The following is a 576,716-nucleotide window of genomic DNA, read 5'->3' as shown; positions in this document are numbered from 1 at the left end:
TTTGGTTGAAAACGGTCAAAAATTGGCTGTAAAAACAGTGAAAATATGGGTAAAAACGGGGGGTTTGTTATGAAAATAGGTAGCCAGACTACGCGTCACTGCAGCTGGCGGGCAGCGCGTCGGCGCCGCGTGCGTAATACGCACTTCGCCAATGCGCGCGTAAACGGCGCAGAGCCACGCGACTTGCGAGCCAGAGACCAGTCATGCCAGTGAACATGATAATACGTAAACTTGGAAAGAAGGAAAAATAAAGGACAAAAAGGTACGTGGACAGGTCACGGGATTATGATTATGATTCTACCTGTTCAGTAATTCTTCCTGTTATAGTGAACGGTCCCATTTACTCATCTAGCGGGGACCCGCGCAAAGCGCGGGTATCCCGCTAGTAAAAGTAATTAAAATACATATTACAAGAAATAAACATGAGAAAAACATATAATATTCAGAATTATATTGCACACTCACCCCATCACACCACACTCACACACACACCCCCTTGACACCTAAGCACACCTCTTACTCCCAAACACAGTGAGGTAAAGCTTAGAAAATTGAAATTTATAGCGAGTATCTTTATTGACTAAAGTATATTACAATCGTGTAAACCCAGAATTATAATTTTGTTTGAGGGCATTCATTTCATTTCATTTCATTTCATTTCATATTTATTGAAAAAACCTTACTCCCACATTCTCCTCAGCAAATGTTATAATATAGCTGTAACTTCTAACAAATTAAAGGGGACTCCTTAGTTTAATCTTTTTTTCCTCCTTAACTTAATTTTGGACAAAAGTTCCTTCTCTGCAAGACTAATCTCCATAGTTAGGGGCCGTGCAAAAATTATGAGCCGTGGTGGGAAGGAAAAATTGGGGGGGGGGGTGGCAAGAAATTTTTGGCGAGCCGAAAAGGGGGGGGGGGTCAATCCGCAATTATTGGCAAGCCGAGAGGGAGGGCAAGCGATTTTGGCACATATTCATGGGGCGCCTTAAATAAAATGCTCTAAAAAGGCTTTAGGAAAACAGTACGGAAACGCTTAAATAATGTAAATTTTCCTGCTCGCTACACTCGCGACATAATTATCTAGACCATTTGAGGTTTTCAAATTAGGATCCCAAGAAATTGGCATGTGCAATCAAGCAATTTTTGGCAGGCGGGGGGTAATTTTGGCACGTCATTTGGTAATTGTATCCGGGCAGGGGGGGGGGGGGCTCATAATTTTTGCACAGCCCTTAGCCCAGGTTTTAACTTCTTTTGTGCATACGGAACTAGAGTGTTCATATACCCCCGTAAACATTATCAAAGTAGAGACTTTTAAGTTATTTTTATTCGTTACCGTGTTTGTTCATGGTTTCAGAGTGACTGCCAACGAACCTTATTATCTTACTGGGGAGCTTCAGACTCTTGACAACCAAGTCGACAATCAGGTCGCGGTCGACAACCAGGTCGACAACGTTAACCAGGTCGACAACCGCCGGGACAACCCTCGCATCAAACGGTGGGTGGGACATCATAAGAGAACACGCCACGTCGGACGCAAGCCTTCATTTGGCTACTAAGGCAAACCCGAGCTGAACTGAAATAACTTTTGGCGTTTTGTTTTTAATTTTTTCATTATTTTAAGGGAATTATGAGCTTTTGGCATTAACAGGAAACATTCTTTTACATGCAGGTAAGACATATTAGGCTATACACCATTTAAAATCCACACTACCCCTGTGGAAGATTTTGGAAACGTATTCCACAGGGGGAGCATGAATTTCAAATGGAATTTTATGAACACTTTAGGCAGGTCCAGTTGAATTTCATACACTCTCTGATAAAGGTTCAACCTGAATCTTCCATTGAAGGAGGACGAGTTTCAATGGAGCTGCTTACATGTTCATTCCATTTGACATTCATACTCCCCCTATGACAGATATTTCCAAACTCTTCCACAGGGGTAGTGTGGATTTTAAATGGATTAACACACACAGATGTAAATGTTGAACACAGGTTCTGTTGAACTAACTGTAAGCACAAAAATAACAGTAGACCCTATAGGCCTAACTGTGAACAGAGTCTTGATGTACTTCAATAGATCACAGGAGATACCGTTGAGAGAGCTACCTCTGATCACACAGTTCATCAGTTCATGTTGAATATCTCTGATCTGGGATTTGGGATTTAAAAAAAATCTGATTACAGTTACTTTTAGAGTATAGCTCAAGTCTGATAATTTTCCCTCGTAAATGGTATCAATCGCTTAAGACCATGCTTAATACCAACAATAGTGAACTCAATATGCATATAAAAGACATTGATGTGAGTGATCACAAAGCTATGGCGAATGCAATCAACACAAAATTTGTCGCTGTTTCCAGTCATGTTCAGCCGCTTGACCCATCTACTCTCCCTGCTTTCCTCCCTGTTAAAGACTATGTGCCCATCTTACATCCCTGGGAGGTCTATCATGAGATGGAGAAAGTTAAGGCATCCAAATCTTGTGGCCCTGACTGCATCCCACCTAAGATCATAAGGGAGTTTGCATATGAGTTGAGCGGTCCCATGACTGAAATACTGAACTCTTCTTTTGCTGAAGGCATTGTCCCCATCAGTGGAGGTCTGCTATTGTTATTCCAGTTCCAAAACAATATCCCCCCAGTATTGAAAAACTTAGGCCCATATCATTAACTGATATATTTGCTAAAATTGCCGAGGGATTCATCTCAAAATGGATTCTTGAGGATATTTCTGTCAATATTGATATTAACCAGTTTGGTAACATCAGTGGCATCTCCACATCTCATTATTTGATTAATCTTATTCATACTATGTTCCTTGGTTCTGATTCACCTCAAAATATAGGCACTGTGGTCCTCACTGACTTCTCCAAGGCCTTTGACCATGTTAATCATAATATTGCGATCGACAAGTTATTGGCCTTGGGTGTCAGGGGGGCTATAGTGCCTTGGGTCATCAATTTTCTCAGTGACCGACGTCAATGCGTCAGATATAATAAAACTTTGTCCGATTATGCTCAGCTTCATGCAGGTGTTCCTCAGGGCACCAAAATTGGTCCTATCACCTTCCAGGCAGTCATCAATGATGCGGCTCAAGGCTGTTGCTCTCATTACTGGAAATATGTTGATGATCTTACCTTTGCGGAGAACCGCAACTGTAATGAGGGCAGCAGTCTTCAGGCTGATCTTGATGACTTCCTGGATTGGTCCTTGAAAAACCAACTTAAATTAAATCCTGATAAATGTCAAGCTATCCACATCTGTTACATGAGAAATCCACCGCCACGTTCTGACCTTAATATTGGTAACACTTCTCTGAAGTATGTTCATCATGCCAAAGTTCTTGGTATTTACATCCAGGCGGATCTCAAATGGGATACTCAAGTTAATCATATTTGCAAAAATGCCAACAAAAGATTGTTTATTCTTAGTAAGTTAAAACGTTTTGGTTTCAACACCACTGAATTGATCACTATTTATTCCTGTTATGTTCGCCCTCTCCTGGAATATGCCGATGTCATCTGGCATTCTTCTCTTACTGTCAAGCAATCCTTGATGATTGAACGTATCCAGAAGAGGGCCTGCAAGATTATATTAGGTTATAACAAGTACATTTCTTACAAACATGCTCTCAGTACTTGCAACTTGGAACCCCTTTCCACTAGGAGGGAAAGCCATTGCCTTACATTTGCTCAGTCGCTTCCTTCTTGTGAACGCACTAGCGGGCTTCTCCCTCGTAGAAGGAAGGAGGTCCATGGTAGGAGTCTTAGGAATGATGATGAATTTACCAGGCTGACAATGCGCACTGAAAGATTCGCCAACAGCCCGGTGCCCCACTATATCCAGCTTCTCAATAAGTAGGTTTTCTCGCCTCTGGTTTAGTCCTCTTCCTCCTCAGACTCCTACCAAAGTTGTTTGGTTGCTTGGTTGCTCACATTTTGGTATCTCATCTTGGTCTGTTTTGAATTATATTGTATTTATGTATATTTTTATTTATTTATGTATTTTTGTATTACGGTACACAATTCAGCCTTTGGCTGCCATGTATTTGTTTAATAAAACCTAAACCTAAAACCTCTGATCACAGTTAGGGCCTACTGTTGAACTACATCTGATCACAGTTACTATTGAACTACCTCTGATCACAGTTACTGTTGAACTACCTCTGATCACAGTTACTGTTGAACTACCTCTGATCACATATACTGTTGCGCTTCCTTTGATCATAGTTACTATTGAACTACCTCTGATCAGATCACAGTTAGGGCCTACTGTTGAACTACCTCTGATCACAGTTACTGTTGAAATACCACAGTTATAATATTCTTGAACTAGGCCTACCTGTGACCACAGTAACTGTTGAAATACATGTGATGACAGTTACTGTTGATCTACCTCTGATGACAGTTAATGTTGAACAACCTCTGATCACAGTTACTGTTGAACAATTTTCGTTAAAGTTCCCCCCCCCCCCTTAACCTCGCCCCACTTTCCCCTTGAAAATAGTACGCCACTGCTCTGATCACAGTTACTTGTAAACTACCTCTGATCATAGTTATTACTGAACTACCTCTAATCACATAATGTTGAACTACGCACCTCTGATCACAGTTACTGTGTAACTACCTCTGAATATATGCACAGTTACTGTCTAACTACATTTGATCACATTATACACATACAGGGGTGTAGTACTCAGCAAACACAAAACGTTTTCGACATCATTCACAAAAGATTATACAAATTGTCAGAGAACGTTTAAGGGATCTAAAATGAGCGTTTATTGCGTTTCGACAGTATTTTTGTGGGACATGAGAGCACCTCAGACCTATCGAATTGCATTCTGAATACGAAGCATGTCTTTCTGATATCAAATAATTTTCATTTTTGAAAAGCACAATATAATACAAATTTTATGACCAATTATAAAAATTTGATATTTTTCAAATTTTTGATATATAACAGTCCTCAAAGTAAATTATATAAATCTAATGACATATTCTTAAAGTGTATGTAGCAGGAGGAAAAAGCCGACGGTCAATTGAAAATTTTGACCTTTCATATTGAAGATATGGATTTTTTTCCCAAAAGACCTAATTTTTTTTTTGGTGTTTTGGGGAAAAATCCATATCTTCAATACGAAAGGTCAAAATGTTCAATTGATCATCGGCTTTTCATCCCACCTACATACACTTTAAATATCAATCATCAGATTTATAAAGTTTACTTCAAGTACTGTTAAATATCAAAATATCAATTTTTAATGATTTGCCATAAAATGTGTATTAAATTGCGAATTTCAAAAATCAAAATTATTTGATATCAGAATGACATTCTTCGTATTCAGAATGCAATTCGATATGTCTGATGTGCTCTAATGTCCCACAATAAATACTGTCCAAACGTTCATACCCCAGCCCTTAAATGTTGGGTTATATAAAGGGTATATAAAACGTTTTCATAACATCCTCCTTCTGCCAGTTCCCGACCCAGCTTAGTGAAATCAAGTTCAAGATCTTTTAACGGTTAGCAGTTGTACAAGTGAGTATACCTTTATGCCTCATGTATTTTATCAAACATTTTTGTTTCCTTTTTTTCTTTCAGATTACCACTTAGCCCTACTCTTACTTTTTTCACGTTCACACGGTTACAACGACAAACTATTGATTTTTACGAACAGCAGCCATTTAACAACATGGCAACTTCCGTCCCGAGCTCGGCGGTGCATACAACATCGCAACTTTCATCCGAGCTCGGCGGTGCATACAACATCGCAACTTCGGTCCCGAGCTCGGCGGTGCGCACACCATCGCAACTTCCGTCCGAGCTCGGCGGTGCATAATGGGAGAAAATCAGCCATTGACGTCTGCCTGCAGTATGGCTCATTGGCGAGAAGCGGAGTTGGAAAATCGCAGACTGATATGGCAAGCGCTTTCACCGTAAAACAATAGGCTTTCTCTCAAAGAAAGTTGAACGAAGTAGGAGTAAGTAACTCTTGGGCTTACTGGACTCGCTGACGACACAACTGATTGTACGAGATGCTGGTTCCGGCCGCTTTTAGGAAGGGTATACATCAAACGTTATGTAGCGACCATCTAGAAAAAAAAGTGGCTCTCCTTTGTTGTTCCAGCGCATGTTTAAAAGAATCGCATCGCACCAGCACCAACTAAACCATCAAAAAGCTCAATGTTATAATGTATGTCAAGCTATTTTATCCAGGTGTATAGGCCCATCTACTTTGATTACCTTTAAAATGTGACCATAACATTATCAGTGCCAGTGGGGACGATCAAGACGACCGCGAAGTGATTGAAGTATCGGACAGGGTAATGAAAATTGAATCGAGCTCAGATTTGAATGTATACCATGACTATGGCAAAAGATGCCAAAATGCTACCGACGAAGCGAGTCAGATGTGTGGAACTCAGGCGGCAAGTATAAAAAGAAAGATAAAATCTCGAAAGGTCTTGTGGAAAGTAGTAAGGGTGATCAAAACATTGCATAAATCTTTAGGATGGATATAATTATATGGATTAGACCAGTTTTCATAATTAATTGCCCTTGCCAAAATCGCTTGTCCCCTAATTTTCGACCTCGACGACCTGTCAAAAATGCTTCCCAACCCCCACCTTGCTTTTGGAAATCTTTGCATTATCTAGTTTCAGAACCAAGAGGGTTTTGGGTGAGAGCATGCATCAAAATGGGTTGGATCTTATCCGCTTTAAAACACGACCTACTCTAAGTATTGAGCTAATTCTTGGTTTTAATTAGGTATAATCTTGGTGGGTGTTTTTTTTTCAGGTATTTCTTGGTTTACAAGATACAAGATTATTCATTTAGTAATTTATTTGGGGGTTACTGAGATATTTCATGGTGGTTGATTGAGGCATCAGAATCATTTCATTCCCACTTTTGTATAATTATTTGGGATTATAATTATGCTACGCGGAACCAGGACATCTCGGCGGCGTCATGATCATCAGATCGTACTATCTTTCTTTCTCTATGCGGACCTAAGCCATTTCACCTGTCTATTATTGTCTGTATTAAAGTTTACGATTCCATCGACTCAGTGTCATCTTGTTGTCTCGCTTGGTGACCAGCTAATCTGAGATATTCGATCCATCTCATTACCTGCCTCTCACCTGGTGATATGTGATCTTATGGTCCAGTCTGTAAGTTCACGATTCCATCGACTCAGTATCATCTTGTTGTCTCGCTAGGTGACCAGCCAATCTAAGGTAACCGATCCATCTCATTACCTGCCTCTCACCTGGTGATATGTGATCTTATGGTCCAGTCTGTAAGTTTACGATTCCATCGACTCAGTATCATCTTGTTGTCTTGCTAGGTGACCAGCCAATCTGAGATATTCGATCCACCTCATTACCTGCCTCTCACCTGGTGATGTGTGCTCTTATGGTCTAGTCTGTAAGTTTACGATTCCATCGACTCAGTATCATCTTGTTGTCTCGCTAGGTGACCAGCCAATCTGAGGTAACCGATCCATCTCATTACCTGCCTCTCACCTGGTGATATGTGATCTTATGGTCCAGTCTGTAAGTTTACGATTCCATCGACTCAGTGTCATCTTGTTGTCTCGCTAGGTGACCAGCCAATCTGAGATATTCGATCCATCTCATTACCTGCCTCTCACCTGGTGATATTTGATCTTATGGTCCAGTCTGTAAGTTTACGATTCCATCGACTCAGTATCATCTTGTTGTCTCGCTAGGTGACCAGCCAATCTGAGATATTCGATCCATCTCATTACCTGCCTCTCACCTGGTGATATTTGATCTTATGGTCCAGTCTGTAAGTTTACGATTCCATCGACTCAATATCATCTTGTTGTCTCGCTAGGTGACCAGCCAATCTGAGATAATCAATCCATCTCATTACCTGCCTCTCACCTGGTGATAGGTGATCTTATGGTCCAGTCTGTAAGTTTACGATTCCATCGACTCAGTATCATCTTGTTGTCTTGCTAGGTGACCAGCCAATCTGAGGTAATCAATCCATCTCATTACCCGCCTCTCACCTGGTGATGTGTGTTCTTATGGTCCAGTCTGTAGGCCTAAGCTTACGATTCTATCGAGTCAGTATCATCTTGTTGTCTCGCTAGGTGACCAGCCAATCTGAGGTAATCAATCCATCTCATTACCCGCCTCTCACCTGGTGATAGGTGCTCTTATGGTCCAGTCTGTAGGCCTAAGCTTACGATTCTATCGAGTCAGTATCATCTTGTTGTCTCGCTAGGTGACCTGCCAATCTGAGGTAATCAATCCATCTCATTACCATGCCTCTCACCTGGTGATATGTGATCTTATGGTCCAGTCTGTAAGTTTACGATTCCATCGACTCAGTATCATCTTGTTGTCTCGCTAGGTGACCAGCCAATCTGAGGTAATCAATCCATCTCATTACCTGCCTCTCACCTGGTGATAGGTGCTCTTATGGTCCAGTCTGTAAGCTTACGATTCCTTCGACTCAGTATCATCTTGTTGTCTCGCTAGGTGACCTGCCAATCTGAGGTAATCAATCCATCTCATTACCCGCCTCTCACCTGGTGATAGGTGCTCTTATGGTCCAGTCTGTAAGCTTACGATTCCATCGACTCAGTATCATCTTGTTGTCTCGCTAGGTGACCTGCCAATCTGAGGTAATCAATCCATCTCATTACCCGCCTCTCACCTGGTGATAGGTGCTCTTATGGTCCAGTCTGTAGGCCTAAGCTTACGATTCTATCGAGTCAGTATCATCTTGTTGTCTCGCTAGGTGACCAGCCAATCTGAGGTAATCAATCCATCTCATTACCCGCCTCTCACCTGGTGATAGGTGCTCTTATGGTCCAGTCTGTAAGCTTACGATTCCATCGACTCAGTATCATCTTGTTGTCTCGCTAGGTGACCTGCCAATCTGAGGTAATCAATCCATCTCATTACCATGCCTCTCACCTGGTGATATGTGATCTTATGGTCCAGTCTGTAAGTTTACGATTCTATCGAGTCAGTATCATCTTGTTGTCTCGCTAGGTGACCAGCCAATCTGAGGTAATCAATCCATCTCATTACCCGCCTCTCACCTGGTGATAGGTGCTCTTATGGTCCAGTCTGTAGGCCTAAGCTTACGATTCTATCGAGTCAGTATCATCTTGTTGTCTCGCTAGGTGACCAGCCAATCTGAGGTAATCAATCCATCTCATTACCATGCCTCTCACCTGGTGATATGTGCTCTTATGGTCCAGTCTGTAAGTTTATGATTCCATCGACTCAATATCATCTTGTTGTCTCGCTAGGTGACCAGCCAATCTGAGGTAATCAATCCATCTCATTACCTGCCTCTCACCTGGTGATATGTGCTCTTATGGTCCAGTCTGTAAGTTTATGATTCCATCGACTCAATATCATCTTGTTGTCTCGCTAGGTGACCAGCCAATCTGAGATAATCAATCCATCTCATTACCTGTCTCTCACCTGTGTGATCTTATGGTCCAGTCTGTAAGTTCATGAGTCTATTGACTCAGTATCATCTTGTTGTCTCGCTAGGTGACCAGCCAATCTGAGGTAATCAATCCATCTCATTACCTGCCTCTCACCTGGTGATGTGTGATCTTATGGTCCAGTCTGTAAGTTCATGAGTCTATTGACTCAGTATCATCTTGTTGTCTCGCTAGGTGACCAGTCAATCTAAGGTAATCAATCCATCTCATTACCTGTCTCTCACCTGGTGATATGTGATCTTATGGTCCAATCTGTAAGTTCATGTGTCCATTGACTCAATATCATCTTGTTGTCTCTCTAGGTGACCATCCCATCTAAGGTAATCAATCCATCTCATTACCTGCCTCTCACCTGGTGATATGTGATCTTATGTTCCAGTCCAGGCCATTTCACCTGTCTATTTTTTGGGATAGTTGGGGTATATCTTGGAGTTTTTCAGGTATTATACAAGATTATTTATTTAATGATTTATTAGTTGGTTTACTGGGGTATTTCTTGGTGGTTGATTGAGGCATGCATCAGAATCGTGTTCTTCCCTCTTTTGAATGGTGGATTTGGGATTATGCGGACCCAGGACATCGTATTATCTTTCTATCTCTATGCGGACCCGGGTGCGGATCCAGGCCATCCCGGTGTCCCTGATGGTGCGTTCTTTCTATCTCTATTCTCTATATCTTTCTTTCTTTCTTCGGGATAGTTGCACTGTGGCCTGTTTGTTGTTTTGTTATATTGGTTGTGCCTTTGTTGGCGTGTTATTGTGTTTCTGTTGGTTTCTTCAAATATTTTGACTTTTGTTCGTTTACTTGTTTAGATACAATTATGATATCTTTAAAGTTGCAGCAGTTCAGGGTAACGAGGCCACCTGTGTTTCACCACCCTGTTCTGCTGTTTCTTTATTGATTTATATTTGCATCTTTGTTCATTGTTTTGTTTCATGTTGATACAATTATAATATCTTTAAAGTTGCAGCAGTTCAGGGTAACGAGGCCACCTGTGTTTCACCACCCTGTTCTGCTGTTTCTTTATTGATTTATATTTGCATCTTTGTTCATTGTTTTGTTTTATGTTGATACAATTATAATATCTTTAAAGTTGCAGCAGTTCAGGGTAACGAGGCCACCTGTGTTTCACCACCCTGTTCTGCTGTTTCTTTATTGATTTATATTTGCATCTTTGTTCATTGTTTTGTTTCATGTTGATACAATTATAATATCTTTAAAGTTGCAGCAGTTCAGGGTAACGAGGCCACTTGAGTTTCACCCTGTTCTGCTGTTTCTTTACTGATTTATATTTGCATCTTTGTTCGTTGTTTTGTTTTATGTTGATATAATTATAATATCTTTAAAGTTGCAGCAGTTCAGGGTAACGAGGCCACTTGTGTTTCACCCTGTTCTGCTGTTTCTTTACTGTTTTCTTTTTCTGCATTCTTTATGTTTATTGTATCTGTTAATGTGAGCTCGAAATTGTGTGTTGTGCAACTACCTCTCGAAAAGTCATTTCTCTCTATCGTTTTCTCTCATTTCTCTCTGATCGTACTATCTTTCTATCTCTATGCGGACCCAGTCCATCTCGGCGTCCCTGTTTCTCACCTGGTGATGTGTGATCTTATGGTCCAGTCTGTAAGTTTACGATTCCATCGACTCAGTATCATCTTGTTGTCCATCGACTAAGTATCATCTTGTTGTCTCTCTAGGTGACCAGCCAATCTAAGGTAATCAATCCATCTCATTACCTGCCTCTCACCTGGTGATGTGTGATCTTATGGTCCAGTCTGTAAGTTCATGAGTCCATTGACTCAGTATCATCTTGTTGTCTCTCTAGGTGACCAGCCAATTTGAGGTAATCAATCCATCTCATTACCCGCCTCTCACCTGGTGATGTGTGTTCTTATGGTCCAGTCTGTAGGCCTAGGCTTACGATTCCATCGACTCAGTATTATCTTGTTGTCTCGCTAGGTGACCAGCCAATCTAAGGTAATCAATCCATCTCATTACCTGCCTCTCACCTGGTGATATGTGATCTTATGGTCCAATCTGTAAGTTCATGTGTCCATTGACTCAGTATCATCTTGTTGTCTCTCTAGGTGACCAGCCAATCTGAGGTTATCAATCCATCTCATTACCTGCCTCTCACCTGGCGATAGGTGCTCTTATGGTCCAGTCTGTAGGCCTAAGCTTACGATTCTATCGACTAAGTATCATCTTGTTGTCTCGCTATGTGACCAGCCAATCTGAGGTTATCAATCCATCTCATTACCTGCCTCTCACCTGGTGATATGTGATCTTATGGTCCAGTCTGTAAGTTTACGATTCCATCGACTCAGTATCATCTTGTTGTCTCGCTAGGTGACCAGCCAATCTAAGGTAATCAATCCATCTCATTACCTGCCTCTCACCTGGTGATATGTGATCTTATGGTCCAGTCTGTAAGTTAACGATTCCATCGACTCAGTATCATCTTGTTGTCTCGCTAGGTGACCAGCCAATCTGAGGTAATCAATCCATCTCATTACCTGCCTCTCACCTGGTGATAGGTGCTCTTATGGTCCAGTCTGTAAGTTAACGATTCCATCGACTCAGTATCATCTTGTTGTCTTGCTAGGTGACCAGCCAATTTGAGGTAATCAATCCATCTCATTACCCGCCTCTCACCTGGTGATGTGTGTTCTTATGGTCCAGTCTGTAAGTTTACGATTCCATCGCCTCAGTATCATCTTGTTGTCTCGCTAGGTGACCAGCCAATCTGAGGTTATCAATCCATCTCATTACCTGCCTCTCACCTGGTGATATGTGATCTTATGGTCCAGTCTGTAAGTTTACGATTCCATCGACTCAGTATCATCTTGTTGTCTCGCTAGGTGACCAGCCAATCTGAGATAATCAATCCATCTCATTACCTGCCTCTCACCTGGTGATATGTGATCTTATGGTCCAGTCTGTAGGCCTAAGCTTACGATTCCATCGACTCAGTATCATCTTGTTGTCTCGCTAGGTGACCAGCCAATCTGAGATATTCGATCCATCTCATTACCTGCCTCTCACCTGGTGATATTTGATCTTATGGTCCAGTCTGTAAGTTTACGATTCCATCGACTCAGTATCATCTTGTTGTCTCGCTAGGTGACCAGCCAATCTGAGATATTCGATCCATCTCATTACCTGCCTCTCACCTGGTGATGTGTGCTCTTATGGTCCAGTCTGTAAGTTTACGATTCCATCGACTCAATATCATCTTGTTGTCTCGCTAGGTGACCAGCCAATCCGAAGTAATCAGTCATATTTTTATACATCAATATTGTGACAGTGTTAATGCCCATTGCAAGTTGTATTCATCTAAGGGTTTATTGTCAGGGTACACTTACATTTAAGGCGGTAGATCCCACTCATTTTTACGTGCTGCTCTCACCCAAAGCTCCTCACGTTTTTTTTCACATTTAAAATTTTCATTTAATATGCGCGTCCTCAAGATCCCAAAACACCTCAACTTAAATAAAATACACAGTAATTGCAGGAACCCTAAATTGTTCACTTTCTTGCACCTTAGGCCACCGTGCACCACAACATCATATGCTATTCCGAGATGCATTAGGCCTACCGAACGGTCCTTGTTTAAACAAAATCGGGCAATTATATCATTTTCTGTCAAAATTCAAACGTATTTTTTTTGCTTTCAAGCAAACAGATGGGTTAGTTTTACTCATCCTATTAAGTTAGTCTTGGTCGTACCATGAGTTTCACCACAAAAATCGCTGAGTCTTAAAGCTTCTAAATCTTGAGCTAAATGGCATCGGGCTATGGTCACTGTACAACTGGTATGGCAAAGGCATTGGGTTATGGTCACCGTAAAATGCTAGCTAAGGCATTATCGAGCTATGGACACAGAAACGTTTATGTTACCATCTTTTCATGTTATTTATGGACAGACTACAGATACAATAATGACAGATTGTATTGAAAAAATGTCTTATGCGTGTCAAACTTAGGGGGTGTTCATAATGCAAAATCCTTTGGTGGGGTGGAAAATATGGGGATTACAAACTTTTGGGATTTAAGAAGGGGATAAAAAAATTCAGTCGTTAATAGGGGGATCAAACAAATTTATGTTACGTATTAAATTGTGTAGGCCTACTCCTTCATATCAACAGAATTGAAAATTCAATCAGTATCGGGGGGGTTAAAATGAATAATTTAGAATTAAAGTAAATTTAGATTAGATTATTTTATAGCGTTATTTTTTTGACTTATAACCTAGACATGAGGGGGCATCACAAAAATTTAAAGCATAAAAAAGGGGATCAACATTTTTAGACCATAAAACTTTTCCAACCACCCCCCCCCCCAAAGTATTTTATGAACACTCCCTTAACGCGGATTAGACATGATAGCTCATAATTCCCTTATTGTTATATTATTGTTGATGTTGTTCCTTAATAAATATTTTTAAAAAGTAGGATGTCTCTTGAAGAATTTTTCTGAATCAGTATGACTCATAAGTTAGGATGATTATTATACATTTATCTTTCCTTTGTATGTCATAACAAGCTGTGAATGCCTAAAGGATGGTGATCATACTACAACATCGAGTCGTGAATATTCAAAGGCCTCATGATTATTGTAGCTCTTGGCCAGAGCCCTCGGTGTACCCTTTAAGAAGATCCAGTGATCCACGAGTAAAATAAGCAAGTGAAGAAAATGTATAGTAAAACATGATATCACTACCAGTACTAAGCATGCTAAGGCAAAACTACATTTAGTCACCAACACATCTGTGCTCAGAAGTAACAGACCACTGCACTATCCCCGTGCCGAAGGCAAGGCACGCGAGCGAAGCGAGCCAGTGGCTCACCAACATCACAACGGGGCCACACTGCAGGAAAGACCACTGATGACCCCACCCCACTAACCATGAAAGTCCACTAACCGACGCGCAGCGGAGGCCAGTGTGGTCAGAGGGATATGGCATGGTTTTTCAGTTTTTCTTCTATTGGGTGGAAAATAGGTCGGCTTTGGAGCAAAGCTAGATTATTGTAGAGCCTCATGGATATTCAAATATTGTGAATATTTAATGCATTTATGAATATTCAAAAGCCCGATTAATTATTCAATGCACTCATGAATATTCAATATAGCCCCATGTTTAAGTGTACTCGTGAATATTCAATAGCCTAATGATAATAATCCAAGTGCACTCTCGAATATTCAATAGCCTCATGAGTATCTAATGGCCTCATGAATATTCAAATGGATACGTACATTTTCACATGGATCTCGTGAACATTCAGTAGACAATGAATATTCAATTGGACTCATGAATATCCAATAACCTCATAAATATTCAAGTTGACTTATGTATAGCAAATGCATCCGGCTATGATCACCATAAAATGGTATATAGCAAAGACATGTTACCAGTAAGCCTACATCTTTTTCTGTTATTTATGCACAGACTACAGATAAAATAATAATGTTATCGATAATCTAAAACATCTGAACAATATTTATTTTCATTTTAGACTTTTTTATAGTCTATTTTTTCTTAATTTCAGCTTAATTTAGCAGTTGTCATGGTTGTGTGTCACCGTAAATTCCTATTACTATTAGATACGTTGTAATAAAACACGATTTTAAATATTTGTATATTAATTTTCTCTGAGGGTTTGAAGCAAATTTGATATTCTATTTTCCTTGGTATGGGTTTCAGTTGTGGCTAGTAGTCAGGTAATGATGATGGTGATGATGATGATATGATGATGATGATGACGACGACGACGATGATGATGATAATGATGACGATGATGATGATAATGATGATGATGATGATGATGACGATGACGATGATGATGATGATGATGATGATAATTAATACACAATTAATACACAAATGACAAAGAGGAACAAACATGCCTAGCATGTAATTCTATTTTTAACATGGAAACATTTTTTGACCTCTTATCTTCTCGCAAACTAAGATCATGCATATCCCAGTGGGCACACGGGTCAGTTTCTGACGTTGTATCGACGTTGTATCAACGTCCGATTTCGACGTTGAAATAAGGTTGAAATCACGTTGTATTTGCAAATGGGCATCAACCTTGATACAACGTTGTATCGACGTTGTATCAACGTCGAAATTCAACCTGATTTCAACCTGATTTCAACCCGATTTCAACCCGATTTCAACCTGATTATATCCCGATTTTAACCCGATTTTGTAAATTATCATTCAAATATAGGGCCTAATTACTAAATAATAGTAATAAATTGATACTTACCCGTGTAGAGTTTCACAATCGGCCGGCTAGTATACAAATATTTACTGCTCATGAGGGATCTGGTGGAATCTATTGGTCCCCGAGGTGAACTGGAGACCGTGAGCCTACTATTTTCCCGAGACCGCCAGGTCGAGGGAAAATAGTAGGCTCACGGTCTCCAGTTCACCGAGGGGACCAATAGATTCCACCAGATCCCGAATTTAGAGCAGTAAATATTTGTTTTATATCCTTCATTAATATATTCTTTGTTCATTAAACACAAGGCATAGGCCTAGGCATAAATGTAGGCTAGGCCTAGGCCTAGTCAAGGCTACGCTGGCCTTGCTTTGTTTTGATTGAATGCACAAAGCACGCACACAGTTCAGTGACTAAAGCGTAGGGCCTACCGTGAAAACGTTGTAAGCTGTTGTTACCTCTACAATACCGCCGTGAAACGAGTAACCATGTTCTTTGTTATTTCACCATCAATATAAGATATTGATCCTGATGTACCTCAGATTTATGCCATTAAACCGCCGTATTTTAGCTGCACTTCTGTGCTGCTTGTGTGCTTCGCAAGACAAAACGAATTGCTACACATTAATACCCCGGAACCGGTACTGATATCCCGTGTATGTGGCGTGTTGCACTGACCACTAGGAACTGCGACACGGTTATGAGGTCATACGCGCTCCGGGACGCGCTCAGAGGAGATAGTAAAACTATTTCCCCGGGAGATAGTACTTTGAATAGTACCCCGTTCCCTCCTCAATCGGCTTTTTAACAAGTTTGCAAAATAGCAAAACTATTTTTGGTCACATGATACTCGTTTAACCAATTAATGAACGAGAATATATTAATGAGGGATATAATGTATTATATCATGATTATAGGCCTGGTATCGCCCTGGGGAATTGCCACGGGTATATCGCCCGCATCGTAGTCGGTGCAGAATGCGCAGTTGGCACTCATACGCGGGAGCCAGCGGCGGAGGCAACCCGGTGTGGAGTTGGTAGGTCGTGCGCAGCGGTCATGCGTTGTTGTCGGTGCAGAGGGCCCCGTGCAGTAGGCACCCATACGCGGCAGGCAACTGGGTGTGGAGTGCCGTGTGCAGCGGTCACATTTTTGACCAAAAATCACATTTTTGACCAAAAATCACATTTTTGACGAAAATTCACAAACCAAAAATCTCATTTTGACCAAAAATCTTCATTTTTGACCAAAAATCTCATTTTTGACCAAAAATCTCATTTTTGACCAAAAATCTCATTTTTGACCAAAAATCTCATTTTTGACCAAAAATCTCATTTTTGACCACAAATCTCATTTTTGACCAAAAATCTCATTTTTGACCAAAAATCTCATTTTTGACCAAAAATCTCATTTTGACCAAAAATCTCATTTTGACCAAAAATCTCATTTTGACCAAAAATCTCATTTTGACCAAAAATCTCATTTTTGACCAAAATCTCATTTTTGACCAAAAATCTCATTTTTGACCAAAAATCTCATTTTTGACCAAAAATCTCATTTTTGACCAAAAATTTTTGACCAAAAATCTCATTTTGACCAAAAATCTCATTTCTGACCAAAAATCTCATTTTTGACCAAAAATCTTACTTTGATCAAAAATCTTATTTTTGACCAAAAATTTACTTTTTTGACCAAAAATCTACTTTTTGACCAAAAATCTCATTTTGACCAAAATTCACATTTTGTCCAAAAATCAAATTTTAGACCAATTTGTTTTTTCAAGATGGCCACCACTGAGTAAACCTGCAACCTGGTGCTAATTTCTCACCTTTTCATATCAGTTTACCGTAATAAGCCTCAATTTGATGATTGGACGTACTTTTAACCTTAACCAAATTTATCAGCTCACATAGGCTCTAATTAAAGCACTGATCATGATGAATTGAGGGTGCAAAATACACGATACCCAGTTAAATTGCACTACATGCAAGCATTAGATATTGATTAAAGTATTTGAACAAAAATACAGCAATTTAATTATTTTCAGAAATAAATCTGTAATGACTTCCACATAGATGTAGGCCACCTTTTAAATCTTTCAGACCGTTTCCGGCGCACCAAATCTGTATTCGCTTTAACAAACACATCTTAAAAACCAAACATTACATTTAATAACTTTTATTTTGTAGCCAAGATGTAAGGGTATAATCATCCCAGCAAACACAAAAACGTTTTAGATAAGTTATATTTTGGCTTTTGGCTTAGGTAAAAACGTATTTATAACATTAAAATGTCGGGTTATATAAAGGTCATGAAAACGTTTTAAAACGTTTTGTATAAAAACACACTACAACAATATTTTAACAATGTTTTCAAAATGCTATTGTAAACTATCAATGCAAACATTTTTGCCAAATATTTTGTCAACACTTAAATAACTAATTAATGTTAAAATAGTTGCATCCAGCAAACACAGAAATGTTCTTAAAATGTTTTTTTTAAACGTTTTAATAACATTTAAATGTCGGGTTATATAAATGTCATGAAAACGGTTTTAAAACGTTATTGCAAATATTTTAGGCAAACATTTTTCGCAAAATATTTTTTCAACCCCAAAATAACATTCTGTTCAGAATGTTTTGTTTTCAAAAATGTTTTCAAAAATGTTTTTGGAATATTATATTGAAACGTTTTTATACCCTTTATATAACCCGACATTTAAACGTTTCTGTAATACATTTTGTGTTTGCTGGGCAGAAAATTATCAAAAAAATTTTTTTTAATGTTATGAAAACGTTTTATACCCTTAATATAACCTTTATATAACCCGACATTTAAACGTTTTCTGACAACCTTTTATAACCTTTTGCGAATGATCTCGAAAACATTTTGTGTTTGCTGGGATGTTTAATTTCAATTGCCTGACACGTAAGATAGAGAGGTGACGATGGAGGTAGAACTTTTGAATGAACCTCGTATTTAATGTTAATAAGGGGTTTCCCTGGCTTGCGCATTTGGAATATCCATTCAATATTAACTTGAAGAAAACGCGTAAAAATCTTCTGTTCACGTTACAACTTTACTTAAAACTTCTGATACCATGCAAGGTATCTTTAAAATATGGTTTCTAAGTCTTGACTTTTGATACGCTAGCTAAACTGGAAATTGTTGACAGATTATACAACTAAATACTTTTATTTTTCTCATGGAAGAACTTCACACTAACTTTCTTAGACTGATGATCAGATCATACAGAGAATGTGATCAATAGTTTTGGAACTGTTCTGCGCTTGCACTCCACCCTTCAACACATGTTCAAAGGATCCTTGTCGTGCTCAGTTTTAGCTGAAGGAGATAAGCATCGAAAACGTCAACCCTATCAGTAGGCTTATTTCGCATTGATGATGTCATCACTACCAATATCAAGAAAATCTAGACCAGAATCTGTATTGCTTGCTTAGTTGTTCACCTTCTTTCTTTGTATGTTAAGACACAAATCAAGGCAATAACAGCTGTTATCATTAAGCTGATGGGTTGGCGCCTAGATTTGAAGCTGGTCCGTTTCACAATTCCTGGAATTTGAGGCGGGAGTACATTCCATCTGCGGGATATAGATGGAATGAAGGACCCTTTGACCCTTCATGACTAACAAGGTTAGAACTTAAACTGATGAGTAGTACGTGGCACTAACTGCTCTACGATGGACCCAAAGGCAGAATTTGCAGGAAGAAGGAGGGTTGATCTAGGAGTTGCTCCATGCCATTCTTTTAAACTAATGGCTCTCTCAAGTGACCAGTTCATCCGAAATCTTTGGCTGCATCTAACCTTTCTGATGTTAAGTCAATTTTCTTGATGCTTTATACATTGTACATTGTCATGGACTATAGTCTGTCTATTGCATGGCCAATCTTCACTGATCTTATTTTGATTCCTTTATCATGTGGCGCAACGACACGTCAGCTGTAACGACAAAAATAACAATTTAGGGATTATCATTTAAAATAAAAACACAACTATTTCCATAATTTACACAGATATTTGGCATAGATATGCAGTAGGATTAAATATGCGTAATGTATATAAAAAAAATCAAAAAACTTGACGGAGTTACAAACCTAGACTCCCCTACCGGTAACGTAAATGGCCAATTCCATGCCAAAAGTGCCTTTTGTAACGTCCGTAACAAAATTTTGGAACATTATTGCTCAAAACAGGAGAATTTATTTCAAATTTGCTAATGATGCCTCCATAGATTGATGTCAGACCTACTTCAAGATAGTAAAGGAAAAAATCTGAGGAAGCACCTTGACAGTTTTTTTTTTTCATTATGAAAAACGTTACGGACGTTACATTTGAGATAAAATGTAACGTCCGTAACACTAAATTAACAGTGTAGGACGATACAGGAGTATTAATTTCAAACTTGCTTTTCATGTTTACATAGAATGGAGTCAGGGCTTGCTCAATATAGTTAACAGAAAAAAATAAAACACAGAACTGAATGGAGATTTAAGGATATGTACCATCTGTCAAAATGGCAGGCACTTTCGCGTAACGTCCGTAACGCTCGTTTCTAATTTCTGTAGCTAATTAACTAAGAAAGCCAAAACAAAATTGCTTCTTTATATTGAACATTAGAGTGTGTACTAGTAGCATACAAAGAAATAAAGTGTTATCCTAACAGCAAACATGTGTGCTATTCACTTAAAAGTTGCAAGTTGCATGTATCTGTAACGTCCGTAACGGTGGAATTGGCCAAATGTCTAAATATAAAATCATTTAATACACGATCTAGCACATCATGCACATGCACATGACATGAACATGACTAGGACGTAGTCTAGGGCCTAGGGTTCACCTATCTATGCTCCCAGCAGTACCAAGCAAGACCTTTACTGTACGATATGACTAGGGCTAGGGGCCTAGCATGCCTAGTTTGTTATATTTACATTTACATTGACCCGGGACATTGACCCAGCAAATATTCCAAACTGACCGAGTCTTCTACAAAGTAGGCCTACAAGTCAAGGCACTGTCATGACTGTATCGTGTCTGTCTAATGGTGCTTTCATCATATATACAGCATGCAGCAGGCATGTTGCTCGAAAAACACTAGCAACGAATTTGCTCACGGATACCCTCGCATTGCGTTAGAGAATATGCTCGAACAACATGAACAACAGGCATGTATCTTAACTGCTTAGTAAGCTTAACTATTTTAACATATCCTGATGATACAAAATGGAAAAACAAGTTGAAATATACATGCTGCAATATGTCCAAAATTCAAGTAGACTTTTAAAGAAAATTTAAATGTTTACTAACCTGTTTTATTTGCAAATTTAGGCCTCAAGTTCATGTAGGTCACTCGTACGTGTGTAACTCACAGAATTAGAGAAGGAGAACCGGGACTCCCTATACCGCCACGTACTATCGCGCCGTCAGCTATGGGGAGAAAATTGGGGGTATTCGGGTCCTTGCCGACGGTGCACGGAGACGAACGAAAACAATTCTGCGTCTCATCTGTAGCGTGTTGCAGGTCGCATCAAGTGCGTCTCTCAAATGCGCCCATCATCTATGTCGCGCTTGCATGACAACGAATGCCTCGAGCGCATTCCGAGGGAAACCGAATACCCCAATTTTTGCCCAATGCCTGTATCAAGATGGCGGTCGAGTCCTGGTTCTCTGGTTTTAATTCTGTGGTGTAACTCCATTTACTTTCACTGCTTTACATTGGGCAATATCCCATAGTGTTGGGCGAAAGCGATACGTACTTGCAAACACCTGCGCACGCACGTGCGTACCCGAAATAACTTTTGAACGCAGGTGCGTATCCATAAACACTTGCACATGTGCGTGCGTACCCATAAACACTTGCGCACACGCTTGCGTACTTGCAAACACTTGCGAACGTGCATGCGTACGCATAAACACTTGCGAACGGGTGCGTACTTGCAAACACTTGTGCACGCGCGTGCGTACTTGCAAACACTTGCAAACGTGTGTGCATACATAGACATACCACCTAGACCTGTAACTGCCCATCCCTAACCGTGGCAGTAGGTGAAGCCACGTATCCAAGGTGATTTTGGTCGGGTGGTCGGACGCGGAGAAATAAGCGTTCATGTCTGGAACGAAAAACGCGATCGTTTGCGTGATTGCTGCGCCGTTATCGCCCGCGTTAATGCAACGTGTTCTGTAGACGCGAACATGTCTGCTTGTTTGCGTCCGGGTTGCGTCCTTGTCAAAATCGTTGCTAAGCAGTGTTGACTTCACTACGCAAACCAAAGTTATAGGTCTAGGTTCTTGTTTGTCTGGGTGTGCATACCGGTAATGTTCGCAAGCGTACGCATGAAAACTTCCAAACGTGAGTGCGTACTTTTGCGAACCCGCGTGCGTACTCACCAACACTTGCGAACGCGTGTGTGTAGGGCCTACCGGCAATGTGCGCGAGCGTACGCACCCACCTACAATAGCTTGCCAAACGTGCGTGTATAGGCCTACCTATAACACTTGCCGTCCCATGAAAAAATTTGAGAGAGTGCGTTCCCCCTCCCCTGCTTTCGCCGACTTTGATCGATAACATAGCTGCCTATGATGCGGCCGGCTCCAGCCAGGGGCTAGGGGCCCGACTACATGACCGCTGCGTACGGCCCACTCACTCCACACCCGGTTGCCTCCCGCGTATGGATGCCGACCTCTGCACCTCTGACGCCGGCGGCGATACCCGCATTACCCCGGGGCGGTATCACGTGTTAGTAAAATGGTTAAAAGATTATGCCACATAACAATAGGCCTATTAGGGACCGTTCAAAACACTTGTTCGGGGTCTGATGCAAAAAAATAATTATCAGTTCTCAAATAGTTCAGGGTCCCCTTTTTGACATAAAAATTATGGGTCAATCCCATCAAAAATCATGTAAACTCAATTTTCACAGGAAAATTGTTAGTTTATTTTTTTCAAGGCCACCCCCCTAGAAGGGTCAAAACTTTTAAGCACCCCCCCTTTTTTTTTTTGCATCCCCCATTAAGTGTTTGTCGCACCAGCTTCCACCAAGTTGTAGGAATTCCCATATCAACATCAGCCCGCCAATTGAGCGGCGACGGGGCCGTATAGCATACCCCGTACCACCCGGTGTTTTCGCGTAAGTCATTACATGCTTGTTGGAGGTAGTGAACGCCGCGGCGGGCCACTTTTGAAGAAGAGAAACGGAAGTAGGGCCTACGGTATAAATCGGGAGATCATGCGGCATGGATATAATTACTTTAATCATGTTAATATACTAAGCATATTTCGTCCTAATAATGTCTTATGTATTAAAAAGGCCATTCAGTTGTGCGTTGAAACATTGGTTGAAATCAGGTTGAAATTTCAACGTTGTATCAACGTTGAAGTTCAACCTGATTTCAACCTTCTTAATTTTTTTGCATTGAAAGTTGGTTGAAATCAGGTTGAAATTTCAACGTTGTATCGACGTTGAAATTTCAACCTGATTTCAACCAATCTCTAGGTTGAAATCAGGTTGAAATCTGGTTAGGTTAGATTTCGACGTTGTATCAACGTTGATACAACGTCGAAATCCTAACCTGTGCCCACTGGGATATCTTATCTCTTCAATAAACATTGTAAAAGTCGATTTGGCCTTGACACGTGGGGCTTGCCGAAAATGTCACATGCTGTTCGAATTATAAAGACACAGTTTGTTGACCTTATAATGTCTGTGCACTCATAAATTGACCTCTGAGCGTATTGGGTATAAATGCGTCATCTTCTATAACAGCAGGTTAACTTTCTTGTTGAATGGAGGCATCGAGGTCACTGAACTGTGTATTTGGAGATGATGTATTTGTTTGCTCATAGCACACGTGTTAAGCAAAAACATATACATGAGAAGTTCCATGCTGTGAGTGATACCATAGAAACGTGCTCTTTGTTTAAACATTACAAGTAACATGAGTGGCAAACATTAATGTTTCATATTGCTTGCAACTCCTCCCCCCCCCCCAAAGCAATGTTGGAGCCAATGCAATACTAAAGGAGTTATCTATATAAACAAAAAAATTGGTCGGTTGCTAGGCCGTTGAGGTCAATAACCTTACGGCTCAGGTCATGACCAAAAACGCGTCAAATGCACGCGCGCGATTAGTGGCGAGTCACGCACCCTGACACGTACTGCGTCTGGGTTTATAGGTCGCGCGCCGCAGATAGGTCGCGCGCCGCAGAGGGTTGTCTGATGGTCTGAGGAGGGGGTGGTGTCCACTCAGAATTGAACACTTGATCCAAATAAAGGCCTAGGCCTAATTGAAGCCATTTCGGGGACCATTTTTGTTTTGTCATTGCTTTAAAGTGTACAGGTGTCCAAAACAGAAGCCAAAACGGACACTTCAAGGGGGGGGGGGGCTGAGCATTTGAAAAAATAATCAAAATAAAGGCTCAATTGAAGCACCATTTTGACACTAATGTTGTTATCATCGTTTAAAACGTAAGTGTACAGCTGTCCGAAGCAGAAGCAAAAACGGTCACTTCTTAATACCCAGGGGGAATGTGGCCCCCTGAGTAGGCCCTATTTGAAAAAAAAAATCAAAATAAAGACCGAATTGAAGCTATTTCGCGACCACTTTGACACTATAATATTTGTTATCAGGGGTGTCTGATGGAGGGTGCGCCGGGGGGGGGGGCACTCGAATATGAAAGTAACGTACCTGTCCCTACCAGAGTATGACACTAGGGGTCTATCGAAGGCGATTATGGTCAAAAAGGGGGTCATTCAGTGGGGGCCTCCAAGAAAATGTCTGAGAACGCTAAAATTCAGTGCCATTAACCGTAAAATATAACTTTCTGGGCAACGTTTTGTGAAAAATTGCCTTTTTGAAACTGAAATTGCTACAAAAATGTTAAATTTGTTCACAATGCGCGCGAAGCGCCTAAAATATTTGCAGATTTGGTGTAAATTTCTATTAAAAAAAGGGGGTCATTGGGTGTAAGCTGGTCAAAAAAGGGTTCATTGGGTGACAGATTTGCAAAATAAATCTGAGGGATTGAGTGAGTATAACAACATTATCACAGATCTGGAGATTCACTTAAATAAAAGTTTAGCTTCTTACATGACCGGAGCTAACATGATTATCAACATCTGAAGCTATCTGATTATTAGGCCTACTGGATGAATAATCTACACCAAGGCAGTATGATTATCATCACCGTTTACTCCCGTTTACTTACCGCTCCCGTTTACTCAACTAGCGGGGACCCGCGCGAAGCGCGGGTCTCCCGCTAGTAGTAGATAAATAAAGGACCAAATCAAAGGACGACGAATAAAGGACCAAATCAAAGGTCGACGAGACTGGCCCCTCCGTCCGTAAATGTGAAATGTTGAGAATTCCAGACCAAAAGATCAACTTTGACCGATATTTGACCCCAAAATATATGGTTTTATAAACGTAGACTTTTGGACCCCCTCCCCTGCTAAACGGAAAAAATCGATTATATTACGTCATCGAACTTTTGGTTTGTTCCCTAAATAATATAGCTTATTTCGAGAAATTATGATTTCTTTCATTTTTGGTTGCTTACTTTTTTGTTTAGAGATTTTTAGATCAAAGACTAACCATATCAGAACCAGAGTATTAATGATTATTGATGCTTAACGCGGCTGTGTACTCTAGCCATTGTTTCTTTCTCAAAATTGAGTTTTTATGATATGTTTGTACCTTGTTATGTTTTTTATAAATACAAGGAATGAAAATCCAGATTTGTAAACTCCAACTGCAATATTTTAAGGATTTTATTTCACTATTCCACTCGTGTTTGAAATTGAAAAGGAAAGAAAATCTTTGTTGTACCAGCAAGGTACACGCGCGCAACAACTCATCGCGTTGCGTATCGCGCAATTTGTTAACGCACAAATACGCGACGCTTATCTGCATGCGCGGCGCATCTTATGGAAACACCACGGAAGCACTGATTTCACAAAACCTAGTGGTCAAATGGCTCCGTTTTAGCTGATAAAATGTGGGTTTTTCAAGTTCTTTCCCCGATTTAAATATCAAACTTCTCAAGGGGCTGTGGATTTACCCGATGTTCACGTAATATAAGTTACAAAAACGAAAACTGTCGCATTCTCCTGTGAGATTCGATGAAAGTGCAAAATGTGACCACTTTAAACTTCAACGGCCATTATTTCAATGTTCATTTTCTCGGTAAAATGACGTTTTAGGTACACGATAACTCAATAAATACAGCATCTATAGGTAAGCAAATATGATCATCGTAAAAAGCATGATCGACTCAAGAAACGGTTTTCTCATTTTTTATATTTTGGTCTATTTCCGATTTTGGGCATCATTTTGTGCAAATAGGCGTTTTTGAATTTTAAAAAGTTCATTTTGATGCCTTATATGGTCAATATCTCAAAAAATAAGGCCAATATCAAAAAATAAAAAAAAACCGTTTTTGGAATGGAGCCTCGAGATTGAGCTAAAAACAAAATAAAATATTTTGGAAAGAGTGTTTTTTGTTATGATGTACCTAACAAATATTGCCAAAAACTCACTTTTTGTGATTTTCTTTAAAATTGTTGTTTTTACCCCAAATCTGTATTTATATTAAGATTTATTGATGTCTTGCCTTCATAAAAATGTATACGTAAAATCGATAATATATTTCTGCTAGATATTGTATGTAACATATTATCGATTTTTCGTCATCAAACATTCGTTAGAACTTAAACATTACTGGAAATAGAATGGCAATAGATTAAATAACGTACATATTGTACATACAATATTGTACGTACAATACTCGGAGTCTGAAGCGCTTAACAATGTCACTGATTTTACCAAATAAATCAATATGATATCACGATTAGGCCTACACTGGTCGAAACCCAGCTACTTCAAAAGTGTGAAGTGTTTTGATTCATGCATGGAAGAAAGAGATGAGAAGGAACCACAACGACTTCGATCGGCCAAGTTTTAATCCGCTTATCTATTGACGCATGAAAAGAAAAGCTATCGATGGTACTTACTTTCATGTATGATCCATTTACCGCGATCGATGCTTGGCAAAATCATTACTGGAAAAAATTTATAACAAACCCATCCACGAACAAACAAACGCTACCCAGAAGTAAGATTATGGAATTTCACTGATGCTCTGAACATGTATAGTAGCTTTGTTTTGGGATCTACAGTCAAACTGTTTTCTTGATCGTGTTGTGTAGAAAATGTCCTATAAAACATCGAAAAGGTAATCAAAATCGGCCGTGTTTTTGCTGAGTTTCATCTTTAGCAAATAAGGTAAGATTTTGGTGACTTGTTCGATGAAAAATAGATGTAAAATGTTCTTAAATAATGCACAATGTTCCGGTTGAGTCCGGTACATAAAACCTGTTTAATTTAATAGTTTATATGTGTATAATCGTAACTAGCTAACTCGTTTCAGTGCCAAAGACTGCCAACTCTGAGAAAAAAGTCATCAAAGTTCGGAAAAATTGGGCAAAATGGAAGAAAAAGATGTAGGCCATCAATGACCGATGATCACGTCACCAAAGAAAATCCTATAGGGTGCTTGCACGGAAGGTCATTAGTTCAAATCATCCTTCACACACGCTCCAGAAGACATGCAAATACATGGAATACAATACCAATCACCTATTTAACGCGGGGTATTGATCAAAGTAAATCCTCATGAATAACAATGTCAACTAAATGTCGGTAAAGGGAGTGGACAAAGTGAATGCGTTCGTTGTGGTTCCTTCTTATCTCTTTCTTCCATGATTCATGCAATCTCGATTGAGATGACTAGCGTACTCGTCCCAGTTACATAACAGATGCGGTTAAATAATGGGCGGGGTTACCAACCATATTTGGAGTTATTACGTTGTCATTAACTGGGTTGGTTCAGGTCACTGCTTATGGTAATTCGAGTGCGCTGCTGGGGGTAGAGGACGAATCTCTAAGGACCAACGCCTGACGGCGTTGAGTATAGTTCTAAATATTGCGTTGGTCCTGTATGGACTAGTTTGATGTGGATATCTTTAACTGCATTTTATAAGTAAAGATTTTGAAATCCAAAGTAAAAAAAAGTGATATTTTCAACTGTTTGAGAAATGTATTATACAAAGGAACCCGTGTTAGATCCAGCTGCTGAATCTATAATACAATGTACATTTATCGACTTTCTTTATCTGCGTCAATAATAGAACATCGATTTCAATCGAATTGAATACATGTCTCCATTTTGAGTTTGTACTACACCTCTGAGCGACCAAGCGATCGATTTCTAGCTAATCAGATACGGTAGGCCTCCTTTTCTTGCGTTCGGTGAAATACTAATCGCCCGTCGCTCACCAACGGAGTATTATTAAGTTTATATTTATAACACTGGCTGTTTACACTGTGCGGCCCCAATCGGGAGAAGCACTCCCTGTAGGAACTAGATTGGACTGGGGACCAGCTCTATAGGTTTGGGCCCAAAATTTTTTTTATTAATTTTTAAAAACTAGATAAAAATATCTAGGAGCCGTTTTTTCATTTCGACCAACTTCGAGAAATTTGCACCAAAAATGGTCAAAATTTAAAAAATAAAAAAACGGCTCCTAAAAAAACCCGTTATTTTTGGGATTTGGGGCCAAAAATGGCATTTTGGCCCAAATTTGACCTCACAGATGAATTTATCAAGTCTTTGCCATTCTAAATAGGCCTATGTATACTTTTATATACTTTACACCAAATTTAGCAGTTACGAGGCCCGAAAGTTTCCATAATTCCAGGATTCAGACGTAGACCAACCTTAACATAATCTGTGAGGGAAGATTTGCTTCTTGCATCTTCACACCATGCATATTCGTAAACAGCTTTGTTGATCTTCTTGAATGACTTTGCCCATTAGTGACGAGTTGTAAGTGAAGTGTTGATTCATACCGTGTTACATTTATCAAGAGCAGTTTTGATACAACTTAACCATTTAAACCGAGTTTGGTTGATATTACGATGATTTAGAGTAAATAAAGTGTTGAAATGCAGTTTTGGGACCGGGCCATCGGTGCATATCCATTGAACTTAGACGAGTAAAATAAGTTATTTTACAAGATTCTTGGATGAAAGCAACTGATTGCCATCCTAAGTATATTCTATTATGATTTTACACTACTGCTTTTATAACTGAATTGTATTTTGTAACTTTCTATTGAAAAACGTATTATTATTGTGGATCTTTGTACTCATGTATTCATATCTTTATAATTTTCAATATTTTGCATTTGCGTGCAATACCTTAATTTAAATTTAAATTAAAAGAATCCTTCCCTTGATGAAACTTGATAATAACATTGCATTGAATGTGTGTATACAGCTCAACTTACCGTACTTTGCCTACATTCGACCTTGCATGATTTTTGAGTTGACACATTCATGAAAATAACTATAGATAGGGTCCTACTTGACAAGACCATTAGTAGCCCAGTTCTGAACCTTTCATTGATCATTCATAACAATAGGTATCTGATGGATCAGTGAAGATAAGAAGGGATTATAATATATCCGTAACCTTGATATTATAGTACATCTCGAGGAAAAAGTGCAATGGACATGTTTTCATTTTATGTTTCAAATATCCCGCGCATGAAAATTGAGTATTTAACCCAAAAATGAAAATGGAACAATTTATTGGAAATCTGTTTTAACAGATTTTTTTGACATCTTTTTCTGCACTGTATTATACCTAAATTAAGAAATTTGATAAATATTCAAAGAAAATATAGGATATCCAAAAATTGTGATTTTATACACATTTTGGGGCAAAAAAGGAAAAATAAGCAAAAATATCAAAATCGGTCTAACAGTTTCATTCATCAAGTCATAACAAACGGCCTACATGCTTAATTTCTAATAAAATATTGAAATTGTGAAAAATATAGGTATTTATCGATTTTCATGTTTTTCTTGCAAATATGCTAATAATATGCAAATTATGAAATTGCAAAATAAAGTTTCTACATAGCATACATCTTTCAAGTATGATGTTCAAAATGACAGACATCAAAAAGAGATTCGATGAAATGTAAAGGTGTAGTAACAATTTTGGCATGGACTGTCTGGTTAGGCAAAGTAGGGCCTACGGTAAGTTGAGCTGTACAAATTATGCTCTGAAATCTACAAAAAGTCAAATAAATCGTTTTGTGCCATAGTTCTCTCGCATTCAGTGTGACATAAAAGAAACACCATAATTAGCTTTTGTTTTTAACATTGAATTAGCCCATAACATTCAATTAGACCATAGCGTCGGGTCAGGATGTTGATCCAAATCTAAGAGTTCAGACCATTCAGTGTCTGATGACCTATATTCCACAAACTGCGGACAAACCATATTGTACAGATAAAAAGCTAACAGCTTAAGACTGTGTATTATCCTAAATAGATATTAATGGGTGTCTATGAAATATATTACAATAACCTCTCTCTGCACAGGTTAGAGCAGACACTGCGCTACAAATTTTTACGCGTACACTGTCCAAGATTAGTCAGCAGTTGCTAAGATAACGCCTTGGAATTTCAAAAATAAAAATTCAGAATTTGGTAATTCTCATGCAAAGGATTAATCACTTACTTTGATCCAACAAGCATAGCCATGTTATAGGTATCGCAACTTGAGTAATAAAGCTCACGACGCATTGCGAAATGACGCGTTGCGAAACTATACCACAACACATTGAGCTATTACCAGCTAAATCAGAACAAGTATTGCATGTATTGCGGCAACGCGTTACGAAATGCCTTGTGATGTACGCCCTCTTGCAAAAGGCACCATTCAGTTAATTGGACACCCGAGATTGGGTACAAACCGTATATTAATACGGTAAGTCGCCATGTGCCATCAGTTGATCTATGAATTAAGCTTCACAGTGCTCATCCAGGACATGTGTTGTTGAAACTGTCTCCAACTTGAATGTGCAACTGAAACCGGAAAACCAATTCCCCTATCCCACCTAGAAAGGACAAGAGCTCGAGCGGTCACTTCAAATCATCTAATTGCAACCATGTGGTCTAATCGTTCAGGAATTCTAAGACACCGCTTATTTTATTTTCTCCTCATCAACAATAGGATTTTTATTCTGTTTATTCGTTACTAACAATAGGGCAGCTATCTTGATTTATAGGAGGAAGTCGGAAAGGCAACTCTATTTTGTAACTGGCGATTAGTGGTGTGATAGCAGATACACGTGATTCGATACAGGACGTTCTATTGGTTGATTTCCCGTCTGTACTAAAATCATTATCTTTGGCTCAGGTCGTCCCAGTGTGTCGGGGTACACATGACTTAAGTTCTGATGTTTGTTGAAGAGACGAACTGGCTAGAAAATGTACTTTAACTGGTTAAAGGAGGGGTCTTGACACAGCAGTCGGTGAAATAGCCTGATGAGATGCGGGAAGGTGATGTGAAGAGTCACTATCCATCCGCTACACACTGTCAATAACACACGCTCTTGTCTACATTTGTATCTCGTTTTCCTACCTCAAATGGATAGAGGTATTGGTCACAGTGTTTCTAATCTCAGTCGAGTTTAGGTCTTTTAAAGTTATACCAAAACTACAGAAAAACTAGTATCGCAGAGGTACCGACAACCTTGTGTCGGCTTTCCGAAACAGCCGAGAGATCACTGGCATTATAGACCTTTTCCGTAATTGCCCACCTTTCGCCGTAGATGGGGTAAACATGGAATTTGTCCTCGCAATTACGGGGGCAATTACGGAAAATGTCTATACACGATTAATTTCATTGATAAATGTTGATCACCCTAGAGGCAGAAGTGGAAAATTGTACGTGTAGTTGTGTACAGTGCACTATGGTAGATTTTGTATCTACTCTTGTATCTAGGGTCTTTGATATTGATCAATCAACGTGTATGGGTCGCATTACCATGATTACAATACGTCGGGTAATTATTAAGGTGACGCGGAGTATATTACTGTATTTGACAATTACATGTTTGACTCATTATGTACTTAATATTTTAAAACAAGTACTCTTCCGACAGATTCAATGTAAAATATGTATACCGCCGGGTCCTATTTTTGGCGGGGTTCAAGTCGTCCAAAACTTGTGCAGCCCATAAATCTACCGTGTATTGAAAGTTATCAAACGACGTATGAAAAAGAGTAACTCGAGGTCTGAATCACAACTTAATTCAAAAATCACTAGATCCGCTGAAACGCCGATACATTGAAATTGACTTAAAGGAAGGAAGGTTTAAAGGAAGGTTTTATTACAAACTCTAATGGTGACCCGCAGGTCATATTGCTAGAATTGTACATTAAACACACCTAAACAGACACAATGCAATTTACAGGCAGCAGCTTAATCAGCGCCAATATTGCAACATTGAAACAAACAACTATACAAACATCCAACCAAACCCAAACCCATCCCCCAGTAGGCAATGAGGACAAAGTGCCTTGCCCAAGGACACAACACGTTGGCACGAGCGGGGCTCGAACTCGCAACCTATGGATTATGAGTCGGGCGCCTTATCCACTCGGCCAGACGTGCTCCCAACTTAGATCCCGTATTAGCCTCATGTTATTTGCACATTCCTGCTGAGTGAGAGATACACGTACTATTTGTTAATCTTGAAACTATTTTTTATAGATAACCAAAAAAAATCTGGGCAATGCCACCTTAAATGTTTTTGTGGTTTTCTGGAAAAGGGTGGGTAAATTTGAGATTTCCTGCATAGACCTATATGGTGTCAGGTCAATGTACCTCAAAATAGACTTTTCTGAACCTCGATAATGGACTGCAACAAAACACAGTATCTACCCAAACCGTGACAATGATCAAAAAGCGGTAAAAACGTGAGAAGCAGCATAATAGGTAGCGTAAAACTGACAAGTGTTCCCGCTGACATAAAATAATTGTTTTGCCCTCAATTTGGCTCATAATCACATAAAATTTGCACGCGAAATTTGTTCTTCAATGAGCATTCAGGCAGATACACACCGCAAGTCAGTTTTGAGAAGCTGTGAGACTAAACTTTCATGGATTCATCAGGTTTAAGGAACACATTTTGGGGGACATTTTTGCAAACTGGTGGGGCTATAACGAGGGCGAGCTTCAGATTTCCCTCCATTTTGCACACGTTCCCTACAGGTTTTGTCGTAACATGTGACGATTTTTACTAAGCCATATTTTGTAACACGAACTACGAGAAGAGGGGGGTTGTTGCGGCCCTCACCCTTAATTTTCAATTATAAACGTCATATACCATTCTATTTTGTACTAATGTATAGCTATGGGTCTTCTCTATCCAGTGATACCAAAATTAGTACAAACATTCCCCACATAATGGCGCTATGACGTCATAATGTGAGGGCTCCCATGCAATTTTGGGAAATTCTGGCTATGTACAAAAGTGTAGGCAAAATTGATTTTCGGCTAAAAATTCTACAAAAATGCGATTTGCACCGAATTTTCTCCTAAACATAAAAGGGAATGATTATTTTCACCTAAGTAACAAGTAGCTCTTGAAATAATTTCACAAGAGCGAAATGAAAATCACTGGGGCCTCACCAACCACCCCAGTGGGCACAGGTTAGGATTTCGACGTTGTATCAACGTTGATACAACGTCGAAATCTAACCTAACCAGATTTCAACCTGATTTCAACCTAGAGATTGGTTGAAATCAGGTTGAAATTTCAACGTCGATACAACGTTGAAATTTCAACCTGATTTCAACCAACTTTCAATGCAAAAAATTAAGAAGGTTGAAATCAGGTTGAACTTCAACGTTGATACAACGTTGAAATTTCAACCTGATTTCAACCAATGTTTCAACGCACAACTTAATGGCCTTTTTAATACATAAGATATTATTAGGACGAAATATGCTTAGTATATTAACATGATTAAAGTAATTATATCCATGCCGCATGATCTCCCGATTTATACCGTAGGCCCTACTTCCGTTTCTCTTCTTCAAAAGTGGCCCGCCGCGGCGTTCACTACCTCCAACAAGCATGTAATGACTTACGCGAAAACACCGGGTGGTACGGGGTATATGCTATACGGCCCCGTCGCCGCTCAATTGGCGGGCTGATGTTGATATGGGAATTCCTACAACTTGGTGGAAGCTGGTGCGACAAACACTTAATGGGGGATGCAAAAAAAAAGGGGGGTGCTTAAAAGTTTTAACCCTTCTAGGGGGGTGGCCTTGAAAAAATAAACTAACAATTTTCCTGTGAAAATTGAGTTTACATGATTTTCGATGGGATTGACCCATAATTTTATGTCAAAAGGGGACCCTGAACTATTTGAGAACTGATAATTTTTTTTGCATCAGATTTTGAACAAGTGTTTTGAACGTTCCCTAATAGGCCTATTGTTATTTCGCATATTCTTTTAACCATTTTACTAACACGTGATATCGCCCCGGGGTAATGTCCCGGGTATCGCCGCCGGCGTCAGAGGTGCAGAGGTCGGCATCCATACGCGGGAGGCAACCGGGTGTGGAGTGAGTGGGCCGTACGCAGCGGTCATGTAGTCGGGCCCCTAGCCCTGGCTGGAGCCGGCCGCATCATAGGCAGCTATGTTATCGATCAAAGTCGGCGAAAGCAGGGAGGGGGAACGCACTCTCTCAAATTTTTTCATGGGACGGCAAGTGTTATAGGTAGGCCTATACACGCACGTTTGGCAAGCTATTGTAGGTGGGTGCGTACGCTCGCGCACATTGCCGGTAGGCCCTACACACGCGTTCGCAAGTGTTGGTGAGTACGCACGCGGGCGCGCAAATGATAGCTAGTACGCACTCACGTTTGGAAGTTTTCATGCGTACGCTTGCGGCAACATTACCGGTATGCACACCCAGACAAACAAGAACCTAGACCTATAACTTTGGTTTGCGTAGTGAAGTCAACACTGCTTAGCAACGATTTTGACAAGGACGCAACCCGGACGCAAACAAGCAGACATGTTCGCGTCTACAGAACACGTTGCATTAACGCGGGCGATAACGGCGCAGCAATCACGCAAACGATCGCGTTTTTCGTTCCAGACATGAACGCTTATTTCTCCGCGTCCGACCACCCGACCAAAATCACCTTGGATACGTGGCTTCACCTACTGCCACGGTTAGGGATGGGCAGTTACAGGTCTAGGTGGTATGTCTATGTATGCACACACGTTTGCAAGTGTTTGCAAGTACGCACGCGCGTGCACAAGTGTTTGCAAGTACGCACCCGTTCGCAAGTGTTTATGCGTACGCATGCACGTTCGCAAGTGTTTGCAAGTACGCAAGCGTGTGCGCAAGTGTTTATGGGTACGCACGCACATGTGCAAGTGTTTATGGATACGCACCTGCGTTCAAAAGTTATTTCGGGTACGCACGTGCGTGCGCAGGTGTTTGCAAGTACGTATCGCTTTCGCCCAACACTATGGGATATTGCCCAATGTAAAGCAGTGAAAGTAAATGGAGTTACACACGTACGTACGAGTGACCTACATGAACTTGAGGCCTAAATTTGCAAATAAAACAGGTTAGTAAACATTTAAATTTTCTTTAAAAGTCTACTTGAATTTTGGACATATTGCAGCATGTATATTTCAACTTGTTTTTCCATTTTGTATCATCAGGATATGTTAAAATAGTTAAGCTTACTAAGCAGTCAAGATACATGCCTGTTGTTCATGTTGTTCGAGCATATTCTCTAACGCAATGCGAGGGTATCCGTGAGCAAATTCGTTGCTAGTGTTTTTCGAGCAACATGCCTGCTGCATGCTGTATATATGATGAAAGCACCATTAGACAGACACGATACAGTCATGACAGTGCCTTGACTTGTAGGCCTACTTTGTAGAAGACTCGGTCAGTTTGGAATATTTGCTGGGTCAATGTCCCGGGTCAATGTAAATGTAAATATAACAAACTAGGCATGCTAGGCCCCTAGCCCTAGTCATATCGTACAGTAAAAGGTCTTGCTTGGTACTGCTGGGAGCATAGATAGGTGAACCCTAGGCCCTAGACTACGTCCTAGTCATGTTCATGTCATGTGCATGTGCATGATGTGCTAGATCGTGTATTAAATGATTTTATATTTAGACATTTGGCCAATTCCACCGTTACGGACGTTACAGATACATGCAACTTGCAACTTTTAAGTGAATAGCACACATGTTTGCTGTTAGGATAACACTTTATTTCTTTGTATGCTACTAGTACACACTCTAATGTTCAATATAAAGAAGCAATTTTGTTTTGGCTTTCTTAGTTAATTAGCTACAGAAATTAGAAACGAGCGTTACGGACGTTACGCGAAAGTGCCTGCCATTTTGACAGATGGTACATATCCTTTAATCTCCATTCAGTTCTGTGTTTTATTTTTTTCTGTTAACTATATTGAGCAAGCCCTGACTCCATTCTATGTAAACATGAAAAGCAAGTTTGAAATTAATACTCCTGTATCGTCCTACACTGTTAATTTAGTGTTACGGACGTTACATTTTATCTCAAATGTAACGTCCGTAACGTTTTTCATAATGAAAAAAAACTGTCAAGGTGCTTCCTCAGATTTTTTCCTTTACTATCTTGAAGTAGGTCTGACATCAATCTATGGAGGCATCATTAGCAAATTTGAAATAAATTCTCCTGTTTTGAGCAATAATGTTCCAAAATTTTGTTACGGACGTTACAAAAGGCACTTTTGGCATGGAATTGGCCATTTACGTTACCGGTAGGGGAGTCTAGGTTTGTAACTCCGTCAAGTTTTTTGATTTTTTTTATATACATTACGCATATTTAATCCTACTGCATATCTATGCCAAATATCTGTGTAAATTATGGAAATAGTTGTGTTTTTATTTTAAATGATAATCCCTAAATTGTTATTTTTGTCGTTACAGCTGACGTGTCGTTGCGCCACATGATAAAGGAATCAAAATAAGATCAGTGAAGATTGGCCATGCAATAGACAGACTATAGTCCATGACAATGTACAATGTATAAAGCATCAAGAAAATTGACTTAACATCAGAAAGGTTAGATGCAGCCAAAGATTTCGGATGAACTGGTCACTTGAGAGAGCCATTAGTTTAAAAGAATGGCATGGAGCAACTCCTAGATCAACCCTCCTTCTTCCTGCAAATTCTGCCTTTGGGTCCATCGTAGAGCAGTTAGTGCCACGTACTACTCATCAGTTTAAGTTCTAACCTTGTTAGTCATGAAGGGTCAAAGGGTCCTTCATTCCATCTATATCCCGCAGATGGAATGTACTCCCGCCTCAAATTCCAGGAATTGTGAAACGGACCAGCTTCAAATCTAGGCGCCAACCCATCAGCTTAATGATAACAGCTGTTATTGCCTTGATTTGTGTCTTAACATACAAAGAAAGAAGGTGAACAACTAAGCAAGCAATACAGATTCTGGTCTAGATTTTCTTGATATTGGTAGTGATGACATCATCAATGCGAAATAAGCCTACTGATAGGGTTGACGTTTTCGATGCTTATCTCCTTCAGCTAAAACTGAGCACGACAAGGATCCTTTGAACATGTGTTGAAGGGTGGAGTGCAAGCGCAGAACAGTTCCAAAACTATTGATCACATTCTCTGTATGATCTGATCATCAGTCTAAGAAAGTTAGTGTGAAGTTCTTCCATGAGAAAAATAAAAGTATTTAGTTGTATAATCTGTCAACAATTTCCAGTTTAGCTAGCGTATCAAAAGTCAAGACTTAGAAACCATATTTTAAAGATACCTTGCATGGTATCAGAAGTTTTAAGTAAAGTTGTAACGTGAACAGAAGATTTTTACGCGTTTTCTTCAAGTTAATATTGAATGGATATTCCAAATGCGCAAGCCAGGGAAACCCCTTATTAACATTAAATACGAGGTTCATTCAAAAGTTCTACCTCCATCGTCACCTCTCTATCTTACGTGTCAGGCAATTGAAATTAAACATCCCAGCAAACACAAAATGTTTTCGAGATCATTCGCAAAAGGTTATAAAAGGTTGTCAGAAAACGTTTAAATGTCGGGTTATATAAAGGTTATATTAAGGGTATAAAACGTTTTCATAACATTAAAAAAATTTTTTGATAATTTTCTGCCCAGCAAACACAAAATGTATTACAGAAACGTTTAAATGTCGGGTTATATAAAGGGTATAAAAACGTTTCAATATAATATTCCAAAAACATTTTTGAAAACATTTTTGAAAACAAAACATTCTGAACAGAATGTTATTTTGGGGTTGAAAAAATATTTTGCGAAAAATGTTTGCCTAAAATATTTGCAATAACGTTTTAAAACCGTTTTCATGACATTTATATAACCCGACATTTAAATGTTATTAAAACGTTTAAAAAAAACATTTTAAGAACATTTCTGTGTTTGCTGGATGCAACTATTTTAACATTAATTAGTTATTTAAGTGTTGACAAAATATTTGGCAAAAATGTTTGCATTGATAGTTTACAATAGCATTTTGAAAACATTGTTAAAATATTGTTGTAGTGTGTTTTTATACAAAACGTTTTAAAACGTTTTCATGACCTTTATATAACCCGACATTTTAATGTTATAAATACGTTTTACCTAAGCCAAAAGCCAAAATATAACTTATCTAAAACGTTTTTGTGTTTGCTGGGATGATTATACCCTTACATCTTGGCTACAAAATAAAAGTTATTAAATGTAATGTTTGGTTTTTAAGATGTGTTTGTTAAAGCGAATACAGATTTGGTGCGCCGGAAACGGTCTGAAAGATTTAAAAGGTGGCCTACATCTATGTGGAAGTCATTACAGATTTATTTCTGAAAATAATTAAATTGCTGTATTTTTGTTCAAATACTTTAATCAATATCTAATGCTTGCATGTAGTGCAATTTTTCTGGGTATCGTGTATTTTGCACCCTCAATTCATCATGATCAGTGCTTTAATTAGAGCCTATGTGAGCTGATAAATTTGGTTAAGGTTAAAAGTACGTCCAATCATCAAATTGAGGCTTATTACGGTAAACTGATATGAAAAGGTGAGAAATTAGCACCAGGTTGCAGGTTTACTCAGTGGTGGCCATCTTGAAAAAACAAATTGGTCTAAAATTTGATTTTTGGACAAAATGTAAATTTTTGGTCAAAATGAGATTTTTGGTCAAAAAGTAGATTTTTGGTCAAAAAAGTAAATTTTTGGTCAAAAATAAGATTTTTGATCAAAGTAAGATTTTTGGTCAAAAATGAGATTTTTGGTCAGAAATGAGATTTTTGGTCAAAATGAGATTTTTGGTCAAAAATGAGATTTTTGGTCAAAAATGAGATTTTTGGTCAAAAATGAGATTTTTGGTCAAAAATGAGATTTTTGGTCAAAAATGAGATTTTTGGTCAAAAATGAGATTTTTGGTCAAAAATGAGATTTTTGGTCAAAAATGAGATTTTTAGTCAAAAATGAGATTTTTGGTCAAAAATGGTCAAATGAGATTTTGGTCAAAAATGAGATTTTTGGTCAAAATGAGATTTTTGGTCAAAAATGAGATTTTTGGTCAAAATGAGATTTTTGGTCAAAATTAGATTTTTGGTCAAAAATGAGATTTTTGGTCAAAAATGAAGATTTTTGGTCAAAATGAGATTTTTGGTCAAAATTGTGAATTTTCGTCAAAAATGTGATTTTTGGTCAAAATGTGATTTTTGGTCAAAAATGTGACCGCTGCACACGGCACTCCACACCCAGTTGCCTGCCGCGTATGGGTGCCTACTGCACGGGGCCCTCTGCACCGACAACAACGCATGACCGCTGCGCACGACCTACCAACTCCACACCGGGTTGCCTCCCGCCGCTGGCTCCCGCGTATGAGTGCCAACTGCGCATTCTGCACCGACTACGATGCGGGCGATATACCCGTGGCAATTCCCCAGGGCGATACCAGGCCTATAATCATGATATAATACACTAGCCGGCCGATTGTGAAACTCTACACGGGTAAGTATCAATTTATTACTATTATTTAGTAATTAGGCCCTATATTTGAATGATAATTTACAAAATCGGGTTAAAATCGGGATATAATCAGGTTGAAATCGGGTTGAAATCGGGTTGAAATCAGGTTGAAATCAGGTTGAATTTCGACGTTGATACAACGTCGATACAACGTTGTATCAAGGTTGATGCCCATTTGCAAATACAACGTGATTTCAACCTTATTTCAACGTCGAAATCGGACGTTGATACAACGTCGATACAACGTCAGAAACTGACCCGTGTGCCCACTGGGACCCCACCCCTCTATGGTCAATCTTTGATGGCCGGTCCTACCACGGGTAAGGTGCTGGGGTAAAAATTGTATCACCAAAATGAGCGCAAAGGATGTATCTACGATTAGCTTAGGTCGTTTGGGCGTAAACGCGTGCGTTTTTTATGACGGATAAAAAATCTTGGTATACTTCTAGGGTTAATGCAGGCTAATAATAATTGATGGGAAAATTGGTTGAACTCATGCGTGGAAAGGAAATTTGACCAGTGTATTCTCGGATGCGATATATCAGAGGATTTTGTAACAGGTGTAAACTTCTCAAAGATTCTGTTTCTAGATTTTTTGACTGATTTGGCTATTTGCCATTTGCGCACAAGTTGCAGAGCATCCTGTTGTTACACGTTCGACGTTGATCTTAAGGTTTCCTTCAACATCATTTGCAAATCTTGCTATAAAGATAAACCTTGCTATATCGTAATGAATTCGGCAGACGGCCGAATCCGGATTCGGCTTTTGGTAAATTCATTTTACGCATAAATTGCTTTCTGTAGATACCTATTTACGAGATCTTTTATCCGATCCGATGTCGATCTTCAATGTTTCATACACACCATGAAGGTCCGTGAAATGCCCATATTGTTACCAAAGAATCTGCTACACTAGTTCCCCATAGTTCAATAAAACCACAAAAAAAAAAAAAAAAAAAGCTATGTGATTGATAAATTTTAAATGAGAGCAAAACGTGTCCGTATAAACCATGTAAATATGGAAGCGAGGACAAGACCTGTGTAGTGGTATAAAAGTCTCAAATTTTTTTTTGAGAAAATGGGGGATGGGCTATGGATCATGAAATGTCCCTTGAACTGTTGTACCTAGATATATGGTAAATGGCAAAAGGAGACGTCGGAATGTTGGTCACTTCAATGAAAGTTATTTGGACTGCTGCATCAAGAGAATATTTAAATCTTATTGATGTGGATAGAGTAGTAGCATTTCAACATCTATCGTATAGCATACGAAGCTTTTGCCACCAAAACGTATCAATATGTTGAGTAGTCCTATCAGGGAATTTATTAATCTCTGTTTTCTGCTACAATTTCAAAGTCTATTGGGCCGAAAGTAACTCCACTAATACCTTTCAAAGAATACGGTTTGTTGTAAGGATTCTTGATGGTAAATGTATGGAGGATATATGTGAAGAAAATGAATATCTCCATCTTGGCCAGATTCTCTCCTAAACATACACGGTGGCCTGCAACGAGAGATGTACAGGAAAAGAAGAATATTATACATGTAATTAAAAAGGATGTTATTTCAATGAATCAGAATAAATTATTGTAAATCATTGTCACTTTCTTACAGATGCGTATTTTTCATTTAAATAAATGTGAAAAAGGTTTTTTTTTCCGTGTTTTCCAATGGATTATGTAATTGGTGGTCTGCACTCTGAACTTTTCATTTTCTGTAGTTGTGTAGTGATAACCGAACGGGATTTGTTAGCATTTGGTTATTTTAATTGAAAATCAACAGAGGGCGTCCTATTTTGTCTAAGATGTTGGTTGTCCAGGCTAGTTAAATTTTAGTCCTCAGACTAGAATTTTAGTCCCCCAGGCTAGTTAAATTTCAATCCCTCAGGCTATTTAAAATTTCGATCCCTCAAGCTAGTTAAAAAATTTTAAATTTTGGTTCCTCAGGCTAGTTGATTTTGTGACTGCAAGGCTAGTTAAAATTTGGTCTCAAACTAGTTAATTTTGTGTCCACCAGGGTAGTTAAATTTAAGTCGCTCATACAAAAACAACATGTGGCAAACATAACTGCATGGTACCACCAACGTATTAACATTGATCAAACTTTAACTATAGTCCCGAGGGACCAAATGTTAACTAGCTTGAGAGGACAAACAACCTATTTTGATGGACACAAACTTAACTTGCCTGAGGAGACAAATTTAGCTAACCTGATATACCAAAATTTAACTAACCTGACAGACCAAAATTTAACTAGCCAAATGCTAACTAGCCAAATATTTATCCCCGAAGCGAAACTATTATTTTCGTAATATTGCTACTTTATTGAGTATGTAATTATATATGTTACACATTGAACTCACCTGCACTGAATGGAATAAATTCTTCACGATGGCGCAACTTTCCATCTTCATCTAAAAATCTTTCTGGTCTGAACTGATCAGGTTCGGTCCAAATATCTGGATCGTTGTGAACCGCCCAAAGATTAGACACAATAATTGAACCTTTAGGCACATCATAGTAACCTATTATTGTGTCTTTGGCTGCTACATGAGGCAGTCCCAATGGCGCAACGGTTCGTATACGTTGTATCTCCAGTAGCACAGCTTCAGTATATGGTAGGATTAATCTATCAGCCCATTCAGGCATACGCGAACGCCCAACAACCGAGTCAAATTCTTGTTGAACTTTAGCCTGAATCTCTGGGTACGTCATCATGTATAGCAAGGCCCAACGTATTGCTGTTGCTGATGTCTCTGTTCCTGCTAGGAAAAGTCCAACTGCTGTTGCCGTGAGAGATGTTTCGTGAATGAAATCCGCACGATCGTTGGCATTGGGTGGGGTGCAACCACTGTCGTCTGCTAGGGTGTTCTGGGCGTTCTTTTCCATTTCATTCAAAAACACATCCATCAGATCATTTATATTGCTCTTATGAAATTTACGCCTATGTTCAGCGAATAAGCAATTGACAAAAGTTTTGAAAGACAGAAGAATTGTCCCTATTTCTTTATAAAGTCCGTGGAAGATATACCGAAAAATCCGTACAAACAAAACAAAACCTCCCGAGCCCATTTTTTTGGCAAGATCGTTTGTTAAGTGCAGAAGATGCTTGAAGTCAGGATCAGAATGCTCATATCGTTGTCCAAATATGACGGAGCAAATGACATTGGCTACACAGTTGCCGATCAGAATAAACGGGTGAAAGGGCTTCTCATTGTACTGGCGCATTGCATGGATCAGAGTTTTTGTTTCTTCAGTTATGTTTCCTTCAAATTTGCTTCTTCCGACACCAAAGTTTTGAAATGCGTTCATTGTGAGGGTTCGTTGATATTTCCATGATTTTCCGTTAGCAAAGACTACACCTGTGTAATGTAATAAATTATAAAAAAATATATATTATTTTTTAATGTATGAAATCACGAATACACTTAAAAGTATTTCGTAAGATTCAGCGCAAATTCAACACTAAAACATGCTAAAATTATTTCTATAAAACTTTATTCTATTGCATTATGTGCTGAAGGATTACTGATATGTTATTCCCCAGCCATGTTGAAGTCCGCCTTTTCTAAAAGATGGCCCACAATTTACGCACAATTTAGTTTAGTTCTGCCGAATTCTGGCCATGATTTGCCAACTTATCAGGGTTATCAACTCTCACGATATCGGAATCAGTCTCAAGCATTCACGATTTAGGTCATTTTTTCACGCCAAGGTATTCTCACGCATTGCAGAGAAAAAAGAAAAAAAAGGTGCGTTTGTTGGGGGATCACAAATTGAATCACGGACTAATAGTAGGCCTAGTTGTACAAATACATGTAGGCTTATATGTGATGCGATCAAGCAAAATCAGTCGGAACTCGCAAATATTGATTTTGAGATATAGCCAAACAAAGGTAATATTTCCTTTTCTTTCCTATTGTTTTGGAAACTCTGTAATATCTTTGGAACTGGTTGTTCGCATTCAATGGAGTTTTCTGCAAAATGCAGCTTTGTAAATGATTTTTACTATTTTGTAAGAAACTGAAAATTTAATATTTCCGAGTTCCGATTGATTTTGCTTGATCGCATCACATATTGAGTTTTCACCTTGATCAATATCCAGTTCCTCGAGTACTTTGCTTGTAGGCCGATCATTCATATCAGGATTTCGATATGCTTCTTTGATAACCTTACATCCATTTAATATCACTATCACTTTCGTCCCAGCAGTAAAACTTATCACATCATCGCCATATTGCTTCGCCATCATGCCAAACAGTGCCTCTGGTGCACAGCCTGTGCGGTGGAGACTGTACGCAAGGCTAGGAAGACTGCCGATGAGAGGGAGACTCCTGGGTCCTGGTGGAAAATTATGCTTCTGTTGTTTCAAGATATAAAATGACAGTGCGAGCAGGAGGACGATGACAAAGATTGTTTTTATGTCGATGAATGGAATGACGATATCACCAAATCCTGCCATATTTGGGAGTCCAGGAGACACTCAATGCCAAAATAGTTACAAGAAAATGTTTGAACTTTGCTAAAAGTCTACTACATGTACCGTGTACCGAAATACAAATTTTCATTAATTAATGCTTCAAAGTCGCCTACACACATAAAGTGGCCCACAAAAGAAATACAGTAGAAAGCACCACCATAGGGTGTAACCTTGAGAGCGCACTAAATTCCCGATTAATCTTTTACAACGCAAACCTATAACACATTTCGGTGGTTTGCGAGCAGTGGCTTAGCCAGCACTTTTTCAGAGGGTGGGCAAATGGGGGCAAGGCAACTTTCAAGGGGCGGAACTTTGACAAAAATGAGCTAGTACAAAAAGGCCTAATATCGTAAATATCAGAGCGGCCAGCTTCACACAGAGGGGCAAGAGGGGACAAGACTTCTCACAGGGGACAGCTCCCCCACCTATTTGATACGTAATTGTTAGCGAGTGAAGAAATATACACACTTTATGTGACTATTATGAATAATTAGGTTTTTTGTTTCAATACAATCGCCTCGATTTCTACATGAAAGTACTTGCAATAGCAGTCCAGTGAGTTCAATTACCTTTGTCCTGAAACCGATGCAGTTAAATTTAAATAGCGATACTAAGATAGATGTGCCACACACGAATGAACAAATACAATAGGATAAGGCCTGCTTAGTGAAATGTTATTTGAATTGTCCAAAAAAGCTAAATATCGTGATTAAGATCAGTATTCGTTTGTGTATTGCGCTAGTGTTTGGGATCCGTTTACAAATGAACACATACATGAGATTGGTAAAATCCAGAGAACAGCGACCCGCATGGTCTGCAATGATGATTATCAGCAAACCACTATAGCGCTTCCAGTCTGACTCACAGAATTAAAACCAGAGAACCAGGACTCGACCGCCATCTTGATACAGGCATGGAGCAAAAATTGGGGGTATTCGGTTTCCCTCGGAATGCGCTCTAGGCATTCGTAGTCATGCAAACGCGACATGGATGATGGGCGCATTTGAGAGACGCACTTGATGCGACCTGCACGCAAGTACCAAGACGCTTCAGATGAAACGCAGAATTGTTTTCGTTCGTCTCCGCGCACCGTCGGCAAGGACCCGAATACCCCCAATTTTCTCCCCATAGCTGACGGCGCGATTGTACATGCCGGTATAGGGAGTCCCGGTTCTCCTTCTCTAATTCTGTGGTCTGACTAGATCTCTTGATTGGGACATGTTAGATCGCAAGGGTCAATGTACTTCATAAAGTCATAGGGGGGCACCTGGCCCTCCCTGTGTCGGACTACCTGCGTCCTGCTAACCGCTTCACAAGACCCTGAACATCAAACACCTAGTACCGTACCACTCAAGAACTGTTTCAAGAACTCATTTATTCCACGCGCCTTTGTCGACTGGAACTCATTACCATCTGACCTCCACTCAATCGAAGATAACAACGTATTCAAGAAAAGCACACATTACTGATTTCTTCAGAAAGCTAGACACAACTAATAACATCAGAGACTAAATTAAATAGCAGCATTGCGCACTCGCACCCTATTCGTGTGATTCCTTGTGCAATGATATGATGAGGAATGTATCCAAAGAAGAAGAAGAAAATTATGGCAGTGCCTATGGGCTTTCTCCCCTCCCGGCCTGCCAAAAAAATCCTTGCTCTCTACAATTAGGGTCCGCCTATTTTATTATCATGGCATTTTTGAAACTTTGACACCGCTTTATTTACAGCCATTATCACAACAGGTACTTTTTACCAGTACAAAACGATAAGTAATGGAACCAGTTTCTATTATCCTTACTATGGCGATTTACATGTACTTTTTGTACAGACGCAAAATTCTCCATACACAAATAAACAAACACAATGGAGGGGTTAGTCTGCTATGCAAATTACTTAGTGTCACCTGGTTATGTTGGCATCGCTGTGCACTGATTCATTCCCTTGCCCTTGAACTTGAATGTATAGAACAAAGATTAAAGCCATATTATAACATTTTCATACAAAATAGATTAGCATTTCTTTGCCATAAAATGTTAATTTTTACTGTCAGATATATCCCCTTTTATTTTTGAGCCGAACAACTACGGCAGAGCAAAGAAAATTGGAATTTACTACCAGCGCATATGTCGCCAATACGTACCACTCCTTCGGTCATGTTATGGTACGGCCCTTTGTTGTGTAAATCACCGTCGCGCACGCCGTGTACGTACTGTGTGTTTTGAACATCGTGTATGCGTTCGACTAATAATTCCATCGTAATAATAAAACGCTGATTCAGGCGTTTTATTCAAAATCTCGGATTTTGACAAAACTACAGCACCTAGAGTCTTTTAATTTTTTCAGGGTATATTGGTTTAATAAAGTACAATAATCGTGTAAAAAAATTAATTTTAAAAAATCAGTGAGGCGTCCTCCTCAGCAAATGTTATAATATGGCTTTAATAAACACCAAGAAGGTAAATAAGGATAGGAGCGCCGCCATGCTCGCCGAACCAATATGTCGTCTGCTCATGATTGCTTTTTGCCGGATCGTTATAAATCTACCCCTGGGTTGCCCGCTATGAACATGGTTTCAAAAACAGCAACTAATGTTACCAAATTAGCAAAAAGATCTACTCTTTTGTCCACGAAACTTGAACAGATTATGTATTTAAACTCATTAAATTTCCCAATGTATCCTCATTTAAGTAAGTATTGCTAAATTAAAGGGATACAAGTACATCCTCTGCATCTAGTAGACTAGTATAATATAGGTTCCGTCATTGTTGTCAAGGATCATTTAAATCAGGATGTGACACTTTGCATGTGTCCATTCATATGTTAATAGCATATTGTTATTAAAATAATGGTCTGGCCTGGCTAGAGGGCGCATCCACAGACTGAGCTTGACTCAAAATCTATATTGGGTTAAATGCGCAATTAAATAGCTGTCAAATGATTGGCTTTCCATAGTATACCATTTTTGTAATAAAATAAATGTAACTGTTCTTCTTCTTCTTCATCTTCTTCGTTATACTGCTTAACTTCCCAACGAAGAGATAACACAAGTAGGGATGTGGTGTGCGCAATTAGTTTAGTCCTTCAGATGACTGTCCTGCTCACGCAGGTTGTCTATGATGGCATCTTTAAATTGATCTGGGTTGGATATTGATGAGATGGTATCAGGCAGATTGTTCCAATCCCTTATATGGAACAAATCATATTTATCATGTCAGGTTTAAGGATGCCAAAACAATTTCAATTCAATTCAATTCAATTCAAGAAACATTTATTTCACAACTTCAATAAAACATGATATAATGACAAATGCCATAATTAGCGAAACAATATCATACAAAATTATTTAAGCAAGTAGTCTATCCGATCACAAGCCCACTGCTGACAGTCAAATGCGATCACGGTAGAACAAACAACCATGTGATTGGGCAAGAGACAGAACAAAAGTGAGCCTGAGATAAGATATAACGAGTGGCATCAATGAAAAACCTGAAAAGGAGTTGTGGGGCAACACGCGCGGAGCACACTCGTGGGGTGAGTGTTGCCGGCAAACAGTACAAAAAAAAAACCATTCAAGCGTCTGCGGTTGAGCAGACAAACAGAAAAAGACAAAACATTAGAATAATATAAGATGTGAACAAAAGTCAAAGAGAATTACTGGTAAACCGGTTGAGAAAGTAAATTGCTCTTAAAATGATGTTTAAAGGAGCTTGTGGATGTGGCATTTTGGATGGAAATGGGAATGGAGTTCCAGATGTTAACTCCATGCACTTTAATTGAGTTAGCAGCAAGATTAGAGCGGACACGAGGCGGATAGAAATTATTCACACGCCTTGTATTATGACTATGAATTGTAGCACTATATTGAAAATAATTGTCAAAAAGTGCAGGAATTTCAATGTCGCATTATATAAAGGTCGTGAAAACATTTTAAAAACGTGATTGTAAATACTTGGACAAACATTTTTTTTCAAAATATTTTTTCAACTCCAAAATAACAGTCTGTTTAAAATGATTTGTACCAAGTTTTCATAAATGTTTTTGGAATGTTATAAAAACGTAAAACATTTTAATAACATTTAAATGTCGCGTTATATAAAGGTCGTGAAAACATTTTAAAAACGTGATTGTAAATACTTGGACAAACATTTTTTTCAAAATATTTTTGCAACTCCAAAATAACATTCTGTTTAGAATGATTTGTACCAAGTTTTCAAAAATGTTTTAGGAATGTTACAAAAACGTTTTTACATTGTTGAGCAACGATAATGCTGTAGGATGTAAAACATATAGCCCTTAAGTTAGGCCAAATAAACAAAATTAACATGTTTCACGTCTTCTTTGTTTCCTTTGTTGAGGTTTCTTCAATTAAATTTGTATTTTGTGAAAGTCAGTTATTTTAACAAAACAAATATTCTTCATATAGCCTTGCTAATAAACTAGAAACACTTTAGGAATGTTTTGAGATAAATAAGGGGGTCCTATATGTCAGTATAACAAATAAAAAGATTTCTCCTCTTTTGTGCAGACATAGTGTATGCTAGAATAACTATAATTATGGGTATTCACGATTCTGCTCTAAAAAATAAAATGCCCTTTCCTCCACCTTGTTTTGAATAAGTCGGATGTAAAACAGGTTGTTTATTATTGAACTTGGCCTTCACTATATAATACATTAAAACATATTAGAAACACTTTGACCAAGTTTCAGGGCAAATTTATGCAAAATAAAAGTACCCCGAACATTTATGCATGGATTTTTAGCAAAATATTGACAAAAATTATATGTTAATGAGCTTCTCCAGTCATTTTAGCTTATTGACTTGATTGATTATTGATAAAGACAATACGATACAAAGAAAATATAAATTGATGTATTTTGAAAACCGTAGGCCTATGTCCGATTCATTCCAAAGAAAAGGTATATTGATCAGTGTACTTTGGTCAACTCAATTAATCTGTTTAGAGCACTTTTATAATGCCTGCATAACCACCTTAAACAGCTCAAGACACAAAATGTTAGGCAGTAGTCCAGTTTAAATATTATTTTTTTCATGTATTAATTTGTAAGTATTTAGTGGTGGAGGGTTTTATGTAATGTTATTCTTCTATTTTGTACAGAGCGCAGTAAACATACGAACACATTGTTCACCCAATTGTAATTAGGTAATGTAAAACAAAGCTTTAACATAGAACTTATTATGTGTTACAATCAACAATATCATTCGGAATCCGGCAATCGTACTTTCGTTTAATATAAGAACATCAAGAATGTAGCAATGGAAACAGGCCTTCCTGTTGAAGTCAAATGTTTATTGCTTCGGAATGACAATGGGCTGAGATTGAACGTACCAGCCCAGAGGATGATTTAAGGAAGGCCCATCATGCACTGTAAAAGTGGTATCACTAGAGTTTCAACTGCCACTATATTTTTCAAATCCCATTGAACTCTGTGCAAAAGATGTTGTTTAAGAATTGTCCGTGTGTCATTATTACTTGGTCGATTTCAGATGTAAAGTGATGTATGCATGAAGGATAAATCACACCTTCTGTAGATAAATCGACCAACTTTTTGAAGGTGTTTTTATTGTAAATATATCTGTCCAAATTCAAATTGAACCATGCACGTGTACGTGTGTATGCAGTGGGCGGGCAGTGGTGTCATGTTCACTCCCACAGCTATGCTAACCGCAAGACTTGCTGGGAAGTGCTTAATTCATCCTCTGGTACCAGCCGTGGGACGTGCAATACATCCTCCCCGTTTTGGGCCCGTGCTCCATAGCCAAAATTATCAAAAAGTATCATTATCACCTTCAAAACATGCGGAATCTTCAATTACATGCTTATGAAGCTTGCATATTTTCAAAAGAAAACACAGTTAACATGAATGACACATAGCCATGATTACCATTATCAACTCTATTGTACACCATTCTGTATTTCTTAATAAGGCAAACAAATTCGTGTACATTCTAATCTTGATATAACTGTATGACTACAATCATCTCACTTATATTTGCATCCAATTTTGTAAGTATATTTTGTTATTACTATCAATAAACCATCAAGAATTTAACAATAATTGTGTATATCTCTGTCTTTGAGTCACATTTGTATAACTTGGACCTCGGGGACAGGGCCCGGGGACAGGGGGGCACTCAACTTTGGAAGTGACGGGTATGTGCCTACCGGAGTCGCGAAGTAGGGGCCTATCGGGTACAAAGCGTTATTTTTAAAACTAACGGGGTCATTGGGTACAAACAAAATAAAAAGGGGGTCATCGAGTATAAGATTGAAAGAAAGGGTCATCGGGTAGAAAATTGTGAAAAAATGTAGCAAAATTTTGAAACTTTCGGCATAATTTGGAAAAAATGAAGCAAAATTGGACAGTTTCGGCATTTTTAAGTTGCATTTTGATGATGCTATTATAGAAAAAAGGGGGTTATGGGTAGCCGCAACCAAAGAAAGGGGTTCATTGGGTAGCCGGAACTTAAAAAAAAAAGGGGGGGCCATCGGTATGGATTGTAAAGTCCATTTTATCACGTTAAAATTGGGACAATTCTCCCGCGAATTTATGGCTTTGGAATAAACTGAATTCTAAAAAATAATAGAATCCAAATTATATGAGTTTGGTCTTGTTGCGATGCATTGCACTATTACACATGTTCTTATACCAACAAACAGCAAAATAGATACAAATTAATGAGACTGATTGAGACTCTTTTTATGGTTTTTACAACTAAACTAAAAATTTGATACGATTGATTCTAAATATATTACAAAAAGTAAGGTCTCTCGTCCCAACGCCCAGTCGGGCTTTCTTGTTAGAACGAGGCATTCCCTCATACATTATGTTTAGTCGTGCATTGTGTTTAAGTAAGGAACACTGCGAGTTCTCAACTATGAGGTCTACTGACCTACACGCAAGTGTGTCCATTAATTACGGAACACTGCGAATTCTCAACTATGTCCACGCCGACTGCGGCGAGGTCAAAACCTACACGCAAGTGTGTCTATGTCCTGTTAAGAAGCATGCTGTTTTCAAAGCCCCATATCGAATTCAGAACTACGTCTACGCCGACTGCGCCAACATAAAACCAAGACCTATAAGCCCTCTATCGAATTCAGAACTACGTCTGCGCCGACTGCGCCACCATAAAACCAAGTATTGCGTGCATATCCTATTTGGACATGGACGCACTTGGTTAATATTATGGTGCGGAACCTTGGACGTACTCAAATAATGAGTTTTCAATTGCGTCTACGCCGAATAATACCTTATGGCTAAATCGCCCTCTCTGTGTACAAGTGTGTTCGGTTATTTGCCCAATTACCAGAATCCAAGACATTAAGACGTGACTGTAGGGGGATTATTTGTCCAACTACTAGATAGATGGCGCTTCGTTGAAGACACTGCGTCTACGCCGACCAACACCGTCGGGCTGTTTTCAATCAACACGCCCTCTCTGTCTGAAATTATTTGTCCAAATACCAGAATCCAAAAAGCCATGTCGTGACTGTAGGGGGATTATTTGTCCAACTACTAGATAGATGGCGCTTCGATGAAGACATTTGTCCAAGAACCAAAATGTAAAAGAAATTATGATGTGACTATAGGGGGATTATTTGTCAAAATACAAGAAAATATCAAATTGAGGGGGCTATTCCCTTCGAAGCAGCTCGGGGCTGTGCCCATGGTGTGGTGGGTATTGTGTAGTTATGCCAATATTTTAGTAGTGTTATGACCCCGGGCTACTTTTATTTTTCCGTGTTACCTTTAAAATGTACGCCTATCATTAAATTGCGGAATTGTAGGCCTATACTCGTGCTTTACACCGCTGATTCAGTTTATATTATCGCAACTCGCCATCTGGGGCGGTGAATTGCTTTCCCCATGCCAACAAATCTTTGCCCTCCCCACTTTGACATGCCAACCCCTCTATCGACATACCAAAACATTATCCCCCTACACCTAGGCCTACATGGCAGCCGGTATTCAGTTTTAGGCAGGCCGAGAAGGGGCAAGCCGCAAGTTTTGGCACGTAGGCCTATATTATTGCAAAAGCCAAGTATTAATATACCCCGGGGTATAGGCCCTAATACACACCACTCCACGCCATACATAAATTCTCCCAGTCACATTTCCCCAATCTGAAATTTTTAAAAAGTAAAATTTTAATTTTATTTCTTTTAAAGTTTGGCAGAGGCGGGGTTCGAACTCACGGCCCACCGCTTTGGCTATCACGTATACCATATGACCATGATGACCAGCGCCTTAGACCGCTCGACCACGAAGGACTTGATAGTGTCATCGTGAAAATTTAAACATATAATATTAATAAATCGCAACTTCATTACTACATCATATTTTGGAATTTTATCTGCTTAAAACATTAATGTGTATTATAATAAAGCTACCATTATTTATATTGTTGAATTCTCAAGCGCATAGAGACAATTAATACGAGGGTCCTATGAATAGGCCTACATACAAAATCGATTTTGATATCGGCCACGTGCTCTGCTGTGCATGTGGTTTCCCGTAGTGGCGGAAGTTGTATTACGAAGTGCATCCGAACTCCATTCTGAAGCAAATGCTTTTGACAAGGCATTGGATTGTTCCAGTTTGCATCCTAAATCCACATTAGACCCCTAATTTTATTTACGAAATCAAAAGATTAGATTATCATAACAACAAAACGGTAATATTTTGTCGGGTCTAATGTGAAAATTACATTTAAAAAATACAGTTTTTACAGAATTAATTTTCACTTAATTCCAAAAAAAAAAATGGCGTATATAAGATTGAAATAAATTCTCTACCTTTTATACTAGATCAATTGCGACGCAAGTTGTTATCAAAAATTTATTGTGATAGATGTACAGTTAATATTCATATATTCCATTACCTATCTGATGGTACAGTTTTTACACAGAAAATATTTATTTGAAAAACCTGCCACTCGGCTTTTTCTGGAAAGGTCACAGGGTCACCGTGACCTGTGCAATAATTACAATTAAAATTTTTCTTATTCTAACAGCAAGCGTTTCTAAAATGCAGTATGGCGAAATGTGGTGTAGCCCTAATAGGTCTACTATTTAATATGTTCACTTTTTCTACTCACTTTATTAGGGCCTACCATTTAAAATGTCTAAAATTGCGGAATTGTTAAAATGTCTTAAATTGCGGAATTGAGCAAATTTCTCATACGTCCAGTGCCGTAGGCCCCTACATAAGGGGGCAATGGGGGAAGCTACCCCACCCCCTGTGGGAAGTCCGCCCCTAGGCTAAATCCTCCAGTCTCGAATATACGCACGGCCGTTGCACTGTGCTGTATACGAGCCGCCGCCATGTTTGTCCGCCATTTTGCGAGTGAGAGGCCAGGGACTCAGGCTAAGTCCGCCCCCCCCCTTGGATGCGGTCGCCCTGAAGAATTTTACTAGGGCCTTTTTTGTACTTTTGAGCCTATTTTGTTTCGTCACAAATTCCCCCTTGAATGAGGGTTTCCCCTTTCACTCCTTTGCCCCCCCCCCTTAAAAATTCCTAGCTACGCCCATGATCCCCCATGACGCCACTTCACGGGGGAGGAAGAGGCACAACATACATTTCTTGATTTTAGCAGGATTTTACCAAGAGAAGGTGCTAGGCATACATGCTCATGTTTGAATCTGGCAACACGAGAACTTTGAACTTCTGCGGTAGTCTTGTAGCCGTCCGGCCCTGTTCAGTTTTATACACGCATTTGAATATGAATTGTTTTGCGCACTTACTTAATGTTTATGGAGCACATTTTCTTCATTAGTTTGTCAAGTTGATGTCAAATGTTCTATTCTATCTTATTCCCGCTAGTCATTATAATAGGTCATCATGCAGTTATTGCTAACTACATGTATGCACACAACACAGGGGCATTCACATGGTTACGGTTCGCTATCTCTAAGGTTCGCTATCTCTAAGGTTCGCTATCTCTAAGGTTCGTTATCACTAATTACGAAAAAGGTTCGCTATACCTAAGGTTCGATATCACTAATTTTGAAAAAGGTTCGGTATTTCTAAGGTTCGATATCACCGTGAATTTTAAATAAGGTTCGCTATCTCTAATTTTAAATAAGGTCCGCTATCTCTAAGGTTTATTAATTTATTGAAGGTTCGCTATCTCTAAGGTTCGCTATCACTAATTTAAAATAAGGTCCGCTATCTCTAATTTTAACAATCCCGGTATCCCTAAGGTTCGCTATCTCTAATTTTAAATAAGGTCCGCTATCTCTAAGGTTCGCTATCTCTAAGGTTCGCTACCTCTAAGGTTCGCTATCACTAATTTCAAATAAGGTTCGCTATCTCTAATTTTAAATAAGGTTCGCTATCTCTAATTTTAAATAAGGTTCGCTATCTCTAATTTCAAATAAGGTTCGCTATAGCGGTCCTTATTTAAAATTAGAGATAGCGGACCTTATTTGAAATTAGAGATAGCGGACCTTATTTAAAATTAGAGATAGTGGACCTTATCTAAGATTAGTGATAACGAACCTTAGGTATAGCGAACCTTAATCGAGATTAGTGATAACGAACCTTAGAGATAGCGAACCTTAATTAATTAGGGATAGCGAACCTGAAACAAAATTAGTGATAACGAACCTTAGGTATAGCGGACCTTTATTGGAATTAGTGATAACGAACCTTAGAGATAGCGAACCTTCAATAAATTAGTGATAGCGGACCTTATTCAAAATTAGTGATAGCGAACCTTATTTTAAATTAGTGATAGCGAACCTTATTTATAATTAGTGATATCGAACCTTAGAACTAGCGAACCTTATTCTAAATTAGTGATATCGAACCTTAGAAATAGCGGACCTTTTTTTAGGTATAGCGAACCCTTTTCTCTATTAGAGATAGCGGGATTCTGATCTCCATAGACTTTGCACGTTAGTGATAGCGAACCTTAGAGATAGCGGACCTTAGAGATAGCGGACCTTAGAGATAGCGGGATGTCATAGGTAATTGACCCGTACTAGTAGCGCTGTGCTGTGGGTATAGGAGATATACTAGTTAGCGTCATATATCAAAGAGTCATATATCAAAGAGTATAAAAGCTCTGATTTTAGTACTTGCTCTATGTTTCAATTACTTATTCTTTTCATAATATCTGAATTTTTAATCCGGTACAAGCTTTAATAACGGGAGAGCATGCATTTGTATGAGAAAGGAAATCTACCATCTTATCCAAACTCACGTGTTAATCCAATGCACATTTTGCTTCACCGACCTGACTTGGTCGCGTTTGGAAGAGGAGTGCCACCTAACCGTAATAGGTACGAATTTAGTACTTTCTGTCAATCAAGTATGGTTTATTGTTTACATGTCAATCTTTAAATTATTAGCATAGTCCTTATAATAACGGTGGAGCGCCTTGATATGATAGCAAACCAGTGAAAATCCCCAAAACTCAGTCAGTGGAGCTCCACCCGTACATGTCAATAGCGTCATTATCGATTGGATTAGTCGACCGTAGCGGACAATTCGATCGCTCATTGGATTAATATTATCACATGGTAAGAAATGTGCATTGGACAATCGATTACTATAATGGTTTAGTACTGCATATTTCGGTTTAATCTTCACTAAGCGGGTTTATGGCTGAAAAGGTCACGGTGAATTTGCCGTGGACAAAACTGCACTATGTAAGACATCAATTGAAACATGTGTTGTGATATCGCAAGTTCATAGCCAATAAGGTTCACGCTCTTTTTTACAGATGGCCTCAAATTCTATATTTAGTTTTGGTCGATTGCCTGGATTAGGGATATATTTCTGTAGATACCTATTTACGAGATCTTTTATCCAATCCGATGTCGATCTTCCATGTCTCATACACACCATAAAGGTCCGTGAAATCCCCATATTGTTAACAGTATCATTCTTTTTTACCAAAGAATCTGCTACATTAGTTCCCCATAGTTCAATAAAACCACAATCGCTTTAAAAAAAAAGCAGCTATGTGATTGATAAATTTTTAATGAGAGCAAAACGTGTCCGCATAAACCATGTAAATATGGACGCGGTGACTAGACCTGTGTAGTGGTATAAAAGTCTCAATTTTTTTTTGAGAAAAGTGGGGCATGAGGCCATGGATCACGAAATGTCCCTTTAACTGTTTACCTAGATATATGGTAAATGGCAAAAGGAGGCGTCGAAATGTTGGTCACTCCACTGAAAGTTATTTGGACTGCTGCATCAAGAGAATATTTAAATCTTATTGATGTGGATCGAGTAGTAGCATTTCAACATCTATCATATAGCATACGAAGCTTTTGCCACCAAAACGTATCAATATGTTGAGTAGTCCTATCAGGGAATTTATTAATCTCTGTTTTCTGCTACAATTTCAACGTCTATTGGGCCGAAAGTAACTCCACTAATACCTTTCAAAGAATACGGTTTGTTGTAAGGATTCTTGATGGTAAATGTATGGAGGATATATGTGAAGAAAATGAATATCTCCATCTTCGCCAGATTCTCTCCTAAGCATACACGGTGGCCTGCAACGAGAGATGTATAGGAAAAGAATATTACACACATGTAACTACTCCCCATTCCAGAAAAATGCAGCACTAATTTATTTTGGATTAAAAGAATATTATCCTGTTTTACCAAATGAAACACAGCTAAATACTTAATATTTTTGCAGTATGAGGGAAAATGGTCCAAAAACATGCAATTTTGCTTGTTTTCTTACAATTGTAGTCACAACACTGTAAGACTTGGCACAAGTCTAAGCATTCAAAATCTTGAGTATATAGGGTAAGAGTTAGCTCATAATTTGAATAGTATATATTAATTTTGCTAATTGGTTATGAAAAAGATTGGAAAATGTGTTTTCCAAAAATTAGAATGCATAACTTGAAATTAGTCTTTGTTCAAGTCTTTGGGCTTGATTGTCATAGAATACGAAAAAGGTCGAAAAACGCCCTAAAATGCATGTTTTTGGCCCTTATATCCAAAAATTGACCAAATTATATTTAAATAAATAAATAAATGTAGATATTTATATAGCGCTTTATGCCGTAAACAGCATGTAAAATGTACAATTTACTTTCATTGCCAGTTAGGAGTAACTAATTCTTTATTTTTCTGGAATGGGGAGTAAGAGGATGTTACTTCATCGAATCAGAATAAATTATTGAAAATCATTGCCACTATCCTATGGATGTGTATTGTCCATGTGAAAAAATTAATAATCTGCACCCTAAACTTGTCATTTTCTGTATCACTGTATCACTATTATTTTCGTAATATTCTGCTTAATGAATTATTGAAGCTTATTGAGTATGTAATTACTTAGGGGTGGTGCAATAATTATGTGTACCCCGGGGGTGAATAATAGGGGGCAAAGATTTTTGGCAGGCCAGAAAGGGGGGGGCAAGCATTTTTGGCAGGTCAAAGGGGGGTCAAGCGATTTTGGCAGGTCGAAAGGGGGGGGGCAGGCAATTTTTGGCACAGATATTTTGGGTACCGTTTCTATATTACGCCCTAAAAAGGCGTAGGAAAACGTTAGGAACACGTTCAAATATGCAAAATTTCCTGCTCGCTGCGCTCGCATTATATGATAAGACAATTTAAGGTTTTAAATCCAGGTTCCCAAAAATCTTGCATGTCTAAGGGGGGGGGCACGTCAAAAGGGGGGGGCAAAGGTTTTTTGGCACGGCCAAAGGGGGGGGGGGCAAGCGATTTTTGGCAGACCATTTTGAGAATTCACCCCCTAGGGGTACACATAATTATTGCACCACCCCTTATGTTACACATTGAACTCACCTGCACTGAATGGAATAAATTCTTCACGATGACGCAACTTTCCGTCTTCATCTAAAAATCTTTCTGGTCTGAACTGATCAGGTTCGGTCCAAATATCTGGATCGTTGTGAACCGCCCAAAGATTAGACACAATAATTGAACCTTTGGGCACATCATAGTCACCTATTTTTGTGTCTTTGGCTGCTACGTGAGGCGCACCCAATGGCAAAACGGTTCGTATACGTTGTATCTCCAGTAGTACAGCTTCAGTATATGGTAGGATTAATCTATCAGCCCATTTAGGCATACGCGAACGCCCAACAACTGAGTCCAATTCTTGTTGAACTTTAGCCTGAATCTCTGGGAGCGTCATCATGTATAGCAAGGCCCAACGTAATACTGTTGCTGCTGTATCTGTTCCTGCTAGGAACAGTTCAACTGCTGTTGCCGTCAGAGATTTTTCGTGAATGAAATTCGCCCGATCGTTGGCATCGGGTGTTGAAGAACCACCACCGTCTGCTAGGGTGTTCTCGGCGTTCTTTTCAATTTCATTCAAAAACACGTCCATAAGATCATTTATATTGTTCTTATGAAATTTACGCCTATGTTCAGCGAGTATGTCATCGACAAAAGTTTTAAAAGACAGAAAATTTGTCAGTATTTCTTTATAGCGTCCATGAAAAATATACCGAAGAATACGTACAAACAAAAGAGAAGCTCCAGCTCCAAGTTTGTTTGCATTTTCGTTTGTTAAGTGCAGAAGATGCTCGAAATCTGGATCCGAATGTTCATAACGTTGTCCAAAAATGACGGAGCAAATGACATTGGCTACACAGTTGTGGATCAGATTAAATGGGTGAAAGGGCTTCTCATTGTACTGGTGCATTGCATGGATCAGAATTTTTGCTTCTTCAGTTATATTTCCTTCACACTTACTTCTTCCTACACCGAAATTTCGAAATGCGTTCATTGTGAAGGCTCGTTGATATTTCCATGATTTTCCGGAAGCGAAGATTATACCTGTGTAATGTTATAAAATAAAAGATATAGACTTTTTTTTTAATCCATGAAATCACAAATACATTTTACCATATTTGTAAGATTACCGTGATATAAATTCGTCACTAAAATCTATTATATCTTCTTTTGTATTATGTGTTGAAGGATTACTGATGATACACGGCCCGAGTTGTGTGATCCCCGGGCATGTTAAAGTCCGTCTTATGGGGGAGCGTAATGCCCATTGCAGCAAGTATATAAGCTTATTATATAAGCTCTTATTATTGGGAATCTTGTTCAAGTCTGCCGAATTCTGGTCATGATTGGCCAACTTATCAGGGTTGTGCAGCTTTCACGAGTTCGGCGTGAGTCTCACGCATTCACGATTTTGGGCACTTTTTACACCAAAATAGTCTCACGCTTTGTAGTGACATCTCACACATTGATAAAAATATAGTTCGAGAAAATATTGTCCATCCCCCTACTTTTTAGATTCTCGAGCGCACTGGCTATTAAAAAGAAATTAGGGGTCACATTTAATAATCCCTGTTTGACTGTATCTCACGTCAGGCAGTTAATTATCATGATTATGTGTTGTTTTTCAAATTATGAGTGACTTGCGACTTTTCGTTCTTGGATTTTTATGTCTCGAAGTTTGACGATTTCGAATTATTGGGTATTTAAGCAAATGTATACAAGTTAGTTTATAGCTAAATACTTCACTAGTTTAAGTTGATTAAAATTTGGTTAAATTATTTAATGAAAGTTACTGAACATGTTCATCAGGACTGTTATTGAATCAGATTATTCTTATTTCTAGTCCAGTCCAGTAAAACAGTACTCATGTAATGCAAGTTCGGTAAGCAAATGGAACAACAACACCGGGCGGAAGCAGAAAAGGCAGGGGCAAATGTGCGGACACGAGCGAGTTGAAAGGTATCACAATTTATTCAAATCGGCCATTACAGACCATAGTGTGCAGGAGAACGATGATACTATAAACCGGGACTGTAAACTGTGAAGAGACTAAGGCAGTAGGAAAAGAGACAGAAAGATACAAACGATGAATAAAGTAGGCGATAGAAATCAGGAAGTATGAACAGAGACGAGGGGTAATTCAATCTCAGATTTGACGATCTTCATGAAAAAGAACTGACAAGAACAATCAGCATCAGTGGTAAACAGAAGATCTTGTCACAACAGTAATAATGTAGAAAAGGGAGTATGCAAGACTTCGAAACGTCCACAGTGAGTACTGTTTTACTGGACTAGAAATAAGAATAATGTGATGTTATATGAAACAACCCATTCTTGCCAAAAGCTGGGTTGTCTCCTTTAGATCGTAAACAAAATAAATAAAAGGATTTATCGATCGTCCCCTATACCTTGAAAACAACCACAAAATGAGCACAGCGGCAAAATTACACAATAATATTAGGCAGAGTACATGTACAATCAAACGACGCAAAGTAATGGAACGGGATAACAAAATCATTCATTTAAAAGGAAGGCTTTCAAAAGACTATCAAAATTTGAAGAATTTAAATGCATTTTTTTCATTAGCACTTTTTGCAAAAAAAGAGAGGATTTTTCCTGGGGGTCCAATTGAACCACTGACTAATAGTAATTGTACAAATACCACCCTGAATTATCACCTTGGTCAAGATCCAGTTCCTCGAGTACTGCGCTAGTAGGCCGATCATTCATATCAGGATTTTGATATGCTACTTTGATAACCTTACATCCATTTAAGATCACTATCACCTTCTTCCCAACACTAAAACGTATCACATCATCGCCATATTGCTTCGCCATAATGCCAAACAGTGTCTCTGGTTCACATCCTGTGCGGTAGAGACTGAACGCAAGGCTTGGAAGACTGCCGATGAAAGGGAGACTCCTGGGTCCTGGTGGCAAATTCTGCTTCTGCTGTTTCAAGATATAAAATGACAGTGCGAGCAGTAGAACGATGACAAAGATTGTTTGTGTGTTGATGAATGGAATGACGATATCTGCAAACCCTGCCATCTTTGGGAGTCCAGGAGACACTCAATGCCAAAATAATTTGAAAAAAATGTTCAAACTTTGCTAAAAGTCTACTACATGTACCGAGTACCAAAATACAAATTTTCATTACTTAATGTTTCAAAGCCGCTTACACACAAAAAGTGGCCCACAAAAGAGATACAGTAGAAAGCACCAACATAGGGTGTAACTTGAGAGCGCACTAAATTCCCGATTTATCTTTTACAACGCAAACCAAATTTCGGCGGTTTGCAAGTGAAGAATGAATGTATTATAAATTATAACAAATATTGGTATCATGGCATTCTGCCTATGGGTTTTCTCCCTTCACGGCCTGCCAGAAAATTCTTGCCCCCTGCCTATTTTATTATCATGGCATTTTTGAAACTTTGACAGTTGACACTGTAGTGTGGTTCCCACCTATTGTTCCCATGCTCCCAGATGTTTTCCTAACCTATTTCTTCGTAATCCTTAAAGTCCCAAGTGCATCAAATTTCAAACTTAAATTAAATCTACGTTGTACTGTACTTGAGTTATTACCAAAAAGGTAAAAGGTCAAGCCTTGACCTCTAAAGTGTCAAAATTTTAAACTTCCTCCGATCTTGATGAAAATGGTGTCAAAATCTTCATTTTTATAAATGATCTTAAACAATGCTAGTTAGCAATATGTAGGATGTTTCATAACCTAGATTTCGCATCAAAATAGGTCAATGACCATAGAAACCTATTGAACTTGACATGTTTTGATGTGTACTTAAGTAATGAAACATCCTCACGTGTTGCTAACTAGCATTATTTAAGATCATTTATCAAAACGAAAAAATGAATATTCTATAGAATTCCCGGGATGGAATTACCATCCAGGTCTTTATCCCTGCTCTTTGACATCTATGATTCAATGCAGAGGTACCGCGTGAACTTACTAGTGTAGCGCCATATAATCAATAATTGTTTAAACCTATTGTAGTTAATCCGATTATTGCGTCACTTCTACAGCGAATACATAGGAACACATGAAAAAAAGCGCAGTGATTTATAGTGCGCTACACACAGGCACAACGCCTAGACGTTGATCCACAAGCCTCAGCACACTTTACAGGTTGTCGCTAACCACTACGGCCCACATCATTCCACAAACCATTAAACAACAATTTAGGGATTTTGCTGCTTCAAGAGCGCACACCCTAGGCATTCCACAAATAACCATCGCAACCAGGATCAGCTCCCCGAGTTTCGTACGGGTTACAACGAGACAAATTAGCAGTAAGTTCCTTGTCGAGGGGAATTTCAAGCTAACTCAATTTTTCCACGAGAGCGTACTAGGCACCGCCAGGTCCGAACCCGCAACCTCTCGCACCATAGTCGAACGCCTTATCGATTGAGCTATCTTGACTGCTATGACTATAGCGGATTCAGCCATTATCACAACAGGTACTTTTACCAGTACAAAACGATAAGTAATGGAACCAGTTTCTATTATCCCTGCTCTGGTGATTTCACAGACTCAAAATTCTCCATACACAAATGAACAAGCACAATGGAGGGGTAAGTCTGCTATGCAAATTTTTTTAATGTCACCTGCCCTTCAACTTGAATATATCGAACAAAGGTTAACAAATACAAACAAGGTAGCTCAAGGTAAATAGGGACATAGCGCCCTGCTCGCTGAACCGATGAATCGTCTACTCATGATTGCTTGTGACCGGTTCATTATAAATCAAACCCTGGATTGCCCGCTATGAAACAAAACACGGTTTCAAAAGCAGCAACTACTATTTCAAAATTAGCCAAGAGATCGCATAGAACAAATTATGTATTTAAACTCATTAAATTTCCCAATGTTCTTTGTAGCCCTGATATCCAAATTTCGCGGTTTGTGTTTTTTTGCAGCCCTGACATTGCTTGAGGAGCAATATATCTGGATATCCATATTGAGCGGCGGTTGTTGGCAGTCTTTGTGGTTTTAATTTGTTGGATATCCATATTTCCCGGTTTGTGATGCTTTGTAGCGATCTACATGGCAAGACCAGAGGATGTTTAAAGACAACCCAATGGGGTTTCTGACCTTGTATGTCTGGCTTTTGTACACATGTGGTACAGTTGACCATACCTTGCATTGGGATTGTGTGCAAATATCTGGTGTTTTCATCCTATTATTTAACATTCAAAACATCGAGACTTAGGAATAAAATTAATGCAGTGGGACAATATGAATGTTTCCTGTAAGAAAATCAAATATCAGTCATAAGTCTCAACTATTAACTTGTTGGCTGCAGTTTTAAAATTACCATTTTGTGTGTGTGGCAATGGGGACTTTGCCTTTAAAATTAGGTTATATTGATCAAATTTCCCAATCATAGTGCATTGTAGGAATGCCTTTAAGCCTCCTCTGTGGCAAGACAATGCACTGACATGGAACAGCGTCCTGGACTACATTCACAGCCCAATAAATGGCACCCAGCACAAGAAATCTGTGAGTAATTGGAATAGTGTAGAACAAGACCTGTTTCTTGAAGAAAGTGCGTGAAAAGCAGAAATCAGCCCGTTTCACACTATTCCACTTACTCTTTGGAAATTGTCATATGTGTAAGGATCTTATACGCATTCTCATAGATTTCATGTGCTGGCTGCCAATTATTGGGCTGTGAATGTTGTCCAGGAAGCTGTTCAATGTCAGTGCATTTTGCTGTTGTGTCAGTTGCACAACTGCTTGGTTACATGTGTTTAGAGTATTGAAGTAATCCTGTGTGTAATTTTGGTTAATTTTGATACACAGGATTTTTAGATATGACCTTGTGAAAAATTATAAGTTTCTTTTTTGGCTTAGTGTATTTTCTAAACACGGAAGAAAACAGAACTGAACAGGGGCCGCCTTTACGAGCGTTTCGTGGTGGACGGTCACAATTGTGTTATCCTTGATTTAATACAATAAATTGGTTACACGCTTGTTTGATGTGATCATTTATTAAATTTTCTAACAAAACATTATTATACAATGTTCAATTTTAGACCTGGACCAACAGCTATCACACTAATATACACATAATATTATTTAGCTATTTTAACATAGATTTTCGTTCCTATATCAAATTATTCATCTTTTTCTGCTTTTTTGTAGTAATTTTTATTCTATAAACTGTACATTTGTGTGGAAATTGGAGGCGCTATTTACATAATTATATAATTTCTTCGCCATTTTATAGTTTTTTTCCCTGATGTTCTAATACCATTATACAATTGTCTACCCCTTGAAAAGATGTTAACAAGATTTAAAATAAATAGCGTCATCATTATTCAACTTTACTTATAGAAATGACTCAGCTTTACATGTCATCAAACAACCATGGTCAATAAAAACATGGTTGTGCCCAGGTTTGAACCGGAGCGAAAAAAATCAGAAATGGGTTAGACCGCTGCACCACGGTCCGCTGCAATAAATCAGCGGGGAAATGGAGTATTTAGTAATATGAATGTACGCTGTGTTCCGGAAAGAGTAAAAGACTTGATTTTCTGGCGAATGGGGCTCAGAATTTGTATGTAGCGTATGACTTAAAATGCTAGGGTATATTTTAAAGTGAATCTGAAAATGTAGTGCGAAGGTGATTAGCAGCTAGGCCTGTAGCCATCTAGAAAAAAAAATCTGGATATCAGTATTATTTTTCAATCATTTTAGATGTGAAATACCGCGTGAAATGAACCAAGAATATCTGTTTACCATCAAACAATGATTGACTGTAGGATTGGTGGCACTTTTTTGAATTTATAAGTTGTTAAAATATTACACTTGGGACAGTAAATAAGATTTAGCATGGTTTTAGATATATTTTGTACCCAGCGAAAAATATCGATAGAGTTATGTTACGTGTAAATATAGTATTGCGGAGCATCAGTTAAGTTTTCTTTATCAGTCGATTTTTAAACTTGCTGGTCACGGCTACCGCTTGACTAGACGAGTCAATATACGTTAAGTAATGGGTGCTCTTAGACAAAACTGAAACACCAACGTTTTTGCTTTGCCGACTCTAACACCCTCCTGAATATTATCCAAAAAGACGAAAGAAGGGCGACATAGGGGGAAAATGGCACTTTGCATATTTCCAAAATGGCCACTATCTAATAACGTATTCCTCTCATATTAGGATTCAGAAAAAGAAAGTATAGTTTGATCTCCGATGTAAAGTTCTCGAGTTGTAGGCATCAAGGTCAAATGTCAAAATTTGGTATTCGTAATAGAGGTTATCCGTGTTCTATAAGCTGCATTTCCTATCAGCGACTGCTTTACCTTGTTTAGGATTTTCAAAAGAAGTACCTGCATGTGCAACCATGACAGGTTTCAAAATAGCCCGCCAAAGTCATGCAGGTAACTCCGAGGTCGTGCATTGAATTGGTTTGAATGAGGAATACTACGTGAACCATTGACTTTTGTTAGAAGTCTCGCATGAATAAAGTGGATAACCTCTATTGCCTGCAGGGGTAAAAAAAATATATAACATGCTCCGATTTTGATCAAAGTGGTCTCAAATTGTTTCGCTCTTCGAAAGGTTCGCTACACTAACGATACGATACCATATTATAACATGTAAAAATAGATTAGTCTTTATTTTCCATAAAATGTCAGCTTTTACTGTCAGATATGTCCCCTTTTAATTTTGAGCCAAACAAGTGAGGTAAAGCATAGAAAATTGGAATTTAATTTTGCATGTTACTCCCGTGGTTGTAATATACGGTACGATCCTCGGGGTGGGGGGTGTATCCCGCACGCCGTGTACGTAACTGTGCATACGTGTTCGACTAATATTTCCATCGTAATAATAAAACGCCGGTTCCATCGTTTTATTCAAAATCTCGGATTTTGATAAAACTACAGCACCTAGAGTCTTGATTTTTGCAGAGTATCTTTATTGACTAAAGTACATTACCATCGTGTAAAAACCAGAATCTAACTTTTTGTTTTGAGGGCGTTCTCCTCAGCAAATGTTATAATATGACTTTAAGTGGTGACCTCAATACAAGGTTCGAGTAAGTGTTAGTGTAAATTAATTATTTATCATGAACCGATCGATAGCTTAATTAGCTATTGATCGGTTGCATGATGATCGGTGATTTGAACTGTACATCGAGAGAATATTTAAATCTTATTGATGTGGATAGAGTAGTAGCATTTTAAGCTATTTTAGCATCTATCATATAACGTACGAAGCTTTTGCTACCAAAACGTATCAAGATGTTAAGTAGGCCTACCAGGGAATTAATTAATCTCTGTTTTCTGCAACAATTTCAAAGTCTATTGGGCTGAAAGTAATTCCACTAACACCTTTCAAAGAATACGGTTTGTTGTATGGATTCTTGATGGTAAATGTATGGAGGATATATGTGAAGAAAATGAACATCTCCATCTTCGCCAGATTCTCTCCTAAACATACCCGATGGCCTGCAACGAGAGATGTAGAGAAAAGAAGAATATTATACATGTAACTAAAAGGATAATACTTCATTGAATCAGAATAATTTATTGGCACTATCCTACGGATGCGTATTGTTCATGTTGTTGCAGTATTTTTCATACAAAACGTTTTAACATGTCATGTATTTAAGAATTGCAGATTCATACGTAGTGGTAATAAAATGAAAGTAAATAAATTAAACTTCAACACTACTTGTTTATTTTCTCTTACCGAGAGCGCTTTCGAGGAACTTCCTCGGCATCAGCCGATGTTGTTGACTCTGATGTATTTCTTGGAAACGGCTAGAGACCAACCTGATCAGGTGACATCACACAAACATGGGGGTAAAGGAAAATAAAAAGGGAAAGGAGCCTCTGTCCCACCAAAATTGACCCCAACCTTATGTAAAATACCAAATTTTTGCACATTGTCCTCGTAAAGCCTTTTTTGGAACCTCGAAGACTTAACATAGAGTTGCTCTAAAAATATACGCTATGTTAACATTCTCATCTTTTGAAGTGCAGAATAAAGCTATTTTATGTATGGTATGATTGAGGAAATCTTGAGCCTAAAAACCTTGCTCCTGAGGAAGAATTCACAATTTGCACTCCTGGATCAGTGTGCGTTTTCTTTCTATAATATAAGTTTCACTGAACCGTCAGGTTTTCTGGGGATAAGACTTTTAGAGTATCAAGGAAGGGAAAAGAGCCCCCTGCTCTTGCTGTGAATTTGACACTGTTGGTGGGATCAATGGTGTTTAAATAATCAGTTAGATTGTCATGATTGTCTACTTGTCCTTTGCGTACTAATCGTCAACATATCTCTTCCAAGGACGGGGGCGACAACTTTCCGGAGCTGTGGAAATAGCTTTCTGCTCAAGCCACTCCATGAAGATTTTGCATCCGATGGTTCTGATGGGACTACCCCCCGGGGGGATCACTCACATAAACGGTCTGTACCCATGCGTGACCAAAAAAAGCAAGTAAAAGGGGTGTTTTTTTAGGCAAGGCAAGAATAAGGGTAGTTTTCTGAAACAGGACAACTTGTTTAGGGTACCTTTTCAAATTTTTGGTAAATTATGAGTCCAAAAAGGGTACATTTGTTGCATTTTCATCAGCCAAAAACTCATTAGGGGGTAAATTCTACACTAAATTACCTTATTAAGGGGCTAAATTTGCTGGTAGGGTAAAACTCGTTTAGGGGGTGTTTGAAAAGAATTTGGTCACGCATGCGTACACTGTCATATTTGAGTGCCCCCCGCGATAGATTTGACCTGAGTAACTAAAATATGCAACCGTGTAGCAAGGCAAAATTTGGTAAGTTCTATTATGTCGTCAATGGTGAGGAGAGTTCTGTTTTTAGATCTTTATCCTCATTTAGTCTTTCTCCCAGTCTGAGCACATGAAGCGTGATATCAATAGGGGAACTAGAAACGTCACTAAAAATGTGAGTAGTCAACATCATTTTTCAGTGGAATTGTTCAAAACGAACCATGTTAACAGTTAAATCTAACATTCCAAATGAACTTGTTCAAAGGCGGCATGTTATGTTTCGTGAAAAAGTTCTTTCACGTGTGCTTTTCAATGGAACATTTAATTGGTGGTCTGCACACTGAACTTTTCATTTAATGCAGTTGTAAAGCGAACACTATTTTATGTTTAGTCTACGTTTATTCATAGCCTGCAGCAACAATTCTCATTTTCGTAATATTGCTACATAATGAATAATTGAGTACGTAATTATTTATGTTACACATTGAACTCACCTGCACTGAATGGAATAAATTCTTCACGGTGGCGCAACTTTCCGTCTTCATCTAAAAATCTTTCTGGTCTAAACTGATCAGGTTCGGTCCAAATATCTGGATCGTTGTGAACCGCCCAAAGATTAGACACAATAAGTGAACCTTTAGGCACATCATATCCACCTATTTTATTGTCTTTGGCTGCTACATGAGGCACTCCCAACGGTACAACGGTTCGTATACGTTGTATCTCCAGTAGTACAGCTTCAGTATATGGTAGGATTAATCTATCAGCCCATTTAGGCATACGTGAACGCCCAACAACCGAGTCCAATTCTTGTTGAACTTTAGCCTGAATCTCTGGGAGCGTCATCATGTATAGCAAGGCCCAACGTATTGTTGTTGCTGATGTCTCTGTTCCTGCTAGGTAAAGTCCAATTGCTGTTGACGTGAGAGAATTTTCGTGAATGAAATTCACCCGATCATTGGTATCGGGTGGTGTGCAACCACTGTCGTCTGTTGGGGTGTTCTGAGCGTTCTTTTCAATTTCATTCAAAAACACGTCCATAAGATCATTTATATTGCTCTTATGAAATTTACGCCTATGTTCAGCGAGTATGCCATTGACAAAAGCTTTAAAAGACAGAAAATTTGTCCGTAATGCTTTATAAAGTCTGTGGAAGATATACCGAAAAACATGTACAAACAAAACAAAACCTCCAGATCCAAGTTTTTGGCATGATCGTTTGTTAAGACCAGAAGATTCTTGAAGTCAGGATCAGAATGTTGATATCGTTGTCCAAAAATGACGGAGAGAATGACATTGGCTACACAGTTGCCGATCAGAATAAACGGGTGAAAGGGTTTCTCATTGTACTGGCGCATTGCATGGATCAGAGTGTTTGCTTCTTCAGTTATGTTTCCTTCAAACTTACTTCTTCCGACACCAAAGTTTCGAAATGCGCTCATAGTGAGGGCTCGTTGATATTTCCATGATTTTCCGGAAGCGAAGACCACACCTGTTTAATGTAATAAATTAAAAATATCAACTTTTTTTAATCCATGAAATCACAAATATACTTCAACATATTTCGTATGATTACCGCGTCAAAATCGTCACTATAATATATTTCTATAAAACTTTACTCTTTTGCATTATGTGCTGAAGGATTACTGATGTATGATTCCCCGGGTATGTTGAAGTCTGTCTTGTTATGGGGAGCGCAATTTCTCATCTTTTGTAAAAGGTGGCCCACATTGTGCACACAATTGGGTATCTTGTTTAGTTCTGCCGAATTCTGGTCATGATTTGCCAATTTATTAGGGTTGTCAACTCTCACGTGATCGGTGTGAGTCTCACGCATTCACGATTTTGGGCACTTTTTCACGCCAAGGTAGTCTCACGCATTACAGTGAAATCTCACACATTGATTAAATACATATATAGTTCGAGAAAAATTGACCCCCTAATTTTTAGATTCTGGAGCGCCCTGGCTATTAAAAAAATCAGGGGTCAACAATTAACCATCCGCAAACATTTCTGTCCGAGACGACGCCCCCGTATGAATGAGTCTCACGTCAAGCAGGTAATTAATTATCTTGATTATGTGTTGTAATTCAAATCATCAGTGACTTCCGACTTTTCGTTCTTGGTTTATTTACATGTAGTTCTCGAAGTTCCACGATTTCGAATGTTTGGGCAATTAAACATGTTATAGTTTATAGCAAACAATTAAAATATCTAAATACTTTACTAGATTAAGTTGATTTAATCATAACTGCTTAAACAAGATTTACTCACTTTAATTAATTGTAAAAGTTATATTTAATATGTCAAGGGTAAAGGCTTACGCATCATACACTGGAACATAGAAACGTTCACATTAATGATGCTTAATCGCATTTCTTAATATCAATATACAGGGGAAAGAAGAATTACTCATCACACACTAGCACAATATTAAACATGAATTGGGAACAATGACATGCATAGGCAGATATACCAGAGTAAAAACTCCGGACATACCTGCCTGTGCAGGGCCTTGAACCCCAAACCTCTCGCTAGCGGGGCGAGCGCTCTAACCACTGATCTGAGTAGTCAGTAGTCTGAGCAGTCAGGGTAAACAGTACAAACAACACATTACACACCAGTGTACGAGATCAGTTAATGATGCTTACCCGCCAGCCTAATAATCATACAAACAAGGGAAGAGGCTTACGCGTGTCATAAATATCCCAAATTAATAATGTTAAGGGCGAGTATAGATGAGTTGACCTCAATGTTTATCACAAAGGCAAGGGACTGGTATATCGACATACTTGACTGAACGCAACCATTGCATTGTTCAATAGCTTTATTGTGATGTTGCGGGAGTTTTAAAAACACAAGCCCTGAACAAAATATGATGCGCGCGCATACTGCCAGGCAACAAACAATGGAAACGGTGATGGTGCGTGCGCATACTGCCAGGCATTGACGTCAGAAGTCAACGCATCTATACGATTTGCAATAAAGAAATGTATCCCTTGAACGGTTGCCATTTTGGGTTAAATTTGGTTAGGAAAATATTTTATATAAAAGTATATTAAACCGTAAACAAAATAAATAAAAAGGATTTATCGATCGTACCCAATACCTTGAAAAGACACCAAACGAGCACAGCGGCAAAATTACACAATAATATTAAGCAAAGTACAAAGTACAAAGTAATAGAACGTGATAACAAAATCATACATTTAAAAGGATGTTTTCAAAAGACTATCGAAATTTAAATGCACTTTTTCATTACCAAAAAAATAATAAAGCGATGTATTTGTTGGGGGGTCCAAAAATGAACCGCGTACTAATAGTAGGTATAGTTGTACAAATACATGTAGGCTTATATTGAGTTTTCACCTTGATCAAGATCCAGTTCCTCGAGTACTTTGCTTGTAGGCCGATCATTCATATGAGGATTTTGATATGCTTCTTTGATAACCTTACATCCATTTAATATCACTATCACTTTCGTCCCAGCACTGAAACTTATCACATCATTGCCATATTGCTTCGCCATTATGCCAAACAGTTCCTCTGGTTCACATCCTGTGCGGTAGAGACTGAACGCAAGGCTAGGAAGACTGCCGATGAGAGGGAGACTCCTGGGTCCTGGTGGCAAATTCTGCTTCTGTTGTTTCAAGATATAAAATGACAGTGCGAGCAGTAGGACGATGACAAAGATTGTTTGTGTGTTGATGAATGGAATGACGATATCTGCAAACCCTGCCATCTTTGGGAGTACACCGACGAGCCTGACACTCAATGGAAAAATAATTAGAAGAAAATGTTTGCAATTTGTTAAATTGAAGTCAACTTCTCTGCTACTACCGAGTACCGATATACAAATTCTAATAATTAACTAATGCTACAAGGTCACTTTACACACAAAGCGGCAGAGAGATACAGTAGAAAGCACTGACCGTGACCCATACAGGATAACTTAAGCGCGCTAAATTCACGATTAATCTTTTACAACACAAATCTATGACGAATTTTGGCGGTTTGCAAGTGAAGAAATAATCGCACTATCCACTGATAGCGTAACTGTAATGAATTATTTATTAGGTTTATATTATTTTAAAATAATATAAAAGTATAGCAGTCCGATGAGTTCAATGAACTATGTCATGAAACCGATAGAGTTACGGCAATCACAACAGTATGTCTGATACATTAGAAAAAATAATTATCTGGAGCAATGACGTTCTGGTTATTTGTGCTCATTTGTCGTCAGCTTTCATTGTATTATTGGGACGTCATTGTTCTAGACAATTTCGGCGCGGGAATTTTGAATATCGCGTGTTGAGAGCCGGCTGTTTTTATTATGGTCAATATGAGTTTGTTTTAAATAAAACATGTGATTCGTGCTTGATAATTATTTTTCTAACATATAAGTCATAATGTTGTGATTGCCGTGCACTTCCTTTAAATAGCGTTGGTACCAAAACAGACATTCCACACACAAACGTGAGTAAATATAATAGAACAAGGCTTGCTTAGTGAAATGTTATTTGACGTATCCAAAAAGCTGAATATCGTTAAGATCCGTATTCCTTTGTGTATGGACTGGCACATTAAGATGAACAAATTAGTCATTATTGGTATGATTATGACATCATACGGCTTTCTACCCACTCGGCCTCCAAACAAATCCGTGTCCCTGCAAATTTGGGCCCGCATATTTTATTATCATGCCATATGTTTGAAACGTTGGCACTGCTCTATTTATACATAGGAACACACGACTGCCATTATCATACAGCCATGATCACAGAATGTACTTTTACCAGTACGAAACGATAAGTAATGGAATTAGTTTCTATTATCCTTGCTCTGGTGATTTCACAGAAAATTCTCAATACACAATATTATTATAGGTCTATTCATGTGAAACCTTGGACTTTTGTGACCCAGGCTGCTTCCGTGCAGTCCATGAAATACACCGATTATATAGTCAATGTCCCTGGGTCAATGTACAGTGTATCAAGTTTAGCACAAGTTGAATTGAGCCAAAACAATTATTTTTGCAGCACATGGATCGACGTAATGATAATACAATTTAATATAATTTTTTTTTTTTTGGGGAGGGGGAGCAATAAGAAGATACATTTATACAGAGTGTGTACGTTTTTGCTTACTGAAACATTCCTGAGATAGGGGACCGTTCACAAACACTTGTAAGGGGGGGGGCCTGATGCAAAAAGGGGGGGGGGCCCCGAAAATTTTGACCCTCCTAAGGGGGGCCCTGAAAAAAATGACAACAAATTTTCCTGGAAAAATTGAGTTTATATGCTTTTCTATGGGGTTGACCCATAATTTTCATGTCAAAAAGGGGGCCCTGACATTTTTGAGGTCTGTAAAGGGGGGCCCCGAAAAATTTTCGCGATGAAATTGTTTTGCATCAGGCCCCCCCCCCCTTACAAGTGTTTGTGAACGGTCCCTAGTCACCTTCAATGCACTGCAGGGTTTACGTTATTAGCTTTTATTGTCCTATTGTGTCTGATCAGAACGCTGACATATTGGATACTGTTGCCAATCAATGCTCATGAAGTCGTGCGATCGACACAATAGGTATACAATACGCTGGCGAAGTTACGTCATAAATCGGATTAACTATAATAGCAATAGGTGAAAACCATTTTGATTGTACCGCGCTGCACTACAAGCAGGTTGTACTCATCACCTGTGCATGTCTGCAATCATAGATTGAATACAATGCCGCTCCTTTCAAAGATACTAATCTTACAGGTGCGAGTGAACAGCATGACACGGTTCAAGCAGAGGTACCGCGTGGATGGAAGCTGCATGGACGTAGTAGTGCAGCGCGATATAATCAAAAATTGTTTTCACCTATTGCTTTGGTATAGTTAATCCGATTATTACGTAACTTCGCCAGCGTATTAGGCGACTTCAGCGTTGGGCTGTGTGAGAACAATAGTGCCACTTCACGTGGTGCACTTACACGTAACTTATTGACAGTCACCGGCCCGGGTCACCGGCCAGGAAAGCGTTAATAGGCTGTCGGATCAGTGACCAATTTAAGGGTGGTCCTAACCCTGAAATTTTGAAACTTTTGGGGTCTCATAACTTCTAAATCCATCTGTGAGGTCAAACTTGGGCAAAAATGCTTAAGTTTTGGAGAAAACCAAAAAAACGGGTTATTGGCCCAAATTTTTGTGGTCACAGTAACAAAATATTTCTTGAACTAAACTGAGCTCAAAAAGTACTTAGAATTTTTCACAAAGTCATATCTTAAAATTCTGTCAATTAAAAAGTAACACACATGTTACACACATGTTTCCTTCAATACTCTACTCTTAACAAATGTCAGTGACCAAGCAGTTATCCAACTGACACAACACTAGCAAAATGCACTGACATTGAACAGCTTCCTGGACCCCATTATCAGCCCAATAATTGGCACTCAGCAAAAGAAATCTGTGAGAATGAGTACAAGATCCTTGCACATGTGCTAATTCCCAAAGAGTAAGTGGAACAGTGTGTAACAAGGGTGTATCTTGGGTGTAATTTTGGTTCATTTTGATTGACAGGATTTTATGACCTGACCTTGTGATTCACAAGTTGTGAAAAATTATAAGTTTCTTTTTGAGGTCAGTTTACATAAAAATATCAAGGACCCATTTATTTATTTATTTTTTTTGAATTTTTACCAACTTCTTGGTGTAATAATTAAAAAAAGAAATCATTTGCACCACCTACATGTTTCGTTATCATGGTGACACACCAAAGGGAGTTACTGCCCATTGAGTTCAACTGATGTTGACCTATTTTCCCGCGTTACTTAGGTATTTTGGCAGTGTCTTATGTGCAGAATCTGTTACTGCATTCTTGATTTCTTCTCACAGTTCCAATATGCTGGTGAAGTATCGGATTAACTACCATAGCAATAGGTGAAAACAATTTTTTAATATACCCCGCTGCACTGGTACGTTCACGCGGTACCTCTGCATTGAACCATATCATGCTGATCACTCGCACCTGTAAGATTAGTATCTTTGAAAAGACCGGTATTGTATTCAATCTATGTTGATGAATGCAACCTGCTTGTAGTGCAGCGCGATGTATTCAAAAATTGATTTCACCTATTGTTACAGTTATCCCATTATTACATCACTTCGCCAGCGTATAATTTTTGGAATTGGTTTCTCACTTCTACTCTATAGCTATCACTGATCTTTCTTTCTTTTTTCCGTAAATTTTGTTCCATGTACTTGGAGATGGTGGTAGGAAAGAAAACATATACTATGAGAATATTTAGAGAAAAAAATAACACAAACAACAATGAACATTTAATGGTATACAATTAAACAGTTATTCCTAAAGGTATGAAAAATAATTACAGACAGGGCAGGAAACGAAATGTATTAACATAAAATATAATTATAAAGAGTTATAGACGAATCCAAATACACGCATTCCTACACCTGACTAGCAGCCTTTAGTTGGGTAGCCGTCGGCTACAATGCACTCAAAATGTGAAATGATTCGGCCTTGGCGGAAATTTTAAACTGCATTCCATCACCCGTTTTACACCTTCCGCGAAAACACAGGTAGACAAAAGAATAACACAATACAGTTCCCTTCTTCGACAAAACACACAGCATGGTCTATTCGTTGTTGAAGTGACATAATAATCGGATTAACTATACGCGGTATCTATGCATTGATCCGGGGCATTGATGTACTTGCGAACAAAAGGACTATTGGTATATGAATAGATGCGACGGGATTATCTCCATTATATATATTATTAGCTATTATTCTATTAACACTCCTCGTCGTTGCATCTTCTCTAGGTGTTTGGCGGCTTTTATTTGCACAATTGGACGCTCAAAACACCAGGTTGGTGCTAGCGGCTACCCAAAGATGGCCGACCAAATCCTGACCATGACTTGGCTACTTGGATTCGTCTATAGGATTACGTGACAATGTTTGCCCAGCCTTCCAAAAATTTATCGAAAATTTGTGTTTTTAACTTGCAAGAAGCCACACACTTTAGCGTATTATAATAATATTTCAATTCTTGTTTGAAAGAAAATGATCAAATCGGGTTTCCTTTCGTTCATTTTTTATTTGTATAATGTGAAATTTTCCTAAAACAATAATTAAATTCATGAAATAATTACCATCTTTACCAAACATAATATCTCGTGGGGTCAATGTAACATGTAGATTATGGGAGGTATTTTCTGTTACATATTTTTTTTACTTTGATCCAAAAACAAAACGGAAAAGGACATTGATAAAAAGGTGGAATAACGTCTCCTTCTCTTCGTTACAAAATTATATAAAGATTGTTTTGACGTTTATTCATTTTAAACAATATTGCAATTGTTCCAAGAATTCTGTGTATTCTGTACTGAAACCATCTTATTTTTACATCATTTGTAAATTTGAAATTGAGACTGGAAATATCTTTCCATTCTGTTTTTGGTAAAATTGCACATTAACTCACTTTGCCATTTACACGTATCTGTAGAAGCTTTTAATCCGATATGCTGATTATCTATTTGTTTTCATGAATTGGAAGACATTCTTTGATGTATTACTGAGCTCAATCATTTCCTAATTACTGGAGCGTGAGGTCAGCATAGTATTTTATTAACAGAAGGTATTCTCCAAATTCATTTCCTAATGTATGTGAAAATACAATACCGGTATGACATGATGAACATAGTCATTGATGCATCAGTTTTAAAATAGACTAGGCGGTTACCATATTTGGCGGTTCTCGGCAGGGCGCGATTACCAGGCTGATGGTGACATGCCCACATGACAGTTTTTACTAATTTGACCTCAGGTGACCCCTGGCGACCCCAAAATGACCTTCCAAAAATTTGGCTCTAAATGTTGACTGTACCCACCAAGTTTCATGCCCATACGTCAGTTGTTAGTAATTTGACCTCAGATGACCCCTGGGTGACCTTGGATGACCCCAAAATGACCTAAACTTATAACTCTAAATGTTGACTGTACCCACCAAGTTTCATGCCCATATATGAGTTTTTACTAATTTGACCTCAGATGACCCGTGGTGACCTTGGATGACCCCAAAATGACCTTCAAAAATGTTGCTTTAAATGTTGACTGTACCTATCAAGTTTCATGCCCATACGACACTTTTTAGTCATTTGACCTCAGATGACCCGTGGGAGGGGACCCCGGGGTCAGATGACTTAACGAACATAAACATCTTCTTGCCAGGACAGAACTACACCCACCCACCGAGTTTGAGCCCCGTACGACCTAGTTTCATGCCCATATGACAGTTTTTAGTCATTTGACCTCAGATGACCCCTGGGAGGGGGCCCCGGGGTCGGATGACTTAACGAACATAAACATCTTCTTGCCAGGAATGACACCTGGTCAAATGACCCCTGGGAGGGGGGCCCGTGGTCGGATGACTTAACGAACATAAACATCTTCTTGCCAGGACAGAACTACACCCACCCGCCGAGTTTGAGCCCATAGGACCTAGTTTCATGCCCATATGACAGTTTTTAGTCATTTGACCTCAGATGACCCCTGGGAGGGGGCCCAGGGTCGGATGACTTAACGAACATAAACATCTTCTTGCCAGGAATGACCCTGGTCAAATGACCCCTGGGAGGGGGCCCGTGGTCGGATGACTTAACGAACATAAACATCTTCTTGCCAGGACAGAACTACACCCACCCACCGAGTTTGAGCCCCATAGGACCTAGTTTCATGCCCATATGACAGTTTTTAGTCATTTGACCTCAGATGACCCCTGGGAGGGGCCCCGGGGTCGGATGACTTAACGAACATAAACATCTTCTTGCCAGGAATGACCCCTGGTCAAATGACCCCTGGGAGGGGTGCCGTGGTCGGATGACTTAACGAACATAAACATCTTCTTGCCAGGACAGAACTACACCCACCCACCGAGTTTGAGCCCCATAGGACCTAGTTTCATGCCCATATGACAGTTTTTAGTCATTTGACCTCAAATGACCCTGGGAGGGGGCCCCGGGTCGGATGACTTAACGAACATAAACTTTTTCTTGCCAGGACAGAACTACACCCACCCACCGAGTTTGAGCCCCGTACGACCTACGACGGCCTCACATTAGCAGTCACAGACAAAACCTAAATCTACAGAATATATCCATTACTCGTCAATTTTCTTGATGTCCTTTAACATGTTTCCATAGTTAGCCATAGTTAGCCATGGGGATCTATTCTGTAGAACTGACCGGTGACTAAGTCCGCTTTATTGGGATGTCTATCGACCATCGACGAGTAATGTCCTGGGTAGCTCGCATCTTTGCAGCCACTGAAGCTAGAACGCCATCTCTTCTGGACCAGGATGTAATCTATTTGGTTCCTTACATACTGCAGTTACTGTCCATTTTCCTATACACAATACACAGTACTCTCACCATTGACGTATGACCCTCTACAAATAGTATATGTTAGAGGAATAGGGCATTACCTAGTTAACGTCACTGTGTGAACACTAACCGGCCAATATTTTTTGTACGCTCTGAAATTCTCGAAAATATAGTTTTGTAACATGTCCTAAATTTGAGCTAATTTAGATGTTTGGAAATATTCGTACTTTAGTGTTTTAGTAAGGAAGGGCACGGCATGGCCTGCAAAATACCCTGTCTAAATCGAATGCAACTTTTAGTGACTATCACTCATTTTGTGACGGATATTTTTTGTACTTGCTGTCAATCAAGAATAATGTATACATTACATGTAGGCTAAAAACTGAGTAGGTGGGGCATCTGTAAATGGTCATACTTCCCTGATATGTAAATGACAGATAACAGCAAAAACAGCTCCTAAATCTGTCCATAACTTTGATCAGTGGAGAGAGTCAGGGGATTTCAAGTGGGTGATTATTGATTGGCAAGTGACATATATGGGCATAAGTGCAGCCCACCATTCAATGTAAAGGATGGACTAGACTTTATCGATTGATTTTGCTGGAGTAATTTCCTGTTAACCAGGTTTAAGTACTGCAAAGGTCGAATCATGTTTGCTGTGCAGCATAACTGTACTATGATGTAATGATCTGTGTTGATGACCATGTGTAGAGCCTCCTTGAATGTTGCTTGAAGGAGGTATTTAGGGTGATTAGATGGTTTTCCTGGCAGAAATCAATTGGCAATTCTCCTCTTTCGTTCTGCTCTCCTAAGCCACAATTTTCCATCAAATTACTTTTGGTACTTTTCCCTCCAACTTTCGCATTGAAATCTCCTGTGACGATGTCTCTCTTGTTGATGTCATCTATCGCCTTCTGGAGATCATCATAGACAGTCTTGATTTCTTCTTTTGTTGATGTTGAAGTAGGTGCATTATAGGCTTGAACCACAGAAATATTCATTGTCTGCCTTGTCATGCTTGTAGGCGAATGATGATCTCTCATTAACCGGATTTTACCCAAGAACACATCTGGCAACATCTGAATTCGCTATGAAAGCAACACCATGTTCTATTCTGACGTCCTTTCAAGAGTAGTAAACTACATGGTTGCTGCATGGGTGTGGTGAAGTGGCCATTTTTTACATGTCTTCTTTAGCAGGGGGTGTCATTAATATCTGGAATAGCCCATTATGTGCTGAAGGATTACTGATGTGTGATTCCCCGGATATGTCATGTAATAAAGTCCGTCTTATGGGAGCGCAATTTCCTCACTTTTTCTAAAAGGTGGCCCACAATGTGCCCACGATTGGGTATATTGTTTAGTTCTGCCGATTTCTGGTCATGATATGCCAACTAATCAGGGTTATCAACTCTCACGAGATCGGCGTGAGTCTCATGCATTCACGAATTTTGGACAATTTTTTAACGCGAAGTCTTACGCATAATTGCAGTGAAATCTCACGCATTGTAGTGAAATCTCACGCATTGTAGTGGAATCTCACGCGTTGATAAAATAAGCCTATAGTTCGAGAAAACAATTGATCCCCTACTTCTTAGATTCTCGAGCGCCCTGGCTATAAAAAAAATTCTGGGATCAACAATTAACAAACATTTCTGTCCGGGACGACGCCCTACAGTGGTCAAGGGCAAAGGCAAAGTGTCCAAAAGTCCAAATTGGTGAATGTGAAATTTTTAACTTATTTAACTTGCTTCAGGAAGAAAACATCATAAAGAATATTTTTCTACCATCATTTTTTTTGTGATTTTTGATAGTGTCATATTTACCCCCGTGAACATGAAAAAGCACAAATTCTGCTCTTACCCATAAATAACCAAATTAGAATATAAATTTCAACTTATACTTTGAGATTTAATTTAGGAGTTAGGGTCAGTCAATTTGGTCCAAAACTCTCAAAAATGAGGGTTTTTTTTGATAACATTAGCATTTTAGTTAGGATTTCCACCGATTTCCTCCAAAATTTTAATATGAACATTTTGACCAAAGTCTAATCTTTCCACTGATACTAAAGGAATTTGCGACTATTTGCGACTCTACTTGACAGGCCATCTTTTATGTGTCCTATATGTTTCTTTTTTTGGGGGGTACTCGAGAACTTTAGCTTCGAATTTGTACACGATACGATATTGTTTAAAGGCGAGTATACGAATAAAGAAAAATCCTTGAACGGTAGCCATTTTGGGTTAAATTTGGTTAAGAAAATATTTTAGGTAAAAGTATATGAAACAACCTATATCTAACCAAAGCTGGGTTGTCCCCTTTAAACCGTACACAAAATAAATAAAAAGACTTTCGATTGTTCCTTATACCTTGAAAAAACACCAAATGATCACAGCGGCAAAATTACACATTAATATTAAGCAAAGTTCATGTACAATGAAACAACGCAAAGGTAAATATTTTGAAAATGTGCTTGATTTATTGTTGTTAATGAGTTATGAACGTTTTACAAAAGTGTTGTTGTTGTTGTTGTTGTTGTTGTTGTTTTTGTTCCAGCCCTCTTTACAACATAACTCAAGACGGAATCTGAGATATTTGAATTCTTCTACACGCTCCCTATGAAATGATTAATGCAATTTTTGCCAAAGCTCACTATCATTCGCAAGATGCTGTGAACTACAAAGTGTAAAATAGTTGCTAACCTTGTACAACTCATATAACATGTCACTAAAGCAGGTAATGTGTGTTGGCCTTCTTCTATTGTATTTGTTCATCAGTGTATGAAACACAAATAAATTATTCATACAGTTACGTAATCAGTCGATATTGCGGACACTCTTCACTGGTAAACCACCAAAATTCGTGATACTTTTGCGTTGGAAAAGAAACCACGTGAATAGAGTGCCCTCTCAAGCTTATGACAATTTGTATTTCGGTACTTGGTAGTAGATATCAATATTTTCTTCTAATTATTTTGGCATTGAGTGTCTCCTGGACTCCCCAACGATGGCAGGGTATGCAGATATCGTCATTCCATTCATCAACACACAAACAATCTTTGTCATCGTCCTACTGCTCGCACTGTCATTTTATATCTTGAAACAGCAGAAGCAGAATTTGCCACCAGGACCCAGGAGTCTCCCCCTCATCGGCAGTCTTCCTAGCCTTGCGTTCAGTCTCTACCGCACAGGATGTGAACCAGAGACACTGTTTGGCATTATGGCGAAGCAATATGGCGATGATGTGATAAGTTTTAGTGTTGGGAAGAAAGTGATAGTGATATTAAATGGATGTAAGGTTATCAAAGAAGCATATCAAAATCCTCATATGAATGATCGGCCTACTAGCCCAGTACTCGAGGAACTGGATCTTGATCAAGGTGAAAACTCAATATATGCATACATGTATTTGAACAAGTAGACCTACTATTAGTCCGTGGTTGAATTTTGCCCAAACATTCGAAATCGTCTCGAGACCTAAAAATCCAAGAACGCCAAAAGTCGGAAGTTTTCTCATGATTTCAACTATAACACATCATTTCTAATCAAGATAATTACCTGCTTGACGTGAGACACTGCCGAATGGTGGTGTCGATCCAGACAGAAATGTTTGTGAAACTGGATTTTTTTTAATAGCCAGGGTGCTCGAAAATCTAAAAAGTAGGGGGGGTCAATTTTTCTCGAACTATATTTAATCAATGCGTGAGATTTCACTGCAATGCATGAGACTACCTTCAGTACCTTGGCGTGAAAAAATGTCCAAAATCGTGAATACGTGAGACTGACGCCGATCTCGTAAGAGTTAATAACCCTGATAAGTTGGCAAATCATGGCCAGAATTCGAATCGGCACTGAGAACAAGATATCCAATTGTGGGCACCTTGTGGGTCACCTTTCAAAAAGGTGAGAAATTGTGCTCCCCGTTAGACGGAAACATGCCCGGGGAATCATTAGTTCTCATCCTTCAGCACATTAGGCAAAGGAGGAAGTTTTATACAAATAGATTTTAGTGACGAAATTGACGCGGTAATCTTACGAAATCTGGTAAAGTAATTCGTGATTTCATGGATTAAAAAACAATAAAAAACAAAACAACAGTTTAAGTTTTTGATTTATTACATTACACAGGTGTAGTCTTCGCTTCCGGAAAATCATGGAAATATCAACGAGCCCTCACTATGAGCGCATTTCGAAACTTTGGTGTTGGAAGAAGTAAGTTTGAAGGAAACATAACTGAAGAAGCAAAAACTCTGATCCATGCAATGCGCCAGTACAATGAGAAGCCATTTCACCCGTTTATTCTGATCGGCAACTGTGTAGCCAATGTCATTTGCTCCGTCATTTTTGGACAACGATATGAGCATTCTGATCCTGACTTCAAGCATCTTCTGCACATAACAAGCGAAAATGCAAACAAAATTGGATCTGGAGCTTTTGTTTTGTTTGTACGTATTCTTCGGTATATTTTCCACGGACTCTATAAAGCAATACTGACAAATTTTCTGTCTTTTAAAACTTTTGTCAATGGCATAGTCGCTGAACATAGGCATAAATTTCATAAGAACAATATAAATGATCTTATGGACGTGTTTTTGAATGAAATTGAAAAGAGCACCGAGAACACCCTAGCAGACGACAGTGGTTGCACACCACCCGATACCAACAATCGGGCGGATTTCATTCACGAAAAATCTCTCATGGCAACAGCAGTTGGACTTTTCCTAGCAGGAACAGAAACATCAGCAACAGTATTACGTTGGGCCTTGCTATACATGATGACGTACCCAGAGATTCAGGCTAAAGTTCAACAAGAATTGGACTTGGTTGTTGGGCGTTCACGTATGCCTAAGTGGGCTGACAGATTAATCCTACCATATACTGAAGCTGTACTTCTGGCGATACAACGTATACGAAGAGTTGTGCCATTGGGAGTACCTCATGTAGCAGCCAAAGACACAAAAATAGGTGACTATGATGTGCCTAAAGGTTCAATTATTGTGTCTAATCTTTGGGCGGTTCACAACGATCCAAATATTTGGACCGAACCTGATCAGTTCAGACCAGAAAGGTTTTTAGATGAAGACGGAAAGTTGCGTCATCGTGAAGAATTTATTCCATTCAGTGCAGGTGAGTTCAATGTGTAACATAAATAATAACATACTCAAAAATTCATTATGTAGCAATATTACGAAAATAGTGATAAACTTTGCTGCAAACTATGAATAAACGTAGACTTATTAGTGAAATGAAAAAGTTTATATTATGAAAATAATAGTGATAAAATGTACAGCAATCTATGAATAAACGTGGCCTAATATATAATAGTGTCTGCTTATTAGTACACAACTACAGAAAAAGTTTAGTGTGCAGACCACCAATTAAATGTTCCATTGAAAAGCCGAAAAATTAACCTTTTCACATTTACTTAAATGGATAACACACATCCGTAAGATAGTGGCAATAAATTACAATAATTTATTCTGCTTGATGAAGTAACATCTTTTTTAGTTGCATGTATAATATTCTTCTTTTCCAATACATCTCTCGTTGCAGGCCATCGGGTATGCTTGGGAGAGAATCTGGCAAAGATGGAGATATTCATTTTCTTCACATATATCTTCCATACATTTACCATCAAGAATCCATACAACAAACCGTATTCTTTGAAAGGTGTAAGCGGAGTTACTTTCAGCCCAACAGACTTTGAAATTGTTGCAGAAATCAGAGATTAATTCCTTAGCTTCTTATGCTATAGATAAGTTGACTTCTGACGTCAATGTCTGGCAGTATGCGCACACATCATCACAATTTCCATTGTTTTTTGCCTGCCAGTATGCACGCGCATCATATTTTGTTCAGGGCTCATGTTTTTAAAACTCCCACCACATCACAATAAGGCTATTGAACAGTGTAGTAGCTGCATTCTGTTCACTCAAGCATATCGATATACCAGTCCTTTGCCTTTGTTGATAAACATTACGGTCAACTCATCTATATGATAGATGCTACTATCCACATCAATAATATTCAAATAGTCTCTTGATGTAGAAGTCCAAATAACTTCCAAATAACTTGACGAGTCATTTTGTTATTCACCATATATCTAGGTACAACCATAGATTATCTAAATAAATGATCTATGATACAACAGGTAATTTACCAAGAAGAGTATGTTATGTTGCCTTGAAACATTAGGACTTTAAAAAGCATTTTGTGTTATAAGTTAACAGATTTTGTTTTAACAAGTATTCACTGCACTAATACTGTAGTAATCGCATCTATTTTTAAACTTGGAATTAGGACATACGTATTCTTTCTGACGAAGTTCAGGCAAGACACATAAAAAACACCACAAACATTGTTATCACTTTCATACTGTCACATTTTTATTTGCCATACATGGAAGATTAATAGTATCTGTACATGAAATGAATGCTCAACTAAATACTGGAGAAAATAAAAAAGATTTGATGAATTATAAATTCAGAGAAGTCAAAGAAACTTAAAATGTGTTCATTGTACAAATAAAAAATGTCATATTTGAGGCACAACAAAAATTCACAAATAAATAGTGGCAAAAATTTAATAATAAATGTAATTTGTGTAAATTGAAATTAATGAGCCTATGTAAAATAAAGTGGTTCAATATTTGTGTATTTATATCTGCAAGTTCAAAATAGATCTATAAAGTTAACACTTAAGCCTACAGATTTACTGCAGCTATATGATCTGTAATTGCATTGACAAAATCCCAGGTTGATAAACAAAATGAAGATGGATTGGGCAATTCCATTTGAAATCCATACTACCCCTGTGGAAGATTTTGGAAACATGTTCCACAGAGGGAGTATCAATTTTAAATGGAATAAGTACATTAGGCAGATCCATTTGAATTTCATACACCCTCTTGAGAAAGATTCAACCTGAATCTTCCACTGAGGGAGGCCGAATTTCAAAAGGAGCTGCTAATGTGTTTATTCCACTTGAAAATCATACTCCCCTTGTGGAAGATATTTCCAAAATCTTCCACAGGGGTAGTATGGATTTCAGTTGGAATTGCCCATTGTTCCAATGACAAAACAAGCACCAAACAGATCCAAGGACATCAACTGGAATCTGCCATGCTGGGATTGTTACTCATTGGGACTAAAAATTGAGTACCTCTAGCATTTTTTTGGCAAAGGAGTGAACTAATTGATCAATTTTATATGTAAGGGTGTTACAAATGACGGTGCATGTATCGCTTGGTGCATGATATCAGTATGACATAATTACATGCACGTCGCAAACAAGAATGCACCAAAAGAATCAAGTTGAGTACATGGCAAACTCTGGAGGTACACTTTTTCACCACCATGAGTGAAATACATACAGGCCATTGTTATCAAATAGAACTTTTTTTTTTTACCATACAAGATATACCTGAAAAATATATAGTCATTGGGCGGGAAAAACCTCATATGTTCTTTTAGCCCTTGAACATGAATAAAGCCTTGTAGGTGTAGACTTTATATTGAAGAGGTTACTTCATTCATGTTCAAGGGCCAAAATTACATGCAGGAAACACCTCATATTTACTTTTGGCCCTTGAAAATGGATAAAGCCTTGTAGGTGTAGACTTTATATTGAATGGTTTGCTTCATCCATGTTCAAGGGCCAAAAGTACATATGAGGTTTTTCCCGCCCAGTGACGATATGAAAAATATCCTTAGATCTGTATTATTGTGCATAGGTGTGTACCAGTAGACAAAGACACACACTCACATTTCACATTTAAACCATGGGCCACTTTGAATGGGGGAATGTCCTCAGTTTCTGGACGTCCTCTACACCAACAAAATGGCGGAAAACGTCCTCGCTATGTCGATCGAGTACGGATTCAGACGACCACGGTTGCATAGTCCTAAATGGCATCCACACGTTTAGAGGCGATTACATGTGGGTGTGTGTACCGGGTGTGTGTGTTAACCAAAGAGATGCACACTATTGTCTCATTTCGTGAACAAAGGCCCACACAGTATTGTTACCTTGCGATTGCTTTATAATTGTTCACCCAACTGAAACTATAATACCAGCTCATTGCTCATTGCACAGGTAAAACAGAAACATGTGTAGTGTGGATTTAACCAGAGAAGATCTGATGTAACATAGTTGAGCTGTTTTCAATGAGTGTTATCTTGGTTTAATAGCTTTTAATGAGGTTTAAGTCCTGCAAAGGTCGTGGTGAATTCTACTGTAGACATGACTACATCATGTACAGCTTCAGTACATGGTAGGATTAATCTATCAGCCCATTTAGGCATACGCGAACGCCCAATAACAGAGTCTAATTCTTGTTGAACTTTAGCCTGAATCTCTGGGTGAATCATCATGTATAGCAAGGCCCACTGTTGCTGATGTCTCTGTTCCTGCTAGGTAAAGTCCAATTGCTGTTGACGTGAGAGAATTTTCGTGAATAAAATTCACACGGTCATTGGCATCGGGCGTTGTGGAACCACAGTCGTATGTTGGGGTGTTCTTGGTGTTCTTTTCCATCTCATTCAAAAACACGTCCATGGAATCATTTATATTGCTCTTATGAAATTTACGCCTATGTTCAGCGAGTATGCCATTGACAAAAGTTTTAAAAGATAAAAAAATTTTCTTTTTGCATTGGGCTATTCCAGAAATTAGAGGCACCCCCCCCCCCTAAAGAAGACACGGGATTCCCAAAATTTTTCACCATTTTTTGCTCTGGGAATTTCCACAAAACAAAGGGTCAATATTTTCACAACCCTAAAGAAGACATGGGAATTCCCATGAAAAAGACACCTTTTTATTTTAGGCTTGGGAATTCCCAAAAATTTGGCAAGATCACAGCGGCAAAATTACACATTAATATTAAGCGAAGTTCATGTACAATGAAACAACGCAAAGGTAAATATTTTGAAAATGTGCTTGATTTATTGTTGTTAATGAGTTATGTACGTTTTACAAAAGTGTTGTTGTTGTTGTTGTTCCAGCCCTCTTTACAACATAACTCAAGACAGGACCTACAAAGTATATCTGTGATATTTGAATTCTTCTACACGCTCCCTATGAAATGATTAATGCAATTTTTGCCAAAGCTCGATCATTCCCAAGATGTGAACTACCAAGTTTTAAATAGTTGCTAACCTTGTACAACTCATATAACATGTCACTAAAGCAGGTAATGTGTGTTGGCCTTCTTCTATTGTATTTGTTCATCAGTGTATGAGACTGAAACTCCGCGGTATTAGGGCGTAGTTCATTGAACTCATCGGACTTGCTATTGCAAGTCCTTTCATAATATGCACCGAGGGGTTGGGGCGATTGCATTCATTGAAAAAAAACCACAAATAAATTATTCATACAGTTACGTAATCAGTCGATATTGCGGACACTCTTCACTCGGAAACCACCAAAATTCGTGATACTTTTGCGTTGGAAAAGAACCCACGTGAATAGAGTGCCCTCTCAAGCTTATGACAATTTGTATTTCGGTACTTGGTAGTAGATATCAAATGCAAATATTTTCTTCTAATTATTTTGGCATTGAGTGTCTCCTGGACTCCCCAAAGATGGCAGGGTTTGCAGATATCGTCATTCCATTCATCAACACACAAACAATCTTTGTCATCGTCATCCTGCTCGCACTGTCATTTTGTATCTTGAAACAACAGAAGCAGAATTTGCCACCAGGACCCAGGAGTCTCCCTCTCATCGGCAGTCTTCCAAGCCTTGCGTTCAGTCTCTACCGCACAGGCTGTGAACCAGAGACACTGTTTGGCATTACGGCGAAGCAATATGGCGATAATGTGATAAGTTTTAGTGTTGGGAAAAAGGTGATAGTGATCTTAAATGGATGTAAGGTTATCAAAGAAGCATATCAAAATCCTGATATGAATGATCGGCCTACAAGCGCAGTACTCGAGGAACTGGATCTTGATCAAGGTGAAAACTCAATATATGCATACCCCGGGATGCATACATGTATTTGAACAAGTAGACCTACTATTAGTCCGTGGTTGAATTTTGGATCGCCTCCCCAACAAAAACATCTTTTTTTTTGTTGCAAAAAGTGGTAATGAAAAAAAAAAAAAATGCCGATAGCTTTTGAAAACCTTCCTTTTAAATGTATGATTTTGTAATTCTATTACCTTTGCGTTGTTTCGTTGTACATATGTTTTGCTTTATTATTATCTAATGTTGTCGCTGTGATCGTTTGGTGTTTTCAGTTCAAAGGATAACTGGTTTTTTTATGGAGAACCTTTTGTCAACAGTAGAATGTTTGTTTATTGAATTAGTTCAAGTGTTCTGATGCTTTTGTGTTGAAGGACAAATTAATCAGGGTTGCCAAACCTGTGGTTTGGTAGCCCAAATGGGTGATTTGAAGATTATCCCTGAGACTTTCGACAATTTCCTGTCCCATAGGAACTGCAGATGGTTAAGAGAAAAATGTGTGACTTTTCAGCAATGCAGGTGCAAGTCTGGTAAGGCTAAGCATTTGGATGTCTTGGAGGCCTACATTTATTTAACTAAGGGACTGTGCTGTGCAAAATATTTAGGCCCATGTTGAACGTAAGTGTCCTACAAAATTATAAATTTATTTTGATTGTTCTGAGACTGCACTTCAAATTGCGCTGCATCAGGTGAAATTGCACCACAACTTTCAAAATGGGGTGCACCCCAAGGTAAAAAAATAACTCAAACATTGAAATTGCAGCCGGACTTCTCAATTGTAATTCTAAATGACAATATCCTCTCACCTCATTAATCACATGAAATAGAACATTATAAAAAATTATATAAAATATTAGTACCGCAAAAGACAGTGACCGCGAAAGACGGTGACGGCGACGGTGACTGATAGTTTGTTTAATTGCCCAAACATTTGAAATCGTCTCGAGACCTAAAAATCCAAGAACGAAAAGTCGGAAGTTTTCTCATGATTTCAACTATAACACATCATTTCTAATCAAGATAATTACCTGCTTGACGTATATTTGTATATTTGTGAGTTTATGGATTTAAAAAAAGCAGTTTACATTTTTATTTTATTACATTACACAGGTGTAGTCTTCGCTTCCGGAAAATCATGGAAATATCAACGAGCCCTCACAATGAGCGCATTTCGAAACTTTGGTGTCGGAAGAAGCAAATTTGAAGGAAACATAACTGAAGAAGCAAAAACTCTGATCAATGCAATGCGCCAGTATAATGAGAAGCCCTTTCACCCGTTTATTCTGATCGGCAACTGTGTAGCCAATGTCATTTGCTCCGTCATTTTTGGACAACGATATGAACATTGTGATCCTGAGTTCAAGCATCTTCTGCACTTAACAAACGATCTTGCCAAAAAAATGGGATCTGGAGGTTTTGTTTTGTTTGTACGGATTTTTCGGTATATCTTCCACGGACTTTATAAAGAAATAGGGACAAATTTTCTGTCTTTTAAAATTTTTGTCAATGGCATAGTCGCTGAACATAGGCGTAAATTTCATAAGAGCAATATAAATGATTTCATGGACGTGTTTTTGAATGAAATTGAAAAGAACACCGAGAACACCCTAGCAGACGACAGTGGTTGCACACCACCCGATACCAACGATCGGGCGGATTTCATTCACGAAAAATCTCTCACGGCAACAGCAGTTGGGCTTTTCCTAGCAGGAACAGAGACATCAGCAACAGTATTACGTTGGGCCTTGCTATACATGATGACGTACCCAGAGATTCAGGCTAAAGTTCAACAAGAATTGGACTTGGTTGCTGGGCGTTCACGAATGCCTAAATGGGCTGATAGATTAACCCTACTATATACTGAAGCTGTACTACTGGAAATACAACGTATACGAACAGTTGTGCCATTGGGTGTGCCTCATGTAGCAGCCAAAGACACAAAAATAGGTGACTATGATGTGCCTTAAGGTTCCCTTATTGTGTCTAATCTTTGGGCGGTTCACAACGATCCAAATATTTGGACCGAACCTGATCAGTTCAGACCAGAAAGGTTTTTAGATGAAGACGGAAAGTTGCGTCATCGTGAAGAATTTATTCCATTCAGTGCAGGTGAGTTCAATGTGTAACATAAGTAATAACATTCTCAATAATTCATTATGTAGCAATATTACGAAAATAGTAGTGACAATATTTGCTGCAGGCTATGAATAAACATATAATAGTGTTTGCTTATTAGTACACAACTACAGAAAATTAAAAGTTTAGGTTGCAGACCACCAATTAAATGTTACCTTGAAAAGCAGAAAAATTTATCTTTTCACATATATTTAAATGGGCAATACGCATCCGTAAGATAGTGGCAATAAATTACAATAATTTGTTGTGCTTGAAGAAGTAACATCCTTTTTAGTTGCATATTTAATATTCTTCTTTTCCTATGCATCTCTCGTTGTAGGCCATCGGGTATGTTTAGGAGAGAATCTGGCAAAGATGGAGATGTTCATTTTCTTCACATATATCTTCCATAGATTTACCATCAAGAATCCTTACAACAAACCGTATTCTGTGAAAGGTGTAAGTGGGGTTACTTTCAGCCCAACCGACTTTGAAATTGTTGCAGAAATCAGAGATTAGTTCCTTGGGCTTCGTATGCTATAGATGAGTTGACTCCTGACGTCAATGCCTGGCAGTATGCGCACGCATCATCACAATTTCCATTGTTTTTGCCTGCCAGTATGCACGCGCATCATATTTTGTTCAGGGCTCGTGTTTTTAAAACTCCCACATCACAATAAGGCTATTGAACAGTGTAGTAGCTGCATTGGGTTCACTCAAGCATATCGATATACCAGTCCTTTGCCTTTGTTGATAAAAATTGCAGTCAACTCATCTATATAATATGATAGATGCTAAAATGCTACTATCCACATCAATAATATTTAAATATTCTCTTGATGCAGCAGTCCAAATAACTCGAAGAGTCATTTTGTTATTCACCATATATCTAGGTACAACCATAGATAATCTAAATAAATGATCTGATACAACAGGTAATTTACCAAGAAGAGTATGTTATGTTGCCTTGAAACATTAAGACTTTAAAAAGCATTTTGTGTTAAGGGGTGGGGTATGAACATTTGGACAGTATTTATTGTGGGACATTAGAGCACATCAGACATATCGAATTGCATTCTGAATACGAAGAATGTCCTTCTGATATCAAGTAATTTTGATTTTTTGAAATTCGCAATGTAATACACATTTTATGGCAAATCATTAAAAATTGATATTTAACAGTACTCGAAGAAAACTTTATAAATCTGATGATTTATACTTAGAGTGTATGTAGGTGGGATGAAAAGCCGACGATCAATTGAAAATTTTGACCTTTTGTATTGAAGATATGGATTTTTTCCCAAAACACCAAAAAAATTAGGTCTTTGGGGGAAAAAAATCCATATCTTCAATATGAAAGATCAAAATTTTCAATTGATCGTCGGCTTTTTCTACCAGCTACATACACTTTAAGAACATATCATTAGATTTATAAAATTTACTTCGAGGACTGTTATATATCAAAATTTGATATCAGAAAGACATTCTTCATATTCAGAATGCAATTCGATATCATGTCTGATGTGCTCTCATGTCCCACAAAAAATACTGTCGAAACGCTTAAAACGCTCATTCCAGATCCCTTAACAGATTTTGTTTTAACAAGTATTCACTGCACTAATACTGTAGTAATCGCATCTATTTTTAAACTTGGAATTAGGACATACGTATTCTTTCTGACGAAGTTCAGGCAAGACACACTAAAACAACAACACACAAACATTATTATCACTTTCATACTGTCACATTTTTATTTGCCATACATGGAAGATTAATAGTATCTGTACATGAAATGAGTGCTCAACTAAATACTGGAGAAAATAAAAAAGATTTGATGAATTATAAATTCAGAGAAGTCAAAGAAACTTAAAATGTGTTCATTGTACAAATAAAAAATGTCATATTTGAGGCACAACAAAAAATTCATAAATAAATAGTGGCATAAATTGTAACTGTAATTTGTGTAAATTGAAATTAATGAGCCTATGTAAAATAAAGTGGTTCAATATTTGTGTATTTATATCTGCAAGTTCAAATTAGATCTATAAAGTTAACACTTAAGCATACACATTTACTGCAGCTGTATGATCTATGGTTGCATTGACAAAACCCAAGGTTGATAAGCAAAATGAAGATGGCTTGGGCAATTCCAATTGAAACCCCTGTGGAAGATTATGGAAGCATGTTCCACAGAGGGAGTATGAATTTTAAATGGAATAAGTACATTAGGCAGATCCATTTGAATTTCATACACCCTCTTGAGAAAGATTCAACCTGAATCTTCCACAGAGGGAGGCTGAATTTCAAAAGGAGCTGCTAATGTGTTTATTCCACTTGAAAATCATACTCCCCCTGTGGAAGATATTTCCAAAATCTTCCACAGGGGTAGTATGGATTTCAGTTGGAAATGCCCATTGTTCCAATGACAAAACAAGCCCCAAACAGATCCAAGGACATCAAAGAAATACTGGAATCCGCCATGTTGGGATTGTTACTCATAGGGACTAAAAATTGAGTACCTCTAGTATTTTTTGGCAAAGGAGTGAACTAATTTATCAATATTTATATATAAGGGTGTTACAAATGTCGCTGCATGTATCGCTTGGTGCATGATATCAGTATGACATAATTACATGCACATCGCAATCAAGAATGCACCAAAAGAATCAAGTTGAGTACATGGTACACTTTTTCACCACTGTGAGTGAAATGAATACAGGCCATTGTTATCAAATAGAACAGTTTTTTTTTACCATACAAGATATACCTGAAAAATATATGAAAAAATATCCTTAGATCTGTATTGTTGTGCGTAGGTGTTTGCCAGTAGACAAAGACACACACTCACACTTCACATTTAAACCATGGACCACTTTGAATGGGGAATGTCCTCAGTTTCTGGAGGTCTGTAAACGACCGCAAATGCATGTCTAATGCATTTGCGAAATACGTCCTCTAACCAACAAAATGGCGGAAAACGTCCTCGCTATGTCGATCGAGTACGAATTCAGAGGACCACGGTTGCATAGTCCTAAATGGCATCCACACGTTTAGAGGTGATTACATGTGGGTGTGTGTGTTAACCAAAGAAATTGGACTTGAAAGACTCCATCATATTTGTGAGTCACTCGATTAGGGCAAAATAGTGCAACTCTGGATTATTTCATCATCTTGCAACATCATTTTATGTAGTGCCGACAGCTCTTGCTAAGCGCCACATGAGCAAACATTTGTAATATTCAAGCTTGAAAATGCTAATTAGATTTCAGGCTTTTGCAGATAAAACAGGAGGTACACCATTTTGGTCTCTATGCATGACAAACCAGTATGGCCGATCATATATTGTATTGTATTCAGAGTCCAGACTCCTTCCACCTCTTTGATAATAACTAATATCAGACCTTTTCTCTTGTTATATGTTAGTGAAGTAGGCTAACATGTAAATTAAAAATATTTCTTTAACAAAGAATATAATATAATGCCCTTGATATTTTACGGGTCTGCCTCACCATACTGCTTCCAAATGAAATACAAATTATGGAATGCACATCAATATTTGAGGAATACCTAAATTGAAATAACATTCAAACTTATTCCATAAAGTAATTTTTTAGTACTTCCATGGTCCGGTAAGCACTGGTGACTGGCAAACACATAGAAGTGGAGAGGTCTCCTTCCCATCTACGTGCTGATGACCAACTGCCTTCAAGACTGTTGATCAGCCCATCAGCGTGATTGTTTATCACTTCTGTGTTTATGATCATGTACGCTTGGTGCACGACACATACCATGGAAGTAATAATAAATTTACATAAGTGTTTTATAGTTCACTGACCCTGCTTCTGGAAATTGTTATTAAATACACAATCATACCTATTTTGTGGAAACATTGCCTGCATAATGTACACAAAAGTTATAAAAATCAAAATTTCCACAAAATTGAAAGTTAACACAATAATCAAGTTATTTTTCCTACTGTACATGTGACAATTCATTGAAGATCAATTTTGACAAAAAAATCAAATTGTGACCCAACATGACTAAATGAGATAATGCTCTAAAACCAAGCTGATTTGTGTCCTATCCTGTCCAGTGGAATTGGGCTATTCCAGTTGAAATCCATACACCTCTATGGAGGACATGATCTCAATCTCCCACACAGGGGGTGAAGATTTTATATGGAATCACCATTCAGGTAACCCCATTTGAAATTCACACTCCCTGTGTGGAAGATTAAGGTTGTGTCTTCCATAGGGGTTGTGTGGATTTCAATTAGAATTGCCCAAGCCTGCCAAGGACATCTGGAAAAATATCCTGGCTTATATCCCAGGGGCTACGCCACTGATCCTCTCATAATCAAGATTATACCTTCATGAAAAAGCCAATTCAAATTGTGTTTTAAGGTATTATTATATCATTTTCTACTGCTAAGCAAACAAAATATTTTCGTAATATTTGCAAATGGCCGCACAAAGGTTGCCAGAAAGCGTTTAAATGTTGGGTTATATAAAGATCATTTTCAGAACATTTCCAAACATTTGCAACTTATGTTAATTAAATGCCTGCAAAACACCTTCTCTCAAATTATTTTGCAAAGATAAAATATTTTGCCGACACATTTTGTCAAAAAAACAAACCAAACATTTTGGTAAAATTATAATGAATGTATAAAACATTAATAATTTGTATATATGGTCTTAATGTAACCAAACATTTAAATGTTATTAACATCAGGGGTAGTGCTAAGTTGCTTTTTGGGGTCCCGGACCCACCAAAATAGAGTTCGGACCCCCTGTTTTTAAATTTTCTGCAAGTTCAGGGTCCCTGCAGACCCCAGTTTTTCAATCTAGCGCTATTGCAGACATACTATTTATGCTGCATTTGTGCAACGGGGACTCACCAAACTCTACTCCGGACCCCTTACTTTTTAATTTTCTGCAAGTTCGGGGGTCCCTGCGGACACTGGAGTGTTTAGTTCTAGCGCTACCCCTGATTAACATGTTGTTTTTGTTTTAATTGTGAAAAATGATTTCAAAACTTACTACAAACATTCTTAAAAATGCATTTGTGATGGCTGGGTAGTTAACAATAATAGAACCACATCATGAATAACAGATATATGCATTTGAGGCAATGATATTGTGTTATTTTGAATGTCTGACTGGGATCTTTGTACACAATTTGTTTCATCATCTATGCATAATACTGTTCCAATAAACAATCCCAATAAACTATCATTTATCAGGTCTCACTTGTTCATGTTGAGTCACAAAGGCTTAAACCTACAATTACAAAAATAGTTCCACAATGACAACAAACCCAGTTATACTTAGTTTAACTGGATAGTCATTTTGGGAGAGAGATTGCAAGCTTGCTGTATTTTTATATTTGCTCATTATCAAACGTTTGGACTTTTCAAAAATATAGAGTGCTTAATTGACCTTTTGCATCGACCCGCCATCTTGCTACCAAACCAGGTTCTCCCTGCAAATGCGTGCGCAAAAGTGCATTTTGTAATTAAAGGCGTAAACACAGAAAACATGCACTTGGTGTGTATAACCTCATTTTGAGATGACCAAGCCTGCTGATTTCTTACAATAATATGATTTTGGAAACCACCATAATTAGTAAGCCTCTACTACAAAGATTTTAGTTTGAATCTTATAAATGACATGGATGTCATAAAATTAAAGATTTGTACCTTCTCCAGAATATGATTTTGGAAACCACCATAATTAGTAAGCCTCTACTACAAAGATTTTAGTTTGAATCTTGTAAATGACATGGATGTCATAAAATGAAAGATTTGTACCTTATCCAGAAAAATGTTGCACACATTTAAGTCCAGTTCAAAATTTGATTTTCACGTTCATACAAGATATTATAACAAACTGTCACAAAGTTTCTAAATCAAAAAGTAGAATCTGGCTTTTCAACCTCAGTTAAAAAAAAAGTTTTTATTTTGCATCAAATCAAACTCTCTCCCAAACACAACAATTGTCAATGGTACTTTTTGAGGTATTTCAATTCAAATAAGCTATTGCTCCTATATGTAATTCTCAGACACAGGTGTACATAGCTGGATTTGTGTCAAGGTGTGTGTGTACTTCGCAGAAGCTCCGACATTATAGACCAGTTTCTTGGTAGAAACCATGTGTAACGTAATATTTTTGAGTCATGCATAGTTTACAGAATGCTTGTGAGATACACTCGCTGTTTTCAAATGTACAAGCTGTGTCTGAAAATTAGATATAGGAGCAGTAGCATAGGCCTTGAAGAAAACAGTACACTTTTAAAAGATTCCCTGATCGTTATATCAGTTAACATCAAGTATCATACACTTTTTTTTATCTTCCTTATTAATTTCTTAGACCTGATTTTTTCCTAAGTCTTGAAAATCTTCTGGTCATCAAGTACAATCATCAAGTCAACAAATTTTCTTTCCTACATAAATGCTTGTACTTGTGTGTACGAAAATGTTTATATTGGGCTTACATTTTACGTATCCAAAATCCCCTGAGACAATAAAAAACAAGAATCATGTTAGGCGTAATTAATACAGCCTCTTATTTCTAACCAACTATGTAAATGAACTCGTAATAACTCGACAAAGAATTGTACAATAACATTGTCATGATGAGAGCCCAAAACAGAATTTTCTTCAAGGCCCTACGAGGTACATAGAAACATGGACAGAGGTATTATTCGCAACATTACATAGTTACATTTTTAACATTCAGTGCCTCTGTTCAGTGACCCCTTGAACTTTTAAATGCCGATCGATGTGAGATTTTGTGGTGAGGTAGATGATGTTAAAATTAGCATTTAATAAACATCATTTAGTCTGCCTTCATTGTACATGTGCAGACAGACAATCATTGGTTGCTACGATAGCATTTTAGTAAGGAAGCCTAATTATATCACTTTTTTGTCCTGCTGCTAAAATTCTAAGGAATACAAAATCAAGAAAATACTGATAGTCTTTTCGTCAGTGAGGTATGTCAACGTAAGTTTGGGGTTGCTACTGAACCATATATTTACACATAAAACTACATGACCATTCTGACGATTCTTGTCCCTGCAGATATGGCCATGTTGCCCTGACTGCCCTTTTACAAATACCCGTCTAGAATTCATCACCCGTTTGTTTGTTTTATCAAATCATTTGTCTGAAGGTCACTGAGCAGTGTCAACGAATCCCAAATACTACAAAGTGTAATGCTTATAGCCTTCAGACATGTAACAGTGTGTATCAAGAAAAAATATATACAAAAATCTCTGATTGGTCAATTACACAATATCTTCATTTTAATCACCAATCAGAATGGAGCTTTGCAAATAATTCACCCCAATTTTTTGTGTGGTGAAATTATTCTAAAAATGTTGCTGATTGGTCAAATTGATAATGAAAACTTCTTTGTGACCAATGGGCAGGTAGTTCTCATGGGGTTAACATAATACTCATCATTGTGGCAGTAACCAGAAGCAGGCTACACTCACAAACAAACGGGCAATATTTTGGTATGATAAAACTTGAAGAAAAAAAATCCACACAAGGTTATTGATCATGTTACGGTTTTATTTTTTTTTCTTGAGACACACTGTAGACTGGAAGGCAAACATCAAAATGCTGTTCAGAATTCTTCAAACAAACTTGATTTAAATGTGATTGTCCTTTGTACAAAAAATGAAATTATCCAGTCCTCACAGACATACTTCAGACATCTCCCCAATCACAACCATTTTTTTGGTATTGGTTGATTGATTTGTCACTAGTGCATAAACTGGTTGAAGAGACACAATAACAACCTCTAACACTTCTTTCAGTTGATTCACTTTAAGTCAAACAAGTTTGTTCGGTGAAGAATTATGAACAGGTCTTACAAGAATATATATAACGACACTTCACCGCCTGTATGGATGAAACTGTTGTGCTTGCTGTACGGCTCCTCCAGCTCGTTGCTGATAATTGGCACCGGGGGCGCCGGGAGCGCCAGGGGCACCAGGGGGTGCTCCTCCCATACCGCCAGGGGGCTGACCATAGTTGCCCTGTTGTGGTGTTTGCTGTTGCTGCATGCCTTGCTGTTGCTGTTGCATGGGAGGTCTGGGTTGCTGCTGCTGCTGTTGCATCGGAGCTGGTTGTTGTTGCTGCTGTTGTTGTTGTTGTTGTTGACCGTTGTAATTTCCAGCCATGGCTTGACCATATGCACCTACATTGTGAGTAACAGAATTATGATACAAAAATTGTGACAATAGAGTTGGGTTTTATTTTTCATTGCCTAACCTACAATACCTGTCTTATATCACAACTTACTAAACACATGAAAAAAGTCAGTTCCCCTTTGTATCTGCAAAACTATTAATTGAATTAAAAAGAGGACTGGAGCATACCAATACCGACAGAGAATTTGAACCCAAAAGTGCTGATGATGCTCCGTGATGACATCCCACCAACGTAACTGGGCAAGATCGGTGTGCTCATTCAGATCTGGGGCGTCGTACGCCAAATACCTTGATCCTCCAACAACTCATTATTACACACATGATGAGGATATTACTAAACTTTATACATGCAAATACAGTGTCAGGTAGTGAAATTCACACTGCCTGATCATCCTCTATCAAAAGACATACGGTTTTACAACTTTTGAAATGACCCATTCCATCATTCAATATGCGCTCACTCATGCATGGAAGTACTATTTCGGTCAAAATTCTCAGACAGTGTTGGTATGATATGTTTGATGATGTGTGCACCCATTTTAATCAAATAACTAATAAATAGACAGGGGAACTTTTTGTAAAGTGTTTATAAACTAAATTTTTATAATATATGGACCGGCAACACAATAGGGTCCCCCCCCCCCGCCCTGATCTTAACTAAGACAAGCGGTTGCCACCACCTCCCAAAAACAAATTCCAAAAAATTATGTACTAACCTTGTTGGCCAGGTTGATTGTAGCCGGCTGCATTGTTATAATTGACCCGCTGTGGACCGTAACCTGAGGCTTCCTGAGCATAATTCCCCATATTTCCTGTCAACACAAGACAAGAAATGCTTCTTGAATGTCACAGTTATAAAACTGGAAGCCAATTAAACAAGAGCTGATTGCAAAGCTTTGCTAAGTATTGTAAATGGCCAAATCCATTGTAATTTTAATGATTATCCATTAGACAAAGGTTTATACTTGATAATTAGGCTTCATGTGACAGGGAACCAGCATACTTTTCAATGAATGCACCTGTTAAGTTTACAGTAAGGATCTTATCATATTGACCCCTTGCACGGATCCATCACCTTGCTCCTAAAACGATATGCTAGGTTCTAGATTTTTGTAGCTGTTCTTAGAACCAAAATGAGATTATTATAACCTGTGTATACAATGAGGGTCTGCTTGAAAAGCAGTGCTTGTCACTGAAGCAGTATAACCCTCACTAAAGAAAGAATAAATAAATAAATAAAATAAATACCAAATCAATCAGCCATACATACCTTGCTGTTGTGGCTGTTGAGGATTCCATAGTTTTGTTGTCCTCCATACGCTTGGCCATCACCACCTCCCTGATTTCCATACATGTTAGGCTGCTGTTGTTGCTGCGGCTGCCAGTTACCATAGTTCTGCTGAGGTTGTCCTGAAAAATACAATGTGAATGGAAGTTTTAACACTCTCCATGCAGGTGTCGACAGCAGACAACAAGTTTCAATTTTTTTTTTCAAAAATATTTCAAAATTGTAAATTTTCATGACCATATGTGACCCTTCGCCACAACTGAGCCCGGATGTCGCTAAACTTGATTTTGCGCTACAGTGAAAATTGACTTGAAAGGTCATTCCGATGAAAAATGAGATTTTTAAAGATTTGAAATGATTAATATGTTTTCTTACACTAGTCCAACTTTCATTGCAAAATATAAAGTAGAAACAAGTAAAAAACCTCATTTTCTGAAGCTTGTCGTTCTAAAAATATTCCTAAAATTGAGTAAAAGTGTTTTAGAGCGTCGAAATAATCGTGAAATTTGTCCACTGCTACGAAAAATTCTCTCGTTCGAGTGCCGCCATGTTTGGTATTGCCGGAAAGCTGGGGATTTCCAGATTCATTTTCTAGCGGATATTTTCATGTAATCATTGTTATTAGCCAATGAGAGGCCGTTTTACATGACCCTATTTTAGTATAAACATCTGGTTCATATGTTGCCAAGATTGTGCGAATGGACTGTTTGATTGGTCGAATTACGTCAGCTGACCCGATGATTCTGCGCAGTACGGATGTTAATAATTAGTGTTTATCTTTATATTTTAGCACAGAAGTTACATACTAAAAATGTTTAAATTATGGTAACTTGCTGTTAACATTACAAAAGCATTAGCCTAGCGCTCTTTTCAGAGCGGGCAGTTCAATAAGTGCTGTCAAGGGTCATCATGCTAATGACACAGTTATTTATGGTGAAAATTAAGTGTTCCAATTGATACTATAATCCTGTCTTTCATGTATTTGATGATTGTAGAATTCACAGAAAAATAAAACACTTAAAAATCGCAATGCAAAAATGGTACAAACTCGAAATGGCATCTAAATTCATAAGTTTAGTTATTTGTTCTGTTGCTATGGTGATGGTGTAAGATGTTAATTAGTATTAATTAGTGTTTATCTTTACATTTTTTTTAATTGTTTTAAGTGTTTCTTATTTGCTTTTATTGTATAAATTGTCTAAAAGCTTTCGTTAACACAGCTGATATCAACATTATTGGACATGGTTATGTGTGTGAATTTTCATCCGCTTATTTTTAACGATATCCGATACTGATTAATGAGTATCTAATTAATAACTCATTAAATATGCAAAAATAAGATGAAGTGTGGTTTCTTTCTCTTTTAATAATTAGGATAGGATATAATAAGTGTCTGTGCAAAGTTTGGTGGTAATAGCATGTATGGAAGGTAATGGTTGCTATGGTCAAAAGTTGTAAATCATTTAAAATTGGCAAATTTTGAAACCCCGACTTTAAACTGTGTTTTCTCGGTTTCGCATTTTGAAACCGTGACACCTTTGAACGACCATAACTTTACTTCTAGATATGCTATGAAGCTGGTTTAAGTGTTTTTTTAAAGCTTTATGGTATGGCCTTTACAAGTATTCCAAAACCTCAAAATGGTCTAGGGGCGACATCCGGGCTCAGTTGTGGTGTGGGGTCACATATTTGGAATCAGAATGAAAAATGTATTCAAATGAGTACAATTAAACAAGCCCAGATTTTTTTTCAGTAGTTCTTAAGATAGCTCTTGATATTTTGAGAAAATGCCTCAAAGCTTGGACTTTTTATACTGACGCAGAGCATTTATTAACAATCACCAAAACATAGAATTCGCAACCTATGACATCCCAGTATCAATACAAACTTGAAGTTTATTGTTCAATTTTTACAATCTTATGTTTAAAGCATGGATGGATCTTGTGTTGTACATATCAAGGATGAAAACATGATTAACTAAGCCATGTTGATGGTCCAGAATACCGTGGAAACTGTCCTATGGATGTGTTCTACTCATTCTGGGACACCCTGCACATAATCAAATACATACTACATTGCCTTCTTTCCTTGACATAAACCTGGTTATCGTAGGCAGCCTAGCATGCGCAAGGTTGCAGGTGCAAATCCTACATTGGCGAATTGGGCTATTCCATTTAAAATCCACACTACCCCTGTAGACAATTTTGGAAAAACCTGCCACAGGTGGAATATAAATTTCAAATGGAATGAGCACATTACAAAGCCCCATTTGATTTTCATACATCCTCTGAGAAAGATTCAACCTCAATCTTCCCCTGAGGGAGAGTGTGTTTCAAATGTAGCTGCTAATGTGTTAATTCCATTTGAAATTCATACTCCCTCTGTGCAAGATGTTTCCAAAATCTTCCACAGGGGTAGTGTGGATTTTAAATGGAATAGCCCCATTCTACTGAGTTGGGTAAACCTACCATAATTGTTAGGCTGTTGTTGCTGCTGCTGTTGCTGCTGTTGACCCCCTGCATAATTTCCTCCATAATTCTGTGGTGTTTGACCGTATGTGTTACCACCTTGCCCTTGATTCTGATTGTTGTAATTACCATACTGACCACCAGGTCCTGGTGTCTGTTGTTGCTGTTGACCACCAAACCCTCCTGGTTGCCCGCCTTGTTGACCAAAATTACCTGCAGTGAATAAGATCACACGATTTGTAATATGAAAGAAGGATCGAAACAAATTGATTTCAAAAGACACCAGTTGTTGCAGGGACTGCCTTAGCTCTCCACTGCTCTCCTTAATGATATAGGAGAGTGATTTGTAGCTCTCCTTAGTTGATCATTATCTCCTGACATTCTTTTGTAAATGCTCCAAAACAGCTCTCATTGAAAGCTGCAGAAGACTTGTTTAATGCTCTCCTGAAAATTACAAAAAAAGTCCCTGTTGTTGCTTGACAGAATTAGCATTTTTGTCTGTATTCGGCATCAAAACTAACAACTTGCACCAATACTTCACTTTAACTTTAAATGCATGTTTTCAACAAAACATTTACAGTAAATTGGAAAGAAAATTACTAAAGCTACATCTGCTTGCTAACGTTAACACAATTACATGCAATTTGTAAGCATTTTGTGAAGTAATCTTAAAAGAAATAGCTCATGTACATACCATTTGTAGGGTGAAAATTGATTTCCTATTAAGACTGAATGACCGATATGAAACTATTTTGTATTCTCCAGAATAGATTTCAAATTTCCCAAGAGAAGTCAATAGAGGACAGGTTTTTGAAACCTCTCTACTGAAAGAATAAGTTTGCAAGTACACATCACACTGATCGATAATACTGAAGATTATAGAAGTTTTCCCCGGTTGGTGGTAGAGTACTTACTACAAAAGACGTTCCAAGAAACAGACCAATTTTGTCTAACTGTAGCTAAACTTTTCAGAATTTGCAGATAATTAATTTTGGCAGTTTGCACTCAATATGGCCGGAAAATATGACTTTTGGTATAGCAATGGGTCTGACTTTTTGTGAAAAATTTATACATGGATGGGTCCACTTTCAAAATTTTTATACGACACATACCTACCCACACCAAACTTATTCACAAACACATTAAATTTTAAGTACTACTACTAAACAAATTACACTACACCTATGTGATGCAATCAAGCAAATCAGGCCTTTTGTCAAACAAAATCTGTTTGAACTGTAATATACTTATCCATGTGATCCAATAAGCCAGTAGGGTCACTCCATATCAAATCAAGGAGGCGCCCCACCTGACCCCCCTCAGATTTGCTTTATATTTTAGTCATATGTTGTACCTGTAAAAATATTAAAACCTGCAAATTTGAGGTCTGTAGCTCTTACGGATTTTCTGTGGCAGCCATTTAAAGTTGGAGTAGGGGGTCTAAATTTGGACCCAAAAGTTGCCCTTTAAATAAATTTCATCTTTGGGCGTTTGTGCCTTCTTTATAAAAAGAAAGAGAGGTCTGAAACTTTGCATACACACTAACTGCATGCCCAATTTGTCAAAAAATAAAAATAAAAAAAATTCTATAATTATGCGTTGTGTCACGGGCTCATTAAATATGCAAGAAAAAATGTAATGTTTTGTAAACTGGCAAGTTTAGCCCCTAAATTCACATTTTTGTCAGATTAATTATTTTTGTTGTCACCGATGCTATATATAGGATAAATACAATGCATACCCAAAAAATTGGGGTCACAACTCATTTACATTTCGAACAGCGCCCTCACGAAGATGGAATTTATTGCACATTCAACATTTTCAGGGGGCCCAAAGTCGATGTGGTCCACCTTCAAAGTTTATAAACATCACTTTTATATAACTACAAGTCTTAAATTACAACTTTGCTAAGTCCCAGTAATTGTATAGGTTGACTTCATATAAAATGACAAGCCCAAAGTTAACCATTTTCTTATGATTGCATGTAGTGCAAAAAGGGTGCAAATGTGCCGATTCGAAGGTTGAAAGTCAAATTGACCCCAATATTGAAAATAAAATGGAAATAAAAGTAAATAGGGCCAATAACTATGCATCTAGTCATTTATTTTCAATATTGTGGCCATTTTGACTTTTAAACCTTCCGAATTCGCACATTTGCAGTACATGCAATCATAAGAAAACGGTCAACTTTAGGCTTGTCGTTTTATATGAAGTCAATCTATAAAATTAATGGGATTGAGCAAAGTTGCAATTTAAGACTAGTAGTCATATAAAAGTGATGTTTTATAAATTTTGAAGGTTGACCACATCGACTTTGGGCCCCATGAAAATGTTGAATTTGCAATAAATTTCATCTTCGTGAGGGCGCTGTTCGCAATGTAAATGAGTTGTGACCTAAATGTTTTGGGTATGCATTGTATTTATCCTATATATATCATCGGTGACAACAAAAAATAATTAATCTGACAAAAAATGTGAATTTAGGGGGGCTAAACTTGCCAGTTTACAAAACATCTTCGTGAGGGCGCTGCTCTCCAACTTTAAATGGCTACCATAAAAAATCTGTATATATTGAAAACGAAATGGAAATACAAGTAAATAGGGCCAATAACTACTCATCTAATCATTTATTTTTAATATTGTGGCCAATTTGACTTTCAAGCCTTCCGAATTCGCACATTTGCACTACATGCAATCATAAGAAAATGGTCAACTTTGGGCTTGTCATTTTATATGAAGTCAACCTATACAATTACTGGGACTTAGCAAAGTTGTAATTTAAGACTAGCAGTTATATAAAAGTGATGTTTTATAAATTTTGAAGGTGGACCACATCGACTTTGGGCCCCCTGAAAATGTTGAATTTGCAATAAATTTCACCTTCGTGAGGGCGCTGTTCGAAATGTAAATGAGTTGTGACCCCAATTTTTTGGGTATGCATTGTATTTATCCTATATATAGCATCGGTGAAAACAAAAATAATTAATCTGACAAAAATGTGAATTTAGGGGGCTAAACTTGCCAGTTTACAAAACATTACATTTTTTCTTGCATATTTAATGACCCCGTGACACAACGCAAAATTACAGAATTTTTTATTTTTTATTTTTGACAATTTGGGCATGCAGTTAGTGTGTATGCAAAGTTTCAGACCTCTCTTTCTTTTTATAAAGAAGGCACAGACTCCCAAAGATGAAATTTATTTAAGGGGTAACTTTTGGGTCCAAATTTAGACCTCCCTACTCCAACTTTAAATGCCTGCCACAGAAAATCCGTAAGAGCTACAGACCTCAAATTTGCAGGTTTTTAATATTTTTACAGGTACAACATATGACTAAAATATAAAGCAAATCTGAGGGGGTCAGGTGGGGCGCCTCCTTGATTTGATATGGAGTGACCCAGTAACATCATCAATATTGGATATACAGCTCCAGAGAGATGAATATATTAATTTTGCAGAACAACTCAATTTCGATACGCACCTTTAGGGTTTCTCATGCGGATATCGAATTGTACCCAAATTCCTTCCCACAGTACAATATGCATACTGCATAACAAAGGAGATGGATTGACCTCTGAACTGTATCTATTGTTATGCAATATGCCTATTACCTTGTGGGAAGGAATTTCGGTACAAATCGACATCCAGTAGAGAAACCATAAAGGTGTGTATTAAAAACTGTTTTCACCATATCTCAAAATATAATTGAGTGACAAATGACCCGTATTTGCTTCATCACGTGACTATAATAAGCAAACGGGAACAGTCCATTTATAGTCAAAGGGTCAGTAGTCCAAACATGGTTACAGTTAGGGTTTAGGGCATTTTAGGTTAGGATTAGGTTTAGTGTTAGGATTAGGCTATGGTAATGATTGAGTTATGATTAGAGTTAGGGTTAGGTTTAGGGTCATGTTTAGATCAGTGCTGAGGTTATGTGTTAGGGTGAAGTTTATGGTTATGTGTAAGGATTCAGGTTTATAATACTTTAATTTAGTTTTTGGACTGATGACCCTTCAGACAATCAACCTGTAAATAAGCTAACAGCTAAATCAGTAAATATATCTGAAAATATGGTTTATATTGGGCCATTCCATTTGAAATCCATACACCCCCTATGGAAGACATGACCTTAATCTTCAACACAGGGAGTGTGAATTTCAAATGGGGTTATCGGAATGGGTGACTCCATTTGAAATCTACATCCCCTGTGTGGGAGATTAAGGTTGTGTCTTCCATAGGGGTACAGTATATGGATTTCAATTAAGCCCATTTAAAATCTGAAACAGTATACAGATGGGTTGAATCGGCCGCAGTAGGTATCCTGGAGTATCCTGTTTGGTATATAGATATAACAAGATGATATAAAGAGGTAGGAATTCATCATGGGGTGCCATGAATTAATCAAACTGACATAGAGAATGCAACTGCTCTTGCATCTCTTTGAAAGTCTGTCTTGAAACTTCTTGAAGGCTAAGAAAAGACTCCATCGAAAATAAACAAACAAATAAAAGACAAACAAACAACAACTTAAGAAGAGCTACAGGAAAAACAAGTTACGATTTCTACCCCAAAGAGCTCCAGCATTTCACTACATTTGGCTACAAGATGAAACTGATCAGGCAGACTAGCAGCAGCATATCTATACACACACACTTACCCATGGGGGGCTGTTGAGGCTGATTCCAACCACCTGAAACCCACAACACGGCATACAAAATTATGTAAGTCTTACTGTTAATTACCACAATATACAATCTTATTATTAGTATTTTAAGGTTCCAAATTATGTGACCATTTACCACAAATGAGGCTGGAAAATGTGCTTCATTATTTTTGTTAGATCTTGCTTTTAAAGATATATGATAAAATTGTTCTGAATTTAAACTCTATGATGCTATACTGTGCATGTCCTTTAATTTTCCATTACATAGAAAGAGAAAGCCTGGGGAACAGACCTTATTGCTCTTATGTAGTATGCTTAGGGAGATTGTGGTGGTATGATGTACCTGACCAAGTTGCATCACTGGCCTGGGAGTCCACAGTCCAAGGAACCATGCGATGTGGTTGAAGGTTCGTGGCCAACTGATGATAATAATTTTAAGTAGCTAGGAATGGCTTCAAGCCTAACCGCTGGAGCCCTGACAGAATCAGCTACTGAGACTGGTTGCTATTGTTTGGAATAAAAACTGTTAAAACTGCTGGTTCTGTCATGGGGCAAGCGGTCATAAAGTGTCATCCCTTAAAAAGGTGATCAATAGTTTTATTGAGATATGCAATGGACTTCATTTAAAAATAGCTGTATACTTTCCAGCCTTTTTGTGTTCAACAGTCACATAGACATTTTAGGTGTAATTAATTTAGTTCACACATTAGTCTGGTCAGAGTATACTAGTACTGTGCATGGGGGGATATATAAGGCACAAGACAAACCAGGGTTGAGAGCCAGAAAGCCTCAACTCACAATCACCTGCTCCCACAAAATGAGCATAAAGTTGCCAGGACACTATAGAAGATACAGTATCAATCCTGACAAAATTCAATAGAAAACAAAAGACATCATGGAGGAAATATTAATTTTTGAAGGCCAAAGCAAGGAGCCAACTTTAAGCTCATTTTGTGAGAGCTGGTCATAGTGAGTTACGGCTTTCCAGTTCTGAACCCTCGAAATGTAGGACTGACCTCCAAAATTATTCTGTTGGTTAAAACCTCCTGGCTGTGCTCCTCCATAGCTAGCTGCCTGGTTTTGGTTCCATCCTCCTGGACCTTGACCTTGATTCCAGCCTGCAGGAGGACCACCTGCGCCCATTGGTGGTCCACCTTGACCCATAGGTGGCCCACCTTGGTTCATGGGTCCGGCGTTGAATATTCTGCCACCTGGCGGTCCACCCTGAGCATCTCGAGGCTGCGCTCTTTTGATCTCAACCTGTTTTAAAAGTCACAAAAAATGTTTTATACACACACAAATGACTTACAAATCTCACAAGAAGCTGAGAAGGTTGACCTTATTATTTGCACTATGGTACTACACAAATCTGCACTGTTACACACGGACCATGAGATCACATTTTGAAAGCATGTATATCATACCATACATCACAATGATACTCTTGTGAAAGATCAACCTCCTAGCTATCTGTATAGTGTATACCATGTCATATATCACTGTCTACATGTAGAAACACTCATAGTTACATGTAGAAACACTCATAGTTTCTTTTTCTCTTTCAATTTTATTCGAGACATTCAAATTTCATAACCTTTATAATGATGTAAATTCTATTTTGCAAGATTTAAAATGGAAATTTTTTTTGACAATAAAAGTATACCAACGTTGTGAAAATCAATTGTTTTGGGAGTATAACCTCTTAACAATAATTAAACTACTTGGAGCAGAAACATCTATAACTATTTTACACTGATATCTGAATGTTAAATATGCAAGTTAATTCATAAACAACTTAATACTCTACAAGTGACAAAAATTTGATCAGTCGAGTATTACCATTACTTGTGCTGAGGAATATATTTATACAAAAGTACAACTTTCCGGCTCTGAAGATGGCACTCGCTAGAGTTCTGAAAGCTCAACCCTCTGACAGGGACTTCTCTAGGGAAAGATTAAATCTTACTCAAAAGTACAACTTACTAACGTGAAAAAACAAAGGCAATAATCCAAACACTGTGTACGGTGAGTAAATGAGGCTTACTTTACAAAGCTAATGTACAACTTATAACGTACTTACACTAAAGTACTGGTACATTACTACTTTGGATTTGGCTTATTACTCAAGTACAACATTGTCATTGAGGTTATAGATATACTACCGTGCTCCAAGTATTTTAACATGACCAAAAAGTTTGAAAACCGACTCCAAGTGTGAAGATATATCTCCCTACTCTTCATGAAGAGATTTTACGATGGTGACATTTTGACATCTCATACCTTATTGACCACCTGTACATGTGCAGTAAAACCTCAGAAGAGGCACTTTATACACAAGCACTTGTAGCCGCCCCTTTTACAGTCAGTCTTCTCTGAAGTACAAAGTACCGACGCGGACGCACACATTGTGCCGACTTTGAAGGCATGCATACCTGCAGCAGAGACGCAGCACTACGCACTGTTAATGCACTGTATACGCGCACGTTGTCACTTTGTACAAACTGTAAGAGACCTGTAGCAAGTGAGGAAATATTTCGCACCATATTGATGTCAAAGTATCACAATCATCTGAGATTTCTTTCACCCATAACTTTTACACACACAAGCTGTTATTCCGCATCTATCGCTCACTCTCTCATATTGAACATACATATTTTAGTAAGCTTAGTTAATGTAGCAGAGATGATCCAGAAGTCACTTCCGTAGTCAACTTTTCAGCACATATCCTACACAAAGAAAAAACAGGTAAGTTGAAGAGCGACTCCCTAACTTCCATCAAGAAAGCACTGACGGTAGTACGAGAAACACACTTACGGCAGCTGATGACATCGTGCTCTGAACCAGATGAAAGAAATTGTCTCGCAGAGGACGCTGGTATTTTTGTAAGACCAAATTATAAGTCAACCAAATAAAAAACGAATTTTGTGACTTACAACTACAGATTTTTGACCACATATTCCAGAATACAAAATACCAGAAGAAAACTGCCAGGAATAAAGTCCAACAAATCAAAAGAAATAACTGCAAATGATTTCAATTATTTTGAAGTATACATGTACTAAATTGAATAAAACTTCAAAGTCAACAACTGATTTGAATTAAAAGAAAAAAACACTTTGTCACAACAAAATGAGGAAAGATTGACAAAACTACACTAGTACTACAAACAGCAGGGAGAATGTTAGCTTTAGTTATTAATTCAACGTAATCTACAATCTGCACAAAGGGGAAACACAACCACATATTTCATAATACATGGTGAATAGTTGCAGAGGTAAACGGTACTGAACAGCTAACAGTAACAACCTCACTCTTACATACTTGATGAAGGATGTTTAGTGTTTTAGAAATTGTCTTGGGGAGTGGCATAGCTTTGAGAAAATTGACAAAGAAACCTTCAACTGTACTGCACAACTATTTTGGGAGTTAAATCATGCCGTCATGCTTTCTGATGTTCTGTTTGGTGGAGGACTTGCTATCTTTTAAACTGTGCACAGTACATTGGGATTGGGAATAACCACTTTATAGCAAAACATCCTTCATTTTATTTCACTCCTTTCACTTTCATCTTCACTATCGTCTTACATTCCGTACTTAATTACCCAACATTGAAAACTTCCATGGCAATTGCAACAGTTCATATGAGGTACTTTTTTGTCAAATCAAATACAACTATTGAATTGAAAATATTCATGTTCAGATGTTATGTAAAAGATGGTCAAAAAGAAGACAAACGATCACCATAACATACATAAAAGTAATGTCACTGCCGGGGTCACTGCCTACTAACTTTACAAAGATCCACTTTATGCGAAATTAGAAAGGATATTGTTTGCTGATGACATGACATCGTATCTTACAATTTATCAATTGGGATAGGCTAGGGCTGCTAGGAATACGCAATTTTGGAGGTCAAAAAATGCACCCCGATTTTCCAAAAGCAAAAATATGCGATTTCACGCCAAAAATGCAAAATCTAATCTTACGATTTGTACATTTTTTTTTTGCAGAGGCAAATAAAATAATATGACAATCCAAAGGTACCCGATTGAATATGACCACCATGGAAGTTTGCAGTGTTGAAGACCAGAGATTTACTCAAAACAAAATACTGAATACTACTGATGTAACTGCAATCACTCGATTTAAATAACAAAATCACCCATAGCCATGAATGACCAGGGCGGGGTTTCGCTAAACTTTATGACACATTGCGAGTTGCAAAATCCATTACAAGTTATGAAAAATGGGAAGCTCTATTTAAATAAAGAGAGATTATGATTGGTACACTACAAGATTCCTATTACGGCCGCCTGCACAGGTACACCGTCGCCAAGGTACCTGACTGGTGCACACAAAGTACCTACATAGTACCAATGCTGCTACTGCACAGGACTCCAGCAGTGGTACTGCACTGGTACACCCCTGGTACTACACAGTACCAGCCAAGTACCTTAGGGACTGTGTACCTATGCAGGCAGACCCAATAGGAATTTTGTAGTGTATGTATTTTAAGCAATAGGGATTGTAACAGAACTGGTTATACAGTTTTGATGGGTTAATTTTGAGTGAGTGATATCTGTATTGTATCTGTCAAGAACTCTGTCAAGAACTCCAGATACACACACCAGTTATCACAGTGTTTGCAACTAATTCATTTGGTGTTCATATATTTCATTTTCTGCAAAACTCTGGACACAAACAAAAAACAAAAATCTTAAAGACTGCACCCTTTTTTCCAAAATCGTGACATATCGCCTCTCGCAAAGCTGGTTGACCGTCTGTTCGTTGTCAAAGGTGACAAAGCCAAAGCCTACAGCGTGTTGAATTCAATGGTGATGAGGTAGCATATGGTTAGATACAAGTAGTAGTAGATAGGTAGGTATACACTCAAAAGTATAGTACAGTTTTAGCTGTTGCAATATCACTATCCCACACACACCCCTATTAACTCCATGGGCACTACCGGCCTAATTATCAGCCTCTAAGACCTATTTTGATTGGTTTCAAAGAGGGCTATATCATGTATTGAGCCAATCAGAAATATGGTAAGAAAAGTTGGAAGGACTGCAGGGTAATAAGATTAAAATTACCAAAAGATCTAAAAGCCCTATTTTAATTGGTTACTCAAATGATCATATCATGTAATTAACCAATCGGGGGAACTGTAAGAATGGCGGTAGTGCCCATGGGGTTGACTCTAGTCCTAGGTCTAAATCCCTCTTAATTAGCCATTGCATCAGTATAAAAATATACAATGAAATTTATTTATAGAATGAAAAATAATTTGCTATAAATGATCCCAGCAGAAATGCAATGTCATAGAGAATTATTAGACTATCATAAATATTTAATGTTGCATATCTAGATTTTCATAACCATATTTTTTTCATTGCAAATCAAAAGATATTTTCCATACCCACGCATATTGCACATGATGCCATTTAAGATATCACTCCAACATAGGTCTAAGGCTATGCCTACCAACCCAGCTTTCACCTGAACTTAAAAATCCACATTCAAATGTCATGAAAGCCCACCCGCCTAATTATTAGTAATCACAGATGACAGTGCCACATAAACCCATCTTAAGTTTAAGGAAGTTACATCCCAGTTTTGCCACACAAATATTAAACTTGCAACCTGTAACCTGTTCTGGGGATGTCACATTGCAACAGCCAATTGACTTATCACTTGTACTTAGCTACATGTAGCTACACTGCTTTACAATACTTGAACCTACGGATGAAGAAACAGAACTAAATGGTGAAACAACGGTGGCACAGACGCAATTATCAGTGATTAACTGATAATATGACAGGCCACAATACACAATATGTAATTTAGTCTTCAAACAAAAAAGGAAAGCTTTACCTAAGCCTTGTCTAAGCTTTTGTCTAAGCCTGGTCTACACACTTAACCCATTAATTTAAAGTTAATAACAGAGCCCTCATAATCGAACATGTTTAATTTCATTTCATCTGGAAAACTGAATTTGATTTCAAGCTCACTTTTGGCACTTAAAAATGGTACCACCTACAAACAATACAAGCAAAATATTCTTAGCAAGCAAAACTCTATATTCTTTTTATTTTCTGTTTCATGATGCGCCTAACTAAGTACATCAAACTTCAAAACATTTTGCATCTAGATATTTTCCCTTGACTTAATTGAAACAGGTTTTACGTCAATAAGACTTCATTATAATTGTACTATCATATTGTTTTTAAACAGAACCACTTTTCAGGGATTAATAAGTAAATCCAATTGATATGACTTTCACTTAGCGATGTATTTTTGTAAACATTTGGATATTATATGAGATATCAGCTCTTCAACGTCTAGGCTCTACAATCTGGGGGGAAATTGATCTTATCATACTATGTACGAAAATACAATATGATACCAAATTGACTAAGTACACTGTTTGCCACAATTTCTTACCAATTTCGAAATAGCATAGAATCATCTGAGCCTAGCATGTTTTTAAATGGAACGGCATTTATTAAAATCCAAATGCACAGGGAAGTGACAAGAATACCCAAAATTTCCCAAAAGTACCCCAAATTTGTCAACAAATTATGATACAGTGTAGCACAGTACTTACCTAGAAATATCTTGTAAAAACATCAAACACAATAATAAACATTGGTATATTTATCTAGTGTAATTCTACTTTAATTCACATTTTAATAATATACGTCATATTGCCTTTTAATATAACACCTGTTTATTCATAAATTCCAATATTATATAAGATTGTTAAGCATGATACTTCAAGTTACATTAAATTTCCCGTTATAGAATAGGCTGAGGTATAAATACAAATGAAAATGTTCTGGAAAAAATCGCCAACTCAGCTGAAAAAAGGTGGGTTCATCAATTGGGAAAAGAAACAGTCCCATTTTAATAATACAAACTAGTTTACACTTGAATGTAACAGAATATAGTACATTATGATGTGATGAAAACTACAGTCAACAGCAAATGCACACGGTGCTGCAAATGCTGTTAACTGCGCATTTTAGTTTGGGTAGTTTAATTCCGGACTTTTAAAACCCATTCCTGCTATATATAATTTACGCATTCTACAAAATATGTTTTCTTTATTGTTCTGTTCATCTTACCTCTGCAATTGCCCGTAACTTTATCCATCATCAGCACAACTTCAAGAACCTGGAAAGAATTCAGTGGATTTGGTGAAGTTACAAAAATGTATACATATTACTTTTTTGTACCTAATATATTGGAATTTACTGGGCATTGTTTGAGGCATTGCTTGGAATACACTTCCTAGATTTTAACCAAAGGGTGGCTTCAAAACCCAACTGGCAATCGACCACGGTGCCCAGGCATAATTTCCTGAAACTGCTTAAACATTTCCTGAAAATGTATATTTCCCTATACTTTTGTACAGGGAAGAAAGATCCAAGCAAAATTTCCTCAAATCAGGAAATTTCCCGAAGATTTACATTTCTTTTTCCATCAAACATTTGCCTCAAATAAACGTCCCCTTTTGGAAAATGTAATGCCCCCAGGGTATTTAATAGTGGAAATACAGTATTCTTAAACACTTCACACCACATTTCTACCTTAAAGTAATGTGACCACCATAGATGAAATATACAGAACATTCACCAACAGGTCAAATCCCTATGCTTGATGAGGGCCCATCATTTGATATGCTGTTTGTGCCTATCAGGGAGCTGTATTAATTGTGTTAATTACAGCTCTACAGTGTCTGCTCTTTCAAGGGTCATAAGCATGCGTGATGGTGATCTTGGTAGCCCGGAGGTGCCATTTTGGCCTACATATACACAAATGATGTCAAGACTGCTGTGAAAAAATGTGCCGTAACAGGTGTAAAATGGGGTTAGCACTTGGAACAATTGGCTCTCATTATCCGATGGTGCTTGACTTTGCCTGTTGGCAATTCTAGAACCAAACTAGCAAGAAACAATTATGCAACTTACACTAGGAGAGAAGTAGAATATTTTACATCAAGTTGTTACTTACATTTCCGTATTTACCAAATTCTGTCTGGATATCTTCTTCACTTGTTTGCCCGACACCACCAATGAAAATCTTTTGTGAGAGTGGGGCATCGCCGCTGCCCATGATTCCGCCGCCCCCTGATCGACTCATTTCCCTGGATACATTACGAGGTAGACATTGTTTGGGGTCAATCTGAGGTCACACAAGAGTGGAAAGCCAATGGCAAAACACAAAAGAGAAAATTAATTGTTATATTAGATGTTTCAGTTTTGTATGAATAATTAATGAATATGAATACCACCAACATGTATTTCTGTCAAAAAAATCTATACACAACTCGTAATCTTTTGCTATCTTAGTAGCATTAAGCAGGGACTGCCTTTTGAGGAGAGTGAGAGCAATCGCTCTCTACTGCTCTCCTTAAATCTGATATGGAAGAGTGATTTTCAGCTCTCCTTAGTTGACCATTCTCTCCTTACATTCTATTGTAAATGATCTAAACAGCTCTGGCTCTAGAAGAGCTTTTTAATGCTCTCCTGCAAATTCCAAAAGACAGTCCCTGCATTAAGGCAAACAAAATCAGTTGTTGCCCTTTCTGCTATTCTTTGGTTCACCTCAAGTTTGTTAGTGACATGCATGTTTTTCACGGTTGTGCTGCAAGCGTGCTGACAAACTGCTTTTGTACACATGCATGAACCACACTGTTAACCTTACTTTTTGATACTGCGATCAGCAAATTACGAGCAAAGTCACCACCGAACTTGAGAATTCCCAAGTGGGAAAATATTAGCAATCAAATACCAAGGAATGACTTTTTGTTTGTTTGTTTGTATAACAGTGTGACAATTTTACATTATCCTTGCAAATAAATTGTAATAAATCAGGACCTGACTTTTGAAAGCATTAAAAAATTGAAAGAAACAAAGTTTAACATACCCTTTTTCCTTTTAGGAAGTGTGGACTGTCTTCAAGAACTTTCCTGACATCATCTTGATCTTTGTAGCGAATGAAACCAAAGCCTCTGGGTCTGTTTGTGTTTTGGTCTTTCATCAGGACACAGTCTGTCAGCTCACCATACTTGCTGAAGTACTCTTTGAAGTCCTCTGCATTTAAAAAGTACAAAAAAAATTATTAAAATTATTAAATATCAGGACTTGCCAACTACCATACGGTAGGCCTACTCTATTTGCTGAAGGAATCTTTAATGTTCTCTGCATTTTTAACAAGTATAAACAATTGTTTAATAATTAAAATAATCAAATATCAGTACCATACTGTTAACCCTTCAATTAGGGATGACCATCAAAATTTCATGTTGACCCTATTGCTACAAAATATTGTTTTCTGGGTAGAACTCATCAACAGAAGTATTTTGGTGGTTAAATGGTCAAAATCGGTCAAAAACTTTTCGAATTATGAATTATCAAAGTTTCCCATTCTCTGACCGGTCATTGGAACGAAATAAAATGCAAGGTCCAAAAATAGCAATTGGGAGCAAAATTGGCATAAGCATATATTTACCTTTATATATTTCTTTATTTTAACATATTTGCAAACATGAAACAAGCATATTGTGAAAGTATCAAAGGGTTTCTTATGAAATGGCACTTGTCTAGTCACTGGCATAACTTATTTTTTTCAAACCGAGGCATTGAAATCATGCATTTAGAGGACATTCGCCAAAAATCATCCAAGATAGCCGATATGGCACAAAATCAAAATTGCACTAAGAAGGTGAACTTTTTTTTTCACAACCAAGAATTTCAATGTTATTGGGTTTAATATGACCAATTAGTAGGTGTATGTAAACAAAATCTTAAGTTTTGAAGGTCATTGACTCATTCACAACAATTAGTGTTGGCCGATACCGATCTGTGAATCGGAGATCGGTGCCGATATGGACTGCATTGGCCTTGAATCTGAATCGGCAGATGAGCTATCAGCTGTCGATCTAGCTTACCGATCTCTGAACTTGACAGTAATAAAAGTACACAACAATTCTTTAAGCTTACCATTACTTTCTTATGTAACATTACTACTATTTAATGCCAATATATTTCCAAAAAACGTTGTTACCACCGCAAGAATCATGTCGTTTCATACTGTATTTTATAATATTATCCACTCAGTGACAACACTCCCGACTGTACAGGGCGTCCCTGGGAAAAATTTGTAAACACTTTAACACTCGACACGTGCGCCCTTCAATGTCGGGTTTCCCAAGGTGAATTTGAGGGCATGTTATTTTTAGAATCGCGCACATTCGCGCTATTCCTCCTCACACGGACGATTTCATCTCTTTATCTCCGAACACATGAATTCTTTCTGTAAACAACTCTGCACAACCAATCAGGATGGGAATTCTGCGGTATTCCCCAATACGTCATATGCATAAATTATTATAATATCGATGGAGCTGATTTAGCTGCAGGGTCATCGAATCAATTCGCGCAGTGATTCGCCTAACTTGGTAAACACGCAAATCAAAGTTGATTCGCGGAGAAGAAAGAAGAATAAAACAATCAAGAGAAATGGATTAATGATTAAACTTCCGACAATCGGAGGCACTGAGTGAGTAACGCTGGGACTTGGGGTGTAAAATGGTATTTTATTTGGGTTGATATTGACATGAAAAACCTCTAAAACGGTCATCATATTACATAGTTACAGGTTTGGGGAATTAAGCTTTGACCGTTAACATTACTGGGGCCCGACTTGAATGAACTTGTACTGGTTGTAGAATAACATTTAAGGAATCTGAATCGGGATCGGATCGGCCCGATCTGCTAATTTTCAGATCGGAGATCGGCAGATCCGATCTTGGGTTGGATCGGCCAACACTAACAACAATAGAGATTATCCACTTTACTCATCATGCTCATGTGTGACTTCTAACAAAAGGCGCTGGTTCCTGTAGTATTCCTCATTCAAACCAAAGATACTCAATACATTATGAGTATCTTTGTTCAAACCAATTCAATGCTTGACCTCGGAGTTACCTGCATGACTATCGCGGGCTATTTTGAAACAGTTATGGTTGCACATTCAGGTGAAAGTCCTAAACAAGGTATAGCCAGCAGCAAGTTGTAGATGGTATGGGCCTAAATATAACAAAACGTTTAGGATTGAAATCAGGTGAAAAATACATCAAATGAGCACGAAACTTCACATTTATGTTCAGAAAGGTGTCTTCTTAGCATGATTCGAAAGGAGTATGGAAATTCCAAAGGGAAGCTGGTGATTTAATTTGTAACTCAAGATCTACTTGTTCAATATTTTAACCTTTTTTACAGAGGGTATGACAGAGGTATTACTGGCAACTCTGCCAAATTTCAGCTCAGTAGGCCACGTTTTTCACCTGAAATTATTGACATGAATATTTTGTGCCATTCTTGAGCAGTGCTGAACTCAGCCACTGGCAATTAAGCGCACTGTGGCGATGGACCAATTTTGACTCGCACTTACAGAAAAAACGAAATAAGTTATGTTGCTGTAATTTGCAAGATAGTTACAAAATATAATTGGCAGTAACTTCCCAATTTTTACAGAAAAATATTGAAAATTAAAAGAATGAGATCAATTTAGAAATGTCTGTGCAAGCAGTGCACAGTTGAGCTCCCTGCATGTCTATGGGAGTGTTCTAATCAAGTTGATGGTTCATTGGTCATCCCTACTTCAATGCATGTTTTGATAAAAGTTGATACCAGTACATTGATCTCTAGCCCTTCCATTGAACATCCAAATAAAATACATCGAAAACATTTCAACAAATATATATACTCTAGCATGATACAGACAGAATACAACAGCATTGGCTTGCGGGTAACACTTTGAAATCCAAGTGTAACAGCTGTAGCCCAATTTTTGCAAATGGCTTGATTTCAAAGAAACAACACTTACCATCTGTAGTATCCTGCTTGATACCACCCACAAACATTTTTCTGAAAAAAGGGAAAAATAGTGCAGAGTTGATTAATTTGATTCTATGAATTGGGAGGTCAGTGAAATATGGACTTATAATATTCCATTCAATCCCCGCACATTGTTAATGGACTAGTTCATGTATATGTCGCCAAATGAAAATAATAAAAACATTTACATAACATTATATCATTCATTATAATATTATTTTAATTTGTTTTATAATATTAACATTCTTTTTCTTCCATGCAAGGTATTGCCAGTTGTGATCGGCTGTGTTTACTTCTGAACTTCCAATTCCATTGCGGCATTGCTTTACACCGTGTCATGCCTCAGCAAATTTACTCGAGAACCCTAGCTTTGAATTTGCAAACGATAGTTACGCATTCGATGCTAGAGTGCGTTGCTATCGTTTTTTGGTCAGACAGCGGTGCAATTTGTTGCACCGGAGGTTATTCATTCTGTAAAAATTGAAATTTGGATGAATGTAGTTTTGGTGCGTCAACTGTATCTTTTGAGCAAGATTTGCCTATTTTGGACAGTCTAAAATTTTTCTGAAGTATAATTTTAGCAACATTTTTGATGCGATCGCCCGTCGTGATCATTGGTGATCGGGTGTTTACTTCCGATTCCATTGCTTTACACGGTGTCATGCTTCAGCAAATCCGACTAGATTTTGAATGCAATGGTCTCTAGCCTAGAATGTGAAGCTATCTGTGAGCAAATTCTTGGCTAGAGTTCTCGAGCAAGAATAATGAAGAATCGATTGAGCATGCCATTGCCAAAACCTGAAACTTGCTTGCATCCCTGATAATTTGCATTCAATTTCCTAAAGCACCAAGACACTTGAGCAAGCCACTGCTATGCAGCTGCTGCTGTATGCTGATATCACATGAATCTATATGAAGGTCCATATCTTTGATCTGCAACATGGTGGCCATGCATAATATGCAAGGCAGTCGAATTCAACAGCTTTCCATTTTTGGTACCATTGTTTGTAAAAATTAAGTTGCTCACAAACACGATCAACAGCATTTATACAAATTTCGTAGCAAAATTCTAACACCTATCTTACCCTTCTTCACTATTCATTTTGAAAGATGTGTCTGGTTCACTTAAAACAATGTTCATTTACTGTAATTTCGGGGTTGCAACTCGGCAGAATTATAACATGGCTTCGCAGTGCAGTTGTTTTCCGATCCAAGCTGTGTGATTTAGTTTTTAGTTTTTTACTATTTTCTCAAGTAATACTTATTAATTCAGATATAGTTTAGTATTTTATTTCAAATCAAATATTATTTTTATTTTTAATATATACTTCAAATCCTAGTTCAATGTAATTAAATAAATTGTAATATTTCCACCAGGCTATGATATGTAAAATCACCAACCACGTTCATCCCTATAAAAATAATGTATCATTCCATATTATCATAATCTTATACGCAGTCAGTAAGCACTCCTGATTTTTTGTACTGCTGTACTTTAGTTAGCGAAAAGGCTATAATCAATTAGGGATGGATACGTTTGGGCAATATACAATGAGATAATAATGGCATCGAATATCCATATTACAAAGGGGGTCAACTTTTGAAGCGGCACGCAGTACCGTAATGTGCCTGTCAATAGGCCCCCTTTTCTGAAATCGAATACTGCATGGTGAATAGGTGATGATCCTTTTTTAAGGGTTTTCCGTCGTCACCCGATTCGACTCGACTATTGCGCCTCTTTTCAACGCGTGCGTACTCCGCGTGCTCGGCGTTGTGTTGCAGACATCGAGAACGATGCGTGTTGTGCGTGTCAATGCTATTTTTGCGCACCGGCGATAACCAGGGCCACAAAATAAAGAAATGAATAAGGGAATAAAATGGTCTAGATGTATGTTGCGAGCGCAGCGAGCAGGAAATTTGCATATTAGTAAGCGTTTCCGTACTGTTTTCCTAAGCCTTTTAGAGCGTTTTATTAAAAAGGCACCCAATGAATGTGTGCCAACAATCGCTTGCCCCCCTCTCGGCTTGCCAAAAATTGCTTCTGTTTGTTAGCTTCCCAAGTGGACTGACTTTGGATTGCGGTTTAGCCCTACATGCTTAACACGGCTCACGGTCTATGGATGAGATTGTCGGATTTCTGGCCTACTAAAATTGGCCATGATGTAATGCATCTTGGATCTGGCTTGTGATTGGTCGCCCAGATCTCGTTAATTGTTCAGTATTGAAGTGCTAATATAATTAGCATTCAATAATAATTATTACTTTTACTGTCACTAATATAATTATATAAACATTTTCATAACAATTTTATACTAGTATTTTGATGTAGGCCTAATAAATATCAGTATAATTTCGAGTTCAACTGAATGCTTTCATCATGATTAAAGGAAGTCTCCGGCAATCACAACATTATGCCTTATATGAAAGAAAAATAATTATCAAGCATGAATCACATAGTTTAAATGAAAACAAACTCATATAGTGACCATAAAAATGAATAAAAAGTTAAAAACATCCGACTCTCAACACGCGATATTCAAAATTCCCGGGCACCGAAATTGTCGAGTGCAATGACGTCCCAATAATACAATGAAGGCTGACGACAATTGAGCACAAACAATTATTACGTCATTGCACTTAAACTATTTCAGTGCGGGAATTTTGAATATCGACGGTGTTAGAGCCGACTGTTTTTATTAGTTTTTATGGTCAATATGAGTTTATTTTAAATAAAACCTTATGATTCGTGCTTGATAATTATTTTTTTAACATTATAAGGTATAATGTTATGATTGCCGGAGACCCCCTTTAATATTAGGGAAAAAATCAAAAGATCGATGACGTCCTATAAACGTAACTAGTTTCGTTTCTCAGTCGACCCCCTCCCTCCCTGCCAGAAACGTAATAATGAAATGTTGAAAATTTTGACATAATAATTATAATGACACATTCTTCAGACCGATGTTTTTGTACAAACGTAATCGAGTATTTTTACCCCCTCCCCCCTATTAAACGAAACTAGTTTCGTTTATAGGACGTCATCGATCTTTTGGTTTGTTCCCTAATATGTTTTATTTATCAAAAATCGACTATGGCATAGTCTACCATGCTCTCACCCAATGACCCCATATTTTTTACATTTTGCTGTCACCGAATGCCCCTTAGTGCGGAAGTGCCAGCCCTACACCTATAGTATCCATCTTGAAGTGCCCCCCCCGAGTATGAGGCTAAGTATGTCGAAGTCCAATTGCAAAACTCGCAAATCGATTAGCCCATGCCTACAACCTGTTCATGTAAACAATAGCAGGTAGCGTCCTTAGAGTCGACTACAGCAGTAGCTTTATACAGTGGGCTGTAATCTGTTTCAAGTTTCATGTTTTGATTCATGCATGTGAAACTAGCTTAGTGTAGCAAATGAGCGTAATGAATGTGTAGTCTTATCAATCGCGTGTACACGTATGTATTATTTATAACCCATGTCAGATTATTCATTTAGAATATATACAGCAGTTCCGCATGATTTCACTGTCTGGGACATGCAATGCAGTAGGCCTACAAGTGCTGATTTGATTTGAAGTGTCAAGGACAACGTTGATCAGTAGTTGTTTGACAGAAGCTTAAACTGATAAACTTTAAAGTTATCTAATCGAGCGAAAGCAAGCAATCCGGGAGACTGAAGCAAGATAAAAAGGTATGTTGTGTTTTTAATTAAATTTTAAATGTATAAAAATACTAAATTGACTATCCGCATTTACCTGGCTCCTGGCTGTCATGCCAATGGCGAATTTCAATTATAATAAATTTTAGTCTCGGGATTTCAGTAGACTTTCAATGAAGTTTTGTTTGTCTCTGCTCATATATTTTAAAATCATCAAAGCAAAGGCTGCATCATTTAACTTGAAGCAATGTAATAAACCTCTCTTTACTACCTCTCTGCCATTTTTGATTCAATGAGAATGAATGAAGTACAATTAATTAATTATAATTTCTTTATATTTATTTTTATCCATGATTTAATATATTGTTTTTGAATTTTCTATTGAACACTCAATCTATTTGTTTATAATTTATTTAGGGGTAGCCATTTTCTTCTGACGGAAGGTCCATAAGCTAGGGATAGTACAGGTCCCTTGATAGGTGCCCATTTCCCCCTTGCAAATTTTAGTTTATTTTCATGACCCCACACCCTTCAAGCTTCAATACACAGACACAAATACCCATATCAGTTTGTATATTGATTGATCAATGTTGTCATTATTCAATCTATGGGTAGCATGTATTATATATATAACACTTTCTTTTATAATAAGGATAATTGAATTGAAGTACATCAAGTATATGTCTAATATTGTCAAGTGAACAAGTGGACCATTAGACAGTGTGTTAGCTAGCCACCCATCTGCCCATCATTTTAGACAGGGAGATTGTTCCTGGGTCAAGTAAAATTAATGCCTTTGACAGATATGCTACATTTAATAGGCTAATGAAAATGAAATGAAATGATTAGTTTCCCATCACATTTTTCATTGAAATATGAGGTCATGATTTCATTATTCATTATTTTGGGAAATTTCATTATTGTCAAATTTTTCATTTGTATTTCACAGGTATTATATGCTTAGATCATCATTACAGACATTTTGCAACATATTGTTTTTATTAAAATGAAAAGAAATGTGCATTTTTGTAATCACTAGTAGACATATGATGAGGTAATACTTAAATTTCCATTACTAACCACATGCTCTACCCCTGCAACTAAGAAAAACTGCTGATTATGATCAGCAGGGGATGTCAGACATTTTGAGAGTTTCAATTTTGATTATTTCCATCTCAATTTTCAGATAATTGACTTTTTTATGAAAATATAATGAAAGTTTTGGTCAAATTGAAAAGGTGATGCGTGTGGTGACGGGAAACTAATAATTTCATTACATAGGGCTTATAACTGTGATGTTGACTTTTTAGTAGACCAGATTTGCACAACAAGGCCATAGCAACACATTTCATTTTGAACTCTTTGAGCCCCAATGAGCTGTAGAAGTCTGGTAAATGTTTTAAAGGTCAAATTAAGACAGGCAATTTTATTCAAATGATGAGCAAACCTCAATCCTAGCTAAGACCCTGCTGTTAGACCGTTTCTTTTTATAGTCTTATTTGTAACAGCTTCAAGATAATGTACTATGGTTTTCAAGTTGTCAAATTTAATTCATGTCTTAATGTTTTTTCACTCTTTTTAGATGATTCTACTTGGCATTCAAGTCCCGCCTGCGCCTAGATAGGACATCAAACATGCAAAGAACCAGTTCACCAATCCCACGCTCTCTTCAGCAAGCATACTCTTCTGAGCAATATTCCACTGCATCCCATGGTTCCTATGAGGATTCAGTAGGACTGGGATCAGGAGGTGGGCCCGGAGGTGGTGGAGTCGCAGACACAAGTTTTGAGTTGATGTCTGCGTCACAACTTAGAGACCAGCTCAGGGTAAGTCTAAAATTGTTGTGTCAGTTCATGTATTTTGCGAACAGAATGTGGTGAAATTCTGGCTTAAATGTAAAACCCTACTCATGATTATTTCTGAAGGAATGTTAATATTGTAGATATTTGAACAAACCAGGACTTCCTGAAAAAGTGTGAATGAATAACTTTAAATCCAAACTAGAGGAAGAATTTCACACATTTTGTTTTGTTTAGCTGAATTCTGTTGAACAGCACACCCACCCTCAAATTAACTGCCAAATTATACAAGTAGGATTTGGGATATGCAAGTGTGGGGATGTATAATATATGCATGGGGAGGTGCCTTGAAACTTGTGTCCCCCCCCCCCCCAGTTGCTCCCTAGTCGTACCGTTATTTAACAACAAAAAATACCATTCTTAGTTTTATGGTGGAAAATCACAATTTTAGGTACATACATTTTCTGAATTCCTCACCTCCTCCTTTTTTTTTACTACATATGTTCCCCAATTTCCCCTAGAAAAAATGCATGGCACCGGATGTGTTGTGTTTTTGTACAAATGTAGGGGGTGTACTATGTCATGCATTTCACCTTTTGTTGGTCACAACATTATGGATTTACCACTGTTTGCATCTTCATCTAGATGCAAGTTATTGACATGGAAAAACACATGATTATAGGAAAAATCCTCTGAATCTGTTTTTTGATCTTTGCTCTCTTACCAAAGATAATACAAATAATGAATGTGATGAATACAGTGTCATTTAAATTAATCAATATATCCTGATTCACAACTTCAGGCTGCCTATCAAATTCTCTCTAAAATCTGCAATTGTGCTTTAATAATTCTCACATTAACATCTAGTCACTGCAAACAAAACCACCTTTATTGATTCGCTCAAATTATTGATTCTTTAGTAATACCAGGAACTCTAATGAGTCTCTTGTGAAATGGGTGTTGATTGTATGCTTGAGTAAATTGGCTCATTATCAACTTATTATTAGATGAGGCAAATCAAATTGCCTGTGACATGAGCCTATTCAAGAAACATGAGATGAGCAGTGCTGAGATGAGCAGTGCTGAGACAAACTTTAGCTCAGTTCCTGTAGCCAGTGCCTACTAAATGTGTAGGCTACAGCAACAAGTATATTGAAAAAGCCAAGGTTTTCAGCCTTCTTTCGACAATGTTGGTCAGCAATAAAGACCCGAGAAGAAAGCTTCAGCACAGCCAACTATGATTTCTGCCCACTTGTTTTTGGTATGCACCAATTCCATTAAAATTGTCTGTATTATATTTCTTGATTGATTTCAAAAACATCATTTAATTTTACCACATTGTGTGTTACTCCAAGTGTGAATTTCACAAAAAGTTGCTACCTTGTCAGCTGATGTGTTGGGAACATTTTTCTTATTATTTTGCAATAATGAAAGACAAAAAATGTGGCATATTGCATTTGGGATCACAGCTGAGAGTGGCTGCTTTACGATTTTTATTTTAGATTTATATTTGAAAGGTAAAGTCATAGAAAACATTTTTTTTAAAGTGCAGTAAATGTTCACCCAAAACCAAGAATTTCGTCCATGATATTTTACATCCCAATTTGAAGATTTTCATTTGGAGCAACCTCGGACTAGCTGGACATACAATCTACTTTTGCTGTTACCATGAAATACAACAAGAAAAGGAAGTCTAACAGGTTTATTTTATTCATATTTGTAAATTGTAACTCGCTTGAATTATAACTAATTGATATGTGTCTAAAGCAACAGGTATAGAGATATTTTGTCCCTATTTTGTACAAACTTGTTTAAGGGGGTACTACACCCCTGTAGTAAATTTGTGACTAATTTTGCATTTTTCTCAAAAATAATAACACACGGTAAAAAAAAGTTATGTATATTATTGGGGCAAGGAATCCAATTATTACACTGAAATTTCAGTGACTCAAGACAAGCGGCTCAGTATATATGATAGGAAATGAGGTACATCCATGCGGTACCTTATTTCTTATCATAAATAACGAACCGCTTGTCTTGGGTCACTGAAATTCCAGTGTAGTAATTGATTCCTTGCCCCTATAATATACATAACTTTTGTTACCACTGTGTTATTAGTTTTGAGAAAATGCAAAAATAGACACAAATTTATCGAGGGTGTAGTACCCCTTAACTGCTCTATGATTTGATCAATATAAAAGCATAAATAATTTTATGAAAATAACTCCTGAATGCTTATATATTCATGAGATACCCAGCTAACACAAAACTTTTTACAGAAAAAATTGGATATATAAATGCCAAACATTCTAACATAATGTTATACAGTGTGTGAGTAAATTAAATGCCAATAAACTAAACTTTATGAAGGCTAACATGATATAGCCAAGGCCAAAGATAGAAATCAAGTATTGAATTTTACCAGGTTACGATCAATATGTACGCTTTAACTTCTGCAAACCAATACAATTGCCTTGCATTAACATCATTGTGATCTGTGATCAATACTCATCTGATGAGTGATCAATAAGAAATAACTTTAAAAATCATTCAGATGAAAGCAAAATATTTTGCATTGGTTGAATATAGTACTATAAAAATATTTACTCATGAATTCAAAATCAGAGGCTACGGAAATCTGAGATGAAAATACCAAATTAATTGAGGAATTTAAAGAATTGGTCTGGTTTTCAAAGCTTGTGTCATGTTCTAAGGGTATTAATTATGCGGAAGCACCCTGTTTAACATAGCTTTGGATATTTAATTATTTTATTGATTTACACCAGGGCAATTAATTAAGTAAGGTGGAAAATAATTAAAATAATTAAATATCCAAAGCTACTGCTAAATAGGATGCCTCCACCTATTAACCACAGGTTGTAATTTAACCAAACAAAAAAACCCAAAAAAAACCCACACCAACAATCTTATTTCATCTTCATATTGTTTATAAAAATGACATTATTTTGGATGCAGATTTATGTTGATTATCTCCGAGAAGATGTAATACATGTAGCATCTTTCAAAAATATATGATTAAAATGTTAAAATATCTGATTTAATATCTTAGTAATTAAACCAAATGTTCTGTAAAAGATGGCATTTTGGATTGCAGAGCTGAAGCAAACAAAGTGTAATGTACAAAATGAAATTGGAGGTTTCTAAACATTAGAAAATAACAATCTAATAAAAAGTTTAGAAATGTTGTATTTTATTATAATTTTAAATTATTTTCCAATTTTGTTTGTCCTACATCATTTTTGCTTCAGTGTATTCCTTACTTGCCTCCATTTTGTCAACTTCTGATTATAAATTAATTGCAAGCAAATATAATGAAAATAACAAATTGATTGTAAAGAGATCTTTTATTGGATACCACAATAAAATGCTACCCAAATGAGAAATAAACCATTAACATCAGCATTTAATACAACAAATTCATGTGATGAATATCAAGGTGCCACCAATCATGCATACAAGGAGGGCAAAGATCATTGTACTATTGCTAGTTACCATGGCTGCAGTGAGTAAACGGTATCTGTTGACATGACAACCAGTCTTGAGTTACATTACTTTATTAAATCAAGTTCTATACTCTCCTGTGATGCTTTGTGGTCTTCATACTAATACTACATTTTGTAGTTTACTTTATAAGTACTCTCCAAGTGGTAGAAGCTTTATTTGAATAAATCCTGTGGTTAAACAGCATAATTGGTGTTTTGTTTACTCTATTCAAATGAGCTTTTGGTAAATCTCTGTGTGTGTTTATGAGCGTGCCTGGTGTACAATGGAAGTTGATAACATTTCGTTAGTTTGAATACCTTTCCGTTATGAATGATTGTCATGTTGTGCCTATAGTAAGTGAAATGTTTTTGCATTCTCTTCTCGCTAAAAATAGATAGTTTGTAGGCTGCATGGGTTCAAAGCTGGGAGACATATTTAGACATACTAACATGTTTGAATGATTGTGTTTCATATGACTCTGATACATTCATGATGAAATTACATACGGTACTATTTATACTAACACTGTCCCCAAAGATCACTGTATTCATTATTTTGATTACCAACTGTGTTTATGCCCTAATAACATTTTATTAAAGCTACTTCCATGGTTAAAGCTATCTAGGTCTACATAATTTGATGAATAACCCACATAACTTTGGCAATGTTGGCAGGGAAATTTAGTCTTGCCTTTACACATACTTAAAGATTGAGATGCATTTGTAGTTAAAGCTTGTACCGGGTACCTCAAATATATAATGTGGAGATGATGCCACACAAGTTCAGTTGTTAACTTAGACATTGGTTATATTTAGGATGAATAAAAAAATCTAAATATATAGTTATATACTGGGGTCACTTGAATATAAGTAGCATACTAGTATTATTAATCAACCCTCAAAAGACAGCTAAAGACTAAAATGGTGTAACATTTATTTCCCCAAAATGGTGCACTGTTTGAATCATACATGTAGATGGCAGAAAAGAGAATCTAAGTTGAAATTAGGGACCTGTTATTGGCAAAAATGTTGATGACCCTAAAAGCCTCAAAACTAACTCTTTACTTCATTTTGTGTAACACTTTTTTGTCATATTCGAGTGATGTATGCATATATAGCAAAAATTATGGCAAATTACATTTCCAGTAGGATAAAATAGAACTAACTCTACTAAATACTTTTCTTTAACAATGGGCAAAAGAAATATCAGTTATTGTTTCATTTGCTTTGTATATTATGAAGTTTAATGTGTTTTTCTTGAAATCCAATGCCTAATTTGGCTTGATTGTATTTATAGCACAAAATGTATGTAGCAGTTAATTCTAAACATTGGCATTTTATGATGATATTAATATTTTTGGGAGTTAAATGGATCATGAAAATGTATAAAACATTTTAACAAGCATTGAATTTTCATACTTACTTGGACCTAAACCTAATTAAATTTTCCTGTCATGTTATGTTTTGTTATCAAGCATTAATTAATGAAGTCATTTATCACAAACATTGGTTTTGAGATACTCTATTTTGGTAATTGTTGATGAGATGCTCAATTTCATTTGTATTTAAAAGGAATTTTCTGCCTGTTTGATAGGCAAAAAAATGGAATTGCTTACCAAATGATCATTTGTCAGAGCATTTCATTTTTTCTTAATTCTTGTATTTTGTAATTTTATTTTGTAATTTTATTTTGGTCAAAATGAGAAACAGTAAAGAGGATTGTCATCTTCCGTGGTGTATCTAAGGAGGTAGCTGCCTCCCTATATGCAGGATCTTGCTCCCCCTTTCTCAGATTCTGAACACCATGGTTTCTTAGATTTTTAAGCATTTTTTGCCCATTTTTGACCAAGCTTGGCCCTCTTGAAAACAGATTTGCCCCATCCTGGTTATGCCACTGGTCTGCTTTGCAGCAAACAGGCTTTACAGCAAACAATATCATAAACCTACCATCCGGCGATTTCATTACTTACATTTACAATGTGTGTGTTTCTAGCTAGAACAGGATAAAAAGAAATTTAGGTTTTGAATAGTGCATGAAGCTAGCAGTGTTTATTCTCATATATATATAATGATGAACCATCCAGGAATATCTGCCATATGATAACATTAATATTTCCTATTTCTTGCACACAGAAAGAGCAGTATAAAAGAAGATCGAGTCAAGCTGAAGTTGAAGCTCTGAAAAGTGCTGCTGGTAGTCTACTTAGGGTCGACACATCATCTAAATATCATCCCTTAGCCAATGTATATCACACTCCATCCAATGGGCATGATTCAGACAGTGGCATCAGGTATGTGGTAGTTAATTGGGGTGGCTTGAATTGGGTATAGATGTGTGGCTTGGATTCCTAAAACATACCCCAAAAATATACCAAATTTAACGAAAAAAGGGACCCAAAACCGTATTCTTATTGGCAACAATTCAATATTTAAAAGGTTACAAAAATAGCAAAATACATTTTCAGAACATCCATTGCTGTCAATAACTATAGATTTGGATTAATTCATCTCCGAAATTTAATGATCAAGAAGGGTAAATTAATTAACAAATCTAGTTGGTAGGCAATGATTGCTTGATGCTTTCACATGACAAGCGACATGGAGGGTTGAGATTTTGAAAACAGGAGTAAACACATAGCATGTGTGATAATTGCTTTTCTTCAAGAGTGATATAGTATAAATTCAGAGTTAATATTTTTCTGACATAAATTTGCCTGCACTTTACTCAGACCATATTCTTACTTACAGTCACTGCTATACTTTATAATTTTTTTTGTTCTACACAGCCACACAGCTTCAGGGTCTCGAGCTAAATCCCCATTCAGTCATCTTGCAGGAAGCAGCAGCAGCCTTCGCAGCAGTACCAGCAGACATCTACCCATCAGGACACCACCAGTAATCCCTCAAATAGAAGAGCCATGGAGTCTGTCACCAGCGTCAAGAGATAACAAAGACATGCAAGATGCAATGTATGAGAGTGAACAAAGAAGGCTGGTATTGGTTGAAAAGTTGAGAGAAGCACATGAGACATTACAGGTACATATGGCTGTTTAAATAATGTGGTATGATCTGATCCAATCAGACCGAAGTCAGCAATAATGAAATTGAGATATAGGCATAAATATAGAGCAAGAATAATCAAAAACCATAAGAAAGTGGACATGTAAAGTTTACAACTTAGCTTAGCCTTAGGTAGACTTCAGAGCAAGTTAGTAATGGATCCAAATTTCTAACTTTGGTCAGAGCATGGAAATAGTAGACAATAACTTTGTCAGAAAGTCTGGGAGATCTGTCTGGAGGTGGTTAGTCTGTGTTAGGTTTCAAGAGACATCAATGGCATACAAGATGTAATATACATTGTATGAGTGCAGAGAAGGGGCTAGCATTAGTTGACATATTGCTGCAGAAACAGCAGTAAATGATATGTGGCTGTTGCAAAGAGCTACATAGGCCTAACTGAACAGGGAGTCATGAGGTCCATCAGTCACAAGAAAATATATATTAGTGATATCTCACAAAGTTTTTATGGATTTCCCCATGGTTATTTTTACAAACTTTTCACATATGTTGTCTTTCCTATGTTTTACCAGGGCCAAACTGAACGTTTATGTGATAGTGAATCTAAGCTGAATGATAGTCAGTATGCAATGGACAATATGTCAACATCAGTCCAGTCTCTTCAAAGGAAATTATTATCACTTCAGAGAGAACGGGAAGATGCCTTGGCAGATAAGATGGAAACTATTCGACACAGACAGGGCTTGGAGTCCAAGTAAGCTATAGTTTGGTTGAACAATTCACCTTTTTGGTAATACTATAAGCCTTTGTGTTTGAACTCCTGATGCTGTCACAATGATGTGCACATTGTTACTTCATGGTGGTAAAATGTGCAGTATTGTTTAATAGCTGGCATCAAGCTTAACAGGTATTGGCCATTTGGAGATCACAGGGATGTAAATCTGCCGGTAATTACTAGAATTTCAGAATTTTGGCAAAAAAAAAATCTGGAAAAAATGGAATTGGATGATGATAAATTATTTGTCATAAAAAGAGCCAAAACAACTTTTTAGGAGGGGTGATATCCTGCAGCCTATTCCCCGGACAAACCCCCCTAAATATTCATCACTGCACACAAGCCCTTGATCACCTGTCCCTTTCCAAGGACCAGATGGATTTTCAGGAAATGGATATGTTTCCATTTTCTTCTTAGACAACCTTTTTTGCCTAACAGAACTTTAATGTGTATTTTTTTCAGGGTTGAAGGCTTAGATCGTGAGTTGAAGAATCTGCGTCTATCATACAATGCCTTACAGTCAGAGCAAGCCAAACGAGATGTGATTGTGGACCAGACATCAAGAGCACTGTCAATGGTTGAGGAAGAAAATCACAAATTTCAACAGGTGAGTTATGTTTTATGATTTCGTCTGTCTTTCTGTCTGTTTGTTTGCTTGTTTTTGTTTGCTTGTTTGTTTGAACCTGAAAAGCATTACTTGCCATTTGCTGATAAAAAACACACATTTAAACCACAAAGTCTCGAAGATCTGTAGCATGTGGATCAAAAATATATTTCAGATATCTTTTACAATTAGTTGTATTTTCAATCACACTCATACACAATTTTATCAGTATTGTTAATAACTTTAAAATGTCCAGAAAATGACAAAGAATAGTCAAATGTTTCAAGCATAATTGAAGAGGAAGACAATTCCAATTATTTTAAGAGCAGCAGCTCATCAGAATTATATTACACATTCCTAGGGATGATAAGGGGATGGGAAGCTTCCCTAATGTGGGAACTCTTGCCCACCCCACCCACTCCCTGTTATATGCTGGTTGCCTTGGTATTTAAGATTTTAGGCCATTTTTGTACTTTTTAGCCTATTTTTGACCATTTTCATAAAACTTTTTGCTTGAAAGTTGCCTCGCCCCCCTCTGTTGCAAAATTGATTGATACGTGAATGTGTTTTCTTCTTTTTTGTCTCTTGTCTTTTTTATTTATTTTCTTCTTGAATTCCAACTTTCAGACCAAAGAGAGTATGCTGAAGGAGGCCATAGCTTTGCGAGAGTCACTACATATGTCAAAAACAAAATGTGATAAGCTTGAAGCAAATGTGCTGGACTTGGCTCAAGTCAGAGAGGTAAGAGACAAGAACGGAATCAACTTCATTGTGGGCTATTCAAGTTGAAATCCATATACCCCCTATGGAAGGCATGACCTTAATCTCCCAAACAGGGAGTGTATATATTTCAAATGGAGTCACCCATTCAGGTAACCCATTTGAAATTCACACCCCATTTGTGGAAGATTCATGTCTTCCATAGGGGGTGTATGGATTTCAAATGGAAAAGCCCAATGAGGTTTGTTATCAGGAGGTTATTTGAATGCAGAATTTGCTCTGGAACCAGGCAAAATGAATGTTTTTGAATAGGAATGCCATAGCAACACATATTAGAACTCACTGTAGCCTAATAGGCTGATCAAGATCGACCAAGATTGGTTAATAGAGTTTGGAAATAAATATAATACGGGAACTTACTTTTGACAACTTTGCTATGTTGCATTCTAAGAACAACCCAATGGGGATGGGTAATTTCATTGAAGTGAAGGGCTGACATAAATTTCTAGCTACATCACTGTACTATTTGGATTGCTTGTTTTTCTTTCTATACATACTTACCTCAAATGCGCACGGGCTTGATGTGCTCCAGAAAATTTTTTGACGAAATGCAAACCAGTAAAAAGATATGGGTAGCCTTGTTTGTATATGGCTGAGATGGAAGGGACGTACTGCAGTGAGAATAGACCACATCGCCAGTAGTTCATCACATGTGAAAGTCACATTTTAATAATGCCGCGTTTGCCCGAATTTCTTCGCGGTCGAGCAATAGGTTTGCTGGATGAAAATGTACCGGTGAAAGAAATTGCTCATTGTATGGGACTTGCGCCTAATGCAATTCGAAAATTGAGAACAAAATTAAGTTTTATTTCCATTACAAACACATGGACAGGCCTAACATACTGTATTGTTTGACAATTGACTCCTATGGACTCAGGTGCAACTTTCAAAACTCCCTCTTTTTTTACATAATGAACCATTGCGACCAAACGCAATGATGTGCGAAACTACAAATTGGCCCAGATTTGTAAAACAAATAAGGTTATATACTCATAACTTTTTACAATTTTACATTTCGTTAAATAATTTTCGATTTATTTCAAAAAGGGGGAACTTATAAGTTGTGTACCCTATATATATGATTCTAGAACCAAAAATGGGGGTTGTGCTGATAACAGACCTGGAATAATCCCCTACTCTTTTTGAAGAGTCAGTGTTATACATTTTGTGTGCTGCATGAGATCAATGGCCTAATGTGAGTTCTGAACTGTAGACAGATCTAGACCACCGACCGCCCATCCCTAACCACGGCGATAAGTGAAGCCACATATCCATGGTAATTTTAACTGGAAAGACACGCTCGTTTGCATCTTTGCCAAAATTATTGCTATGCAGTGTCAACTTCCCTACGTGCACCGAAGTCTGTGGTCCAGATACCTGCTAGTCTGAGGTCCAGATACCTGCTAGTCTGAGATCTAAACCATGTGACACTACACGCTTATTTCAAACAACCGTTGTGAACATAGCTAGCTATGCCTTCATATAGATTATGTAATTGATTTTGTATTTTGTTTTGTATTTTTCAGGATCGGGAGATTTTAGTGGCTCGGAATTCAGAACTGACATCAGAACTTAGGGATATCAAGGAAGCACATTCTGGATTAGAAAACCAGAATGACCTGCTCAAAGGCGATTTCCAAAGCTAGAGAGGTATGGTGGTTATAATGTCTTTATATTAAAGGGCATGCCAACTGTTGTAGGAGCTAGTTGTACTACAAGATTTGTTTATACTTGCTAGCATCTTGTTCATTCTGTGAAAAAAGCTGGGTCTCCCAGGGGTCACACAATGCCTTTTTGTATGTTCAGTGCAAGAGGCATCAGTATTTTTGTAAATTAGTGGATCAGTACTTATGCACTACATGGTACCACTACCAGCTTAAAAGAATATACATTTAATTTTTAACACTCAAAACATGAGACCAATTTATCAATTTTGATAGAATTTGTAAGTTGTGATAAAAATTCATCACCCTGCTACTGAATACAACTCAAAACTGTTTTCTTCATTATTATTATAGTAAAATAGAGCACCCTCAAATAACATGTGCAGATTATATCATCATGCGTTAGTATAGGGCTGCCTTCAAACATAAGCAATTCATTTTTGATATTGTTCACCTGTCTTCTTGATATCAAACTTTTGAAACTTTTGGTGTGAAAATCTCTGATGCTTGATTTTTGTTTTAGGATGTCAAAGTTGAAATCTCTTTTGCAGGTAAAATTACTGTGTATTCCTTGAGTTGTATTAAATCTAATTTACCCTTTTGGTATCAACTCATTTTGATTTTTATCATCAGGAGAGAGAAGTTTTCCAGAATCGAGCCATCCAGCTAGAAGAGAGGTGTGCCGACCTCAATGCTAAGTGTGTGAGCTCAGCAGCTACTAAAGAAAAACTTTTGCAAGAAAAACTTGATCTACAACAACTTCTTAACCAATCTAACCATGAAAGAGAACAAACTAATAAGGTATTAACTATTTACATGTCAAGATACAACAGTTTAATTGACGATTCTTTCCCGTTACTAAGCTACAATATACTGAATACTCATAATAATAATTTCCAGACCAAATGTGTTATTTCGGGATTCAATCATGTTTCACCGTTGTTCATCACCGATTAACAACGCATCCTCTGCGTGGTTTACTTCGCACGGGCAGCTTTAGCGTGCGAAGTAAACCACTAACTGGACGCGAAGATAGTCTAATTCACATGTTTTTTTTATTCGGAATGTCCGTTTGTCATCACCACTCAACCTTACAAGAAGATCAGTGATTTCTCTGTTGATATCAGCAATAAAACTACAGAATAAAGTGGTAATGTTTAGCTGCTACCTCCAACATAAGAGAGTGTTTACGTGTTCCAGGCATGACGAATTGTACACGTTCTAGCGTAACACATACACGTAACCTTGCGTTCACATATACGCTACTGGACTGTGGTTCATCACAGATTAACAACACTTGGCTTCTGTACACAGGTATAGGAAGAGTTGTTGAAAGAAGCTTAAAAAACAAGCAAAACTATTGTTGTTTTGTTAGAATGAATGAAGTATTATGACGGTTTGGATAACTTTGAACCTCTATACTGGTTCTAGAACACCTAATCTCCTTCCCATCAATTACTTGCTTAAATTTGCAGCTTTATTTACCCTGGTATATTCCTCTTTATTTTACCAAGGCAAGACAAGTACTTGAGAACCAAATTACAGATATGCAGCTTGAAGTGACACAAGCAAGATTAGCTGTAGAAACTAAAGAAGAGGAGATGGAGAAAATGATGGAGGAACTCAATGCTGTGAAAAAGGTAACATATATGCTATAATAGATTCCATAATACATTGGAGCATTGGGAAAAGGTTAAAGGGCATTGGACCTGGACTATTGTCCAAAATAGGTAACAAAATTAAGTATTATTGATGAGTGTGGAGTCTGTAAGCACCGTCAATTGATAATAATACCTGTACAAAAATAAAGTTTACTCCAAACAGTTGTGGAACGTATAATAGATAATGTACACTTCTTTGTTATCTGAGCGAGGCATTTCTCTGAGTGTAAGATTAAAGGGACTCATGGACATATAATATTTGATATATTCTGTGCACTACTGATCTTCACCCAAGAATGACTAGCTAAATGATGATATTGGCATTCGCAGTAGGCTTGTGATCGGATGCATTGCTGTGCATACGTTTGGTTTTGGTTTTATGTTTCTGACAATGTATTTCTGAAGGTATAAAATTAATCTTTCTTGAATTTTGAAATGTTTTAAAATATCATAGATATACACACCTTTTTCTTAGGTCAACATTATTTTTGTCATTTGAATGCTTAATTGTTTGTTTGCATTTATTTTTAAGCATCAAGCCGGTTACTTTCAGCATAAAAGTAACTTGTCTCCTATTTCTATAGGTTGGAGAGGTCCTTTCTACCGAACTATCAACAGCCAAGCAAAACTTAGAGAAACTCCAAGAAGAAATGCGACACGTGTCCGCAGATAAACGGACATCTCAGCAGCAGCAGGCCTATTGGCAGGAGGAAGCAAATAGATTAACTGGGGAGAAAGAATCACTTAGTAAGGCATTGGAGCAACAGAAAGAAGAATTTAGCAAAGAGAGAGACCAACTGAGTGAACAGCATCAGAATATTAGAGAGAATTTGAAAGAAATGAGAACAGAGAAAGCTAAAGCACAAAGCAAATGTCAGGAAATAGAAACTGTAAGTTACAACTTTGGTGGAAGATTAATTTATTTATTTAGTTCAGTCTTCATGGATTCAGTGATGAACTTGAAATGGGCTCATTCAATATCTTGTTTTGAATCTAGGCAAGGTGGACTTACATATACTTACTGTCCTGGAAGTAAATCTATGAATTGGATATACAAGTGAACATTAACCCCCTGGACACTACTGGTCATCTAACAGCATTTCTGATTGGTTGATAACTTGAAATGCTCATTTCAATTGCCAATTATAACTAGGCTTTAAACTATTTATGGTCAAACTTGCATTTGCAGATGATCTTATTAATACCCTCCTTGATTGGTTCAAAATTGGACGCAATATTCATTTTGGCCAATCGGCAGGTAGTTCTCATGTGGTTAACAGCTGAAGGTGATAAAGACAAGATACCCGTATTTAAAGTTTAGAGGAAATATTGGAGGCTTTGGTTTGCCTTTATTGTCAGATAGACTTGAATAAATAGAACTTGATTAATGTAAAGATTCATGTAGACAGAGGCATTTTTTTCTACATCAGATCTTTATTTGACACAAACCATTTCAGTTAATTCATTATATAAGGTGTAACCATGTTGTCCTATCATTTGTATGATAAGCTCATTTGTATGATAAGTTGCTGCAGCTTGATAAAATCAATAGGGCTATACCAAAGGGCTACACCAAATGCTACACCAATGTAGTATTTGCTATGAAATTCAAAATATGTTAAGATTAAGTTACTCTGTTAAAGATTTTCTAAAAACATCAGAAAGAGTTCCAAAACTCAAAATCACTCTGTGCCTTCTTATGTATAGATGCTCCATCGTGCTAATGAGGAGATTGAATCCTGCAGCATCCAGCATCATGAAGAGACAGAGCAATGGCAGTCATCATGTGATCAGCTCACAGCATCTATAGGGAGGAAGGATGAGGAGATAATGATGCTAGCAGAGCAGCTACAACAGGCTCAAGACCAGGTAGGTTGATCCACTATACTTGTTTATCTGCTTGTTTGGTTGGTATGAAATATAAAAAGTGTTACCCAGGCTTGTTAATCAAACCTCTCACAACAGTTGTGTTAGGCATAACTGAAGGTGGCAAATTTTTTACCCTAAATGGTGTAACTGTAAACATTTAAGAACTTATTGTGTCACCCAAAATGGCAAAGCTCCAAAAATGGACATAAAGTGTTGATGACGGCCAAAATGGCCCTTGTGTTGCAAAATCGTTGTAGCCACTACATGCTCAAATTCAACATTTTAACAACAAGTCGTATGCATAGTACTTTTATATTTGAGTAACCAGCTTACAAGTTTACCCCCTCCCCCTCCCCCCCCAAAAAAAAAAAACCCACCAAAACAATTAGAATAGAAAGTTTGTCCTGTGAAAACACAAACCTGCCAAGAAATCATCACCTGGAAGAAAATACCCTGTAGGAGAGGTTGTCATCTTCATCATAAGTCATTTCCCACTGAGAAAACATTAGGGTTTCAATTTCAGCATTTTTGGGAAATAGGGCATGTTAATTTGCTATTGTTTGTAATTAATGTTGACCCATGGATTTTGAGAAACAACTTTGAGCAGTTTGCTATTGATGGATGTGGAAAATAATTGAAAGGTACTCTACCATGAATTAAAGCTGATTTATAAGGGCAATACAATGCCAAGTCGACTGGTCCCCAGCACATTTCAATTAAAGCCATTTGGTGGTGTTTTTCCTTCAACCATTCTTATTCACAGATGGTACAGTTCAAAGCAGAACTTCAAGCAGCACAGCAGAAACATGAACAACTACTAGAACACCAAGATGAGATGGATCATCTGAGGGAGGAAAATAAGAGGTTGGCTCAAGAGCACGGAGAAGACCAACAAGTAATACATCTCCTAGAAATGCAGAAGAATATCCTGGCTAAAAATCAGGTATGTTTGTAGGAAATTTATCCCTTTCCTGTATGGATTTAGGACTGCTAACATTTAACTATTATAAAATGATACATTAATATTTGTACCCTACAGAGGCTATGACAGGTACAGGTACACTACGGGATTCTCATGAGAGTAGCAGCGCTGCTACTCTCGAGTACCTACGTCGGCCACCAGACCCTTGTGGCCCAGCAAGCCGGCTGCAACTCGCGAATACCTCGTGGCGTAGGTACTTTGAAGGTACTCCGAGTACCGACACTGGTACTCGCCTGTCAGGTACTCCGCAGCTGAGTACCGATGTGGGTACTCTAGCAAAAAAAATGAGGCAAGCGGGTTGCCATTTCTTATTTGTTTCTGTTGCCATATTGTTTTATATTGATTAATATGTTCTTGATTTATGTTTCTTATTATTTTATTCTTTGGGCATTTTTAAGAGGATAAGTTAAGTAGGCCTATTAGTAAATGAGTAAATAAATAAATAAGTAAGTAAATAACTAACTAAAGGAGTAAATAAATAAATAAGGAAATAGGTAAACAAGTAAATAAGTTATTAAATAAATAATTACCCAAAGAAGTAAATAAATAAATACATAAATAAGGAGACAGGTAAAATAACTAATTATATGAGTTAAATGAGTAAATAATTAGGTAAATACTAACTAAATAAGTAAGTAAATAAACAAGAAAATAACCAAGTAGGTCTAAATAAATAAGCAATTAAATAAATAAATAAATATCTAAATGAGTAAGTAAAGAAATAAGTGAATATAATAAATAAGTATATATTAAAACAATTAAATAAATAAATAAAGAACTAAGTAAATTTATAAGTACATAAGAAAGTAACCAACTAAATAAATAAATAGGTAATAAATAAATCAGTAAAATAACTAAAGCGTGTAATGAGTTAATGAATAAAAAACCATATGAACATAAAATACATGATGCAATCTTTTCTAAACATTTCTGAAAAATAATAAATTTACTAAATAATTAAATAAGATAAAAATTACAAATGAAAACAACCAAGCTGAGCAACCATCAGCCAAGCAAACAGCTAACTAACCAACCAAGTAAACAATCAAACAAACATCAAACCGTGTTATTTTCCTAACAGAACAAAACGGAAAACAAAAAGAAAAACAACGAATTATAACACTGTCGCCGGCGTGCGGAAAAACTGCATTGTGCAACAAGCAATTGCATCCAGATCATAACAAATTAATAATTCCACTTCAGCGCGTGCGTGTGGAAGCCTTGTTGAGCGCGTAGTTGAACGCGCAGTCGGCCGCGTGGTTGTACCACGGCGCGCTATGCCAAGTCAATGAACTTTACGATCAAAGGACTTTAGCGACGGAGTACCTCGCGGGTGAGTACCTTCACTGCTACTTCACTGCTGACACATGGGTACACCATGGATGCGGTTACTATGCAGGTACTTCCGCTGAAGGGCCATCGAAGTACCCCGACTATGGTGTGCCTATAAGTCACCTACTCGGTACATCGCAGTTGACTCTTAGGTGACGCATGGTGGAGTATCGATGTAAGTACATTGCTACGGGGGTATCTACAGTGTGTTGGCCGGCGCTGGTACTTTGGTGTAGTACCAACGCGTCGGCCACAAAGGGCATGGGTACTTGGTAGTAGCAGCGGTAGTAGCCGCGAAGTAGCATTGCAGCAGAGGTACTCCGTCGCCAGGAATCTTGTAGTGTAGTCATTGTTTGCTTCGTAGAATGCTGGTATTCACTTTGTGGGGACTAAAAATTGTGCATTCCATGCTCATGTTTGCTCAACACAGGAATGCCAGATTTCCTTCAATAGTAGGATTTCATGCTTTTTGTTACTCCAAATTTCTGCACTTTTATTTATTTTCAGCATATTTTGAGGCTTTATATCCCAAATTTGGGTACTTTTCAGGCTTTCCTACAAAGTTACTTCAGGTCACTCACTGGCATCCCTGTCAACAATATATGAATTCTCCACAATTTCTCAAGTTTATACATTGGGATATTCCACCTGGGAAATCCATACACCCTCTATGAAAGACATGACCTCAATCTTCCACACAGGGAGTGTGAATATCAAATGGGGTTACCTGAATGGATGATTCCATTTGAAATCTACACTCCCTGTGTGGGTTTTCGTTGTGGATGATCTTACTTAAAATATGAGTTTCAACATATATTTTTTTTACTGTTGTTATTATTCAACTATTTTGTTTTTAAATATGACATGGATATTTCACTGAGCAATTTGAATTTGTTTGTTTTCTAGACTTCCACCCAGCACAGGCAGACAATAGATCAGCTGCAAGCTCAAGTAGATCATCTCAAAGCAGAATTAGGATTATCTGAGTGAGTAGATTAATAATTGAAATCAGTGATTTGCTCATCTGGATGATCATATAAATCATCAAAATTCAGGTCTTGGCACCGTTGTTAGTGTCATAGATGTGCTAACATAGCCTGCTAGTTGTTAAGCCAAAAGCTGTGTATTAACCCTAACACCCGAAAATACCACAAAATACCACGATGAAAAATTCTGCGCATGCATGAATCCCAGGGTCTGCGATGACGCAATCACCCTAAGTGTTATATGCTCACGGAATTGCTGGCCGGGCAGCAATAACCCGTGTAGCTACCGGTCCGTGATCGTGTGGTTGGCATGCGGGGGGTCAAAGGTTCGAATCCAGGGGGTGCCAAGTCAAAAATTCTTCTTCTTGTTGAATTTTTCGTATCTTCTTTGACTTCCGATATCAAAAGGCGGGGTTCAGTGTTAGGGTTAAAGATAATAGAAGACATTTTACACAAATCTGTAGATTTCTCACTTAAGTTGAGAAATTAGCCACATGTATTTGAATGGGGCTTCAACTTTGTCAATGCTGCTGTTTTCTTTGTTTTTTACCAAATTTTTCATGTCAAAAATACCTAATGACAATTTAGAATGACTTATCCTTCACTTTTAGGCAATTTATAAACAATTTTTTATACACTTACGCTAGGATCACTGAATGGGCCTTTAACAGAATATAGACTGAACAAATCCTTTATATTTTAGGCCTGTAAAATTGCAAATATTTTACACTTACGCTGGGATCACTGAATGGGCCTTTAACAGGTATAGACTGAACAAATCGTTTATACTTTTGGCCTGTAAAATTGCAAAATAATATATATTTGCAGGACTGATTCCTTAGTTTTATTGCATTGTAGGAATGGTGTTATCCCTCCAATACAATAGTCTATTCCAGTTAAGAAAGGGGGAGTCTTCTTGGAGAGGGTTGGGGGAGAGCTGCCCCTTGAATCGCTTCTCTTTGCTCACTCACACGGTAGGCTTGTGTGAATCATGCATGATTTGTCGGACACCATCAGACCAAGACTAGAGTCACATGACTATCATGTGACACAATGAAGTGTGGTATAGTATGCTGTAGGCTTAGATTATTAATACACAGATTGGAATTTTGCATGCCTGTGCCTTCTAATGCTGGTTTCATACTACCCTGCCGCTTGCCGCTGAGCGGCGTGGTGCACGCGCATTGCAGACAAACGGACACAATAAAGGCTCGTCATTGGTTGAAAAGCCCTGCCGCTTGCACGCAGCGGCAAGCGGCAGGAAAGTATGCTGGAGGCTTTAGCGTACTCGAATTCAGCTGACGCCGGTAGGCCTACAGCATACAGACCTGGCGACATCGCTTATCTTACGCGAGAAGTTTCTTTTGTGTACACTCGCGCTATTTGCACTATTTTTGAGTTTGCTCACGCGGTACCTGACTTAGCGTCGATCCCCTGAGGCAACATGCCATGTTTCCACGTATGGCTGTAAGGCTAAAAAACATTTTGTAGCTCAAGTTCAAGTGACATTTTGAAAAAGAAAATATTTATAAAGTTAAAATGTGAATTTAATTTTGGTTTCAAGTATTGCACTCTCTTGTGACATTTCAGAGATAAGATTACAGAAGTGAAGGAAGAGTTAGCAAGGGAACGCTCTGTCACTATGTCACCAAGCCGATCTACCCGCAGTACCCCAGCACCATGTGAGAACTGTCAGCTAGTTCGTGATCAGAATGAAAAATTGAAAGAGATGAATAAAATATTTACTGACAAGATTAAGAAGGTAAGATTAACATACTGGCTATTAAGATTCAAACTCATGACTGAATGATAGCAGTCTTACGCTTCTGCCACAGCTTTAACTTTCAAAGTTAGGAAAGTGGCTTCCTTTTCGGAAAGTGAAAAATAAAACATATCCTGTAGACATCACAATTCTTTCAATATGAATGTGAATAATACAGATTGAGCAGTCCTGATTGGGTGATTGAATGAAGTGACTCAGTGAAATATTGCCATTTGATTGGCTGCTTGAGCAAAATTATGTTGTGTATCCCAGCTCATTTTAAGAGATAATCCAGACCTGTGTATGTCCAAGATCACAATAGCCGACTGATGATGATGATGTATGTTGATAACTGAAAGTACATGTATGTTAGAGAGAATTTAAGTAATACATTTGATTCAAATTATGATCAATAACAGCAAAAAAACAACAACATAACACTCATCTGTATTTACTAACAAGTTGTCAAACCCATAGACAGGAGACCCCCAAATGCCAATCAAATAAAATGGTCCACTTTTTCCGTAAAAACATTGAAATTGGCTCTTTTTGGAAGGACAAAATCACAAAAGTTTCACTTTTGAGCCTGCCACACCCCCCAAAAATAAATCCTAGCAACAGGCCTGCAAATTTTACAGATAGATATAACATACCTACACTTATTCTTCTGTATTTTACTTATTTGTGCATTGCATTCCTTCTATTTCAGCTGGATACTGACACACTCAACAACCAAACTAAAGCAAAGACAATATCTGATCTTGAAAGTAAATGCCAAGATCTGCACACTCAGATCCAATCTCTAAATAATATTAATTCTTTGATGACGGATAAAGCAGCAAGGCTTGAGAGCGAGAAGGCTGAGGTGATGCAGAATATACCAGCTCCAGGAGAGGTCATCAGCAGGGTGGAATATGACCAGTAAGTGATACAAGTGTGTAATATGTAGTATAGTAATATCAAATGGAAGATGATTTTGATCTTTCAGCAGAAAATATTTATCTTTAATGTTCAGTGTGCCACACACATTCAGAATATTATGAATTTCCATGTGAGGATAGTGTAAATTGGTGCATGTGTTAATACTGAAACAGTGTAATGGCTGTTCAATTTGAAATCCATACACCCCCTATGGAAGACTTGACCGTAATCTCCCACACAGGGAGTGTGAATTTCAAAAGGGGTTACCTGAAGGGGTGACTTTATTTGAAATCCACACTCCCTGTGTGGGAGATTAAGGTCATGTCTTCCATAGGGGGTGTATGGATTTCAATTGGAATAGCCCAGTGAGCAGTTATACCAAGAATCAAATCAGACTAATTGTTAATTTGGGTTTGCACTATTGACCAGCGCATTGTGTGTGCGTACGCCTGTCAAACACATACTTTAATTACCGCATACACTTGGCAATAGCGAGATAAATAAAAATGCACTTTTTGCGCATGCGTTTGCAGGGAGAAGCTCGTTTTTGGTAGCAAGTTGGCGGATCTGTGCAAAGGGCGAATAGAGACTGAGTGCTTTTCTTTAAGAAGGCAAAGTGGGTGTAAAACCCTGAGAGTAAATAACTTTGATTGAACATTTGATGAAAGTGTGCATGCATCATACAAGATGTGTGACCACTGTTTTATCCTTATTGTTCAACTTTACAAATCAACTTGATCTTTTAAGACTAAACTACCATAAAAACTCAATAGTTAGCATATGTGCTTACTATCGAGAACTTTTAAAACATGCAAACATGAAGAGCCTCATCCACAAAAGTGTAAAGGGTTTTGAGTGAATCATCGATACACATAGTTATATACGAACAAGTAAACCTACAGATGTGTGTCTCAACGCCATTAGCTCAGTTGGTAAAGCGCAGGACTTTGGTATAATTTCATGTTTTCAAAAGGAAAAGCGCTTGATAGTAACTATCAAGTTTTTACGGTAGTATTAATATTTTAATTTATTGCTTTCAAAAATTTGTACAACACTTTTTGACAACATTTTTCAAAAATTCCTTTTTGCTTAAAACAGAGTTGAAAGAGAAAAGGACAGACTGCGTGGAGACTACACACATCTCAAAGATGACTATACACGCCTAAATGAAGACTATAACAACCTCAAATCTACATTTACTGATTTGGAAGGATATCATAAGCAACTATTGACAGAGAAAGCCAATAGATCTCCACAACCAACCAGAGCTGAAAGAGGTATAATAGCTCATTTCTTTGTTCTAGGTCTATGTAAATATGGCCAGGTGGATGTCAGTTCATAAGAGCAATGTCGGGGATTATAGATCACAATTTTCAATCGATGGGGAGAGATGAGGTCCCACCAGGTCCGACCGAGTCTCCTACACAGGTTACGCTCCCTGTGGAGGGGCGGAACCAAACTGGCTGATGTGGAGACTAAGCCAGTTTGCTTCGGTCTGATACTCGTCTAGCCTCGCTTTGACCATGCGCAGATCTGGCTGGTCAGGAAGATATTTAATATCCCGAATTTATAATATGCCTACCAGTTCCACCGTATAACCGATTTGCTAGAGAATATTTGTTACCATGTTTAATAAATTTGTATTAATCGTATAATAAAATGTGGCCAAATGTATATTTGTGTATATAGTGTGTGGATCCACTCTTCTACGGACTTGGCTACTAAGCATGTCGGGAAGGATATGGCGGTATGCTGACCTGGGTCAATATGTTCTGGGCAGATGAGGTCCCACCAATTGCCTACGACCTTGTGTGCGATCATGTGTGACAGGCAATTCCTGATAATAATAGAGGTTCCCTGATATGGCTCATATGATTGTAAACATTTACGAACAATATCAATTGAACCTAACCATATTGGAATGTGTATGTATATGTATGGAGAGGATGAGTGTATGGTTGTGGGTGTGTGTTCGCCGAGGCATTCAAAGCGAGGACAAGATATAATTTTTTACATTCAAAGTGAGGACATTTTGACAAAGTGACTATGTTCATTGAATAACACTCTTCCTATAGGGGATATAGGGGGGTATAGGCTAATTCTTCACTTTGTATGCACGTTTATCGTCAAAGTGAGAAGACCTCACTTTGAATGTGTTGTACCTAAAATGTCCTTGCTTTGAATGCCGGGACAGAGCATTACACACATGTGTTTAACAAGTCCTCACTTTGAATGCCCGCGCACGTAGGGGGGGGGGGGTTACACCCATGTGTGCTTTTGTAAATGCCAGAAAATGAGAAATCCATGTGTATGCGTAGTGGGGAAGCACAGGAACTGAGGACGTCCACAGTTACTGGACGGTGTTTCTAGATAAAAATAGCATTTAAAAGTGTTAAATAAGTAATGACCGCATTTGAGGGTGTAGGGTCATTCCACACCTGTATATTGAACACATAACTATGTCATGGTAAGATGACAGAAGTGTGTGTGTCAGCAGATGAAAAGTGAAAACTCAAGTTGTGTAGGGGTGGCTGTGTTGGGGTGCATATGTAAGCACCTCCAAATGAGGACATTTATATGATATTTTAGATGCAATTATGCACAGCCACAGAACCGAGGACGTCTTAGGTTCAATGTTACATGCATCAGGCTGCAAACAGTGAAAAATGCTATTTATAGCTAACATCTATTGGGAGGTATAGGACATATCTCGGTTAGATAGTATGATTTTATGTGTATGTCCTCGGTAAGGTGATTGATTAATGGTTGTGTGTCCACACTTGGATAAAAAGTAAAATTTGATGTCCTCGTTTGACAGTGCAAACGGGTAGAGGTGTATGTGTGCGTAATTTATCTGTCACAAAAAGTGGACCAATTTGACAACATATTCATATCTAACAATATTTTATATCTCTTATATTATTCTTACAGAACAACTAGAAATAAACATCCGCAAATCCCAACAAGAAAACGATGCACTCCAACGCCAGATAGAACTGGTTCGAAGCCAAAGTTTGATTGCCGAAAATGCCAGGATGAGGGCAGAAGACAAAATCCGTAAGACATTACGCTTTCAACCCACACCTGATACCATGTACACTTTGTAGTGAACAGTTTGCTTATCACGTATCACTTGGTTTAATCAGTACTGGACACATGTGGGGCAATTGACAGTTTATAAGGTGATAGGTTTTGGGAGCACAGGGCCAGTTAGCAGTCCCCATGTAGTGATTACTTCAGATTTTATGTTAGGCCTACACCTTTTTATATAATTATCCGTAACTGGTCCAATTTAGATAATAATCACACTTCCTAATTTTGAAAATTCATTAATACCACCAAGTTGAAAGTTGAAATAATTAAGGAAGAAATTCAGACACCAATGGATGCATGTAAGAGTAGTCAAAATGTTAACTTGTTGTTTGTCTTATATTCCCAAATTTGGTTGTTTCTTTGTTTTTAACTAAAAAAACAGCCCCAGTACACCAGTGCAGACAAAGGCGTAGGCTACTAGTACATATACATATACGTACTTGTACGTACTGGCGTCATGATTTTCCCACAATTCATTGCACCATTATAAAGAAATACATAAGATTTTAGAATCATTGTCCGAGACAGTTTATCTTAACAGGTGCAAGGCTTACATTTTCAGACAATGAAGCTGGAGCGCTAAAGAAAAAATTGAATGTGTCGAAATTCTAAAATCAAATTTGAAATATTTATATATAGATTAGTACTATAGCACTGAGGTAATTACCTATCATTCATTGATTCATTCAGCATGTTCAGTGTTTTTCCTACCCATGTGTTCAGTACTGGTTTAAAGTCACAGGTTGCTTGCATCTATTGCACCATTCATAAGGCTAAAGAAAGTTGATTAATTGGTTCCTGCTTCATAAATAGGGAGTAGGGATGAGGGGGCCATTTCATTATTCATTATTTGACAAACTTTCATTATTACACATATCACTGGTATAGAGCGATATCTAAACCTGGATTACTGCACAAAACATATTCATATGCACCTTGTAACCATTTGATTAATACATTTAAAAGTTTTGTCCAAAATTATAACAATTTGGTTATAACAAATCTATAACAAAATTACAAGCTCTTATCATAATTAAAGCACAAGAAACATGGCGAGGGGTGTGTAAATTTTCATTATTAACCATTTACCATTTCCGCAATGGTAATCCATTGTTCAAGTTTGTTTCGGCTTATAATATGCGAAAAATTAAGATGCATAACATTGCGTATTGATATAGAATGGCGTGCACGCATATGGGCACAGCACTTACGCTAGTTGTCCGTTATGTAAAACGCTTATGTGAATTTACACAAGCATGAGTTGGGACTTTATTGACGCGCACAGTAACAAAAAACAAATAATTTCTGCCTAAACTGAACAAACTTTAAGGAAATATGTTAAAATCATCACAAGGACAGGCTTGACATTTGAGTTGTTAATAATTGATATATTCCTTGAAGAATTTGAGAATAATGGATTTGTTAATAAAATAATGACAGTTTTGGCAAAAAAGAAAAGTTAGTGTGGGTAGGAACCAAGGAATCAACTTTCATTGGACTAAACTAGCTGCATCTGCTTGACCAATATCAATTCATTGCTGATAGAGGACATACCTGTATCAGATCGAGCTATTGAAACCTCACCAAATACCTTGTGTGAAATGATTGCAAATTTATTGCATTTATAATTCTATATGCTTACGGTAACCCTGATGCACTTTTTGACAAGTACTTTATACGCCGTATAACTTCTATGGCATATAAACTACCATAGCAATAGATGAATACAAATTTTACTATACCGCCCTGCACTACAACGTTCACGTGATACCGATGCATTGAACCATAGATGTCAAAGAGAGGCTGATCACTCGCACCTGTAGGATAAGTATCTTTGAAAAGAGTGGTATTGTATTCAATTTATGTTTGCTGACATCCACAGGTGATTAGTGCAATCTGCTTGTAGTGCAGGGTGGTCTGTTCAAAAATTGTATTCATCTATTGCTATGGTAGTTAATCCAATTATGACGTCACTTCTATGGCATATTCTTAGAACTTTATCCCAGGGCAGTAGCAAGTGGGGCAGCTGGGGATGCCATGACCACCCCACTTTTTGAGAAATTTTTTATATCTCCATTTCAATTTGGGCATATATTTGAAATTTGGCCAGCCCACATGTGCGATGGCCGCCCCACATTTTTCAACCTTTATCCTATGCTCAAAGGTAGATTTTGGTTTATTATACTGTATGTAGAATATTATTTGAAAAAAATGAGAATTACATATATAATTATTTCAATATAATCTAGGAAACATTTTTGAAGAAGCAATTACGTCATCTCAACAAATTATTCACTGAAATTTAAAGTTGACAATCTTAGTAATCTATTGAAACCATTATAACAGTATTATGTATAATTAAGCTAAATGTGATCATTACTTCACAGTAAGAATTAGTTAAATTGTGTTTGCTGTGTTCTGTAATTTCTTTGAAGACTTTTGGTGGTAGTAGTGCTTTTGTGTGCTAAACTCGTGGAATTTAAACAAGGAATAAGGAGTTTTTTCTGCTATTTCTGGTGATGGTTCAGGTTATTCAATAAAGTATTTTCCGTCATATTAGAGAGATTGTGATTTCCAAACCTAGCATCGAACGTACATGGAATCTATCCAAAATCCTGTCACAGGAGAGTGATTTTGAATAGTTTCCATGTACGTTTGATGCTAGGTTTGGAAATCACAATCTCTCTATTGAATGTGCTATACCTTAGTTAATGGTTCATGTTTGGTTTGCACACCTGTTAGCATCCCATTGACTTGTGTTGTGATCATTTTGATTGTGGTTCCAAACATAGATAGCATGAACCAGTTGACCTGGCAACAATCAATTTTGATGTCATACTACGACGGGGAATAAAATAATTATTTTATGTGGTTTACTTTCAAAGAAACGACTCTCTTGGTAAATCAGGCCCTCGATAGTACTGTTCTATTCAGAAAAATGATAGTATTAATAAAAGGAGAAATGAATCATAACATTTGTGCACTGACATTTGCTGTAATAGGTTCCAGGTATGATTTTTAATAAACAGTATTATAAATATTTTGTCTCAGTTTTATTGTAAAAAGTAGAAAATCTCGAACTATGCTTTCCTGAAATATTGGCATGACAAAAATTAAATTATTATTTCTTTTCCGTCCTATATTTATTGTATTAGAAGAATATTATTGTTGTATAAGATGTGTTATTGAAGTGCTGGCTTTAGTAAATGATTTTTATATATTTTAAAGAAAGATATATTATGTAACTCTAGTTTTTAGCATACTCTTTTAAAAAAAACTCAGTAGGAGAACTTTGTCATTTATTGTATTGAACAAATTCGAAATATGCATAATGTTGTGAAAATATCAGTATTTTGTTTGTAGATTAATTTTGTGACATACAATTTCTTTTGTATTTTGTGATGATGTTCATTCAATCAAATTATAATAAACATTCATGAATAAAACTGTAATTTATGTTGTCAGTTATCATTATTCATGTGTCACCATATTGCATAATTCAAGTCCAAAAAAAAGTCCAATATACTCCATATATCATCACATTTCTGTTTCAGAGTAGATCATTTCATTATAAATAATTTTTTTAAAAACCAGGTGTTTCATTATTACAGTATTATTTATTCTAAAGCCAGCACTTTCATAAGAATATTATAAAACATTTCACATAGTATAATTAGATAACATATTTCAAAGTTGTTTCATAATGTTGGGCAATGAAATTTAAACAGTAAGTATTTTCAACAAGCTTTATATAATGAGGTAAAGGCTTATAAAAACAACTTTAATGTTTTTATTCATTCAATGGAAAGAATAATTTCATTTGGTGGAATATGAGCTGTTCCATTCACCTCGGCAAAGCCAAGTTGAATGGAACGGTTAATATTTCACCTCATAAAATATTCTTACCGGTGAACATTCAATATTTGTATAATACAAGGAAATTAATGAGGTCACACAGTAGCTGAAACAGATGAAAAAAAATGGCAACTTTATGACAATTGCAACCAAAATGGGCTATTCCAGTTGCAATCCATACACCCTCTATGGAAGACATTACCTTAATCTCTCAAACAGGGAGTGTGAATTGCAATTTGGGTTATCTCAGTGGGTGACTCCGTTTGAAATCTACAACCCCCCTCCCGTGTGTGAGAGATTAAGGGTATGACTTCCATAGGGGTGAGTGGATTTCAACTGGAATAGCCCAAAAGTGGTAATGAGTAATTAAGCCTCATGGAATAATCTGTTTTGCACATGTATATGATGCACTTTAATTTCATTCAACTTTAGTCCAGTACACATTAAAAAAAAATTGTGTACATCCATATCAAAACGAAGCACTTGTCGGCTGCTGCATGTGTCTCATTACACATAATAGGTAGGAGGTGGGGATCACTTCAAATCATCCCCAGGTCACATGGTTTAGGAATATGTTCTCTGTATTCCTAAATCAAGTGACTTCGGTATGATTTGAGGTGACCTCCACTTGAGATGAGTCTGGTATTTATTCTTAGCTATTATGTAAAATGAGAGACATGTAACAGCCGACAAGTGCATCGTTTTGATATGGATGTACACAATTAAGCTTATCTTAAAATACACCTGTTTAAGGAGAACTTTTACGAACTGAATATTGATCATATGCGACCGTTAAAACATTGAACCAATCAATTTCTGGCAATTTGAATGTGTATTCAGCCATACAGTGGACACTACATGCAATATGCTGCATCAAGTAGCTTCAAGTAAAAGCAACATATGGTACATTGGTGTGAACAATAATACACACACTCATCAAATGCTGTTGTCACACTCATCAAATGCTGTTGCCACACTCATCAAAATTATGCTGTCGCTAGCACATGATTGGTTGTGGTATTTTATCATGCATGAACTGAACTCAATTTCAAAGATTTCCGATCAGCTGCTGAAAAGATCTATTGATTGCAATATTTGGAAGTATACATTGCTCTTCATGAGAAAAGTGCAAACATGGCACAGAGTATGGGTGCTCATTTGTGACTTGCCTTCCCCCATATAATTTTCTCTGTATATTGTTATCACAATCCTTTAATGTTGTATGATTTTTTTGTGATTCTGATGTTTTATTATTTTACTTTTTAGATGTAATGGAAAAGGAGCTACAAGAGCTGCAGATGCAAGTTTCAAATGAAAGGTAAGTGACCCTTGACCTTCCTGCAACACTGACAAATTAAGTACTTGCCATTGCTTGTCAATACTGAAAATGATGGAAAAATAAATTTCAGTATTGTAAAACATTTCCTGTAAGTTTCTAAGACTATTTCACATGAGGAACAAAGAAATTGTGTATTTATTTTTAAATGGGAGTTTGCCCAGGTGTTTTTATTTAACTAGTCGGTTCCTGATGGACTCAAGCTTGGGACCAGGCTCAAGCAACATGCTCAAGCCAAGCTCAAAAGCATTATATAAGCATGCTGGTCTGTATGAAGAGAAAAGAAAGATATGGAATTGAAGAAAATGGGCAAAGACAAGAAAGCCCACTCCCAGCAAATCAAGTATACAATTTTGCTGTTAGCCATGGCCTTGGGGCGAGAAACAAGATCCCCGATGCAAAGGCTGTTACTTTTAGTATTTGGCTTGTATATGAATATTTCGGGGTTTTTTTCTTAATGAAACTTAATATTGGGACTAATTTGAGCTATATTCCTCGTCCTAAGATAAAGAAATATAATTTTTCCTAACAGAGAGAAGAATAGAAGATCCTCTTTTAGTCTCGATGCCGAAGCAAGTCTGACAATCCAGCTGGATGAACGCAACCAAACCATACAGAAGTTACAGACAGAAATTGCATCCAAGAATATCGCCATGGAGAATCTACGGCAAGGAGTTGACAATAGGGTGCTTGAGAAAATCCGTGAACTGGAAGATGTGCTCAAAGAACGGGATGATTTGGATGAAGCAAGGAGGAGGCTAGATCAGCAGAAGCTAGCTCTGGAGATCAAATTAGAGGAACAAAGGTATTGATTTTTATAGCATTTGCCTTTCACCATTGTTATTTTGTCTCAAAAATCATTGTTTTATGTATTTTTTCAAACCAATTTAACCTTTGATGATATAGGATCCACAAGTTCCCTCTAACGCTTTTTGAAATAAATGGAAAATATATTTTACAAAATGTAAAATGTTACGTGTAGCCTTAGTTGTTTTACACATGTGGGCCAATTTATAGCATCACATATCATTGTGTTTGGTCACAATGGTTCATTATGTAACAAAAGAGGCCATTTTAAAAGTTGCATTATGAGTCCATAGGAGTCAAATCTCAAACAATACAGTAGGCCAGGCCTATTCATGCATTTGTTAAGGAAAGTTGACTTCTATGGACTCAGGTGCAACTTAAAAACAGCCTCTTTTTTACATAATGAACCATTGTGACCAAATGCAATGATTTGTGATGCTATAAATTGGTCCATTTGTGTAAAACAACTAAGGCTTGTTTCAAAAAGAAGAGACTTCATCTCCCCTTGAGACATTTGACGTGTATCTATCATATTTAATAAATGTTGTACATGTATGGTATACCCTGACTGTCACAATTAGCTTTTTGTTTCAGTCCTGTTTATCAGAGATATGATAGTCTAGTGGTTCTTGTAGCAGTCTTGGGTATATGCCTAGCATGTAAGGGGTCATGGTTTTAATTCCTATGTTGATTCATTCTCTGATTTGTTCATCTTGAGTTTGTACCAGCATTTGTTAATTTCCTTTTTCTTTAGTCATAATTGTAGCATATTGGCTGGGTTAAACTGTTCTTTTTCTTGCTACATGTATGATCATTCATTTTCCTCTTTATCATTAACTTGATCGCCAATGTGTTTATTAATTCTGGTGCAATAGCTCAGCTTATTAACAGCGTTCGAAATTTTGGTTGTCCGGTTGCCCGGGACAACTAAAAAAGTCGCCGGACAACCAAAAATACTGACTCGGTTGTCCCCGGACAACCATAAATCTGTAGCCAAAACTCACCTTTGTACGTGTATGAGTACACATGTGGTTGTGGGGAACTTTGTTCCCAGTACGGACAACCAAAAACTTAGACGGACAACCAGAAATTTTAACCTGGTTGTCCGTGGGACAACCATTTATTTTTCCTTAATTCGAACACTGCTTATTAATTAGCTTACTAAAGCAAATGACATCTCATTTCACACAATTTTTTCTAGGCTAATTATTGAACAACTTAGAGATGAAAGACCAAGACTGATGCAAGAAAAGGATGCAGAGATTGACAGGCTTGACCGACAGAAAACTAAACTAGAAAATGACATGAGAAATTTGAAGGTAGGTAGACAAAGAGTGGAGTTAAATAAACATTGAATTATATCTTAGATGACACTCATTCTGCTCAGTTGTCAATTCATCACACAGTGTTCTTTAATAGAAATCAGGGCAAAATATGCACACACCCTTGGAAGTTTTATAATGACTTGTATATATGTATGTACACTACTCAAAATATTTAAAGGATCAGAATCGGACAATCCTGAATTTCATATTTTATTGCCTGTTCCCATGGTACCTACCAAAGTGTTTTTCAGTGTAATTGGACTTCTGTGTTCGTGCAAGTGTTCTGTTACCTGAACAGTACTGAATGAAATGACACACGTCTCATTACAAGGTTACTGCTGTGCGAAAAGCTAAAAGTCAGATCCTTGAGTACGTAGTGTATGTAGAGTGAATGAATGTTCTCAGTCATCCAGTAGTTCAGAAAATTTAAGTTAAATATAATACTAGAATACTAGACTATATGTACTAGAATTTACTTGATTTTTTTGCAACTTTCCTGACAACAGGTTGCAAAAGTCAAGTGTGTCCCAGCACTAGATTTTCAACCATCCACAAAATTAATGGGTGTCTATAGATTAGTTAGTGGTTTGGGTTGGGTGCTTTCAGTTGCAGTGTTGTGTGTGCTAGTATAGGCACGTAAATGTTTTCCTTCCAGGGATGAAATGATTTTATCTTCTTACTACCATCACTCCCTACCTAATATTACCACTTTTTGCATTCCGAGGTCAAGGAGAAGAAAGGCTTTTTGGCACAGAATATGTTTTACAAATCACAGAGATGTGGTGTCAGTATCTGAAATCATAATACATTTTTAAGATGTTTGATGGATGTCCAGTTGTTTATATGTTATGAGTTTTTTGCCAACCTATCTTATATATTTGTATACTTTATTTTGGCTTTCTCATGGATGTACAAATTAAATTTTGTGTTTTTGTATGCTAGGCACAATTAAGTGAAAAAGACAGTGAGCTTCTTCGACTGCAGATGAAGCAAGAAACCGACATAGACACACTCCAGGAGGAAGCATTCAAACAAATCAGAGATCTCCAAGCCTTAACGCTTAAAAAAGAAGCCGAAATTGCAAGTCTTCAAGAGAAAATACATGAGAAGGAAGAAGAATGCAGAGAATTTGCAAATACAAAGAGCAGACTTGATCTTGAATTTGAGCAAATCCAAGGGGAGTCTGCACGAAAGGTGGAACAGCTTACAAACATTGTGCAAAGACAAGAGGGTGAGATATCAGGTCTTCGTGAAGAGATCGGTTGTAAGAATGACCTGTTGAGGACTATGAAGCAGAATCAGGACAGTGATGTCAATAATCTGAAAGACATGCTGTCTGAGACTACCAGAGAGTTCAACAGGTACAAAGATTCCAAAGATAGAGAGATTGGTGATATGAGGAGCCAGTTGTCTATGAAAGATGAAGACTTTGAGAGGACAGTTGATAGGAAAGAGGACCAGATTAAGATGCTTAAACAAGAACTAGATGATGTCATGGTGGAGAGACCAAAGTTTAAAGTAAGTGTGTGGTGTTGATGTTGTTTACTTTGCTCAATTTAGTTCAGTTTATGTTTATTATTCTCTCGTTGGGTTGTTCCATCTATTGCACTTACCCATTTCTCACGTCTGTCAAAGGGGACACCCTCACAAAATCCCTATTGGTTTGTACAGGGTCTTTCAGTTGCAGTCAATTTTCTCACCACAGAAAATACCAATTTGCCTTTTCTATTGTAATTACTGGAAATAGATTTCCCTGAAAAAAAGTTAGACTTTTGGAATTGTTTCATAAAGAGGTGTTTATTTTATGGCATATTTTGTGATTTTCCCCATTGAGTGCAACAGTAAGCATCCTCTTACAATGATGGCCCATTGTCAGAGGGTGCGAGATGGAACAGCCAAATCCCGGCAAAAACAACCAATCCAATGAAGTGATCTATCACAAATGACATCATGCCAACCAACCGAATACTGATAACATTGGAATGGTGACATCGGGGGTGACATTGGGATGGTTATTTTTATTTGATCATTTCAATCTTTATTGCAATCATTAAAAAACATACAAACTTTAAGCACAATGATTGAAAAGAAAACACATAAACCATGCGCTTCAAGGTACAACTGATAAATAGATTTTACATCAGTTAAATGAGTAATATGGAAAATTTCTGGGGCTGCTGATCTTGCCAGCCCAGACCAACTTTTCATGAACTTATGTACAGTTGCATCAAGAGCAAGAAGATTTGTCTTTGTGATGTCATGAACCGCGAGGATAAACCGGCACGAGGGAAGAAGATAGTTTTTGTACACATTGAACTTGTGTTCCCCTCTGACAAGTAACTTATCAATTCTATCAAGCCGGATAACAAGGTGGTATCTTACATGACCAAAGACTTCTTCCTGCTTTCCTGAAAAGCAAACATGCGAACCCAAAAATTTATGAGGGTCATCTTCAATTGAGTTAACGTCATTACCAGATTATACTTTGTTGAACTTCTGAGTGACAAGACTCATAACATTGTGCATTAATACTGAATGGTGTGTACACAGTTGGGTGCCTCACCTATACTTATTAAGATGAAACTTGCTATAATGCCAACAAAATATCATTCTGATATATTTTTGATTATAATACTTTAATTACAGCAATCTTTACAGAGTGTAGAGGATGAACTAGCCTCAGTAAGAGATGAATTACGGAGAGTGAATGGCATGATAAGTGTCAAAGAGGCACAGATACAGGAACAAGACAGGCAGCTACAGATGGCTGAAATGAAGGTAAAAAAAAAGTATTGATTTATATTTATTGGTGGAGTTTAAACATACACACAACTAAAACTGTTCACTTATGTGAGTTTTCGACACAACGACTCTGTGCCTTTTTCAAACTACAGGCTAGCCTACAAATGAGTGACCCAGACATTAATAGGATTATGCTCACTGATCTAATTGTCATTTGCAAAACATACTGGTTTTGCAGGTACTCCTGAAAATGAATCCACCCATCAGCAAAGTTACCTGCTGTTGGAGTGTGGGTCAGTATTAAAGTCAAGTGCATCCTAAATAAATCTTTGTAATCCCTATTTCTAGCATGATGAAGCTGTCCGTGACAGGAATGAACAAAGACGCAAAATGCAGACAGAGCTGGATGACAGGTAAATCATCTTCATTTATGATTTAATTTTTTTTCTTGGTATTGTATGAAGGGGAAAATACATGTAATCTTTGCTCTCCATTCTGTTCTGAAGAGAGTCCCAGATACTCCTGTTGTTTACGTACACATAATCAGTGGAATGAACAAACCCACCACCCTGAGATTCGCAGGCATTTTGACCGCCAGAAGTTTATCTGTCTCATGCATATATGAAGAGTGCAGAATTAGCATACAGCTAGTTTGTTTGATTCTTTCTTTCTTTTTTTCTTTCATCCTTCCATCTTTACTTTAATACTAACTTTCTAACTTACTCACCTATTTTATATATGAGTCTAATCTTTCTATCTATGTATAATTTCTTTCTTTATTTGATTTATTCTCGTCTATATTTCAGGGAAGATACCATCACTGATTTACAAAGACAGTTGGATGTTACGAAGAGTGAGATTTCAATATATCAAGATCAGGTTAGCAAATATACAGAATAAGTTATACTTTACATGAATGTTTTTTGTTTGTTTGTGTGTTATGTATGTATGTGTTCTGCATGTGTGAGGGATTTTGTAAATACTGCCAATTGAGAAATCTCTATCTAACTGACAACACACAGGAATTGTGGACATCCATTGTTCATGGATGGTGTTCCTAGATCTGAAACCGCATAAGAATGCATTATAGCTATTGACTGCAGTTGATGGGGTAGGGTCAGTCCGCACTTGGACAGTAAACCACTTCCATGGTTAGGTAAATTCAGGTCGGAAATGTCTGTCTGCAGTTGAATAGTAACAACTCAATAAGGTGGGTTGATGTCAATGCATGGTTACCAGTGTTTAGACATGTATAGGTCATATGGGTGGGGCGGGTGTTTATTGCATCGTTGGGCAGGAAAAACCTCCTATGTGTCATAGGCCCCTGAACAGGTTTGAAGCAAAACCTTGGCATATAGGGGGGAAGTTTTTCCTGCCCAAGAACGATTTATTTTTCCCACATATAGGGGAGCATTTTGTGTGTTTTTTACCAATTATAAGCCGAACAAGTAAACTTTAAATATGCTAATCAGCAACCTCTAGAGTTGAGATAGAAGTCCCCAGTCAGGTGACAGAATCCCTGTTTGCCGGTGAATACGTGTAGGTGTGGGTGCATGCATGTATGTGTGGGGTCAATTAACATGTTAATGAACTGAACTATGAATCCTTGGTTCTTGTTATCTCTAACTTAACCATGTTTTCTGTTTGCTTCTTTCTATCCTTCTGACAGGATGATAACAAGACCAAAAGGTAAGTTCATTACCAAAGAAAGGAAATTCAAGCACTAATAAAAATCAAATATTAAGAAATTAAGTCATTCATCAATGTTATTGAAAACTATCCTCAATTACATAATCAGTAAAAGCATTACATCTGATCTTAATCTCACCCTCTCATTTAAACATTGCAATTGAAATCCATACACCCCCTATGCAAGACATGATCTTAATCTTCCACACAGGGGGTGTAGATATCAAATGGAGTCACCCATTCAGGTTACCCCATTTGAAATTCTTACTCCCTGTGTGGGATATTAAGGTTATGTCTTCCATAGGGGTGTATGGATTTTAAATGGAATAGCTTTAAAGCAGGTGGGAAGTGACTGTGACCATTAATTTGTCAAATTGATTGTGTGATTTTCCCAAATGAAAATAATATAATGATGAACACCTTGTAAAATGCATCCTCTAATAACACACAAAGACAGCTTTTGCTGAGTATGTTTGATTGATTGATTGATTGATTGATAATGTTGGTTGATTGATTCTTTGACAGGTTTGAAGAAAGAATTCAAAGCCAAGAGGAGGAGATCAACACACTGAGTAAACAAATAAGGGAAGTGAAGAGTAATAACAGAAACTTGACAGAGGATAACCAGATACAAAAGAAGGAGATAGAGAAGCTGAAGATATCAGGTAATAATGCACTAGTTCAAAGGTGAAATAGGGATGAAGAGCCTTACCTAAGTGTACAAAATGTTGACACCATGAGGACTAGACCCACATCCTACCTCACAATTATGAGTTAAGGTCTTTGACTGCTGTGCCACCATGCCCTGCATCCTCTCTATTACATTTTGTGAAATTAAACTTCAACCCAATGAAAATTTATTTCAATTAAGAGAGCCTGGAAGAAACATCTGAAATTGTAATCTAACTTGGCACATTTCATGAGTGTCAGCTGTTCAACCATGGTACATCAGCACTTCTTGCACTAATCTGTGGTTTAAGAAAGTATTAAATTGTGCATTTCTTATCAGCTATATGCGGAAGAGTTGTGAACTTTGAGTAGCCTGGGGTATGCTTTTAAGGGGAGTGGTAGATCATTCTGCTTAAAATTCAAGCCAGGATTATGTTTGCTGCATGCGTGCTGTCTATTCACTCTGATGATTTGCCTGGGGTGTTTGGTGATGTCACTTCAGTTGGTGATAGCAATACAGTTGATTATTTGTTAAATCAACATCATGTTAACTGTTTGCATGGTTTATTTAGTTACTTAGTCTTTAGCTCAATAGACAAGGTTCTTAGTATCTGATCCAGAAATTGCACTTACTTGTAGACGTTTCAGCAAAACCTGTTGCCTTTTTCAACACTTGATGGGTGTTAGTCTTTCATTATAGGAGCATGCTCAAATCCAAGCAATCGTAAGAATTTCTGTATGCTATGTAGTACATTCACCAGCTATCCATTGTGTTATCTTTTTGCAGGTGGGGAAAAATGCAACAAATGTGTGCGTGTGAAAGCTGAGAAGGAGGAACTAACCCAGGAAAAATATAGTCTGGAAGAAGAAGTAGATGATTTACAACAAGAGGTAACCAGATTGGAATCTCTCCTGGATGTCTACCAGCAGGATAGTAAAAGGTAAGTATAGTTCAAATGAAATGATGTTGAATAAAATTATTTACAAAGATAGAAAACAAGAAACTAAGAAACAAATTAAATGATGGTGTTGAATTGGGCTATTGCTGTTAAAATCCATACACCCCCTATGGAAGACTTTATATGACCTTAATCTCCCCCATGGGGAATGCGGATTTCAGAGTTATCCATTCAGGTAACCCCATTTGAACTCTCTCTCCCTGTGTAGCAGATTAAAGCCATGTCTTCTGTAGTGATGTGTGGATTTCAACTGGAATATCCCATTTGTCGTGCACTCTAAGATTCCAAAATTGTTTGCAGATTTTGAAATTTATAAATTTAAAACTGAATTTCTAAAACTGAAAAACATTTAGGGATTTTGAGATTTGATTCAAAATATTTGTATACACCTGCACCAATTGATTAATTGCATGGCTATTATAATAAACAAGGGGATGAGGTCTAAGCCTAAAGAGACCTGAGAGCACACATACAGAGGGTCCAATGGTAACAGTGCCTGTGGATGAATATTTTGATGTAAAGTTTGCTCACGTTTCCTGCATATATTTTATCTACCCAGCTGAACCCATCCATACTTTTAACAGCCCTGATCAATTCATTCAGTAAACATAAAAACAAATGCTTGTGCATACAAGAATACCTTTGTAATTAATTAATATATTCTCTTAATTTAACAAATTATTATGTTGCCAAAGCTTGGTCTGAGACAATAGACAGAGTAAGTATAATTAATTAGCTAAACACATCCAAATTAAAAAGTCACCACTAGTTCCATCCCTATTTAATCAGAGTCTGATAAGTTTATGGCAAAAAATTTATATAATAATTTTCTATACACTTTCCTTCGAAGGTTGATACCAAATTTGATATCACAGGTTTAATCATTGTGAGCATAGGAACCGTTGTTTGGAAATTCGTGCAATTTAAAAAATGACAAATTACGAATTGACCACGCAAAAGCCAATGCATGGTATCATCTTATTATGTGGCCCGATGTAACCTGTACAGGAACCATTATACACTTGCCTGCCCACAATTAAAAGAGCGGGGTATTTGATTTGAATTTTGACATGCATGGGTAAACCTTTAATGACAATGAAATTAGACCTCTCAGATGCGTGTAGATGTTGAGAAGAGGTGATACAACTCATATGTCATTTTTAAAATTGCACAAATTTCCAAACTACGGTTCCTATGCTCACATTGATTAAACTTTTGATATCAAATTTGGTATCAACCTTCGAAGGAAAGTGTATAGAAGATTATTATATAAATTATTTTGCCATTAACTCATCAGACATTGACTAAATGGGGATGGAACCAGTGGCGACTTTTTGATTTGGCTGTGTTTATTATGCATATTGGTGTATAAACTTCAGCAATTTGTAGAAATCATATAGCACTTTTTGTACCATTTATTTTGCTGTTATATTTTGTATTTTAGAGCATGTAATAGATCGGCCAGTACTTTAATGTTGAATTTAATGTTATACAGAATGTTAACAATTGTACTAAATGTGCTTTTGTGACACTGTCTGCACTGCTGCTTGAAATATTATTATCATTTTGAACATTGATTTGTGTTGTGGCAATCAAATGTAGATTCCAAATATTACATTGTTATATATCTTATGAGTAGGAAAAGCACAGGTGGATTTGGATTTGACATGATAAATAGATGTTATCACAATTCACATAGAATATTAAATGCACAAAGTGTTGCCCTTTTCTACAAATAATCTGCATATAGGTTTTATGTTATAAGTAAATTTGACAGTGTCTTTTGTTTTAAATGTGTAACAATTGTTCTCAACATTAAGAAATTTTCTATTCTAATGACTATATGATTTGAGTGGTTTTAAACCTTATCCTTCCTTATCTTTTTCAGTGACTTCAAAACCAATGATGCCAAAGACAGTATAACCAAGAGGACTCCAGTGAAAGAAGAAATAGTAACTCCAGCCAGGAGAAATCCAGTTGAAAGTTCCAAACCTCCAACCATGATACCATCCATCACCTCATCGCCAGCTTCGCATCATTCATCACGAAGTGCAAGCCCTGCCACGCATTCATCATCAACAGTCAACCCCATGAAACTTGCTGCAGCAATGAAAAGACTTTCTTTAAAACCCAGCAGCGCACAACAAAAAAGAACTGCATCACCATCGCCTAGAACAGACGTCCGAAGCACACCAACTAAAGATACATTAAGTGTATCAGATCGTAAACAAAATGGCCGAGGTCTCTCAGAGACTATGCCTACTGCAAGTGCTAATAGTTCTAGGAGGTCTTCTATCGCATCGTTGGATCGAGCAGCCCGACAACGTGGACTCTCACCAGAACCTGCCACTCCAGATCGTCGGCAGTCCGTGAAAGACATGCCAAAGAAAGCTTACCAGGAAGAAAGTAGGACTTCATTGAATACTTTAGAAGCAAGACTGAAGTCATTGCAGTCTTCTAGCAAAGCAAGGAAAGCAGCACTGGAACAGAAAGACACTGGTCCAGCAGGGGATGCAGCTAGGAAACATACAAGATTTGTACTGCCTTCAAGCAAGAAGTTTGACAAAGCCAGCAAACCAAGAGGGTGAGTTGATCATTTGTAAAATAAATCCACACCTTACATATCAGTTCAGAAAAAAGCAACATGACATTGGCAATGCGATTGTATATCAATTTACCCTGTGCTAGGGGGTGTGCCCACCATTCAATTTCATACTAAGACACTTCTACTGTCACTTCATTGTTATATTATTTCAGTTTCCAACTACTACCTTATACACTAGCCAAGTTCACTGTACAAGTGCCTAGTTGGTCTTGGTCAAATTCACTAACATTCATCAGTTGTGACATTTGCAGTGTGTGAAGGGTAGTTATTTTGAATGGTGGTTGGTATAATTGGAAAAAGCTTTAGAAAAACATCTTGAGTTACATAAATAGCACATACTAATTGTTTTTTGCAAAACAAAATTAAGTAACACTCAGAGATACTTCAGAAGTATGTTTTGCAAAGTGCAACTAGATTGGAAATTTTAAAATACTATGCAGAAATATAAACTGAAAAAACTTAACCTTAGAAACTATTTGGCTGATTGCTGATTCTATTTATCTTTTTATCAATAGCCACACAAGACAATGCCTTTTGTTTCCAATAAATATTGTAAACAAATTTGATGCATAGCACAGATAGCTATTTACAGTATAGCAGGAAAATATCATATTATTTATTCACACATTTTCAAGAAAAGATATTTGACCCAAAGGCTCTCACGTGTTCACCACCAGATTCTTATTGCAGTCTCCTGCACAGGTACCGTCACCAAGATACTTGGCTGGCACTGTGTAGTACCAGGGGATTATTAGCTTTGAGTCCTCTAAGATCTGGAGAAAGGCGCTTTATAAATCCAAAATGTATTTATTTTTATTTTTTAGTTTAGTACCAGTGCAGTACCACTGCTAGTGCATCCTATGCTGTAGCTGCATTGGTACTGTGTAGGTTATCTGTGTGCACCAGTCAGGTACCTTGGCGACAGTGTGACCACAATAGAAATCTTGTAGTGTAGCTGTTTGACGCTGCAGATAAAAAAAAACTGTTCAGAACTATTGAAGTTACAAAGATTAATACCACTAAAATATCTCGTAAAAACACAGTAAATGTCAGTATTTAATTTTTCAAATCATCTTTCATTTTCCATCCTTCTTACAGAGATGACAATAACCAAGTATAGAGATGATATGGTGCATCGCTGTCGTGACCAAGAACCTGAAACCCCAGGGCTACAGAACTAAGTGGCTGAAATGTGCTCCAAATATGCTGATTATTTTGTTCATGTTTTGGGTGTTAACCGGGGTGTGTGTATGTGTGTATATACATCCCATTGATTGATAGTTCAGGTCAAGTATATTCTTATGGGGCACAGATTTCCTTACAGTGCAGACAATGCTGTACTATAAAAAGCCTAAGTTTACAAGGTTGAATCACCAAATACACTTAAGGATTTTTGAATGGTTCAAGGAAATATATTCATATATGTCTTCCACTACACATTATTTCTATGAGTTTAGAGAAGAAGCTTTTGGTTCATTTAATTTAAAGCAAAGTGTTGCTTAGCTTTGTATCTGTAAGTAGTTGCAATTATATTTAAAGAATGTTTTACATGAATCATCAGTTGTACAGATTCTTGGTGCTTTTGTAAAATAAAATTTCATCATCACAATGTATTTATTGATAAGGCACCCACCAAGTTGATAGCTTGTATATAAAACTATGCAATGCAGCTAATTATTAAAATGATTGAGTGATCACAAATAGGCTCCATAAGAATTTCATGTTCTGCTTGAATGTATATTTCATTCACTTTTAAAATCACACAGCCAATCAGAAAAGCTGTTAGAAAAATATATAGAGTGCATAAATATTGTATATTTGACCAGTTAAAATTGCCAATATCTCAAATTTAAGAAAATCTAAAAAAATGGATTTTAAATATCAGTTTTTGCATCTATACTTTTCATTTATTCCACTGCCAGAAATTTTTTTATGAAATTTCAACCTTAGGAGAAAGTTATAGTACTTTTTTCTAAATTTGGTCTATCATACCTTTTTGACCATTTACTGCAGCAGGTCTGTCACAGTTATTAGTGAAAAAATGCATTCTTATAATTTGACCACAAATTTAAGTTCTTAATTTTATATTTTTTTATTATTAGTTTTTGTACACAAATGTTTCAACTGTGTGGTATAACAATAGACAATATATCCCATATTCCTAAAATACGGCAACTAGCCTACATTTTTAAAGTTCCCAAATTTGTGTACTGATCCATAAAAGAAACTTTACATTTATCAATAAAAGCATTAATTTTGTTAATTGATTACAGCTTCTTGTAATTATATTTTTGGCGAGAGGCTAACATACAATCATGATAATGCATAAAAGTCTACCATGGCAGCTTACAGTATTTTAATTGTAGTATTTCTTTTAAGCCTTGACATCCACCTTGATATCCCAAACATGGTTAAACATGTATTTTATTATGTATAGAAACATTCCATTTTGAATACATTTATATATTTATTAGTGTGTGTGATATGATAGTTATAAATAAATCTATGCAAATCATTGTACAAAAACCAGCAACAGTATCTGTGTATTATTGTTTGAACAGAACTATTTTTTTAAAATCTGACACCGGATTAAAAATAATAGTTTGTGTCTGACATCATTTGTCAATCAAACTCAAAAAGATATTATCTATTTATGATTTGCCGCGATGATTGAAATATCTGAAGTACCATGTCAACAATGCCTAGTTTCTTCCCTTGTGAAAGTACCAACATTTTTTGCCATTTTCTGTGATTCCTTTTCGCCTATGAAGGCACAAAATGAATCCAGCTTCCTTTTACACACTAATAACCAATCATGGGCTGTGGGGAGTTGATTGTCAGATGCAAACTAATTGGCTCCAATTATATAGTGGTCATAGAAATGAATATGTTGGCTTGAATCACTGGGACAAAAATGACCAAAGTGGATCTGAAAAATAAACCAGGCCAGGACATATGCAGATTTACTACGTTCATCTCATAGTGGGCCCAAACAAAGCCAAATGAGCTTTAGAAAATGTTCAGCCATATGTTTTAGGTTAAATTTGAGGGTGCTGAACTCGAATCCACTACATGTAAAAAATTGTAAATTAAAGTTGTCAAATTCTCATTTCAACGAGATTTGATTAATTTTAAAATTTCACCTGTATCGGGTAGCTGCCCTTTTAAATGAAAATTTGACCACTTGACTCAAAAAAACATTTTACATGCAGTGGATTTGAAATCAAATTTGAATGTTATTCTTTACCCAAAATGCTGAATTCCCTGGGCCTCAAGGAAGAACAGATGATTAATTGTGTTTTCAACTGATTGAGTGTCCCAGGTTAAAGAAGAAATAAAACAAACAAACAAACAAACAAAAATTACTAATAACTGTTATGAAAGATTTCTGTCCATTTTAAGCCGAAAAACCTGAGGCAAAGTGAAAGAACCCCCTGGCTAATTTGGCTATTGAACATCAAGTTTTATGGTTGGGGGATTTAATGTCTGAATATGACAATATGTTGGAAATTTGCTCTGTTGACCAACAAATTGGGCCGATTCTATTTAGTTGCAAGTTGGGATATGTGTAAACAATACAAAATAGCAAAAAATCAGGTTTGAAAAAAAAAACCAATTTCATATTATAAAGAGTTCCTTACATGAAACATAGGACACCATATTAGCTTGTGCCTAAATGCTTTGAAGAATATAACAGATTTGTTTGGGCTGCTGTTATTAGCGAACAATGTATGTGAAAATCTCCTTAGGCCGGTGCTTGAAACCGGATGAGTTATTTACGTAAAACAAGTCAATAAAATAAAACACAAATATCACTACTTCTTCATTCTTTTGATATCATTATTTTAATCTGTTTTGTGGTGACTTATTACTGGATATAAATATCAATCGCAGTTTAATAGCTCACTTGTGGTAATGTAACAAGTACATGAAAAGAATTCTACATAATAGCATTATTTTAGCATAGGACCTTTAGTTTACTTTCATGATTGATAACAGGTATCATGATGTAAACAAATATATGGTCAATAAATTAAAATAGTATGAAGATAAAACAAGTCTGGTACTATCACACGATATATAGATTAAACTTCAAATTTCAACATAGTCAAGGAATACAAAATAATGCAAGTTTGTCCTATATGCAGGCAGCATTGTATTATCATAATATGCAATGAATACAGTATAGAGGCCCTGCATGCTTTTATCGATTGGCTCCAATGAAAGGATTTGAACCGATGTCCTTCACCATAATCATGGCACAGTGCAGTCCATTCAATCAAATGTTGTCATCAACCAATTTGATCGTAGTGCATTTGTTATGTGTGTGATGAGACGAACTGTCGCAGTAGATTGCAATCATGCTTTTCTTGAATGCACTTGAGAAGTCCGCCATATTTACGGGATGATACGTCATATGCACAACTTCTAAAATTTGCTTCCCATAACATGCCTCAAAGTGAAATGATATCACAAGATTTTTTGAGGGGCCCCACATCCCAGATACCTCAGTAACAGAATGAAAGCATTCAGTCATTCTTTTTCTGGACATTATTAGCCTGGACACTGATATCTTATGCCCACATCATGCCAAGTAATTGTAAGGAGTGTACTGTTTTTTGATGTTTTTCACATCTACATCCGTTACTTGATCAGAAACGCAATTGCCGATATATCGATCGCAAGTTGTTAGCAGGCACCAGTATCCACTTTCTAGTGAGCTGCTAGTTATGGATTTACAGTGCCCTTGTAGCTTTGTATCGTTGTACAATCGCTACTGACGTTTGATATCTAGCAATTATTCTGTCACTTGCTCACATGTCTGGTATGATATGGGCATTAGAAGATAATACTGTGTACAATTCATATCCAGGCATGAAAACTGGTTGGTCTTGAAAAAAACCAACACTGAAAACCATTTTTTTACCATTTTCTGTGAATTTGATTCAAAAATAGGCTGAAAACACTGAAAACAATAATAAAAAACACTTAAAATTTTCATGCCTGCATATCATCATGATCATTGTGATCACACATTGCTGGATAGAATCCAAGTATAAACCGTTCACTGCTAAAAATCAGTAATGTCGCCCTCTGTTGACAGAAAACAATTCAAAAGCTTGATCGCTACTCGCGCTCAGCGAGTTGCCTGAAGTGCTTCACATGTTAGAATTTATAGTGAACTGTTATTCCGCACTCTGTTGTATTCATAACAATATGTTCATTTACTATCAAAGATTTTGTTTTTAACGGTCCAACATTTGAAGAGGTATTCAGGAATGGGGCTATTTCAGTTTCAATCCATATATCCCCTATGGAAGACACAACCTTAATCTTTCACATAGGCAGTGTGAATTTCAAACAGGGTTACCTACATGGCTGCCTCCATTTGAAATCTACACCCCTGTGTGGCAAATTAAGGTCATATATTCCATTGAGGGTGTATAGATTTCAACTGGAATAAGCCCACTGAACTTTAAATGACGCTGCTAAAAAATGACCTGAATCTGGCAGTCCGGGATTGCAACAAACTTATCCATCAATGATCGCATACCATGCAGCCAAATTGCAGGGAAGTGTATAAAATGTGTATTTTTCATGAAAGGTATAATATTCAATTTGTTTAAAATAACTAAATATTCAACAATACATGGATGTACATATTAGTATATAGAAACTCAAAACAATATTTCTTGACTACCTGATTGCAATGATTGTTATAAATGGCAAATATATTTAAAATGCAAATAATTCTTCTATGACAGCAATGTTTGCTTGACTGCTTTAATACTGAAATGGATATCTTCATGCAGTATAAATACCTGCTCATATCAATACCCTCCTAAATACCGAATTTGATTTTGTCAAATGAGGCGATGTTCGGTTGACAGGACAAAAAACTGGCCATTGAAAATCAAGATTATGTGATTCGATCCGATCCAATTTAATCTAGTTAAAAGGACGTCCACACTTTATTGACCTGTTTTCATAACAATTACTTTTCACATGGGTTATTCTATTTGAAATACCCCCTGTGGAAATTTTCACAGCCATATCAATTCCAGTTGCACCTTATGCTCATGTTTTATGATATTCGACTGACTGAAGACACTGTGAGATCACAAAATGATGGTGTGTGAGTGTCTCATTTGACTGACTGGAGACACTGTGAGATCACAAAATGATGGTGTGAGTGTCTCATTTGACTGAGCAGAGACACTGTGAGATCACAAAATGATGGTGTGAATGTCTCATTTGACTGACTGTAGACACTGTGAGATCACAAAATTATGGTGTGACAGTGTCTCATTCGACTGACTGTAGACACTGTGAGATCACAAAATGATGGTGTGACAGTGTCTCATTTGACTGACTGGAGACACTATGAGATCACAAAATGATGGTGTGAGTGTCTTATTTGACTGACTGGAGACACTGTGAGATCACAAAATGATGGCGTGACAGTGTCTTATTCGACTGACTGGAGACACCATGAGATCACAAAACGATGGTGTGACAGTGTCTCATTTGACTGACACTATGAGATCACAAAATGATGGTGTGACAGTGTCTCATTTGACGGACTGGAGACACTGTGAGATCACAAAATGATGGTGTTACAGTGTCTCATTTGACTGACTGGAGACACTGTGAGATCACAAAATGATGGTGTGACAGTGTCTCATTTGACTGACTGGAGACACTGTGAGATCACAAAATGATGGTGTGACAGTGTCTCATTTGACTGAACGGATCCAATTCCATCACAAATGTAAAAATTTTAAATACCAAAACTAATATCAATTAAACAGAATTCAATTCATACCCGTGATTCATAAGTCATTGTAGTTGAGAATACAAAACAGACAAACTTGACATCCAAAAACATAATAAAATAATAATATAAACAAATTGATAATATATTGTGTGATCTGTTATGAAAAGTTAACATAAAACACACTCAGGTCATTGTATTACATAATATATTGTGCATGGAATAAAAATGTATTTAAATAAAAAAGACATGACTATACAGAATACGTTTTTGTTACTGATTGGTTTGAAATAATTTTAAATAAAATAAAACATATTAGTGCACTGTGAATAAATAATACACTGAAAAAAAATCACTCTTATCTTTCATTAGTAAGCAGGACACGCCCTGACAAGTGTGTTGCCCATGTTATAAATCACGGTGCTATTTGGTCATTTTCTTATTTTGAGGGAAAGAGCAGAACTACCCTTTAACACTTTGAAGTCAAAAAGACATAATTTCTTAAGATTATGCCTAGATAGTGTTGTGCGGTGTGTGTGTGTGGGGGGGTATGGGCCTAATTACATTGGGAACACCAATCATAGACCATTATCACATTAACCTTCCCACATAATAGTGAACACACAGCAACGATGGATGCCCTTTTTTCCCAAATGCCACCAGCGTGCACATAAAATTGTCAGAATGCATTTGTGATCATGCCCGTATTGTGGGTAGGGCTCTTGGTTGGATTGTAAAAAGTCAAAGTTTGGCTGCAAATGTTTATATTGCACAAGTCCTTGTTTAAATAGGAATTTCTGGTGTGTATATCCATATCCTTGGTTGCTGTAAATACAAGTAGGGCTGTATGTGTCGGGTGGTGTGTTTGTGTCACGTGAGCGGTGTGTATGTGCTGTGGTTTATTAAATATTTATGTAGAGTATGCAACAACAGAAGCGGTTCATACCGGTGCACTATGCTTGCTGTTGGGGAAGTGCAGATGAAACTGTTGTATTGTATTGCATGGCACCTCAGTGCATTGTATGTATTGTTTCATGGGCTATTTTGGTATCTGGAAACAAAGGTATTCAAAAATGGTCTTCACCCTAAATTTAATTATGAATTGCACAAAATAAAAAACTCTTTTTTCAGAAACTGGCCTTGATAACAAAAGTAGGGTTGAGTACCAAACCGGGGCAGCAGACCAAAACTATTGACCATGTTGGCATGCCATAGGTATGCCGGGACAGCAGACCAAAACTATTGACCATGTTGGCATGCCATAGGTATGCCGGGACAGCAGACCAAAACTATTGACCATGTTGGCATGTCATAGGTATGCCGGGACAGCAGACCAAAACTATTGACCATTTTGGCATGCCATAGGTATGTCCTGTAACTTAGACCAAAACTATTGACCATGTTGGCATGCCATAGATGCCCTGTAACCAACGAAAATGAGAAGAATGACAGACTTGTTCCAGTGCAAATACAACATTGCTCTATTTCAGCTTAAATAAAATTCTAAATTGTCAAAAACGGTTAAGAAAGTTTACAAGCACATTCACAACAACAGAACAAATAGCAAATTCAAAATGTTGCTTTGGGGCACATGTTAATATTTCTGTGTTTGTGTAAACACAAAAAAGAACACTTCGCTACCAAAAAAGCTGGAATGAACAAAATATTATAAAATAATATTTTTCCATACCGGTAATGTTGTTATATTAATTATGATACAATGAACAGAGGCAAGGTATTATAAAACCAGGCTGTTCCATTTGCAATCTATACCCATCTGTTTTTAAGAGTCATAATAAGCAATTCCAGTTGAAATCCATACACCCCTATGGAAGACATGATCTTAATCTCCCACACAGGGGGTGTAGATTTCAAATGGAGTCACCCATTCAGGTAACTCCATTTGAAATTCACACTCTTTGTGTGGAAGATTAAGGGCATGTCTTCTACAGAGGGTGTATGGATTTCAACTGGAATTGCCTAACGAATTACCCTAAAATAAAGACTTACTCACTTGTGTTTTGCAGGAGTGACATATTTTCATAATTATGGTTCTTTAATTCACATAAGCAGTTCTTTAATAACTAATTTTAGCTTCCTTCCGTTAATATTGATTCTAACATGTTAGTTCAAAATGGAATGTTTTTCAATGGTATAATTGATTCTGGTATATCGTCACTGGGCGGGAAAAACATTTTTGCCCTTGAACATGGATGAAGCAAACAATTCAATATAAAGTCTACACCTACAAGGCTTTATCCATTTTCAAAGGCCAAAAGTAAATTTGAGGTGTTTCCTGCATGTACTTTTGGCCCTTGAACATGGATGAAGCAACCTCTTCAATATAAAGTCTACACCTAAAAGACTTTATCCATGTTCAAGGGCCAAAAGTACATATGAGGTTTTTCCCACCCAGTGACGATATATGCCTCTTATTAAACACATGGCTTACAGATTGCAAATGTTACATCCATATCCAATGACATTAACTGACATAATTGAGTGGGTTTCATCTACTGTACACAAGTAAAAAATATCACAAAGGTTGTTTTCTCTTACGCTCACACTCATCTTAGTTATCTAAGATTGAATATAATAATTAACAGGACAATTGCAAGTGGTCTTAATGTATTAGTAGCACAACATCAGCCATTATTTGTAATTTTTTGTCTCAATTCATGAGAAGTCAGCCGCCTTCTTATGTACAAAAATCATAATTTAACAGACTTCTCGTTTTTTTTCTTCTTCTTTTTGCACAAGTTTAATATGATACACAAAGTTTTCACTGTACATTTTACAAAATAATGTTTACAATAATTGATAATATTATTTATAATAATAATCAGTATGCTCTGGTTTTTTTCATCATAATTACTATACATTTGTTTTAATCTTCTTAATTAGGACAAGCACCTCCAAAAATGTACAATATTATAATAACAATAATTACAATACATCAGCACTGCTGTGTGTGTTTTTGGTGAGGTTTATCAGTCACTATACTGGACAGCCATTTGGTGTTTCCATACTTGTATTCTAAAATTTATGTATCCTACTCAAAATGGTTTATAGCACTTTCATCATGACAATATTTTTGGCAACTTCACCATAGGTTCGGCCAACAAGTGTATTTATTGGCTTAATTCAACTCAGAGAGGCAGGTTGTATGCATATAGGTGTTGGGGATGGAGGATGACATCGGCATCGGGGGTATGTAGGGGTGTGTGGGGACATGCCTGTGTTGTAGACCATTTAGATATTGTCCCGTTTAGGTATCACCCATTGTGTTTACAGATTAAACAGATCATGCACATATGATTTGCAGTTTGTTTCATTTAAATGAAAATACAGGTACGAGAATGGTGGTTGGTCAGGCTACAAAATAGCCTGAATTCAGGCAAAAGCCTGAAAAGTCCATGCCTGAAAATACCTAGACAAAGCGACACTGTTTGGGTGTCAATGTCAATGTGTTTCATGTGTTGGCTGTTGGCACCCATACATTCGGTGGAGGCTTGTGTCTGTATTACATGTGAATATTTATGTTGCGTATTAGGGTGTACTAATGTGTGGAGGCATGTCTGTAAGTGTTTGTATGTCAATGTGTGTTGTGTGGTGATATACACACATGTGAATGTATGGAATGTGTGTGCATGGGAGTATGGGGTGTGCATGTGCATCTGTGTTTTTTTTTGTTTTTTTGTGTGTGTGTTTGAGTGTGCATATATGTTGGGGTGTGTGGTATGTATTGTGTGTGCATACATGTGCATGTTTCCCTTGTGTTGGAATAGACAGTCATATTGCTGATTCTACAATGTAAGCCAAGAATGAATGCAACATACACGCATCGGGAAGGAGTAAACAAATTTCAGAAAACAAATATGTGATGCACACTATCACCAAATGGAGGCTGTACACTGAGGCAGGGTCTATTGCTACATTCATAACATTTTGGCAATTTATGATAGCTGTCTAGCGGAAGTCACACAACTGGTAGGTATTGCTCCTAATCTACAGCATGGATGGGTGGTAGTCTCTTCCAAAGGCCTACACTGCTGGGCTGGTTTCATTCTGAAATGATTCAAGTGTTTACAAATAATGAGTTACATCCTTGCACAAAGTAAAGGTCACTTTTGGTCTTATTGGCCTCTCCTTCTTATGTTTTAGCATACATTCACTTTATATAAGTATTACCAAATGTCCTCCATGATATGATATACTTAGGCGGGTAGTTCAAGATGCAATAAGCATACCCATAGTCACACCATGTATAAGGTTACCCATGGGATAGGTATCTAAAGGATTTCATCACCAAGATTGTTTGATAAGTAGCCTGAAAAGTTGCACATAGTCAAATGCTTGTTTGCTATAGTCCGTCTCGTCTCAAGTTGAGAGTAACGTCATGTTGGATTTCGTAGTTGCCCATTCAATTCGCGCGCTAACCTAATCCCGGGGCATATACACACATGTAGGAGGGCAATTTGATGCAACTGTGTAAATACCCCGATTCGAGTCTTCCACTATAATATCCAACATGGGGTTACTCTCAACTTGAGATAAGACACAGTATAGTTTGTTTTCATCCTCACAGCCTCAATGAATAAATGCGATCAAATACCAACACTCACAATTAATGCACTAAAAATAAATCACATCCTGCTCGCCTGCTTGCACATTCTGATTGTTCTTCTTGGATCCAGAATTGATCCTAGACAGTTTGCTTGAGCTCCGCGACGACGATTTGCTATTAGACGACAGCTTCTTTGGCAGCATTTGTTGCACTGGCGATGTGGTGTTGTTGCTGGACGTGGACGAGATAACGGGTGCCGACGACGACGAGCTTAGACTGGAGAGTTTCATGGGGAGCTTTTGGCGTACCAGCCCGCTGGAAGCCTGCATCTCATTGGTTGCACTTAATAGATGGGCGGGAACAACTTTCCCTTCTTGTCGCCTGTTACTCAGGCTACTATTGCGCTCTGAATCAGAGTCATGGCTGATCCTAGGTGGGGGATCAGAACCTGTTCTCTTCATAATTGACCTTGGTGATTCTAACGATGTGCCCCCATTACCAGCATGGGTTGGACTGTCCTGTGTTAGGCCAAAATCACCAAAGGCTATCCGCCGTAAATTCTGCTCGCTTGCAGCTCGGGTAGAAAGTTCACCTTGCGGCACTTTGATATTGTTCCCATTGGACGGCTCCTCTTGATTGTTTTTGTCATTCTGCTTTACACTTCCTTCTTTTTGCTTCTTTTCCGGCTGAAATCACAGATATAAGAAATAAGAATGGTATTAAAATCACAAAAAATGCTAAATCGCTATTTATATAATATCAACTGAATTAACAAATAAACATTGAAAAGTAATTGTCGGTTTTTAACAGTCTGTGTTATATTTATTATAATTTGCTCAATACAATCTAGCAAAACCTCACATGACTGACAAAAATGTGCAACCCAAGTGCCAAAAAATTCTATTTTGAGAAGACTTCCCGACCCGTAAAACCAATAAAGAAGTGCCTCATCTGTGTTACAACTTCACCATACGAGAAGGGAAATTTTGACCAGACCTAGGCCAGTTGAAATGCAAACAGGCCAATTGTGAAACATGGCATCTGCTCCAAGCTGGCAGACTGCATAACAAATTGATTGAAAAAGTTCAGCCCTAATGTGCAGAACTGATTTTGTAACTCCACTGTGCATTGCTACCTGTATTATGGGATAAGGGCAAATAATCATTTCCATATTTGCAAGGATATTAATGGCAAAATGGTGAGCTCTGTGCTTCCCCAAAACACACAAATTATTAATGTATGTGGTAAATATCAAACCCTGTGAAAAGGGAACTTTTAAAGGAAAACAAAAACAAGTATACCACATGTTTTTCCTCAAATGACAAGGAATAATAAGTTTGTGCAATATACTTCAACCAGGCAATATAAAATAAAACATTGAATTTGCATGAAGGCTGCAAAAAAGCACAACGTTATCTTATATCTTTTTTTTTACCCAAACAAGTGTAACAATGGAAAGAAACCAAAACATAAAATAAGTTGAGAAACAAATTGAAATTCCCCTTTAATAATTTGCTTGCAAATAAAATTGATAAAGTTATAAAATATACTTCCAAGTAATGGAAACAAAACTGACCAAAACAAAACAAACAAAAGCATGCACACAGACTTACACAAGTATGGTCTGGTACGCAAAAACAAACAAATATAAACACAACACTAACATTATCAAGCTGTTTATCATAATCGTAATGCTAACTCACTTTTGTTCAAATACAGAAACTTTTACAAATCAACTTATATACATACATCCCTATAAGGCAATGCAGACTTTTAAAACTTGTGATCTTGCCCAGGACTCATGCATTATCAACACACATCAAACTTTTTCAGGTAACCTACAGACTGAATAGATATTGAAGTGAAAGCATGGATGTGTGAGAAATAGCCAAAAGCTTGGGTTATTCCAGTTGAAATCCATATACCCCCTATGGAAGACATGACCTTAATCTCCCACACAGGGAGTGTGATTTTGAAATGGGGTTACCTGAATGAGTGACTCCCATTTGAAATCTACACGCCTTGTGTGGGAGAGTAAGGGCATGTCTTCCATAGGAGGGTGTATAGACTTCAATTGGAATAGCCAGTTGAATCATTTTTTGGTTGTAAAATACTTTTCTGTCCAGTCCCGGTGTCGTCAGATTTCATTCTTTTTTTTTAATCCCAATACTTAGACAATAAACACCAACATTGGGCTTTTGCTGGCTTACCAAATTGAGCACAACATCACATTCATAGCAACACCAACATTACCAATAACCAACAACAAAGTCACAGCCTTCATTGCATCATGCGCTAGAATGTGTGGAACTATACTTACAATTATATTTAGTTTGAAATTTCCTTTTGTGCAAAATAGTGTTGCATTGAAGTAAACAAATACACAAATCTTTGGGTAAAATCTGATTTAAAATTCTGCACTGCCTTTATTAGCCAAGGTTATCAATCCAAGCAAAGTTGCCTGGATTGATAACCTTTCTAGAATTTCAATTTTTTCATGCACTTACAATTTGCATGCAAAATTTTGGAAATATACCCTCTTCTCTGCTCACGTTATATAATAATGTCACCTATATCCTAAATATTTTGGTTTAAGTTTGTCTGAAATCCAGAAGAAACACTTCTGCTCAATTTAAAAAACAACTGTGCCACTCAATCTACTTTAACATTTTTAAAGCTGTGCAATGTGCCTATTTTCTGTGATTTTTTTGCCTATTTTCAGAGAATTTTCACCTGTTAATGGGTCCTAGTAATGATGAAATGCACATTTTTGTGCAATTGGTCCGAAGTTTTCCATATTGTAACTTACCGATGATTTTTTGGCTGGAGGAGGGGTGGTTACAATAACAGGTGCAGGACTTGTAGGCGTGGATCTGTTGGAGTTTGTCCTATGAGGCTTTTTGCTACCACTTAGTGTTTCTATTTTACGGTTGGCTTCTAATAGCTCTGTTTTCATACTGAAATGTAAAACAATAACATCAAATAAAAATGGTTAATGATGATTCACAATACTATATTTTAATTAACTTGTGTGGTGGGTAATGGTGATTCTAATGGACAAGGACACAAAACACTTCAAAGATCAATAACTGATACAAGAGGATACCTTGAATATACGAACAACCCGAGTTTTCTTTCCAGTAACTTGTGTGGCATATTAAAGGTGATTACTCTGATTGTATCATGGTACGTTTATACCCCAAACCGAGGCCCATCACCCAAACATTCTTATTCCAAGTTTTGAGTGAAATAGCTCCAACAGTTTACATTTATTTTTAGAGTTATGATCAAATTTATAAGCCGTCACCTCATGCCAAAATCTGCATTTAATTTGGTGAAGTGGAGGGGATGAGGCTGTCAATAGGGTCCTACCTTTAAAGAATGAGACAATATCTTTAATGGCAAATCTAGGATGATGTTCTTGTATTCTTGGAACCTTTTGGCAAGAGTTTAATGCTGAACTTGGATGTAATTATTATTTCCAACAACAGTAAATACTGAGGGCAAGAATAATGCAACAGACCTATAGTGGGAATTCCAATTGAATGAACGCAGCTTTCAATAGCGTGACGAATTTTTGCGTACACTGCGCGATGTACGCCAGCGTGTGCGACTGTGCGTGAGTAACGCGAAGTGAATCAACCATGCCAACGCACTTTTCGTGATTGGATAGCATTGTATCCAAGGTCGATGCGTTAGCGTTGTAGTTTGAAATACGCAATATACGATCGCGGTTGGATCGAGTGCAGCTGTTAAAAGCTGCGTTCATTCAATTGGAATTCTTACTATAAGGTGATTTTCCTTTGAATGATTAGAAGAAACTAGATTGAATGATTTCTGACACTGGTTCAGACGAGGGGGCAAGGCACAAATGATTTAATTAAGAAAGTCGCCTTCAACTTACCTTTCGTAGGCAGTGTCCTTCATAGTGGTAATAGACTGAAGACAAACAGATAAAAATGTTGTTATAAAGTTTGCTGAGGCCTTGTGGATATAGCATAGTCACCTCTAATGTACAAAGAATCGCAGCAGCATACAACTGGATTTTGTGTTAACCATGTTTTAATGATGATGATTGATTGTTTTAACTAGAAAGAGTAGCATTCAAACACTGAGTTCCTATTTCAATATTGCTGTAATTTTATTTATTTATGGAATCATACAGGAGTATATCATATTTCTGCAACATGTGTAACTTCTCGAATTCACTGATCAATTAATTGATGGGTGTACTGATGGATAGATGGGATTAATGGATTGAAGATGAATTGGTTGATTGATGGATGAACTGATGTAATGTGAATTCCAAGCAGTCAGTCAGGTTAGCTCAATCAGTAAAGTGTTAAGACTCTATTGCATTGTGTAGCAGTGCAAGTTTTAGCCCTGGTGCAGTCTCTAGTTTATTCTTGTGGCATAATTGAGCTAGTTAAATTGAAACTACCTTGGGCAAGAAACTGCTCAATTGTCTAGGTTACCAGTACGAAAATGTGGGGAGCTGATCCTGGCTGCAATGGTTTATTGTGGTTTGAAGAGGGTGTGCGCTTCTAAGCGGCAAGTCCCCGATTGTTGCTTAATATGTCTTGAGCTGCAGTGGTCAGCTAATTCCTGTAAAGTGTGCTGAGGCTTGTGGGTTTATACCTGTGTGCATAGCGCACTACAAATCACTGCAGGGGTTTTTTAATTGAAGAACTGATAAATTAAGTAATGGATAGATGGGATTATTTGACCGATGGATATATTTATACCTACCAATAGTGCATTGAGGTGCTGTAGCAAAAGATTGGCACAAGCAATTTGTTCTCTAGTATACAATTGAGCATGCTGTTGCTCATAGTTATTAGTATCCTCCTGAATGGGTAGCTGGTTGAGAGGGGTCGGTGAATCGGCAGCAAACCGCACAGTTGAATCCTGACTGGATACTGATTCTTGTGTGTCAAAATCCTGTAAAAACATGAAACAAAATATGATGAGTAATTACCTAAAACATATTGGTAGCATCTATGGTAATTCATTAAGAAATAAATATCTGCTGCATCTAGTTTACATAATAGAGTTAAAGAAAACACAACCTATAATAGAGTGGAACAATGGCAAAGCCACTGAAGAGGAAATGGCGAGGAATGGTGTGAAAACTCATGTTGATCACAAAAACATCTGTTACAACTCAACTGTAACCAGACTCTTGTGATCTCCACATTTCATAATACCCATATCTTAACAGTAGTCATCACATATCAATATTTCATGCTTTTAACTCTACCAGTTCTTGAATACTTTGATTGGGATTTTGAAGACAGGTCTTGGCTGGTTATAACATTGAGCCGATAGTCGATTCCTATTCTTTATAATGGGCTACTGCAGTTGAAATCCATACACTGGTATGGAATACATCACCTTAATCACGCAAAGAGTGCAGATTTTAAATGGAGTCTTCAATTCAGGTAACCCCATTCGAAATTCACACTCCCTGTGTGTGAGATTAAGAACACATCTTCCATAGGGGTGTAAGTATTTCAACTGGAACAGCCCATTTACGTTGCCCACTGTCTACACTCACCTTCTTGCTACTAGTCTCGCTTATAGTAGGACTAGTTACAGGAATAATTTTCATATTCATCCTAGGGCTATCTGGACTTGCAAGATTAGGATTTGATCCCTGAGGACTGCCGGGGCCACCGTCCACATTATCTAGCCTAGGCAGGTTTGGAGAGCTTCCATGTAGCTTGTTCTCCATGGCAAATCTCCTTTTGACACCAGCTCCTGAAAGGTAACAATACATGGGTTTTTATATAGACAAAGATATTATTTTCAGCAGTCTGCAATGATTTTTATTTATACGACTTGCATTTGTGGTATTGATTATTTCTTAAAAGCTTCACCATTTAGAGAATCTCCATGTATCCGTTTCACATTTAATCAATTCCCCGAATTTTTACAAGAAATGTTTACATTTTATCATAATTCTTTCTATATGCATGTTGAGCTGAAACACATGTAAGAAAGCAAAAAATGGAGATATTCTTGACAGGAGTTCTAAAAAGATGTGTACATTTTGTGGAATTTCCCCAACTTCCTCTTTACTGGATGGCATACAGGCCAGTTTGATTGCCAAACCCTTGATCACTTTGGCTACACATATGGCCAAGGGTCCATTTCACTAAACTGAATGAATCTTTGTAAGTCTCGAAATCGTTCGTAACTTAGGACGAGTCGTAAGTTCTATTTCACTAAACTTACTGGTGAATGGTACCCTTCATAAGTAATAGGGATTTACTACAGGGACCCTACATAAAGTTACGTCTAGTATTCGTAACTTTACGATCGGTTACTTGAGCTACGAAGGGTTAAAAGTTTAGTGAAATGAACCCCTGGACATTTGTACCAAGAATGATTTGACACTCTCAATGCCAGACATAAATGCACATAAGTGATTGGGAATTACTTGGTGAGATCATCAATATGTTGTATTTTACCTGCAGCGTGATCAAATCCACTGAATGTTTCGGCACGTTTAGGCAAGGCATGTGACTGATAACTACTGCTAGCCCTCTCCCCTGCACTGCTGGCACTTCTACTTAAACCACCTGCACCTGCTGAATACACTACTGACGTCAAACGAGCCGCTGAAAAATGAAATACAAACAAAAACAAATCAGGACTAGATGGTGCATAACTAAAACCATTATACTGTTGCATAGGCCAGGCACTTGTTAGAAGTTTGGTTGGCATTGATATGATGCGCAATCTAGTCCGTATTTACTCTCAAATGTTGTTTACAAACATACAGCTTGTTTTTACTGGTACATGATTTGTTCTCACCAGCATTTGGTAGTTATGACATCTCATCCTAGCCTATTTGTTGGCTGGTTATTCTTTTTCATATTTAAAAGATTAGTAAACAACATTGCATATTTTAAAAACAACATTTTGCATATTGGCTATCCAAAAATAAAATGTTATTTTCTGGAGATACACAAATACCCAAAAAGCATGTAACTTTCAATTACTAAGTCTGCAGTGTCTAGCTATAAACATTTTCTGAGAACCCTGTTCTCTCTTAGCTAAGTATACTTGGCTTAGAGAATACAGCATGACTACAGTATTTTGTAAACACTTTAGATAAAACCTTCCAAGTAATGTTTTGTGAGTTTCATTCCCATATTCTGATGTAGTGGTTTGTTACATATGCATTTGGCCTCAGAATACAGACAACATTCTATATACTTCTGTCAATTACCTTCTTGAATTGCAGCTAATAAAACATCCCTTGCTTCTTGCATCTTGGTATCTCTCTCTTTGAATACAGTAGATTTCAGCTGAAAAGGAAGTAGGACATTTGTGTCAAAAACCATTCTGGTTTCTACATTTTATTACCCATAAGCTTTGCATCAGGCTTGCTACAGACATTAATATAAATTACAAATTATTCAGAGTTGCAGGTATGCAATGGTGGTCAACAAATGTGTAGAAGACAGGCCAAGTCTCTGTCCCTTCTACTCAGTTGATGACCCAATGGTTCAACCTTCTTGTAGTAGTGATTTATCGCTTCTGCATTCACTCTCGTATACTCTTGACACAACGCACATACTCTGAATTAGGAAATTGTGTTTACAAGAATTCTGTCCTCAAATCTACACATACTGCACACTAACATTTTAACCACATGCACAATTGTTGTTGTAACAGTGGTCAAAGTACACAAAATGATAGGTACTAGTTTTTTTTTCTCTTACCACACAAATTAAAGATAACTTGGTCGCATGAGTATGGCACTTTCATTTTTGTTCCTTGTCTAGCATTCTTACACTGACTTATGCTAAGCAGGTGCCAAGTTGGATATCAATGCATGAGATTTTCAAGATATAACTGTGTTTCGTCATTGAGAATCATTTGAACAGAGTCATTATTTGTATCAACTTACTGTTCCCAGCAGATCCTCTTTGGTGACAGTTTCCTTCAACTCAGCCATCAATTTATTCTTCTCTTCCATGATTGTATTCAATTGTTTGTCCTTTTCTTGCATTTTCTCTGTGGAATGATGACAAAATGTTAATAACAAAACCATCATTACCAAGGCACTTATCACCCAAAGGCTATCACTACATGATATGATGCTTCATGGCACTGATCACCCAGAGGCTATCTCTGCTGATGATATTGTGCTGGGACGAGCCAAACAATGCCACTCTTAATTCCCTTACTGCTTGTGAGAAAGCTTTCCACAAGTAATATTTAAACTAAGGGTAACTTAGCTTTTCTTGCTGCAACAACACCATATGTGACACGATCTGGTCCATGAAGGCCAAAAATTTTGAAAATTGAGTTACTATAATATTACCTTATACAAACATTTGGCTATCATATACAGAAAACACCAAAGGTCTAGCATACTTGGGCCACATTAATGAAGTTTGTCGCCTTTGGCCTCTATGGACCAGATCATATTATATATAAAATACATTATGCCGATATATCTAGCATCTATATCATCATAGGCTTGATTGGTGCATTCAAATTTCATTCACAAAAAGTCCTGAACTCAATTCCTCAAGCACTTGAACTGTCCCTCAAAATGGACACACACACACAAAAAGGAAATATTCAATTTACCTAAGAGTTTCTTGACCTTAGCTGCCCTGGCTTCTGCTGCCTTCTTCTCTTCAAATATTTCATCTTCAACAACTCCTTCATCTGAAAGCATTAAAAAAAAGATTAAATAATTAAACAGTTAATCTAAAGTAAACCTTGCAAATAATTTCCCTACCATATGCACTAAACGTATATTTCTTCGTCTACACATAAAACTTATCGCCTTCCCCCTCCCCCTCCCAGCATTTTACCCCTATCATCATCAAGACATGCATAATCTATTGATATGTTCTACAATTCTCAGGTTGACTACTTCCAGGCAAAAAAGTGTTTAAACAAATTTTTTTAAATCTTGTTTTCAGAATTGTTTTACACTACAGAGATATTTGATACTTGAACTGATAACTATTACAAAACAAAGCCACTACATTCACCATAACACACAACAGACTATTCCAGTTTAAATCCATACACCCCCATGGAAGACATGACCTTAATCTTCCACACAGGGAGTGTAGATTTCAAATGCAGCTAACCCCATTTGACATTCACACCCCATGTGTGGGAGATTAAGGTCATCTCTTCCCTGGAATATAGCCCATTCAACACATCACATGATGACTGTATGCTTTCATTTCCCACATCTACATTACTCTACGTCTATTTTCCAATAGATCAAATTATTACACGATTTGACTTACCGTCATCAGGACATTCTTGTACAGCTGTCTCTATTAATTGTTTCCATCTTTTCCTATGTGATGTTGATGTACACATCACCTCATACATCTCTGGCCCTGCTTTGTTGGGACTGATCAGGTAGATGCTACGCTTGTCTATGGCTACATCTCGTACCATCAGTTTGTGTAAGTGGACTACGGGAGGCTGAAAGTGGGATACAAAAGATATTTCATCGTTTGATTAACTATGCCAAGTAAGAGACTAATTGGGGAAAAAAAGATTCTTCAATGATACCAAATAATAAAAATTGTGTAAGTTAGGTTCTATGTTCACTACAAATGGGCTGAACGATAATGTTTTATGAGATACCGAATATTTTAGAGAAACCATTCTTTGTCATCAGCGGTGTAATGCTATTGGTAGACTGACTGATGATTCATCTGATTTGATCTGATTTTTTGATGTTGACAATCTGTCTCTTCATTCGCGAACAAGAGTTTGACCAAATATACCATTTCGGTAAATCCCTGAAGCCTTAGTAATTTAACCCTACATATGTGATATTGATAAGCACATCGCTACAGCACAGTTCAACATGCATGTTGACTATCTTTGCGTCATTGTGTGCACAGTTACAGTTAATTCCAGAAAGGTAAATTGTGCTTGCTGATTTGAAGAAATAGAGGTCCAACACAGTTAGGCTAGGCCATGGACTAAATTGGACTGCCTTTGTGAAACTGTTTGAGACCTACCTTGTTATCTTGTGAGGCGAATGTAAATTTCTGGTTGTTCTCTTGCAAGAAGATTAACACATCTGTTAGAAGCACTGCATGGATTTCTGTGAGTTTGCCTCGGGCAGATTTCCATAGTAATTCACCTTCATGTCTCAGCTTACGATTGCTTGACAACAAATCAGATTTCTACAGGGGAAAACACAGCATTGATAATGAGAAACAATAACAACAAACAACAACAACAACAACAACAACAACACAACAACAACAACAACAACAACAACAACACAATAACAATGATTAAACTTTTTTGTGATTGCAATAAAGCGATTCATAATATTTTGGATATGAGCTTATGACTGTACCATGATGTGCAAATGGGGGCATTTGTAACATTAATTACAGGGTGTTATGATATATTCCAGCAAAGTGAGTCATAAGTCATGAAAATCAGGTTAAATTTGTCCAATTATTTGATCAATTTTAAAAGCACACTCTTTAAAAATAATTCCATCCAAAATGCCTTGTTAGTGTCAATATAGACAAAAAACAAAGGAAACATATTTCTCCCTATTTTACTTTAAAACTTTCTCAATTACATTGTGGATTATGCCAACATTCTCAATCAGTCATACCTACCCTGAATTTTTTGCCACTCTTTAGTGTTCCTGACGACCTGGCCTCGACTTTGTTGTAGATCTCTAGTAATCTCTGCCACTTCTCGTATTCTTCAACTTGGTAATCTACTTCTTTACATATACTCTGTAGGGAAAAAAATAATGGAGTCCGAGTTACAACAATTTACTCTTAACTGTTCTCCACTTAAGGATAAACTGTAGGAATAAACTTTGCATGGTTTTATATACCCTTATAGGACCATTATCCCAATTTAAATAAAATATAAAGGTGTATTGAGTTTCACGGAATATGAACTTCAAAATTCTTTATAAATACTTATACTAAACGGATTTTGTGATATTTTAAATCATTCCTACAACTTAAGAATGTTTAATATGTATCAGATACCAAATTTTAACAATTCAGTTTCCTTACCTTGATAAGTAGTAGACCCTTTTCTAGTAATGGTGTGTCACTTTTATGGGCGGATGTTGCTAAAGAAATAAACAGCATACAAAATATTATCATTTATTGGACAAATTATAATCTGTAAGATGTTAAAATATATAAATCTGGGGTGCTTAAAACAAATGTTGATAAAAGAAACAGGAGCTGTATATTTTTTCAGCTGCATGCAATTCTTCTACTTGAAGATAACTTGAAGTATGGAGTATGATGTTAATGGGTTGACGTGCAGCCATATCATTATCTATGCATCTTAACAGCAATAGATCTGATTAGTGTCAGTCACTGTACTCATGACAAATGTGCCACAGGGTTAATTTCATAGTAATTTGGATGCATCACAGTTTCTTGAAAATTTAAGATGATTTCTGGTGACGTTTTTAAACTATTTTGCCTTTAAAACTATTACTGTACACAGAAATTGACAATAAAAAGAACTTTGACTTGGATTGCATTCAATCAATCTTTGGGTTTGGAATCAAAAATGTTCCTCAATTCTACTCACATTTTGTTGGTTTCATGATGGCTTCAATCAGCAGCTGATACTTGGTTAGTCTGTGACTCACACTCAAGATGCATTCTGGGATTGACCATCTCCGACACAAGGCATTGGAACTGCACTTTTTGATGAAGGCCTGGAATTTTCTGTCGTTTTTATACAAGTCTTTATATACAGATACGGCTTCTTTTTGTCGGCTACATAGCAGCCCATATGCCATAAGCATGTTGTCTCCGTTAGTACCGGAAAACTGAAATAAAAGAAAGTAAACCAGCAGGTTGAAAGAATGCTCATAATTGTTTGCCTTTATTGGTATGTTTTTAAACATAGCTTGATTTCTGATATCTATCTTGATGCCAACATTACTAAACTGGCATTAAGTCACAATGGAGAATGAAGTAAGACATTAGTTACTGAAGTTTTACTCCTCTCCCAATAAGTTTAGACTGGGAGAACTTACTCCAGATTGATTCGCCATGTGCACAGCAAACTGTAAGTGCATGATTGCTTGCAAAATTTTGGTAGGTACCCTATTTTGGTCCCTATGAGAGACAATCAAATATGGTGGATATCCCATAGTACAATGATTGGTTATATATGGGGAACAAGTTCTCTAAATCTTTCTTTGGGTCTACCCAGGTGTTTGATAATTAAGCCAAATTGTTATCTAAATATGTGATGTGATCTAATATGTGATGTGATCAAATCAATCGGAATGATGTCCACCATTTTCAATTTTCACTTTTTTTTTTATAGTACAAAACTACATTTTAAAAATGCTAACAAAATTGTATCTACTGGTTTTGAAGGATACCAACAAAAGAAAACAAAAGCCTTGTGCTTGTTGTGGCTGTATGTTAAACCAATTTTAACAACATCCAACTCATTCTCTAGATTCACATTGTATCATCTGTAACATCCAAGGTCTTACCTGATTAACTAGTAAATCGCCAAATTTCTCTACAATAACAGCCGCTGCTTGCCTCTCTTTGAGAGCTTCATAGAAAGAGACTGCTATCTCAACTAAATGGTCCAACATTGGGAATACTTTGCTGATTACTGATTGGTCCATGTGTAATTCATGTTGCATTCCATATGCAAATATCTGAGGATGGAAGATGAAGTCATCATCATACAATCAGTCGCATTATGAAATAGAATAAAATACATTGGATTTTTTTTTTCATATTTGGTTTAGGATTCAATATGAACAGTTACATCACAACTGAATTAGCAGCATTGAATTGAAATATTTTTTTATGACACTTAACATATGGTGTTGTCTGTATATCTACCTCCAGTCACTGGCACTCAGCGTATTCTACGTTAGCTTAGCGTTACTTGGTGAGTGACTGTGTGTACATACTTTTATACACGCGATCAACATGCTGCATATGTACACGCAAGAAACCACGCTTCTCCAATGCAGAACATGCTGAACTTCAAAGCTAATGCTGGTGACTTGAGGTAGATATACAGACATGTATATCTTGTATATCAAATACATGTCATGACAAAAGTACTCTACGTGGTGGCGGGGAAAAATAAACTTAATTTTCAGGAAAAATTACAAACACCTATTTACAAGACTTGATTGCACGTTACATAGAATTCCTTCTGTCATACAGCACGCACCCTATAAATCACTGCACCATCATCCAGGACACTGCTCATGATGGCTGTACCCTTACTACCCTTCACTATGATAAACCGTCACACCCAGCTTGTTAGCATCTCTTACCTTTTGCATGATCTTCAAGGTCCTCACGTGATGCTTTTCTGTCATTATGAATTCTGTAATTGAACATAATAAACATAACTTAGTATATTAAATTTCAAAACATTTCCATATAGATCAGAGAGCATTTATTATATGCACACTATGTGTGTTACTACAACTCAGCTACTTTGTCCAAACATGACTTTGAGACCCACACCTGTATAGAAGCTAAGATAGTTCAATGGAGATGGCAGTAACAATATGAGTTCAAACTGTCAAGCTCTGTTAAAAACATTAAATATTACAACAACAACCAAAAATATCCACAACTTACCAAATATAACATCTTGCCTCTTGATATCTTTGTGGCTCATTTTCTTAAGCATCTGAAATATAAAATGTAGATAAATCAGTTGTGAAATGACACATACTTTGGAACTGAATAGTTTGAAAGAAATCAGAAATCAGGATGAACCAACAAGGAATCACTGCACTTATAATAAGCATTTAGTCACATCACACAAGGCCATATGTGACGCGGTATATCGAAAGGAGACACTTTTGGGCATGATCGTAAATGGAGAAACAGCAAAAAGCATGGCGTGATTTTTTCACAATTGGCTCACATATAAGCTCATAAACTATTTTGTCATTCTTGTTAGAGTTACCTTCTTCTCCACAGTGACACTCCATGACTCAGGTTCAGGCCCTCTTGTGACTATATCTTCATCATCCACCATGAACATGTCAGATGAGATATCTTCTAAGGACTCCATGGAGGCCGATAAGTTGTTGTTGGTTAATCTAAAAAAAAATGGAAAAGGCATGGTTTAAAGTCTTGGAAAATTACTAAAATGCAATTGAAAGAGGAAATCTTTTACCATCATATAATCTTTTATGTCCACTTGGTCCACATTTATAGAATGGAAGCAGAAGCATTGCAAGAGATCAATTAGCAGCTGACTACTTCTAGGCTGTGTTTTGTCAAGCTGTTGGAAGTATAAGCCTATTCCAGTTGACTTCCTACACCTCTATAGAAGACACGACCTTATGGAAGACATGACCTCCCATACAAGGGGTGTAAATCTTAAATAGAGCCACCCATTCAGGTAACTCCATTTGAAATTCACACCCCCTATGTGGCAGATTTAGGTCGTGTCTTTCATATGGGGTGTATGGACTTCAACTGGAATACTCCATTTGTAAAGCTTCAGCCCCAGTTGGATTAAACACTTCATAAAGATGCTAAAGCACCTTTGTATCATATTTCTAGTTCAAATTTGTGCAAAGCCGATTTATGAAGCAGTAAAATATATTTTCATATCTAATTTGATATCATAGCATTTGTCAGTAGCATGTTGTACTGATATATCATAAATAAAAAGAGCAAGTATTTCAGGGTTTTCTGTAACACTACAAGTAGGTTCTAAATAATACAAGGCTTGATTTGTGATTTCATGGGAACTACACCAAAAGTCTCCTAAACCAATTTGGAACATTAAAAGCAAAATTTGTATATCTCCTATATTTCATACTATAATTTTACTCTCCCAAGAAGCAATGAAGGGTAAGATGATGGATGATAGTTCTAATGCTTAATCAAAAACACTTCTACAGAAAGTTATGCAAGCTTCAAATTAAACTAATACCGGTAATCATCTTCAACTTTTAATGTGAAAATTCCGATTATTCTCTTTCTGAAAAAATGCATCATTTACAAAGGGGCTATTCAAGATGCATTCTGCAACCCATTCCCATGGAAGACATGTGAAAATATGACATATGCAGTTGGAATTGAGAGCAGGCCTGGAGTTCTGGCTGGTATTTTTTTAAATATATTCCAACTGGATGGTATCATTTGGGAGACACAGACATTTTGTGAAATTCTAAATGCTTCAAGTGGTGAAAAAGCAGCAAAAGAAGCAATAAATTAAAAAAAGACTGGAAATTACTAGAAATATGGCAGGTAAATCTTTCAAATATATAAATTCCAGCTATGTCTTCCATAGGGGTTTTGCTGACAATTTGGTCTGTGCCTTCCATGGGAGAGGGGGTGGAATTTATCTGGAATACCCAAGTGCCTCAGTATGATTGCATGTGATACTATTTTATGGCAGGATAAACATGATTCTTCCTCTTGTAATGTTAACAAAGTCAAAATCTTGTTATCTTAAACTGGGCCATCTAACAAGTACAACTCTTTGGTGAAATAAGCAATGAACATGTGACAAAATTGGAAGTGTCCTGGTATCAAACAGGTGATTTACATTACCCTGCATGTGTAACATAATCCTTAATGGCCACTCCATATGTATATAAAATGAGGACTTCCAATCAATTATATCCTTTAGTTTCAACAGGAGGAATGCCTCATTTTCATAGTGTAATATAAATAGCAACAGAACTAATAATAAGTCAGGATTTGATGGTTTTCTGAGCTCCACCTATTTGTCATGGACCATTTTGAATTTTTACATCAAAACTGATTTGTTTTAACAATATTGATTAATTTGATATTTTATCACATAATTATTGCTTTCATAGCTCAATTGTGTTTGGTGTGTGTCTGTGAGGCTCACACACATCACCATTTTTGTACAGATATAACAGAATATTGCAATTGCATAAAAAACACACACACAAAAACAGTTTGATTAGAAAAGTTTAAAAAACTCAAAATACTAATGATTCCAATATGTACAAAAGAGAATAAAAAACCCTGGTGAATAAGCATTCCTCCCATTCATAAGAATGGCTATACCAACATATATATATGTAAGCTATGGTGATTACATGGTATGGGTACCAACACCCCTAGGTGCAGACTTAGATAAGCTATGATGTGATCGCTATCTTGACAAGGGCTCTATAATGTGACTACCTTTAACTTGAACCAGGAAAGTGGATATAGTAGCAAAGTAGGGAGCTAGAATTGGGTGTGTTCTTTATGTAAGAGTGGCTCTTTATGAAGCCAAGCTCATACTTTGCTTAGAGCTTTTGGCCTACAGGCTTTTGCAAAGATCTTTCGCACTGCTTCCGACCAATAGCATAAAAATAACTAGTTTATGCCTGTGTTACGTGATATTATGCAGATTGATCGGTGAATGAGGTGTTGATGTGATTCAATTAGCCAATCCGAACCAGATTTCATCTTCTGCACCAAATAGGGCACTGCAAAGATCTTTGCAAATGGGTGTAGTACAGCTTGTGCTATCAATGTGTCAAGGCAGCCGTTTCGTATGTGTATCTTTGCTGTGTCTTGATATACATACATCTGATTCTGAGGCATACATGTATGGGAGCGCTCGAGTCTATTTGATGCAATACACAACAAAATTTGCTGAGACATCACGAGCTGTACTTGAAAAAAAGAACCAAATATTCCTGCAGTATTTACTGCATATATATGTGTGTTCTTATGTAAAGAAAATATCATATGAGATGGGGTTACAGACAAATGGTTTTGAGAAGAATATAGAAAGAGTTGTTAACTTACGGTGATAAAAACCTGAGTGTTTGGGATTAAGAAGAAATTGTTTGGTGAGGAGTGAGGATAAGGATTATGAGGAAAGTAGAGGGGTTAGAGATAGAGACATGTTTATATTATATGCAATTCTGGTGTTAAAATTCAAGTTAGTCTGAGAAAGGTTATATTATATGTGACTCTGGTGTTAAAATTCAAGTTAGTCTGAACAAGATTATAATATACAACTTCGGTGTATTCATGTTAGTCTGAGCAACATTATAATATTATATGCAATGTTATTAAAATTCAAGTTAGTCTGAGAAAGGTTGACTCTGGTGTTACAATTCAAGTTAGTCTGAGAAAAGTGATATTATATGCAACTTTGTTGTTACAATTCAAGTTAGTCTGAGAAATGTTACTTTATATGCACTCTGTTGTTAAAATTCAAGTTAGTCTGAAGAAGCTTACATTATATGCAATTCTGGTGCAGAATTCAATGAACAACGTTATAAATAATGCAACTCTGGTGTTGAAAGTTAATCTGAGGAAAATGTTGCATGTTTTAAGCTATATATCACAATCTTTTAAAGGCTGACATTACTACTTCAAGGCTGACATTCATTACTTACATTGATTTGGGTGATTCTACATTGTCATCAGCTGCTTCCTCAGTTTCCTCTATTGTTCTGTTGGAAGTAAACAAAAATTAAAAATCAAACCTATAATTAATACCATGTTTGGTCTAAAGCTCGAATGGGTAGAAAAAGAGTTTCACACATATGATACCATGATGAAGAGTATGGTAGTAAATATGAAAATGACCCCATTTGACTGAAATATGGGTGGTCCTTCACACAACTTTATTTGAGTTTGCTTCGTCTGATCAAAAATTATTAGAATATACTTTACATTAGAAAAATTTCAATTAATGATATATTTAGATCACTTGCAAATTAACGATCATTAACCAAGCCATTAGTATAACAATGTAATCTAAACTAGCTGATGACATGTGTTATTATTATCTAATTCAATGTCTATTAATAAATAAAACTATGGACATGAATCAATGAGTTAAATGGGTGGGAAATTATGTGACTGCATTATTCCTATGTTGATTATCAGGAAGTCTGCCTTGAAATTTGTAGTTTTATAGAAAATTGTAAAAATTTGTGCAAATTTACCATTTGGTATTTTTAATCTATTGGAACCCCTTAATCTGTCAACCAACTGAATCTTGTACCTTTTACCAAAATGCTGATTGATGGCATACACAATAATCTACAATATTTTGTTTCTTTCCCATTTATAATTTTTGAACACCAAGTCTTTATTACTTCAATACAGAATGGGCTGTTCCATTAGAAATATGTGATAAACCTGTGGAAGATTTAAGAAAAGTCTTCCACAAAGGGAGTATGTTTTTCAAATTGAATTGGCTCGGGTTAATTATTTTGAAACTTAAACTCCCCTTTAAGACTTTACCTGTATCTTCCACAACTGGAGCGAGTATTTCAAATGGTTACCCAATTGTCTATTCTATTTGACACCCATACTTCTTCTATGGAAGTCTTCAGCTAAATCTTCCACAAAGGGTGTGGATTTTGAATGGAATAGCCCTCTCTATAGAGAGCAAACTTAAAATGTAACTAAATAAATGTACTTCTGAAATCTTCCAAAATTACAAGTCAATCATTTTAAATGGAACGAAAAATCAAACAATTGACTATGCAATTAATTGCATTGTTAATCTTTTTCCAGAGTTTAGCTCTGGACGATGTTTACACAAAATACAAAAAGACAATAATTGATCATTACATAGGTCTAGGTCAATAACGAATGTACCAGTTTCACCATCTCTAAGATGGACTGTTGCTATATACCAACTAATTCCTACAAGATACACTGACTCATGCATTTGTAAAGGCAAAAGTAAAACATACAACTTTAATCTATATGTACCAATATAATTAAATGGCTGAATATCAAACCATGACAGAAATAGTGGATATTTCAATTGCCCTCCCAAATTTAGACCAAATTTGAAAAAATATTGGTCACTTCATTATATATGAACATCTCTCCTTTTATGTTTCTGACTATTAGACATAACATGTTGGAATAACTTGAATAAAATGAATTCAGCACATCTTAAAGAAGCCTATCCTTTATCAGTTGGTTTTTCTCTAAGAAATGCTATGGATCTCGGTCACGTCTGCAATCATTAGAGCTTCAACTCAAACACACTATAATATTTACAGTAAATTCTTGGCCAAACTGGAACATGCGCGTTGCGTCCATGTAGCATACTAAGCGTGTACGCAATATAAGACGCGTGTATGCTTTCTTCTGTACCGCGCTATATAATATTCGCGTGTGTTTATCGCGGAGCCACTAGCGTTTACACAAATTACAGTGTTCCAGTTTGGCCAAGAAATTACTGTAAATATTATAATTCATGTGTGGTACTCTCAATGAGGTAGAAGCAAAGAGAACCGACTCTGCCATGTTTGTGTGTCGCTTATGGAGGGCAAATAGTGAACCCCCGGATAATTTTGTTATGTGTCTGTTCAATTTCAATTCAAAGTGCGATATTTTTTATGTTCTGTGCATAACATGTTGTGCCAAAAATATGCGCTAAGTGCACAAACCTTTGCAATGCTCAATCCTTTGATTTTGGGCAATTGCCGAAAAACGCCGGAGGTACATAATTTGTCCTCCATGAGCGACAAACAAAAATAGCAGATTTACCATAGTGCTACACACGGGCCAATTTTGAATCAGTATTCTTTGGGTTAAACCTCTTTAGGCACACTACATCTCTTAATTGGCTTTACTGAAGGGTACCACTGGGCTATTCCATTTATAATCCACACTACCCCTGTTGAAGATTTGGGAACAATCTTCCATGGGGGGAGTATGAATTTCAAATTAAATTAGCACATTTACCATCTCTATTTGAAACTCACTCTTCCTCTGTGGAAGAATCAGGTTAAATCTTTCTCAGAGGGTGTATGCAATTCAAATATCTACCTGTATTCATTCCATTTGAAATCCATACTCCCCCTGTGGAAGATATTTCCATTATCTTTTGCAGGGGTAGTGTGGATTTTAAATAGAATAGCCCAATCACATGACACTATGATAACTTGCCATCAATGATCTTTCAATGTTTGTAATGTTTGCAAAGAGATGAAACCTTGACAACCAACATGACTATATGACTGAAGGCCCACACATCACAAAGGGTCTGTACATTATACCAATGTTTTTGGTGGTTTACTGAAATCGGTTCATACATAATACACACATGGGATTAGTTAACATGACATAATCATGGCACCAAATGTGACCTGCTCCCACAAAATGAGCAGAAAGTCGCAAGTTGGTCGTTTCGAGACCCCTGGCTGGTGAATCGATGTTCTTTGTTTGACGTGCACCTGTGCATGCCCGTAGTATGTCCTTTGTGAATGGGGCAAAACATGCACAATCAGTAGCGTAGATTTCTTTTTGACATTGGAGGGATGGGATTTGAAAATATTTCTTGAAGTATAGTGAATCCAGCACCTTTTGGTGACTGATTAAGGTAATTGTACATATGGGCGCGAAGCGTGTATAATTTTGCCGTTTTGAAGCTAAACTGATGAAATAAGGTGCAAAAGTGGAATAAATTCATGTGAAGTATGCAAAACTTGGGGCTAAAATGGTTAATTTGGTCAGAAACCCACATACTGGCATCAACATTGAGGAGATGATTGTATGGACCCCAAATATTGGGGGATTTATCCCCCCTCCCCCAGATCTACGCCTATGTGCACAATAGGGCATTCACAAAGGACATATTACTGGCTCAAACAAAGAACATAACTCAGCAGCCAGGATGTCTCGAAACTACCAATTTGTGACTTCACGCTCATTTTGTGGGAGCTGATAACAAATATGATAATAAATATCAAGCATGCAAGATATCATCTACAAATATACAATCTAACAGCTAACTCAGGAAATTATGGAGTAATAATTTGGGTTAACATATTACAACTATTATACTCTTTGCAATTATATATCTATTAACTCGATACATCCACTGGTTCCACTTGAGTGAGAGGGGTGTTCGGGCATCAACACACAGTGTCTATGGGGTACACTTGAATGAGAGGGGTGTTGAAGCATCAACACACACAATGTTTAATGGGTGAACACTAACATCCCTCTCACTCATGAAGTGGAACTGGCAGGTGTATCGAGTATATAGATGATACTATCAAAATGTTAATATTATGGAAACTATCAAAACCTACAGCCTATTCTAGAGTCTAATTCTTGAAGATTTACTCTGCATTGATATGTTTTCAAATGCCAAAACAAGTCCCAAATCCATTGTTGTAGGCATGTAAGGGTGTTTTTGGAATCTAGATTTTGATTGTATGAACCTACAAATTCCATCATCCCTATAAGGGACCGGTCACTAGGAACCTGCATCAGCTTACCTGAATCCCCATGCCAAATTCTTGAATGCCATCTCATGATGAATTAAGAATTATTATTGCATCGTTAGGCAGGAAAAACCTACTATGTGTCATTGGCCCCTGAACATGTTTACAGAGCCTTTTCGTTGTGCACTCCAAATGGAATGTGTGTCTGGTTTATGCAGTTAAAACGACACATACCCACCACAAATGTTGTATAGTTGACCACATCTTTATATCAGTCAATTAGTTGACCACAAACATTTATATTTTTTGTCACCACCATGGTTACAAGCAGTATTCACTTGACATTTTCCAGATTTTAACCTACCCCTTTAAAGCAAAATCTCATATGTAACCTCTTGGCAATTTTGTTTTAAACATGTTCAAGGGCTACAAGTATATAGGTTTTTCCTGCCCATTGGCTAAAGCACTTGTAATACATTGCAAGTCTTCATGAACTATGACCTGGGAATGTCTCATCATTAGTAAAGGTTGACTCATACTCCATATTTGACATCAAATAGTTGATGTAACATGTATTCATTATTCAATTTATTTCAAGTCATTTTTATCTTCTAGCATGTTTGTCAACAAAAACTTTTTGTGAACAAACATTTGCTATATAGAAGATAAAATGAGTTGAAACAGATTAATAATGCATACTCATTGAAAGTATTAAAAATTCAATAAAATTTAAAAAAGGTCTGAAACAGGCCTAACTCTCCCTCAATTACATTTTTAACAACTACAAGCATGCAGAACTTATTAATAATAAATAAATAAATAACAGTAGGGTGTGATAAGGGGTAATAAATCATTTTTTAATGAGGAATAAAACTAAACTAGGGAAAACGAAACTAGCAAATGATGTTGAAATCTCCCTAAACAGAGGCTACAATGGGCCATTACCGTTGAAAACCATACACCTCCTACGGAAGACATGACCTTAACCGTCCACACAGGGAGTGTGAATTTCAAATTGGTTTACCTAAATGGGCAACTCCATTTGAAATCTATACTCCCTGTGTGAGATATTAAGGTCATGTCTTCCATACAGGGGGTGTATGGATGCAAACTGTAATAGCCCATATCTAACATGACAACTAGTGAATTGTGACGTATAAAAACGGCATTCCATGGACTCAGATGAAACCCTTGTGATCGATGCATAAAAAAAATAAAAATCTGAAGCACACACTCACTTTGAAATACAAGAAAATAATCAAAATAGATGGAAATCAAATCAAAACAGAAACTGAATATATATCAGACGTTAACATCCAGTGAGATGTTACCATAGAGACGGTGAGTGGAAAAGAAACTACTTACTTAACCCCAAGTTTTACCGCCACTCTATGCCAGTGCCATCGTCCAGTGTCATAGCTAGGTTTGCCAATTAAATCAAGTAGAGCGGGACAAATTTCAATTCAAATTTCTTGATATCATAAATTATTCTATTTACAGACATTTTTTTATTTAAAAATAACATCAATGTTGACAAAATATCCATTTGCACAAATTTCTAACATCATGCCAACAGTGCGAGGTTTTGATTTTTGGTTTGATTAAAAAACACATGCATGCAACAATTTGACGAGTCAACACAAACTTGACAAAGTTCAAAAGAGGTCAAAAGTGAAGGCTTTCTAAACATTTTTTTTAAATTGGCAGTACCTTACATGCAACAATTTTCATTAAACTTAATGTTCGTTTGGGCTGGGCATTTAGAATAAACGGACGCTGCATATGTGCGATGACAAGGACTAACAAAGATGAAAATGTCCTAGTGACAAACTACACACAGAACTGACATTAATTCACATGCTGTATATAGATTCAAATGCCTATTTAGCAGTCAAATCAAATCAAATTCACAATCACATTTCCACAAGGCTCGAAAAAATAACTTAGAAATTGAAATTTTGTGAAGACAAAGTAATTAATTTAACAGAATCCAGGTGAGGTATATGATGCTTTTAAGTTAGGATAGATGTTAAGGAAAGAATAGGTCTTAAAGAATATAATGCAAAATAATCTGGGGCTACATTTATATAAATTAAACCAAGACAAATGCATGCTGTAGAAACTTAACCCCATGAGAACTACCTGCCGATTGGCCAAAATGAATATTGTGTCCAATTTTGAACCAATCAGCAAGTTTGACCATAAATAATTGGCAATTGAAATGAGCATTTCAAATTATCAACCAATCAGAAATGCTGTTAGATGACTAGTGTCCAGGGGGTTAAAATCATTCTTCCTCTATAATAAGGACATTAAACAATAGTGCTACCCCCTCAAAAGCTATATTAAAAAATGTTTTTCCGCATTAATTTATTTGACAAAACAAATTTGGGTAAATGAAATTCCTGACCCCAAACCTTCATACATAATACATCAATAATATATGAAACACATAGGTAACAAACATAGGTAACAATACATTTAAACAAGCATATATCGCGTATATCGTATCTTATCATGTCTTGACTTTAAAGTGACAGAATTGATTACCGGGTTCATTACATGTGCATTGAAAATATCAAATTGGGTTCAAATCAAGGCTTATTTTCCAAAACATTTAACAGTAACTTCAGGCAGTCATATCCAATATACCAAGTACTAACAGATGTAGATATCTCTATGAAATAGTTTCCAACTTTCCCACTTTTTTTTTTTTTTACCAGTTTGAAGTTTTTTCAGGATGCTTGATATCAAGCATAGAGAAAATTGCATTGCCTGAACATGCCATTTAACAGCCAAATTTATAAAATATCACTGGTGTCATCTTTTAAGTCGATATGAAACATGAGCAAAATACAGAAGAAATTTGGAAACAAAACCAGAGCAGTAGAAATTTAGTTTATAGCTATATGTAGGTAGAAATTACAAAAAAATAGACTTGCACACAGACTTGAGTAATGCAAGAATAGTTTCATTAAATAGGTAAAATGGATTTATGATTGATCAAGATAAACCATGACAAACCACAATACAGAACAAGCACAAAAATGTGTATCACAGAAAACCCGCAAGGTGGGTATTTTTCTTCCTTTTTTTTGTATTCCATGATATGAAAATCTTCTATATATAGGAGCTTTGAAATAAGAATTTTGTGCTAGCTTGCATGGAAGCTGGTTATTACCATGTCAACTGGATTGTGCTTTTTGAGTCCTGAACCACGATCAAAATGATCACCACACAAGCATGAGCCATGATTCAAAATGGCGGGTGATCCAGTTACCACAAAGTTATGTAACCACTAGCTGGCAAATAGTCCACTTTCACCATGGATGCATTCTGACAAATAAGTTGCAGGCAATTGGGATAATTTGAATAATGTGTAGCCCTTTCCATACCCTCTTTGGTGTGGGTTGGGAGAACAGGGCATGAAAAACTGAAATTTCAATCCAAGACACACATGTCTTCTTGTATATATGGGAATGTATCATATCATATTAGTTAGAACAATTGGGATGCAAGCACTAACACTGAATTGCCATAAAAATTTAGATCTAGAAGCATTGACACAAACACTGACATGTCAGGGTATTAGAACTAGAAACACTTACAAATTTAAAGTCTTGAGTGACCTGAATGATTGGGATTGGTTGAAGTGAATGTGTATTTTTCACAAAAAACAAGGTACAGAGACAAAACAAATGAGATATATCATACACCAAATGTATTTATTTAAATGGCTACTTCTAAGGTCTTTATATTCTTATATGCAATGTTAGTACAGCGACATTCTATACTATTACTGTGATGTACAATCAAGTGACGTCATCTTTCTGTCCCGTATCCACTAAACATCATAGGTCAAATATATTGTGTCTATCTTGTAAACCATTCAAAAGATATATAAGTGTCAATACTCTTTTTGACTATGTTTGTACCAGTTTAGAGCACAAATGCCGGTTGTGTGTTAAAATTTCATTGTAGACCGTAAACTTTAAGCTACTGGCATTTCTGACTTGATTGCTGTAATCATACCATACTATTACAGTATGACATATTCTAATCACTAAATCATAATTATAAGCAAAAATTTGTGATTTTAGTGAACATGGAAGCATGTTTTAAAGATGGTCACTTATAATATCATCCATTCATTTATATAATAGGCCTTAGGTTTAGTGCAAAATGGCAGCGGGGCAAATGATATTGTGCAATTTCAATAAATTTGACTTAATGAACAAATAGGCTGGGGACTTTTAAGTAACACACATGCATAGCACATGTTTCTACATATTATTATCTCAAAATGTATATTTAATTATATTACCACAAATGATTATGATTTGAAGAATGAACAGGTTTCTATTTGTAATACAATTAAGTAATAATCTACCTAAGCATTGGTAATGTAAGCTATCATATGAAGTGTTCCATAAAAATGGTGCCCAGAAATATACTGATTTACTTTAACAAGTCTGCAGGCTTAGGCATCATATCTGAGGCATGCGAAATTCAACACACACTTTTTTATGAAATAAGCTCAACCTTGAAAAAAGATTGCATTTACATGTTTCCCATATGCAGGTACTGCAGATAAGTGCAGTTATTACCTTAGACCTAAAACTTTGCTCACTTCATTAGTGACACAGATACACAACATGATACCTAACAGTTTGTTGATGAAATCAGCATATCAATTGGGACCCAATTTTGTGGACTCCCTGTATTATGTTAATACAATTACACTTTGCTACGCATAAGTTTAGGTAGCTGTTGCTTGGATCCATCATCCATCAAAACATTTCAGTTGTCACAAGACTTGTACAAGACTATATGACAAACAACATGAACCTACCTTGTGTTAGACTGGCCTAACCGCAAGTCCTGTAAGCTTCCCTGGAATGACATGGTCTGTAAGAAAATCAACATATTTTGTGTCAAATATTGGGGAAACAAATGTCTCCCATTGATTTATGTTTGCATGATGTAAATCATCTTCAAATACACTATTAGAGTTTACTGCATGATAATTGAAATACAGTTTTCACCAAAATATTTTGCTACTTCAATATAGAAAAATGTTTCAAGATGAGCAATCTTCATATCTGTAAATTTTTTAATAAATCCTTTTAATTGTGATCCTTCAATGAACTTTTCTGGCTAGCACTGACTTACACTATACCAAGGCAACTCATAGGGGCTATTGCAGTTGAAATCCATACACCCTATGGAAGACATGACCTTAATCTCCCACACAGGGAGTGTAGATTTCAAATGGAGTCACCCATTCAGGTAACCTTATTTCCCTGTGTGATCATGTCTTCCACAGGGGCATATGGATCTTAACTGAAATAGCCTTAAAAACACACTCATTTTTAATAACAAAATAAACTCACGGGGATGAGTATAAAAACATACTGATACATAAAAATGAATACTTAGTATCATGGTTTTATGATCATATCAAATAGTGATATTGATATATTGTTTATGAATTCATTTCATGTTTTTGGTAGTATGGATGTTGCAACATGGATGTACAAAATCATGACTGATATTGATATAATTAAATGTTGTTGTTTATTCTGTCAATCACAAACCTCACAATGGTTAAACCTCATATCACTTGAAGTGATCAGGTATATGAACGTGATCAGGTATATGAACAACTCCACTTGTGAATGTTCCATAGTTGTATTTATGAATTGATTTAGGTTTAGGTGTATAGAATATGGTAGCACAGATGTATAATAAATGTGTTTATGTAATGACACTTGTTCAAAGAAGTACCAAGTTGGAAACAATATCTCACACAGATGCGATAAACATAATTATCTTCCTGTGTTCAATTTTTTTAATTGCACCTGTATATAGTTATACTCATCAATCCCCAATACCGTAAAATCTTGATAGTTAGCACATGTGCTTTCTATCAAGCACTTTTGAAAACATGAAATTGTACCAAAGTCTGGCACTTTACCAACTGAGCTAATGGGGTTGAGACACACATTTGCAGGTTTACTTGTTCATATATAACTATGTGTATCAATGATTTGCTCAAAACCCTTTACACTTTTGTGGATGGGGCTCTTCATGTTTGCATGTTTTAAATGCACTTGACAGTAAGCACATATGCTAACTATCGAGTTTTTACGGGAAACCTCTAAAGAAACTGTTACTATCATTCGGTTTCAAAATTACTACAACTACCTGCTTTCTAAATTGGTCAGTATAACCCTGACCTGGACATACTTCTGTCATTTAGGGGAGGTTAGAGATTTTCAAGATATCCGTATTTGTGTCAAGGCCAATTATTTTTATTCTAGTAATAGACCCTGGATGTTTGATCTTGTATCTAGTTATTATATACATGAAGAGACCAAGTATGATCAGTTATTACAACAAACGACTTGTCAACATAACCACTTTTGCTTATATTACTAAATCCACATAGCAATTGACACTATATATCTAAAGAACACCTTCAGCATGCATCCTATCACTTACTCTACTTACCTTAAACCTAACACTAATTCTAAATCCTAACCCTAAATCCTAGACCTAAAACACAATGTGCAGAGGGTATTCTAGGATTGTTCCCAAGAATTCTTCCAGATCCAGGTCCACTTGTAAACCTGATATATTCATTGTCAGTTTGCACACTTTGATTTGAACCTGCAGTCCATTACAGAAAGCTTTATTCCATTGCATCAAACATAAAGTTACAGGTAATCTTCACTCAATGTCATCCTGTAATAAGTAACTACTACTTATGGCATGTATCGATTGTAAACCATTATTGTGGCAGTGGACATAATGATGCATTTGGTGACTTACAACATATTACAATACTTTGAAAAATCTATCCCAGATACAACAACATAGATGAAGGCACTCCATATATGATGCATTACAATTCATACTGTTCATCAAGCATTGGTTTCTCAAATCATTGTATTTACCTGAAACCCATCTAAACTTGGTTGCATTTGGGAATTACATTGGGTTTGTGCACTAGAGATTGCACACAGGACCTCTAGACTTGCATTGTCTAGAGTGTGTCTACATGAATAATGTGTGGAGCAGGTGTAGGTAAAACAGCACTGTGACTACCTTACAAAAACAAAGCCTACAAATTGATTTAAGCAAAACCCAATGGAGCCTGCAATATCTACTGAAAATGATCCTGATATAAGATAAGTCTAGATGTACACTGCTTGATGTGCACACCTATTCCTAGCTTCACAACTTAAATAAGAATGCATGCAATAATTACAGCACATAAATACAACAAGTGACATGGGGCAACCTTTTGATAATCGCTTAATCATTTTCTACTCTCCTTATCCTACAACTAACCCTAAGTCCATCCTTAAACCTAAAGCTGTGGTGTGAAGACTATTCTGCAATTGCACACAACTAAATGTCCCTAGACCTAACAACCTAAACAAGAATATTCAAAGCATTTTTATAAACACTCTGTCACCTACTTAGAATTGAAAGCAACATGCAAACAACAGAGTTTTCTGGTACATATTGCACGTGTACATCTGTGGGACCAAAAAAATTGCAATATATTTATGAAAATAGGATACTTTTCAAATATTTGTGATTATGTGACAACCAAAAATCCGATGTACGCAGGCAATATGTACCAATTACTCCCCACTACATTTACATCACATTACGTTGCACCAAAACTTGTATCAAATTTTCCTTGACAATCTTGTGAAGTTACTCCATTTTTTTGCTTGGATTTACAATAATATTATGGCTTATGATTGCTTTATGGGTGACATGCTATAGAATTTGAAAATGAATATTAATTGTGGCAAGGCTCTTATTTAAATTTGGAAAGTTAACAGACTCACAGAATAGGAGTATGTGTTGGGATGGTGCTATTTTAAGCTTGTCAATTGAAAATATAAAGCATGTCACCCTAAATGCTCTCGTATCCACAGACTACTACAGACCACGTATCAACAGTCAAAGTCCCGTGCATTGTATGCTGTGAATTCTTGCATATTCATGAGGGCGATTGTTCCATTGTGCCGTGTCTAACAATCACGCCAGCATTGTGTGCCTTCGCGTATACATGATAGAGCGTTGTATGCCTTCGCGATTACGCGGCAGACCATAAAATATGCGGTAGGCGCGTAGCAGTTTCGGTGAGAAGACTATTACGCACAACTTAATGTCCCTAGGCCTAACCTACACCTGAATATTTAAAGCATTTTTATAAACACTTGTGTCACCTACTTAGAATTGAAAGCAACATGCAAACAACAGAGTTTTCTGGTACATATTGCACGTGTACATCTGTGGGACCAAAAAAATTGCAACATATTTATGAAAATAGGATACTTTTCAAATATTTGTGATTATGTGAAAACCAAAAATCCGATGTACGCAGGCAATATGTACCAATTACTCCCCACTACATTTACATCACATTACGTTGCACCAAAACTTGTATCAAATTTTCCTTGACAATCTTGTGAAGTTACTCCATTTTTTTGCTTGGATTTACAATAATATTATGGCTTATGATTGCTTTATGGGTGACATGCTATAGAATTTGAAAATGAATATTAATTGTGGCAAGGCTCTTATTTAAATTTGGAAAGTTAACAGACTCAAAAAATAGTAGTATGTGTTGGGATGGTGCTATTTTAAGCTTGTCAATTGAAAATATAAAGCATGTCACCCTAAATGCTCTCGTATCCACAGACTACTACAGACCACGTATCAACAGTCAAAGTCCCCGTGCATTGTATGCTGTGAATTCTTGCATATTCATGAGGGCCGATTGTTCCATTGTGCCGTGTCTAACAATCACGCCAGCATTGTGTGCCTTCGCGTACACATGATAGAGCGTTGCATGCCTTCGCGATTACGCGACAGACCATAAAATATGCGGTAGGCGCGTAGCAGTTTCGCCTGTCGCATTTCATGGAACAGTCCGCCCTCATTATCGGGTGCTGCTGAGACTTTGTCTGCTTGTACGCGGTCTGTTATCTTTTTCGTCCATGCTTGTATCCATACTCTTATTGTGTCAAATATGGCCTATACATGACTGTGACTAGACTGTGACTATACAAAGCTGACAGTTGATAAGCATGAAAAACCGCCATACACATGTTATTTACCTGTGAAGTTTTCTCTGCAACCTGCTGTTCAATCTTGTGTAACAAAAAAATGTTGAAAATAATCAAATATTTGTTGTGTCCACACTCTATCTTATACAAATCATTTGAGTCAAAGGTGACGAAATGAGTATTTCCTAAATTTACAGTATCATTAAAACTAACTGGCTAAACAAAATATATCAATCTTTCCATTTCAATGTTATCACTATAGTCTGTAAATCTACCTCGAGTCACCGGTGCTAGCTTTGAAATTCAGCATGTGCTGAGTTGGCTTATCGTAGTTTCTTTCATGAACATATGTGGTATGTTGATCGTGTGTAAAAGTATGTACACGCACCAAGTAACGCTAAGCTAACGCAGAAAACGCTGAACTTCAAAGCCAGTACCGGTAGATATACAGACGATAATCTGATTTTAACCAACAATATGTACCAATTACTCCCCACTACATTTACATCACATTACGTTGCACCAAAACTTGTATCAAATTTTCCTTGACAATCTTGTGAAGTTACTCCATTTTTTTGCTTGGATTTACAATAATATTATGGCTTATGATTGCTTTATGGGTGACATGCTATAGAATTTGAAAATGAATATTAATTGTGGCAAGGCTCTTATTTAAATTTGGAAAGTTAACAGACTCACAGAATAGGAGTATGTGTTGGGATGGTGCTATTTTAAGCTTGTCAATTGAAAATATAAAGCATGTCACCCTAAATGCTCTCGTATCCACAGACTACTACAGACCACGTATCAACAGTCAAAGTCCCCGTGCATTGTATGCTGTGAATTCTTGCATATTCATGAGGGCCGATTGTTCCATTGTGCCGTGTCTAACAATCACGCCAGCATTGTGTGCCTTCGCGTATACATGATAGAGCGTTGCATGCCTTCGCGATTACGCGACAGACCATAAAATATGCGGTAGGCGCGTAGCAGTTTCGCCTGTCGCATTTCATGGAACAGTCCGCCCTCATTATCGGGTGCTGCTGAGACTTTGTCTGCTTGTACGCGGTCTGTTATCTTTTTCGTCCATGCTTGTATCCATACTCTTATTGTGTCAAATATGGCCTATACATGACTGTGACTAGACTGTGACTATACAAAGCTGACAGTTGATAAGCATGAAAAACCGCCATACACATGTTATTTACCTGTGAAGTTTTCTCTGCAACCTGCTGTTCAATCTTGTGTAACAAAAAAATGTTGAAAATAATCAAATATTTGTTGTGTCCACACTCTATCTTATACAAATCATTTGAGTCAAAGGTGACGAAATGAGTATTTCCTAAATTTACAGTATCATTAAAACTAACTGGCTAAACAAAATATATCAATCTTTCCATTTCAATGTTATCACTATAGTCTGTAAATCTACCTCGAGTCACCGGTGCTAGCTTTGAAATTCAGCATGTGCTGAGTTGGCTTATCGTAGTTTCTTTCATGTACATATGTGGTATGTTGATCGTGTGTAAAAGTATGTACACGCACCAAGTAACGCTAAGCTAACGCAGAAAACGCTGAACTTCAAAGCCAGTACCGGTAGATATACAGACGATAATCTGATTTTAACCAACAAGTTAAATGTTATGGCCAATATTCTCACCCAGACTGTTACACCAAAATGGGCTATTCCTTTGAAATCTGCCATACTCCTCTCACTCTGGAAGATTTAAGAAAAATCTTCCACAGAGGGAGTATGTTTTTCAAATGGAAAAGGCTATGGTTTTTTTTTTAATCCATGCTCCTCCTGTATATGGCTATATCTGTCACAACTGGAATGATTATTTCAAATGGAAGTTACCCAATTGTCAATTCTATTTGAAACCCTTACTCCATCTGTGGAAAACTTAAGCAAAATCTTCCATGGGAGAGTATGGATTTCAAATGGAATAGCCCAAATGTTGATATAATTGAAAACCAAATTAAAAAGACTAGTTTGCGTATGACATCTTGTCAACCAGACCAAAAATGCCGTACTGCGCAGGTCGGCAGCCAATCATGTCGCGCCTTTGCCCTGACGTCAAACAAACTAGTCTTTATAATTCGGTCTTCAATTATAGAGTAATGTTTATTCCATGATGTTGTTTCAGGTTGTGTGAAGCAATATCAGCCATTTGACACCTCTCTACCAGCATAGCGCATAGTATGTTAACACTGAATGGTCCCATCACCTGTAATCTAATAGTCATTCTTCCTTGTTATGATCACACATGTTTGAAACCCTCCTTCCACCTGTAATAGTTTTTGATCATTTGTATTTCATTACCTGTGTTAAAGGTCTGTGGAATCCATGAGTTGAGGACGGTCTTGTTTTCTCTTTAAACGATTGCGAATACCCAACTGTAGTGGTACAATAAAAACAGGTACAATGTTATGTAAGAGTTTACTTGCAGTAGACATAGCTAGGCCTGATGATGCTTTTTACCCATATATCACTTTCAGATGACAGCACGTAACCGATTTGCAGTTGCTGACATGCTATGTTTTGTTCAACTTGTAATCACCAAAAATTGCTGGGTTTTTGTTACTGCGTGCATCAATAAAGTACCAACTCATGCGAGTGTTAGTCAAGCAATATGCAGTGCTTATCCCAACTGCTTGTATGCAATTCTATATCAATCCACAATGTTGTGAGTCTCAAAAATTATTAACTGAAGTATAGCGCCATCATCTCAGGCTGTTAAATTTTAGGGTTATTCCGGTCCTTGCTGACAGCACAATGAACAAAACTAATTCTGGTTCAAATATTCTGATAAATATGAGACTGTGTCACTCCTACAATGCAAACAGTGCGTCACACCATGCAGTGTTTCATATTGCTCCTATGGTCTATGAGTGTCCTGCACAAGCAGTCATTAGTCTGAATGTGAATAAAGATGGCATCGAGTCCTAATTCTCTGTGTCTATTCCTGTGGTACGTGTACAGGCCAGAATGCCACATTAAGATTAGTTACATAACTGTACTTAGGTAGCTTAGCATGTGCGTGTTTGAAGCTGTGCATACTCAATGCATACTCTTACTGCACTTTTATATCCAAGACACAGGCATGACATATCAGTTGCAATATACCCAATTACTTTACTGTGAGTTTTAAATAGGGGGATTTTTTTTGTGCACTTACTTGTTGATTTTGTGCCAACTTTATCTCTGAATGCCAAACTTGCTGACTTAGTAGCCTGAAAGTTAAACATAGAAAGATGTTACACATAGTTCAGTGAGTTTGTTAATAGTTGAAATCGACTCTGTTACGTAACTATGTTTTAGGCTTCAATTTCCTGTGTACAGGAACTGTCACATACACTATGAATAGGCATACTCTACTGTTATGTAATAACTTAAAATATGTGGGCTAGAAGTTGGTATTTTGGGGCCAATACAATAGAAGTCACCAGTGTGACATCATTTTTAGCCATCTTGTGGGTAAATCAATATATTACCTTTAAATATAAAATCATGTACAGACGAGTACACAGATTTGCACCCATGACAATAAAGGGAAATACAACTGTATTGATTTACCAACAAGATGGATAAAGGCCTATGGCTTCTATAGAAATAAAAGATCACAGTATCAGTTACGGATGCATAAAGTACCCTTGGTCCCAAAAACATAAAATAATGCACCCTGTTTCAAAATGCCCATTATATTCATGTTTCTCCAGCCAGACACAATATTCATTCACACGGACGGTTCATTGATTGGACCCGTAATCACAGGGTCACAGGTTCGAGTCACATCATGGCCTATGTGTTGTGTCCTTGAGCAAAGCACTTAATGCTGTTTGCTTCACTTCACCCAGTGCAAATGGGTATTGGCTTACGCTGGGAAGGTAAATAGACTCGCTGTGCGGGATGAGTACCGGACCTCCACAGCAACACTACACATAGAATCTGGCAAGTCGCATTTAAAAAGAGATAAAAAATATTACAGCATGAACCATTACATACACAACAACTAAACATTACCACAGAAATTTTCAAACCATATTTGCTTACCTGTTTGGGATGTTTTGTAAGCTTGGTGCATGGTATATTATCCTTGCAGGAATTACTATTATGTACATTAACCAGGCATACTGGAAGATAAACAAAAACACACAATAATGCAATGTTAACTTTAAGACACAAGACACTGCTATCCACTTAGAATCCTAATGTAGGAATGACCATAGCAGAGTAATTTCCAAGATGTGATTGATTCAACAGGTTTCACATCAATGTGAAGACAAAGAATTGGGCTGTTCCACTTAAACTCCACACTCCCCCTGTGGAAAATTCTGCAAATATCTTCTACAGGGGGGATTATGAATTTCAATTTGAATGAACACATTAGCAGCTCCATTTGAAACACATCCGCCCTCAGTTGAAGATACAGGTTGGAACTTTCTCCCAGGGTGTATGAGATTCAAATGGAGCTGCCTATTGTGCTCATTCCATTTGAAATTAATACTCCCCTGTGGAAGATATATCCAAAATCTTCCACAGGGGGAGTATGGATTTCAATTGGAATAGCCCAATGCTTGCATAACATGAAGATTCATGCAAGATTACTTAGAAGCCCACTTGCTAAGAAACGTTGCTCACAAATTCCAGGATATGAGTTTGTATTTCATATGTGACTATATTGAACTATTGCGAACTGTAGCAAACCTTGCACCATTTCCAGAGGGCAAAGTTACTGTTCCCTTCCCAATTTTAATGCATTTAAATTGATTGCACACTCTGGTACACACTCCTATTTGGCCTTTGAACATCTTTAAAACAAAATTGCTAATAGGTTACATAGGAGGTTTTGCTATAAACATGTTCAGAGGCCAAAGCCAGTTAGGAAGTTTTTCCTGCCCATGGACGATGTAAGCACTGTGTTTTCTATAAGATTTACACTTCTGGATTATGATGTCTGCATGTAATGTCTCCTAATAAAACCGTACATATCAAACATGTGTAAAGAAGTAAGAATACATGTTCAACACCATACAGGAATATGCCTTTTTTTGCATTTTTTCTTGGCTCTGCACTAACATAATCATTTTTTATTTTTCCATCTTGTCATCACATCAGATTAGTCTAAATTTTGTTTATCTGCATCTGGTAGCCATTCATGCTATTTTGGTCACAATATGAAATAGGTATTTGCAATGTATTGCTATCAGAATACTCTGAACACAGAAAACTATCGTTCATGATCAAGATGACAGTACTTATTCAAGTACAAGAGGCAGATGTGTAATAGTATGCTGTTTATGTACAGGTAAATAGTCAGAGCCATCAAAAAACTGTCATATGTGTGCTTAACACCCAGTATCCTATTTGTGTCCATTCTGGTAGCTTGTACTGTGCATCATGAGACAGATACTGACTAAACTCAAAATATTTCAGCCACTTGCACAGATAGACCTGTTCAGCATTCCACATATATTAATTCAATAAATTACCAATAACATTGTTTGAAAACAATATAATTCAATAACAATATCTTAACTAGAAAAGCCTTTCATAAAATGTGCTGTATCTAAACTAGGAAAGCCTTTCAGAAAATGTGTTGTATCTAATTTTAAACTAGAAAAGCCTTTCAGAAAATATGCTGTATCTAAACTAGGAAAGCCTTTCAGAAAATGTGCATACTTTAAGTACCCTGCCCTTAATTAAACAAGGTCCCTGATTGGCTGCTCAAGCAATCCAAGCGGCAACAGTATCAAGCCCCTACCAGTTTGCAAATGCAATGAATCCTGCCCCCAATTTAAACACATTATAAATAGAGTTAACCATTGCCACTATTTGCAACTACAGATGAAACAACATATTGACATGTTACATGACAGCAATGGGGCTTCTCAGTGTATATGACTTTCAGATATACACATGACATTATAAGCCTATAGTACAAATCTCAAAAGCACTGACCGGTGTAACATCAAAGCGAGTGTCAATGTCACCTGCTTAATGAGCCAATTAGCACCAGATCTACACCTTCAGTTTATTAATTAGTCTTTCACTTGAAACATGTCTTTCATTAGTGTATAATTGACTTTATAATGACAGCACACATACCATACATATGGCCATTTCATTGGGGAATCATTCATTGAAAGTAAATTGAATTTGTTGCATCTTTTACAAGTGCATATGAAAAAAAGTACCCTAAAAACATTTTTGGTCCGTATTTCCAAAAATTGACCTAATATTAAAATTTAACTTTCATTGCCAATCAGAACTAACTAAAGGATTAGGATTATGCTGTGTTTCATTTGGTAAAACACAAAAATATTTTTCAAATCCAAATAAATTAGTGTTGCATTTTTCTGTAATAGGTAATACATCACCTGCGTTACTCAATCTTTCCACAGAAAGTTGAAGGGAAGTGAGTAAGGTGTGAACACATATGTCTGTCACATGTAGGAGGGGTAGGGAGTGGCACAAGGGAGGAGAAATGTGACAAGGCTGATATCACTAATTACTAAATGTCTTGCTTCATATTTCGTATTAATTTCTTTTTTTTAAGTTTGCTTCCAAGAAGTTCAGTAGTTAAATACCAGTTTTAAAATGTGGTTTAAAATGTGTTGATCATGAACAAGAAATTTGAATTTCCGGTCAGAATAGGGTCGATTTTGAAAATGGTTTCACCAGTTCCATGTTAAAACCACCTGAATCAATGTATTTACACTGTTGAAAAGTTCCTTTGGCGAGCGATACAATTTTCATATTTTTATTAAAGACGGCCATGTTGTAAAATCAAATTTCTTTATTTATATGATTTCTAGAAAAAAACAGAATCTTTTTAGCTTCTTCTAAAAATAACTTGCCAAAGTTTTTGAAGCCTTTCTTATTTTGCAGAAAGATGTCCATGTTGTAAAATCAAATTACTTCTATTTATATATTTAATTATGATTTCTAGAGAAAAGCAGATTTTTTAGCTTCTTTTGAGAGGGAAAATGAAAATGAAGCCTTTCTTATTTCGCAGTTTGAACAGCATATTTACGTGACATAATCAAATATAGTGAACTTACACAGCGCAGGTCTTGAAATGGAGGCACATACAAATGACATAATGGGCTATTCCAGTTGTAATCCACACACCCCCTATGTTAGACACATTCTTCATCTCCCACACAAGGGGTGTAAATTTCAAATGGAATAACCCATTCAGGTAACCCCATTTGAAATTCACACTCCCTCTTTGGAAGATTAAGGATACATCTTCCATAGCAGGTGTAGGGATTTCAACTGGAATAGCTCAATGTTGACAGACTCACCTTGACATTGGAGGGCATCTTTGTTAGCCATAGACTTATCACAATAGTCACATTTTGTGGAGTTGGAGAATGATACAGGTACATATTGATGCTTGCCTTTCTCCTTGTCTTTATCCTTTTCTCTCTGAAAACAAGAAACCATTGAATATTGTGTGAGCAGATGACATAATGTGAAGAAGTGGGTATCAAGAAAGAAGCCCTGTATCTTACCAAGCACATTCCTAAAGCCTCACAGCCCCATCGGTGGAAAACTTACACCAAGCCCGGAGGTAGGTGGACACTCCTTTCTTTAAGGTAAGTATGTACCACACAGATTCTTCAAAGTGGGTCTTGGGAACATATTTCTTCAATAACAAAAAACAGTCTTTGGAGCTGAAATTTTAGTCAAATTTAGAGCAAATAGAACCTAAAATGTTCAATTGTTTTGGAGTATCATATGAGCAACAGACAAGCCTGTTTTGGAGTATCATATGAGCAACAGACAATTCTGATAAAGGGGATTACTAGGCAATAGACAAGGCTTGTCTAGTGCCTTTATCAGGCAATAGACAAGCCTGATTAAGGGGGTTACCATAACTTTAACACCCAACAATGGCAATGCCCCCAGAACACCACCTTATCGATATAAAATGTCCTCTTTATTGCATACCCTGAAATAACTTTATAACCTATGAAATTGCTGCAGTTGCTAGATTTTTGAATGACTACCCATCAAGCCATTTGCTTCATAGTTGACTGCTGACGAGAGCCTACTTCTTTTCCCAGACAGTTCCTCCATAGCAATCTTTCACAAAGTTGAGAAAATCAGTGTATAGTCTGCATATCTATCTTGAGTCACCGGCACTAGCCTTGAAGTTCAGCATGTGCTGCGTTGGCTTAGTGTGGTTTCTTGCATGTACATACATGTTGATCACGCGCATAAATGTATGTGCACCAAGTAACGCCAAGCTAATGCAGAGCACGCTGAACTTCAAAGCTAGTGCCAGTGACTTGAGGTAGATATATAAGCTATAGTTGCAAAGTAGCCCAAAAGTTTCATTCCTAACCTCTGCTCACTGACATTCACTTACCTTTTCTTTACTTTTTCTAGTACTGCCTCCTTTGAATAAACTGAGCCGTCTGAATACTTTTTTGGTGTTCATGGGTTCTCCAGCTGCAGTGGAAGCACCAACTAGGAAAATAATTCACACAATGCAAAAACAAATTTAGAATTTTAGCAAGATTTTGTAATTAATATCGACCAGATCAAATTCATATATTGAGTACAATGTAGTATCAAATTTATGATTTTGTTGATGGTAATCAATAACTTTCATTATCATTTTGTGACCGTCACTCTTTCCACCTACCCCCCACAAAACAAATGATAAATAAAACGCTGATGATGAGCTGGAAATGAAAGTCAAAATACAAAACTGATACCAAAGAAAATGGGTCAAGATATGTATTATCAACATTAGGCTCAACAATTGATTGTGACATAATCTGGTCCATGGAGGCCAAGGGCGGCAAATTTGAAATTGAGGTATAAAGACAAAAATATGGAGTAAAAAAAACAATAAAATACATAAGAAAATAGATATCACAAACCTTCAAACTTAAGAACCAAGTATGCTACACCTTTAGTGTTTTTAGTATATGATAGCCTAATGTGTGTATGAGGTAATAAGTATCGTAATTCAATTTTTTTTTAAATGCCTCCTTTGGCCTCCATGGACCAGATCATGTCACAATTTATGTTATGTATACAGTCATTGACCTACAAGAAGGAAATACTATATAAAGTAACAGAAACTATCTTTTACTTTTAGTCTCATGATTGCCTGTTTATGAAATGAATACACACATAAACATATCAGGTTAGGGCTTCTGTGCAAATCAAATTTTGGCTGAATCATTATTTCAGAAGACAATCGTCATGATCATGATGATGGCGAACTTGAAAGAATCCATTCACATACAGGCCTTCATACCATTACAATATAATTATGGCTAAATTACATCTAAATAGTCATTAAGGTTGAGCTCAGGTCAACAGCCATAAATTTGTTGTTGTTGTTTTTAAAAAACATTATACAAAAACAATCTTATTCTAGGAATCAATCATTTTTTTCTACATCAAAAACATGGGGAGCGACTTTCAAATAGTAGGACTGATTTAATCCTTAGCATCATCTAAAGAAGACCCATAACTGTATCATGTTGTTATATGTAGTACTACACAAAGCTAATCTGTACAAAGACAATGACCATCTTTAACAGTGAACTCAAACACACACCACTTTTTGGAATGTGTTATTTTACATTATATAATGCATATACCCCACAGTAGTACCTAAGTCATTAGTAGGGCCTATCTGTTAATGCATTGATTATATGGCATGACAAATTACAGCCAACTAAATGACTGCGATCTCCTACAATATAACATGTGACTAAAAACAAATTAATTTTATCCTCAATTCCTGTCTAAGACACATCCCTAACAGGATGGGAGCATTGGACATAAACCAGTTCCCCTCCCCTGCCCTGAGTACTTATTTGCAAATATAAATTTCATAAGACAAATATATGGCTAACATTTCAATCTTAAATTTCAATTTGAGATCACTAAATAGCCACAAATATTTCAGAAATGCCATTATTTCACACAGCATGGAGAAGTAAAAAAAAAATTGTAAATATATATAATGCAATTTGAAAACTGTCAACCGATATGACTTGTTACAACACAGTTGATCCTATCGTCACATTTCCCTCCCTCCCTTCCAATAACGGAAGTGATTACTGTAAGCAAGTTCTTGTAATTTGAATGTTTAAGACAGTGTTAAAAGTAAAATGCCCTCTATGTGACCGTAGTCAGTATCTGAAATTGTTTCTAGGAATATGGTTTGTAGGGAGAGTGTTGCAGGTTGTTAGGATAATATTAACGTATCCAAAACAATACAGGGTGGGTTTTTCAAAACGCCTTGTCTCTGGTTTTGAACTAACTTGCTTTCTGTTAACTATGACTAGCATTATATTATTACTTTATCAGACAGAAAAACTTTCAATACATTGACCAAGTCAGGTGTTACTTTCCAATATATAAATAATTCTAGGAATTGAACCTGACGATTGATTTAAGAACTTTTCTTATTAATAAGAAGGAAAGAGAGAAATGTAAATAGCCTATTTTAATAGGTTCTTTTCATAGAAAGATTCAAGCCAGGTATATGTAGGTAAGTACACAAGTATTACGTGCTGGTTATACTTTCTTTAAAACGATCTAGTTGATTTTCAAGATTTCTAGTGCAATAAGATCTCACTTCATTTTTGCAAGTCAAATTTGACTAAATTCTTGACATGTTTTTTGGTCAAATTTGACTCAGAAAATCGAATGAGATCTTATTTCCCTAGAAATCTTGTCAAATCAGCTATGGATTATTTTTAGATTTTAATAACAAGCCTATAAAGACAGGGTATTACAGTAGGTTAGTCTGAAGCCTAGGATATATATCAACAAGGTTTTAGTTAACTGTAAGAGTATGATGATGATACAACAGGTGCAGCACAAATAGGAAGCGTAGGATTATTTGAAGTGAATACAAGTGTCACAAAGAAATGGACCAATTTGACATCAGCCACTTCTTGCAATTTTCAAACTTATCTCCGCAAAAAATGGCAGACTATCATTCTACCACATCTAGTGTGAATCATTATGAATGTGAGCTCATCAAACAGAACTAGGACAAGGTTGACAAATTCTAATTTTAAATTTTGACATTTACAGAAAGGATGGTTTATAAGCGGCATCAATCTGATCAAACGTTCATAAAAATGTGGCCAAGGCTTCAAAATGATCATAGTCAAGACAATTATTAAGTGACAAGAATTGAATGTGAAATTGGCCTGTAACTATTTTTTTATCTTCTTTTTCCCTTGTCGTATGGAGCTAATGGAGTGCTACTTGCTACTTGAGTCTTTTTGTATTTTGTGTATGCACAATATTCAAGAGACCTGTACTTGCTAATATTCATCACATTTTAAATATAGTGGACTTTTCTAAAACCATTGATATAAATGAACTATAAATTTGGCTGTACAGCATGCCAAATGTTCATTGGTTGCTCCTATATGCACTTATCGACATCGACTGCTCAGTGCCAGAAGTGGGTAAGTGCAATAGCTGCTATGTGTAGCTACCATGTGTAGGTGAGTACAATATACTGTGTGTAAATTGCCAAATGTTCACAGGGCAACTATTGCACTTACCTACTTCTGGCACTGAGCAGTCGTTATACTTAAACCTGTTACACCTGTGATGTAACTGACTGGAGGAAGGGAAAGACCGTATTTATAAATGGTGAACACACAAGTCCAATAACTTCACCGATAAATATAACTTACTTGATGGTCCTTCTACTGCAGACTGTACAGCTTGCTGCTCAGCGCTATCTTCAGCAAAATTACGAGGATCGCTCAGGAACTCGGTCAGCGAGAGTCTGGCTTGCCTCTTCTGATTGACTGGTAATGTATCGACCCGTCGTATTAACTCCTCCACATCTTGAGGTGAGCGCGGTGTTGAAGGTTGGCTGTCGTTGTCCGAGCTGTAGGATAAAAGTAACGATAATCACACAGTGAGATTAGAAGATTTGTTTAAACTAAATATCATTCACGGTATGCTGTAATCAGGCAAAAATGACTCATATTCATATGTTGTGCAAATCCATTTTCATATTTCCGTATCAACTGCTTGCCCTAGTAAAATAATACCACATTTTGATGGAAACATAGTGAACTGATGATTATAGAGATATGATTTTTATTTAGCTGAAAACAATAAAATGAACATTGCGTGCTAAAGGTGACAAATCATAACATTTATTTTCCTAGATAAGTCAAATTTGGTTGATCATATCATAATGTTCAATAACCTTGCAATAAATGTATTATAGAAGTGACTAAGAATTTATTGCTTTGATTCAATATATCCGAAATGCTGACTTGAAAGTGCAGCGCAACATGTCTTTCTTATACTGTGTCCCTATACAGTCTCTTTAAGGCAACTAACTCTTTCAAATCAAGATCGGAAAACCAGGTAGTGAGTGGTATTTATTCAGTAAGCTAAGGGTCAAAATGGCGGACTATAGAAATGTTATGAATCACGATACCCTTTTAAGCGAAAATACAACTTATTTAGTCAATGTCAGCATGGGGTCATCAGGTAAAATATTTTGCCAACATATTGAACTAACACCTCTGCTATTTAGCATTTCACAATATAACAGTAATGGAAAGAAAAGTACAAATGTTCGTTATCTTTCGGCACTTTAGATTTAGACAAATTGACACATAAGCATCAATCTCTTACACAAGACATACCCCACACTTGATTGTGACTTTTAAGTTAAGTATTGGAACTCTGCACTGCATGTGATGGCAGTGATGCTGAAGAGGGACTGATGTATATGTGAGCAATCGGGAAATTATTTCATTCTTTGGGTTTCATCTAAATGAATTGATTTGAAAAGGTCTATTTACTGAAGTATCAAACTCATTTCACTAGCTTATATTACAATGTATGCTTCATTACCACAGAGTTACAAAGTGTTCTCTAGGCATTGTTTGACCTTTATTAATTATCAGGATCAAAGTATACTAAATATAAGCCTAACCCCAAAGTAACAACACTTAAATGAAGTCAATTTATTCCACATGATTCCTAGCCGGCCGACCACCTGCCACACTTGGCACCTTAAGGCTGTAAGACGGGATATCAACCTGGGAACTCAATAACAGATTCAATGAAAACCTTCAATCCCTCTAAAACAGTGTTTCAACTAGCGAAAGGACATCATGGTGACTGGGTATATACTACATCCATCATGCACTACAGTCTCCACATTTCATCTCATGTCATTTGACTTCTGGCCATAACAGCTGAAGCATACGGAGTGCTAACTTGGTGTGGAGTACTAACTTGGGAATGTGAAATTGGTACACCAATGTGCCTTTCAAACACGCAAACACCCAACATGCACAACAAGATGGACCGTCCTGTTTCACACAGTTCAACTCAAAAAGATGAAGCTTGATAAGTTGCCTTTAACAAGAATAAAAGTCCGCTTTTGGCAAGAAGCATGAAAAAGTCTGAAAATGACTAGAATAGCCCAGAATAGACTGAAATTGCATAAATCTGGACAACAAAAAACCCAAATTCAGGCAAAAGCCTGAAAACTTACATCCCTGCTTTAAAAATCTTTTGGGCTACATTGTACAATAAAGTATTCCACAAGCAAATTGCGCTTTATTTCTGTGCATGACGCACCATTCTTACAAGAATCAGAGGGTGTCAGACAGTACATGTATTGATAAACCAAATGTACAATTCATCATACAACTGGGCCTTAATTGCAATTAACAAGGAATCTTGGGACACCGTTGTTTTTATTCCTAGATTTTCCTAGCTCAAATCCACACTAAGTTCTCCTAAGTCTGGCACAAAAACCTAGATAGAGGAACGTGATACAGGGTGTGTCACAAAGTCTTCATCGTACGCCTTTATTGTGGCTTTTAGTACACTGCATGAGTCTGTGTTTTGGGATGATTGTATAATTAAATATCCTAATAATCAAGCTTAAAACTAATTGATTGGCAATGATTTTAAGTAGGTGGGGTCAAACTCACACAACCTTGGATCAAATGCAAAGAAGTCAAGTTCAATAAGATTAAAATTGTGTCAAATTTATGAACAGCATTATTTTCAGGACTCAACTCAAACTTCAAAGAGCACATTGACACAATGTACAGATACTGAGTAAACAAAAAGTAAATACTCCCCATTTTGATTAAAATTATGAAATGAAATTTATATGCAATAAGAATAATATATGAGATGCGGAATTTGTGTATTATTCTTTTTTGTACCATAGGTTGCATATAGCCTATAGGGTGAGAAATACATATTCTGAACCCATCAGCGAGTCAGTCAGAAACATGCAAATACAAGACACTCTTGCAAAAAATGGACTATTCCAGTTGAACTCCATGTACCCTCTATGGAAGACACAACCTTAATCTTTTACACACAGAGTATGAATTTCAAATGGGGTACCTGAATGGATGACTCCATTTGAAATCTACACCCCCTGTGTGGGAGATTAAGGTCATGTCTTCCATGGGGTGTATGGATTTCAAGTGGAATAGCCCAATTTGATGAAATCTAATCACTGGGGGAAACTTGATGATAAAAATGATTTCTTTGATCATTCAGATGCCAAGATAATTAACCTCACACATTTCACCATCATGTGAAGGAAGCTCTACAGAGACAGACCCTGTAAAACCTAGCATTTGTGAGGTGTGGCATGCAAAATATAATTTTCTTGGTAAGAATTCAAAATGAAACCCACTGCTACATGATGAATCACCTAATACTTTGGATGAAAAGGCAATATTTTCATCAGATAAATGTGAAATATCAGGAACAGCAGTTTACTCCAACATCAAACCTCTGACGTATCTCTTTAAGCTTATGAACCTTATTCAAGCATATGTTGCGTAAAATTGTCTGAAACTGTCATGGGACATGAAATCCAGCAAAACGCAGGAAAACTATCATCCGTAAGTATTAATGCTTTAAGCAAGTTCAAAACAAGTACATTCATGTCAAATTGACGTCACACTTGCTTCGAAAAAATCGGGGCGAACTTAACAACTTTACAATGAGTAATAGGAATTCTCACATCACACACCCCTAATAAACAACACAAACAGTTTTATTTTTTTGACGTAACCTCCCGTGACTGAGATCACAATCTTGTCAAAAGGGCAAGCTTAATGCTCTGCGTGCTAGCCATAAGCTTCAACATAAAAAGTCCCAAGTTTTGAGATATTTTCTCAAAATATAAAGAGCTATCTAAAGAACCACTGAACCAATACAAGGCTTGTTTGTACTCATTTTAATGCATTTTTCATGTTGATTCCAATTATGGTAATGAAAATATACAATTCTGAATTTTTTTTAAAAACTTGTCGTCTGCAGTCGACACCCGCATGGAGAGAGTTAATGGATCACACCTTCATTTGAATTGCAGTTGAGTTTGTTTAGGACTAGGCAAACTATAAGATAGTCAATGATCAAATCCTCCTCAACATAACTAACATCAGATAAGCTTCCTTTCTTTACCCTCTCTCAGTCAATGTCATGTGCACTTCGGAAGATCCAAAACAAAAATTACATTTTTAAAATTTAAAAATGTTGTATTTTCACAAACATGTTTGGAATCTAAATGAAAAATGCCTTCAAATGAGTATAAACATGCCTATTATTGGTTCAGGGCTACTGAGATACATGTTTGCCTGGAAATAACCTTTTATATTTCAAAAATCACTGCAACGTGTGGGCTACATTCATTCATCCGGCCCTACAGCAGTATTTATCCTTGAATGTAGCAATATACGTGACATGAACAAGATGCGTATATAGCAGTCAGGCAAAAATCAATTTATTTCATATCTACTTCCAAATCCATTTTGAAAAGCTATCTATGTTGTGTTGATATTGTATCACATAATCAATCCAAAACGTGAGGCCAAAGTAGTCTTTAATATATATGATGTGTAAACAGAAATCAAAAACATATGATTCTATTGGAGAAGAAATTGCAGCTACTTTGATCACCTTCTTTGTGACCTACTTACTAAGACATGTTGAAAAACCATATATTAAAGCCACAATGTATGATTTTGGTCCAATTTTAAAACCACGTATACTTTGATCAGCTCGAAATCGGTGGGCCTTATAACTTCCGTGTATGAGACAAATTTACTATGTCCACTCTGTCTGTTATGATGTATTAAAAAAAAAAAAAAAAAGCAGTGATTTATAGTGCGCTACGCTTTGAGCACAACGCCTAGACGTTGATCCACCAAGCCTCAGCACACTTTACAGGTTGTCGCTGACCACTCGGCCCACATCATTCCACAAACCATTAAACAACAAATCAGGGACTCTGCTGCTTCAAGAGCGCACACCCTAGACATTCCACAAATAACCATCGCAACCAGGATCAGCTCCCCGAGTTTCGTTCGGGTTACAACAAGACAAATTAGCAGTGAGTTCCTAGTCCAGGGGAATTTCAAGCTAACTCAATTTTCTTTCCACATGAGCGTACTAGGCAGTTAGGCACCAAAGACTTCAAACCGAAGTCTTGATATCCTTGTGCGTAAACACAATGAATGCAACACTTTGTATGATTTGTAAGATGCATGTGACAGAAGGATCAACCCTCATGAATATGCAAGAATTCTCATTCCATACAAATTTTGCTATGTGTTCAAACCCCTGATTAAAATTGTATTAAAGGGGACCATGAGCTACATATGAAGAGCTTTGTTGCAAACCCCCTTACATCCTCTTGAGCAACTTTGAGAAAACTTCAAAAAATGATCAAAAAAATTACTGATATATGGGGGTTTGCAACAAAAGCAGTTTTTGGCGGGATGCTGGGGTAGGATGAGCATCCTGCCAAAAACTGCTTTTGTTGAAAACTTCCTTATATCAATGATTTTTTTGATAATTTTTTGATGTGTTCTCAAAATTGCTCAAGTGGATGTAAGGGGTTTTGAAATAAAGCTCTTCATATATCTAGTTTTACTAAATGCAGAATGGTTTAAAACAACTTGCTAACTAGGTAATGTTTTTAATGATATTTGAAATACAATGACACACTTTCAAAGCGACTAAAAAAGATTGACCTAACAATAAGCAACATCTGCCTTTCGTCTTTTGATTAATACTATGACTACATGGAGATATTAGTGTGTGTTCTAGTTAACTTGTTATGTTCTATTTTGTGCAGACTTAACCATAAGCTTCTGTTCAATCAAACGGCTTTGACAGGTCAAAGCCTGGATAAATAGATCGCATAAATATGGGACTGTAAATAGTATGAAAAACATGACGGTTGTTAGTGTTGGAATAAATATGCTTAGAGTTTGCATGTATGTTTATTTGTTGGTTGTTGTTGTTTATGTAGAACTATGTCAAGTTGTCATGTCAAATAGTACTGACATACAGGGTGTCCCTGAAAGAACTGTATCGCCTGGAACTTTTTTATTTTTATTATAAGGCATAAACCAAACATAACTAAATATGGTTGAGGAATATATCAGCTGTCACATTATTTTTTAATTTTGACAATTGAGCGCTCCGTTTTTAAAATAAAATTACGATACTACCTCATTTTCAATCCGTTCCACGGAGTCAAATATATATCAATGACAATAGATGCCTCACGCCCTGATGATGCGCAGTGATTAGCACTCCGAATACAGATCATCAATGTATTTGAATCCGTGGAAAGGTATGAAAAAGAGCGATTTTCGTAAAATTCTTATACTTTAAGAACGGTGTGGTCAATTGGCAAAATTCAAAAAGTATATGATAGCTGCTTTGTTCCTCATCCACTCCAGTAATTTAATTGTTTAGTTGTGGCATTAAAATACCCAAACAATTAAGTTTCCAATGATACAGTTCTTTCAGGGACACCCTGTAAGCCTGTCCTAATCAACTTATTAATTTTAACTACAAAGGGTCTTGTCAACCTGTCGAATGAGTTGACATTATCAAGCAGGCCGGATTCTTCCTTCCATTTGACAGCCAGATTTGACCATTCAACCAAAGAATGCTTCCCAACATAACCTTTGATCTATCTGGTGATTTCGTATAATCTGAATGCACAGAAAACATCAATGATGCTCTTCTTTTCCATTGACAGGCAGATTTGATCTGACCTCATGGTCATGATTCCTCCATTTCCAGAGATTTGGCATTCAACCAAATTCAAAGAGCCTGAGTCTCACTGCCATTTTTCAAAGAGCCTGACACTTCTTTTCTTTCAAAATGGGTCCACAACAGTCTACATAATGTCCATGTTGGGTTACAGGCAGTTGCAGCCCTATTATCAGCTTGTTTTGATCAACTGCTGCCCAAAGTGTTTTAGATTGTCAAAATCTGCCATGTTAGGCAACAGTTGCCTTGATTTACCAGCTAGTCTTTATCAAACAGCAGTAACAGTCATAAAAAATAGGAAAACTGATGTCCTTGACTTTTTTCATCATCCACTGCTATGCTATGGTTATATTGGGCTATTCCATTTAAAATCCACACTACTCCTGTGGACGATTTTGCAAATATCTTTCACAGTGGGAGTGTGAATTTCAAATGGAATGAACACATTAGGCAGCTCCATTTGAATTTTATATACCCTCTACAAAAGATTCAAATTGAATCTTCTACAGAGGGAGAATGAGTTTCAAATGCAGCTGCCTGATGTGTTCAATCCATTTGAAATTCATACTCCCCCTGTGGAAGATATTTACAAATTCTTCCACAGGGGGAGTGTGGATTTTAAATGGAATAGCCTATTTAGATATGCAATTGTCCAGGTGGATGTTATTGGAGGAAGGAAGATGTGGGGATAACTTCCTAATTAAGCCGCACATTCTCCACATGGAAACACTCTAATGACAACATTATTGACAGGCTTACTTTGACTCAAAAGGAATTCATCCTTAATAAGGTAGTACCCTCAAATAGATATTGATACCAATATCTGACACAGCATTGAGTTCACTTATTGCAAACATAAATATCAATGATGCAGTAAACCAACCAATTGAAATGGCAGCCATACTGGTGGACAGTCTAAGATGACAGAGAGACAGGTCTCTAGTTCGATTCCACAATCATTCGTACCGATCACCTGATTTATTGTATTATCATGAATATTACATTACATCATTACATTACATTACATACAAGGCATTTATAGGGCGCCATTTCATAAAGACCACGGCGCCAAGATGGAACACAAAATATTTGAAAGGCAAAATAAAACAGCAAAACTGAAACAAAGCCACCAGATTATTGTGGGAACAGGAAGGTTTTGAGACCTTTTTTGAAACTTGGCAGAGAAACAGCAGTACGGAGTTCAGATGGAAGTGAGTTCCAGAGTGCAGGTGCGGTGAGAGAAAAACTCTTGTCGAAAGCTGATTGCAGGCCTTTAGGGTTGAATTTTGGTACAGAGAGGCGTGTAGTGTCTGTTGCAGAACGCAAGCCGAGACGAGTTTGGTTGTACAATGAAATTGATTCAATGAGATAATTTGGTCCATATCCATGCAGACATTTGAACACATAGAGCATGATCTTATATAAAATTCTCTGCTTCACAGGGAGCCAATGAAGTTCTTGCAAATACTGGCTGGCATGGTCATACTTAGAAGCAGAGAAAATTAATTTTGCACTCCAGTTCTGCAAGCGTTGTAATTTCATGATGTAAGTTGCATTAGTTCCTGCTAATAGTACATTCCCATAGTCTAGGCGTGACAGCACAAGAGATCGAACAACATGGGTGCATGTTTCATTATCAAGAAAACGACGGATCCGAGTAATATTGCGTAAGTGATATGTGATGTTCTTTGACAGTGAAGTTATCTGCGGCAACATACTCATAACATCATCAAAGATAACGCCCAGGTTTCTGACACTAGTGGAGGGGTGGACGATGTCATCTCCAATGTGAAGGCATATATCAGGCATCTGGCGTTTGAAGTGAGGTGATGATATAACCAAGAATTCCGTTTTGTCGTTGTTTAATTTCAAGAAATTAAATGTCATCCATGTTCTGATTTCTTTGATACAAGATGTTATTGATGACAAAGCGGTTTCAATTGATGATGGGTTAGATGGCTCAAAACTACAGAAAATCTGTATATCGTCCGCGTACATGTGGTATGAAAGCGAGTGGTTTTTGATGATCCTGCCTATTGGAATTGTATACACTGTGAAACCTCGGGGCCCAAAATTGAGCCCTGAGGTAGTCCATATTGCCCCATGGAGGCCTCTTGGTGGACAGAATTGTATTTAAATGAGAATGAGTAATGTTGTATTGCATAAGGTCTACACTAAAATGACAGGTTCTAGTTATGAAAGCAGTTTGTGTCACAGCTTTGGTGCTATCTCATTGCTCACACACACCAAGGTACTATCTATCTTCTTGGTGTTGCTAGTGAAGGTCTGTTGACAATACATGAAGGACATTATGACTGAGGTTGTGGTTAATTACTAACTTAGCACTAAGATAAAATCAGACCAGAACCACAAACAAATGCATCAGGAAAAGATCTTAGTACTCCTAAATCTATAATCATGATAATGTTTGGTGAACTGCATACACTGGGGAAAAATCAAAAGAAACTTGTCTTTCATGGAAATAATTCAATTGCTATGCATAAAGTTTCATGTGATGTTTAGTGCTAGGACTAATCTGTGTTTGATCCAAGACCACAATTTACCACAATTGCATCAGCATCCACAGTTCAGAATCGGCTTAATATTGCATAAAAACATTGAAGACGAATCAACAGCCAACAGCATTGATTCTCTTCAACTTGTAATTAAAATCACAGCACTCGAAAGTCCCATCGGAGAAAGCGATTATGATGCCATTATAACTCACATTTTGGTGAGATAACTTCCTACTTTGATTAAACTGTGCTAAAAAGCAGTACAAGTAAATCTCCACTTCCTAATCAGTGAAAGGAGCTCACAACATAAAATTTGATCCTCACCTCAACCCAGTTTAATTTTTTTGTTCTATTGAAATTATTTTTTCTTTAAAGTAAAGTAATAAACTTTGGGTGCCTTATTTGAAGTTGAATACTATACCCTAGTGACAACAAGACCTACTAGTTTGTAGGCGTCCCCGTACTTGTATATTTTTTCATTAAACTGTGCCCTAGTGCTGGTATTAACTCTCTTGTTCCTAATCGAGACAGAAGGGTGCATGACCTAATTTCCCATAGCATCAACCCAGTTTGTAAAGCCTGAGCTTGGAGCCTCACAGCCTGCAATCATATTCATGTAACACTATATGTGGAGATGGGAATTGCTATACCAAAGCCAGACAGAAAGAAATCATATAAAACACAATGGTGAAAGTAGGGATCCAAAGACTAGAAGTAATAGACACTTCCAGGGATGCATCTGATGCTGTTGAACGAGTGAATAAAAAACTTGCAAAAGAACAATATTGGGCTTTCTCAAACTTTAAAATGAATCTTACAAACAAAAATATAACAGATCATCAATTTTGGTTAGATAAAATATATGAACACATTACTTAAGTGTTGCTAGAAATCTAGCAAAAATTGCATCACCATATTCAACTGTATGTCTCTCATCATATACAGGGTGTCCCTGAAAGAACTGTATCATGGGAAACTTAATTGTTTAGGTATTTTAACACCACAACTAAATTAACTGGCGTGGTTGAGGAAAGAATCAGCTATCATATACTTTTTGAATTTTGACAATTGAATAAAACGTTTCTGAAATGTAAGAACTTTATGAAACTTCCTTTCCCCGCATTCAAATATCAATCGATGATCTCCGTTTGGAGTGTTAATCACTGCGCATCATCAGCGCATGAGGCGTCTATAATTGTCATTGATAGATATTTGACTGTGGAACGGTTTGAAAATAAGGTAGTTTGGTAAACTGCTTTTATTTGAAAAACAGAGCAATCAAGTGTCAAAATTTAAACAAATGTGTGATAGCTGATATATTCCTCAACCAAATCGGTTATTTGGTTATGTTTGGTTTATGCCTTAAAATACCGAAAAAATTATGTTCCAGACGTTACAGTTTTTTCAGGGACACCCTGTAGTATTTAGCCATCAATCAATGCAATCCATTAATTTGATTTGAGACAAGATTCAATGAAGATTCTGAGGCAGCCAGATATGCAAATATACACACATGCTTGCTCTAATAAGCGAGGTGACTATTCCGTGCCTCATATTAAGTAACTTCTTGCCGTAACACATGTAATCATCTATCAATATCCGCAAGAAACTGTTCTGTTACTTCTCAGAAGAGTGTGCCATAATTAATTGACCCCAATGCTATCACCCCCAATAATGTCAAGGAATTTATTTAACAAGTACAATCACAGTAGATTTTCTATGACAGCCATGACGGAGAGACAAGTGTTCCCTAGCCAATCCTACACCTCTCCTCCCCAGCAAAAAGACGTCAGTTCGAGACTGAACTAAATGTGTCCTATTTTTCATTTTCAAACATGGTGAGAATCCTCTTGGGCAAAATAAATTGTCAAATTTTCACTTCATAGCATTGTATAACCCATTTAACAGATTAAATATTCTGAGCCCCCTGTCATCAAAATCTGACTTGTGTTTCCCGAGATATAATAACAGTCCTGTCGATGAGAGCAGTGGTATTCACAAGATGAACAGTCATATTTCAAAATAAATGTTATCGAAATTCAACTCATAGCTGCTAAATCACATTATATATGAATAGTGCTATTTCTAGACAAAAACCACAGCAAAAAAACCCTAAAGAGAACGCAAGTTTGACATTAAATAGACACTTCCGATTATGCCTCCTAATTTCTTTACAATCAACCGATTCTATGCCATAAGGAGAAATTAGATTGTATCTTGTATATACACTAGGATCTACAACATGCTCACCCATTAGGGCACAGTTCTTTAACCCCAATACATTTGTACATTCATTGAATAACCTTTGAAAATTTGGGGATAAAAACTCATACTCTGTAACTTAAGGTCAAATTTTGCACTATGGTTGTTTAATTGAGGTTATTGAACTATGCCACTGGGATGAAGCCATTGTGGTCCACAGTGATATTTCTAGCCTGACAGAGTGCCCTAGATATTGAGGACAGAGTCAACACAGCACCCTTCATTCTATAGGCTGACCAGGATGAGGATACACAGAGTAATGGATATGGATTGGTCTGTGGTTGAGTGGTTTACTTACACAAGTTGGGGATGGACATGTGTGGTCAATATGCAATCTTTCTTTCATTACATATTGGACATTTTAGCAAACATTATGACAGACTACTTGGCAGATTGGGACTGTCAAAAAAGTCTTGTGTAATAATGACCATCAAAACAATAATCCTTAACCCCCTGAGCACTACCTGCTGATCTAACATTGCCTCTGACTGGTCAATTACATGATATCTTCATTTTAATCACCAATCAGAATGGAGCTTTGCAAAATTTCACCCAAATTATTTTGTGTGGTGAAATTATTCTAACAATGTTGCTGATTGGTCCAATTGATAATGAAAACTTCGTTTTGACCAATCGGCAGGTAGTTCTCATGGGGTTAACATGCTTTTGGACGTATGTTGTGATAGAAACACATTTGAAAGTTTGAGAGAGAATAAAACCAAACAAACATTTTGGGACTACGGCCATTTTATGGGAACCAAATGCAACACTAGGTCAGAACATGCCAGAATATCCCAATATTTCCTGTGTACAGCAAGTAATGTCTACAAGGACATACATGCTATCCATGGCATATACATTTATAGCCAACAAATAGAAATGACCACAGAATAAAAGCTATTGAACAGACATGGAGGAAACCCAATGAAGCTGGCCCTAATTCCAGAATCCACAGACATCACATTCACTACATACTCATAATAAGAAAACTGAATTTGCAATCTTTCTTTCATTACATATTGGACATTTTAGCAAACATTATGACAGACCATTGATTGGGAATATTAAAAAGTCTAGTCGGGTGTAATACGGACGCTCAAAATAATGATCCCGAACATGCTTTCGGACACGTGTTGTGATAAAACTAGAGCTGGACAGCTGCTTAACAGATTGGGACTGTCAAAATTGTGTAATACTGACCCTCAATAGCATGATCTCTAACATGCTTTTGGACATATGTTGTGATAAAAAAAACCAAAGCTGGCCCAACTTCCAAAATCCACAGATTTCACATTTACTACATACTCATAATAACAAAACTGATCCGACAAAATAATTTCAAAGTTGACTGGTATTCTCCAGGGTGCCCTTGTCCCAATGCCTCAGGAGGTACTCACGAGTCTAGTCTCATGATGACCCTCAAAATAATGATGGCCAACATGCTTTATGAAACGTGTTGCGATAAAAAACAAAGCTAGACAGCTGGTTAGCAGATTGGGACTGTCAAAATGTCTTGTGTAACACTGACCCTCAATATCGTGATCCCAAACATGCTTTCCGACAAAAGGTTGTGATAAAAAAAAAAGCTGGCCCTACTTCCAAAATCCACAGATTTCACATTTACTACATACTCATAATAACAAAACTGATCCGACAAAATAATTTCAAAGTTGACTGGTATTCTCCAGGGTGCCCTTGTCCCAAAGCCTCAGGAGGTACTCACGAGTCTAGTCTCATGTATGACCCTCAAAATAATGATGCCCAACATGCTTTCGGACAATCCACAGACATCACATTCACTACATACTCATAATAAGAAAACTGAATTTGCAATCTTTCTTTCATTACATATTGGACATTTTAGCAAACATGTTGCGATAAAAAACAAAGCTAGACAGCTGGTTAGCAGATTGGGACTGTCAAAATGTCTTGTGTAACACTGACCCTCAATATCGTGATCCCTAACATGCTTTCCGACAAAAGGTCGTGATAAAAAAAAAAAAGCTGGCCCTACTTCCAAAATCCACAGATTTCACATTTACTACATACTCATAATAACAAAACTGATCCGACAAAATAATTTCAAAGTTGACTGGTATTCTCCAGGGTGCCCTTGTCCCAAAGCCTCGGGGGGTACTCACAAGTGTAGCAACAGAATTAATATTTCACCGATAAGCAAAGTAGATAGGAAAAGAGACAATTTCCACTGCAGGAAATTCAATTACAAAGTATGCCATACTCTCTGCTTTTTATTTTCATTTGGTGATCATACTACTGACCCCTTCCTTTATCACTATGGACCACAATCGCCTCATCCCAATGCCATAGTTCAATAACCTCAATTAAACAATCATAGAGCAAAATTTGACCTCAAGTTGCGGAGTATGAGTTTGTGTACCCAAACTTTTAAAGGTCATTCAATGAATATGCAACTGTATTAAGGTTAAAGAAATGTGCCTGGATAGATGAGCATGTTGTGGTACACCCGGGTTCAAAAGTGAACCAATTGAAAACTTGTTCTATACTATGTTAGAACTTCAGGAGTAGGCAGGACGTTCTGGAAAGAGCAAAAGTGATTCCTTGTAGTAAGACAGAACAAAATTGTATGACTTTAAAGATCAAAAACTACAATTGGTCATTTTTGATATAAAAAATATTCTTGTAATTTTTTCAGGATTACATTTTGCACATGATGGCATATAACTGGCAATTGTCATTTCTTATATAAATTAAAATCTACCAAAAATAATATAATTTGGGTGCACTTGAGGGTCAAAATTTCCCAAATTTGAACAACATTTGGTGTTCTCTCTCCGGCTTTGTTCGAAAACCCGCGTCAGTATTAAATTATCTTGTCAAACGAGTCTTGAAAACATGGAAAAACAGTGGCATGAACGAAGAGAATTAGGCTATATATAATAAACATAATTTTTCACCAGGTTCACCGTCGCAAATAATAAAGGAGATAATAATAAAGGAGACTAGTAGAAAAAGTAATCCTGCCTGAGAATTGAAACCCAGGACCTCAGGTTTACAAGACCTGTGCCTTAACCACTTGGCCACAGGAGCTTTGTGTTTAGCCTGGTTGGATACGAACCTATAAGCGGTCACTTAAACTTATCTCCTCCCCGCAAAAATGTTGAAAAGCTCCTCCACAATAGAGCCCACAGCAGATATATCCAAACGATTCAGACAAATTTTATAGTTATAAACGGACTTCCACTGCAAGAGGTTGTACTGCACTAATCCCTTCTAAGCTTTGATCACACAGACAAAATGGCCCATTCAACACACCTGATCTTCATCTTGTGATAAGCAAGCAAACTTTGCAAGTATGTGTACGATTTGAAGCCAGATAACTCGTAAAAGAAACCATGCAAGACACTATCTCGATCTGCAAGACACTGACTCGATCTGTGCTTCAAAAGAAGAAAACCCAGCAAAACAATGTTGTTCCAAGAATACAGCAAGCCTATCAGCCACACATATATCTTAATTAGCTCCTTATATTGCCTGTAAAATCTAGTATGAAGATTTCAAGACCACCTCGTCATAAAACAAGAAAAATTCTCATAAAATTAACAAGGAAGGGGTACTATGTTGCTTTTATACAAGCTGAATCTGACAACTTGACACTGTGCAGGAGACCATAATACGAAGAAAGATTCTTTCAAATGAATACAGCAAGCCTATCAGCCACACAGACAGATAATGACATCTTAATTAGTTCCTTATATTGCCTGTAAAATCTAGTATGAAGAATTCAAGACCACCTCGTCGTAAAACAAGAACATTTCTCATAAAATTAAAGCTTTTAACAAGAAAGAGGTACCATGTTGCTATTATATATGCTGAATCTGACAACGTGACACTGTGCTATTATATATGCTGAATCTGACAACGTGGCACTCTGCAGGAGACCACAATACGAAGAAAGATTCTTTCAAAGATCTACTAAAACGTTATATATGCATAGAAAATCTAGCTATATTCACAGATAGCCCAGATAGTAATTGAACTTGTTTGAAGTTTTTAAAAAAAGGTTTTATTGTAAGAATATTTTCCAAAATGTTAGTCTTTCCTTCATCACCTGGTATACCTTCATCATAGCAAGACTCACTCATCTTATTCTTGAATGTTAAACCCTGAATAACTAACCAGAAGGGTCCTCTGCAGGAATATCTTATTTCTAATCACATATAATATCTTTATAATCTCAAAACTCTATAAACACAAATTTGTTGACTGGTAAAATTACCAAACAACTTACTCTTCATGTTTCTGTTCTTAAAATCAATGCTCAATTTGTTGGCATAAATTTGGCAAGTTTGTCATTATGAATGCCAGCTGAATGGAAGACATAATCTTAATCTTCCACACAGGGGGTGTAGATTTCAAACATAGTCACCAATTCAGATAACCCCATTTGAAATTCATACACTGAGTGGAAGACTAAAGCCATGTCTTCCACAGGGGGTGTATGGATTTCAACTGGAATAGCTCATTTTTACGCTACCAAATTATAATTATGACATACAGCCATACTTTTATTTTTTATTTTTATTTCAGACATATTTAAAGAGGGTAGCCAAGATCAGTGATCCAGCACTGCTTTACACAAGGGCCCTCTGTGAACACTGCTAAAAACTCTTGTGAGATTTGATTTGAGAGAAGGGGGTCTTTATATGTTCTATTATCTAAAACTCAATATAATTCCTTAAATACAAGCGTTTCATTTGAGTCAAAATACCACACAACTTACTCATCATCATGTTCCAGTATAGAACCCTGGGTGTGGATTGGAAGAAGGGGTCTTCTAGAGAAAGGTCTGCAATGCATAAAGAAGGTCATGCAATATGGATGTGTCACAGAAAATATCTATCACATAAATAGAAGATATCAAAAGCCAAACAAAAGTAAACCAAACACACCAACAGAATAAATAAATATAAGATTTAAAAATAAATAAATAAATAAATAAATAAATAAATAAATAAATAAATAAATAAATAAATAAATAAATAAATAAATAAATAAATAAATAAATAAATAAATAAATAAATAAATAAATAAATAAATAAATAAATAAATAAATAAAAATAAAATAGATATGAATAAAAGAAAAAAATAAATAAGTAAATTAGTAATAGATAAATAAATAAATAAATAGCATTCAGATAAATAAATAATCAATACATATAAATAGAAGCAATAAATAAAATAAATAAATAAATAAATAAATAAATAAATAAATAAATAAATAGCAACCTGATAAATAAAAAATAATAAATGCAAATAGAAACAAATAAATAAATAAATAAATAAATAAATAAATAAATAAATAAATAAATAAATAAACAAACATCAAGAGTTAAACATGAAAATTAACTTGAAATAAAATGTGAAAATATACAATGTTAAAACCAGAATGCTATGCAAAATTGTGCAGAAATATTTGTGTGCCAATTGATTTTACAAATTTGAAATCAAGAAGCTGGCACCAGTCTAATTCTCTTGCTCTTTCAATTCAATAATTTATTATGTCCATTTGCCCCAAGCTCCCTTGTTCCAAACTTAAAACTATGAAGCAAACACCGCATCATTTTTTGGTTTATTTTTGCTTTATTTTCCTTTTGCAATTTTTGAAATCAAGTTTGTTGATTGGTTTTTTGTTTGATATGGTTCCAATGCTTTTGTTTTTGAGCAATAAATTTAGTGTCTCTAATGTCACTCTGAGTGAAACTTGCACTCCTACACATTTGAATCTTGTCTGTTCACCTTATTAAACAAAACAGCAAGAAACATTTTGCTCTTGATATCATGTGCTGGACTAAAACATTAATTCTGGTATGCTCAGCTCAAGCATATGTCACTTCCAGAAAATGTCATGAATCAAAATGATGTAGTACCAATTTCTCTCATACTTCCATAATTATACAAACCAAACAAACTAACAAATAAAAAGCTTTTTTCAAGCCTGAGTTTGTAGATCACAGCATTTCTGGTTTAAATCTGATCTGGTTATAACCAGATCTTACTTCAGAGACTCAATCAGATAGACACATCACACAAAATTGCTACAAGCAACGATAAGCTATAGCAGAAAATCCCACTGCTTACAAGTGAAATAACATTGCACTATGCAGCTAAACACACACACTGCAAGCAAAAGCATATAGATAGACACACAAATGGCAAGCTGGTAGGAAGACCATCACATAGACATGAAGAGCCTGACTACGGATCCGATCAATTACTTACAAATAGGTATTTGTTTTAGTTTTAAAGGTATGCTATACATATCCATTTTCACAATATAATGCACTGAGCCTACAATGTTTTGGAACTTGATATGCAAGAGTACATACTGTTTACAATAAAGTAGGAAAGAAAAAGCATTATCCAAAGTTGGATGTATTAACAATAAGGACACAAGGGATCCACAAAGTCTTAAAAAATTAGACTGTTTTTGAATTGGCATGATTCAGCCATAGATGATAGCGTATATAACCTTGATACTGTTAATCATGTAAAATTAAATCGTAAAATAAAAACGAACCTGAGGTCAAGATTTTTATATTTTGATTAAAAACAAATAGTGACTTTGGTTTCTTTTTTATTTCATATTTTTATTTAACCTGATTATCGATCCCATCTACAGTGCCAATCGTGCCAATTAATAGAATGGTCTCTAGGTGATGAAGTCGGAAGGGAATCAAACACATTTGAAATCAAATCACAAGTATATAATCAAAAGGTCAACTTAAAAGTCGAAACTTCAAGGCATGAAATAACTATTTCTGATGCACTAGTGAGCTTTATTTTGTATACAATTTTGAAAGAAACTTAAGGGAAGTGAGGGTGCAAATCCATAACATCAAATTGGGTAAATAAATCTCACAACTATGCAATCTGGTCAAAATGAACCACGATGACAATAGGATCATTTTCTGCAGGCTTTCTCCATCAGGCTATATATACAACGACACAAAGTAATACAATTCATGCAATAGTGAAAAACATTAAAGCCATGCACAGCAACTACACAAGAAATGTGCAATCTAAAGAGATAACAGCAGCAAATCTACAAATGATAGGAAAAGCATGAGAGGCACTACAAAAAACACCAAACTAGATATTATTGTTTTCAAACTCTATATTAATAGTTTCTTATTAATTGTAGGAATACTGGGGATTAGGCATCAGCTCCATAACTGATTAGTAGAACTAACTCTGTTTAAAAACACATTTAGTCAGAATTAGTCTGTGTTCATTTTAGATCACAAATCTACCTGATTCTGCGTGTGCTGTGGAAGAGGAAGTCTAACCTGGATGGGTTTGAGAAAAAACACAACAAAAACACAAACCATGCACAATTAACACAACATACAACCACTGTGATGCTTGCATTATCATACTAACAACAAACAGGCTGGCTATTTAGCGAGGATATTATATCTAATAGGCTTTACATTTTATACAGGACTTTAGCAAACAGGTATGGGAATGTTTTTCCTTTCATACAATTCTGGAGGCAATTTAAACTTTGCAATGCATCTTTGCACATTATAACCTTAGCAGGTAACAGAGAATCGCAACATCTTCATAAAGGCACCAGTTAATTCAAAGGCCTGGGTTTGGGTCCCACCGCTGCCACCATGTTCAAATGTGAGTAGCACAGCTGGTATTGGCATTAAAAACTTCATTAGTTGAATGACTACATGTTACACTGATGCTCAAAGTTCTAAATGTTATACTTATGCTCAAAGCTCTAAATGTTATACTTATGCTCCAAACTAGAAATCTCAGTTCAATCTTTAAGCATAACCTAGTACCGTATATAAAGGCAAGCATGAGGCAACTTGATGGCAGGTGGTAAACACAAAGGCACTATGAAACATTAGATAATTTGGTATAACTAATCCAGTACTTGTCATAAGCTTAGCTATGAGGCACCACATGGGTACCAACTGTGGCATGACATGAAGGAGTCTGTCTGTGCTGAAATTGCAATTATAACAGCTTAGTTTCTGCATAGCATGAAATGTTCGTGTGCATGAAAACTTTGTGAATTTCGCAAGAGAAGATGATTTGAGAAATTTGAATATACCATTTTGAATACCTGATGTTTTTTAGATTCAAAGATTAATTCCAATACTGTTAATTAAATCACCACCATTCATTATTTCACCTATTCCATCAGAGTAACTTATAATATTTTAAGTTGGTTCAAAATTGTTTCAATATATCCCTATTTATTCGTTATCATTTATTTTACAAATTTATAGGAACACCCAAGTTAAGAACTGTCCAAACTAATCAAATCTTAACATCCATCAAGAATAATGACTTGACTACTATACTATATCCACATTGGTTAATGATTGGTTAGATGTCAAAATACTTTTGCATTCCAAGTTCCTCATTTATATTTGTCATTATTTGTGATACCCAATCTCCCATATAACACTTAACATGAACATTTGACATATCCAACACTTGCTACCCTGTTGCAAGATGTAAATTTCCTTTCCTATTTACAGGCACGAGTGGTAATTATACTTTGGCACTTACAATTAGTACCGTCTACTTGAATCAAGTGCATTGGACTTATTCATCTTTTTGGATCAATTAGAGCAGGAGAGAATGTACTTATGTCCTAGACATCACATTTCCTAAAGTGATTTTAAACTTATCCATTACCCAGAGTTACATCTCATGCACACATATAAATTAATGCGATGAAAATGCCATAATGTTGACAGTTTCCTAACAAATTGTTAAGAAGCTTGATCCTATCCTTAGCCACCATCATCTCCACATCAGGGTTTTCCCATTGTCACAACACTGTTCTCAGTCACTACTTCAAAACCCAAATGGCAGCACCCTGTCAGAACTAGCAGTCTAGCTGCATTCTATTGTTCCAAACAATGGAAACTGGGAATAACCGCTACTTCATCCAGGATGCCGGCAGTCAGGTTTTGAAGTTATCCCTTATGTGCGTATTAATAATGTAATCCTGCACCTTGCTAGGTCCTGCAAATGGCACATGCAGGCACCTTTTGTGGAATAGGTCCTGCAAATGGCATATGCAGGGAACTTTTGTAGAATAGGTCCTGCAAATGGCACAAGCAGGGACCTTTCATAGAATAGGTTCTGCAAATGGCATATGCAGGGACCCTTCATGGAATAGGTCCTGTAAATGGCCTATGCACTGACCTTGTGGAAAGTATCTATTTCATGGCAAAGTTCTCTGATGATCTATATGTACCGTACACTCAAACAAATCCACACTAATTCAAATTCTAATCCATACTGTATAAAGGGTATTCAACAGTATTGTGCCTATACTAGTATTAATGCCTATACTAGTATTAATGTTATGGTCATGAGCGTAGCAGCAATGCAGCTTTCTAAATTGTTTATTTGTAGCTAGACTATATTATAAGAATATATGGGAGCGAGTAAAATTCTGACAATGTTATTGAAATCATCTAAATAAGTTTTCTATACAACGGACGACAAGTATTAAACACAACAAAAACAGCAAATTTCAACCATACTATTCCTGGCTTATCAGAATCACCTAAAATCAATGTGATTTTCATGTATCCTCTGTAACCATAGCAAATGCAGTTTTGACAAACTCTCCGCTTAGTTCATTGACCTTTGATAAAACTGTGATTTGTCGCTGACCTTACACTGGGCATTTCCAGTTGCAATCCATACACCCCCTATGAAAGACATGACCTTAATCTTCCACACAGGGAGTGTGAATTTCAAATGGGGTTACCTGAATGGGTGACACCATTTGAAATATACACCCCCTGTGTAGGAGATTAAGGTCATGTCTTCCATAGGGGGTGTAGCGATTGCAACTGGAATAGCCAAAAGACAATGTTTTGTTACATGTGATTATGTTCCTGATACCTACCTTCGAGGCTCAAACATAGACGCACTGCGCTGTTGTCCTGCAGCAGAAAAAACAAAACAGAATACAAATTAGAGGTTATTACCGAACTAAAATGAAATGACATTAGACATATTTATAGAAAGAACAGGTTTTCTGCAAGAGGCAAACATTTTGTTACCAAGCATATATATAAATCCTAACTAACACTTGTGCGAATTCACATAAACTTATCAGTCACATATTATGCAAAACACACTTAGGGTAGGTGCTGGGGCCAACTGTATGCACACCATTCTATAGCAATCCACAAGTTATGAGACTTAAAGGTTCAACAAAATATAGTAACTATTATTGAAGACCAAATTTAAAAAGACTAGTTTGCATATGACGTCCTGTCAACAAGACCAAAAATGCTGTACTGCGCAGGTCAGCAACCAATCACATCACGCCTTTGCTCTGATTTCAGATGCAAACTAGTCTTTTTAATTCAGTCTTCAAATATAATTGAGCATACATTATGATTGCCTATGACACATAATTCCAAACCACTACAGACTTTGAAATATGCATTTTAAAAATGGAAGTTTCAAAATTGTAACATCACATTAATAAACATCTTAACAAGACTTGAGAAGAAGGTAATCGTTAACCATCCAACCTAATAAAGCTGATGAATTTTACACTCATTCACAACTTAATATCATCCTTAATTCTGCATTTTCATATATCAAACAAAATGACTCCAATACAATGTAGGTCAGCGCAAATCACTTTTCAAAGAATTTTACCTGTCTTGTTTGCAAATAGCCCCATCCTGGAATTCCTCTTAAAGAAACCAGTAAAAGAGCTCCTACATTCAGCAATAAATCCCATGGCCTTGAAATGCAGCTCTCGCTTTAACACTGCCTATTCACAAGCAGCATATTGGTAACACTAAACTTCAAATCCACCATGGTGTTGATCCACTCAACAACAACAACGAAAAACAAAGTTCCACCCTGTATTCCTTCTTGGTAATCCAACATGAATTATGTTCCACCCATAAGTTGCATGTAAGCAAAATGAAATCTTAAATCATGCACCGCCTCATTTAAAACCCACTTGACATTGCCCACCTCAAGTTTCAAAATGTTACAAAAAGGGCAAACAACTATTAATATCCCACTCTATCTCGCTCTTTCATCGTCGGGGAAGTAGCCCATTTCTGGTTTTATACCCTCGCACAAAATGGATTACAGCCACTGAGCGTATCCCCTACTACAACATCACAAGTCGTTCACATTAGTACGACTGTAGCAACAACAACGATAACATCCCTTTAAAACCACAAAGATGTACATGCTACCAAGGACATTTGGTCATGTTTAATTCAACATGAGCACTTTATAGAGGGTAATAACCGTCACATTTCATTGACATAAACATTTGACATTTTCAGACATGGCGCTACAGATGTACAATATTTTTACGCATGAAACTGGGTTTTTGAAGCAGCTGCTGTATTCTTCCTCCCATGTGATACAAAAGTGCCAACATCCAAATTTATTAACCGGACATTTCCTTCTACCATCTGCTTACTGTTAGCTGTCAATTCCGGAAGATCTACATAATCATATTCCTTCTTTAGTTCTGCAAGTTCAGGCTGCAATGTTTGTACTACCTATGCTGTACCTCTAGAATATCTTGTACCTATGCTGTACCACTAGATTCAAAATGTGGTTATATTCTCTTTATACATCTGTTTAAACCATCCATACTGTACTACTACAGTACCCACAAAACCACAATGAGTATTATAAGTGGTACAGCTATACTATTTATCTACATGTGTATTCAGTATGTCCCCAATGTTGATTTACATGAGGTACTACAGAGCCACTATGATCATAGATATGCAAGAACTCTTGCGCACCCAAAGAGTACAGACAACATTTCACATGGGGTGGTTTATGCAACGTATAGGCCTCCAACTTGAACTACAGGAGAAATCTGAATGTATAATATTTACTAATTTGTTAGGAGAGACAAATTTCCTCTCTACTTTAAGGGAACAAGCACTTATTAGAGTTTGACATTTTACTATTAGTGCTGTCAAGTATAAGACCTTGATGGATGGGCTAATGTTCAGTCACATAACTCAACTTATTAACACTCCGCAAGTTATGAGTGTACTTAGCACATGAGTTAAAAATGTTGACATTCTTATCAACTTAATTGAAATTCCATTCTCCGCAAAATGTAACGTGTCACTCAAAACTGGCAAAATGAAATTGAATCAAAATTACCTTATATTGTAAAATCTGTCTATTTTAGTGTAAAAGGAAGTAAGAAAGATAAAGCGGAATATATGAGAAGACAGAGCACAAATGAGTTGTGAGAGACGAGAGAATAACGGTGAGAGAAAGAGGGTGAGAGGGTACAACTAGATAGGAAGAAGGCAATGGAACTATTTTAATGAGGTATGTTCATGGTTTAACATGAGTTCATACACAGGACAACTACAGAGCTATTTTTACCACCAAAATGTTAACTGCACACTGAGCAACCCACTTATTAACTACAATATGAATCTGCAAAAAGCCATGTAGCACAGTTATTAAACAAAACTAGATCTAATTCACTAACTCCGCAAAATGACTTCACTTTGGGAAGTCAATTACTTTTGTTTATTCAATGATTGCTTTTTAGATATTGTCAATCCCGTTGTCAATCTCTGTGACCTAAATTTCAAGAGACGGTTTGCTGCATTTCTGCACATGATCATCCCATCTCCAAAGACCCTTGTGAATCACTACCATCAACACACCAGACCAATTGGCTGTTCCACTTGAAATCCACACATCCCCTACTGAACACAATATCTTAATCTTCCACACAGGGAGTGTGAATTTCAAATGGGGTACCTGAATGGGTGACTCCATTTGAAATCTACACTCCCTGTGTGTGAGATTAAGGTTATGTCTTCAATAGGGGGGTGTATGGATTTTAACTGGGATAGCCCAATTCCATAACAGATATACATATTTTCTTGGTCATACTACGGTAGAACAAACTGCCTGGGGCTTGATATTAGTAATAATTCCTTGTAAAATTGAAGAGATATCCGCAAACCAGTAGATATGTTGATCCTGTTAATGGTGGGATATTCTTAGCATTTACTTAACACTGAGACACAGTTATAAACATGAACTCACTGTTGCTAACCTATTTTTTGAAATTCAAAGGTGTTCTTCCTGCAATTTCTGATAAAAATATATAGGCCTATAGCGAAGCAATAAAATAAACCAGTATTTCTAGATTTTTTAATTTCTGATTGTTAACATGCACAATATTACTATCAGTCAAGAGTTAATATTTTGCCTCCAAAACTGACCATGATTTATTTTAAAACAGAAATATAATATGCTGAAAATCAACTTCCTTCACTGAATCAGATCTGTTTTCCCATTTTTCCCCATTTAATATTTCTTTGTTTTTGTAAGAGTATTTTTCCAGAATCCAAAAATATGCATCGTCTAGTGTTACCAATAAATACAAATAGATTTGTTTATACTTGCTATTTAATATGCTTTATGAAAATCGTGAATATTATTAAAACTATGAAACTGTAATCTTTAAAAAAAAACCCAGATATATGGCCTACACTAGCTTCAGAGAAGTGTGGCACTCTTTTGCTCCGATTGACACAAGCACCCTGTTAATGAGGGACATACAAAGAGCTTTGTGTTCCCTTCATGAGTGCTGCTTGTTGTTATGATCGTCAGGCAATTGAATCAGCCAATCAGAACCCCACTTCCGTGTTTACACAGTGTACGGTCTCAAAATGTAAACAAGTGCTGTTTTTCTCTGCCAGCTAGTGTAATACATCCCACAATCATTCAGCATTCATGGATGCAGATCTACCAGTACCCTACTCCACATAATATCAAATAACCATCATATTGCCAGGATCTGCTCCCTGAGTTTTCATGTACATACTCAAGAACTCAGCACAGAACTTCAAACTAGCTCATGAGACCAACTTGAAAAGCTTAAACATGGCCATAGACACCTAGCATTCAAAACTTCCAAGTCTATCACCTTATTGACTGAGATGATTTGACTGCTTCCATGATTCAACCTTTACAAAACCAAAAGTTGTGGGGTAAAAAAGTGCAAGTTTTCCTATTTTGGGTTCCTATTTTTCCAACCACTAATCAAAGAAAAGTATGACACAAAATCATCTCACTCATCACATGCTTACTATATTGCATCCTCTTTTATTTTTACCCCGTCATGACACTTCTCTTGAGGCGGCCCACTTTCCGTTGTCCATTTGATAATGAACCGCCTGACTACTTCCTAACCTAAAGAACACTTCCACCATGCCGGTGTGTAATTCACCAGACCACAAAAAAAGTGTGACAGGTTACACGGCTGATTCACTGGAAAACTTCCAAACAAACGCTGACTGACCGACCATCAGCCATCAGTGAATCATAACATTAGTGTGATCGCCATGACAATTACAGTGAAGATGATTCAATTTGCTTTATACCCCAAAACAGATAATGTTCAATTAATCTCAGCTGCTTAGTGTTAGCCATCACAGTGATAGACACAAATTTCTATATGACACCTAGCAAAACATGTGATATTCATGCTTTGCTAGGGGCCATATAGGTTGTGTTTATAGTAGGCATTATATGATATAACTTTCTATTATATTCTTTATAATAACAGATAACACACCCGAATGTAAATAAACTTTTTTCGTGAGCGCAATATACCGTATTCATTCCATTAACCACCCATGCCCCTATAAGCGTCCACCCAGTGTCTTTACAACAAGCAAAATGTGATATTTATTAGTTTGTTAACTGCCCATGCATATCTGAATCATGACATGGTCCGCATCATATGACACACTGATGTGATGATGGATGAATATTTTGGCACTTATTTACATATTGTTGGCCTAAACAAAGCAAAATAATAAGTACCCACCCAAAATGACTTTGTTAAGCACACAGGGCGGTTAATGGGACGAATACGTTACCTACGTTTTCATGATTTAATAGAAATATAATAATCCTGAATTAGGTCAATTGGGAGTTGTATGAAAACTGTCAAATTGCATTAAATATCATCATATTTGAGCCAGCTCATACACCATAAATAACTTCTTTCATAATTTTTCCTAATGAAAACAAGACAATGTACATGTACTAAAATGATTTATGCAGACACCCTACACAAACAAACAATGTCCATGCGGATCTGCACATCATGCAAGCAAACTGCGTAAAGGAAAATGTCTTATTATTCACAATGACCACCTTACAAATCGTGCATCGTCATTAACTTCTAAATACATACCGACGACATCATCATATTTGAGCCAGCTCAGACACCATAAATAACTTCTTTCATAATTTTTCATAATGAAAACAAGACTCTGCATTGTGCACGAACAAACAATGTCCATACACCTATCTGCACATCATGTAAGCAAGCAGCATCCATTGATATATTCCTCGCTTCCAAAATCAAACCGTTTCGATTATTCACAATGCCCTCCTAACAACTCATGAACCGTCATTAACTTCTAAATACATACCGACAACTTAAGAATTTAATAGAAATTTAATAATCTTGCATTAGGTCCAATTAGGAGTTGCATCAAACTTGTCAATCTATATCAAACGTCATCATATGAGCCACGTCATACACCATAAGTAGACCTTTCTTAACCACTATTTTGTGCTTACGTACAACTTATGATGATTGAATCATTGTCAAGTTGCTGTTGCACAGAAGTTGTCACATATATTAACCTTCAGATATTATTCCTTTAACACAGACATTAATGCAGAGTAACAGTGCACATATGCAGTGCAATAGGTGAATTTCTGATGAAATATATCCAAAACAAGATTTCTTAAACAGGACTGTCGAAAAGATTTTCCTCAACATCAGGCATGAGAATACATTTCAATGAAAAAAAAGACAAATTCTAAACAATCAAGGAAAAAGTGTGTGAAATGTGGCAAAAAAATGCTCAAAACAGGCTAAAAAGAAATTTGGGCACCCCAAAAAGAAATTCCTTTTAAAAAGGAAAATTCTCATGCCTGCAACATGCACATCGCAATGAACACAAACCAACTCTATCCATTCTTGCTTCTTTCTTTAGATAATACCAAGATAAATATATTAGTATCTTGTGATCAACAAGAAAGAATAAGTAAGAAACCTTATAATAAGAAAATTAAGTCTTAATAAGAAATAAGAAAAATTTGCCCATTCTGTCAAAACTGCCTTCATGAAATCCCTTCATTATTCTTGGCTCTTTTCTTAAGTCCAACCTACCACAAGAAACCCTAGGCATGGAAACGTGCCAGCTTTTACTGACCATTTGTCATTCAATATTAGAACAGTCAGCATTACAAAAGTGTAACTTGGCTTTCCTGATCATTATGCAAGGCTATGATACATACTGCTAATATAGCCTTCGACACAACCTTGCAAATGATATTTTGACCGATATTTTCATTCAAAACATGCTATAAAGCTGTAAATCATTCAAAATGAGTAGATTTACATGTTTCTTATTAGTACTCATATTCTTTGAATCAAATAAACAACAAAGATGTCACAAACCGGCACTTCTAAGTATTAGTATCAAGCAAAAGGACAAGCAGTACTTTAGTCATTTTGGGACGGATCCAACATTAACAGATTTCAAGAACCTGAATAAGAATGCTTACATAGTGTATTATGTGCATTTACATAATAGAAAGCCTCATATTAGGCTATTCCATTTAAAATCCATACTACCCCTGTAGAAGATTTTGGAAATACCTTCCACTGGAGGAGTATAAATATCAAATGGAATGAACACATTAGGTAGCTCTATTTGAAACGCATTCTCCCTCTGTAGAAGATTCAGTTTGAATCTTTCGCAGAGGGTGTATTATTCAAATGGAGCTGCCTAATATGTTCATTCCTTTTGAAATTCACACTCCCCCTGTGAAAGATATTTTCACAATCTTCTACAGGGGTGGTGTGGATTTTAACTGAATAGTCTAAATGCTTAAATAGTGTATAATGTCCATTTACATAATAGAAAGTCTCATATATTGACTGTACACTGGCTTTGTTCTGAGCAAGAATACAAATATTTCTTTCAGAAATGGAACCAGTTTGCTGGTAATCTTCGTAATCTCAAATCGGATCATTATAGTGGTATGCACTCAGTGGTCTAAATTGTCACAAAATGTGATGTGATCAAGCAGAAGTCGGAAATATTGATCTTGAGATATAGCCTAACAAATGAAATATTTCCTTTTGTTTGCTATTGTTTTGTAAACTCTGTAACTGTTCATATCTTTTGAACTTTTCCATTTTCAATGGGGTTTGCTGCAAAATGTAGCTTTGCCAATGATTGTTACAATCCAATAAAAACCCGAAAATTGAATATGACCCGACTTCAGACTGATTTTGCTTGATCACACCACAAATAAGTAAAATAATAGTTTTACTAGATCACAAGTGTAAAGTTTCTAATATGAATAATTGCAGACTACCATTCCACAAAAACAAGAGGTATTTTTTTTGCAAAATATCCAGAAAAGTACACCAAAGAGCTTATTATTTAACCCCAGGACTACTACAGCATTTCTGATTGGTTGATAACTTGAAATGCTCATTTCAATTGCCAATTATGACTAGGCTTTAAACTACTTATGGTCAAACTTGCATTTGCAGATAATCTTATTAAAACCCTCCTTGATTGGTTCAAAATTGGACACAATATTCGTTTTGGCCAATCGACAGGTAGTTCTCATAGGGTTCAAGTATGGTACTTACTGATCTCTTTTAGGCTCTCAGTTTTCTTTCTCCTCCTTGGTACAGCAGATATCTGATCGGCAGTGGCTAAGGGAGCACCAGAATTATCTGGCGGAAGGATTGCTATGATATCAGTGTCATCAGCAGTCGGACTTGTCTGCTTCTCACCATCAGTCTATTGGAGAAAAAACATGGTTATGATGTGAAAGAGAGCAAATGAAATATATCACCATAATTTGTTAATTACTAGACACCAATGGGGACAAAAAAAGTTTGTTATATAAAAGAAACTCCTCTAAGGTGAGGCCATTTAAAAAAAATTAATATCCCACAATCCAAACACAAATGGGCACACAAATGTACCACAAATGTGTAATAATAAAAGCAAAATATTGGTACAAAGTTTGAGAACATTTATATTTATTTCTCATTCATAAAATTTGAATTAAATTTTCTTTCATGTAAGAATTTTGATTTTATATGTTTGCATCATATTAAAATTGGATGTATCAACCTAGTCTTTGTAACCCTTTACTTCACACTGCGGTGATCTCATCGCATACAGAGCTTTAAGTTTAATACCATGTTAAACAACATTACTCGAAAGGTTGACATGTAAATTTTAACAAAATTAAAACATTCCAGCATCTTCTTCATAAAAAAATATTGTCTATAGTCTTGTCTTGTCTCCCTGGCGACGCAACCGCGTAAATTCACTGATTCGATTCTGCAAAGGCAAAATCCAATATGGCATTACTTGAGACAAGAAACACTGTAGGAAAATTAATTGAGCAATCTTTCGAGTAACATTGTTTAATAGCATGGTATTAAACTTATAGCTCTGTATGCATAATGATCGTGTTGCGTGAAATAGATCAGTATGTGACGATTTTCTCTATTATCTGATTCATAATTTCATGTTTTGAAATGTGATATAATATGCCTAATAATTCACATTTGTCTTTAGAACTAGCAATAATTGACTTTAAAGGAGTATTTCGTGATCCTATCATCCTCTTTTTATGACATTTTTCAGTAAATATCCAGGAAAAAAGCTTATTACCAAAATTTCAGTAGAATCCGATTTTGCATTTGCCAGTTATGCATGATTATGTGAGTACACTGCTCCATAGGCCACTGTTGAAATTTTACACCAGAGCGTAATTCAAATTTGACAATATTTTTGGTAAACAAAATAATCTGCAAGAAATTTTTTGTACATAAACATGTAGCCAGAGGTTTCCAGTGGAATAAAAATCTCAACTTTTTTTAAGAAGTGGGGGTTTGAGGTTGTGGATCACAAAATGCTCTTTTAAATACTGTATAATAAATAAGCACAACACCTATGCAGTAATATACAAAGTACTTATGGCAGCTGATCATGTGTTAACTACATCGGGAAGTTACTGAAGCATTTCATATCATATACACTGATGACTCAATGTATACAAGATCAATTACTACTTACCTACATACTAACACACTCCTAATAACAAATACATCTTAATCCGCAATAAATAATATCCTTCGTATTATATCCATAGAAACTGATCAACAAACGAGTCCCAAGATTACCACAAACGTAATATTCCAAGACGTATTAATCCCAGAGTAATCCAAGCATTATCATATGAAGGTTAAAACTTCAAAGTACTCCATAAAACTAGTTCCATTCACTTGTGTGTTCAATCTTTGTGCGAATGGGCCAAGGAAACGATAGATAATTTTGAGCTGCCTGTGACGTGCCACTGTTAGTGTTGCAAACTTAATGGTGAATCATCAGGTTACTGGTCTGTCAGCTGTGAATGACAGTTCTGACCACGGATTGGGTTACAAGGAAGGGGGTTCGCAACTTTGTGAGTGAGACTTTCAAGAACAGACATAATTAATGAACTCTGTATCTTCTTCCTATGAGCTGACAGTAGGGTTGCCAAACCCGTGACTTGGAAGCTCAACTGGGAAACTTTTGCAGATTTTCCCAGCAACTTATGAACATTCCATGTGATAAAGAAAAAAAAAGAGCAATTTTCAACATTGGCTCCCGCCACTTCTGGTAGTTTTGTCCCCCATAGAAACCAATGGTCACAAGAAAAATTAGGTGATTCTGAATATTTCACCCACGATTAAGGCTGAACATTTTTGGCAATCCTTAGAGAGTTCACAAGTTTACCTACCTGGCTTCCAAGGCCCACTAATTTGTTAGGCCAAATGTGGGTGTAGCGCATGATGATTCTTACAACGTCATAGAAATGATAACAATTTTTAAGTACTGCAGCTCAACTAAATGTGTTCTTGTCAGTTTCAGTTTATTTCATGTTTCATATACGCACATCTTTACTCCACAAATTCAAAAGGTGCAGTGAAGGTGTACGCAAATTGATGATACGCAATCAGCGTTTCAATCACAACAGCTTTGGGGAATTCCCCAAATTTGTCAACATGATACTATTTTTCACCCCGATGTGGCAGTGACATCAGTGGGCATATCATAGGGTTAGGTTTGAAATCGCCAGTGGTCGCTCAAAGCGCTGGCGTACACACATGCGCTTAAAGATGCCGCATGGATGTGTGTGCAAAACAGCTGCCTCAACACGTTGATGTCACTGCTACATCATGACGGAAGAATGGCATAGCCATACAACAACCAAATTAAACTCGTATACAAGTCCACGTAAATTTTTTTCCCAAAAAGATCTAATTGGGAAAAAAAATGATATCTTCAACAGGAAAGGTCAAAATTTTCATATGATGGATGGCTTTTCCTCCCAGCTCATACATTTTAAGTTCATATAATTTGATTTATAAAGTTCACTTCGAGGACTGTTAAATATCAAACATTTCATTTTTTAATAATAATATTTGTCATAAAATTTGTATTATATTGCAAATTTCAATAAAATCAAAATTTGATATTAGACAGATATTCTGTGTATTCAGAACGCATTTTAGTTTGTCCGTTGTGCTCTCAGGCCCCACAAAAATATTGTGAAAATGTTGCTATCCGAGCCCTTAACCCCATGAGAACTACCTGCCAATTGGCCAAAAATAGGTTTTTATTTTTAATTGGAACAATCAACAACATTATTGGGTGAATTATTTGCAAAGCTCCATTCTGATTGGTGATTAAAGTAAAGATATCATGTAATTGACCAATCAGAGGCAATGTTAGATCGACAGGTAGTGCTCAGGGGGTTAAAAGAATCCCAAATTTCCACTGCAGTTTTGTTATCTTACCTGACTACTCTCCATCAGGTCCTCACCGTCTGCCAGCGTGACTTGGCTTGGGCTTAGAGTAGGACTCGTAACGGGACTACCCATGTCATCTGTACAAGTAACAAAAATACATATAAATGATCTATGGCTGAAAATGTACATTGTGGTTACTTCTTGAAAATGTCAAAGATCCTGTGTTCATTTCATCTGATTTGTAACCCATGCAACCAATCATCATATGATCCCATATCAGCTGGCCAGACTAAATGTCAATTGTGTAACAGAGTAACATAGACAACATCTACAATATTTTATCAGAGCATCTTGCACCTTTATCAATAATTCCATTACTACTATATTTGTCCAAATGAATATTGTTTCTATTTTAGCTTAATGTAGCTTAGAATAGTATGCATTGCATCTTGTTTCTGAATTCTAAAACAGATTTTATTGCATTTTTAAGGGTAGTATTTGAAATCTTAAATATCACAAAAACAAATGGTTATATAATACAAACAAAGCCCAAAACAATGGGCTATTCCATTTCAAATCTGTACCGCCCCTGGGGAAGATTTTAAACTAAAGTCTTCCATAGGGGGAGTTAGAGTTTCGAACAGAACATACAATTGGGTTGCTTCCATTTGAAATACTCACTTCAGTTGTGAAAGATATAGATAAAGCTATAATATATATGGAGTATCAGTTCCAAAATTATTAAACCTGACCAATTATATTTGAAAAACATACTCCCCCTATGCCTATGGAACATTTTCCAAAATCTTCCACAGGGGTAGTGTGGATTTCAATTGGAATAGCCCAATGGTAGCAGTGCCGAAAGAGCAGAAATAATTAAAAAAGTGAAAGAGCCACTTGTGCACAATGGAAAACTAGCTGGATATCATGGCGTCTTTTATTTTGTTGTTTGTTTTGTTTCACTCTTGTTGTTGTTTTCAGAGTGACCTTTTGCCCAAGACAGATCTAATAAATAGTTGAAACTTGCCTGCTATACAGATTTCTTTTAGCAACAAGATTAATATACTAACAAATTAAAATTCAGGAAAATAACAAATATTGCACGAAATTACAAGCTACTGGCGACTACCAATATTATTCTGCCATTGCTAATCAGGTTCAATTAATTTCATAAAGCAATCAAGGTACTTGGGAGGGCACTTGTTAATTAAATCTTGTTCCTTTATAATTAATTTTTAATCTAGTAGGATTTCTGTATGCAGGACAGTTCCAGGAAATTATACATTGACACAAAGTCCTAACACCTTGATGTAGCTATACAACCCCCATGGCACAGTTCTGCAACCAATATATGACTTGACAGCAAAGTCATTGGGTATGATGCACAGTACATAAACTACATTAGGTGTTTGAATGATGATAATTAAGTATCAAGATTATGAATTATGTAAATAAAAAAGGGATAGGTCAAGGAAACATTTTCTTATGGCTAACGACTAGAAATTTGTCACAATCCTACAAAACTTGTCACTGCAAGAAAAATCATGTTCAGGCTTATGTTTTGTGCGTATTTTGGTTAAGAAACAAGTCTTTCCACAGTTATTTACAGGTGATAGACACTGTTTCAGGCACAACATGTGATATGCCATATGCTTGCTGCCTTGTGTTCTTATACATGTTATCAATACTATGATCGTGACACAATCCAATTAGTCGGCTTAAGGGATCTAAAATGAGCGTTTATTATGCGTTTCGACAGTATTTTTGTGGGACATGAGAGCACCTCAGACCTATCGAATTGCATTCTGAATCTGAAGCATGTCTTTCTGATATCAAATAATTTTCATTTTTTGAAAATCACAATATAATACAAATTTTATGACAAATTATAAAAATTTGATATTTTTCAAATTTTGATATATAACAGTCCTCGAAGTAAATTATATAAATCTAATGATATATTCTTAAAGTGTATGTAGCAGGGAGGAAAAGCCGACGGTCAATTGAAAATTTTGACCTTTCATATTGAAGATATGGATTTTTTCCCAAAAAGACCTAATTTTTTTGGTGTTTTGGGAAAAAAATCCATATCTTCAATCTGAAAGGTCAAAATTTTCAATTGATCGTCGGCTTTTCATCCCACCTACATACACTTTAAGTATAAATCATCAGATTTATAAAGTTTACTTCAAGTACTGTTAAATATCAAAAATATCAATTTTAATGATTTGCCATAAAATGTGTATTAAATTGCGAATTTCAAAAAATCAAAATTATTTGATATCAGAATGACATTCTTCGTATTCAGAATGCAATTCGATATGTCTGATGTGCTCTAATGTCCCAAAATAAATACTGTCCAAACGTCATACCCCACCCTTAATGAAATGAGGAGAATAAAACAATAAACAACATATTACAATTAATTGTTCAAACCTATGAGCTCAACACAAAATTAAGATGTACCTCAAATTTTCGGTCACAACTTTGACCTTCATCAGGAGACTGACCACCCAATTGTACATCAAGTTTTGGGTCAAGTGTCCAAAAGGTTACTGATCCAAGACTTGGGATGATGAAGGTCATTGTTGCGACCAACAATTTGAGGTCAAGTCTTAATTTTGATTTGATATCATAGGTTTAAGCAATTAATTACAAAGTCTACCAACACAGATGAACTTTCATGCTAATATTAAAAGACACATTTACATATCAAAAGTTCAAAACTCTTCGACTAAGTTTGCAAGGGGATTAATGATTTCAATGTTGGTAACCTTGGCTACTATAGCAAATTAGTAGTCATGATATTAACAACTCAATTTTCACAATTTACAACTTCGGTCTGAACGGATCAGATCATGTCACAATGGGAAATTCCAAGCGCATTATTCTGCAACGCAAAGTTTGCATATAAACTTCGCTTTGCGGAATGATGCGCTTGGAATGGAATTGTCCACATATTGTTTTGAATGGAAGTGAAGTTCAATAGCATGTGCCATGTTCACTCTTAGTTATGCCTCTCCTTAGCCAATATTACAAAGGTACCTCATTTATGTAAAAAATACAAAAAGTTGTAAGGCAGCTTTAGGTATCTAGGCACTTCATATCTTGTCCATCCATATGATTAGAAAGTGGACATATTCTGTGTAGTGTTAATTACAAAGTTCACTTAAATGGTTTTTCTACGAAACACCCACACACAATCTCAATGAACCCCAGGTGCATAACCTTTCTGTTTGGGTATGGGGAGGATGCAAGTGTGGCTAAATTTAACAATATTCCCAACTGTAGTATTGTTGATTTCATAGGTTTAATTACACTTTACCTCAGGCGTGGAGAATGGCAAGGTTCATATTTACTGATTATGTCCATTTTCATTGAAAAACAACAATAACAACAGCAGCTGCAGCATTAGCAACACTTGTCTTTCATGTTGCGAATTGAAAGTGCTCTCTGTCTCCCCGACCCTCCCTCCTTTCTCCTCTCTCTATCACACTCAAATCTCACTTTCTGTCTCGCTCATTTGCTTGCTCTGTCTCTTGCTTTCTCTCACTCTCTTTCTCTCAAGCCCCTTTCCCTCCTCTCTTTCTCCTCTCCTCCCCTTCCCTCTCCTCCTCCCTCTCCCCTCCTCTCTATCTCTCTAAAAATTGTTCATTTCATATTGCATAAAACATGAGAGTATACCTGCTGCTACTAAAAACTTAACTAGGCCTATCATGTTGTAACTGTTGACCTGGGGTTTCATAGGACAGATGAATATCCTCCCCCATTCTCACCACTGTGTCCTTCTTTCTCTCAAGCCCTTGAATTCTTCATTTCCCCTCTCCCTCCCTCTCCTCACCCTCTTTCTCCCCTCCTCTCTCTCTCTCTCTCTCTCTCTCTTTCTCACGAAAAAGTGCACATTTGATAATTTGATATTGCATAAAGCATGAGAATATACAGGCTGCTACCAAAAACTAGGACTATTATGTTGAAACTGTTGACCTGGGGTTTCATAGGAGAGGTCCATAGGCTCCCTCATTCTCACCACTGTGCCCTCACCCTCTGGTCGATATCTACTAACATCATTTCCATGTCCTAGGGTTTCATGGGACAGGCCCATAGACTCCCCTATTCTTACTACCGTGTTCTCGCCCTCTGGTCCCTATCCTTGTACATCAATTCCCCATCCATGGCATTTCATAGGACAGGCCCATAGGCTCCCCATTCTCATCACTCTGTCCTTACCCTCTGGTCCCTATCCTCTTACATCATTCATTTCCCCATCCATACCTTTTTCTTTGGATTCTCTAGAAGGTTCCATGCGTAGTGGGGATATCCTAGTGTCCATCATGTGGCGTGGTGATAACCGTCCATCCATACCACGAGGGGACAGTCTTCCATCCATATGAGGGGATAATCTACATGTAGCAGGGTGAGGGGATAATCTGGAGCCGTAACTCCGGGGTTCCAATTCCTCCCCACTATCTGTGTCCAGATGAACCATGCTTTTACTGTAAAAAACAGAAAAGGAAAACAGGTTTAAATGGATTAGAAGCAAGTTTTCTTTGGAATAGATTAAATGATAAGTGGTTCTACTATATTTGGCAACACTCACATTTAAATGCCTATAAGGAATGGCTCCTGTTTACTTTTCCTCACAGTTCACTTTTATGCATGATACATAACGAATCATGAGTCAAACCAACTTTGCTCTTAAACCACTATGGAATATTAATGCAGGTAAAAGAACTTTTCATTGTTTATACTACTGATGGTAAATGCAATTTCAATTCCATGAGCATTGCAGTTGCTTTGATAAAACCTGTGCAATATGTATTTTTCATCAAAATTTTACTTGCTATTCCATTTGTTCACAATTTCATATACCATTTATAATATTTATATTTTATGATTTATTACTACATATATTTATGCTTCTTGTTCACAATCCATCTTTGTAAATGCAGGGCCTCCTTGGAAATCAGTGTTTTGACATTGAAGGAGCTACCCTAAGTAAAGAAAAGTTCAAATAAATAAATAAATATATAGATATAGTGTCATTGTACAGGCAGTCATTGCAGGTTATTGACTTACTACATGATTAGAGAGATAATGTCAACATTGCGTTTCCGGCTCTTAGCATTTGCTTGTTAACCATCTCGGATTTTAAGTTACATAAATATATCAGTACTATGATTACTGTCTGCTGGAGTGTTTATCTTGTTGAAAGTACCATGTTCGTTACATTAACAAAGTCATTTTGGGTGGGCCCTTATTTTTTACATTGTTTAAGCCGACAATACGTAAAAAAGGCCCAAAATATTCATCTATCATCATCAGTGTGTCATATGTTTCAGACCATGATTCAGATTTGCATGGGCAGTTAATAAACTAATATCAGTTTGCATGCCACTGTTTTTCCAGTTTTGCTCATTGTAAAAGTCACTGAGTGGGCGCTTATAGGGGCATGGTAGGTTAAAGGAACAAATACGGTAGATCTGAAATAATAATCCCTAATTGCCAAAACTGAGTAAATCATTGTTCTAAGAATTATTATGATCTAACTGACAGGATACCAATAAACTTAATAACCAACCTTAAAGTAGAAAATCCTAAATTCTCCCCCTGCGATTCATTAGACTTTGTTTTCAGACCAAGATCCTCAGGATCCGGACCCCAGCTGTGTCTTCTTGGGAATGGTAACTCGTCTTCTGGTTCCAGCAGATCTGGCTCCAAGATATCAGGATCTGGCATGAGATCAGCCTCTTCGGGAGAACTGTCGCTACCATCCAGTCCGTCTTCTGTATCTGGTGAGAGTAGACTGCTTTCTTCGATGTCATCTAATGCAAAGTCGTCCACCTGGATCTTGATTGCCGATCCTGGACTCTTGGGTAGATCAGCATCGGTTTGTGATTGTTTTCTCCTGGCGTTAAGGTCCCGTAAACCTGGAAAAAGTAGAAATCAAAATAAAAACTGTCAAATTCATTTCACACTTCAAAGGGATATAATTATATTTTGCTGCATTGGGCTATTCCATTTAAAATCCACACTACCCCTGTGGAAGATTTTGGAAATATCTTTCACAGGGAGAGTATGAATTTTAAATGGAATGAATACAGTTACAGCTCCATTTGAAACTCACCTTCCCTCTGTGGAAGATTCAGGTTGAATCTTTCTCAGAAGGTGTATGAAGTTCTAATGGAGCTGCCTAATGTGTTCATTCCATTTGAAATTCATACTCCCCCTGTTAAAGATATTTCCAAAATCTTTCACAGGGGTAGTGTGGATTTTAAATGGAATAGCCCATTTATATAAAATTGTAAATCAATTATTTTGTGGTAAACATAAGGCCTTCATCAAATTGTGCTAATAATGACCCTCAAACAAATTAGCCTTGTAGAATATGTGATTTGAAAGCCTCAATATTTATGTAATATTTCATCTTTGGGATGGTTAAATAACACCAGTTACATCTATAATGTAAAATATGAACACCTTGTGAAAACTATGCCGATATCAATTCATGATGACACACAAGCAAGGTCCCTAACTGCAAAATGAACTTAAGTATGCCATTACAAAAATTATTACAATATTTGGAAGCAAAAAAACATTCATGCTATAACTTTTTCATACAAAATTCAATCAAATCTCTCAGGTGATATCAATTACTTAATAAAAAATAATAACAACTAATCAAACAATCAGGATAAATTTCCCATATCACAAGGGATATATCATGGATAGTGCAATAGTACAAAAGTACATCCTTTGACTAGAAATCCATGTGAACCTGGATCAGCCCCCAAAAAATTGAAAATAAATTAATAAGATAAATAAAATGAATCAGTCAAAGGGCTGTCAAAGCCAGATAGTTTGAGAAGGGAGCCTACATTCTTAGAAACAGGCAAATTTTACATGATTTCCACTTATATTTGTGATCATATCCTGTTGCACAGAAATCAATTTTATGTTTTGCTCTCTTTTTTAATTAACAAAATTTTAAAAGAAAATCTTATTAAATTTCAATTTTAGATAATTTCCACTTAGATTTGTGATTATTTCTTGTTCCATAAAAATCAATGCTTAAAAAAGAGAAATGATAGGTCTTGCTCTTTTTTTATATTAACTAATTTTCAGAAGAAAAACTTTAGTGATTTGCCTTGTGATTCAAGCCATTTATTTTTGATAACAAGGCTGTAACCAGAGGCACTATACCTTCACTTATTTTAGATTACTGGCCTGGATGAAATCCAATAATTGAATTCTGCCCTAACTTGATTTGCTCTTCATTTTATATATTAAAAAAAAGTTTAAATAGATACAAAATGACAATCATATTTATACCAAAATGTATTACACAGAATTGTTTACTGCTGCAATGCAAACCTACCAAAATGTATTGCACAGAATTGTTTACTGCTGCAATGCAAACTTGCAAATTAACCAAATCCAAAGGAAAAGGTATTTAGAGCAGCAAACTAATTTGCAGGCTATCATTATCTATAAGTACCACAAATTTATCGGTTAATCCTTCCATACGGTATTTTACAGTTTGATAAATGAAGCAGCAGGGAAATAAATAGATAATTTGTTAGTGAATAGCGATGGAGTTCATTAACTGTTAAGTTGTCTTGCTGACTGCCTGTTAATTCCTACAGGAAGTCGACAATTGAGAGCTAATTTCAGTCTGTTGATTTACCGTATGGAACGCATCCTAATTCAATTCGGACATTGTACCCAGTGTATACCTAACAGCTAAGAATATTTGCTGTGTAACTATTCTGGGAAATCAAAGCAAAACATTGGGGGCTTTTTCAGAAACTGTTACTAATAGATGTTTATTAAGTAATACCGGTTTACAGTGAGGACGGGGCAATGTCCTAACCCTACCTTGTGGCTGATGCGCTCAATTTTGACGCGCCATCTCTTCCAGGCGTGTAATATATCCGCTTGTAAACCTGGTGATGCGATTGTTCATGAGTGATTTTTTATTTGCCTAAACAGCAGTGTGGTTGCAGTTTGTTATCTATTCAAGGAAAATTTTACCTGGTTTAACCAACTTTTTAACATATCAAACAAAGCCTCTCACAAAGCAAAAGAACAATCAATAATGATAATTGGGCTATTCCATTTAAAATCCACACTACCCCTGTGGAAGATTTTGGAAATATCTGCCACAAGGGCAGTATGAATTTCAAATGGAATGAATCTATTAGGCAGCTCCATCAGAATTTCACACACCTGAGAAAGATTCAACCTGAATCTTCCACAGAGAGAGAGGGTGAGTTTCAAATGGAGCTGCCTAATGTGTTCATTCCATTTGAAATTCATACTCCCCTTTCGAAAGATATTTCCAAAATCTTCCACAGGGGTAGTGTGGATTTTAAATGGAATGGCCCATTATTGCCAGGATGGTAAATAATTAATTATTTTGGACTTGATTGATATTTTGGACTTGATTGATCATAAAGACGAGTCACTGGAATGGTACTGTGTCAATTGCAAAGGTTAATGTTATACAGGGCAATCAGGGAAGAGTTCATTGCATATATTCCCCCCCCCCAGCTCTTATTTAGTTATGAAATTTCTTCTCAAATCTTCAAATCTCTCGGCAAAATATTTATCTAAGCACATGATCAAAATCAGATGAACCTTCAAAACACACAACATCTATCTCATCATTATAATATTTAGGCTCGGTGGACAAGAGAAAATGTCAAAGAAATGTGATTTGTTTGTTACATTGTGAATACAACATTTTATGTTACAAATTACATAAAAAATACCTCACTCTAAATACCTAATTTGAGTCACATAAAGCCTGCAAGCTGACATTTCCTACGTTCAACTATTCGCCACAGCAAAGCGTGACAATGAATCAATTTGGCCCAAAAATGCCAATGCACATAGCAATAACAACCATGCTGATATTCCTGTCTAAAGCAGAGAATGACCCTACAGGTTTGCGTTGCATCTCACAATGCAGACGCCCTCGGGAGTGAGGATCCTGTCGTTAATATCGTGTTTACAATTAAGCGACAGCTATCAAACGTCAAGTTTAGCAGCTCACGCTAACCTGGTCAATCTTTGATTTATTCCATTTATATTGCCTATGTCAATGCATGTGTGCAAGTGGCGTCACTGTGCTATGTTATATGTAGAAGAAGAAGCATTTTTAGTGTCAAAAATCACATTTTTGGCCGTAAAACGAAAGTAGTAGAATTATAACTGCCTACCTGTCTCTCTTTCTCTAAAGGCTACAAAAAGTAATTATTACTGATTTATAACTTCATAATTCCAATTATAATGACATTTCTTGGTGACAACTATGTAAGTTGGTTAAGTTACGATTCAACCACATTTGTGACACCGTAATGTCTGCAATCAAAGGCTCATACCATACATTGAGATCAAACGGTTTTTAGATTTCCTGTGTTTCGAAGTACCTCAATAGAACAAGAAGAACAAAAGTAAATACTTCTTAACGTTTTCTCCCATTTTTATTTGTGCCCTTAAAGAGTGTTTTGACATATTTTCTTCATACTACTTTATATAACAAATGAGGCACTCTTAATAAGCTATTCATATTAATTTAAGCAGGCGTATGAGTAGTTACTGCAATGAATCAAGTATGGCTTACGTCAAGTAGTATTCACAAGATCTAACCGTTTAATAGCCTTAGAGAATTCTCATCCGTTTATGTTGGCATAATATGCACTAATGTACCAGTCCTTTACCTTTAGCTCAATTTGCTTTGAAAGTGAACATACATAATTAAAGGAGAGAACTGCACAAGTTGGTTGTTGAGATGATAAAATTCAGTACCGATAAAAAAAATAGATCCTTTGTAATAGATTTACTTTCTGTATAGACATTGGGCTATTCCATTTAAAATCCACACAACCCCTGTGGAAGAATTTGGAAATGCCAACCACAGGGGGAATATGAATCTCAAATGGAATGAGCACATTAGAAAGCTCCATTTGATTTTCATACACCCACTGAGAAAGATTCAACTTGAATCTTCCCCTGAGGGAGAGCGAGTTTCAAATGGAGCTGCTAATGTGTTAATTCCATTTGAAATTCATACTCCCTCTGTGCAAGATGTTTCCCAAATCTTCCACAGGGGGAGTGTGGTTTTGAAATCGAATAGCCCATTTTGTGATAGTCTGTAACTGCTTTGAGATGATCAATGAGTATAAATAGGCCAAATGGATCAAGATAGCTTATGGAGGTTTTTTTTCCTTTTCACAAAGCTGCTCAAGTGACTGTTGCCTGATCATAACACAGTCTGCAAGTGCAATCATAGGTACCCTAGCAGATGAAAACACTATTTCCGGCTTGTTCATTAGAAGTGTTATGTAGATATCCATTATAAATCATGAAAGTGTGATAAAGACTTGGTTACATTTAAGTACAGGGGTACGGTGGCGCAGTGGTCTAAAACTTCAACTCATAATCGTGCAAGTACCTCAAGGTTGTGGGGTTGAGTCCTTGCAGCGTCAACATGTTGTGCACTTAGGCACTGCTCTTCACCCTTATTGCACCCAGGTGTACTGGCTTTATTCAATGGCAGGAAGGCAACAGACTCACTGTGGAGCAGGTGCAGAGATCTTCCGTAGGAACATCATATGGAGACTGGCCCAATTGCTTCCAAAGAGAGGTGAACATTACAGCCTGTGAACACAGGTTTGTCCAATTTACCTTTTACATGGCGTCTAATTGGATTGATCTTGGGATCCACCGTCAAAGCTGCATTGATTCTACTAATGGCATCGATGGTCAATCCTAAGATCAAACCAATTTGGGTACTGAGCCTTCTGTCCCTAGTCTAAGGAATCAGAACTAGTTCAATTTTCACAAATCAGGTCCCAACCAGAAAGTGCCTATCAAATCAGCTTGGAACATTTATCACCAAGCATCATGATACAAAAGCAATGGAGTTTGCAATTTGAGACTGACTGAGTTTCCATGCTTCTCTTTTTTGCCAACATGTATCTGCACTGATGCTTGCCCTTACCCCACCCATCCCAAACCCTAAATATAGGCTGCAATATGACTATTCAATTGTGTAAGATTATCTAAATTTATACATTTTAGTGCAGTCAATCAGACAGAAATTCAATATGTTCAATATTTATGGGAAAACTGAAGGAAAAAAATCAACTTAATTTTACACCACCACAAAATTGAATATTGGACAAATTGATAAAAACTGCGATATTCATTCCAAAAGAAATAGGGGAAAAAACCTATACTATCAATTATTTATCAAATTGTCATGCACACAGGTGTTTTTTTATTTAGAAATCATCACTTTTTTTATTCAGTTTCAACTAATCTCTGGGGTTGCCTAGAGTATTTGCAAGATGCAAACAAAGTTAGACAAAAAGTGTGCTTCTAAGTAATACTGGGTCTAGATTTTGCTGATCAATAGTAAAGCACCGCATTGTTACTAGTACTGGCATAAGGTTTCATCCACATGGTATCTGACAATCGAAATGCACACAATTATCATCTCTACTACTTATTCTATATGATATATAATATTACACATGGAGTGGCAACTCACAATATAAAATACACCTACTTCTGGCTTAAGTATTGGGTTATAGAGCTTCAAGGCGTTCTCTCAAGGTAGCCCAAACCTTGCAAGAAGCCCAATTGGGCTGCTAAATTGTGACTTTAGCAACACTGCCTGTCACTATCTGTGTGATCCCTCCAGAGGAAATTCTTCAAGCCATTTCTAGGCTGTGAAATCTAGTCTAGCACCTCTACAAGCTTTTGTAATAAAGTCAGCCAGATTTTGTAATAAGTCCGTCAGATTTAGAAATTTCTTTCCAAAACTGACGTACAAGCATTTTCAGAACCTGCAAATCAATACCAACCATAGTTTCCATCAAATAGGCGTTCTCAAAGCAAGTTCTAAACACCCCAGCGAAAATTAAATTTTTATAACTTTTCTTGACAAACTCAGTTGATATATTCATTAAGTTTGAAGACTTTTATTGACAATGTCAGCCAGCAAGGGGTTTAATCTGTGATTCTAGTGTTTCACATTTGCCAACACCCTTGTCTAGTGCAGGTAAATTACATTTGAGTTGGTGAGATGAGAGGTGAAGTCATTTACTTTAGTAATGTGGAAACCGTTTGGCAAAAACTAGAACTCGTACAATAGTGTTTAATTGATAGCCTTTGGGACGAAAATTTAAAGAAGAGTTCTGGATCTGACACAAAAGCTTGAAAAATGGTTTCCAGCATAAAATAAAAAAATAAATGTAGATATTTATATAGCGCTTTATGCCGTAAACAGCCTCAAAGCGCTTTACATTTATTCCGCCGTTATTAGAATATGTCGGAACCACGTTTGCTGCCTACAAATGGCGCAGGGTTCATCAGTACAACGACTGTGACTACCCCTAACAGCTTCCCATTGCACCTGGGTGGGGTGAGGCAAGCGTGACAAAGCGCCTTGCCCAAGGGCGCAACACGGTGGCGGGACGGGGACTCGAACCCACGCACGTCAAGCAAGCTCTCAGATTATGAGTCCAAGGCCGTAACCACTGAGCCACCGTGCCCTCACGTATATTAAGATACTGTTAGGCTGCTCACAAACATTACGCTTTTCTGATTCTTTCAGATATCACACAAAAAAAAAAAAAAATTGTACATTTTTGTACAACATTGTCCAATTTACTGGCAACAAAATATACTGAAAATTCAATCACACTTAGAACTTCATGTCCCAAGAATTTGTCCACTTCCTTTGTTTACATCTCAAAATCACATTTTCCCATGTACGACTTGCTTGGCTTTATCACAACAAACATATAAATTTTATATAATACAATTGACATAGAAATAGAAGTTACATGACCAATTTGTGTGGGTGTTCTAAATATATCCCGGTTTAACCTGCATCACATAGATAGATGGTTTAATTAGATACTTTTACACAGCTGCTTCCAAAACCAGTCCATCATGCTTGAAATCCTATCCTAAATATCGCCAAAAGAAGTGCTAGCAAAGGTGCCACCAACACAAAATCATCCAAGCACACTTTATCAAACTCTACTCGTGCCTCAAGAGACAATAGTCTTTATTGTGCCCTTTCCTTGTATTATCTCCTCATCAAGTTAAGTGCTGACACGGTGTTACAACAGCCTGACGTCAGAAACGAGTCTCTAAGCTAACCTTACGTACACCTCCAAGACCGTCTACAACAAATGCTCAGGATACAGTAGAGGTTAAGACCATTTTCTGCTAGATCAGGGACAAAATAAACCAGATTGTTTCGATCAATATTGGTTTGTGGTTCAAAGGTTTCTTATTGTTTTTTGGGTGTTTTTTAATAATGCAACTTGAAACACTATTTTCACATGTGAAATGCTCACAGTTTTTTTAAATGTGTTATTTTTCTGAAAATAATGCGACCCTGGTATTGCTCTTTACAGAATGGAGAAAAAATACCCCCCTTTTAACGTCCAGTAAATGCTCAAAACTATCTGCTCATCCAACTGTATGCAAGGCACTGACCTGCACAAATCGAAATCTTTAGTAATAAAATGTTGGCAACACTTCTAGCTGTCGGGCACTAAATAAGCAGAAGAGTTCACCTTTCCAAGTCTTATTTTGCCTCTATTTTGGGAGCTTTTTAGCCAATTGAACAGGTTACCATGGGCTATCTGTCACTTTTACATGTGACATCTAATTGGAGCAGCGAACACAAGGGCCTTAAAAATTCCCAAAAGTCAGCACTAGCTAGCACAGGTTTTTAGCTTATATTTTCTCATATTTTCCACCCTCAAACCACTGCTGGTAGTTTAAGTGTTTCGTGAGGTTTATGTAAACCATTGCCTTGAGATTGCAACACGAGAGATAAATGGGGAAGAGAAGTGTTGGAATGAAATAAAAATTTCTTCCTGGAATGAAGACAAGTGGCGATATTATTGTTGAGACAGACAATGAAGCTGTGGCTTGTTTTCTGCTCTAGATCTCTAAGCGATGAGCAGCGGTTACAAATTTCAGCTGTTATTTTTCACTTATTTCTATTTGACTACTAGACAAGACAAAATTACCAAGTTGGTTTTTCGATTGGTGTTTTTCAACTAAATATACATTCTATTTATAGACAAGACGTCTTTCATTAAATGCAGCGAAGGAGAAAAGTGCATCACGATTGTATTCGATGCAATGTTTTCACAGGTTTTAGAAGTTTGCCACTTCCATTTCCTGAAGTCCGGACTTGAATTCTTAATCATATAAAATCTTGAGTACAACATAGATATTGAAAATGATGTGGTTTTGATGAAACTTTTTTTCTAGTTTAAACAAGCAGTAAAAAAATAGATGGTTGGTTGAAAATAAAATCCATCTATTTGTAGACTTCTACAGAAGTACATTCAATGCACTCCATAGCTCCTCCAATTGAATTTAGACTTTTTTTATAATAAAATTTACATACTTGAAGAGTACGATTTTTTTTTACAAATTTCTACTAGAAGGATGTAAAAAAAGATTTCATGTCTGGAAATCACACCCAGAATCCAAAATATACAAATCTGTGCACTGCACCTTTATCCATTGGCTTAGGTCAATACCAGAGTAAACAATATGGTGTATCACTCCATCTACAAGCATAGCAGACACCATCCACAAAAACACTATTTGGAGTTTGAGCAACTGCATTACTGATACAGGCGGCTGTACAAACATGTATTATTATAAGACCAATCTATTGTAATTTTTTGTGGAGGGTGTATGCCTTTCGCCTCGTTTCTAAGAGGCATATATGCTTGTAGATGGAATTCTACGGTATTAGAAGATACATAAAACTTTGAAACATAAAATCTGCTGATTCATGTTGTTTCATGAGGGCACGGTGGCTCAGTGGTTACGGCCTTGGACTCATAATCTGAGAGCTTGCTTGACGTGCGTGGGATCGATTCCCCGTCCCACCAACATGTTGCGCCCTTGGGCAAGGCGCTTTGCCTCGCTTGCCTCACCCCACCCAGGTGCAATGGGAAGCTGTTAAGGGTAGTCACAGTCGTTGTACTGATGAATCCTGTGCCACTTGTAGGCTGCAAACGTGGTTCAGACATATTTTAATAATGGCGGAATAAATGTAAAGCGCTTTGAGGCTGTTTACGCTATATAAATATCTACATTCATTCATTCATTCATTCATTCATTCATTCATTTTGATTGATTGATTGATTGATTGATTGATTGATTGATTGATTGATTGATTGATTGATTGATTGATTGATTGATTGATTCATTCATTCATTCATTCATTCATTCATTCCACTTTTCAGTCAATTTTGGATTTTTTTAACATTTACAACAAAACTGTCACCGAGGTGTACAAATAATTAATTTGATGAATGATGCAAGTAATCTCATTGCCAGGAAACAAGCAAATGTCAAAAAGAAATGAACACAAAATATACCATTATCAAGCTGTCACGAATCAACATTGAGTATCCTTTAAGCATAGCACTGGAAATAGCCCCACACCGTCATAGAGCAGTTTACTCAAGTTCACACTATTCATCCTCTGATGATTTTGTTCAAAGCATTTATTTATTTCTGAAATCTAAAATCGACATGAACGACGGAGGCAAGGCGATGTGAACAGCCTGAGCATTGGATTCAAACAAACTATTAATAGGCATAGTTATATTGTGCCTTTTGGTGCATTTCTATAATTAGGAAATGAAATTGTCCAGCTCAATATGAGAAGCGACTGTGGTGAGTAAAATCTTTTATTGAAAACATGACAAGTTGTCTACCAAAGAGCTTCAAAGATTCCCCTGATTCAATGATACACATGTGGGACTTCTTTCCGTGACTTCTCTCTAGTCAGAAGGGTCGCTAGTCCGAAGGTTCTCTAGTATGAAAGTTCCCTAGTCTGAAAGGTCGCAAGTCCGAAAACCAAATTAAGTTTGGTAATCCGAAGGTTCTCTAGTCCGAATATAGAATAAGGGTTAGGGTTAATGTCAGGGTTAGGGTTTAGGGTTAGTGTTAGGGTTAGAGTTCTGGTTAGGTATAGGATTAGCGAGCCTTATTCTATATTCGGACTAGAAAACCTTATCCTGGCGAACCTTTCGGACTAGCAAATGGTAAATTACGTGTTCGGACTAGCGAACCTTCGGATTAAGGAGCTTTCGGACTAGGGAGCCTTAGGACTAGAGAGTTGTCACCCTTCTTTCGTCAAGTTTTTAGGCTTTGTAATTGATTATAACCAAAATAGCATCATTTTGAAAACATGGGCTATTCCATTCACCTACGGAAGACATGAGCTTAATATCCCACACAGGGGGTGTAGATTTCAAATGGAGTTATTTATTTAGGTAATCCCATATGAAATTCACACTCCCTCTGTGGAAGATCTTCCATTGGGGTTGTATGATAGCCCAATGTCACTAGACATAGTTTCTTTCCCCAATAAAAAATTATTAAAAATACTTCCACATCATCTTTAATTATTGCCCTACTTCCAATGTGTTTCTATCCTCTCAAATGCACATCCATCAACCTACTAAAGTTGAATCCATAAAACAACACACACATAGCCCGTCCTTTAAACACACTGATGACACCCATCAACTTCATCCACAGAGCCATACAAGATACCGATACACAGTCATCTATTTATATGTCAGTTTGCCGAGTAACTTAATAAGGTAATCAACATTGATTACCTATAATGATTGAATAATTAATGAGATCTGACTGTCCTGGGCTATTATAGCTGAGGAGAGATTATTATACAATAAACGGTGGCTTCATGAATCTCCTCTGCAAGAAAAACTACACTGTTTGTCCTCTGAATATTTCATGTCAAATAATACGCATTCTTAAGATGAGCTGAGCAAAAGGCTAATTACATCTGTGGTTTTATCTTACATCCTTTTTATTTTCATGTGGTAACTTGTGGTGATGCTAAGAGAGGCATCATTTTTGTTTTCAAATCTTACAGATTTTTCTCTTCACAATGTTTTTTTTTTTTTTTTTTTTTTTTTTCTCACGCACAAAATTTTAATTTAGGTAGGGAAATCGCTAAACAATACAAAATTTTAAAAAGTATAAAAAATGCAACTCGTAACACCAATACCCCTTTAACATAGGCCTACCCATGTTGACACACAAACCGACAAAGAAACAAACACAACACGTTATTTTTATTTTGCAGAAGCACGGATAACACAAATTAAGGTTAACATGCGATGTTTGTTTTGTTCATTTTGCAGCCTGAATTGCATTGACTTCGTGTTGTCCAATACACGCATGTGAGCTCATAACGTCAATCGCGTCGGCGCTAGGGCGGCGGTATCTGTGCGTGAAACAATGATTTAAGTTTACGCGTACGCATTACACATGTGACAATGATTCACAATGTTGGCAGCATTATGATAAATGTGTAATTATATAAGTCTCATTTTAGATGAGCTATGTTATTTGTGCACTTAAAAGTGTTTCAAGTCTTGAGATGCATATCAAAATATAGCAAAAAAAATTACAAAAATTGCTGGGTTTCAGGCAAGAACCAGGAAACCTTTAACAGCCAGACATTTCTATGAAACATCACTCATGTATGACCTTCAAAATCAAGAGATATTTTTTGCAGAAAGCTTAAAAAGTTCACCCTTATATAATTCCTTAGAAATTTGTTCATGCTTTTTTCATACACACCAGCATCTCTATACTGCATTTGTGTAATCTCTTGCTGCCAATTTATCCGACTCAAAACTTGACTGCATCTGAGTTCACTACTGCTCGGCTCTGTAATCCACTTTTAGAAACGTTCTGACATTTTTCATACTTGTAGACCATTCACAGATGTTTGTGTTCAGCTGTGCACTTGTCCAATAGTCATCTAACCCTAACTTCTTTCTTATTTCCTCCCCTCCCACTCAATTACCTTTTTTAGCATCCTTGGTCTCACACATGCCAACAATACTAGCACCAAGAGGACTCCGGAAAAGACAATAGGGGGATCACCAGGGAGAGATCTTTTATACCCCAGTGTTGGTAAATAAAGTCAACTCTCAATGAATAGTCAACAGAGGGCGACATATTAAGTCTTCACTCATGCTCTAGGCAAGGATCAGAAATGAACAAATTATTAATTTGAAGGACCTGGATTATGTCTGGAGCATATTATGTTTCTATAACATAAATGTGTATATCCCTAACAACAAACCTGACAAGCTGTCAAACTTGAAAACAAGATGTGTTACCATCATGCTCCAGTTCATTGAGCCTCAAACACTGACAATTTGAGTTCTTGAGCTCAAATTTGGGGAAAAAATGAACTTCTTAGCTCCAAAGCTAGTACTTTTAGTTCATAAACCCCCACAAAAATGTTGATATTTCAGTTCATCAAGCCCCTACTTTGCCCAAAAATCAGTTCTTAGTTCCCCCCGGCACTCCGCACCGCACACCCCTACCAAAATTTAAGTTGAGTGCCCCCATCCAAAAAAGGTGCACTATAATGAAAGACAAAGATAAAGACAATTTATCGCGTCTGACGTCACCTGTCAATCAAACTCGAAAGCACGGTTTGTTTACAAGTGTCGTGATGATGACTTGCTGAACGCGGATTTATAACCGGCCGGGCGCCTTATTGTTAATTTTGCACCTTTCGACATGCAAACCATCTCAAAAGTTAGTTCTTTATAGTAGGAAACTTTCTTTGGTGAAGGCACCATGTCCACAATGCCTAGAAAAGCTGTTTTTTTGCCTTGTAAAAGTACAGAATTTTTCGCCATTTGCTGCTATTCCTTTTCTCCGATTAGCACCAGATAGATCGTCTTCCTTTTCTGCCAGCTGATTAACCTGTGTAAACCAATCAAGGATCGTAATTGACAGTGACATCAGGCGCGATAAATTGTTTTTATCTCTGTCTTTAATTATAATGCAAAACTTCCTTTTTTTGCACTACAAATTTCTCGCACTGCACTATTGTTCACCTAGTACCAAAACTTACAAGTTGTGTGCACTAAATTTGCAATCACCATGAGACTGAGACTTAACACCGTAGCTTAGAAAATGATAGAAGACAATCTTGAAGGTGTGAAAGCTTAGAAAATATTTAGAGAATAACTGGGGACCGTGACATTCACAGACAGATATCCAGACAGATTTATATTAGTATGTAGACAATGTATTTGTTAGACTTTACCTTTTTTTTTTCTTTTTTTATCTTCAGCTAGTACTGGACAGGATGCACTGAATCGAGATAATGATTCTCTTCTACTTGCCTGTAGAGAAAGAAAAAAAGGAAGAGAAAAAAATGGGAAAACTTGTTAATAGTACATTCATTTACTCCATATATTCACATCTATATATTAACAGTCTGAACAGGCATGAGATGGAGGTTCAATCAAACAAGAGGAAACGCACCAAAAAAAGGAGGAAAATTAATGAATCTTATAAACTTTTACACAGGGAAGAAAAACTCAAAAGGAATTCCTCTAATCAGAGTAAGAATCTCATCCCTGCTGAAGTGTTCCTAATTTTAGGCTTGGTATGTATTAGGCCTATATTATTACCCTCATGACCCATTATTCAAAATCGCACACTGTGATTTGTTAAAACACATCACGTGAGAGCCCTTTATTCTGCAATAATGGGTCCAACGCCGTAACACATATTGTGCATAGATCAACCATAAAATTATGCTTGGATGTAATTTACGTCCACTTTCGTGACCATTTTTATCAATTTAACTCTTGTGCATGAATTTGGCCAATAAGGCGCAACAACGCAAATTACTGCACATGATCAATGCTGCAGGATACATGTATTCTTGCGTGTAGTTGTCATTCACAGTACGTAGGTATATAGCCAGACATAACCAAGCTCAGATACGGGAATAAGAAAATCAGATTGCTAGATTATTTTAACTGTGTAAGAATTTCTATTATTAATACTATTATATTCATTAGTAAAATAAATTTCATTTGTACAAAACCAAATAATTTACTCACTATTGATGGTTTCTATTATATTCAAATCATTATATTGTAAAAATCATATATAACTGCATTGCTTTAACATTGTTATATTTCCAATAAGTTTCAATTGTCAGCTTTCCAATGAATTGAGTTATATTTAATAGATTTCCATGAAAAAAAAATAATAGTGTTGAACTGGGAAAAAGGGCAACCTTTTATATATTGAGTCATATTTCTAGGTACCTCCAATACCGTACACAAATCAAACCTGGCACACAACACTGAGCAAATGTCTGGTTTTCACCACTTATTTGTACAAACACATGAAAAAGTTTGTTCAAGTTCTGTCAGCCACCTCTGAGCCAACTCTGCCTACAAAATACATGTGAAATGAGTTTCAAACTGAATATCCCAGCATGCACCATTCTTTGATATTATCATATGGTTGATAGGCTTAGGAACCGGGGTGTGGGGGGGGGGGGCTTGCAGGGGCTCCGCATACGGCCCCACTCCAATCCATCACTCCTTATGAAACTAATTGATCAGAAACCCTCAAGGAAACTAGGCTGTGTTACAGACCATGAACCTATATTGGCGCTCTGCTGCGAAGCCACTCTTGCCCCTTGGTATGGATTGCAAGGGTCTTTAGAAACATTACCACGAAACTGACATCAATGTTCATACTTTGCATCAGCGGTATAATCATGATAATTCAATAGGTATGGAAAAAAGTAACTTTTGGAAGCTAACCCTAACCCTGCCCATGGTTTTTTTGCTATCGGAAGGGAAAGAAGAAACGAAAAAGGAGAGAAGATGAACAAAGAAATCATTTGGTACCCCCAGGATTCGAACCTTAGACCCCTCGCATGCCGCGCAGGAGATCACCAGCCTCTAGCCACTGGGGTTACACTGGTCCTGCCAGCGATTCCCTGGGTATATATGACTTTGGCTGATTGCGTCATCGCATCACTTGGAATGAACGCACGAGCAGTAGTTTTAAAAGTGAGCTTTAGTGAGCTCTGGTTGGGTTAAGGTTAAGGAAGAAAAAGCACTTTTACCCATTGAAAAACATGTCAAATTTCTGTAAAAATATATGCCCATGCAACACTCCTTATCAGGCTAAGGATAAATGCACTTGTCCACAAGGAACTTATGGATCACCTTACAAACCCAATTTTTGGATGTTTGCCATGAAACTTCAGAATTAATGTTTGCAATTATTACAAAGCATCTTGGGATGTGAAATAAAAGCCTACAAATTATGTTTTCAACTCCACAATGAATAACCATACAGAGGCTAATAACAATACAAGAACCAGGTTAAACAAGTGTATACAGTATAAATAAGTGAGGAAAGGGACAGGTCTCTAGATGCTTGGCATAAGGTGATTGCACTAAAAAAGAACATTATTTTCCCATAGTTTTGTCAGAAACATGAAATGAAATCAGCTAACTCTTTACTATAGTTATATTGCAATGCTAATAACAGGTAAATCTGTATTGCTTACTCAGACTGTTGCACCCTCTCTTGAATTGAATTGTGTGTCAAGCGGGGACACTCACATGAATTGTGTGTCAAGTGGGGACACTCACACATTGTGTGTTTTCAATCGATAATCTGGGGACAAAATGGTCGATTCCAAAAACATTTTTTGATGGAATAATTCGGGGACATGACCCTACCCCTGAGCATATATCACTGGTTTTTTATTGCATTTTAAAAGATTTTAGCCATAGGGGATGCAGGGGGTACAGTTTCTCCAACCGGGTGATCCCCAGTTGGCAGATATGTCCCCGGTTGTGTAATTAAAAGCACACAACTGTCCCCGGAAGTGAGCATTTTCAGGCGCACAAGTATTTATAACAAAACAAGAGGTAGAACTGGCTCAGTTCCTCGGACTATGAGGCCGGCTGAAAGCTGGCGCGAGCGCCGCCTAACGAGGCCGAGAACCGGCCGAGAGGCGCTTGCAGCCCAGCGAGGCCGCTGCGCCACTTCAGAGGACTACTTCCAGCGGGTACTGGTCACGGCACTGGGTCCAGGGCTAAACAAGAGGATGCGTATACCTGCAATTCTGCTTCTTAAGATCCATATACATACATACACACACCCATACCTAATCACCTCCAAACGTGGACACTGTTTAGGACTATGTACACATGGTCATCTAAATCCGTACTCAATCAACATACCGAGGACACTTTCCGCCTTTTTGTTTTTGTATATTTTTGTTTATTTTTGTATGTATGTAATTTAACCTAGCAATTGCGGACGTTATATCTCATATAACAATAGAGAACGTATTTCGCAAATAGACAATTAGACATGCAATGCATTTGCGATTGTTTGCAGACCTCCAGGAACTGAGGACCATTTGCAGAGTGGTCCACGGTTTAAATGTGATGTGCAAGTGTGTCCACGTTTGTTGGCAAACACCTACAACCATAGATCTGTAAGATTTTTAACAGGCAACCGAGGACATTATACCTAAAACAGGTGACCTATATGGCCATGTGTTTTTAACTTGCCACCCAAAAAGGTTGTAGGGTTGTATTTGTCGAGATCCTTCTACCAATAAATTAACACATGTAGCGTGTTTCTATTGGGACCATTTACCGGTAAAAAGACGGTAAAGGGATTAATTCTGCTCAATATAAACTGACCTTCCCCGCTATTTACCGGTAAACAGAGGCGAGTTTTTACCGGTAACGTTTTCCTTCTTGAGGAAGGAAAATAGCGGGGACGCTTGCCGGTGAACGTCAATAGGAGCTCACTCCGTTCCGATTGAATGCGCATACAGGGAAGAAAACAGAAGTTGAGTCGCGAAATTGACCTCTGCATCATCAATGAGGTAGCTTCTTTATGTATTTATAAACCATTCCGTTCGCAAAAATTCTTAGGCCTAATCACATACAAATATTTGACTCACTTGCTATAAATAAAGTAAATGGAAGAAATATTCATAATGCATTATCCTTGCATTATACATATTATGCTAAATATTTAACATGAGTTATGATTTATGACCCTAGTAAAAGCCATGAAATAAAACAACAACAACAGCGGATGAATCCAGCTGTGCATGCGAAATAAATAGAAATCAACTCGGATCCACGGCGGTGTGTGCTTCAGAAGATTAGAAAGATTTCATGAATTTAATATTATGTTGTTGATGTTAAATTACTATTCACTAAAAAGAATATTAACTGAAATTAAACTGTGAAAGATTAAATTCGAAGACCTATTTTTTTTGCGCGCAACAATATTGAGTACTCACGTCGATATCACTGAGAGGGATTTCCCAATGGCGTCATTGATGTACGAGAACGAATGAAAACGCTAATAAAAAAACATTCTTCAGTCTTCTTTTCTCGTGTTTGCTACCTCATTTTTAGCCAAACAATTAAGAAAATACTACAATATTAAAATCCACAATGCTTTGCGATTGACCCAGGGATTGACCCCAGTGCACGACCTTTCGCCGGCAAACTTTTAAGGTGTGTCAATTGACGCTATTCATCGAGTGTTTACCGGTAAACAACGTGCAATGGAAACTGGCCGTTATCTGCCTTTCGCCGCTATTTGACGGCGAACAGTTTTACTGGTAAAATGCAGGGGACTCAATAGAAACACGCTAATGGTCATATGCTAAATTCTATGTAGCGCCCTTCGAAATAGGTCTTGTAACCATTTGTTTGTCCACATTTTATGAGTTTAAAATTCATAATCAGTCCACAGTTGCCGGAGACAACAGGCGTACCACTCTAACACACATCCTATATACAGGGTGTCCCAAAGGTCTCGATACCATTTTAAACGTTCATAACTCATAACTCCAGCACGCGATAACAAAAGTGAAGGTATCGTTGAAAAGAGAAAACTCTGGCAATTTTTTTGACACCAAATTTGACATGTAAACCCACTAACATAATAAATAATCTACGGTGAAACAGCTGGGCATATTACACAAAAAACCATACAATAAGTTTACAGCTCATCTCCGGATCCCAACTATCCATTACCTCCTCTCAACTTCAAGACCAATGTCTCTCCATTCAATTCAATTGCAAATATCAAACAGTTCTCGTATTATAGAATTAGACTATCAAGATGATATACAACACCAGGAATTGTGTACTAATGCTTTGATTTTATTCAGAAATCAAGCCAGTAAAAGCTATTTTCTAAAGTTGTGTAATATTCCATTCTTCAATTCTCTGCTCTCTCACAACCTGCACAAAATTCCTGCACCAGGAATGTAAGGACATAACTCTTAATATTTCGCAGTGGATGATGAAAGACGGAGAGGTGAACATTTAAAGTATCGTTCTTCATATTGTAATTGCAAACACAAGGAAACAACCAGTTGTTTTCCATTACAAGTGTTCAAAAGTCAAGGCATATTCTAAGCATTAATAATAACACATTTGATCTTCAGTCGATGCTCATCATCAGTGTGATCAGGGCCAGGGTTGAAACTTCTATTTGAATATATAACCATTGTTAGATTGGAAATTCTATGAAGAAATGTTTTCAATATATCATCATCAGCCATATCATAACAGAACAAGATAAGCTTTTTCTTCCAAATTTTACTAGAATAGAAGGCGAGGAGCGAAGTCTAAAAATCGATTTTATAATTCTCAACGCAAAACGCATATTTTTGATTACCACTATTGACATGTTGCATTTTAGTTGCATTGTTCATTGGTCATATATGTCTTATTAAAAAAGGAAAATTTATCATGTTTGGCATCCAAATAATTGCCCGAATTTACTCTTTTTCAAATATGTATTTTGATTTTCCCTCGGTTAATCCTAGCGAAAGATATGACGGTTCAAAAAGGTATCGAGACTTTTGGGACACCCTGTACAAGCACCATTACTTGTGGAGGGTGCACAGACAGTGCAGGTGTATCTGTCATTGGGCTGGTTTCTAGCATGATCGTGTCGTAATTGCAGATGAACATTACCTGTGTGTATGCATTTTGTCGTTGTATTTCTGTTTACTCAATAATTGTCGTGGCGTGTGTATAACCAGAGTTTATTACAACACGACCATGTGCTGACCGTGCGGACGCTCTCATCATTTATTTATCATAACCGTGTCATAATCATGTAATTACGACACGATGACGAAAATATACTGGACTGGGTCTTAATCTCCAGCCACTCTCTTCTCGATCTATAGTGTGTTTAATCTCAAGTTGAGAGTTACACCATGTTGGATTTCCCAGTGGCATTTTCGTATCATGTGCGCTAACAGGGCAATTTGTCTATACCATGGCAACGCAACTGCATAAATGCACCAATTCAAACGTGCCGCTGCAAAATCCAACATAATGTTAGTCTCAACTTGAGATGAGATGCACTATAGCATTACAAATCTCACCTAAATACAATATTATTTTGATATGACTAAAACTGCCTGAAAACCTAATATATCTTCAGTTGCAGGCTTCTATTCACCACCTTCATCCACCCTAAAGGTAACAGTGCACACCAGCTTTACACAATTGTCCGATACTGCTATAAAGCTGTTGCATACACAAGTGAATTTCCTTAGCATAACAAGCATTCTGAATGGAGACTAAATCCTCTTTTTTCCTTGAAGTTGATATCCATAGAAGAAATTTAGTAGAAGTCAGATGGAAAAATCATAAATCATGGTATTCTGACTTCAATAAGCAAGATTCCAGATGAAACTATATACAATCTGGCCAACACTACATACTACCCCTCTGATCATTCGAGTTGGGCCCATCAACTCTCATTCAATTCCTGGGCCATGGACTGCCATGGACGCCTGTGAAGGAATATGCCCATTTATATTCCACCACAAAGAGGAAACCTGGACAACAGCGGACACACAGTTTCTGCAGTATGTTCAGTGCCTGTTGTGTGGAATGAAGCAGCTGGTTGTTTCAGTGACCCAAGATCGCAGAAGTTGGAGGAAACTTGTGGTTGCTTGCTCTGCAGTCGACTGCTGATGATCATGATTGTAGAAGGAGGAGAGTCCATTTCTAAACTCTGATGATCCTAAACAATTCAACAAACCTAGGCTCTGTATCAATTAACTTTACTGAACACTCACCACTTGTATCAGAGATATCACAGACCATTCACCAATAATCCATATAATGGGCAAGCATACTTTCATGTGGACTGACTGACTGACCATAAGAGAAATGTGAAGTTAACCTGGTTGCCACTTCTGTCTCATCATAGCGGAGCAATCAAGCGCAAATCAAGCCCAATAATTACCTGAACCATAAGTTTCTATGCAAAAGATGTGCATAATCAGAGTATTGTTTTGCCTTTTCAATTGGGCATTTTAGACCCCTATGGCAACCCTTAAGTTTACAGAAAGGAAATAACTACAGCAGTGCTGTGGTCACTCTGAAAATAAACAGGTGTAACTACAGAGGGGGACAGGCTCCCATTACCACCACTGGTTGCGATATAAAACCACCGTAAGAGCCACGGGCTACACACTTGATACCGCTTACGAACACTCAGGAAGATACTGAGCCTCAATCTGCAAATCTCTCATCTCAGAATGCTCTACGTCTGATTAGCTTTGAAATACTAGAGATCATTGCTACCTGTATGATCCTCAGTCTATTAATTAATTCTTTGTATACAGTTATTACCATATATCTCGGTGTAAAAACTCATTGAATGTAAAACTGCTTACCTAGAATTCCAAGACTAACCTTAACCAACATTAGGCATGCTAGTATTCGGTTCTCTTTTCCATGAAGACTTTTAATACACACTCATTAACATGTGCATTGTGTAAGCCCAGTGCAATTTTGGTAAGAAAGTGGACCATTGGCAAGGCATTAGAACAGCATAGAAAGGGTAGCAAGTGCATCTTTCAGGGAGGTTTACCCATGAGCAAGATTGACAAAATCATCTACAAATGACATCTACTTGACAATGACAATGTTACTTCCTGTGTCGATTCTAAGAAAATCTTGATTACTCGGTCATTCATTACTAAACAGGCCTTTTACCAGGACAGATTAATGCCTTTTGTTTAATGTAATTACAGTCAGTTACATACCCATTGTCTATCTTGTCAAAAGTTCATTATTTTTAAAGAATTGATTGGTGTAAGTGTGTTATCAGCGAGAAATTAAATTCATTAATTCAATGTGTCAGAATGTACTTTGTTATGTCATTCTATATGAAAATCTACATATGTGCACATATATTTGGAAGTTACATTTAAGCCTATTGAACTTTGTTGCAACTGCTCCAGTTTTTGTATTTCATACTAATCCTTTACAACATATTGACATATCGGAAAGTGTTTCTTTCAGTATGACTTGACTATATAAACACAATTTGTAGTTACAATATGTACATGTACTTACCATGATTATTAACTCTGTCATTATAGGGGTCCTTGTGGTTTATTCCCTATTTTGATACATGCCTATAGTCATAGAATGAAATTAAATATATGCTTGACTTCTTTCCTATCCAACCGATAAACCACTAAAGTAGAACTAATGTCACGCTGAGAATGGGAAACCCTTAGGAAAATCACTGGTAGCAAACAGAATAAAAATGTGCCCATTTTCATATCACTTTAATATCTTGGCTATCAACGCTAATTTTTGTGCAACAAACCCCAGCAACAAACAAGAGGCTGAGACCTCAGGGCTCAGAGGGCCAATCATTGTCGCTATGTCTTCCAGTTACTGAATTCACCCCTTCATTCCATGTATGTATATCACATATATTGGGCCTTTAAAAGGCGGCTTAAAGTAATGAGCCTTTTAGTTACTTTGTAAGCTTAACTGCTATGTACTTACTACATGTTGGCACACTCTTGGGGTCTCACAGCTGACAAGGAATTGGTTGAGTCCTGAGGCCCACATGAATGCTACATTAGACCATGTTCAACCCATGCATGAAGAGTTCAGTCTACCTTCTATCAAATCATTACAGGTATCAAAATTGCAGCATAAATCTAATGCTACCGGAAATAATACCTTGCACTTTCTATAATGATGTTCAGAACAGCGTGTCATCAGCAAACATTCAATGTATAAAGTGGCCATGCATCTGACCCTATCCACCCACAAACACAGCACCCTTCACAATTCAACTGATTTAGCATTGGCCTACATACATGTGCAAACATACAGTCCTTTTCAACGCTTCTCCGGTATTTTGCACAAAAACAAGACTTGTTGAATACATTGGACATCCATTTATACTATAATAATGGATACAACATTAGATCGATACCCCAGACTCACACTCACGTATGCAGCACAAATTGAATAAACAATATGTTGCGATTCATTACTTGCATCTTAGGCCTACTTTGGGCTTACAAGATGTCATAGTTATTTTGTGGAAGAAATAAGTTTGCTCTAGATATGTAAGCAGCAGGACCACTGACAAAACAATCCTAAGACATCTGCATCAGCTTCAACTATGAATACACAGTGCCAGATTGAACATACCGTAAAAACTCCATAGTTAGCATATGTGCTTACTATCAAGCACTTTTAAAACATGCAAACATGAAGAGCTCCATCAACAAATGTGGAATTAGGTTTTGAGCAAATCATCAATACACATAGTTATATATGAACAAGTACACATGCAAATGTGTGTCTCAACCTCATTTGCAGCTGGTAAAGCACTGTTTTCAAAAGTGCTCGATATATGCTAACTATCGAGTTTTGTTTTACGGTATATATCTAACACAAACTTTGCCAGTTACAAAAACTACTAAGAAAGGAAATTAACAAATACTATAATAATTTATTCATTACAATGAAGCATTTGCTTTTACATTGTATTTCATATAATCAAGATATTTCTTGATCTTACATGTTCATATATCTCCTGGGAAGAAAAAAGATCAATCTATAAAATAAGAAACCTAAATCTGAATTAACAGTTCATTTCGGAAATACTTTCCAGGCATACAAAATGAAATCTTTGAATCACATTGGTTTCAAATCAGCATTATAATGTGATTTAAAACCTAAAACACTTATAATGTATAAACTTACATTGCCTGACCTAGTTGAACTTAATTACATACTCTAATTACGGTAATAATAAAGCAAACATTTGAACATATGTACCTACCCTGGAGAGGAATTCCCTTTCAACAATGCGCAATCCACAAAGCAAGCTATTGTTTCATTGTTACAATCTGCCCAGGCACCTTAATCAAGTATAAGCTTTGATGTGTAAAACACCTATATAATAACCGTGTTATTATTATTAGCAATATCCTCAATCTATGAAATACTAGCTGGTAACCATAGCATAGCTGTACCACAGGCTTTACTTAGGCAAATAAGGCTAATAACATGACATCCTGGTGGAAACTCACTCAAACAACTTCTTTTTTTTTTTTTTTTTTTTGTTTGTATTTTTCACAAACTTAACATAATACAAAATTGATTTGGAAAAGTTAGAATCATATTAAAATTTGGGAGTGAAAAACTGATCAAAAATACTTCTTTGCTTTGGCACAATTAAAATACTATGTTCAAAGTAAGGGTTCCTTTGTGTGTGCTCATCTACTGTATTTAACCTAATTAACACTAATTGCCTAATTAGAATTTAACACGCTTAAGTCATTTCACTGGCCATCTTATACACTCTGTTATGCATTTTCCCATTCAAAACCAAATTGTGTAAATCAGGAATAGGCACTGGAACTGAAGAGTACAAGTCACAGCCAATGCAATTAAAGCCATAATATATTTAATTTCAGTCACATTTTAATCTTGTTTAATAATCTTTGCCAAAAATAATGAAATATTTTTAGTAACAAATGTCAGGAAGATTTTCTGGTCAAGACAAAAAATGAGGTTAAATCAAAGAAAACCTACTTACTATACCTTGGCCCTTAAGGGATTGGATAGCAACTTTGCACAATATTTTTTGTGGGACATGAGAGCACATCAGACATATCGAATAGCATTCTGAATACAATGAATGTCCTCAAGATATACATTTTTCCCCAAATGACATAAAATTCTTAGGTCTTTTAATTCATTTTCAATGTTATTAAACATTTTTTTTCCTATGAGGTAACTTTTTTTGCATATCTATATATATACAAACATACACCCCCACGCACAGACAGAAATTAGAGCTCATTTCATAGTCAGAGACAAAATTCTACTTGAGGCACTTACAATGCTAATTAGGTCACAGCAAGTCACATATTTTAGTTCATTTGCTTAAATTTATTTAATTTTTAAAATAAGCATGCAGTAGCACCCAGGTAAGCTTTCCAGGATTAGCTAAAATGTATTTGAAAAAATACAGTTTCTCTAAATTAATAATATAGTGCAGTAAAAAACCAATTAAAACATTGTTTTTATACTGAATACAACATGCAGACAATTTCAACCATAAATCTGTAACATACTTTCCCTGTTGAATATTCAATATTCAAATAAGTTCAATTAGACCATTCTGAAGTGTACTTAATACTACTCTAAAACTGACAGCTAAATCTAATTTTAGAAGAGAATACATATTTTGTATTCATATTTTCATATCTTGAATTGATCTATGATTGATCAAACAGAGCAGTAGGTAGGCCTATATTGGGTAAAATGAGCTGGAAATAGCCTAGTTATTGTCTCAAGCAGCATGAATATCAGGATTACAAGGAGAGAACAAGGTATTGTCAAGTGGTCACTTCTGCACATGTAATTACTTTGCAGTTTCCAGATTATGAACTACTTTCTTCAATTCATGATTTTGAGTTTTTCGTACAACTGAGGTATTGCAATGTTTCAATATATTGAAAAATATCAACATTTTTTCCAACATTGATTTGTCAATGTTTTTTGGTATATCAAATTTCAAAAGGGGAGTAAAGTTTGACACCTTCTTATGTGTTTTTGATAGCAAATAAATAAACTCTTAACTTCTCAAAAGGGGAGGAGGACCAATTTTTGTCACACCATTTTGAGAATTCACCCCTAAAGTTCACATAATTATTGCAGTCCATTTACTAATGTCTTCCGTCTTTGAATTGGTGAGCTTTAAAATGTGCTGCAATTTTTAACATTGCACACCGACATCGCCTGGTTAATAATTACATTATACAGCAGAGACACTGAAATGAATACCCAGGATTGATACACGTGAATGCGCTATGCACGATTTGATATTAGACGATAAATCTTTGGATACCGGGGTAGAAAATGATGAATATCTCCCGCAATTGATTTAGTCTAAAGAAGCCAGATTTGGTTCCTTGCACTTGAATATACGTGTTCAATGGATATGATAGTCGTTAGCTAGTGTAGTAGGCTAGCTGCACTCACTCGTGCAAGCAGTCTAAAAGCATATGACCACTGACCTCATAATGGCGTATACATGCTCACTCACACACAGAGAGGTCAATTACTAGGCTATTGTCAGTAGCCTTAGTCGGAGTCCCTCGGTTCATTATGCGTCTCAAAGGTCAGAACAAAATGGCCATGCGTGGCTGTGGATTCAATCTACCATGGCGATTTCTGCCATGAAGATATCGGGGTGATGACACTGTGCATTGTTGCAGGATAAATATAAATCACTTGAAAATTGCCACCCACACATTCAGTAATTCTGATGAAAATAAATTGAACCAATTTTATTGAACTTAAAATCACTTATCGCTCATTGCATCAAACATGATATCAGATTATGTGACTGAAAACTGAATTCATGAATTTCAACCAAATATACTCCAAGCAAACACTAGGCCTGCTGACTTACAATACACAATATAATGTCTTAATCTGGTGTTTCCCAGATCTACCTCACATTTACTCCGCAACTTGAACAGAATGTATTTATTAGCATACAATGCTTTACTTTAGTGTTCAAACACTACAACTACCATTTGATCGCCATGGTAACTTGCCAGGCAACACCCCCAGATTTGTCTCTGACCCCTGTCCTGGTTTTCTTTCTCTAGATTTCTCACTATGGACCACAATAGCCTCATCCCAATGGCATAGTTCAATAACCTTAATTAAACAATCACAGTGCAAAATATGACCTCAAGTTACAGAGTATGAGTTTTTGTACTCAAATTTTCAAAGGTCATTCAATGAATGTACAAATGTATCGAGGTTAAAGAACTGTGCCGTGATAGATGAGCATGTTGTGGATCCTAGTTTTCTATTGAGACCAGGTTCCTCTAACATCCCCAAGAAGAATGTATGGAAGGAGAAAAAAAAAGTGCAGAGAGGTGAGGTGAAGGAATGTCTTGTATATAGTGTGACTTGAAATTTCATCTTTTGTTGTTGTGGCATGGGGCTCTCATAGCAGGCATTTGTAAACCATAGCTATTTCATGATGTGTGTGCAAAAAGGAGCTATCTGATGAAAGCATTGATAGCTGCTTGAAGTAAACTGACAACACTGATGGAGGAAGGAGAATGGTAGAGATTTATTGATCGCTCTATGCTGTGACCCAGCCTCAGGGCAATGACCTTTAACCCTAACCCAAAAAAATCTTACAAGGAAAAGCACTGCGCAAGCATGCATCCCACGTGCCTTGATGCAATCACCCTAAATCATATAAGCCTATATGGACGGAATCACTGACCGGGCCAGCAAAACCCCAGTAGCTACTGGTTGGTGATCTTGTGCATGGCAACAACGAGGGGGCCCAGGATCAAATCCTGGGGTCCAGGTTCAAATCCTGGGGGTAACAAGTGACTTCTTTGTTCATCTTCTGTCCTTTTTTGTTCCTTCTTTGCCTTCCAATAGCAAACACCATGAACATTGGGCAGTGTTAGGGCTAATAGTGTGCTGCCAGACCCACAACACCACATACTCTAAAGAAAGACACAGTAGCCCAAATCATTCCATAAACCATTCCAGATATGTGCAGTTTGAGATCAGTACAAGCCCTAATCAACCTACATAAACCATCACAGCCAGGATCAGCCCCAGAGTTATGTAAAATTGTATGGGTAGATCAGGGCAGTTAGGAATAACATAAATTCTTTGTCCAGAAGAACTCAACATTCCATGCGAACATAAAACGGACACTGCTGGGGCTCGAACTCGCCACATACCAGAGTCATGCGCATTAAAGATTAAACAAATCGTCGGCTGTATTCCATAGTGGCGTATAGTGATTTTTGGTCATTTTTTGAAAATTGGCACATATGTTTTTAATGATGTTCTCTTTCATTTTTCTAAGTCTCATCAGTCATAATTAGCTAATTAATTAGTAATTAATTAATTAAATGTATGATAGTTACAAAGTGACATTTTTGTATTCCATAGTGGCGTATCGACCATACGCCACTTTTTATACACATTTTATAATTATGAAATATCGGCAAAAATGAAAAACATCAGTATGTCATAGTGGCGACGCAGATCGGACCTATACGCCACTATGGAATACTGAACGACGAAAAGTAACGCCATAGGGATTACATGGCGACCGAGGTGGCGTGACGTGTTAACGTAAGGTTAGGGTATTGCGTTTTGTTCGCTTTTCCATAGTGACGTATAGTTTTATTGTCAGTTTGCCAGCAATAGTATGTATTTATTTCTTTTGAAAAATATATAACAATAAAATCTATTTAGTTTACTACAGAAATTTCACATCATTTACAAAATATAATGAATGTCTGATTTACACAACTCGATTTTAAATTGGCATTTCTTCAAACCCGATTTTCTCGAAAAGTTGTTTATTCGTGTTGCCCCACTATACGCCACTATGGAATACGGACGACGAAATTACATTGCTATTTTGAAGTAGGTAGATGTCATAGCCTATGCCTGTCAATAGATCCTTTTCAGGATAAATCTCACATCCAATGGCCTCCCATTCAGGATGTTTAGTAATTTTTGATCCATTGCTACACCAACAACCTTTCAATTATGTTCTGATTGGTTAATTGAATCACGTCAGCATCACATCAGCACCTGATTCGCAGCTTGTGTAACATCACATGACCTAGTTCTTTTTACACGATAATCAAAAAGAGCAGACGGACACCGCTGCTGAATACTATATAACTGAAGACCGAATTAAAAAGACTTTGCTTCTGACGTCAGGGCAAAGGCGCAGCACGATTGGTTGTTGACCTGCGCAGTAGAGCATTTTTGGTCTGGATGACAGGGCGTCATTATGCAAACTAGTCTTTTTAATTCTGTCTTCAATTGTAGTTACACAAGGCAGCTATTGAATGTCTTCTCAGACATGTCTTTTTACATTCTAGCGATGGCATGTCTCTATCAGTATTAATGTGGCCTGTGTACTGCTCTATATAAACTGCTCTATATAAACTGCTTCATTCTGATCATTGAAAATCAATCCTGTTTATAGGCTAGGTAATAACAATATTGGGCTATTCTAGTTGAAATCCATACACCCCCTATGGAAGACATGACTTTAATCTCCCACACAGAGGGGTATAGATTTCAAACGGAGTCGCCCAGTCAGATAACCCCATTTGAAATTCACACTCCATGTGTGGAAGATTAAGGTCATGTCTTACATCCAGGGTGTGTGGATTTCAACAGGAATAGCCCATTGGAAGCATGTCAAAGATGCTGGGTTGATTCTTTTGCATCAAATTACAAATAAGTTTCTGAATTTGTGATGGCATTTCAATTTGTTGTGAATTAATTGTTTTTAAAGCCAATCTAACCCTAACCATGCCAATGGTTTTTTGCTATTGGAAGGGAAAGAAGAAAGGAAAATCGAGAAGATGAACAAAGAAGTCACTTTGTACACCCGAGATTCGAACCTCGGACCCCTCGCATACCACACAGAAGATCACCAGCCTCTAGTCATGGCGGTTACGCTGGCCCGGCCAGTGATTCCCTGATATGACTTAGGCTGATTGCGTCATCGCATCACAAGGAATTCATGCACAAACAGTGGTTTTAATAGTGAGCTTTAGTTAGGGTTAATTAATGCAGTCTTATTTCTAAATCCACACCATTTTTATCTTACTGACATCTCATACCAGATTAGTGAACAATATCCTGTGACCTCAAATGACTTTTCCATAGTGCCTATTGCACCTGAATGCCTACAAATGCTGCACTTTTAGAGCATCAACAATTTCCTTACCACCTTAAAAAGTGATCAAGTATGATGCGCTATTTGTTTCAACAATTTCCTTTCCACCTTACAAAGTGATATAAAGTATGATGCGCTATTTGTTTCAACAATTTCCTTACCACCTTACAAAGTGATATAAAGTATGATGCGCTATTTGTTTCAACAATTTCCTTTCCACCTTACAAAGTGATATAAAGTATGATGCGCTATTTGTTTCAACAATTTCCTTACCACCTTACAAAGTGATATAAAGTATGATGCGCTATTTGTTTCAACAATTTCCTTTCCACCTTACAAAGTGATATAAAGTATGATGCGCTATTTGTTTCAACAATTTCCTTACCACCTTACAAAGTGATATAAAGTATGATGCGCTATTTGTTTCAACAATTTCCTTACCACCTTACAAAGTGATATAAAGTATGATGCGCTATTTGTTTCAACAATTTCCTTTCCACCTTACAAAGTGATATAAAGTATGATGCGCTATTTGTTTCAACAATTTCCTTACCACCTTACAAAGTGATATAAAGTATGATGCGCTATTTGTTTCAACAATTTCCTTACCACCTTACAAAGTGATATAAAGTATGATGCGCTATTTGTTTCAACAATTTCCTTACCACCTTACAAAGTGATATAAAGTATGATGCGCTATTTGTTTCAACAATTTCCTTACCACCTTACAAAGTGATATAAAGTATGATGCGCTATTTGTTTCAACAATTTCCTTACCACCTTACAAAGTGATATAAAGTATGATGCGCTATTTGTTTCAACAATTTCCTTACCACCTTACAAAGTGATATAAAGTATGATGCGCTATTTGTTTCAACAATTTCCTTTCCACCTTACAAAGTGATATAAAGTATGATGCGCTATTTGTTTCAACAATTTCCTTACCACCTTACAAAGTGATATAAAGTATGATGCGCTATTTGTTTCAACAATTTCCTTACCACCTTACAAAGTGATATAAAGTATGATGCGCTATTTGTTTCAACAATTTCCTTTCCACCTTACAAAGTGATATAAAGTATGATGCGCTATTTGTTTCAACAATTTCCTTACCACCTTACAAAGTGATATAAAGTATGATGCGCTATTTGTTTCAACAATTTCCTTTCCACCTTACAAAGTGATATAAAGTATGATGCGCTATTTGTTTCAACAATTTCCTTACCACCTTACAAAGTGATATAAAGTATGATGCGCTATTTGTTTCAACAATTTCCTTACCACCTTACAAAGTGATATAAAGTATGATGCGCTATTTGTTTCAACAATTTCCTTTCCACCTTACAAAGTGATATAAAGTATGATGCGCTATTTGTTTCAACAATTTCCTTACCACCTTACAAAGTGATATAAAGTATGATGCGCTATTTGTTTCAACAATTTCCTTACCACCTTACAAAGTGATATAAAGTATGATGCGCTATTTGTTTCAACAATTTCCTTACCACCTTACAAAGTGATATAAAGTATGATGCGCTATTTGTTTCAACAATTTCCTTACCACCTTACAAAGTGATATAAAGTATGATGCGCTATTTGTTTCAACAATTTCCTTACCACCTTACAAAGTGATATAAAGTATGATGCGCTATTTGTTTCAACAATTTCCTTTCCACCTTACAAAGTGATATAAAGTATGATGCGCTATTTGTTTCAACAATTTCCTTACCACCTTACAAAGTGATATAAAGTATGATGCGCTATTTGTTTCAACAATTTCCTTTCCACCTTACAAAGTGATATAAAGTATGATGCGCTATTTGTTTCAACAATTTCCTTACCACCTTACAAAGTGATATAAAGTATGATGCGCTATTTGTTTCAACAATTTCCTTACCACCTTACAAAGTGATATAAAGTATGATGCGCTATTTGTTTCAACAATTTCCTTACCACCTTACAAAGTGATATAAAGTATGATGCGCTATTTGTTTCAACAATTTCCTTACCACCTTACAAAGTGATATAAAGTATGATGCGCTATTTGTTTCAACAATTTCCTTACCACCTTACAAAGTGATATAAAGTATGATGCGCTATTTGTTTCAACAATTTCCTTACCACCTTACAAAGTGATATAAAGTATGATGCGCTATTTGTTTCAACAATTTCCTTACCACCTTACAAAGTGATATAAAGTATGATGCGCTATTTGTTTCAACAATTTCCTTTCCACCTTACAAAGTGATATAAAGTATGATGCGCTATTTGTTTCAACAATTTCCTTACCACCTTACAAAGTGATATAAAGTATGATGCGCTATTTGTTTCAACAATTTCCTTACCACCTTACAAAGTGATATAAAGTATGATGCGCTATTTGTTTCAACAATTTCCTTACCACCTTACAAAGTGATATAAAGTATGATGCGCTATTTGTTTCAACAATTTCCTTACCACCTTACAAAGTGATATAAAGTATGATGCGCTATTTGTTTCAACAATTTCCTTTCCACCTTACAAAGTGATATAAAGTATGATGCGCTATTTGTTTCAACAATTTCCTTTCCACCTTACAAAGTGATATAAAGTATGATGCGCTATTTGTTTCAACAATTTCCTTACCACCTTACAAAGTGATATAAAGTATGATGCGCTATTTGTTTCAACAATTTCCTTTCCACCTTACAAAGTGATATAAAGTATGATGCGCTATTTGTTTCAACAATTTCCTTACCACCTTACAAAGTGATATAAAGTATGATGCGCTATTTGTTTCAACAATTTCCTTTCCACCTTACAAAGTGATATAAAGTATGATGCGCTATTTGTTTCAACAATTTCCTTACCACCTTACAAAGTGATATAAAGTATGATGCGCTATTTGTTTCAACAATTTCCTTTCCACCTTACAAAGTGATATAAAGTATGATGCGCTATTTGTTTCAACAATTTCCTTTCCACCTTACAAAGTGATATAAAGTATGATGCGCTATTTGTTTCAACAATTTCCTTTCCACCTTACAAAGTGATATAAAGTATGATGCGCTATTCGTTACAACAATTTCCTTACCACCTTACAAAGTGATATAAAGTATGATGCGCTATTTGTTTCAACAATTTCCTTACCACCTTACAAAGTGATATAAAGTATGATGCGCTATTTGTTTCAACAATTTCCTTACCACCTTACAAAGTGATATAAAGTATGATGCGCTATTTGTTTCAACAATTTCCTTACCACCTTACAAAGTGATATAAAGTATGATGCGCTATTTGTTTCAACAATTTCCTTACCACCTTACAAAGTGATATAAAGTATGATGCGCTATTTGTTTCAACAATTTCCTTACCACCTTACAAAGTGATATAAAGTATGATGCGCTATTTGTTTCAACAATTTCCTTTCCACCTTACAAAGTGATATAAAGTATGATGCGCTATTTGTTTCAACAATTTCCTTTCCACCTTACAAAGTGATATAAAGTATGATGCGCTATTTGTTTCAACAATTTCCTTACCACCTTACAAAGTGATATAAAGTATGATGCGCTATTTGTTTCAACAATTTCCTTTCCACCTTACAAAGTGATATAAAGTATGATACGCTATTTGTTTCAACAATTTCCTTACCACCTTACAAAGTGATATAAAGTATGATGCGCTATTTGTTTCAACAATTTCCTTTCCACCTTACAAAGTGATATAAAGTATGATGCGCTATTTGTTTCAACAATTTCCTTTCCACCTTACAAAGTGATATAAAGTATGATGCGCTATTTGTTTCAACAATTTCCTTTCCACCTTACAAAGTGATATAAAGTATGATGCGCTATTTGTTTCAACAATTTCCTTACCACCTTACAAAGTGATATAAAGTATGATGCGCTATTTGTTTCAACAATTTCCTTTCCACCTTACAAAGTGATATAAAGTATGATGCGCTATTTGTTTCAACAATTTCCTTTCCACCTTACAAAGTGATATAAAGTATGATGCGCTATTTGTTTCAACAATTTCCTTTCCACCTTACAAAGTGATATAAAGTATGATGCGCTATTTGTTTCAACAATTTCCTTTCCACCTTACAAAGTGATATAAAGTATGATACAAACAATTTCCTTACAACCTTACAAAGTGATATAAAGTATGATGCGCTTATTTGTTTCAACAATTTCCTTACCACCTTACAAAGTGATATAAAGTATGATGCGCTATTTGTTTCAACAATTTCCTTACCACCTTACAAAGTGATATAAAGTATGATGCGCTATTTGTTTCAACAATTTCCTTTCCACCTTACAAAGTGATATAAAGTATGATGCGCTATTTGTTTCAACAATTTCCTTTCCACCTTACAAAGTGATATAAAGTATGATGCGCTATTTGTTTCAACAATTTCCTTACCACCTTACAAAGTGATATAAAGTATGATGCGCTATTTGTTTCAACAATTTCCTTACCACCTTACAAAGTGATATAAAGTATGATGCGCTATTTGTTTCAACAATTTCCTTACCACCTTACAAAGTGATATAAAGTATGATGCGCTATTTGTTTCAACAATTTCCTTTCCACCTTACAAAGTGATATAAAGTATGATGCGCTATTTGTTTCAACAATTTCCTTACCACCTTACAAAGTGATATAAAGTATGATGCGCTATTTGTTTCAACAATTTCCTTTCCACCTTACAAAGTGATATGTACAAAGTGATATAAAGTATGATGCGCTATTTGTTTCAACAATTTCCTTTCCACCTTACAAAGTGATATAAAGTATGATGCGCTATTTGTTTCAACAATTTCCTTTCCACCTTACAAAGTGATATAAAGTATGATGCGCTATTTGTTTCAACAATTTCCTTTCCACCTTACAAAGTGATATAAAGTATGATGCGCTATTTGTTTCAACAATTTCCTTTCCACCTTACAAAGTGATATAAAGTATGATGCGCTATTTGTTTCAACAATTTCCTTTCCACCTTACAAAGTGATATAAAGTATGATGCGCTATTTGTTTCAACAATTTCCTTTCCACCTTACAAAGTGATATAAAGTATGATGCGCTATTTGTTTCAACAATTTCCTTACCACCTTACAAAGTGATATAAAGTATGATGCGCTATTTGTTTCAACAATTTCCTTTCCACCTTACAAAGTGATAGAGTATGATGCGCTATTTGTTTTAACAATTTCCTTACCACCTTATAAAGTGATCAAGCAAGATGTGCTATTATTTGCTGCAAAATCAATTTTGAGGAACAGTAGTCAAAGAAAGCTTTGAACTTCTTTTGTATTTCATTGCCATTTGCAACATTAAAATGTCCATATCTCTTGAAACTTCAAAGGATTTTAAGTACATTGCAGCCTGTCAAACAGACAATGTTTGCAAAAAAAATTAAAGTTGATAATAACTAGAAAACAAATCAAAATTACAGTCAAATCCTAACAGTACCAAAAAAACACCTCATTTTAAGACAGTTGAATTTGATGTAAATAATGATAAAAGACCAGACCAGCAATTATCAAAAGAGTAATTATATTTGCATCAATAATGACAATAGACAAGACCAGCAATTTTTAAAAGAGTAAATAATTATATTAGCATCAAAATAATTCCTTGCACAATGACAGGGCACATTTTACCATGAACATACAAAAATGGAAATGAATTTGAATAATAATGTATGGAGTTGTCAACACCGTCTGTTTTGTTATAATGTGAAAATGTGCATCTTCCTCTTTGATAGGCAGTTGTAGGCATCATAATGAAATATATTCAGGTTATTATTGAGTTTGCTGACAAGTAACACACTGTTGCTATCAGTCAGTAGGCCTACACCGCACAGGTATCATTTAAACCAATAATTTGCGGTTTCCCTATGTTAACGATCCATATAAGTAGCAGTATTAACTCAGGTAGGGTCAATAACAAATTACAATATTTCAGCATTAAACCATGACTTTTATGTCAGCATCACCTCATTTGCTTTTGCAGTGGATTTATCACAACTGAGACTAATATAGCTGAATAGGTACATGTATTAGTCTCAGATCACAGTACAAAATTGCATCAGGGTTTTCCATTCTCCAAATTTCCTTAAATTTAAAAAAATCATTATATTGGTAATGTATTATGGTAGGGCTAAGTTATGTTGATACCTGGTGCAGGTACCAAAAAGCAAAGTGATACCATGCTTTTAAGCATACTTTTTTGACCTAATTTTCCTGTTGGAAAAAAGAGTAACAAAAAAGTCCTATAGTTCTAAAAGTTAGAGTCAAAAGAGTCGTAAGTGTTCTGTCCTGTTAGCTAGGTAGCTAGAAACCTTTGTTCTACAATACTTTGTGCAGATAAAAAAAGCTTTTTATCGTTAACAGATAAACTAGGGATGTAGGCCTACTACATGTAGTAGCAATAGTTACCAGTAGCAACACTTTCTATCTTTTTTAATTTGCCCTAAAAAGTAACCAGCACTATAGGGTTCAATATTTCTTTGTTGGCTGTTGGGCTTCTGGACATGCATCTGAAAATAACTAATTTTAAAACTAAACTATCAATCAAACGATTGTGTAACCTCCACGCTTATTTTATTCCCTTAAATAAAGCAACATATGTTTCATCTCAAATCCTATGTTCAAATGCAAAAAAAAAGGTATGTATGCATTTACTTTAAAAGGATTGCCTTACAAGAAGACCAAGCTATTGCCCTGTCACAGACACCCAGGCAGACAGACACACAGACACCCCGACAGACAATGCAGATAATAGAGATTAAGTGATATGCTTGGCAATCAAACCAGGCAGACTATGAACAGACCAACTCATCATCACACATAAAAATGACCGCCGTGTATCGTCACTTCTCGGACATTCAACTACCACCTGATTCCCACATGGTCACAACAAACAGCTTCATTACCAGCATTGAAACTGATAACATACGAGAGCAAATTCAATGACATACGCGGCTTCATTGCTCATCATGCTCACAATTGGCCATTCCAGTCAAAATCCATACACCCCCTATGGAAGACATTTATCCTTAATCTCCCACACAGGGAGTGTGAATTTCAAATGGGGTTACATGGATGGGTGACTCCATTTGAAATCTACACCCCCTGTGTGGGAGATTAAGATCCTGTCTTCCATACGGGTGTGTGGATTTCAACTGCAATAGCCCGATGGTGAGTTTGACAAACTTCATCTCCAGTTGACATACAATGAAAAAAAGGACGATGTTTTCGATAACAACTTATACTAGCGCTAATATCATTTGGATCATCAAACCTGGAAAATGGACTGTTATTTACCTGAATTTTGATCAATGATGAACCATTCTTACAAAGGTCATTGCCAATCTGATAATATTGCATTATTGTATGACTGTGATATCATTGCTTACATTTTCAATATGAACTCAAGATGCAAATGAAAGTAACCAGATACTATTTGAAAGTTGAATGTTAAGATTACTAATAAAATTTCATGACGATGCAAGATAGTTAATCTTTCTGTGCTGCTTTTCTCAGCTTTACCACCATATTTCACAAACAAGGCGGTTCTCGAACCACGAGTCTCGCCTGCTTTCGCAACCGCCTGCTTTTGTGATTACTTTTGGTAGAGGTAAATGAATTTGGCAGTTATCGGCTAGGCACGATTATCTGGCTGATGGTGACTGTGCCCACCAAGTTTCATGCCCATGCAACAGTGTTTACTAATTTGACCCCTGGTGACCCTGAAATGACCTTCCAAAACTTTGGCTCTAAATGTTGACTGTATCCACTAAGTTTCATACCCACACGACAGTTTTTACTAATTTGACCTCAGATGACCCCTGGTGACCTCGAAATGACCTTCCAAAAATTTGGCTTTAAATGTTGATTGTACCCACCAAGTTTCATGCCCATCCAACAGTTTTTACTAATTTGACCTCAGATGACCCCTGGTGACCTTGAATTGACCTTCCAAAAATTTGGCTTTAAATGTTGACTGTACCCACCAAGTTTCATGCACATCCGATAGTTTTTACTAATTTGACCTCAGATGACCCCTGGTGACCCCGAAATGACCTTCCAAAAATTTGGCTTTAAATGTTGACTGTACCCACCAAGTTTCATGCCCATCCAACAGTTTTTACTAATTTGACCTCAGATGACCCCTGGTGACCTTGAAATGACCTTCCAAAAATTTGGCTTTAAATGTTGACTGTACCCACCAAGTTTCATGCCCATCCAACAGTTTTTACTAATTTGACCTCAGATGACCCCTCGTGACCTTGAAATGACCTAAAAATTTGGCTTGAAATGTTGACTGTACCTACCAAGTTTCATGCCCATACGACAGTTTTTACTAATTTGACCTCAGATGACCTCTAGAGGACCTCAGTGACCTTGACCCACTAACCAATACAAACCGGTTTTGTCTCGGGTCAAGATGCACCCACCCACCAAGTTTGAGAAACGTGCGACTCATAGTCTCCGAGAAAATAGGCGAAAACCAAAACTTTAATCAAATTTGTCACACACACACACACACACGCACGCACGCACCCCCACACACACATACATACGGAAAAGTGATTATATAGTCTCCTGCCTTATCAGGCGAGACGCGAGACAAAAACTAAGGCTAAAATTTGATATTTTGATAAACAAGAAATATGAAAGAAAATGGCAAATATAGCACTGACAAGACAACAAACGATGGAATTTTAGGAACATTTATTTATACTGAGCAATCTGTATGGATTATGGACAAACATCTGACGATAAACTTAAATAACCATGAATTGTACAAATTGTTCATGTTTAGTTGCAACCCGGGAGTCTCAAATATGATTGCATTTTTGGGTCAGGTATGCAACTATGTTAAGAGTAAAGATTTGAAAAACTAGAGAGATTTTCATGATTCTAGATGTCCTTTACCAGTTTGTTTCACTTTACTTTCATCATCAATACACAGTGAAATATTTTCATTTGAACAACAAAAGGGATTTAAAGGACATTTCTGAAAGAAAATAATGTACAATACATTATGGCAAAACTAGGGTAAAGGAATACCGGGGAGGGGTAAAAAATACACAAAACATAGGAATATTGGGACGTGTGAAGCCCTTGGATTGAGTTCCCTTCACTGAGACTGCACAACCCTTGAGCCACAGATATCTTCACATACATGTATAGTTTGTAAACATCCCAACAGTATCATGATATTTAGAGCAAATTATATCTTTCACACACTTATATTACCATTTCACAAACAAATCTACCTAAATCTGAAAGGCAAGTGTAAATCTCAAGAGCCCTCACACTACCAGCACTACATGTACCAGATATAAATAGCCCCAAATTGCCACAAAATAAAGAATTGACAATCAAATCAAGACCTCTGTGACCCACTAACCCATTTCTACAAAAGCCAGCACAGAAGATGTGTAAAATAAGGAGATAATCAAGAAGAAGTTAAGTGCTAGCCAATGACAATTTCCTCATTGAAATCTCCTGTCTTCAATCTCTGTAAAACTTGTCATGGTAACACAATGCATTTAACTCCAACACCAAATGCTATCACAACAGAATCACATGCATGCATATGCCAGTCAGCCAGTACAAGCAACTAGTAGTTGTGTTGTCTTTAAATACTACTTTATAAAATCTTTTTCCCTTGAGCGAGATTCTCAAATTGGATAGTTAATTCCATTGGAGCAGTCTTTTGTTACAATCTGATAAAATGGATAGGTGTTCTCTCTCCTTTTACATGAAAACAGTTTCAAAAGTATGTGGAAAGTGGTTATTCCCTTCTACCGTGACTGCAACCCTTCAGCAAGAGTTATCTATGAGCATCCCAATGCCATCTGCAAGTACATATTTACAGCAAATAATATTTTTTATATATTATTTTTTTATTACCATTTTTTTAAACAAATCTAGACCTAAATCTTGAAAGGCAAGTGTAATTCTCAAGAGCCCTCACACTACTAGCACTACCAGATATAAATAACCCCAGATTGCAACAGAATAAAGAACTGACAATCAAATCAAGACCTCTGTGACCCACTAACCCATTTCTACAAAAGCCAGCACAAAAGATGTGTAAAAGAACAGAGATAATCAAGAAGAAGTTAAGTGCTAGCCAATGACAATTTCCTCATTGAAATCTCCTGTCTTCAATCTTTGTAAAACTTACCATGGTAACCCAATGCATTTAACTCCAACGCCAAATGCTATCACAACAGAATCACATGCGTGCATATGCCAGTCAGCCAGTCCACGCAACTAGTAGTTGTGTTTTCCGTATATGCTTCTTTATAAATCTTTTTCCCTTGAGTGAGATTCTCAACCTGGATAGTTAGTTCCATTGGAGGAGTCTATTGTTACAATCAGATAAAATGGATATGTGTTCTCTCTCCTTTTACCTGATAACAGTTTCAAAAGTATGTGGAAAGTGGTTATTCCCTTCTACCGTGACTGCAACCCTTCAGCAAGAGTTATCTATGAGCATCCCAATGGCATCTGCATGTACATGTATACAGCAAATAATATCTTTTACATATTATTTTCTTATTACCATTTCACAAACAAATCTACCTAAATCTGAAAGGCAAGTGTAAATCTCAAGAGCCCTCACACTACCAGCACTACATGTACCAGATATAAATAGCCCCAAATTGCCACAAAATAAAGAATTGACAATCAAATCAAGACCTCTGTGACCCACTAACCCATTTCTACAAAAGCCAGCACAGAAGATGTGTAAAATAAGGAGATAATCAAGAAGAAGTTAAGTGCTAGCCAATGACAATTTCCTCATTGAAAAATCACCAGTCTTCAATCGCCGTAAAACACCAGTCAGCCAGTGCAAGAAACTTCATGTGAGATTCTCATACTGGATAGTTAATTCCATTGGAGCAGTCTTTTGTTACAAGCAGATAAAATGAATAAGTTCTTCTTTTACTTGATAATGGTCTGAAGTATGTAGAAAGTGGTTATTAATACTGCCTGTTTTTGATGATATACTTCAATTGCTCTTGTCTGCCTGCATAATTATATCTTCTTACAAAGCCCATAATCAGGTGACATTGGGCAAAATGCACTCCGTCATCTATTCCAACTTCAACTCAAGTGTACATGTGTGACGTCATTAAGCAAAATGAGCAGTCTATTCTTGATATTCAGTTTAAAGTTTAAGAATATACTATAGTGTGTCTCGTCTAAGGTTGAGAGTAACATTAATGTTAATTTCGCAGTGGCAGATTCGAATCGTGCACGCTGACTTAATCCCACCGGGCGTATACACACGCGAAGGGCGATTTGTCCGTGCACTGGCAATGCAAGCAGGTAAATGCACCAATTCAAATCTGCCACTGTGAAATCCAACGAAGCATTACTCTCAACTTACGAAGAGACACATTATACTAATAAATTATCTATCATGTTAAAATGTAAGAAGGCACAGCCTAAATACTTTAACCCTAGCACGGTATTTTATCTGGCAACTCTGAACCAAGGTTTTCCATTTTTCTGTAATTCACCAAATGCAACCTCTGCCAAACTCTGAATCAAGTTGACCTCCTCAAAAGAATCTTTTATTTAAAAATCACTCAGTTTGTTTAAATGCCCAAATTTACATATAATGTAAGATGGTTAACTAAGGACAAGCAGACACTCAACTCAACTTGACTGTCTCACTATCACGAGGGGAAAAAACCCTCTAGATTGCATGAATTTGAATGACCACTACATGATACACATCGCCATTACTGCATCAAATTAATTGCAGTTGGGTTGCTTCATACAAATGCCTTGACAGAATGAACCACCTTCAAATGACAACATACTGAAAAAAGAAAAAAGACAGCCAACCTTACACAAACCACAGTTAAAATGCATCTCATCTATTTTCATTAAAACCTTTTACTCTGAATGCCAATTCTCGTTCTCCATCAAATGGATTCAAACAAAAAGGAGTCAGATGAATTCTATGACATCATGGCAGTACAATCAGCCTCAGTGAGGGATGGTTAAACTCTTTCAATATTGTTTTCTTGTGTTACGTCATTCCTGCCCTTTGAATCTACCTGATGAATAAAGAATTGCATCTATATCGATGGTGAATTCAGTCTTAAGGCATCGTGAAAGAGTTATTGTTGCTAATGCTTACGTATTTAACATGTTTAATTCATACCTGTAGTGTTAAGTTTGACCGGTAACATATTGATTTGGTCAAACTTGAAGAGAATCAAAAATGCAGTTTTTAATCTGTGAAGCTATTTTTAGACAGAAGCATCAAGAGAATTTTAAATGTCATATTATTTAAACCGCAAGTCACACAGAGATTCATTGCGGTTAGCTCTTTAGGTGCAATTCTGCAATCTTGTCAATAAAAAAGTTCATTGTGGGATAAGTTTGCTTCAGTTCAATTTTGTTCAACTGAAATAATATATTTGCGATATAAATTTCTAAGTGACTGCCTCACTATTAGGAAGAAAAGACCGTTTCACTGCAGACATACAAATGAACACTGCATGATACACATCGCCATTACTGCAATAAGTTATCTGCAGTTGGTTTACTTCTTACAAAACCCTTGACAGAATGAACAACCTTCAAATGATAGCATACTGAAATAAGAAGGAAAGAAAGGCAAGCTAACATAAACCACCGTCAAACTGCTTCTCATCTATTTTTATCAAAACCTTTTACCCTGAATGCCACTTCTTGTTCTCCATCAAATGGATTCAAACAAAAAGGAGTCAGATGAATTCTATGACATCATGGCAGTACAATCAGCCTCTAGTACCAGTGAGGGATGGTTCAACTCTTTCAATATTGTTTTCTTGTGTTACGTCATTCCTGCCCTTTGAATCTACCTGATGAATAAAGAATTGCATCTATATCGATGGTGAATTCAGTCTTAAGGCATCGTCAAAGGGTTATTGTTGCTAATGTTTCTACGTATTTAACAAGTTTAATTCATACCTGTAGTGTTAAGTTTGACCGGTAACATATTGATTTGGTCAAGCTTCAAATTGAAGGGAATAAAAAATGCAGTTTTTAATCTTTGAAGCTATTTTCAGACAGAAGCATCAAGAGAATTTTAAATGTCATATTGTTTAAACCCCAAGTCACACAGAGATTCATTGCGATTAGCTTTTTAGGTAGACTTTTACAATCTTGTCAATAAAAAAATTTCATGGTGTGGTAAGTTTCTTTCAGTTAAATCTTGTTCAACTCAAATGATATATTTGCGATAAAAATATTTCTAATTGACTGCCTCACTATCATGAGGAAGAAAAAAAAGCACTTTCACTGTTTACAGACATACAAATGAACACTGCATGATACACATCGCCATTACTGCAATAAGTAAACTGCAGTTGGTTTACTTCTTACAAAAACCTTGACACCTTCAAATGATAGCATACTGAAAAAAGAAGGAAAGACAGCCAACCTTACACAAACCACAGTTAAAATGCATCTCATCTATTTTCATCAAAACCTTTTACTCTGAATGCCAATTCTCGTTCTCCATCAAATGGATTCAAACAAAAAGGAGTCAGATGAATTCTATGACATCATGGCAGTACAATCAGCCTCTAGCATCAGTGAGGGATGGTTCAACTCTTTCAATATTGTTTTCTTGTGTTACGTCATTCCTGCCCTTTGAATCTACCTGATGAATAAAGAATTGCATCTATATCGATGGTGAATTCAGTCTTAAGGCATCGTCAAAGGGTTATTGTTGCTAATGTTTCTACGTATTTAGCATGTTTAATTCATACCTTTAGTATTAACTTTGACGGTAACATATTGATTTGGTCAAACTTGAAGGCAATCAAAAATGCAGTTTTTTAATCTTTGAAGCTATTTTTAGACAGAAGCATCAAGAGAATTTTAAATGTCATATTATTTAAACCGCAAGTCACACAGAGATTCATTGCGATTAGCTCTTTAGGTGCAATTTTACAGTCTTGTCAATAAAAAAGTTCATTGTGGGATAAGTTTGCTTCAGTTCAATTTTGTTCAACTGAAATGAAATATATGCGATATATATTTCTAACTAACTGCCTCACTATTAGGAAGAAAAACACTTTCACTGCAGACATACAAATGAACACTGCATGATACATGTCGCCATTATTGCATCAAGTTAACTGCAGTTGGTTTACTTCTTACAAAAACCTTGACAGAGTTAACCACCTTCAAATGATAACATACTGAAATAAGAAGGAAAGAAAGGCAACCTAATATAAACCACAGTCAAAATGCTTCACATCTATTTAGATCAAAACCTTTTACTCTGAATGCCACTTTTCATTCTCCATCAAATGGATTCAAACAAAAAGGAGTCAGATGAATTCTATGACATCATGGCAGTACAATCAGCCTCTAGCACCAGTGAGGGATGGTTCAACTCTTTCAATATTGTTTTCTTGTGTTACGTCATTCCTGCCCTTTGAATCTACCTGATGAATAAAGAATTGCATCTATATCGATGGTGAATTCAGTCTTAAGGCATCGTCAAAGGGTTATTGTTGCTAATGTTTCTACGTATTTAGCATGTTTAATTCATACCTGTAGTGTTAACTTTGACGGTAACATATTGATTTGGTCAAACTTGAAGGGAATCAAAAATGCAGTTTTTAATCTTTGAAGCTATTTTCAGACAGAAGTATCTAGAGAATTTTAAATGTCATACTATTTAAACCGCAAGTCACACAGAGATTCATTGCAATTAGCTCTTTAGGTACAATTTTACTATCTTGTCAATAAAAAATTTCATTGTGTGGCTAGTTTGCTTCAGCCAAATCTTGTTCAACTCAAATGATATATTTGCGATATAAACCTTTTGAATTGACTGCCTCACTATCATGAGGAAGAAAAAAAAGCACTTTCACTGTCTACAGACATACAAATGAACACTGCATGAAACACATCGCCATTACTGCAATAAGTAAACTGCAGTTGGTTTACTTCTTACAAAAACCTTGACCTTCAAATGATAAAAAACTGAAATAAGAAGGAAAGAAAGGCAAGCTAACACAAACCACAGTCAAAATGCTTCTCATCTATTTTTATCAAAACCTTTTACTCTGAATGCCAATTCTCGTTCTCCATCAAATGGATTCAAACAAAAAGGAGTCAGATGAATTCTATGACATCATGGCAGTACAATCAGCCTCTAGCATCAGTGAGGGATGGTTCAACTCTTTCAATATTGTTTTCTTGTGTTACGTCATTCCTGCCCTTTGAATCTACCTGATGAATAAAGAATTGCATCTATATCGATGGTGAATTCAGTCTTAAGGCATCCTCAAAGGGTTATTGTTGCTAATGTTTTCACTTAACTAACATGTTTAATTCATAGCATTCAGTTTGACCAGTAACATATTGATACAGCAGGGGAAAGCTGGAAGGGAAACAAAAATACAATTTCTTAATCTTTGAAGCTATTTTCAGACAGAAGCATCCAGAGAATTTTAAATGTCATATAACTATTCTTTTGTTTACTTGTAACTAAATTTCTTTATAGTAAATGATCTGATTTTAGATTTACACTCGTTCAAACTAAGGCAAGTTTTTAAACTAATAAGAAAAATCATACTAAAATATTCATGTTCAATGTGTTCCAATCACAAATTAAGATGATATGAAACAAAATTTCCTCCACTAACTTATCTTAGATCACAAATAGACTGTTTCGGATTGTCTTACACACTATGGACCATAATGGCCTCATCCCAATGCCATAGTTCAATAACCTCAATTAAACACTCATAGTGCAGAATTTGACCTCAAGTTGCAGAGTATGAGTTTTTGTACCTAAATTTGCTAAGGTCATTCAATGAACGTGCAAATGTATTGGGGTTAAAGAACTGTGCCCTGATAGATGAGCATGTTGTGGATCCTAGTGACACCTGATCAAAATTACATACAGGTTGATACAAACGTATTCACGATTGAATTACGCTCCTCTCCTGAAAATCAATGGATTATTGACGGTTTTTATCACTGCTCAAGTTGACCACCTACTTCTGGTCTAATTTAATGAGATTCACAATTAATTCACCTTGCCTGATTGCACTGGATTGTCTTACACCTGATCAATAAGTGTGGTGCGATCACCTTGCTAAGAAATGTGATTGAATAAAATCAGTTCTTGATTTTAGGATATGGTGTCCACTTCAGATGCTTTTATATTGGATTGTTTTCAGCACAATGAAGTCACAGTCAAGTCCAATTTTGATAGGAATAAAGAAATGCAAACCAAGCTTGCTGGAGTATTCTGATAGAGAAATGATAACATAACACTTGATTATTTCATTAAGTCATCCAATCTAGTTAAAAAGACTGATTGCTCCACATGATCCACTTGTTTGTTTGTTTGTTTGTTTTTCAAGAACCCCCACCCCAAACCATCTGGAATATCTTTTTTTTTTAAATAATACCAGTTAAACTAGACAATAATACAAACTTGTGGATCAAACTAGATCCTTACCAGCAAAGAACTCACCAGCACCAATATACATAACATAGGTCTACTTCTGTTTTGTCTATCTTGTATCTTCAAATGAGTTAAGTCATTTCCGAATAACAGAATTCTGTAAATCCATCAGCTATGTTTCTTGATTTGAACTTCAATATATCCCCAGAGTACTCGGTTGGATCAGTCCCTGGTTGGATAGAGCACAGGTAAATGTTGCCAAATGTCCTTGGTGATAATTCCATTATAATTCCTCATAGAATAAGTTTCCATAAACATGGGCGGAATCACTAGGCAATTAGTGTTCCATTTTCAGCAGGCTTACATAAAGCAACTCATCATACGCCTACCGGAACAAGCTGCTTCTTTAAGCTGTCTGTTTCAAATACATGTAGAGTTAAATATATGAATTCCAAAGATTCTATTACTGCATTCAATTCCAGTTTAATAGAGTCTATGTTCATTCAATCATTAGTAGAAATATTCCAAATTATGTAAAACACAGATAATTTATCCAAAGAACCTGTTCAAATGTATGCATTCATGTTCGCTTCCAATGTATGAAAGATTCCACAATGGCAGATTAAACTTAATTGCTTAAAGTGTTGTGTATTCCAATATTTTGCATAAACATATGGCATCCTCCTCAAAGTTGTTTTTGTAGTTCCAATCATAAGTTTTATCTCTGATAATTTGTTCCATCAATTCGCAAGTTGTTCCATCAATTCGCATACTGTCCGCCGGTCATACACATTCAAATGGTCAGCTATGCGTTATTTCAAATACCCCACACGAGGGTGGCATTTATAATCATAGTCATCCGATCATATGTCTTCTGGTTTAACACCAAGGTGTAATAAACAGACAGTTTGATCTCTAACTATTTGGTCATCTCACGCAACTTTGACATCCAGACCTAAGTTAGAAATATTTCCAATGGTTCAATCAAATACAAGAAACAAATCATATGCCACCAATTGGAATGGTCAATCACACTGTTATGTCCACTGGTTCTAATAGCTTGATGATCCATAGTAATATCCATCCAAATCTTCCAGTCGCACTTTCATCATCTGCTGATCACATACTAATACCTTTTCTTCACGCCGTTGTCTGAACTATCCAAAGAATCCACGTTGACCACACCTGCTATCTGATGTTGCATTGGTCTGGTTTTTGTGACACGCACGCAAATGAATTCCAACTTTGTCTGCTTTAACATGCTAAATCATATCTGCTGAATTTTTTCCATTTCTTTCATTACTTGCCCTCAAGCTGATGGACACATACCATCTTCTTTTAAGTTTATAGTCTTCTACAATGACTGCATCGCATTGTTTAGCCTTTTGGTATGATATTAGTATTTCTTGCAAGACGGATTGTGTCAGGTGCAGTATGTGCCGGCAATGACATTGCAGAAACTTTAAATAACTATCACATGCAAGAAAAATATTGATGTGATGCTTCATACATATGTATAAATTCGTTTATTTTGTTCCTTTCATAACACTTTCAAGACATATTATAAAACTGTTCTACCCACGTGTTATGCAGAAAGATCACTTGTGTATTATGCGCTGTCTCTAAATAGAATTACTATTGAAGATGTGTTTCCCTTCTCAGCCCCCACCCCCATACCAACGCATTAATGGTGAAGAAATGTACCTATCATGTGTTATTAACAACTATAATTACTGTAACTTAATCTAACACCCGATCCAACGTTTAATCCATACTGGTGCATATTATACAGCATACTGTACAGAGACAAATTGTTTTTGCATGTGTGTAAAACTGAAGAGTTTTAATTAATACACACCTGAACAATGTAACAACGACTAACAAATATTACCAAGTAATACCTTGTTTTCCCCCTTGGCATTTACAAGGATGCTAATGAAAGTTTACAAAGAAGTTCACTTTTTCATTTAAGCAATACTTTATTTCCATCTGCAACAATACCATCTACCAATACAGTATCAAATTCATATCTAAATAACAAGCTGCAAGAATTTTATCGAAAAAAAACCCCACACAGATACACACAAAAAAGGCCTACACCCTGTCAAAGATCTTTTGCCAGGAGTCTAGAAGGAAGCTAATGCAAAGTTTAGCAAGAAGCACATGGGTGGTGACAAGTAGTCGGGCTGTTGTTATAAGGTTGCATTGACTGTGCAGCCCATGGTTGTTTGTAGTACACATGCTAGGCCATGTTCAAAGTTTACTCAGGGAGAGATACCATCACATCGACGACATCTAGCCTCGGGCGCATCATGGAATTATCCGACAGTCTTTTTTCATCCCTACAGGATCGGCTGATTTCCTTTATCCTTTCGCTGTTATTGCTCATGCTTATCATATGGTGTGAATTCCATGAATTGAAAGAAGAAAAAGCTTGAAAAAGATGAGATGAGAAAGATGAGGAAACGAAGCATAATGCTTTGTGAGCTACACTGCATACTGTGAATCAACACGTCTGCAGTGTGCGTTGCCCTGCAAAGCAGAGTACACAGTTACTTTCTGTTATTTTTCATTTGGTTATCTGGAGGGGCCACATATTGCCTTTGTTCATGCAACATTAAGGCAAGAGTACCCATGGGGTATCTATGCTTAAACCAAAGAGTACCCTTAGTATTCCTTATGTTGTCACATAAACATGGGGGTGCCATGTTGTTGACATAATGGGGGTCCTATAAAGTAATGAAGTAAACAGTAGGTGACTACACAATTTTAGTTCAGTTCTATCAGATGGTGACAATTGCCTGCACAAACCATAACATTTCTTTTTGTGACCTAAAGATGGAGAGGGTCGATTGGTTCTCCTTAGAACTCTGGATGAAGTCAGTCACAGGGAGGACCAGTCTTTGTTTACCGCTATGACATTGTGTTTTCAAAGTCTTAACTGTCTTGTTGTTAGTTGCTTTGAAGTATTTGAAAATTGAATATAACTGAATAGCCTTGGTAGTAATCTAGCTCATGTGAGTAGACCATTTTAAATCACTGCTAAGTTCAACTCCCAGGTAGGGATGGTGTTTCGCCTCTTCCAAAATGGAGTGACCCATCTTGTCTTTCTTGGTAATTGCATTCTTCAATACAAGTGCTCAATGAGAAGCACTTAGATGCACTTAGATTTTTCAACTTGTATAATGTGATACAATTCTGGGAAATCCTGCGCCAATCACACATCATACAGCCGTAACTGGAACACGGGGTAAGACCCATACTTAGTCCCCATCAGCTATATATCCACTATCTGGCCTCATCTAATCAATAGCATATAAAATCTCCATCGCAGACTCAAAACAGGAAAGTAGTCCACATAGTGTTTTATACATCAGCAAAAAATGGTACAATTGTAATATTGAATGCATAGATACACATCCAAATGTTTCATTTCCTATCAAATACTCTCCCATATTACTATTCTTAACCCCTTGGGCACCACCGGCCAAATTTTCGGCCTCTACCAACTTATTTGTTTGCTACAAAGAGGACTATATCATGTATTAAGCCAATCAGAGATATGGTAAGAATAGTCAGTCGGGCTGATGCGGATTAAGCTTGAAATTGATAACAGATCGAAAAGCTCTAAATAACAGATCTAAATTTTGATTGGTTAGTCTGATAATAATATCACGTAATTAACCATTCATGGGCACTGTAAGAAAGGCAGTGCCCACTGCCCAATATCCACATATCCAACACCAGAGGTGAATTCATTAATCAATTATGAATGGATATTTTTGAATTGAGCATTAGAAGTTGGGAGTTTTTAAGCTTACCTCTTCTGAAAGTAGAGCCTTATTGCGGTCCTTGAGTCTTTGCACACTTTCACTTATCGCCTGAAGCTGCTGCATACTTTGCTCTGAAATTTGAACACAATAGTCACAAAATTACTATTAAAACTAAGATCAAAATCCAGCTCCACACACTTTAATCTGAAACCCGAACACAAAAATCACAAAATTAGCCTAAAAAGTGAAATATTTTCAATAAATTCTCTGAAATTTGACACAGAGTGAAATCTAATAAGTGTGGCGAAATACTAGATTCTCTCTGACTTAACCGCTCAATTTGAAGAATCATTGAAAAAATTAACACCTGTATTATTTCTAATGTTTTAAGTCAAAACAAGCCACTTATAAAAAAAAGTACCGACTGACATTCTAATTTTCCTTTCAGTCTGGTTGTTATTTTTGACTTTGGTAACATCATTGATTCCTCAGGTGAATAGATGGTTCCTTATCACGTCTTCACTTGCCAATAAACCGACGCAACTCCGCTTCACAACATTGGCTTCTAGTTACGTCAATTGTCGCTTATATAATATTGCTTTCCTTATGATAACCCAATTATAAAAATATGCTGCCGAGACATCAATCATCACAAAGCATTTTCAGAGGAATGTGATCGATTAGGAATATTCATATTCATCATAAAGTTGTAAATGCCTTCACTAGGATATTTTCTTTTGATCATAGTTGAACAGTCCTTTTTTTTACTTTCTGATTGAGGTGTAAACTATATTTTAATATTTTAATTAACCAAACAAAACTACTCCGATAAGAACCATCCGACTTCAAAGCTATTTTGGGCATTCCTCATAACACTTTTCAGGAAAAAAAAACGACCCTCGCATTATGAAAATGGGAACAAGTACTGCTTACAGCAAAACATCATCGACATTGTTTTCTTAAGATAGCAACATTATGTTATTGTCTGACAAATTTGTGCTTCAGACATGCAATCATATAACACCCAGTGGGAAGGAAAGTTGACGACAATATATCAATAGATAAGGATGCCTTTCTTAGTAGAATTGTTTCAAGAAAATCGAAAGTATGACATTGTATTGATGCCGCAACCTATGATAGGCTCATCTGATGAGTTAACTTTGACAAGCTTTCGACAAAAGCTTACCTCAGGCTAGCGCTGGCACCTTTCGTTTGGCCTATATACTGTTTCCTTTGCATGCAAAGAATCAAGTGCGCTTTGTTTTGTACAATAAAAGGACAAGTGTATAGACAGTAGTATCGATGCAACACCTCCTTATTGTGTTAGAGACTTTTGAGCACATTGCCATTTTTGATGTTTCCCAAATGACTGTTATTAATCTTTCAACACCTTATCTTTTTTTACTATATTTAACTCTCTCCACGCGGGTGTCGACTGCAGACGACAAGTTTCAAATTTTATTTGAATTTTTCAAAAATTTCTGAATTGTAAATTTTCATTACCATAATTGAAATCAGCATGAAAAATGCATTAAAATGAGTACAAACAAGCCTAGTATTGGTTCAGTGGTTCTTAAGATAGCTCTTGATATTTTGAGAAAATTTCTCAAATTTGGTCTTTTTATGTTGAAGCTTATGACTAGCACGCAGAGCATTAAGGAGAGGACATTTCGGTAGTACCAACTACCAAATGTCATGGTTGGTATGGGGGTTGCCATTACTAGCCTTTGTATCAGGGTATGGGATAAGACTTTCTTATCACTCAACCCAAGGGTTAAACAAAATTGTAATATTGATTGTTGGGTGTGCCTTCTTTGTTTCTTTCTATTTCTTGCTATTTTTCCATTCATGTCTTTCAATGATTTGAACAGAAAGGGAATTTACTTTTTCATGTTATAATTTAAAGTAGTGCCATATGTCTTTCCTGAACAGTCCTTCCTATGACCCATAAATTGCTTACACATGATATCCATACTGCACAGTTTGTCAAATTTAACGTAAAAATCTTACACATTCATTTAGTTTCTAAAATGAGCAAATTCCTCCTTGTGCTCATCTTTTAATAATCAACTTGCTTCTTTTCTTCAAAAAAAACCAAACCATGGCATCCAGTAATTATCAAAATTTACATAGAATTGATAAAGCTCACTTAATTTCATCCTAATTCATGTTTTTGTAACTCTAAAACACAATAATTTTCATATAAAAACCTACTTATACGATCCCTCTACTCCAAACCATAATTACTTGCTTCGTATCTAGCACAAGACGCTCCGGCATTCTCGTTTAGCGTTTATTTACCCGCGTTTAAATCTTCTGGGGATGCCTCAGGCTAAGTTGCACATTTGCTGTAGAAGTAAATCCAATTACTAAGCTTACTTGCAAGAAGCTAGCATATAATCTGTGACAGCGCCTGTTCAAACTACTTTGGACAATCTGATTTCAGACACCTAATGATTGCTGATTGGATTTTTGTACATGAGCACCATAAATAGGACAGCTGTTTGACATATTTTCTTGCAAAATAGGGGAAATAAACACATTAACTGATATCATACAATACACTTAAGTATAACACAGTTCCATCTAAAACATATCATATACAATAACATGATCAACATGAAACAACGATCCTTTAAAGTGAAAAAAAAAACCCTTCTGCAGGCCCAACTGGCCGAGATTTTGAATAATTGGTATTTGTTTGTTTTTGATTTTGTTGTATGCATGTAAAATCTGCAGTTTTTTGATTGAAAAACTGCAAGTGTACCAGTGAAAAGAAATTGTGAATTTTTACAGATTTTTAGGGTCCTTTCAGAAAGAAAACCGACCAATAGACGGATCCTACTTGAAAGGCCCGTCCACACGTAGAACAGGGATTTCCCCTTGCCTTAGATGATAGTTTCAAATTCTCTTCTTTTTTTTTTTTTCATGCTTAGTATTGGTTTACAGCCCTAGATGTGTAATTGGCAAGATTTTGTTTCTAGATGTGTGCATTCATGCAAAATCTTCACAAACATTTACAACATTTGCCGATGTATCTTTCGTTTAAACTTGAGTCGCTATCTCTCTACCAATGAGCAAAACTGATTTTTGGCGAACGAAATGAGTTGCTTAAGCAATAATAAACCAACCAACTCGTTTGTAAAATTCCAACCACACAGTCTCATTGCTAACTGATTCAGAGACAACTTCCATACTTTCAATATTTCATAATTTTGCAATTCTGTACAGAGTAGCATTAATTTCCCATTAAAATGCACACACCTCAATCAGGTAATGAAAATACTCACGTCTAGCAGTGCCCGGGAGCGTAACAGACAATGTTCAGTTGTATAACGAAATAATGCACATAATTGCTAATTTACCCCCAATTTAAGTGTAGAAACAGCAACATTAAATTTGATAAAATTGATAGTGTTTCACGTTTCCAAAGAATCATATTTCATGCACTGAAACACTAGATTAATGGACTTGCCCTCTTTTTCAATATTTTCTACCTGAGCTCTACTTCTTGTTGAATTGAGTACACTCCCAAGTGTAAAAACTCCTTAAATCTGTAAAATTCGCCGTTTTTATCAGTATGATTACAAAACGAGTGTAAAACAAAAAATTTAGTGAAGTATTTTCTTTACGTTTGACATTTTCTTTGTTGTATCTGGTAATACAGTATAAAATTGTGGTTAACCACCAATATCATAAATTTTGCATATTGACTACTCAGTGCCAAAAGTGGGTAAGTGCAATAGCTGCCTTGTGAACATTTGGCAATTGACAGCATATATATTGTTCTCATCTACACATAGCAGCTACACATGGCAGCCATTATGTGCTCTTTGTGTCTGCTTGGCCCAGTGGCAGCCGCAGGAAAGATATCAATCTGGTCTGATATTTTGAATGTTAGCCTGTGATTCTAAACCAACTTATAGCATGTTTAATAGAAAATGAAATGCAACTACATGAGATTATTTTTCAGGTGGGTTATATCAATCTGTTTCTGCATGTTGGGGTTAGGGGTACTGTACAAGTGCAAATTTTTGTGCTACATATATTTTCGCATTTGTCACTTTTTTTTTTTAAGTTTAAGGACCAATAATGCAAAATAATATTTTTTTAAAAATATTTTGACACATATCTCTAAAATCTCAAGACCTGTTGAGTTTAAGAGTCATCTAAACCTGAATTCCATAAAACCTCAATAATAAGACCATGTATTTTTCATTTTCAATTTCAATAATTGAAATGAAATCCACAACTTAGATAACTTCAGAATCATTCTTTTCAACTATCTGTATGTGATATCAGAGTTGTGTAGACTGTGAATGTACTATAAGCTTGTGTGGCTCAGAGTTAGATTTGATGGGTTACCAAGATATACCATTCATGGATAATTCAATACGCAGACACATAATAACAATCAGGTTTATTGCACTCATGCCATATCTAAAATATTAACAACTTTTTACTTCATATATGAAAAAGTGTCAAAGTGTCTGACAAATTTAATACTTTCTTCTTTTTATTGATGTGCGATCATGTAATAGATTGACTGATTAGGCTATATTCTTGCAATTTTCTGATTAACGTATAATCTTTATGTTCAGTTTTATTGGTTTTGCTGTTTTGTTACTTTCTTTGTACTTTTTTGTTTGCAAACCACTTGCATGTAGCTCCAAGTTTCTCAATTCCTTTGAGCAAGTCAGCAATAGATGTTGTAGACCATAATTATGATAGTGTGTCTATTAAAAACACTTTGAATGAACACTCATTTCCAAACTGGATGCACAGGCCATGATGTGGGGAAACCAGTAGCGTAGCCAGTGGGGTGGCAGGGGGCAAACTGCCCCCTCGGACACCTAAAATGGGGACGAAGAAGCAGAAAAATAGGGATGAGAAGAAGGAGAGAAAAGAGAGAAAGAAGGGGAAGGAGAGGGAGAAAGAGAAGAGAAAGCGGAGACACAGGGGGAGGAGAGGGAGAAAGAGAAGGAAATGGGAGGATACTGATGTTTACCACCCGGACTGACAATGCTGGTTGAAGTATGATTTACATCCTAGCATACAAAATGGAGTTCAAATTCTTCATATATCAGAACAGAAAGAGTAATGGTGCACCAGTCTAATGCACCTATACATTTGAGCATTACAAATTAGTTGCAATAATATATAAAATTGCAGATAGCAGTAATAAAATGAGAATAATTTAAAATTAAGATTTCAACATTACTTGTTTCCTTCATTTACCGGGAGCGCGTGTGAGGAACTTCCTCATCGATGTTGTTAGCTCTGAGGTTTTTCTTGGAAACGGCCTTGGAAATCAACCTAATCAGATGACGTCATACTGCCTGACGTCACCAAAGTCGGAGAGTGGAGAAAGAAACAAAAGACTTTCCCAGGAGGGTCCTAGTAGCTATCCAGATCTAGAAACAAGGACCTTCAATGAACCGAGACACAGGATTGGAACTATTGATCCTGTGTGTGACAACCTGATCAAACCCAGCGGGACTAGCGGCAGGAATTTTCAAACTTCGGTGACGTCATCTAGTGCGACGTCATCTGACCAGGTTGGTCTCTAGCTGTTTCCATGAAAAACATCAGAGCTAACAACATCAGCTGACAACAAGGAAGTTCTTCGAAAGCGCTCCCGGTAAGTAGAGTTGAGTTCTTACAATAAATATGCAAGTGATAGGACCACTACATATTTCATGCACCTGCCATCAATGCTATGATATATATATAAAGTATCTTCTATAAAATACCTCACAATAACTTTCAAACATAAATAAATAAAAGAAAGCACTGTTCAGGGCAGTTCAAATTGCGAAAAATTAACCCAGAAAAAAATTATGTGTTAAACAGTACACCTGCAATGAGATACCTACCAAGTACTTTGAGTTTGGGGCTGCGACTAGCCACATTCTCCTCATCATCCTCATCATCATCGTCATCATCATCATCAAGATTTTTGCTATCTCTATTACTCCCTGGTTTACTACCTGTTAAATGAAATAAAAAACACATCAGTAAAAAAGTGCCTATTGGGTTATTCCATTTAAAATCCACACTACCCCTGTGGAAGATTTAGCTGAAGTCTTACACAGAGGGAGTATGAGTTTTGATTAGAATAGATAATTGGGTAACTTACATTTGAAATACTCACTCCAGTTGTGGAAGATGCAAGTAAAGCCATAATACAGAGGGAGTATGGGTTTCAAAATAAAACCTGACCAATTACATTTAAAAAACATACTCCCGCTGTGGTAGATATTTCCAAGATCTTCCACAGGGGTAGTGTGGATTTTAAATGGAATAGCCCAATGAAGAAGTTGAAAAGGTTGTCGAAACAAATCCCCAGATTTAAAATGAAATTGGATTTTAATTGCTATCATATAGTATATTCAAAAGCTAGCTTTTTCTTTTTTTCATTTTCTTTTTGTGATATGTGTACATCCATATCAAAACGATGCACTTGTCGGCTGCTACATTTGTCTCATTTCAAATCATCCCCAAATCACATGGTTATAAGGAATGTTCTCTGTAATCCTAAACCATGTGACCTTGGATGATTTAAAGTGACCTCCACTTGAGATGAGTCTGGTATTCATTCCTAACTATCATGTGAAATGAGACACATGTAGCAGCCGACAAGTGCATCGTTTTGATATGGATGTACACATATGATATCATATCACAAAAACAAAATTTTAAAACAGAAAAAAGAAAGAAAGGGCTAACTTTTGTACCTTAGGGCAAGGATGCTAGAATGGTTAATTCATATCTAATAATAGAGGCATTAAGAAAAGATTATATGCGATAACTTGTCAACTTGAGTGTGTTTCAATTTATATTAATAGTATTTCCAAGTGTTTTTTTTTTTCAAGTGCATCATATTTCTTACTTAATAAGCAGGGCATATAAAAACATCCATTTATCACACCAAACATTTACTATCACAAGCATAATTGTCTTGTTAAGTTTGTTAACACAGTTTGACATGCGATACAGCTCGATTATGTTTTCATTTCCCGAATTGTTGTCAAAAATAATTTCACTTGAAGCACAATTTCCAAATCTGATGGATCTGTGTTTCTCAATTGCTTTTACATCCCGATGTAGGGCCCCAAAGTGGGTTATCCGATTTCATCTTCACTATATTGGTAGCACGCAATAAGTGGCCTCTCCAGTTTTCGCCAATTATACTATTAAACCTCCCTCATCACAGAGTGGAAACCCTTCTCTCATCACCAATGACAGTGCCTCCCTCATCAATACTAATGCCGTGTGAATAGTAGCAATATGATCTCTATTTATTTCTTTGGAGCAAGTCTGCACGACATATCAAAACACAAAACCTTTGCGCACCCGAGTTGAAGCTTAAACATATTTAGGATTGGAAGTTTCCTATTGCCCTAGTTCTGAAATTGGGGGCATTTCCTTTACTGAATTGCTATTCCACTGTGAAGCAATGGCTCCCTTAACACAGGCCAAGCTTTTCCACAGAACCCCTTCAAGGTGTAGGGTTCCATTCAATCCGTTTTTGTTTTAAAACGGTTCAGGGTGTGATTCAAAGGTTGTGAAATATCCAGAAAATAGTAAAAAATCCAGAAAAACAGTGTGAAATTGGGCAAAAATACCCTAAAACAGGCTGAAAATCAATAAAATTGCGGACATTTTGGCCACAAAATTCCAGAAAATCTTGACAAATCCAGACAAATCATACCCCTGAGTCGATTAATAAGTGCAAAAAAAACATGTTTAAAAAACTTTTCAGGGTGTTAACAATTTTCAAAGAAAAAATATCTCATTCAAATTTTTTTTTTTTTTTAGTACAGTAAAAAAAAATTTCCAGTCTTTTAAAATTTTAATACTGTAGGCCTATTGATATAATACACAATGTATGCTGTTACATTTGTTCAAAAGATAACTACATCTGTAATACACATTTAGCATGAGCATTTTTTCTTTTATGATTCTTGATTCCTTTGATTCCTGTGAAGGAGAAACAAGAATAACATATTTTGTAATTGCAGGTTCCTCCAAATCATAATCAAAACTGTTCAGTAAGGTTGCTTTGCATTACTTATACTCTAGCTGGCTGGGAAATAAAGCAATTGCACTCAATCAATGCTGCTCTTTTGATCATGTAAGATGCGTTTATTCTGATTCACCTCCAGCAACAATTATTGGCATGAATGACTTGTGATTTCCCTGGCAAGAAAACTTACTACTGTGTCAGGCTTATTAGTTGTGGACCACATTTTTACTTTATACGCTGGACAAAAACTGCTTAATTTTGAAACGGTATTTAATTTCACAAGTGAAGAGTCGAGATTCACTAATTCAAACACCTGCAAATTCAAAAGTAGCTCTAGTCTAGAGCCATGATAAAATCCCAATCAGTCAAGTACCCATGGACTAAAGAGATACAGACAAACAGTCAAAATCTAAGTATCACCCGATAATAAGGGCCGATCATTCCATGAAATACGACAAGCAAAATTGCTACGCACGTAACACATATTTTTACGGTCTTTTGCATAAACGACAAGACACACAAAGCTCAGGCACGCAACGCTGTGAACGAACGCTCAGCCCTCATGAATATGCGAGAATTCACAGCATACAATGCACAGGACTTGACTGTTGGAAAATAGTCTGTATTAGTCTATGCAAGTACCAATAGCCAGTAGTGACCAGCCTTCACGCTGACATGCTCAATTTGGACATCACAATTGGAGGGAATTGGACTAGTTCTAATCCAAAAGTTCTGCAGTTGGAAAAGTTCGCAAATGAAAATTAAATTTAGTCTTCACTGACATTGACTTTTATCAAGCTGCTTTAACGTTTGACTTCACCATGTTCACTTAACTGTTTTGCTTTAATTGTCTTTCCTTACCTGATGGGCTACTATAGTTAGGACTCCCACCAGAGTCATCTAAAGGCGTCCTTGATGTGGATATCGGCGATTCATTTTCCATATTATCCTCCCCCATAAAGCTTACTAATTCACGTAACATTTGGATATCATCCTCTGAAAAAACACAAAAGCGAACATAAGAATGTTAGAGAATATAATTTCTGTATCAGTTAACATATGAAGCATACTATTACAGATTCATCCAACTTTTGTCTAAATACGATCCTGTAGGGAAACTTAGACAAACAAAAAAGAATATTAAAGATTACATGGGTTTTTATTTTACACATCAAAGCACATCTAAGCATTATGCCATTAAAAGCATGGCATTGATGACATGCAGTAACTGCTGTCAGGTAAGTGCCTAGATAGTAGTCGATAAGGAGCATCTATAATTATGAAAAATCCATCATCAGAAACCGCACATTAAACATGGAAACTTTGCTAACAGGGTTGCATGTGCTGGCGACGATAATTTGCAGCTACTCTGCACTGCTCGGTAGTGAAAATAATGTATTTAAAGAAATCAAACCTGCATATCACTACCCAGATGCTCTTGTAAATTATATGCAAAACATAACAAATGTATCATTAAATTTTCACAGGTGTTCAGTTTGAAACCCGTCAACCAAATATTCACCAGCATATTTAAATTTCACCAGAAATAATAGCTTCTGGAATAGTCAATGGTTCAAATTAAATACCGTAGAAATCCATCTACAAGCATATAAGCCTCTAAATGAGTGGGGTGATGAAAGGCTGACACCCTCCACAAAAACATTACAATAAATTGGTCTTACAATACATGTTTGTCAAACTCCAAATAATGTTTTTGTGCAGAGTGTCTACCTTTCATCTCTTTCATCAAAAAATACTAATTTAGAGGCGTATATGCTCTTAGATGGAATTCTACGGCATCTAACAAAACAAATCATCACTCAACTTCCACAGACTAAACTTAATTCAAGCATTAACATCTCAACTAGAAGCAACTTGATGTGGAGACAAATAAAATAAGGGAAATCAAGGATAATGGAAAATGTTGATGATAAACAAATAAGCAGCACACCCACAAAAGTGCAAAGAAAACCCTGGCAAACTAAATATGGGACACATCTGATATGAGGACAAGTAAACAGATGAATTTCCACTGAATATACTATTCTCCCTGTGGGACACACAAGAAAATGACAAAATAACAAAAGCATACAACTAAAAGTACACGCTGTGTCTCTATTCTGTGGGCTGGACATCCATCCGGGCTTTTGCGCCATGTATTCACTCTTTCTCCCCGGACCTGGAGTGCTGCTTTAGTGAAATGTTACATTGCAGTACACACTTTCTGTTCATTCTTTTGGGTTTGAGGGATTTTCTTACGCAGAGAATATTAAAATGAACAATAAGTTGGAACTTTTTTAATGAAAAGATGAGGCTGCTGTTTAAAATTCTGTTAACTTTCCCATTCGCTGCAACAGCAATCTTTCACTCCAGTTGTCAGAGGGAGGTTAAGGAATAACCACAGAAGGAAGAGCCAAATTAAGATAACACTTTGACCAACAGAATAGAAGCCAACTGTTACATCACAAGCAATTTTTTTTCTCCTCAATCGAAATTCAATCACATATACCGCTCTTATGCAAAGACTATTGTATAAATGCCCTGGTGGCAAGATCACAATCTCTTACTTCCTTCTGAAGTGCATCCCAGAGAGAGTTTGCACAAACAAGAAATCTGTCATCTACAGCAGTCCATTCTGTACTGACCACTAGTAGGTCATTCAGTCCATCCATCTAGCTAGTTGAAATAGTTTTGTGTATCTCAATGGTCAATCCACTAGAAATGCCTTACTTAATCAATTCCACAGCCAATGTAGTCCAACCAGTGAGAACCCCTGTTTCCCTCTCAATCCAATTCAATCATAAACCCTGATCCAAACCATATACTTGATTACACAATATTTTGCTAGCATGACATTTTTGAGATTGGGAAAGAACATATATTATTTGAAGCATGGCATTTTCCAAATTATAGTTTCTTTTCATTACCTTTTGCAAAATAAGTATGTGCTGATGACAAATACTTTCACAAATCATGTCAAATTTACAAAACTATTCAAACTAGTAAAGCATAATCACTTAAGGGTGGGTGGTCAAGTGTTTTCATATTGTGTTTTGTACTTTAAGGCCTGTACAAAATAATCTGATTCTCAAACTTTGAGTTATTTTACATTAGCCGTTTTGATATTGGAAGCAAAAACAATTGTTTCACTACAGCCCAACGGGTGAGTAGTAACAAACCACTCACCATGGGGGATGATAATATCATTTTTTTCGTTCATAAACCTAAGCGGAACATATTTCATGCCTACAATTTCACTGGGATTATGAGAAAAATATAAGCTATATTCTGATGTCAAAATCTGAAGTGTGAGAGATGAGGCTGACTATCTGGTCCTGCCCCTTTAACAGCTCGAAAGATCAAAAATAATTCCTTTTCCATTACTGTCTAGTTCTCAGTGTAGTACTGATTCCATCCAAAAATTTGCACTGGTGGACAAATTCAGTGGGTCCACACCAGCTGGACTAGGGCCAATGTCCCATCGAGAATGAGGTTCAAATTGATAACGATGACATAAGATCAGATGGTAGTAAATTGGATGAGACAAGAAGGAAGTCAAGGGGATAGGAAAAGAATGAGATGATGCTGGACAAATAAAGTCAAGATTTATGAGAGCAAAAATATTACATGACAAAATTACCTTGTTGATTGTTAATAAAATATGGATAAAATATGACTGTGCATGAAGCTAGGAAACAATTATTCCTGGAGATTTTGTGTTTACATTTTGCATTTAATACGAAGTAAGTTTCATCAAAAGTACAATGTGAACTTTGTTTTTATCATTTCCCACTGCGACAGGGAGCTTGCACAGTTCATTTTATGTAAATAAACCTGATCCAGCTGTCTACTGAAGATAGCAGAACTGTTTAGTATTGGCTGCAAATTATGCAACAGTTTACAGATGAGTGTGTATATAATTATAGGTAAGATGGACAAGCTATTGCTATAGTCAAGAATTGAAGAAAAAAATAAAGAGCATTGATTCAGCTATTTACTGAAGATAGCCGTACTGTTGAGTATTGGCTGCAAATTATGCAACAGTTTACAGATGAGTGTGTATATAATCATAGGTAAGATAGACAAGTTATCGCTATAGTAAAGAACTGAAGAAAAAATAAAGAGCACTGGTTCAGCTATCTACTGAAGATAACCGTACTGTTGAGTATTGGCTGCAAATTATGCAACAGTTTACAGATGAGTGTATATATAATCATAGGTAAGATGGACAAGTTATTGCTACCGTAAAGAACTGAAGACAAAAATAAAGAGTGCTCAAGGTATCAAAACAGAAACCCTATGATGCACAACTGATTGCACTGATTCTGCTATCTACTGAAGATAGCTGTACTGTTGAGTATTGGCTGGTATTATACAACAGTTTACAGATTAGTGTACATAATCATAGGTAAGATGGACAAGATGTTACAATAGTAAAGAACTGAAGATAAAAATAAAGAGTGCTCAAGGCATGTCAAAAGAGCAGGGACTGCTCCCCTTTAATCTGATAGGAGAGTGATTGTTAGCTCTCCTTAGTTGACCATTCTCTTCTTACATTCTATTGTAAATGCTCTAAACAGCTATACTCGGAGGCTCCAGAAGAGCTATTTAATGCTCGCCTGCAAATTCCAAAAGACTGTCCCTGAAACAGAAACCATATGCTGTAGGAGTACAACTGATTGCACTGATTTTGCTATCTACTGAAGATAGCTGTACTGCTGATTAAAAATTATACTACAATCTACTGAAGATAGCTGTACTGCTGATTAAAAATTATGCTACAATCTACTGGAGATAGCTGTACTGCTGATTAAAAATTATGCTACAATCTACTGAAGATGGCTGTACTGCTGATTAAAAATTATACAACAATCTACTGAAGATAGCTGTACTGCTGATTAAAAATTATGCTACAATTTACTGCAGACCAAGTATATAAATTGACCTATTTTGGACACAAATTAAGCTAATTTAAGTCACAGGCAGTAGCGAAGACCCTCTACGAAATTAAAAGTTTGGCTAATTTGGTTGTACTACTTTCATTTGTTTTATGAAAATGCTCAAAAACAGACCACATATTTCCCTGTCCAGTCTGGAATATTTTGTTGTCATAGTTATATACATGTATTTTAACAGATTAGCATGCCACATTTGAAAACACCTGCAACCTGGTACACACTATAATGCAATCACTTCAAAGCCATGATGACAAGCGTGGCTTTACTCTGGGATTTGACTGTGTACTTTTCTTGACGAGACTTTCTATCCCCAATCGTCCCTTGTTTCAATACCGTCATCTGTCTCTTGGTAATGTTAACACATCATTCTTCCTATGTTTACAGCACATATTACAGGTGTCTGAACATTCGGCTACAACTATATACAAGTATTGGCAATGCCCATGGCTAATATAAGGACTAAACGTGACGTAATTAAGCAAAATAAGCCGCTTGCCTATGATATTGAGTTTGGGCCCAGTCTATGTTTTTCCAAAACAAAAAGAAAAAAAGATTTCATGAGCTGTGAGTCGAAGTATGTATATTAAATGGGCAATGACTTTAAATTAAGACATTAAAATTGATTTTTTTTCTTACATGATGCCTCATTTTACTTAATGACATTATACTATGTTAGACTATATGGTTAATATACAAGGATCAGTATCTACCATATAATACATCGCCTTGTGAAAATTATGATTAAATTATACGTCAGTAATCAAATTACCAATTTGTGAAGAAATGACTAGCTAGACAGTGTTACAAACTATCTCAGAGTGCCTTTATTTGTATAAACTAGTGATGCACCTAATATTCTATGACACCGAAAGAGGTGTTTCTTACATCTATGGGGTTAAAATTTTGTACTGCAACCATTTCAAACGCTTGCACATGTAGTATGTTTTATATCTAGTTTGGTTAAGTTCAAGCTTTCTAAATTGACTCGGGGGAGGGGGGTACAGCAGTGTGCGGCAGATTTGAGGTGCATTTTCAAACTCTTGAAGTTAAGATTTGGGGAGCAAATTTCAAGAAAATGGTTTAAAGAAGGGGTGCTTTTCAAAGGTCTCAAAAATCTGAAAAAGTGCTAATTTTCAAGTTTTTTATGCAAAATTTGTGAAAATTTGGTAACATTACTTAATTTTGAATTTAGTAATGTGGGTTACTTTTTCTTCAAACTTTGGATTTGCCATCGAATTTGGTATATTTTTGGAATACATATATTTCTGGAATCCCAGCTGCACATACCCACCTAATCCAAAATTAAGACATCCTCCCCTGGAAATAGACCTACTCATTAGTGTTGTGCAAGCTTTCAAGCGCAAGAGAAGTGCGCAAACTAGCACAAACATTCCCACTTTCACAGTAATATTTACACAGGCATGATAATGGATTTTTTGAAAACCGCCTGAAAAAGCGTGTGAATTTGGCCTTAAAAGGCCCAAAACAGGCTGAAAAAAGTAAAAATGCATAAATTTGGTCAACAAAACTGCCTGATTTCAGGCAAAAGCCTGAAAATTTTATGCCTGTTTTTTAGATATATTACCCTGACAATTTCCACGAACAATGTCAACTAATATACTCTCAGTCTTCTCAAATACAGTTTCAAGTGTAACACCCTGTCTTTGAACTTTTTTTTACCTTAAACATCTTTTCCCCCTTCAAAAACAGGTATGAAAATTAACCCAATTTGACAGCAAAATACAGCATATATTTTCAACCGCGTAAATCTTTTTACTCATTTTGTCTTAAAACATTTTTTTTTCTTTTCAGAATCTAGCATCTAAATTAACCTCATTTCGACAACAGAGAATCAAAAACATGCAGAATCTATTGTGTCAAGCTAAATCTCGGAAGGCATATATTTCCTAATAATCCCCACAAAATAAACCCATTGTATGCTAGAGTCGAAATCTTCTAGTCAAAAATTTATTGTCTCTATCCAAATCTAGTTCAACCTTATTTGACAAAATATAGACTCAATAGGAAGAATGCCAGACTATCGTAACTGATAATAAAATACATAGGTACTTACAGCTTTCTACTACTAGTCTGCTGACAATATGTCTATGCACAGCAGCTGAAGGGAGTATCCCATCATGCATTGCAGTCTATCTGATTGCTCCATAGCAAATACATACAAAACATTTAAGTTTAAGTAAGAGCCGCTTAAATATGGAGAGCTATGGATAGTTTCACAATACTTTTTAGAGATCAATTTTTTTCAAACAAGAGTCTAAGCTTCCCTGAGTGATATAAGCGAGTAATTGAATGTTGAAGTGAGGGATTTTGTGTACACTTTCTATGGCATGTGCAGTTCTACTTCAGTACCGCAGAGCATGATGGATACACCTATCAGCTGCTGTGATGTCTATGTGCCAAATTTAATCTGTAAAGCCATATCCCCACCCCCGTATACCTTCTGTATACACTGAGTCACAACCAGGTAAAACTCAAATGAATAATACCCATAACGAGAACATAAACCGCATAATTTTATTTAAAGTAAACTTCTAGTGTTACAAGCCAATATAGCATCATGCGATGTGATCGAGTGAAAAAGAGATGATGAAATTTGTGTAAATCCTATTTATTTTATTCTCCTATTCCAACGCCTACACATGAGTGACATTTGCATGATTTAAATGATTCCTCACATTGAATGCTTCCGTGTTGCTTTAAAAACTGACATTGAAACACATTTTGATTCAAATACTTTAAATTAATTATTTTTGTTAGATGACATCAAATACCGGTACTTGTCTTCTTTTTAGGCAAATTACTCTCACCAACTTAAAAAGAGCAACTGTTTTTTGCCAAGAAAGGTTTGCAAATGTTAGTTTTTTCCCACAAAAGTAACTTATGATCTACACATTTGTCAGCAATTAATTTAGTAAATCACAATTCAAAATTCTCAAAAATCCAATACCTTTTAGACCATTTCAGATTGCACATTCACTCATGTGTTATTTGTCTTGATTGAAAGCGAGAGAGGGAAAAAAAACTTGTTGCACCTTCACATACAATCCGCTCGTCTATCCGCTCAGCTCGCTGAATTGCAAACTTTATCACATTATCCTTACAATCAGCAGGCGACATTTGAATGTCCTTTACAGGATTGCCAGTTGAAACATAATACCGATTCTGAGCGAAGAAAGAATAGTGATATAGAAAAACAGTTCTACTTTATAAGCAAGTTTTATGAGATTTGAGATAAACAAATTTTTACACTACAGTGTAGGAATAGCACAAAACAAATACTAATAACTAGGGAATCTACAATAATTAGCTTGTGAAAGAATTTCAAACTTTAACATTTTCAATCTTGGAAATTAATACACAGCAATTTATTATAAAATACAAATAATACATTATTACTTCATGGTTTATATTATATAAAATACGCAAATTTCAATGTGATAAGGAAACAGCTGAACACATGAGTGTAACCCAATAAAGGTATGCTTCTATTTGATTTCTCTGTAAAGCTATATTTTATTCATAAATAGTCTCTTCATGCATATGTATGACATAGCTTTGTAGTTGATCCTCTCGTATGCCTTCCAATTTGACATTTTAGTTTCTGGGATTTCTTGATTTCAAGTAGATAAATCCATATTGAAACACTCAAATGAGTAAGTGTAGAAGCTGAATAAACTGGCATTTCTAAAAATTGGGACAAAGGCAGAATGAACCGTATGAAATTTGGTACTCACAGAAAGAGTATAGTCTGCAATTTATTTTGATAACAAATGCAATTTCTAATTTAGAGAATACATAATGATAAAAGGAACACATTCTTCTTATATGCCAAATTTGGTGGCATGTTATTCTCGCCTTACTTTTAACATTTTAAATAAACACAATTAGTTTCTTTTTCATTATAAATATATGTAAATAACATGTGTTATGATTCACTACAGGTAACCAGATCAGCTGGACTACTGAACAGGGACGTAGTAATGTTGAAAAATGTGGGCTAGCCATCACAAATGTGGGGTGGCCAAATACAAATATATGATCAAATTGAAATAAAGATATAGAAAAACATAACAATTTCCTCAAAAAGTCGTGCGGCCATGGCCAGTGGCGTAACTACAAGGGGGGCAGAGCCACCATTAGGGGGGCGCCAAATTGTCCAATTCAGCATCGATTCTGCGCCCCTCCAAGCGATGAAAGTCAAAATTTCCGCGCATTTCACCACAAAATCAATTGAAAGAACATTTTAAGACTGATATTCAACTTCTAGTAACCTAAATGATTAGTGATAGGCCAAAGTTTTGCGCAACTTGCGCGCAATTGTTTTAGAATGGGGGGCACCATTATGTGTGTGTGTGTGTGGGGGGGGGAGGTAGGGGCGCCAATTTTGTTTCTTGCCCAGGGCGCTACCAACCCCTTTCCCGTTTGCTTTGGCAGTGCTTCTGAATGTATTGATTGTATATTATTGTACTTTTTCATTTGCCTAACAAAGTCTAACTCATAATACTGATTAATTTAAAGGTGCAAAAATTAAAATAAGGAAACAATGTTGCATACAAATTAGCATAAGGTAATATTTCCCACCAGGCATATAAAGGGGGAAGACCCATATGAACTGTGTCACCACCAGGCATATAAAGGGGGAAGACCCATATGAACTGTGTCACCACCAGGCATATAAAGGGGGAAGACCCATATGAACTGTGTCGCAACAGGATGTTTACCAACACAAGCATCATCATACATGTGACTTCCAGTGGCTCTATGTAGTTCATTTTCAATTTCTATTCATATTTTGTGTTAAAAAATTTCAAATAGGCACATAATATGCCAACAAATCCAACTCATCATTTCCATTCTATCCTGGCCTACTATCCTTTATTAACTTTATGGATCACTTTTATACTAGAATTCCACTAGAATTTTGCGGTTCTTGACTATAAAGAGGACACATATGCCCCCTTTAATATGCTGTTATCACAACACCTTGGTAGCAGAGACAAAATCTATCATTAATATATTCAGTAGTGGTTCACTCCAGAGGGATCCACTTTTGATTATTAACTTTTTGGCCCCTAAAAGCCCGGCAGTTACCCAGGGCAGCTACCCTTCATTGGGGATAGGACGGGGGTTCAGCTATTATGAAGGCATTCTTAGAGGATGCATGCCCCTTTGTACTTTTAACACTACACCTCTGGTAGCAGAGACAAATTCTAACATAACATATTCAGTAGTGGTTCACAGCTTCACTCCAGAGGGACAAATCCACTTTTGATTATTAACTTTCTGGTCCTGACATTTAAAAGCCTGGAAGCTACCCTTTATTTTGGGGTTTAACTATTTTTGAAGGCATTCCTAGAGAAGACATACCCCTTTAATGTACTTTTAACATTACACCCCTGGTAGCAGAGAGACATTTATATCATAACATATTCAATATTGATTCATTCCAGAGTGATCCATTTAGGTTAAGCTACCCTTCATTGTGGGGTAAGGTCGGGGTTCAACTATTTTTGAAGGCATTCTTAAAGGATGCACGCCCCTTTGTTCTTAACATATTCAGTGGTGGTTCACAGCTTCACCCCAGAGGGACGGATCCACTTTCGTTATTAACTTTCTAGCCCATGATATTTAAAAGCCTGGAAGCTACCCTTTATTGTAGGGTATTTTGAAAGCAGAGGACACATGCCTCTTTAATGTACTTTTGACACTACACCCCTGGTAGCAGAGAGAAATTTATATCATAACATATTTAATATCTAGGTTAAGCTACCCTTCATTGTGGGGTAAGGTCGGGGTTCAACTATTTGTGAAGGCATTCTTAGAGGAAGCATGCCCCTTTAATGTACTTTTAACACTGCACCCCTGGTAGCAGAGAGAGATTTCATCATAACATATTCAATTTTAATTCATTCCAGAGTGACCCATTTTTTATTCTACTTTACTAGGTTAAGCTACCCTACCTTTCATTGTGAGGTAAGGTCGGGGTTCAACTATTTTTGAAGGCATTCTTAAAGGAAGCATGCCCCTTTAATGTACTTTTAACATTGCACCCCTGGTAGAAGAGAGAAATTTTTATCATAAGATATTCAACTTCAATCATTCAAGAGTGATCCACTTTTGATTCTACTTTACTAGGTTAAGTTACCCTTCATTGTGGGGGTAAGGTTGGGGTTCAACTATTTTTGACTGCATTCTTAAAGGATGCATGCCCCTTTAATGTACTTTTAACACTACACCCCTGGAAGCTGAGAGAAATTTATATCATAACATATTCCATTTTGATTCATTCCAGAGTGATCCATCTAGGCTAAGCTACCCTTCATTGTGGGGTAAGGTCGGGTTCAACTATTTTTGAATGCATTCTTAAAGGATGCATGCCCCTTTAATGTACTTTTAACACTACGCCCCTGGTAGCAGAGAGAAATTTATATCATAACATATTCAATATTGATTCATTCCAGAGTGATCCATTTTTGATTATTCTACTTAACTAGGTTAATTCCTCCTTTGGGTAATTCATCAAAGACACCGATTTGGGTCATACTAGTAATGGGTCATCTTATGCACATGTCTATACCCCATATCTCTCTATGATCATATCATAAAGCTTCCTATATAAACATTTTCTTGTACAAAATTTCCTTGTATTTCAACACCGAACTGTTGTTGGGGATTTTTTTAAAAACCTTACAACAGAATAGCTTTGTCTTGTTAGAATGATTTCCCTTTGCTAAGTATGAAATTACAGTTTCATATATTATCAAAATACAAAAACATTGCACAATTTGAAAGTGAAAGACCCTCTTAGCAGTTTATGGCTTACCAGACCCTTTTAGCAATCCTTTTCAGCAGTTTATGGCTTACCCATCTTTAATTGTATCTAAGGGGTAGGGTTAACATTAAAACAGGGAAAATCATATCTCACCTGCCAGACTAGCTTTGTAGAACATAACAAGTAACATTAATAATTAATACAATGGAATTTTTATCTTGTTATTTTACGTTTCTTTTCAGAATCTAATCTTCATATCATACTGCCCCTCTTGGCAATAGCCAACAGGGAAGTACTAAATGACAGTAAATATTAAATTTATCAGCAAATGTAATGACATGGAAAATAAGATCAGCACTTTTGGTACATCATGTTACAGGATAATGCTGAACATCAAGCGCACTGACCATGTTATTAATGAAAGGATCTATACTATCACCAACACTGTGCCTCTTGTCAAATCACAACTACGATTCCTGGGACATATATCCTAAGGATGCAGGAAGATGAACCATGCAGAAGATGCTCTCTACATCCCATTACATGGTAAAAGAAGACCTGGAAGGCAAAGAACATCCTACTTGTCTTATGTGCAAAAACTGTTGGGGGACTTTGACAACTTTTTACTGCCAGATGCCATTACCACTTTGGCTTCAAATCGTAGTACATGGAGAAACTTTGTAGTCGCCTGCTCCGCAACCAAATGAAATGAATGAATGAAATGAATGGTGGCCTAGTAGTATGGGTTCTGGCTCCTAATCAGACGGTTGGGACATGGACGAAGAATAGAGCACGAAGTGCGATGGACTTGCAACTCCATTCATCGATGTGAGGTCAGCGACGTCAACACTTGGAACATGTGGACGAAGGCGGCAGCAGCATTTTTTCTGTAATTAGCATATTTGTGACGTCATGTTAACGTAAGTCTCCACAGCACTACGCAGTACTATCGTAGGTGGCAGCAGCATTTTTCTGCAGTTTCTGCAGGCTATCAGCACAGGGTAATACACAGGGGAAGCCGACGCTGTCGCCATCTTTTTGTATTGCGCTAGTATAGAAGTTGCAACGGCCTGGTTGGGATGCCATTATGTTGTGCTTAACCTCAACTGTCTCTCTCCACACAGGTATATAATTGGTACTGGCAAAATACAATGCTAGACTGCTAGTAAGGTAAAACAGATTTCTTATGCTGGAGGAGTGGTGAACCCCCACAAAAGTAAATTCAGGGAATTCTGACCAATGAAAAACAGATGGGCACTTCAGCCTATGAGCATTGTCTCCTGCATGACTTTACCTTACCTTAAATGTAGAGAAAACACAAGGCAAAATGGATAAAATGATCATTATTATTCCTGTGATTTGTTAAGTGCTTTACACTGTGGTACACATTTCAGCGCTGCTGTATATTGAACATCAGAATCTGTTCACATGCTCATCAATATTACTGCACTGAGTATAGAATGATACATTCATATATATCCGTATAAAAAAATTATCATAACAATCATATTTGCCTTATGTCATGCACCAAAGTAAACACAATATATAACACAATCAAGTCATTCAAGGAAGGAAATAAAGAACAGCACTTTCCCTTCCCTGCCAATCTCTCTAAGTTGCAGAAATTCATACAATTTAGCGGTGAACTACCCGATGAGAGAATCTGCCGCTATTAAAAGAGAGAACAACTGAAAAGATCACGACCGACAAACTTTGTACATATTAGACTGAGAGAGAGCAAATATTACACTACCAAGTTAAAACTCATAGATATTATAAGCTTGACTGAATCAATTAACAAGAAATTTAAGCAAACATCTTATATTGGACAATTGTAACAATTTGTTATAACTTCAGTTGCACAGCTGTACAGCAAATAGGTTTTTGATTTGCTTGCCATTTTGCATGCCCACAATAAATAACATAAAGCAAAGTGCAGGACTGAGTACAAAGCAATAGTGGATACTCTATATTTGAATGCTATTTTTGAAGTTGCGGCGGAGATATCATGTAGCCCAGAATGACATCATCACCATCACATGAGACTGCTCTATATTGTATTGCAACAAACAGGTCTACTTAAATAAGAGCAGCTCCTGCCTTATTGTGCAATTCATTGGTGATGCATTTGACACAACCTAGAGAGATTTGCTACCACGTTGATCTTTTTTGGAACATCCACACAAGTGTTTTTTCATCATTATGTCAACATTTCCCCGTTGTGGCACAATAATACGAAAGATGAGAACAGTGGCGTAGCTAGGGGAGGGGCCCACCCTGGGAAAATTTGTTGGGAAAACTTTGCCGGGACAATAGAAAAAAGAGAGAAAAGGGGGAAAAGAAAAAAAGAAGCGGAAAGTAAAGGTAAGAATGGGAAAAGAGAGAACAGGAAGAGAGAAAATGGAAAGAAAGGGCCAAAAGTGAAAGAAAGCCAAGAGAAAGGAAACAAGAATGAATACAAAAGAAAAAAAGACAGGGAACTGAATAAAAACAAAAGGGATCCATAGAGGGATGGAGAACGACAAAAGAAAAAACAGAAGGGAAGAAGACAACTTGAGTTAAAACAAAACCATTAAGCATATTCTGTCGGTCCAACATCCGGGCTATCTCTAGTCTCGGGCCCAAACTTTTAAGTTTGTCAGTATATACACGGTAAATCCTGTAAGTTTCTTCCACTCTGTAGACTTAGAAACGGTTGTTTGATTCCATTGACTATTTGCGATCGAAATTTACACAACACCAATGACAGAAATCATCAACAAAAATCGAATTAAGGACTTGTTTTCACTCGTCCGTGAGTCGCATCATCAACCGGAAGTGACGTGACACGGACCGACAGAATAGGGGTAGCAAATATTCAAGTAATGGAAGGGGCAAGGAGTGAAAGAAAGGGGAAGCATTTGAAGAATAAGGAACAAGATGGGAAGAAGACCAGGCATGGGAGGGGAAGATGGAGTTAGAAAGGGAAAAGAAAGAGCAAAAAAGGAAATCGAAAGGGCTAAAAGACAGGGAAGAGAAAGGAAGCAAAGAAGAATAAGGGTCACTCCATATGAAATCAAGGAGGTCCCCCACCTGACCCCCTCAGATTTGCTTTATATTTCAGTCATCTATTGTACCTGTAAAAATATTAAAAACCTGCAAATTTGAGGTCCGTAGCTCTTACGGATTTTCTGTGGCAGCCATTTAAAGTTGGAGTAGGGGGGCCTAAATTTAGACCCAAAAGTTGCCCTTTAAATAAATTCCATCTTTGGGAGTCTGTGCCTTCTTTATAAAAGAAGCCAATGAAAGAAAAGAACATGAATAAAATCATAAGAAAGGGAAAGCTGGAAAGGGACGAGGAGAAGAATATTGAAGACTAAAAGTAGTAAAAGTACAAGTTTAGAGAGAAATAATTAAAGTGAATGAACTTCTCACCTTTATGTGCATGGTACATGTAGGTTGTTTTTGATTGACAATTTTAATTACAGGCTTTGTGTTTTGAATCCATCATAACATTATAGTCAACTTTTGTCATATTACGGCTCTGATTTCTGGATATTGAAAATCCAATCTCTTTATGCCTATATTATGAGCCGTTTGTTACATCACATCAAGCTTAAATAACCAGCTCATCATGCTTATAGTATTCATTAGATATTAAGATATTAGAGCTCCAAAATGACAACCGATGTGTTTTTATGATAAATGGGAAGTCATAATGCCTCTTAAACCACCCTGTTCACAGCAAATATCATGACGATAAAACGATTAGAGTGACATTTTAATTGTGTGGGTGCAAGGGCCCTGGCACTCAACTTCATTCTGAAGGTAGGTATACTGTGACAGTTTGCAAAAGTAGGGTCTTACGGAGCTTGTCCAGAGCAAAGTGATAGTTTCAGCAATGGCGTAGCTTCATAGGGGCACGGGAGGGCATGTGTCCTCCAAATCGATCTGAATTTTTTTTTAATCCCATAGAAAAATTGCCGAAAAACGTCTTGTGCCCCCCAATCAGATCCGGTGCCCCCCCATCATGGTCGGTGCCCCCCCATGTGATGACCCACACTACGCCACTGAGTCTCAGGTAATAATAATTGATTCCGAGCAAGAATCTTAATGAACTAATTTAACTGCTCCATGTGTCAATGGGCTAAGCGCCTTTTTTTTTTTTATAGTTACCGGTGCATTACAATGAGAGCGTTCACACGGTCAGCATTCGTCATCAAGTAGGAATCACTTCCGGTTAATATGATACACATGCCACAGAAATTACAAATTCCATGAGACAACGCCAAAATGCGTAAAGTACGCAGGTAATTTTCATCAGCAATTATGACACAATCATGCTATAAACAGGTCCAATGATGGAAATTGTCATGACGATTGTAGTATGCCAACGACATTGACTGTTATGGACACATGATACTAATTTTGTAATATGACTGTAAAAAAAACCACTTATTATGGACCGTGTCTTGGTATATTATACTACAAATTGCAAACCACACATTTACAAACCTATAATTACACACACACTAGTTATCAGAGAAGTTTGGCATATTTTGGCCACTTACGCACACTGCATAAACACAGAAGTGGTTCCAATTGGCTGATTGAAACATGTCATCCAACATCAGCACTCCCTATCCAAGCCGCAGTACATTGTGTGATCCTGCGATGGCCCCATTCTATTTACGTGATACACAGGGTGCGTATGTCAGCCAGTCTTAATCTTCTCTGATACACAGTGTTGTTCAAAACTTTTGATACCAATCCAATGACTTACCTAGTGTTCGTGTGGTTTCACCGGTTTTGGTTGTGATGGTAGCGGTACCTATACTATGCCTTTTAACCGACACAGATTTGGTTTGCACTCTACCTAGATCATCATGCTGCGAAGATCCATCGCCACTTAAAGTATGTCTGCAGATAACAAAATAAAAATTGCAGAGAAAATTACACATTTTGGAGAAATTTGACCTTTAAATCTTATTAATAAATAATATATTCCACCTGCGTATTAAATTTGCATATTGGTAGCTGTATAGATATAAGATTATTGATGATAAATTGGTATCTAGTACATTATACAGTTGATGACCACAACAACCAACATATGGTTCCTTTATCGCTAAAGTTCATCAAAAACAATGATAAAAAAATTAAAAAGTTCTGGGACACAAATTCATGAATTATTGAGTAATTTGATGTTACATACATGTAGTTCATAGTGACAGTTGTGTGCTAACACTTGGCACTTTCTTAAATTGAATGACCAAGTCATATTCATCATCAGCTGTTTCCTGTTGGAGCTTAAAGTTGATGCATTGTTTTGCTCATAACGTCGCTCGCAAGACATAGTGGCGTATCACGAAAATGGCCATTTTGAGATAATTGCATCTGAAGTTTTTTACCGTTTGTCATACATTGCCTCGATTAAAATGTCCCCTTTTCTTGAATGGATATAAAAATATAAATATTTAAGTTACATTTAATGTATAAAATACATTGCTGTCATTCACCAATTAATTGTAATTAGTCATTAAAATTTTTTGAAAAATTATTCTCCATTCAAAATTGACATACGACACATGATACGCCAGTATATGTCTAATAATAGTTGCATTCATATCCATATTGGCCACACAGCCGCGATATACCAAAATAGTGGTGTATGTCACATATTTGCGACATAGTGGCGTATGTCACTGATACGCCACTATGTCGTCCAAAAGAAGGGGAACGTTGTACACAATAATTCCATTGAGTGAGATACGCCAAACCTAATTAGTGATAATACTTAATTAATTAATGACATGTATGTCTTGAAAGTTTGTCAGAATGTAGAGCTTTATACATAGATTATGAAACTGATCTTATCTCAATTTGTCAAAAATGGCTGATACGCCACTAAGTCTTGCGATCGACGATAAGGATGCGGTAATTTGTGAAAGTGTTGTTAACTTTTAGAACAAGAAGTTATTGAGATATATAGCATCAAATTAGTAAATTATTCCTGGTTTATAATGATGCATATTCATTCTCTTGGTCAGGCTGATGTCACACAGGGAAAAAGCCTTGAAAAACCAATGTGCGCATGTGCAGTTCCCCTTTCTCTAGCTGGTTGCTATGCTCGCGTTTGTGCAAAGGGGACAATGTTCCTGGATGTCCGACCAAGGTGAATACGAAGCGGTAAACGTAACTAGAAAGCAAATTAAGACTTCTACACTACTCAAGTTTCACTCACTGGAGCACTTTCACCGGGTCAACCAGTGTCTTCAGCAGATGTTGTTGCTCTGAAGATTTGTTGTTGCTAGTGACGTTATTGAGACACCTCCGATGACATCATAGATGTTGATGACGTCAATCTGTGACGTCATCGGAGGTGTCTCAATAACATCACTAGCAACAACAAATCTTCAGCGCAATAACATCCGCTGAAGACGCCGGTTGACCCAGTGAAAGCGCCCTGGTGAGTGAAATTTGAATAGCGTAGAAGTCATTATTTACTTTCTAATTCCTGGTTTGTGTAAAAGAATTTTGGGATGATTTATAGTTTTATGGACAATCTTAATGAACTTATTTATGCAGCAAAACAATGACTTCCATGTTTCATGTCATATCAATAAGCCTTATACTTGAATTACATATATTATACCAGTGCAATAAATGAACTTGTCATTTTTTTTTCAAATTTAAAGGGAAATAGCGAACAAATAGCTTGAAGTAACCATGGAAACCGAGGGTGACAGACTTTGAAAGTAGACTTTGAAAACACGGAATTGTAGTAGACGTCTTAAGTAACAATAGTTGTATTTATTACCATGTCTCGCCGTTATATTATCCAGACAGTGAAAGTATTTGAAATTTCAGTATCTCCAACAGTTCTAATAATAAAAAAAATCACTTTTTTAGAATAAAGATCTAGCTAAAGCCCAGACATGTATAAGAATGTCCATAGTCAATCATGCTAGACAGCTGGCCAATATAGGTAGGTAGTGAAAAAAGCGTGGGCTTGCTCAACAAAATTCACCTGTCCGATCAACTTCACTGGATTTTTTTCTTCATAGGAAACGGTATTGTGGCAAATATGATTTCAGCTGGTTTGACACATTGCAGAAAGAGTACAAAAGTGTTGAGCAAAGGGAAAACAATTTTACTGAGACACAGCACCCTTTAGGACTCTGGTATGCCACTCATGTCAAGTTGGATTCGGACTCCACATCGCAACTTGATGCGATACTGCGAAAACTGAAATCTGAGCCAGGTTTTTACGAGCTCGGCGGTGAAATTTCTCATCGTGCAGTGGAAATTTTGGTCTGCGATGGAGTTGGATTTTGTTCAATTTTATCGCATCGCGCTGTGATATCGCAGCCATGCTTGTTTAAGATCTGGACATGCTCTGTTCATTCATGTACTTTTTGTCACTATCGACCCATATTGCACTAGATAGCAAATCAGAAAATTGAAATGGAAGAAATGCATTGTGGGAAGTGTAAGATAGCTATTCTGCGCCTCCTGCCATCCTGCCTCTGATTATTTTGAGAATGGTGTATACCCACAAAACAAAGCGCAGTTTGTGGGTTATTGTACAGTGCAGCTAGATGTCAAATATGAGCCCAATTGTGCCTGAAAAGGCATCAAGTGGCAACACTGGATTCAGTTTACAGTTAAGAAGTGCAGGTGGATAAACGGAGCCATCCAGAGATAGCTCATGATATATTTTATTCATTAAAAGCAAAACAAATACAAATGTATGCCACTTTATGGTGCATCATATATGTAATCAAATGCTACATGCAACATTAAGCTGGAAAAGAACATTTTTTTTTCTGCCTCATTGACGTCACACTAAACATTCCGTTCCAACTTTATGATGAATATTTTAGTGGGCTTATACATGACTTAAAAACCTGCAAGTGTAGTAATAGATAGAATTTATTTCATACATAATATGAGTAAATGCGTAAGATACTGTGAATAGTAAAAAAATGCCTACAAACACATGTACATATTTTATGAGGCGAGTGTATGAGATGATGGAAGGACAGCGACAACTTCTGTCAAGCACAATATTCACACCACCTTTCCTTCACAAAATAATAAAAAGCTCAATACTTTAAGTCTGAATGATTCCTGAGGCGAGTGAATGAGATGATGGAGGGACAGCGACAACTTCTGTTAAGCATACTATTCACACCAACTTTCTTTCACAAAATAATAAAAAGCTCAATACTTTTTAAGTCTGAATGATTACTGAATACACCAACAAACAGCTTTAACACCTGTCATTAACCCTAATGAGCCTGAGTACTTCAAAATATTACAAACAACGTGCATGCATCCCACGGGATGTGATGATGCAATCGCCCTAAGTGATATGGGCACGACTTTGCTGACCTGGCCAGCATAAGACATGTGGCTTAGTGTCGTGTCGGCAAACCAGTGCTTGGCATGCGAGGGGTCTCGGGTTCGAATCCCACCCAGAGCAAACAGCTTCTTTGTTTGTTTTCTCTCTTTATTCCTCCATTCTTTCCCTTCCAGTCACCAAAAAGCCCTTCGGCCATATATCACAACAGAAAGAAATATAATATTACATTTATCTAGGACTTCAATTTACTATTAATATTTCCTATTACCAAATCAATATTTTTACTATCTGTTTACGTAATTCATCAGGTTTGAATAAAATAACCTTAAAAACAACACTGACTTTGCATTTTGTGCAACCAATCCTTGATTAACTTGGTCAACCATCTCAACTTTCAGCTGATTACCATTTAAAGAACAGTCCAAACATCCACACACAATCAAAGAAAGTAAGAAATCCACTCGACTTGATCAACACGTTTTCGTATCAACTAACTGACCACGCATGCACTCGCGTATCCTATACCCATTTATAAACTTGAGGTATTCGTTTTCAGCAACACAATATGGACTGTTTGCTACCCACCGCCGCGCTCGTAACTTGTCTCACTCTCCTGTGTTCACAGCAAGGCTATCATGATTCCACCTACTGGCCCTATGATTCCGTTACATCGCGACGCAGCATTTTTCATTCCTCTATAATGAATGAACAGTGGGACATGATACAGATCTGCACACAAATAGTTCTAGATAAACAGGTTTAGGTGCAAGGTTGACAGATTTCTTATACGGTACTTCTAGTCTTCTATTTATAGTATTAATATTCTTCCCTGTACCAATCGGCTTCAGAATAAGGTTTCCTTCTCTTTTCTTCTTTCAGATATACAATGTACCGTAAAAATTTGTTAATAAGCATATGTGGCATGTGCCTATTAATGAGTTGCTTGGACAAGAACAAATTTTGAGGGTAGCATTTTACTAACAACTTCAAAATTCAATAATTTGTTTATGAGGCTTACAATTTACTAATACATAAGGATATCACAGTCAGTAAACCTGTTATCCTTTCTTTTTTTGTTCAAAATCCAATTTCCTTAGTTTCAAACTGCTCATATTACTTTCATCATTTCAAATTAGATTAAATTTCCTTCTATCCCTAATTCTGTAGAATTCACAGGTATCACTATTATCTACACTGCCACTTTCTTGTAAGATGACCAACCTAGCCTCATCAAACATTTATGATATTCATACTACTGTTAAGGAACACAGGCATTACTTTCAACTGTGTGCCCCGGAATGCAATTAACAACGACCCCTATCAAATAAACGACCAATCAATTTTTTAACATGAGTAATTCCCTTAAAGGCTAGATGTTTAACACACGTCCTGAAATAACGGGTGCCTGTCTTCGGGGAGACCCGTCGGCAAGCCACTTAAACTTGACTATCTATGCACAAATATTTGATAACGCTTCTTGGCAATCCCCGCTTTAACTCAATTCCCGTCTGGGGCTTGAATTAATTTAAAACGAGGCAAAAAACGCCGGTCCTATCATCCGGGTGTAGCGATACCGCCAAATTTATTGCTTCCCTTAGTATCATTCACATCCATCTGCTAGTGCCCTGCTACCGGCATTTTTTTTATCTTACTTGATGATCAAATCGCTGCAATTTGTTTGCTATTTGGTGACCTTTACCAAGTTTCCTAGCCTTATCTAATAACGCAGGTGTGTTCCCAGGTGTAGTGGATGCGTATTCCTCGTGTGACGAGTCGTGTTTCAACATTGTGTGCACGAATACGGACAGGTTGTCGAGAGCGTATAGTGTAAGCACTTGGTCTCGACTTGTTACACATGTTATTCAAACAGGTTTCACTCGTCTCCTAGTTTGTTTTAAAGGAGCAATATTAGTTTTGTAGTGTTGCTTCTAAGCACACACGACTCAGGGTGATGGGAGATGAAGTAGGGTAATGCACAGTAATGCATGTTAATTGTGGGCGACAGGTCCAGGAGAACCAAATGAGGTTGGTGACTACCAGTGGCCGTGCAGAGTAATGTTATTAACCGCCATCAAGCTTTCTGATGGATTTATTGAATGATACAGTTTAATATTTGCAGTTGAAACATGATGGGAGATGGGTGACAGGTACTGAAAACCACAGTACACAAAACACAATGACCATATGCCACTAATGATCATACAGAGATGTGTCGCAAACACGGGTTGCATTTTCAGTATATCAATGATTTTCGGTGTCTATTTTGGCTGTTTTTTAGTTAAATGTCTAAAAATGGACAAACAACATGACTGCTGCTATCCCACTCGCATTAATGATACCCTACCTTTTCAGGGAATGCCTTTTGAGGAGAGCGAGAGCAATCGCTCTCTACTGCTCTCCTTAAATCTGGTATAGGAGTGTGATTTTTAGCTCTCCTTAGTTGACCAGTCTCTCCTTATATTCTATTGTAAATGCTCTAACTAGGCTCAATAGCTACTATATAGCTATATACAATAGCTAATAGGCTTAAATATCTCCAGAAGAGCTATTTAATGCTCTCCTGCATCCAAAAAGACAGTCACTGCCTTTTCCTCCTCCAAGATGCTTGCTAGTAGTATACTACCAACTTTGGCCTTTGCGGTGTTTTTCAAAAACAATAACTAAATAATGATCTGATATTGAATTACCCGCTGACTCTGAGCCTCCAAACTACTGCACTTTATACTGATTTGGAATTTTCTTTTAAATTTCAGATAAATTTGTATAAATATATACACCTGTAGATATCACTGCCATAGAAATTAACCCTTTGCTTGCAATGGTGGAAACAATTTTACAGGTCGTTCCATTAATCAATTTAAATAATTACCCAAATTAAGTCAATTGCTATGGCAATTTGTGTCAAAATGTACATAATGCTGACACTGTCTAGCCTATAATGCCAATTCCAAGCTGGGTAAGATAACATTCACAAATCAATTCAGCTTGTCGGTCGCCACTGCAAATTCAGTTAAATTTCATCAACCTTTTTTCCCCCTCAAGACCATTTATATCTCTTTCGTTGAACTGTTTTCTTAACATTTAACTACTCCTTTTAGCAACACAAGCCTGCACAGATTTAAATTCTTCTGGTGTTCATCATTTTCCCTCCATGACAGTTTAGCAGTTTAAAATTATACGCACAACTTCTAACGCTTGATTTAACACCACCTGAGCAATATAATTTTAAACTACACGTTGCTTCGGAATTCTAGACAAAAATAATGAGAATTCGACAAGAATAAACCCAACCAGGTGAAAAATACTATAAAATGTTCTCTGTTAATGGACATGATAAAATTGACTCGCTATGACAGGAGACGAGCTTGACTTTTCATTTGCCCTTTAAAGATGGTGAATACGATGGTAAGCATGGCTATGATAAGATTAAGTTTCTGTATGTCCCATTTCTCATGTTTTCATTACATTTTTTTTCTTGATTGATTAAATATTATTCTTACAGATCATATTACGCTTGTAATTTTATGAATTTTAAAACATTAGGGAATTAAAGAGCACACAAGATCTTGCTTCTGTTAAAAGGTCATACCATGAAGTAAAAGTGATGGAATGACTATATTTAAGAAATGGAAAAGTTGCATGTTACTCAATGAAATACATCGGAAATGATTTAAAAACAAACAATTAAACTCTTCATGTTTAGCAGTGGCGTAGCGTTGGTCATCATATGGGGGGGGGGGCATAATTGGGGGCACCGGGTCGTATTGTGGGGGCACAAGCCATTTTTTCCTATGGAATTTTCTAAATTTTCAGATCGATGGGGATGCTCATGCCCCCCCCCATGATGCTACATCACTGATGTTTAGTCCTAACTTAATCCTGGCTATTTGATTGTCTGTCAAAAATGAGCAGTATCTGGCTTTTCAAGAAGATTTTACTATGCTTTCAAACATGTGTTCTATTTGAAACACCAAGCTATTTTTTGAGCTGACATGAGCTATATTGCTTGTGCAGTGATTTTGGCAATTTCCCGTAAAAATTTTATCAGATTCTGTGGTCTTCCTTACACTTGCTATCTTCGTCTGACCTTAAACTTGTAGACAATTTAATATGTTTGGAAGTGCTGAGAATATGTCAAGAATATGACATTTTGAGGACATTTATGTATGGTGAGTCAATGGGGAAGCAGTTACAGGACCACGCATCATATATCCCAGCATGCACTATTCAAGTGTATCCCATCATGCATTATTCCAGAGGGTCTCTTCTACCATCCCCATAAGTCTTGTTAAACAGCTAGCACATTTTCAAACCCATGCATGAGGATGAGAATGCGTACCTTGATACGCGTCCCTAGAAAATGTATGAGATAATGTAAAAAGGTATCTAGCTCTGATGAATTGCCTCTGATGGAAGTATTCACATCCATCCAGGCTACAGGAACTAGATTTTGGAGTAGGAGTAACTTCACGATATCTTAACTTATCTCAACATTTGAATATAAGATGGATGTTCTTGGTTTGATATTACTATGCACTTCCAACCATCTTGCATTCCATGTTTTTCAAGGTTACTGTGTAACATCCAGGTAAGTTGCTTTGCCTTCCCTGGGAATGGTGGCAACTTAGGAAAGCTAGCAAAATATTGATTAGACACCTCCCCCACCTGTTTCATCTAGATGTGCTACACAGTGTCATCACTCCGATATCTTCATGGCAGAAATCACCATGATGGTAGGTTGAATCCAACCTGTTTAATAGTTTTGAGACGCATAATTGGCCGAGGGACATTGGACTAAGGCTATTGACAATAGCCTTGTGACTGACCTCTGTAGATGTCAGTGGGCATGGTAAACGTCATGACGTCATCTGCTTTTAGACTGCCTCCACTAGTGGCCTACGCTGCGCTATAGAACCGTGTATCTTCTGTGACCCGAGTGTATACGAATGAGGGCAGCTGTCTTTTTTTTTGTTCGGCACATATAAAATCAGAATTTTTGTCAATTTTTTAGTTCAAAACGCACGGTTCTTTCTCAATACGCAAACTAACGACTATCATATTCTTTCAACACATACATGCAAGTGCAAGCCTTGTAATTGGCTTCTTTAGAATCAAAAAATTACGGGAGATATTCATCATTTTCTACCCCGGTATCCAAAGATTTATCGTCTGAATATCAAATCGTGCATTGCACAATGCACATACACATGTATCGATCCCTGGAGCCTGGAGTTGATTTTATTTTCTCTACTGTAAAAGGTAATTATTTACCAGACGATGTCGATGTGTGCTATACTTACTCAAGCATCCTGTCAGCTAAATCCTCCAGTCCTCTTGCCCTTGCTAGGTCCGAGGCCAGCTCACCGTTCTTGTTGGGTAGGCGAAGCGCCACATCACTTCCAGCTTTGTCCAGTAATTGTTGCGCAAATTGACTTAATCCAAGTCTGGCTGCAAAATGTAGAAGAGTTTCTCTAGGGGGTGGATCTGTGAGAAAAAAAACATATAGAAACAATTCAATTAATTTTCATGATCTTAGATAAGTATACTGCTCACAAACGTATCATTACACTTTAGAAGTAATTTCTTTAAAATAAAATATGATTTGTTAATCAATAAGGTCAATGGAACGGAAAATTTCTTCTGCACATTTTGATACCTCACTCATTCCATACGACTTGATTTGGGCAAGATTTGAAAAACTAATTGTGCTATTCGCTACTCCAAAGGGCTTTCCCGCTTCATTTGAAATGTGCTCACTGCAGTGTGATGGGTTAAGAAGCTATGCACAGTGTTCATTACTGGCGTGTTGGAAAGAAAAGTCAATAGAAATAGTGCCATTATTGAAACTCTACCTTTTGTCAATTAAATGGATACAAATAACGGAAATTAAATTGTTTTGTGACAATACGCAGTGCAAATTTATCGAGCTTCAATTGTCTTATTGAGAGTTTTAGTTTATCAAATTGCCTTTTAGTTAAAAAAAAAGTGTAACACTACTTTTCATGTGAAGTTTATGAAAACATACTTCTCTGCCTATTCCCTGAGCAGGCATCAAACTTTAATACCTAATGTTTACTTGGCATTGAACTTAGTACCTGATGTTTATTAGTCAGGATTCTATAATTAAAGGTGAGAAGCAGTCAAGGCCTTTTCCGCATTATTTGAGCTACAAAGTATTTTATGAAAGTTTTAATATTATGCTCCAATCTATAAGGGCAGCCATCCACTTCATGGTATGAGCCCACAAACAGCGCCATCACTGTTTTTGACCTGCACTCAAGACTGGAAACCTGTTTCTATCCATTTTATAATCTCAATAATTGTTACTTCCTGACTTTGACTGGTTACCCGGGTATGTTAGACAAATTATACACAATTCTTTTGACATTTAACCAATCAACAAAGCACTTTTTTTTTTATCACCGATAGTGAACACATTCTGAATATTTTATTTGCGTATTAATTGCAGCTCATTGCACATATTTATGAAAAGGGGACAGTCTGTTTCCCGAGACGTCCTCAGTTGGAATGTAGGGTATCGCACTAATACGTCCCCATTTGGAGGTGATTAAAATGTACACACCCAACCCACATGCAGAGAATATTTACTTGTTGCACGAGTCTAGAGAATTTGATTATCACATAGACTATGCATATCATCCCATGTGACTTATTTGTGATTCAACAATGTTGGGGAAAAAAAGACATAAGTAAACAGCAGTAACACGCTGAGCAAACACACAATGTGTGCATGGAACATTACCTCATAAACCTGACATTCCGGTTTCTACTTATGTAAATAAGCTAGATATTGATTTTGAATATAAACTTGGGTGTCAACTGTGCTCTTGTCGGCAACCTTAAGCAGACATTTTTGCAGGCAACTCAACTTCATCATCACATTTGCGTGGATTAGATCTTATGGCTCTCAGACACCTCTTAGCAATAATGGGTGAAAACCCAATTACGGTACTTTAACTTGCTGCCTGCCATGGGCAGGGGCAAGTGAAACGTGAAGTAATGTCATAAAGTGCATTGTAGGCTATTTCTTCCCATCGGTGCACAAATGGGACTTACTTTGAATGTGAGACATTCAAGTAAAAACCATGAATTATGAATGAAAGAAAAAAAGTTCCCATGCAGTGTGTGCAAATGGGAATTGATTTGAACATGTTGAACGTGAAAGCTTTTGAGCAATCCCAAGTTAACAGGTAAATTATAGCTGAGAAGAAAGTTCGGGTGATCACTCCCAATTGCAATTACTTATACATCGTTATTTTCATTATTATTTCTTCTTTCAGAATCAGATGATTGGCTGGGGATTCAAAATATAGTCATGCCCAGATATTTTGTAGATACTCTGGAGACGGATGTACCTGCTGATGGGGGATGGGAGAGGAGTAATACAGTTGATTCACTTGGCAGAACCAAAAACAACATGTAGAATTTGGGACCAAAATACCCACATCATATGAAAATTCACATTTGTTACCTAATTTGTAAAGTTATACATATAATATTCATATTATTTCCAGCTTAAGATTCCCCTCACACTAAATGACAGGCTTACATTTAAGTCTGAAGAATACTAAAATCAAGATTTCATTCGTATTCAAAAAAACTAATTATTGCAAGTGCAAGACTGCTGAATTCATGGATTATTTCATGATAGAGATCAATTAATCTATCAAATGTTTGTCATTAGTCCCTTCAAGGGTTCTAAGAATTACTGCATCAGAGAACACTACATGTACCTCAGAGATTTGCAATTTTGATCGTATGGTTTGAAATTCAAAAAACACACAGTAGCCATTTTCGCTGCACCAAAAGGATAACATTATAATACACTGACAGCTAGTTCTATCTTCACTGTGGCTGTACAAAAAGTATAGCTAGATGTTCAGTATCCATCAAAGATTATAATACTGAAAGTTACAATGATATCCTTTGAAATTATTTAGGTTACGTGGCAGGAAATATGTTTTTGCAAGTTTTTTTATTCCTCCAAAGAGGCTCTTGAGATAGGATAGAGTTTCAGGCTCCCCTTCAAACTCACAGCAGACCAGCCTCACATGGGATGAAGGACGATCTCATCTATGACTAGAGAGTGGCAAGGATGGATCAAGTTTCAACAAATGCCAGTAATTGCATAGTTATTTTTGATGCCTGAGCTCGCTGCAGTGTACAACGTACAATCGGTGTTATTGACCAGCAAAATGTGCCTTACTTCCTTGGCACTGAATGGATTAATGTACTATCCTGGATGCTGTTGCCGCCGCAGCTTTTCAAAGCTTGCATGTTATTCCATGTTAATAAAATATTACATCAGCTCAAAGGATTTAATTTGCTTGAGAATTGCTTCTCTGTGTTGGATTCTTAACCCTACGAAAACTACCTGCCGATTGGCCAAAATGAATATTGTGTCCAATTTTGAACCAATCAAGGAGGGTAATAAAAGATCATCTGCAAATGAAAGTTTGACCACATAAATAGTTAAAGCTTAGTCATGATTGGCAAGTGAAATGAGCATTTCAAGTTATCAACCAATCAGAAATGCTGTTAGATGACCAGTACTAGTAGTGTCCAGGGGGTTAAGATATCACTCAGACTTTAAGGTGGGCTGGAGGGAGCATAACCTAGTGGTGTTTGCACTCAAATATTGAGAATAAAAATAAAGCTGACACACAAGAGAAATGGTATGGGTTCTCTAAAGGCTTGATATAAGGGGTGTCATTTCCACCACTTTTGCATGATTTCCCTGGGGAAAATGCCTGAAACTTTTGTTATATATTTAGATATATTTGTGGCCTTAACTCAAGAACTGCAAGTTTAGAGCATTTATTTCCAAGTTTCAAGTTCAGCTAACAAATAAATGTCACTCTTCATCACACCAATGACAGGATTGGTACATAGCAACAAGTTACCAGCAACCCAATAACACCACATCTGCACCTATTTTCTTTAATATCATGAAAAGTCTGTGAACATACCAATACAACATCAAAACACCATTTTGTTCACATAAAGCTCATTGACTTTCATACCCGTGCACTTTCTCTCTGTCCCATGGCTGGAGATGACAACATCAAAGTGTTTATACAGATTTCACTAATCGATAGCGTTAGCCGCAAAATGCCTGAACAAAAATGAGAACATTATGCTACGGAATAAGGTTATAGAACCATATAGCTTTATTGGGACTACTTTGTCTTAAATCTTCCCTCCGGGCCAGGAAGGATATCGACAGCCATGTGACACGTCTACAAATTTGTCTGCACTTGCTTAATATCGTAATATCAGGCTGCGCATCAAGAATCCATTCTCGCAGTTTTGTTCGCATGAACAGTTTCTAATTTCAACCAAACTTGGCTCATGGGTACAATATGGGAACTTCACACATTTGTCATATACTAAGGTCAAAGGTTATTTGAGGTCAACTCAAATTGCAGGCTGAAAGTGAAAGTTTGTCTCATATTTTTGAATGCAATATGGGTATCATCATATTATGGTGACATCACCACATGAACTCAAGGTAATTGGAGATCAACTTGTAGGAAGTTCAACCTACAGTACAGCCTACAGTACGAGTTGACCTCAAATGACAGTTGACCTCAGTATACGACCTTTAACACAACAAATGTGTTGTATCCCATATTTGGTTGAAGTTAGAAACTGTTCATGTGAAACAAGTTTTAGTCTTTTCACCCTCTTTTACATTACAAGCTGAACCTCAAATGACCTTTGGCCTGTACAGAAAGGTTCCCATTACCTAAAACTGGTTGGAATTGAACTTCAGCTGTTCACATGAGACCAATTTGACATTTTCAGCCTATTTTACAAGTTGAAACCAAATAACCTTTGACCTCAGTATATGACCTTCGACATCAGCAATAAATGATTTCATATCACATAAACATTACAAATTTGGTTAGAATTGGGATTTTAATTTTCAACTTGAGGCCATTTTTTTCACAACTTTTTAAATCAAAATGTCATAAACACAGACATAGTGATTACATTACTGAACAAGTTCAGACGAGACAAAAATGTAGTCTTTTATCAACTTTACTATTCATGTGATTTAATGTAATCAAAACATTGGATATTTTGTCAACTTGTGAACAAAAAACAACCTTTACATTATGTGGGAGGTTAATCTAGTGGAGTGTGCCCTTAAACAGAAACACCCAAGGAATTATCAACAGGAGCAGTATTTTACAGCTAAAAACTGTAGATCAACAAACAAGACATTGAAATTTTCTAAATTACCCTACTGCATACTCCCACTCAGTTCTTTCACAGGTATTATTGGCTTTCTCTTGCCAGGCACCATCTTTCAAAATCAGGAATTCTTCCTGGATTTGGGTGAAAAGCATTCTTATTATCCAATATGGCACGGTGATCTATCCAGATTTGCCTTGATTCTGTGTGTGGGTTGTGCAAACAGAAAAAAATTGAATACTTTCACAAATTCTTAATTGTATATATTTCTAAGCCAAATGAAAAAAAAAGCTTTAATGGGAACAAATTTAAATTTCTACGATTGATATTACCTTCAGTAAGAAGATAGGTTAAATAACCCATCCGGGAATTTAGCCCAAGACCTCAAGGTTTGCAAAACCTGCCCAAAACCAAAGCTCTTTAGCAATCAGCAGAGCGCATAAGTCAACTCCATAAGGTAGGCACCGGAGGAAAACGTGATTGAGGTATTCACGACAGCAATTGCGTCTTTTGGGTGCAATTGCGTTTGTATAAAAATTGAAAAGAAAAAAAATGTTATAGATGCTAAATAAATTACTTGTTATTCAAGGTTGGAACCCTGATGTGGCAGTGACATCATCGCATATTTCATTGCAGCGCAGCTTGTAAAATATCTAGCGTTCACTCAAAGCGATGAAGTACACATGCACACCCTTAACCCTAACCCTACCCGTGGTTTTTTTGCTATCGGAAGGGAAAGAAGAAATGAAAAAGGAGAGAAGATGAGGAGAAAAGTCACTTGGCACCCCCGGGATTCGAGCCTGGGACCCCTCGCATGCCACAGAAGATCCCCAGCATGTAGCCACACAGGTGACGTTGGCCCGCCAGCGATTCCCTGGGTATATATGACTTGGGCTGATTAAGCGCCATCAAGTCACGTGGAATGCATGCACGCAGAGTGGTTTTAATAGTGAGCTTTAGTGAGACCTAGTTGCGTTAGGGTTAAAGACGCTGCATAGATGGGCACCTGAAACAGCTGCCTCAATGGGTTGGTGTCATATAGAGGTCATATTGAAGTTTCACCCAATGGGTATAAATATTTTTTTTTAAATGTTAAAAATTCAGAGGGTCATTGAGGTTAACCTGATATTTATGGCTCTTGAGCCACATCCACTCTAGTTACTATTATCAATACTCTAAAATCAATGAATACATTATGATGTATAATAAATGTAGATGTGTTTACTGTAGTGAAATCTAACAATTATTGAAACTACTTCACCATAAACTCTTTAAAGCAATGTTCTTACCGTTTTCACCAAATTACACATCAATTGATGCAAAGCCAATATTATTCAAATCCAACGGTTATTTGAAGGAAGGATTTCATCGTTACAGACTGTCTCAGTGTCTCTCTCTAATATCCAATTCCCAAATTCCAAGTACTTGAGATTATTTCAATCCAGAAATACTCAAATCAAAAACTCCTGACACAGTACCCTACATCTATAAGGAGGCTGTGGCTATAATGATAACACCTAATATCCACACCTAAATATGCAAATTCGGACGGAGGACTACAACAATCCTGTTGTCCTGGTTTCCACTTCACAGTTTAAGAAAGCGATACTTTGATTTCAGCTTGATCCACGGTTTATATTCCAAACACAACAATAGCACCAGCCAATATGTCTAGCATACAAGAATTATACACTCACGCTGATTTGTCTTGAATCATAGACTGTAAAATGAAAAATAAACTTTACATGAAGTGGGAGAAGGCTACTACCTGGAAAGTAGGTCAAAGGTCATTGTCGTAGACTGTCATGTTGTTATGTGTACATATCAGATGATGATATTCATGTTTAAAGATATGGATGTAAATTTGGCTTTGTAATATTTATACAGGCTTTCTTCCTCCCACACCTTCACACCTTTAAAGTTTGGATAAGCCAACACGATATCACCCACTACATAAACCTGTAGAGGGCTGATGTTCTATCATATTAATAATGGAGGGACAATTCCAACTGATAACTATTATCATCCCGGTTATCATCTTCTTGTTTTGTTGTCGTATTTACTTGGTTGTTGTTTACTTTATATGTACGTGAGAGGCAAAATCATCTGTTTTGATTGCACATTTCGGAATATTTTCTGAATTTGTCTTTTAAGGGGGTACTACACCCCTGTGGTAAATTTGTGACTATTTTTGCATTTTTCTCAAAAATATTTACACAATGGTAACAAAAGTTATGTATATTATTGGGGCAAGAAATCCAATTACTACACTGACATTTCAGTGACTCAAGACAAGCGGTTCAGTATATATGATAGGAAACGAAGTACATCCTAGTGGTACCTCATTTCTGGTCATAAATAACAAACCACTTGTCTTGGGTCACTGAAATTCCAGTGTAGTAATTGGATTCCTTGCCCCTATAATATACATAACTTTTACCACTGTGTTATTAGTTTTTGAGAAAAATGCAAAAATAGACACAAATTTATCGAGGGGTGTAGTACCCCTTAAATTGAGGACAAACTTAAGGATTGGAATCCTTGAGGCAGCTATGACAGATTTCCCAAAATTTTTGTTCAAGAGCTGTTTGCTATTAAAGCAAAACGCCCTCCATGAGGATGGACCTGCCTAATCATTTGTGTTACTGAGATAAAGAGATGACAGGAAAGAACAAATATTACAACAGAAATTAATTTGTTTCATGCCTTGGGGTAAATATGTATAATTTTGTTTTTTTGATTAAAAATGCTCTTTTTGCAGATATAACTACAAATCTCTCCGTCCCTATCTAAATCAGTTATCTAATACCATTATGAAAAACTGCAATCAAAACATACATATTTTGTTTGGATATATTTTTAGAACTTGCAGGAAACATTATTTCAAAATCACGTTATCATCTTTATTGGTGTTCTACCGTGTCATTTTGATTAAAAATTGATGCTTTTTGCCATTTCGTGTCTCGAAAGACAGTTGTGAACCTGAAATGATATCCTGAAAAATGTCAACGACACATGAAATACATGGTTCATCTAACTGCAATCTGATCAAAGATAAATAACAGGCAAGACTGATTTCATAACATAGTGTATTAAATGGCTCAAGTTAAAAACAACATATTTTGAGGTGCTAGCAGAAAAACAAGTTGTCTTATCTCTGACTAAACAGATGATGCACCGGTAAACACTCTTACAGCTTCCCATTTTACCTCTGGGTGGAGTGGAGCAAGCTAAAAAGTGTCTTGCCCAATAACACTGAATTAACCCTGACAGGATTCGAACCCACAACCTTGCACTCATGAGTGAATCACCCATTAGGTTACCATGATGACTTGTTACCTGCAAAAAACAAAACTTTGTTCTGTAGTTTACTTTTGTTCTGCAAGTTTTTCTCTTCCTTAAAACATGATCATATAATGCCAAAAAAAAAGGTTTGTAACAAAGCTCACGAGTGGTGTGAAAAAAAAACTAATTTTTTTTTTCAAATCGTATGATTTTACAAATGCTTGCGTGCATTGCAGTGCAAGCTTTGAGACAAACCTTTTTTATTTTGCCTAAGTTCATACTGGATTTGTGGTTGATGAAACTCTTATCATCCTGTGTGGGCGAAGTGGAAAACTGCATGCAATAGATCCCTATAGAAAGTCATGGTGTCTGACCACAGAAATCAAGTGAGTGTGGGTGAAATGTTCTAATGACAATGTTGGCTATTTATGTCCAAATTATGTTAATTCCACTCAGAGGCAATACTTTGTAATGCTTATAGGCAATGTCCTCTCTGGTCAAGCTGCTGGACATTAAACCACACTTGCGTTATTTCTGTTTTTGAGCGATTTTTGTGACATGGAATCTTGTCACTACCTTTTTTTGTAAAATGCCCTGGTATTGATTGGACATGTTTTTCAACCTTATAACATAGTCCTGATAGATAAAAGGATGGATCAAATTCTTTCTGATCAGAACAGAGTGTAATGCAATAATATTGCCCTTTTGAGAGAAAACTCCATAAAGTGCAATAGTACAGCCTGCTCATTTTTGAACAAACGTTTGGCATTTACCATGTTTACAGAGAAGTTTAGAAATCAATCTAATACAGAATTTTCTAGGATCTGATATGAATGTTGGCATTTTCATCTTCAAAACCAATTTAAAACTCATTTGTCCGTTTCATTTTTTGCTCGTCTGGAAATTATTTTGTTTATCATGTAGATTGCCAATGTATATTGTATTATTATTATTATATGTGTTTTTGGAAAGCGGCAGCGTTGTGGTGCTTGGAGTGGAGGGCGTAGCTAATAGCTATATGCTTGGTCGTATTGTATTGTATTGTATTGTATTGTATTTCCTTTATTATATTTTCAAAAACAGTACTGTTGTAGGTACATGGGATTTTTTTATTCTAGTGCAAATATAGTTCTTCATATTTTTGACTATTCGCTGTCGAAGCGACGTAATAAATCGGATTAATTACCATAGCAATAGATGAATACAATTTTAACTATATCACCCTGCACTACAAGCAGGTTGCACTCATCACCTGTGTATGTCTGCAATCACAGCTTGGATACAATACCACTCTTTTCTTTTTCTTACAGGTGCGAGTGATCAGAATGATATGGTTCAATGCATAGGTACCGTGTGAATGTTGTAGTGCAGGGCGATATAGTCAAAAATTGTATTCATCTATAATGGTATGGTAGTTAATCCGATTAATTACGTCATTTCGACAGCGAATAGAGCTATGTGTTTCTAGATGTAATGCATTTTGCAACAGTCTGTCATTTTGTTGTTGTCATCACCCACACATGATGAATCCATAACTGACAAAGAAAGCTGATAACAGGAAACCATTTACTAATGAATAAAAAAAAAAAAAACTATACAAAACATGCACCCTTGACAAATATTCAGAAAGACGATGCTGTCGTGGGAAATCCAAATACCATCAAGAACCAGAGGCAAGGTTGCTGGCTGCCATCTTTCATCTTCAACAACATCATTACAATATGTCCATCATTTCATTTCTTCTTGAGACATCATCTTTTCAAAGAATTTCACTCAGATATTCCATATCACCTGCTAATAGATCATTAAATAATTGACTTTCCACAGAATACTATTTATCACAAAGAAGGTGTCAAACTCACACTGACAAAAACCTCACCAAGAATACAGCTGATCAAGTGCCTCCCTCGCCGCATCTAAAGTCAGGCTCAGTAAGATCTTAAACATGATCATCTACGAAGACACAGTTCTGAAGCTAATAAGTTTAGTACATTCACATTTGAACTTTGAATGAATTGGTGTATAAAAACTCATGCTCCAAAACTTGAGGCAAAGTACTAACTTTATGGTGGCTGAATAGATGTTTTGAACCAAGCCACAAGACATAGTGGTTCATAGTGATTGAGCTATGCTCCGTTTTTGCTTTTAACTTTTCTCTTTTTCGCAAGATAATGTTACTACAGGTGATAACACATGGAACAAGAAGTGATGAATTCCTTTGGAGAAGCTACACAAATGGTGTCCATTTTTGTTGTTCTTCGGGCCTTGTATTCTTACATCAAACTGTAATCTATCCATTGCTTGAAAAATAAGGGTCAATGACTTTGTTGAATAAAAGGAAAATTCTCTTTGTTTTTATATGCCAGTTCTTTAACACAAAACACACACACCCTCCCACCATAGGCATCAAACCATGGGGGGGTGTCCCACATTTTGACAAAATTACCCATTTTTGTTCTTTTCAGCCACTTCTTAACAATTCAGGTCAATTGCCCCCCCCCCCCCATCATTTCAAGCCAAATTGGCGCTAATGCCACCCACATAAATTGGAAAAAGTATGCTTTGTCTGTAAAGAAAGCAACATTAGGCCACAAATGTCAAAATTTTTAGAAAAATATACTTCAAATCATGAACTTTTTGAGAAATAAAATATAAGCACCAAAATTCATTGTAGAGGGGGTAAAGGTCTGCTTCTACTTCTAGAAGCCAGAATGAAGATTTCTTTTGAAAAGGTCTGCATTTGTAAAATCTGCATCCCTAATGAAAAAGAAATCCTGCTACAGGTCTGCACACATACGACACGGTTTCAGATTTGTAGCAGGTTTGACTGCCAAAAATGGCAAAATATAAAGTTTCAAAAAATATTGTTTTAAATATGTTTTCTAGACTGAAATTTTGTGCAGAATTCATTTCTGAAGTCAGAAATGCACAATCTGTCATTATTTTCCTGATATGAGCATTACAGTAGAGGCATATGCTTTTGACAGAAATAAAATATGAGATCCATAAGTGACAACATCATCACAACATATTTGAACTCATTTGGCACACTTATAAAGGCTCTGCAAGGCTCACATCATGTTGTAGTGCAAGTCTGACATCTGACTGGTGCACACACATTGAATATAGGTCACATGATTGCGCAATATTACAGGTACTAATTGTTCCCGATTTTGCTCAAAAATGGGGTGGCAAGTCAATTTGATAAAAAAATTAGAACTTAAAAAATATGCATTTTAGCACAAGTTTGATACTATATCCAGTAGTACTGTATCATGGGAATATCTGATTAGTTTTTCTGAAGTCAGAAATGCAAAATCTGTCATTGTTTTCCTGATATGAGCATTACAATAGAGGCATATGCTTTTGACGGAAATAAAAATATGAGATCCATAAGTGACAACATCATCACAACATATTTGAACTCTATTGGCACACTTATAAAGGCTCTGCAAGGCTCACATCATGTTGTAGTGGAGAACAGGTTATTGGCGAGTTAAAAAATAGGCAAGTTAGAAAAAGGCGAGTTAAAATGGCGAGTTACCCCCTGCAGTGTTTTCCGGAAAGTCCACGCGGCGAGTTAAAATGGCGAGTTACCCCCTGCAGTGTTTTCCGGAAAGTCCACACGGCGAGTTGTGAATTTCCGGAAAGTCCACGCGGCGAGTTGTGAATTTCCGGAAAGTCCACGCGGCGAGTTGTGAATTTCCGGAAAGTCCACGCGGCGAGTTGTGAATTTCAGGAAAGTCTGTGCGGCGAGTTGGAATTTCCGGAAAGTCCAAGATTTTGAACCAAAAATGCAGTTTTGGTCAAAATTAAAAAAATGATTATTTTAAAAAATTGATACCATTAATGTATTCTTTGACTCATATCTGTTCCATATTATATATTATCATATAAATAGATATCAGCCTTGATTTTAAATACTGCAATCAATAGTTATTACAAATACCATTAATACTGTACAAATTTGCCTAGGCATTATGTGTTTTGACTTTGGCACATACAATTTGATTTTTTTTTCTGTGTGTGCAGTATGTCCTAACTAGTTTTTGATGGTAAAAACAAAATGATTTCAGTATCAGTAGAATGCACAGTGACCGCCACTGATGTTGATGAAAATGTATTTGTATGATTTTTTATTTCATGAGTAGTGAGATATGATTAGGTTTCTTTTATATTAGTGGTTGCTTGTTTATCACATTTTGTTTATATTTTTCATGGTACATAAAATAGTTGAGTAATCAATCAATTGACTGATTATGTGTTGTGCCCCTTTGTGTTGTGTTTTTAAAAAAATGTGTTTAAAAAAGTTTTATGACTTTTATTTGTATAACTTTTTCGGATTTTATTTATACTAGAAGAAGAGGCAGCCTATGCACAGGCGAGAGTAGCACTGCCTTTAATTCCCAAGATCATTGCAAGCCCGAGAGAAATATATGATAAATGAAAACTGATTTTGGACTAGCAGCTTTAAAAAAACAGTACTTAATACACTGTGACATTTTTAATTCACTGTTGGGACTTCATCATAGTGTTACTGTAACTCGCCACTGGGACTTCATAGTGTTGCTGTAACTCGCCACCGGGACTTCATTATGTTACTGTAACTCGCCACTGGGACTTCATAGTGTTACTGTAACTCGCCACTGGGTCTTCATAGTGTTACTGTAACTCGCCACTGGGACTTCATAGTGTTGCTGTAACTCGCCACCGGGACTTCATAGTGTTACTGTAACTCGCCACTGGGACTTCATAGTGTTACCCATGGGAATATCTAAAATAGCCTGACTCTGTGGGGGTAACTTCGCCTTTTAACTCGCCTTTACCTAACTTCGCCCATATTGTAACTCGCCTAAAACATGCTCTCGTTGTAGTGCAAGTCTGACATCTAATTGGTGCACACACATTGAATATAGGTCACATGATTGCGCAATATTACAGGTACTAATTGTTCCCGATTTTGCTCAAAAATGGGGTGGCGAGTCAATTTGTTAAAAAAATTAGAACTCAAAAAATATGCATTTTAGCACAAGTTCGGTACTTTATCCCTGTAGTACTGTATCATGGGAATAACTGATTAGTTTTTTAAACATGTCGCCCTCATATTTTTTTTGTGCGATTTTTCGAAATGCCAAATTTTACGCAATTTACAGATGTCACAAATTGTTAAAAAAATTAGAAAAGAAAATTGAGAAGGAATGGAAAGATATTAATGTTATACCCAAGTATAAAGTAGGAACTTATACTGTGCATAACTGATTAGTTTTTCAAGCCTATAGCTCTTGTAGTTTTCTTGTAATCCCGATTTTTATAAATGGCGGGAATTTTTACACACATCAAAATTTTAAGGGGTAGGGGAAACATTTTTACATTTTGCAAGTTTATCCCTTAGTTAAAATGAACAAAGTTAGGTATCAAATGAAAGCCCATTCAATACTGCATAGACTGGTAGGTCAACCATCACTGTAGCACCTTCCTATCAAGAGTTATGATTTTTCAAATAAATTTTTTTGCCGAAAACAGCTTATTTTGGCATGTCAATTGTCACGAGGCATGTCATATTTGAATGATTCTGGCACGCAAATGATTAAGTCAATCACAAAACAAATACCTGAATCCATCAAATAGTACCCTCAGCTGATATGTTAACATTTTAAAGGGCCATATCTATGTACATGTATATTGTAGACTCTATGAGTATACAAAGTTGGCATGTGAAAATTTTTGTCACCCAAAAAGTGCATTTTTCGGGCAAAATCGGCCACAAATCAACATTTTGTAGCAAAACGATGTACGATGCACACGTTTGACAAAAAAATCATGTTCTACAAACAATTTTACCCTAGAAAAGACACCTTAGAAATTAAACATAGCTATTTTCACTCTGGAGTGAATTTTTACACACTTTGGCAGTGAAACCTGCTTCAAATCTGAGACCATGTCATACCCACAATGATGTTCAAAAGTGATCATTGATGTTCGAAGCTTTGCTGCATCAAATTGCTGCTTTCCAATAGTACTAGCAATTAAAATATAATTTATGCAGGTAACATGTCTACTTTCAAGTAGTGAGGATGTTGTGCTAATCATCTAATTGATTCATATTTTATTCATCAGTCATCATACAATGAATATATTAATCATAATTCTATAAATATAATAAGAAATAATAGTAATTTGCAACAATATTTATAAAATTGAATGCATGAAACAATGTATTATATATAAGGCCTAAAAAAAAAGAAGATTTGTATTGTCTTTTTGGCTGACCCTAAAATCTGAAAAAATAGGGTCGCGTTTTTTTGGTTTTAGTTTTTCATATCCGGTATTAAAAACACACACAAATGTTTTGCCTGTTTGTTATTCGTACTGCAAAACTTAAAATATTTCCTGAATAAATTATTTTACAGTACTTTATTTTATCAAAGACTATTATCCACACTAACCTCATCTTGCAACACCAACAACAACAACAACAACAACAACAACAACAACAACAACAACAACAACAACAACAACAACATCAACAACAAACACAACAAAACAACACCAAAGACAGTCACTGATACACCAAATTGTTTACCACTTGTAGCGATCCATTACTGCATTGTCCTTGATATCAAAAAACACATTTTCCACACAATCGATTTGAGCCGTGACATTTACAAATTTCTGATGAAAAACTACATGATAATGACGCATGCATGAGGCTATGCAATCCTCATGCCCAAACACTCAAAATCAAATCTTTTGATCCTAAATTGTAATTAGATTTCAACTTTGTCGAAAAAATATCAATCAATGATGATAATCACAACTTATTTACCTGAACCGTGAGGATTATGTTCCATATTCCATCTAACATGGTGTGTATTGCATGAAATTTATCCAAACATATCAAATTCAGCGATGGGTAACAAAACCCAAATTGTAGCGTGCCAGTCCTTGACGGTGGCTCGGCCTGCCCACCTTGTTCTGGTTACTTGGACTTGTTCAAGTGTTATATTATTCCAATTATGCATCCACCGGTCGGTTAGCTTTGATAACAAAAAATCCTTCTCAGCTAGTCATTTCTTATCCAAACCGTGTGTCACATACATAAAAGTAAGTCACTCAGCCTGGAGAAACAAACGCTGACCGTCCAAACGCATCAACTGTAGCAGAAAGAGAACGACGCTCACATAAAATAAACCAACTCCTTTGCTTATTGTCCCAGCTCACAGAGGCAGAAAGACTTGCACTGACTGACTTTTACCTGAGAGGAAAGTCATTGACCTATTCTGTATGGAACTATATACTTTTTACAGCTTTATACCTAGGCACACAGTAGTGTTAATAGACTGTGGTGCAAAAGGTGCGCTGCTTCGGCTGCATGATTTCATCGGTAATGGCCAACTCACAAGCCATTGGTGGCCTTTTCCGTGTGAAAACCGATACAGTATTTTTCTTCCTTTTCAAAGTTTTCTCTTCGAGGATGTTACTTTTATTAAATGTCAGCTAAGGCTTATTGTATTCAATAAATCCGCTAAGCAGCTTGGTGATGCGCAAGCAACAAGCAGAGATTTGCGCTGTGAATACTTTGTGATGACATGAAGACGATAGCTGCTGTGTACTTAAGTGCCTTATTAAGTGGAGTAGTAAAGTAAATGTTCATAAGAACTTGTCAGAGCACAATCTTGAGTGCATAAAAAGCAGGCACTCATGATAGAGCACCTATGCACTGATACACACTCACTTAATGGACCAATCATGTACTAGAATGATGTTGATAGGCAAACAACGAAGCATTTCTCAACCGAACTCACCTGCAAAATGCTATACCGTATTGTTTGTAATAAACGCCCCGGGGGCGTTGCATTTTTCCAAAAGGGGGCGTTTATTGGAAGTGAATTGTCAGTGAAAAAAGCTTAAAAATCGGGTTCAATTTCCCGATGGTGCTCCTGCTAAAAGGAGGGATTTACGACCATACAAGATGGTATGGCGGCGCTACACTGAAAATTACAATTTAGTGGAAATACAACAAAATTACACCTGTAAGTGCATGGAATTAGTGAAATTTTACCATAATTATAGGCAATGAATGGATGGGAGTTGAGTCCAAATAGGTTTTTTCCATGCAATTTACCGATCGTGACTGACATTACTGATGCAAGTTTTAAGCTTACCTACACGATATGGCATGGAAATGTTTGCATTTTTGTAAATTTTTCACACAAAAATTGGAGGGGGGCGTTTATTAGAGGGGAGCGTTTATTACAAACAATACGGTATATGAATTCTTTCAAACAGGCTACCTCTATTGAAAAGCGAATTTCAAGTTAACATAAATTTTCTATCACTTCACATAAGCATCAAATGCTGACAGCAGTATACAGCACAAATCATTGAGTTAAAGACTGGGCATGTTTGTTCTGTAAGTTGTAATACTTATTATAAGGCAGCTATTTTACAGAACTCACCTGCAAAATGCTATAAATGAATTCTTTCAAACAGGCTACCTCTATTGAAAAGCGAATTTCAAGTTAACATAAATTTTCGATCACTACTCTTCAGATAAGCATCAAATGCTGATAGCAGTATTATTCAGCACAAATCATTGAGTTCAAGACTGGGCATGTTTGTTCATTAAGTTGTAATACTTATCAGAAGGCAGCTATATAAATTATCCTCCTCTGGCATACACATCTCAATAGCAACATCAACTGTTCCATAACTAACACAAGATAACTCAGGTAAAGGATTGAGTAACAGAAAGAGAGTGCGCAAGAAAGAAACGGAGAAAGAGAAAGATATCTCACTGCTGATTGACCGATACTGACAGTCGGCTGGTAATATATCTGCTATTTGTCTTAACAAATTGGCAGCATCATTGAGTTCGAGACTGGGCATGTTTGTTCATTAAGTTGTAATACTTATCAGAAGGCAGCTATATAAATTATCCTCCTCTGGCATACATCTCAATAGCAACATCAACTGTTCCATAACTAACACAAGATAAACTCAGGTAAAGGATTGAGTAACAGAAAGAGAGTGCGCAAGAAAGAAAGGGAGAAAGATATCTCCCTGCTGATTGACCGATACTGACAGTCTGCCTGTAACATATACGCTATTTGTCTTAACAAATTGGCAGCATATCAATTGGAATAATCATGCATGCAAAGGCATGTGTCAAAATCCAAGGGCAAAAGATGTACTTCATTATGTCAAATTATAAAATAAAAGCTTTTTTTTATTATTATTATTTTGGAATGATTCAAATATGCATGTAATTTATCAGCTGTTCATCAAATAAGAAATAGATTTTTCTATTGATTGTTGATGTCATATTTGACAGTCATTTCTAAACTGTCATTTTCTGTCCGTATTGAAATGTATTTTGCCGCTTCCAAAATTTACCCTTTCCAATTCAAATTTCTAGTGCAAAATTGCCTCTTTTAAAAAAAAAATTTTTAATATGTATAATGTTTTTAATTTATCATGACTGTGCCTTATTGTTTTGTGAATTTGTTGATGTATATTTTAAGGGATGCTCCAGCTACATGGGCTACCACTGAGCTATGTATTTCACCTGTAAATAAATAAACAAACAAACAAATGAATGAATGAACAAACGAATGAATGCAATTTGTTACACAAGTCTGAAAAATTCTTTCAAAGGCTGGTTACCTTAGGACTACAAGCTGAATAGCACCTCCCTGGTAATATATGCAGGTACACTTCTATCACAAGGCACTTTTTTGAACAAAAAAAAGTACAATTTCTAAACGTCTCTGAACTTGAACAATAATGTTCACAAATATTTAGGAATAAGGATAAAAAGTAGTGAAGGGGGGAAAATGAGGTTGACAAATTCTAACCACACACAAATCAGATAAGGAAAGTAGCAAATAAACAGCCCCTGCCAGCGTACCTGGATAAACAATCCTTCAATAGATGTAACTTAACATTTCAATTCACGATGAACTCCTGACCGAACTGGATAGGCCTTTGGAAACTTATTATTTTATTATTACATACATCAGTAAATTCCTTCCAAAAAGTTTCATATTCAACTGTTACTTGGTCAAGCGGATTGAAAAAAAAGGACAATGTTTGTGGTTGAGCACTTTTAAAAAGAATTCTACACCGCCTTCTTGGCTCAACAGTTACACCTGAAGACAACCGTTTTGGTTCAATATCAAGATCAAACTTTTTAAACTGTATTTTTTTCAAAGCTGCCCTTTAATTGACATTGGAATTTATAGCAATAGCAATTTAACAATTTGCTTTTATCAATCTTTTGGAATAATTCTGGTATACCCTGTGCACAAGTTTAACCCTAACCAACCCTAATTATAACCCTAACCCTAATTATAACCCACCCTAATTATAAGTCTAACCCTAATTACAACCCTAACCTAACCCTAAAACACGGGGTGCATGGGGTAAACCAGATTCATTCCTACTTAAATAACTAACTAACTAATTAGCTCATTACAATTTAATATCATCTGAAACTTGTTTTGAGTAATATACAACAACTAATTTAAAAAATACACTGCACACAAAATTACATTTGATTTTCCCATCATCTAATGTGTTTTATCATGAACTGTGAAGGGGACATAAAAACTAATGAAAATAAAATTACGAACATTTCAAATTGAAACACTAAATGACACATCTCCAATTGACCTTTTTGGTAAATCCCAAAAGCCTCAAACGCTTTGCAATTACACCTGTGATGACTGACGTATGATTGATATGCTCCACGTCACATGTTGAATTGTGTAGAATTGTCCAGTGAAGATGCGTACATCTGGGTTTCAAGGGATCCAATCCCAAAGGCTTTTGAGATTTACAGAAAGGTCATATACCAAAGACTTGTCAAACTTCCAAAGCTATATACTACAGTAATTTTTTAATTCTTCCGAGGTATACGCAGTTGAGTTGAGCGCATACGAGTCAAACCGCATGAATTAAACAATAACGTTGATTGGCTGATTAACGTCCCATAACAATGCGGGTCATGACAAACACACGGTTGAACCACTGGTCATCAGTGTGTAGATGGGGCATAGACTTTGCCTCTGTACCCCGACCAAACCATCAAATAATTGATCAATTTACTTTACTATAACTATCTTGTCTGTTGATCTTTGTTTCCTTTAACCTGACATCCAGAAAATATCTTACACTTCCCACAATTCATTTTTTTCTTGTACCGATTTGCTATTCAGTGCAACATGGGTCGATAGTGACAAAAAATACCTTGATTAGCAGAGCTTGGCCCATGTTGCACTGGATAGCAAATTGACCTTTTCGGTAAATCCCATAAGCCTTTGCGAGTACACCTGAGAACTCGTCATTTGACGTCACGCCGATCTGTACCGATGCGCACATCATTTATCGAACATTGTTTCTGCGCATTGCATTAGTCGGTGTGACATCAAATGACGAGTTCTCAGGTGTACTCGCAAAGGCTTATGGGATTTACCGTAAAGGTCAATCAGTACAGGGAAGAAATGCATTGTGAGAAGTGTAAGATATCAGCACAATTTCAGCAATGCATCATGGGAAGGTGTTGTATTCTACTGCGGACATCCACCATCCAGTGATGGATCCATATACTGCTAAGTCAACACCATTTCCCCAGTGTGACAGTCAACCAATCATTCATAGCACTGTTAGTGAATTACGATACACCAGTCCACTAGATAATAGACCAGTTATTAATATATGCATCTAAAAATATCACTGAGATGACCAATGGGAACTATCTGTCACAGTAATGAAACTAACAAGTTTTATTTCTATTAATATCAGCCACTGCTACGATAAATTGATAGATTGCAACAACAATGTTTCGTCTAATCATACTAACAGATTATTTTTTCCTTGAATTGTATTTCTTTCCTTAGCATGCTACAAAAGAAATATAAAAATTTCTTCTTTGAAGTTTCAAATTAAGACCCATCCAATATCCAGACCTGAGGTGTAGCGTCAGTGGTCATTGGACCTGATCAACAGGACTCTTTAAGTATAATTGAGTAGCACAATTTTCAATTCACTTTCGCCAAGTAGACTACTTTGTAGTCCCTCTTTCATTTCATATACATGTCAACTCTACTGAAAGTGAAATTACATTCAGAATGAAAACCGGTCCTGTTCGAAAACGGTGTTCACCTGAGATGGGCAGAGTGGTCACTGGGGATGTGTTGTGTTTTGTGGTAGGATGCAGCTGTGGTGGATTGTTGATCACATAAGGACTACTTGCAGCTTATGCCTATTTGCCAAATTGCGGTAGTGATGTAACAGAATTAATTACCATAACAATGTGTCTACATTATTTTTGAATGTATTGCCCTGTACTAGATGCTGTTCCTCTGCATTGCGCCATAGATTATCAAAGAACAAGACTAAAGACCTGGAACGTAATTCTATAGAAATTTCACGTCCATGGTACATGATGTGTATTTCACCCGCACCTGTAAGATTAGTGTCTTTGAAAAGAGTGGTATCGTATTCAATCTATGATTGCACACTTACAGAGGTGATGAGTGCAACCTGCTTATAATATATATTGCAGAATGCAGGGCAATACATTCAAAAATAGTGTAGACCCATCACTGTGGTCAATTATTCCTGTTAGATCACTACTTCTATGATGAATGCGATTGGGATCACATGTGCCCTTCATATGCCACCCTCAGGTCCAGGTAAAAGCATGTCTCATCGTAGAACAATTACAGAATGACAGATAAGATACACACCACATTTCGCCAAAATATATTCTAGAAACGCTTGCTATTAGAATAAGAAAAATTTTAATGCTAATTTATTGCACATTCTAGGGAAGCGTGGTTACCTTTTTAAAATAACCGAGTGAGAGGGTTTTCAAGAAAATATTTTTCCTGTCAAAACTGAAGCATCCTCTGTATAAAAGAAAATATGAATATTAACTGCACATCATATATAACGATTCGTGATACCCAATTGTGGCACATTTGATGTCGTTTAAGAAGCAGAGAATTTTATTTCAATTTTATATACGCCAAAATATTTTTTTAATTGAGCAAGAATAAGGATAGAAAAAACGTTAAAATCCTATGTGAATATTACATTAGACCCGCAAAAGATTACTGTTTCGTTTTTATGGTAATCTAATCTTTTATTTCCTGAAAAAACATTTGGGGTCTAAAATGGAATTTTATGTAATTGATAAAAACATCGAACGTGTATACAAGAAAATGGTAGGTTTTCCTCTATAGTATTTTACTGACCATGGAAATGTACTGAGACACAAGCACGTGTCAAAATCGATATAATGTATTGTCCATATAGACGCCCAATTATCAGTTTTATTGTTAATTTTTTTTGTATAAAACACGCAGTTAACAATAATTGAGCGCTAATAATACACATAAATGTTTTTAGGTAAATAAAATTCCAAAATATGGTACGTTTTCTGCCTTTGCTTGTCACGTGGTAGGCCTATGTTGAAGTTGCGATTATATCTTCAAATAAGTTTCAAATGAATTCCAACAAGATAAGTGGTCGAGTGGTCTAAGGCACTGGGTTCATGTGTGTCCAAAGCAGTCCGCCGCCGTGAGTTCGAACCCCGCCTCCGCCAAACTTTAATAAATTAAAATTAAAATTTTACTTTAAAAAAATTTTATATTGGGGAAATGTGACTGGCAGAATTTATGTTTGGCGTGGAGTGGTGTGGATAAGATAATAAACTGGTCAATGTTCTGGGAATTGTCTAAAAATAATCCATTGGTCGGTCACTATAAAGATCCATGATGGGTATTATCTATTCATGTAAACAAAATGCAACCACTTTGGGACCATAGGATGTTTGCTGGATGAGTATACCTACACTACAAGATTTCTATTATGGCCACCTGTACAGGTACACTGTCGCCAAGGTACCTAACTGGTAAACACAGAGCACCTAAACAATACCAATGCTGCTACTGCATAGGACCAACCAGCAGTGGTACTGCACTGGTACTACCCTGGTACTGCCCTGGTAATGCACGGTACCAGCCAAGTACCTTTGCGATGGTGTACCTGTGCAGGCGGCCCCAATAGGAATCTTGAAGTGTAGTAAATACATACCTTTATAAATTATGATCATTTGTAATGTTTGAAACTGGAGTGTTACTGGAAACAATTGCTTACAAATGCGATGTCAGTAATCCGATTTGATTTCCATTTTTAGCTATTAAATGTGCAGATTTAGATTTAGTAAATGAAATTACAAAATTAGAATTACGTGGTTAAGAATTACAAAAAAAATTATGCTGATCTCAAACTCCGATACTATTTTAATCACAAAGTTGATCAAAAATGCATCGGAGGCATGATATTTTCAAAAGTAGATATTTATTGGAAGTCAATTTTGGACGAAAAAATTGTGTTCAAAATGTATTAAAGCTTAAATATTAGCGAAACATCACTCCCAGTTTACTTCCTGATGAAGTTCTACTTTTATCATGAGTAACTTCCGGATCCTCCACTGTGGCGATCATGCACTACACAAATACCAATGGTTTTTAAGCTTACCTACATGGCATAGCATGGCAATTTCTGCATTTTGGTCACTTTTACTTAACAAAATATGTGGGGGGGGATTTATTATACAGTGGCATTTATTAGATAGAATACAGAAAATACATGCAACATGGATGCTACAGAAATTTACCAATTTTCTCATTATTAAGATTCAGGTACACTTTGTAAATTCCAATTATTCAAAATTGTGCAGACTTTCAATATGATTAGCAGGTGCACATTTCATTCAATGATTATTCAAGTTTTAAATTTATTTACACAATGTTCATAAAACAGGAGTTACCTTCTTTCAGCAATTAATTCCCAACTGCTATTTCCTACCTTCACTTTAATTTCATGACAATATAACTTGATGATACAAAGCTTAGCAAATTTACACATTTTCACAGCGTATAAACTGCAGCGGCTGTAGCTCACAATGCAGCGCTCAGGTAGTGAGACACACAGTCAGTCAGTACCTGCATGACTGCCTCTGGTGGGTTTCACCACCTCGCATGGAAACCGCTGAATGCGTAGGTGTGTATGGTAAGCAACGTGTTATCAATGCAATCTTAGCAAAATGACCACAAAACAATACAACATATCAACCTGGCTAAAACCTGACTCATATATATGGCTTACAAACAGATCTCGGTAAACAAAAGAGGAAATGGACTTGTGGCATATTTATGAGTGTATGTCTAGTCTTAATGGGCACCTGCTCTGTTGTAATAATGAAACTAAACCAAGAAGAAAAACAAACAACTAATCAGTAAAATACCTCTTATAACAAGTTATTATATGCTTCAACAATCTATATGAATATGTCTACTATATGGGGGAGTCTAACATCTTCTGGCTATTAATATATTTGTGAACTTGACTCGCAAAGCCATGCATATTTTGGCAAATAAATAATAATTAAATAAATTGCAATTACCACCTGTTCAAGAAACCCTCAAGTCAAATTTAAATAAATTATGATTACACATCTTCACAACATGGGTTAGTACTAGTGTACATATTAAAATACTACATTCACTTGCTTTTTTTAATGTATGGTCAAATCATCATCTACTGAAGATGGTATATCAATGGTATATCACATTGTTTCAAATGTCTACAGAAGACAGCATATTATTCCTGTCTACTGAAGATAGCAGACTATTTCTAAATGAAAATTTCAATTTTAAAAACTACTGAAGAATGCACATCATTTTAAATATCTCTAGTAGACAGCAAAATATTTCTGTCCACTGAAGATAGCAGACCATTTTACTATGAAAATTTAAATTTTACAGTCTACTGAAGAATACACATCATTTCAAATGTCTCCAGTAGGCAGCAAATTATTCCTGTCTACTGAAGATAGCAGACCATTTTACTATGAAATTTTTAATATTACAGTCTACTGAAGAATACACATCATTTCAAATGTCTCCAGTAGACAGCAAATCATTTCTGTCTACTGAAGATAGCAAACCATTTTAATATGAAAATTTCAATTTTACAGTCTACTGAAGAATACACATCATTTCAGATGTCTCCAGTAGACAGCAAATTATTTCTGTCTACTGAAGATAGCTGACCATTCTAATATGAAAATTTCACTTTTAAAATCTACTGAAGAATGAACATCATTTTAAATGTCTCCAGTAAGAAGATAGCAGACCAAAATGAAATGTTCAATTTTGTAACCTGAATGCACATCATTCAAAAGTCGCTAGAGGACAGCACATTATTCCTATCTACTAAAGATTGCAGCCCTTTTTATTATGAAATTTTAATATCGGAACTTACTGAAAGCACATTATACCCCCATCTACTGAAGATAGCAGACCAAGAAATTTCAATATTAGAGCCTGCTGAAAAATGTACATCATTTCAAATATCTCCAACAGACAGCACATTATTCCACTGTCTACTGAAGATAGCACACCAGTGTAATGCCAATATCAAAATCACCTTAAGAAAGAATAACAAATAAGTAAAGCTACTGAACTGATATATCCAGAGGGCATATCACGTTTCCTGTATGTCTACTAAAGACAACACAACATTTTAAAATGTAATTGCAATGTTACAAAAAAAACTTAATTTCCAAGAAATTTTACATTTATAAGGTTAAAACAAATCTTATCATATTTCTAACACATTTGGATGTGGATATAATTATAAAATGTGAAAAAAATATTTAAAAACCGTGGTATGAAAATACATACTCTAACCAATGCAATTCCCAGCAAGTAAACCCACGGGACTTAATAACTTCACAAGGCTGGTTGTTCCGAATACATTAATATAATACTCCTCTTAAACTGATATGGTAGATATAACCATGCTAACTGGTTAATTAAGGAATACTTAATTAAGAAAGCAATAATTTGATAACAAAAACACACTGCCATCTCACTAATCTCTTCCCATTCTCAAGGGGTTTCCTGATAGCCACAAGAGAGATGCTCGTATATTACACCACGTTTGGTTCAATCGAATTAAGAAAACAAATACAGCAAGACCTCCCTCCAGCACTTGTTTATACATTAATCAACGTTTACAAACCTGACAAGTACTATTGCAATCAACCCAGAAATAAACTTCCTCAGCTTCCCTCGATGAATACTTTCCTAGTAAATAACGCTTGTACATCGGTGCGTAGAGGAATGTGCTCAAGCTATCATCGCCTATGTTTGGATTATGAAGATCAATAACAAAACCGGTCTTCTTTACCCTACACATGCAAATGTACAGATTGGCCAACAGGTTTTTAAATTGGTACATTTTTAATTAAAAGTTGTCAGAATTTTACACTAGTAATTTTGCCATTTTTGAAATCAACATGGAAAATGAATAATTTTGAAGTAATTCAAACATGCTTAGTATTGTGGTTCTTCAGAAATATTTTTTGTGTGAAAAGTGACGGGGTTTGGTGAGCATCTGCACGTTACTCGTTAGTGTCCCCAGCCATATGCTAAACATTAATCACAGAATAAGACCATGTAAGGACAATTCTGGCTAGCAAAAGGATTTGCAAGTAAAGGTGTTGTGAGAATATAGAAACAAAAGACTTGTTGGCTTACATGCGGGGGATGCACGTCTCCTCCAATTATGGGACCTTAATTATTTACATTAAATCCGAAAGGTCATATTTGCCTTGGGAATAGGGGTAAATTCAATTACTTTAGAACACATCCATACCTAGTTTAATCGGACCTGTTTCCCTAATGGTGGAATTCTGTGAAATTAATTTGGGAATAACGGTAACGAAATGTCACGGTGCCAAGCCAACATTGAAGAACAAATAAAGATCTTATGGTTCGTAGAATTTAGTTAAGGTTGTTATTTAAACGAGCCAGTGTATCACAGTATGATCTGAAGATAAATTTTCAATTTTATGGATGAAATAACATTAATAACGCTCCGAAGCATACAATTTTCAAAATATTTAGTTACTTTTTTAATGTTAAGTTAAATTCAGTTCAACTTCTATTAGGCCAAAAAAAAACAGTGGTTTGAAAACAAATGCGATTTTTTTTTTATTCCGACTTTTTCATGGTATTTGGAGAAAAAAATCTGATTTTACCGATTTTTTCCGGAAAAACTACAACAAAAAAAAAATTCCGATTTCTTTTTTTCCAAATCTCACGAATTTACAAATGCGCGCGCGAGCTTTGAGACAAACCTTTTTTTTTTTGGCCTTACGCTGATAAAATAAAATTCCAATTATTACAAATATTTTAAATCTTTTAAAACAAATGCAAGATAAATAGATAGATTATATTCTAATTTATATTTCAATTTTCCACATCCTATTGTTTTGTACATTCAAATCCTGTCCATAGCGGGCTAATACCAGGATATGAAAACACACAAATAATGTGTACAGTTTGCCTATGGGATAAACACAATTGACCTTTTCTTGTTAACTCTCCCATCATCAGGACTCAACAGTGGCATTGGAAGCATGAAAATTTAGGATGAGCATATTATGTGCCTCTATGAAATTAACATTTTCAATTTCAGATTATTTTATCCCAAAATGAAGGCGCATTTTGGTAGTTGATGTGTATGAAGGGCATGAAATTGTGCAATTTTGCCCTTTTTTGCCCCAAAACACAGTGTTTTACTGGCTAAAAAGGAAAATGCACAGGCACAGGGCAATTATTGCTTTATTCTATTAGGATGGAGTGACCCCCCCCCCCCCCGGAATACTTAAAAGGCGACGTGTCCCACACCCACTTCCACCACCTATGGAACTGAATGATTTTTCATAGCATATAGCCTATATACTATCTTTTCTTTTCAACAAAACTTGTTTTTTTTTGTGTTTTTTCTTTGTTTAATTCTCGCGATTCCAAATACAGCGCGCCACCAACGACGGCAGTGAAAATTGGTTTGGGGTCGACAGTTTTTCATCAACCATAGCTGACCATTGTGATTATTACTCTAAAAACACAATGTTTTAAAGTACTTTTTGAAAAATGTTGAGATTTTCTGTGTTGAAGTGAAATATTGCAGTTTGATATTCACAGATGTCCTTTTCTAAATCCCGCAAACTTGACGTTGATACTAGGTGTTCCCTTTTTGTTATACATTTTCTAAAACCGCCCTTTTTTGTTTTTAAACTTTGCGATACTTTTCAGCCCGATACGCGCGAGCCTAGTCAATGCGAAGTAGGCCTAGGCCTGTCCTTTTTTTTAATGGAAAACGCACAGGTTTTATTTTGGTTATTAGAATAAATTGTTTTAATTTTTTCTGAATTTATTGTTTGTTCAATACGATAATAATATAACACCAACATCCATACTATAATAGGTGTTGCATTTTTGTAATCGGCCTACATTTTCTAAAAATGTTTTTTTTTGCACGGCGCTTATAGCGGCCCGCTTGTGGGATAGGCCTACCGCAAAGAAATTCAAGTAAATTTTAAAAAGATTCTCAATGTCTCATTACTCATAAACATGCATCACATTGGTTTGCCGTTTTTGTTATTATTGAAATTGTTTGATTTGTCCTTATTATATTTTTAGCCTAAATTTGTATTTTTAATTGTATAGCTATCAAACATTAAAAAAATTACGATCACAATAAAAACACTTTGTAGGTATAGCCTACCGCATAGGCCCTAAAAATAACATTTATTTTTTGTTAATATTTCAATTTTAGACTTTAGTGCATAAGTTCAACAATACCTCATAGAGTTCTAGCATTATAATAAAGATGAAGAAAGTTTCAAACTGCATGCAAAAGAGTACATGAATTTAAAAGATCATTATTTTACGGCATAGGCCTATCAAGAAAATATGCATGAAAAACTCCATAACTTTAGAACCAAGTATGCTAGACCTTTGGTGTTTTCACAGTAACACAATTTTCAAAAATGCCTCTTTTGCCCCCCATGAACCAGATCGTGTCACAATTAAGGTTTAAATTTGACAATTGTCATGCCCGATTTTAATATTAATTCATTTTTTCTTTTTCATATTTTATTTTTACTTCCGCTTTCTTGCATGGTATACCATCTTTATCTCATATTTCCCCTTTTCATAACCCAAGGAAATTTACTCTTAATGTAGGCCTAGGCCTACTCCCAATTAAATAGCACACACACTGCAAAAAAAAGTGTTTATATTTAAACACCATATTGTGTTTATCAGAGCAACACTTAGGGCCTAATAAACACATAATTCATGTTAATGGTCTAACACTAATGTTCATAAATTAACACTTGGTGTTATATTACAAACACTAATGTTTGTAATATAACACCAAGTGTTAATTTATGAACATTAGTGTTAGAAAAATTAACATTAGTGTTAGACCATTAACATGAATTATGTGTTTATTAAGTGTTGCTCTGATAAACACAATATGGTGTTTAAATATAAACACTTGTTTTTGCAGTGCGTTGGTTGGAATGAGTTTCTTTTTAGTCATATAATATCGGTCGGCACAACATTGAAAAATCAAAAACTGTTTCGACTAAATATTCAATTGGGCAATTTTAAACGCCTAGGCCTATACGTGTTTTTTAAAAAGAAAAAGAAAATGTTAAAATATTTCCCATTTTCTTTTTCTCTCTCATGAAATTATAAGTCAACACTGTGAAAAGAACTGAACTGTAGTGTAGCCAAACCTTTAGGCCTACGGCATTGTGGACTTTGACCAAAATGGAAAGGTTTAAATTCGGAGGGTCGACATTTCTTGCATATTAAATAATGGATCAGGCCCATGGATCAAGGACTCATCATACAAAGTAAAGAGGTCAAATCTGGGGATGGACTTTATTGGAGGGGTGAACGCATTGATTTGGCCTGCTTCATTTGAGACTGAAGGGGCGAACCGGGACACCCCCCCCCCCCACACACACACACCGAATTTCCGGTGAAGATTATACTGTACAATAAGGGACAAAACAAGATAACTTAACAATGTAGCTTAACAATGTAGTTTGGGGGCCATTATAGGCCTAAATGAAAATGAAAACATGCCTATTCATACAGAAGGGTAGGCCTATTCGAGCCTCCGCACCAAATTTATTGAGGGGGCTGAGCCCCCAGCCCCCGGTTCATAAGCCTATGTAATTGTGTTGACAGAATTGCACCACGAGAGTTTATTTTAAAAATTAACAGGTTTATTTGTTTAGTGCAAGTATATCTGATTATTTTCTCATTGGGGCCAAAGTGTTTTGTTTATGGCTATATAGAAGGAAATGGCTTCTAAATTTACCACCTTTCGTGATCATACAGTAGGCCTACATCATGCTATACAAAGAGCGTTTCAAAACGTCACACGAAAAAATTGCTTTAAAACAATTAATTCATATCTATTCAAGTTTGTAAAAGGTTATAAATGTAAAACATCTATAGGCCTAGGTTAGGAAAAAAATAAAAAAAAAAAAAAATAAGACAAGCGTTCAAAACATTTATGAAAACCAAAAGCTTTTGTCTTAATCATGTATCATGCATGGTATAATTATGGGAAAAGTTATCCAAACAAGAAATAAAAAAGGCGCGAATTTGCGTTTTAGATTAAATTTCCTGTTTGAAATTGTCTTGCATCAAAAGCATTTTCTATTATAGGCCTACCCAAACGCGAAAATTGACATTTTGACATCAGGTTTATAGGCCTAGATGGTCGATCAGAGACATCAACATTTTTGACATCGAGTTTTAACCGTAGATGGTTGAATAGGAATAGAGTACATTTGAAATTCGAAAACGTTTTAATCGTATTAAAAAAAAAAAGCTTTACGCTGTCCATGCTGTTAAAATATGTAGCCTACCGGTATTGAATATTTCGTTATTCTAAATATTGAGAATTAGGCCTCCTTTACTTAAAACAAACAAGGTTTAAAAATTGGGTTTTTTTAAGGATATATTCATGAGGGTCTAAGTAGGCCTATCCCCAATCACTGATTTTTCAGTGTTTTCTTTTCATGTAAGCGAGAGCCTAAAGTATTTTCCCAAGCGCCTCGGATCGGGTTCGGAAAAGTTTGAAAATAAGGGTTTAATTGATGCCCATTATTTTGTGTGGGAATAGGCCTAACACTCTGAACATTCACAGATGTAGGCCTAAACCATGACTGTCGAAATTAACTTTAAAATGGAGGCAGAAAAAAAAAAAAAACATTAAAAAATATATGCTTTACGCTGTCCATGCTGTTAAAATATGTATTGAATATTTCGTTATTCTAAATATTGAGAATTAGGCCTACTTTACTTAAAATAAACAAGGTTTAAAAATTGGTTTTTTAAGGATATGCATGAGGGTCTAAAGTAGGCCTATCCCCAATCATATTTTTAATCAAGTCTATTATTGGCCTACTTACCATGCTTACAACAAAGACCTGAAAGTGTTTTCTTTTCTTGTAAACGAGAGCCTAAAGTATTTTCCCAACACCTCGGAAAGGTCGGTAAAGTTTGAAAATAAGGGTTTAATTGATGCCCATTATCTTGTGTGGGAATAGGCCTAACACTCTGAACATTCACAGAGGTAGGCCTATACCGGTAGGCCTAAACCATGACTGTCGAAATTAACTTTAAAAAGGAGGCAGAATTGGGGAAAAAATCGTCGGAGGCTTGAATTAACAGCTGATCATCATCAACGTAAATAAATAAATTTGAGTAATCGATAGCAACACTCGTTACGCTTTCCAGGGTCGATGGTTCATCGTCGACGCGTCATGGATGTCGACTTTTACCCATGATGCTCTGCGCGAAGTTGATCAGCCAGGCGTGATCGTAGGTGGCGCGCTGTATTTGGAATCGCGTCAATTAAATAAGGATGTAAGTAGGTGTCAACAGAAAATCATGAAATACTGCGAAAATATTCCGAAAATCTGAATTTTCCTCCTTTCATCATGTTCATTCTTTAGCTTGTGTTAGTTTTTTGTAACCCATGTTGAATATTAGCCTTGTCATTTCACTCAAATACAGGCCTTGTATAATATTACAATTCCCATGAAATTGGAAATTTTATGATTTTTTTTCAAAGCTTTACAAAATCCCTACAAAATATTTTTCTCCTTGCTAATCCAAAATTCTACAAAAAGCCCTCCATATGGACATGCCTATTGTAAACTTTGTCCTGCATAATTGGGCTCTTCTTTAATAAGTTACTATGAATTTATTATTTATGCATTTAATTCTCCCCTGCAAATTTGCCATACAGCACCACTCTCTGACCCTTCCCCATCAAGCAATGATCAGCAATTTGAAAAGAAATGCTAGTTGCCACAGAAACTATCAATAATTTAAAGGTGTAATAAGCTGATTGTATCATCAAACTTTCAGGTCCATTCAAATCCATATCACTAAACCCTGGAGATTTTCATATATAAAACACATACAAGGACCCTAGAAGAAAGTGCCATGATCCTAATCCACTCAGGCCAAGTTAGAAAATTTAAATTATAGGAACAGGGATGTAAGTGGGCAACATATCCATTTTCTCAAAATCCATCTGGTCCTTGGACAGGTGGCCAAGGGCTGTGTGCGGTATTGAAATTTTAGGGGGGTTGTCCAGGGAATAGGCTGCAGGGTATCACCCCCCCCCCCCTCTTTTGGCTTAATTTTTTTTCCGGTTGCAGAATTACTGTAATTTCCGGACGATTTACATCCCTGTAGGAAAAACAAGGTAAAGCAATATAAAGCATACAGAAAAGAGCGCTCTGAATTTGTGACATGATTAAGGGGAATGAGTCACATGTCGGCAATTTTCAATTAGATGTTTTTTACATCATTTTCTGGCAGTTTATGAATGCTACATTTTGATGCAAACCCCATCAAAAACGGACATCTGGTTACCGAGTCATGAGCAATTTATCAATGGCTGAAAACAGTATAAAACAAAAGAATTTGAACACTGTTTTTGAACAATATTAGCGATATCCGACTCATTCCTCTTGATCATGTCACATAATGTAACTTCACAACAACAAGATTGGCAGTGACATCATTTAGGTTGGGAAACCTTGGAATGTGTGAACCAATCTTGGAATTACAGTGTAATAAGCTTGTAATGCTAACTGTAACGTTCTCTCACATTATCACTCACACAAACGCATTTTGACGTCACCACTATAAATGTTGAGGTGAGATGAACTATAGAGATACGGTGTTGCAGCATTACAATTGCTTACATTATTGGCAGTAATATTACAATAATATTTTTCAATTCAATTTTCACAATTGCTGGTGGCCTGAGTGTGTCAGATTTGTGTCACACTCGCTCTCATCACTGCTGTGTGGATGCCGGTCTGATTTCATCTTAAGTTGTGATCTACCTTGGATGAAAGTCCATCACTCAGGTATCCTTAGAGGTTTCAATTGATTCTATTTTTGTTCTTGGAGATTTTTATTTGTAAGCGATTACATCACAGCTAGATTTCTGCATTGCTGCAATGAAATACTGACATGGATGCAAATAGGTGTCAACACAAAAAAAGAGATGGCTCAACACAAGAAAGAGATGCGTCACAGCAAAGATTGGTTGTGACGTCACTTTGTGTTTTAGGTTGCGCAGCTTTGCAACGTGCGAACCATTTTCAGAATCACGGTGTAATAAGCTTGTAATGCTAACTGTAACGTTCTCTCACATTATCACTCACACAAACGCATTTTGATGTCACTACTAATGTTGAGGTGAGATGAACTATAGAGATACGGTGTTGCAGCATTACAATTGCTTATATTATTGGCAGTAATATTACAATAATATTATTCAATTCAATTTTCACAATTGCTGGTGGCCTGACTGTGTCAGATTTGTGTTTCAATTTTGGTTTCAATTGATTCTATTTTTGTTCTCTGAGATTTTTATTTGTAAGCGATTACATCACCGATATATTACTGCATTGTTGCAATGAAATACTGACATAAATGTAGGGATGCAAATAGGTTTCACCTCAAATCTGTAAATCTATTTTCCTATACTTTTTTGTAGTATGTAAAGCGAAAAAAAACCAAAACCAAACAAACAACCTGTTCTAGGAGCACACAGATATCTTTTATTTTGCTGTTTTGTTTGTTAGCAAATGACTCTAAAAATCACTAAAATCTGTAAATAAATTAGTATTTTTTTGGTTGCAATTTTTCCCTCATTTTGCATGTTTTTTTCGTCAAAATATGTTTACTTTTTACCTAAACAGCTAATTTTATATGTATACAACAATTTCCGTCATTATTATGTTTTGAAGAATCGAAGTGTGAAAATATTGGATCCAAAACATAATAATGATAAAATTGGATACTTTATGCCTAATATTTATTGGTCTCGCTATAAAACATTGGACTCAACTACATTTCGTCCAATATTTTTAAACTCATAGCCCGATCAATAATAAATATTGGCTCAATCAATAATTTTGTATCAATCTCGGTTAACTCTTGGCCAAAAAATGGCTTTTATATGCATACAGGAAATTTAAACAAAAATTCAAACGGAAACCTGGGTCAGTCAGGCCCGTAAAATAGGGTTGGTTTTATCTTGCCCAAAGGGGAGATTATTTTTTTTAATCCTCCAAATCAGTAGTTTCTTACTGATATACTATTGTACTGAGTGCTGTGCAGAGAAGATCTTAGAACTTTTGAAATTAAGATTAATCAGGATTTGCTGTTAGTGTGAGTGATGAAGTTGTATCACAAAATAATATTGTTTCGAAATGCTCCTCCTCATTTTATGTGTTTTTTCCCTTGAAATCTAATGCCAAGGGCATTACTGTATGATACAGAATTCCAACTTGCAATGTAAGATACCATATATACACAAAATATAGACCCAACTAAAACCCTGTTCACATTAGGACATTTTCTTCTTTCGACGAGAACGAAGATTAAAAATCCTCTTTTCTTCGTTCGACAAAGATTAAAATTGCTTCGGCGAACGAAGCTAAAAAGGTTGTTTCGACAAAGGAAAGCTTCGTTCGACGAAGCTAATTTTGTAATGTGTACGCTCGCTTCGTTCAACGAAGGAAAGTGATCATGTGACAAGTGACCTTCGCCGGGTTTAATAATAGCCGGGCGTTAATAGCTTCGTTCATTTTCATGAAATGTGTACAGTGCAATGTCTTTGTTCAGTCTTTGTTCAGCGTAATGTGTACGCATGCTTAATTAGGTAATCAAGATTAACTTATCTTCGTCGAATGAAGAAAGTTTCTAATGTGAACAGGGTCTAAAATAAGAAACCCTAAAGCTGTTACCATCACAAAAACAGGCATGAGACTGCACTTTCCTCAAACAAACCTGAAAAAACTGAAAATGCATGTGAAATTGGGCAAAAAGTACCAAAAACAGGCTGAAATTAAATAAAGTTGCGGAAATTTTGACTAAAAAAACTGAATTCAGTTTAAAAACTGGAAATTCTCATGCCTACAAAAATGATCACTTTTGATGTTATACAAAAATTAATAGAGGATGAGCCATCAACTTCATTTCACAGACAGACCTACCACACTCTAATGTTTGATGCCTACCATGTCTACATACAGTGATGACAGATATGCCCTTTTTCTTCACCTTTCCAGCGCAATCAATTTATAAACCTTTTTCTGTTCTTTGTTCTTTTCCACAATGATTCGTTACGATTATCCTAACAAAGGCAATGACTATGTCACCCCAATAGGTGACAGTTCAACCTACACAAACCCTAAACAAAAGAACTTAGTAACCAAACACACCATCTATGAAATTAAACCATATAAAATATTGGTCATATTTTTAGGGGACTATCTGGCACCGCTTTCTATGAATGAAAGTGTTCGGATTTCTTCAGCTTGAAACAGCATGCATGGCTTATGACGCCTATGGCTCCAAGGTGTACAGCACATGTGATTAACGAAACTAAAACTGGCTTGACTTCTTGTTGGTTTCCTTGCTTGGACAATGAGGGTATTACTGCTTCATTTCAGTATTTTAAAATCTTATTTTACCTGACAGTTTATGAATTGTGTTCTACTCTGCAGTTGCTAATACACCCTAAAACATATATTGTAGAACAAGAACATCATCATGTTTATTTTGTTTGTTGTTATTGTTGTTTTGTGTGTCTGCTTTTATGCATTATATTTGTGATGCATCACATCAAAAGGTACTTTTTACAAAATTGAGATTTTAAATTGTCTGAAAAGAATGAAAATTAAGCTTTCCAATGATACTTTCTTATTGAAAATTTAAGGAATACTTTGTTAGATATAATGGAAAAATTATGAATGTCCATTTTGTCCCATTTAAGAATGGACTTGGTTGACAAAAAGTACCTTTCGATGTGATCATGTGACTTGTCACATTCATGACCACAGAATACACCAACGGTCAGTCAGATACATTCACTGCAAAACATATGCCTTTCCTCCCTCAACTATGGCCTACTTCCAAAGTAAACGGAATATGATAACAAATATGAAGAGTCACTCAACAGGGCTCACTAACCTCCACTCAAGCTTAAAGCAGGACACTTGGAAATTGAAAAAGACATGTAACAAAATATTACTTAACTGCTCTTGGGGCCTTACGACTTGCAACCAACGCAGATCTACAAGAACCGCAATATCACCATGAGCCCCTGATACAGACTATCCTAATTGTATTTTGTTTTATGCCACAACATTGATTGATCCATTTCATTTTTACAAAAAAAAAAAGGGCAGCAGGCACTACAAGCTCCTAGCCATCAAAGAGGAGCTATTTTTAACCGTTTTTTTGCTTTTACTATATTGTGCTCCATCCGAAGCCATCAATATTGAATCCTTCAGCTCATCTGTCTGACAACATAAATCAAGAAACATGATCTCATTTCAGTCTAATGTTGCGTGATTTGTATTCCCGATTATGCCAAGACAATGTTGGTTAACTTCCTGATGTACCCCAATTAGTGCTTCGCTAATTCATCAGTTTACTTTTTACCCTGTATACTTTGGTTCATCTCAAGTTCGGTGGCACGCATAAAGTTAATCATACCACAATGCATATTTTTTTATCATTTTTAACTTGAATTTAATTTCAAAAACATAATTTTAATTTTCTTGGCACTTTATCTATCTTATAAATCATCATTGTATTATAGTTAAAGCATGCTGATCAGCGTTCGAAATTTTGGTTGTCCGGTTGCCCGGGACAACTAAAAAAGTCACCGGACAACCAAAAATACTGATTCGGTTGTCCGCCGGACAACCATAAATCTAGCCAAAAGTCACATTTGTAGGCCTACGGACAACCAAAAACTTAGACAGACAACCAGAAATTGTAATCTGGTTGTCCGTGGGACAACCACTTATTTTTCCTAAATTCGAACACTGATGCTGATCCATCAGACAAAATCAAAAATATATTTCTCATTTCGGGGCAATTTCCTAGACAACCACATAATACGAGCAAGTCCAATTTTGTAACATTAATGTGATGTAACTTTGTAACAACCTCAATAACACTAGTAAAAGTCTGAAAGAAATTGATTTCCACACTGCCTTAGGTGTCCTGCCAAACGACCCAGCCCACGCAGTCTAACTTATATAAACGCACAGAGGGTGCTGTGGGGCACAAACTTACTGCTGTTCTATTCGCCATTCTGTAATGTCGATTCGAGTGACACTTGGCTGCATACAAGGTAATCAGACATCTCTGATGACAAAACACTTTCAGAAAAAAGTCTTTTTTTCCAAGTTGTAACACATTTCTTCTCCGCAGAATGATTTATTTGAAATACAGAAAAATCAGACACCTATGGCTAAGAGGTTCGAGGAAGTTGAAGATAAATTTGCTCAACTATTGCAAGTTACGTGACAAATTCGCCTTCTCGTATATTGATAAATTTATAATGGTAGAATAATCTTTCAAATAGAACTGAGAAATGTGTTTTGTATAAATATTTGGCAGCACTTACGGCTTGTTCATAGTCATTTGTCTAGTTGTATTCCCGATTGTTGAAACAAAAACTACAACATATTGTAACAATCGGAATGGTGAATGGCCCGTCTTTCAAACCTCACGCAAAACATGTAGCCCTATGCACTGGGTCTTTTTTGATCTGATTTAAAGTAGCTACATAGTAGCAAAAAATTAGAAAAAGTTGGCTAAAACCAAAAAACAAATTAATAAAAACAATCCGTGTAGGACACAGCTTGTTATAGAGTGTATACAACAAACCAACCAGAATGGTATAACAATTGAAATGGCAGCCATGTTGGAGGCCAATTCTAAGATAGCTTAAGATGACAGAGGGGCAGGTCTCTAGATCGATTCCACAACCATTCATACTTATCACCTGTGTTATTGTATTATCATCCAAATTGCCCTGTGGTACCTTAATATGGAGGACAGAATTTCATTTAAATGAGGATGACTCTGTCATGTGTGACGTCATATTGAATACCCTCTATTCTAAACAAACACAAAAACATAGCAGTTAGCACATAGCTTTCCTGAAAAATGTTTGCGAGACCAAACTTTTTTTTGCCTTACCGTATTATTTTGACATTTTTGATAACATTTTATGTGACATAGCAAGCAGACTGTAAATCCTGGTTCTCTTGCTATATTAATCCATTCTCTCGGGCTAATGCAAATTCTACATGTATGTTGCCACAATTGAGTAACAGAAACATTCATTAAGAAACTCACCCTGATCAAGTCTGGACGAATCCTCAACTAATCTCCAAGAGGGCGGTAACTCCAAATGTTCAAAAGCGCATGCTAGCCGTTCATCCAATGTCGACATGTCCTCGCTCCACAAATCAAATTGTTCCGTTTTCAATGATGCAGGATCATCAAGAGCGTTCACATCCCGTACACTACCGGCTAGAAACTGCGCCAGAAAGAAAGTGGAATCCGGAACAAAGTTGAACATGCCATCAGAGAGTAATTCCATTCCTCCATTGTGGAAGGCGTAGACGGAGAGTTGTGCCAGCTCAAAACAGTTATGTCCTGTAAAAAAAAAGTTTGGTGGTAAAACAATTGAACAAATCACAAGTTAGTCAATCAATGAAATGCATTCTCCTGTCGACATGTGGCAGTATTCATTCTGTGTGTCTAGTGATAGCGTGAGAAATCCGTCACGCTGTGCAAGCTTCTAGGTTTACACTGACATCACTGTTGAAATCACACATGACAATCTGTTCCAAGTCTGATCCTGTACACAGGATCTACTCAGTGATGTACATTATGAGTGGGCATGAGGGCATGCCAATGCTATGTAATGCAGGCCTACTAAGTACACCGGCTTATTACCTATGGTTAACCTAAATGCTGCATCTATCTGTCTGTCCGTCCGTTTCAATGTCATGTTGCATCAATACATGGTCTATTGCTGGAGGGGGCACATACAAGGTTTACGAAGCTCCAACGTTAATGCTTTAGGGTGTTTGTTTTCAATGCGTAAAATGTCAGCACCTATTTTATTGAACGTTCGTGTTCTCGACCGTTACACTTTGCAGATCTGTCTACAAAGTTACAGCGGAAAATGTTGACTTCATGCACGCTAAATGAACTGATTTCACTATTATTACAAGTGACATATTCCGTAATATTATCACATTATGGGTGGAGCACAATCAAAAGAAAAACGTGATTGCAGAGGATAATCATAATGAACAAATTCCACCAGCTGTTTGTTTGCTCTGTTACCATGGTAACAACTAGAACGTGTCAAGCCTTGTGCATTTTCTGTGGACTGCACAAACAAAGCTGACAGAGAGAGAGAAAACATGTTTGTGTGTTTGTATGTTTGCTTTGAGAAATTACAATGGAGCAAAGGGAATCAAGAATACAAAAAAAAAGGATTTAAGAAAATAAACAGTTAAATGGTAATCAAGTTTTTTCCCATAGAAATCACAAAAATATGTCCCTCTCACAATCAAATTCATGCCCAACCTATATCTACAATTGATCTATTATCCGACAAAATCATATGTTTTCATTGTTGTGATTTTATTGGGCAATTCCATTTGAAACCCCCACACCCCCTATAAAAGACACAACCTTAATCTCCCACACAAGGAGTATGAATTTCAAATGGGGTTACCTGAATGGGTGACCCCATTTGAAATCTACACTCCCTGTGTGAATGACTAAGGTTGTATTTTCCATACAGGGTATAGGTATTTCACCTGGAACAGCCCATTGTTACACCTGACCTTGTAAACTGATGTATGAATATGATACAAATAACCTTGGATGATAACAGGTGTAAAACGGCAAATTCTTTTGATTCATGAACCATGTATGGGTTTGTCAGGCACAAACAAAAATATCAATGTTGATCTTGATGTACATCTATAATGGCTTGTCACATCATTTGTGGTTTGTGAGTATCAAATCAAGTTCAAAATGTCCATTTGCCTAGATAACCAACATAAATGGCCCAATTAGTAGTTGATTCAATCAGGTAGTTACTTCCCAACGAACACAAAATATTTTCATAATATTTTCACAAGGGCATGGTGCACAAAGGTTACCAGTAAATGTAAAGTTACATGTAGTGTATAATGAATTAAATGAAGAATAAATAAAACATTTTAATAACATGTTTGAAAGTCGCATAGAAAAAACAACAAATTATTTTCAGTGTTGACAAGATATTTTTTGATATATTTTAATCTTTTTAAAAAAACTCACCATTTTAAGTTAAACATTTAAAACTTTACGAAAAATATTTTTTAAACATCAAAAGATATTCTGTGTTTGCTGAGACTGTATAATTGACAAACTTTTTTAACTGGATACATTATGGGTTTTTGATAGAACAGTTCCCTTTCTCATCAATCTATACCATTTTCCACCCTGATGTGGCAGTGACGTCAATGTGCTGAGGCAGATGTTTCACGCTCGAATCTATGTGGCGTCTTTAGAATGTGTGCGCGCCATGTGTACCCCAGCGCTCTGAGCGAACGCTAGCAATTTGAAGCTGTGCCCAATGCAATGCGCACTGACGTCACTGCCACATCAGGTGAAAAATGGAATAATCCTATTAATATCACTATTCCATGTTATATTTGATGTAAAATCCACATCTGATTTCCTTTGACTCTCAGACATAAAAACTGATCATCTTCTTGTACATGTAAAAACTTATAACAATGAAAAAACATAAATATACAAGTTTTTCTCATTCCTTTAAATTTGATGCCAAAATAATACATGTGATCTGAATTTTAAAAAAGCTGAAAAACACTGAAAGTGTACAAAAGTGTGGAAATCTGCTGAAACATTTAATTTGTTCAATGGCAATTATTTTGCACTTGCCATTTTCGCATGATTTGTATTGAAAAAATTTGCTAAAATTCATTTCCAATGAAATAAAATACTAAAACCAAATCACACTGTAATACAATTCAAGTAATTTCACCAATATTAAAGTCAACTATTATAAATCTTATTATAGTCAATTTGAATTTCTCACTTAAAATACTTGCCCACTTAATAACAAGTTGACAAAACATAACCACAAGTCTCAGCTTTAATACAACATAAGTGCATGTTTACTTCTTTTCCATGAAGGTTAATCACAGCCCGTAGGCCACAAACTTTAATTTTCCCCATAAACAATAGCAAAGCAAGCTGCCCATGTCGAGATGTCATATCATAGTGTTTTGAGCTGGATACTTTTACCTGGCCCTAGGCATCAGACAGCGTAAAAATACTAATGAAATGTTCTCTACAGTGTTGCAGTCTTGGATTTAAATCTCAAGAGTTAAAGCTAAAAGGGATGCAATCATTCAGTAGATAATAGAAGGAAACATTCTGCAAAATGGGGGCCTTAGGTCACAAAAACATACAGCTCCGGTTTTCCAGGAATAAGAGGCGTATATTGACATTCATATGGCAGATGAGAGTATGCAACATAGAGATATCACATAGAATTGAATACCTGAGTGGAAGAAGGGCCCAACTCCATCAAAACTGTTTTTGAGATATTAAGAAAAACTTAATATTTGGAAAAGTTTTATAGACAGAATGTTTTCATCTTCAGGGGACCTTTAATACATGAACATACAATATTACATACATTCAAAATTATGTATAATGTTTCCATGGCAACGGTACAGGTCGTAATATCAGATGGAGTTGGGCCCTTTTTCCACTAATATACTGCAAGTGCCAGTTCCGTAAGCAGATGTGTTATAAATAGCTACAGAAATTTGGTAATTATCCATTAATTGCGCAAGTAGAAGCATGTAATATGTTCGGAAAAAAAACTATTGTAGTGAAAAGCAGATTTCATGGATGAACAAAATTCCTCTTTAACCCAATATTTGTGGAAGAAGGGCCCAACTCCATGGAGTTGGGCCTTTCTTCCATGAAAACCATGATTAAGTGTACGTGGAAGACTATTTAGAGAGTGGATCTCGGCTCATCTTTCACACACAAGGAAGAACAGTCTGCTGGCAATAAAATGTGGGTCTAACTCATTTTTGTAAAAAATTGGAGTTGGGCCCTTCTTCCACTCAGGTATTCAATTGACTATAATTATGTTACAAATGTCATACTCATTTCATTTCAAGGAAATGTTCAAATAAATGATGACATAGTATAGAGATACGAGAACTAAGAAAATCATCCAAGCAATTTCCACCAAAACTGAAAAATGATCTGAACTGCATCTCACAGAATATTAGCTCAGTATCGAGGCATAGATTCAATTAAATGTTGTGCCTTTGAGTGCAGATACAATGTATTATGTAAATTAAAAAAGTAACCTCAAACTCCCAACTAAAAATATTATCAACACATTAATTAAGTTCATGATAAAACATCCTACACAAGATTCCTTTCCACTTCCAATTTCTTTGCAGCAAATTTTTAGCAATTTTTTCCCTCAAAGTACCACCATTATCATTTTCTCAGGTTGATACATGTGTTCCTTCTTCCTATCAAATCAGAGCAGCTGAAACATTTCTTTCTTTTCATCATTTTAATTATGGCGAGTAATGAAGTGTAAGTTTATAATCTTCTTTCCAACCCTTTTGCATACCTTTATGCTATTTTAACTCTTCCCCAAAGTATTTTCTCCCTCTTTTCACTAAATTAATCTTCACAATCCGTCCTTCCACCCGCTCTGATTTTTGTGACGTCAAACTCCTTAAATATGACGTTATCAGGCAGAATAAGTCATTTGAGTTGGGACTGAAAGTAGTTTCAAACTCTTCTTGAATCTTGACAATAATATTGCGAGAACAGTAAATCCAATTCTGATGTGATTATCAGCATATTATAGCTTACTAGCTGGGCAAGAATATTTCAAAATACAAAATTGACAATAAGCGATATCGGCATTGTGGGATGGTTTTGGTACAGTTGAAATCTGACCTATCAGGCTTTTTTTTGTGCAGCAAATATTGTTTAAAATGTCAAATAAACTTTAAAAAGGCAACAAATATTGTACTTGAACTTATAATGTTTGTGTTTGATTTAAATTTCAGTAAGAATTTTTAATATTTTGTAAGCATAAAATATGTAACTTTCCCCCGATAGGTCACATTTCAGCTGTACAAAAACGCCCCATGATGCATTACAAATTGTAAAAGAGATACTGCTTATTGCTTTTTGTTTAATATAGAGACTCTTGTTTGTTTGACCATGTCACAAATAAAATGTTTTTCGCTTAGTTCAAATGTACCTTAAAAAAACATTTCTTTCCTGGGAGGGCGATGGCACGATGTGCACATGATAAATAAAGATCAACTTCTTAAGAAAATACCCAAGATGTGAACCGGCAACCCTCAATTCAAACTCTAATTCATTGTTGCTATATTCTTTATTATTCTTTAATTATGCCGATACCGCATACTCAAGATTCCCATGTGTTTCCTTTAATAGATAATCTTCCCATGCAGCAACAGCTCACATAGTCATGTCATTGACATGAAATGCAATCTAATTATAAAGCTTTATATAAATAAACCTCCATGGTCACCCAAGTAGAAACGCTTACCTGGAACAATTGCTTGTAACGAGTGTGTGTTTAACCTTCTTGCTAGTGTGATATGTCTTGCTGATGAGCCCTGGAAAACAAGATAAAGCTCCGCCTCATTCCCTGGTAACAAACTGCTCTCGGAGAAAGCTACGACAATTGTCCCTCCACCCTAGTAATGGAATAAGATGCAGAAAAATAATGGATGAGTGGATAGAACAAGTGTTACATTTCAAAGACATGAAAACATCTCCATTCTGAAACCAGTCCAGAGTGATCATGATCACCATTTTTGGCAGGGGGGATATGGCGAAGTGGGGATATGGTGAGGGAAATGCCCCCAGTCAGAGATCTTGCCCTCCATCCCCCATCCCCCACAGTTGCTTCCCATCACAAAAAAAATCAAAATCAAAAAAGCAATTTTGCTTGAAATTCACTTTGCTCCCTTGTGCCACCACCCATTTTTCTCTTGCAGCCACTGGTGATCACAGAAACAGCTAACAAAAATCACTTCATACTGAAAACAAGCAAAGTAAATGGCCTGATATTCAGAACCGTTGATGACAATCCATTGACGAATTCTCTACTACAGCCTGCATAATGTTCATAATTCTTTTTATGGCTTATGCTCTAATGTACTCTTATGAAATACTTCAAAGTTCAAGATGATCTCTAATAATGATTCATGTTTCTTTCTCCATAGTCAAAGAACATCTGTGATAAAGCCGTAATGCTTCTTACTACATCTTCCATCTGTGATAAAGCCGTAATGCTTCTTACTACATCGTAAAAACGTAGAGATGACATTTAAAATGGTCAAGAAGAAACTACAGTTATTAAATCTCAGAGAAAGCAACAGTTCTTACTACTTCCTGAAAAATAATAGAGATGACAAATGGGATATTTGGGACGAAAGGAACTACATTATAGGTTCCCTGTTTAGTTCCCGGTTTAGTTGGCGTCTACATTGTACTAGCCTGCTCAAAGGCAGGTGTTGTAAACTATGAGTTTCTAGAGAAAAGAGCACAATTCTGTTCAAACAGGGATATGAGACATTAGCTGCCTCATATCCCTGGTCCAAAACAAGATAACACAATAAACAGTTGACTAATTTGTCTCTGTATTTACCTTTTCGGTAAATCCCATAAGCCAATGCGAGTACACCTGAGAACTCGTCATTTGACATCGCCCCAATCTGAGCCGATGTGCACATCGTTTATTGAACATCGTTACTGCGCATTGCAAATCTGCGCCAATGTGCACATGGTTTATTGAACATCGTTACTGCGCATTGCAAGTCGGCGTGACGTCAAATGACGAGTTCTCAGGTGTACTCGCAGAGGTTTGCGATACAAAATGTTCTCATTCTTTGATTTTTCAACCCTTGGTTTGTATGAGACAAGAACATTATACCCATTACTAACTGACTAACCCCTGTGAAATCACCCACTTGGGCTACAAAATGGCAGGCTTGGCAATCCTTGTAGAACATAGCAACAGGGTCTAAATATGAAGACATGGTGATGTATCGCTTACAACATTCTGGTAACCGTTTCCTCATTTCATCTAAGCCTGCTACCGAAATAACTGTGTCAAACTTCCTGGTTGATTGCTATAGTGGTATCCAATGCTTCCTCATTAGGCCAAAAAAAAAAAAATGTTGTGTTGCCCTCCGCGGCCGGGTCAAAATCGCGAAAATCTGGGCCCGGGTTATTTTTGTTTTTTTAAAAAAAAAAAAAAATTACAAATTTTTTTTTTTTTAACAAATGATTTTTTTTTATCATACATGTACCCTCAAGCATATTCCCAGATCCATAACTTTCACTAAAAAGATTGTGCCCCAAGCCAGCACTTTAATTAGATAGTAGGACCGACTCATTGAATCCCAACAACATGGATGTTTAGGCCCTTCACAATTGATTTTGAGTTTGAAATTGCAAAATATTTAATTATTTGATTTTTCTCTGTCATTTTCTCTGTTAAATGACATTTTTGTTACATTAATTTGCTACTTTCTTACTTAAATCATGAATTCTGAACAAACAAATAACACATATTATTAATTATCAATGTATAAAATCAACCATAATTGCAATATGATCTGTAGTGCCAAAATGTACCATGCAGGATGTTCATGTTGATATTGGGCTGTAACCACTTGTTTCAAAATGAAGAAAATAATAAGTAATAAATAACTAATAATTAAGTTACCTCATGCCTATTTTAAAATCTTTAAATAGTAAACTAAGAATTAATTGTGAAGGGCCTTAATATTAATATTTACTTCAATAAAATATTCAACATTGGGTAGAAAATACAGCCAATATTAAGCATATGCCTCTCTTCACTCAGGTATCAAATGGTTGAGTTGCTAAAAAAAAAAATTAAAAAAATCCGCCGGGTGTACTACCAGATTTTAGGCTTGGGAGGGCAACAATTTTTTTTTTTGGCCTTACTCTTGTACATTCATTGAGACATTTTTTTTCCATTTTTTTGTCGTCAAAAGCATGACAGTCCTTTCATTTTTGAATGAAACAATCGGCATGTTGCTACTTATTAGCACCCCATATCACTTTGCATTTATTTTTTGCCATTTTTATTCACTGTAAGTGTTCTTCCTTCATTTATCAATTGACTCAGAACAAAGGATTCAAACAGCTTCCCCCCTCCCTCCAAAAAAAAGGGGGTAAAGGTTGCATAATATAGAACGTAATGATAATGAAGACACTGGCAGCATAAAAATATTGAAACTAACACTAACATTAACTACTTCAAATAAATTTGTACAATGTAAAGTGAACATGTAGTAAACTACTTGAAAAGCAGCAGAAAAATTTGAAATAATTCTAATACATGATACATAAGCATTAGGAACCAAGGATATTGCATGCTTTTAAATTTTACACTACTGGAATTCTAGAAAGCTAGTCTGAGTAAGAGCAACCATGCGTGAGCCAACAGAAAATTTATGACAATCCCTTCAATTTACGCTTCTCAACCAAAAGGCCGCTATTAACTTTGTACTTTGAACGTCAATAAATGTCATATTTCTAGTTACACTCAGGAGACATATATTTGCGGAGATTGTCATTTTCACAATTTTTGCAGGTTTTAATGCACTATATTATTAATATAATAAAATTGAGTAGAGTACTGTTTTATTAGAAACCCATGAGCATATTGAGCAATGCTGAACAGGAGGAACACGTCCAATTACCTACTACATGTAGTACTTCATTATATATATTGATAAACCAAAGTGCTATCACTTGTTGTTATACACAGTACACAAAAACTATGTTACACCGAAAACTGTGATTTGATTTTTTAAAGGAATTGATACACAACACATAAAGTAACTTGAGTTCAATAACAGTTCTATAATGGTTGAATGTCCTCAGCTCATTTCAATACCTTACTCACTATATAATGCAACTCTCAAGTGGTTATTTTTGTGTGCATAAATTGTCATGCTTTGCCGATTTTTAGCCATTTCACTTGTTTTAAAATTTGTGATTTTGAGTTTTCTTACATAGACCTATACATAAAAGAACATATTGGGATGTTTTTATTTTCACAGTAGCTGCACTGAGCACGGAAATTAGTGTACCATGAAAATTTCCACTTTTACAGTATATCATTGAAATTGCAAAGGTTGACTTTCACAGAATAACAGAAATTATTTTCATTCAAACACGCCAATAATGAACACAGCGCAATGACTTTGGCTCTCTCTTTTTTTTTTTTTTAATAATAGCTAAATTTGTCTTTCTTAAATTCTTGCCTTTGGTATCAATGCGCTATAAATGAGCATAACCTTAACCAACTCACATATTGCATCAGTGAGGTATCACAACCCAGCAATTTCCAGCAAACACAAAAAAAAAATTTATATGTTATAAACATTTTACAAATGTGTTTGGTTTTGTTCAAAACAATTTTTAAATTTACATGGGGGTTGTTACATTCTAAATAATACAAAGGTGTTTAAAACATTTGAGAACAATGGAAACGTTTTTAAAACATTTTACACAAATTTCTGAAATAACACTATGTACAAATACAATATCATTTTTGAAATGTTGTCAAAATGATATATATTGTAAAATATTTTGGTAAACATTTTTGCAAAATATTTTGTCAATGCTTAAATAATGTTATGTTACATTGCTTATGTTTTTGAATGTTTTAAAAACAATTTATACCCTTTATAAACATTTGTTCAAAAGTTATCAACATTTTATATTAAAAAAAACCCACAATATTGTACCTAGAATTGAGATTTATAAACATACAAATTCACATTTACAATTTTAAATTTAAGATTGATTATGCATAAAAATGTTTTTAATAATGAAATAATAAATTTCCTCATCTGAAGAATCTTTTTATTGGCTTTAATTTTCCCCGATTTAAATGTACCAATGCTTTTTGTGTGCAGTGTACGACCCGTAAACCTGTGTAATTTCGCATTGTTTTACACCATTTACAAGTAATCCAATTAACTCCATGCACTTTAGCATCACTTACTGATGTATTTCAAAATCACCTCAGCATAATGAAAAGAAAACTAGGGCAATTAGGGCAAACTTAAAGGGGAATATCAAATCTAGGTCATGTAATGTTACCAAGCTTGTTCAAGGAAATCATGTCAAACTTTTGAATTGGATTCGATAACAATGACACTACATAATCCCTTTCACTTAAGCAAAGATATTAGTAAATTACTTGAAACATATTTAAATGCCTTTTTGTTTAAATCCATTGTATGTATGACATACCCCAACTGCCTACATTAGCATCTAGTTTCATTGCCGTTTTATAAGTCGGAGCTGGTGGCGTAATGGGTAGGGTGTCCAACTTATACGTTGGTTCACCTCAAGTTCGGTAGTGACATAGGTGCGGATTCACTGGTTGCAGTACTGAATGATGCATAATCATGCATAACTTGATAAGATATTTGGGGAATAAACTTTTATCATGGACATATACTCAAACATACCATAAAAAGAGGATGTTAGAATCACACTCCTTTTAACTGTTGTTCCGGTCCATCCCTTTTTAAAGGGATTTTTATTTTCATAGCTTTTAGCTAGTTTGTTATGTTTACATCAGAATTGAGACCACAGAAAGGGGAGAGATAAGAGAGGGTGAGAAGAGAAGGAGGAGACATAAGAAGGAAGGGGAATTGGGAAACAATAGTGTGCACATGAATGAGCCAGCGACAAACTTACCTATACACTATTCTAATTTAGAATATTCCCATTCAATATTAAAAACAAAACTTTATTTATATTAAATGGAATATAAGCATGCTATATGGTCATTGTCAATAGTAATTATTACCAATCAGCATATATGACTGCCAGTAACGATCCTCTCGTGCCTCTGAATCCAGAGACAAGCCAGTCACATATATTGATCTATAACTCCAAAATCAATTAGCCATTGACTTGGTCGGCCACTACATGGCTATGTTTTTCCTCTCCCCTTGATGCGTAATCAATGACATGCTCCGTCATGCAAAGCCATCTATAAATGCCAAAATCGTATCTGGGTTCCGAGCGATTGGAAATTGCCAAGAAAGGAAAACACACAGGTAATTTGATTTGTAGCGATTGTGTGTCCGGTCAACATGTAATTTTCAGGTGTTTACATAGTTTAGGACTTGATTGATTGGACGGTAAATACCCACTACCTATTAATTTGAGATGCAGGATTACTTCTACCATCTCACACTGACTATAGGGACCCTTAATTTATCAAAATGTTTTCACATACTGCAACATAATCGGCTGGTAGGCACATACAATGTAGTCTTAACATAAATTGCTAAGCTCATCCACTGGTTTTCTGTCTTGGTCATTCGTACATGTAGGGGCTCTTTTTGAAATTCCCTTACACAGGAAGGTGTGCGCCATCCTGCAGCTTTCCCGTGCTAGCCTTCTTTTGTTAAAATCCTGTGTGATTATAACACTGCAATTAGCCACTTCACTGACTTAAATTAGGAGCGCGCTTTCCTGACCGAGCTTTCCTAAGGCGCGCGCTTAGCGAGGGGAATCCTGCCTTCTTTCTGTGTGAAAGCATGGTAGGGTATTTCAATATGAGCCCTAGGGAAATTTTGCTTTTCTGGATAAAGAAATATATAAGAAATGGTGAGAAAGTTGGAGGGAAATTTATCTCTCTTGCCAGGAAATTAACATTTTTTCCAGGTCTGGAAAGTACTGTATTTGTTCCATTAATCGTCCAGGGCGCTTAACAAAGTCATTTTGGGTGGGCTCTTATATTTTACATTGTTTTAGCCATCAATACATAAAAAAGATGCAAAATATTCATCCATCATCATCCGTGTGTGATATGTTTCAGACCATGATTCAGATTTGCATGGGCAGTTAATAAACTATATTAGCTAGCTTGTTGTCACTGGGTGGGGTGGGCGCTTATAGGGGCATGGGTGGTTAATGGAACGAATACGGTACCCACAATTCCAAGCAGAAATCCAAGCCACAATTGTGTTCCAAGAACACCACCACACATAGTTTATGCATTATTATGTTTTGATGGATCCAAGTTGTGATAATATTGGATCCAAAACATAATAATGATAAAATTGGATGCGTTACGCCCAATATTTATTGGTCTCGCTATGAGTTGTAAAATATTGGACTCGACTACGTCTCGTCCAATATTTTAAAACTCATAGCTCGACCAATAAATATGGGCTCAACCGATCCAATTTTATATCATACATGGATCATGGGCTTGTCCTTTAGAACCGAAATTCCTTCCCATATTTATACAATGATATGCGTATTACATGACAAAGATGGATCATCCCAGATGTATCTATTGTTTATGCAATATGCCTATTACCTTGTGGGAAGGAATTTCAGTACAAATTGACATCCGGTAGAGCAACCCACAAAAGCCACCTTTTCCGGAATTCTTAAGCTCCCTTGAAAGGTTGATGCAAGACCTGTATTTTGGTGTGGTGACAGTACCTCGGTTTTGAAATTTCATTTGTAAATTACCACGCTCATTTTTATCAAAAAGTAAACAATAGGGCACAATGCAATGTTGGGTCACCATGGGGATCGCACATACCATGCACATACAATCTCCATGTTACATTCCCAATGGAATGTTCTATTTGTTTACTTTTCACAAAATCATACACAGCTTGCTTGCCTTCTCACTGTCTTACTTGCTTACATATTTTTATGCCAACAATAATCCTAAAACAGCTTCTAGTTTTAATGTAATCAAGCAAAAGGAGTCGTACATCAGTCAAATTGATTTTGAAATATGGATACATACCCGATACATACATGTGTCCAACTTCTAATGTATTTCATTATTTCTAGCAATAAGAAAATTGCATCATAGACCATCGATACATATTTTGATGGTCTATAATTGCATATCATGAACTGTCAGTACATTTGTATACTAAAGCTGTAAAATAGACAATTAGACATATTCCTTGGGAAATTGAAAATTGGTTATGTTTACCTAAGAACCTAATTTTTTGCTTGATTTGATCATTATGCTGTCTAACCACATAATGTTGAATTCAATTATAAGACAAATAACACAGACCAACAATTATGAATCCATAAAAAACAAACAATAAACCACCCACAGTGCATGCTGACAATGCAGAAAAATATTACACAAGTCAATAATAGTCGTGTTCACATTTTGAGTTACACCCAGCGTTAACTTGCGCTAACATCAATTGATAAAAATTTTAAAAATATTTTCCCTACTCCTACTGTGTGTCCACACCTAGCTTACTCCGAGCACTACACCGACATGTTCCACCTAGCATTCACTTCTGGTCAGAGTAAACATCGGCTACCACTTCCGGTGTTTCCATGACCTTTTTCAACCACACGAAATGTAATTCCATAGTTCCGACCAAAAAAGGTCAAACTTACACCGGGTGCCAGGTGTAGCAGCGTTCATATTGCAACATACGCCTGGCGGAGATTACACCTAGCTCACTGCTCCTGACTTGTCAGCAGTAAATCGCCGGACGTATGTCTGGCGGAACTTAATACGCTGACCATAGCAACTTCCGCCGACCAAGTTCCACCGGGAGTACGTTCGACAATGTGAATACAGCTAAAGTAATAATACAACCCATAGTAATAAAACAAACAACACAATCTTGAAAACAAGTATACCATATGTAATAGGGTGCATATATGTCTTGTTCCTAAATTTCAAACTTAACAGTGCAACATCACAACAATGCAAGGACAATACAAATAATGTAAGGACAAGTTTTCCTCAATCATATAACACCAGATGACGCGATGGATAATTTGAAAAAGAAACCTACAGGTAAAACATTTGGTCTTTTTCCTTGGAAATACATAATTTTCTGAACAAATAACAAAATCATGTTTAAAATCTTCAAGCAAACTTTCTGTGTCCACTGTCTGCTATGCAAAATGTGGAAGGGTTATTTTGACTTCCCCATTTTTGCATGGACTAGCAGAAGGCTACTCATTCAACTACATGCAAGCACAGCAGATAAGTACTCAACACAGATACTTTGTGTATCCCATTCACCGATTGATCTTACAATGAATACCAAACCTCAACCTCATACTCTTCATAATATCTCAGATAAATTTGAGGGTTAATGGACTTTATCTTAAGATTTGAGGCTGTTTGGGTTCTATAAGATTCACATCACCATCTCACATGGCAGGGTTCTTGAGCCCAAATATATGTGCGTACACAGTAATGGCATGACCTTTTAGGAATTGGGTATTAAACCTCAACCTCAACAACATGAGGTCAATTTACAAGAACATAATTATTGTGTAACATATCATTTTGAAACATACTACACCAAATAAAGCGCATCAAGGCTTTTGCATAATGCACTATATAAATTGCTATTTTTTTTATTGTTATACAATGAGAATTTTTCCCAGGGTATATTTCAGTTCAAAAGTGACAGCAATTCCTGGTACTTACATAGACCGGAGCTTCAGTGGGGGAGAATGCCATATGACAGAATTCACCTGCAATAAAACAGAAAAACATATTCACATTATTAATCACAACAGAAGTTTATTTTACAACCCATTTATCACATAAAACAGTACTCTTTAATAATGTACAAGTTCCCAGAAAACAAATTTAAATTTTATGAGCAATTTATCATACCCTTCATTTTTGCATGGAATTGATTTTTTGCGATTTGAACTTTTCAGAGCAGTTTTGCAGTTTCTTTTATTCGTAATTACTGCAATAGTGGACATTTTCGCGCAAATAATTTTTTGCGTTTTGCCAATTTTGAACTGTTTCCCTTGTTTTTAAATTTGCCATTCTAAGGTAAGTTTCTTTATATTGGCCTATACACGAAAAAAATATATTTGCGCGTTGTTATTTTCGCGGCAGCAACTTGGAACGCGAAAAGCGCTAAATAAATTTTCATTTTTACACAGTACAAACAGCTATCACATAATCACAGCCTATGAGTAAAAAATATTTATGAAGGCTTTTAAATTGGCAGTTCTGAAATAAACTGTGAAAAAATAATATAAAAGAAAGTCCCCCTCCCCATATTACCGTATTCGTCCGAGTATAGTCCCACGCTCGAGTATAATCCCACCCCCATTTTTCAAAAATTTCAGAAATTGTAAAAAAAAAAAAAAAAAAAAAAAAAAAAAATTCAAGATATTTTGTATTTTTAATATGAAAATTGATACTTTGTTTTCATGTCATACTCTATTAATGATTTCAAAATGCATTCAAATTCAATGCATTTTGAAATCATTAATAGAGTATGACATGAATACAAATTATCAATTTTCATATTAAAAATACAAAATATCTTGAATTTTTTTTTTTTGAAATTGAGTATAATCCCACCCCAATTGTGAAAAATGTTCACATAAAAACGGGTGGGACTATACTCGGACCAATACGGTATTACTAAGCGTAATTTGTTAAAATTGACCCTAGTAATACTACTGTTAGTACTGTAGTCATTATGAGAACACAATTTTAATTCATTAGCACAAATCTTCTCATTTTCCCTTGGGATAGAATTTAAAACAGCAAAATCAATAGTTTTCTTCCCAAAATAGATCCTCTCTGTCTGCGTTAAATCACTTATGGGGATTTACTTTCTGGAACAGATCGGTAATCACTGGTGTAACGCTGAAATTAGACCAGTGAATAGATATGCTGGTTTCTGGTTGCTGATATTACTATTAGGATAAATGTGAGCAGAGTAGATAAAATTAATTTCGAAGGTTGTGTGTCCATAGGGCCAATTTGTAAGTTGTAACAGCGGTGCACACACGCACAGCCTTTAAGGCAATAATGAAGTGCGGCTTTTATGTGCAATTGATATTTTATTCTTGAAAAATGTTTTTTCTCTTCTTCCTCCGAATTGAATTGATAATGATCCACCAAAGGCAAATGCAATCAAATTGGGCTTTATGGAAGTGCTTGCGTACTTCTGAAGAAGATTTTTCCTGCTCGTTGAAATCTTAATATTTAAGTACCTCCAAATTTTTCATGAAGAATTACATATTCACAAAAAAATTTTAAATGGTTCCTTTTTGAAGACATATGTTCCAACTTCCAAAGAAATATTCTATTCCCCACTGAACTCTAGCTCTTATCACATTGCAGACGTGATATCGCAGCTGAAATCAGCATGTTTCTACTGAGCAGATCTTTGACAATATAAAATGCCAGGCAATTTGGGGCAATGCGAGGAATATGCAGTAACGGCCCCAGTAGAAACAGATCTGGTTGAAGGGTGGTGCAGGGTGATGCGAGTAAACTGCACCATCAACCACCTTTTAATTTAAGGTGGTTATTGAATCAAATGTGGTGACGTTCGCAGTAGAAACAGTTCTGGTGACGATAATAGTGGTTGACACCATAAGTCACTTACTACAAATACAGCGCAAGCAATCAAAATCTGACCTTGAAGGTCACAAAAAATATTTTCTGGACTTCCGCCCTCCCTCCTGAATACGCGAAGAGTGTATTGCTACCCTACATTTGCAGCGCAGCAGAAACAACCTGGTTGATGGTGAAAGGACATACACCCCCAAGCGGGACATTTAAGGTTATGTCTTGTATGGATTTCAACTGGAGTAGCCCAGTTTCAGCAATTCCGATGCTGATGCCGACATATGTTACTACTAACATTTGAATATAATAAGACTAAAAAATATTATATGTAGACAATTTTTTAGTCAAAAGAAAATAAATATGGCTGCAATTATATAATCCTATACACTGACATTTTCAAATTCCTATTTCAATATACTTTTATTAAAATGCATTTAAGTGGTAAAATGCAATGTGAACAGCTGGTCTGGCTTAGGTTTTTATTCACTACACAGTATTAATAATTAACATATACTGCCAGGTATTTCACATCATAACCTTACATTTACTTCCAATGGAATAACCCACTCATATGTAAAATACTTGATTTAACCACAAACCGTCGTTTGCATGTTTTAAAAGTACACATTTTAGTGCCATTTTTTGTCATAGAACCCTTTAACTAACAACACATTTTACAGCAATATTATTATTATTTCAGGGAAATTAAATTCTGTCGCATAATTAAACCAGGGGCACTCAACATTCAGTGATCTGCAGCTCTGAGGCACATACTCTGATCAACCTATAACAAACCAATGCAACCAGGATATCTTCCTCAATTATGATAAATTTCAGAGTGTGCAGCGCAAGTGACAACTGGCTGACTAGCAGCGTTGGACATTTTTTATGCGTAGCATTATCAGCTTGCACTACTTGAGTTTGGTACATTTGCACACTTCACTGTACAAGTCTACGGCATAAAATTGCTACAAATTTCCAAAATTGTGTAGCAAAGTGATCAAAATTGTTAAAAGAGTTATTCCACAATACTGGCTATGGCCAACGTGGCCGACTAGGGTGTAATTTGTAGTGCCGCAGAGGGTCTACTCTAACACATTTATATTGACTAGTAGTGCAGGGATAGAATTTTGTCACACGATGCACAAATAATTCTTGCAATAGTTGTTTGCAAGAATCATTTGCTTCTCGCCCCAATCTTTGCTGACTAAAATATACAAATATTTGATTCATTGAATGCAAATTTGTTTCAGAGAATCTTTCCAAGAATTGATTCACAGGTTCAAGCTAAAATTAAAATCCTGCAGTGCTACTTACAAGTGGACTCTCTCCTGTTTAAGTGTGAAGCTTCCCTGAAAATCAGGTGTTATACAATATAACATGCATTATTATGCAACTTATGAGGTAATCAAACAATTTAATGAACCATTTGATATGATCATAAGTTTGGACTCAAAGGTTGAGCTCTTTTTAATTTATTTAATTTACAGAACTTTGGAAATAATGTAAGTCTCTGACCAATTGAAGACCTCAGAACTAAAGGGTGGTTAGCCGTTTACACTGAGTGCATTTCAAGATAAATGGCAAAGAAGGTTGTGATGACCATGCAGTTTCACTACATGGGGATGGGGTTTGTCCATGCAGTCTCAATGCTCTACAACATTATTTCACTAAATTTGCAGAGAAGGGGAAGAGAGCTACCTTGTAACAGAAACTGACACAAACTCATTTTTCATATCATGATTTTGAACCTTGAAAGTAAAATGGACATATCTAGTAGGAGGTGAAAAGACCAGATCTAGAATAATATTAGCTACTTTTTCTCTTACTTTGCTACATGTACCTATGCATTCATGTACACAACACATACATTTTCAAATCAACCTGAAATTTACCTATCCACCTCTCTCATATGCTCCAATTGATCATGTTAATTTACTAACGACCTCTAAGGTGTGAACAATTAATAAGCAACCCTGAGCATCGCCTTATCAAGTAAAGCAACCCCCAGCAGCTTGGAATTATTTACTAACTCTGATAACCTTCCACAAAACCGAAGTTGATCAGGTGACAAAATCGGCCCTCTTCACATTGCAGGAATGCTGATCACGATAGGACTTATCAGACATTCTTTGTATAGTAGAGATAATAACATCATACATATGAGTATCTGGAGAAGTTACACACTTGCTGAGGACAGCAGTGATTATTCAACAAAAATACAATGGTGAGAAAGCACAAGCATTAGGATTGGACTTTTTTTGCACATGTATGTAAAAGGGAAGTCTGTTAAAATTATTTTCAAAATCACACAAAAAACATTGCTGTCAGATTTTAACATGTTGTAACCAGTCATTCTTATTTCAAATTTTGAAACTTGAACCAACTGAAATATTACATTGTTTATTGAATAAACACCACGTTGAAATTAATTCTTAATGAAGTCATCATAATGTTTTTCCATCATTACACAGATTAACATAACATTTTGCGCTACTCATGATTAAATCCCTATGTTTGGAAACATTAAAATTATTTGAAAATAAAACAAAATTAGAATTAATTCATGCAAATCTGCTGGTGGCATTAAAAAAAAGTCACATTTTACTTCAAAATAGTATATTTTCTATTCCTGCTTCTCAATTAACAAAACCTCCTTTGTTATCCTTTATTAATATTGTAAATTTACATGCAAAAATATATTTTTAAATGCTAGTTTTCCATAAACCCCTAGGAGACTGTAGTAAAAACCTTCACTTTATTCATTTTTTCAAAGTGGTTATTGACCCGATATCTTTTTAAAGCGATTTGAGTTCACCACAATGTTTTTATTTTGGTTACAAAAGTTGCTTTATTAAAACTATTAAAACCGTTTTATTTTCAGCAAAAATATAACTTCCATTCCGATTCATTGAACTTTTCCTACAAGGGACTTCTTTGACATTTGCATTCATGCTCCATCAGTTAACCACATCCTCAATTACTCCGGGCTAATACAAAATCAGTACCCTTCAGAAAACACAGTGAATATGTTAGGCAACCATCAAAATAAGTAGGAAAGCTCAAAGTTCTGGAATAAAAATAATTCATACTTGTTGAGCCCAAAGCATTCTTTTGTCTGTACCATTGTGTGTTATTTGAGTAGTATTCCCTGCTAAGTTCTATTTTTCATCAAACTCTTCTGATTTTCAAAAAAAAAGAGACAAAATTCATTGACTATAAAATCACATCTTCTACACATAAATTGTGTGTACACTTGACTCCCCTGTGCCATCTTCTAAGTCCCCATATAATAATGAAATATTTGTAAGACTGAGCAAATACCATAGATACTGTCTAGATTAATGTGTACTTACAATATGTTTAATTTATTACATTGGAAAGTGAAGCAACTAATGGGTGACTGCTTGATACTCACAAAAATCACTACCTTTTATTAAAATGTAATGTAGACCTAGATGCAAGGGTAGCGCTATAGGTCCAAAAGCTTGGGGTTTTCTCTTCTTCTTCTACCTGTCGTGTGTGTGTCCTCATTTGCTGGCAAACACGTATGCACCCCAGTCTTACTGCCTTACACACCAATGCAATATTGAGCTTAATTTGACTATGAGCTATACATAGCTTACAACCAGCAGCATATATATAAGTCAGAAAATACGGTATAATTTGCTTGGTAATCCACTTTAATTAAAAATGCCAAGCAACAACCTCCCTAAATAGTCAAAAAGGCCATTTAAAGGACATTAAAAGGTCTTCTCAGTTATAATAAGAACTCCTGCACCATTTTTTCCACCATATGATTTACATGCCTGTATTCAACACCAGCAATACCTTGAACTTGAAGTACTGCATGCTGTGCTCAATCTGCATACAGAAACATGTGGGGGAAGAAGAGGTCACTTGACCTTTTCATCAAGTAGTCAAATGTTTCAAGCAGAAAGCAAAGTTTAAATTTTTGGTGCATATTTCTTGAAGTGAAATGTCATAAATTTAGTCTTGAGAGTCAGAGTGACTGTTAAACATTTTAAAAACACATAAAAAATAATTTCTATCTGCAAGTAGCTAAGTTGCACACTTGCATTATTATTACACTTTAATGATTTTTGATATTTTTAATAATGCAAATTGTAAAATAGAAGATTAAAAGTTTAAGTTAAAAGCTATGATACTCTAGAAAGCAATTATTGTGCATGATATATAATATTGCAACAACCTTTGTACATTGTTTTAAAGCAATATATTGGTACAATTACATATGCATGAACACTTTCAGTCAATTAAAGCTAATTAATTCACTGCACTGATTAAATTGCTAAAATCAGATTTGCACAATAATGAACATTTGAACTAATAATATTCTGAAAAAGTACATTTGACTCAAGCGTACTTTCTAAGCGTAAATCTAATAAAATAAGTCAAGAGTATGTTTATCAATGTCACAAAATATTTTTATCATCCAAATTAAGCAACCATATACCGGACACAGATTTTCCAAATGTTTATTACTTTCCCCTCATAGATATTAGTACAACAAGTACAGGCATAACACTGTATGTATAAACTAATTAAATCAATGGAACCTCAAATAATTGAATCACTGAATATTCAATACCAACACCATTGACCATTGAAAAAAAAGACATTTAAAAGTCATCAATACCTGGCATCAATAAATATAACCTCTTTCTGGCATAACACAAAAGCAACATCCATTTCTCCATATAAAGGCAATAGGGGAAAAAACCCGTTTTACAGGCCCAACCGACCCAGATTTTACATTTTTTAGCTCTATAAGGCCATATAAAATTAATGTTTTCATTCTCATCCAGAAGATTTTCATGAATTGATGAAAAGGGGATTTTTTTTATATTAGCATTATAGTTTTTTTTTCTTACCCAAAAGTCAAGGAAAAATTAAGGAGGAGGCCCTTTTTCTTTTCTTTTTAGTAAGATAGGGATAAACCTCTTCGAGTACCACAAAGACTCAGAAATGATCCTTGTTTTCTATGTAACTTATTTTTATGTATAACACTTTTCTAAAGCATTTCTAAGTCTAAACTAAACATTTTTTTTTTTAATCCGACAAATCCCAGAAACTGTGGAGAGAACATCAGAAAGGGTCGAGAACCAAAACATCAGCCTAAACAGCCATTTTTATGGCCGAAGTTGACTGGATTTTTATTTCTCAAGTTTTTCGTAATTTTAGCATCTCTTCCAGAAAAATAAATATCTTGGAACAACTGAATTATGCAGTTTGTCTGCCCTGGTTTTTTTCCATCTACCTAATCACAATTGTACATCAAGGCCAATCCTATGTGCACAATACAATGGTTTAGTTTGCAAACAACACAACAATGCACACAAGTAAGAAATAGATAACTGACACATATCTTCTTCATATCACAAAAGATCAAATCCAATACTATTGACTTATGAGTGTCTCCCCTTTATGTTAAGTCAGGGTTCCCCTTGATAACAAAAGATAGCTGTTTTAGCTGGTTTAGTCATGAATATAACTGGTCATGAATATAACTGCCATTAACCATGTTAGCAGTCTGTTCCTAATATAAGCCTACATTGAAGCCTAGTACTAGTAGTAATATTATTGTATTGATTATGCACAAGCTTTCAAGACTGTAATGCTTTCAAGACTGTAGTGAAACTGTTACATGCAAATGCATTACCAATTCCAGGTAATATTCAAACAATTACTTCATTTATCATAATTATTGCATTGAAGTCAAACACATGGCCTTGGTGATCAAAGAAGCCTTGTTTGCCATTAACTATCAGGATAAAAATTGTTTGATCACTACCAGTAATATTAATATTCTGATTTAAAAAAAAAAAAAAAAAAGCAAATTTTAAACAAGCATGAAAATGCATGGAAAAAATAATTTTGTCTCTTGTCCAGGTATTTAAATTTACACAAATATTGACAACAAAATGTAAACATGCAACAGGTCGTACTACAAAGAATTTCAGTTTTCCATTTTCTCGGCATTCATGTAAATATGGCAGTAAACCGAGTCATTTTTAAATAATAATGCATGACAATATTGGTACGAAACATAAGTATAATCATTAATTGTACAGCTTTTGTCTGCAAGGATCCCAGGGATTCCATGACAAAGCAATTTTACGATCAATTTCAGAATCATAAAAATCTTATGTATTCTTGTCTACCTGAATTGACAAAAAAAGAGGCTTCGCAAGTTAGTGTAGAATTTTGTGATTTTTTTCAAATAAAAGTATGATACTATGAAGACTTGTTGAGCTATGGTCCTGTCGTACTGTGTTGTAAATATTTAATGACATTGGGCAAAATATTGTGAATACGATTAATAACAATAGTTCTGAAGCTATTTATAATAGATGTATACTTTTTGTGAAGTCTTTAATATATAAACTACATGGGAGCGTCATTGCCGAATAGGTTGCAACTCTACTGAAGTCTTATTACAAGACTGCCCTACCCCAACCCTACACCGTAACCCTAAACTTTGTGAACAAGGACTGGACTCACGTTGCACCTAGCACTACTTTCGGGCTCTGTTGCTATTAGTATACTATCCAGAGAGGTTGCTGACGCGCTCGATTGAATGTCTCGCGCTACGCGCTCGCTAAGTCCGTGAGTGCCACCGACTGCGGCTAGTTGCACCCTATTCGGTTATTGTACCACTACATGGTGGAATGGGGATGGGAAAATGAGCCGATAGCTGGATTTGTCCCAGGAGATGCTAGATGTTTCATTCCCCCTCCTCCCCCAGTACCATTTCTGAAGAGTGTTTACACCCATTTTCATACAATTTACAAAATGTTGTCTTCAAACATATAAAGTGTTTGTCTTAGCTCAAGAAAAAACAACTAAATAAAATAAAGTAACCATTATCATCATTTAAATTCATATAATAAATATTATATTTGACCACAAACATTGCAATGCATTCTGGTTAAAGATGAACAATAGGAAAGTCAAAGTTTGAATCAACCAGGGACAGTCCCAACCCTAGAAAGGTGACTAAAATAAAACGATGAACAATGGTCAAGTACCTGTAAAGCAAACTACCTGCTGTGTTTACACACAATCCCATAATGCAATGCACTATTGGTAGTGCTTGTCACCTCTCAGTAAATATTGAAATATTTCCTCACTCATACCCTAGCTAGATTCAGTTTAGTGTTGGGACCAGGACACTGGCCGTTATTCATGTAACTATTTGATATTACCTTATTAAATCAACTTTAATCAACAGACAATCATGATAAAGCAGGTTGCAGACCCTGTGTTTCTAGAGCAGTGCAACTTTCCAAGCACCAAGTTACCCTACTTTACTGTTTTTCAGTATGACAAATATCGATTTCTACCATGCTACTCTGTTGTCATCCCACATGACAAAGTATATGTATGGCTACCCCGAATGGGGCACTCAACATAAATTTTGGTAGGGGTGTGCGGCGCGGAGCACCAAACTTTGGGAACTAAGAACCGATTTTGGGGCAAATTGGGCTTGATACACTGAAATTAGGGCCAAAATATAGGCTGGGGAGCTAAAAAAATCCTTTTTTTTCCAAATTTTAGCTTAAAGAGCTACTACAATAATTGTCAGAGTTTGCGGCTCAAAGAACTGGAGCCGATCCAAAAAAACTGCCGGAGAGCCTAAAAAGGAGATCCTTGTCGACCGCTGCACATACCCGTACCACCTTTACAAGTTTACATGTGAGTGCCCCCCCCCACCGGATGGCTACCAAGTCCAGTTGTCTTGCATTTCTCTCTCCTCTTCTAAATTTGAAGTTGAACGTAACTGGTTGTAAGAGCATAGACCCTGGAAAGCCTGAATGTGGGTCAAATCACAGAAATATCACCCAATTTTGGGAAAGGAAACTAATCAAATTATTACCAAAGTCACCCAACAATTTAATTCTCTGGGATCATGCAACAGGACAAAGTTGTAGAGAACATCTCACAATTGGCCTATCAAATTGGGGTTTGGTAACCAATACCATGCTGTTTGTTTGTCGAGTGACCTCATAGGCTGCTGATTTTCTTCATGGAACCAAATTTCAAAATCAAGTTTCATATCTTGCATTTCCAATTAATCTGAATAACTCACAGAAGATGATCACTACTATAATTAAAGACAGAGATAAAAACAATTTATCGCGTCTGATGTCACTGTCAATTACGATCCTTGATTGGTTTACACAGGTCAATCAGCGCGTAAAAGGAAGACCGATCTATCTGGTGCTGATCGGAGAAAAGGAATAGCAGGAAATGGCGAAAAATTACGTACTTTTACAAGGCAAAAAGCAGCTTTTCTAGGCATTGTGGACATGGTGTCTTCGGTTAAGAAAGTTTCCTACTATAAAGACCTAACTTTTGAGATGGTTTGCATGTTTCAAGGTGCAAAATTAACAATATGGTGCCCGGTTATAAATCCGCGTTAAGCAAGTCATCATCACGACACTTGTAAACAAACCGTGCTCGAGTTTGATTGACAGATGACATCAGATGCGATAAATTGTCTTTATCTTTGTCTTTCATTATAAACTCCCTATAATTATTGAAACATCAACATGATCATTGATCACTGTAACTGGAAGCACAGATTGAGAATCTGTGCTGGAAGCTAGCAAATTTACTGGACTACCACGAAAATGAATCACACATTCCTTTTGTCACTCTGTAAACAATGCGCGGGCAAAACAAAATGTCATATTCACCCATTTTGAGTGGGCTTATCCATACCAATACTATTTCATACAAAATGTAGATGCATAAACTGAAATTTAAGTCAACATAGGTATGAATATTGGCCAATGACGAGTTTGTGTAGTGGCTTTTAAAGTGTGTTGGTGTGTAAATATTATAAAGTCAAGTACCCATAATATTACAGGGGTCTATCCTTCTTTACGAAAGCCTACACGAAATTAGCCTTTGTCAAGACTTCATCGAGGGATGACACAGCTTTGTTACGCAAATGTATAATCTATGTCTTGATACAAGGCTAACTCTTGAGTAGGCTTACATGAAGGTGTTTGTATATTTTCTCTTATTTTACTGTGTGCATCATCTTTGCATATATTGCAGACTACAAAGCATTTGGTTTCAGGAGCTTATTCCTGATAGCTAGACTGTCTTAAGTAGATGGAATCGATTCTTTCTAAGGCCTATCTAATGCGGCTAAATTGCCTCCATGTAAACGGCTATAATTACTGACACCTCTCACAATGCTTTCAAGCAGATATTTTATAATTCAAAGCACAAATCATTCAAAGGACAAGGTCTTATTTACCTCGATGTTTGAAATCATGTGCAAATTTTGGAAAACAAAACGCTCATAAATCATCGACTGTGGGCATTTTTGATAAACAGGCATTTACATCGTGGTTTACACACAATGAAGATGAAGATAGTGGTCTATGAAGATAGTGGTCATTGCAGATGCTATCATCTCAGCTTTCATTAATTTTTAGAAAAAAACAAAGCATTTTGTTTTTCATAAAATTCACACAATGTAAGTGTGCTTCAAACAAAGGGAGGTATGTCATGCAATACTATAAATATTCACATAATAGCACAAACAGGCTCCATTGAGATTTTTCATGTTTTTACCCCCAAAACACGATACAAGTGTATCATGCCTACCCACGAAAAACTACCCTTTTTACGCGCTTTTATTATCGCGGATGGTGTACAGGCCACAATGGAAGTGACCCCCCCCCCGCACAAACTAAAAGTGCCCTCTCATAATAATCCCACCAGCAAATAAGTATACAGACCCTCAATTCTTGTTGAATTTTCAGGTGGGAGTTTTCCATTAGTACATGAAATTTAGCATCAGGAGCCCATAAGCGCCATATAATAGGTGAATCTTTACTGTAGTTCACTAATAAGACCTTGTCCTCAAAAAATTAATCAATGCTTATGAAATATGATATTGATGTACTCTCAAATGCTCACTCATGAACTCCTTAAACCATAATTTTGAATGCTATAGACATTAGTCGTGTTCACATTTTGAGTTACACCCGGCGTAAACTTACGCTAACATTGATCAAAATTCCACAAATATTTTCCCTACTCCTACCGCGTGTCCACACCTAGCCTACTCCTAGCACTACGCCAATTAGTTCCACCAAGCATTCACTTCTGGTCGGCGTAAACATTGGCTACCACTTCCGGTGTTTCTGTGACCTTTATCAACCGCGCGATATGTAATTTCTTATTTCCGTGGGAGTGTTCCATTAGTACATGAAATTTAGCATCAGGAGCCCATAAGCGCCATATAATAGGTGAATCTTTACTGTAGTTCACTAATAAGACCTTGTCCTCAAAAAATTAATCAATGCTTATGAAATATGATATTGATGTACTCTCAAATGCTCACTCATGAACTCCTTAAACCATAATTTTGAATGCTATAGACATTAGTCGTGTTCACATTTTGAGTTACACCCGCGTAAACTTACGCTAACATTGATCAAAATTCCACAAATATTTTCCCTACTCCTACCGCGTGTCCACACCTAGCCTACTCCTAGCACTACGCCAATTAGTTCCACCAAGCATTCACTTCTGGTCGGCGTAAACATTGGCTACCACTTCCGGTGTTTCTGTGACCTTTATCAACCGCGCGATATGTAATTTCTTATTTCCGACTAACAAAAGGTCATACTTACACCGGGTGCCAGGAGTAGCAGCGTTCACATTGCAACTTACGCCTGGCGGAGGTTACACCCAGCTCACTACTCCTGACTTTTGTCAGGAGTAAATCGTCGGACGTACGCCTGGCGGAACTTACGCTGACCATCGTTCACATTGCACCTACTCCTAGCAGTGCCTACCGCTACTCCTAGCAACTTACGCAGATCAAGTTCCGCCGGGTGTACGTCCGACAATGTGAACTTTTTTTTAAACAACCTACACAAATTCTTCAACTATAAATTGACATGCAATGAGACATTCTTCATTTTCAAAGCTGACCTAGTTATTGCCTTAAATACTAATTCCATCACCTTCATGGGATTTGAATAAGATGCAATTTATAACACCGCCTCAGACTGAAGCCACACAATATGATCCTAGCCTAATATTTGATATTTATTATTAATAACGGTTTTGAATACATCTGAAATTAAGCACCTGCCCTGCCTTACAAAATTACAAATTATTGTGTCTTTCAAAAAAAATCTACTCATTGCTTGCGAATCTATATTGGCAGATAGGGTGGTGGTGTAATTGCACTGTCAACAATAAAAAATGGGGAGTAATCAAATTCGATAGGAGGACATTTAGAGAACCAAATGGTTTTGTATCATATTGTTACTATGACACTTTGACAGGTAAGGCTATCCATATCCATCCAATCGCTCAGCCTTCTAGAGTTTTCAAGTGAGTGAGAGCAATCACTCTGCAAAAAGCTCTCCTAAACTTCCCTAGTAGGAGAGCAATGTGTAGAACTGGCCCAGTTCCCTCTGATCGCGACTTCCAAATTATGAGTGTGCAGAGCAAACATGTAGTGAGTATTGAGTGTGTCAGCACAAAACCTATGTGTCGGTATAGGTCCCAGTTCCCTCCGACCACAACATCCAAATTGCGAGTACGTAGCCTGAGCATTGAGCACATAAGTGTAGGGCTCAGTTCCCAACAGTTGTGACATCCAAATTGCGAGTGCGCAGAGCGAGCAGCAAGCAAGTATTGAGTGTGTCAGCACAAAACCTATGTGTCAGTAAAGGACCCAGTTCCCTCCGACCACAACGTCCGAATTGCGAGCACATAGCACGAGCATTGAGTGCATCAGCGCAACAAAACCTAAGCGTCAGCATAGGGCCCAGTTCCTAAAATCACAATGTCCAATTTGCGAGTACCTATCGCAAGCAGCGAGCGCGAACATTGAGCATGTTGAGCATTCATATAAGACATGAAAACATTTTCATTTTTATCCCCTTCAAGTTTACAAATAGCAAATGTTAATATTTCTGTTTATTCAGAAAATACTGAAGGAATATTTCAATATGGTAAACATTTTTCCAAGGACAAACTGTATTCAGGAAATTTAATTGCCAATATTTTATCAACGTAAAATATGTATCATGTTTAAATTACGAAGTAACAAAGTTACCGTAACAGTAATATCGAGTTAGCTAGTCAGACAATCAGTCTTGCCAATGAATGTGTTCATTCCAGTGTCAATTTAACTAAAGCTAATACCATATGATATTGAGTGACATAATTGCCTATGCTCATTTGGCGCCTTCTCTGTTTAATGTCAAACCCGTTTCCTGACATTAAGCCCATTGCATATTTCACAATATCTCTTTCTACCGCAATATTCTTTTTTTCTTTCTTCTTTTTTTGCAACATCAGGTGACAAAATTGACACAGTACTTGATCTATATTGCAAGGTATAGGCATCGCTGTATTATTGCTTTCTTACTTGAACACTTGACCTTTATTTCCCTGACAGCCAATCAGAAACATGCAGTGCAATTTCAACGTCCCAATCAAGTTGAACAAAATTTCGTTGACAACCAGAAATATATCTCGCAGTAACATTTTTCAATCGTGAAGGTTGCAGAAATCTGTCAAACATAATAAAGCAAAGCAGCTCATTTGATGTATACATTGGGCATTAACACAAAGACCTTTAAACCATTCATTCATTCATTCCTTTTTAACTGTTTGTTTTCTTTTCTTCCCTATTTTATTGAGACTGGGGACAAATTATTGATTTGAACTTTTCAGAATGCACACTGAGGTAGTAACATCTCATGCAAGTATGCTGTACATATATTGAGCATTAATGTTAATTCAAATGCATGCAACATCCTTTAAACTTAAAGGAATTTTGTCAACAAGAAATTCCCATGACCAAAACCACTATATCAGTCCATTTATTTAAAAAATAATTTAAACTATAAAATGTACCAGTTACAACCCCAAAAGTAATTTACCTTAACTTGTGAAATAATACTAATATAGGCTTATTTGCTTGCTAGTGTTTCAGATAATTGATGATTGCATATATTTCATAGGTAACAATTATTGTTAAATTTGCCAGCAAATGTTGACTTTCGGCACATCGATGGGACCAAATTTCTTTACAAATGGGTAGAGTGATGGGTCCACTTTCAGATTATCAGCGCCCCTCCCCCAGTTCACATTATCATTTGGTGACTTGGTTTTATTTTTACTAGAAACAAACATCTATCCTAGGCATATTTATCTAGACATACAAACTAGCTGGCAAGTAGCAATGTATTTTTAAGCTTACCTGTCAATTTCAAATCCAAGTTGAACGTGTCAATTTTAAGCTTCACTGATCACTTGCAACAGAACTGTTTTCATCATATTATTGGTGACAAATGGGCATTGTTTGCTAACCCACACAAAAGAAAACAATTGCACAATTTCTTACCAATTTGATGAAGAATAACTTTTCAATCACTGACAACAGAATAGAGTCAATAATGGACAAATATGAAATAAACAATTGTTGCACAGAAGTTGCAAAGTTTAAAAATATTCACTGAATAATTTAATTCTCATGTGCCTAATAATAGAAGTTTTTTGGGGGATTCCCCAAGAATGAACAAAAACAAAACTCTCCACTATCACACACAAAAAAGAAGAGAACTTTCTCCACCAATACTAAAATAATTTTTTTAAATTACCCACTAAACTGTGTAATAATGCATGAAATTTTTTTTTAAATACCTGGAGTAAAAAAAAATTGATATGCAAAAAAAAGAAGACACCTTTGCCACCTTCGGCTGTGGAAAAAAAATGCACCAACCCTCAGTCCCCCTGGAAGTCAAATGGTGAGTGAATTTTTTCTCCAGAATGAAACTAGTTTTGTAGTAAACATATCATTTGATCACCTCTTCTGACAGGTTCACCTACAAGAACTTTTGACTCAATGTGAGAAATCAATTCAACTAGAAAATGATCAAGACCGAAATACACAACAAAAGTTAAACAATGGAAACTACTGTTTTTGCTGAACCATGAAATGGTCTCAGCCTATATGAGTGTATGTTACTAGCTTACTAGCTTACTAGCTAACTGACTAACCATTTGGTCTGAAATGGACATATCTCTAAATGCCACGAAGGTATGACCCCATAAAGGGTGTCATATGAAAGAGGAAAACATAAAGAATATAGTAAAAATATTTCCAAACGTCAGAGGTCATCCAGGGGTCACATGGGTCAAAAAAGGTAATTTTAACCGAAAATACTCCGATTGAAACATTTAAAGAATAGTTTAAAATTCATTTAAGGTCATAAAGGGGTCAAAGGTCAAGTTTTTCAAAATGCTCCAATTGAGCTGAAATTTATATGCAATGATCCTTATGACATTCTAAACATTTAAAAAATATTTTAAAATTCATTTAAGGTCATTAAGGGGTCATAAAGGGGTCAAATGTCAAGTTTTTCAAAATGCTCTAATTGAGCTGAAATTTATATGCAATGATCCTTATGACATTCTAAACATTTCAAAAACATTTTAATATTCATTTAAGGTCATTAAGGGGTCAAAGGTCAAGTTTTCCAAATGCTCCGATTGAGCTGACAGGGTTCAGCTATGGTGCGGTTATCGCTCTAGTTAATTCTACCCAGTGCTAGAAAAAAAAACTTCTGCAGGCCATTTGGGATCTTGGCTTAAAAACATTTATTACGGATCTTCACAATTTTTTGCAACCCTAAAGCTTGATGTATACTCCACTTTGCGGCAGAGATTTCACAGGCCGCGAACAAATTTGAGCTGAAATTTTAAGACTTCTGCAAAGGAATTACCTTCGCGGAGCAGGTTTTTTTGCATCGCAAAGAGTGGGATTTGGTTTAACTTTTGGTGGTAGGCCAACAGAAAGCACAAGACGGGCAACAATTCTTCGCGATACTCTGCGATATTTTGATGATCGAAGCGGCAAATTAATTTTTTCATCACAGCTTCGTGCAAAATGGCGAAGTGGAATATACATCAAGCTTAATGAAACTAAATAAATGGTAGAAAATTGGGGGGGATTTTGAAGTGGATATTTGTGAGAATTCAACGACATGTCGGGAGTGTCATATTGATAATAATACCATTAATAGTCTTGACGACTGTCAGAATGTTCCATGTATTTCTAGCAATGGCTCTACCCCAATTTAACTCATTTAGTAATGGGTCTTCGAAAAAAATGTTTATATCATGAATGAATAGAGCTACAGATCGAGTGCTTCAGTCTGGTGTATCTGTGACCTACTTTCCTGAATGTTAATTTGACGATAAACAATTTGAGATGTCTGGTAGTCGGAGGGTGCCTTATCTACATTAAGACGATTCCATGGCACTAGGTATTGAGTGAATCAGGAATTTAGGTTAACATGTTGGTGATTATAATTGCATCATTCTGAAGGTCTTCAACTTCCAGGACTAGTAATCGTAGAATTAGTACAATTTCCTCTATTGGGTTCAATGGTTCAAATGACATTATAAATTTAATGAGTTCTTTTTATGAGATAGTGAGATTAATTTTAACAATAGATCTTCAAATGAAGATGTGTGTTATCAGTGTGTCTACATGTAAGTTCACACACCTGGAACAAGTACTGGTGTGAGTACAACTTGTGATAACAAGTAAGTACTATCAAAGTTTGCTACTGCAATTCCAAGCAAGTGGTTACATAACTTCTAATAGTAACTGGATCATGCACCTTTTGGAATTGGTAGTACATGTCAACGACTTTGTGTTGTGATCATTTCGATCGTGGTGCAGGACACAAAAGCGTGATCCAGTTCACATAGTGATAATCGGATTTACACAAACACTTCACTGGCGAATTGGATGCAAGTTCTTCAAGATCGTGTTTGCCATACTCTGTGGCCTGTGTGCTAGAAGAGGATCACAGCACTGAAATTCAGCACAAATATTCGATATCTTCAGCGCTGTTGCTGACAATATAACATATCAGCAATAAGGGCAAAGTTCTATCTCAATCTGTGAAGAAGTCTGCTGCTTCTACCAAGCATAAGCCTTTAAAAGGCCAGGTACCAATTTAAGCCATTGTATCTTGTACTGGAATCCATCTGCATCAGCTAAAAAACAACCTTTTAGTAACAGGATTTTGTTTTTCAATGCATATTCAGCATTTATTCCACCCACTTTATGTTTGACCTACATCAAAAAATAAATCAAACTACTTCATTTTTCCCCCCAATAGATCCCACGCTTTCTTTCACATGTGCAAATGTCTGAATGTACATGTGCAGCGGATATTGTGGTATTCTCAGGTTCATGAGGTCATATACAAGTTCCATGTGTTACCCACATCATTCACAAAAGTTAAAATACTAGGCCACTCATACATGTGTACAGGTACATGTATGTTCCCAGGTACATCAACGCACATGTACTTAAAAGGTACTTCGCAGAAAAACCTAATAAAATGAAATAAAAACTTGGACTCAAGTAACATTCATATCCTTTGCTTCAATCACTTGATTTGAATTCTGATGACTACCTACACAGCTATGTACCATGAAAGACTTTGAATCCATAGATACTCTTCTCTCATCGCATAGCGTGCACATAGGAAAGAAAGGTCACATATCCGGACAGTTCCCATGCTTGGTAAGAACCTCTTCATGACAGTTGGTATTCAAACCGATTTACTGTAACGATGGTGTCCATTTCCTCAAGTCGGTACAACTCATTACGGGTCATTAAGCACCCCTTAAAAAACTCAACTTTGTGGATGTCGGGAATGACAGCTCCAGTGAAATGTAATTTGCCAACAAGATGGATACTTTATATAAACACTTCCAATTTATTTTGATGGTGAAGTTATTTTCATTAGCGTCAACCAATACCAAATATACCCGTACAAATGATCGCTTGGATAAATGTTACTTCCTTGCGATTCCATAGATTCTTATCATTCATTTAGAACACAAATGATTCTGAGGCAAGGGCTTATGCAGCCAGCTGTGCAGGGAGTGTTTTACACACCTAAATTTGTATTTACACACCCAGTTTTTACCCACATGGCCTATACAAATTTTTAATTTACACACCGGAGGTTTTTGAATTTCACATCCAAACCTTCAAATCCTACCGTACCTAAGACCTTGTTCTGAGGAAACTAAAACTAAACTGTTAAGATCAAATTGATTGCATAAAGCTTAAAATTAATAGGAAAATATCAAAAGTTCACATCAGTTCAAGTGATGTGGCTATATTTTACCTACCAGTAACTTATTCAACGAAATAATTACTAACATGGACTGATTGGACTCATAACTATCAGCTGGTGTTCTGTACATGTACATCAATTATAAAAAATATAGATGTACTATAATTTTAAATATTAAATGTGAAGGCTCACATTTTCCATCTAAATAGATAGGCGTACATGTAGCATGAATGGACTGTTCAATTAAAACGATCTAACTTCAAAGTCTGAAAAAAGTAAGGGAAAAAAAAGAACCACAGACGAAAGAATAAATGCATTCACAGAGTACCGGACTGGGACCGATGTAGTGCCACGTTTAATGTTCACCATGATCAAGGAACACTTTTGTGTTGGTGTGTGGTAACAAACCAATGACCTCTACGCATGGTCTGGACTCATGGCTGCATTACCAAGTTCAAAGATCACCACCAAATTTTACACCCTACTGATAAAACACAATGGCAGAATGAAATCTGAACACATTTTCTGCCCTTGATTGAGTTAATCATGGTTGGTTCAAAGATGACAACAGAGGTAGTACTGAAGTAGCCAGCCATTTACTAAAACCAGGCATATGGTTGGATTCTAATACTGGTATAAGGCTATCGGGAGATTACAGTCACTGATTAATTTAACCACAGATTGGTATCTACTTCAATTTTAATTTCTCTAGGATAGAATGATTTCATGAACCATTAGAAATTCACACTGAATTTTCAAAGCCCAATGTTTGAACAAAGAATCTTGATTGCAAGCACATGTCATGATTACTTCCAGATATTTTTCTACAATAAAATATTCAACTCATCATGATAAGGTTTTATTGAATTTCAAAACAGACATCAATTATTTCGATACCTTTTAAATCCGATTTAAATTTGAGCTGATAGCAAAACATGTCTGACATAAATGTGAAAGCAAAGTAAATTTATCTGTCTTTGTATGGAACGTGTGTGGGTTTACAATATTTTCATAACAGAATTATAATAAATTATGACAGTTTCAACGAACGAACGTGAGCTCTGATTTTTATAGACACATTAATATCCAAAAAGATAAAATGGCCAATTCTGGGAAGATACTACAATGCGAACAATGCTGGTAAATCAAATGTTCAACAGCCATATTTGGGAATAACACAAATCTAAACAAATTATAGCCTAGCTGCTGTAACTTAAAAGTGGATTTTTTTTGGACGCTTAATTTTTTACGCACTTAATGTTTTGTGTTACACCAATTTTTAACTGTTTCACTTGCTTTTAAATTTGCAATTTTCTTGCTTCGTTATATTGATCTAAATACACAAAAAGAACTTATAATTATTTGCGCTTAAGTTTTTGTTGCAGCTGGTCGGCCGCATAAAGCGCAAATAAAAGCACAGAAATTTAAACTTTAACAGTATCCAAGAACTGAGTTGCTAAATTGCATCTTACAATGGCACCAAAAAGAGCACTGCAAAATTGATCTAGATATTATTATTAAACACTTCAATGCATTTATTTTCTACATTTTACACATAATAGGAGGCTTAGCATATTTTTTATTGTGATTTATTCATGTATTAACATTTTAACATGATATCGGTGATATGTGACCGTACACCACGAATGAGCGTAAATGTCCTCAATTGTATTCTGAGTTACAGTGTAAAATGGGCATGAAGGTCGTATTCATAGGTACCTCAATTTGGTGCTACGTGTACCTCATTTAATGAGATACACGTAGCACCAAATTGAAATACCTATGAATATGACCTTCATGCCCATTTTACACTGTAACTCAGAATACAATTGAGGACATTTACGGCTCATTCGTGGTGTACGGTCACATATTATTATTATAAATTTTAAACAAGTAATGTGAAAATAAATTTTATCACAAATACCTCAATGAAAGAGTATGCAAGCTCTATGTCATGTAAACATAAAAAGCACCGTATAGAAATTTAAACATTTTACAAAGTGTTAAAAAAAGTGTAATATTCACCTTAAAATGAGGACATTAAATTTCCATTTTTCATTGTGATATTCAACTAGTTTCCAGTTTCCACTCTCTATCACATCAATATCTATAAACTCACCTATATATCGTTCTATCAAATATTCCATTACAACCACAAAATGCGGTCTATTAAAGGCCCGCTGTATACTTTTTATTTTCTGTTTGATGTAACATGTCTTCATTTATTTTTATCTAATATTCCCATTCTATTTCTAGTCCAGCAAAACTTCTCACAAATGTTTGATGACGTAAAACCGATTTATTTCCATCGGACATTTGACATCAAATATAATTGAATATATTTGATATTGTAACGAACATTTTGTTAGAAGATAAATAAAAAAAATACATGTTGAATGAATATTCTATGTTGAATGGAGTATCATGCAGATATGGCCATTAAATTGGTATACTATTAGGCCAAGGAAAGTCGATTTTGAGTTTCCCGTCACCCGCCCTCAGTTCATTTTCTGACCCTCACTTGAATTCATTATTGTGATTTTCCAAAAAATACCAATAAAAACTGGTTATATTTGTAAAAAAAATTATGAATAACCCTTTATTTTTTGTGGAAAAATCAAAATCAAAACATACATTTTGCTGTCAACCTTGCAGACTCTTTTTAATATACTTTTGAATCTCATTTGGGCTAAACATCCATCTTCAAGTGAGTGAGCGGCAAATAACAACACATTTTACATGCGTGTTGGTCATGTAATGAAAGGCAGAAAATGAATGAATAATGAATTTATGAAAAAGTTACCTCACTTATTTTCAGAAATTATGTGACGGGAAACTCAAAATTGACTGTTAGGGGCCTTACTACTGTCCTACCTACCTGCACCTTTATACATGTAGGATGAATTTACATACCTTCATTAATTTAACATCAACCTATTGTGCAGTTAATCAAATTCCTAGACACAATCCTATGCAAAATTATGACACTAAATATCCAAAAAGCATGAATGCACAATGCAAATATTGGACAGCAAGCAAGCTATCTATCCACTCAGCTGAACAAAAACTGAGAGCCCATTTTAACATGTTTAATGAGCTGAAACCATGGCCATGTCAGAGGGCACAGAGGGCACAAAACCACTGGTATAAATGGTTTTGGCTGGTGTCAGAGTACTTTCTGATCACAAATCAGGATGATAAAACTCCATACAATTAAAAAACTGATTCCATTTCAGCTTTACCTGTTGTAACACAGTTCCACTCCTCTGACTAAACAAAAATATATTCCTTTTGGTAAATATCCAAGGATGGGTAAATGGAAGTCTGGTATATTTAAATCCAACTGTCGGGTCCAAACATGGTGTACCTCCAGTAATCCATACTAGTTAGCTTCCACACGAGTCAAGTAAAGTGCTTTTTAGTAAATCCAACACACGCATTGATTGCAGGAAGTTTAACTGCACTACAGTGCTCACCAGACTAGTCAACCCATGTAGCGGCAGCATTCAACCAACAATACTGAGCAGGCAGTATCGGCAAACTAAACCCAACCAGCTGGTACACAGTTGATTTGCTTTAGGTTCGCATGACCTCCAAGCATACAGTGAGGTCGCCCAATCATACCATTGAATGGGACCAAGGTCCAACAAGCAAAAACCCAAAGTGGAGGCACAAGTGAACAATTTGGTAAACAAACAGTAAATTTGGGGATGGCTGGTTGGAGCACATGAAAATATGTCAACAACTTGGCTGTATGATTTGGTTTGAGAATTGAGTGGTTTCAAACAAGTTTCTACATTGCCTAGTATGTTAATTTCTCTTGTGATCAGTCTTTTTAAAAGAAAAACATGCTTTATTTCCACATTTCTTGCAATTCTGCATGACACACAAAAAGGGTCACATACATGTTCCTAGTGAACACACTAGAATTGGTGAACTAGAACTGTCCATTATTGTAATTTAATGTAAACTTCACAAAACAAAGGACATTTTCCAAGTGTGACCAAGTGTAATTTATTACCAGTGTCAACAAACAGATCCTGATTAAACAATGTTAAAACATGGTGAAGTTTTAGGTGAGTCAAGTGCATGAAATGAAAGACTACCTACCTCATTGTTTATATTAGGAAAGAGTTGCATTTTGACTTCTTCAGCTTAAAAATTCAGTCTATTCAGTGCCACATTTAATGTAGTGGATGTAGAGCCACTATTTTAATACTTCTGTGATTTCAAAAGTATCTACTGAATGTTGTTTAGGAGCATCTTTGAAATATTCATTTAATGTGTGCTTTTAAAAATGGGTATACAACTACATTTTTGTTATCATTGGTTGCAACATGGCAAGTCAGTAATTACAAAATTAAATATCAGAGTTCACACCATTTGGGTTAATAAGTGTACCTTAAGGGTAGACGAGGTATTGTTGGTCGAAGCAACCTAAAAATCGATTTTCATTATCTAGATCAACATATTATTGAAAATTAACACCTTGATGCTTTGCAAAAGTTCATTCTACAAATCGTATACTTTGCAAACTTGCTTAATGTATTGTTGTTAATGAGTTATGTACGTTTTACAAAAGTGTTGTTGTTTCAGACCTCTTTACAACGTAACTCAAGAACCGCAGCACCTATAAAAGTATATCTGTGCTATTTTAATTCTTCTACACGCCGCTATGAATTGAGCAATGCAGTTTTTGCCAAAGCTCACTACCATTCGTAAGATGCTGTGAACTACCAAATCACAACAGTTTAAAATAATTAATAACCTTAATTGAAGCTTACTTATCACTGACACTGATTTACTAAAACCAAAACCCTGGTTACCGCACTCCATATAGCAGCGGGTATTGCCGGGGGAAATGCTAATCAGGAATTTCGCAAAATAAAAGGTGTTTGCAGATGAAGCAATGTGAGCCTTTAAAAAAAAATTCTCTACTCCCAGTCCAGAAAAATACAGCACTTGTTTTGGATTTTTAACAAGAGCACCAATGGCGCTGTGGCTCTGCGCTTTTTGGTGACAGTGAAAGTAATTGTTCTTGGAGTCGCATGGGCAACAAGTGAAATCATTTGAGTATAATGTGACAGATCACATTCCCCCAACAGGTACATCTGGTAGGTTGGTAGCTATCTCATTTGCAGAGCATACAACGATACATCAATCAATTTAGGGAATTAGCGACATGGATCGAAACGGGTGGAAATGAGTCCAAATGGGCCAAAACACATCAAAATATAATTATATACAGGCGAGTAGGCCTATGTCAAGAATAGTGTTAGTCTGAATAAGGCTTTGGCTCTAAATGGTGACTGTACCACCAAGTTTCATGACAGTTAATACTAATTTGACCTCAGATGACCCTGGTGACTCTGAAATGACATTCCCAAAATTTGACTCTAAAAAGTGACTATACCTAACAAGTTTCATGCCCATCCGACAGTTTTTACTAATTTGACCTCAGATGACCCCTGGTGACCCCAAAATGACCTTCCAAAAATTTGACTCCAAATGTTGACTGTACCCACCAAGTTTCAAGCCCATCAGACAGTTCTGACTAATTTGACCTCAGATGACCCCTGGTGACCCAGATATGACCTTCCCAAAATTTTGGCTATAAATGTTGGCTGTATCCACCTATTTATAAGCCCATATGACAGTTTTTACTAATTTGACCTCAGATGACCTCTGGTGACCTAAAAAAATGACCTTCCAAAAAGTTGGCTCTAAATGTTGATTGTACCCACCAAGTTTCATGCCTGTCCGACCGTTTTTACTCTTTTGACTTTAGATGACCCTTGTTGACCCCAAAATGACCTTTCAAAAATTGGCTCTAAAATGTTGACTGTACCCACCAAGTTTCATGGCCATATGACAGTTTTTACTAATTTGACCTCAGACACTGGATGACCACAGGTGACCCTAAAATGACCTTCCAAAAAGTTGGCTCTAAATGTTGACTTACCCACCAAGTTTCATACCTGTCCGAGAGTTTTTACTACATTGACCTCAGATGACCCCTGTTGACCCCCCCAAATGTCTTTCCAAAAATTGACTCCCAAATGTTGACGATACCCACCTAGCTTCACACCCATTGACAGTTTTTACTTATTTGACCTCAAGATGACCCCTGGTGACCCTGAAATTACCTTTCCAAAATTTGGCTATAAATGTTGACTGTATCCACCAATGTTCATGCCCATACAACAGTTTTTACTAATTTGACCTCAGATGACCTCTGGTGACCCCGAAATGACTTTCCAAAATTTGCCTTTAAATGTTGACTATACCCACCAAGTTTCATGCCCATCCAACACTTTTTACTCATTTGACCTCAGATGACCCCTGGTGACCCCAAAATGACCTTCCAAAAATATGACTCAAATATTGACTGTACCTGCCATGCCCGTCCAACACTTTTTATTAATTTGACCTCAGATGACCTCTGTTGACCCCAAAATGACCTTCCAAAAATTTGGCTCTATATATTGACTGTACCCACCAAATTTCATGCCCGCCCAAAAGTTTTTACTAATTTGACCTTGTGTGACCTCTGGTGACCCTAAAATGACCTTCCAAAAATTTGGCCCTAAATGTTGACTGTACCTACCAAGTTTCATGCCCATAGGACAGTTTTTTCTAATTTGACCTCAGATGACCTCTGGTGACCAAATGACCTTCCAAAAATTTGGCTCTAAATGTTGACTGTACCCACCAAGTTTCTAATTCTTGCCATGACAATTTTACTAATTTGACCTCAAATGACCTTGGGTGACCTTGACCCACTTGCCAAAACAAACTTGTTCTGTCTCGGTCAAGATGCACCCACCCACCAAGTTTGAGGAACACGCGACGCCTAGTCTCCGAAAAAATAAGAATTTGCTCACCGATAGCTTCACATTCTACATTGCATTCAAAATCTAGTCGGATTTGCTGAAGAATGACACCGTATAAAGCAATGGAAGTTCAGAAGTAAACACAGCCGATCACAACAGGCGATTGCATCAAAAATGTTGCTAAAATTACATTTCACTCTTCGCAAAAAAGGCAAATCTTGCTCAAAAGATGCAGTTGACTCATCGAAATAACTTTCATCCAAATTTCAACATTAACAGAATGAACCTCCGGTGCAAACTGCAAAAAATTGCACTGCTGTCTGCCTGAAAAACCATAGCAAAGCACTCTAGCATGGAATGCGTAAGAACGTGTACAAATTCGAAACTAGCCCGAGGTACTCACACCTCCGTCACTACGATTTCCACTGTCCTTCTACGCACGAAGGTCTGAGACTTCTGAGCATATCTTGTCCAGGGTACACATAAAATACCACTTTTTCTCATAAATACACTTCCTACCATTCCTCACGATGTGACTTAAACAAAACATATTTGGTGCATGTTCATAAATTTTGAGCACATTTGATGATGTAAAAGACCAGACTTGTAACTGTTATCGTCGCCGTGTTTTGAATTCTTCCTATAAATAGATGCCGTCAGTGTGACGTCATCACCGCGACGTGACTTCACGGTGCCCCGCTTTTTACGTCACGATGGCATTCGGGGCCCTAGTGAAGAGGAAGGAACAGGGCCATGATGTTTGAGGCTAATTCAAACTAGAGTTCTGGAGTAAACTGACAGACAGATAGACGCGTTATGTAATGTGGCCTGGGCATAATTTATTCAATATTATATTATTATTACTTGTCTTTGGGCATTATTTTTATGTTTGAGAAAATATTTGGGCCATCGTAATTATCTATTTTTTTTTTTAAAAGCCAGATGAAAAAGGATGTTTGGTTTGGTGATTGAATTCACTCAGTGGCTAGTAGTAATACTATGACTTTACCATGTTTACGTCCCGGGTTTACGTACATGTACCCATGATGTACCAGTGCTATGTAGTCCATGAGTGCATCATGTGCATGAGCATATGCCATGATGATGGCTGAGGCGATCTTTTCTTTTAGACCACCCGAGTTATATAAGGTTAAAATTAAAAATTTACCAAATTAAACTTTCGCGACAAGGTTAAACATGTTCTTAGCTATACAAACATACCTTTTATTTCGTTGAACAAGCTTTATTTTGTTCCAAAATCCACGCTTTTATCACAATTTTTGACGTAAAAGAGCTGGATACAGAACCGGTGATGCAAACTCCAAAACTTTCGCGTAGCACGAGCGCTTGATGTACGCTTTCGTTTTGACGGTGATTTACGCCACGTATCAAGCATTTCAAGCGCGTTTGACAGTATTTTACTGCATGACGCAATTTTGCATTTATTCAAGATGGCGAATTTCTCGAAAAACACGATGTATTTTTCTTTTAAAAAATCCCTCATTTTGCACATTCTTTGCCACTTTTCACTCATCTGATCATCTTTTTATGTGACGGAAGTGATGCTGATAGTATGAAGGTATGTTTTTTGTTTTTCCGATAATTTTTAAATTGTTTTTCGAGACAAAAACTTCTTTGCAGAATAGCTGTTTTCACTTGTTTTCAAAAAGTAGTTTTAACCTTGTTTTTTACCCCATAATTTCCCTCATTAATCGAAGCCCTGCCCTCCTTCCAATACATTAAACCTTGACTTCAAAGTGTTTGGCAACTGTTTAACCTTGATGCAAAAGTAAACCTTGATGCAAAAGTAATAATTTAGTCCCTATATAGCGAGGGTGGTCTAAAGGAAAAGATCGCCATGGCTGATGACTGAGTGGTTTCCGACTTTGAAAGTTGCATCGATCGTAGAGGTAGTAGGGGAGATTGGGGTTAGTTGGAACGCGGGGTAAGTTGAAACATTGTATTTTTTCTGACACAAAAAATTAATTTGGTAAAATACTGGCACCTAGTAATAGGTATTAGTAAGGGTCATCCACCAAATTAGCAACAGCACTGATGCCCCACCAGTGTTGGCTTGGGAAAGGAATATCTGTTTTTGACTTACTGACTAATTTTTATACCCCTCAGAAAAGATGCGTTATCTCCATGTTGTTTGAAGATTCGGGGATTATTTTTGAGTATCATAAGCACTAGTAGTAAGTCCCAGAATAATGTTAAATAAAAGTTCTATTGTATTTCTTATTTTGTGTAATGAACTTTGAAATGTAAAAATAGGCATCGGGTTAGTTGAAACTTTTGAGGTGGGGTTAGTTGACACGTGAAAATCGCACAGAAAAATATGGTTAAAAATTTGACTTTTTAAAAATTTGTAACATGTTTACCATTTCTTCAATATTGCTTTAATATGGTTAAAAAGCAATAATACAAGCAAAAAGTGCACACAGAAAGTACATTTTATAATATTTTAGGCTTCTCATATTTTGGTCCATGGTGACACTCGTCACCTTGTGTCCAAAGTATTGACCCAAGACTCCCACATATTTATTTATTCATTTTTTCACACTGATTGTATGTTAAAGGGTGCCTTCAAGGGAAGTATAACCCTAACAACACAATAATAATTATTTTGAAATTTTTACAAGCCATGTTTCAACTAACCTCACTCTATGTTTCAACTTACCCCAGGGGTGGGGTTAGTTGAAACACTTTTTTTCAAATTTTCAAATTGGATTATATGAATAATCATAAGCAGGTCCAATAAAGTTTAAGGCTGTATTTGTAGCATGTATGTATATGTTTATACTGATATAGTTAGTGTTTCTTGAAAGTAATCGGTTTGCGTTAAAAAGACGATTTTGTGAAAAATGTTTCAACTAACCCCAATCTCCCCTACTGCTCCTACTCCTAGTCTCCCAGACACCTTGCGATCTCTCTTTGGGATATTTTTACCAAATAGAGTAACAATCTGTCCTTTGACATATTTAATTTCATTTGTTTTAACCATGTTTACGACTTATCGTGGTGCAATTTACCGGCGACATCTGTCATGTGGGGGCAGACATCTTGGTTGTTTGTTGACTTGTTCCACTGCCCGGACTGTTCATTACGATGTCTGTGATTGGTTCATTTTGGGGCTAATTTCTAAGGACAGCACTGATTGGATAATTACGCATTACATCATTGGGAGATAACCGCGTTACCGAAAAAAGCAAAAATTTGCACTTGCGAAGGAAAATAGTCCACTAGGAAATTCATTTTGTTCCGATTTATTCAAGATTCGACAATTTTCATGACTATTTTTTTGATATTCCTTAACTATTTCTTTATTTAAATTGTAAAGAAATAGTTAAGAAAAGTTAAGAAAGTCAAAATAACTTTTGAATCTGAACCTGAGAGTACTAAAATCTTAAGACATTTTAATGTTAAACTTCCGTTGGTTTGCGCCATTGTCACGCAAGGTTAAATTATACAGACCAAAATAATCTCTAGCACACTGGGGAACCAAGTAATAACTCGTTATGGTGGCTTTTTAACTAAAAAATCACATTTTCTCAACTGAATTTCAACTCTATCGAGTGCAATCGATGAAAAAATAATTTAGCAAAACTTAGAAACCAATTTGAAAACCTAAAGCCAAGCACAAAAAATTCCTTAGCATAAAAACCAACACTGTATTGTGTAACCCTACGGTTCTGATGACGATGACTCCTTAGCTTCGCTGGAGCCAAAAATATATTATCCTGGTTTTTTAAAAATTTTAATAGTTTTGCTATTTCGGGGGAAATAGACAAGATTTCTGACCATTTCAGTCACAAAATTCAAATAGTTTGCTTATCAATTTAACATTTTATGTTAATTTTGATAATTGGTTATAAAAAATATAAGCAAATGTGTTTCCCAAAAATTAAAATGCATCATCACCTGCAATTTAGCACAAACATGACAAATATTTGGGCGTAATTGTCACAGCATACGAAAAATATGCCTTGAAACGCATGTTTTTTGCCCTTATTTCCAATCCAAATATTTGTCAAATATTAAAATTTGAATTATTTTATTGCCAGTTAAAACTAACTAAAGGATTAGGATTTAGCTATGTTTCATTTGGCTAAACAGGATTTTTTTAGTACAAAAAAATAAGTGCTGCATGTTTCGGGAATCGTGAGTAAATCTATGGCCTACATGTACACTCAGAGCACTGAAACCAAATGTGTGACCTACACAGATGTGTACGCACACATGTCTACCAGTATCATCATTATCACAATCAAATGGGTTTTATGACATCTCATTTTATCTACAGTTTGGTTTTTATGACTTATCTATTCTAGTTATTTTCCCTGATACGGACTGATTCACACGCATGGAATTCAAGATAAGCAGAAAATTATAATAATTAGGAATATTTTGTGCTATTGTTTTACTTTTAAGGGGGTACTACACCCCTGCCCAATTTTGTGCCTATTTTTGCATTTTTCTCAAAAAATTATAGAGCATTGGTGACAAGTAAGATATGTATAGGGGCAAGGACTACAACTGCTACACTGGAAATTTTATTTCAGCACAGACAACAGTTGTGGAGTTACAGTCAAAAATGAGGGAAAACCAATATTTGATCAATAAATCGATACCTACTTGCCTTGAGTTGCTGAATTTTCAGTGCAGTAGTTGTAGTCCTTGCCCCTATAATATATATCTTACTTGTTACCAATGCGCTATAATTTTTGAGAAAAACACAAAAATAAGCAAAAAATTGGCTAGGGGTGTAGTACCCCCTTAAAATTATAAACAATCAATTTAGATCAACACTTTTTCAAATAGTAATTTGCAAGCGTCATTTTACAAGCGACAACAAAATGCTACCACAGTATCATGTGAAATATATTATTTGACCACTAAAGTGTGTTTTTAATGTTGCTTAAATATATGACTTGTATTATGGGGTCAGTCCATGTCAAAACAGACTGAGTGTACACCCACCCTCTTGGATTATGCTCTCCTTTGGCTCAGGGGTACCTTTCATGGACCCCTAGGTGAGGTCACAAGAAAAAATTCAAATTCAATTTCGCTTTCGAATGGCAGGCCATCAAAGTTTGGCGACCTTGACCAAAATTGGGAATTTAAGGTGTCCAAATGACAAAGCGCTCTCTTTGAGAGGCATTTTCTTCTTAATTAAATCAGTTGTGACCCTCTTTTTGAATGTGGTCACTCACTGGCTGTGTCTGAAATGCCTAATGCCAAAAAGATTGATTTGAATTTCGTTGGGATTTCAGAGGGGTCAAAATCAGCACTTCATACTGTTCAATCAAATTATCTTTGATTTTGAAGGACCCATGATAATGCCACAGTGCACTTATAGGTCCTAATTATGTTCAGAATGGATTAACCATGTGCCAATGTCTATGAGCAATTCAAAAAAGAGAAATTTCTAGACCCCCTACAGAATTTTAGGCCCTCCTAAAGTGGTTCAGCCACAAATGGCGCTTAAAATCGGCAAATTTTGACACCTAATAACTTTAGGTGTACACCAGATATGAATTTCTAGTCTTTTGCATCTGAAAGAATGTAGTCTTATGTTACTAGGAACATAAGATTTGGTTTGTATTTTTTGTGTTTTGATACTTTCAAAAAGGTCGTTGACCTATGAACATTTTTCGTCATAGCGCCCTCCTGAAAGGTCTGACACATAACAAACTATACATTTTTGGAATCCTCATGACCATCCGAGTAATTTGATATATTACTTGACATAATTGGGAGCATTCTGAAAATTTGACCCCCATAACCTGTCCTTTGCATGTGCATCGTTGCCAGGAAGTGCATTTTGACCCCTTAAAAATCCATACAGAGGATTAGAAAGTAGTTTTTCTTATTACTTGACTCAAGAGCAACTTGAAATATCAGGATAAATAATACAAATGGCTATAAAGTGATCAAAAATATAAAAAATATCATACTAAAATTGGCATTTTGTACCGTATCCTGTATGCATGGTATGTTAGGCAAAAATGACTATTTTTGAAAGCGTCAACTTAATACTAAAACACAAAAAATACAAAACAAATCTTATGTTCCTAGTAACATTGAACTACATTCTTTCAGATGCAAAAGACTAGAAATTCATATCTGGTGTACACCTAAAGTTATTAGGGGTCAAAATTTGCTGACTTTAAGTGCCATTTGTGGCTGAACCACTTTAGGGGTGGCCTAAAATTCTGTAGGGGTCTAGAAATTTCTCTTTTTTTTAATTGCTCATAGACATTGGCATATGGTTAATCCATTCTGAACATAATTAGGACCTATAAGTGCACTGTGACATTATCATGGGTCCTTCAAAATCAAGATAATTTGATTGAACAGTACGCGAAGTGCTGATTTTGACCCCCTCTGAAATCCCAACGAAATTCAAATCTATCTTTTTTGGCATTAGGTATTTCAGACACAGCCAGTGAGTGACCACATTCAAAAAGAGGATCACAACTGATTAAATTAAGAAGAAAGTGCCCTCAAAGAGAGCACTTTGTCATTTGGACCCTTAAATTCACAATTTTGGTCGAGGTCGCCAAACTTTGATTGCCCGCCATTCATAAACGAAATGGAATTTGAATTTTTTCTTGTGACCTCACCTAGGGATCCATGAAAGGTACCCCTGAGCCAAAGGAGAGCAAAATCCAAGAGGGTGGGTGTACACTCAATCTGTTTCGACATGGACTGACCCTATGGTAAGTTGAATGGTTTTTTTCTACCAATGAACTAGTTCATGACATGCTTTACTCCAGTTATTGTAATGGGCTTACAACTCAACTGCTCAGTGCCAGAAGTGGGTAAGTACAATAGCTGCCCTGTGAAGATATGGCAATTTACACACAGTATATTGTACTCATCTACACATGGCAGCTACACATAGCAGCTATTGCACTTACCCACTTCCGGTACTGAGCAGTCAAACTTTTCTCAGACAGGCAATCTAGGCCTACAGTTAGATCGATGCTAAATAAGCAAGCTTAAAATGTACCACATAAATTTGCATTTGTTTTATTTTTTTCTCCAGAACTTTGGTGTGATTTAAAACCATGTTAACTTAGTACATTGCGCTTCTTTGGTCCCGATCACAGTCCAGCTACGTCTCTATTATTAATAATTCTAGAGTCAAATGTTACTAACGGCCTATGATTTATGCTGCGTGTAATCGCTAGTGTACTGCCTGGAATGCAATATATTTTCTCTTGTACAGCAGGGATGCAACTAGTTGGTTATCAATCTTAAATATAGCTGAATACTTGATACGTCAATGATCCCTCCATCTATAATAATAAATGATTACATACAAGTGGAGCTACAGCTAGTCAGTTTGTTTTATAGCGGTATTTACAAGCTCATTTGATACATTTATAGCGAAGGAGAAGAGGCATTCATTCATTTGCTCACTATATTTCATTTAATAAAATCTTCAAGCCAGTGCTTCTTATTATTGAAGATCGTTTGTTGGTGTTTATACTAGCTCAATTGATGCCATATTATAGAGGACATTGCCTTCTATCCATTCATTACATGCTTTCAAATTTCAACATTTACTAGCCCAGAAGCTCAAAAAAGCTGGCAATAGGCTTGAAGTTCCATAATCAAAGCACATTCTGTCAAAACATACCCCTGTAAAATCTACCTGGTATGTCTACCCAGTACCAATCATGAACAAGGAAGATGGTGCAGACAGAAATTTCAATGAGTAACTATCATCCAATTGTGAAATTCCAAAGAGAGAAACTGCTCTACATTAATTGAATTCCTTGGATAATATTTGCATAATATAGGTCATTGACACAGAAATATTTTTACAATAGATGAATATCCCTATCCCCGTATGTATCCCTATCCCCGTATGTATAAGCTGCAAAATTATATAATGATGGAGGGCTACATTTCCCTTTGAATTATGTTAAGAAAACAGCTCTCTCAAATCATCAACAAAATAATTGTTATATTAACCCCGTGAGAACTACCTGCCGATTGGCCTAAAAGAAGTTTTCATTATCAATTAGACCAATCAGCGACATTGTTAGAATAATTTCACCATGCAAAAAAATTGGGGTGAATTATTTGCAAAGCTCCATTCTGATTGGTGATTAAAGTGAAGATATCATGTAATTGACCAATCAGAGGCAATGTAGATCGGCAGGTAGTGCTCAGGGGTTAACTCCATAAACTCAGCCACACATTACAGCCAATCTGTCATTTATATAGACTCCAAGCTCATGAATGATGCAGGCAGACACGGGCTAGCAGTAACAGACACATCAGAAGCAACTCTTTAATATAATGTATCCGTGTAATGTGCAAGCCGGCTATCATCACATAACACATTATACAGATAGGGTCTCTGGTCTAATTCCGATCATCTTTTTATCTTCATTGTTGTAGAAAATTGGAAACGAGTTCCAAGGACAATGAGAAACATGGTGATGTATGATAGGTTGCAGCAGCATCTAATCAGAAAATAAATAGGGACATGATTCTTCAAGTACGTGACAGACGTTTTACATTAGGGTAACTTGGTTTCATGCCCAATCACGGGCATGTACGACCCACTTGTTTGTCCCGAGTGTGAATAAAGAATCATTATTATAACAGTCAATGGCAGTGCTGGGGACATGGGAGAAATTGACCCCCGCCGTTCACACTTGTGATTGGCTGCTGGAAAATCAAGGTCGTCAGAATGACCATGCAGACTCCACATCACTGCCGCGATATCGCAATTTATTTTGCAGTACATTTTAATTTCATCGCACGACGCTGCGATATTTTAAAAGTATTGCAGCATCGCATCGCATCACGTTCCAACTTAACACTCCCATGTACAATAAAATACTACTATGATATATGCTCTGCGCATGTATGCATCCCACGTGATGCGATGACGCAATCAACGTAAGTGACATACATGTATGTATGCGCACGTTTTTGTTAGCCAGGCCAGCAAAACACCCATGGCTAACAGTCGCTGACCTAGCTCTTGGTATGCGAGGGTCTCGGGTTCAAATCCCGGCCACAACAAACAAACAACTTCTTTGTTCATCTTCTCTCGTATTACATTGTTTCCCCTTTCCATTCGCTAAAAAGCATTTAGGGCATTACGCTTTAAGATACACATCATAATAATCCAGCAAGCATTTTGCATTCACTTCTTTTGCTCCAGAGCTAATTTGCTTTAATATTTTTCTTGCGTAAACACAAACCTACCTTTTTTACGCATGGTGCCTTTTGTGACAGCTGCTGCTCTCTTTAAATTCCACGATATTGAGCCGCCCCCTCGTTTGATGATCCTAGTCTGTTTTTAGGATAGATCCAACTGAACATAGGTGAGCACCGCATTACCATCGTTTGGACAAGGGGACAACGGCATGAACAGATGACTGGTGAAGCAGGTAATATTTGCTGTTTCGGTGTACAGATGAAGGAGTTTTGGTCACATGGGATGGAGAATGAGACGTCTGCGAAAGAGAAAGAAAAATAAACACCAGACTTTTGTTAGTTTTCATGACTATCAATGTGTACGCGTTGCCAAGCATGCATACAAATGCGTCATTTCTTTCTCACCCATATTCTCAGTGGCGATGATGTAGGTGACATTTTGTCAGCCAAGTTATTTTTTATAAACTTTTTAATATTTACCTAAATGATGTTAAATCATTTGGAGCAAGCATTCACATTAATTGCACTCATTAATGATTAATTGTCAAATATTAATAAAAGGGCCAATGCAAGCCCAATTAAATGGGCCAAACATACTGTTTGATGTTAAGAATGTGGATAAAGGTTTATCTTCTCCTAAACCAGTTGTGTCATGAAGTTCTGCTTATCATTTGCAACTATCCTACTATGATGTCGAAAGATAAAAAAAAACTATCCTACTATGAGTTTCAAATGTTTAATAATTTATAATGATGTTGTATAACTTGCACATGTTTTGGGAGTTTTAGTAGGCTTGCATTACACTTATAATGCTGCTAAATGATGGCAATAAATACCCAAAGTGACAGAATTAGACTGCAATGTAGCCAGATGCCACATAAACCCAAGTTGTACTTTTTAACAGAAAACCAAAAGCTCTTCGATTTGATATTTTCAGTTGCATTTTCCATTCAATGAGGGAAATATAATAACTTTTGTTCAGTTACTTTTTTAATTTCAAGAAAATTGCTATTTCATTCCAGTGCGTGTATTAGCTCGCTGATCGTATTATTGTCATGAACATTGCCGTAGCTTCCCACAGCTAGGACACACAAACAAGACGTAAGACGAATAGTGATATGCACACAGTTCATACGTCAAGACGTAAGATGAATAGCGATATGCACACAGTTTATTAGTCACTGATTCAATGATTCACTAATGCACAAAATGTGTTTAGCCACCACTCGATCGGTAAACTCTGAATAAAACAGGAGATCTCCGGTTTTATTATAAAAGCTTAAATTTTACTTTAATTAAAGCACTTCAGGCTTAGTCTTTCACATGATATTTTAGCACACCATTGGGCATTACAATCATGCAAAGAGTAGAAATTCAACCAAAATTGAGGGTGTCGCTGTGGAGCAAATCACACATTATGGCTTTAACTTCCCCATTTTATACCAGAAAAATTTGCTGTCCTGGAAGCAATGAGAACATAATAGTCAGAGTGACTGTCGAAAATCGATAAGTTGTTAGCCTGAATGTCAAGTCGCAAGCCAGTTGACTTCCAGACAACTTTGACGCTTGAAGCGATTGCACGCTGCTGCTAATTGTGAAAACACTACCAGGGTTTGATCACTAGCGATTTCTAAATCCCACACTACGACTGCTAGTATGATATGCCGGGTTTATGCCCTTTATATATTTTTTTTTTCTATTTTTCCCATTCCTTGTATTGATTCCCTTAAGCTTCAGCTGGTTGTCTGCTCCTCACAAAATCAAGGAGTTTAATACTGCAAGAATGTCCCATCTGCAATAGCTGCCAGGTATCACATTTTTAGATGTGTATACAATATAAAATGTAGACTGCTCTGCATTCCCTTTTTGATAAACAATTCATACCATTCCCTGCATAAAACACAACACATCCCCAGTGACTGCCATAGCTAGCCGTTGGATCAGAACAGGTCATTGGTGGAATTTCCATGATCAGAGTGATTAGAAGGATGATTTTTTTATAATATTAAAATGGTCCACTACAGTAGACTATAAAAAATGCAAACATTTTCAAATGACTATAAGGTAGCTATTGCACACAGGGCCTTAATCTTCAGCTGGTTGTCTGCTCCTCACAAAATCGAAGAATTATCGCAAGAATGCCCATCTGCAATAGCTGCCAGTCATAACATTTTTAGATGTGCATACAATATTAAATGCAAACATTGTCAAATGACTATAGGGCAGCTATGGCAGACACAGCCATCTTGCATTAAAGCCTCAAAATGATAGGGCAAATGCCTCAAATGCAGCAACCTGAAAACACAATTCTAAAAACGGAAAAAATAATCACATTTAATTTCACCTATATCTTTTCCTCGCCTTCACCTTAAGTTGATGCGATTCATATCCCTGCGTGTATGCGATAGCGAAATGAAGAGGAATTGACGGAATGATTAATGATGACAGTAACAAATTGCTCGTTAATAAAAGACAACACTATAACATATACATGTATGCTTTTTTCCCCTATTACTAGTCCCATCATAGACAATTTCATATCTATCAAATAATGTCGTAAAATGAATCAAGTAGGCGAACATGATTTAGCGGCATTTGAGCAAAACCATTTTTTTAAATTGAGAAATTGGCTGAAAGTGTGAACAAGCAAACTGTTCCAGTCTTGGAATAATAATAAGAGATCATTTATTCATTTAATATCAAGATGTGCTTGTGCTCTTTTCCCCAGGTTATCATGGTTATTTGACATCCCATATAATTAAGGGGGTACTATGTACACCCCTGCCCAATTTTGTGCCTATTTTTGCATTTTTCTAAAAAATTATAGCCCATTGGTGACAAGTAAGATATGAATAATATAGGGGCAAGGACTACAACTACTGCACTGGAAATTATATTTCAGCACAGACAACAGTTGTGGAGTTACTGTCAAAAATGAGGAAAATATAATATTTCATCAATAAATCAATAACTACTTGCCTTCCGAGTTGCTGAATTTTCAGTGCAGTAGTTGTAGTCCTTGCCCCTATAATATACATATCTTACTTGTCACCAATTGCGATCATTTTTGAGAAAAATAGGCACAAAATTGGCCAGGGGTGTAGTACCCCCTTAAACTGTCTAGTAATGTGCCCATCCACCACAAACTGGTCATAAAGTCGGCATTTTCCATTTTGAGATACAATCAAAAACAGTATACGGATTTCTATGTAAAGTATAGTAGGAATTTGACCTTTGATGAACCATAACATCACTCTCAGATGTCCAATGAAGCTGGTTGAGGTGTCATTTTAAAGCTGGAAGTGCATTCTTTCAATATCTGCAATAAACAGAAAATGACCTAGAGCCGACTTTACTACCACTTTGTGGTGGATGGTCACATACACAAGAGATGTGAGGATGCTCTCAATATTTGAGATGGAAACTTTTCAGTGAACACATTTGACCCACTTTTAGTAATTTGAACAAATTTGTCTAATTAGAGTCTGGGCTGTTTGCATTTACCCACCATTTCATTGCAGGTAAAATGTCAAGCAGGTCACGCAATAGACAGTCCATTGTGAATTGATAATAGCTGCGATTATCAGTTTCTAAAGATATGTTACACATAATTTTAGTTATTAATTTTTTATTACTTTCATTCGATAAAATGTGCTGGCATTATGAACAAGGTTTGTGTGTTTGGTACATTGTTCAATCTGATCTTTGCAAGCAATCATAAATTTTAGTGTTGAATCATAATTTAACCCCATTTTAGATGTGTACATTTTGAATTGATACTAGTTACAATTATTAGTTTCTAAAGATGTTATACATAATTTTAGTTAATAATTTTTGTTACTTTCATTCGATAAAACTTTCTGGCATATGAACAAGGTTTGTGTTTGGTACATTGTTCATAGTTCATACTGATGCAAACAATCATGAATTATACTGAATCATAATTTAACCCCATTTCAGACAAATTCTGAATAGGAATAGTTGGAATGATTTATGTTTCTAAAGATGTTACACATAACCCGGACACATAACATTCTTTCACTATAAACATCTTTTATTAAGTTTTTTCTGAACACAGTTGTCTGATATTTTTGGCTGCACAGCCATTTCTTTCACTAAAATCTAGTGGTTCTACAGTATGTATCCTCATCATTAATGTTAATTGGGTAATTTCAATCATAATAATGTGTCTTATAAGGCTGTCTGAGACCCAAATCCACTTGAGTGAATAGTGAATACCCTAATAAAATTTTGTTGCTGGATACATCTCAAACATATAGCATTTGTAAATGCCTTTATCAATGTGTGACATTCCATTTCTTCTCATCGGTTACCTGGGAACACTCAGGGTTGCTAGAAGGGGCTTTATCCACCTAATTGGGCTACTTTCCACTGACCTGCTACCATAAACAGACAGTGCGACACAAACTGGCACATTCCGCCATCATTTATTCTTAAACACTTGAGAACCTTCCTGCAATCTTATTGGTTCTTACCTGTGTGATATCACACGGTTCAGCGCGTGTGCATCAACGCGATACGCATACTCGCTATTTGAACCAATCGGTTCAATCGGACAGCCAAACAAACAGACAACAGACCATTTGGTCGATAACATAAGCCCCATATATGTGTGGGTGCAAAATTAAGGTCATGTCTTCCATAGGGGTGTATGGATTTCAAAAATCTAACCGGGTACTAAGTGCAAATTTTACACTCAACTTTGATTTGATCCCTGGTGATACTTGTACCCGGGACCCCCCCTCCCCCGGTAAATTTCCAAAAAAATCATTCAAAGTGCCCACATACATGTATCAAGGGCTCAGTGTTGCCATATCTTCATTAGCTGCCCTAGAAAATGTTGCATATAAATGCAACGGTGCTTAGGGGCTGTGCAATAATTATAAGCACTTTCCCAGGGAAAATTCCAAACAGAAATTGCTTGCACCCTCTCAGCTTTCCTAGAATTGCTTCCCTCTATCAGCCTACCAAAATCTTGCCACATGCCAAATTTTTGGGATCCCGATTTGCAAACCTTAAATAGTCCATATAATGCAAGCGCAGGCCGCAAGGAGCAGGAAAATTCGCATGTTTGTTTCTGTCCTGTTTTGCCAAAGCCTCTTTAGAGTGAACTGTGCCCCATGAATGTGCACCAAAAATTGCTTCCGGCATCCCCCCCCCCCTTTGGCTTGCTGTCCCTTATGAATCACCCAGAGAAACTATTGGAGATAAGACAGCACTGCAGCACTGAGCCCTTGATATTTAGATTTCTGGTGCTTCCTACCCTCCTTGGAAACCAGAAATTTGGGCTACTTCAATGCAGCCTGTTAGCTCCTGTTGCCAGTTTTACACAAGTGTTTATCAAGCTTTTCAACCCTGGAAACGCTTAAAATGCGATAGAGTGGCGTGTGAACATCAGTGTACACAAGTTGTTAAGAATAGAGACCCATTTATCAAATTGAAAAAGTAAATGTGTAAGAACTAGCTAGAACCCAAGGTTGGGATTTGAAAATTGCTGTGTAATTTGCCTTCAATACAACTGTGTTTTAAAACTGATCAGTAGAACACATTTCATTTGAAGTGGTTGTATGTGAGTGATTGATCAATTACCTCCGTGCACTACAACTTTCAAATCCAAATCTTTAAATGAGTTCTTACACTTTTATAATTTGATAATGGTTCAATTGCCCTAAATTGGAAAGGCTGTGTTCAGTTCAGGACAAATTTGTGTCACGAACATGTACTAAGGCGTTTTTGTGAGGTATCCTAATCAAATAAGTTGAACACTCAGCACCAAGTTCATCATTAATTAATTACCACAGGTGTGGCGTGGATGTGCTACACATACTTGTCTTGCACAAAGCATGGTTGTCATAATGAGCTAAATTCCAGCAGTGTCAGCTGCGATTGGGGTGATGAGCAGTGTTACCTGCAAATCTTCACTAAAGCCTGGTCCTGACTCCATATCGCAGTGCGATGCGATGCTATAAAAACTGTAGTCTGAGCCAGGTTGGGATACAGACCCCACATGACATGCTTTTAAAACATCGCAACATCACGCGATGAAATTAAAATGTACATGCTGCGATGTTTGAAAAGCATCGCAGCATCGCATCGCGCTGCGAAGTGGAGTCAGGATCAGACTTAAAGCTATATATACTCCCACAAAACCTGTACAATGCATATGTTGGCAGTTTCATAGGTTGTGACAAAGACTACCTGCAAACATCATTTTCTTTCTCACTATTACCATGATAAAAGAAGCTTGTGTATTTCCTTGAGCTACCATGCGCGTATTTTTTTTTTGGGGGGGGCTTTGGGTCAACCTTTTCGGGCTGTTGGGGAAGGGGTGGCAAAATTGAATTTTCTTCACCCCCCCCCCCCCCCGGGGGTTGGAACGGCCACGGTACGCCACTGACTACCACTACCAGATAAACTTGTTTTGCAATTTATGCTTTTTGATAACACTTCCACATGCTCATCAAGCATAAACTCAATGACAATTATATCATTGACAAAAAAGCCTTGTATTAAAAAGAGCTCATTCATGTGCATCAAGCGAAAAAATAATATGTGCCTTGACCCTGACACCTTCCTTGACACCTGAATCACTTGACCTTTGTACTCTGTAATGTTTGTATGTTTCTATGACTTCATGTACATGTAATGTTTGTATGTTTCTATGACTTCATGCACATGTACAAACTAGTGTACGACACCACCAGGGGCAACATTTAAATGTGGTATGGGTATGTGCAGCAGTCAAGGGTCCTATTTTCAGGCTCTTCGGCAGTTCCTTAAGACCCACATTTGGATCATGCTCCAGTTCTTTGAGCCTCAACTCGTGACAATTGTAGCTCTTTGGCCGAAATGTAAACATTTTTGGAAATTTTTAGTCCCATTTGACCCAATTTTGGTTCACAAGACCCATCAAAAAAGTTGAAATTTCAGTTCATTAAGCCCCTATTTCGCCCAAAATCAGTTCTTAGCTGCACACCCATACCAAAATTTCAGTTGAATACCCAGGTTGAATACCCCCTCCCCCCTCCACGACACCCAATCACTGTGTGATGTTTTACTATGATTGGATGAGCATTGAGCAGACTAGCTGACAATAACATTAAAATATTTTAAACTACACAACATTTGAAACTGGCAAAAATATAGGCCTTATGTCATTGTCATAATATGCTGCACAAAAGGGACAATGTACTTTTCTCCAGATTTATCTCAATCAAATGAAGTGCAATACAGTATTGTCCATGATATATAACAGGTTAATATACCTTATTTTTACAGGGACTGCGTTTAGTTACAATACAATACAATACAATACAATACAATACAATACAATACAATACAATACAATACAATACAATACAATACAACACAACAAACCTGGGACAACACAACACAACACAAAACAAAACATAAAATTTCAACTAAGTTGAATACTGTGAAAACATAACATTTGCTACTCAAATTTGCTAGAAATTGTACTGTAATTTTTTTAATATCTGATTTTCAAAAATTGGGATATGTTTTGTTCTACCTCTTATAATGAAGTTTAATTCATATCACCAGTATAGCAACATTTCAATGCATATTCATTTGCATGTTATTCATTTTGTTTACAACATTTCCATGATTACTACATTCTTTTGGCAGTAATGGTACACTAAATAATGCTAAAACATTATCATGGTATGTATGATAAAACATGGTGCAAAAGAAGGTGACAAGGCCATAACGATTGTACACATAGCACTGATCTTTATTTGTAATATTATTATTGTGACAGCCCCAGAATTCTTTCTCCTATTAATCCAATTCCTCATTGATTGGAATTCATTGACTGGCTTTTTATTATGATCTCTGTTAGAATGCCTTTATTATGCAATCTTATGTAATTGCTCAACCAGGACAGAGGTGACATGTAACATTTAGGACTGGCTAACTGTGATATAAACTGCATCAGAAGCAAACGTTAAGCAGTATACAGACTTTTTATTGTACGTACAATATTGTATGTACAATATGTCCGTTATTTAATCTATTGCCATTCTATTTCCAGTAATGTTTAAGTTCTAATGAATGTTTGATGACGTAAAATCGATAATATATTTCTGCTAGATATTGTATGTAACATATTATCGATTTTTCGTCATCAAACATTTGTTAGAACTTAAACATTACTGGAAATAGAATGGCAATAGATTAAATAACGTACATAGTGTACATACAATATTGTACGTACAATACTCGGAGTCTGAAGCGCGCTTTAGGATAGCATGTATTGGAGTTCACCTTAAGTATGTGATGTCAGTGTTTTTATTCAGCCTAGTTTGAAAAAAAAAAAAAATTAGGTTCATGCGCATAATTTGATACTGTTACCAACGACATAAAGACCTCACTCAGGGCTTGAAATAAGCAGACTGGAACAAGAAGCAATATTTTTGTAAATTGCTCCTGGTTCACTGGGATTTTACAAGAACCAGGAGCAATTTCTGAAGAAACAGGAGCAATTTTCAAATAGTAAATCCTTTTCTGCAATACAATATACAGCATACCAGCACTGGAACCACAAGCAATTTGTTTTAGAAAATTGCTCCTGGTTCATCTGAATCTGACCAGGAGCAATTGGTGGCTTTACAATGGCGTGTGCAGGGGAGGTGCTTTCAGCCCCCGCACTTTGTAAAAAATCATGTAAAATCAGCCGGTTTTTTTGGCAAATTTAGCCATTAAGCCCCCCGCATAACAAATCCTGGACACGCCGGTGCTTTACGAGGGCAAATTTGCTCCCAGTGCCTGCTTATCTCAAGACTCGTCTTAACTTCCAAACTCCAGGTGAAACAAAGACGGCTGAATTTAGGAGAACCTGGGACTAATTATTATCTATACATTTCCCAGTACATGGTAAGCCTCCTTCTAGAATTGTGTAAGACCTGTTATCATATTTTGCCAGATCTGGATGAACATACATACAACTGGGCAAATATACAAAGTGGATAACACTGTATCAAATATCATGCAATAGTTGCGTGCATTGGAATTCAACCCTGCATAGGCCTAGATACCCGGCAATGTAATCTTAAATGCAATTTATCTAGCTTCTGAAATTATCGTAAGCATTGTAATTAGGCCTACATTCTAAACCCACTGTTTCAGTCCATGATAAAACATACATCTTCCCTTTTTAGGAAAAAAATGTGTATTCTTCAATAAGAAAGGTCAAAATTTGTAAATGATCCTCAGCTGTTTCCATCCAGCTACAATGCTACATGATACTTAAAGTATATATCATTAGATTTATAAAGTTATAAAGTTCAAGGACTTAGAGAATAAACGATAGGAATTTTTATTTTGCCTATCCTCTACCTATGATAGAGCGACAGGCAGGTCCAATATAATAAGCGATAGGAATTTTTTTTTGCCTATCCTCTACCTATGATAGGCGACAGGCAGGTCCAATATTTTTCCACTCGTAGTGGAAAATATGCCTGCCTGTCGCATCCATCGATAGGTAGAGTGATAGGCAAAATAAAAAAATTCCTATCGCTTATTCTCATTCTTAGTCAGTTAAATATTATTTTAATAACTGTAAACAATTTTTTAAAGCAAAAACTAAGTTACCGTCATAAAAACTCCCTCATTATAAAATGAACGAAACTTGTTTACAACTTTACGTATTCTGTTGCGGCGTACTGCTAAGCGCGTTCACGTATTCCGCACTAGTCTCACGCATCCAGCGCGATACATACGCGCATCTCTACACGCGTGTTACGGATTATCAAGACGCATGATGGCGTGGGGTCGTCTCTACGGCCTGATAGACGGCACCCAAAATCATGCGATTGTCCAATCAGAAATGTGTCTACGAACTAGACCACTCCCACTGACTAAGAATGTTAAATATCAAACATATCAATTTTTCATAATTTGCCATAAAATTTGTATTATAGAGCGAATTCAAAAAAAAAATTTGATATCAGAAGGTCATCCCTTGTATTCAGAATGCAATTTGGTATGTCTGATGTGCTCTCATGTCCCACAAAAAATTCTGTGTAATCTGTGCAAACGTTGCTATTTGAGCCCTTAAAGCAAACTGAATGGCAACAACATTATAGTTTGCTTGAGCTTCATTCATTGGGTGTGAGCAAAACAACAAATGAAGATGCCATGATAATTCCTACAAAATCATCCTGCATCATGATTTTAGGCTTACATATCGTATGTACTTTCTTTCACATGACATTCAATCATATTGCTGATTGTGGAATCAGATATGGAACTTTTGTATTAAATTTGTGAGAAACAACACACATGGATTTACAATCATCACAACATAAAATCTTCATTATGTCAACTACAACAAACACCTCCCAGCTGGTAACAAGCATGGTTAGGGGGATTACCATGACCTCATAAGGCCATACAACCCATCAAGTAGCCATAAATCACAACTTCCATACCCAAGGATTGGAGAATCCACAATGATCCAGGGTATACACAGACCAACATGAACTGGGGGATTCCTCCCAGTATTTGTCTTTTAATAAATCAAGTCTATATTTTGTTTAGTCCATCATTTGGAAAAAATCTAGTGCAATCAGTGGTTGTGGGGGTTTGGTTTCTGAAAAAATGATGCAACATCTGCCTATTTTGGCACATTTCAGCCTCTTACCCCCCAGGTAGCCAGTTTCTGGACATGCCTACAATGTATGGTCATTCACTGTATGCTGATTACGATTTGTTGAAATTCCTGGTCAAATTGATCAGTGATCCCATCGCGGTCCCATCGCAGGTGTAAAAAAAATTGAATTTCTTCATAAATTGCTTTTAAAAAGTGAAGGATAAGCCATTCAAATTGTCATTTGTATTTTTTAAATGAAAAATTTGGAAAAAAAACAAAGAAAACAGCAGTAATGACGAAGTGGAATATACAATAGGCTTACATGAAAACATAGCTAATTTATGCAGGCCTACTGTCGGTACATAAATTACAGATTCATGTAAATGCTTAAATTTTATCTTAAATACACATCTTTCGGCTTAACCACTTGCAGCATGCAGGCTATCTTATTCTTAGTAGGCCTACATCTATGACAATAACAATGGTACCAAAATCTAAATTTTGATATTTTTTTCATTTGTCCTGATAAGCAAATCATTGAATGGGCCTTTAATTTGACAAGGACAATCATTACCAAAACTTATGTGACCTTGTATATAAATTACTTATTATGAGATCTAATATCTCTTCAAGGATCAAATCATGCTCACCATCCAAACCTTTGGGACAAGGACAGATCCTCAGACCATAACATCTTTGATAATCTATGATAACATTGAAAATGCATTCTGTGATGGGACTCCTGCAAACGTGCACTTTCAGGTACTGAGGTAGGTGTGTAGGGGGTGTAAGAACATGCTGAAAATGTTGGATTTCCTGTTCAAAGATGTTGGGATTACAAATTCCTACTGTTCCTATACTGCCTATATACTCAGACAAGACATGCATATACATCAAGTGTGGCCTACTAACTACAAGCAAATCATGATGTACATTGTATTATGCACAACTCAAAATAAATTGCAATGCTATTACTACGCAGCACAAACCCCCTCGTTTTTGTTGGCATGATTGGTACCCCACTCATCACAGAACAAAAATCACCACTACAGTAGTCTACCATTTAACTTGCCTCCAAGTACATACTTTCATGTCATATTTTGTACACTATTAGCACCAAGACAGCTTGAAGATGTATAACAGCTATTGCAATTTTTAAAATATTATCTTTGTCACACATAGCCCTACCACAGGACCTTTTTAAACACATTTTTAATATACTTTGAGACACAAAATACAAGACCTTCTAAAACCCAGTGACCATTCCACCTTAGGCTTTTTGTGAGGGGGAAAGTATCACTGGGTTTAGCAGTTCCCTGGATATACGCAGGTTTTGGGGATTGCCACAGTCAAAAAACCCTATCACACATTGCCTCAAAAATCTAACGACACAAAATTTAAAGTAGAAGGTAGGCATACAAAGAGCCTTCTATAAATCAATGCATAGATTTTAAATCTATGATCAATGCTAAGAAGTTTCATTTACCTCCCACTCCTTTTTATTTCTAAAAATCTGTTATCAGTAGTGTCCAGCACTACCTGAAAATAACATTAATGTAAACAAATCATACTGTTTCCAATGAAAACAAACATTGCAAAGTTTAAGCGATTACTGACCCAATCGGGTAAAGGTATTTTGCGAGTTGCGAGTTGCGAGTTCGAGTTGCGAGTTGCGAGATGCGAGTTGAAAATCTGTTAGTTGCGAGTTGAAATTTGCGAGTTGCCATGGGCAGTTGCGAGTTGATTTGCGAGTTGCGAGTTGGTATTTGCGAGTTGCCAAAGGGTAGTTGCGAGTTGATTTGCGAGTTGCGAGTTGCCATTTGCGAGTTGAAATTTGCGAGTTATGAGTTTACATTTGCGAGTTCTTCTGAGTTGCTAATTTGTCAAATTTTTACAGAAATTGTTTTACCCCCTATTGGAACCAGACCTTCATTGCCTGTGCTCTAGTTGCATGTACAACGTTGGACATTACGTTGAGAGTTAAAAATATGACCATCATCTATGATTCCGTGTTCAAAGCATACCTCTAGCTCAACCACATTATAGTGTTTGATTATTTTCAAATATATAATGAGATGTAGTGGGGTATCAAATTTTCCAGGCAAAGGGATAGAAAAGTTCAAGCATGTGCTACTGTAAACATTGCTTAAATTGAACTGACTAATGTGATGTCAATTCCAAACAGTTTTTTTTCTCAAAATTAGACAAAATATAAATGTTCACCAGTTTTGTTATAAAAGAGAGCAGTCCTGAGAGAGTAGTGAGCTTTTTAAACAGAAGAGAAACAATATCAACACACTCACAAATATGTAAACTAAAGATTCATTTTGATCATGTGAATGATAGGTGACACTGACTCCGGGCCTGACTATATACAAAATATCGGAGATGGGTTACATTAGCAGTTATCACTTCAAATTATTTGTTTATGAATGGATGTCCAATTGAATTCCTCATCTATTTAAACAACACCTCTGAACTCGATCCAGCCACCTGAAAATCTAGGTGAAATGTGAACACAGAAAATACATTACAATATATCAGTTATAACATGTATGTAGCACAAAGGTTTCATACTGTTACATGTATGTACAATGTAGGATGGGGTATGTGTTACGTATACATGTACACCTGTGCAGTCCGGGCCAGATTTACCGATTTAACACATGCACACATTGTAACTTAACTGTGTACACTAAAAAAAAATTTTTAATAAATAAATAAAAATAAATAAAAATAAATAAATGTTGGTGATTTAATGTGTGCTTCAGCTAGGCATGACCTAATAATCAGCACACTTCAACAATTCCGCTAACATAGGATATATAAGAATATTTCCGCTTCACCAAGTGCGCAACTGATGCGCATGTACTGTCAGTGACTTAGATTGTGATTATCCCCAGCAGCTCCCCATTTTACACCTGGGTGGAGTACTGGAGTAAAGCAATTGAGAATTAACCCTAACCCTACCCGTGTTTTTTTTGCTATCGGAAGGGAAAGAAGAAACGAAAAAGGAGAGAAGGTGAAGAAAGAAGTCACTTGGTACCCCCGGGATTCGAACCCGGGACCCCTCGCATGCCACGCACACGATCACCGACATGTAGCTACCGAGGTTTGGCTGCCCGGGCAGCAATTCCCTGGGTATATGTGACTTGGGCTGATTGCATCATCAAGTCACATGGAATGCATGCACACAGAGTGGTTTTAATAGTGAGCTTCAGTGAAACTCAGTTGGGTTAGGGCTAAGCTATCTTGTTCAACGACGCAACTCACTGGCCGCAGTGTGGCTCGAACCCGCAATCTTTCGATTATGATGCTCTCACCCGAACCATGGGGCAGTGTGCTTCCCATACACTATACATAAATAGGATTGGTTCAAATTCATCTCTATTTGGAGTCTTTGATATAATGTTCATAACTTTAATTTTGAACATGGACTCGGACTGAGTCAGGACTTGAGCCGGACTCAGTTCATATAGTTTGCTGGACTCGGACTTGGCTCAGACTTGGCACCCTGGTCTGGAGTCCGGACTCTGATACAAAAGGACTCAGACTTGGCTCAGACTCAAATTCGAATCGACTCGGCTCAACTCAGACGAGGTAGACTCGGGCACAAGTCTAGGTAATTTATAACCTGTTTGTGCAGATGTGAGAGAATCAATGATGCATGACACCACTAGAGTTCTTTCCTAGATATAGGCCTATATGTAGCACAGGTTCTGTGCTGTACTCTGATAGCTATGATGATCCAAGATACAGGCATGAGACTGCACTTTCCTAAAAAAAACTGAAAAAACTGAAAATGCGCGTGAAATTGGGCAAAAAGTACCAAAAACAGGCTGAAATTAAATAAAGTTATGGAAATTTTGACTATAAAAAAACAATTCAGTTTTTAAACTGAAAATTCTCATGCCTGAAGATATATTCCACCAATAGTAGCCCTCGCTAAGCTCGGTGCTCGCTTCACTCACAACCAAGAGGAACGCAACCCATCTTGATAGTATACTACTAAAACAACAGAGCCCAAAAGTAGTGCTACACAATGTGTACTTGTAAAACATCACCCCAAAGTCACCTGCAACTTTAACTTTAAAGATATCGGCCTATCATACATGTATCATAAGGAAAAATATTTTCAAAGCAACTGTCAATACACTCATGTGCATATAGTCTTTATTTAAATGCAAATATAAGTAATCTAATTAAGGTGATGTGATTTCATTTCAGAATGTGAAGAATATTATGTTGACATGTGTTTAATCAAAACTCGCAAATCATCTCGAAACTCTTCATAGCAACTCCCAAAATTTCAACTCACAACTCATAAATTTCAACTCGCAACTTCATAAATTTTAACTCGCAAAAATGTCAACTCGCAACTCGCAAAACCAACTCGCAACTTCCTTTGACAACTCGCAAAAATTCCAACTCGCAACTTCGCAAATTCCAACTCGCATCTACGCAACTTCGCAAATTGAACTCGCAACTCGCATCTCGCAACTTCGCTTTTCGCAACTCACAACTCGCAACTCGCACTCGCAACTCGCAACTCGCACATTATCCAAACCCGACACAATCACATGGTGTGATTTTACCCAATTGGATTTTATAGATCTGTATAACTGATGATTGCATATTGGTACCAGATGTTTCACTATTTGGGATAGATTTTTAATTAAGCATGTACATGTCGTTTAATTTTTAATGGATAGCGTGTCTACTGCATATAAATACTGTATGCATAATGCCATTATCCATTTTGTGACATTCATGGGTATTTTAGCACTAGTTCAGTGCAAAGGGCATTGTGACAGGCCCTCTGACATTACAAAATTGTGCCGAGCTATGCTCAAATTAGAGAATAAATGATAGGATTTTTTGCTCAGCCATATGGCACTCTCCACACACTCGGAACACAAAGTAAATTTGGACTGAATTTCGCAGCTGCCGTGATCACTAGTACGCGCCATTCAAATTGCACACCGAGTGATAGGAGCCAAACCAACACGGGCGAATTTGAAACCGTCTGGCGACTCTCACCCAGTAATAATCAAATTTTTACTGTATTTAATTAATTTGGTTTAGTTTTGTGGGGTTCATTGTCAAACCCTAATGGGGTAACGGTTTTAGCTTCTATTTATATTATTTATTAACATAGGCCTACTTGTTTGTGATATTTTAAGCGTTTAAAAAATGCAAAATAATCCCATTAAATTACACAGCCGACAAAGGAAATTTACTGAATTTAGAGAATGCATGGCGCTCACCACCTGATTATGTACTATGATATCCATCCCCAAGTACACCAAGTTATAAATATTTCAGTGCAATTTACCTTTAAGGGATCAGATAGCAACATTTGCACAGTATTTTGAAACTTGGTGTTTTGCAACAAGGGTGTTTCACCTCAACCTTCAGATTATACCTCAACATTTAAAATGTATTACATTTCAATTTCAAATATGCCATCAATATCAATATGATCTAGTTTAGAAGATGGAATTAGGCCAAACAAGTTGAGGTGGTCACTGTTATCATTAGGCCCTTTGAGCTGATCCTACTTCAATGTGCAAAACCAAGTCTAGGTACTGGGGCAAAACAAGCAATAAAAGATGATAGACATGCCAGAATAAGTGATGAGCACTAAATTGAGGAATGTTTTGCAGACTAACCAATTGCTTATAGGTCCTATACCGCAAACTTTAATAATAACTCAAAACACTGATTCTGTAACAATTTCAGAATTTGAAAGACTTTTAGTTTTACATTTATTGTCATCATCTGTGATGCTTTTGTTACTGAACCAATATGCAATGAAATGTAAAAATAAGTTATGTACTATGCTGTAAATTGATGTTGCATATGTAATTGCTTAGAAGTTGAATGTGTTAATCCATGTATCTCTCAAAGTCATCACTAGCACTACTACGGGCTCTGTTGCGGTTGAACACTTCATGCTACGCGCTCGGTTGCTCGCGCTACACACTCGCTAAGTCTGTGAGGGCCACAGACTGCGGCTAAGTTATCACTTCATCAGTCTACCTCAAGTGATGACTTCAATACAGATCATTAGAGGCATATCATGGTTGAACCAATATCAACCCTCCTTGCGCATACAAAATTCAAAACTTTAGTTCTGATTTTAAAAATAAAGCAAACAAATAAAAAATTTATATGAAGCTTATCAAAAACATGAACAGGCCATATGTTTTTTTATTCCTTTTATTAGTTTACATACACAGTAATTTGCATAAGTTACTTGTTTGATTGGCGTAACCCGACCTACCCTGAAATTAGGCCCGATCCTAGACTTTCTTTTCTTTTCTTTTTTTGCAAAAAAATAAATACCAGTAAATAAATTTTTTAAAAGAAATACAAAATTTAATTTAAAAAAAATAAGAAAAAAAGATCCAAGGCCTTTATCAAATGCAATTTACAGCTTTAAAAGTTGCATTGGTGACCATTTATCACAGAGAATGTCCTTGAATTACTACTAAAAATTTTTTTTTTTGATCCCTACCTATCCTATTTTTTATGTTACGCCAATCAAACAATTTTTTTAGGCCTTACTGAGAAGTTGAGGGATCTTACAAAACGCAAGTTACACTATTTACAATCATTAAAATAAGAATTAATTCTCTTTGTTGCACATATCATAACAATTAACATCTAATATTGTGTCCGAGTGCATATAAAAATAAGTTCTTTGCTCTCCAACCTGGGCCACACCCATCTCCGATGACATGGGATCAGCCTAGGTTTACACCTCGCTGGGTCACTAAGGTCATCACTGCAAATGTGCAAACTTGATTTACTAGATCATGTTCTAGCATACATCATGAACAAATTCAATGAAGCAAACATACCCCACTAAGTAATGTTTAGATCACGTTTTGTATCTCAATTTATCACACTACTAGAATTACAACGGCAGGTTCGTTTTGCATACCCGCATACTGCATATTTTTAGAGTTTCTTAGTGGCGAGTATATAAAATATATTAAAGCTACTTTATTTGGAGAGCATGTTTTGGAGATGTTGGTACGAGCTTTGTGGTGGTGGCGTGCATGGAGAGGGTGGATGGGTGTGCACTTCCGTTTATTTGTTGATATTTTTCATTTTGTTAGGTTAATGAGTGTGTTTTACTTTGTTAAAATAACTTGAAAAAATAAAACACCCCAAGATATGTAGTAGATGCACTGTCACCTTAACAGTTTCACTGGACTTCCCCAAGGCTACATAATTATCCAAACAGACTTTAAACACTTTCCTTACATGTGTATGGTTTTATCCAGTACCAGTTTCCTTTTTGTATTAATAACAAGTACCGTCGGATCCGTAGCGGTCGCTGCGGGACAAGGAATTCAATTTTGCAGTGTTGGTGTCTTTGAAGCAGGTTAAAGTTTGACCCCTATTTTGACTTGTAACCCCTCTGTGAGCTTAACCTTTGAGGCGCTCATCTTAAAATAATGCCAGAAAGGGTATTTCCATCCACACCAAAAAAAAATCAAAATTTGAAAAATTGTGTTCGAAACCAATTTTGGACACTTTTGATGTCCAAACGATTTTCGGGAAAAAGCGTCCTGACATCAAAAGTGTTCGAAACCGATTTCGGACACTTTTGATTTCCAAACAATTTTCGGGAAAAAGCGTCTTGACATCGAAAGTGTTCGGAAACCGATTTCGGACACTTTTGCTGTCCACACGCTTTTCCGGAAAAAAGCGGCTTGACATCAAAAGTGTTCGAAACCGATTTCGGACACTTTTGATGTCCAAACGATTTTCGGGAAAAAGCGGCTTGACATCAAAAGTGTTCGGAGACCAATTTCGGACACTTTTGATGTCCAAACGATTTTCGGGAAAAAGCGTCTTGACATCGAAAGTGTTCGAAACCGATTTCGACACTTTTGATGTCCAAACGATTTTCGGGAAAAAGCATCTTGACATCAAAAGTGTGCGGAAACCGATTTCGGACAATTTTGATGTCCAAACGATTTTCGGGAAAAAGCGTCTTGACATCAAAAGTGTTCAGAAACCGATTTCGGACACTTTTGATGTCCAAACGATTTTCGGGAAAAAGCGTCTTGACATCAAAAGTGTTCGAAACCGATTTCGGACACTTTTGATGTCCAAACGATTTTCGGGAAAAAAGCGTCTTGACATCGAAAGTGTTCGGAACCCGATTTCGGACACTTTTGATGTCCAAAACGATTTTCGGAAAAAAGCGTCTTGACATCGAAAGTGTTCGAAAACCGATTTCGGACACTTTTGATGTCCAAACGATTTTCGGGGAAAAAGCGTCTTGACATCAAAAGTGTTCGGAAACCGATTTCGGACACTTTTGATATCCAAACGATTTTCGGGAAAAAGCGTCTTGACATCAAAAGTGTTCGGAAACCCATTTCGGACACTTTTGATGTCCAAACGATTTTCGGGAAAAAAGCGTCTTGACATCGAAAGTGTTCGGAAACCGATTTCGGACACTTTTGATGTCTAAACGATTTTCGGAAAAAAAGCGTCTTGACATCGAAAGTGTTCGGAAACCGATTTCGGACACTTTTGATGTCCAAACGATTTTCGGGAAAAAAGCGTCTTGACATCCAAAGTGTTCGAAACCGATTTCGGACACTTTTGATGTCCAAACGATTTTCGGGGAAAAAGCGTCTTGACATCAAAAGTGTTCGAAACCGATTTCGGACACTTTTGATGTCCAAACGATTTTCGGGAAAAAGCGTCTTGACATCGAAAGTGTTCGAAACCGATTTCGACACTTTTGATGTCCAAACGATTTTCGGGAAAAAGCGTCTTGACATCGAAAGTGTTCGAAACCGATTTCGGACACTTTTGATGTCCAAACGATTTTCGGAAAAAGCGTCTTGACATCGAAAGTGTTCGAAACCGATTTCGGACACTTTTGAGGTCCACACGATTTTCGGGGAAAAGCGCCTTGACATCAAGTGTTAAATCCCTAATTTCCCTTAATTCTTGTCAGTTTCCCTTAATTCACCAGAATTTCCTTAATTCTCTTCAATTTCCCTTAACTTCCCTCAATGTTCCCAATTTCCCTCAATTTCCCAAATTTCCCTTAACTGCCCTCTATTTTCCCAAGTTTTCCTTAATTCTTGTCAATTTCCCTTAATTCACCTGAATTTCCCTCAATTTCCCTTAATTCTCTTCAATTTCCCTTAACTTCCCTCAATGTTCCCAATTCTCCCTCAATTTCCCCTCATTTTCCCAAATTTCCCTTAAATTCCCACCATTTTCCCAAATTTCCCTTAATTCACCTGAATTTCCCTCAATTTCCCTTAATTCTCCTCAATTTCTCCAAATTTCCCTTAATTCCCCTCAATTTCCCCCTTAATTGCCCACAAAATCAATTAATTCATCTGAATTTCCCTCAATTCCCCCAAAATTGCCCTTAATTTCCCCCATTCCCCTCATGTTCCCCACTTTTCCCAAATTTCCCTTAATTGCCCTATAGGCCCTCTCCCTCACCAAGTAGTACCATAGCCATGCGACAGATGTTGACGTAACAGCATTTTTTAGAAATTGTTGAAAATCGTGTAATGCCCCTTTAATGACCTAATTAGCATATTTCGGGACGAAACTCTTTTCGGGACGAAACTCTTTTCCCTCACCAAGTACCATAGCCATGCGACAAACGATGTTGACGTAAGAGCATCTTTTAGCGTTTGTTACTAACGGACTAACGGACGAACGGACTAACGGACGGAGAGACATGGTGACTTATAGAGCTGCTACCCGCAGCTAAAAATGTATCATTGCAAACAAGCAATGTATTGTATCATATGTTCTCAACCTATAAATTAAACAGGAACTAAACTATACTGATGAGTCCCTTTAGAATTGAATAACAAAAAGGGGTCACCTTTTATCAAATGTTTACTATTTATGAATTGCATGGCACCATTGTATGCCGAAAAAAATCGACGTTTTGGTTCTCGTACTCTCCCTCTGAGATTTCTGAGATTTGCCAGATTTTTTTTTAATTTTTCAAATATTTTGAAAGCTTCGTACATTTTTTTGCAGTACTACTCTAACGAATTAATAATCTGATATTTGCATTGAAGTAAAAACAAAAATCCTACCTAATTTATAGTTCATGAACACTCATTCCGGGACTCATTCATGTAAAAAATTACCATACAACGTTCCTGTGTTCCCTATTAATAGGCCTATGATACTAACTTTTTCTCTGGTTAATTATACCCCTCTCTCCCTTTACCCCTTCACCAAATGTTAGGGCTCACTGCTAGATTTTGAATACAAACTATTTCCAATAAATCTGGATTTCATAGTATGTCCCATCATTCAGTGTGACATTCCACCTTATACCTGTACCGGGGTATAAAAAGCACAGACCATCCAAAGATAGGCATTATGGGATATGATGTCACTAATCTAGATCTACACTTACGGTAATTGACATAAACAATGTATATTTTGTTGTGTTCCAATATCTGTGGTTTTCAATATTTGCCAAGGAGGCAAGGACAGACATGTGCTAAATAAAATAGTTTATGTTAAGGTGATGCTGACTGAATCATTTTAGACTGATCGTGTTTCCAAATTGAGATACAGACACCCAGAAAATTAATTCACACTCATGACACATTCATGAGCATTGTACAGTCATTCATCAATCTAATTAGCATCTCTCACAAATTTTGAGATGTCTGCCCAAGGATCAAATAAAAGTGTTTATATCATGTGTTTATATTTTGTTTAAGACATATGCCCAATCAATCATGCAACATTTAATGCTTAATACAACTCACCACAAAGAAACTCTAAAAATATGCAGTATGCAGGTATGCAAAACGAACCTGCCGGAATTACAATGTATATTTTCAATGGTTTGATACAATTCAATGTCAAATGCAGCATTTTAATGTGGGAAAATGCACTTTTTTTAACAAAGTGAGTAACTTTATCTTTTGAGTTTTTACTTGATATTTGTTATTTTGTTTGTTGAATTACTTTTTTGTGGAGCTGGTTGGCATTTGACAGTGAACATAAAATGATAAAAACATTGAAATATAATATAGTTTCTAAAGAGAAATCAATGAATTCTATGTCAAATATGATCTAACCCATTTATCTTTTTTCCAAATTTAAAGAAAGTCAAGAAATCAATGAATTCCATGTCAAATACAATCTCACCCATTTTTCTATATTTCCTGAACGTCAATAATTTATATTCGTATTCTTAATATTCTGTGCGCATGGTCTAGTTTATAGAAACAAATCACATTTCTGGTATAGTCTATCTGGCTGTTGACAAACCCTATCATATATGATATAGTGTGCCAGTATCCACTACTCAAAATATTGGACCTGAATGACATGATTGAGGATAGAAGAAACAAAACAAAAATCCTATCATTTATTCTCAAACTAATAGCCCCCCCCCCCTCTCCCATAGATCCTTCCTGTCAATGCCATCTATGGCTTCTGACTTGCAGTAGCATCATTAAATAAACATTGATTATTGTCGAAGTTTAGCCGTCGTGTGGATGCTCGTCGTTGATTAGGGGATTAAAAGTTACCATCGATGGTTAGTATTTAAATCATCGATGGTAAGCCACCGTCTGAACACAACTATAGTTGAGGATATTTTGCAATGATCCCACTTTCCCCATCTTGATGGTTTCCTCTTAACAGGTCAAGGGTTCATGCAAATTAGAATGCATCAATTATCACCAGCTTGGTTTGCAGTATTGGTCTATGGTTTCGCCAGAGTCAAGTTCATACAATAACACCATTGTCTTGTAAGGCTTCTAAAATCTGCTATTTGGATTACTTCTCAGGGATGAGATTACCATTTTCCCTCCCAATCAAGTGTTGCCATTTACACTTACCACAACCACTAGGGTCCACAACATGCTCATCTATCAGGGCACAGTTCTTTAACCCCAATACATTTGTACATGCATTGAATGACCTTTGAAATTTTGAGTACAAAAACTCAAACTCTGCAACTTGAGTTCAAGTTTTGCCCTGTGCAATTGAGGTTATTGAATTATGCCATTGGGATGAGGCTATTGTGGTCCATAGTGAACTCTCACAGGAATTATGTTTAAAACCTGTTTCAGACTAATGAGCATTTGATATTGCCCTAGAATCTTAGACCGATCATTTAATAACGAGGACAAAAATACTCATTGAGTGGCTTTTAGTGTGGGTTGCCGACTAATTTGCTGCATCTTTGCCAAATCTTTACTAGTCTAGAAACCGGGATTATTTATGGAAACTTTTAATTTTGCACCTTTAAAAATGATTAAAATGAACAAATTGGCAACACTGTTTCCCTCTACAAATACTGGTAATAGTTGATAGCAATACAAGATGCAGTGTAAATATTCAGCATCTCCATCTAGCTCTAGTGGTTTCCCACCCTATGTGATCAAGTATCACATCAACACAGACTTAACCTCATGCCCCTCATCAAAGTGAATTCAATCTCCAGTAGAAAAGTCTGCAATTAGCATGATAGATGCAGAGAGTACAAACAGATCATTATCTCTAAAATGGTTAATGTACCATCAATAATGTCAACCAATGTTGATATAATTATATAAAAAAAACTTAAAATATATGCTGCTGCAGTGTGCTCTTTGTGCGATGTTCAGGGGTTGAACTTCTCAAACATGTTTCATTTGCTAACTCACACCCTCCCCAAAAAGAAAATTCAAACCTACCCCCCCAAAAAAAAAAAAAAAAAAAAAAAAAAAATCCTCCCAGAAGAAAATTTCAACCATCCCCCGTGTAAACACACACACTTTTACTTATATTTTGGGCAAAAAGAGTGTAAAATTGAAAATTGGCCCACACTAATCACAAACTTTTACTTATATTTTTGGCAAAAACAGTGTAAAATTGAAAATTGGCCTGGTAAAAACAAAATTTAACCTTAATAAAATTTGGCCTAATGTAAAGTTTCAGCAGTGAGAAAGACTTAATTTATTAATATTATGCTTCACCCTTGCAGGGTGTAAAAAAATAACAATACAATACTAGTAGTAGATGCGAGGATCACAATAAAGGATGCACTCCAGAGAAATAAAGAATATAAATTTAGGAATACCATTAGTTTTTGATACAACATTTTATAGAACATTTTTTAAATCTTTTTATAACCTGTCATTTAAAGGGGCATTTCGTGATCCACAGCCTCATCCCCCCACTTTTCCCAAAAAAAGTTGAGATTTTTACACCACTGGATACCTCTGGCTACATAATGTTTATGTACCAAATATTTCTTGCAGATTAATTCGTTTAGCAAAAATATCGCCAAATTTGAATTTCGTTCTGGTGCACCAGAACGAAATTACAACACATTGTCTATGGAGCAGTGTAATACACATAATCATGCATAACTCATAACGCAAAAATCGGAATCAACTGAAATTTTGGAAATAAGCTTTTTCGTGGATATCTACTGAAAAATGTCATAAAAGAGAGATGCTAGGATCACAAAATCCTCCTTTAAGGCTGGAACATCTGATATTTAAAAAACAAACGGTTTAAAAACATACCTTTGTTGCTAGTAGTGCTTACAGCCCACCCCATCCTCATGCAATTCACTGAATTGGAAAATGGTAGATCTAGATCCTCTCCTTTTTGGGATACTGTTATTTATGATTCCAATTCAGTATGTGATTTCAAGCATTGATATCCTTATAAGTGCATTTCGTAAAATGTACACCAGTATAAAGAAAAGTTGAGGTGACCTTGACCCAAAAGTAATTTATAATCCAAGGATGATTTATTAGCAGTTATAAATTACAGAGCCAGAGGTCTAAACATGTACTGAACACACTACACAATACAATATTATCAAATTAAATCTATTTTTATTTGATTTATGGCTAGATAACCGTAAGGCAGATGTGCAAAAATACACATTTCAACTAACTTGAACTTCAGATATTTTAGGGATGTACATGTAGGCCTATATCATCATGTATACCATTTATACTGGCTATTGATGCTAGAATGGTTGGGTTTTTCCATATTGAACATTGAACATTAAAGCCTTTAACTGTATATATATATTCCAAGAAACTCATACTGACAACACAAAAGTACCAAAACAATTTAACTTGGATTACAAACTTGTGAAAACTTTCTTAGTTGAGTTCAGGGTTTACAAGTAAATACCAACAACTTTTGCCTTTTCAAACAAATGAACATACAGCAGTGGGCAGGCCCGTATGCAGGATTTCATTTGGGGGGTGCTGACTGCTGATTTTGAAAAAGTGGACTTTTTTTCAAGGGGGGCAGGCTCTGCCGTTTGACTTTGAGGAGAGCTATTCACCCATTGCACGGTTCCGCCATATGCGAGGAGAGCCTCGATCTGGCAGCATGCATGAATTGGAATTGAACCAGTCATATAACATTGCGTAAAGTTACGTGATACTTCCTTTCATGTTTATTGCCAGATCGAGGCTCTCCACGCATATGACGGAACCGTGCAATCATGGTGCAATAGGCGAAGAGCGATTGCTCCCATCACTCCCCTCAAATAAAGCTGAGGAGAGCTTTATATTGCTTGCCTACCTTTGATGTAACAATAATAACCACATACATGTATATACAGTACAGTAAAAATGCTCTCCTAGTGCTCTCCTGTAGCACTCAAGGAGAGCGATTAAAAGCTCACCTGCAAATTTCAAAGGCTAAAGCCTGGGGGCGATTTTGTGAAAAGTGGACTTTCTTCCCAAAATTTTGACCTTTTTTGTCCAAAAAAGCATTTAAAAACCTTATTTTGTTGGACTTTATGTATACTTGTTCAAATTTGGGGGGGGGGGCATCGCACAAACATATTTCTAAAATTAAACAATATGTAAAAAGGTCCCTGATGATACCAACTCTTTAATGCTTAGAATAAACTGATTATATGATCATGATGATTACTGGTTTTCTATTGTCATCAGCTGGAAAAGAGCCATTCATCATAGGAATCCCTGCACACCTGCCAAGGCATTTATTTTATGCTTTGTGCACACACAACCATGCAGAATACATGTACTGCAATGAGCTTCACTGAAATACTTTCCTGTTTATGTTTATGAGTGGGCCATTCAATACAAATTATGCTTGCTAATATTTTATATAAATTTGAGCAAAGCAATTAATCAAGATGCTCATTATTTGTGATGTAATTTCATGAGTAACACAGGTTGGATGTCAACGTTGATTAAATTTGTCAAATTGGTTAAAAAGCTATATTTAGCAAAAAGAACTGTTCAGATGCAATTTCTGTTTTTATTTCATTGTAGAGTATTTCATTGCAGCATATTGAAAGCACTAGCATGTGGACTTGCTACCAGTAAAATAAGCAAGAAAAAATATGTATGACAATTACTTCTTGCCAACAAGAGACTATATTTTAGGATGATCTAATCATATTTTCTGATTTTAGATCAATTTTGTACTCTTGCCATCTGGAGCTACATGTAGAGGGTGATTAAATAATTCCCACCATGCAATGCAACTGTTCACCCTATATAATTGTGCACTGTGCGAAAACAGGTCAAGGTCAGTTTAGCCGTTTTCATTGGTTAGCTAGGGAAAATAATGTTGTATTTCATTTCCATAAAAAATAAGATTTCTTTTCAATAAAATGTTAGTTTTCACTGTCAGATATGTCTCCTTTTTAACAGATTAGGCAAAACAAAGAAAATCACTCTGTTGATCATGAGCCTGTTGGTCCTTTTGATGTGTTATGATCTTCCTACACGCTGTGTATGTACAAGGACGAGGGAGCCTGAGACGCACTTATAACAGCATGCCACCCAGTGATGCCAACGCTGCACCTTAGGAGCACAATTGGGCTATTTGGCAATCACTTGCCGCTACTCAAAAAACAGTGCCGCTACTTGCCTAAAATTGGGCAAAAGCCATGTCGTGGCAGTAGTATGATGTATTTTCCTTTCAATTTAGCCAATTTTTAAAGGTTTTGAGTCTCTAAAGCTCCGAATTTCAATAACAAAGGGTTAATTGTGACCAATTATTGATCGGTCTGTAACTTCCATTTTTAAGTCAAGTGCTTTTCCACCCAATTGGGTGATTTGCATTCTCAATTCTGGTCAATCCGCCCAAATATCCAGTATTGGGCGCTTTTTTTTGGAAATTAAAAAATTGGGCTTCTTGAAACTCATTTACCGCAGCCTGGCGAGCCAATGTGCCGCGCCTTGGTGCTGAAAAGTTTTGGCAACACTGATCACACCCTCTATGGTGCTTCCTGTTGTCCATAAAAGGAAACAGTCAGATGTGATGAGTTGCCAGTCTGATGCAGCCCTCGAATTAAGGATCTGAAGGGGCACGGCAACTTTTTTAGGGCAAGTTGATAATTGCCGTGGATTTTCACTGAAAAGGCAAGGCAGCACGGCAATTTGTAATATTTCAAAAGGGCATCAAGGCAACTGTTGAAAATTTGAGAAGGGCACCAAGGCAATTTTTCAAAAGCGAATAGATGCATTACCGTCAGCTGAATTCGACACCAAAGTAAAATTCGACTCTCAACTTTACACTAAAACTAACCTGATTGCTTAAAAAACCTGCTTTATAATAAAAAGCAATCAAAAATCAACAGTTTAATTTTGCGATCCCTAGTTCTGAGCTGCAAAACTGACTCGAAACAGCGATGAAACAGCTGTAACTTTGGTAATAATATTGATCAAATTCGCCGGGATAAAAACTATTTCGTGCAAAACATATCTAGAGATGGGCTCACATGTACATGATAAGACGATACCGGAAGGGTATCGCCATCAGTTTGCAATGGGAAGTCAATGTTTGATAATCGAGAGAACAATTGATTTGCCCAGCGCTCAGATTTTGTTCACATCACGAGGTCGAGGAAGCTTTAGTTACTAACAGCGTTTCTGATTGGTCGATAGTACGTTGAAGGTATTTCTCTGACCAATCGAGTAAATGAATAGCAACCAGATAATGTATAAAAGCCGATGTGATTGGCTGAATATGTAAGCTTACGTACGGGTAATGAATATTAATTCACAACAAACTATTGTGTATACTGTGATTGATAGCTGGGTTACGATGCTCAAAATAGCGATCGTGTTCAAGATTTTCGATTTAATTTTCCACAATTTTGCGGGGATTTAACCAGTACTTGTTTTCGATTTTATAATGAAGGGGCAGGGCCGGCCGGCTAGGGCACCCACGGCAACTTCATTTAGGGGCACGGCAAGTGACTGCCGTCGGTAAAGGACATATTTTGAGGGCATTACGGCAATGGGGGTGGGCACCCACGGCAATATGCCGTCGGTGCCGTGGGTTAATTCGAGGGCTGGTCTGATGAAACCACCAACATAGTTCTAAAATGTGAGTCGTGAGTAAATCACGTTCGTTTTTAGATGGAATTGTTAATAACGAACAAAATTCACAACATATTCCAACCCCTCCCCCAATTTTCAATTATAATTTATAAACATATAACATTATATTTGGTAGCAATGTATGTAGCTATGGTCTCCTCTATCCAGTGATACCAAAATAAGTACAAACAAACAATAGGCCTACATACCCCAAATATATGTAATATCGCTATGACATCATAATGTGTCATTATGTGTGGGCGCCCATGCAAATTTGGGAATTTCTGGCTATATGGGCAAAATTGGTTTTCAGCTAAAAATTCTACAAAAATGCAATTTTCACCAAATTTTCTCCTTAATAACAGGAAATTAATATTTCAACCTAACTAACAAGTAAATAAAGTGGGTAATGGTGCATCAAACGGACAAGGACACAAAACACATCAAGGATCAAGAAATGATACAAGAGGATACCTTGAATATGAACAACAGGAAAGAAAACGAGCAAGGTACACCAACTTAATGTGGGGAAACAAGTAAAATACAGACTATAAAATATGCAGAGGGGGCAAAACCAGCAAATGTAGGCATAGGAGGTCAGGTACAGTTCGATAGCCAAAAATGACCAGTTCCAAGGCTCACAAAAGTGCTAAACCTTCAAAAACAACAAGGATCATCATTGATCCTTGTTGTTTTTGCAGGTTCTCCTCCCCGGTTGCTCGAGAAACACTAGCCACAAATTAGCTCACGGATGCCCTCGCATTCAAAGATTTGCGATAGAGACTATGCTCGAACAACTCCCCGGTTATAAGCCCACCCCCATTTTTCAAGTGAATTTGCTCATCTAGGGGGGGTGGGCTTATACCCGAGTGGTTACGGTAATCATCATTTTTAGAGATGAAAAATAAAAATTGGTGTCATTTCGTATAAAGGGATATTTATATTACTTCTTTGATTTAGAGGCACATTGTATGTTTCTGATTCCAACTGTGTAATTTACTACTAAAATTCTACATGCAATTGTGCAGGTACATTTTAAAAGTTACCTGCACAGAATCAAAGAAAGTCACCTGCATATGTGCAGGTGTACATGTACCTGTACAGGTGGTAAATCAAACACTGCCCCCGGTTCATACACTAGGTATGGGTACATGTCATGAGACCAGGTATACCACGGGTAAGGTGCTGGAGTAAAAATCTTATCACTTTCTGGCTAAGACTCTGTATCAATGTCAAAAGCCGAAACTCGCATTAGAATTTGGAACCGTGAGTTATCATTTTGTACTTCAGACTGGACAGACTGTAAGTGCATGATTATATTTTTAAATATAATCAAATGCAGTAAACCTTTGACGAGCGCCAGTATTGTTTGTTTGCATCACGTATTTACTGCGTTGGACGACTTGTCTCTGATTGGCTGCTGAGGCGATCTGCTGTTGCCGAGTGGAAATTTATGAATGAACTGTGCGCCGTACGCGTTGTTAGCGCCGAATTTGCAACATCACGGTAGTCGCGCTCGTCAAAGGTTTGCTGAGCCTGAGCTGCATTTGACTATATTCTTTATATGAATGTACTATAGTATAGAAAAATGATCAATCATCAAATTCGTGTACTGTACATCGTGGAACATACTCTTTGCGTGGCTGTGCGTAGTAAGCAGTTGTACGCAGATAGCCTCGCTAATATGGACGCCAGAGAGAAGCGCCATGCTACGCGCGGCAGTAGTTAGCATGATTAGTCGCGGAGTAACACACGTAGTCGTACTAGAATGTTCCACGATGTTCACGAATTTAATATTTTTTCTATAGGGTTCAGTGTCGGCTGTCACTAATTGGCTGTCTTGCTACGGCCCTGGCCTGGTTGACACCAATTATAAACCATAAAACAATGCATTGAAAATGTGCGTGCAGCTCCAGTGCAGTGCCAGTGTTGTGCTGTACAGCATCAACATGTCAATGTACTGCCACTGCACTAAACTCATGAACTTGTTTCCCGACTTGTGAGTCCTCATCCATTTTTGTCATCTGACATATAAATTGGTAGCGGTTGGTAACAACCACCTAACATCCAACTCACTCTTCTTCTCCCTAACCATCAATTAAAACATAAAGTGAGTAATCTCACCATCTATAATCGTGCTCCATTATTACGAATCCACGGTGTAATTATGAACTTCCATTGATTGTAACTGTACACAACAACAAGACGCTACTCTGGTATCCTATCCGCCATGATAATTACGTCGTGACGTCAGCATAATTAGGTCACATGATCAATTTAGGGGCTTTTCCTTCCCATGATGCTTTATTCTCTAAACTTTTTTCCGAAGTTTGCTGTGCAACAGGTGTTATGTTGACAATGTATTTCAATATTTGAATTGATAGATTCTTATGTTTTCTGACCATTAGTATTTTTATCGGTATCATATATTTGGTATCATTTTCAGTTATAAATCTTCAAAAATCTTGGAAAGCTCTCTAAAACGAAGAAAGACCATAATTAATAAAACAGTTCTAGAAGTAAATTCTGGAGGAAAGAAAGAAAGAAAGAAAGAAAGAAAGAAAGAAAGAAAGAAAGAAAGAAAGAAAGAAAGAAAGAAAGAAAGAAAGAAAGAAAGAAAGAAAGAAAGAAAGAAAGAAAGAAAGAAAGAAAGAAAGAAAGAAAGAAAGAAAAAAAGAAAGAAAGAAAGAAAAAAGAAAGAAAGAAAGAAAGAAAGAAAGAAAGAAAGAAAGAAAGAAACAAACAAACAAAGAAAGAAACAAAGAAAGAAAGAAAGAAAGAAAGAAAAAAAGAAAGAAAGAAACAAAGAAAGAAACAAAGAAAGAAACAAAGAAAGAAAGAAAGAAAGAAAGAAAGAGGGGGCGGGGAGGGGAAATTTTCCCCCTGGCAAAAATTGCCTATTTGGGCCCCCGCCCCCTAGTGCAAGGAAAAAAGGAAAAAGGAGGGCGAGAGAGGAAAAAAGAGAGGAGAGAGAGGGAAAGCAGGCCGGGGAAAAGAGATGGGGCCAATCCATATTTATCATATCCATGTCTATTTGGGCCCCCCCCCCTAGTGCAGGGAAAAAAGAGAAAGGAGGGAGAGACAGAGAGAGCGGAAAAAGAGGGGGAAAGAGGGGGAAGGGAAAGAGAAAGAGGGAATCCATACGATATGTATTTCCATACGATTATTACCAATATACGGTACTCGACAATATACTTGACTTATTGAACATGTTGAAGACAAAGAAATAGGAAGCTTTTGAAATGCAAATTGCACAAAAGCACCTATTATAGGAGCAGTATGTTGACTGATAAAAACAATAAAAGGGCCAACCCAAAAAGAAGAGTCGAAAAGGGTGGTCAAGAAGGCTGTGTACGACATGTTTCTTGTATTGCATGCCCCAACCGAAATTGTCAGTATCGACATAAAATTGGCCGATTTAGACAATTACCATTGAGCTTTTTCAAACTTAGGGCCGGATTTACCATTAGACCAGATAGGTCCGGGCCCAGGCCCCTTAAATTGCCTAATGTATGTTCCCCAAAAAAAACAATGGAGAGAGCAATTTCTTTGAAAAAGTAATAACCGAGTTTACCATTTGGGCCACTGTATCACAAAATTTAAGCTTATTTCCTTTGTTTTTTATTTTTCTTTGATATTTATACTCTGAAAGCTACACTTTCTTTTCGATATCGGGGTGCGTCGCATCACCTGCACCTACCCCCATTTTTGTTTGGTGGATTTGCCCCCCCCGCCCCCCATACAGTCCCCCCTTGAAAAAATCCCAGCTACGCAACTGATGTCAGCCATTCATAAGCTGAATCGCCACTTCTGCCGGATGAAGTAAGTTCCAGGTCACATTTGTGGGGGAAAGGCTCCTGTTTTTGGATTGCTGCGCAGCTCCGAAAGACGCCTGAATTGTACCAAAAACAGAGTGCTGAAAGACCCTTGATTTTGATCATTTCCGTCCTAAAAGACCCCAAAATTACTCACTTAGTCGACCTCAGATGACCTGTAATAATTTTGGCGCAGAATTGTGATCATCAATCCAATTTGACAATCTATACATAAAAAACCTCGGTGACTTTGACCTTGCCTTCAACATTTTTTGCGCTTACACCCATCATGTCCATAACAATTAAACTCTTAAAACTTCCTGACAACTCTCGAATTCATAACTCTAAACTTCTGTCTGTTTGACTTTTCTTTTACCATTTAGACCACTGTACATTTAGACTACAGGTTTTTTTTAAATAAATTAGTGATTTGAGGCATGAAAGCAACATCCTGACTCTGGCTTATACAATTCGCCAGCAAGAAACTCGCTGAAATACAAGCTTTCAAATCAATATCACTATCATCATGATCATAGGCATAATTCAGTTATAGGCCTACCATGCTTGACCCAATAATTATTAGGTTCCAATTAAGATAAGCAAACATTACTGGGTAGATAATAGGAACTATACGTTTTTGAGTTGGCAGTGTGCAAAAGTAGAGTTTAATGTCAAATATTTGTGAACGGATTTTCATCGTTGACCAAACAAAATGTATATGTTTGATATATTAATTATTTCATGTATAGCATTTGTCTTAGTTTTCATCGATAAATAATCACATATTAGTATCTGTTTACAAAATAATCGTTTGGGTGTTCAAATTCAATTAGTCTTTATAGGCCTATGATTAGTCATGCACAGTTATCAGTCAACCGGCAGGATGCCTAGCACCACATATACGCTGGCGAAGTTACGTAATAATCCGATTAAAGCCATATTATAACATTTTCAAACAAAATAGATTAGCATTTCTTTGCCATAAAATGTTAGCTTTTACTGTCAGATATATCCCCTTTTATTTTTGAGTCGAACAACTACGGCAAAGCAAAGAAAATTGGAATTTACTACCAGCGCACATGTCGCCAATACTGACGTACCATTCCTTCGGTCAAGTTGTGGTACGACCCTTTGTTGTGTATATCACCGTCCCACGCCGTGTACGTACTGTGTGTTATGAACATCGTGTATGCGTTCGACCAATAATTCCATCGTAATAATAAAGTTCCGGCGTTTTATTCAAAATCTCGGTTTTAGACTCACCAAGATCGGTAGAAGCTCGTGTTTGGAAAGTGTGTAGATCTCGGTGGTCGCAATTTAATCGTGTAAAAAAAAGAATTTTAAAAATTCCGTGAGGGCGTCTTCCTCAGCAAATTAATGTTATAATATAGCTTTAACAACCATAGCAATAGGTGAAAACGATTTTTGAATATACCTCGCTGCACTGATACGTTCACGCGGTTCCTCGATCTGCATTGAACCATATCCTGTTGATCACTTGCACCTGTAAGATTAGTATCTTTGAAAAGACCAGTATTGTATTCAATCTATTATTGCAGTATACACTGCAGGTAATGAGTACAACCTGCTAGTAGGCTAGTGCAGCGCGATATGTACACAATTGTTTTCACCTATTGCTATGGTAGTTAATCCGATTTATTACGTAACTTCGCCAGCGTATTGCCTGGACAAATACATTGTATTGTGGCCTTGCTCATAACAGATACTTAACATACTTTGAACAGTAGGCCTACGGCCCAGTATGGACAAGCTAAGAGAAAATCTGCAATTTTAAGAAGATTTATTTTTTGCCCCGGTTTTTTGCCTTTAATTGTCTGAAATGAAATCCAGTTTAGAGCACCTTATATAGTCATGTATATAGTAACCCAGTTATATACAAAATTTAATTTCAATTTTGCTATTGTTACTCTACAATTACAATGTAAATGCTTTTAGAGAAAAAGCAACCTATTTTTTTATATCCATCATCATCAACAACTGTCTTCAAGATTGGGCTATTCCAGTTGAAATCCATACACCACATGGAGTCACCTCTGGAGTCACCCATTAAGTTTTTTTTGTATAACCCCAATTTTGAAATTCACACCCCCTCATACGAGGTGTTTGGATTTTAACAGGAATAGCCCAGTTGGACTAAAGTAACAATAGCTAAATGCAATTTTAAGAATTAGAAAAAAATATAGCTAATTAGCTATCTGTCTCTTAGGGAGCGATCGTTATTTATGGCAGGGGGGAATGGGTAAATTTAGGGGGGATCACGAAATTTGTTTGTGGTCTTGAGGGGGGAACCTGAAATTTTTAGTTGAACCAGGAAGGGGATTGTTAAATTTTAAATGGAGAAAATTGGGAAAACAAGGGGAACGCGAAAATTTTGAGCGGACGCGAGGGGGGAACGCGAAATTTTTTGTCGATATTTTTGCCAAAACACCCATTCCCCCCTGCCGTAAATAACGATCGGTCCCTTAAGTGCTTTCGACTGGATTTAATTGAATTAATTCCATTAATAAATAGTTATAGGCCTAAACATTACACTTTTATACTTGTTTGAAAGGCAATGCAACAATGTCAATATATATTTTGTCTGTATTTTGTCCATACAAATAAAAGGAAGCAATTATATTAGTCTCGGTACCAGCCGGTTTGTGTTTAGTGACGGAGGAGCACAAACCGGCTGGTACCGAGACTACAATTATATTTGACTTTGAGTAGAATACCTAACTTCACTCTAATGAAGTGGATCTTTGTGTTGAACTAGAAAAAAAGAGAAATTTCTCCACTACATCAAATATTGCCAATTTGTCATTATTGAAATGTAATCATTAGGCAGGAAATTTGTATTCTTTATTTGAATTTTATCTTTTGTTTATAGGCCTACACGTTTTGTAACCCCTTGTAACCCCCCTCCCCTGCCTCGCGCTTTATCATATCACCCCATACGTCGCACAAACGCAATGGCCGCTGCGGGGCCATATTGTTTTCATATACCTCTCAAATGTAAAAGAGTGAAAAACTAACTCTCCAAAAGAGCGATTCACTTATATAGGACCACTCAAAAAGAGTGAAATGTGTTTTTTTTTTACTTTAAAACCACTCTAAAAAGAGTGAAAACCACAAAAGAGTGCATTTTAACTCTTTCAAAAACGTGCCGCATGTTGTCCTTGAACGAGTTGGAATTCACTCATTTTCACTCTTTTTTAGTGGTTTTATGGAGTTAGCCTACCAAGGATAATTTGCACCCCCGTTTTACAGAGTTCTGTAGGCCTATATGCCCCTGATAGGCCTATGAAACACTCAACCCAAATGTAAAACAATCAATCATTTAAAGATATAGCAAACTTTCCATGGTATATAGAGATTGGACCCAAAATACACCTAAATTAACTGTCAATTCAGGGTTAACCCCGCTCAGTGGCGGGAAAATGGTTTAGGCCTAGGCCTACATCATATCGAAGAATCCAACTTTTCCACCCACCCCCTAACCAAAGTTAGGGGGTGGGTTTGTTTGCGACATCGAATATTCCACGCAACAAGTTTTTGTTATTCAATCAATCAATCAACCAATCAATCAATCAATCAATCAATCAATCAATCAATCAATCAATCAATCAATCAATCAATCAATCAATCAACATATCATCAATAAAATAATCAATCAATCAACATGTCAATCAATCAATAATTCAATCAATCAATATATCAAATCAATATATCAATCAATAGCCTATATCAATCAACAGTTTGTATAAAAATTGTCCCCTGCAACAATTCCCTGCCTTTGTCCCATTTTCCCGGCCCATTTTCCTCCAAAACCTTGTTATAATTATAGGTGGCGCTATTACACACTTGTGTGTTGTGTCACAGGCTGTCCTATCCTGCAAATGGACCACAGGCTGCGGAAATGTTGAATAAATTCCAGACCTGAAATTGCAGTTTGATTGTCTTAATTTTCACTGAGATTTTCACCACAATTTCATGATTTTATCATAGCTGATTGATGCTAAAACTACTGTATCCGATCGCCGCAAAAGCAACATTTCCTCGCCGGCAGCAATTCATCAATTCTAACTTTCTAAGGTAGGACCAAAGTGAGAGGGAAGCTGAAACAAAAATTAGACTTTATTTTTGTTATTGTATATTCTATTACCCCCACGACCCATTATTCAAAATCGCGCACTGTGATTTGTTGAAACGCGTCACGTGACAGACCATTAATTAGCGATAAAGTGTCAAGGGCAACGAACTTTATGTTCTTCTATCATCACAACGCACAGCAGAGCGCACAGCACACCTGCTTATGTAGGGGAGAATGGAATGTCAGGGGTGTGTTATTGTATGTTCATACATACACGCTATGTAACAGCGCGCGTGATTGGTCGAGAGCCGGGCATAAACAGCGTTTATGCCCGGTATCCCGGATGTGCGATCATCGGGTAGGGAAATTGAAGGAAAATCGTGTTTTTAATAATGTTACTTGTAATTTTTGTTATTATTTTGATGAAATAAGAATCACAAAATGTTCTGGTAATGAACGGGGTTCATTCATATATTTTCATGACTAAGCGGTTGTTTATGCCCTCGGGCAAGCGCCCCTCGGGCATAAACAACCGCTTAGTCATGAAAATATATGAATGAACCCCTAATGCATACCTGCTTATAGGGGAGAATGGAATGTTAGGTTGTGTTATTGAAATGTGCATACGCTTTGGTTACGCTGTATGTGCTCCACCTTGAGGTAAACAACTTAAAAAAAAAAAAAAAAAAATATGATATTTTCTCTTTAAATCACACTATTTTGTGGTAATAGAATAGAAATAAAGGGTGCAGCATTATCCTTTACACGCAAATAATGTGTCTCGGCAGTAAAACGTTTAAATAATGGGTTCGGCTGCGCCTCACCCATTATTTACGCTTTTACTGCCTCGACACATTATTTTCGTAAAGGATCATGCATTGCCCTTTATTTCTTAAATCAAATGCAGTAAACCTTTGACGAGCGCCGTATTGTAAGTATACATCGCATATTTACTGCGTTGGACGCACTTGTCTCCGATTGACTGCTGAGGTGATCTGCTGTTGCCGAGGGGAAATTTATGAACGAACTGTGCGCTGTACGCATTTGTTAGCACCGAATTTGCAACATCACGGTAGTCGCGCTCGTCAAACAAAGGTTTGCTGCATTATAGTTTGTCATTTTTTTACATAAAGTAATATTCAGATTTCCTTTTACAAATTAAGGTTACTGCTAGCCGTCCTGCGCGTATTATTTTGCACATGTTCCAATGCACACACTTGACGTCGCGCACATATACGCGATGGTTAAGTTGTAAAAGGATATCTGAATAATAACATAGCCCGAGCCAAAGCAATAGACTAGAATGTAGCCCCGGAATTAGTCATAAACCTTTTAACATCATATTCCGAGGCGTGGAAGTACACCAAATTGGTGTATTATGACTTATGACATTCTTTTGTGGCAAGTGACATGGTCTTTCAATTCACGCCGAGTGTCCTTGACAGGCTTGACTATAAGCTTCAGTGGTCATGAAAGAATTCAAAAGATAACCTCTGCCCCAATAATCCCAAGCTATTGTCTGCGAGAGCGCGTAAAATTCATCATGCCTGGAACCTTTGTGCGTAGCGTATGCCAGATTACAAGTTGAATTCAGTATTTTTCAGGTAGCGGCTAAACATTGCCGTTTTATTCTGTAGTTTTAGGCCTATTGCTGATATCAAAAGAGAAATCATCAGGCAATGATTAACTGACATTCCTCGTAAAATAATCGTGAATTATACGATATTTAGCTTCTTTTCGTTGTTGAAAGGGATTCAATTATGTTTCACCGTTGTTCATCACCGTTTAACAACTCGCGTCCGGCGCGTCTGCTTGGTTTACATCTCTCCATTTTGAGTTTGTACTTCACCACTGAGCGATCTAGCGATCAATTTGAAGCCAATCAGACAGGACTCCTTTTCTTGCGTTCGGTGAAATACAAGTACCAATCGCCCGTGTTCGGTGAAATACCAATCGCCCGTCGCTCACCAATGGAGTATTAAGTTTATATACATGTATAATACAGGGTGTCGACACTAGAGTTGGGCGACTATCACTTTTTTCCTAGTCGACTAGTCGGCAGCAAATAGTCGCGACTACGACTATAGTCGCGACTATCTGTGGTTAAAATTGGACTGAAAAATCGGGTGAAAGATTGGTGGCAATTTAGTATTTATAATGCATGATTACAGGACCTGTGATTGCCGGGTATCGCATCACAGTTTGCTACACAAAACCAGCACTGTTGCGATACAAATTGCTACACTGTATCGCATGCGCTTGCGATGCAAATATTTGACTGTAAAATGCTGTAATATAGGCCTAACTTTTCTGTTCAATTAAATTCACTTGCCACTTTCCAGCAACAGCACATGAAACTTCATATAATTTCTCAAACCTTCAATATTCCAATAGCGATCTTCGCTCGTTTCCATGTTTTGCTGTGCATGAAAATATGTAAACATGCCGATGCGGCAGTGCATATTTTCCATGGTATGCTCATGAACGTGTTGCATCGTGCATGTACGATTAACTTTCACCTCCGACCTACGTCACCTGACCTCATCTAGACTACTGCATTTGTCGCTACAGAGGTGGCATTGCAACATTACGACTGTTTGTCAGCTAATTTGTTTATTTTCCTGTTGCTTTCTAAATATTCTGTTACCACAATAAGCATAGCTTTTTGAAATTACGTGAAAAGTACTTCTAATCTAATAATATTTTCCTAAATTTTCCCTTTTGGAAAACACTTCTCGGAAGTTCTCGCTGTTTCTTTCCAAAGTTGAAATAATCTCATACCTTCAGTAGTTGGTACAAACACCCAACCTGGGTCTGTACATGCACGATATGACGCTGCTACACCTGTTATCGCTGCATAAATTATAATCATAATGAGATGTTCGATTTGAGTTTTTTAACGGCTTTTATCTTGTGGGAAAGTAGTTCGACAACAAGTCAATAACACCAATTTAATGATGATTTATGGACATTATGATTACTTGTTGGTTAGTGTTACTATATTGGTAAGACAATGACTAACATTTTTTCACATTTTTCGCAGTTTATATGTTAGTATTTGGTTGGTTTTGGTGCGAATAACTGGCACTTTTAAAGTAATTTTTAACACAAAAATATACTTGCATTAGTCGACTTTTGGTTTTCAATAGTCATAGTCGCGACTATCAGTAATAGTCGCGACTAACGACTATTGGCGACTTAGTCGCCCAACTCTAGTCGACACTGTGGGTGGGACATATTTTGAACAGTCTAAAATGTTGTTAGTGAAATATGCTCAACTTGTTGTTTGTTAAAATCTTGGCACCTGTGTTTCTTGTATTTTGAGAATATTTAAAAAAATTAACTGAAATTCCCTTACCATTTCAGGTGTTTGATCTGTTGCATATATCTGTTTGTGTAGTGCTGAACAGAGGAATGACCACATTGGAAGGTAGTGAGGATCATCATCTTGTTTTTACTTGAGGACATCGTGGCAAGAACTGCTGACAGGTACCATCTGCAACCAGGCCCGTAAGCAGGATGTTTTTTTTTGGGGGGGGGTTGCTGATTTTGAAAAAGTGGATTTTTTTCCAGGGGGGGGGGGGGGATTTTGTGAAAAGTGGACTTTCTTCCCAAAATTTGGACCTTTTTTGACCAAAAAAGCGTAAAAAACCTGGGGGGGTTAAAAGACACTTATATTTAAATTTTTGAAAAATTCCGTGGACTTCGCTGTGCTTTAAAAAAATTACATTTTGCTTGCATATTTTTCGAGTTGCCTTGTCACTAAAATCATGCAATGTTGTCAAAAATGAACTCTGAGAAATCAACGTTTCAGTAAAAAACTATCAAAATATGCACAAAACATACTTATATTTTGAAACGGTAAGACTTTCACACTTGCCAAAGCTGTATCTGGTACATGGTCTTAATTTGCATCCGTTTGCATCATTGAATTAAAAATGTCAGCTTTTAGTGCGCCAAAATTCAAAATAATTAATGGCATTTTGTCTGCAAATCTTTATTTTGTTTACACACGTTTGCTGGCGTTACAAACATACCAAATGCGACTTGGCTGCATTGGACATACATGCAGGTTTGCAAAAAATCATCTTATCTTAAGGGGGTAGGCCCTACTACACCCCTGGCCAATTTTGTGCCTATTTTTGCATTTTTCTCAAAAAGTATAGCACATTGGTGACAAGTAAGATCATATATGTACCATATATTATAGGGCAAGGACTACAACTAATGCACTGGAAATTTTATTTCAGCACAGACAACAGTTGTGGAGTTACAGTCAAAAATGAGGGAAAACCAATATTTGATCAATAAATCAATAACTAAGTACTTTCCTTGAGTTGCTGAATTTTCAGTGCAGTATTTGTAGTCCTTGCCCCTATAATATACATTTCTTACTTGTCACCAATGCACTATAATTTTTGAGAAAAATGCAAAAATAGGCACAAAATTGGGCAGAGGATTAGTACCCCTTTAAGCCAATCTATTACCTAAAGGCAGCAAGACATTGTGATAAAAATGTATTTTGAAAGAGAAGATGATGAGGCTGTATTATTTAAGAAGTTCATATATTTCAATAAAGTAATTAACATATTTTGAAAAGAATTGAAGAGGTGCACAGTAAATGTGGTACTTGGTCCATATAATTAATGCTGAGAGGTTGTACAATATACTTTATGTGTACCCAGGGGGAATTATGGGGGGGCAAACCTTGGAGCTTGGGAAGGCATTTTGTGTGTGTATGTCTCAAAAGGTGGGGGTGATATGTTTTTGATATTATGCCCTGAAAACTAGTAGAAAATAAGAAACATTTAAAAACTATATACCAAATTTCCTGCTTGGTGTGCTCACATCACATGATGGGACAATTTAAGGTTGTAATTGTGCAAATGTGGCACATATGTATTAAATGGGAGATATATTTTTGTGCACATTTAATGTATGGTGGCCTGGGCAAAGATTGTTTTTACAAGTCAAAAGGGTCAAGTGTTTTTTGGTAGACTGAGTTTTGGCCCATACACATGATTATTGCACATCCTCAGATAAGATTTACTAATACAGTAAGTCAGAAATATCCACACGAAATACTAATAATAATAACACAAATTATCTAAAGGTCAAATATAAATTACTATTGTGTTGTTCAAAACAAGCATGCATATTTCTATCCTCAAATAAAGAACAGTAATATGTTAGACATTTATTTTATGTTGTTTTGACATTTTCAGGTTGGAAACTAATGAAATTAGAACCAGAACTATCGAAGCCTAGAGGATTGTGGATTGGAAGCTGCTTCATTCATTCAAGGACTTCTTTGCTAGAATTGACTTCCATGGTGGGTTTCATGAACATACAGTAACTTCATCTACATCTCTGTATTTTGTTATGGTCTTCTAAAGTACACAATTCAAGTTCATGGTGCACGCAGTAACAGATGGTTATGAAACAATTTAAACCATTTTCTTGTGCATTTTGCAGACTCAAGCATTATTCTTCTGACAAATTCAAAATCCATGTAAACAGACACCTGATTAAATATGTGCGGGCTCGCAGATACAAAAGTGTGTTTTGTCAAAACATTTTATCAAACAATGGTGTAGTGACAAGACATTTGAATGGCCACAGGGAGCTTTGGCACCAATGTAATAACTACCTGATCAAAGAAAGACCCCATAAGTGTGAGTACTGTCAGAAATGCTTTGCCATAAAATCAAGTCTAGTGGACCATATCAGAATTCACACCAAAGAGAAACCATTTCAGTGTGAATATTGTGACAAATGTTTTGCTAGTAAAAAGGGCCTCACATACCATACATTAATTCACACCAAAGAGAAACCCTACAAGTGTGAGTACTGCCAGAAATGCTTTCCCATAAAATTGAGCCTAGTGAACCATGTCAGAATTCACACCAAAGAGAAACCCTATCAGTGTGAGTACTGTCAGAAATGCTTTGCCATAAAATCAAGTCTAGTGGACCATATCAGAATTCACACCAAAGAGAAACCCTATCAGTGTGAGTACTGTCAGAAATGCTTTGCCGTAAAATCAAGTCAAGTGGACCATGTCAGAATTCACACCAAAGAGAAACCGTATCAGTGTGAATATTGTTACAGATGTTTTGCTCAGAAAGGTGGCCTTTTATACCATATTAAAACCCACACCAAAGAGAAACCCTATCAGTGTGAGTACTGCCAGAAATGCTTTACTGTAAAATCAAGCCTAGTGCACCATATCAGAACTCACACCAAAGAGAAACCCTATAAGTGTGACTACTGTCAAAAATGCTTTGCCATGAAACATAGCCTAGTGAACCATGTCAGAACTCACACCAAAGAGAAACCCTATCAGTGTGAGTATTGTCAGAAATGCTTTACTGTAAAATCTAGCCTAGTGTACCATATCAGAATTCATAGTTTTCACACCAAAGAGAAACTGTATCAATGTGAATATTGTTATAAATGTTTTGATCAAAAAGGTGGCCTTACAAACCATATCAAATTTCACGTCAAAGAGAAACCGTATCAGTGTGAGTACTGTCAAAAATGCTTGGCTGTAAAATGGAGCTTAGTGAATCATATCAGAATTCACACCAATGAGAAACCATATCAATGTGAATATTGTTACAAAAGTTTTGCTCAAAAAGGTGGCCTCACATTACATATCAAAACTCACACCAAAGAGAAACCCTATCAATGTGAGTACTGTCAAAAATGCTTTACTGTAAAATCGAACCTAGTGAACCATATCAGAATTCACACCAAAGAGAAACCCTATCAGTGTGAGTACTGTAAAAAATGCTTTACTTTAAAATCAAACCTAGTGAACCATATCAGAATTCACACCAAAGAGAAACCCTATCAGTGTGAGTACTGTAAAAAATGCTTTACTGTAAAACGGAGCCTTGTGAATCATCAGAAACTGTATCGGTGTGAATATATCAAAACTCACAATCAAAACCCTATCAGTGTGAGTACTGTCCGAAATGTTCTGCCTTTAAATTGAGCCTAGTGAACCATAATATATGAATTGAAACAACAGGGTAATCTCTTGTCAGGGGATTGAACTTCCAGTCAGGGTATATTGAAAGCAAAAACTGACCAATAATCAAATTTTCTGGAATTCAAATGTTAAACAAAACAATGAGCATGCGCAGATCATAAAAATGAGCAATTTCAGAGATATGTGGAAACGCTGAATTCGAAGTGGCAATGAAGTGTACCTTTAAATCGTACACTGACGTGTGCAATAGCCTGGGTCGCTCAGCCTATCTCAAACAAAATCGTCATGTGTGGCTGTTAAAGAACTAGCGAATTCGGCCTACTATCACAGCAATTTTTGACTCAAAGATATAGGGATGATGACGCTGTGAAGGGGTTACAGAACTATACTTTGATCAGCTCGTAATCGGCGGGAATTGTTACGCTTTTACCACTACGCTGAAAAAGTAGATCTGCGTTAAGAGAGATATTGTTCATCTGGAAGATCTAAAATGTGACCCCTCGGCACAACTGAGCCCGGATGTCGCCAGTGCCACTATTGAGATATGCTCTATCGAACTTAACAATAAACAACAGGAAACAAAGGATTTATTGACTGTTTTATTGATTTTTCACTACTTAAATGTCAAGTACTATAGACATGATATACATCATTTTAAAGCTAATTTCAAGCAGAATATTTTGGTTGAATATCTCAAAAATGATGATTGGCGACTTCAGGGCTCAGTTGTGCCGAGGGGTCACAAATGTGCATGTTAAAGAAAGTAGACAAGTATAGGACTTGAATTAAGAATTTGTGATTTTTCTGGCCAGGTGTCAAAAGACAATTCTCAAAATAAAATATATTTATATTAATCCGCGATGTTAAAATTCCCGCCGATTACGAGCTGATCAAAGTATACTGGCCTCTGGGCCTCAACTGTAATGCCTTCACTCATCATTGTATATATATTATGCAATATGCATTGTATATTATGCATTGTATCATTTATTATGTATTATTTTTCATATGAAAAGATAATAATAAATCTATCTATCTATCCATGGAGCTATTAAGAATGGAGAGGCAATAGATTATGTAAGGCATTGTACACTTGTGCCGATTTGAAATCTGACAAGCTATTCATCGAAAGGTACCTTTTGTTTGGGACAAAGGGCTTCCACCATTAAATTGGTAAGCTGATCCGACAGTGTATTAACGCTTTACCTAGCAGACTACTGTCAATAAGTGATCAAACGAAAGTCGCGTGAAAGCGCTTACTATAACGAAAAGTACCTTTTGTTGTCATACCACTCAAGGGTGTAATTGAGTAGCCGTAAGCTCAAAAGGCACACATTAGCCGCTGATGCAGTTCGTTGTCACCCCACTGACTGTAGGTGCTTCATTTAAATAAATTGAATGCGCTTGCTGAATGATTACAAATCAAGGCTGCCATGTCTGCATGTCTATTACTGTATAATGGTAATAGCTACGTATACATGTAACATATAATAAGTATACCGGTATAGGCCTATATAAAAGTTGTTTCACAAATTGACATTTTATTTTATTTTAAGAAGGAGAATGTCATAAACAGTGGCGTACTGAAGGGGGGCTCTTTTGTGAGAGGTCTTGGGAGGGGATGAGGGAGGATGAGGTGGAGGAGGGGACATGAAGAATGAGAGGGGGGCTGGAGGAAGAGAGAAAGAAGGACAAAAAGTATGAGGGGATGGAGAAGGGAAGGGAGATAAGAAGAGGGAGTGATACTTTAGCAAGGAAAGAATAAGTACAGAGAAAGGAAAAGAAAGGAATGACAAATAAATGTAGGCCTTATAATAATTATTATAGAAACTAAACACCCCCCCACACACACACACATAGGCCTAACACTAACAGCACTATAGGCAGCCATTCGATGATGTCAATGCCTTTATGTGTTACGTATTTAAAACGCCCAGTCATGTATTTTACACCTGCCAAGCACAAGTCACCCAATTTCGAAAATTGGACGTTGAATGTACACTCTCATGAATATTGATTGGCAACAGTTTCCAATATGTCAGCGCTCAAATCGGACACAATAGAACAATAGACCATTCAATGCGCTGTATCTATCTATCTAGTTTGTTTGTTTGTTTACCCAGGTTGGTCCGTGAGGGACACATGCTATAAATCCATGGGAAATCCAGGGACCATTCCAAGCTGATACTATAAAAATGCACAAGCCTGGATAGCCAGTGTAGGCTAATAGTGGAGGGGCCTTATCTAAAGGTCCTATCCTCAAGTAAAGAGCATTTTGAAAACAATATACTAGAAAATAATGCCAAATTGTATCATAACATTTCAGGCACATTGAAACACTGATATATCTAATGAGAAACTAATAAATGTAGAACCAATGGAGGGGGGGGGGTTCTTATGCTGTATAATGTTTCAATCAAGTTAATGGATTTCACATAATTCATGTATGCGACATGTTCCTACAAAACATTTTACCCAGGACCCCCATCTAGAAGACACCCTGGAATACCCAAAATGTAAATGGATTTATGTTGAAAACACTTTTATCAGAATTGTCATATTCATTATCAATGCCACTGTACCAGCACCTATATCATTAGTGATGAGGTCAGCAAGTCTTTTGGACCCTGGATGATCTTCGAGGACACTCATTACATCCTTGAACTCTAAGGGCCTTGAACTTATAAAAGACCATTTCATTGCTGTTGAATATCAAAGATATTACCCCCGGGATATTACCATTTACAGCAACAGTACATTTTTCAATTTCGTTTGAGTTTTCACCACTGGCGGGAGAAATTTCCATGATGACCCTTTATTCAATTCTGGTACTACCTGTGAATTCAAGGAAATAGGCTTCCTCTGCATAGTGTCCTGTCCATATACAGTGATGCAGAAAAATCTTATATTTTTGCAGTAACGTTTTGACGGGACAAGCTTTCAAATGAGACCAATTCATTACCGTGCAATAAAGTTGCATACCTTGTTCTACAAACTTTTTGACTGCCTCTTGTAGTATTAACATTTCAGGTATTTTGAAACACTTATATCTAAATGAGAAACTAATAAATGTAGAACCAGTTGAGGGTGGAGTTCTTATGCTGTAATCTGTCAATCAAGTTAATGGATTTCACTTAAAGGAGGATTTTGTGATCCTAGCATCCTCTTTTTATGACATTTTTCAGTAGATATCCACGAAAAAAGCTTATTCCCAAAATTTCAGTTGATTCTGATTTTGCATTTGTGAGTTATGCATAGGCCAAAAAAAAAAGGTCTGTTTGCCCTTTCAGCTAAAATGTTTTTTTGGTCGGTAGGTCGATATATATTTTTTTTTAAGATCTAAAAATCCCACAGGAACATATAATACTGAATTTGTAAAAATTGTTCCAACTTTTTGTTCTCATGCTTTATAACATTGCTTGGTGGAATCAGAGAATTCTCATCTTCTCTGGTGGAATTTACTATACAAACCCACCCAAGCCCAACTAACCTTGACTGTAACCCAGAACCCTTGCCCTTACCCCGAAAAGGGAAATTAGGGGAGAAATTTATTTCACCTGAAAATCGAACCTATATTCTTTAATGTTTTTAAATGCATGAATGTGTTAATAAAGTTTTAATTGCTTTATTTTGCCTCATTTCATAGAAATATTTTTTATTGCTCATAAAAAAAAGAGAATCTTTTCAAAGAATTTGAAATACAAATTCATGTATGCAACAGTTTTTTTTCTTGCCGGTTAGAAATTTGAACACTAATCAGGGGCGTGCTCAGAAACTGGGACCCCCGGGGCTGAAGTCTGAACGAAACAGTGGCGCGACAGGGGGTGTCTGAGGGGGGATGTGCCCCCTGAGAATTAGAAAATTTTTGAAAGTGAAAGCCCCAATGGAGCCATTTGGTGCAACATTTTTACACATTTATTGGTTATTTTCAGAGCATTATATTTTAACAGATTTCCAACTGAGCCGCGAATTTTAGTTTTATATGAACATGCATGATCAATAACTCGCAATCAAAACCTAAATGAAGGCATTTGGTGCAACATTTTTACATTATTATTGGTTATTTTGGAGCATAGGCCTATTATATGAATCTATTTATAGGAATATTTTCCATTCAGCTCCATTCTCAGGAAATTTGACCAAAAAAGTAGCTGTAAAATGCATTCAAATTTCCTTCAAAATTTGTGAAATAGGCCAATGGATCCACTTTTGGGGCGCTTTTTTTCTCCCCTTTTGATTTTAGGGGGTACTATGCTCCCTGCCCCCACTGTCTATGCCACTCACTCCCTCTCCCTCCCTCTCTCTCTTTCTTCTCCCTTCTCTCTCTTGAAATAAATTTCCCCTAATTTCCCTTTGGGGGTTGCTTGGGTGGGTTTGTACAGTTATATTAACTTTTGGGAGGTGGGTTAGTGTTGTGTAAGACCATGAAAAACTTTAAAACAAATTACATTTCATTTTGAAATTTGAAAACAAATGACTGTAATTTTTTGCTTTTTAGGGTCGGTCGGGAAAGGGCAAACAATCAAATATTTTAGGCCTAATTATGTGTATTGCACTGTTCCATAGGCCACTGCATTGTGTGAACAAAATTCAAATTTGACGATATTTTTGCATGAATTAATCTGCAAGAATTTTTTGGTACATAAACATTATGTAGCCAGAGGTTTCTAGTATAAAAATCTCAACTTTTTTTGAAAAAAGTGGGAGTGGGGGGGGGATGAGGCTGTGGATCACGAAATGCCCTTTTAATTAATTCATGTGTGTGACATATGTTCTTAATACATAATATACCCAAAAACATAACAAAATAGCCTTACATCAAGTTGTGTGCGGTATAGCCCAAGCATGGTCTAGGCTAGTTCTTTCGCTGGTAACATTGCGATAATGAGAAGGCAACCTTGTTTAGTACGGCACATCGTCATCATCCCTATATCTTCGTGTTAAAAATCGCAGTGATAGTACAGCGAATCCTCTCGTTTTTTAACAGCTACGCATCGCGATTTTGTTCGAGATAGGCTGAGCGACTCAGGCTAAGCATACCATTTAATACTATCATATGAGATACCACAGCGTTTCTATATTCTACACATTATTACGATTTGCGCATGCTCTAGTACCCCATATGATGTTTCTATTACAAGAAAAAAATTTGTTTTCAGGTAAAACTAGGGTTTTGTTTCCAGTACTCTCACTCGAAAAGCAGTACACTAATTAGCGGGGCCTTGCAGCTTGCTGTGGATATCTTTTACTGCATTTTTAAAGTAAAAAATTTGAAATCCAAAGTAAAAATTGTGATTATATTCAACTCTTTGAGAAAATAATTATATAAAGGAATGCATGTAAAATCCAGGTGCAATACAATGTACATTATTGACACACTATCACTCTCTTTATCTACGTCAATAATAGAATATCGATTTCAATCGAATTGAACACATTGCTCCATTTTGAGTTTGTAGTTGACTACTGAGTGACCTAAGTGATCGATTGCTAGCCAATCAGATAGAACTCCTTTTCTTGCGTTCGGTGAAATACCACTCGGCACTCGCCCGTCGCTCACCAACGGAGTATTAAATTTATATTTATCGTATAGGACGTCGACACTGTGTACGGTAACCTGGAAAGGACGGCAGCTCATTCAAAATTTACCTCCAAGTAGAGCACCAGCGCAGCACACGGACATCGCCTGGCTAATAATTACTTGGTACTGCAGAGATACTAAAATCAATACCCGGGATCAATACACGTGAATGTGCTATGCACGATTTGATGTTTAGATGAAAATCTTTGGATACCGGGGTAGAAAATGATGAATATCTCCCGTAAATGATTTCGTCTAAAGAAACCAGATTTGGTTCCTTGCACTTGAATATATATGTTCAACGGATATGATAGTCGTTAGCTAGCGTCTTGAGAAAGAAGCTTCCATCAGGAACTCAAAAACTTGACAAAAATTCTGATTTTATATGTGCCAAACTATATAGTGCAGTGTAGGCCAACCGTGGAGGTAGTCTAAAAGCAGATGAACTATGGCGTATACCATGCTCACTTACACACAGCGAGGTCAGTCACCGGGCTATTTGTCAGTAGCCTTAGTCAGATGTCCTTCGCCCATTACATGTATGCGTCTCAAAACTATCCAACAGGTCGGAACAAAATGGCCATGTGTGGCGGTGAATTCAACTTATCATGCATAGCGATTTCTGCCATGAAGATATCGGGGCAATGACACTGTGCGCAGTCACCTTCGGAGCCTTATTTCACCCTTATACAGATGAGCACTCCATTATAATGCCTCTTTGAAGGTCTATTTCTTGAACTGCATATCTCCTTGTCTTGGGTATAGGCATCAATTGATTCTCTGAGGTCTCTGGACTTAGGACCAGACTCTGGTGGGTTAAACCGGTTTTAAGTGCGCACAACTGTCACGCTTCCCTCAGAGATAGATTTAATTAAACCATCATCAGAGATTGGGCACTCCATCTTACTTTCAGGCTAGGAACAGCTGGTATGAGTAGTGTAAACCAATTAACTACCTTGGCGCGTTATGCCTGCGAGGCCACTAAGACTAGGTAGAGTTTACGTTCAAGAAATCCAGCTTGAATTAAGACTCGGGCTTCAAGAGCGGGTATAGGCTTAGTAGCCTCAGGGTCACCTTAAGCCTATGGCTTACTAAGACGCCTGTCGAGAAACTCGCCCATAGTGACTAGTCTACTCTAATACCTAGAAGCAGGAAGAAAGGTGTAGAGGAGGATGAGTTCTTAATTATCCTGTAATGTTTAAATCAAGTGTATGTATTTCATGTACGTAATACATTTATGTGACATAAAAAGCCTTTAACATGACAGCAAACCTATTTACCATTTACGCCAGGGAGATTTTTGCGACAAAGAATTTGTGGTCCCTCAATGCTTCCATTAAAAAATTCTGCATTCCCCCTTAAATGTTGGCATCTATACAGCACCTTTCACATGTACCAAAACGTTTTACATTTATGCCACGGTCAGCTGCCATAAAAAAATCAGCATTCCCCCTGTTGCCATTCATACAGCGCCTTTCACATGTATTAAAACACTTTATATTTATGCCACTCAAATGCCATAAACAATTCTGCATTCCCCCTTTAAATGTTGGCATTTATACAGCGCCTTTCATGTGTATCAAAACGCTTTGCATTTATGCCACTGTCAGTATTGTGTTCAAGACAAGCATGCATATTTCCATCCTGAAGTAAAAAGCAGTTTGAAAATAATATTGTGCTCTTATTGTATTCTTGTGTTCACATTTCAGGTATTTTGAGCCACTGATATATCTGAATGGGAAACTAATAAATGTAGATCGAACCATGCAGGATTACAGCAGCCAACGAGGACCGTGGTCTTGTATTGCTTGCTACTTCACTCAAGGACTTAATTTTTGCTAGAATTCACTTCCATGGTGGGTTTCATGTGCGTACAGTAACTAGATCTACATCTTTTGGGGTCTTCTAATGTTCTCAATTTAAGTACATGTTGCACAAAGAATTAACAGATGGATATGAAAGGTTTTAAACCATTTTCTTGTGCATTTTGCAGACTCAAGCATTATTCTTCAGACAAATTCAAAATCCATGTAAACAGACACTTGATTAAATATGTGCGGGCTCGTAGATACAAAAGTGTGTTTTGTCAAAACATTTTATCAAACAATGGTGAACTGACAAGACATTTGATTGGCCACAGAGAGCTTTGGTACCAATGTAATAACTACCTGATCAAAGAAAAACCCTATCAGTGTGAGAACTGTCAGAAATGCTTTACAGTAAAAATGAACCTATTGAACCATATCAGAACTCACACCAAAGAGAAACCATTTCAGTGTGAATATTGTGACAAATGTTTTGCTAGTAAAACGGGCCTCACATACCATACCATGATTCACACCAAAGAGAAACCCTACAAGTGTGAGTACTGCCAGAAATGCTTTCCCATAAAATTGAGCCTAGTGAACCATGTCAGAATTCACACCAAAGAGAAACCCTATCAGTGTGAGTACTGTCAGAAATGCTTTGCCATAAAATCAAGTCTAGTGGACCATATCAGAACTCACACCAAAGAGAAACCCTATCAGTGTGAGTACTGTCAGAAATGCTTTACTGCAAAATCTAGCCTAGTGTACCATATCAGAATTCATAGTTTTCACACCAACCAGAAACTATATCAATGTGAATATTGTTACAAATGTTTTGCTCAAAAAGGTAGCCTCACATCACATATTAAAACTCACACCAAAGAGAAACCTTATCAGTGTGAGTACTGTCAAAAATACTTTGCTGTAAAATCTAGCCTAGTGAATCATATCAGAATTCACACCAAAGAGAAACCGTATCAATGTGAATATTGTTACAAAAGTTTTGCTCAAAAAGGTAGCCTCACATTACATATCAGAACTCACACCAAAGAGAAACCTTATCAGTGTGAGTACTGTCAAAAATGCTTTACTGTAAAATCGAACCTACTGAACCATATCAGAATTCACACCAAAGAGAAACCCTATCAGTGTGAGTACTGTAAAAAATGCTTTACTGTAAAAACGAACCTAGTGAACCATATCAGAATTCACACCAAAGAGAAACCCTATCAGTGTGAGTACTGTAAAAAATGCTTTAATGTAAAACGGAGCCTTGTGAACCATCAGAATCAGTGTGAATATATCAAAACTCACAATCAAAACCCTATCAGTGTGAGTACTGTCAGAAATGTTCTGCCTTTAAATTGAGCCTAGTGAACCATATCAGAACTCACACCAAAGAGAAACCATTTTAGTGTGAATATTGTCCAAACTTTTTTACACACAATGGCAGTCTTAAGTGCTTTACCAATCCATGTCTTAAATAGCAATCTGCCCTGGTTTATAGTGACTTTGATTTATTTAATGCCGGGGGTACTCAGTACAAAAATGACCATACGGGACGTGCACGCAAACATGGGTAGCATTTTCAGCCTTCTGGTATATCAATGACCCCTTTTTCAAAGCCTATTTTGGTATATGAATGGGCCCTTTTTTCAAAATTTTCTCAATTTTTTCGGAAAACAGCCCAATTTTTCCTTAATCTAGCCAAAATTTTCCCAAAATTTTCCCAAAATTTGTAAAAACTGAGACAATTTTGGGTAAATTCAGCCGAAAATTTTGACTTTTGGTATATCAATGGGTCCAAATTTGTTGAAAAATTGGTATATTTATGGGTCTACTTCCAAAATCTCAGCGGCACGTCCCTACAAACTTGAGTTCCCCCCCCCCCGGATTTAATGCCATTATACAAATGTACATATATATATCATATTTTAATTGTATTATTCTTACACTAAAATGATAAAATAGTATTAGTAATAAATGTTCAGGTTTTCAATAAATAATCATTGAGCTCTATGGGAAGTTTTTCATCTGTTATTACAAGAATAAAAACAAAGTTACTTTTGTTTTCCGACACACTCAACAAATTTGGCTGATTCCATTTAGGTGCAAAAATTGCAATGAAAAAACAGGTTTGAAATAAGGGCTGTGCAATAATTATGAGCCCCAGGTAAAATTTCAAACGGCTCGCCAAAAATCGCTTGCCCCCCCTCGGCCTGCCAAAAATCGCTTGCCCCCCCTCTCGGCCCGCCAAAAATTCTTTGCCCCCCCTTGCGCATGTCAAATTTTTGGGATCCCAATTTATAAACCTTAAATGGTCTATATACCTGTTGCGAGCGCAGCGAGCAGGAAAATTTGCATATTTAAGCGTTTCCGTACTGTTTTCCTAAGCCTTTTAGAGCGTTTTATTAAAAAGCGCCCCATGAATGTGTGCCTAAAATCACTTACCTCCCCTCTCAGCTTGCCAAAAATTGCTTGCCCCCCTTTTGGCTCGCCAAAAATTTCTTGCCCCCAATTTCACCCTCCCCCAGGGCTCATAATTATTGCACAGCCCCTAAATATTCATGAATAAAATTTATTTTAAAATGAATCCACTCTGGCAGCAGAAAAAGGCCTCGCACACATTAACTACGCCCCCAGCATTAACGGAACAACTGGATCCTTCTACTGTTCAATGGCTTTCTTGTACTATATGAAATGTGGTGGGAGATTTAAAATACACATGCCCTGAGCAAACTACGATGCGCACGCACACTGCAGGGCAAAGAACAATGGAAAGTGCCATAATGCGTGCGCATACTGCCGGGTAATGACGTCACATGTCAAGTGGTCTATACTCACTTCTTTAGATGTCATGGCCAAGGGCCAGATTTACTACCGTGGGGCCAGATGGGCCCGGGCCCATGGCCCCAATTTTATGGGAGCCCTAAAATGAAGATATATTCTCTTTTCATTGTTATTGGAATTATTCGTTTTATAAACAAATCATATTAAACACATCAAAAGAAATAAGTCCCCTCTGAAAATTTCGTCCAACATCATAAAGTAAAACTTTGTACCAATAAAACTTACTTAGAAATAATTATATGATTGTTTACTAAGTGTTTTGTGAAAATGAAAGATGTCCATGACGTCATGGCTGAATGAACCCAAATTGAAGACAAAAACTGCCCTTTCCTAAAGTCACAAAGTAGGCCTATGCTTGTTAAGGGGTGGTGCAATAATTATGTGTACCCCGGGGTGAATTCTCAAAATGGTCTGCCAAAAATCGCTTGTCCCCTTTGGCCGTGCCAAAAACCTTTGCCCCCCCTTCGACGTGCCAAAAACCTTTGCCCCCACTTTTGACGTGCCAAAAATCTTTGCCCCCCCCTTACACATGCAAGATTTTGGGGAACCCGAATTTAAAACCTTAAATTGTCTTAACATATAATGCGAAAGAGCGTAGCAGGAAATTTTGCATATTTTAACGTGTTCAGTAACGCTTTTCCTCGCCTTTTTAGGGCGTAATATAGAAACAGTGCCCAAAATATCTGTGCCAAAATTGCTTGCCCCCCCCTTTCGACCTGCCAAAAATCGCTTGACCCCCTTTCGACCTGCCAAAAATGCTTGCCCCCCTTTTGGCCTGCCAAAAATCTTTGCCCCCCTATAATTCACCCCCGGGGTACACATAATTATTGCACCACCCCTAACTGCAAGGCGTATTGGGACAAGGAAAGGAACTGGCCATCTTACAACTCACTGTGCTGAACTCTGCACCAAGGGGATTTGCATGGCTGAATGATCAAGAATCGATACACATTACAGTAAATCAGTAAATGTTCACTTGGTGAGGATTTTAAACTGCACTCAAACACATGGGGTTTTCCATTAGTAACAAGCCATGAATCAACTTTTGTGACAAGCATAGGCCTACTTTGTGACTTTTGAAAAGGGCAGTTTTTCCCTTCAATTTAGGCTCATTCCGCCCTGAAGTCATGGAAATCTCTCATTTTCACACAGCACTTAGTAAACAGTCATATAATTATTTCAAAGTTAGTTTTATTGGTACAAAACGAAACTTTACAATGTTATGACGACATGTTCAGAGGGGGACTTATTTCTTTTGATGTGTTTATTTGCCAAAAATTTGTACCTGGTACCGTATTCGCCATAGAAACAGTGACGTTATGCGTAGCGTGCATGGGTCATCCGATTGGGGGGAGGGCATACCGACCATGATTGGGGGCACCGGGTCTGATGGGGGGGGGGGGCACAAGCCGTTTTTGGCAATTTTCTTATGGGATTTTCTAAATTTTGCAATCGATTGGGGTGGGGAACTTGCCCCCCGTGCATGATCATGCTACGTCACTGCAGAAGTCATGTTACAACAAGATTAATTATACCATAGTTTTTGAATATATCGCCTCCAGTCAATTCAGTATCGAAGTTACGTAATGTTACTATGTCAACGGGATCACGCGCTAGAGTAATGAACCACGATCGAAATGATCACCACATAAAGTATATGGCACTCGAAGGCATACCAAAGTAGCGTGATCCGGTAACCAAGAGAATTACGTAACCACTTCGATGCTGAATACAAACAGGTTGCACTCATCACCTGTGTATGTCTGCACTCATAGATTGAATATAATACTGCTCTTTTCAAAGATACTCATCTTACAGGTGTGAGTGATCACTGATCAGCATGATATGAATGAATGCAGATGTACAGTGTGAACATACTAAATAGTGCAGTGCGATATATTCGAAACAAATTTTAAATAGGCCTATGCATATTTTCCTGCTCACTTGCAATACATATCTAAACCACTAAAGGTTTGCCAGTTTGGATTCCAAAAATTTTTCACGTGCAAAGGGGTGTGGCAAAATTATTTATGATGCCAAGTCGGGGACATATAATATAACAGGTTTCTTTTGGGGAAACTGTACGAGAATCTTTGAGCTTCCAAAAAAGACTTTATTGGAACAATGTGCGAGCATAGCATTTGTTATTTTACATTATTTCAACCCATTCCTCGAGGTCCTTTTCTTTTCCTTTGCCTGCCCGATTTTCTCTTTCATTTTTTTTTTCATGACACTTTTCTCTTTTTTCGTCAGCATGGGGTCACTCTGCCCCACCTGCAACATAAATTCAACTTGAAATTAGTTTAGTGGTATTTACGCTTTTGTTTAGGAAAGGGGTATTTTGTATGATGCATACGTGTGGTGCCACAACCCCTAGCAGCTCCTAGCTAGCTATAATACGTCACTGGCACAACGCCTAGATGTTTATTCACAAGCCTCAGCACACTTTACACTTTGTTATTTATAAGTGGTCCGAGTTCTATACAGGGTGTCCCAGAAAAAATTACCGGGCGAATGAATTTGGATGTAATTCGAGAAATATAGATATCAGTAGCCCATCTTATTCTGCATCTTATTCGCCAATTTTATTGGAATCGGTTGACCGATTGCGAAGAAAAGCTAAGAAATAAGCGATTACATAATGCATACGTCCAACCACTTCATTCCAAGTTTGAAAGAAAGATCATTCAACATTCTGCGCACTAATTAACTAGTTAACTGTCGATGTGCTTCCTATTTTGTTTAGACCCTCCCTCGGGTCCATGGAGAACGACTGGTAATGTAGATTACATAGCATTAAAATCAACCCAATACATGAGGATTCAGCGCTCAATGTACTTTCGCGTTCACTAAATACGAGTATGTTTCTATATTGCTGCACTGACTGTGTGTGTAATCAGTGGCGTCGATTTGTGGATGAAGAGGAATGGGTTTTTGGCACTGAGAAAACTAAGGGGGGGGGGGGTACAGGAATAGGGCATTATGTAATTATTTATTGTTACGTTATCCAGAGATGGAACTGAACCGAGACTGGGGCCAGTCTATATTTTGTTATGTGAAATCCTTTTCGTTCTTTTCAAACAATCTTTTTCTTGCAAAACATTTAATTAGGTTTTGTTCAAATTTGAAAACCTGCACGATATTGACAATTGAAAGCTTGCATGTAAGATGATGCTCGGTACTTGTAAATATCTTTTTCGTTAATGTTGATATAAATGATGCATGAAGAATTCAAAATTTCGCACACACATTAATGTTTTGGGAATATTTCCAACAAATTGTAATGCAAAGTTTAAATCTTTTGAAACAACAACATTAATGTTGCACGGTATCAAAAATCACACGTAAAGCTGTAAGCACTTAATCATTGTCATTCTTGGATCAAATGTTCTTCATGTTCTTTGGAAATGTAAAATATAACATGTTTGCACAACCTAGAGAATTAAAGTTGGGAAGCTTCCAACTGCAGAAATCAAAGTTTTCTCGGACAAACTGTTATTCATCTTCAGTGAAAGCATGAATAACATAACAACCATCGGATTATAAATAGATACACAAACTTTAGGAAGCGGTGAGCGAGTATAAAAAAGCGCCTGTTGATCAAACTTGGAATGAACTGCATTGATGCGGGCATTATGGAATCGTTAATTTCTTCACAACCAGCAGTCAATCGAATCAAACAAAATTTTCGTATGTGAAGTACAATAAAATTGGCTATGCGATACATTTTAAATTTTTTGATTCTGATGTCTATTTCTCGACTTACGTTCAATTTTATTGTCTCGCCTGATAAGGCAGGAGACTATATAATCACTTTTCCGTATGTAGGGGTGTGTGTGTGTGCGTGGGGGTGTGCGTGCGTGTGTGTGTGACAAATTTGATTAAAGTTTTGCTTTTTCTCGGAGACTAGGAGTCGCACGTTTCTCAAACTTGGTGGGTGGGTGCATCTTGACCCGAGACAAAACCGGTTTGTATTGGTTAGTGGGTCAAGGTCACTGAGGACCTCTAGAGGTCATCTGAGGTCAAATTAGTAAAAACTGTCGGATGGGCATGAAACTTGGTAGGTACAGTCAACATTTCAAGCCAAATTTTTTTAAGGTCATTTCAAGGTCACCAGGGGTCATCTGAGGTCAAATTAGTATAAACTGTCGGATGGGCATGAAACTTGGTAGGTACAGTCAACATTTAAAGCCAAATTTTTTGAAGGTCATTTCAAGGTCACCAGGGGTCATCTGAGGTCAAATTAGTATAAACTGTCGGATGGGCATGAAACTTGGTAGGTACAGTCAACATTTCAAGCCAAATGTGTTGAAGGTCATTTCAGGGTCCCCAGGGGTCATCTGAGGTCAAATTAGTATAAACTGTCGGATGGGCATGAAACTTGGTGGGTACAGTCAACATTTAAAGCCAAATTTTTGGAAGGTCATTTCAGGGTCACCAGGGGTCATCCGAGGTCAAATTAGTAAAAACTATCGGATGTGCATGAAACTTGGTGGGTACAGTCAACATTTAAAGCCAAATTTTGGAAGGTCATTTTGAGGTCACCAGGGGTCATCTGAGGTCAAATTAGTAAAAACTGTTGATGGACATGAAACTTGGTGGGTACAGTCAACATTTAAAGCCAAATTTTTGGAAGATCATTTCGAGGCCATCAGGGGTCATCTGAGGTCAAATTAGTAAAAACTGTTGTGTGGGTATGAAACTTAGTGGATACAGTCAACATTTAGAGCCAATGTTTTGAAAGGTCATTTCAGGGTCACCAGGGGTCAAATTAGTAAAAACTGTTGCATGGGCATGAAACTTGGTGGGCACAGTCACCATCAGCCAGATAATCGTGCCTAGCCGATAACCGCCAAATTCATTTACCTCAACCAAAAGTAATCACAAAAGCAGGTTGTTGCGAAAGCAGGCGAGACTCGTGGTTCGAGAACCGCCTTGTTCAATCGGTAATTTTTTCTGGGACACCCTGTATGTTCCACACTCGCGAGCCAAATGCTTTTACAGAGACTCGGGAAGATTTTAAATATTGGGGTGGGGGAGGGTAAGTGGCAATGACACCTGGTCCAAGTTGGTGGGCCCCAATGGTGCATTTCCATCGCGTCTTTCTTCATCGGGGGAGGGGGGAGACTTTTCTATTTTCTATATCTATTACAAATTCTTGAGGATATTTCCACAAATGCCACGGCCATAATCTTATTCAAAACAATGTAATTTCAGTATGGTATGACTATGAGATAGGGAGATACCGTATCCCCAGGCCCGTACGCAGGGAGGAGGGGGTGCAGGGTGCGGTCGCACCCCCCTTGCAAAAGTATACAAAAGTCACAAATCAGATTTTTAAAGCTTTTTTGGTCCAAAAAGGTCCAAATTTTGGGAAGAAAGTCCACTGTTCACAAAATCGCCCCCCCCCCGGGAATAAAGTCCACTTTTTCAAAATCAGCACCCCCCCAAAAAAATCCTGCATACGGGCCTGTGTATCCCCCAAAATATTCACCACAGCCATTCAGAAGCTGAACCGCCACTTTCTGCCGGATGAAGTAAGTTCAGGGCGGGGCACAAATGACAGATGATACGGGTACATGCTCCCCCAGAAAGGCCCCTGTTTTGGGATTGCTGCGCAGCTCCGAAAGACGCCTGAATTTTACCAAAACAGAGTGCTGAAAGACCCTTGATTTATTTCCATAAGACCCCAAATTTGCTCACCTCAGATGACCTTTATAATTTTGGCGCAGAATCGTGATCGACAATCTGACAATTTAAATTCACCTCGGTGACTTTGACCTGACCTTCAACATTTTCGCGCTTACACCCGGTACCCATCATGTCCATAACAATTACACTCTTACAACTTCCTGTCAACTCTCTAATTCATAACTTTATAAACTTATGTCTGTTTTAGACTACAGTTTTTTAAAAATTAAATGGCCGACTAAAAATGTATTATAGTGTTCTAACTTTCAATTTTCGTATCTTATCTACTCTGCACTGATCTTACAATAAATTAGTGATTTGAGGCATAATGAAACCAACATCCTGACTCTGGCTTATAAAACTCGCCAGCAAGAAACTCGTTGAAATACAAGCTTTCAAATCACTATCACTATCATAAGGCCTATTCAATTATACCATGCAGATATAGCCTTGACCCAATAATTATTAGGGTTCCAATTAAGATAAGCAAACATTACTGGGTAGATAACAGGATCTATAGGTTTTTGTGTTGGCAGTGTGCAAAAGTAGAGTTTTATGTCAAATATTTGTGAACCGATTTTCATCGTTGACAAAACAAAATGTATATGTTTAATATATTAATTATTTCATTTATAGCATTTTTTTTTATAGTTTTCATCCGTAAATAATCACACAGTATTGTATGTTTACAAAATAATCGTTTGGTGTTCAACTTTAATTAGTCTATCTATGATTAGTCATGCACAGTTATCAGTAAACCGGTAGAATGCCTAGGACCACAGATACATGTATATTTGCCTGGACAAAAAACATTGTGACATTGCTCAATTATGTTATAGTCAAAAACAAATACTTTGAACAGTAGGCCTATACGGCCCAGTATGGACAAGTGTTAACTCGAAAGAAAGTATCTTCATGAAAAGAGATTTGTTTGCGACTGGTGGATTTTGTAATGTCAGAGAGGGTTTGTCATGGTCCCATACAGGCACTGAACAAGTGCTAATTTTGGTCCGTTAACCAAATTGAATATGTTGGGTGTCAATCTGGACTGAAAATGAGCTATTCGCCAGATTTCGTTGATAACAGCAAATTTTATCTGTACCCTATTTCAGTAGCGTACGCAGGAATTTTTCAAGGGGGTGTGATGATAAAAAAATGTTAAAATGGCCGCGTAGTGAACATTGCGTCGGCTTGCGCGACGCCAGAAATGTCTGAGGGGATGTTCCCCGTCAGAAGTAAAAACTTTTGCAAAATGAATACCTAGTTGAAGAGATTTGGTGGACCATTTTAGCACTGTTAGTGTGTAAACTTTTAGTCTGAAAAAGCCGAAAATTTGTGAAATGACGGACCATGAAGCTTTTCGTGAACAAGTTTTCCCTTTAATCATGTTAATTGTAGGCCTATAAATTGTGTTAAAGCAAATTGGTAAATGTCGAAAGCAGAAGCGAAAATGTGCCCCCTCAGAAGTAAGAAACTTTTGCAAAATGAAGACCTAACTGAAGCGATTTGCTGGACATTTTGGCACTATTAGTGTGTAAAATTTTAGTTTCAAAAAGCCGAAAACTTATGAAATGACGGTCTATGAAGCCTTCTCAGAAATTTTGCAAAATGTAGGTCCAATTGAAGCCATTTGGTTTTCACTGCAAAATACTGTCTAATTATATGCTTTATTTTCTTTTGAAAAGCGATTATATTTGGATTACAAAGTAAAAATCATCTGAAGTACATTATGCTTGCGTACTAGCACCGTGTTTTGACAGAAAAAAATTGCAAACGGTTTTCAGCTGATGGCGCAATGCGGTGTAAGACTAGAGATGCAGTTTTTAAGCGTGATGATGGGGTTGACAATTATAATTTTCAAGTATACGTTGCTGGGGTAAGGGTGTGGGGTGTGATGATGTAGGGGTGGGTGTTGGTGAAACATGTATATCTATGTCAATTAACAATTAAAACATGTTGCCACGAGTGTGATGGTGTGGGGGTGTTGACATGTATTAACAGTTTTAAAACATCTTTACATATGTTGCCGGTCAATACCGGGTATAGGGGTGAGATAATACCGGGTTTAGGGGTGAGATAATTTGTGTGGGAGTTGTTAAGGCATCTATAGGCCTATGATGGTGATAATATGTCCCCTTTGCCTAGTTCATCTCCTCCTCCCCCCTCTCTCTCCCTCCCTCCTCTCTTTTTTCTCTCTCTCTCTTTCTTTGTCTGTTCTTTCCCCCCATTTTTGGACAAATCCAAGGGGGGTGTTTCACACACGTAACACCCCCCCTGCGTACGCCAATGCCCTATTTTATCCGTAAAAACTTATCCAGAGAGAGAGAGAGAGAGCGAGAGAATCAGAGAGACAGACACGCAAAGTGAAGAGACTGAGAGAGAAAATGAATCTAATGCTTTTAGAATCCATTGAGTCGAGAGGTTTTTTTAAAAAGATGAGATAAATACGTAAGAAAAAAAATCTCTTTTTATGAAGGTCAATCTACAATTTTAAGAAGATTTATTTTTTGCCTTTAATTGTCTGAAATGAAGTCCAGTTTAGAGCACCTTATAAATATGACCCAGTTAGCTACAAAATTTAATTTCAATTTTGCTATTGTTACTCTACAGTGTACATGTGTTTAGAGATTGGTTCATCTTTTGTGAAAATATATAGGCCCTACTATTTTTATATCCATCATCATCATCAACAATTGTCTTCAAGATCTTGGGCTATTCCAGTTGAAATCCATACACCATTTCAAATGGAGTCACCCATTAAGGGAGCTTAAGGGTTTCTGGGTAACCCTATTTGAAATTCACACTGCATGTGTGGAAGACTACCGGTATAGGTCATATCTTCCACAGGGGGTGTATGGATTGCAACTGGAATAACCAATTTGGTCTAAAAGTAACAATAGCTAATGCAATTTTAAGAATTAGAAAAAATATAGCTATCTGATAAACATCACACTTTTATGCTTGTTTGAAATGCAAAATGCAACATTGTCAATATATATTTTGTCTGTATTTTGTCCATAGCCTACAAATAGAAGGAAACAATTATATTTGACTTTGAGTAGATACTAACACTCTAATAAAGTGTCAGTTCATTGTGCTGAACTATATAGAAGAAAAGAGAAATTTCTCCTCTGCATCAAATATTGCCAATTTATCATTATTGAAAGTAGTTTTTAATTCTATTCTGAAATGTAATCATTAGGCAGGAAATGTGTATTCTTTATTTGAATTTTATCTTTTGTTTTCCTACACTTCACGCTTAACCACCCCCCCACCGCCTCGCGCTTTATCACTACCTGCGTCGCACAAAAATTCGGGGCAATATATTTTTTTCATATATCCCTCTCTAAATGTAAAAGAGTGAAAAACTCACTCCCCAAAAGAGTGATTCTCTTATAAGACCACTCAAAAAAGAGTGAAATATGTTTTTTTAAACTTTAAAACCACTCAAAATAGAGTGAAAACCACTCTAAAAGAGTGAATTTCAACTCTTTCAAGGAGTTAAATGAAGGACAACTCTAAAAATGTGTTATATGCAATACATCATATCTAAGGAGCCAATTTTCCACCCACCCCCTAACCAAAGTCTAAGGCCAGGTTCATACTTTGATTGCGACATTGAATATTCCATGCAACAAGTTTTTGTTATTCAATCAATCAATCAAATCAATTAATCAATCCTATCAATCAATCAATCATCAACATATCAATAAATTAATCATCAATCAATCAATCAACCAACCAATCAACATGTCAATCAATAATTCAATCAACCAATCGATATAGCCTATCAATCAATCAATAATATCAATCAATATATCAATCAACAGAGTCATGAGAGTTGTATGTTAAAAATCGTCCCCTGCAACAATTCCCTTTGTCCCATTTTCCTCCAACTTTTTCCCCGGGGTCTTTCCCCCAATTTTTGGTTATCTTTTGTGATTTTTTTTATTGCTTTGTAATTTTTACTGAACCATAAAATGGTATCAGCCTATATGAGTGAATGTTACTAGCTTACTAGCTTACTTAGGGGTGGTGCAATAATTATGTGTACCGAAGGGGTGAATTCTCAAAATGGTCTGCCAAAATCGCTTGCCCCCCCCCTCTGGCCGTGCCAAAAATCTTTGCCCCCCCTTTCGACGTGCCAAAAACCTTTGCCCCCCCCTTTTGATGTGCCAAAAATCTTTGCCCCCCCTTACACATGCAAGATTTTGGGGAACCCGAATTTAAAACCTTAAATTGTCTTATCATATAGTGCGAGCGCAGCGAGCAGGAAATTTTGCATATTTGAACGTGTTCCTAACGTTTTCCTACGCCTTTTTAGAGCGTAATATAGAAACGGTGCCCAAAATATCTGTGCCAAAAATTGCTTGCCCCCCCCTTTCGACCTGCCAAAAATCGCTTGACCCCCCTTTTGACCTGCCAAAAAATGCTTGCCCCCCCTTTTGGCCTGCCAAAAATCTTTGCCCCCCTATAATTCACCCCGGGGTACACATAATTATTGCACCACCCCTTACTAGCTTACTAGCTTACTAACTGACTAACCATTTGGTCTGAAATGGACATATCTCTAAATGCCACGAAGGTATGACCCCATGAGTGGTGTCATACATGTATGAAAGAGGAAAACATAAAGAATATAATAAAAATATTTCCAAACGTCAGAGGTCATCCTGGGGTCACAGGGGTCAAAAAAGGTCATTTTAACCGAAAATGCTCCGATTGAGCTTAAATTTAAATGCAATGATCCTTATGACATTGTAAACATGTTTAAAACATTAAAAATTTATTTAAGGTCATTAAGGGGTCATAAAGGGGTCAAAGGTCAAGGTTTTCAAAATGCTCCAATTGAGCTGAAATTTAAATGCAATGATCCTTATGACATTGCAAACATTTAAAAATATTTTAAAATTCATTTAAGGTCATTAAGGGGTCAAAGGTCAAGTTTTTCAAAATGCTCCAATTGAGCTGAAATTTATATGCAATGATCCTTATGTTTACTATGTCATAAGGATCATTGCATTTAAATTTAAGCTCAATCGGAGCATTTTCGGTTAAAATGCTCCTTTTGACCCCTGTGACCTGCAATGATCCTTATGACATTCTAAACAAGGGGCAATAAAGGGGTCAAATGTCAAGTTTTCAAAATGCTTCAATTGAGCTGAAATTTAACAGTGGTATAGGCCTACCACAATATACTGCCGAAGCCACATGGTTCAGCTATGGTGCGGTTATCGCTCTAGTTTTTGTGTGATATCTTGTAAAAATAAAAAACACAGAAACATAAAAAAAAGTTTTTCCCTCAAACCCTTGTTATAATTATAGGTGGCGCTATTTTACAATTGTGTGTGGCAGGTCACAGGCTGTCCTATCCTGCAAATGGACCACAGGCTGCTGCGGAAATTTCAGACCAGAAATAGGTTGATCGTCTTAATTTTTACCACAATTTCATGATTTTATCATAGCTAATTGATACTAAAACTACTGTGTCCGATCGCCACAAAAGCAACCTTTCCTCGCCGGCAGCAATTCATCAATTCTAACTTACTAAGGTAGGACCAGAGAAGAAGGAAGCTGAAACAAAAATTAGACATTGTTATTCGATATTCTACTAGTATTATCATATCATGTAGGTATCCTAGGTGAATTCAAATTTGCCATCAAATTGCATCGTTTTATATATCAAATTAAAGCCCTTGAGTAAACTAAGCCAAAACTGAAAACCTTTTTTTCATAGCACTTTCCGTAGCAAAGTTACATCTTGTCAAAGATTGACTTTCATCAAAAAGATTCAGCTAGCAAAATTCCCCAAAACGGCATTTCGGGGGTGTTTCTAGATCTTAGTCTCATGGCGATGGCAGCTTTTTTAATGGAACTGCTATCAAAATCCTCTAAAATTCCATGTGCGACTTGATTATCACCATAAAAAATCATATATTTGGGTCAAGTGAAGTATAGAAAACATATTTATGTAGGTTTCCTTCACCCACCTATTCTCGAAAAAAATTCAAATTTCTATGTAAATATGCATTGTGTTGGGGCCCCAATCTCGGCGAATTCGCTGAATAGTAAATGTGTTAACTAAGGTTTGCCTAGGTTACCTATATCATGATGTAGGCCTACATACATGCATACATAGCCTGAGCCAACGGCAACGCAAATAAATAGACTAGAATGTAGCTCGAGATATCCTAGCTAAAAATACAGGTTTACATTTTACTATCTGACATAAATTAGCATCTCATGAATGCGATACCAATAAGAAAACCCGCTTCTAGTCGTATAAATGAGCTCGTGAGTCAAAATCATTGTGTACCATGCTATGGAGTAGGCAAACTTGTTCGAAATATTCTAAGGGCTGTGCAATAATTATCAGCCCCGAACAGCTCGCCAAAAATCGCTTGCCCCCCCCTCTCGCCCGCCAAAAATGCTTGCCCCCCTCTCGGCCCGCCAAAAATTCTTTGCCCCCCCTTGAACATGCCCAAATTCCAAACTTTAAATGGTCTAGATGTATGTTACGAGCGCAGCGAGCAGGAAAATTTGCATATTTAAGCGTTTCCGTACCGTTTTAGTAAGCCTTTTAGAGCGTTTTATTAAAAAGCGCCCTTGAATCGTGCAAAAATCCCTTGCCCCCCCCTCTCGGCTTGCCAAAAATTTCTTGCCCCCCCTTTCGACTTGCCAAAATTTCTTGCCCCCCCCTTTCGGCTTGCCAAAAATTTCTTGCCCCCCCCCCAATTTTACCCTCCCCCCTGGGCTCATAATTATTGCACAGCCCCTAACTGCAAAGCAAAGCTTGAGGGCGGCCGTGAGCAAATTTGTTGCTAGTGTTTCTCGAGCAAAGGCAAACCTATAATAGCGTGATGAATTTTTGCGTACACTGCGCGATGTACGCCGGCGTGTGCGACTTTGCGTGAGTAACGCGAAAGTGAATGCAACCATGCCAGCACACTTGTGATAGGTCAGCATTGTATCCAAGGTCATGCGTTCGCATTGTAGTTTGAAATACGCGATATACGATCGCGGTTGGATCGAGTGTTCAGTCAATTGGAATTCTTACTATAACTGATGTGTTAAAGGCAAGACCCCAAGCCAATATGATCTCTCAGAAATGTTGTCCAAGGACATATTTTCAACACTAGCGGGACACCCGCGCTTCGCGTGGGTCCCCGCTAGGTGAGTAAATGGGAGCGTTCACTAAATAACTGAATAGGTAGAATCATTGAAAAGTTAAATTTTATTTATCCGAACCTGACCCTCATTAGGCCTACATTTTCATTTTAGCTTCTTTCTTCATTTAAAAAAAAATTTTGCTGCTGAACTTGCGATTTGCCATTTCCATGTTTTTTAATTTTATTTTATTTATTTATTTAATCCCGTTCCCGTTATTTTCTAAATTTTCTAAATCTGTCCTTTCTTACATTTCCCTTGTAGCGTCTTTTTTATTTGCTGCTTAGCTTGTGATTTCCCGTTTAGCATGTCTACGGTCGTTCACCCGTAATATCATTCATTACGTGACTCTGCGTCGTTTACGCGTGTCATGGTGTGCTGCGTTACCCTGCGGTATCGCTGCGCTTCTGCGAGCGACTTGGCATTAAATACGCCTGCATAACGCGCATGGCTAGCTTAACAACTGACTCCCTTTTTTGTTTACCTAGGATAGCAACAGACCACATTTTCACTGATTTTGAGGTCAATTCTTGACCGTTTTCAACCAAATTAATAACAGGACATTCCCGTATATTCCCTGATCTCCCGTATGAATTTGGCGACGTTTAGATCGAAACTGATGGAGCCTTTGCATTGACATGCCCACACACATAGTCACAACATTCCCCTATTTATAGTAAGATACCTGAAGTTGATGGTGGGGCAAAATGTCTGACATCGGTTTTCAGGGGGGGGGCAAAATGTACAAAAAATGTACAATTGGGATTTTGCATGGGTAATATCTCGGCTAAAAGTATTCTAATAGGCTCATTATGGGATGAGAGGAATGTCCCACCAAAGGGCTCTGACTGACCAAAAATGGACAGTAAAATTATTTTTACTTTTGGAGTTCTGACCCCCGAAGTTGGTCCTGGATGGATGAAGTTGCATTTTTAGGGCCCTATATCTTTTTAAGTAAAGGACTTGCAAGTTTGCTGATGGCAGATTTGAATTCTACACAAAGAAGTACCCCATGATACATATTTTTCAAAGTTGTATAGGTTCCCTTAATACATTTATGGCCCTCCAAATATTGTCTTCCGCTTGGCGACACATTTTTTAAGCTGACCCCCCTAAATTTAAACTTGCTGCCAAGAGAAAACGAAATGAAGCTCAGATTTTGAGAATTTTTCTCACCAATATCTAGCACCACACGGAAAAAGAAAAAAATTGAAGAGGTGCTGCGGTGCACATCCCTGCAGTTGACATGGATTGGCTCAATAGGTTTTTACATTGTACCAATAAGGCCATCACATATAGGCCTAATACTTGGTTTACTGTTGAAAATTTTTAAAAGGCACAAAGTTGCTCGAGAAGTCTAGCCAAGAATTTGCTCACCGATAGCTTCACATTCTAGAGACCATTGTATTCAAAATCTAGTCGGATTCGCTGATGCATGACAAAGCAATGGGAGTTCAGAAATAAACACAGCCGATCACGACCAAGCCTTACATTAGACAGGCGCCGGGCGATTTTACCAGTGGTTCTAACCTTTTGGCTCCTGGTTCAAGTCAAAATGCATGGACCAGGAGCCACTAAAAACAAGTGTTTGGCTCATGGTATAAAAGCTTAAATTGACCAGTATAAACTATGAATTGACTGGTTTCGTGCTCAGTTGGCAGGTCAACATACATGACAAACCACTATATTTCTTGAAAAAAAAAAAAAAAAAGCGGCCTAGCAGTTTAATTCATCTTACAAGCAACTAAAATGCCCTTAAAGCCCTCAGCAAGTAAAATATTAATGTCCAAATGCATACCTGCCAACTACTCCAATTTTCGTGGAGTTACTCTGATTTTCCGAGTTTTAAACCCCCGAAAATCGGAGTACTCCGATTTTCTGAACCACTAGACCTATTCTGAAGTGCTAGGATCATTCACAGTTAATTTGAAAAAAAAAATGGAAAAAAATTACAACAAAATTACAGTTTGTTATCCTTAATATGCAAACCACTAACTTATGTTTACCTCTTCATCTAGCACATATTATAAATGCATGGAAAACCAATGCATTTATAATATGTGATAGATGAAGAGGTAAACAGTCAGAATTGACATTTTTGGCAACAGATGTTATTTATTCTGTTAACGTTGAAATTTGGTTGAATAATTTATTTTGATGAGTCAACTCTATCTTTTCAGTAAAGGTGGTACATATTTTGAACAGTCTAAAATTTTGTTAGTCAAATATGCTCAACTTTATTCAATCTTGGCACCTGTGTTTCGTGTATTTTGAGAATATTAAAAAAATTAACTGAAATTTCCTTACCATTTCAGGTGTTTCAGAGGAATATTGGAAGGTAGTGAGGATCATCGTCTTGTTTTTGCTTCTTCTTTCAGCTGAGGACATCGTGGCAAGAACTCCTGACAGGTAACTTGAGATACCGGTACCATCTTCAACATACAATTAACATTTCATTTCATATATTAATTTTTTTTAATAAATAAAAATGGTACCATAATTTGTGACTGGACACTACGAATCAGGCATAAATTCGGCCCAGTCAATTTTGTTTTATTTTGTGTTTAGAAAATATATATCATAAGCTTTAAAATAGTATATCAGTTGACTTCAAACGATATCAAGAAGCGGGGTTATGGTTTGTTGAACTCTGCTCCTTCAACGAAATGGTACCCTTTTTCGGTTCTACATGTGTCTCTTTTTCCACATTGCTGGTAATAAAGTCATAATTGGCAGTCATTTCAAATCATCCTCAAGTCAACGAGGTTCAGGAATGTCTTCTCATTGTTATTGTTGGTTATACATACCTAGACAAAATACAATGCAATTGTAACCCACCACTTGAATAGGATTTTGACAAAGCAAACAAAGACTAGAGCTACTTAATGATTCTATATGAAGAAGATTATTATCCTCGTCAGCAATAGGATTATTGATTGGTTTAAACGCTATCAAGTAAGAAACATGTCACGCCTAATTGAGACACCTATGAATATGACCTTCACACACATTTGTGTACATCCATATCAAAACGATGCACTTGTCGGCTGCTACATGTGTCTCATTTCACATAATAGCTAGGAATAAATACCAGACTCATCTCCGAAGTGGAAGTCACTACAAATCATCCGAAAGTCACATAGGTAGGGAATGTTCTCTGTATTCATAAACCTTGTGACTTTGGGATGATTTAAAGTGACCTAAACTTTGGAGATGAGTCTGGTATTTATTCCTAGCTATTATGTGAAATGAGACACATATCACATGTCTTGTCTTGAGTTGTCTTGTCACTAAAATTGTGCAATGTTGTCAAATGTGAAGTCTGAGAAATTAATGTTTCAGTAAAAACTATCAAAATTATGCACAAAACATTCCTATATTTTGAAACGGTTAGACTTTCATGCTTGCGAAAGCTGTATCTGGTACATGATCTTAATTTGCATCCGTTTGCACCATTGAATTCAAAATGTCAGATTTTAAGTGCGCCAAAATTCAAAATAATTAATGGCATTTTGTCTGCAAATCTTTGTTTTGTTTACACACGTTTGCTGGCGTTAATAAACATACCGAATGCGACTTGACTGCATTTGACATACATGCAGGTTTGCGCTGCATCACACGACGCAAAAAAAACACACCTTAAAGCCAATATATTACCTAAAGGCAGCATGACATTGTGATAGTAATTTATTTTAAAGGGGAGGATGATGAGTTCTTAGGCTGTATTATTTAAATGAAGTTCATAGATTTCAATAAAGTGATTTTGACAAGAATTGAAGAGGTGCACAGTAAACGTGGTACTTAGACCGTATAAGTAATGCTTAGAGGTCAGAAATGTCCACACAAAATACTAATAATAATAACACGAATTATCTAAAGGTCAAATATTAATTACTATTGTGTTGTTCAAAACAAGCATGCATATTTCTATCCTCAAATAAAGAACAGTAATATGTTAGACTATAATCACCAAGCATTTAATTTAAGGTTGTTTTGACATTTTCAGGTTGGGAACTAATGAAATTAGAACCAGAACTATCGAAGCCTAGAGGATTGTGGATTTTGATTGGAAGCTGCTTCATTCATTCAAGGACTTCTTTGCTAGAATTGACTTCCATGGTGGGTTTCATGAACATACAGTAACTTCATCTACATCTCTGTATTTTGTTGTGATTCTCTAAAGAACCCAATTCAAGTACAAGGTGCACAAAGTAACACAGATGGTAATGAAACATTTTAAACCATTTTCTTGTGCATTTTGCAGACTCAAGTATTATTCTTTGGACAAATTCAAAATCCATGTAAACAGACACCTGATTAAATATGTGCGAGCTCGCAGATACAAAAGTGTGTTTTGTCAAAACATTTTATCAAACAATGGTGAGCTGACAAGACATTTGAATGGCCACAGGGAGCTTTGGCACCAATGTAATAACTACTTGATCAAAGAAAAACCCTATCAGTGTGAGTACTGTCAGAAATGCTTTGCCATAAAATCAAGTCTAGTGGACCATATCAGAATTCACACCAAAGAGAAACCATTTCAGTGTGAATATTGTGACAAATGTTTTGCTAGTAAAAGGGGCCTCACATACCATACCTTAATTCACACCAAAGAGAAACCCTACAAGTGTGAGTACTGCCAGAAATGCTTTCCCATAAAATTGAGCCTAGTGAACCATGTCAGAATTCACACCAAAGAGAAACCCTATCAGTGTGAGTACTGTCAGAAATGCTTTGCCATAAAATCGTTCTTAGTGGACCATATCAGAATTCACACTAAAGAGAAAGCGTATCAGTGTGAATATTGTTCCAAATATTTTGGTTGTAGAAGTGTCCTCACATACCATATCAGAACTCACACCAAAGAGAAACCCTATCAGTGTGAGTACTGTCAGAAATGCTTTGCCATGAAATCGAACCTAGCGCACCATGTCAGAACTCACACCAAAGAGAAACCCTATCAGTGTGAGTACTGCCAAAAGTGCTTTGCCGTGAAACCGAACCTAGTGAACCATATCAGAATTCACACCAAAGAGAAACCCTATCAGTGTGAATATTGTTGCAAACGTTTTGCTCAAAAAGGTGGCCTACAATACCATATCAAAACTCACACTAAAGAGAAACCCTATCAGTGTGAGTACTGTCAGAAATGCTTTGCTAGTAAAGGTAACTTGTCAAACCATATCAAAACTCACACCAAAGAGAAACCCTATCAGTGTGAGTACTGTCAGAAATGCTTTGCCATGAAATCAAGTCTGGTAGACCATATCAGAATTCACACCAAAGAGAAACCGTATCAGTGTGAGTACTGTCAGAAATGCTTTGCCATAAAATCAAGTCTAGTAGACCATATCAGAATTCACACCAAAGAGAAACCGTATCAGTGTGAATATTGTTACAGATGTTTTGCTCAAAAAGGTGGCCTTGTATACCATATAAAAACTCACACCAAAGAGAAACCCTATCAGTGTGAGTACTGTCAGAAATGCTTTACTGTAAAATCAAGTCTAGTGGACCATATCAGAATTCACACCAAAGAGAAACCGTATCAGTGTGAATATTGTTACAGATGTTTTGCTCAAAAAGGTGGCCTTGTATACCATATAAAACTCACACCAAAGAGAAACCCTATTAGTGTGAGTACTGTCAGAAATGCTTTACTGTAAAATCTAGCCTAGTGTACCATATGAGAATTCATAGTTTTCACACCAAAGAGAAACTGTATCAATGTGAATATTGTTACAAATGTTTTGATCAAAAAGGTGGCCTTACAAACCATATCAAATTCCATGTCAAAGAGAAACCCTATCAGTGTGAGTACTGTCAAAAATGCTTTGCTGTAAAATCAAGGCTAGTGAATCATATCAGAATTCACACCAAAGAGAAATCCTATCTGTGTAAGTACTGTAAAAAATGCTTTACTGTAACATCGAACCTTGTGAACCATCAGAAACCATATCAGTGTGAATATTACATACCATATCAGAAGTCACACTAAAGAAACCCTATCAGTGTGAGTACTGTAAAAATGCTTTAATATAAAACCGAGCCTTGTGAAACATCAGAAATCACACCAAACATAACCTATTAGTGTGAGTACTGTAAAAAATGCTTTACTGTAAAACCGAGCCTTCTGAACCATCAGAAACTGCATCTGTGTGAATATTATTACAAGTGTTTTGCTGAAAAAGGTTGCCTCATATACCATATCAAAACTCACAATCAAAACCCTATCAGTGTGAGTACTGTCAGAAATGTTCTACCTTTAAATTGAGCCTAGTGAACCATATCAGAACTCACACCAAAGAGAAACCATTTTAGTATGAATATTGTCCAAACTGTTTTACACACAATGGCAGTCTTAAGTGCTTTATCAATCCATGCCTTAAATAGCAATCTGCCCCAGTTTATAGTGATATTGACTTATTTAATGCCATTATACAAATACAAAAAAGTAACTCAGCTGTTATAAATACGCCTATAGATTCAAAACTAATAATTGTTTTCACAATATTTTAACATAGCGAGAATGATGATTTATTTACACGCATTTTGATACCCCATTCGTCAAATGTCGTTCAATATTAACAACACAGTAGTGCTTTTACAGAAAAATACCCGAATTTAAAAGTTGCAGTTTACAGCAAACAATGGTTATAATGCCATCACTGTCAACACGTAAATCCCGCCATTATCTTCGCGGTTACTTCAAATCAATACAAATAACTGCAACTTTTAAATTGGGTTATTTTTCTTTCAAAACACTGCTGTATTGTCAATATTGAACAAAATTGGACAAATGGGGTATCAAAATGCGCGTAAATAAATCATCCTTTTTATGTTGACATATTGTGAAAACAATTATTAGTTCTGAATCTATAGGCATATTTATAACAGCTGAGTTACTTTTTGTGCAGACTTTATATATGTCATATTTTAATTGTATTATTCTTACACTAAAATGATAAAATAGTATTTGTAATAAATGTTCAGGTTTTCAATAAATGTGAAAATCAAATGAGCTCTAAGCTCACTATCTTGGTTTAATCATTGAGCTCTATGGGAATCTGTTATAACAAGAATAAAAACAAAGTTACTCTGGTTTTCCGACACACTCAACAAATTTGGCTGATTCCATTTAGGTGCAAAATTGCAAATATGAAAAACAGGTTTGAAAAAATATTAATAAAATTTGTTTAAAAATGAATCCACTCTGGTGTCTATTTGGGATGCACTATTATGCATTAGAGATTCTGGGGGGGCATGGGATTTTTTATTCACTGCCTTTGGCGACAATTTTTTTGCTGCCTTCGGCGATAATTTTTTTTTTCACTGCTTTTGGCGGCAATATTTTTTTTCCAATTCTAATGTATACCTTTATACCGAGGTTGTTTTTGACTCATCAGTGAGGCAATCTTTTTCCCTTCTCACTAGTGGGCAATTTTTTATTCATCTCACCAGTGGGCGAATTTTTTCGCATAAGTACATGTATGTGACATATTCTACAGAACCTTCAAACATGGCAGCAAACCTACTTATGAGCTACATAAGAGACTAGTCACCATTTACACGAATGGGGGATTGCAAATATTTCTGACAAAGAATTTTGTGATCCACTCTTTGATTCCATTCAAAAATTCTGCATTCCCCCTTATGAAATATCTCCATTTAAAATTTCATATTCCCCTCTTTCCTGGCAAAAAATGTTGGAATCCCCCCTTTTTCACAAAAAAATTGTGTGTTTCCCCCTTTAAATCACTCATTCCCCCTGTTGTAAATAATGACTGTTCCATAATATACATTGTACCATTATAGATTAGACAAAATTTCAATAATTTCAGGTTTCGTATGGCATTTGTAGGTAAAAGTTGATTACCTATGTATCTTTACTTTGGCACATATTCTCCGAAACCACAGGTTGTACATCGACCAAATTTATATATTTGTGATCGTTTGTTGACCCCTGTATATCCCTATGTGGTCATTTCTGGGGTCATTTTGAGGGTCATGGACTCAAAATAATGCTTGCTCACCTCATTTCTTGGATTCAGCAGGTCCAAGATATTTAGGTGATCAACTTTTGTTCAAAAATGCTTCAACATTTGAATATATGAATACAAAACCCACCCAAGTCCATACTTTGGCCAAATTGAGTTAAGCATGGGAAATTGTTGCTATACATAGGCCTGTCATATGATATGTATGAAAGAACAACTCAAATTCATCCTCTGTGGCTGTTGAGCATTTGAAAAATAGCATGTATGAAAGAACCACCAAAGTCCATGATTTGAGTCTTGTAACACATTGATTAAAATCCAGTATGTATAAAAGTCCACTTGTAACACATTCATTACTGGAGAGTGACTTTTGAAAAAAAAAGGCTTTAATCAAGGAAAGTGTGTGGTTTATATTACATGGCAGAATGCTTATCAACATTATACATACCTGTGTGCTTTATTTTGTATTATCTTACCAGGGCTGTCAACTCTCACGCATTGGCTGTGAGTCTCACGCATTGGGTCACTTTCTCACGGTCTCACGCCAAGGTAGTATAATCTCACGCCTAGGTAGTAAATATCACGCAAAAAGCTGGAAAATGAGTAAAATCTCACGCATCGTCATTTATAAATTGTTGCTCCTCCACACCCCACCCCCCCGCTTTTTACATTCTCGAGCGCCGTGGCTCAAATAATCATGGTACAAAATGAACATTGGAGTCGGCAAATCCTGGTACGCCTCTGCCTCACGCCAAGCAATTCCAAAAAGTTGACAGCCCTGGGTAATCTCATTCCAACATTATTGTCTTTGTATATGATTCAAAAAACCACTCAAGTCCAGCATTTAAAATGAACCCCACAAAGTCCCTGAAATGCTAATCGTCATAGCTAATACAGTTTAACCTACTCATTTGTATGCGTAATACTTACCATATTGACCAGGTAAATCTAACTGAAGGAATTAAAATGATACACAGGTTTTTTCTCAAAATCACTTCCCAGGGCTTGGGTGGGTTTTGAATTCATGTATTCAATTTTATACAAGCACATATTTGAGATTTTCCTCTTTACAACCGCTGTATCAAATTTCCAAATGTACAATTTGACTTTTTCAATATTTTGTGGAATAGGTCACATTAATTTTATGTTGATAAGAATTTAAGAACACAGTAAAGGTAAGACTTGGGTCACACACTAAGACATATGTGATTGGACACTAAGAATGAGCCGTAAACTCTATACAAATTGTATTCTGAGTTACAGTGTAAAATGTAAGTATATGGTCGTATTCATAGGGATCTCAATTCGGTGCGGGCCGAGTTTATGGCTTATTCGTGGTGTCCAATCACATATTTACTTATTATCATACTTGTATCACATATTTTGGTCATTAATTTCATTAATTTATCAATTAGTATTTGACATGCGCATTTCTTTAAATGTTCAACATAGGATATGCAGTGCCACCAAAAAGGGGGGTTAAGGGGGTGCGTTACCCCCGGGCCTGGGGTCCTAGAGGCCCGTAAAAAATAAAGAAAGCATAGCCTACCTTAATGGGCCCATAAGCAAAGAAAAGAGACCCCATGGGGCCCGTTAAAAGGAAGCTGTGCGTTCATTATTCCCACAGGCCTGTAATGCCTCTCAGTGGCACTGAGGATATGTCATTAATGGACATGACAGTTGGTTGGTTGGACTTGTCATCTTTTGTCATCTACCAATCTGCTGCCATGTCAGGTAAATGCCATATACCTGTTATCCAGGGATTACAGAACTACTGGCCTCTGGGCCTCAACTGTAATCCCTTCACTCATTGTTGGATATATTATGCATTGTATCGTTTATTTTGTATTATTCTTTATATATATAGTTTTATGTACTTTTCTAATGTATTAATCTATGTATCATGTATTGAGTGAAAAGATAATAATAAATCTATCTATCTATCTATCTAGTTTGTTTGTTTGTTTGTTTACCCAGGTTGGTCCGTGAGGGCACATGCTAATCCATGGCAAATCAATGATACAAAAACCCTTTATGTGTAAGTACTGTCAAAATGCTTTTAACAGTTGCCTTATTGAACCATATATCAGAAGTCACACCACAGAGAAACCCTATCAATCTGAGAACTGCCAAAAATGCTTTGCCATAAAATTGAACCTAGTGCACCATATCGGAATTCACAGCAAAGAGAAACCATATCAGTGTGAATATTGTCATTAGTGTTTTAATCACAAATTTACTCTAAAACCACATATCAGAATTCACACAAAAGAGACGCCCTACAAGTGCGAGTACTGCCAGAAATGCTTTACCATAAAATTGGGCCTAGTAAACCAAATCAGAACTCACACCAAAGAGAAACCCTATCAGTGCGAGTTTTGCCAGGAATGCTTTGCTATAAAAGCAAAGCTAGTGAACTATGTCAGAACTCACACCAAAGAGAAACCCCATATGTGTGAGTACTGTCAAAAATGCTTTACTATAAAATCGAGCCTAGTGAAACATCAGAAATCACACCAAAGAGAAACCTTATCAGTGTGAATATTGTTACTGTGTTACAAATGTTTTGCTCAAAAAAAGGTGACCTCACATGCTGTTTATCAGAACTCGCACCAAAGAGGCACCCTTTACAGGGTCATCATCCCTATATCTTTGTGTCAAAAATTGCCACGATAGTAAAGTGAATCCACTAGCTCTTCAAGAGCCACGCATGGTGAGTTTGTCCGATCGATTCAGGCTAAGCACACCACCGGTTATGATAAAAATACATGTTTCTTCCCCACTACGAATGTGGCATTGCTTTCGTTTTTTATGCCAGTCAGAATTGACATTTTTGGCAACAGATGTTTATTTCTGTTAATGTTGAAATTTGGATGAATAATTCATTTCGATGAGTCAACTCTATCTTTTCAGTAAAGGTGGAACATATTTTGAACAGTCTAAAATGTTGTTAGTGAAATATGCTCAACTTGTTGCTTGTTAAAATCTTGGCATCTGTGTTTCTTGTATTTTGAGAATATTTAAAAAATTTACTGAAATTTCCTTACCATTTCAGATGTTTGTTCTGTGATCTGTTGCATTATCTGTTTTGTGTAGTGCTGAACAGAGGAATGATCACATTGGAAGGTAGTGAGGATCATCGTCTTGTTTTTGCTTCTTCTTTCACCTGAGGACATCTTGGCAAGAACTGCTGACAGGTAACTTGAGATAATACAGGATTTTTTGGGGTTGCTGATTTTGAAAAAGTGGACTTTTTTTTTTTTTTTTTGGGGGCGAATTTGTGAAAAGTGGACTTTCTTCCCAAAATTTTGACCTTTTTTGACCAAAAACATACAATTAACATTTCATTTCATATATAATTTTTTTTTAAATAAATAAAAATGGTACCATAATTTGATCTAACCAACTATGACTTGCATTAAATGAAAATACCATTCTAATCATACTGGTCCGGGGGACGCTTAAATTTTAATTATTTGAAAAATTCCCTGGACTTTGATGTGCTTTAAAAGATTTACATTTTGCTTGCATATTTTTCGAGTTGTCTTGTCACTAAAATTGTGCAATGTTGTCAAAAGCGTACTCTGAGAAATCAATGTTTCAGTAAAAAACTATCAAAATTATGCACAAAACATTTTTATATTTTGAAACGGTAAGACTTTCATGCTTGCGAAAGCTGTATCTGGTACATGGTCTTAATTTGCATCCGTTTGCATCATTGAATCCAAAAGGTCAGCTTTTAGTGCGCCAAAATTCAAAATAATTAATCGCATTTTGTCTGCAAATCTTTGTTTTGTTTACACATGTTACAAACATACCGAATGCAACTTGGCTGCATTAGACATACATGCAGGTTTGCGCTGCATCACACGATGCGAAAAAACACACCTTAAAGCCAATCTATTACCTAAAGGCAGCATGACATTGTGATAGAAATTTATTTTAAACGGGAGGATGATGAGTTCTTAGGCTGTATTATTTAAATGAAGTTCATAGATTTCAATAAAGTGACTTTGACAAGAATTGAAGAGGTGCACAGTAAACGTGGTACTTAGACTGTATAATTTTATTTTATGCTTAGAGGTTGTGCAATATATACTTTATGTGTACCCAGGGGGAATTATGGGGGGGGAGCAAACCTTTGAGCCTGGGAAGGCATTTTTTTTTTTTTGTCTCAAAAGGTGGGGGTGATATGTTTTTGATATTATGTCCTGAAAACTAGTAGAAAATAAGAAACATTTAGAAACATTTAAAAACTATATGCCAAATTTCCTGCTTGGTGTGCTCGCATCACATGATAGGACAATTTAAGGTTGTAATTGTGCAAATGTGGCATATATGTATTAAATGGGGGATATATATATATAATCACCAAGCATTTATTTTATGTTGTTTTGACATTTTCAGGTTGGAAACTAATGAAATTAGAACCAGGACTATCGAAGCCTAGATTGTGGATTTTGATTGGAAGCTGCTTCATTCATTCAAGGACTTCTTTGCTAGAATTGACTTCCATGGTGGGTTTCATGAACATACAGTAACTTGATCTGCATCTTTGTATTTTGTTAGGGTCTTCTAAAGTACACAATTCAAGTACATATGCACGAAGTAACAGATGGTTATGAAACAATTTAAACCATTTTCTTGTGCATTTTGCAGACTCAAGCATTATTCTTCAGACAAATTCAAAATCCATGTAAACAGACACTTGATTAAATATGTGCGGGCTCGCAGATACAAAAGTGTGTTTTGTCAAAACATTTTATCAAACAATGGTGTGCTAACAAGACATTTGAATGGCCACAGAGAGCTTTGGTACCAATGTAATAACTACCTGATCAAAGAAAAACCCTATCAGTGTGAGAACTGTCAGAAATGCTTTACAGTAAAAATGAACCTATTGAACCATATCAGAACTCACACCAAAGAGAAACCATTTCAGTGTGAATATTGTGACAAATGTTTTGCTAGTACAAATGGCCTCACATACCATACCAAGATTCACACCAAAGAGAAACCCTACAAGTGTGAATACTGCCAGAAATGCTTTCCCGTAAAATGGAGCCTAGTGAATCATATCAGAACTCACACCAAAGAGAAACCATTTCAGTGTGAATATTGTGACAAATGTTTTGCTAGTACAAATGGCCTCACATACCATACCATGATTCACACCAAAGAGAAACCCTACAAGTGTGAATACTGCCAGAAATGCTTTCCCCGTAAATCAAGTCTAGTGTACCATATCAGAATTCACACCAAAGAGAAACCCTATCAGTGTGAGTACTGCCAGAAATGCTTTGCTAGTAAAGGTGGCCTACCATACCATCTCAAAACTCACACCAAAGAAAAACCGTATCAGTGTGAGTACTGCCAAAAATGCTTTGCCATGAAATCGACCCTAGTGGACCATATCAGAATTCACACCAAAGAGAAACCGTATCAGTGTGAATATTGTTACAAATGTTTTGCTCAACAAGGTAGCCTCACATTACATATCAAAACTCACACCAAAGAGAAACCCTATAAGTGTGAGTACTGTCAGAAATGCTTTGCCAATAAAGGTAACCTGTCAGGCCATATCAAAACTCACACCAAAGAGAAACCGTATCAGTGTGAGTACTGTCAGAAATGCTTTGCTAGTAAAGGTAACCTGTCATACCATATCAAAACTCACACGAAAGAGAAAACCTATAAGTGTGAGTACTGTCAGAAATGCTTTGCTAGTAAAGGTAACCTGTCACGCCATATCAGAATTCACACCAGAGAAACCATATCAGTGTGAGGACTGCCAAAAATGCTTTGCCATGAAATCAAACCTAGTGAAGCATATTAGAATTCACACCAAAGAGAAACCCTATCAGTGTGAGTACTGCCAAAAATGCTTTGCCATGAAACATAGCCTAGTGAACCATGTCAGAACTCACACCAAAGAGAAACCATATCAGTGTGAGAACTGCCAAAATGCTTTGCCATGAAATCGAACCTAGTGAAGCATATCAGAATTCACACCAAAGAGAAACCATATCAGTGTGAGTACTGCCAAAAATGCTTTGCCATGAAATCGAACCTAGTGAATCATATCAGAATTCACACCAAAGAGAAACCCTATCAGTGTGAGTACTGTAAAAATGCTTTACTGTTAAACGGAGCCTTGTGAACCATCAGAAACTGTATCGGTGTGAATATACCAAAACTCACAATCAAAACCCTATCAGTGTGAGTATCTAATCTGAAAACCTATTTGTTTCCAAACTAAGTTTTTTTATTTTTAATTAAGTTGTACATTTTAATGTAGCCTAAGATGTAGTGTGTAAGTTGTACTTTTAAGATCATTGTAAAGCGCTTTGTTCATACTTATGCTAAGGCGCTATATAAATTCCGTTTATTGTATTGTATTGTACTGTCAGAAATGTTCTGCCTTTAAATTGAGCCTAGTGAACCATATCAGAACTCACACCAAAGAGAAACCATTTAGTGTGAATATTGTCCAAACTGTTTTACACACAATGGTTGTAACCAATCCATGCCTTAAATAGCAATCTGCCCCAGTTTAGGCCAAAAAGAAATTGTTTGTTTCTCCACGTCCGACCGACCGTGTACTCTGGTCCCCGGGGTACTCAAGTTTGGTTTTGGTAGGGGCGTGCCACTGAGAATTTGAAAGTGGACCCATAAATATACCAATTTTTCAAGAAATTTGGACCAATTGATATACCAAAAGTCAAAATTTTCGGCCGAATTTAAGCCAAATTTTCTTAGTTTTTACAAATTTTCCCAAAATTTTGGCTAGATTAAGGAAAAATTGGGCTATTTTCCGAAAAAATTGAGAAAATTTTGAAAAAAGGACCCATTCATATACCAAAATAGGCTTTGAAAAAGGGGTCATTGATATACCAAGAGGCTGAAAATGCTACCCATATCTGCGGCGTCCCCGTCTGGTCATTTGTACTGAGTACCCCCCGGTCTGGTCCCGACCATGTCTTTTTTTTTATATTAATTTGCGTTAAATGTGCTAGTAAAACAGTGGTTAGTATAAATTTAAAGAAAGAAAATGTAAAGAAAATGAACAGTATAACATGCAGAACCATCTCAAGAGTTAAACCAGTGAAGTGCTGTGTGTTTTGACTTATTTACCATTCTTCAAATTGTCAGTTTCAAGTGCAATATCTGTAAAAAAAAAAATCCGACCTACCGACCCAACTGTTTCATAAGCCTCTATGGACAAACAAACTTATTTTTTTTTTGGCCTTATAGTAACTTTGACTTACTTAATGCTATCATACAAATGTATATATGTCATATTTTAATTGTATTATTCTTAAACTAAAATGATAAAATAGTATTTGTCCTGGGGCATTTGTAATAAATGTTCAGGTTTTCAATAGATGTGAAAATCAAATGAGCTCTAAGCTCACTATCTTGGTTTAATCATTGAGCTCTATGGGAAGTTTATCATCTGTTATTACAAGAACAAAAACAAAGTTACTCTGGTTTCCGACACTCAACAAATTTGGCTGATTCCATTTAGGTGCAAAAATTTCAAATTTTCGGCTCAAATTAAAAGGGGACATATCTGACAGTAAAGCTAACATTTTATGGAAAAGAAATACTAATCTATTTTTATAGAAATGTTACAATGTTGCTTTAATCAGATAACAAAAGAACTCAAAAGAACTTCAGTACTATTTTTGTGGCAATATAATTATTTTTAGATAAATGTATCTTCTACAGGGAAGTATGTATTACCCCAATTTATGACTTAATTAATAAATCTCAGAGGGTGTATGAATTTATGACAAGATTTTATATGAATGATATAATTATGTACCGGTATTTAATTCTTTTTATATTATTCTATATTCCGTTTTATTTGCCTGCTAATGACCCATTTCAAGTCAACTTGGGTTGACACAGGCAATTTTGCTTTTTTTTTGTGCCATAATTGTGCATGTATATTAGGGTGGGCCAAAAAACACCTTTTTCTCTTCGACTTGGAACTCTCGGAGAATTTTACTGTGGTACATAGTAGTATTGTGCTGACATAGCAGTAATATCGAAGCATGTTTCGCCCAGGCAGTAGACTTGTTTCAAGTCCTTTGGCGTCCATAGTTAGTGAATGTAAAATTCATGGAAGCTTTGCCACATCTTCCAAAAATTACTATTTCTTTCCAAAGTTTTGAAGGTAATATCTATTCTTTCAAAATAATTATTTACCATCATGACTTTGTGAAAATCTATTTGACATTTGAATTGCTAGATAGTGGACTTTCTTATCATACTTTACCCCAGGCATACTGTGCACTGCAGGGGTAGTGTTTGAGCAAAAAAACACCTATGCCCAAAAGGCGTACTTCCTCCTAGCTCATGTTGCCAGCACCAAGGACTTGTAGAGTTGGTAATTGATTACATAATACACCATGGGAGGCTTTCAGTTATTTTTCAAAATCTGGGAAAGTCCATTTATTTTAGTAGGGTTGTACTGCAAATTATTCACAAAATGTAAAAAGAAATATATGATATTTGTACAATTAATGTCACTTCCTTTATGATGGTTAAGCTTGATTTCCTGAGAATGGGATATAGTTCTTCCTATAGTTGAACATTTCTTAACAAAACCATTAATTTTTTTTAAATGAAATTCAAAGTTGGTCCTTTTTAAAAGTTATGATTCCCAAATAGCAGTGACTTAAACAGGGGAAGCCTGTGATTGGTTTCTTCTGATCTGTGTTGCAGATTATTTGCTCTCCCATTCATTTGTGTAGGGCCAGATTTAATCCAATTACAAACCCGTCAAGGCTTTCGTCCTACACAAAAATTCTGATCGAACTAAAAATCTGAGGGAATCCAGTTACAGTATTATGATACTTAGACCATGGGTCCTAAGAATAGCATGAATAGAGAAAAAGTAAGGAGAAAGACTTGATCAAGGCTACCCAGGCAGTAGATTTTCACAAAATCCCTACTTTTTTGCTATTTCTTACTGTATAACTCTATATAGAGAAATCAGTAGAAACAATCTGGGAAAAGTGGGCATTCAGATACCATCCTAACCAATATTAAACACTTAGGGTAGTTTGTTTGGACCCTATAGAACACCACCAAATAGCAAGCCGGCTCCAATTGGTTACCATTATTTTTGTTTAAGACACGCATGTAAGTCAAATATTAATGATATTCGAGTTGCTATATTAAGGGGTAGGGGTAGCATTATGGAGAATTTCCCCAGTTCTACTCAGTCAAATTTCCCAAATGCGGTATTGTTGCATAGATATGAACTGCAGCATTGTCAAAAATAAATGCTATATGATTTTCGGTTATCCATGTTTTGACCAGAGGTCAAAAGGTCACACAGCCTTGAAAATTACTACAAATCAGGCGTCACATGACCCTTTAACCCCTGGTCATGTCAGAGCTGCTCTAAATTCATATCTCATGTATTGTTTGTACTACCCAACAAGACCAAGATTGTGATATTTGACTCAGTAGAACTGGGGAAATGCACCATAATGCTACCCCTACCCCTTAGTTTAGCAACTCAAATATCATCAATATTTAACTAAATACAGGTCTATAGCAAAAATAATGGTAACCAATTGGAGACTGCTTGCTATTTGGTGATGTTCTGGAGGGTCTAAACAAACTACCCAAATTGTTTAATATTGGCTATGATGTCATCTCAATGCCCACTTTTCCCAGGTTGTTTCTACTGATTTCTCTGTATAGAGTTATACAGTAAGAAATGGCAAATAAGTAGGGATTTTGTGAAAATCTACTGCCTGGGCTAAACATGCTCTCGATCTTACTGATATTTTAGCACAAAAGTAGTATGTACCCTAGTAAAATTCTCCGTGAGTTCCAAGTCGATTCGAGAAAAAAGGTGTTTTTGGCCCACCCTAATGTATATTGAACTTTGTTTTAAATCATTTCTTGTATAAAATTGTTTGTTATTGTTTTTGAACGCACTGCTGGTTAGGCGTGTGCCACTGATACAAAAGTGTATGTTCAAGTAAATAAATAAACAAACAAACAAATAAATAAATATTGTATAATTTTTTAGCATTACTCTGCAGTTTCAGTGTGATTTTCAGTGTCAATATCTCATACATATTTTTAATATCTCATACATGTTTTAAAGAGCACACACTACTGAAGGTGGAACTTGGATCATAGGCTTAGACAGATTTACTGAACACAAAGACAGGAGAGAAATCCAAATACTGCATAGGTCGTAATTCTTGATCAAATTATTTGTCATAAATTGGGGTAATACATATACTCCCCCTGTAGAAGATTTTGGAAATATCTTCCACAGGTGGAAGTATGAATTTCAAATGGAATTAGCACATTAACCCCATTGAACTCTATTGACACTCATCCTCCCTCTGTTGAAGATTCAAATAGAATCTTTCTCAGAGGGTGTATGAAATTTAAATAGAGCTGCCTACTGTGTTCATTCCATTTGAAAGTCATACTCCTCTGTGGAAGATGTTTCTACAGGACTAATGTAGATTTAGAATAGCCTGAAATGAAAAAAAAATGTGTAAAATCAAAAGAACTGGGTGCAATTTTTGAATCCCCTAAGAGAATGGATAGCAACGTTTACACAATGTTTTTTACGGGACATAAAGGACATCAGGCATACATATTGGATCAAATTGCATTCTGAATACAAGGAATGTCCTGATGATATCAATTAAAATTGATTTTTTGAAATTTGCGATATAAAACAAATTTTATGGCAAATTATTTAACATTGATATTTTTGTATTTTTGATATTTAATAGTCCTAAAGTCAACTTTATAATTCTAATGATACAATGTATGTACTTTTAAAAGTGTATGTAGCTGATGGGAGGAAAAGCTGGCCATCATTTGAAAATTTTCTTTTGTATTGAAGATACACCTTTTCCCATAAAGACTTTATAATATCAGGTGTTTTGGGGAAAAAATGATCTTCAAACAGAAATGTCAAAAATTTCATATGGTGGACTGCTTTTCATCCCAGCTAAAATACATCCAATGTATTATTAGATTTTAATACTGTGTATTGACATAGAGTATGTGCAGACAGTTTGGTGCAGCACCTATGCTAGTTGCAAATTGTACAATGCCTGAATGGCACATGCTTATGTGAATTTATGTTACAAGCGAAAGTTGGGACTTCATTGATGTGTAGTAAAAAAAAACTGAATACAGTAAAACCTCATTATAACGAAATCTGATACAAGAAAAACCCTGTTGTAAAGAAGTATTTTTCCAAAACCAAGATACAAAATTCTTTTGTTATTTATTGTTTTTACAACCCTGATCTAACGAAATTTGGATATAAAGAACTAATTTCTCTGTCCCTGACAACTTCGTTAAATAATGAGTTTCCACTGTACATGTTTTGCCAATTATAAACTGAATAAAGTTCAACAAATACAATTCAGCATCATAAACTATAGCAATTGCTAATGTGTATTTTATTTCAGAGTTTAAGAACAGATAGAGCATGGGTTTTGAAATTATTGAAATTTTGAAATTACCACTGTCTACAGGCTATATCAAAACGACTGAATACTCATTCATTGGCCCATAACCAGGATTAATTTGTGTGTGGGGGGGCTAATTTTGAAAAAGTGAACTTTTTTTCAAAATTTGGACCTTTTGGACTTGGAGTGGATTTTGAAAAAGTGGACTTTTTTTTCAAAATTGACCAAAAAGGAATAAAAAACCCTAAGTTTGCAGGTAAACAGAGTGAATACATTGCTTCATCACAAAAACAAAATTTTACTCACGATTGACAGTTATGATAGACAAAACAATCAATCATGAGTAAAATTCTGGTTCTGCGCAAAAGAAATTTGCGGGATTGTAACTATCTAAATTATCCTGACAAATATCCAATTAGCTTCAGCTATTAAGCTATTTAGATATTTAAGATATTTGGATATTATTAAAGGAGTATTTCGTGATCCTAGCATCCTCTTTTTTATGGCATTTTTCAGTAGATATATCCACGAAAAAAGCTTATTCCCAAAATTTCAGTTGATTCCGATTGTGCGTTTGCGAGTTATGCATGATTATGTGTATTACACTGCTCCATAGACAATGTGTTGTAATTTCGTTCTGGTATACCAGAACGAAATTAAAATTTCACGATATCTTTGCCAAACGAATTAATCTGCAAGAAATATTTTGTACATGAACATTATGTAGCCAGAGGTGTCCATTGATATAAAAATCTCAACTTTTTTTGAGAAAAGTGGGGGGATGATGTTGTGGATCACGAAATGCCCTTTTAAAGGATATTATGGATAATAGTTGGACCTATATAGTTAAGATATTTTGGATATTATTATGGCTAATTTGGATATTTCTGATATTTTTCATATTATTATGGGTCATTAGGATAATTTGGATATTTCAGATATTTGGATATTTTAGATAATTTGGATATTATTAGGGCTATTTTGGCTAATTTGGATATTTTAGATATTTTGGATATTATTATGGCTAATTAAGATAATTTGGATATTTCAGATATTAGGATATTTTGGATATTATTATGGCTATTTAGGATAATTTGGATATTTTAGATATTTTGGATATTATTAGGGCTATTTAGGATAATTTGGATATTATTAGGGCTATTTAGGATAATTTGGATATTTTAGATATTTTGGATATTATTATGGCTAATTATGATAATTTGGATCCAAATTATCCTGTTGCCATTCATACAGCGCCTTTCACATGTATTAAAACACTTCATATTTATGCCACTCAAATGCCATAAACAATTCTGCATTCCCCCTTTAAATGTTGGCATTTATACAGCGCCTTTCATGTGTATCAAAACGCTTTGCATTTATGCCACTGTCAGCTGCCATAAAAAATTAAGCAAATTCTGTCAATTGCTGCACGGCACTAAATTTCTGCTAGCTACAACCCTGTATGCCACTGTCAGTTGCCATATACTTTTCTGGCTAAAAATGTTGGAGGCCACTCTTGTTCACAAAGTTGGCATCCCCCTTGACTTACCAATCCCCTGGTGTAAATAATAAATTACTATTTCTGATCTAATTTACAACAATCTCAAAATGTACCAGTCAATCAAAAGGTTCTTATTTCTGATCCAATAAATTGCACTTACTGTATACGTTTCGATAACCACTATGTTATCTTTATCAACACTGAATGAAGACTGCTATTGTGAACTGGTCATCCAATTACCTATTGATTTCTTGGTGATTGTGACTGTGTTGCCAGTTGATTTTTTTTTTTTTGTTGGATGTTTTGATGGATTTTTCACAGGATGTAGCATATTTCATCAAAAATGTGAGAAAGCTGATATTGACCTTCATCTCTGTTCATGTTCAGTTCACAGTAGCAGTCTTCATTCAGTGTTGAAAAAGATAATAGAGTGGTTATCGAAACGTACCAGTAAGTGCAATTTATTGGATCAGAAATAAGAACCTTTTGATTGCATGACTTGTTGCATATTTTGTGGGAATGGGTCACATATGTTGATAAGAATTTAAGAAGAGCATGGTAAAGGTGGTTCTTGGATCACTGGCTTAGACAGGAAAATTCACAGGGAATACTAATTCTATTGAAGGGGTCTTATCTAAAGGTCAATATTGTGTTAAAAACAAGCATGCATATTTCCATCTTGAAGTAAAAAGCAGTTTGAAAATAATATTGTTTTCGTATTGTATTCTTGTGTTCACATTTCAGGTCGATTTTGAGCCACTGATATATCTGAATGGGAAACTAATAAATGTAGAACCATGCAGGATTACAGCAGCCAACGAGGATCGTGGTCTTGTATTGCTTGCTACTTCACTCAAGGACTTAATTCTTTACTAGAATTGACTAATACATGGTGGGTTTCATGTGCGTACAGTAACTAGATCTACATCTTTTGGGGTCTTCTAATGTTCTCAATTTAAGTACATGTTGCACAAAGAAATAACAGATGGATATGAAAGGTTTTAAACCATTTTCTTGTGCATTTTGCAGACTCAAGCATTATTCTTCAGACAAATTCAAAATCCATGTAAACAGACACCTGATTAAATATGTGCGGGCTCACAGATACAAAAGTGTGTTTTGTCAAAACATTTTATCAAACAATGGTGAGCTGAAAAGACATTTGAATGGCCACAGAGAGCTTTGGTACCAATGTAATAACTACCTGATCAAAGAAAAACCCTATCAGTGTGAGAACTGTCAGAAGTGCTTTACAGTAAAAATCAACCTATTGAACCATACCATAATTCACACCAAAGAGAAACTCTACAAGTGTGAATACTGCCAGAAATGCTTTCCCGTAAAATCGAGCCTAGTGGACCATATCAGAAGTCACACCAAAGAGAAACCTTATCAGTGTGAGTACTGTCAAAAATGCTTTGCGATAAAATCAAGTCTAGTGGACCATATCAGAATTCACACCAAAGAGAAACCCTATCAGTGTGAGTACTGTCAGAAATGCTTTGCTAGTAAAGGTAACCTGTCATACCATATCAAAACTCACACCAAAGAGAAACCCTATCAGTGTGAGTTCTGTCAGAAATGCTTTGCTAGTAAAGGTAACCTGTCATGCCATATCAAAACTCATACCAAAGAGAAACCCTATCAGTGTGAGTTCTGTCAGAAATGCTTTGCTAGTAAAGGTAACCTGTCATGCCATATCAAAACTCATACCAAAAAGAAACCCTATCAGTGTGAGTTCTGTCAGAAATGCTTTGCTAGTAAAGGTAACCTGTCATGCCATAGCAACACTCACACCAAAGAGAAACCCTATCAGTGTGAGTACTGTCAGAAATGCTTTGCTAGTAAAGATAACCTGTCATGCCATATTAAAACTCACACCAAAGAGAAACCATATCAGTGTGAGAACTGCCAAAAATGCTTTGCCATGAAATCGAACCTAGTGAAGCATATCAGAATTCACACCAAAGAGAAACCATATCAGTGTGAGAACTGCCAAAAATGCTTTGCCATGAAATCAAACCTAGTGAGGCATATCAGAATTCACACCAAAGAGAAACCTTATCAGTGCAAGTACTGTCAAAAATGCTTTGCTGTAAAATGGAGCCTAGTGAATCATATCAGAATTCACACCAAAGAGAAACCCTATCAGTGTGAGTACTGTAAAAAATGCTTTACTGTAAAACGGAGCCTTGTGAACCATCAGAAACTATCGGTGTGAATATACCAAAACTCACAATCAAAACCCTATCAGTGTGAGTACTGTCAGAAATGTTCTGCCTTTAAATTGAGCCTAGTGAACCATATCAGAACTCACACCAAAGAGAAACCATTTAGTGTGAATATTGTCCAAACTGTTTTACACACAATGGTTTTAACCAATCCATGCCTTAAATAGCAATCTGCCCCAGTTTAGGCCAAAAAAAAATGTTTGTTTCTCCACGTCCGACCGAGTACTCTGGTCCCGACCATGTCTTTTTTTAAATTAATTTGCGTTAAATGTGCTAGTAAAACAGTGGTTAGTATAAATTTAAAGAAAGAAAATGTAAAGAAAATGAACAGTATAACATGCAGAACCATCTCAAGAGTTAAACCAGTGAAGTGCTGTGTGTTTTGACTTATTTACCATTCTTCAAATTGTCAGTTTCAAGTGCAATATCTGTTTAAAAAAAAATCCGACCTACCGACCCAACTGTTTCATAAGCCTCTATGGACAAACAAACTTTTTTTTTTGGCCTTATAGTACCTTTGACTTACTTAATGCTATCATACAAATGTATATATGTCATATTTTAATTGTATTATTCTTAAACTAAAATGATAAAATAGTATTTGTCCTGGGGCATTTGTAATAAATGTTCAGGTTTTCAATAGATGTGAAAATCAAATGAGCTCTAAGCTCACTATCTTGGTTTAATCATTGAGCTCTATGGGAAGTTTATCATCTGTTATTACAAGAATAAAAACAAAGTTACTCTGGTTTCCGACACTCAACAAATTTGGCTGATTCCATTACGTGCAGGTACTAGATAAATTGCACACTTAATACTTAGTCACCGGACAGCTAACAAAAATCCTTTAACACAGGACATATGGGAAAGATGGGATCTTTTGTTGACCAATCACCCATGCAATAATAGCTTGTCAGATTAAAGAAATTATGTTTTTCCTGGTGTATTGTAGTAATTTTGGGCAATGACTAAGTAAATAAAGGGTTCCCAAACCAATGCTCATTATTTAACTTTTACAAGGACAAATTGAAATAGTTACTTCTACATGTTATAAAACTATTATGTTCCATGCCACACACCAACTCTCACTGGTATAATACAATGTACATGTTTTACTCTCCATGTACAACTTTGTAGTTGTGACTTTGCAGTACAAGGCCTAAAAGATGATTATAATAAAATAGGCATGATCATGAGTGACTGGTCTACTATCTACAAGCCATGATTGAAATTTTTATGCACTATAGACTGAAAATTACTACACTATTTATTTATTATGAACTTGCATGATGCAAGCAATTGTTTATTTTTGCATAGGCCTAATAGAAGTCTTTTGCAGTGAAGTTTCAGAGCTTTTCAGGTTGAACATCCATCCACAGATGGATATCATCATGTTATCACTCCTCATACATAGGTCTGTTTTAGGTAATCATACCACTGAACATGCTGAAAGCCATAATAGTTCTGTGGGTAAGGTATTTCATAAAATCTACATATCTATACATATAAATGTGATTTCTGGCATTGCATTTTACATTCATCTGTTTGTTGTTATCAACATTCTCAATGGTTAATCAGTCACCCTGTATGTATACCAGGTTTAAAATGTTGGGGTGGCATGCAAGAAATGAATCTGTAATGCAAGGACGAAATGTAATCAGTGATGCCATTCAGTAGAGTGATTTATTAACTTATCTAAAACTAACAAGTATATCTGTTTAAGGGTACATGCCCATGAGTTTCATTCAGGGGCGTGTTTGTAAAACGGCACAGCGCATTAGTAAAAAGAATAAAAAATACTAAAATTTTCACCGGGTTTCGAACCACTGCTAATTTCACTGAATGCTAAAGATGCCTATGCTGTGCCACGGTGACTGTGGTTAACATTCGGCGATTTTCAAAGATATACATATCAACACGTTTCTAGTGTATTGAAAATCATTTTGATTTTGATTTCTTATTTGACTAGAAAAACCTCTTCAAAATAGCCAGCCAATGTTTTGATACAATTATCTTGCCACAAAAGGAGATTTCTAACTTCTGAATCACTTACAATAGAAAGACCTTGGGCTACTCTTAATACTTTCTGGGTGGAACAATGCTCCTTGTGTGTATTAAGTGGCAACACTATTCTGTTTTACTGGTGCTTCACTGTGCATGACTGCTTAAACTTAAGGACAATTCAGTCTAAACGCAGGACAACCGATTCTTTTGTTCTGCTTAGTCGCTACTAAAAGTCGATCGATACATGTTAAAATCAGCACAATTCGAGATACACCTTTTTGCTATGAAATTTATTTTCTCGGTCAAATATAAAGCAAACTTTTTTTTTTCTTCAGTAATGTCAAATAAAAACATAGTGCTTGGATGAACATTTTTTTTTAAAATCCTGGTGTTAAAATTAAGCATCAAATTGTGTCTTTTAGTGTGATATTTTTGATTTTTATAGGCCTTTAGTTCGCCTGTGAGCTTTTTTACAGAATTCATTTTTAGCGCCTCAAACTAATATAGTTTGCTAAAGAAAGATATTTCCCACCTCTGTAAAGCACATCGTGTGGGTCTATATATTATAGTTTTGTCAGAATCGGTTATCCATGTTTTGACCAGAGGTCAAAAGGTCACACAGCCTTGAAAATTACTACAAATCAGGCGTCACATGACCCTTTAACCCCTGGTCATGTCAGAGCTGCTCTAAATTCATATCTCATATATTGTTTGTACTACCCAACAAGACCAAGATTGTGATATTTGACTCAGTAGAACTGGGGAAATGCACCATAATGCTACCCCTACCCCTTAGTTTAGCAACTCAAATATCATCAATATTTAACTAAATACAGGTCTATAGCAAAAAATAATGGTAACCAATTGGAGACTGCTTGCTATTTGGTGATGTTCTGGAGGGTCTAAACAAACTACCCAAATTGTTTAATATTGGCTATGATGTCATCTCAATGCCCACTTTTCCCAGGTTGTTTCTACTGATTTCTCTGTATAGAGTTATACAGTAAGAAATGGCAAATAAGTAGGGATTTTGTGAAAATCTACTGCCTGGGCGAAACATGCTCCGATCTTACTGATATTTTAGCACAAAAGTAGTATGTACCCTAGTAAAATTCTCCGTGAGTTCCAAGTCGATTCGAGAAAAAAGGTGTTTTTGGCCCACCCTAATGTAGATTGAACTTTGTTTTAAATCATTTCTTGTATAAAATTGTTTGTTATTGTTTTTGAACGCACTGCTGGTTAGGCGTGTGCCACTGATACAAAAGTGTATGTTCAAGTAAATAAATAAACAAACAAACAAATAAATAAATATTGTATAATTTTTTAGCATTACTCTGCAGTTTCAGTGTGATTTTCAGTGTCAATATCTCATACATGTTTTTAATATCACACATACATGTTTTAATATATCATACATATTTTAAAGAGCACACACTACTGAAGGTGGAACTTGGACATTATTAGGCTTAGACAGATTTACTGAACACAAAGACAGGAGAGAAATCCAAATACTGCATAGGTCGTAATTCTTGATCAAATTATTTGTCATAAATTGGGGTAATACATATACTCCCCCTGTAGAAGATTTTGGAAATATCTTCCACAGGTGGAAGTATGAATTTCAAATGGAATTAGCACATTAACCCCATTGAACTCTATTGACACTCATCCTCCCTCTGTTGAAGATTCAAATAGAATCTTTCTCAGAGGGTGTATGAAATTTAAATAGAGCTGCCTACTGTGTTCATTCCATTTGAAAGTCATACTCCTCTGTGGAAGATGTTTCTACAGGACTAATGTAGATTTAGAATAGCCTGAAATGAAAAAAAAAAAATGTGTAAAATCAAAAGAACTGGGTGCAATTTTTGAATCCCCTAAGAGAATGGATAGCAACGTTTTTTTTTTACGGGACATAAAGCACATCAGGCATACATATTGGATCAAATTGCATTCTGAATACAAGGAATATCCTGATGATATCAATTAAAATTGATTTTTTGAAATTTGCGATATAAAACAAATTTTATGGCAAATTATTAAACATTGATATTTGTGACGTGTCATGTCAAAAGGAGACACTTTTGGGCAGGATCAAAAATGGAGAAATAGCCAAAAATCTGCCCGTGGGTGATTTTTTCACAATTTGGATTTTTGCAAATTTGTGATGTTATTAATGTTAAAAATATTGTCAGATAGTTTTAGACCGAATATAACTGGCATCTTGTATTTTTTGACACATTTTTTTTGTTTATTTCTACTCTCAACATTGTCAATAATATTTTTAAAGGCCGATATCTCAGTTTTCAATTTTATAATACCATAATTTATGAACTCAATATCTTCACTTAGGAATGTCCGATTTCATTGGAAAAAAGCGGCGATGTGGAGCAAAATATCTCTTTATTTAAGATATGTAGAAACCTCAAAATTGATAACCTGCCCAAAAGTGTCTCCTTTTGACATGACACGTCACATTTTTGTATTTTTGATATTTAATAGTCCTAAAGTCAACTTTATAATTCTAATGATACAATGTATGTACTTTTAAAAGTGTATGTAGCTGATGGGAGGAAAAGCTGGCCATCATTTGAAAATTTTCTTTTGTATTGAAGATACACCTTTTTCCCATAAAGACTTTATAATATCAGGTGTTTTGGGGAAAAAATGATCTTCAAACAGAAATGTCAAAAATTTCATATGGTGGACTGCTTTTCATCCCAGCTAAAATACATCCAATGTATTATTAGATTTTAATACTGTGTATTGACATAGAGTATGTGCAGACAGTTTGGTGCAGCACCTACGCTAGTTGCAAATTGTACAATGCCTGAATGGCATATGCTTATGTGAATTTATGTTACAAGCGAAAGTTGGGACTTCATTGATGTGTAGTAAAAAAAAACTGAATACAGTAAAACCTCATTATAACGAAATCTGATACAAGAAAAACCCTGTTGTATTTCCAAAACCAAGATACAAAATTCTTTTGTTATTTATTGTTTTTACAACCCTGATCTAACGAAATTTGGATATAAAGAACTAATTTCTCTGTCCCTGACAACTTCGTTAAATAATGAGTTTCCACTGTACATGTTTTGCCAATTATAAACTGAATAAAGTTCAACAAATACAATTCAGCATCATAAACTATAGCAATTGCTAATGTGTATTTTATTTCAGAGTTTAAGAACAGATAGAGCATGGGTTTTGAAATTATTGAAATTTTGAAATTACCACTGTCTACAGGCTATATCAAAACGACTGAATACTCATTCATTGGCCCATAACCAGGATTAATTTGTGGGGGGGGGGGGCTAATTTTTGAAAAAGTGAACTTTTTTTTCAAAATTTGGACCTTTTTGGACTTGGAGTGGATTTTGAAAAAGTGGACTTTTTTTTCAAAATTGACCAAAAAGGAATAAAAAACCCAAAGTTTGCAGGTAAACAGAGTGAATACATTGCTTCATCACAAAAACAATATTTTACTCACGATTGACAGTTATGATAGACAAAACAATCAATCATGAGTAAAATTCTGGTTCTGCGCAAAAGAAATTTGCGGGATTGTAACTATCTAAATTATCCTGACAAATATCCAATTAGCTTCAGCTATTAAGCTATTTAGATATTTAAGATATTTGGATATTATTAAAGGAGTATTTCGTGATCCTAGCATCCTCTTTTTATGGCATTTTTCAGTAGATATCCACGAAAAAAGCTTATTCCCAAAATTTCAGTTGATTCCGATTGTGCGTTTGCGAGTTATGCATGATTATGTGTATTACACTGCTCCATAGACAATGTGTTGTAATTTCGTTCTGGTGTACCAGAACGAAATTAAAATTTCACGATATCTTTGCCAAACGAATTAATCTGCAAGAAATATTTTGTACATGAACATTATGTAGCCAGAGGTTTCCATTGATATAAAAATCTCAACTTTTTTTGAGAAAAGTGGGGGGATGATGTTGTGGATCACGAAATGCCCTTTTAAAGGATATTATGGATAATTTGGATAATAGTTGGACCTATAGAGTTAAGATATTTTGGATATTATTATGGCTAATTTGGATATTTCTGATATTTTTCATATTATTATGGGTCATTAGGATAATTTGAATATTTCAGATATTTGGATATTTTAGATAATTTGGATATTATTAGGGCCAGGCTATTTTGGCTAATTTAGATATTTTGGATATTATTATGGCTAATTAAGATAATTTGGATATTTCAGATATTAGGATATTTTGGATATTATTATGGCTATTTAGGATAATTTGGATATTTTAGATATTATTAGGGCTATTTAGGATAATTTGGATATTATTAGGGCTATTTAGGATAATTTGGATATTTTAGATATTTTGGATATTATTATATAATTATGATAATTTGGATCCAAATTATCCTGTTGCCATTCATACAGCGCCTTTCACATGTATTAAAACACTTCATATTTATGCCACTCAAATGCCATAAACAATTCTGCATTCCCCCTTTAAATGTTGGCATTTATACAGCGCCGTTCATGTGTATCAAAACGCTTTGCATTTATGCCACTGTCAGCTGCCATAAAAAATTAAGCAAATTCTGTCAATTGCTGCACGGCACTAAATTTCTGCTAGCTACAACCCTGTATGCCACTGTCAGTTGCCATATACTTTTCTGGCTAAAAAATGTTGGAGGCCACTCTTGTTCACAAAGTTGGCATCCCCCTTGACTTACCAATCCCCCTGGTGTAAATAATAAATTACTATTTCTGATCTAATTTACAACAATCTCAAAATGTACCGTCAATCAAAAGGTTCTTATTTCTGATCCAATAAATTGCACTTACTGTATACGTTTCGATAACCACTATGTTATCTTTATCAACACTGAATGAAGACTGCTATTGTGAACTGGTCATCCAATTACCTATTGATTTCTTGGTGATTGTGACTGTGTTGCCAGTTGATTTTTTTCCTGTTGGATGTTTTGATGGATTTTTCACAGGATGTAGCATATTTCATCAAAAATGTGAGAAAGCTGATATTGACCTTCATCTCTGTTCATGTTCAGTTCACAGTAGCAGTCTTCATTCAGTGTTGAAAAAGATAACAGAGTGGTTATCGAAACGTACCAGTAAGTGCAATTTATTGGATCAGAAATAAGAACCTTTTGATTGACTTTATTCTACCGATCCTGATGAATTTGTTCAATCAAAATGTACCATATTGACTTGTTGCATATTTTGTGGGAATGGGTCACATATGTTGATAAGAATTTAAGAAGAGCATGGTAAAGGTGGTTCTTGGATCACTGGCTTAGACAGGAAAATTCACAGGGAATACTAATTCTATTGAAGGGGTCTTATCTAAAGGTCAATATTGTGTTCAAAACAAGCATGCATATTTCCATCCTGAAGTAAAAAGCAGTTTGAAAATAATATTGTTTTCGTATTGTATTCTTGTGTTCACATTTCAGGTCGATTTTGAGCCACTGATATATCTGAATGGGAAACTAATAAATGTAGAACCATGCAGGATTACAGCAGCCAACGGGGATCGTGGTCTTGTATTGCTTGCTACTTCACTCAAGGACTTAATTCTTTGCTAGAATTGACTTCCATGGTGGGTTTCATGTGCGTACAGTAACTAGATCTACATCTTTTGGGGTCTTCTAATGTTCTCAATTTAAGTACATGTTGCACAAAGAAATAACAGACGGATATGAAAGGTTTTAAACCATTTTCTTGTGCATTTTGCAGACTCAAGCATTATTCTTCAGAGAAATTCAAAATCCATGTAAACAGACACCTGATTAAATATGTGCGGGCTCGCAGATACAAAAGTGTGTTTTGTCAAAACATTTTATCAAACAATGGTGAGCTGACAAGACATTTGAATGGCCACAGAGAGCTTTGGTACCAATGTAATAACTACCTGATCAAAGAAAACATAATTCACACCAAAGAGAAACTCTACAAGTGTGAATACTGCCAGAAATGCTTTCCCGTAAAATCGAGCCTAGTGGACCATATCAGAACTCACACCAAAGAGAAACCTTATCAGTGCGAGAACTGTCAAAAATGCTTTACTGTAAAATCAACCCTAGTGTACCATATCAGAATTCACACCAAAGAGAAACCATATCAGTGCGAATATTGTTACAGATGTTTTGCTCAACAAGGTGGCCTCACATACCATATCAGAAGTCACACCAAAGAGAAACCTTATCAGTGTGAGTACTGTCAAAAATGCTTTGCGATAAAATCAAGTCTAGTGGACCATATCAGAATTCACACCAAAGAGAAACCCTATCAGTGTGAGTACTGTCAGAAATGCTTTGCTAGTAAAGGTAACCTGTCATACCATATCAAAACTCACACCAAAGAGAAACCCTATCAGTGTGAGTTCTGTCAGAAATGCTTTACTAGTAAAGGTAACCTGTCATGCCATATCAAAACTCATACCAAAGAGAAACCCTATCAGTGTGAGTTCTGTCAGAAATGCTTTGCTAGTAAAGGTAACCTGTCATGCCATATCAAAACTCATACCAAAGAGAAACCCTATCAGTGTGAGTTCTGTCAGAAATGCTTTGCTAGTAAAGGTAACCTGTCATGCCATATCAAAACTCATACCAAAGAGAAACCCTATCAGTGTGAGTACTGTCAGAAATGCTTTGCTAGTAAAGATAACCTGTCATGCCATATCAAAACTCACACCAAAGAGAAACCATATCAGTGTGAGAACTGCCAAAAATGCTTTGCCCTGAAATCGAACCTAGTGAAGCATATCAGAATTCACACCAAAGAGAAACCATATCAGTGTGAGAACTGCCAAAAATGCTTTGCCATGAAATCAAACCTAGTGAGGCATATCAGAATTCACACCAAAGAGAAACCTTATCAGTGCAAGTACTGTCAAAAATGCTTTGCTGTAAAATGGAGCCTAGTGAATCATATCAGAATTCACACCAAAGAGAAACCCTACCAGTGTGAGTACTGTAAAAAATGCTTTACTGTAAAACGGAGCCTTGTGAACCATCAGAAACTATCGGTGTGAATAAACCAAATCTCACAATCAAAACCCTATCAGTGTGAGTACTGTCAGAAATGTTCTGCCTTTAAATTGAGCCTAGTGAACCATATCAGAACTCACACCAAAGAGAAACCATTTAGTGTGAATATTGTCCAAACTGTTTTACACACAATGGTTTTAACCAATCCATGCCTTAAATAGCAATCTGCCCCAGTTTAGGCCAAAAAAAAATTGTTTGTTTCTCCACGTCCGACCGACCGTGTACTCTGGTCCCGACCATGTCTTTTTTTAAATTAATTTGTGTTAAATGTGCTAGTAAAACAGTGGTTAGTATAAATTTAAAGAAAGAAAATGTAAAGAAAATGAACAGTATAACATGCAGAACCATCTCAAGAGTTAAACCAGTGAAGTGCTGTGTGTTTTGACTTATTTACCATTCTTCAAATTGTCAGTTTCAAGTGCAATATCTGTAAAAAAAAAAATCCGACCTACCGACCCAACTGTTTCATAAGCCTCTATGGACAAACAAACTTATTTTTTTTGGCCTTATAGTACCTTTGACTTACTTAATGCTATCATACAAATGTATATGTCATATTTTAATTGTATTATTCTTAAACTAAAATGATAAAATAGTATTTGTCCTGGGGCATTTGTAATAAATGTTCAGGTTTTCAATAGATGTGAAAATCAAATGAGCTCTAAGCTCACTATCTTGGTTTAATCATTGAGCTCTATGGGAAGTTTATCATCTGTTATTACAAGAATAAAAACAAAGTTACTCTGGTTTCCGACACTCAACAAATTTGGCTGATTCCATTTAGGTGCAAAAATTTCAAATTTTCGCTCAAATTAAAAGGGACATATCTGACAGTAAAGCTAACATTTTATGGAAAAGAAATACTAATCTATTTTTATAGAAATGTTACAATGTTGCTTTAATCAGATAACAAAAGAACTCAAAAGAACTTCAGTACTATTTTTGTGGCAATATAAATAATTAACTCTCGGAGAATTTTACTGTGGTACATAGTAGTATTGTGCTGAAATAGCAGTAATATCGGAGCATGTTTCGCCCAGCCAGTAGATTTTCACAAAATCCCTACTTTTTTGCTATTTCTTACTGTATAACTCTATATAGAGAAATCAGTAGAAACAATCTGGGAAAAGTGGGCATTCAGATACCATCCTAACCCACAGCAGCAGATAGGTGTATCCCATCATGCTCTGCTGTACCACAGTAGAACTACACATGCCATAGAAAGTGTACACAAAATCCGTCACTTCAACTTTCAATAACTCGCTTATATCAGGGGAGTTAAGACTTTTGTTTGAAAAAATATGATCTCCAAAGTATTGTGAAACTATCCATAGCTCTCAATATCTAAGCCGCTCTTACTTATGTTTTGTATGTATTTGCTATGGAGCAAGCAGATGCATGATGGGATACTCCCTTCAGCTGCTGTGATCCTAACCAATATTAAACACTTAGGGTAGTTTGTTTGGACCCTATAGAACATCACCAAATAGCAAGCTGTCTCCAATTGGTTACCATTATTTTTGTTTAAGACACGCATGTAAGTCAAATATTAATGATATTCGAGTTGCTATATTAAGGGGTAGGGGTAGCATTATGGAGAATTTCCCCAGTTCTACTCAGTCAAATTTCACAAATGCGGTATTGTTGCATAGATATGAACTGCAGCATTGTCAAAAATAAATGCTATATGATTTTCGGTTATCCATGTTTTGACCAGAGGTCAAAAGGTCACACAGCCTTGAAAATTACTACAAATCAGGCGTCACATGACCCTTTAACCCCTGGTCATGTCAGAGCTGCTCTAAATTCATATCTCATGTATTGTTTGTACTACCCAACAAGACCAAGATTGTGATATTTGACTCAGTAGAACTGGGGAAATGCACCATAATGCTACCCCTACCCCTTAGTTTAGCAACTCAAATATCATCAATATTTAACTAAATACAGGTCTATAGCAAAAAATAATGGTAACCAATTGGAGACTGCTTGCTATTTGGTGATGTTCTGAGGGTCTAAACAAACTACCCAAATTGTTTAATATTGGCTATGATGTCATCTCAATGCCCACTTTTCCCAGGTTGTTTCTACTGATTTCTCTGTATAGAGTTATACAGTAAGAAATGGCAAATAAGTAGGGATTTTGTGAAAATCTACTGCCTGGGCTAAACATGCTCTGATCTTACTGATATTTTAGCACAAAAGTAGTATGTACCCTAGTAAAATTCTCCGTGAGTTCCAAGTCGATTCGAGAAAACAGGTGTTTTTGGCCCACCCTAATGTATATTGAACTTTGTTTTAAATCATTTCTTGTATAAAATTGTTTGATATTGTTTTTGAACGCACTGCTGGTTAGGCGTGTGCCACTGATACAAAAGTGTATGTTCAAGTAAATAAATAAACAAACAAACAAATAAATAAATATTGTATAATTTTTTAGCATTACTCTGCAGTTTCAGTGTGATTTTCAGTGTCAATATCTCATACATATTTTTAATATCTCATACATGTTTTAAAGAGCACACACTACTGAAGGTGGAACTTGGACATTATTAGGCTTAGACAGATTTACTGAACACAAAGACAGGAGAGAAATCCAAATACTGCATAGGTCGTAATTCTTGATCAAATTATTTGTCATAAATTGGGGTAAATACATACTCCCCTTAGCCCTGTAGAAGATTTTGGAAATATCTTCCACAGGTGGAAGTATGAATTTCAAATGGAATTAGCACATTAACCCCATTGAACTCTATTGACACTCACCCTCCCTCTGTTGAAGATTCAAATAGAATCTTTATCAGAGGGTGTATGAAATTTAAATAGAGCTGCCTACTGTGTTCATTCCATTTGAAAGTCATACTCCTCTGTGGAAGATGTTTCTACAGGACTAATGTAGATTTAGAATAGCCTGAAATGAAAAAAAAATGTAAAATCAAAAGAACTGGGTGCAATTTTGAATCCCTAAGAGAATGGATAGCAACGCTTACACAATGTTTTTGTGGGACATAAAGCACATCAGGCATACATATCAAATTGCATTCTGAATACAAGGAATGTCCTGATGATATCAATTAAAATTGATTTTTTGAAATTTGCGATATAAAACAAATTTTATGGCAAATTATTTAACATTGATATTTTTATATTTTTGATATTTAATAGTCCTTAAAGTCAACTTTATAATTCTAATGATACAATGTATTTACTTTTAAAAGTGTATGTAGCTGATGGGAGCAAAAAGCTGGCCATCATTTGAAAATTTTCTTTTGTATTGAAGATACACTTCCCAAAAAGACCTCATAATATCAGGTGTTTTGGGGAAAAAATGATCTTCAAACAGAAATGTCAAAATTTTCATATGGTGGACTGCTTTTCATCCCAGCTAAAATACATCCAATGTATTATTAGATTTTAATACTGTGTATTGACATAGAGTATGTGCAGACAGTTTGATGCAGCACCTACGCTAGTTGCAAATTGTACAATGCCTGAATAGCACATGCTTATGTGAATTTATGCAAGCGAAAGTTGGGACTTCATTGATATGCAGTAAAAAAAACCTGAATACATGTTTTGCCAATTATAAACTGAATAAAGTTCAACAAATACAATTCAGCATCATAAACTTGAGCAATTGCTAATGTGTATTTTATTTCAGAGTGTAAAAACAGATAGAGCATGGGTTTTGAAATTATTTATTACCACTGTCTACAGGCTATATCAAACGGCTACTCATTCTCAGGCCCGTAACCGGGTTTATTTGGGGTGCTAATTTTGAAAAAGTGAACCTTTTTTTTCCAAATTTGGACCTTCCTTTTTGGACCAGGGGTGGATTTTGAAAAATTTGACTTTTTTTCAAAATTGACACTCGCCATTTGGGTAGGTAGGGATCCTCCCCTAGCCCCCTGGTTACGGGCCTGCTCATTCAGATTCACTCAATAAATTCACTAAGTTTGCAGGTAAACAGAGTGAATACATTGCTTCATCACAAAACCAAAATTTTACTCACGATTGACAGTTTTGATAGACAAAACAATCAATCATGAGTAAAATTCTGGTTCTGCGCAAAAGAAATTGGTTCAGTCTGTATCAAAATGATTGTTCTTCATAGGTTCTCCATCCATTTTGAGTGTTTTTGAAAAGCCTGCCTCTTCCAAACCCACCATTGGATCCATTTAATATTACCACACTTGGATCAATGATGTGTAAATTATTAAGTCTGGGCATTTCAAGTGGATCCAATGGTGCGATTGGAATACGCAGGCTTTTTCAGAAACACCCAAGAACGTATGGAGAACAAAAATCCCACATGTTTAACTTTTCTTATTTCTCACAAACTTGAAATTGCTTACCGAGAGGAAGCTTTCATCCAGTATTCTCTTGGACGTCTTCAGCCCCAAATCCCACATGTTTTGATCTCTTTACATCATTTTTTATAAGAAATAAAATATTATAAATTATATTTCAAAAATACACATTTTGACTGGCAATTTCTAGCTTTTATTTTCTGCAGCTGTTATTTTACATGATTAGGGTGGTGCAATAATTATGTGTACCCCGGGTGGTGAATTATAGGGGGCAAAGATTTTTGGCAGGCCAAAAGGGGGGTCAAGCATTTTTGGCAGGTCAAAAGGGGGGGCAAGCGATTTTTGGCACAGATATTTTGGGCACCGTTTCTATATTACGCCCTAAAAGGTGTAGGAAAACGTTAGGAACACATTCAAATATATGCAAAATTTCCTGCTCGCTCTTCCGCATTATATGATAAGACAATTTTAAGTTTTAAATTCAGGTTCCCAAAAATCTTGCATGTGTAAGGGGGGGGGGGCAAAGATTTTTTGGCACACCAAAAGGGGGGGGCAAAGGGGTTTTTGGCACGTCAAAAGGGGGGGGGCAAAGATTGTTTGGCACGGCCAAAGGGGGGGGGGCAAGTGATTTTTGGCAGACCATTTTGAGAATTCACCACCCCAGGGGTACACATAATTATACATGTATGAACATTCTCAACATGGACATCTAAAATGTTTTCTTGCTAAAGCCTGTAATCACTCACACATGCATCTTCAGGCCAAAGACCCTAAAAAATATGTGAGGGCCATGAATTTCTTTGTCCCTCAACATTTTGTATGCAACATGCCTATCAAATTCATAACAAAAACCAGGAGGACCCAAATTTGAGGCCTGCATATGCATGACATCTGCCAATGATTTCATATTTTCATCAAAATCACTTAGTACATATTTTTAGTACATGAATACCAGAACCTGCTATATATTTGCATGATTTTTACATGATTATCAAAATACAGTGGAAACTCGTGAATACACGCTCTGATAATACAAAAACCCTGACCCTGGCACTGAATCCCTATGTAATTATGCATGATAATAAAAACGTGTGAAAAGGGTAGTTTTTCGTGAGTAGGCACATATCGTGTTTAGGGTGTCAAAAACATGAAAAATTGGAAAGAGACAAGCTTGATTTTCAGGTCCCTGGCACTGAATCCCTATGTAATTATGCATGATAATAAAAACGTGTGAAAAGGGTAGTTTTTCGTATTTAGGGTGTCAAAAACATGAAAAATTGGAAAAAAGGGTAGCAAAATGGCAATATTGCTAATACACGGAAATTAAATTTAGGGTATGACATTTGATGCAAGGAATAAAATCCCTGTTTAGGGTGTGAAAAAAGGCACGTGTCACCTGCTTAGGGTTAGCCAAGGGTTAAATCCTTGTTTAGGGTGCTTTTCAAAAGTTGATTATCGCGGATGGTGTACAGGCCACAATGGGAGTGACCCGGCCGGGGAACCACGTACCATATTTCATTAGGCATCTGACCAACACATGGAATTTTACTACACTATGATTGTGTGCCCAGAGCTGGCTGTGATTGGTCACACCTAATTTGAGTTTGAACAGTTTGGATGTATGTGTAACTCTTGGGCAAATTCTAGCTTCAGTCGGAACCCGGGGGGGGGAGGGCACATCAAAAAATTTTGGTGGGTATGCTCCCCCGGAATTTTGAGGTGGTAGGTCTTTGGGAGCTGATGGCGTGCCGGTAAAAGGGGGGCTTTTGGAGCTGCGAACCGGGCTGTGAACAAGTAAAATGGGGTCTTTTGGAGCTGCGAAAAGTCAAAATCAAGGGTCTTTCTTGGCTTTTTGGTTGAAAATCGCCTGAAAAAACAAGAAATATGAGGAATGAGCAATTTTTGGGTCTTTTAGAGCTGAAATGATCAAAATCAAGGGTCTTTCAGAGCTTTATTTTGGTCAAATATAGGGGTCTATCGGAGCTGCGAAACCCAAAAGGGGGGTCTTTCCAGGGAGCATACCCGTATGGTCATTTGTGTTGAGTGCCCCGAGTCGGAAGAGAACCAATGTTTCTGCATCATCAAAATTTTACTGAATTTGTCCATTTTCTTGAACATCTAGAAATTTATTAAATCAACTGCACTCCCGAAATGTGCAAACATTTCATGCTTTGTGGTATACATTACTACTTTGTAACTCCTTTTGATTGACAGCCCTCTAATCATAGACTTATAAAGCTGAATTTAGCAAGTGAGGTAGTGCAATTCTTGTTATGTAGGAAAGCGCTACGTCATTGGCCAAATAGCAATCGCTCGTTGCTCACCAATGGGAGTATAAATTCAGCTTTAAAAGCCTTAAAGAGGAAGCCCTGCCAGAGCAGTTCTTCTGGGGTGAACAAGTGACTTAGCCAATGCCTATGTTTATACCACGCCAGGATCATTTGTGTGGGAAAACATTTTCTTAACATGATCAAGGACATTTCCCTCCCTGGAGGTTTGATTCCCCCAGAAGAACTGCTCTGGCAGGGCTTCCTCTTTAATTCGCTTGATTATTCATTTGCGGAAAACAGAATTACAAAAAGCTTTGTTATACAAGTAGGCAAATTACCCATGACTTGATTCAAGTCACTGTCTGGGTCCAAAATTAAATCCCCTGTTATTTTCAATGTCTTATCCATTGTCCAGGGAACATGGTATACTATCCACAGAGTACTATGTTTTCCTTCTTGATTTGGCAGACGACTTCTTTTTGTCACTTTCAGCATCCCTCTCACTGTCCTTTTTCTTCTTTCTAAAGTTATCCATTTTCCTATTAAAGTCTTTCGTACTTGTATGCATGTTAGCTAGGATTTGATGCATAGTACTTGTGGGGAACAAGCCCAAATCTTCTTGTTCTTTGTACCGTTTTTCGAGTTTTTTAACACTAACCCAAAGAACGTATGGGAAGTCTATGATGTAAGTTACGTCAATGACTCTATCATCAAAGAATTTTATATGTTTGTCTAGATTCTTACTGTTCATACCTAGAGCCCTCGGATAACGAATCACAAACTTCAGAACTTCCGACTCGGTTATTTCTAGCTTCTCCTGTAAATTCATCATTCGCTGACGTAGCTGTTCCGGTGTTGACTGGAAAATATTTGCGGATCTCTTTATTACGTAAACCAAATCTTCACCCGTAATTCCTTGTTCCATCAGAAAATCCACAACTAATCTCACTTGCGACTGGGTTGTTCTGAACAAACGATAATCGTCCCTCATTATCTGTCGCAGAACATTCTCAACCTCAACGCACCCATGATGCAAGAGTAACTTTCTGATCATGATGATGTTATCACGAATTTCATCATGAGTGAAATCGCAGGTGTTTTGGAACACTTGTGGCTTGTACTTCAATAAAGAGGATATCCATTTTGGACTGGCGCATAACAGTTCTTGCATGAGTTGGATATTGGCAACAATGATGTCTAAATCACTGAATAGTACTAACTGGCTCATTTTCACAATATCTGGTAATTTGATCCCAAGACCGACAAACATGGATAAGCGCATTTGCAATTCATGCTTATCGAACATCAACAATAAAGCATTTTTCTCAATTAATGCAACTATTTCATCAGAAGTAAAGCCATTTTTCTCCAACAAACTCACTATACCTTGTACTTCCTTCTCATCTTGTTGAAATATTGAACGACTGTGCTGGCCAATTCTACCAGCGTTAACCCCAATGGATAGGAGGTATTTTCGTGTATCCAAACCTGAGCTCTTTGTAATATCACTCGCTAAGCAGGTTGCATCATCACCTTGGTAGAGCCGACAGCACTGCAGGAGTGGTACACGGTTGGTAAACAGGTGTTTTTTGTTCCTGATAACGTTAGTTACTATTGGTCTACATGTAGTGAACTTGAAGGAAGCTGGCGGTATGACAGAAATAGTCAGCCTGCTGCACAGAAGCCTTGTAGCTGAGTGACACCAGGCCATGATGTGTGATTCACAGCATATCTGTTAAATAACAACATGATGGGGAAAAATGTCCATTAAACTTAAGTATTGAGCAAATCAATGAAAGTCTTAGGTACCCTCAAAGTGAATATAGCTTAGAGTATTTTGTGATCCTAGCATCCTCTTTTGATAACATTTTCAGTGCATCCACGCAAAAAGCTTATTCCTAACATTTCAGTTGATTCGAAATTTATTGTTTGCGAGTTCGACCAAATAAAAAAGAAAGTATGTCTCAGACACATTTGGTAAAAATGCTAAGTGCTATGCGTTTTTTTAATTTTTTGATTTTTTTTAAGCATACCGGTATGAGCTATGCGATATGCATATTTTTATTAATTTTTTTTTTTACAGTCAAGGCACAATATTTATACTTTTTGATATTCAAAATACAGGAACATTCAACATAGTAATATACAGTGTATATAGATGTACACAATGAATAGTTTTGTTTGTCTCTTTTACAATCATGGCGAAATGTGTACAAAAAACAACAACCAAACTGCAAAAAAAGACAAAATTGGATCGCTATACGACACTGAAAAATAGGGGCAAAATGAAAAAAAATTACGGCCAACGCGTAGCGCTAAATTGGATTTCACATTTCACGCGTGGGTGTCTGAGACATACATGATTTTTTCTTGGCCATGTGCATGATAATGTGTATTACACTACTGTTCCATAGGCCACTGTGTTGTAAATTCATTCTAGTATAGGCCTACATTATAATAAATTCAAATTTGATGATATTTTTGCTTTAGTGCAAGAATTTTTTTGTACATAAACATTAAGAAGCCACAGGTTTCCAGTGGTATAAAAATCTGAACTTTTTTAAAGAAATGTGGGGGATGAGGCTGTGGATCAGAAAATGGCTGACTAACTGACTTTATTATATTACTGGTACTGTATTTCCGTGGCCTGTGCTGCATGCTGAGTGTACACAAGCGTAAACAGAGAGGTGATAAACAGGGCGTGGCCAGTTTATTTGATCAGGAGGGGAGCAAAATAAAATTTCTGGGGCACAGACAAAAAAATGTGCAGTTGCATCATACTATATGCCTACATTACTGGTTTTGTTTTTAGAGAGACTGTACATGTGTTCGAACTTTTAAAAAGGCTTTATTTAAAAATTTTACACTATCTTGGCTCTTGATCAGGGTGAATTTTGGTGGAAAAGGTACTGCACCCCTGCCCAATTTTGTTTTCTCAAAAATTATAGCGCTTTGGGAACAAGTAAGATATGTATATTATAGGGGCAAGGGCTACAACTACTGCACTGGAAATTTTATTTCAGCACAGACAACAGTTGTGGAGTTACAGTCAAAAATGAAGGAAAACCAATATTTGATTAATAAATCAATAACTACTTGTTTTGAGTTGCTGAATTTTCAGTGCAGTAGTTGTAGTCCTTGCCCCTATAATATACATATCTTACTTGTCACCAATGTGCTATAATTTTTGAGAAAAATGCAAAAATAGGCACAAAATTGGCCAGGGGTGTAGTACCCCCTTAACACTGTGTGATGTACACCTGTGTGTGTGACTGACACGACTGTATGTGTGTAACACGGAAGCAGCCCTTTACGGTCTCGGACTCACCAAAATTTTGAAAATACAGTTCGGACCCCTATTTTTTTATTTTCTGCAAGTTCAGGGGTCCCTGCAGCCCCCAGTTTTTCAGTCTGGTGCTAAACGTAGACATACTATTTGTTGGAATTATGCTGCATTTGTGCAACTCTGACTCGCCAAACTCTAAACTTAAAAAGGATCCCCTACTTTTTTATTTCTGCAAGTTAAGAGGTCCCTGCCGACCCTGAAAAGTTTTTTCTAGCGCTACCCCTGCACGGAAGTGAATCCAACCATACCAACCCACTTGTGACTGACTGGTTAGTATTCATATATTGTTATAATTGTATCGATTCGTGGTTGTGCGTTCTTGTTGTAGTTTGAAATAAACATAGATATACCTTCACGGTTGGATCGTGTGCAGCTGCTTTCATTCAATTGAAATTTCTGGTAAGGATTAGTCCCAGTAGGTAAGGATTGTCTTTTGTATTGTAAATACTATTATACCACTACTACATACTTACTAAGGCCGTGTAAAATTAATATTTTGGTTCTCGTCCCTCCCTCCTCAATTTCTGGGATTTGTCAGATTTTTTTTTTTTTTTAGATTTTTCAATTTTTTAGACTTTGGAATGATTTATGAAATCTTCATACATATAAATAAGTTTATTAGAGAACAAGCATCACTTCCAAGTCTTTTTGTGGTACTCTAGGGGTTTATCCTCAGAATCTCACATTTGAAAAAAAAAAAAAAAAGGCCTCATCGCTTCCTCGAGCACTGTTGGAGAAGACCGAAAACTACTGACAATGCTAATTTTACATTGGGAAAAAAAAAAAAAAAAAAAAAACACCTCCCTCCCTCATCAATTCATGAAAATCCTCTGGACGAGAACCAAAACATTAATTTTATACGGCCTAAAGGTCCAACGCACCGCATCGTACTGCAAACTACTGCACTGCGATAGCGCAATAAAGTTAAATACATTTTAACTTGGAAATGCAAATAGTTGCGTTGAGTTGCGGCAAAAAGTAATCAATATAACGTTTATATCGGCATTGCAAAGCAACGCAAGTATGAACGGACCTTAATACTACTACCTATAGTGGGAATTCCAATTGAATGAACACATGTACGCCAGCGTGTGCGACTGCGTGAGTAACACGGAAGTGAATCCAACCATAGCAACGCACTCATGATTGGTTAGCATTGATTGTATCCAAACCAAGGTCGTGCGTTCGCATTGTAATTTGAAACACACGATATATGATAGCGGTTGGATCGAGTACAGCTGCTGAAAGCTAGTACGAGGAACCCATACCATACTTAGGGCTAGTGCCGTACTATTACGCTGACTTTCGTATTCGCAGGAGGACAATTTTGACCTCCTCGTTTGTTTACAAAAAAGTAATCAATATAACGTTTATATCGGCATCGCAAAGCAACGCAAGTATGAACGGACCTTGATTAATACTACTACCTATAGTGGGAATTCCAATTGAATGAACGCATATACGCCAGCGTGTGCGACTGCATGAGTAACACGGAAGTGAATCCAACCATACCAACGCACTCATGATTGGTTAGCATTGATTGTATCCAAACCAAGGTCGTGCGTTCGCATTGTAATTTGTAATTTGAAACACACGATATATGATCGCGGTTGGATCGAGTACAGCTGCTGAAAGCTAGTTTGAGGAACCCATACCATACTTAGGGCTAGTGCCGTACTATTACGCTGACTGACGGACAATTTTGACCTCCTTGTTTGTTTACAAACAGAGAGGTAGACAAAAGGCCTGTCAAAACTATTCTGCTTGTCCAAATACTCAAGTATCAAAAGGATGATCCACAATCATGACAATAGAGTGATTCACACAACATGAACAGGGGATTAAAAAACTGTGAAGTAGGACCATGTGCTTCTTTTGTCCAATTTGGCATCAAGATTTCGAATGGAAACAGTTCAGACCCAGAACACGATCATGTCAGAAATTAATATTTTGTTCTGGGTCTGATTTATATTTGGACTAATTCCAGCATCAATAACAAAAATGTCATACCGATATTAAAATGATACGTCTGTTTTGCCCGTTTTTTTTTAAAAAGTTTGCCTTGCGAACTAGCTGAAAGCTGCGTTCATTCAATTGGAATTCCTTACTGGCACTATACATGTAGTATAAAAAATAAATTTAGCTGAAATGTTTAATTTTAAGCTGCATCAGCATTTAATAGTCCGAGGTGCTCTGACGATAACACTCCGATCGCCAGGCAATCTACGTTGTAGTAGCCACTAGTAGGCCAGTGGGACAACGAAAACGCTACGTGAACGAGCTACATCAGCATTAGACTTAAGGTCCATTCATACTTACTACCACCGCATTTGCGATGCGTTACTTTGCGATGCCGATATATCGATTACTTTTTGCCGCAACTCAACGCAACTCGTCGCATTTCCAAGTTAAAATGTATTTAACTTTATTGCGATATCGCAATGCAGCAGATGCGGTGCGACAACGCACCGCATCGCAAATCAACGCATCGCAAATGCGGTGGTAGTATGAACGGACCTTTTAGTCTTAGTGCATGCAATAGCTCGATGAGCTTGGAACAAAGAAGCAGATACTGATATGTAAAAGAACATAATTCGACCTTCCTTAATACTCTCATTTTTACCTCAATTTTTAGTCGACATTTTCCTTCAGACAGATTTAGATGTGTAATTTGGTGTAAACTTTGGTGCTACCTAATGGACTACGAGCTGTTTGTATCAAGAAGATTGATTTAGCCTCATTCAATAGTATAAAGTAATAATTTAGGATTTGGTTTATTTATAGAATATTTATAAATTATTATCAACCAATAAATATTGGAACATTTCTTATAGAATTTATGTGTATTTAAAATAATTAGCAGCGTTTAATTTGTTTTCAGTGTGAATTAAAAATAAATAATAATATTCAAAAGCCTAAACATGTCGGCGCCCATGATCCATTTTTGTTGGTGATGTCATCCAAGATTCGTGGTGCCATACGCATCAAATAAGCGGGAAGAAAACAAGTAAAACATGCCATCTAGATTAGAGATAAACTTTCAGCGTCTTCTCGCAAGATGTGAAACCATGGCTGGGGACAAAGATCGTGGTGATTGGCGTCTTGAAAAGGTAAGCTTAAATTTTAATTCAATGACGGCACCAACATCCCAACTGCTATCAACGGCACCAACATCCCAACTGCTATCAACTCATCACATCTAACAAGAACTGTCACAAATACAGTTTTTTCCCCCAAACAGTCAAAGATTGGAACTCACTTCCCTACTCAGTAACCACCATAGAAGACACCAAGCAATTTAAAACAGCCGTCATAAGCCACCTCAACCAACAAGACTAGTTAATTTCATGCAAGCACACCTCATCCTGCGTGTATGACTCCACCAGGAGTGTTATGCAGTATATATTCAGATTCAGATTCAGAGAAAGGTGAATTCAAATTTGCCATGAAACCCCACATCATTTTATATATCAAATTATATCAAATTAAAGCCCTTGAGTAAAGAAAGCCAAAACTGAAAACCGTTTTGTTATATATATAGAGGGCGAGGTGGCCTAGTGGTCTAAGGCGCTGGACCATTAGGGAGAGTTGAGCAAGGGGTCCGTGGTTCGAAACCCCAACCTGCCTAGTCTAGATTTTTGGTTTTCCCTATAGCCGTGTACTCGATGCGCAGTCCCTAGCCGCTTAGTGAGTAGATTTTCTTGCAATATTTGGCCTATTTACCTTCAAATTTGATCCTTACATGTACTTTGATTCCAGAACAATATCCAGCGTAGAAAAATAAAAAATTTTGGCGTTTCTGATCGTCACGATGAAGCATTTTTCATGACAAAAATGGTTGCTCAGTTCTTCGTCTCATTTGTTTTTGTCGTAGGCAGGTGGTAGGTTAGTCTCGGCACACACTGTATGTGTCTATAGGAACGACGAACGTTAGGACCGACGCAAATTGGCTGTGCAGAGACTATCGTTTGATGCTGATCAATGACGTATTTTCACGTAACTTAATCAACCAGTCCTTCAACTGCTTACGCACGGTCATCGGGTTGTGCTTGTTCCGCCATGTTTATTGTTTTGAGATCGGGCCTCGAGATTTAGGCTATTTTATTGGAACCAAAACAACAGCGGAATCGTGTGTTAAATTGACATTGAAAAGAACAGGAGGGATCAGCGAAATTAACCTTTAGTGCGCACGCCAGCAGTGAAATATGTCATTTTTCATTCGTGATCATTTTTGTCGGACACGGGGAGAGAGGCGGCTTCTTAAATCATCTTTATTCGCGAAATTCCAAATGATATTATGCGTTTCAAGAATTTGGTAAGAATCCTAGTTAAGTTTCTGATTCTTATATGAGTACAGTTTTACATGCATCGTCCAAATTTCAAAGAAATTTTTTAAATGCCACCCATGCAAGAAAGTCTTAAGCGTGTAAATCACATTCACACACAAAATGGGAAAAACGAGTCTCAGTGGACGAACGGCGTCCATGAGACTCAGCGAGTCTAAACCTGCCCGATCCTTGTTGCTCACTCTAAATAGTTTCAATAGGTCGGAAATATCATAATCATATTCTCTTTCAGTCTAGTAGAATATTTGTGATATTTCTCCTCGCTCCCATCCACCGTGTAGAATGTGCAGGTGGGTGCCCGGCGTCTCGTGGTTCGAATGGTCACGTAAAATGGCGGTTCCGTGTGTCAGACGAGTCAAACCTGAGCACGTAAAAAGTTGCAGGCCTTATCGAAAAGAGTAGGGGGATCATCCCCGCCATTCCCCAGGCTTGTTACCTGCACCCTCCCTAGGAGGTCCCAGGGCAGTAGTAGTTCTTCTTCTTCTTCTTCCTTATAAGTGCCTCCCTCATATGTATGAGTATTGTCGCACTGCGTACAGACAAGCTGTACTTATTTTTTACTCTGGAACCTAGAGTAGATGAGTGTATTTTGAAGTAGGCCTACAGTCAACATGACCGGATGATCCCCTGCTCTTTTCGAATAGCCTGTGACGTTCTTTAACGTGCACACTACATTAATGTGAGAAAATATGCATGTACACGGGACCGACAGCTTAAAGTGCCCTCCGAAGCACTAAGCAAGTAGAGTGAAGTGTCTTGCTCAAGGACACAAAGAGCCGGACCTGGGATTCGAACCCTTGACCCTTGGGTTCACAGTCCTATGCCTTAACCGCTAGGCCACGCTCTCCTCTTCAGTTATGCATATGGTACAGTGATTGTAGTAGATTAGTTGTGTTAAAATGTAATGTTGTGAAATGGTGTTATACAGGGCGAGTCAAAAAAACTGCAATAGTAAGAATCAATATTTATGTAAGAACCAAGTCGAACTTTCAAAATATTGAAAAATTCTATAAATGCTACACTCAATGTGCACATTCTGTGAAAATATGAAGTGCATCGCGACTACCGTTTAATTTTTATGAGTCATTTTGCTGCGATACCCAATTTCGTTATTTGTCCACGAGGTACCATGTATTTTGAATGAGAGCACACAGTGCACGGTAGGGTGGTTCTTATTTTACAAAAGTCTGAAATACCATGCTCCTAACCCCTAGAATGGTTCAGTTGGATGAAAAACTTATCCTGTCAAATTTTCAGAAATATTGAACAATATTTACTGGTAGCTCAAGAGCCTCCAATATGGTCGTGGCTATCCGGAACATTGGTCATCGGACATTTTGGAGCATTTTTAGGGGGGTGTATTTTCAAAATAGAGTGTCTCTTGATACTCAATCTTTGTAATTACATTAACAGTAACAAGTTTAATATATATATAACAAAAAGTGTCATGTATTTACTTCCATTGCTGTTTTAAGCTCAACCAGAAATGGCATTTCGTGCCGTGAATACTCCTAAATACTGGTCGTCAGCCATTTTTGAGCAATTGTATGGGGGTCTAATTTCAAAATAGAGTACCTCCTGATACCTAATCTTTGTAATTGCATTAACAGTAACTAGTTTAACAGATATATAACAAAAGATGTCTTGTATTTACTTCCATTGTTGTTTTGAACTCAACCAAATATGGTAGTTTCACTAGTTTGAGCAGAAGTACTCCTAAATATCGGTCATCAGCCATTTTCAAGCAAAGGGGTCTATTTTCAAAATAGAGTGTCTCTTGATACTCATATTTTTGCATCTACATTAACAGTAACTAGTTTAACATATAACATAACAAAGGTGCCTTGTATTTACTTCCATTGATGTTTTAAACTCCACCAGATATGGCACTTTGTGCTGTGAGTACGGTACACAAAATACCGGTCATCGTCAGCCATTTCCGAGTAATAAGTGAGGTGGTCTAATTTCAAAATAGAGAATCTCTTGACATTCAATCTTTGTAATTGCATTAACAGTAACTAGTTTAACTATATATAACACAAGGTGCCTTGTATTCACTTCTATTGTTGTTTTGAACTCAACCAAATATAGTAGTTTGCGCAATGAGTACTCATAAATACCGGTCGTCAACCATTTTCAAGCAATTATAATTAAGAGGGTCTATTGATACTCAAGTTAAAACTTGGCAGATGGGGGATTCTAGACAATTGCATGGCTGTCTTGATAAGACCAGTCCTTAAGCAACTGGAGGTTATTACGTGGATCACATGCTGGCGTTAGCAGTGCAATGAATAAAGGCCTACAGCCACAGAAAATTTACAAAATTCCTGTATGTCTTTCTCTGGTTGAGATTAAAATAACAATGGAAGTGAATACAGGACATCTTTAGATATATATGTGTTAAACTAGTTACTGTTAATGCAAATACAAAGGTTGAGTATCAAGAGACACTCTATTTTAAAAATATACCGCCCTAAAATTGCTCAAAAATTGCTGACGACCGGTATTTAGGAGTACTCACAGTACATACATGTACTACCATATTTGGTTGAGTTGAAGACAACAATGGAAGTGAATACAAGATATCTTTATATGTATGTTAAACTAGTTGCTGTTAATGCAACTACAAAGATTGAGTATCAAGAGACACTCTGTTTTAAAAATAGACCCCCTTATAATTGCTCCAAAATGGCTGACGACTGGCCATATTTAGGCATACTCGCCGCCGCAAACTACACCATTGAGAATAAAACAACAATGGAAGTGAATACAAGACATCTTTTGTTATATAAATGTTAAAATAGTTGCTGTTAATGCAATTACATAGATAAAGTATCAAAAGACACTCTATTTTGAAAATAGACCCCCTTATAAGTGCATGCTCATAATGGCTGACGACCGGTATTTAGAACTACTCACGGTACAAACTACCATATTTGGTTGAGTTTAAAACAACAATGGAAGTGAATACAAGACATCTTTTGTTTTATATCTGTTAAACTAGTTACTGTTAATGCAATTACAAAGATTGAATGTCAAGAGATATTCTATTTTGAAATTATAACCATTTACAATTGCTCGAAGATGGCTGACGACCAGTATCTGGAGTATTCCTGGCACAAAGTGCCATATCTGGTTGAGCTTAAAACAACAGTGGAAGTAAATACAAAACACTTTTTGTTATATATATGTTAAACTAGTTACTGTTAATGTAATTACAAAGATTGAGTATCAAGAGACACTCTATTTTGAAAATATACCCCCCTAAAAATGCTCCAAAATGTCCGACGACCAATGTTCGGGATAGTCACGACCATATTGGAGGCTCTTGAGCTACCAGTAAATATTGTTCAATATTTCTGAAAATTTGACAGGATAAGTTTTTCATCCAACTGAACCATTCTAGGGGTTAGGAGAATGGTATTTTAGACTTTTGTAAAATAAGAACCACCCTAGTGCACGGTAAAGACACCAGATCTGAAACTGACTTTAACTTAAATAAGGTTGTTTTTGCGTTATTTTATTTTATTTTTTTTCTGTTCAAACAAACTTTCTAACATTAATTTAAGTCCTTCATACCTCACTCGACTCCAACACCAGTTTTTTTAATCCCAATATGTCCAACTTTTTGGATATTTTGAAATTCACTCCACTTCAATTTGCGCGCATTTTATTTTGACATTTGAAAAACCCGCCTACAAATTTGTATCTTTTTGATAGAGAATAAACATCTTTAAAGTAAAGGTAAAATGAAAATAACAACAAATAATGTTTCTTCTCCTTAAACAAGACCAAAGACATTAATACTTTGGGTGCTGCATTTTATTTTAATGCCAATGAGGTTAAGAAAATGGCAGTTGTTCCAAATCTACCTAACACAAAGTGGGCTGACATTCAAATTTTAGATGTCTCTTGGACAAACATTAAAATTGGGTAGCACTATAAAATGTGTCATAAAAACAAAACGGTAAATGCTAATTCCTTACTTTTTTCACACAAGGTCACTGATGGATATACCATATATAAAATGTTTTAAAACCTAAAAAGTTCAACTGGGTTCTGAAATAAACATGGATTATTTTCTCTATTGCACTTTATTTGACTCACCCAGGGTCACCCTGTAGATAGATGTTAAAAAGTACAAATACAATACAATACAATATAGCAAAAAAAATATACTTTTAATGTATCAATTAAAAAACAAAACAGCATAGTGATAGTCTCATGATAGAGCAGCTTTTGTATTTGGAACTGCAGTCAAAATTCCATGTGTGATTATCTCATCACAAAAATAAAACAGGTTTCCTTGAAAAATCTGTTCTTTTATTTTTCTATGTAAAATTTGTTTTGTGTTTGGGCCCCGGTTTGAGCCAGTTTGGCTGACTAGCAAATGTGTTAACTGAGGTTTGCCTTTCATACCTATTTTAATCACATTATGATTTAGACATGTAATTGTAATTTGTATGCAGTTTGTTTGTTATACTATCCACGATGACACGATAGTTTAGTGCTGTGTATGGATCAGTAGATAGAGTGTGCAAAGATAACTACTTCACTAGCTCAGCCTCTCAGTAACTTAATCGTCGCAAATTTGCAAACGCATCCATTGAAACAAATCTGTGTGAAGTTGATTGTTACCGAAATATTTTTTGATGACTTATCTATCTTCATGATCTTCAGAGCAAAGTTTGCTATTTTTAAGAGATTTAATAACCATGTTAATCATTCGGTCAACTTTTTTAGGCGCTGTACCCTTCGTGATCGGTGTTATTTACTTCAACACTTCCAAATTTCCAGATTCAGATTCAGATTCAGATTTAATTTATTTCAAATTCGTGGCCCGTAGGCCAAATTACATGAAATGTTACATTTGCAATGTTTACATTAAAAGACATAAAAAACATACAAAATATACATGAAAACACCATAAAATTACTCAAAGAAATTAATTGCACTTGTTGAGGCAAAATCTCAGTCACACAGCTCACACACCCCTACATTCTCCACACACACCTTACATACACACACACCTTACATACACACACCCCTTACATACACTCACACCCGAACTATCAGCCATCCATATACACAGTACACACACCCCCACACACCACAGATGCACTAAAGAATTGAATTTAATAAAACAGTAATTAATAAATAACATAACAAACTATTGCATAGTGTTATGCTTCACTGATTCTGAAGCAATTTGAGATAGCTCAAATTCACGCCGAGAAATGCTTGAGATTGCCTTTTTTCTGTATGCTAGGTATAGACCCGGGTATAAACTGATGCCTTCAGTCAGTCGGCATTCACTAACAAGCATTTAAAAAAATACACACACACAATCACAACACTCTCCCTCATCCTCCTAAGGCATGTCATTGTGCCTAAAAGGTCTGGTCGTCCTAGATACTAGGCGTACGTACTTGACCAGGCATTTTATTAATTCCTAAACTCTTTCCAATGGATGAGTCAACCCAGTGTTTTAAAGAAACACCAGGGACCACTGCTGCCCCCATTTTGTCACAAATCATCCAGCCGTTAGGCATTTATGCATTGAAGTATCCTAGCGATATCTTCGAGTCATTTGGTCCTGCCAAGCCTCTAACCCACAATCCTGTGGTGAAAGGTGAGCACTCTAGTGCATAGACCAAAAGAGGACTTCCTGTCTGGTCTATGACACTAACACACTTATAGTAATACTTAGGTGACAATATTATTGAAAGTTGTGGGCACCAATGTCGAAAAGTCGCACATTGTTTCTTCTATAGGACAGGAAAAGGTCAAAAGTCGCTGAGAAAATCTTCAAAAGTCCCCCAATTGGCAACCCTGATTCATACCTGTGTGAGTCTGTGTAAGTCACACCATTGTCACACATGATTGAGCAGTGCATTATTGGGTTAGTTAATAATTGCAGTACTGGATGACATGTTTCAGCTCTCAATACAAAAGGTGGGAGTTAGCATAAATGTGAATTGGACCACAATTGGGCACATTGGAACTTCTTCTATAATCTGTGTTGCTCACAACTGGTCTTGAAGAAGTTGTACACTGATGTAATTATCCCATCCCCCTGTGTGAATTTGGAATGAGTCCAGCAAAAAACACTTGGACCCCTTAAATTTTGAAGCCAGCTGGCCTAGACAAATTTACATGGGTTTTTTTTGGGATCTTTTTCTTCTGTTTCAGAGTTTGTAGGAATTAACAGAGAGATTATTATTATTATTTTACTGCATAGTCTTAATGTTTTGAATAAGGTCAGGGGTCAAATTCAGATGAAATTTTTCATGTGACTGAATCATGCATCCAAAGCAGAGTGTTTATTATTGTTACACGTACATCTATTATAAATAATGGTATGTAAACAAATACACAAATACACAAATACACATAATTAAGTTGTCTTTCTTTTTGTCTTGCAGTATGTTTGTGCATTGCAGGATAAAATAGCGGAGCTGAAGAAGGCACCAAGGTAAGTCTTTATGATCTGATTATATCTGGAAAGGCACATTGATAGACTGACTAGTTAATACAATGTCATGTTTACAGAAACATACTTTTTCAGATACTCCAAGTCAACCAAACATATGTACACTGCAAAGTTGTATTGAACCCAAGCAGTGGCGTAGCTGCCGGGGGGGGCAATTGCCCCCTGGCAATGCATATTTTGGCCCCTGCCCCCCCCCAGCGCAGGGCAAAATAATAAAGGAGTGCATGAGTGAGAGAGATGGAAAAAGGGGAAAAGAAAGAGAAAGAGAGAATCCATAGGCCAACGATATAAGGTGTGGATAGAATTTGAACAATTTTAAAATTTTGTTAAAAAATGGAACTATATTTATATCAAAATGAAGTCGCTATCCCTTGTATTTCTTTTTCTTTTTTTCTTTTTTTCTTCACTTTTTCAAACCACCGAAAAAAAAAATTGGGTCAACCTTTTTTTGAGGAAGGGCGGCAAAATTTTTGTTTGGTGGATTTGGGCCCCCGTCCCATACAGGCTTGCCCCCCCCTGGAAAAAATCCCAGCTACGCCACTGAACCCAAGGTGATTAAAGGTACAAGTTGATACATCAAAAGAGGATGATAAATTAAAGCTGTCATGAGTACAGTATTTAAAACTTGGTAGTCTTGCACAACTTTATGTGAGCATGGTAGCCGAGCGGAACAGGCTCCAACTCATAATCGGAAGGTTGCGGGTTCCATCGTGTTGTGCCCTTGAGAAAGGCACTTTATCTTGATTACTTTCTCCACCCAGGTGTATAAATGGGTACCTGCATTCTTAAATGCTGGGAAGGTAAAATGCTCGCTGTTGAGGAGGTGTAGAGATCCCCTTATAGCAACATTACATGGAGGAATCTGGCCCAATCACTAATGAAAGAGAGATGGACACTCCGATCACTGTTTATACAGGATCGTCTCCTTTACCTTTACTTTTTTTATGTGTAATACACCAGAAGGAAGGAAGGATGTTGTAATTGTTTGCAATTCTGAATCTTTGCAAATGATGATAATCCGGGATGATGATCTCTCTCGATTGAGTTCTCTGAAAGAATATGTACTGTAAATTTTTTGTTAGGCTGGCTTGTAAAGTAAAGAAAAGAGTTTGGCTAGCTTTTGGTACAATGCTGTTGATGCGATGCATTCATTTATTCAAATAGACAAACATAATCATTGATGAATGAATTTTTGTTTGTTGTCTTTAATTTTGGACAGAGCACAGAATGTTTGATCATTTTCAAATTGCTGCAAACAACAGATTTCTCCAAATTTATAGTTTCATTTTGATTTTCAGCCCTCCAACTGATGAAAATATGACTGAATACAACAAAAAAGTTGAGTTTCTCAAAGGTCTAATACAAGCAGAGAAATTGGTAAGTTTTTTGAAATCACAGAATTAATACACCATTATAGGAACCATATATAGGATGTCTTTTTTAAGCAAGGGATTTTGCATCTTAATGTGAACAGCTAGAGTCACTCTTAATGACAATTTAACAAGGTTATATAAAAGTTTATTTTGATCAAACTTTCACATTTTAACTAAACAGGTTTTAGTCAGATCTATGTTTCAGATGCAACAGCTAACTAGTGTAGCATACATATCTTAAAAACACACAACTGGACATTGCTTGTATTATTTGAGACAGAAATAAAAAAGACAAGTTTATGTCTTATGTCACTGTCCCCACGACCCTTGATTGTTTAGTAGTGCGTAAAAGGAAGGTTGATTCATCTGATGCCTTTATTTGAGAAAAGGAATCACAGAACTTGGCAAAAAAATGCCAAAAAGCAACTTTTCTAGGCTTTGTTGACATGGCACCTTCAGGAACGAAAGTTTCCTATTATTAAGACCTACCTTTTTAGATGGTTTTTATGTTTGAAGGTGCAAAAATAACCATTTTACCGCCGCGTTCAGAAACTCGAGCATCACGACAACTCGTAAGCAAATCATTTCTGAGTTTTATTGACTAGTGATGTCAGATATGCAAACTAGTCTTTCTAATTCTGTCTCCGATTATAGCCCAGCCTGTTCAGAAATAGTCAGACCAACATTAACTGTTCTTAGCAAAACTTCTTTGCCCTCCTTGACAGTCTTCACCAAGCGAGAAAGCACAAGCCGGTCAGCTACTTGCACCAGCTAAATCAGCAACTCTTCCAGATCATACCAAATCCAGTGCATTAACATCTACCAGTAAAGAGATTCATTTAAAGGCTGAATCTAGATATACCAATGAAATGAGGAAGGAATTACTTGGTGAGGTAAGTTGTAGGGTGTCAAGCTGAGAGTATACGCTAAAAGAGATTCATTTAAAGGCTGAATCCAGATATACCAATGAAATGAGGAAGGAATTACTTGGTGAGGTAAGTTGTAGGGTGTCAAGCTGAGAGTATACGCTAAAAGAGATTCATTTAAAGGCTGAATCCAGATATACCAATGAAATGAGGAAGGAATTACTTGGTGAGGTAAGTTGTAGGGTGTCAAGCTGAGAGTATACGCTAAAAGAGATTCATTTAAAGGCTGAATCCAGATATACCAATTAAATGAGGAAGGAATTACTTGGTGAGGTAGGTTGTAGGGTGTCAAGCTGAGAGTATACGCTAGTTGCTACCAACTACCAAGAAGCAATAATTGTGTTCTGATGTGTGTTGTGTGATTTGCTTGAACAGCTTGAAAACCCACCTGTTCACGCTTCCTGATTAATGTATATTGTTCCACCATGATATTGTTTATTTTGTTATATATTGTGTTGAATTGACCCTGCCCATTTTTCCATCATAGGGAGTAAGTTGCTGTTGCATTTACTGAGAGTGACTGTGCTGGTAACCTCTCCTCTCCAGGGTATTTCTACGTCTCATCGGTGCCGGTCACTTACTTTTGTTCTGTGCAATTTTAACCCAGCCCAAATTGTTTGGGAGTAGGTTGTTGTTGCGCCTACTAACCATTTCCATCTTTGGGAGCAAGTTGCTGTTGCACTTGCTGAGAGTGAATGTGCTGGTAACCTCTCCTCTCCTGGGTCGCCAATTTTTAATTCTTGTTTTGCTTTTTCTTCTTTTTTTTTTGAATCTGGATAAAGTTGTTATTTTGTTCTTATTGAACAGCTAACAATGCATGCTAATTCATTGTGTACTGGCTGTTCAAGAGAAACAACTGTAATTAGAATCTACAACTTTATCCAGCTTTGTATTTTTAGGTGCAGTATTTTTACAAAGAGACCTGACATTTTATTTTGTTTTATTGGTTTTGAATAGGATGATTCTTCACCAGTAGAAAATGGCATCAGGCACAGAAGGTAAATGTGTATTGATTTTAATGTTTTATTATAATAATTATAACAAGGTTGTCAAAGCTTGATATCACTGATTTCACTTGGTTAAAATTTTAAAAGCTATGTGCATCTGGTGAGACAAACCTCGTTTTGCCCTTAACCCCTATTCAGGTGCTGTGTACGTGGAGAAGTTCATTACTTTATTTCTCAGAATTGCATTTACACTGACATCCAATGAACTTTTGGCAAATTGTATCACATTATTCAGGAGTATACATGGGTACAAAAACAAATATGTTATCATTTAAAAGCAGAGCTGTATCAAAATATTAAAAAGTGGCAAAATTGACTAGTTCTTGATTTTGTAGGAATGTGCAACAAAGATTATTATGTCTCTGTCAAATTTTCCTGCTGTTTGTCGCTGCGGCAAGTGGCATGGCGTATCAGCCAATGTAAAGCCTTGATTGTGACCATTTGTCTGCAATGTGCATACATCACACTGTTCAGTGGCAAGCGGCATGACATATCAGTCAATGACTGGCCTTGATTGTGTCTGTTTGCCGGCAATGCGCATGCGTCACACCGCTCATCGGCAAGTAGCATGACAGTCAGGGGCGTAGCCAGCTTTCTTGGTCAGGGTGGCAAAATAAAATTTCAAGGGCACAGACGAAAAATAAATTGCAGTTGCATCATACATACCGGTACATAACCGTTTTTTGAGAGACTGTACATGACATGTCTTGGAGCTTCCAAACAGGCTTTGCTGGGACGATGTGCCCGTGCAAACTTTTTGTATTTGACACTATTTTCGCCCATGATTGGGACGAAAGGGGCTTCATTGTGACAATGTGCGCGCGCAGCTAGCAACAATTTTGTATTTTACACTATTTTGGCCCATGATCTGGTTGAATTTTGGTGGAAAAGGGGCTCCTTGCCCTTTTTCTTTTTCTTTGCCCTCCAGATTTTCTCTTCATTTTTTTGCCAGAGGGGCACTTTTTTCTTTCATCTTTTGTCAGGGGTGGCACTCTGTCCCCCTTGTCCCCTGCTGGCTACGCTACTGATGACAGTATGAAACCTGAGAGTACATAATTAAGAGAGGCGCTACATCGATCGCTCAAGTGAGAACAGCGTGAGCTCGATACCTGTATAAGAGTCTGTTCGTCACGCCACAAATCCTGAAAGGTGATTATGAATATGTAATGATATGAATGAGCTAAATGTGACGTAGCTACGAAAAGGCGATGTTATCGGATGTATGTGGTTCATTGGGCGGAGCCATTATGCCATTACGCTGTTGTTGTGCAGACGTCACGCTCTGCGAACGGTACAAAAAGGTGACTAATAGAAATATATTACAGCTCTTGGCAGCAGACAGATTGCGCTGTTCTCTGACCCTGAGTGTTTGTCACGTAGACATACCGTGACCTGGGAAACATGTACAAAGCAGGGGATGTGACTGTGCCACAGGTTTTTGTCTTCGGAATCGGTATAGGCAATTTGTACAGAGTGCCGCTAGCCTGATGAAACCTGTATCAGTGTATCACATTTTCTTACACTTTGTTTTGTTGAAACATTTATGATGCCATCTATTTTTGTTTTCAATCTGATAACAGAAAGCATGATGAGATGGGTAGTTCAACAGAAGATCTCGATGCCGTCATGCAACATCATCATAATATACAGGAGAAACTAGCTGAGGACATGTTATCCCTGACAAGGAGCCTTAAACATAACACAGTAGTAGCTGGTAATATCATACAAGATGACAATAGGGTAAGAAAATTAGGTGATTCAGTTTTGTTGTAGCAGAATAAGAGAACAAGTAGACCGCTGCTCCATAACTTATTTTGAGAGAGAGCTGATTATAGTCTATATATCTACCTTGAGTTACCGGCACTAGCTTTGAAGTTCAGCGTGTGCTGCGTTGGCTTAGCGTGGTTTCTTACATGCACGTATGCTGCATGTTGATCGCGCGCGTAAAAGTATGTACACGCACCAAGTAACGCTAAGCTAACGCAGAACATGCTGAACATCAAAGCTAGTGCCGGTGACTCAAGGTAGATATATAGACTATAGAGAGCTTGCCTGTGGTAAACAAGGTCTGTGGTTCAGTCCCTCATTGATGTCCTTAAGGGTTACTAATGTAACTGATACGCAGGACGTAAATGATTGGCTCAGCACGGAATCCCACAATGTTCAATGTTTTTCTGTGCAACATACCCTTCCTTCCCTGCATTCAGCAAAAAAATTTCTTTTTGCTCAGCACAATTCTTTGCTTTGTATTTTTTTAAAGCAATTCTGTACAATTTGTAAAAAAGTTCAGGGAATTTATCTTTGTTCACAAGTAAATGGTCATGCTGATGAAAAAGGGAAAATATATATGTGAAGTAGCTTATTAGTAGATAATTATGTAGGAGCAACACAGGTGTGAAAACTGAATAATTAACTCAAAGATAACATACACAGGGGTAATGCATTCATGTTTTCAAAATGATATAAATAAAAAGAAAGTACTGGTGATACATCTTTGCTAAATCACCCAATAATTCACACTTATGTATGTAAGTGTAACATTTGTCAGTGTATTAAATATCATTAACTGTATTATGTTTCTTGGATGTGATAATTTACATGTATACTTCACATGTGGTACTTCACATGTGGTACTTCACATGTGGTACTTCACATGTGGTACTTCACAATGTGAATCACCAAATACAACTTGTGGTCAAAGTCACTGTCAAAGAACAATTTTTGATTGAACATGAGAATATAAACTGAAATGTAATCTCTTATATTTTTTGCTTTTACAGAAATTAGAAGATACACTCAAATTAGCAGATACCAACTATGACAAATTAAAAGTAGAAAGTGAACGACTAGAGGCACACACCAAGAGGGCCTGCAACTGGTGGTTATGGGGTGCCCTGGCGGCCGTCTGTATGACGTTTCTATGGATGATTTTATTTATTCGACTATTTCCAAAGCGATCATGACCTCACCAATGCTGAGAGTCCAGTTGATTTTATCTTACTTTATCATGTTCATCGCTGTATTTTTCATGCCTATGTATTTGAAGCGAAATCATGAAAGTGCTAAGTCATGTGGTTGGAAAAGCTGTGTTCAGCTGTGTTGTGAAAGTAGCTATTTCATGTTGATATACACTGTGCACAACTTTAAAATAAGTCGAAAAATATTTTACAAAATGTAAAAAGATATGTATAGCCCTATTTGTTTTACCACTATGGACCAATTTTTAACGTCACACATCATTGCGTTCAGTCACAATGGTTAATTATGTAAGAAAAGAGGCCGTTTTAAAAGTTGCACCTGAGCCCATAGCAGTCAGGTTTTCTTTAGCTAACACACAAATAGGCCTGGCCTGCTGTATTGTTTGAGAGTTGACTCCTATGGACTCAGATGCAACTTTTAAGACAGTTTAAAACCGTCTCTTTTTTTACATAATGAACCATTGTGACTGAACGCAATGACGTGTGATGCTATCATTTGTTTCATAGGTGTAAAACAAATAAGGCTAAACATGTCTTTTTACAAGTTTGCATTTCGTCAAATATTTTCGATTTATTTTAAAAAGTATTTAGGGGGGAACTTATAAGTTGTGCACCCTGTATGTGTCAATGCAGTAGCTATAGTCCATTTGGTTTCCTCAATATGGCAGTTGTCCATCATCCACGTGTGATACACGCGCAATCAAAAACAATTTTTTTTTTTCTGTAGGGCGCAGTCACTTTGTGTGATGCACCACCTTTGATCGCGCATGTATCGCACACGGATGGTACTGTCTCAGGTAAGCCAAATGGACTACCGTAAAAACTTGATATTTAACATATGTGCTACTATATACTTAATTGGGTCACCTGAATTAAGTTTGGTATTGAATTAGGTGCATGTTTTGTTGGTCACAGTATCGATTGATGGTTGATTGGGCAGAGTGTACACACACATACAAGGACTGTTTATTGGCACCCTTGCGTTGCAATCTTGAAAAAGCATTGATGTCATTACCGAACTTGAGGTGACCCAAAGTATATGTACTGCTGATGCTGGTATGGATAGATTAGCTAACTACAGCAGCTGTAGCAATGAAGTAGTTACTGCTGATAAAGTGTTGATGAAATAGCTACTGATACCTACTGATGTTGATGACTTCGCTACACATAGCTCCTGCTGCTATAATCTGAGACTGAATTACAAAGACTAGTTTGCATCTGATATCATCTACCAATCAAACTTAGAAACAGTGTATGATTTGTCGTGATGATTGAAATTTCTGAACGCATCAGATCACAGCATGCCCTATGGTTATTTTTTCACTTTCAAACATGCAAACCATCTCAAAAGTTGGTTCTTAATAATAGGAAACTTTCTCTCCAAAGACACCATGTTATTGGTGACACCATGCCTAGAAAAGTTGATTTTTGCTTTGCAAATGTACCGGCATCATTCGCCATTTGCTGCGATTCCTTTTTGTCTCGCCTGAATGTTCAGGGAGAGACTTAGTAATCACTATGGTGTGTGTGTGTCCGTGTGTGGGGGTGGGGGTGGGGGGGTGTGCGTGTGTGTGTTCGGAAAAAGCTTGTGAACGCGTTATCTTGAGAACCGTAAGCACTATGATGATGAAACTTTATAGGGGGTAGCATGACCAGAGGGTGTCGACCTGATTAGATTTTGAGCGCAAAATATGGTAATTAAGTACCTAATTTGCATAATTTATGCGTAATAAGCAAAATACCTTGTGAACAGATTATCTGGAGATCCGTATGGGGTACAATAACGTAACTTGGTGGGGTGTAGCGTGGCCAGATGCTCTCGACCTGATTAGATTTTCAGCGCAAAATATGCTAATTAAGTACCTAATTTGCATAATTTATGCGTATTTGATGCGTATCAAGCAAAAACCCTTGTGAACAGCTTATCTGGAGATCCGTATGGGGTACAGTGACGTAACTTGGTGAGGAGTAAGCGGGGCCAGAGGTTCTCGACCTGATTAGATTTTGAGCGTAAAATATGGTAATTAAGTACCTAATTTGCATAATATATGCGTAATAAGCAAAATACCTTGTGAACAGATTATCTGGAGATCCGTATGGGGTATGCGTATTTGATGCATATCAAGCAAAAAAAACCTTGTGAACAGCTTATCTGGAGATCCGTATGGGGTACAGTGACGTAACTTGGTGGGGAGTAAGCGTGGCCAGATGTTCTCGACCTGATTAGATTTTCAGCGCAAAATATGCTAATTAAGTACCTAATTTGCATAATTTATGCATATTTGATGCGTATCAAGCAAAAAACCCCTGCGAACATCTTATCTGGAGATCCGCATGGGGTACAGTGACGTAACTTGCTGAGGAGTCGCTGGCCCAGAGGTTCTCGACCTGATTAGATTTTGAGCGTAAAATATGGTAATTAAGTACCTAATTTGCATAATATATGCGTAATAAGCAAAATACCTTGTGAACAGATTATCTGGAGATCCGTATGGGGTACAGTGACGTAACTTGGTGGGGAGTTATGTGGCCAGAGGTACTCGACCTGATTAGATTTTCATGAGGTCAAAGGTCACATACAAGGTCAAAGGTCAACTGAGGTCACCAAATCTTTTAATAATTAATTTTCAACTGTGCATCACATATCCCAATAACAGCTTGATCGGTCACGTAATTAAGGAAATATGACGACTTTAAGATAGTCGCTTTCTTTGTAAAGTAAAGCAAAGTAGCACTTTCAATGAGTGATAACTCGTAAAGGAAGCATCTTTCTGTTTTGATTTATTTGATGAAATAGTTCTTTGGTATTGCCAAATTTGATTTTTCAGCGCAACATACTTTTTCCAATTTCGTGAGGTCAAAGGTCACATACAAGGTCAAAGGTCAACTGAGGTCACCAAATCTTTTAATAATTAATTTTCAACTGTGCATCACATATCCCAAGAACAGCTTGATCGGTCATGTAATTAAGGAAATATGACGACTTTAAGATAGTCGCTTTCCATGTAAAGTATAGCAAAGTAGCACTTTCAATGAGTGATAACTCGTAAAGGAAGCATCTTTCTGTTTTGATTTATTACTTTGATGAAATAGTTCTTTGGTTTTGCCAAATTTTGGAAGGTCATTACGGGTCATCCGAGGTCACTCAGGGGTCATCTGAGGTCAAGTTATTAAAAACTTGTATGGGCATGAAACTTGGTGGGTACAGTCATCATTTAAAGCCAAATTTTTGGAAGGTCATTTTGGGGTCACCAGGGGTCATCTGAGGTCAAATTAGTAAAAACTGTCGTATGGACATGAAACTTGGTGGGTACTGTCAACATTTGAAGCCAAATTTTGGAAGGTCATTTTGGGGTCACCAGGGGTCATCTGAGGTCAAATTAGTAAAACTGTCATATGGACATGAAACTTGGTGGGTACAGTCAACATTTCAAGCCAAATTTTTGGAAGGTCATTTCGGGGTCATCTGAGGTCAAATTAGTAAAACTGTTGGATGGACATGGAACTTGGTGGGTACAGTCAACATTTAAAGCCAAATATTTGGAAGGTAATTTCGGAGACACCAGGGGTCATCTGATGACAAATTAGTAAAAACTCGTATGGGCATGAAACTTGATGGGTACAGTCAACATTTAAAGCCAAATTTTTGGAAGGTCATTTCGAGGCCACCAGGGGTCATCTGAGGTCAAATTAGTAAAAACTGTCGTATGGGCATGAAACTTAGCACGAGGGGTACAGTCAACATTTAGAGCCGACATTTTAGAAGGTCATTTCAGGGCCACCAGGGGTCATCTGAGGTCATATTAGTAAAAACTGTTGCATGGGCATGAAACTTGGTGGGTACAGTTACCATCGGCCAGATAATCGTGCACAGCCGATAACCGCCAAATTCATTTACCTCTCTACCAACAGTTATCGCAAAAGCAGGCGGTCACAAAAGCAGGCGAGACTCGTGGTTCGAGAACCGCCTTGTCTCTGATGAAGGCACCAAATGAATCAACCTTCATTTTATGTGCTACTAACTAATGCCAGGCTGTGGGGAGACTAACCAATCACAGGTTGTGGGGAGTTGATCATCAGACACAAACTAGTATTTTCATCTCTAGCTCCAATTATATCTACAGGTATTGATGAGATAGCTACTTGCTGTTGTTGATAATTATGTTGATGAAGTAGCCTGGTACTCATGATACTTGCACTGATAATGAAGCATTCTCATGTTGCATTGCTTTTATTGTGGCTATCATCTGATATTGGTATGGATGAGATAGCTAGTGTAATTAATGCAGCTATGTATCTTACTGCGAATATGTTCTTGATGGAATGATAGATTAGTCATCAGTTTCATCAACATAGTGACACTAAATAGACATGAACAAAACAGTAAATTCTAAAACAAATGTGAAATTAGAGACAAATAACAAACATAGAAAACTTGAAACAAAATTGAAGATGAACAAAACAAACAAATGACAACAAAGTTAATAATTATAGATGCAGAAAAACAATCAGAGACTGGCAATATCCAGTGTCCAGAGATATGACTGACAAATCCAATTGATTCCATCCTTTGCCCAGTGAGCCATATCTTAATCAGGGTCTTAGCTAGGATTTGACAAGTGTGCATCATTTTCACCAAAACTGCCTGTTCAAAATTTGACCCAGAAAACAAAAACTAGACCTCTGCACCTTCTGGGGCTTCAGTTAAATAGTTATTGCTATAGCCTTGATTTATTAGTCTGGTCTTGTTTTGAGTTCACAGAACTTATTCAAGCATTATTTTTAGTATTTAGCACTTGTCAAAGACATTAACTTTGCCTGTCCTAGTAGCAAACTGTGTGTCCAAACTCACAGGTGGCTAGCTAATACCTTGATCTTGATGCCAAAAAAATGCATTACACCCTTGATAATTCATGTACTGGTGTATAATAGTATGCCCTCTATTTGACAGATAGCATCTGGTTAACAGTATATCCTCACTAATTTTTTGTAATTTTGAGAACAAAGTACAAAATATGGTTCAAACATGCATTTAAACATATTTATTCACCAATCTTTGCACAAGAATAAATGATAATGAGACAAATGAAGGGGAATAATCAGAAATAATTAGGATGATTACGTAACTGATGCATGCTTGAGCCATCTTTTGTACTTTGTTCTCAAAATTACAAGAAATGACTTGAACAATTAGCGTAGTAGGCTGATGATATAGGAATGAAGGTAATTTTCTCTTATTATTCTCATTTATTAAAGCTAAATAAGTCAAAATGGAGCAGATTTAGAAGTTATTTGGTATGATGAGCTCATCAATAAATGAATTGAAAACTATACCATGCATGAAACATTGTGCACTAATTACTAAACATTCTAAATATCGTTGCATTGCAACAAATTGTTATATATATTTATTTGCTAAATATTACTTGTAACTTTAAAAATGTATATAGTATAATAAGACTCAAATGGAAAATAGAAAGTGATATTAAAATTTGTGAATTTATGAATGAGCCTACTTCATAAAAAGTGATTGCCAGGTGCAAAAATATTAACCTGCTATTGGAAACACATCTATAATGAATATTAAGAGATGTGATTTCAATTCCATTGTAATGAGTGAATTGTCATGATGTGGAGGGTTTCGTCCAAGAAGGTCCCATCTGCAATAGCTGACAGTGTCATATTAAAGCCATATTATAACATTTCCATAAGAAATAGAATTGTATTTTTTTGTTATAAAATAAGTCCTCTTTTAATTTTGGCCCAAACAGACGAGGCAATGCAATGAAAATCGCTATTTAATACCAGCGCATATGTCGCTAATGCGAGCCACTCATTCGAACGTGAATCGTGTCTATTCTTTTGATATGTCACGACTGCCTGCATGCCATGTACGTACTGTGTTATGCACATCGTGTACGCATTTGACTAATATTTCCATAGTAATAATAAAACGATGGTTCCTGTGTTTTATTCAAAATCTCGGATTTTAACAAAACTGCAGCAGCTCAAGTCTTGATTTTTGTAGGGTATGTTAGTTTACTAAAGTACATAATAATTGTGTAAAAACAGAATTTTGAAAAAATATTGAGGGCGCCTTCCTCAGCAAATGTTATAATATGGCTTTAAAGGCTTAATGTACGATTTCCTTCAAATTTTAAATTTGTCATTATATACTCACAATGCTGAAATATACTAGTAATAATTATCGGGAATGGTTTCCGTCCATTTTGTGCTGAAATAACGAGGTAAACACTGCTTGTTATTTTGGCCGTTTAACATGCAGTTCTATAGGAGGACATAAAGTCATAATTCCAAGAATTATGACTTTTGTCGAACTTTGCTCTGTTTACCTACAAACACAACAAATTTGGCTGATTCCATTTAGGTGCAAGTTGTGACATCTGTAAACATTACAAATATGCCAAAAAATCAGGTTTGAAAAAAATTAACCAAATTCATATTATAAGATCGTACATTATGACTTTAAGTGTGTCAATATAGCATACAGAAATTGTCAAAATCTATAGGGCAGCAATTGCAGTTAGATGCTCTTGCACAACCAGTGATATATCAGGATCAACTGGTTCCTTTTATTTATAAGGTTGATAGCAGGACCATTTGGTTCAGTGGCGTAGCATCATAGGGGTATGGGAGAAGGTGCCTCCCCCATCGATTTGAAAGTTTAGAAAATCCAACAGGTAAATTGCCAAAAAATGGCTTGTGCCAACCCCCCCCCCCCTCAGGCCCCCCCCTCCCCCATCAGGTTGGTGCCCCCCAATAGCATGACTCATGCTACACCACTGATTTGGTTCCAATCTGTTTCAAGATCAGAAAAATGCACTAGAAGTATAAGTATTCATTGGAAAGTTTCCATCTCTACTTGCAAGCGATACTTTGCCAACTATTTGTCAATGTCCAACAAGGTTAAAACAGGCATGGCTATAAAAAGAGATTCTTAATTGCTGGATTTTATTGAGTCATTAATATAAGGGCAAGCTCAATTGCAAATTTGGAGTTTGGAAAATTTTTAACTTTACATGATCATTTTGAAAGGAAATACTTGTAAACATTTTCTTTAGCTCTAATAAGGAACTCAAATATTGTACTTAAAAAAGCCAAACTGATCTGGTGATTTGTGTGAAGTTTTAACAAAGCAAAAATAGAATCATTTAATGCTAGTCCTGGATGCTTTGTTAAGTGAATAATTTACATAATCAATGAATCAGGTACGTAATTATAGAGGTAGACAAGAATTCAGCGGTTTTAAATTAAATTTGTCACAGGTGCATGGAGAGGGAAACTTCCAAAAAATCCCCTTCGTTATAACTTGCAAAACAACTCAAGTAACAATACCAAAGTGCTAATACTTTATCTTAAAACCCAGCTTAACTAATAGTCTGGTTATATTGTACCATGAGACTGGTCATTGGTCATTTTTGGGATTGGCAGGTTAGGTCACGTATCCCTAAGTTGTCTTGTGACCCCAGCCCAAACAGGATGTTGCTATGACAAATGTCTATAGTGTGGGTATGGTGTGGGTATACATGTGCAGTGGTGCAGTTAGAAATTGTCAAAGTCAGTGAAGTACCCCCTCTATAGTCATGTATCTAGTTCAAAGTTTTCTTGAAAAGGAAGTCTTAATCCAATGTCAACTGTTGGCCACACAGGCTTAGATCTATATAAATATCATCTCTAATAAAAGATTAGGATTAGGTTATTTAATTGATCATACAACATTATATTTAGAGTTAAAATTTGCCTCCAACACAAAATATTTTGAGACTTCTGGGAGGTGAAAAAAAAAGTCGGTATACGTTCACAGGTATATAAAATTGCAATTTTGCTGTACGCATCATTCGTGGATCGGTTGTTGGAGTCGCCATTTTGAAGGAAGTAACTAACCGAATTTGTCAGTTGATAGCGTACGATGTCCTTTACAGTGATGAACTTGTGATGCACTGTTTATCACACAAAATAAATCAATAAAATAAAATAATTTTCAACCATACTTTTCAAGTAGAGAATTCTAACCAATTGTTATTTTTCCACGGCCCTAGGATTGGGGTTGGTGGCAACTATTCTAGAATTAAACCCTACTCCAAATTGGGTAGACTTTAAGGCCTACAACAAATATTTTTATTTTATAAGTGGAACAACACTTTCAACCAGTGTGCTGTAGTACGTTTATCAGGGGTAGGTCTGAATTTCAAGCAAGTAATGATAGTGAGAAATAAAAATCCCTTTAAAAAGGGATGGACCGGGACAGTATTGATTCCATGTGAAGTATGAATAATGCTTTTGATATATATTATTTTCTTTGATAGTATTTGATGGCAAGAGATGGTCTGAAATTATATTTGGGACATAAAATATAATGATGTACGTGTAATTGAAACTGTTATCACACTTCACCTAGAAATTAATCCGGCTTCATTGCCCTAACATGTTGTACAGGTGCCCCCCCCCTCCCTTTCCAGTTACATGGAGGTCATTGACAGACTTAGGTCATTTCACTATTGCTCATATTATTCATCAAATTTGAATCATAATTGATGTCAATTTTTATTATCATGTATCTTGTTGTAATGAACAGGTGCACCTGTTGAGTGGTTGTCTTGTCTCAATTAGGCTAAAAACAATTGTTGTGTTGGCATGATTGGCTAGCAAATGAGTCGTCAGTCTGTGCATGGTTAATGTTTTTTCTCAGAATTTCTAACTAGTGTTACTTTTATTTCCTTTTTACTTTATTACAAGGTGCATAGAAATGCCAGTTGCAATAACTTGGTATTTTAGGCCTAATCCTACGTGCTGTCATATGTAAGAAAAAGTTCGCTAAGAAAACACCCCTCTTAAGTTCAAGGTTCACCTTTACATGCAAATTTTAATTTCCATTTGTATCCCACAACCCCAAAATAATCAAAAGTTGCAGGCCTAGTGGATGGGCCAAAAATGGTGTGAATTAATTTGAAATTATTCTGAGCTAAATTATTAATCTAAGATACTTTAATAGCATGCAATTGCTCCATTATTTTGTTATATTTTTTAGATGCTGTTCCTCGAAGACAGTCCTCATTTTTCAAACATTTTTCAAGATATTATATTAATGGTACAACTACCTCAATTAAGGGACGTGAAGAGAGTGAAGCATGGTTTGGATTCCAGAGGGAGGGTGTCTGTAAGAGGCACAGCCATCAGAAAAGGACTAATTGAGATTGCATGTTAAATAAACTTACTTCAGTAATTTTTCTAGTCTTTAAAAAAAAAAAGGAATAGATGGGAATCAAACCCAGTACCTCACTTGCTTGCTTGTAGGGATTGAAGTTTCATTCATTGTTGCACTTGTCATTTTGCAACCGGTTATTTTGCAACCAAGTATGCTATAGTCTGTCTAGTACTCTCGTCTCATGTTGGGTAACGCCATGTTGGATTTTGCAATCGTGCATGCTAACCTAATCCTGCGGATACAGGTGTAGATGGGCAATTTGTCCGTAAGGTGACAACGCAACAATGTAAGCGCACTGATTCAAATCTGCCACTGCGAAATCCAACATAGCAGTAGCATAGCCAGCAGACTCGGCCCCCCCTGACAAAAAAAAAAAATGAAAGAAAAAGTGCCCCTCTGACAAAAAATGAAAGAAAATCAGGAGGGCAAAGGAAAAGAACAGCCCCTTTTCTAGCAAAATTTAGGGCCAAAATAGTGTAAGATACAAATTTTTTGCGCACATTGTAACAATAAAGCCCTTTTTTAGCCGGAGGATTGGCGAAAATAGTGTAAAATACCATTTTTATCGCGCTTCGCGCACAAATCATCCCAATAAGGCCCTTTTTGGGAAGCTCGAAGACGTACAGTCTCTATGTATTGTATGATGCAACTGCAATTTTTTTCGTCTGTGCCCCAAAATTTTTATTTTTGCCCCCCTGACCAAGAAAGCTGGCTACGCCCCTGCATAGCATTACTCTCAACTTGAGATGAGGCAGACTATTAGATTCATTTCAGTAATAGCCCACACTCAGGTACTGCGCAAATTGATAGCTATTGATGATAATAACCTCCATTTCAAAGTTGCATCATTCAGCATGATTGGGATCAGATTGTGTCACATCAAGTACTAGTACTAGTATCAAGTACTGACATCTTTGAAAAGGTGATGTGTCCTTCAGGTTGACAATTTTGCAGCTTCCTTTAATAGTAGCATGATATTAATGCTAACTGCAAGTCATGAATTATGACTGATGTTATGTCTTTCTAATATGACATAATTGATTGCCTTGTATAAGTAATGCTAAACAGGTGAAGGGATATGTGTAGTTATGTTGTCCCCTCCCTCCTCTTTACCTCCCTCTTGTTAACCCTTGACATGCTGATATAGAAACGGGTGTAGGGATGTGTGTAGTTATGTTGTCCCCTCCATCCGCTTAACCTCCCCTTGTTAACCCTTGACATGCTGATATAGAATGATGTGTAGTTATGTTCCCCCTCCCTCCTCTTTACCTTCCTCTTATTTAACCCTCGACATGCTGATATAGAAACAGATGAAGGGATATGTGTAGTTATGTCATCCCTCCCTCCTCTTTACCTCCCTCTTGTTAACCCTTGACATGCTGATATAGAAACGGATGTAGGGATGTGTGTTGTTATGTCGTTCCCTCCCTCCTCTTTACCTCCCTCTTATTTAACCCTCGACATGCTGATATAGAAACAGGTGAAGGGATATGTGTAGTTATGTTGTCCCCTCACTCCCTCTTACCTACATCTTGTTAACCCTTGACATGATGATATAGCATGATGTGTACAAGTAGTTATGTTGTCCACTCATGCACTCCCTCCTCTTTACATCCCTCTTATTTAATCCTTTACATGCTGATATAGAAACAGCTAGATGAAGGGATTTGTGTAGTTATGTTTCCCCCTCCCTCCTCTTTAAATGTCTTCCCCTTGTTAACCCTTGACATGCTGATATTGATTGCTGATGACAGGTGGTATTTTAGATTACCCTTCAAGGAATTGCTTATCTCACCTGAATGATGATCTGTTTTGAAGTGAAGGCTTAATGTGAGTTGCAAGCAGAGCAAAATAGCCACTCAGCAATCTCTGTAGGGCTGTGAGTCACATCATCCAAAATTTGCAAAGAAAAACAGGATCATAAGAAGGCACCCAGAACCCCAATCCAAAGTAGGCATAGAAAAACAGTGGGAAAACTTTCAAATGTCAAATTTCGGACCTGCTCGCTGTGCTCACATCACATGACACCAAACTTTACTGACCTTTAACCTTTGGCTAATCTAATACCATACCCTGATCGTGGAAGTGGGAATGTGCCTATCTAAATCCACCAAAATGTCCACATTTCTGTGGACATATTTGACGATAAAATGTACCACAAAAGGTCCAATTTTATGATGAAAATTCTCTTACAGTTTGATCAATTTGAAACTGATTCTCCCTCTGTAGAAAATTCAGGTTGAATATTTTGCAGAGGGTGTATGAAATTCAAATGGAGCTTGTGTTAATTCCATTTGAAATTCATGCTTCCCCTGTGATATTTCCAAAATCTTCCACAGGGGTAGTGTGGATTATTATAGTCTTATGGATTGAGCTAACTTGACTGCATACACTACAAAAATCCGGTCACAACAAAATATTTTTTGTTGGGATTTTGTGCAAGCTATACATCCACAAATTATGCTTTGAGCTCGCAAACTCGATAGAATTTCTTGGTGACTTTGCTTTTCAACATGTACGACGGGGTTTCGGTGGCTCTGAAAAGAGCCGTTCACTGAAGACTGCCCCTTGTCTACAGAAACAAGCAGATAGGCCAGATCGGCTTGTTCTCTGTTGACAAGGGGCAGTCTTCAGTGAATGGCTGTTTTCAGAGTCATCAGTAGGCAAGGGGCGGTCTACATGTCTCATTCTTAGGTACTTTGTCCTGAAGAAGTCAGAGCTACTCCTGACGAAAACTTGACAGTTCTAAACTTGTCCGACGGCGAACCCGCTAAAAACCCACTAATTGTTATGAATTCCCGCCGTAAAAGCCTATCCCACAATATGTACGAGAGGGGTATCAAAAACTTCCCCCTCGTAAACAGGTGATGATTTTATATAAATTTAATCATATTGCCTTTATATCAAGTAAGCAATTTTACAATTGATTTACAGAAAGGAAAAAAATAAATATGGGTCACATTCACACATGTAGGTTTAGCTGTAATAAATGAATAATATTATGTGAATGACAAATGTGATGCTATTTAAGATATTCTCAAACATTTTCTGTGATGTAAATTTTATATTTATTTTAACACAACTCACAAGTCCTTTCCCAAAGGAGAGGCAGCTACCCAGCCTGTTAGTATTAATACTGGTTCCATCACACTGATTAATGCCTCAGAAAGAGATAAAGGACGGAGAGAGAAAGGTGGGGAAGAATGAGAGGGGTATAAAAGTATTGCGAGACTATCTCTTCCAAACAAGTTGCCTGGCATACCTTTGGATTCAGAAAAGTTGTATTACCTTCTCTATCAATAACATGTCCTCCCAATCAGTGGATGATTTGTAGAGGTAACATGATTGGTGATAGTTGATTTGTGAATGTCCAAAACAAAGTATGTAATAGAGTATTCCATCAATTGGGGGACTTTATGATAGAGAAGCTGATAAGACCTCCACCAGGATGTGCCTAGAAGTAGTCCTTTGTATCTGCAGAAGGGGAAAGGGACACTCTGAACAAGGATGAAAATGCATACAACCTTTGATCAACAGTTACTCATCACACCCTCTACAATAGTTGCCTGTAAAGGAAGCAAGACAGATGTGAGGGGTTGCCAGTTTGAAAAGGTCACTGGTCTAGTGGTGAAATGTCACTAAATGTGAGTAAATTATCATCTTTTTATTTGGAATTGCAAACAAGAATCTGAAATCACAATAAAATTTTGTATTTCACAATGTTCATCATTTGTATGCATGAATCGTTAATATTCCTTAATATCATCTTTTTGTCTGTTGCTTTCTATTCTGCAGAATGAAGTTGAGTCACAATCTTAGGCATGTGATGCATGCCAGGGATGCACTGTAAAAAGTAAGTAACTTAAAATGAGTAATGACATTGTCAATTGAATGCACTGTAAATAGTGAGTAACTTAAATTGAGTAATCACTTTATGTCAGTCTCATACACTGTAAAAACAATGAGTAAAATGAGTAACCTTTTTATGTCAGTCTTATGATTACTTCTGACTGTGAGCATAGACTGTGCTGTGAGGCTGTTATTGAATTGTGTTAGACAGTCTAACACAATTCAATAATGGCCTTGCAGAAGTAATCATGACTTTGTGATGTGCTAGGATTCAGCCCTTATTGAAAAATACAAAATAACTAAAGAGGGAGGGAATGCTTCAAGGTAGGTGAAAGTCGTATTATAATACAGCAAGTCGTGGTAAAGTCCATCCACCTACATGTCCGCCTATAGGGGCATTCCCCACACCATTCCTATATCAGCGTTTGGTTGTAAGAAAGATGTAACTACATAATCTGCCATTTGGATACATTCTAATCATGCTGAGGCTGTAAAGTGTGCTAATGTACAATCAGGATTAGAAATTCCTGGTGGGCATCATTTTTGCCCTGTATTACCGCCAACAATCGTATGCAAATATGTTCAGTTTTACACTATTTTAGCCCAAAATAAAGGTAAAATGTTTGTGTACTGAGCCGATTTTCCTATTTGAGTGGGGGTGGTGAAAGTTTCTTTTAGGAGGGCTTTTGGGGGTTTCAGGCGATCAATCTCAAATGTATGGCTACATGGCTTTGCAGCACATTGTGAATATTTAAGATGTTAATGTCGCACTCATTTTTCCCCTCTCTGATTAACAGAGCTACTGATGCACGGAAGATACTGTTATGTTATATAGAGATATAACAAGTTCGATGAAGAGCTGGTTGCAAAAGAAATGCTATCTTTAGTAGAGAGTCATGCATCATCATCCTTGTGTCTGACTGCACAAATGGATTAAAGTAAGTTGTTATTCAGAGTATTATACTCAAAGTTAAAATGATGCAAAGGGATTTTTTTGTGAGAAAATTCACAATGGTGTTTTGAATAGATGCATCTTATTGTTCAGTATGCCGTCGTTGACATGCCTTATGTCGACATAATGTCGACATTGGCACGTATCCTAGACTATGCCATAGTCTATTTTTGATGTTAATCATGATGAAAGCATTCAGTTGAACTCGAAATTATACTGATATTAATTACATCAAAATACTAGTATAAAATTGTTATGAAAAAGTTTATATAATTATATTAGTGACAGTAAAAGTAAAGTGTACGTAGGCTTATATTATTGAATGCAACATATCATAATGTCATAATTGTATTGGCACTTCAATACTGAACAATTCTGATTTTAGAATCTGCCAGTTTATTAATCGCGAAATTCCAGGTTAAAAATAGACTATGGACTTTTGATTTTAAACAGGATTTTGAACGGGCAAAGTCCATAACACTCACACTGTCAATCATACTTGTTTATCAATCAAATTTAACCGCAAGCAAATACAAGACGCGTTCATGCACTTATTGACGCGTTCATGCAATTACACAACACAAAGGCGGGGTAGGCCACATACTTGTGTACCATGTAGTTATTAACGGTAATGACAGGTACCCGGAGGGTTTAAACCATAACGAGATTGGGGCGACCAATCACAAGCCAGATCCATTTAAAGACGCATTACATCATGGCCAATTTTAGTAGGCCAGATTTCCGACAATCTCATCCATAGAAGCTCATAGACAGCCGTGTTAAGCATGAAAACCGCAATCCAATGTCAGTAGTCCACTTGGGAAGCTAACAAACAGAGGGAGTAGGTTGACTGAAAAGAACAGATGTGAAAATCTATCAATTGTGCACACATTAATTAAATCAGAGTTTTAAGCTTAAATACAATATCCAGAGTATGCACAATGGGCAAGTGGACTACGGGTAGTCTACACGTATCCCGACATGTCGAGATAAAAAAAAAATTCAGATTACATAATTTGAGGAATTCAAATTACACACTCATCTCAACAGGAAATGCCATTTTTGATGTTTAAAAATGATTGAAAATCATATAGAGCAGCCATTACAGTTACACTTTTCTTGCCCTCGTATGACCGCATGCAACATGGCTGTAGGCTTTTATCAGTTCTACATAGTAGCGCCACCATCTGTCCGTCCACATTTTCATCAACACCGGTATTAAAGTTGCATAGAGCAGCAAATCTAGACTTAGCCTGTATTGAGTCACTTGTTTACCACTATTAGTATTGTGTATGTGTGTGTCCAGAGGCTGTGTAGCAATTACATAGGCATTGGGCTATGCAGACATTCCCTTCAGATCTGAATCAATCCAGATCAATGTAAACTGGTGTGGGTGTTCACACAAAACAAGTGAAGCTGTAGAACTGTATGCTTCATTGAAGTAGTGAAACACCTGATGGGCAACTTATGTACCTGGACGATTTTACGCAAATAGAGACATGAATTCAAAGCAACACATGCGAAGTACAAGCCTTTGAAACTAAGTAAAAGTGCTACAATTGCTTATAATGATAGAGGTCAGCATATAGTTGAGCCACCTTTAACTTAAATTGATTAATAGTATGTTTAGTATGAATTTTTTCAATAAACCTAGTTTGGGCCAAATTGACTTTCTTGTTGAAAAACAGCTTATAGTTTGGGAGTTCATTTACATATCCTTATTAACATATCCTTATTAAGATTTTATTGCATATCTTTGGTTGCTCAATGAAATTTTTGAAATTTTCTCATTCTGTGACATTTTTAAAGATTTTAGTTTTTCTTGTGTATTTTATTATTGGTCTCTTTTGGGCAGACGAAAATGTTTTTAAAATGTTATAAATGTGTCAACAGAAAGGAGGATGGCACTCTCAAGGTCACTATTTATCGCAAGCCGACACATACTGACCAGTACCTGTCTATGGACTCACATCATCCACTTCAGCACAAATTAGGTGTGATCAGAACTTTAGAACATCGTGCAAATACCTTGGTGTCTGACCCAGAGGACAAAATCGCTGAATTGGAACACATCAGACAGGTACTGGGTCATAGTGGATACAAAAGGTCACACTTCGCGATCGCGAACTCCAACAACCCTCCAACTCGCAATCAACCTGACTCTGTACCCTCCAGCAAGGGTCATGTAACCATACCCTATGCAAGAGGGGTGTCCGAGGGTTTACGACGTGTGCTCACCAAACAAGGGATACAAGTTCATTTCAAGCCCCGTAACACACTACGCGAACTTCTAGTTTCTCCGAAGGATAAGATCAGAAAGGAAGAACGGTGCCACACTGTGTATAACATCGCCTGTCAGTCGTGGTAACGCCACTTACATCGGCGAAACGAAACGCCCTCTAGGGGTTAGAAGTCGCGAACATAAACGTGAACCCTCTCCTGTAGCGCTTCACGCCAGGAACACAGGACATATCATTCCCACCGAACAGGTCAAAATCATCGACCAGGATGAGTCATGGTTTGGTCGTGGAGTTCGCGAAGCCTGCCACATCAGGATTAACAAGAGCGACCTCAACAGGGATGCCGGGAGATACTACCTGCCCGCCGTGTACAACTCTCTTCTGAGCCGGCTGACACCGTCTGGTGTCAGTGGCTCAGAATAGCCAACAGCGCCCCCACGTGCCAAATATTGGGGCTGAAGACGTCCAAGAGAATCCTGGATGAAAGCTTCCTCTCGGTAAGCAATTTCAAGTTTGTGAGAAATAAGAAAAGTTAAACACGTGTTATAAACATGTTTAGTTTTTGGTCAAATTAATTCAATTGTTGTGAAATATTTGTGAAAAAAAACCCCACTACAACAACATTTTTAAAATGTTGTCAAAATGTTACTGTAAAGTATTTTTTTGGCAAACATACAATATACTTTCTTTATATGATCCATATTGATGCAAACTCAACATCATGGTGGTGATCACCTCCGTTGGTGCAATTCTAACCCAAAAGGTACAATATGATGTGAATGTTTTACTCCGTAGGTCCCTCCATCCTATCCCATGCACTTGTTGGGGATCAGGGTATGTGTGAAAGGTGACCCCTATAGTATCAGTATAGTATGTTTATCATAGGATTACCCCTGATACCCAGATTTATACATTGTTTAACTATGATGATTTGAAATATGCGAACAAAAGCAGAAAAATATATTAACTTCTGTTCATGTGAAACAAGTATCTGTCAGTCACTGTCAGTTGAAAGTAGGGTGTATTGGTGAATTCACATGGTACATAATGGACTGATCTGTTTTTCTTCCAAATCAAGACCTTTTGGGGCACATTTTAACATTTTGTTCACAACTAGGCTCTAGCAGGATGATGTCATCACCACCTGGCCTGGAATACAAATATTAAAAGTATCAATAGTTTCAGGTCTTGGGGAAGGAAATCATTAAAAAAAGAAAAGAAAGCACAGTGATTAGCATATCTTATATCTGTGAGATAATTTTCCAATATTTTATTGTTTTCACTTACCCAGGGTATCGATGATGTTAACAGAGATAGGGGAGAGGTTTCAGCTTAACAATCATTTACCGAGAATAGCTTTGGTGAACTAACAAGAGGAGCTTAAAGAAGGTCAAACCCTTAGTTCAGCCTATCCTTATGCTTAGAAGCTGCCTCCAACACACATGCAGTTCCAGGGAAATGTCCACAAAGGTGAGTTTGTTAAAAATGGTTGATCTATGCAGAGACACTCTTGGGTCCTGATGTTACCAGGCTCAAACAAAATGCTCAAGCCAGATTAAAAAGCCTATATAAGCATGCTGGTCTAGATGTGGAGAGAAACAGATTTGAAGACAAAGATCAAGGAAAAGAAGGCCACTCCCAACAATCAAGTAAACAATTTTACTGTCAGCCTTTGGGTCAAGAGAAAGGAAACTTTTAAATCCAATCTCAACTGTCACTGAGGCAGGGTTTTTTGAATGAAAGAAATAGTTTAATATCAAATAATTTCAAATTTGTACCCCTCTAAAATTGAGTTGTTAACATCGAGAAAATTATGTTTATAATGATATTTTGTCTTTTAAGTAAGTTCATAAACTTTCCCATAGGACCTCATTATAACAGTGTATCTGTTGGATCCTAGAATCAAAGGAGAAAAATGAATTATCACTGTTTATGATATGTCTATATAGGAGGTTTGTTTACAGTTACAGGGCAAGTGCATAATTTTGTCTAGATCTAGGTGCAGACATCACTATGGTTACATACAAATGTCTTTTAAAGGAGTATTTTGTGATCCTAGCATCCTCTTTTTATGACATTTTTCAGTAGATATCCACGAAAAAAGCTTGTTCCCAAAATTTCAGTTGATTCCGATTTTACGTTTGGGAGTTAATGCATGATTATGTGTTTTACCTTGCTCCATAGACAATGTGTTGTAATTTCGTTCTGGTATACCAGAACGAAATTCAAATTTCACAATATCTTTGCTGAACAAATCAATCTGCAAGAATTTTTTTGTACATAAACATTATGTAGCTAGAGGTTTCCAGTGATATAAAAATCTCAACTTTTTTGAGAAAAGTGGGGGGATGATGCTGTGGATCACAAAATAGGTTGAAAATACCCTTTTAAGTGACTGTAAGACTAATCTGGAGAATGTCTTTTAAGTTTCTCAATATTGAAAGTTCTATTTTTTTGTAATATTTTCTTAAACACCCTACCTGTAAGTGCCTGTGACCCTAAAAAAGGTCAATTTCTTCCAAACAAATTCCTGCTAGTGTGCATGCCTGAATAAAGAAGCTTAAAGAGAAATATGGTAGCAGAACAATCAGGCCAAAGTAGGCAATTTTGAAACTTATTATCATCATCAAATTGTGCACAAATACAGGCATGATATTACTCTAAACCTCACCCTAAAATTTGTTCGGCAAAGAAATTGAGACTCATAACATTGTGTATTGATATAGAATGGTGTGCACCCGGGGGGGGGCACTGTAATGGTGAAGGGGGGTATCAGGCGCGTCCGTAAATTCACGTAAAAGGGTATTTTTTTAGATTAGGGTACGTTACGTGCGTAACGTGAATAGGGTATCAAATTCATGTAAAATTGGTGTAAGGGTATGTTTTTGGAGCTCTTACGTACTTAGGGTAGTTTTGCCAAGTTTGGGATTTTGTGCTTTCTCCTTCATTCCTGAAATGTGAATGTCTTCTTCCTACACCCCTATACTGGCCCAGCTAGCATACTAAGCACGAGGTCCCCGGACGAGGTCACAACTTGTTCAGAATATACAACCAATCAGCATGCTTTTTCTTAACTGTGGAGTCAATAAATTATGAGGAAAAATATAAGAGGATTTCCGATTGGCCGAACCTCTTTAAACTCATTAATATTCATAGTCTTGGTGGCTTCAGCCCAGAAAATTTGGTTGATCGGAACATGGTCTAAAGGAGCAACAAAGCAACCACGAACTTCTAGGTTAAAACAAGCTGTGTCAATGAACTTTTGACATGTGTGAAATTTTACCGGGTATTTACAACCACAACGATTGAATAATTTGGAACTATTTTGGCTTTCTTAAAATATAAATCAATGAGTTTCAGGATTTGGTTGGGTTTACCACTAATTCCAGTATGATAATTAATGCTAGGATGTTTTAAATCGAGACGAAATTAGGAAATAAACCAAGCTAAACTGGCCGTGTTTGCCGTCTTCTTCCAACTTCAATGTGTGGTTTGCAATCGCCATGGTCGTAATTTGCGTTGGACTTGCAGTTCAAAATTCTCTTGGATATGTGGAGAAATGGGTAGGCCTACATCCCAATCCCAAAGAATAAATTCTACAATATTTCAATAAAAAGGGTTGGACCTGCGATCCAAAAAGGGGAAATTATTGGCCCAAAAATGTTGAAAATCTTGGACATATACTGCATGAAAGGTAAGCTTTAGCACCACGTAAACTTGTATGGCTCAAAATTCAGACGGCTTGCCACAAATTGCTAGCCCTATCATGCCACTCGCCGCCTGGGTTCTGTGTGTTTACTTGTTTAGGGGTAATAATTGCATCAATTACTTGTTTAGGGTTGGGGAAAAGACAACTACTTGTTTAGGGTAGCAAATCGTGCAACTTATACTTGTTTAGGGGGAAAATTTCAGTCTCGGAAATACTTGTTTAGGGTGCTTTTGAGAGTCCTCGGACGCGCCTGATACCCCCTCTTGACACTATAGTGCCCCCGGTGTGCACACAGTTGAGCGCAACACCCACGCCAGTAGCCCATTGAGTAATGTGCAACTCCCGTGGTGCAACTGGTGCATGCTTATGTGAATTTACACAAGTGTGAGTTGGGACTTTATTGATGGGTACAGAAAACCTGCTTGTTTGCAAAGTTCTGAGTTTTTAAGATGTCAATCATCTATCATATTTTTTTTGCTCCCTATGTATTTGTTTCACAATTTTATCTTTGTGGTCTTTGGCCTGAATAAATTAGATTGCAGCACAAATATTTGATGTGATCAAGCAAAATCAGTCAGAAGTTGGAAATATTGATTTTGAGATATAACCAAACAAAGAGAGTATTTTCTGTTGTTTCCTAATGTTTTGGAAACTTTTTAACTGCTCAAAGCTTTTGAACTGGTTGTCCAAATTCAAATGGGTTTTCTGCAAAATGTAGCTTTGCAAATGCTGTTTACAATCCTGTAAGAAACTGAAAATTGAATATGTCCCACTTCAGGCTGATTTTGCTTGATCACACCACATATGACAAATACCATGAAAGGTTTGGTCAAGAAAGCTTATACTGGAATTGAACTTAATAATTGGCTCTGCCAAATTGGGATTCCCATTCAAAGTACCAAATTACTTTCTCTAATGAAACTAATTTGTCCAATAAAATTGAAAATTGCTTGAAGAGTAAATATCTATCAAGATGATTTTATGCACCTAATTGGTGTAAAAAGTTCACACAGGTATGAGCAAAACAAAAATTTGAAAACCAATTGGAATGGTAGAAATTCTATTATTCCATGGCTATCAGTCACCAGCAGACCAACCTGGAGACACAAGCTCCTTAGCGACATCATCACTAGGCCTTACAACACATGGGTAGTGCTAACAGCTTGGTGGATGAGATTGTTACATTTTCCTAGCCCTACCACAGGGCCTTTTTTTTATATTACACATTATATACACCATGCTATATACTGAGAACTGCTAAAAACCCAGTGACAGCTCACAACCCACTAACCGCTGTCCCTGAGATTTATTTCTGGGGAATTAGCAGTCACTGGCAGCAGCTCTCTGGACATAGCCAGGTTTTATGCATGCATGGTTTTGGATCACCACAGTCAAAAGGCCCTATACTAGTAGGGCTACATTTTCCTGCGATGTCTCTTGCAGTAAAGATAAAGTTGTGTATAATGTTATAGCTGCCTTATGCTTTAATATATCATGTTCATAGCCCAAATCAGTGAGAGAATTCAAGAAAGTATGAAGTAAATGTTTCTGCTCAGTGGCATAGGTTTCTTTTTGACATTGGGGGGAAGGGATTGGAAACAATTTCTTGTAGTATAGTGAAGCCAGCACCTCTTCACGACAGAAAAAGGTTTTGATACCAATGTGTGCAAAGCCCGGGTGCAAAGTGCGTGAAAGAATTTGTCATATTGAAGTGAAACTGGTGAAATAAGATGCAAAAGTGGAATAAATGTGCACAAAGCATTCAAAAATTGGCACTTTTTAGGCTAAAACCCCACATACAGACATCAACATTGGGGAGGGGGGGGGGAAAGATGATTGATATGGACCATCCCATTCCCCCTATCAAAATATTGGGTCGGGTATTGGGGGGATTTATCCTCCCCTCCCTCTGCTTCCCACAGAGGTACACTAGAGTAGCTTAGAGTGCCCATTGAATCACTGTACAGTGCACCCACTCTATGCACACAGTGGTACTGGATTGGTACTGTACTGGGCATCAGTGTACCTCTAGAATCTGGTATTTGTCAAATTACATATGTGGGTCAGTGGTTCTTCAGATTATTATCCAAGAAGCAATAGTTAAATGAATTTTTGGTTTCAGAATTCATATAGCAAAAGGCAGCTATACTTGTACTAAGGTTAGCCCATATGTAAATCATAAGATAATGAGACAAATTCTGAGAAAGTACATGTTGAAACTTTTAAATGAAGTTAATTTTTTTATTTCTTCTGGTCCTGGTATGTGTTGATGATTGGCGATCGTGTAGAAATGGCGAGGTCTCCTCCTCTTCTATGCTCTGACAACCAATGGGCCAATCGTCTTGTTGTCAATCAGTGTGACTGTTTATCGCATGTGTGTTTAAAGGTAATATCTCAATTTTACCTCTAACTTTTTATCTCTTTTATCTCCATTCACATCTTATAACTACATGTTTCCCAAGATGCTTTTTATCCCAGGCTTTTTACCAGTGTACAAAAATAATCCACTTCCTAAAAATGTACCATTTTTTATACACATGAAATAGCATACAAGGCAGCTATGTCATTTCACGTCGGATGTCTGAATGTTGTAGTCACATACTTAAACATTTCTGTAGGCAACAGACCACCAGGAGCTAACTAATGAGTTTTAAAGCACACTAGATAAAAACAAGTATTTGAAGGGATTGCTTCAGTGACATTTTCATCATCTTCTGAATAGCCTTTAAAGTACTTTATGTGTAATATTGTTACATTTCATTGCAGTTGTGGATTGAAGTTTGTTTGATCTCTCTCATATGCTGTACCGTTACATTTATCACTTGGAAGAAGCCCAAATTTTAAAGGTGATCTTTATGTTGTTGCTTTTTCAATATCTTTAAAATTGTCAGAGAAAAGAAATGTTACTGAAAGCATGATATTTTTGCAGTATTAATTTTTTGTGATTTGAACTTTTCAGCGCAGTTTTCAGTTTCTTTTATTTGCGATTACAAACAGTTACACATTAAAGGGTTCAAAATATTTTTACAGGCCTTTGCATATCTGAAATTAAGCGCAAAAAGCGAAAAAATAAAAACCTCACAAATATTTTGTGCTTTACAGTACTATTCAATTGGGTTTTATTTTGTCACACCATTGTGGTTCAAAATGACACAATTTCTGATTCAACTCATACACCTACCAACTTGAAGCACTTGTAACTTGTAACACAGCAATAATTTGCTCAGATGTCTAGTTATAAATTGAGCTGGGTAAAGTCTTCAAAAACTCACTGGTAGGCACTAAGGGACGCACCATTATATTCTCAGGGGGGGGCATGGGAGTTTAGGTCAGGCAGAAATTTGGCGGCAGAATTTTTTTTTCGCCTCCGAAGGCAGCAATTTTTTTTTTGCCGTTTGCGGCGGCGAGGTATTTATTTTTTATTTTTAATGTATACCTTTATACAAAGTTGGGTGGGGGAAATTCTTTTTTTTTTACTCATGAGTGAGGCAATTTTTTTTTTTCGTCTCACTAGTGGCCAAAGTTTTTTTCTTTCGTCTCACTACTGACACTAGTGGGCAAAGTTTTTTTTTTCAAAAACTCCCATGCCCCCTGAAATCTAATGGTGCGCCTCAGTAAGCAGAACTTGAGTTGAATAATCATGCAGTCATCATTAATGATAGCATTTATCTGGGCAAGTAGAAGTGCTCGGGGCAAGTTGTGAACCATAGCAAGTTGGTTCACTATATATTTTACAACAGGCAAGTTGATAAAAAGTTCAGGATGTGCACCTTGGCACAGAGCATGCTGAACAGTCTTCAAAATGTCTATTCCAGGTGAAATCCATACACCCCTATGGAAGACCCAACCTTAATCTCCCACACAGTGGATGTAAATTTCAAATATGGAGTCATCCATTCAGGTAACCACATTTGAAATTCACACTCCCTGTGTGGAAGATTAAGGTCATGTCTTCCATGGGTGTATGTATTTCAACTGGAATAGCCCAATTATCTGTCAAATCAGATGCAAAAACATGTTCGAAAGCTGTATACAGTTGTCAACGACCACCCTCACAGCTTTATGATATCAATACTCCCCTATTAACCTAAATTTTAGGAATCCTTTCTCAAATTGGGACAAAAACACCCAAAATAATTAACCTGTGTCACTGTACCCATGTTCAAAGCTGTGGTAATTTATAGTAACCTGACAGAACTAATGATTTAATAGTTTACATGATCAATGCAAGTGTATAGGGTTCCTGACATATTTGTCCTCAGACATACACCTTTGTATATACTGTGAATTCTCAGGTACTATACTTGTTATTTTGGTGTAAAGTTGATGAAAGTTTTATATGTGTTGGACAAGTTCAAATTCAGAAAAGTTTATAAAGGTGATAATGATGATGATCATTATATTGTTACTTTCATACAAAATGTCTCTTGTTTTTAAGTATGTATGAATTTACATGCATTGTGGTTGGTGAGTTGCTATTTGCACACAAAATAGGCATACCTATGGCCTCATCGTATATTATAAATTAGTATAAATGCCCAAGCACTTTCAGTGTACCAATTCAAGGCCCTGAGTCTGCTTTATCAGCTGAGAAATGGCCACATTCTGTATATTTATATTTGGGCCCTGAGCCCTTAACTTTTGATCTCTGGCTAAAGAAACATATATCTCAACTCATTTTTTGTAATTTTGAGATTCAAGCATGCATCAGTTAAGTTATCACCCTATCATTTGTGTTTTTCCCATTGTAATGGTTTGGATCTGGTATTTTGGTAAATAAAATCAAAATACTTCCTTCACATAATTTTCATACATTTATAAGAGGTTTTTTTATAGATGAAGTTCAATTTTTACCCCATTTGGTGCCCCTAATTTATGCAACCAAAACATAGATTTGTTATACTACAAAACCTATGATTCAAATGCAATTATGAAACATTACGTTCTTAAGAAACAATAATCCTATGGAAAATCCAGCCTAATAGTATGGAAAGGTGTGGTGAATGAACAGGAAAGGGATTTCAAAGTAAACCTGACAAGTGTATATACAGGTGTGAGCAAATGAGTCCAATATCAAGTGGGCTATTCCATACACCACTTACAGGGGGAGAGGATTGGGAATGACCCATTTAGGTAATTCACTTATAGCAAATGAGGTGGATGTTGATTGGGCTATTCCAGTTAAAACCCATACCGATTTCACACCACCAAATCACACCACCAAGGTAAATGGCTGGTAAAAAAAATAACACACCAGAGTTGATTTAATGGAAAAAAAGTTTGAAAACAAGGCTGATGTGCCTAATTTTCATGATAGCTGTACTATGTGGATGGTTTTCTCAACATCTAAGCATAAAAAGATTACATTTGTTACAATTCTGAAATTTGAGGCACGTTTTTTGTTCTTTTTCACCAGATGATGTCACTACATAGAGGCAGTGTGCTGTAAGATTGACAGGATTTACATAATTTTCGACGCATCACTGCGAAAAATCGTGCTGCTTACCTACCAAACATTTGTTGGTTATGTGGTAGAAGATATCATAAACATTAGGTAAAATTGTATTTTAAATCAGCCAGGGAGGTGTAATAATGAGAAAATGATCAATATTCCTCCATACCTTTTAACACATAAATGAATAGGAATTTTGCAAGGAAGGAATATCATAAATATAAAGTACTTTTAAGTCCAATTACAATTCTGCTTCCATCCAAATGGCTGAGGATATGAGGATTTTTAGCCAACTTTTTTTTCCTTTATATTGTTTTTGGCAGTCAAAATCTTGGAGAGAGGTGTCATTTATGTCAGATTCCTATTTTTCATGTATCTTCTATTTGAGTGGACTTCATTTACCAGTCCTGGGAGTGTTTGAGTATTCAACACTGTCATAAAACTCTCTGACCTAGGAAGTGTACAAGTGACTGGATGCCAATGTGTGAAAGACATTTCTCTGAACTTGAAATTAGTCAGTGTCCCCAAATTGTGTATTGTGTTATTATTGAAGCATTGACTTAAATTTTGTATTAAGTAGTCATAGCAGGGGAACTTAGACTATGTTCACATTAGAAAATACTTTTGTTTGACAAGGAGTAGTTATCTTAGTTGGTTGATTTTAATTTACCAACAAAAATAACCACATATTAACGTGTGTGTTTACAATATTCTTAAGGGGCCCAAGCGTGGTTCGGTGTTCAAGGAATCTTGGGAGTTCGCTGGTAAAATGCATACCCACATACGTAGCTGTGCAGGCCTATTACTATTAGGCCATGTATTTCCCTGCAACACATAGTTTAATGCACAACATTTTCAAGCATCCAAGTCATTATGCACACGATTCTCACAAACCTGAGCATAACCTCTGCCTATGTATGTACGTATGTGATGCAAATCAGAGAGGAATTGTGTCAAATTCAAGTAGTTTTTGATAAAAAGTTGTCTTATAACCATATTTTTTTTTTTTTGCTATTCAGAGCATTCAACCTCAACATATATGTGACATGATCAAGGGGAATGAGTCGGATGTCGCTAATATTGGTTTTGAGATATTGGCAAAAACAGTGTTCAAATTCTTTTGTTTTATATTGTTTTTAGCCATTGATAAATTGCTCATAACTCGGTAACCAGATGTCCGATTTTGATGGGTTTTGCATCAAAATGTAGCATTCAAAAACTGCTACATTTAAATTTAAAATCTAATTTAAAATTGCCGACATGTGACTCATTCCCCTTGATCATGTCACATATGTGAAGACAAAAATATGGGCACAGTTTGTCTGTGTCGTTATCTCAGCTCCAAGATTTGAGCAGGGGGAATGTATGGCCATTGTAATGATCATAGTTAATTAAAAAAGAAACAAGCAAATTAACACTATAAGACAAGACTAATTGAGAATAAATCTGTACATTTATTTGCAGTGAAAAGCTCCATATGATACATGTGAGATACAGAGATATAT

General features: G+C 36.7%; 12 protein-coding genes and 1 long non-coding RNA gene across 18 annotated transcripts; 6 read left to right on the top strand and 7 right to left on the bottom strand.

The window, feature by feature from the left end:
- Nucleotides 1-40,753: 40,753 nt before the first annotated feature.
- Nucleotides 40,754-44,232, bottom strand: LOC140158262 (cytochrome P450 2J4-like). The gene is made up of 3 exons (XM_072181374.1): nucleotides 43,798-44,232; nucleotides 42,072-43,070; nucleotides 40,754-41,213 (listed from the first exon to the last, which is right to left on the bottom strand). The coding sequence occupies exons 1-3, from the start codon at nucleotides 44,168-44,170 to the stop codon at nucleotides 41,035-41,037; spliced, it is 1,551 nt and encodes a 516-aa protein (XP_072037475.1). The 5' UTR covers nucleotides 44,171-44,232; the 3' UTR covers nucleotides 40,754-41,034.
- An 11,043-nt stretch (nucleotides 44,233-55,275) lies between these two features.
- Nucleotides 55,276-58,555, bottom strand: LOC140158261 (cytochrome P450 2J4-like). Its single transcript, XM_072181373.1, has 2 exons — nucleotides 58,002-58,555; nucleotides 55,276-56,728 (listed from the first exon to the last, which is right to left on the bottom strand). The coding sequence occupies exons 1-2, from the start codon at nucleotides 58,546-58,548 to the stop codon at nucleotides 56,550-56,552; spliced, it is 726 nt and encodes a 241-aa protein (XP_072037474.1). The 5' UTR covers nucleotides 58,549-58,555; the 3' UTR covers nucleotides 55,276-56,549.
- A 5,412-nt stretch (nucleotides 58,556-63,967) lies between these two features.
- LOC140159031 (cytochrome P450 2J4-like) lies at nucleotides 63,968-71,561 on the bottom strand. Of its 2 annotated transcripts, none has more exons than XM_072182355.1 (3): nucleotides 71,089-71,561; nucleotides 68,214-69,211; nucleotides 63,968-66,435 (listed from the first exon to the last, which is right to left on the bottom strand). In XM_072182355.1, the coding sequence occupies exons 2-3, from the start codon at nucleotides 68,758-68,760 to the stop codon at nucleotides 66,257-66,259; spliced, it is 726 nt and encodes a 241-aa protein (XP_072038456.1). In that variant the 5' UTR covers nucleotides 68,761-69,211; nucleotides 71,089-71,561; the 3' UTR covers nucleotides 63,968-66,256. The 2 variants fall into 2 exon arrangements, with proteins under 2 accessions (XP_072038456.1, XP_072038457.1); XM_072182356.1 differs by lacking the exon at nucleotides 63,968-66,435 and adding an exon at nucleotides 66,532-66,762.
- Nucleotides 71,562-81,092: 9,531 nt separating this feature from the next.
- Nucleotides 81,093-83,837, top strand: LOC140159534 (cytochrome P450 2J4-like). Its single transcript, XM_072183023.1, has 3 exons — nucleotides 81,093-81,485; nucleotides 82,234-83,232; nucleotides 83,659-83,837. The coding sequence occupies exons 1-3, from the start codon at nucleotides 81,113-81,115 to the stop codon at nucleotides 83,835-83,837; spliced, it is 1,551 nt and encodes a 516-aa protein (XP_072039124.1). The 5' UTR covers nucleotides 81,093-81,112.
- An 11,871-nt stretch (nucleotides 83,838-95,708) lies between these two features.
- On the bottom strand, nucleotides 95,709-119,938 carry LOC140159037 (uncharacterized). Of its 2 annotated transcripts, XM_072182363.1 has the most exons (12): nucleotides 119,818-119,938; nucleotides 118,722-118,762; nucleotides 115,758-115,924; nucleotides 114,843-115,013; nucleotides 113,954-114,002; nucleotides 111,557-111,639; nucleotides 107,843-108,086; nucleotides 106,821-106,853; nucleotides 102,163-102,375; nucleotides 99,677-99,816; nucleotides 99,123-99,218; nucleotides 95,709-98,393 (listed from the first exon to the last, which is right to left on the bottom strand). In XM_072182363.1, the coding sequence occupies exons 1-12, from the start codon at nucleotides 119,871-119,873 to the stop codon at nucleotides 98,064-98,066; spliced, it is 1,623 nt and encodes a 540-aa protein (XP_072038464.1). In that variant the 5' UTR covers nucleotides 119,874-119,938; the 3' UTR covers nucleotides 95,709-98,063. The 2 variants fall into 2 exon arrangements, with proteins under 2 accessions (XP_072038464.1, XP_072038465.1); XM_072182364.1 differs by lacking the exon at nucleotides 106,821-106,853.
- Nucleotides 119,939-122,270: 2,332 nt separating this feature from the next.
- LOC140159030 (uncharacterized) lies at nucleotides 122,271-165,893 on the top strand. Its single transcript, XM_072182354.1, is given in 30 exon segments — nucleotides 122,271-122,423; nucleotides 123,973-124,216; nucleotides 129,826-129,983; nucleotides 130,479-130,728; nucleotides 131,283-131,464; nucleotides 131,948-132,092; nucleotides 132,717-132,830; nucleotides 134,396-134,524; nucleotides 135,170-135,334; nucleotides 136,048-136,173; nucleotides 136,779-137,084; nucleotides 137,902-138,063; nucleotides 138,827-139,006; nucleotides 141,284-141,363; nucleotides 142,954-143,125; nucleotides 143,835-144,046; nucleotides 145,145-145,323; nucleotides 146,978-147,103; nucleotides 152,261-152,312; nucleotides 152,863-153,135; nucleotides 154,339-154,456; nucleotides 155,405-155,980; nucleotides 157,109-157,240; nucleotides 157,553-157,617; nucleotides 158,011-158,083; nucleotides 158,874-158,893; nucleotides 159,419-159,558; nucleotides 160,350-160,503; nucleotides 162,410-163,105; nucleotides 164,225-165,893. Coding segments are annotated over 29 exon segments (5,199 nt in total). The 5' UTR covers nucleotides 122,271-122,423; nucleotides 123,973-124,024; the 3' UTR covers nucleotides 164,247-165,893.
- An 8,633-nt stretch (nucleotides 165,894-174,526) lies between these two features.
- On the bottom strand, nucleotides 174,527-260,439 carry LOC140159532 (uncharacterized). The gene is made up of 37 exons (XM_072183022.1): nucleotides 260,404-260,439; nucleotides 259,253-259,379; nucleotides 254,142-254,490; nucleotides 252,836-253,056; nucleotides 248,612-248,700; nucleotides 245,399-245,552; nucleotides 237,572-237,608; nucleotides 234,930-234,965; nucleotides 232,400-232,465; nucleotides 216,472-216,671; nucleotides 213,153-213,253; nucleotides 212,083-212,206; nucleotides 208,826-208,905; nucleotides 207,951-208,005; nucleotides 207,095-207,168; nucleotides 200,529-200,584; nucleotides 199,285-199,305; nucleotides 197,042-197,095; nucleotides 191,870-191,926; nucleotides 188,443-188,578; nucleotides 188,109-188,160; nucleotides 187,796-187,848; nucleotides 186,986-187,159; nucleotides 186,061-186,304; nucleotides 185,526-185,584; nucleotides 185,112-185,234; nucleotides 184,491-184,658; nucleotides 183,759-183,942; nucleotides 183,079-183,159; nucleotides 182,390-182,496; nucleotides 181,706-181,784; nucleotides 180,942-181,091; nucleotides 180,026-180,228; nucleotides 179,218-179,409; nucleotides 178,373-178,407; nucleotides 177,278-177,425; nucleotides 174,527-175,154 (listed from the first exon to the last, which is right to left on the bottom strand). The coding sequence occupies exons 1-37, from the start codon at nucleotides 260,437-260,439 to the stop codon at nucleotides 174,537-174,539; spliced, it is 4,743 nt and encodes a 1,580-aa protein (XP_072039123.1). The 3' UTR covers nucleotides 174,527-174,536.
- Nucleotides 260,440-267,711: 7,272 nt separating this feature from the next.
- Nucleotides 267,712-454,708, bottom strand: LOC140159029 (A-kinase anchor protein 13-like). Of its 2 annotated transcripts, XM_072182352.1 has the most exons (11): nucleotides 454,579-454,708; nucleotides 424,504-424,754; nucleotides 389,349-389,395; nucleotides 380,376-380,526; nucleotides 375,068-375,370; nucleotides 337,208-337,391; nucleotides 328,323-328,459; nucleotides 312,671-312,805; nucleotides 309,657-309,770; nucleotides 303,829-303,911; nucleotides 267,712-267,816 (listed from the first exon to the last, which is right to left on the bottom strand). In XM_072182352.1, the coding sequence occupies exons 2-11, from the start codon at nucleotides 424,514-424,516 to the stop codon at nucleotides 267,727-267,729; spliced, it is 1,257 nt and encodes a 418-aa protein (XP_072038453.1). In that variant the 5' UTR covers nucleotides 424,517-424,754; nucleotides 454,579-454,708; the 3' UTR covers nucleotides 267,712-267,726. The 2 variants fall into 2 exon arrangements, with proteins under 2 accessions (XP_072038453.1, XP_072038454.1); XM_072182353.1 differs by lacking the exons at nucleotides 424,504-424,754; nucleotides 454,579-454,708 and adding an exon at nucleotides 411,676-411,934.
- A 9,106-nt stretch (nucleotides 454,709-463,814) lies between these two features.
- On the top strand, nucleotides 463,815-476,289 carry LOC140159027 (uncharacterized). 3 transcript variants are annotated; one of them, XM_072182350.1, is made up of 3 exons: nucleotides 463,815-463,851; nucleotides 465,588-465,694; nucleotides 474,650-476,289. In XM_072182350.1, the coding sequence occupies exon 3, from the start codon at nucleotides 474,890-474,892 to the stop codon at nucleotides 476,114-476,116; it is 1,227 nt and encodes a 408-aa protein (XP_072038451.1). In that variant the 5' UTR covers nucleotides 463,815-463,851; nucleotides 465,588-465,694; nucleotides 474,650-474,889; the 3' UTR covers nucleotides 476,117-476,289. The 3 variants fall into 3 exon arrangements, with proteins under 3 accessions (XP_072038451.1, XP_072038452.1, XP_072038450.1); XM_072182351.1 differs by having other exon boundaries at nucleotides 465,588-466,037; XM_072182349.1 differs by lacking the exon at nucleotides 474,650-476,289 and having other exon boundaries at nucleotides 465,588-468,931.
- Nucleotides 476,290-488,664: 12,375 nt separating this feature from the next.
- LOC140159028 (uncharacterized) lies at nucleotides 488,665-497,603 on the top strand. Its single transcript, XR_011859844.1, has 3 exons — nucleotides 488,665-488,841; nucleotides 492,772-492,865; nucleotides 494,463-497,603. It is a non-coding gene; the product is annotated as an uncharacterized lncRNA (long non-coding RNA).
- A 2,825-nt stretch (nucleotides 497,604-500,428) lies between these two features.
- On the top strand, nucleotides 500,429-523,547 carry LOC140159531 (uncharacterized). The gene is made up of 5 exons (XM_072183021.1): nucleotides 500,429-500,494; nucleotides 501,512-501,653; nucleotides 502,864-502,973; nucleotides 512,179-513,649; nucleotides 521,378-523,547. Exons 4-5 carry the CDS (start codon nucleotides 512,420-512,422, stop codon nucleotides 522,716-522,718), a joined length of 2,571 nt encoding a protein of 856 aa, XP_072039122.1. The 5' UTR covers nucleotides 500,429-500,494; nucleotides 501,512-501,653; nucleotides 502,864-502,973; nucleotides 512,179-512,419; the 3' UTR covers nucleotides 522,719-523,547.
- A 5,549-nt stretch (nucleotides 523,548-529,096) lies between these two features.
- LOC140159025 (transcription termination factor 1, mitochondrial-like) lies at nucleotides 529,097-535,396 on the bottom strand. The gene is made up of 2 exons (XM_072182348.1): nucleotides 535,284-535,396; nucleotides 529,097-531,046 (listed from the first exon to the last, which is right to left on the bottom strand). The coding sequence occupies exon 2, from the start codon at nucleotides 531,023-531,025 to the stop codon at nucleotides 529,757-529,759; it is 1,269 nt and encodes a 422-aa protein (XP_072038449.1). The 5' UTR covers nucleotides 531,026-531,046; nucleotides 535,284-535,396; the 3' UTR covers nucleotides 529,097-529,756.
- A 216-nt stretch (nucleotides 535,397-535,612) lies between these two features.
- LOC140159024 (vesicle transport protein USE1-like) lies at nucleotides 535,613-549,960 on the top strand. The gene is made up of 7 exons (XM_072182346.1): nucleotides 535,613-535,770; nucleotides 543,432-543,481; nucleotides 544,798-544,876; nucleotides 545,598-545,765; nucleotides 546,756-546,796; nucleotides 548,386-548,545; nucleotides 549,586-549,960. Exons 1-7 carry the CDS (start codon nucleotides 535,675-535,677, stop codon nucleotides 549,766-549,768), a joined length of 777 nt encoding a protein of 258 aa, XP_072038447.1. The 5' UTR covers nucleotides 535,613-535,674; the 3' UTR covers nucleotides 549,769-549,960.
- The last annotated feature ends 26,756 nt before the right edge of the window (nucleotides 549,961-576,716 follow it).

Source organism: Amphiura filiformis, chromosome 8 (assembly GCF_039555335.1).
Source record: "Amphiura filiformis chromosome 8, Afil_fr2py, whole genome shotgun sequence".
Classification (NCBI taxonomy): Eukaryota; Metazoa; Echinodermata; class Ophiuroidea; order Amphilepidida; family Amphiuridae; genus Amphiura; species Amphiura filiformis.
The sequence above is the reverse complement of the archived record's forward strand: the minus strand, read 5'-3'. Positions and strand labels throughout refer to the sequence as shown.

What these genes read in the sequence shown, in the direction of transcription:
- LOC140158262 (XM_072181374.1), bottom strand. Translation starts at nt 44,170, where the DNA reads ATGGCAGGATTTGGTGATATCGTCATTCCATTCATCGACATAAAAACA. An exon ending in GGAACTGGATATTGATCAAG is followed by an intron (nt 43,071 to 43,797) that starts GTGAAAACTCAA and finishes TACATTACACAG; the next exon opens with GTGTAGTCTTTGCTAACGGA. An exon ending in ATTTATTCCATTCAGTGCAG is followed by an intron (nt 41,214 to 42,071) that starts GTGAGTTCAATG and finishes CTCTCGTTGCAG; the next exon opens with GCCACCGTGTATGTTTAGGA.
- LOC140158261 (XM_072181373.1), bottom strand. Translation starts at nt 58,548, where the DNA reads ATGGACGTGTTTTTGAATGAAATTGAAAAGAACGCCGAGAACACCCTA. An exon ending in ATTTATTCCATTCAGTGCAG is followed by an intron (nt 56,729 to 58,001) that starts GTGAGTTCAATG and finishes CTCTCGTTGCAG; the next exon opens with GCCACCGTGTATGCTTAGGA.
- LOC140159031 (XM_072182355.1), bottom strand. Translation starts at nt 68,760, where the DNA reads ATGGACGTGTTTTTGAATGAAATTGAAAAGAACGCTCAGAACACCCCA. An exon ending in ATTTATTCCATTCAGTGCAG is followed by an intron (nt 66,436 to 68,213) that starts GTGAGTTCAATG and finishes CTCTCGTTGCAG; the next exon opens with GCCATCGGGTATGTTTAGGA.
- LOC140159534 (XM_072183023.1), top strand. Translation starts at nt 81,113, where the DNA reads ATGGCAGGGTATGCAGATATCGTCATTCCATTCATCAACACACAAACA. An exon ending in GGAACTGGATCTTGATCAAG is followed by an intron (nt 81,486 to 82,233) that starts GTGAAAACTCAA and finishes TACATTACACAG; the next exon opens with GTGTAGTCTTCGCTTCCGGA. An exon ending in ATTTATTCCATTCAGTGCAG is followed by an intron (nt 83,233 to 83,658) that starts GTGAGTTCAATG and finishes CTCTCGTTGCAG; the next exon opens with GCCATCGGGTATGCTTGGGA.
- LOC140159037 (XM_072182363.1), bottom strand. Translation starts at nt 119,873, where the DNA reads ATGAACATTGTTTTAAGTGAACCAGACACATCTTTCAAAATGAATAGT. An exon ending in CAAGCAGGATACTACAGATG is followed by an intron (nt 115,925 to 118,721) that starts GTAAGTGTTGTT and finishes TTTTAAATGCAG; the next exon opens with AGGACTTCAAAGAGTACTTC. An exon ending in GCCTCAACAGCCCCCCATGG is followed by an intron (nt 102,376 to 106,820) that starts GTAAGTGTGTGT and finishes TATTCACTGCAG; the next exon opens with GTAATTTTGGTCAACAAGGC.
- LOC140159532 (XM_072183022.1), bottom strand. Translation starts at nt 260,439, where the DNA reads ATGGTTGGTATTGATTTGCAGGTTCTGAAAATGCTT. An exon ending in TTAGGATTTTCTACTTTAAG is followed by an intron (nt 253,057 to 254,141) that starts GTTGGTTATTAA and finishes TGTTTTTTACAG; the next exon opens with TAAAAGCATGGTTCATCTGG. An exon ending in ACCTGATGGAGAGTAGTCAG is followed by an intron (nt 245,553 to 248,611) that starts GTAAGATAACAA and finishes TTTCTCCAATAG; the next exon opens with ACTGATGGTGAGAAGCAGAC.
- LOC140159029 (XM_072182352.1), bottom strand. An exon ending in TAACTATAGTAGCCCATCAG is followed by an intron (nt 309,771 to 312,670) that starts GTAAGGAAAGAC and finishes TTCATTTAACAG; the next exon opens with GTAGTAAACCAGGGAGTAAT. An exon ending in CCCCAAACTCAAAGTACTTG is followed by an intron (nt 303,912 to 309,656) that starts GTAGGTATCTCA and finishes TTCAAATTTCAG; the next exon opens with AGCAAAGTATGCAGCAGCTT.
- LOC140159027 (XM_072182349.1), top strand. Translation starts at nt 465,794, where the DNA reads ATGGTTATGAAACAATTTAAACCATTTTCTTGTGCATTTTGCAGACTC.
- LOC140159531 (XM_072183021.1), top strand. Translation starts at nt 512,420, where the DNA reads ATGGATATGAAAGGTTTTAAACCATTTTCTTGTGCATTTTGCAGACTC. An exon ending in TGAACCATCAGAAACTATCG is followed by an intron (nt 513,650 to 521,377) that starts GTGTGAATATAC and finishes AAGAAATAACAG; the next exon opens with ACGGATATGAAAGGTTTTAA.
- LOC140159025 (XM_072182348.1), bottom strand. Translation starts at nt 531,025, where the DNA reads ATGGCCTGGTGTCACTCAGCTACAAGGCTTCTGTGCAGCAGGCTGACT.
- LOC140159024 (XM_072182346.1), top strand. Translation starts at nt 535,675, where the DNA reads ATGCCATCTAGATTAGAGATAAACTTTCAGCGTCTTCTCGCAAGATGT. An exon ending in GTGATTGGCGTCTTGAAAAG is followed by an intron (nt 535,771 to 543,431) that starts GTAAGCTTAAAT and finishes TTTGTCTTGCAG; the next exon opens with TATGTTTGTGCATTGCAGGA. An exon ending in GGAAGGAATTACTTGGTGAG is followed by an intron (nt 545,766 to 546,755) that starts GTAAGTTGTAGG and finishes GGTTTTGAATAG; the next exon opens with GATGATTCTTCACCAGTAGA.